The sequence below is a fragment of the Phyllobates terribilis genome, unplaced genomic scaffold (genome assembly GCF_046119375.1).
Source record: "Phyllobates terribilis strain yellow unplaced genomic scaffold, ASM4611937v1 Scaffold_130__1_contigs__length_5004896, whole genome shotgun sequence".
Classification (NCBI taxonomy): domain Eukaryota; kingdom Metazoa; phylum Chordata; class Amphibia; order Anura; family Dendrobatidae; genus Phyllobates; species Phyllobates terribilis.
This window is the reverse complement of record NW_027362890.1, coordinates 2631-503181: the sequence shown is the minus strand read 5'-3', so window position 1 is coordinate 503181 and position 500551 is coordinate 2631. Positions and strand designations below refer to the sequence as shown.

General features: G+C 45.2%; 5 protein-coding genes, 1 long non-coding RNA gene and 2 pseudogenes across 8 annotated transcripts; 2 read left to right on the top strand and 6 right to left on the bottom strand.

The window, feature by feature from the left end:
* Positions 1-25939: 25939 nt before the first annotated feature.
* LOC141203906 (uncharacterized) lies at positions 25940-74319 on the bottom strand (annotated as a pseudogene).
* Positions 74320-135095: 60776 nt separating this feature from the next.
* On the top strand, positions 135096-387483 carry LOC141203898 (uncharacterized). The gene is made up of 14 exons (XM_073663871.1): positions 135096-135177; positions 142884-143033; positions 143163-143342; positions 143425-143548; positions 143628-143725; positions 173051-173097; positions 201855-201876; positions 202116-202199; positions 202329-202508; positions 202592-202715; positions 202798-202895; positions 203094-203184; positions 225960-227685; positions 385343-387483. The coding sequence occupies exons 2-14, from the start codon at positions 142956-142958 to the stop codon at positions 385608-385610; spliced, it is 3120 nt and encodes a 1039-aa protein (XP_073519972.1). The 5' UTR covers positions 135096-135177; positions 142884-142955; the 3' UTR covers positions 385611-387483.
* LOC141203916 (uncharacterized) lies at positions 271559-341514 on the bottom strand (annotated as a pseudogene).
* Positions 293859-296151, bottom strand: LOC141203904 (oocyte zinc finger protein XlCOF29-like). Of its 2 annotated transcripts, XM_073663878.1 has the most exons (3): positions 295585-296151; positions 294433-294582; positions 293859-294303 (listed from the first exon to the last, which is right to left on the bottom strand). In XM_073663878.1, exons 2-3 carry the CDS (start codon positions 294508-294510, stop codon positions 294031-294033), a joined length of 351 nt encoding a protein of 116 aa, XP_073519979.1. In that variant the 5' UTR covers positions 294511-294582; positions 295585-296151; the 3' UTR covers positions 293859-294030. The 2 variants fall into 2 exon arrangements, with proteins under 2 accessions (XP_073519979.1, XP_073519978.1); XM_073663877.1 differs by lacking the exon at positions 295585-296151 and having other exon boundaries at positions 294433-294697.
* Positions 321119-321645, bottom strand: LOC141203908 (uncharacterized). The gene is made up of 3 exons (XR_012274901.1): positions 321482-321645; positions 321275-321398; positions 321119-321191 (listed from the first exon to the last, which is right to left on the bottom strand). It is a non-coding gene; the product is annotated as an uncharacterized lncRNA (long non-coding RNA).
* Positions 370805-384806, top strand: LOC141203903 (gastrula zinc finger protein XlCGF66.1-like). The gene is made up of 6 exons (XM_073663876.1): positions 370805-370879; positions 382176-382556; positions 382640-382763; positions 382847-382944; positions 383143-383233; positions 384274-384806. The coding sequence occupies exons 2-6, from the start codon at positions 382380-382382 to the stop codon at positions 384648-384650; spliced, it is 867 nt and encodes a 288-aa protein (XP_073519977.1). The 5' UTR covers positions 370805-370879; positions 382176-382379; the 3' UTR covers positions 384651-384806.
* A 27999-nt stretch (positions 387484-415482) lies between the features above and the next one.
* Positions 415483-444680, bottom strand: LOC141203900 (uncharacterized). 2 transcript variants are annotated; one of them, XM_073663874.1, is made up of 7 exons: positions 444612-444680; positions 422231-422380; positions 421925-422101; positions 421723-421843; positions 421542-421639; positions 419695-419785; positions 415483-417393 (listed from the first exon to the last, which is right to left on the bottom strand). In XM_073663874.1, exons 2-7 carry the CDS (start codon positions 422306-422308, stop codon positions 415808-415810), a joined length of 2151 nt encoding a protein of 716 aa, XP_073519975.1. In that variant the 5' UTR covers positions 422309-422380; positions 444612-444680; the 3' UTR covers positions 415483-415807. The 2 variants fall into 2 exon arrangements, with proteins under 2 accessions (XP_073519975.1, XP_073519974.1); XM_073663873.1 differs by lacking the exon at positions 444612-444680 and adding an exon at positions 429862-431354.
* A 19654-nt stretch (positions 444681-464334) lies between these two features.
* Positions 464335-486145, bottom strand: LOC141203897 (uncharacterized). The gene is made up of 7 exons (XM_073663870.1): positions 486060-486145; positions 469274-469423; positions 468965-469144; positions 468758-468881; positions 468577-468674; positions 468298-468388; positions 464335-466242 (listed from the first exon to the last, which is right to left on the bottom strand). The coding sequence occupies exons 2-7, from the start codon at positions 469349-469351 to the stop codon at positions 465017-465019; spliced, it is 1797 nt and encodes a 598-aa protein (XP_073519971.1). The 5' UTR covers positions 469352-469423; positions 486060-486145; the 3' UTR covers positions 464335-465016.
* Between the last annotated feature and the right edge of the window lie 14406 nt (positions 486146-500551).

The following is a 500551-nucleotide window of genomic DNA, read 5'->3' as shown; positions in this document are numbered from 1 at the left end:
ATCATTCCAGGTCCTGTATCAAAGCAGAGGAATGCAGCGTGTGGCAGCAGGTGGTGAATATTAATTAACCCCCTGCCATGCTCCGGTAAGTGACAGGCACCTACCGGAGCATGGTGTACCCTCTTCCCAGCACTAATTCAGCATTGGAACTTCATTTCAGGCTGTTGGCAGGGGGCGTGGCTAAAGGGGGCAGGGCATCGCGGAGGAAGGGGTGCCCAGGCCCCTTCAAAACTTTGCTATGGGGCTAGGGCCAAGCTACTTATGACCCTGCATGTGAATGTATGCTGCCATTATGCAAAGAAGATTCCAGCCATTCAGACAAGGGGCTAAAATTCTGCACTAAAACCTGCACCTAAATCCATAGAGCTAAATGGAGATTTTGGAGTAGAATTCTCTACACCAGAATAGCTGTATATCTACAGTTGTGGATAATCCACAGAGGTTAGGAGACATGTTAATGAATCCTTAAGGTACATTCACCTGCACTAAGTAGTTGCAGCAGACAATCTGCAGCTATTTTATAGCAGAAAATTCTACACTAAAATTGATATCTAGTGATGCGGGTTTGATGCGACAACCTTGTCCTCTGGCTGTGATTGACAATGGCTGGATACCTGCAAATCATGGTGGGTGGACAAGGTTACCACTCTGCTTATGAATATGGCAGACCACTGTATCTCAAAGGCAGGACTTCTACTTTGAAGCTGAGCAGAGAATCAGACTGCAACTAAACCAGTGAGGCATAGTTGGAATCAGTAGGCCTCACCCTACATTATACTATCCTCAAAGTTTCCCTTTAAGGCAAAAAAATCACATAGTATTCTATATCAGCACTTTGTAATATAGAAGTTTTCACATTTGTGCAACATAAACTTTGCAATAATTCTGCATAATGGAAATGTTAAATGCTTACCAGAGTCATGCAGAAGGAACTGCTGCTGGGTACCATCAATATTGATCTCCTGGAACTCCTGGGGAATAACAAGTTGATCAAGGGTTTGGGGCAACCTTGGAATATTTCCAAGTTGCCTTGATAATCGTATTGTTCTCTTCAGTGATGCTTTCCTTGGGAGAAGTGCTACAACATTAGAATGGGCTCCTGAAATGACTTCTGTGAGAATCTGTTGTGGGGTCTCCGGTGTTGTCCTTGCCCTGGTGACCGCCTCATTGACAAGTCGGATTGCTTCCGGTCTTGCTGCTTGTGTTGCGTGGTTGTGGGGATCGGTTACTTTCACCACTTCACCAGATGCTTCATTGGTCCAAACACGTCCCTTGAAAATAGACCGTTTTTCACACACCCAGATGGAATGGACGTCGTCAGACGTTCGTTTGGAAAATACGTAAATGTGATTCTCGTAGACCGACTTCTTCTTCCCACGTTTGGATAGAACTGAATTCATACTTGTAGACAGTTAATTGCTGTGAAAGCTGACTGATTTTTTTGTGCTCGTACACCTCTCTCTTTGTAGAGATTTTAGACACTGCTATATTCTGATGTAAAGATGGAATAAAAGCTCGTCTAATGCAACTTGCAGGACACCTGACCTGCAAATTGTCACATCTGCAACAAAACTTGCAAAAAAGCAGCTGGGTCAGGTAAAAGTTCATAAAATGTTTAGATTTTAGAGTGGTTTACATTCCCCACATAAATCAGGCCTCATTCACACTACATTTTTTTAATCCGTTTATTTGTTTCGTGTTATGTTTTTGTAACACAAAAGCGTTTTAGAAACGTTTTGGAAAATGTCTTGTTAAAATTGCGGGCAAAATGCTCTGACACTATAATGCAATCAGTTGTGAGGTTTACAGATGGAAACAGTTGATTTAACATGTCACAAAAGTGCAGCCTCTGTACAGTACTGTGGTGACATGAGGATTGATGACGGACGGGAATTTATGAACCACAAGGACAAACTGGCGAAACATCCAAACACAAAATTCTGGGGGCAAAACAGGATACAAACATCCAGGGGCGAACTGCTGGTTACGAAACATCCGGGGGCGAACTGCTGGTTGCGAAACATCCGGGGGCGATATGTGCGGGGGTGAAATGTGTGGGGGCAAAACATCCTGGGGGCCAAATGCACCCGGGGGCGAACTGCTGGGGGCAAAACATCCAATTCCCATGCCACATTCGGACTGTAAGATGCACCCCCTACTTTCCTCCAAAATTTTGGAGGAAAAAAGTGCATCTTATAGTCCGAAAAATACGGTATATACAATTAGTGTTGAGCCACCCCCGTAGTGTTGCATTCGGTTCGGTTCGTCGAACACCCGTGTGTTCACCGAACTGTTCGTCGAACACCTTCGAACACCGTTAAAACCAATGGCAGGCAAACAAAAACACATAGAAACACATAGAAAACACCTTCAAAGGTGTCCAAAACCTGACAAACTGCTCTGAAGACACAACTAACACATGGAAAAGTGCCAAGTACATATAGTCATGCGAAAAGAAAAGAGGTGGAGGAGTAAAAGGAGGGGGAGACACAGATATAGGCATGCCATGCCCTTCTAAAAGCAAAGAAGTGCGAAGCCGACACGGCCAGTCCGTTCCTGCCCGTGCCACCTCCGTGTCGCCGGGTTTGTGCCAGAGCCGCGGTGGACCCTGACGGCCAGCCCCCCTATCCCAATACTGGTGCCTGTCCGCTGGTGGGTCGAGCGAGCCCCCCTGTGGTGGAGGCAGCTCTAAGCTTTTTAATTTAAATTGTCTCTCTAATTTGAATGAATACACTTTAAATCCTTTTACAAGGATCTATTGGAGGGCAAGTCTCATGCCAGCAGCCGCGTAATTCCAGCTCCAGTAGCGTCCACTAAAGCTGCTGCAGTTCAAAAGCTTTTATAAGGATCGAGCTCGGCGGTCCACCGCAAGGCGTCCTACCGCCAGTCCCAGCCCCTATGCCTTGGGGTGCCTCCTGATGCTCTTCACTGAGTATCCCGGGGTCCCGAAGCATTTCCTTTGAAAAAATGAAGTGTCCAAACTACAGGTGGTGTAGCTTGCTTAACAGCTGGGATAATCCTCTGACTAGCAGACACTGATACTATGCACAAAGTATTTCCTGGGCTAGATGCAGTTAAAAATTTGTAATTAGATACTCTCGTTGGATGCTGAGAAAGCATTCCATAGAGTCTCCTGGCACGCCATATATTATTCTCTTAAAAAGCTTGGGGTAGGGGTCTAGGTTACCCTTTTATAGCCAAAATCACGGCCCTGTATCGCAATACGTCACCTAGGCTGAAGATAAATGGAACTGTAGCACCCCGAGGGCTCGGTTGCTACAGCAGAATTGCACCTCACCCAGAGGTGTGATATCTCACTCTCAGGTAAGGATGGAGTGTGGATCAGGACCCCGACACCTGCATGCATTACACCACATTGCCGTGGGGTAGGGCGACCAATATGCCCCTGAGATGGGCACGACAGTCCCTGTACCTGGCTGGAGTGGGGGGAGGGAACACCGAGGAAGGGGAACCCTGTAGTGCAGGAGCAGGGAGGAAGCAGTTCCTGGGTGCATTGAGAAGGGAGTATAAAAGGTGGGCACCATCTTAGTTCAGTGCAGAGAAGTCTGAGCAGAAGTGACAGGGAGCAGGGGCTCTGCATGAGCTCTGCTCCGGAGGCGGGCCTAGTAACAGAGGCCCAGGCCTGGAAGAGGGAGAAGTAAGGAAGAGGTGCGGAGAAGGCTCCAGGAACGAGGAACGAAGGGATCCCAGGGGTGCGGACGGGCGAGTCGCCACCGCACGCCCGAATCCACCTGCGTGGAGGGGTCAGGACAAAGGGGGAGACCGGTCCCCAAAACTAGTGGAGGCGGGAAACGACCCTCAGCTAGAAACCGGAGGCTGTGACATTGTATGTGGCGCAGCCCCTCGCTACACCCGCTAGGAAGGCACCACATAGGGTCAGGGAAACTGGCGCCAAGTTTACCAAGAGGAGGCCTGAGGCAGCCGGACAGAAGCGTTGGTAAGAAAGGCCAGACAAAGGACACACAAAGGGGGTCCTGTGAAGCGCTCCAAAGTTATCTGGGAGTTGTCTGAGCCCCTCACCTGGTGAGCACAGTACAACGTGGGCAGCCGTTACCTGCAGAAGTGGTCTGGATAATAAGAACTGTGAGTAAAGGCCCTGGACTGCATCACTGACTCCGTGTCGTTACTGCTGCTGCCCTGCACCATCACCCCCATCCTCCGCATACACTGCCCTGAGGCTATACTCCTCCCGTGGGGAGTTATACTACGCTCTGCTGCACCCACAACACCAGCCTCAGCGGTCTGCCCTGCACTGGCGGTTCACTCTGACCGCAATCCACGGGTGGTGTAGTCAGACATTTAAACATCAAAACCACATAAATAGTTCCGCCACTGGTTTGACCGCCCTGAGCCACGGAACCGGGTCGCTGCCACGAAGACTACAACCACCAGCATCCACCAAAAAGGGTCCGGCTCCGGGTGTCCCAAGGCCCAGGGGGTGCGTCAGAACATTTTCATCACCTTTCATAATCACCAATGGGACAAGGCAGGGATGTCCTCTGTCCCCTCTCTTATACATCATAGTGACGGAGCACCTGCTCTCATCAATTCGCCATAACCCCAATATTAGGTGGATTGAGGTGGGAGGCACCGAGTACAAGTGCTCTGCATTTGCTGATGATGTCCTAGTATATATCACTCAATCACATATATCCATCCATGCTGTTATGGCTGAAATAGATCACTTTGTTACATGGTCAAATTTTAAAATCAATGCAGCGAAGTCTGAGGCCCTCGATGTCTCCCTCCCCAAATCCATACAAGATTCCATCCAGTCCAACTTTCCCTTTGCCTGGCCCTCACAGGGTATCAAATACTTAGGAATTCCTATTCATAGAGACCTCTCCCATCTATGTTATCTTAATTTTGGGCCCTTTATTGAACAACTCCATACAGACCACGGTTGGCAAGTTAGAACTGTAAGATTCACTACGTGAACCACTGGTGTTTTGTGGAAAAGCACATGTACACTGTGTTCCAAATTATTATGCAAAAAGTGTTTAGGAGTGATAAGGGAAGAATTTGTTTGTTTGTCAGTTAAACTAATTGATGATGTGTGTCAGGGCTCTTTATATCACTGTAAGCAATTGCAGACACCTGTGCTAATTAGTTTGGCAGGTGTGTCCAATGAAAGACCAGACTACTTAAGAAGGCTGTCCCACATTATTAAGCAGCCTACATTTTCTGCCAAAATGGGAAAGAAAAAGGATGTGTCGGCTGCTGAGAAGCAACAAATTGTGGAGTGTTTAGGTCAAGGCATGACTACAATCAACATTGTGCGATGATCAGGATGAAGTGTCTTGGCAATCAAGAAGTATGTAGCTGATTCACAGTACACACGTGTGCGTGCTGATAAGGGCAAATTGAGGACTCTTTCCTACAGGCAATTACGTCAGGTTAAAAGAGCAGCGGCAAAAAAGCCTTGTCATAGCAGCAGACAAGTTTTTGAAGCTGCTGGTGCCTCCAACGTCCCCCGAACAACAAGATGCAGGGTCCTTCAGAGGTTTGCAGCTGTGCGTAAGCCATCCCGTTGACCTCCTCTATCCACTGCACACAAGCAGAAACGGCTCCAGTGGGCCAAACATTACATGAAGACTGACTTCAAAACTGTTTTGTTCACGGATGAGTGCTGTGCAATGCTCAATGTTCCAGATGGATGGAGTGGAGGATGGCTGGTTGATGGACACCCCATGCAAACACGGCTACAGCGCCAACAAGGAGGAGGTGGAGTAATGTTTTGGGCTGGAATCATGGGGAGAGAGATTGTCGGCCCCTTTAGGATCCCTGAAGGGGTAAAGATGATCTCCATAATGTATGTGGAGTTTCTCAAACAGCACTTCCTGCCATGGTTCAAGAAGAAGAACCGTGTATTCCACAGCAAGATCATTTTCATGCATGATAATGCACCGTCTCATGCTGCACATAACACATCTGCATCTCTGGCTGCTGTGGGCATAAAAGGGGACAAACTTATAGTGTGGCCCCCATGCTCCCCTGACCTCAACCCCATTGAGAACCTCTGGAGCATCATCAAAAGGCAGTTCACATCTAAGCAACAGCTCTGGGAGGATATTCTGTCCTCATGCAAAACAATTGAAGCAGTAACCACCCAAAACCTGACAAATTCAATGGACGAGAGAGTTCAGAAGCTCCTTTCGAACAAGGGGTCCTATGTGCAAATGTAACATCACCTAGAATAAAGTTTTGAGTTGAAAACTGTTTGATTTCATTTCGTAATAACCTGCTAATGCTTATAATTTCAAAAATGACCATTTTTTTGTTCTTTATTAAAATGAAAAGGTTGAAAACTCTGCTGTGCATAATAATTTGGAACATGCATTTTGAGTGCAGTTTGAGTGTTTTATTTTTTTTAAAATATACTGTTATCATAGGCAGTTTGTACAAAAACCTTTCAATTGTACTCTAATAGTTATTTGACTGGAAAATTACAATGACTGCAATTCATATAGGTAATTTGGGAAAATCTGAGAAAATATTATTTGCATAATAATTTGGAACACAGTGTACAGGCCACTGACTGATTACAAGATTGGAGATACCCGTGATGCTAATTAGTGGACACAACGTGATTTAACATGTCCCTTTTGTCACATTATTTTCAGGGGTACCATCATTTCTGTCCAGGCCAATTTCATAAGTTTATTGTTTTTTAAACTCTGTGGAAGCAGAAAAGCAATGTCTGACTTTCATTTGTTCATTTTCATAGATTTTTAATTTATTATTACTTTTGTCAGATTCAAGTTATTTCTGTGACCATTGTGGGTTTTTCTTTCATTAAACGAGGGGTACCAACAATTTTGACCACATGTGTAGATAGAAAAATGTCAGTCACATACATAAGTAGTACAGTGACCCTGCTGGTTACTGTACTTGTCATTTGTTAAAATAAAGAATTTATAAAAAAGAAAATTGGCGTGGGGACCCCCGTAATTTTATACTTTAGCGGAGGTTAAGCAGACAGCTGGGGCAGATGTTTGAAGCCTGGGAAGGGGGTAATACCCACAGAGCTTCCCAGGCTACTAATATCAGCCCCCAGCTGAATACTTTGCCTTTACTGGCTATTAAAATGGGGGACCCCTATTTTAACAGCTAGCAAAGACTATGCAGAAAGCTGGGGGCTGATATTAATAGCCTAGGAAGGGGCCATGAATATTGGCCCCCTCCCAGGCTAGAAACACCAGCCGTCAGCCACCCCAGAAATGGCACATCCATAGGATGCGCCAATTCTGGCACTTAACCTCGCTCTTCCCACTGCTCTGTAGCGGTGGCAGTGGGGTAATAGGGCTGGGGTTGATGTCAGCTTATAATGCCAGCTGGCATAAAGCCCAGGGTAGTAATGGAGAGGCGTCTATAAGACACCCCCATTACTAACCCCATAGTGATAATGATATGTGAAATAAAGACAACCACACCATGAAGAAAATAATTTATTTGAAATAAAGACAGACTCCTTTAATAATCTAAATTAAATTCTACTTACCATCACGCCCATTCCACCTGAAGCCAATGTCACCTGCAATAAAAGTAAAATAAAAAAGCAACCTCATCCTTACCTTTCCGACGTGAGGAACATCCATGTGTCCCGTGACGGCTCCAGCTCTGCTACATCTAGCTCTGCTACATCTAGCTCTATTTCTAGCCTCGGAGAGGGCCAATATTCATGGCCCCTTCCTAGGCTATTAATATGAGCCCCCAGCTGTCTGCATAGCCTTTGCTAGCTGTTAAAATAGGGGGACCCCACGTCATTTTTTTGGGCCAGTAAAGGCTATGTATTCAGCTGGGGGCTGATATTAGTAACCTGGGAAGCTCCATGAGTATTACCCCCTTCCCAGGCTTCAAACATCTGCCCCAGCTGTCCGCTTTCCCTCTGCTAGACTATAAAATTACAGGGGACCCCACGCCAATTTTTTTTATAATAAGTATTTTATTGAAAAAATAAAATAAAAAATATATATCTAATATATATATCTAATATATATATATAGAATCTAAATATTCGCATAATAATGTATATTACATTATAATTATATATATACTGTATATTATATAATATTATACACTGCTCAAAGAAAAATAAAGGGAACACTCAAATAACATCCTAGATCGGAAATCAAATTTATTAACCAATGGAGGCCTGGATTTGGAGTCACCCCCAAAATTAAAGTGGAAAAACACACTACAGGCTTATCGAAATTGATGTGATGTCCTTAACCCCTTTACAGCCCAAGGTGGTTTGCACGTTAATGACCAGGCCAATTTTTACAATTCTGACCACTGTCACTTTATGAGGTAATTACTCTGGAACGCTTCAACTGATCCCCCTGATTCTGAGAATGTTTTTTCATGACATATTGTACTTCATGATTGTGGTAAAATTTCTCCGATATCACTTGCGTTTATTTGTGAAAAAAACAGAAATTTGGCGAAAATTTAGAAAATTTTGCAATTTTCAAAATTTGAATTTTTATGCCCTTAAATCAGAGAGATATGTCACACAAAAGAGTTAATAAATAACATTTCCCACATGTCTACTTTACATCAGAACAATTTTGGAACCAAAATCTTTTTTTGTTAGAGAGTTATAAGGGTTAAAAGTTGACCAGCGATTTCTCATTTTTCCAACAAAATTTACAAAACCATTTTTTTAGGGACCACATCACATTTGAAGTCACTTTGAGAGGTCTTTATGACAGAAAATACCCAAAAGTGACACCATTCTAAAAACTGCACCCCTCAAGGTGCTCAAAACCATATTCAAGAACGTTATTAACCCTTCAGGTGCTTCACAGGAATTTTTGGAATGTGGAAGAAAAAAATGAACATTTAACTTTTTTCACAAAAATGTTACTTTAGACCCAATATTTTTTTTTTCGCAGGGGTAACAGGAAAAAATGGACCCAAAAATTTGTTGTGCAATTTCCCCTGAGCACACTGATACCCCATATGTGGGAAAAAACACTGTTTGGGCGCACGGCAGGGCTCGGAAGGGAAGCAGCGCCATTTGACTTTTTGATTGTGAAATTTGCTTGAATAATTAGCGGACGCCATGTTGCGTTTGGAAAGCCCCTGATGTGCCTAAACAGTGGAAACCCCCCACAAGTGACCCCATTTTGGAAACTAGACCCCCCAAGGCACCTATCTAGATGCATAGTGAGAACTTGGAACCCCTAGGTGCTTCACAAATTGATTCGTAAAAATGAAAAAGTATTTTTTTTTCCACTTTTTCATTTTTACGAATCAATTTGTGAAGCACCTGAGGGTTCCAAGTGCTCACTATGCATCTAGATAGGTGCCTTGGGGGGTCTAGTTTCCAAAATTTGGTCACTTGTGGGGGAGCTCCACTGTTTAGGCACATCAGGGGCTCTCCAAGCGCAACATGGTGTCCGCTATCAATTTGAGCCGATTTTCCATTCAATTTGTTAGCGGACACCATGTCGCGTTTGGAGAGCATCTGATGTGCCTAAACAGTGGAGCTCCCCCACAAGTGACCCCATTTTAGAAACTATACCCCTCAAGGATTTTATTAAGGGGTATAGCGAACATTTTGAACCCAGAGGTACGACACAGAATTTGATAACATTAGGTCATCATATTGAATAAGTTGTCATTGGTCTTGAGCGCAAGTGTTCGCTACTTGAGTTTGCATCGGGTACTCAGGTATGCACCATGTATCACGGGTGCTCAAGTGAAATGCTCGAGTCCCCGCCCGCATGTTTCACGGTTATTAGACACCCCCAAAAAAACATGCGGGGATCGCTCGTGCATGGCAGGCAATCCCCGCGAGGTTTTTTGGCCGTGAAGCATATGGGGCGGAGACTCAAGCACCCGCGATACTCAGTGCATACCCGAGCACCCGATGCAAATTCAAGTAGCGAGCACTTGCGCTCAACACTAGTCGCCATATCGTCATCTTTTTTTTTTTTTTTACATTGGAAAAAAAAAACAACTCCAACCCTAACATTAGCACAACCCCAACCCCAGCCCTAGGGTTTATTTTTTACGCCGTTCCTCATGCGGTATAAGTGATGAGATTACTTTATTCTTTGGGTCGGTGCGATTATAGCGATACCAGAATCATATTGGGTTTTTATGATTGACAGCTGTCACACACTAAAAGACACATATTTTGTAAAATCTAGTTTTTGCATCGCCATATTTTGGCCGACAGAGTCATGCGATGGCTTGTGTTTTGCGGGATGAGTTGATGTTTTTATTGGTGCCATTTTCAGGCACGTGACATTTTTTTATCGCTTTCTATTCCTATTTTTGGGAGGCAGAATAAACAAAAACCAACAATTCAGGAATTGTGTTTTTTTACATTTTTTTATTCTGCTCCGGGTGTGGTAAAATTGATAAGGCAGCTTTATTCTTTGGGTCAGTACGTTTACAGCGGTACCACATTTATATAGTTTTTCTATGTTTTGGCGCTTTTACACAGTAAAAGCTATTTTATATAAAAAATTATTTTTTTGCATCGCTTTATTCTGAGAGCTCTAACTTTTTGATTTTTCAGATGATGGAGCTGTATGGCGGCTTGTTTTTTGCGGGATGAGATGACGTTTTCAGCAGTACCATTTTTATTTATATTCGTCTTTTTGATCGCGTGTTATTCCATTTTTTGTTTGGCGGTATGATGATAAAGCATTGTTTTTTTTTTTTTTACCGTGTTCACTGAAGGGGTTAACTAGTGGAAGAGTTTTCTAGGTCAGGTCGTTACGGACGCGGCGATACCAAATATGTGTACTTTTATTGTTTTTTTCATAATAATATTTATTGATGGGTACATTATATTTTTATTTTTAGTGGATTATTTTTTTTGTAATATTTTTACAATTTTTTTTTTTTCACTCTCAGACAGTTTTTTTTACTCTTTTACTTTGTCCCACTATGGGACTTTCACTTTTTTTATTCTGATCACCCACATGGCACAGGAATGCAGCACCATCCCTGTGGCATGCAGGCTGTCAGCACTGGACAGGGAGAAGATAGTTTGGAGATGCACTGCGCATGTCCAAACAATCTTCCTGCTGTCTGGTGACCCGGATGTTGTCATGACGACATTGGGTCATCATGGCAACACCCGGGAAGCTGCGGCAGACAGCGCTGGAAGCCGGAAGAGGAGGTGAGTATACCGATCACCTCCCCTTGCCTCCGCAATGCTGCGATCCACTTCAATCGCAGCATTGCGGGGGTTAATGTGCTGGGAGCGGTGCAGGACCGCTCCCGGCAAATAGTATCGCGTGTCAGCTGTGACAATCAGCTGACACCCGGCGGCGATCGCGCCCGCACAGCCTGTGTGCGCGCGCGATCGCCATGACGTACTAATACGGGTCAGGCTCTTAAAAGCCCAGGGCACAGACGCGTATTAGTACGTCATGGGCTTTAAAGGGGTTAAAACAAGTCAGTCAAAATGAGGCTCAGTATTGTGTGTGGCCTCCATGTGCCTGTATGACCGCCCTACAATGCCTGGGAATGCTCCTGATGAGGTTGCGGATGGTCTCCTGTGGGATCTCCTCCCAGACCTGGACTAAAGCATCCGCCAACTCCTGGACAGTCTGTGGTGCAACGTGACGTTGGTGGATGGAGCGAGACATGATGTCCCAGATGTGCTCAATCAGATTCAGGTCTGGGGAACGGGCGGGCCAGTCGATAGCTTCAATGCCTTCATCTTGCAGGAACTGCTGACACACTCCAGCCACATGAGGTCTGGCATTGTCCTGAATTAGGAGGAACCCAGGGCCAACTGCACCAGCATATGGTCTCACAGGGGGTCTGAGGATCTCATCTCGGTACCTAAGGGCAGTCAGGCTACCTCTGGCGAGCACATGGAGGGCTGTGCGGCCCCCCAAAGAAATGCCACCCCACACCATTACTGACCCACTGCCAAACCGGTCATGCTGAAGGATGTTGCAGGCAGCAGATCGCGCTCCACGGCGTCCCAGACTCTGTCACGTCAGTCACATGTGCTCAGTGTGAACCTGCTTTCATCAGTGAAGAGCACAGGGCGCCAGTGGCGACTTTGCCAATCCTGATGTTCTGTGGCAAATGCCAAGTGTCCTGCACAGTGTTGGGCTGTGAGCACAACCCCCATCTGTGGACGTCGGGCCCTCAAACCACCCTCATGGAGTCGGTTTCTAACAGTTTGTGCAGACACACGCACATTTGTGGCCTGCTGGAGGTCATTTTGCAGGGCTCTGGCAATGCTCCTCCTGTTCCTCCTTGCACAAAGGCGGAGGTAGCGGTCCTGCTGCTGGGTTGCTGCCCTCCTACGGCCCCCTGCACGTCTCCTGGCGTACTGGCTTGTCTCCTGGTAGCGCATTCAGCCTCTGGACACTACGCTGACAGACACAGCAAACCTTCTTGCCACAGCTCGCATTGATGTGCCATCCTGGATGAGCTGCACTACCTGAGCAACTTCTGTGGGTTGTAGAGTCTGTCTCATGCTACCACGAGTGTGAAAGCACAACCAACATTCAAAAGTGACCAAAACATCAGTCAGAAAGCATTGGTACTGAGATGTGGTCTGTGGTCCCCACCTGCAGAACCACTCCTTTACTGAGTATGTCTGGATAATTGCCAATAATTTCCATCTATTGTCTATTCCATTTGCACAACAGCATGTGAAATTGATTGTCAATCAGTGTTGCTTCCTAAGTGGACAGTTTGATTCCACAGAAGTTTGACTTACTTGGAGATATATTCTGTTGTTTAAGTGTTCCCTTTATTTTTTTGAGCTGTGTGTGGGTGTGCATGTATGTATGTGTATATATATATATATATATATATATATATATATATATATATATATATATATATATATATATATATATATATATACACACACACACATATACAGATTGTTAGCTACATACACAAAATCTTATTTATATACATATATATATAAATACTAGCTATTGAGCCCGTTCTATGCCCGGGTGGCGAGCATTTTTATTGGTATATGGTCTCCCATGCTGGTATGTGCTGTCCCCCTCCTGGTATTTGCGCTGCCCCCATCCTGTCTCCACCATCCTATAACGGTATGTGTGGCACCCCTCACCCCCAATCCCGGTATGCATGGCACCCCTCACCCCCAATCCCGGTATGCGTGGAACCCCTCATCCCCAATCCTGGTATGCGTGGCACCCCTCATTCCCAATCCTGGTATGATTGGTACCCCTCATCCTGGTACGCATGGTGCCCCTCATCCCTATTCTGGTATACATGGCACCCCTCACCCCCCAATCCTGGTATGCATGGTCACCTCATCCTGGTATGCATGGTCCACTCACCCCCCAATCCTGGTATGTGTGGTACCCCTCACCCCCTAATCCTGGTATGCGTGGTACCCCTCACCCCCCAATCCTGGTATGCGTGGCACCCCTCACCCCCCAATCCTGGTATGCGTGGTCCCCCTCACCCCCCAATCCTGGTATATGTGGTACCCCTCACCCCCCAATCCTGGTATGCATGGTCACCTCACCTCCCAATCCTGGTATGTGTGGCCCCCTCATCCCTTTCACGCTGTACACACATACAAAAAAAATAAACACTTATACTCACCTTTCTTTTCTGTACTCCAGCGCTGCTGCGTCCTGTTGTGCCGGAGGCCGGGGGAGGAGTGCAGCGCTGGAGCACCCCGCTGTCTGGCGCCATTTTGCTGAAGACACACTGCAAATGTGTCTTCAGTAAAATGGCGCCGGATAGCGCTATGCGCATGCGCCGATCCGACGCCTCACTCCTGCCCCGGTCTCCGGCGAAGAGAGGCGCTGCGGCAACGCTCCTCGGGTCAGATAATATGTAAGTATGGCGCCGGAGATCGCGGTATACATTCAGTGTCTACGCATACTGCGATCTCCGGCGCCATACACTCCTCTTACCTGTAACGGCTGGATGCGTGCTTCTCTCTGGAGCCAGACTGCGCGTCACGCATGTGACGCGCCCCCTGGGCCATGTTCAGGGGATACCCGGAGCCGGATCTGAGTAGGGGTAGTAGTCCTTGTGGCGGTGACCCGGTCCGTGCCCAGGGTGTCAAACTAAGTGTGTGGCAGTCTTTGTAGATGTTGCTTAAGTGTCGACTACGCCACCCATTGATTTGCGGTCACAAGGCCGCCGCTGCAGAGCAGTCCGCTGAGGCCGGTGGTATATGTGCAGCAGTGATGGTATAACCCCCAACGGGAGGGGTATGGCCTCAGGGCAGCAGATGTGGATGATGGGGGTTGTGATGATGCAGGAAGGAGAGGCAGAGTCAGGAGATGCAGTTTCAGGGTTTTTACTCACTGATGTTGCTTTAGTCACTCTGGCCTTGAGTGACCACCCGAGCCGTGCTGCGTCCACCAGGTCCTGGACTCGGCTAACCCCCAGGCAGTCCGGAGCATGGTCCTGAGCTTCCCTGTCTCTCTCTCTTCCTCCTGGCCGTTCCCACCAGGGATCCACCTTTGGCCGGCTCCCTCGGGTCTCTTGGTGGTCAAACCTCCTCTGGGTTCCCTGACCCTATGCTTGGTGTGCCTTTCTGGTGGATTTGGTGAGGGTCGTGGCAAATCTTGACCACGACCTCCGGTTCCTGGCTGAGGATTAGTGGCCTCCACCAGTTCGGGTTCCGGTACCCGTGTCCGCCAACCCTTCACCCTTTCTGGTCTGTTTCTGGGTTCTTGGGGTTCCCTCTCTCTTTCTCTCTGGGTCCTTCTTACTCCTCTCTCTCTGCAGGCCTTGCTCTGGAGCTGGGCCCAGCCGGAGCCACAGCTCCCTGTCAGCCCTCCTGGCTGAGCTCCTCTGCTCGGCTTCTCCTCAGGCTGAACTGACCCTGATCTAAGATGGTGCCCACCTTATATACTCCCTCTATGTGTGAGCCCAGGTGACCAGCACCCAATGAGCTCCTAGCTTTACCCAGACTACTCCCCCTATCTGCCCCTACACTACTGGGATGTTCCACCCCCCTCCCACTCCAGCCAGGGACAGACGCTGTCGTACCTGCACATTTACTTGGTGGGAGTACCGTTGTCCTGTCCCCCGGAAATGGGATGTATGTAGTGCATGCATCCTACTGAGCTCAGTTCCACACTCCATCCTTACCCAGGAGTGGAATACCACACCTCTGGGTTGAGGTGCAATACCCCTGTAGCAGCCGAATCCTCAGGGTGCTACATTCCCCCCTGGTAAACCACAGCACGTCCTCGGGCTGTAAAAGAATAAACATTCCAAAAACATACAATTTTTTTTTTTTCAAAACATCATAAACATATAAAACACCATATATATTATCAGCAGCAATAAACTCTTCATATAAAACTTTTCATTATAAACATTCTTGTTCCTCCGGCCACGGTGCAAATTGTGACCAGGTAAGTGCCACAGTCTCTGGTAGAAAAAACAGTTTCCTATAAAACCAGTAGGCGGCGCCTTAGAAAGCGCAACTATATACAAGGGATATGGCCGCTCTCAGTCCTCGGCCAGTGGGGAAAAGGAATGGCTGTTCACAGTCCTCAGCCTGTGGGGAGATGGGACACACTGGAACAGTTCACACTTGTCCCAACGGGGAACATTTTTAAATTAGCAGCAGTTCTTATACCCTACGGGTAACTATTTTACAGTTCCATTTACCGTACTTAGTAGCGGCGTCCTCCTAATACTTCCTCCGTGTACCCTTCAGACCCGTCCGGGTCCTCTTGTTCCTCCTGACACCTCAGCTCTTCCTCTGTCAGCCGGTGTACATGAAGGGCATAGGGTCCTTTGGCACATTGGTGCCGGGTAAAGGTGACCTCGTCACCCAGGTACAGGTCACGACCTCTGTGTCCCTCCGGCAGGTGGGACTCGACATCTCTTCTGGTCACGAAGACGTCGCCGGGGGTGTGATGATCTCTGATAAAGCCCCAACCGTGCTGCAGTTGGAATTTAATTACAGTCCCGATGGCACGGGGACCGTGGGCTGCACGGGGGTTCCTTCGGGTCCGGCTCTTTTGTTCTGCACTCTTTACTTGCAGCCGCTCCTCGCGGACCCGTCTCTTTCCTCTCTCTGTCGAAGACCTCTAACTGCTGCCGGCAGCACTCTGCACGCTGGGCTGCGGCCGCCCGGGTCTCTTGGGTGAACCCGATGAGGTCTTCTCCAGTGGGGTCCCACGTGAACTGCACCTCCTCCAACGAGAGTGGGGTGATCTTGGCGGGCGCCGGAGCCGGGATCAGGGGCTCATCCAGAGGCCGTTCCCTCCGGAGTCGGGGATGGTGGTACTCCGGTGGCCACACAAAGGGCTGCCCATCCGGGCAAGTGTGCTGGGCCAACAAGTCCTCACCCAGGTGCGGCACAGTAGAAGTTGAGGGCGCGGTGGTGGTAGCGGCACCCAGGTTTACCAGGCCTTGCGACCAGGCTTGGGGCACCCTGAACGTAAAGGGCACCGTGAAGACGGCGGCGCCCGGGTTTACTTGACCTTGCGACCAGGCCGGTGGCTCAGTGGAGGTAGAGGGCGCTGTTGGTACTGCGGCGCCCGGGGGCACTCGACCTTGCGACCAGGCCGGTGGCGTCTCCTGCTTGGCCGCGCTCAGGGTTGAGGCGCGTGACGTCACAGGGGGCGTGGCCGCGGCTTCTGTTTGAGGCCTAGTCGGGAGCGGTGACGGTGCAACGACGGGCACGGCAGGGGAAATTTCGAGCTCTGCGACGGGGAGCTGGGGCAGGCTCACGGCTTCTCGGCTCGGGGTAGTGACGTCCCCTTTACCTTCCTCCGTTTCTTTAGCTCCTTCCTCGGCGTCGTCTCCGGCCTTGATTCCTCCTGCACCATCCTCAGAGGCGGTCTGACTCCTCGTCTCGGGTGGCGTGCTCCGTTGGCGGGTTCCAGCCTGCAGGGCCATCTCTCTGCTCCACTCCGTCAGCGTTTCTCGCTGCACCTGGGCCATCCTCCGTGCGAGGCGCTCCAGCTCGGTCTGCGCACACTCCCGGTCTCGGGGGAGCTGTGCCAGGATCTCCACCAGTTCTTGTGGAGTGGCAGCTTGCAACAGGCTCCTGACCACAGGGTCGGTGCTGCCTGACTCTCCCTCCATCTCCGGGTACGGCTTCTCCAGACTCCTCCAGGCTGCACCCATCTTCTCTCTTTTGTTCTTGGTCCGCCCACACTGAGGGTGGTCCCGGGGCAACTTGGTGATTGTCAGTCCCAGGGGCAGTCCCCTCACGCTGATGGACATCTCAAGCATCACAGTCTCTGCTGGTGGGGGCGGTCTTCGTTTTTGGCGCCATTCTTGGTCCTGGCCCACGATGGGAGGTGGCCTCTTGCCACCCTCTGGCACGCCCATAATGGCGTCCGCTCTGCCAAGGCGGGAAATCTTCTCAGCTGGCAGGAACCGCTTCCCAATGGCGGGAAACTCTGTGGATGGCGGGAAAAGACCGCAGATGGCGGGCAAACGGCGGGAACCGATCCGAGATGGCGTCCGATGGCGGGGACCCTCCGGAATCGGCGGGAGACTTCTTTTTGAGGTAAATGCGAACTTTTCTTCAGGCACGCAGTACCCGGTGGTTGCGGGCACGAAATCCTGCCGACTACGCCAAAGTTGACGCGCCCCCTGGGCCATGTTCAGGGGATACCCGGAGCCGGATCTGAGTAGGGGTAGTAGTCCTTGTGGCGGTGACCCGGTCCGTGCCCAGGGTGTCAAACTAAGTGTGTGGCAGTCTTTGTAGATGTTGCTTAAGTGTCGACTACGCCACCCGTTGATTTGCGGTCACAAGACCGCCGCTGCAGAGCAGTCCGCTGAGGCCGGTGGTATATGTGCAGCAGTGATGGTATAACCCCCAACGGGAGGGGTATGGCCTCAGGGCAGCAGATGTGGATGATGGGGGTTGTGATGATGCAGGAAGGAGAGGCAGAGTCAGGAGATGCAGTTTCAGGGTTTTTACTCACTGATGTTGCTTTAGTCACTCTGGCCTTGAGTGACCACCCGAGCCGTGCTGCGTCCACCAGGTCCTGGACTCGGCTAACCCCCAGGCAGTCCGGAGCATGGTCCTGAGCTTCCCTGTCTCTCTCTCTTCCTCCTGGCCGTTCCCACCAGGGATCCACCTTTGGCCGGCTCCCTCGGGTCTCTTGGTGGTCAAACCTCCTCTGGGTTCCCTGACCCTATGCTTGGTGTGCCTTTCTGGTGGATTTGGTGAGGGTCGTGGCAAATCTTGACCACGACCTCCGGTTCCTGGCTGAGGATTAGTGGCCTCCACCAGTTCGGGTTCCGGTACCCGTGTCCGCCAACCCTTCACCCTTTCTGGTCTGTTTCTGGGTTCTTGGGGTTCCCTCTGTCTTTCTCTCTGGGTCCTTCTTACTCCTCTCTCTCTGCAGGCCTTGCTCTGGAGCTGGGCCCAGCCGGAGCCACAGCTCCCTGTCAGCCCTCCTGGCTGAGCTCCTCTGCTCGGCTTCTCCTCAGGCTGAACTGACCCTGATCTAAGATGGTGCCCACCTTATATACTCCCTCTATGTGTGAGCCCAGGTGACCAGCACCCAATGAGCTCCTAGCTTTACCCAGACTACTCCCCCTATCTGCCCCTACACTACTGGGATGTTCCACCCCCCTCCCACTCCAGCCAGGGACAGACGCTGTCGTACCTGCACATTTACTTGGTGGGAGTACCGTTGTCCTGTCCCCCGGAAATGGGATGTATGTAGTGCATGCAGCCTACTGAGCACAGTTCCACACTCCATCCTTACCCGGGAGTGGAATACCACACCTCTGGGTTGAGGTGCAATACCCCTGTAGCAGCCGAATCCTCAGGGTGCTACACATGCGCAGTCTATAAAGGCTTCAGACAGAGACACGCATCCCCGGTTATATTATAGACTAGATGGTGGCCCGATTCTAACGCATCGGGCATTCTAGAATATGTATGTAGTTTTGGGCATGACCAATCAGCGAAGCGTGGTTCAAATCCCGCGCCAATTCGCGGCCTGACTGCACCTGTCGCTGATTGGTCGCGGGCGGCTGGCGCGACCAATCAGCGACGCAGGATTTCCGTTACAGACAAACAGACAGAATTAGACGATTATATATATAGATGTGATATACAGTAAGTATTAAATCAGATACAAAGAAAGCCAGTTCTGATATTCTCTGGGGGTGTGCTCTTTATCCTCTGCCTGACACCTCCTGCATATTATTGGACGACGTCATACAGAGGAAAAGTAAATGCCCCTTTAGTTGAAGGGGAAATTGGCGTAAAGTTTACAAGTTAATATCTCTGCAATGGAGATGAGAAATAAAAGAAACCGTGTTTTATTCACATCTTCAGCCACTTGAATGTAAAGTAACCAGTTCCTCTTTAAAGGGAATCGTTTAATAATATGAACCTGGCCCAAACCACATATATAGACATGCAGATCCTTGAAAGCTAAGTCCAATGACACCTTTATATCTTTTATCTGCTGCTGCATACCCAAGAAATCAGTTTTGTAACTGGGCTTAAAATATGATAACTAATGGGTGACTGGTCGGGTGGGCACTGTTTTCCTTAGACTAATTGTTCTACAGTCCCACTAATCATGTTATCATGCCCTGTGGGTTTGAGTGACATTATTTGCAAGACCAGTGCCACTAACAGCTCTTTGTAAATTTCAGCATCTCTGATAATGCACAGTAAGCCAGGTACACTGTGCATGGCCGGGTATGCAGCTTTGACGCAGGAAACAGCCGGCTGTGGAATTTGCAGAGAACCGTCTGTGAAGGCGGACTGTGTCCTGTCATCATTGCCTCTAGTTAATACACAGTGCGCCGATAAACTTGGGGTGCGTACGCCGGACTTACTGCGCAATGTCAAAGAGCCAGTGGTAACAACGCTGTTGTAAATAATGTGACTCATGGTCACAGGGGTATAACGTCATTAGTGGGACAATTAGTCGGAGGAAAACAACGGCCCCCACAACTAGTCCCCCACTACTTAGCAAATTGCAAGCCCTGTTATAAAACTGATTTTATGCATAGGCAGCAATTAAGAAGTCAAAAAAAGCCTTGTAAGAAGGGTATAAAGGGATCAATAAAAAAGTGGCTATAAATTGGAGATCCTGACCGGTTCCCTTTAAAGTAAAAATTTATTGGAAATTAATAGACATGAATATTAGTCATGGGCGAGCACTAAAATGCTCGGGTGCTCGTTGCTCGGGTCGAGCACATTGGAATACAACGAGCCCAATGCAAGTCTATGGGAAACTCGAGCATTTTTCAGGCGGCTCCCCCCTGCGGTCTGCAGAGGGCCTAAAAATTGCCCAAATCGATGGGAACAGTGCTCAAATGACATGGGAACAGCATGGGGAAGACCCCTGGAAGCATTTCTGACTCCAGGGTCACTGCTGTCAACAACGTTGTCAGAGTATTACACCACTTTTACGGACTCACAATAAAACATACAAAAACAAAACCAAAATGGATTTTCCTGGGAAATATGATAAGGAACATCCTTTCCAGGGTAATGACTTGTATATAAGGTAAAATAAATAACCAAAAACAAAAATACTCCTCCACACCATAGGCTATGTTCACACATAGCGTTTTTGATGCGTTTTTGCACTATTGCATTGCTTTCAACCGTGACAATAGCATTCACTGGGAAATGTCATTTTAACATTTTACAACCTTATCTGGCCATGTGGTGTGTGAGACATGATCAGACACATCCTGTTTCATTTATGATGGAGGGACTCTGAAAGTCACAAAGCCTATTTTTATAGGGCCATCAGGCGGCCTTTACTATTCTTAAAGGGCCAGCAGTCGGCCCGCACTATTCTTAGAGAGCCATCAGCCGGCTATGCTTTGTTGTTCCCATTACTTAAGAGTGGGTTTCCTATACTGTTATTGCGTATGCAGTGAGTGGCAAGGCTGCCCAAAAGATGGACGCACCCCAATACCCCTTTGAAGAGACTTAGAGGAGACTTAGAAAACAATGTTGCCATTATTAGGAAGTGGGTCTCCCATAGTATTGACCTATGCAGTGAATGCAAGGCCTGCCAAAAATTGGGAGGCACTCCAATGCAGCTTGGAAAAGGTGTGGAGGAGGGCCTCATAAAAAAAATGTTCCCATTAGAAAGGAGCGGGTCTCCTATACTTGTAATGACCATGCACTAAGTGTATGGGCTGACAAACATTTACCCCTGGGGGGTATACATGAACATACTATATAAAAAAAATTTTTTTACGGGCATCATAAACACCCTTTAAATAAATTATGTGGGTGTTGCACCGGTCACCCTGGTGATATGGTGGTGGAGGATGAGGATGAGAAGAAGGAGGACAAGAGCAAATAGCCAAAATCAGGAAGCGTATACCCAACAACTGCCCTCTTCTGGACACAAATCCTTTCCAACATCTGCAATGTAGAGTTCCAACGCGTTGGGACATCACACACCAGTCAGTGAGCCGGAAGCTGCAAACGCTGCTGAAGCACGGCAAGGGCGGTGGAAGCTGTAGCTGACTTTCTAAAATGGGCACACAGGTGGCGTACTTTGACAAGCAGATCCGGCAGCTCCGGGTAGCTGTTGAGAAACCGCTGAACCATGAGGTTAAACACATGTGTGAGCTCGCCTCGCCTCAGAGCCGCCACCATGTTCCAGCCATTGTCACACATGGCCAAGCCTGGCTGTAGGTTCAGCGGTGTGAGCCTCAGATCTGCCTGCTCTTTCAGAGCTGTCCACAACTCTTCAGCATTGTGCGGTTTGTCACCTAAGCATATTAGCTTCAGCACAACCTGTTGCCGCTTGGACGAGGCAGTGATTCCAGCTTGTGACTGATGTGGTCATTTCGGAGATGGAGGCTGAAGAGTAGAAGGATGAGGAGCAGGAGCTGTAGACTGTGAGGGCAACCCTGATTGACCTATGGCCCGCAATCCTCGGCGTCGGGAGGATGTGTTCCGTCCCAAAGTCCGACTGGGTCCTGGCTTCCACTATGTTAACCCAGTGTGCCATCAGCAAGATGTACCGTCCTTGCCCACAAGCACTTGTCCACGTGTCCATGGTTAGGTGGACTTTCCCTGTAACTGCATTGTTGAGGGCACGGCTAATGTTGTAGGACAAGTGCTTGTGTTATGCGGACGGCACACGGGGAGAAATAGTGGTGGCTGGGGACTGAGTACTGAGGGACGGCCACCGCCATCAGGTTGTTGAAAGCTTCCGTCTCCATGAGCCTAAAAGGCAACATTTCGAGCAAAACCAGTCACGAAATGTGGGAATATAGTAGTGTGGCCTGTGGGGTGTTGGCTGCGTATTTGCGCTTGCGTTCCAAGGATTGGGGTATGAAAAACTGAACGCTGCGCTGGGACAAGGACATGCTTGCTGATGTGCCGCCTTGTCTTCCACTTCCGCACCCTGGTCCTCCTTCTGACTTTCTGGCAATTGTGTCTCATCATTGTCCACCTCTTGTGACACTTTCCCACCGTCGCCTTCGTATGACCTTGGCAGCTCAAATATTTGGGCATCGCTACATGCGATCTCTTCTTGCCCCGCTTCAAGTGGACCAGGCAAGAGGCCGAATTTATAAATGGAAAAGTGAACAGCTCTTCGGAGTGTCCAAGATTGGGATCAGTTGTCTCTGGATACTCGGCATGGTGGGAGGAAGGAGGATCAGGGTGAGGAATATGCGGTCCAGACTTACGGCTACTGAGACTTGACCAAGTGGAAGACAGGGTGGTGGTGGCTAAGTGACTGGAAGCATTATCTGCTATCCAACCAATAACCTTTTCACACTGCTCTGTGTTCAATAGTGGTGTACTGTGGTCCTCTAATAATTGGGACAGGAAGGTCAAGCGAGAAGATGTGGGTGTTTGTTGTGGCACAATTTCAGCTTGCCCACGGCCACGTCCTCTGCATGCACCATCACCATCATGTCCAGTTCCCCGTCCGTTGCCACATGCCTTGCCCATTTTAAATGGAGGACAATGTCGTCCACGCTCACTACAAATGGCTGAATTTGGAGCAAACTTATATGTGATCTGTGTGACAGACAAACCACAGTTTTAAATAGCTGGCCTGTAGGTAACTATTTTTAACAGCGACGACTTTGTGTCAGTAAGTTCACTGACACACTGAAACAAAATTTCAATGGAGGCCAATGGAGCGCAATTATATGTGATCCATGTGATGGACAAACCACTGTTTTAAATAGTTGGATTTTTAGTGCTGTAATATGGAAAGGACCTGGCTGTATTCTGCAGTGCCAACAACCAAATGGCGCAGAAAAACAGTGTTCTCTGCATTGACTTTTAAGCAAATAGTCAGGATAAAGATAAAAAAAAAATGATTCCTGATACCTGGGGCGATTTCTACAAATATCTGTAAAAGCACCAGCAGACAGAACTGGAATGGAGCCTCTTGCTATGTGCACTGCAGTCTGCTATATACCCTGCCTGCCTGCCTAGCATGGAGGCGCTAGGTCTGATATAGACCTGATGACCCTGTGCGGCCAGCCAATCACTGTAATGCCACAACCAACATGGCTGCGGCATTACTGTGTGTGGCAGACAATCCCTGCATGTTGACTGGTACTCTAAAGAGCGCCAAACATGCAGGGAGGGGACCCGAGCTCCCACCGAGCAACCCCGGAAGCAGTGAGATGCTCGGGCGAGCAGTTGCGAGCAGTGAGATGCTCGGGCGAGCAGTTGCGAGCATGCTGGCTCATCACTAGTTACGGTTCATTACAACATTCCACTCTAAAGCTACAGAATTACGTGACTGTCTTAACAAATCATGGCCCATCTTAATGGCTAACCCCATATTGACAAAATATCTACCAGAGAGACAGCAAATCACCTTCAGAAAGGCAAAAAATCTCTGTGATCATCTTATGAGAAGCCACTATTATCCTACCACTCCCCCTAATTTTTTGAAAAGACCACCTCCAGTAAATGGATGTGTACCATGTGGTTGATCTGTGGCGAGTCCTAATGTCGAACATGCTAATTCTTTCACAGATTCCCAGGGCTCTAGGACCTATTACATCACCAAACCAATAACTTGTACCTCTAAAGCGGTGGTCTATTATGCGACATGCTGCTGTCCTAAAATCTAAGGCTCACAACTAGATAAGACAAGAACACGTGAACACGTCCTAGGTATTGAAGCGGCGGTAAATGAAACGGATATTTCTACGTTAAAACTATTCCCAAGCATTTGAGAATACACCATAAGTGTGACGCATCTAAACTTAAAGTTCGGGGTATTGACATGATCACCACTAATATTAGGGAAGGTCGAGTGAGCCAACTATTAGCCCAGAAAGAGAGAAGATGGATTTGGACTTTGATCACCTATATCCACATTGTTTTAGCTATTTTATTTGTCTTACCTTTTTATCTAGTATGGTTGGGTAGTAGTTAATAATTTCTATCTGTCAATGACGTTGAGGACTTCCATTCTGCTATTGGATAACATGGACATAATTGCTGGCACTGTATTGTCTCTCAAGATCTGTAACTTTTTTTCTGTGTGGGCATTTTTTGTCCAGTTATTATTGTATATATTTCGCATTTATAGATCGATATTTTGAGAGATATTTTCGTATATCTTATTATGCATTTATACTATGATCTCATATAATCGTGTTATACTTCATGCTTTTCTTAAATATATACTTTGTTTTGTCATGGCCAATTAACTTCTCTGACTTATATAGAACTGGCTATCGCCTATACCCCTTAGATACATATATACATTTGGGCTATGCTATTATTGACAGTTTACCCCATTATGCTTGTTTCTTTTTCTCTCCGGTTGTGTTTGACTATATGTCTGTGGACTGGGCGGTACGCATGGCTTCACTGTTCTCTGTGGTGACCTCGCTGGCCGTCCAATCTGTGCTCCATGACGTGCGGTCACGTGGTTCCCCACGTGCTTGCGGAGTAATGGATCATATGACGCGGTTGCCATGGATGCGGCGGTGTAGCAGTGATTGCCATGTGTCATGCCACGCCCTCCCCACACCCATTGGCGGAGAGACTACACACCCCCTTTTCTATTAGCTCAAGGGCCCTGTTTAAACCCTACCCACCTTCATTGACGCCACCTCCTGACGAAGGCAGCCGTGCCGAAACGCGCATCAGGGTGAGCGCAATTGAGGAGCGTGTTCACATCCACTGTGGCTGTAAGTATTCTATAGGGTTCATGCTACACTCTTTTTGCTGCCGTTCTTTAATCTTTTTTCCTACTTAGATGCATTTTCTAGGCTATGTATTAGGATATACTTTTACCCTGTAGCCTAAGAGGTCAGGGCACTGATACCACTTATAAAGATCTGCTGTCCCCGGTATGAGCTATCTATATTAGTCCCTATATATAGACAGCGGTGTGACTAACCTCTTATATAGCAACTACTTCTGACCTACCTCATAAGCACCTGCACTTTTATTGAATGCTTCACTGCATTTTAACAATATATTCTTATTTTTTGGCAGCCCAATTATGTACTTACATCAGAAAAGAATCATGTTAATTTGTCTCATGCTCCTCATTAGTGCTCCTCCATTGTTTTACTATTAACTGTCTCTGTGATTCATATTTTTTTCCTGTATAAATTATAATTAATAACATTTTGTAATTTTTTCACTATTATATGGGACTCTGACGTGAAGTTTTTTCCTCTTGTTTCTTATGTATGGAGGAGGATGTGGGGCCCATTATACTGTATACTGGTTGGCCCACGACTTTGTCAAAGTTTTCATGTTTTGAGTTTTACATTCCTGATGTAGAATCAGTCTGGGTAAATGTACATGGACATGGCAATAATGGAAAGCTGCTAATTGGACTTAGCTACAAGTTTCCTAATATAGCTGAACACGTAGAGGAGGAAATGCTGCAACAAATTAAAAAGGCAACAAAAAGAAGTCATGGTGAAAAGTGTTGGATCCCTTGAAATTGTTCCAGAAAATGAAGTAATTCTCCCAGAAAATTATTGCAATTACATGTTTTGTTATACACGTTTATTTCCTTTGCGTGTATTGGAACAACACAAGAAAACAGAGAGAAAAAGGCAAAATGAACATAATTTCACACAAAATAGGCCGGAAAAAAAGGTAGGTAAACAACTTTGTTTCAAGCATGTGAAGCTTGTTCAAACGCAATTGTGGCAAGTAACAGGTGTGGGCAATATGAAAATCACAACTAAAACTAGATAAAAAAGGGAGAAGTTGATTCAATCTTTCCATTGTGTGCATATGTGTGCCACACTAAGCATGGACAAAACAGAAAAAGGAGAAGAGAACTGTCTGAGGATTTGAGAACCAAAATTGTTGAAAAATATCAACAATTTCAAGGTTATAAGTCCATCTTTAGGGATAAGCATGTTCCTTTGTCCAAGGTAAGCAGCATAATCAATAAATTTACAACCCATACAGTCAAATATGGTGGAGGTTCAAAGGTGTTTTGGGGTTGGTTCGCTGCCTCTGGCACTAGGTGCCTTGACTGCGTGCAAGACATCATGAAATCTGAAGATTAGCAAAGGATTTTGGGTCACAATGTAGTGCCTAGTGTCAGAAAGCTGGGTTTGCGTCCTAGGTCTTGGGTCTTCCAGCATGACAATGACCCCAAACATACTTCAAGAAGCCCCCAGAAAATGGATGGAAACAAAGTGCTGGAGAGTTCTGACCAGCAAGGAGTCTGGATCTAAATCCAATTGAACACCTGTGGAGAGATCTTAAAATTGCTGTATGGAGACAAATATTACAATTTGAGAGTCCTCAGTTTTTGATACCATCTTTTCAGTTAGCCATTAGTCAGTAAGCTTTCGAGACTACTTGGGTCTCTTCATCAGACATAGTATAACACAAAATCTGAAGAGTCACATATTTATACACAACATGGCACAGGAATAATGCAATAGATAACACAAGTGATGTGAAGCAGAAATATCAGTTTTGGAAAGGGAGAAGCAGTTGTGGCCGTAAAAATAAGTGGCCACAAGTAGATCTATTCTTTTTGTCTTTTTTTGTGTGGCGATGAGAATTCATCCTTGTTCTAAGTTTTTGCCTTGTCTCCCCTACATACAGACCCCCAGTTGGACATTTGGTACATATAATTAAGTACATTAGATGTGATGCAGCTGAAAGTACCTGGGATCTTGTGGTCCTGATGTGAGTTGGGATCTTTATCTTGTCCGTGGTCATTATAAATGGACAGGTTTTACATATACAGTGGATGAGGATTTTTTTTGTAAGTTTCACCAAGAAGGTGAAACTATCCTCCCGGTCAGTTTGCTTTCCCTCCCAGTACCTTTTCATTCTAACAATGTTAGGTTTTTGAGAGATTATACTTGTTCCTTCTATTTTTTGTTCTCCTTAGCTTGCCTTCTTTGCCCTATATGAATGTGTTTTTGTTTCTCATTCAGGGTTTTCGTAATTTACTTCATACTTTCCTTTCCCCTTGTTGACAGTGTGTTGCAGCCTCCCCTCTGGTTCCTCAGGAGGTACGAGAAACTCCTCAACTGCTTATTAGGGAGTTAGGTCTGTGGTGGTGTTTTTAGTTGGGCAGCTAGGGCCTTTCTTGTCTGTACAGAGACTAGTTGGGTGTAGTTGTGCAATTCTCCCCTGTGTGGGTTCTCCAGTGGTTATCAAGATGCGCTTTCTGGTTAAAACATTTCCCACATTTTGAACAAGAAAAAGGCTTCTTCCCTGTGCAAATTCTCTGATGTTTATTAAGATGTGATTTCTGTACAAAATATTTCCCACAATCTGAACATGAAAAAGGCTTCTCCCCTGTGTGAGTTTTGTGATGTTTTATAAGAGTAGACTGCGCTGTAAAACATTTCCCACATTCTGAACATGAAAATGGCTTCTCTCCTGTGTGAGTTCTCTGATGGCTGGTAAGAGTTGATTTCTCTGCAAAACATTTTCCACATTCTGAACATGAAAATGGCTTCTCCCCAGTGTGAGTTCTCTGATGTTTGATAAGCTTTGATTTCTTTGCAAAATATTTCCCACATTCTGAACAAGAAAATGGCTTGTCCCCTGAGTGAGTTCTCTGATGTGTGATAAGGGTTGATTTCCCTGTAAAACATTTCCCACATTCTGAACATGAAAAAGGCTTCTCCCCTGTGTGAGTTTTGTGATGCTTGATAAGATTTGATTTCTTTGCAAAACACTTCCCACATTCTGAACAAGAAAATGGCTTCTCCCCGGTGTGAGTTCTCTGATGTATATTAAGATGTGATTTCTGTACAAAACATTTCCCACAATCTGAACATGAAAATGGCTTCTCCCCTGTGTGAGTTTTGTGATGCTTGATAAGATTTGATTTCTCTGTAAAATATTTCCCACATTCTGAACATGAAAATGGCTTCTCCCCTGTGTGAGTTCTCTGGTGCTTAAGAAAACTAGATTTCTGGTTAAAACATTGTCCACATTCTGAACATGGAAAAGACTTCTCCCCTGTGTGAGTTCTCTGATGTGTGCTAAGAGTTGATTTCTCTGTAAAACATTTCCCACATTCTGAACAGGAAAATGGTTTCTCTCCTGTGTGAGTTCTCTCATGCCTAACAAGATTTGATTTCTGATTAAAACATCTCCCACACTTGGAGCAAGAATATCTATTCTTCACTGTGTGAATTTTTTGATGTTTAAGAAAAGACTTTTTGAGAGGAAAACTATTTCTATATTCTGAATGTGAAAATGGCTTCTTTGCATTAGGAGCAGTTTGTTTTTTAACGCTTATTTTGTGACTTTGACTTTCCTTAGTAGTCGGTAATGAATCAGAAGACAGGACCTGTTTCATAGGATCAGATGACAGATCTTTGCTGTGAAGGGATGATGGTAGATCTGGAGTAATGGCATTCACTTCAATTGTATCCTGTGGGATCTGAAAATTATCTGATTTGAAAATTGAAGATGTCAGCTGTCCCTCTGATCTCTGGGTACAGTTATCTGCCAAGAATAAAACCAATTATTATTTTTTAATAAAAAGTCCTTGAATTTTATATTTTTGAACATTTCTACTTAAACTGTCTGTAAATAAAGGCAAGTTATATAAAATAATTCACTTATTCACCAGGACAATGACCATCTAATAGAAAACCTCATAGGATGAGCCAGTGGAGCGTGGTGTTCAACTGTTTGTTCATTCTGCCTCCCCAATATGGAGTAAAAGGCGCAGGCTCTGTCCAGCCACTAAGATTAGGGTTCCTGAGACCTGTAGTACCATCCAGTCTGGCGGTATGGGTGTGTGCTGTCCAGCTGCAGTAATCTGCTCCCTGCTTCAGCCATATGGAAAGCACCGCACCCTACTAAAGCTGGAAGCATATTGCCGGAAGCTGCCAGATCCAGCCTTGTTCTCCTCTGGTTCAGTCCTCTGTGATCAGCTCCCGGCTTGTGTATTTGGTTCCTGGTGTGACCTCGGCCCATTTACGGACTACTCTTGTGTCTTCTGATTTTGTACTTTCTCTGCCCTCCTGGTTCTGATCCGGCTACCTGACTATTCTTCTTCCCATCTCACTCCACAGAATAGCAGGTAACACCCTGGCCCAAGCCTAGGGGTCTCTGTGTAAGTCCAGATCCATGTAGAGGGGTTAAAGGGTGATGAGCAAAGTAATTTGTAAAATCTGTAAATGGAGTAGATAGTGACAAGCCTGTTGGTGGTGGCCATCTTTTGAGCTGCCAGGTGACCATGAACAGTGCCCCCAATACATTGTGTCTGCGATTTTTCCAGGAAAATCTGCATTCCTAATAGCTAAATGGCGCTCCTTCCCTTCTTAACCTGCCATGTGCCCAGATAGTAGTGTACAACCCGTATATAGGGGATTGTCAGATTCAAGAGAAGTTGGAAAATAATTTGTAAGGTCCATTTGTTTCCTATTATCCTTTGTGAAGAATTACAAAATTATCACCACATAAAGTGACACGTCAGATTTGAAAAATGGGGCCTGATTAGGAACATAAAACTGTCTGCGGGAAGGGGTTAAATCAGAGGATTACTGAAGTCAAAAACTGTGAGTATAGACAATAAAACATCTACTGAAATGATCAAACTCAACAGTCTCCATCAGAGAAAAATGAGTAACTAGTGGTGAAACCTCTCTGGGGTAATTAGAGTCTGGGGCTCGGTGGCTCTTCATCATCTAAACTATCGTAAGGGACAATATTTTCTGTCACATGAGTGTCAAGAAGAAATATTAGACATTTACAGTGAAGTTTTTTACAATACTGCAGAGCTGAGGGGTCTTAAATTTAGATCTCTGGCATTTGGAAGAGGCAATGGAGATCTTTTTGAAAGACTACCAGGGAGTTACAGAGACACATAAGTGAGGCCGGCCGATCCCACCACAATCAGACTATCATACAGAATTAACTTGTAAAAAAAAGAAAGAATATATAAATATGTAACATCCCCAACAACAACGTATGTATGAAGGGAGAAATCCAACACTAAACTGGAGATGCGCTCATTTATGGTGGACCATTGGAGGTATGATGAGTCCTGACCAGAAGAGTAGAGAAAGTATTAGTGCCCCCATTTCAGGAGAGATTGTGCAGTAATCTGAATTCTTTAGGATTGAAAACATAATGGAATTTATGACGTGGAGTGAATCCATGAAACCAGGGCTCGAGCCATGCCACCACATCTCCTGCAGGCGTGAATAGATGTATATTACAGCCATCAGCCACGCACAGCTTAGAGATATATCATGGCACAGGTGTAATGTTTTTTATGTAGTTTATCAAGATCCTGTTTGAAGTTAGTTGGTTTAAAAAGAAACTGAAAAGTATAAAGGGAAACTCTGTTGTTATTGTACAGAAATTCACACTTGTCCCTCACTGCACAGAAGGGAGAGAAGGTAGATTCATCCAATAAGATATCAGGGATCTAGGAAGCCAACAGCATCATTACCCTCCACTTTCTCTTACAGGCCCATCAGAATATTTTTCTTCAAGTGATTTTCTCACTTGTCAGCACTTTCTACGTACGCTGTCATTTGGCTTTGTAGTTTACAGATCTGGGGAGGTAACGGTCAGCGTCTATTAATCACAGGGGGTAGGTGGATCTCCAGGTTGCAAGTTCTATAGAAAAGGGCTTTCACAATTACACAAAGTAAATTGAATATTTTCGAACGGAGGAGAATGTTGTGGTCTAGCGGCAAAATGGTGATCACACGATTGTGATACGGCCGGACTACACGACTGATAAAGCAGCCACAGCCGGGGACTGAGAAGAATCTGTGACTTCTCAGAATTTAGTGGTCACTACTCACCAGGGTAGAGGATGCAGTGTCTAAGGCACGTGATCCCTTAGCCCATTCTCCCTGTCTTCTGGCCCTAAGGGATCACGTGCCTGAGACACTGCGTCCTCACCCTCCTTTCCTATTGTCATTCCCAACAAGTGGTACACTGATAAAGGTCGTATAGACCGAAACGTGAGTTGTTTTTTTTCTGCTGTGGGCTGCAATTAAAATTGCTTTTGCTAAAATTCATTACCTGAGTGCCGAGGTTTCTCTTATATTATATGCGGTTTGGACCCTACTCGTGCACCCTGGTCCAGTAGTGCTGCGTTCTCCACCACTATTACTGAGAAAAATCTGAGACTTCTCAACATTTCATGGTTACTACTCACCTGGGTAGTCATATGTAGGAATCTCCTCTTTACACCGCTCATCACCCCTCACATATGTCTCTGTAGTATTAATATGGGTCAGATCTTCACCCTGAAACAAATATTATAAAAGTCACAGACAGAAGAAGTCACATCTATGATTAGCTCTAATCCTGCCATCTCCACCGTTCTCATTACACAAGTATAAAACATAATAATGGTGGATAAAACAAGACTGAAGACATGACTTTTACAGCCGTCTACACATCATAGGGAAGATCTCATGACATCTTCTCTCTACCTGAGAAACATTGGGATCTTCTTGTTTACAGTCCTGTGGAAGAAGAGGACGGGGACATCTCTCTGGTGTTGTCCTCTTACTGGATAGATCTGGAGGAAACACATATAGGACTGAATTCATTCTTTACATACAGATAATTATAGGCCGTGTGTATTTAGTCCTGTCTATTACCTGGTGATGTGAGGGGCTGGGGAACCTCCATCATGATGTCCTTGTACAGATCTTTGTGTCCTTCTAAATACTCCCACTCCTCCATGGAGAAATAGACGGTGACATCCTGACACCTTATAGGAACCTGACACATACAATGATACCGTCATCCCCTCGATCCCTCCATAGCATTACTGTATAATGTCCCAGCATTCCCAGCAGGGTCACCTCTCCAGTCAGCAGCTCAATCATCTTGTAGGTGAGTTCTAGGATCTGGTCATTGATGTCCTCATGTATCAGGGGGTGAGGTGGAGGCCCCGTGATTAATCTCTGGTTATGGAGAGACACATTAATAAATCTCACTACAGACATTTCCAGAGTCCTCACCTCTCCAGTTCTGTCCATCTGTTATTCCCATTGATAAGAATGATGTAATGTGAGGTCATCAGAATCTCTCACCTCTCCAGTAAGCCGGAAGAGGATCTCTAGGGTGAGGTGTAATATACTCTCCGCCATCTTGTCCCTGTCCATATCCATCTTTGATGGGTAAATCAGGAAAATGTTCTTATATAGACGATCTTCACTGAGAGGATCTGAGATTGTAGAGACCTGAATGAGAAGAAGATGAGCCGATGTAACATCATAAAAATCCTGTGTAATAATACAATTACTGGAGACAATAAGGGAAACATATGAGGAGATTTATTATTTTACAGTTTTTAGTTTTTTCTTTACATCTAGTAATAAAACCTATATATTTTAGGCCACAGACAACAAGCAGTTTCTTCCTCAGAGTCTGCAGCTGAATACGTATCTCATAGACTCACCTTCCATAACGCTAATGCTCATCTCATTTTCCGTCACTGGAATTGGCATTAGCAATACTGCAGGAGATATTTATTTCACGTGACATGAGAAATAACTACTTCATGATGAGGAAACATCTTCTACTAAGGATCTAAAACCATATTTGGAGACAGTCCGTCACTGACTACATCACCACTGGCCGTCTGTATGAATTTTTCCCGTCTTCCCCGAACTGTAATCTTCTATCAAGTTAGATCTCATGTCTGATTCACACACAGAAGTTTGAGGCTTTTATAAAAGCTGTTTTGTTTGCACAAATGCCGCAGACAGAAATTATTTGATACTAAAGTCTACATGTACAGTGTATTATGGGTTTTATTTCTAGCCTTAGGATTTCCTATATTACAAGAAAAAAAACAGAAAAAAAGCAGATATTAAAATGTTTCAAAAGAAAATTTGCACCAACAATTCTTGTAAAAAGAAAAAACATGCAAAAAGCAGAAGACACATTTTGTAATTTTTTAACATGTTATGAACTCTTTTGGGCACCAAAACATAGATGTACACCTCAGGGATGGCACAGGTGCGGCTGCAATAAAATCCCTGGCAGTTTAACCACTTGCTCCTGCAAAAAGCAAACATGGCATCTAAGAAGTTTTGACAGAGTTCGGCTGAATGCCCTCCTCCCCCAAGTACTGGGCCTGTAATGTACAAAAGTCTATTAGGCCGGGCCAGAGGCAGAGTTCCATAATTTACTTTTTAACGCCTCCATAAACATTAGACTAAAGTTACATGGAAGCACTGATTTTGGTCGACTATAAAATGTATTTGGGGACCTCCCCACAGATGCAGTCAGACATACAAACCACAGGAAAGCTGGAATATTTGTGTATGGGGGGAGTCTGGAGAGATAGCCGTCTGCCAAATGATCGTTCAGCCAACACTTATCTCATGTGTATGGGGCAGTTAGTATTACACTGACAGGCAGTGATAATACGCGGCACTACAGTAGTACAGTGCATCACCTGAGCAATCAAAGGCTTCTGTGTTGTATGATCGCACTAATGAGAGTTATTTTCAAAAGTTTATAAAAAAGGTCTAAAAAAAGTTTAAAGTGAAAATATCACAGTTTTAGCAAAAATAAATATTTGTCACTATAAGGAAAACATGCATATAATGAGAAAATGGAGAGGGAGGTCAGCTCACTGTTTATTTAATGCACCTTGTCTGAAGAATACAGCATGAGCCGCCCTGGTCAGGGACTGTGAAGACCTGGGGTCTTCTGTGAGCGTAACTCTACTCAAACAACACAAGGTGAGGGTAAAACAGCATGGTAATACTTTATTGAATCACAAAGAGGACATTAAACATACAGAACAGTCCCAGCAAATACCCAAGATGGTACAACATTACATAGTCTCACCCTTCCTTCTCTGCCCGCCTGGGATAGAACAGCTGCAACTTTGGAGACTTCCAGGACCGACTACCTCAACCTGTGGCCCTCCGCTTCTGGTAGGCCCCCACAGAGAGAAGGTAGCGAGGTAGAAGACGAGGAGACCCGATGGTCCCATCCTGGCCTCTCCGAGAGTTTCCATGGGACCAGATGACCGGTGGGTCCCTCCTGGCAACTCCAAATGTCTCCATGGGTTCTAGGTGACCGGTGGGTCCCTCCCAGCAACACCAAAACAGCATATCCATGGGGCCAAGTGACTTTTTCGTCCTCTCCTGGACTTCCCAAAAGTATCCATGGTCTCTCTGATGGTTAATGGAGCAGATCTGAAACTTTCCAGTGAGGGCTGATACCCTTAGACTAGAATCATGTAGAATACAAATCTGTGTCTCTTTAGATGCCATGCAATCCATCTACTTTGCTGAAGGATGTCTCCCATTCTCCTTCCAAAGTCCTTCTGATGTTCCGTGATTCTCTGTCCCAAATTTCATTCTGTCTACAGCACTACAAACATCCTTGTTTATATTTACATCTATGTGAGGTCATAAAGCCCAGGTAAAAGAGGCAAAGGTGCAGGGATCACTTATCATTGTTTGAGCTAATCTATTTACATAGTTGGTATCACAGGGGCTGTTGTAAATAAACTTTCAGCTGACTTAGTACAATTTGTCAATTAGCACAGTAAACATGATTGTTTCCAAACGAATAGAATTCAGCATTCAGGGTTATACAAATACTATTACCTTTTTGATCAGCAAGAGAAATACAGCCCCTGACGAAGCTACTGTAGTAGCGATACGCGTAGGGCTTACCTCTCTACAGTGTACTCCCTCCGTAGGTATCTATGCCCTACGTGTATCGCTACTACAGTAGCTTCGTCAGGGGTCGTATGTTTTTTAACCACTTGTGTGTCCCTACATGAAATAAAGTTGCTATAGTATTTATTATTTGTAGTAATTCTTATTATTTTTGGATGTGCATTATCTCACTGTGCAAGCTTTTCTCTACCTACTTCTTTATGTGCTTTGTTGCACAGTTACCATTGCCCCCGTACAATATTTCAGTGATTTAGATTGTGTGGTGCCGACTGACAAATATCTTAATAGATTAATGTCTTCTAATACATTTTTTAGCGGACCTGACGTGCATCCCAAGTATTGTAGTTAACTCTCTATACACTCTATTAAATAAATGACCCCCTATAGTGTTACAATTGATGAAATTGTGTATTGAAAATTGCTGTACCGTTAGGTTTTCTTCAAATGTGTCGGTTTTATTAACATAGTTGCATGCTTTACAGGGTGTATGTCCACATTTAAAAAAACCCTTATAGGATAACCAAGTTACATTGCGTTTGATATTAGTTTCTTGCTTATTCCGCCTGGTGTAGAAGCCTTTTAGGATCCAAAACTCAAACAAAATATGCAAAAGAATTTACAAAGTCTGGAGGATGCTATCTCAGACATCAAAAAAACTAAGATTGAGAGAGATATCAAAGACTACGAGTCAAATTCAATTTACAGATGGAAATGAAACAAACCAGGAGCTACTGTTCTGAAATACAGGTCACACAATAAATTCAAAGGAAATAGAGGAGAGCGGAGGTCAGCTTCACAAATCCTAATGTGTCCATGGGTTCCTCTAATTATAATTCTCTGAGGACTTATCTGATGCAAGAAAGATGGAACAAAAATAAATTCTCAAGAACGCCCCACAATCCAGCACAAAACAACGGGCGGGCAGAAAGCTCAAACGTGCCCAGACATGTGCGTTCCACGCCGGAGGGCATCACAGTCTCCTATCTGCGCATGCGCATGTCCGGAAGCATGCGTTCCACGCCGGATCGCATATGGTATTGGATTGCATATCACAAACATAGGATTTTTCTATCTCTGAGATCAGCATCATGGGAGACTAAAAACAAGTACTGCACATCCTCCCATCATGTAATAGGCATGTAGATCTACTTTATCACTACAAAAAATATGGGATGGTGGCCCACAGTATATTCCTAAATAGTCAAATTTGACCTCTATTGCACAATTAGAGATACACACGGATCACCACACTTGTCAATGACGAAATAGTATAAGTGGAATATAATTGATAAGTAATAATTCTGATATAGAACCTCAGATATCTCGATGAAGTACAACAATATGTGAACCCTATTCACAGGGAACTGACTAGCAATGGGTAGAGCATAAAATCCAAAAATATAATCCAGAATGGGGCTGTATTCACACAAAACAGGCATAGGAAATTTGCTCATTGAGTCCCTTAGGGGCTCGTGAATCCAGTCTAACAATCCACTCACTTTCCTTTCAGAAGATACATCTATTGTGATCACCTCCTCTCACATTGGGTTTAACCACCTCAATGATAGAAAAGGAGAGGTCTCTGGTTTCACCTCAATGTGCACTGTTCATGTGTCTCACTAATGGGATCTCTCGACCATGGTGTATATCGCCCAAATGCTGCCCTACTCTCCTCCTAGACTCCCTCTTGATCTTGTCTACATATTCTAGGGGGCAGGTGCATGTGGCCATATATACTAATCCGGAGGTTTTACAGCTGGAATAATCCCACTGGAAAAAGATTTTAACCATGGAGGAACCTGAGAAAGATTTACATGGTCTCATCCAATTACATGTACAACATTCTCCAGAGCTAAAGAAACCACAGATTCTTCTATCTAGCCAAGTCCCCTTGGGTGCAGGTTTTTTATAGAATCTGTGCATGGTCCCTAATTGACCAACCCTTTCTGAAAGTTATTGTGGGAGTAGATTCCACAGCACCCTCAGGTCCGGGTCGACCACAAGTATATCCCAGTGTTTTCTGAGGATATGAAAGATACAGTCATTCTGATTGTCATAAGTTTTTCTTACTCGTGTAGTCCAATCTTCTTCTTGGTCTCTTGGATTGGTATGGAGGAGTGTCTCTCTCTCCCATTTTTCAGCAAACGATGATGCGGAATCGAAAATGTACCATGAGTACCCATTATCCCTTAATCTGGTGTTCAGGTCTATTGCCTGTATATTAAAATTTGTGACATTCGAGCAGTACCTTCTCAACCGTAAAAACTGGCCCTTGGGTTTTCCTCTTTGTATGGGGATGGGGGTGGTGGCTATCACACTTCAATAGTTTATTAGTACTTCAAGGTTTATGGTAGATGAGTGTCCCTAGGGTCGTATTTCAATCTTTCGTTATCAGTACATACAGGAACGGCAACTGGTAATAATTGGTGTTGGTCTGCTCCTTTAAACAAAATGTACTTTTCAGGTTATCCCCCCAGCACCCTCACTTATCTTCCCTTCTTTTGAGGCCCACAGAGTCAGACTCTACCGGCCATTCTACCTGCGAGTGCCGGTTGTGTATCGCCCTCCGGGCCCCTCCCGTCAGTTTGTGGATCATTTTGCCACTTGGCTTCCAAATTTTCTATCCTATGACATCCCCATCCTCATCATGGGAGACTTTAACATCCCAATTGGTGATCCATTCTCCCCATCTGCAGCTCATCTTTTATCTCTAACTTCCTCCTTCAGCCTTTCACAGCTTACTAATTCTCCTACACATGAAAATGGAAATACTCTTGACCTGATCTTCACCCGGCTCTGTTCAATATATGACTTTACTAACGCTCCTCTTCCGCTCTTTGATCACAACCTTCTTTCTTTCTCTGTCAAGAACTGTCCCCCTGCTCAAGACACCCCCACTTTCCACACCTATAGAAATATACAATCCATTAACACCCAGAAATTTATGAAAACGTTGCAAACATCATTGGTCCCAATCTCCTCCCTCTCATGTCCTGACTCTGGACTGAAGCATTATAACGAAATATCGCTATGAGCCCTGGATGAAGCCGCACCTCCTACACAGAGAATAACTCGGCACAGACGGCGACAACCCTGGCACACGCTGTAAACACATCTTCTCCAGCGATGCTCCAGGTGCGCTGAACGGCTGTGGAGAAAATCTAATCTGGCCAAAGATTTCCTCCATTATAAATTCATGCTTAAAACCTATAACTCTGCGCTTCACCTCTCCAAACAAAACTACTTTAACCCCTTAAGCCCCGCGGGTGGTTTGCACGTTAATGACCGGGCCAATTTTTACAATTCTGACCACTGTCTCTTTATGAGGTAATTACTCTGGAACGCTTCAACGGATCCCCCCGATTCTGAGAATGTTTTTTCGTGACATATTGTACTTCATGATTGTGGAAAAATTTCTTCGATATCACTTGCGTTTATTTGTGAAAAAAATGGAAATTTGGCGAAAATTTTGAAAATTTTGCAATTTTCAAAATTTGAATTTTTAAGCCCTGAAATCAGAGCGATATGTCGCACAAAAGAGTTAATAAATAACATTTCCCACATGTCTACTTTACATCAGCACAATTTTGGAACCAAAATTTTTTTTTGTTAGGGAGCTATAAGGGTTAAAAGTTGACCAGCGATTTCTCATTTTTCCAACAAAATTTATAAAACCATTTTTTTAGGGACCACATCACATTTGAAGTCACTTGGAGAGGTCTTTATGACAGAAAATACCCAAAAGTGACACCATTCTAAAAACTGCACCCCTCAAGGTGCTCAAAACCACATTCAAGAACTTTATTAACCCTTCAGGTGCTTCACAGGAATTTTTTGAATGTGGAAGAAAAAAATGAACATTTAACTTTTTTCACAAAAATGTTACTTTAGACCCAATTTTTTTTATTTTCACAGGGGTAACAAGAAAAAATGGACCCCAAAATTTGTTGTGCAATTTCCCCTGGGCACGCAGATACCCAATATTTGGGGAAGAAACACTGTTTGGGCGCACGGCAGGGCTCGGAAGGGAAGGAGCGCCATTTGACTTTTTGATTGTAAAATTTGCTTGAATAATTAGCGGACGCCATGTTGTGTTTGGAGAGCCCATGTGTGCCCAAACTTTGGAGCTCCCCCACAAGTGACCCCATTTTGGAAACTAGACCCCCCAAGGCACCTTTCTAGATGCATAGTGAGCACTTGGAACCCCCAGGTGCTTCACAAATTGATTCGTAAAAATGAAAAAGTGAAAAAAAAAACACTTTTTCATTTTTACGAATCAATTTGTGAAGCACCTAGGGGTTCCAAGTGCTCACTATGCATCTAGATAGGTGCCTTGGGGGGGGTCTAGTTTCCAAAATTTGGTCACTTGTGGGGGAGCTCCAATGTTTGGGCACACAGGGACTCTCTAAATGCAACATGGTATCCGCTAACAAATTGAATGGAAAATCGGCTCAAATTGTTAGCGGACACCACATTGCGCTTGGAGAGCCCCTCTGTGCCCAAACTTTGGAGCTCCCCCACAAGTGACCCCATTTTGGAAACTAGACCCCCCAAGGCACCTATCTAGATTCATAGTGAGCACTTGGAACCCCAGGTGCTTCACAAATTGATTCCTAAAAATGAAAAAGTGTTTTTTTTTTCACTTTTTCATTATTACGAATCAATTTGTGAAGCACCTGGGGGTTCCAAGTGCTCACTATGCATCTAGAAAGGTGCCTTGGGGGGTCTAGTTTCCAAAATGGGGTCACTTGTGGGGGAGCTCCAAAGTTTGGGCACAGAGGGGCTCTCCAAACGCAATGTGGTGTCCGCTAACAATTTGAGCCGATTTTCCATTCAATTTGTTAGCGGATACCATGTTGCATTTAGAGAGTCCCTGTGTGCACAAACATTGGAGATCCCCCACAAATGTCCCCATTTTGGAAACTATACCCCTCAAGGATTTTATTAAGGTGTATAGTGAACATTTTGAACCCAGAGGTACGGCATAGAATTTGTTTACATTAGGTCATCATATTGAATAAGTTGTCATTATTCTTGAGCGCAAGTGCTCGCTACTTGAGTTTGCATCGGGTACTCAGGTATGCACCATGTACAGCGTGTGCTTGAGTGACATGCTCGAGTCCCTGCTCCGCATGTTTCACGGTTATTAGACACCCAAAAAAAAAACATGCGGGGATCGCTCGTGCATGGCAGGCAATCCCCGTAAAGTTTTTTGGCCGCGAAGCATATGGGGCAGAGACTCGAGCATGTCACTCAAATACCCACGATACTCAATGCATACCAGAGCACCCGATGCAAACTCAAGTAGCGAGCACTTGCTCTCAACACTAGTCGCCATATCGTCATCTTTTTTTCTTACTTTTGAAAAAAATCCCAACCCCAGCCCTAACCCTAGCACAACCCTAGCCCTAGCACAACCCTAGCCCCAGCACAACCCTAGCCCCAGCACAACCCTAGCCCCAGCACAACCCTAGCCCCAGCACAACCCTAGCCCCAGCACAACCCTAGCCCCAGCACAACCCTAGCCCCAGCACAACCCTAGCCCCAGCACAACCCTAGCCCCAGCACAACCCTAGCCCCAGCACAACCCTAGCCCCAGCACAACCCTAGCCCCAAACCCAGCCCTAACCCTAGCCCAATCCTAACCCAAGAGTATATTTTTGACGCCGTTCCTTGCGCGCTATAAGTGATTAGACGACTTTATTCTTTGGCTCGGTGTGATTACAGCAATGCCAGAATCATATGGGGTTTTTATGACTGATAGCTGTCACACACTAAAAGACGCATTTTTTGTAAAATCTAGTTTTTGCATCGCCATATTTTGAGAGCTATAATTTTTCCAGATTTTGGCAGACAGTCATGTGACTGCTCGTTTTTTGCGGGATGACTTGACGTTGTTATTGGTGCCATTTTCAGGCACGTGACATTTTTTGATCGCTTTCTATTCTGATTTTTGGGAGGCAGAATAAACAAAAACCAACAATTCAGGAATTGTTTTTTTTTTTTTTTTTTTTATTCTGTTCCGCGTGTGGTAAAATTGATGAGGTAGCTTTATTCTTCGGGTCAGTACGTTTACAGCGGTACCACATTTGTATCATTTTTCTATGTTTTGGCGCTTATACACAATAAAAGCTATTTTATAGAAAAAAATATTTTTTAGCATCGTTTTATTCTGAGAGCTATAACTTTTTTATTTTTCGGCTGATGGAGCTGTATGGCGGCTTGTTTTTTGCGGGACGAGATGACGTTTTCAGCGGTATCATTTTTATTTATATGCGTCTTTTTGATCGCGTGTTATTCCACTTTTTGTTTGGCGGTATGGTGATAAAGCATTGTTTTTTGCTTCGGTTTTTTTTTTTTTTTTTACCGTGTTCACTGAAGCGGTTAACTAGTGGGACAGTTTTATAGGTCAGGTTGTTCCGGACGCGGCGATACCAAATATGTGTACTTTTATTGTTTTTTTTTTATAATAATATTTATTGATGGGTACATTATATTTTTATTTTTGGTGTATTATTTTTTTATAATATTTTTGCACATTTTTTTTTTTTTTTTTTTCACTTTCAGACAGTTTATACTCTTTATTACTTTGTCCCACTCTGGGACTTTCACTTTTTTTTTTCTGATCGCCTGCATGACATAGGAATGGAGCACCATCCCTATGCCATGCAGGCTGTCAGAAGTGCACAGTGTGAAGATTGCTTGGAGATGCACTGCGCATGTCCAAGCAATCTTCCTGCTCTCTGGTGACCCGGATGTTGTCATGACGACATCGGGTCGTCATGGCAACACCCGGGAAGCCTTTGCAGACTGCGCTGGAAGCCGGAAGAGGAGGTGAGTATCGCCGATCACCTCCCCTTGCCCCCGCAATGCCGCGATCGATTTCGATCGACTTCGATCGCAGCATAGCGGGGGTTAATTTGCTGGGAGCGGTGCAGGACCGCTCCCTGCACATAGTACCGGGTGTCAGCTGTGACAATCAGCTGACACCCGGCGGCGATCGCGCCCGCACAGCCTGTGTGCGCGCGCGATCGCGATGACATACTAATACGGGTCTGGGTCTTAAGTCCCAGGGCACAGACGCGTAGGGCTATGTGCCCACGTTGCGGACCTGAAGCATATTTTTTACGCTTCTCCCTGGCGGGAAAATCGCATGCGGATATTACATGCGGTTTTCCCGCCAGGTAGAAGCGTTTGTGAGGCGTCTTTGCATGCATTTCCGCATGCGGGTTATCAAGCACTTCTCCAAGCATCACTTGGAAAAGTGCTTGACAACTTGTTCAGAATGGTAAAAAATAAAAAAATAAACTTTATACTCACCTTCTGATGCATCCTCTGCCCCGTCCGGAGTCTTGAGCGGCTCACGCTGTTGTGTGCAGGACCTGCGGTGACGTCATTGAGTCATGTGGTGGGTCACATGACTCAATGACGTGGCAGGTCCTTCAGACAACAGCGCGACGGAGGGAAAACATCAGAAGATAAGTATAAACTTTATTTTATTCTTTTTTTTACAGGTTCTTTGGTACCCAGGTCTGGATGAGAGTCTCCTCTCATCCAGACTTGGGTACCATCCGCACATTGATTCCGCTGCGCTTCCGCAAAATTAATGAACATGCTGCGGATTTTTGACCGCAGCATATACGCTGCGGAAAAATCTGCAGCATGGGCATTGACATTGCGGAATGCCATTGGGGACCATGGGGTGCGGATATACATGCGTTTTTCAAGCGTTTACGCTGCGGAAATTCCGCAGCATATACGCTTGAAAAATGCTACGTGGGCACACAGCCTATTAGTACGTCAAATGTTGTTAAGGGGTTAATAAACTCATCATCTCACGGTCTAATAATGCTAAACACCTGTTTGACACGTTTCACTCTCTCCTCAATCAAACAGCACAAGGCCCGACCACCAACCTCAGCGCTGACGATCTGGACAATTATTTCAAAGAAAAAATTAACCATATCACACGGGAAATTTTCTCCCAATCCTCAAATGTAATGCATGCTCCTCCCTCCCACACTGCATCTTGCTGATTTTCTGACTTCGAACCAGTCACGGAAGAAGTAGAAAAAAAACATCCCTGGACGAGAACTGTGCTGCTAACTACAGACCTGTCTCCAATCTTCCCTTTATCTGTAAACTCCTGGAATGCCTGGTCCATTCCCATCTGATACGGTATCTCTCAGATAACTCTCTTCTTGACCCTTTACAATCTGGTTTCCGCTCTTTACATTCTACTGAAACTGCCCTCACTAAAGTCCCTAATGATCTACTAACAGCCAAATCAAATGGTCACTACTTCCTGCTGATTCTCCCAGATCTCTCTGCATCATTCGACACTGTGGATCACCAGCTCGTCCTCACTATGCTCCGCTCTTTCGGCCTCAAGGACACCCTTCTCTCTTGGTTCTCCTCCTATCTCTCTGACCTCTCCTTCACTGTGTCTTTTGCTGGCTCCTCCTCCTCTCTCCTTCCCCTTATTGTCGGGGTTCCTCAATGATCAGTCCTAGGCACCCTTCTTTTCTCCTTATACATCGCTCCTATGAGACAATCAGCAGATTCGGTTTTAAGTACCATCTCTATGCTGATGAACCAATCATACACCTCTTCTCCAAACATCACCCCTTACTTATTACAAAACACCAGTGATTGTCTTTCTGCTGTGTCTAACACTATGTCCTCCCTCTATCTAAAATTGAATCTGTCAAAAACTGAACTACTCGTATTTCCTCCCTCCACTAACCTACAGTACAGACCAAAAGTTTGGACACACCATCTCATTTAAAGATTTTTCTGTATTTTCTTGACTGAAAATTGTACATTCACACTGAAGACATCAAAACTATGAATTAACACATGTGGAATTATATACTTAACAAAAAAGTGTGAAACAACTGAAAATATGTCTTATATTCTAGGTTCTTCAAAGTAGCCTCCTTTTGCTTTGATGACTGCTTTGCACACTCTTGGCATTCTCTTGATGAGCTTCAAGAGGTAGTCACCGGAAATGGTCTTCCAACAATCTTGAAGGAGTTCCCAGAGATGCTTAGCACTTGTTGGCCCTTTTGCCTTCACTCTGTGGTCCAGCTCACCCCAAACCATCTCGATTGGGTTCAGGTCTGGTGACTGTGGAGGACAGGTCATCTGGCGTAGCACCCCATCACTCTCCCTCTTGGTCAAATAGACCTTACACAGCCTGGAGAAGTGTTTTGGGGTCATTGTCCTGTTGAAAAAGAAATGACGGTCCAACAAAACGCAAACCAGATGGAATAGCATGCCGCTGCAAGATGCTGTGGTAGCCATACTGGTTCAGTATGCCTTCAATTTTGAATAAATCCCCAACAGTGCCACCAGCAAAGCACCCCCACACCTCCTCCTCCATGCTTCACGGTGGGAACCAGGCATGTAGAGTTCATCTGTTCACCTTTTCTGCATCGCACAAAGACACGGTGGTTGGAACCAAAGATCTCAAATTTGGACTCATCAGACCAAAGCACAGATTTCCACTGGTCTAATGTCCATTCCTTGTGTTCTTTAGCCCAAACAAGTCTCTTCTGCTTGTTGCCTGTCCTTAGCATTGGTTTCCTAGCAGCTATTTTACAATGAAGGCCTGCTGCACAAAGTCTCCTCTTAACAGTTGTTGTAGAGATGTGTCTGCTGCTAGAACTCTGTGTGGCATTGACCTGGTCTCTAATCTGAGCTGCTGTTAACCTGCGATTTCTGAGGCTGGTGACTCGGATAAACTTATCCTCAGAAGCAGAGGTGACTCTTGGTCTTCCTTTCCTGGGGTGGTCCTCATGTGAGCCAGTTTCTTTGCAGTACTTGATGGTTTTTGCTACCGCACTTGGGGACACTTTCAAAGTTTGCCAAATTTTTCGGACTGACTGACCTTCATTTCTTAAAGTAATGATGGCCACTCGTTTTTCTTTACTTAGCTGCTTTTTTCTTGCCATAATACAAATTCTAACAGTCTATTCAGTAGGACTATCAGCTGTGTATCCACCAGACTTCTGCACAATACAACTGATGGTCCCAACCCCATTTAAAAGGCAAGAAATCCCACTTATTAAACCTGACAGGGCACACCTGTGAAGTGAAAACCATTTCCGGTGACTACCTCTTGAAGCTCATCAAGAGAATGCCAAGAGTGTGCAAAGCAGTCATCAAAGCAAAAGGTGGCTACTGTGAAGAACCTAGAATATAAGACATATTTTCAGTTGTTTCACACTTTTTTTGTAAAGTATATAATTCCACATGTGTTAATTCATAGTTTTGATGCCTTCAGTGTGAATGTACAATTTTCATAGTCAAGAAAATACAGAAAAATCTAAATGAGAAGGTGTGTCCAAACTTTTGGTCTGTACTGTACCTGTGCCCAATATGGCCACTTCAGTTTGTGGCTCCACCATTACTCCCCAGCAACCAGCAACAAGCCCACTGGTTTGTCTTGGGGTCATACTCGATTCAGATCTTGTCTTCACACCTCACATCAAATCACTCGCTCGCTCGTGTCATCTACACCTCAGAAACATCTCTAGAATCAGAAATTTTCTTACCTTTGACTTGGTAAAAACTCTCACTGTAGCTCTTATTCATTCTCCTCTGGACTATTGTAACTCTTTACTAATCGGTCTCCCTCTTTCTAAACTCTCCCCTCTCCAATCCATCCTGAATGCAGCAGCCAGGTTCATATTCCTCTCAAACCGATACACCAATGCCTCTTCCCTGTGCCAGTCATTGCACTGGTTGCCCATTCAATACAGAGTTTAATATAAACTTATCACTCTCACCCACAAAGCGCTCCATGCTTCAGCACCCCCCTACATCTCCTCCCTCGTCTCAGTCTACCACCCTTCCCGTGCCCTCCGTTCTGCTAATAACTTTAAACTAAAATCCTCCGTAATCCGAACCTCCCACTCCCGTATCCAAGATTTCTTGCGTGCTGCACCAATTCTTTGGAATGCACTACCCAGGACAATTCAATTAATTCCCAATACCCACAGTCTTAAGCGTGCCGTAAAAAAAACATTTCTTTAGACTGGCCCATCGCCTTAACACACTTATCTAACTGTCCCAGTTTGGCCCATATTAAAATTTTCTTCAAAATCATGCTCATACAATCCATGCAGTGATTAGCCTCTGTCTGTCCTGTACACATACTGGCTGGCGACCAGTTCATGTAGTGTTATGTACTTACCCTATTTACTATATTAAGGCTGTATTATAGAATATATGTACATTTTACCTTTGTGTCTCCCCTATTTCCTTATAGACTGTAAGCTTGCGACCCTCACTCCGTTTAATATCTGAGTTAAGCTTATTCTGTAAAGTCTGTATTGTCTGTACAAGTCCCCCCTAAAATTGTAAAGTGATGTGGAATATGTTGGTGCTATAAAAATAAAAATTATTATTATAATTAAATTCAGATGTAAATCTAAAGCCCACTCTATTGATGCAGAGTTCCCCGACAAATCTCCCATGAAGTCATTATGTCTGCTACACTCGACTGATCTCGATTTCAAGAAACGTCTTACTCCTCTGATACCATCCTCATGCCGTATATTACTGTACAAAGCCTCGATATCTAGTAAGGCCGGCTGCTCCCCTACATGCATGTATACATGCTCGAGGGTATACATGGAGGGGAGCAGGCAAAGGGAAAACCAACTCCAGAGGGATTATTCCAACTGCAGGACCTCAGGCGGTACTGTGGGGGCATCATACATCCTGCATAAGGGGCATAATGGGGGCATTACACTGCGTGGGGGCATCATACATCCTGCATAAGGGGTATAATGGGGGCATTACACTGTGTAGGGGCATCATACATCCTGCATAAGGGGTATAATGGGGGCATTACACTGTGTGGGGGCATCATACATCCTGCATAAGGGGTATAATGGGGGCATTACACTGTGTGGGGGCATCATACATCCTGCATAAGGGGCATAATGGGGGCATTACACTGTGTAGGGGCATCATACATCCTGCATAAGGGGTATAATGGGGGCATTACACAGTGTGGGGGCATCATACATCCTGCATAAGGGGTATAATGGGGGCATTACACTGTGTGGGGGCATCATACATACTGCATAAGGGGTATAATGGGGACATTACACTGTGTGGGGGCATCATACATCCTGCATAAGGGGCATAATGGGGGCATTACATTGTGTGGGGGCATCATACATCCTGCATAAGGGGCATAATGGGGGCATTACACTGTGTGGGGGGCATCATACATCCTGCATAAGGGGCATAATGGGGGCATTACACTGTGGGGGCATCATACATCCTGCATAAGGGGCATAATGAGGGCATTACACTGTGTGGGGGCATCATACATCCTGCATAAGGGGCATAATGGGGGCATTACACTGTGTGGGGGCATCATACATCCTGCATAAGGGGCATAATGGGGGCATTACACGGTGTGGGGGCATCATACATCCTGCATAAGGGGCATAATGGGGGCATTACACTGTGTGGGGGCATCATACATCCTGCATAAGGGGCATAATGGGGGCATTACACTGTGGGGGGCATCATACATCCTGCATAAGGGGCATAATGGGGGCATTACACTGTGTGGGGGCATCATACATACTGTATAAGGGGCATAATGGGGGCATTACACTGTGGGGGTCCTGTACTCTGAGAACAATACGTTTCCCCCCTTCCTGTCTCCATAGTGGGGTCGTATGTATCTATTACAGGAAACAGAACAGAAACCTTATGATTCTTATAAAGGGGCAACACAAGACCCCAAAAGAGCCTCCGTGCTGAAGGGGTTAATGCCCCCTGCGCCCAGTAATGGGGTCTCCACATACCTCCACCTGCAGAGCCGCCACCACATATATGGCTGCTCTGTGCGCACAGGACCTGTGATGAGGTCACAGGAGGGGAGGAGTCAGGGGTCACATGATCAGGGGCCTCAGTGGATGCAGAACTCTGCTGTGCTGGTTGTCATGGTGCTGGATGAGCTGAAGTTTATGTGTGGGGTCAGGAGGGGTTTACAGTGTGGATGTAGCAGAGCCGCGCGTGTACGAGGTGTACGGAGCAGAGCCGCGCGTGTACGAGGCGTACGGAGCAGAGCCGCGCGTGTACGAGGTGTACGGAGCGGAGCCGCGCGTGTACGAGGTGTACGGAGCGGAGCAGCGTGTGTACGAGATGTACGGAGCGGAGCCGCGTGTGTACGAGGTGTACGGAGCGGAGCCGCGTGTGTACGAGGTGTACGGAGCGGAGCCGCGAGTGTACGAGGTGTACGGAGCGGAGCCGCGCGTGTACGAGGTGTACGGAGCGGAGCCGCGCGTGTACGAGGTGTACGGAGCGGAGCCGCGCGTGTACGAGGTGTACGGAGCGGAGCCGCGCGTGTACGAGGTGTACGGAGCGGAGCCGCGCGTGTACGAGGTGTACGGAGCAGAGCCGCGCGTGTACGAGGTGTACGGAGCAGAGCCGCGCGTGTACGAGGTGTACGGAGCAGAGCCGCGCGTGTACGAGGTGTACGGAGCAGAGCCGCGCGTGTACGAGGTGTACGGAGCAGAGCCGCGCGTGTACGAGGTGTACGGAGCAGAGCCGCGTGTGTACGAGGCGTACGGAGCAGAGCCGCGCGTGTACGAGGTGTACGGAGCCGCGCGTGTACGAGGTGTGCGGAGCCGCGCGTGTACGAGGTGTACGGAGCGGAGCCGCGCATGTACGAGGTGTACGGAGCGGAGCCGCGCTTGTACGAGGTGTACGGAGCGGAGCCGCGAATGTACGAGGTGTACGGAGCGGAGCCGTGTGTGTACGAGGTGTACGGAGCGGTGTCACTATATCACTTATCTCTATAAATGTATACATACAGTACAGAATATATACATACTGACCCTACATCTACATTATTTACCGTATTACCTTTTGTACATTGCTGATAAATCCGGACATGATGACGACACATGGACGGAATAACAATTGGGATGAGACTCGTCTGAGCTCTGCTGTGAAGGCTTTGTCCGGTCAGTCGGTGCCGGCTGTCATGGTCGTCTGAGCTCTGCTGTGAAGGCTTTGTCCGGTCAGTAGGTGCCGGCTGTCATGGTCGTCTGAGCTCTGCTGTGAAGGCTTTGTCCGGTCAGTCGGTGCCGGCTGTCATGGTCGTCTGAGTTCTGCCGTGAAGGCTTTGTCCGGTCAGTCGGTGCCGGCTGTCATGGTCATCTGAGCTCTGCTGTGAAGGCTTTGTCCTGTCAGTCGGTGCCGGCTGTCATGGTTATCTGAGGTCTGCTGTGAAGGCTTTGTCCTGTCAGTCGGTGCCGGCTGTCATGGTTATCTGAGGTCTGCTGTGAAGGCTTTGTCCGGTCAGTCGGTGCCGGCTGTCATGGTCATCTGAGCTCTGCTGTGAAGGCTGTGTCCTGTCAGTCGGTGCCGGCTGTCATGGTCGTCTGAGCTCTGCTGTGAAGGCTTTGTCCGGTCAGTCGGTGCCCGCTGTCATGGTTATCTGAGGTCTGCTGTGAAGGCTTTGTCCGGTCGGTCGGTGCCGGCTGTCAGGATTTCCCAGTGTTATTAGGTCTGGGCTACAATTAAATGACAAGTTCATAAGTCTGGGACATAAAATATCACAGACAAAGAAGAGCTCTAGAATTATAAGAACATTCTACTTTTATTAAATTACATAATAAAAATTACAATAAATTCATGTAAAATACAAGGATAGCTCAAAAAGTGCAGAGCATTAGATTGTGACTATCAGATTAGTAATGTGCAGAACTATGGGTAAAATAGGAAAGAATTAATAAATGATTAAGTGCTAGTGCAATATATTCTCCCTGTATGTTAATAATTCCCCGCAGTTTATAAATCATATAAAGTCTCTTCTCTATTTTCTCCACTATTCCCGTCTCATCACTTCTACACGTCTGTATATTTTTGCACTTTTCTTACAATTTCTCAGCATCACCTCTCCATATTTGCGTGTCTAAGGCTTTGTGCCCACGATGCAGAAATGCTCAGGATTTTTTCCTGAGCGTTTCTGCATCTCCCTGGCAGAAAAAATGCATGCGGATTGTACATGCGGATTGCACATGCGGATTGTACATGCGGATTGTGCATGCGGATTGTACATGTGGATTGCACATGCGGATTGTACATGCGGATTGTACATGCGTTTTTCCTGCCAGGGACATGCAGATGTGAAGCGTTCTTCACTTGCATTTCCGCATGCGGGTTGACAAGCGATTTTAGCATCACTTGGAAAGTGCTTGACAACTTGGTCACACTATATAAATCCATGGAACCGGCAACCGGCATATATAGTGTGACCGAAAGAATGGTAAAAAATAAATCTATACTTACCTTCTGATGGCCCCCGGAGTCTTTATCCGATGCGTCTCGGCTTGCCGGCAGCTCACAGTACATTGAAGAACCTGCCGACGTCAGCGCAGGTCCTTTAGTCTACCACGAGCTGCCGGCAAGCCGAGACGCATCGGATAAAGACTCCGGGGGCCATCAGAAGGTAAGTATAGATTTAGTTTTTATTTTTTACCATTCTTTCGGTCACACTATATATGCCGGTTGCATGGATTTATATAGTGTGACCGAGAGAATGTCAAAAAATAAAATAAATATATACTTACCCTCCGATGGCCCGTGCTGTCTTGCTTCGCTCGTTCCCGGCTGCCGGCAGCAGTAGAGTGAAGGACCTGCCGACGTCAGCGTCGCGTGACCCGTCACATGACTCTGACGTCAGCGCAGGTCCTTGATTCCATCGCGAAGTGCTGGGAAGCAAGGAGGAGCGCAGCACGGGCTGCCAGAAGGTAAGTATACTTTTATTTTTTATTTTATTCTTTTTTTACAGCTTTTTTAATGGTACCTGGGTGTGGATGAGACTCTCCTCTCCTCCACACCAGGGTACCATCCGCACATTAGAACGCGCCAATTACGCAAGTACAGATGCAGTCTTGCTGAATTGGCGCATTCTAATGCAAGTCAATGGCGGCGAAAACGCAGCGCTTCCGCAAAATAATTGGTAGTGCTGCATTTTTTTCCACAATGATAATCCGCAGCGGAAATTTCCTCAGCATGTGCAAAGCATGCGGATTATCATTGGGGAACATTGCTGCCCTTCTACCAAGCGTTTTTAATGCGTTTCCGCAGCTGCAAAAACGCTGCGGAAAAGCATTAAAAACGCATCGTAGACACACAGCCTTACACATTCCATTTCCCTCATACTCCCTTAGTCACAATTTCTTTTCACACATTTGGCCAAATTATTTTTCCTACACTAATTTCACTTATCCAGACAATAAGTATAATAATACTCTTCTCCCATCGGCTCTTCTTGTTTAAATTAGTTGGACAGTGTTCACAGTGATAGGTATATGCTATAACAACACATGCAATTTCTAGTAATCTGAACACATATATAGTATTCAAAAAATACTAAATAATCTGGATTATTTTGGTAATTCAAACATTCTCATACATATAATTCTTTTATATCCCCCTTCTTCTCCTGTCAATATCCAAACATATATAAAAACAGCGCAGAGAACCATCTAAGTAATAATGGGCGGTAATGCGCATGCGTCTCCTGAGGACCTCATAGACCTCACTCAGTGCGTATCATAGTAACCGCTCGCGTATCCTGCTTGTGGTTCACCTCGCACATGAAGGAGATCACTTCCTTATGAGGTGGCACAGGAACATCATGCGCCAACGACACCACCCACTTCATGACATCAGACGACATTTTTTATTGGCCGATTGAGTAAAAACATATCTGTAACTGATTGGTCCAGTGACATATTTAACCAGGCTATGCCCCCCACTTCAGACACACCCCCATTAAGAAGCCAGAGCGGTGAAACGCGCGTCAGGGTAAAAGGGGACAGACTTGTATACAGATTGACTACTCCCTATGTTCATTTAAGTGAAATAAGTTTACCTGATAAGGATCCTATGTGGGGCTTAATTGTGAAGAAACAGGAATAGTGGATCAATAGAAAAAAGACTTTATATGATATCTAAACTGCGGGTAATTATTAACATATAGGGAGAATATATTGCACTAGCATTTAAGAATTTATTAATTACCTAACTATTATACTTCTGCATATTACTAATCTGATAGTCACAATCTAATGGCCGGCACTTTTTGAGGTATCCTCGTTTTTTTACCTGATTTTATTGTCATTTTAATTTTGTAATTTAATAAAATTTGAATTTTCTTATGATCACAGAGCTCTTCTTTGTCTGTGATATTTTATGTCACAGACTTATGAACTTTCTAGTCTTATTGAAGTGCTATGTATCATTTTGGAACATACAATGATAATACAATTAAATGGCGCCTCGCTCCCCCACAGCGGTGGCAGCCACAGCATAGGAGATGAGGTCGGACGCCTTCTGCAAGCTCCCCCTCCTTGGCTTACTGTCCCCTCCTGGCTGTGCCCTTACACTGTCACCCCATACTACACCCCCAACACTACTCAGTCTCTATTCTGTGCCCACTCACACTTTTCTCCCCCCATTATTTCCCCCTCCCCTCCTCATACTGTCTTCTCTCACATCCCCCTGCAAACCATACTGTCTCCTCATATATTTACCCTCACACATCCCCCATACTGTGTCTGCACACGTCACATCACCCTCGCTCCCCATACTGTGTCCGTATACATTTCCCTCCTTCGCTCCCCATATTGCGTACTCACCCATCCTCCCCATTCTGTGTCCGCACCTTTCACCCACACACAAAATTTCTCCCACCCCTCCCCCACACTAAATCACCCCCACCCATACAATAAATCTTCCCTCACACTAAATCTTCTCCCAGCCATACAATAAATCTCCCCCCATAGTAAATCACCCCCAGCCATACCATGAATCATCCCCTATAGTAGATCTCCCCCCAGCCATACCATAAATCACCCCCATAGTAAATCACACCCTAGCCATACCATAAATCACCCCCATAGTAAATCACCCACTAGCCATACCATAAATCACCCCCATAGTAAATCACCCACTAGCCATACCATAAATCACCCCCATAGTAAATCACCCACTAGCCATACCATAAATCACCCCCATAGTAAATCACCCACTAGCCATACCATAAATCACCCCCATAGTAAATCACCCACTAGCCATACCATAAATCACCCCCTATACACTGTGTTCCAAATTATTATGCAAATAATATTTTCTCAGATTTTCCCAAATTACCTATATGAATTGCAGTCATTGTAATTTTCCAGTCAAATAACTATTAGAGTACAATTGAAAGGTTTTTGTACAAACTGCCTATGATAGCAGTATATTTTTAAAAAAATAAAACACTCAAACTGCACTCAAAATGCATGTTCCAAATTATTATGCACAGCAGAGTTTTCAACCTTTTCATTTTAATAAAGAACAAGAAAATGGTCATTTGTGAAATTATAATCATTAGCAGGTTATTACACACTGAAATCAAATAGTTTTCACCTCAAAACTTTATTCTAGGTGATGTTACATTTGCACATAGGACCCCTTGTTCGAAAGGAGCCTCTGAACTCTCTCGTCCATTGAATTTGTCAGGTTTTGGATGCTTTCTGCTTTAATTGTTTTGCATGAGGACGGAATACCCTCCCAGAGCTGTTGCTTAGATGTGAACTGCCTCCCGCCATCATAGACACTCCTTTTGATGATGCTCCAGAGGTTCTGAATGGGGTTGAGGTCAGGGGAGCATGGGGGTCACACCATAAGTTTGTCCCCTTTTATGCCCATAGCAGCCAGAGATGCAGATGTGTTATGTGCAGCATGAGACGGGGCATTTCAAAAATGACCATTTTTTTGTTCTTTATTAAAATGAAAAGGTTGAAAACTCTGCTGTGCATTATAATTTGGAACATGCATTTTGAGCGCAGTTTGAGTGTTTTAATTTTTTTAAAAATATACTGTTATCATAGGCAGTTTGTACAAAACCTTTCAATTGTACTCTAATAGTTATTTGACTGGAAAATTACAATGACTGCAATTCATATAGGTAATTTGGGAAAATCTGAGAAAATATTATTTGCATAATAATTTGAAACACAGTGTAGTAAATCACCCCCTAGCCATAACATAAATCACCCCCCATAGTAAATCACCCCCTAGCCATAACATAAATCACCCCCCATAGTAAATCACCCCCTAGCCATACCATAAATCACTTCCATAGTAAACCATCTCTTAGCAATACCATAAATCACCCCCATAGTAAATCACCCCCCACAATGAATCTTCATCTCCATTCCATCTTCGGTGTCTTCAGCTCTGAAGCACAGAGCACTTTCCACCAATCTGCGCCTCTGCAGCTGCAGCCCCGGTGAGTGGTGTCAGCAACGTGATCACATGACCTGACCCTGAGGTCAGAGCGTCAACACTGGGAGCCAACACGCTGCAGCTTCTCTGAGCCAGTGTCAGCTTGACTTTCTGCTCAGAGAATGGCCAACTCCTAGTGCGGGGGGCGGCAGAACTCTGCCGCCGGGGGAGACACGTCAAACTGCCACATTAGGCGGCCCGACTGCGCCACCCTGCCAGCTGCGCCTGGGTCACATGCCCTGGCTGCCCCCTCTAGATATGACTCTGCAGCTGGCACCCGGCGGCGATCACTCCCGCACAGCCTCTGTGCGGGTGCGATCAGGGCAGAGGTATATATTATTACGCCCTGCGTCAGAAAGGGATTGAGGAGCAGGTTCCCTATACTGTTATAGCATATACAGTGACTGCAAGGCCTGCCCAAAATTTTGAAAAGCCTCAATACCCCTTTGAAGACACATAGAGGAGGTCCTGAGTAAAAAAAATGTCCCCATTATAAAGGAGCGGGTCTCCTATACTGTTAATGTGTATGCAGTGACTGCAAGGGCTGCCCAAATTTTGGAAAAAACCCAATGCCAATTTGAAGACACATAGAGGAGGGCCTCAGTTAAAAAAAAAATTCCCATTATTAAGGAGCAGGTCTCCTATACTGTTATTGCGTATGCAGTGACTGGAAGGGCTGCCCAAATTTTGGAAAAACCCCAATACCCCTTTGAAGAGACTTAGAGGAGGTCTTCATTAAAAAAAATGTTACCATTGTTAAGGAGCGGGTCTTCTATACTGGTAATGCCCATGCACTAAGTGCATGGGCTGAAAAGCCTTTATCCCTGTGGGGTATACATGAACATACTGTATAACCTACAGAATTTTAGAAGTAGGCCTCTAAAAAAATATTCCTATGGGCATCATAAAAACCCTTACAAAAAAATTATGTGGGTGTTGCTTCACGGGTCACCCTGGTGATATGGTGGTGTAGGATAAGGAGAAGGAGGAGGACAACAGAAAATAGACAAAATCAGGAAGAGTATACCCATGTCTGGGTGTGAAGAGGTGCATGGGAATAGACCCCCCCAAAAAAAGCCACTGGATTTGACTTTATGTTCCGCTGCTATCATCCGGTGGTGATGAGAAGTCTGGCCAAATCCAGCCCTTGTTCATTTTTATAAGAGTCAGCCTATTAGCATTTTCAGTTGACAGGTGGATGCGCCTTATAATACCCCGGCGACACTAAAAACCATCTCTGACAAAATGCTAGACTCCAGGACCTCCAAGTCATAGAGAGACAGTTCATGCCATGTGTCCTGCTTGGATACCAAATAGTTGTAAGGCACAGGGGGACGCTGGTACGGTCATCAAGGTAGTCCTTCAGCATCTTCTAAAACTTTTCTTTTTTGTCAAAGTAACCCGCGCATCATATTTGTGTCTCTCTCTCATCTGTACTCCTTGATTGTCCAAGGTACTGTGACCTCTGCCGCCAGCAATTTCAGATGTGAATTTTTTTTTAAATTACAAAACAAGGACCTTCTGGTACTGCAACATTTTACTAGACCTCTCCACCGCGGGAAGGAGAGATAGAAAGTTCTCCTTGTCACGTGGGTCTAGAAGTGTGACCAACCAGTAATTACTGTAGGCCAAAATGTGTACAACGCGAGGGTCATGAGAAAGGCAGAGGAACATAAACTCAGCTATGTGTGCCGAACTGCCACCAGCCAAGTCTTCCCTGTCCTGACCAAGAAGACCACTGTCCATGCTCCCCTACTCATCCTCCTCATTCTCCCTTTCCTTAGGCCATCCACAATGAATAAACGGTATGAATGTCATGTGGTTAATACCGTCTGTAGGGCACGAAACCAGCTCCTCCTCCTCATTAGCACCCAATCCGCGTTGGGATGAGATGAGGCTGGGCTGTGTGGCATCAGCCTGTATGGTTCCTTGCTCCATATGATCGTGCTGTGCCTCTTTAATTGTGAGTAGCGAGCATTTCAGAAGACAGAGAAGCGGGATGGTGACGCTAATTATGGCGTCATCGCCGCTTACCATCTTGGAGTCTTCAAAGTTTTGGAGGACGACACAGATGTCTGACATCTATGCCCACTCATCAGTTCTTATGTGCGGAGGTTGACCTGAATGCCAACGGGCGTGTTGAAGCTGCTACTCAACAACTGCCCACTACTGCTTACAAATAATTCCCAACATGTGCAATGTTGAGTTTCAATGCGTGACGACATGGCACACCAGTCGGTGAGCTAGAAGCACATCGGCATATGGGCCAGCACAATGGCCAAGCATGATGCGTGTGTGAGCTCTCCTCATTTCAGAGCAACCACCAGGTTCCAGCCATTGTCACACACGACCATGCCTGACTGTAGGTTCAGCGGTGACAGCCACAGATCAGCCTGCTCTTTTACAGCTGTCAATAACTCTGCAGCGGTGTGCGGTTTGTCACCTAAGCATATTAGCTTCAGCACAGCCTGTTGTCGCTTGGCCGAGGCAGTGCTTCCAGCTTGCGATTGATGTGGTCAATTTGAAGATGGAGGCGAAGGAGGAGGTGCAGGAGCTGTACAATGTGGGGGCAACCCTGATTGACCCAGGGCCTGCAATCCTTGGCGTTGGGAGGATGTGTTCCGCACCAGGATCCGACTGGGTCCCAGCTTCCACTATCTTAACCCAGTGTGCCGTCAGCGAGATGTACCATCCTTGGCCACAAGCACTTGTCCACGTGTCCATGGTTAGGTGGACCTTCCCAACGTTGTTGAGGGCACGCATAATTTTCTGGGACACGTGCTTGTGTAATACGGGGACAGCACACCGGGAGAAATAGTGGCGGCTGGGACCAAGTACAGAGGGATGGCCTCCGCCGTCAGGTTGCGGAAAGATTCTGTCTCCATGAGCCTAAAAGGCACCATTTCAAGTGCAAGCATTCGAGAAATGTGTGAGTTTAGTAGTGTGGTCTGTGGGGTGTTGGCTGCGTATTTGCGCTTGCGTTCAAAGGACTGGTGTAGGGACAACTGAACGCTGCACTGGGACACGGACTTGGACGCTGACGGTGATGGTTGCAAGTCTGCAATGACAGGTGCAGGGCAGGAGGCATCTTCACCTGCATCATGGACGGAGGCTTGGCGTGCACATACAACAGCGGAACATGCAGTGGTGTCACCCGCAGACACTGTTTCTGGACCCTGGTGTTCGGCCAACTAGTTGGGTGCTTTGCTTTCATGTGCCTGAGCATGCTGGTGGTGGTCAGGCTGTAGTTTTGCAACCCTTGCTGATGTTGGCATAGCAGAGGTTGCAAATTGCCTTTTGGGGTTATCTGGACAGTCTTTAAAAAAGAGCCAGACTTTGGAAAAACTAACAGTTGTACTGGCAACTTCCCTCGTGTTAGTGTTCCGGGGAGCAGTTGCCCGCCTTGTGTCTGTGGCCACCCCACTGCTTGTTCCTGCCTGTTGTGGTCCTATGCCTCCCTCCCCCTCTATGCTGCTGTCCTCATTATGCATGTCACTTTGCCAGATTGGGTCAGTGACTTTGTCGTCCACTACCTCGTCTTCCATGTACGCACCCTGGGCCACCTCCTGACTTGATGGCAATTGTGTCTCATCATCATCCACCTCTTGCGACAGTTTCCCACTGTTGACTTTGTGTGACCGTGACCGTGGCTGTTAAAATATTGCATTGCTATATGCGATCTCCTCTAGCCCTGCCTGAATCAGGCCGGGCGAGAGGCCCGAAACTATAAATGGATAAGTGAACAGCTCTTCAGAGTGTCCAAGTTTGGGATCACTTGTCTATCAGGCACTCGGCATGGTGGGAGGAAGGAGAATCAGTGTGAGGAATATGTGGTCCAGACTCACAGCTACTGAGACGGGACCATGTGGAAGACAGGGTGGTGGTGGTGGCAAACTTACTAGAAGCATTATCTGCTATCCAAACAACAACCTTTCACACTGCTCTAGCTTCAATAGTGTTGATCTGTGGCCCCCTAGAAGTTTGGACAGGAAGTTAGTTCGAGATAATGTGGGTGTTTGTTGTGCTCCCTCAGCAGGCACAGTTTTATCTTGCCCATGGCCTTGGCCTCTGTGTGCACCATTACCATCATGTCCACTTCCCCGTCCCTTGCCACGCATCTTGCCCATTTTAAATGGACTATAATATTTGGCACGCTCCCCAAAATTTCAGGATTATTACTGCAGTAATATCGAATCACGTCTGATGACCATGGTTTTATGCAGTCGCCTACTAGTACGGTATTTCTCAGTGACCAAGTGTGAATAGTTTTGACCAACATACACCTGCAAAACTTTAAATGGAGTGTAATATTTGATGTGCTTCCAAAAATTTCAGGATTATTACCGTAGTAATATAGGATCACGTCTGAAGTCCACGTTTTTATGCAGTCGCCTAATTGTAAGGTATTTTTCAGTGACCAAGTGTGAATACTTTTGACCAACATACGCTTGCCAGAATTTAAATGTAGTGTAATATCTGATACACCCCCCAAAATTTCAGGATTATTGCTGCAGTAATATGGGATTACGTCTGATGACTAGTGATCAGCAAATATGTTCGAAAAACAATCACCAATTTCAAATTCGGCATGAATATGGCAAATTGGGATTCATGATCGGAAACAAGCATTTTTTCTTAAAATCTGCAAAAATCAGTAACATTCGGTGAAAATATGGGTGAAATAATTTAACACTTTCGCTAGCATAGTGGTGGTGTATGATGAGCGGGAGGATGTGTTTAATGACGGAGGGGCTGGGAAGAGCTGACCCTTTTTTTTCCCCTAACTTTATGTGTGCAAATCGCGACTAGCCAATCAGGGCGCAGAAAGCATCCACTCTGTCCAGACACAATGGCTTGTGCCGTTGGCTGCTGAAATCACATGTCCTCTCTATATGAAGAGCGGATATGTTGTGTCAGCGCCATTTCTGATTATAACAAGTCACAGATGCTGCTGCTGGATGCTGCTCCTGCATAGCGAGAGATTTTAGCTAGTTAGATAGGCGGTTGCTTCTAAGTCAGATAGTTTAGATAACTAGTGTCCTGTGTGTCTGTGAAATCGACCTTCCAGCAGATTTTTTTTTCTTGTGCCATTACTGTGTTCCAGAAAAAGACAGCAGGGCCCATGTCATAGGACTTTGTTGTGCATTGTGCTCCATGCTCGAGTATGTCTTAAAAAATCTATTTTTTCACTTTCTAATGTCATACAGCAGGCCCTACTAGCCCACCTTCTAATTTTGTGGGCTTTAAATTCAGCTGTATGCAGAGCAATTGAGTGCAGAGTACAAAAATATTTTTTTTTTCATTTGCTAATGTGATACAGCAAGCTATAAGAGCCCACCTTGTCATTTTGCGGGGGTGAAATTTAGCTGTATGCAGAGTAAAAAATATCTATTTTTTTCAGTTGCTAACAAGTAGTGATGAGCGAATATGTTCGAAATCCGAACTCTAAACTTAAGTTCGACACGAATATGGCACATTCGAATTCGTGATTGGAAACATGAACATTTTTTATTAAATTTGGGAAAATTGGTAACGTTTGCCAAATAAGTGTGGGAACTTGATTGCGGGCAACTACAGCGTTTTTAACAGTTTGGCTAGCATAGTGCTTGTGTATGATGAGCGGGGGTATGTGTTAGATGAGGAAGGAGCTGGTGCTAGCTCAGAACAGGACATATCAGCAGCGCGTTTGTAATCTTTTTTTTTCCCCTGTAACTGTAAGTGAGGAAAGCGCGGCTAGACAATCAGAGCGCTGGAAGCATTCACACTGTCCAGGCACAAGAGCTTCTGTCATTGGGTGCTTAAATCACATGTCCTCTCTATATAAAAAGCGGCCATATTTCCTCGGCGCCATTTTATCCATGTCACAGCCGGTGACAGACGCTGCTCAGTGTGCTCCTCCTGTTTAATGAGAGATATTAGCTAGATAGATGGGCGCTTGTTTGGAAGTCAAATAGTGTAGATAATTCCTCTGCTGCTTACCTGCGAAGTCGAGCTTGCAGCACATTTTTTTCTTGTGCAATTACTGAGATTCAGACAGAAACAGCAGGGTCCATGGCATAGAACTGTGTTGTGCACTGCTTGTATTGTGCTGTATGCACAAATATCCCTTCAGTCTGTTTTTTCACTTGCTAATGTGATAAAACAAGCAAGCCCTTGTAGCCCACCTTTTGATTTTGTGGGGTTGAAATTCAGCTATCTACAGAGCTTGTCAGTGTAGAGCACAAAAACCTTTTCTTTCGTTTGCTAATGTGACAGTGCAAGCTATATTAGGCCACTTTGTCATTTATTGGTAGGTGAAATTCAGCTGTATGCACAGTAAAAAAAAAAAAATTCTGTTGCTAGGCACAGTAGACAAAAGATTTTTTTTGTGTCGCAAACATGATACACTCTGCTATAAGTCACCTACTATTTTAGTGGCATTGAACTTCAGCTGTTGTCAGAGTAAAAAAATATATTTTTTCTGTTGCTAGCCAAACTATAAAAAATATTTGTATCTGTCACAAACGTGATACACTCTGCTATAAGAAAGCTACTACTTTAGTGGCGGTGAACTTCAGATGTTTTCAGAGTAAAAAAATAATTTTTTTCTGTTGCTAGCCAGAGTCCACAAATTTTTTTTTTCTGTCACCAACGTGTTACACTCTGCTATAAGCCACCTAGTCCTTTAGTGGCGGTGAAATTCAGCTGTATGCAGAGCTTCTGCAGGGTAAAAAAAATCTATTTTTTGCTGTGACTAACATGATACAGCAGGTTAGATCTGAGTTTGAAATATCTTGGAGCACATATTCTATGTTATACAGGCCTCATCCACAGTCAAAAGATACTTTCTTCGATTCCTAATGTTATACAGCAGGGGACATCTCAGTTTGAAATAGTTTGGAGAATATCTCATATGTTATACAGGCCTCATCCACAGTAAAAAATACTTTCTTCTGCTACTAACATCATATACTAGAAGACATCTCAGGGTGCCAAGGGAGGGTGGTTCACTGCGATCAAGGGGGGTTGGTGATAGCAGAAAAACTGTTAGTGAAGGTGCAAGAGGCGAGGAACAAATGGAAGAGGAAGAGGTGATGGGGGCGAGCAACAGTCAGAACATGAAGAGGATAATCATCCCCTCTCTGTTGTTCGTGTTTAGCAGGAGGAGACAGAGGAAGCAAGCATCAGAATTAACCAGCCACCAACACAGCATGGGCTTTAAACTCATTGAAGAGCCCGACATACGAGTGCTTTTTTGCTGCACTATCTGCAACATGATCCCCGTATAGTTATGATTCGAAATAGTGCTGACTACTGGGTTGCCACTCTGTTAGATCCACGTTATAATAGTAAATTTTGCCAGATGCTTCCCGCCCTGGAAAGGGACCCGCGAATGCTGGAGTATGGAAACACGCTTTTACATAACCTTAAGATAGGTTTTCCCCAAGACAGCAGTGAAGCACACAGAGTGCATCGCAGCTCTACACTTCCAACCTCCGGCACGTCAATTCGTCATCGCCAAAATATTAGCAGTAGCAGTAGTGTAAGTGGCAGAAGCAATTTTTGTGATCCCTTTCACGCATTTTTTAGTCCGGCTCATGCACCAGCACAACAGAGTACAAGTATGACACGTGGTGAACGACTGGAGAGGATGGTGCTCTCCTGATTGAGTCTCCATCTGCTGGGTTGGCTGTAGTGGAAGAGGTGTAGTTCCTAATTATACTATTTCTACTATAATGAAATTGATGCCACTTCGCTGGTTTCTGCCACTAATTTTCTGGAAATGTGGAGAATCCTAATTGAGTCTCCATCTATTGGGTTTGGCTGTAGTGGAAGAGGTGTCATTCCTAATTCTACAATTTCTACTGTACTGAAATTGAAGCCACTTTGCTGCTGTCTGCCACTAATTTTTGGAAATATGGAGAATCCTGATTGGGTCTCCCATCTGTTGGGTTGGCTATAGTGGGAGAGTTGTCGGTCCCCATTATACTACTTCTACTGTAGTGAAATTGGTGCCACTGTTTTGGTGTTAGGCCCTAATTTTTTTAAATGTTAACACTACTTATTGGGTCTCCATCTGCTGGGTTGGTTGTTATGGAAGAGGTTTTGGTCTCCATTAAACTACTTCTATTCTAGTGAAATTGATGCCACTTCGATGGTGTTAGGCGCTAATTTAGGGAAATGTGAACAATCCTGGTTAGGTCTCCATCTCCTTGGTTGGCTGTAGTGGAAGAGGTGTCGGTCTTAATTACATTATTTCTACCGTAGTGAATTTGAAATCCTGGCCCCCTCCACAACTAATAATATCAGCCCTCAGCGGACCCAGAAAAGGCACATCCATAAGATGTGGCAAATCTGGCGCTTAGCCTTGCTCTTCCCACTGCCATGTAGCGCAGGCGAGTGGGGTAATAGGGTTGGGGTTCATGTCAGCCTTGTATTGGTGACTGACATGAAGCCCAGGTTAGTAATGGAGAGGAGTCTCTAAGTCTTTTATTGAAATAAAATTGCACAGGGTTTTAATAATTTATTTTTCGCCTAATCCGTTGAAGCCCTCGTCTCCTGAAAAAAAACAAAAATATAAAACAACCATATCCCTCACCTGTCCGCCATCGTGACGTAATACAGTGTGTCCCACGGCGATCCGGGTCACTTCTACAGCAACCACATCAATCACTGATGTGACTGCTGTAGAAGACAGCACTATACACTGACAGGGGTGTAATCATCTGAAGATTACCAAAGGATTTTATGTGGCAATGTAGTGCCTAGTGTCAGGAAGCTGGGTTTGCATTCTAGGTCATGGGTCTTTCACCATGACAATGACCCCAAAGATACTTCAAGAAGCACCCAGAAATGGGTGGAAACAAAGTGCTGGAGAGTTATGAAGTGATGAGTCCAGATCTAAATCCCATTGAACACCTGTGGAGAGATCTTAAAATTGCTGTTTGGAGAAAAATATTAAAATCTGAGAGTCTTCAGTGATTGATACCATCTTTTCAGTTAGCTATTAAAAGGTAACAAATTGCAAGCTTTCAAGACTACTCAGGTCTCTTCATCAGACATAGTATAACACAAAATCTGAAGAGTCACATATTTATACACAACATGGCACAGGAATAATGCAATAGATAAGACAAGTGATGTGAAGCAGAACTATCAGTATGGGAGAGGGAGAAGCAGTTGTGGCGGTGAATATTAGAAGAGTTCATAGATAAGGAGTGTGAAAGTTTTATTGTCCTGTGATTGAGGTCTGGTCCATGATTGTGATGCCCCCAAACGGTTTGAGGAGCCCATGCCTTAGTTGATGTAGAAAGACATAAATCCATGCGACACATTCATTCCAGCTCAGAGTGTGTCAAAGATTGTCATAAGTTTGTACTTCCACATTTTCCTGTCTCTCTGAGATCTGAAGTTACCTTGCAATACAAGTAATTTCATGTCTATTTTTATTGGTGGGAAGAGCAGATTTTGTCCTTAACTTGCCCTGAACAAAAATGGCCGATTTGGCAGTGCGCATGGGTGCTGTGGGGCTGGGAATGAGCATGTGTGCGGGGCTTCCATCAGATTGGTCACGTGTCTCTGACGTAACAGGAAGTCATTCTTCCTGACCCGTGGCCACTGGGAAACGCCCCCTCACTGCTCCTCTACCGGCCTGACACAGCTCGCATGCGCCGGTGATGCCAATTAAGCATCAGAGGCGCTCCTATAAAACTCCCCATTTGCACACTCCTCTCCACATGACCCAGGAAGCAGCATCTAGCGAAACACGTGTCAGGGCTGCACTTTGACATGGAGGGACGCATGACTTCTGGATACAGTATGGGTGAGCAATAATTTACATTTGGGGACCTGTTGGCACTTTAGAGAGGGATATAGGGACGGATTCTTTTACCCTTGTCATAATACTGGGACCCAATTTTGCTACTTTGCACAAGGACCCTTAACTGTACCAGATGCACTTTATTTCCCCTCTGTTGCCTTCGTGTTATTCTTTTCCCCTACCTTGGCTCTCTGCTCAGTCCTTTGTTTATCATATTATTGTCTCCAAGATTTGTATAAGCTGTCCACAATGTAACCGATTAATAAACATAATTGCATTTTGAGCACTAGCATGGACATTCTTGATGTTCTTATTTGGACCATTATGTACTCATTATTTTTGGTATAATTTCATGTCTATGATGCTGTGATCAGGGATAAAAAAATGATTGGCCACAGGTATATCTATTCTTTTTTCTTTTATTGTGTGGCGATGAGAATTCATCCTTGTTCTAAGTTTTTGCCCTGTCTCCCCTACATACAGACCCCCAGCTGGACATTTGATACATATAATTAAGTACATTACATGTGATGCAGCTGAAAGTACCCGAGATCTTGTGGTCCTGATTAGTGTTGAGCCACCCCCGTAGTGTTCGGGTTCGGTTCGGTTCGTCGAACACCGGGATGTTCGAGGAACTGTTCGTCGAACACCTTAGAACACCGTCGAACACCGTTAAAACCAATGGCAGGCAAACAAAAACACATAGAAACACATAGAAAACACCTGCAAAGGTGTCCAAAAGCTGACAAACTGCTCAGAAGACACTCTCTTTAAAAAAGCCGGCCGGCAAATTCAGCAGCGGCATACACCGGTACCCGACAATTTAGACAAGAAGGAATAGAGCATCACACATAGATTAGATAGATAGAAACATGTCAGTCACACATATAAGAAGCACAGTGATAGTGTTGCTTACTGTACTTGTCATTTAGTGTAAAGGATTTATTTAAAAAAATAATAGTGTTTTCATGCACTGTCTCTTTAAAAAAGCCGGCCGGCAATTCAGCAGCGGTACCCGACAATTTAGAACAGAAAGATAGAGCATCACACATAGATTAGATAGATAGAAACATGTCAGTCACATATATATGAAGTACAGTGATAGTGTTGGTTACTGTACTTGTCATTTAGTATTAAAATAAAGGATTTATTATTAAAAAAATTGGCGTGGGGTTCCCCTTAATTTTAGGCTCTAGCGGAGGTTAAGCAGACGGCTGGGGCAGATGTTTGAAGCCTGGGAAGGGGGTAATACCCACGGAGCTTCCCAGGCTACTAATATCAGCCCCCAGCTGAATACATAGCCTTTACTAGCTATTAAAATGGGGGACCCCCCCAAAAAAATGACGTGGGGTCCCCCCTAATTTAATAGCTAGCAAAGGCTAGGCAGACAGCTGGGGGCTGATATTAATAGCCCAGGAAGGGAGCCATGAATATTGGCCCCCTCCCAGGCTAGAAACACCAGCCGTCAGCCGCCCCAGAAATGGCGCATTCATAGGATGCGCCAATTCTGGCACTTAGCCTCGCTCTTCCACGCTGCCCTGGTGCGGTGGCAGGGGGTAATAGGGTTGGGGTTGATGTCAGCTTATAATGCCAGCTGACATCAAGCCCGGGTTAGTAATGGAGAGGCGTCTATAAGACACCCCCATTACTAACCCCATAGTCAAAGTTAAAAAAAACACAAACACCCAGAATAAAGTCCTTTAATTGAAATAAAGACACAATCCTTTATTGTTCTAAATTAAACCATACTTACCATCACGCCCATTCCAGCTGAAGCCAACGATCTCCTGCAATAAAAGAAAAATAATAAAGCAACCTCATCCTTACCTTTCCATGGTTCCCACGACAGCTTCAGCTCTGCTACATCGAGATGACAGGCTGGACCGCAGCAGAACGCTGCCATCCAGCCTCTCATCCCGCAGACACTGAGAAGCGCAGGCTTGCTTGCGCTGCTCAGCGTCTCTCTGTGACGACATCCAGATGAGCCGAGTTCATGTCCAATGAACTCGGCTCACCTCATGCACGTCACTGACAGCGTGGGAAAATTCTCACGCTGAAGCGGTGAGTGCAGGAGAATTCTCCCACGCTGTCAGTGACGTGCATAAGGTGAGCTCATGTCCAATGAACTCAGCTCACCTCCTGCACGTCACTGACAGCGTGGGAGAATTCTCCTGCACTCAGCGCTTCAGCGTGAGAATTCTCCCACGCTGTCAGTGACGTGCATGAGGTGAGCCGAGTTCATTGGACATGAGCTCACCTCATGCACATCACTGACAGCGTGGGAGAATTCTCCTGCACTCAGCACTTCAGCGTGAGAATTTTCCCACGCTGTCAGTGACGTGCAGGAGGTGAGCTGAGTTCATTGGACATGAGCTCACCTCATGCACATCACTGACAGCGTGGGAGAATTCTCCTGCACTCAGCACTTCAGCGTGAGAATTTTCCCACGCTGTCAGTGACGTGCATGAGGTGAGCCGAGTTCATTGGACATGACCTCGGCTCATCTGGATGCCGTCACAGCGAGACAGTGAGGAGCGCAAGCATGCCTGCGCTTCTCAGTGTCTGCGGGATGACAGGCTGGATGGCAGCGTTCTGCTGCGGTCCAGCCAGTCATCTCGATGTAGCAGAGCTGAAGCTGTCGTGGGAACCATGGAAAGGTAAGGATGAGGTTGGTTTATTATTTTTCTTTTATTGCAGGAGATCGTTGGCTTCAGCTGGAATGGGTGTGATGGTAAGTATGGTTTAATTTAGAACAATAAAGAATTGTGTCTTTATTTCAATTAAAGGACTTTATTCTGGGTGTTGTGTTTTTTTTAAATACTTTACTAGAAATTCATGGCGGTCATGTCTAATACTGGCGTGACTCCATGAATTTTGGGCTTGGGGCCAGCTGATAATACCAAGCTGGCCCTAACCCCTTTATTACCCAGTGAGCCACCGCACCAGGGCCCTGGATGAGTTGGGTACAGCGCCAGAAGATGGCGCTTCTATGAACGCGCCATTTTCCGGGGTGGCTGCGGACTGCAATTTGTAGCGGGGGGGGGCCCAGAAAGCTTGGGCCTCCCTGCGCTGCAGATTCCAGCCCCCAGCTGCCTAGTTGTACCTGGCTGGACACAAAAATAGGGCGAAGCCCCACGTACTTTTTTTTTAATTATTTCATGAAATTCATGAAATAATTAAGAAAAAAAGGCCTTCCCTATATTGTTGTGTCCGGCCAGGTACAAATAGGCAGCTGGTGGTTGGGGGCAGCCCGTTCCTGCCTGCTGTACCTGGCTGGACACAAATATAGTGCGAAGCCCCACTTCAATTTTTTTTAATTATTTCATGAAATTCATGAAATAATTAAGAAAAAAAGGCCTTCCCTATATTGTTGTGTCCGGCCAGGTACAAATAGGCAGCTGGTGGTTGGGGGCAGCCCGTTCCTGCCTGCTGTACCTGGCTGGACACAAATATAGTGCGAAGCCCCACTTCAATTTTTTTTAATTATTTCATGAAATTCATGAAATAATTAAGAAAAAAAGGGCTTCCCTATATTGTTGTGTCCGGCCAGGTACAAATAGGCAGCTGGTGGATGGGGGCAGCCCGTTCCTGCCTGCTGTACCTGGCTGGACACTAATATAGTGCGAAGCCCCACTTCAATTTTTTTAAATTATTTCAGGAAATTCATGAAATAATTTTAAAAAAATTGACGTGGGGCTTCGCACTATATTTGTGTCCAGCCAGGTACAGCAGGCAGGAACGGGCTGCCCCCAACCACCAGCTGCCTATTTGTACCTGGCCGGACACAACAATATAGGGAAGCCCTTTTTTTCTTAATTATTTCATGAAATAATTTAAAGAAAATTGACGTGGGGCTTCGCCCTGTTTTTGTGTCCAGCCAGGTACAACTAGGCAGCTGGGGGCTGGAATCCGCAGCGCAGGGAGGCCCAAGCTTTCTGGGCCACCCCCGCTGCAAATTGCAGTCCGCAGCCACCCCGGAAAATGGCGCGTTCATAGAAGCGCCATCTTCTGGCGCTGTACCCAACTCATCCAGGGCCCTGATGCGGTGGCTCACTGGGTAATAAAGGGGTTAGGGCCAGCTTGGCATTATCAGCTGGCCCTAAGCCCGAAATTCATGGGGTCACGCCAATATTAGACATGACCACCATGAATTTCTAGTAAAGTATTTAAAAAAAACACAACACCCAGAAAAAAGTCCTTTAATTGAAATAAACACACAATTCTTTATTGTTCTAAATTAAACCATACTTACCATCACGCCCATTCCAGCTGAAGCCAACGATCTCCTGAAATAAAAGAAAAATAATAAAGCAACATCATCCTTACCTTTCCATGGTTCCCATGACAGCTTCAGCTCTGCTACATCGAGATGACAGGCTGGACCGCAGCAGAACGCTGCCATCCAGCCTGTCATCCCGCAGACACTGAGAACCGCAGGCTTGCTTGCGCTCCACAGTGAGGGCATCCAGATGAGCCGAGTTATTGTCCAATGAACTCGGCTCACCTCATGCACGTCACTGACAGCGTGGGAAAATTCTCCTGCACTCAGCGCTTCAGCGTGGGAGAATTCTCACACTGAAGCGCTGAGTGCAGGAGAATTCTCCCACGCTGTCAGTGACGTGCAGGAGGTGAGCTGAGTTCATTGGACATGAGCTCACCTTATGCACCTCACTGACAGCGTGGGAAAATTCTCCTGCACTCAGCGCTTCAGCGTGGGAGAATTCTCACGCTGAAGCGCTGAGTGCAGGAGAATTCTCCCACGCTGTCAGTGACGTGCAGGAGGTGAGCTGAGTTCATTGGACATGAGCTCACCTTATGCACGTCACTGACAGCGTGGGAGAATTCTCCTGCACTCACCGCTTCAGCGTGAGAATTTTCCCACGCTGTCAGTGACGTGCATGAGGTGAGCCGAGTTCATTGGACATGAAGCTGTCATGGGAACCATGGAAAGGTAAAGATGATGTTGGTTTATTATTTTTCTTTTATTGCAGGAGATCGTTGGCTTCAGCTGGAATGGGCGTGATGGTAAGTATGGTTTAATTTAGAACAATAAAGGATTGTGTCTTTATTTCAATTAAAGGACTTTATTCTGGGTGTTTGTGTTTTTTTTAACTTTGACTATGGGGTTAGTAATGGGGGTGTCTTATAGACGCCTCTCCATTACTAACCTGGGCTTGATGTCAGCTGGCATTATAAGCTGACATCAACCCCAACCCTATTACCCCCTGCCACCGCACCAGGGCAGCGTGGAAGAGCGAGGCTAAGTGCCAGAATTGGCGCATCCTATGAATGCGCCATTTCTGGGGCGGCTGACGGCTGGTGTTTCTAGCCTGGGAGGGGGCCAATATTCATGGCTCCCTTCCTGGGCTATTAATATCAGCCCCCAGCTGTCTGCCTAGCCTTTGCTAGCTATTAAATTAGGGGGGACCCCACGTCATTTTTTTGGGGGGGTCCCCCATTTTAATAGCTAGTAAAGGCTATGTATTCAGCTGGGGGCTGATATTAGTAGCCTGGGAAGCTCCGTGGGTATTACCCCCTTCCCAGGCTTCAAACATCTGCCCCAGCCGTCTGCTTAACCTCCGCTAGAGCCTAAAATTAAGGGGAACCCCACGCCAATTTTTTTAATAATAAATCCTTTATTTTAATACTAAATGACAAGTACAGTAACCAACACTATCACTGTACTTCATATATATGTGACTGACATGTTTCTATCTAATCTATGTGTGAAGCTCTATTCTGTCTGTTATAAATTGTCGGGAACAGATGCTGAATTGCCGGCCGGCTTTTTTAAAGAGACGGTGCATGAAAACACTATTATTTTTTTTGATAAATCCTTTACGCTAAATGACAAGTACAGTAAGCAGCACTGTCACTGTACTTCATATATATGTGACTGACATGTTTCTATCTATCTAATCTATGTGTGATTCTCTATTCTTTCTATTCTAAATTGTCGGGTACCGCTGCTGAATTGCCGGCCGGCTTTTTTAAAGAGACGGTGCATGAAAACACTATTATTTTTTTTGATAAATCCTTTACGCTAAATGACAAGTACAGTAAGCAGCACTTTCACTGTACTTCGTATATATGTGGCTGACATGTTTATATCTATCTAATCTATGTGTGAAGCTCTATTCTTTCGGTTCTAAATTGTCGGGTACAGGTGTATGCCGCTGCTGAATTGCCGGCTTTTCATGTTTCACTGTTGGCATTGTTCCCATCGATTTGGGCAATCACTGTAATGCCACAACCACCATGGCTGTGGCATTACAGTGAGTGGCAGACAATCCCTGCATGATTGGTGCTCTAAATAGCGCCAGACATGCAGGACACGCTTTTGGTGCACGAACAGTTATCGAACATAACCTCGAACAGCCGAATTTTTTGCAAATCGTTCGGGTTCGTCGAACAACTCGAACACCGCCCAAAACAGCTCGAATTTGAGATTGGCGAACAGTTCTAGTCGAACACCGCTCATCTCTAGTCCTGATGCGAGTTGGGATCTTTATCTTCTCAGAGTCATTATAAATGGACAGGTTTTACATTTTTTCTGGTTGCAGGGAAAGGTTCATGTAGCTATTGGAGAGGACAGGGAGCTTCTGACAATAATGCTTTTTAGATTTGGGGACTGCCTAAAACACAGAAGTGGGAGATCTGGAAATATAGATTGTAACCGGGCATCTTTTTGTAATAAAGGTTGTAATTTCCATGCAGCTCTCTTTAGCGCTGCCAAATTTGGATTGTAGGTGACTACTAGAGGCACCAAGTTGCCCTTGTTCAAAAAGGTCTTTTTGAGGCCACCAAGGTGTTTGTCTCTGTCCATAGGGTTGGAACATATCCGATTGTATCTGATGGCTTGGCTTTAGCCCATACAGTTTTTTTATGTGTTTTGGATGGAAACTGAACTGACCCATTTAAGGTATGTTGGACGGTTAATTGGATGTCTCTATTTCATTGTTCTGTAGCTTAATGAAGGTGTCCAAAAAGTTAATTTCAGTACAGGAGTAGTTGAGTGTTAAGTTGATGGTTGTAAACAAATACTTCTTTCCGTATATTTTTTCTATCGAGGCCTTCTTATCAGATGTGATCGATTAATGACTATCACGATATTCTTATGAAAAAATGTATCGATTTATTCTCAGATTGTCCATTAAAAAGAATGATTACATAAAATAATTAAATAGTTACAGAGTGATTGTCCATTTGTCCATAATTAGCTTAATAATTGAGATTCACCCATCTTTCCCTGGGATCCTGGATGGTAGATTGCGTCTGTCTGTGTCCAGCACGTCTCAGGATGACACCATGTGTCCGGGTAAAGAACGTGTTTCCTTGGGCCTACATCAGCAGCTGGTTTACACACATATCCTTGTCCTGTGGAATGGCAAGAGACCCCCCCCTGTCTCTAACATGGGCTTTTATAGGCCTGTCATATAGCACCTGTTCTTCTAATTATGGTGCTGAACTAAAAATACACAAATAGCGCATGTCATCTAGAAACCCTAGCACGATGGCTGATGCAATCTTATGTATGGTACAGAATTCAGAATTAAGAATAAAATGTATATCCATAATTAATATTTAACAATGGTGAGATAAAATTGATTAAAGTGTTCATGGAACGTCTTAAGCTGTTGCTCAGATTCCGTCCAGATGATTAAAATATCATCAAAGTAATGGTAGTAGGCAAGAGCCCTGATGGGACATGTGGACAAGAAGTCACTTTCAAGCTTGGCCATTAAAAGATTTGCGTACTGTGGAGCCATGTTACTTCCTATTGCTGTACCAGTCTCTTGTAGATATATATTGTTATGTTATCAAATTCTAATAATTGTGGGCGAAGATGAATTTTGTAATTTTCACCACAAAGGTGAAATAATCCTCCTGGTCTGTTTGCTTTCTCTCCCAGTACCTTTTCCTTCTACCACTGTTAGGTTTCTGGGAAGTTATACTTGCTCCTTTTATTTTTGGTTCTCATTAGCTTGCCTTCTTTGCCCTATATGAATGTGTTTTAGTTTCTCACTCAGGGTTTTTCATATCTTATGTCACACTTTTCTTTCCCCTTGTTGACAGTGTGTTGCAGACTCCCCTCTGGTTCCTCAGGAAATACGAGAAACTCCTCAACTGTCTATTTGGTAGTTAGGTCCGAGGTGGTGTTTTAAGTTGTGCAGCTAGGGCCTTTCTAGTGTATACAGAGACCAGTTGGGTGTAGTTGAGTCATTCTCCCCTGTGTGGGTTCTCTCGTGGCTATCAAGATGCGCTTTCTGGTTAAAACATTTCCCACATTTTGAACATGAAAAAGGCTTCTCCCCTGTGTGACTTCTCTGATGTTTATTAAGAGTTGATTTCCGTGTAAAATATTTCCCACATTCTGAACATGAAAATGGCTTCTCCCCTGTGTGAGTTCTTTGATGTTTGATAAGATTTGATTTCTGGTTAAAACATTTCCCACATTCTGAACATGAAAAAGGCTTCTCCCCTGTGTGAGTTCTTTGATGTTGGATAAGATTTGATTTCTGGTTAAAACATTTCCCACATTCTGAACATGAAAAAGGCTTCTCCCCTGTGTGACTTCTCTGATGTTTATTAAGAGTTGATTTCCGTGTAAAATATTTCCCACATTCTGAACATGAAAAAGGCTTCTCCCCTGTGTGAGTTCTTTGATGTTTGATAAGATTTGATTTCTGGTTAAAACATTTCCCACAATCTGAACATGAAAAAGGCTTCTCCCCTGTGTGGGTTCTCTGGTGCTTAACAAAATAACATTTCTGGTTAAAACATTTTCCACATTCTGAACATGAAAATGGCTTCTCCCCTGTGTGGGTTCTCTGATGTCTGATTAGATTTGATGTCGCTATAAAACATTTCCCACATTCTGAACATGAAAATTGCCTCTCCCCTGTGTGGGTTCTTTGGTGTTTAACAACATCTGATTCATGTTTAAAACATTTTCCACATTCTGAACATAAAAAAGGCTTCTCCCCTGTGTGAGTTTTGTGATGTCTGATAAGATCTGATTTATTTACAAAACATTTCCCACATTCTGAACATGGAAATGGCTTCTCCCCTGTGTGAGTTCGCAGATGCTTGATAAGATTTGATTTCTTTGCAAAACATTTCCCACATTCTGAACATGAAAATGGCTTCTCCCCTGTGTGAGTTCTCTGATGTGCGAAAAGATTTGTTATCGATGTATAAGATTTCCCACATTCTGAACATGAAAAAGGCTTCTCCCCTGTGTGGGTTCTCTGGTGGCCATCAAGATTTGCTTTCCATTTAAAACATTTCCCACATTCTGAACATGAAAAAGGCTTCTCTTCTTTGTGGGTTCTCTGGTGACTGAGAAGAGATATTTTCTGCACAAAACATTTTCCACATTCTGAACATGAAAATGGCTTCTCCCCTGTGTGGGTTCTCTGGTGGGTATCAAGATTTCTTTTCCATTTAAAACATTTCCCACATTTGGAACATAAAAAAGGCTTCTCTTCTGTGTGGGTTCTCTTGTGTTTGAGAAGATATATTTTCTTTACAAAACATTTCCCACATTTTAAACATGAAAATGGCATCTCCAATGTATGAGTTCTCTGGTGACTAACAAGATCCGATTTCTGGTTAAAACATCTCCCACAATTGGAACAGGAAATTCGATTGTCTCCTGTGTACATTTTTTGATGTTTAAGAAAATACTTTTTGAGGGGAAAACTATTTCCATATTCTGACTGTGAAAATGGCTTCTTTCGTTTAGGAGCAGTTCGTCTGTTAATGCCTCTTTTGTGACTGTGATTTTCCTTAGTAGTCGGTAATGAATCAGAAGTCAGGACCTGTTTTAAAGAATCCGATGACAAATCTTTGTTGTGAAGGGATGATGGTAAATCTGGAGTAATGGCATTCACTTCAATTGTATCCTGTGGGATCTCAAGATCATCTGATTTAGAAATTGAAGAGGTCAGCTGTCCCTCTGATCTCCTGGTACAGTCATCTGCCAAGAATAAAACCAATTATTATTTTTGAAGAAAATATCCTTGAATTTTATATTTCTGAACATTTAAACTGTCTGTAGAAATGGCAAGTTACGTAATAACATTGAATTATTCACTAAGACACTGACAGTTCACAGTCTAATATAAAACCTCATAGCATGAACCAGTAGAGCGTGGTCCATCATCTGCCAGTGTAAAAACTGAAGTTTCTACATTATTATGGTCTCAAATGCTCCTGAAAAGCAACATGGCTTCCATAACCCAATTCAGCAATATCACTCCAATCTCCCCCTTGCTTCTGAGCCTTGCAGCGTGCCCAAACCACATTTAGCATCCATATATTTGGCATTACTCTAGTAAGAAGAACCCGCTTAATTTATAGTGTGTGTGTGTGTGTGTGTGTGTGTGTGTGTGTGTGTGTGTGTGTGTGTGTGTGTGTGTGTGTGTGTGTGTATCTCCTGGAGTACAATATGAACACTATGTGTTGGGCAATAAAATAATATATTTGCAATTTTCAGTCTCGCAACATCCAGGCGTGCAAATTTCCAGAAAGTGGTTGTGGAGTCAAAATCGTCACTACTCCTATAGATTAATTTCCTGAGGGTTATAATTTCCAAAACGGAGTCACTTTCTGGGGATTTCTACTGCTCTGATTTTCTGTCATTTTGTCATATTAGGGCTTCTGCAAATCGTGGGTCTCATCACCTCTGGGATCTGCTCCTGCGGCATCTGCTTCTGTCACCATACGTGGCCTCATTCATTCTGCAGAGAATCTAACTTCATGGTATATGTAGTCAAATGCCCATGTGGTCTACAATACGTATGGAAAACTATTCAACACATCAGGGACCGCATTGTCAAACACAAATCCACTATCCGTTGTGGCAAAACCTGGTTACTACTACCCTATCATTTCGCCAGGTATACAGTATAACAACTCAGGTTCCAGGTGATCGAACAAGTATCCAGACCCAGACAAGGTGATAACTTTATTAAAATCCTTAAACAGCGGGAGTGGTTCTAGATCCACGTCCTTCATACACTGTCCCTCAAGGCTCTCAACCATGAAATAGATTGGCTAACCTGATCTTTTTTTCAGACACGCCAGATCAGCTCTATAACCCACTCCTACTCCCCCTCTCCAAGGGAGTTCCTCAAACCCCTTCCCCTCTCCCCTGCCCTCCCACTCAGATCTCCTCCACCCCTTCTCCTCCCCTTCTTACACACAGCTCCTATGTGTCATTCTTGCAAATCTAAGTACATACAAGGGACATACCCTCACACTGTATAGTTTCATACAAGACTCCATACATTTCCTACATCCCTCTCCATTATTGCTTTAATCCAGGGCACCATTTGACCCAACCAACAGAAGTAGTTTTTTTCCCCCACCCAGATCAACCTCACTTTTGCCGCTCATCCACACACCGTGATGACAATATAACAAAACTATCGCATATAACCTACAGCACAAGCGCGGACTTTGCCCATCGCAATGGTTAAGCTACATGTGACACAACCATACAGTGAGCAGGCACTACCCAACAGACCCAGTCCCTGTGCCATGTCACCCGCCCGTGACACAACTTCCGGTGGGCGGGTATGACGCACGCACTTCCAGTTCGGCAGTAATTGCGGAAACTTACCTAAACCCTCCAGCTGCAACCAGAGACAGATGCACGAGACGAAGGAGTGGGAGCGCCAGAACGCCGGTTCACAGCTCCATTAAAGGTAGCCACCCAGCACACGTTGTGCAGACAGACAAGCCACCTGATCATAAAACATGCTTCTATACTGATCTGTTTGGGCACCTGTACTCCCTATATGTCTCTGCCCTGTTACTTAATAAGCTTCATTACTTATCTGAGTGGGGCCCTATATTGCTGATATGTCTCTGCCCTATACCTAACATGCCTTTATACTCATCTGATACCTAACTTATTTACCACCTAAGCTCTATCGTTCTACTCTTTGGCCTTCCTCTGGCTCCTTTATGTAATCATTAACCCCTTTTTGACATTATAAGTAATAATTATTACATTTGGCGGATCGCACCCGCGCAGACGCTGTGCGGGTACGACAGGCACCAGGTGTCAGCTGATTCTGACAGCTGACACCCATCACTCAGTGCCAGGAGCGGTGCCCGCTCTGCTTCCGGCATTTTAACCCCATAAATGATGCAATTGCAGCATTTAGCGAGCTAGCAGAGGGACAAAAGCGTTTCTGCTCTTGGGTCAGAGACCCCTTATAACTGCGATCAGACTGCAGAAAGTGAAAGTGGGACTAAAATATATATGATGCAAGATGCTGTGGTAGCCATGCTGGTTCAGTATGCCTTCAATTTTGAATAAATCCCCAACAGTGTCAGCAGCAAAGCACCCCCACACCATCACACCTCCTCCTCCATGCTTCACGGTGGGAACCAGGCATGTAGAGTCCATCCGTTCTGCATCGCACAAAGACACGGTGGTTGGAACCAAAGATCTCAAATTTGGACTCATCAGACCAAAGCACAGATTTCCACTGGTCTATACTGTATGTAAGCTCATCAAGAGAATGCCAAGAGTGTGCAAAGCAGTCATCAAAGCAAAAGGTGGCTACTGTGAAGAACCTAGAATATAAGACATATTTTCAGTTGTTTCACACTTTTTTGTTAAGTATATAATTCCACATGTGTTAATTCATAGTTTTGATGCCTTCAGTATGAATGTACAATTTTCATAGTCATGAAAATACAGAAAAATCTTTAAATGAGGTGTGTCCAAACTTTTGGTCTGTACTATATATATATGTACCCATACCCATCAATAAATATTCTGAAAAAAAAACCTATAAAAGTACACATATTTGGCATCGCCGCATCCAGAACGACCTGACCTATAAAAATGTCCCACTAGTTAACCCCTTTAGTGAACACGGTAAAAAAAAAAAAAAAAAAAGGCAAAAAACAGTGCTTTATCATCATCATACCACCGAACAAAAAGTGAAATAAAATGCGATCAAAAGACGAATGTAAATAAACATGGGACCACTGAAGACGTCATCTTGTCCTGCAAAAAACAAGCTGCCAGACAGTTTCCTCAGCCGAAAAATAAATTTATGCGATGTAAAAAAATTATTCTTCGATAAAATTGTTGGTTTTTGTTTATTCTGCCTCACAAAAATCGGAATAGAAAGTGATCAAAAAATGTCACATCGCCGAAAATGGTAATAAAAACGTCAACTTGTCCCCCAAAAAACAAACCTTACATGACTGTCGGCCGAAATATGGAAAAATTATAGCTCTCAAAATATGGCAATGCAAAAACTAGTCTTTTTTTTTTTTGCAAAGTCTTATAGTGTATGATAGCTTTCAATCATAAAAATCAGATATAAATCTGGTATCGCTGTAATCGCAGTGACCCAAAGAATAAAGTTGTCTAATCACTTATACCGCACGAGGAACGGCGTAAAAAATAAATAAAACCAATTCTTCACCTGCTGCTGATTTGTTCCTTCTGCCTCCCAAAAATCGCAGTAAGGCTCGGCTCACATTTATCCTGCGCTCTGTGCTGAGCGCTTACACCGGGGTTTCTGTGTAAATCTCTGAAATAAATTATTCAGACGGAAACCCCTGATGGAAGATTCCCAGTAATGAGGCAGATGGAGGCACGGTGGACGCCGTCTGGCCTGTGATCCCAGTGTCTGTCTTTTTATTAGGCGTGCATAAAAGTGCCCTCGGCCACAGTTTTGTAAACCTCTGAAAGGACACCGCTAAACAAAGGCAAGACGAACTCCAGAGTAACTTTGCTGCCTCATTATAGTGAATGGATTCCTTGGGATAGGGTTAGGATTATGTTGGGATTAGGGTTAAGGTTACGATTAGGATTAGGGTTGTGTTGAGGTTAGGATTAGACCTACGATTAGGGTTGGGGTTAGGGTTGTGTTAGGGTTAGCAGTAAAGAAAAAAAATGACGATATGGCGACTAGTGTTGAGCGCAAGTGCTCGCTACTTGACTTCATCAGGTGCTCGGGTATGCGCCTAGTATCGCGGGTGCTCAAGTGACATGCTTGAGTCTCCGCCCCATATGTTTCGTGTTTGTTATACAGCTAAAAAAAAAAACACGTGGGAATTGCCTACCATACACGTGCAATTCCGCAGCGGAAACGCTTTTAAAACACTTGGTAATACGTGCCTCATGGTCCCCAATGAAAATCTGCATGTTCTGTGCACGTGCTGCGGAATTTTCCGCAGCGGATTTTCTGTGCAGAAAAATCCGCAGCATGTCCATTATTTGTGCGTTTCCGCATGCGGATTTGACTACTCAATGCATTTGAAAAATGCAAGTCAAATCCGCCTGTTAAAAACGCTGCAAAAAAGCTTAAAAAACGCGTGTAAAATCTGCAAGCATTTTTATGGCCAAGGACATGCAGAAATGCTGCGGAAATGTTCTGCTTCAATTCTGCATCGTGGGCACATAGCCATATAGGGTATCGGCGTACTCCGTTCAAATTGCGCAACAACTTTTGGAGTCTCTTCTTACCCTTGTGAAAAAAAAAAAATTGGGGCTAAAATATCATTTTTTGTGGAAAAAGTTAGTTTTTTTTTATTTTCACGGGTCTACATTATAAACTTCTGTGAAATACCTGGGGGTTCAAGGTGCTCACCACACATCAAGAGGAGTTCCTTGAGGGGTCTAGTTTCCAAAATGTGGTCACATGTGGGGGGTTTCCACTTTTAAGGCACATCAGGGCCTTCCCAAATGTGACATGGCGTCCTCTAATTATTCAAGCAAATTTTACATTCAAAAAGTCAAATGGCGCTCCTTCCCTTCCGAGCCCTGCCGTGCGCCCAAACAGTAGTTCTTCCCCACATATGGGGTATCTGTATGCTCAGGGGAAATTGCACAACAAAGTTTTTGTTCCATTTTTTCCTGTTACCCTTGCGAAAATAAAAAAATTAGGGTCTAAATTAAAATTTTTGTGAAAAAAAGTTAAATGTTCATGGTTTTCTTCCACATTCCAAAAATTCCTGTGACTCACCTGAAGGGTTATTAACCCCTTCATGACCTTGGGATTTACCGTTCTTTTGCATTTTCGTTTTTCACTTTCCTTGTTCCCAGAGCCATAGCGTTTTTATTTTTTGGTCAATATGGCCATGTGACGGCTTATTTTGTGCGGGACGAGTTGTACTTTTAAACGCCGTTACTACTTTTACCATATCGTGTACGGGAAAACGGGAAAAAAATTCCAAGTGCGGTGAAATTGCAAAAAAAGTGCAGTACCACAGTTGTTTTTTTTTTTTTTTTTTCTTTCCACGTTCACTGGATGCTAAAACTGACCTTCCATTATTATTCTCCAGGACATTACGAGTTCGTAGACACCAAACATGTATAGATTCTTTTCTATTTAAGTGGTGGAAAAAAAATCCAAAATTTGCTAATTTGCTTAAAAAAAAAAATGGTGCTATTTTCTGAGACTCGTAGAGTCTCCATTTTTCGGGATCTGGGGCTGGGTGAGGGCTTATTTTTTGCGCGCCGGGCTGTCGTTTTTATTGATACCATTTTGGGGTAGATACGATGTATTGATCGCCCGTTATTGCATTTTATTGCAATGTTGCGGCGACCAAAAAAAACGTAATTCTGCCGTTTGGAATTTTTTTCTCGTTACGCCGTTTACCGATCGGATTAATTCTTTTTTAAATTGATAGATCGGGTGATTCTGAACGCGGCAATACCAAATATGTGTATGTGGGGTTTATTTTTTTATTTTATTTTGAATGGGGCAAAAGGCGGGTGATTTAAACTTTATTTTTAAAAAAAAAAATTAATATTTTTAAAAACTTTTTTTTAAACTTTTTGCATGCTTCTATAGTCTCCATAGGAGACTAGAAGCAGCAACTGCCTGATCGCCTCTGCTACATAGAGGTGATGAACAGATCACCTCTATGTAGCAGTAATGAGGATCGACCGCTAGGTGGCGCTCATAGCAGTCTTTACATGACAACCACTGGGCTCTGCAGTAGACCTAGGGTTGTCATGCCCACCCATCGGTGACCCGCGATCACGTGACGGGGTCACCGATGGGCGGGGTAAGTGACGCGCTTCCGGTGTGGCGCTGTTAAGTTCTGCTGTCAGAGATTGACAGCAGCATTTAACATGTAAACAGACGCGGGTGGATCATGATTTTCAACATTTTCTTCACATTTCCGATTTTTTATCACCAAGTAACGCATGTCATATAAAATACATTTTACCACTATTATGAAGTACAAGATGTCACAAAAAAACAATCTCAGAATCAGTGGGATCCTTCAAAGCTTTTCAGAGTTATAACCTCATAAAGTGACAGTGGTCAGAATTGTGAAAATTGGCCCGGTCATTAAATTGCAAACCACCCTCGGGGGTAAAGGGATTAAGGGAACTTCACAGACTCTCCCAGCTATAGGTGATGCATCAAGTTTATAGAACACATAAATTGCTATTTGATCGTGGGCTGAGACCACATTCACTGTGCTAGATGTAAGACAAACTCAGCAGACTTATTACATATGCTTTGCTCTTGTTTTAACTTGGAATCCTTTTGGAAGGGCGTACAAGACACTATAAACAGAATTTACTTAGTACAAATAGACGTCACTCCTTTGGTATGCATATTGGGTTTATTAAAGATTTAGTTATTGATGAACATGGTAAATCTGCTGTTTCTCAAATGTTATATATGGCCAAGAAATGAATAGCTCAACATTGGATAACCGACCAGACCCCCACAATCCCAGAATCCATAAACAAGATTAACTTTCTCCTAAACTTGGAAAGAAACATCTCAAGAGAAATGCTATCACTAGATTTGATAAACGATGGGCCTTTTGGATTGATAGATCCGGTTGTGCTTCGCGAGAACTGCAAAGATAATGTCCAGGTCTCTTTTAAGCTTCTAAATCCTATAATATAGAATTCCTGAAGGTATACATGTGATATCGATGTTATTTGTACTATATTAGCAAATGACGAAATACATTATACATTCTGACAAATGGTACAGTTGGGCTCAAAAGTTTACATACCCCGGCTGAATTTTTCCTTTCTTCGCCTTGTTTCAGAGAACATGAATGATAACAAAAAAACTTTTTCTCCACTCATGGTTATTGGTTGGGTGAAGCCATTTATTATCAAACTACTGTGTTTTCTCTTTTTAAATCTTAATGACAACCAAAAACATCCAAATGGCCCTCATCAAAAATTTACATACCCCAGTTCTTAATACCGTGTATTGCCCCCTCTAGCATCAATGACAGCTTGAAGTCTTTTGTGGTAGTTGTGGATGAAGTACTTTATTTTCTCAGATGGTAAAGCTGCCCATTCTTCTTGGCAAAAAGCCTCCAGTTCCTGTAAATTCCTGGGCTGTCTAGCATGAACTGTGCTCTTGAGATCTCCCCAGAGTGGGTCAATGATATTGAGGTCAGGAGACTGAGATGGACACTCCAGAACCTTCACTTTGTTCTGCTGTAGCCAATGACAGGTCAACTCGGTCTTGTGGTTTGGATCATTGTCATGTTGGAACATCCAAGTACGTCCCATGCGCAGCTTCCGGGCTGATGAGTGCAAATTTGCCTCCAGTATTTGCTGGTAACGTGCTGCATTCATCTTTCCTTCAACTTTTACCAAGTTTCCTGTGCCTTTGTAGCTCACACATCCCCAAAACATCAGCGATCCACCTCCGTGCTTTACTGTAGGAATGGTGTTCCTTTCATCATAGGCCTTGTTGACCGCTCTCCAAAAAGTTCAATTTTGGTCTCATCACTCGAAATTACCTTGTTCCAGAAGTTTTGAGGCTTGTTTCTGTGATGTTTGGCGTATTGTAGGCGAGATACTTTGTGGCATTTGCACAGTAATGGCTTTCATCTGGCGACTCGACCATGCAGCCCATTTTTCTTCAAGTGCCTCCTTATTGTACATCTTGAAACAGCCACACCGCTAGTTTTCAGAGAGTCCTGAATTTCAGCTGATGTTATTTATGGGTTTTTCTTTGCATCCCGAACAATTTTCCTGGCAGTTGTGGCCAAAATTATTGTTGGTCTACCTGACCGTGGTTTGGTTTTTACAGAGCCCCTGATTTTCCATTTGTTAATCACAGTTTGAACGCTGCTGACTGGCATTATCAATTCCTTGGATATTTTTTTGTATCCCTTTCCTGCATTATACAGTTCAACTACCTTTTCCCGTAGATCCGCTGACAATTCTTTTGCTTTCCCCATGACTCACAATCCACAAACGTCACTGGCTGGATGAAAGATGCAAGAGTCCGTCTGGATCCCAGAAACTCAATCAGCTTTTATGCACACACACTGATTACAAGCAAACAGGTCACACGTGAGGATGTTACCTTTAGTAGCCATTCAAACCCATTTGTGTCAAATTCTGTGCATGTTATCAGGCCAAAATCACCAGGGTATGTGAACTGTTGATCAGGGTCATATGGATGTTTTTGGTTGTCATTAAGATTTAAAAAGAGGAAACACAGTAGTTTGACAATAAATGGCTTCACCCAACCAATAACCATGAGTGGAAAAAAGTTTTCTTGTTATCATTCATATTCTCTGAAACAAGGCCAAGAAAGGAAAAATTCTGCCGGGGTGTGTAAACTTTTGAGCACAACTAGAGGTCATTCCAGCCTCCCTCTCCTTTACTGAACCGTGAATCTACTTTACTGGTTATGTTGCACTTTAATATATCTTGTTGTATTTTGTTGGGGCGGGAGGGATTGGGGACTTGTGGGGATACTTTTGTGTATTGTAATATTTATATACAAAAACTTAAAAACATCATAACTCAGAGGCGGCAGATCTATCTTATGTATATTGGGACTGCCGGCAAATTAGGGAATTTTAGGAACAAGTTAACACATTTGTTGATGAGAGGCTGAATATTGTTTTGTCATTTCATGTTTTTTTATAGGAGTCAGGATGGATTTTCCTACTAAGGATCTAATTACTTCTAACAACAGTTTAGGCAAAGTTGCACATCCCAATAAATGAATAGCTGGAATAAGTAGAAGCAAAGAATTTAAGAAATATGGGCAAGAATTATTGATTGAAGGGTTTTCTCTTCTCTGAATGGGGGGTGTCAGGGAAGTGTTTAAATAGAAAAAGAAAGGAGAAAAAATATATAATTGTATTATATTTCTGGTGTTTTTGTGACTATGGTTTATATTTCAGCATATAAATAAAAAGGACTTGGACTGGTGTCTCGTCATAAAAGCAAGGCCCACCATACTGATTATATTTTTGTTCACATGATTTTCTATGTTGTCAGCACTTTCTACGTACGCTGTCATTTTGCTTTGCGGTTTAGGGATCTGTTAAGGTAAAGGTCAGCGTCTACTAATCCCAGGTAGTAGGGTGCGTTCTCCGGACTGTAAGCTCTGGCCGGAACATGTCTCACTCCAACAGGACTGTCAACGCTCAAAGTAATGGGGACAGTTTTGGTTTAGCAGGAGAAGGGTGACTGATTGATTGTGATATGACCGGACTACACCGAAGATAAGATAGCCACAGCCGGTGACTGAGAAGAATCTGTGACTTCTCTGCATTTAGTGGTCACTACTCACCTGGGTAGTCATATGTAGGAATCTCCTCTTTACACCGCTCATCACCCCTCACATATGTCTCTGTAGTATTAATATGGGTCAGATCTTCACCCTGAAACAAATATTGTAAAAGTCACAGACAGATGGAGAAGTCCCATCTATGATCAGCTCTAATCCTGCCATCTCCACTGTTCTCATTACACAAGTATAAACCATATAATACTGGTGGATAAAACAAGACTGAGCACAAGACCTTCACAGCCGTCTACACATCATAGGGGAGATCTCAGGACACCTTCTCTCCATCTACCTGATGATCCTGAGGAACATTGGGATCTTCTTGTTTACAGTCCTGTGGAAGAAGAGGACGGGGACATCTCTCTGGTGTTGTCCTCTTACTGGATAGATCTGGGGGAAACACATACAGGGACTGAATTCATTCTTTACATACTGTAATGCAGTAGGTTGCTAGCATTACTGTAAATGGTCCAGGATGTGCTTACCGGACCATGTACCTTCCCCTTTATCTGACTGGTCACATGACTGTGACATCACCCAGGTCCTGCATGCACAGTAAAGCTCTGTATACATGACTGGGACAGCACACAGGACCTATACACACAGCTGACTGATCACATGACTGACATCAGCAAGGTCCTGTCAGTATGTGGCTGTCTGTGCACAGCATATATAAACCTGCTTAATTTGAGACAGGTGTGTTCGGTGTGAGGCGTGAGGCCTGTTCCCCATGTGTGTGGGATACCGTGATACCGTTTGTGAGAGGCCTAGTGAGGCCGAGAGTGAAGCCTGGCAGCCTGAAAGGCCAAGCCTGGATCCGATGCATGGATGTCAGTGGCCTTTGAGGGAAAGCCGGCTTGTGGAAGAGTCCTGAAAGGCGCAGGCTGGATGTGAGTGGAGACATACCAGTAGCCTTAGACGGAACGACGGCTGGAGACCCCTACCTGGGAAGCTGCAGAGCCACAGTGGTGGCAGAGTAACGGACTGAGACAGCTATACCCGGCAAAGGTAATACCCGGTGCTATATGGACATTGTGATATGAACATTGCTACTTTATTACCTTGCCGTAAGCTGTACCCTGGAGCAAGTGGGCCGGTGTGCCACTTGGCTCATGAATTGTTTATGTGTGTAAACCTGCCGGTGGCGGACTAAGATGAACTGTGTGTGAACAGCGGTTTATGAAGTGCCATAATAAACTGCAACACTGTGTGAAAAACGTAAAGACATTGCACGTGTGCATTGATTGACGCAGCGAAGCGAGTTACCCCCAGTATGATGACGATCGCTGCCTTACAATACAGATAATTATAGGCCGTGTGTATTTAGTCCTATTACCTGGTGATGTGAGGGGCTGGGGAACCTCCATCATGACGTCCTTGTACAGATCTTTGTGTCCTTCTAAATACTCCCACTCCTCCATGGAGAAATAGACGGAGACATCCTGACACCTTATAGGAACCTGACACATACAATGATACCGTCATCTTCCCGATCCCTTCATAGTGTTACTGTATAATGTCCCAGCATTCCCAGCAGTGTCACCTCTCCAGTCAGCAGCTCAATCATCTTGTAGGTGAGTTCTAGGATCTTCTGGTCATTGATGTCCTCATGTATCAGGGGGTGAGGTGGAGGTCCTGTGATTAGGCTCAGGGGTCTTCCCCATCCCTCAGACACAGGGTCCTGACAGCGCTCACTAGAGGTCTTCTTCACTACTGTGTAATCCTGGTTATGGAGAGACACATTAATAAACCTCACTACAGACATTTCCAGAGTCCTCACCTCTCCAGTTCTGTCCATCTGTTATTCCCATAGATAAGAATGATGTAATGTGACGTCATCAGAATCTCTCACCTCTCCAGTAAGCCGGAAGAGGATCTCTAGGGTGAGGTGTAATATTCGCTCCGCCATCTTGTCTCTGTCCATGTCCATCTTTGATGGGTAAATCAGGAAAATTCCCTTTTGTAGAAGATCTTCACTGAGAGGATCCGGTATTGTAGAGACCTGAATGAGAAAAAGATAAAAATGTAACATCATAAAGAATTCAGTGTAATAATAAAATTACTGGAGATATATGAGATTTATTACTTTACAGTATTTAATTTTCTTCTTTACAACTAGTAATAGAACCTATATATTTTAGGCCACAGACAACAAGCAGTTTCTTCCTCGGAGTCGGCAGCTGAATACGTTTCTCATAGACTCACCTTCCATAACGCTAAGTCTCATCTCATTTACCGACACTGGAATCGGCATTAGCAATACTGCAGGTGATATTCATTACACATGACATGAGAAATAACTACTTCATGATGAGGACAACATCTTTATCTTATAATACGGTTCTAGACACATATTTGGCCAGAGTCCGTCACTGACTACATCATCACCGACTGTCTATATGAATGTTTCCCGTCTTCCCCAAACTGTAATCTTCTATTATCATGTCTGATTCACACACAGAAGTTTGAGGCTTTTATAACACTTTCTTGTTTGCACAAATACCACGGACATAAATTATTTGATACCAAAGTCTACATGTACAGTATTTTATGGGGTTTATTTCTGGCCTTAGGTTTTCCTATATTACAAGAAAAACACCAGAAAAAAGCAGATATTAAAATGTTTCAAAAGAAAATTGGCACCAACAATTCTTGTAAAATGAAAAAAACATGAAAAAGCATAACCCTGGACTCTGATCTCTCCTTCAAACCACATATCCAAGCCCTTTCCACTTCCTGCTGACTCCAACTCAAAAAAATCTCCCAGATACACACATTCCTCAACCAAGAATCTGCAAAAACACTAGTGCATGCCCTCATCATCTCCCGCCTCTACTACTGCAACCTCCTGCTCTGTGGCCTCCCATCTAACACTCTCCCACCCCTCCAATCTATCCTATAATCTGCTGCTCGACTAATCCACCTGTCCCCCCGCTATTCCCCGGCCTCTCCTCTCTGTCAATCCCTTCATTGGCTCTCCATCACGCAGAGACTCCAGTTCAAAACCCTAACCCTGGCATACAAAGCCATCCACAACCTGTCTCCTCCATACATCTGTGACCTAGTCTCCTGGTACTTACCTGCACCCAACCAACGATCCTCACAAGATCTTCTCTACTCCCCTCTTCCCACAATTGCATACAAGATTTCTCCCGTGCATCCCCCCTACTCTGGAACTCTCTACCCCAACATATCAGACTCTCGCCTACCGTGGAAACCTTCAAAAGGAACCCAAGACCCACCTCTTCCGACAAGCCTACAACCTGCAGTAACCACCGCTCCACCATACCACTGCACGACCAGCCCTACCCTCACCTACTGTATCCTCACCCATCCCTTGTAGACTGTGAGCCCTCACGGGCAGGGTCCTCTCTCCTCTTGTACCATTTTCTGACTTGTATTGTTCAAGATTATTCTAATTGTTTTTGCTGTGTATACCCCCCTTTTTCACATGTAAAGCGCCATGGAATAAACGGCGATATAATAATAAATAATAATAACACACATTTGGTTATTTTTTAACACATTAAACATTTGTTGTTTTTTTTTAAATAACTCTTTTGGCCCCAGAACATAGATGTGCACCACAGAGATGGCACAGGTGCAGCCGCAACAAAAACACTGGCAGCTTAACCACTTGCTGCTGTCCAAAACAAACATGACATCTAAGAAGGTTTGAGAAAGTTCAGCTGAATTCCCCTCCTTCCTCAAGTACTCGATAGTATGGGGCGGCCTAGTTACTACGATACTTAAATGCCTAATAATGGTGTCTGAGCCTGCAATCCACGAAAATCTATTAGGCCGGGCCAGAGGCAACGTCCAATAAGCTACCTTTTAATGCCCCCATACACTTTAGACTAAAGTTACATGAAAGCACTGATTTCGGGGGGGTTTGGTCGACTATATAATGTATTTGGGGGCCTCCCGACAGATGATGTCAGGACAGAGAAGGATCTGACATCCTGAATTTCAGAGGTTAATCCGTTTGTTCTTCCTGTAGATAATCCTCCGCTAGAGGAGTCTGGAGGCGACTCTCTCATACTGACCACAGGAAAGCTGGAATATTTGTGTATGGGGGAGTCTGGAGAGATAGCCGTCTGCTAAATGACCATTCAGTCAACACTTATCTCATGTGTATGGGCCGTTAGTATTACACAGACAGGCAGTGATAATACACCGCACTACAGTAGTACAGTGCATCATCTGAGCAATCAGAGGCTTGTATGATGTATGATCGCACTGATGAGAGTTGCTTAAAAAAGTTTTAATATGAAATAAAAATATCACAGTTTTACCAGCAAGAATTCGTCACTAAAGGGAAAACACATTCACTGCACAATGTTAGTTAAGTCACATCCATAACTTTATTATACTCTATTATCCTATACACAATGGCGTAGATAGAAATCACAGGTCCCACTGCAATAGCTGTAATTGATCCCCAACCTCAAACAGAAAATATATGTATATAAATGTATTTGGAAGAGTCGTATCCCCTGACTCTGCAGATCACATACTGCCACTGTACTTGGCAGACCCGGACCAGATGGTATGGAGATGAATGAGGGAGGCGAAAGTCCAAAAGTAAACTTTTCTTTACTTAACAAGATCTTGATGATTAGTATATACATCAGATAGTAGGCACAACACTGTGTGAGAGATGCCAGTACCGTAGGAACATTATACTGTGTGGGGGACAAGAAGGGGACATTGTACTACGAGAACAATACGTTTCATAGTGGCATAGATTGAAATCACAGGGCCCACAGCAATAGCTGTAATTGGGCCTCTCAACCTCAAAAGGAAAAAAATATCTAGGCATGTTTGGAAGGAGTCATATCTCCAGACTCTGCACACCGCATGCTGCTATTGTACTCGGCAGGCTCGGACCAGATGGTATGGAGATGAATGAGGGAGACCAAAATCCAAAAATAAACTTTTCTTTACTTAACAAGAACTTAATGAGAAGTATATACATCAGACACAACACTTTATGAATTCTTCTTCTGCATTCATGCAGAGTCACGAGCTTTCTGGGTACATGTAGCAGTACATAAGTTTTATTACAAGCTACAACAGTCCAGGAAACCATTATGGGAAGGTCCATTATCCCCTGTGGGGACCATACGGGTCGAGATGTGTTGCTACGGCCCCTAGAGCTACTCTCAGCTCCCAGTTCATTTTGTGAGGACCTCACTGGCTGAGGTGCATCTCGTACGACTCCTCATTAGTATAGTACGCTCAAAATACATTCAATGAGGGCCACACACTCCTTGCTGTGACACTGCATTTTCAACTCTCTGTAGAAGGACTCGTGTCCCAGTTTGGCGACACTGTAACTTCCTCTCTACTATAGACAATAGTTTGCTTAAATCCTCTTCCTCTAAGATAAGGAATCTATGCTTAACTTAATCCCCTTTATTTAGGCTTTCTGCCCCCTCAGGGCAAAGTTCTGCACCATTTAAGTAGGTCTTCTGGCCTGTGCTAAGAACCTCATCCTGCTGCTCACATTAAAGTTTTACCTCTTTAATTAGACCTCCTGGCCTTCTGCCCCCTCCCTCCAGGGCGAAGTTCTATACTGTTTAAGTAGACCTCCTGGCCTGAGCTAAGGACTTCTCCCTGCTCTATGACTCCGCTATGCTCCCTGCCTGGAATCTGGATTCTCACTGCCATTATAGCTTTCCTTCAGAACATTCAATCTGATGTCTCCCTCCTGTCACACAACACCCTATCAATTCAAGTCTGCAACCAGATAGAACAAAGGTCTGTATTTCTCACTTACTTATCCCTATCTGACTCATCACCAGGAAATTGTTCTCATGTACAGTGTCCATTTTAGGACATGATCAGATATCAAAATCAAACATCAGAATGATGTCAGTTTGAGGCTAAATACCCTGTCTGAGAACTGATTTTGATGAGTGATTCTGACGAGTGACTTTTACATTCCTGTGTACTCATATAGCTCAGAACGAGGTATGGCCCCCACAGACCCAACACTGTATGATGGCCCCCACAGCCCTTCACTTAATATGATAATATGATGCCCCCACAATTCCTGATAGTTAACAATAAAAACACACACACACACACAACTCAACCAACCCTGTTCCTGACGAGCGCTGCTCCGGTCTGTGCAGTGTGAGTACTGAGGCTCCGTACTACAGGTGGGACGTAGTGACGCCATTGTGCGGAGTCTCAGACTCACAGGCGAAGGGTGAATGGTGGATTGTGGAGCTTTAATCTCCCCGATTCACTATTCTATTCAATGGTATCACCATCATGGAAATGTTGATATCGCTGAAATTGTGATGATGAGGAAGGACAAGGTGCCTGGTGCCGAGTCACACTGAGCTTTCTCAATTTATGGGCATTAATAAATACTATAATCAGCTGTGGGGTAGTACCATAATGTGTGTAGGGGGCAGTACTGTGAGAAACCTCTCTGAAATAAAGTTTTAAACTTATTAAATATATGCATTAAAATCTGGACTAACAAATATATACTTAAAGCTAGCAAAATTATAAGGTCAATGGCTTGTTGTGGATATAAACACCATTCTAAGTCTATGTGCCCACGATGCAGAAATGCTGCTGATTTTTCCTGAGCGTTTCTGCATCTCCCTGGCAGAAAAAACGCATGTGGATTGTACATGCATTTTTTTTGCCAGGTAGAAGCGTTTGTGAAGCGTTTTGAACATGCGATTTCGCATGCGCGTGATCAAGCGCTTTTCAAAGCGATTTTAGCATCACTTGGAAAAGTGCTTGACAACTTGGTCACACAATATAAATCCATGCAAACAGCATGGATTTACATAGTGTGACCAAGTTACGATGCTGCAAATGCAGCATCAATAGTAAAAAAAACCAAAAAAAAACCATTATACTCACCTTCCGATGGCCCCCGGTCTCCTCAGTGATGCGTCCGGTATCTTCGGTGGCTCCTGGTGCTCTAAAAAAGACCTTCCATGACGTCAGTGGTTGCGTGAACGTCACATGACTAAATGACATCACGGAAGGTCCTTGCAGACCACCACCGAAAGCCAAGGAGATAGCAGCGCCGCTCAGAGGAGACCAGGGGGCGCCGAAAGGGAGTATAAGGGTTTTTTTTCATTTTAATTATTTTTTAACTACAGGTACTATGGTACCCGGGTCTGGAGGAGAGTCTCCTCTTCTCCAGACCCGGGTACCAGGGCCGGCTCCAGGTTTTTCTGGGCCCCGGGCGAAAGAGTCTCAGTGGGCCCCTTTAAACACATACCACGATTCATGATGCAGAGATATGGCGGAGAAATATAAATAAATCTAAATATATATATATATATATATATATATATAAATTATATATACATATATATTACAATGCAAAGATTTCACTTCTTACATTACATGAGTGATATCTATTGTAAATTCCACAATAGCTCAGAAAACGGTGAATCGCTCCACACAGAATACTGGCCCCCATATAAGGCTCCATAAGGAATACTGGCCCCCATAAGGAATACTGGCCCCCATATAAGGCCCCATACGGAATACTGGCCCCCATATAAGGCTCCATGCGGAATACTGACCCCCATATAAGGCTCCATACGGAATACTGGCCCCCATATAACGCCTCATACGGAATACTGGCCCCCATATAAGGCCCCATACAAGGCCCCATACGGAATACTGGCCCCCATATAAGGCCCCATAAGGAATACTGGCCCCCATATAAGGCTCCATGCGGAATACTGACCCCCATATAAGGCTCCATGCGAAATACTGGCCCCCATATAAGGCTCCATGCGGAATACTGGCCCCCATATAAGGCTCCATACGGAATACTGGCCCCCATATAAGGCTCCATGCGGAATACTGGCCCCCATATAAGGCTCCATGCGGAATACTGGCCCCCATATAAGGCTCCATACGGAATACTGGCCCCCATATAAGGCTCCATATGGAATACTGGCCCCCATATAAGGCTCCATACGGAATACTGGCCCCCATATAAGGCTCAATACGGAATACTGGCCCCCATATAAGGCTCCATACGGAATACTGGCCCCCATATAAGGCTCCATACGGAATACTGGCCCCCATAAGGAATACTGGCCCCCATATAAGGCTCCATACGGAATACTGGCCTCCATATAAGGCTCCATACGGAATACTGGCCCCCATATAAGGCTCCATAAGGAATACTGGCCCCCATATAACACTTCATACGGAATACTGGCCCCCATATAAGGCCCCATAAGGAATACTGGCCCCCATATAAGGCCCCATACGGAATACTGGCCCCCATATAAGGCTCCATGCGGAATACTAACCCCATATAAGGCTCCATACGGAATACTGGCCCCCATATAACGCCTCATACGGAATACTGGCCCCCATATAAGGCCCCATACGGAATACTGGCCCCCATATAAGGCCCCATACGGAATACTGGCCCCCATATAAGGCCCCATAAGGAATACTGGCCCCCATATAAGGCTCCATGCGGAATACTGACCCCCATATAAGGCTCCATGCGGAATACTGGCCCCCATATAAGGCTCCATGCGGAATACTGGCCCCCATATAAGGCTCCATGCGGAATACTGGCCCCCATATAAGGCTCCATACGGAATACTGGCCCCCATATAAGGCTCCATACGGAATACTGGCCCCCATATAAGGCTCCATACGGAATACTGGCCCCCATATAAGGCTCCATACGGAATACTGGCCCCCATATAAGGCTCCATATGGAATACTGGCCCCCATATAAGGCTCCATACGGAATACTGGCCCCCATATAAGGCTCAATACGGAATACTGGCCCCCATATAAGGCTCCATACGGAATACTGGCCCCCATAAGGAATACTGGCCCCCATATAAGGCTCCATACGGAATACTGGCCTCCATATAAGGCTCCATACGGAATACTGGCCCCCATATAAGGCTCCATACGGAATACTGGCCCCCATATAACGCTCCATACAGGATACTGGTCCCCTTATAAAGCTCCATACAGGATACTGGCCCCCATATAAAGCTCCATACAGGATACTGGTCCCCTTATAAAACTCCATACAGAATACTGGCCCCCTTATAAAACTCCATACAGAATACTGGCCCCCATATAACGCTCCATACAGGATACTGGTCCCCTTATAAAGCTCCATACAGGATACTGGCCCCCATATAAAGCTCCATACAGGATACTGGTCCCCTTATAAAACTCCATACAGGATACTGGCCCCCATATAACGCTCCATACAGGATACCGGTCCCTTTATAACGCTCCATACAGGATACTGGCCCCCATATAATGCTGCATGCAGGCTGTTACCCCCCACATAATGCCCCATACAGGCTGCCCCCCCCCTTATAATGCTCCATGCAGGCTGTCCCCCCCCCCACATAATGCCCCATACAGCCCCCCACCTTTTAATGCTCCATGCAGGCTGTTACCCCCCACATAATGCCCCATACAGGCTGCCCCCCCTTTATAATGCCCCATGCAGGCTGTTCCCCACCTTATAATGCCCCATGCAGGCTGTCACCCCCCCTCTTTATAATGCCCCATGCAGAATGTCCCCCCCCCTCTCTTTATAATGCCCCATGCAGGATGTCCCCCCCTCTCTTTATAATGCCCCATGCAGGATGTCCCCCCTTCACTTTATAATGCCCCATGCAGGATGCCCCCCGCCCTTCTCTTTATACTGCCCCATGCCTCCAAACATTAAAAAAAAAAAAAATCAAATACTCACCTCCCTTCTCCTCACCTGCTACCTGCTGCCCGCTGCCCGCTGCTCGGGTCCGAACTCCAGCGTTGTCGGTGTCTTCCCGCTCAGCGCTCCCTGTGACGGCTCAGGGGAGGGCGCGGTGTAAAGCCGTCACCGCGAGCGCAGAGCAGGAAGACAGCTGATCTGCGGAGGCACGGGGAGAGGTAAGTATCCGGCTGCCGGGGCCCTGAGCAAGCGGGGGGAAGGGCGGGCGCGACCGCCAGTGGGCCCCTCTGCCTGCTCAGGGCCCCGGCATTTGCCCGGGTGCGCCGGGTGCTGACGCCGGCCCTGCCGGGTACCATCCGCGTGTAGTCATGCAGATGTCACACGGTCCAATGCAAGTCAATGGCGGCAAAAACGCCACGATTCCGCAAAATAATTGGTAGTGCTGCGGATTTTTCCGCAATGATAATTCGCAGCGGAAATTTCCGCAGCATGTGCACAGCACATGCAGATTATCATTGGGGAACATGGCAGACCTTCTACCAAACATTTTTTTTAAGCGTTTCCGCCGTGGAACGCTTAAAAAAACACATAGTGGGCACACAGCCTAAGAGCTGATTCCTGTTACCCCAGACACAATTGGGGATTCCTGTGGGTGAAATGATCCGTGCAAAAAGAAATTGCTCAGAACAAGAGCAATATAATAAGGAAAAACATCATTTACAACAGACTCCAAAAACGCAGTTATAATAGATGGGCAATGAATAGAGCCACTAAAGTAGTAGATAAAAAATTACGTTATGATTTACTAATCAAACATTCAGAGAAGTAAGTAACCTTAGATAAAGCTGTACAGCAAAGAATATAGCCAGATTAAAGGAATTATTAACAAATACCTTCCCATGTTATATATTGATAGCCAATTAAATTGGATTTTACGAGATGGCTGTTTGTTCTTGGCCCCGACCCTTTCACAACTCCTGTCTCCTGGTTTAATCCCAAGAGAAGCCGATAACGAGAACCTGCCTTACACCTCTGGGTTTTCACCAATGCGGCATTGATGAATGTTCACCATGTAAATATGCCGAACACAAGAAATAGGTTTAATCACATTAAATAAAAACATTTCATTAATCCCTTAATGGCCCAGGGCGTATTAGTACTCACCAGGCTGTCACCCCCTGTTCAGTGTGTGCTTCGGCGCTGAGCCCGCACTGAACCGGGCACATGTCAGCTGACATGTGCCAGTAAAAGCCGTGGGTGGAATAGCGATCAATCTCTGACAGCGGCATTTAAGATCGCCGCGCCGGAAGTGTGGCATTAGCCCCGCCAATCGGTGATCCCCTCAAGTGATCGCGGGTCACCGATGGGTGGGCATGACAACCCTGGGTCTGCAGCAGACTCCAGTGGTTGTCATGTAAAGATTACTATGAGCACCACCTAGTGGTCGGCGCTCATAGTACAGGAGCATTTCTGCTACATAGAGGTCATCTGCTCATCACCTCTATGTAGCAGAGGCGATCAGACAGTTGCTGCTTCTAGTCTCCTATGGAGACTATAGAAGCAAGCAAAAAGTTTAAAAAAATGTTTTTAAAAATATTAAAAAAATATAAAAAGTTTAAATCACCCCCCTTTTACCCCACATACACATATTTGGTATCGCCGCGTTCAGAATCGCCCGATCTATCAATATAAAAAAATAATTACTCTGATCGGTAAACGGCACAACGAGAAAAAAATTCCAAACGCCAGAATTATGTTGTTTTGGTCGCCACAACATTGCAATAAAATGCAATAACGGGCGATCAAAACATTGTATTACCCCAAAATGGTATCAATAAAAATGTCAGCCCGGCGCGCAAAAAATAAGCCCTCACCCAGCCCCAGATCCCGAAAAATTGAGACGCTACGGGTCTCGGAAAATGGCGCCATTTTTTTATTTTTTTTATTTTTTTTTTTTTAGCAAACTTTGGATTTTTTTTCACTACTTAAATAAAAAAAGAACCTATACATGTTTAGTGTCTACGAACTCGTAATGACCTGGAGAATAATGATGGCAGGTCAGTTTTAGCATTAAGTGAACGTGGTAAAAAAAACAAAAAAAAACCCACTGTGGACTTGCATTTTTTTTTTGTAATTTCACCGCACTTGGAATTTTTTTCCCGTACACGATATGGTAAAACTAGTAATGGTGTTTAAAAGTACAACTTGTCCTGCAAAAAATAAGCCCTCATATGGCCATATTGCCCAAAAAATAAAAACGCTATGGCTCTGGGAACAAGGGGAGCAAAAAACGAAAATGCAAAAACGGAAAATCCCAAGGTCGCTAAGGGGTCAAACAATGTATGACCTGCAGCAGTGAATTTGTAGCATATGGTATTCAGTGTCTGGGATGTAAGGTCAGATATGTCATAAGGCAGAGAATTAATGAGCACATAGGAGACCCCACTAATCCCGCGGCCATTAACCCCTCCAACGATTCCACACATTTCCTAAGAGAACACAATGGGGACTGTAAGAACGTTCAGTTTTGTGGCACTGAAAGGGTAAATAGCTGAGGTGGAGGAGAGATGGCGGAGGAGCATTGCTGAACCTGAGGGTAAATCCATCGCACCGGTGGAATAAAGAGAATATGGGGGCGATTATCACCAGTATCTACATCACTGTGCGGGAACTAGGAGAGAAGCAGCGGCCATTGTGTGAGGACGTCTCTGGGCTTCTGTCCTTCATCCTGCAGTCGTCTGAAGGGATCTAATGTGGACGGGAACCAGCGAAGCCGCATTCTGTCCACAGCTGTTACCTCACTGTTCACACCACACAGAGACCCCCAAAGAGCCTCCGTGCTGAAGGGGTTAATGCCCCCTGCCCCAGTAATGGCGTTTCCACATACCTCCACCTGCAGAGCCGCCACCACATATATGGCTGTTGTGTGCGCACAGGAGCTGTGATGAGGTCACAGGAGGGGAGGAGTCAGGGGTCACATGATCAGGGGCCTCAGTGGATGCACGGTTGAGCCTAGAATGTATGGGCTCCTGTCAGGTATATACACTGCTCAAAAAAATAAAGGGACCCCTGAAATAACCCATCCGAGATCTGAATGAATGAAATATTCTCATTGAATACTTTGTTCTGTACAAAGTTGTGCTGACAACAAAATCACACAAAAATCATCAATGGAAATCAAATTTATTAACCAATGGAGGCCTGGATTTGGAGTCACCCCCAAAATTAAAGTGGAAAAACACACTACAGGCTGATCCAACTTTGATGTAATGTCCTAAAAACAAGTCAAAATGAGGCTCAGTATTGTGTGTGGCCTCCACGTGCCTGTATGACCCCCCCTACAACGCCTGGGCATGCTCCTGATGAGGTTGCGGATGGTCTCCTGTGGGATCTCCTCCCAGACCTGGACTAAAGCATCCGCCAACTCCTGGACAGTCTGTGGTGCAACGTGACGTTGGTGGATGGAGCGAGACATGATGTTCCAGATGTGCTCAATCGGATTTAGGTCTGGGGAACGGGCGGGCCAGTCCATAGCTTCAATGCCTTCATCTTGCAGGAACTGCTAACACACTCCAGCCACAGGAGGTCTGGCATTGTCCTGCATTAGGAGGAACCCAGGGCCAACCGCACCAGCATATGGTCTCACAAGGGGTCTGAGGATCTCATCTCGGTACCTAATGGCAGTCAGGCTACCTCTGGCGAGCACATGGAGTGCTTCTCTTGTTCCTCTTGCACAAAGGCGGAGGTAGCGGTCCTGCTGCTGGGTTGTTGCCTTTCTACGGCCTCCTCCACGTCTCCTGGTAGCGCCTCCAGCCTCTGGACACTACGCTGACAGACACAGCAAACCTTCTTGCCACAGCTCGCATTGATGTGCCATCCTGGATGAGCTGCATTACCTGAGCAACTTCTGTGGGTTGTAGAGTTTGTCTCATGCTACCACGAGTGTGAAAGCACAACCAACATTCAAAAGTAACCAAAACATTAGCCAGAGAGGAGCCCATACATTCTAGAAGATAGCAGAATGTATGGGCTCCTGTCAGGTATATATTATTGGAGGCAGAATGTATGGGCTCCTGTCAGGTATATATTATTGGAGGCAGGAGAATGTATGGGCTCCTGTCAGGTATATATTATTGGAGTTAGCAGAATGTATGGGCTCCTGTCAGGTATATATTATTGGAGGCAGCAGAATCTATGGGCTCCTGTCAGATATATATTATTGGAAGCAGGAGAATGTATGGGCTCCTGTCAGGTATATATAATTGGAGGCAGGAGAATGTATGGGCTCCTGTCGGGTATATATTATTGGAGGCAGCAGAATGTATGGGCTCCTGTCAGGTATATATTATTGGAGGCAGGAGAATGTATGGGCTCCTGTCAGGTGTATATTATTGGAGGCAGCAGAATGTATGGGCTCCTGTCGGGTATATATTATTGGAGGCAGCAAAATGTATGGGCTCCTGTCAGGTATATATTATTGGAGGCAGCAGAATGTATGGTCTCTTGTCAGGTATATTTTATTGGAGGTAGGAGAATGTATGGGCTCCTGTCAGGTATATATTATTGGAGGCAGCAGAATGTATGGGCTCCTGTCAGGTATATATTATTGGAGGCAGGAGAATGTATGGGGTCCTGTCGGGTATATATTATTGGAGGTAGCAGAATGTATGGTCTCCTGTCAGGTATATATTATTGGAGGCAGCAGAATGTATGGTCTCTTGTCAGATATATATTATTGGAGGCAACAGAATGTATGGGCTCCTGTCAGGTATATATTATTGGAGGCAGCAGAATGTATGGTGTAGCGCCGGCGTCCCTGCCCTCTGCTAGGCAGGGACGCTGTTCCCCTCACCTCTCTGCTCCGAGCCCGGCGTCCTCCTCCCGCTCTGCTGGCAGCGCGCGCTCCTTCCCGGCCACGGTGCTTAGGGCGCGCGCGCTCCCTCCCTCTTAAAGGGGCCGCGCGCGCCGTCCTAAGGAGTCCCCGGCCAATGGCCGGAGGACTTCACCATATATAAGGCACCTCCTCCAAAATGGAGGTGCCCGAGCAATGTTGTTGCACTATTCACTACTCTGCTTCAGCCCTCAGGTCCCGTTGCCAGTTACCTGCCAGTTTTCTGTCTGCCTGATAATCCGCTTACCTGCTTGCTAGCCTGAGGTCCGACGGTCTGCCTTCCGTCACCTGTCAGTCTGTCTATGGACCAGCTTGCCCGCTCACCTGGGAGCGCACATCTGTTACCTGCCTGCTAGCCTACCTGGAGGCTCCGCCGTCACGTGCTGTGACCACCTGCCTCTCCAGAGACTCTTGCCCGCTCACCTGGGAGCGCTCATCTGCTACCTGCCTGCTAGCCTACCTGGAGGCCCCGCCGTCACGTGCTGTGACCATCTGCCTCTCCAGAGACTCTTGCCCGCTCACCTGGGAGCGCTCATCTGCTACCTGCCTGTTAGCCTACCTGGAGGCTCCGCCGTCACATGCTGTGACCACCTGCTTATCCAGAGACTCTCGCCTGCTCACCTGGGAGCACACAGCTGCCATCTGCCTGCTAGCCTACCTGGAAGCTCAACCGTCACAGGTCGTACCTACCCTTTACCCAGAGACTGTCCCGGTCACTTGCCGTGACCTCCTGCCCGTTCAACCAGAGACTGCCCCGGTCACTTGCTGTGACCCCCTGCCCGTTCACCCAGAGACTGTCCCGGTCACTTGCCGTGACCTCCTGCCCGTTTATCAGAGACTGTCCCGGTCACCTGCTGTGACCGCCTGCCCGTCTTCCCTGGTCGCCACCCGCTTCCTTACAAGGACCGCCCCCTTGTATAGTTGCTCAGAGGTTCCGCCTCCCAGACCCGATACAGTTTGCTCGGGCCATGGAACCCGTTGGTACCCAAGCTCCCTCGCTCTCTGACCTTTGTCATGAACTGTCCCGTCAGAGGTCCCAACAGGAGTCCATCCTGAGTCACCTGCAGAATGTCAATTCTCGCCTGGACACTCTGACTGCTCCACCAGCAACCACCGCCAGTGTCATGACTCGCAACCCGGCAGCTCCGCTGCCCACCAATACCGTGGTATCCTACCCCGGACCCCGGCTTTCTGCACCTCCTCGCTTCGGAGGCGACTCCGCTCAGGCTCGGGGCTTCATAAACCAGTGCACCCTGCACTTTGAACTCCTGTCCCACCAGTTTAACTCCGACCGGGCCAAAGTAGCCTTCATCATGTCCCATCTCACAGGGGAGGCTCTGGCCTGGCTAAATCCTCTATGGGAGAGAGGAGACCCCCTGGTGTCCGACTTGCCTGCCTTTCTCACGGATTTCCGAAAAGTCTTCGATGAACCCGGACGGAAGACCTCATCCGCATCGTCTCTGCTACGCCTCCGTCAGGGAAGTCTCACCGTGGGCCAATATGCCATACGGTTCCGTACCCTTGCCTCGGAGCTGGCCTGGGATAACGACGCTCTGGTATCTGTCTTCTGGGAGGGTCTGTCCGGCCGTATTAAAGATGAACTTGCCGGTCGGGACATTCCTACCACTCTCGATGACTTAATAACTCTTGCCACCCGGATTGACCTACGGTTCCAGGAGCGTGCCAAAGAGGTCACCCGTGAGAGGAGGTTTCCACGTCTAGCTCCTACCTTCCAGAAACCCGTCACTCCCTCCGTTTCTCCCCAGGTACACTCTCCTGAGCCTATGCAGGTCGACCAGACCAAGATGGTCAAAACCCGTCAGGACTTACGCCGTGCCGAGGGGAGCTGCTTCTACTGTGGCAGTAAGGAGCACCGGATCCGTACCTGCCCGGAGAGGTCGGGAAACGCCTGTGTCTAGGTTCGCTCAGAGAGGTCGACCTAGACAAGAATAAATCCTCTCCATTTCTGCTGCTGTCAGTCTCAATTATCTGCGGGGAAAACCGTTATTTCGAACTAGCCCAACTTGACTCTGGAGCAGCCCGGAATCTTATTTCACAGTCCCTGGTAGAAAAATACCGCATTCCCACCAAACCTCTGGCTGTACCCTTATCTGTCGCTGCTGTGGATGGGGGCCTCTTACCACGTCCCATCCAACTCATCACCGAATCCATTACTCTGCAGGTGGGAATGCTGCATTCTGAGAGCATCTCTTTTCATGTTCTGCCTGGACTCTCTCACGCCCTCTTACTAGGTCTTCCTTGGCTCCAGAAACATGCACCCGTGCTTGACTGGCAGACCGGAGAAGTCCTTCGCTGGGGACAGGACTGCCATAAGACTTGTTTGGTTCCTGTTCATCCCGTCCGTCCTTCTCCTACCCCAACTAATCTACCTGGACTTCCGATTCCTTATTGGTCATTTGCTGATGTCTTTAATAAAAAGGAGGCAGAGACATTACCCCCTCATAGACCATACGACTGTCCTATCGACCAGTTACCCGGTACTACGCCTCCCCGTGGGCGTATTTACCCATTGTCCGCTGCTGAGACCCGGTCGATGTCCGAATATATTGAAGAGAATCTGGCCAGGGGATTCATCCGGAAATCTACCTCCCCGGCGGGAGCAGGCTTCTTTTTCGTTAAAAAGAAGGACGGCTCTCTCCGTCCCTGTATAGACTATAGAGGCCTTAACCAGATCACGGTGAAGAATAAGTATCCCCTTCCGCTCATTCCGGAATTATTTGATCGTCTGAGGGGGGCTAGAATCTTCACCAAACTGGACCTCCGTGAGGCGTACAACCTGGTCCTTATCCGTCAGGGGGATGAATGGAAGACTGCATTCAACACCCGGGACGGCCACTATGAATATCTGGTAATGCCCTTTGGTCTCTGTAACGCTCCTGCCGTCTTTCAAGAGTTGGTCAATGACATCTTCCGGGACCTTCTCTACTCCTGCGTAGTGGTGTACCTGGACGACATCTTGGTCTTCTCTCCGGATCTCCAGACTCACCGGAGGGATGTTCGTCAGGTCCTGCTCAGGCTCAGGCAGAATCACCTCTTCGCTAAATATGAGAAGTGCCTGTTTGAGCAGACCTCGCTTCCGTTTTTGGGATATATTATTTCTCAGACCGGCCTACGAATGGATCCAGAGAAACTGTCTGCCATCGAGAAATGGCCTCGACCGGAGGGGTTGAAGGCTATTCAGCGGTTCCTGGGCTTCGCCAACTACTACCGCCTCTTCATACCGCACTTCTCTTCCCGGACTGCCCCAATCTCCGCGCTCACCCGTAAGGGTACTAATCCCAAAGAGTGGCCGCCCGAAGCAGAGGAGGCCTTTCTTTCCTTAAAGCAGGCCTTCTCTTCCGCCCCGGTGCTGCATCGCCCGGACGGCAACAAGCAGTTCTTCCTGGAAGTTGACGCCTCCTCCTCTGGAGCCGGAGCGGTACTTACCCAAAAATCGTCTTCCGGGAGAATGGTAACTTGTGGCTTCTTCTCCAAACTCTTCTCCTCTTCTGAGCGCAACTATTCCATAGGAGACCGAGAGTTATTGGCCATCAAGCTGGCATTGGAGGAGTGGCGTTACCTACTCGAGGGGGCTCTTCACCCGGTAATAATTTACACTGACCACAAGAACTTGGCTTACCTCCAGCATGCCCAGAGACTTAACCCGCGCCAAGCCCGGTGGTCCTTGTTTTTTGCTCGCTTTGATTTTATTCTTCATTTTCGCCCGGCTGACAAAAACATCAAAGCGGACGCCTTGTCCCGATCCTTTCTGGTGTCTGATCTCGAGGAAGAACCTAAACATATCATCGATCCCGCCAGAGTAATGCAGGTGGCTCCCGTGAGTCTAAATCGTCTCTCTCCCGGTAAGACGTTCGTATCGGTACCTGATCGGGAGAAGATCCTACACTGGGGTCATTCGTCTAAACTAGCTGGCCACGCCGGTCAAAAAAAGACCCTCCAGCTTATTACCCGGCACTACTGGTGGCCTACCCTGCACAAGGACGTAATAGACTTTGTTTCTGCCTGTGTGTCCTGCGCCCGCAACAAAGTTCCGAGACACCTGCCAGCCGGTCGCCTCCTTCCGCTCCCGGTACCTGCTGCCCCCTGGCAGCATATAGCTATGGACTTCATAACTGATCTTCTCGTCTCTGCCGGTTGTACGGTCATTTGGGTGGTCGCTGACCGCTTTTCCAAGATGGCTCACTTCATTCCCCTGCCAGGCCTCCCGTCTGCACCCGAGCTGGCTAAAGACTTTATCCGCCACATCTTTCGTCTTCATGGCCTGCCCCTCCACATCGGATCGTGGGGTACAGTTCACCTCACGTTTCTGGAGAGCCACTTGTAAATTGCTAGACGTCACCCTGGACTTCTCCTCCGCTTACCACCCACAGTCCAATGGTCAAGTGGAGCGGATCAATCAGATCCTGACCAGTTACCTCCGGCACTTCGTTAATGCCCACCATTCTGACTGGGTGGATCTCCTGCCATGGGCCGAATTCTCTTACAACAATCACGAGAGCGAATCTTCCTCCAAATCCCCGTTTTTTGTAGTCTTCCTCGGATCCCATTTCCCGTCTCCACCTCGGTGGATAATCCGGCTGCGGAATTTCTTGTTAACAAATTTTCCTCCATGTGTGAGAGTACCCGGTCCGAACTCCTTCAGTCGTCCGAGCGTATGAAAAGACATGCTGACAAAAAACGTCTGGATCCTCCTCAATTCCATCCAGGGGATAAGGTCTGGCTCTCGTCCAAGTATGTCCGGCTCAAGATTCCTTCTTATAAGTTAGGGCCTCGGTTCATCGGTCCTCTGGAGGTCATCAGTCAGATCAACCCGGTGGCCTATAAATTGAAACTCCCGGCCAACTTGCGGATCCCTAACTCCTTCCATGTATCTCTCCTCAAACCTGTGGTACTTAACTCTTTTTCCAAGTCTACAGGTACGCCTCCTGCTCCGGTTTCCGCTGAAAACGAGTTTGAGGTAGAGAACATTCTGGCCACCAAAAGGGTAAGAGGGAAGACCTTTTTTCTAGTAGATTGGAAGGGGTTTGGTCCTGAAGAGAGAACGTGGGAGCCCCGGGAGAACATCCATGCCCCTCTCATCCTTGCTAAATTTCTGTCTAGCCTAAAAAAGGGGGGGCCTAAAGGGGGGGGTACTGTAGTGCCGGCGTCCCTGCCCTCTGCTAGGCAGGGACGCTGTTCCCCTCACCTCTCTGCTCCGAGCCCGGCGTCCTCCTCCCGCTCTGCTGGCAGCGCGCGCTCCTTCCCGGCCACGGTGCTTAGGGCGCGCGCGCGCACTCCCCCCCTCTTAAAGGGGCCGCGCGCGCCGTCCTAAGGAGTCCCCGGCCAATGGCCGGAGGACTTCACCATATATAAGGCACCTCCACATGCTGTGACCACCTGCTTATCCAGAGACTCTCGCCTGCTCACCTGGGAGCACACAGCTGCCATCTGCCTGCTAGCCTACCTGGAGGCTCAACCGTCACAGGTCGTACCTACCCTTTACCCAGAGACTGTCCTGGTCACTTGCCGTGACCTCCTGCCCGTTCAACCAGAGACTGCCCCGGTCACTTGCTGTGACCCCCTGCCCGTTCAACCCAGAGACTGTCCCGGTCACTTGCCGTGACCTCCTGCCCGTTTATCAGAGACTGTCCCGGTCAGCTGCTGTGACCGCCTGCCCGTCTTCCCTGGTCGCCACCCGCTTCCTTACAAGGACCGCCCCCCTTGTATAGTTGCTCAGAGGATCCGCCTCCCAGACCCGTTACATATGGGCTCCTGTTAGGTATATATTATTGGAGGCAGGAGAATGTATGGGGTCCTGTCGGGTATATATTATTGGAGGTAGCAGAATGTATGGTCTCCTGTCAGGTATATATTATTGGAGGCAGCAGAATGTATGGTCTCTTGTCAGGTATATATTATTGGAGGCAGCAGAATGTATGGGCTCCTGTCAGGTATATATTATTGGAGGCAGCAGAATGTATGGGCTCCTGTCAGGTATATATTATTGGAGGCAGCAGAATGTATGGGCTCCTGTCAGGTATATATTATTGGAGGCAGGAGAATGGATAGGCTCCTGTCAGGTATATATTATTGGAGGCAGCAGAATGTATGAGCTCCTGTCAGGTATATATTATTGGAGGCAGCAGAATGGATGGGCTCCTGTCAGGTATATATTATTGGAGGCAGCAGAATGTATGGGCTCCTGTCAGGTATATATTATTGGAGGCAGGAGAATGTATGGTCTCTTGTCGGGTATATATTATTGGAGGCAGCAGAATGTATGGGGTCCTGTCAGGTATATATTATTGGAGGCAGCAGAATGTATGGGCTCCTGTCAGGTATATATTATTGGAGGCAGCAGAATGTATGGGCTCATGTCAAGTATATATTATTGGAGGCAGCAGAATGTATGGTCTCTTGTCAGGTATATATTATTGGAGGTAGGAGAATGTATGGGCTTCTGTCAGGTATATATTATTGGAGGCAGCAGAATGTATGGGCTCCTGTCAGGTATATATTATTGGAGGCAGGAGAATGTATGGGCTCCTGTCAGGTATATATTATTGGAGGCAGGAGAATGTATGGGCTTCTGTCAGGTATATAGCAGACGCGTGACCTGTCACATGACTAAATGACGTCATGGAAGGTCCTTTCACACCACCGCGAGCTGTACAAAAGACCGGACGCAGCGCATAAAATACTGGGGGCCATCAGAAGGTGAGTATAAGGTTATTTTTTATTTTTAATTCTTTTTTTTACAGGTACTATGGTACCCGGTTCTGGATGAGAGTCTCCTATTCTCCAGACCTGGGTGCCATCCACACATTGAATCGCTCAATATCCGCATGTGCACATGTAGTGATGTGGTTATTAAGCGATTCAATGCAAGTCAATGGCGGCAATTACGCTGCGTGTCCGCAAAATTAATGGACATGTTGCGTATTTTTCCGCAATGATAATCCGCAGCGGAAATTTCCGCAGCATTTGCACAGCACATGAGGATTATCAATGGGGACCATGGGGCACGTATTACCAAGCGTTTTTTAAGTGTTTTCTCTGCGAAATTCTGCGGCAAAAACGCATAGTGGGCACGCAGCCTAACTTCTTGTTAATGCTTCGGACCTTTTTTTTCCTTAAAGTCCCGGATATCCCCTTTAAGGATGTTTACATCCATGCAGCTTGTACAAGTGAACATGATTTTAAAAGTAGGCAAAATGTCCAAGTCATGTTATTAATAGGACCCTATATACTGATGCATCATGGGCTTTTCCTGCCACATGCATATAATGAAAGTCTAAAATCCAAATGTGTAATTTGCCTCAGAGTAGAAGTGTTTTAGCCACATTCACAATAATTACTAATCACTCACAGAAATCTCTAACTCTTAATCAGAAATATTGTATAAATAACCTTTTTACATATAGAAATATTCTTTAAATAACATTAGCAGAACTAAATATTGTAGTAATAACATTTGAACATTATATATATAGAAAGTACTTTTTTCTAAAAGTGATTTTTTTAGCCTTGTAAACTCTATACTTTAGTAGGTTTTATTTTCGTTATTTCTGATGTATTTGAAAAATGACAACTTCACCTTCTTACAATAATGCTAAGAACACAATCCCTTTTATAAGTACAATTTTTTTTCATAAAAGTGCAAAACTTTATAATACAAAAAAATTGGTCAAATACAAAAAATAAATAAAAATAAATCAGAAGAGTGCCTCTTGAATGCATAAAAATTTGCACGGCCCCATCCCATAGGATGCATCATCCACAAGAAACAGTTTATATAGTTTATAAGGCCGAAAAAAGACAAGCGTCCATCCAGTTCAGCCTATTTATTGTGCACTGCAGCTATTCCGCAGCGTTGATCCAGGGGAAGGCAAAAAAAAACATGCGGTATAGGCCAATTTACATCATTGAGGAAAAATTCACTTCCCGACACCAATCTGGCAGTCAGATTAAATCCCTGGATTAATTAACTATCACTAAGCATAAGATGTAATTTTATTGTTCTCAAGAAAGGCGTCCAGGCCTCTCTTGAACTCATTAAGTGAGTTGGACATCACCACTTCCTCTCCCAGAGAGTTCCAGAGTCTCACGGCTCTGACCGTAAAGAATCCCCTTCTATGCTGGTGCAGGAACCTCCTTTCCTCCAGACGCATAGTGTGCCCCCTCGTCTTTGTCACCATCCTTGGTATAAACAGGTCATGGGAGAGATCTCTGTACTGCCCCCTGATGTATTTATACATGTTTATGAGGTCTCCCCTAAGCCTTCTCTTTTCCAACCTAAATAGGCCTAATTTTGACAACCTCTCTGGGTATTCTAGTCCCTCCATTCCCTTTATTACCTTAGTCGCCCTCCTTTGTACCCTCTCTAGCTCCAATATGTCTTTCCTGAGCACCGGAGCCCAGAACTGTGCACAATATTCTAAGTGCGGCCTTACCAGCGCTTTATACAGAGGAAGAACAATGTTCTCATCATATGCCCCTATTCATCTTCTGATGCATGCCATGACTCTATTTGCCTTCGCAGCTGCTGCCTGACACTGGGCACTCCAATTTAATTTGCTGTTAACCAAGACGCCCAGGTCCTTCTCCATGTCAGATTTCCCCAACGGTTTCCCATTTAATATGTATGGGTGACTGCTGTTTTTCTTTCCCATGTGCATGACCTTACATTTATCGGCATTGAACCCCATTTGCTATTTTTAGGCCCAACTCCCCAATTTATCTAAATCCTCCTGTAACTGTGCCCTATCCTCATCTGTATTAACTACTTTACAAAGTTTAGTATCATCTGCAAATATTGCTATTTTACTATGCAACCCTTCCACTAGATCATTAATAAATATATTAAATAATATAGGGCCCAAGACAGAGCCTTGAGGCCCCCCGATAGTAACCCTGACACCCCCTGAGCTTACTCCATTGATAACCACCCTCTGCTTTCTATCACTCAGCCAGCTATTTACCCACTTGCACACATTATCCCCCAGACCAAGCATTCTCATTTTATATACCAACCTTTTGTGTGGCACGGTATCAAACGCTTTGGAGAAGTCAAGGTCTACAACATCCACTGACTCTCCCCGGTCCAGCTGTGAGCTCACCTCCTCGTAGAAGGCCATCAGGTTTGTTTGGCAGGAGCGATCCCTCATGAATCCATGTTGATATGGAGTTAGACAGTTATTATCATTAAGATATTCTACAATAGCATCTCTAAGAAATCCTTCAAACAATTTACCCACAACAGACGTTAGGCTGACTGGTCTATAGTTCCCAGGGTCACTTTTAGACCCCTTTTTGAATATTGGTACCACATTTGCTTGGCTCCAGTATACTGGGACAGTCCCTGTCCATAAAGAGTGCTTGAATATAAGATACAGCGGTCTGTCTATCACATTACTTAATTCTTTTAGTACCCGGGGGTGTATGTCATCTGGGCCTGGTGACTTGTCTATTTTGATATTATTTAGGCGTTTCTGAACTTCCTCCTGGGTTAGGTGGGTGATATTTAGCGGAGGGTTTACTTTATCACTCTGCATTTCCTCCGATAAATTGTTTTCTTTTGTGAAAACAGTGGAGAAGAAGCTATTGAGTCGGTTTGCTTTACCCTCATCGCCCTCTAGGATTTTACCCAGGTTATTTTTCAATGGGCCAACTCCATCAGTTTTAATCCTTTTACTGTTTATATAGTTACAGAACAGTTTGGGATTCGTTTTACTTTCCTTGGCAATTAGTCTCTCTGTCTCCTCTTTTGCTATTCTTATTTGTTTCTTACAGATTTTGTTTTTTTCCCTATAAGATATTAGCGCTTCCTCGCTGCCTTCTTGTTTAAGTTTACCGAAAGCCCTTTTTTTGTTTTTCATTTCCCTCTTGACTTACTTATTTAGCCACATTGCCTTCCTCCTATTCCTAGCCCTTTTATTCCCATAAGGTATGTACCTTCAACAGTGACTATGTAGGACTGTTTTGAAAATTTCCCATTTTCTATCCGTGCTCCTATTACTGAAGATACTATCCCAGTCTATAAGGTGAAGGGCATCTCTTAGCTGATCAAACTTTGCCCTCCTGAAGTTCAGTGTTTTTGTGACTCCCTTGCTGGGCACCCTACTGAAGCACATGTGGAATTGTATCATGTTGTGGTCACTATTTCCCAGGTGCCCCCCGACCTGCACCTCAGTTATTCTGTCTGGCCTGTTAGTTAATATTAAGTCTAAAAGGGCCGTCCCTCTAGTTGGTTTCTGCACAAGTTGTGACAAATAATTGTCTTTGATAATTGACAGAAACCTGTTTCCTTTCTGAGATCTACAGCTTTCGGTTTCCCAGTCTATATCGGGGTAGTTGAAGTCCCCCATAATAATCACCTCGTTATTTTTTGCTACTTCGTCTATTTGTCTCATTAATAGACTTTCCGTGGCTTCTGCTATATTTGGTGGTTTATAACAGACTCCTATGATAATTTTATTATTGTTTTTTGCCCCATGTATCTCCACCCATAAGGACTCGACCTCCTCATTTCCCTCCCATACATCCTCCCGTATTGTAGGCTTTAGACACGTCTTTACATATAGACAGACTCCACCCCCTTTCCAATTTCTTCGATCCCTTCTAAACAGACTGTAACCCTGTAAGTTAACTGCCCAGTCATAGCTTTCATCTAACCATGTCTCGGTTATTCCCACTATGTCATAGTTACCTGTAGATATTTCTGCTTCCAGTTCATCCATCTTGTTTGTCAGGCTCCTGGCATTTGCTAGCACGCAGTTTACACGATTTTGTTTTGTTCCAATCTTCTCCCTGTGGATTGTATTAGAAATTTTCTTACCTCCCTTCCAGGTATCTTGTCTTGGACCTTCTTTGTCGCACTTCATATCTTTCATTAGTATGTTCTCTGGTTTCATGTTCGTGTCCAGCGTTTTTCTTCCCATCCCCTCTTCTTCTAGTTTAACGCCCTCCTGATGAGTGTTGCGAGTCTCCTGGCGAATGTGTGTTTCCCGGGTTTGTTGAGGTGTAGTCCGTCTCTGGCAAGGAGTCCGTCATAGAGGTAATTCACACCGTGGTCCAGGAATCCAAATCCTTGTTGTTTGCACCATCGTCTCAGCCAGTTGTTCACATCAAGGATCCTGTTCCATCTCCTGACGCCATGCCTGTCTACTGGAAGGATAGAAGAAAAAACTACCTGCGCATCCAGTTCTTTTACTTTCTTCCCCAATGCTTCAAAGTCCTTGCAGATTGTCGGTAGGTCCTTCTTTGCCGTGTCATTGGTGCCAACATGTATCAGAAGAAATGGGTGGACATCCTTGGAACTGATGAGCTTCGGTATCCTATCGGTAACATCCTTGATCTTCGCCCCTGGGAGGCGGCATACTTCTCTTGCGGTTATGTCCGGTCTGCAGATAGCTGCTTCTGTTCCTCTCAGTAGTGAGTCTCCCACCACCACCACTCTTCTTCCCTTCTTGGCTGTCCTTTTTCTTGTCGCTTCTGGGTGTTTCTGGGTGCTCTTTTCTTTTTTGCTTGCTGGTAGTTCCTCATCCTTAGGTGTGCCATCTTTGTCCTCCACAAGTCCTTGGAATCTGTTTCTCAGTTGTGTGGTTGGTGGTGTCTCCATGGTCTTCTTGCTTCTTTTGGTCACTTGCCTCCACTTGTCTGCCTCTGGAGGTTATCTGACGCTTCCTTCACTTTCCGTGACCAGTAGTGACGCTTCTGTTCTGTCCAGGAAGTCTTCATTTTCCTTGATGAGTTTTAATGTCGCAATTCTTTCTTCCAGTCCCCGCACCTTTTCTTCTAAAAGAGCCAGTAGTCTACACTTCAGGCAGGTGAAGTTGGTTTCAGCTTCTGGTCGATCTGTGAACATTAATAATATAGTACACGAGAACCAAAGTTATACCTCCGGTGGTGAATAGTATAATTATATATATTTACAATAGTATGTAATGAATAGTATTAGCCATCCGGAGTAGAGGACAAATAAGGGGTAACGGGACAATCGGAAAAACCATATAGCAAACAAGAGGGAGAACGACCGATCATAAAGTCCCAAATATCAAGGTATAATGAATCATTTTTATTAATGAACAGATAATGACAACAAAAGAAACAAAAATATTAAAAACAGGGGCGAATGTCTGGATATAAAGTAATGACAAATTATACATGCGGGAGGCAACAAATAGAGGGGGGGGTGTGGTATAATGAGTACTAAAAAATGGAGGAAGAAATATATATTTATAAATTTTATAGACTAGTGAATAGTGAATTGAATAAATAGTGAAAAATACAAATAATGTGTATAGAGAAATCGTTATCATACAAACATATATATAATATGTGATGTAAAGGGAGGACAGCAAAAAATGAGCAGTATTATTACATATGTATATTAGTCCAAACCCATAGCAAGGATATCATAATAATATACAATGAGGATTCAAGAAGAGAGTAAAAAAACGGAAAGCAGTAAAAGTGAACAAGAATGTAAGGCAATTGTGATAAAAGATCCTCCAATATAAATAGATATGTACAATGAAGTAGTGGAGAGAAAAAGTCACTTACAATGGTATAGATGCCTCCCGCACGTCAGACAAACGTCCACCCCGACGCGCGTTTCGGCAGAGCGCCTTCGTCAGGGGGTGGAGATATCGAGGAAGCAGGAAGTTTAAAAAGGAGACCGTAGCCAATGAGAATGGAGAGGTGTGTCAAGGGTGTGTATGGGTAGGCCAATCAGCATGGAGGGGGCGTGGTGTGACGCGACTGAGCCCGAGCGTCCCCGCGTCTCCATGACAACCGCGTCACATGACCCGGAGTCACGAGACACGCGTGCGCACGTGACCCAGAGACCTCAGGACATACAACAGACGCGGTCGGCATGGAGACCACGCAGGACGCCAGAACAGAGCCGCGTACCGCCAGCTCCAGAATGATGGGAGGGGACGTAGGATGGCACGTATGCCGCCGGGCGATCGAGGGCGGCCGGGACCACCGCACCGCGCAGCCAGAAGGGTCACGCAATGGTACGGGGGCCGCGGGCATCCACGGCAGCACGGCGGTGACACATACCATCCACATTAAATATCAATGGTGATATAATACAATGTGAAAAGATGAGCGAGGAAGTAGAGAAAAGGATAGGAGAGTGAAAAACGATGTGAGTATCATAAGGACTCAAGTGTAGAAAGTGAAGCAAGGAGATAGTAGTGAAAGATAAAATAGTGAAAAGAGTGAAATAAATAATAATAAGAAATATGAATAAAAAAAAAAAAGTATGGAAAAATACAAAAAATATACAGTATGAGTCAGTTATTTTTATCTTAAGTAAAATACACAACATATCTAATAACCACACAAGGTGAATATAAAGTGCATGTGCATAAATTAAAACATATGATATAAAGAATAATGTCCGCTCAGGTAAAAAGTCCAAGATGGCCAAAATGGGTGGATAAGATTCATAGATGTTTTTTAGGTCCTTCAAGTGCCCACGAGTGGAAAGAGGGAAGGGCCCACCACGCCACGACATGTACCACATCAATGAAGGTATGGGAAATAAATACTGCAGAAAAAATGAATAAAAGATAAATATAAGTATATGTCAACGGTTATAATTAGGGAGAAAGATATTTAAAGTGTTTATAAAGCATAGTCTCCGAATTAGGTACAAAAGTATATGTACGCATATATATAGAAAAAATATAAAAAATATATATTAGCCACATAAAAAAGACAATTAGATTAAATTAAAAGCAACCTGATATCAAGTGGGTGGTCAGAGAAATGGAGCAAATGTATTATACTCATTGAGACCTTGTGGGTGGACCGTATTTAAGGTCCAAATCCATTTGGTCTCCCGCTGGGCCAGATTGCGATTAATGTTCCCCCCACGAATAGTAGGTGGGATTGAATCGATGCCACGAACTAAAAATTTGGTACTGTCACAGTCGTGGTATAGTTTGAAATGTTTCGGAATTGTCTTCAAAATAGTAATGTCTTTTTCATCCCTAGCCGCGATGATGCCCAGTATATGTTCACGTACCCGCACCTTTAGTTGTCGGGATGTCATCCCAACATATATTTTAGAACACGGGCAGGTGGCATAGTAAATGACAGCCCGAGTAATACAGGAAATCTTTTTATTGATTTTGTAGGATTTCGTCCCTGTAGAGTCACAAAAAGTATTTTAACGTTCAATATTAGGGCATGCCACGCATCGCCCACATGGCGAGCAGCCACCTGTCAGAGGATGATTGTCAAGAAAGGTCTTCGTAGGTGCGGGTTGATAGTGACTAGAGACAAGTTGGTCGTAAAGATTTCTTGACCTCCGAAATGTAATTTGGGGTCTCTCCGGAAGGTATAGTGATAGGGTTGGATCTGCCAGAAGGATTGGCCATGATTTTTCCAGACATTGCCTCATAGTGACAGCATTGGCATTATGAGTCGTGATGAATCGAACGCAATTTTTATCAGTTCTTTGTCTGGAGGAATATAGAAGTTGGTGGCGTGGTGTATGTGTAGCTCTGTGATAGGCACGTTTAATCATCCTATGGCTATAGCCACGTTCCTGGAAGCGTGTCTTCAATTCAACTGCACGTTTCTCAAAGTCCGTATCTGACGAGCAGATCCTACCTAATCTCAAAAATTGGCCAACCGGGATAGAGTTAATCATAAAGGAGGGATGGGCTGAGGAGGCGTGTAAGAGTGAGTTGACAGATGTGGGTTTGCGGTACATATCGGTTTGTATTGCCCCATTCATGTCGCGTTTGATATTCACGTCCAGAAAGTTGATAGAAAAAGCGTCCGCCTCGAACGTGAGGTGGATGTTAAGATCATTATTATTAAGTTCAGACATGAAGTCAACAAGTGAGTCTTTGGACCCCTGCCAGATCATAAAAATATCGTCAATGTACCGCGTCCAAAAAAGGACACGGTCCATTGACGAAAAATGGTCCGACAGGAAAAGGTCCCTCTCCCTCAGCCCCAGGAACAGATTGGCGTAAGAGGGCGCAAATGCAGCACCCATTGCTGTTCCCTGGAGCTGCAGGTAGAAGGACCCTTTAAAAATAAAGAAATTGTGCGATAAAGCAAAGTCTAATAGTTGTAGGATGAATGTAGACATAGCAGAAAACACACTGGAGGTCTGAAGAAAGAATTGAACAGCTTTCAATCCATCCTTATGTCTAATGTTGGTGTAGAGTGATTCCACATCACATGTGACCAACAGTGTGTCACCGTCAACATGTAATCCATCTATCTTTTTGAGGAAATCGCTGGTGTCTTTCGTAAATGATGGCAGACATTCCACCATTGGTTGAAGTTTCGCTTCGATGAATTTGTTGATATTTTCCAGATAATTACCCATGCCCGAAACGATAGGTCTCCCCGGTGGTACCTTGGTGTTTTTATGTACCTTCGGAAGGAGATACAATGTGGGGACGGTATGTTCATTGACCTGGAGTGCCAGGAAAAGTTCCTTGGTTATCACTCCATTGTCCTTGGCAAGTGATAGTAAATTATTTAATTGGGATTGGAAGCTACCAGAGGAGTTGTAAGTTAACTTCTTGTAGCAAATGGTATTCCCAAGTTGGCGGAAAGCCTCCCCTTCATACATATGGGTGGGCCAGATAACTATCAACTTTCTGGACGTGAATATCAAACGCGACATGAATGGGGCATTACAAACCGATATGTACCGCAAACCCACATCTGTCAACTCACTCTTACACGCCTCCTCAGCCCATCCCTCCTTTATGATTAACTCTATCCCGGTTGGCCAATTTTTGAGATTACGTAGGATCTGCTCGTCAGATACGGACTTTGAGAAACGTGCAGTTGAATTGAAGACACGCTTCCAGGAACGTGGCTATAGCCATAGGATGATTAAACGTGCCTATCACAGAGCTACACATACACCACGCCACCAACTTCTATATTCCTCCAGACAAAGAACTGATAAAAATTGCGTTCGATTCATCACGACTCATAATGCCCATGCTGTCACTATGAGGCAATGTCTGGAAAAATCATGGCCAATCCTTCTGGCAGATCCAACCCTATCACTATACCTTCCGGAGAGACCCCAAATTACATTTCGGAGGTCAAGAAATCTTTACGACCAACTTGTCTCTAGTCACTATCAACCCGCACCTACGAAGACCTTTCTTGACAATCATCCTCTGACAGGTGGCTGCTCGCCATGTGGGCGATGCGTGGCATGCCCTAATATTGAACGTTAAAATACTTTTTGTGACTCTACAGCAGTGGTCCCCAACCTTTTTTGCACCAGGGACCGGCTTGAAGCAAGATCATTTTTCCATGGCCCAGCAAGGAGGGGGTGGGGTGGGCGGGGCTTTGGTCATATGGGGGCGGGGTAATGGAGGGATTTGGAGTTTAGTGCATACTTATCATATAGTGTAGACCAGGTCCCCGCCAGGAGCTATGCCAGGAGCCCCACATAATATGCTGTGCCAGGAGCCGCATCACTGAGGCCCCATCACGCCCTGCAGCAGGACAGGGCAGCTGTCCTGACAGCTGCTGTTCAGCTGCATTTACTTCATCCCAGGGGCGGACACAGACTGTTGTGGGCCCATGTGCAAGAAATTTTTGGGGGCCCCCCCCGCCCTTCATAAGGCAACAAAGTTATGTAAACATAACCCCCCCATGTGCATCTCTCACCCCCCCATGTGCAGCTCACCCCCGTGCATCTCTCATCCCCCTCCGTGCATCTCTCATCCCCCTCCGTGCATCTCTCATCCACCCCCCGTGCATCTCTCATCCCCTCCGTGCATCTCTCATCCCCCCCGTGCATCTCTCATCCACCCCCCGTGCATCTCTCATCCCCCCCGTGCATCTCTCACCCCCCCGTGCATCTCTCATCCACCCCCCGTGCATCTCTCATCCCCCCGTGCATCTCTCACCCCCCCGTGCATCTCTCATCTCTCCCCTCCCTCCCATGTGCATCTCTCATCTCTCCCCTCCCCCCATGTGCATCTCTCATCTCTCCCCTCCCCCATGTGCATCTCTCATCTCTCCCCTCCCCCCATGTGGATCTCTCATCTCTCCCCTCCCCCATGTGCATCTCTCATCTCTCCCCTCCCCCCCATGTGCATCTCTCATCTCTCCCCTCCCCCCCATGTGGATCTCTCATCTCTCCCCTCCCCCATGTGCATCTCTCATCTCTCCCCTCCCCCCCATGTGGATCTCTCATCTCTCCCCTCCCCCATGTGCATCTCTCATCTCTCCCCTCCCCCCATGTGCATCTCCCATTCCCCCCACTCCTAGTTAATTGTATTTAAAAAAAAATAAAACTTGTTATACTTACCCCCATGCGATCCCTGCAGAATCCTGGCGCTCGTCCAAGTCGCTGACGCCAGGTTCTCCTGACTTCCGGCCATGTGACGGCGCCGTCACATGACCGGAAGTCAGGGGAATCATGAAGGTGCTGCCGCAGCAGCGCGGCGCTAAGATGTCCCGGACCCGGCGCTTAGCATGCGGCCGGGGGCCCCATGAGGAGAGAGACGCACAAGAGGGGGGCTTCGAGGGGGCTCCTACCGGCCAGGCCCCATACTGGAGTCAGGGCAGTCATGCCCTGATGGCGGCCCTGCTGGAGGCTGGAGGGGCCCCCTCTCCCCGCGGACCGGCTGAAAAACCCCAACGGCCCGGTCCTGGTCCGCGGACCGGCGGTTGGGGACCTCTGCTCTACAGGGACAAAATCCTACAAAATCAATAAAAAGATTTCCTGTATTACTCGGGCTGTCATTTACTATGCCACCTGCCCGTGTTCTAAAATATATGTTGGGATGACATCCCGACAACTAAAGGTGCGGGTACGTGAACATATACTGGGCATCATCGCGGCTAGGGATGAAAAAGACATTACTATTTTGAAGACAATTCCGAAACATTTCAAACTATACCACGACTGTGACAGTACCAAATTTTTAGTTCGTGGCATCGATTCAATCCCACCTACTATTCGTGGGGGGAACATTAATCGCAATCTGGCCCAGCGGGAGACCAAATGGATTTGGACCTTAAATACGGTCCACCCACAAGGTCTCAATGAGTATAATACATTTGCTCCATTTCTCTGACCACCCACTTGATATCAGGTTGCTTTTAATTTAATCTAATTGTCTTTTTTATGTGGCTAATATATATTTTTTATATTTTTTCTATATATATGCGTACATATACTTTTGTACCTAATTCGGAGACTATGCTGTATACACACTTTAAATGTCTTTCTCCCTAATTATAACCGTTGACATATACTTATATTTATCTTTTATTCATTTTTTCTGCAGTATTTATTTCCCATACCTTCATTGATGTGGTACATGTCGTGGCGTGGTGGGCCCTTCCCTCTTTCCACTCGTGGGCACTTGAAGGACCTAAAAAACATCTATGAATCTTATCCACCCATTTTGGCCATCTTGGACTTTTTACCTGAGCGGACATTATTCTTTATATCATATGTTTTAATTTACGCACATGCACTGTATATTCACCTTGTGTGGTTATTAGATATGTTGTGTATTTTACTTAAGATAAAAATAACTGACTCATACTGTATATTGTTTGTATTTTTCCATACTTTTTTTTATTTTTATTATTCATATTTCTTATTATTATTTATTTCACTCTTTTCACTATTTTATCTTTCACTACTATCTCCTTGCTTCACTTTCTACACTTGAGTCCTTATGATACTCACATCGTTTTTCACTCTCCTATCCTTTTCTCTACTTCCTCACTCATCTTTTCACATTGTATTATATCACCATTGATATTTAATGTGGATGGTATGTGTCACCGCCGTGCTGCCGTGGATGCCCGCGGCCCCCGTACCATTGCGTGACCCTTCTGGCTGCGCGGTGCAGTGGTCCCGGCCGCCCTCGATCGCCCGGCGGCATACGTGCCATCCTACGTCCCCTCCCATCATTCTGGAGCTGGCGGTACGTGGCTCTGTTCTGGAGTCCTGCGTGGTCTCCATGCCGACCGCGTCTGTTGTATGTCCTGAGGTCTCTGGGTCACGTGCGCGCGCGTGTCTCGTGACTCTGGGTCATGTGACGCGGTTGTCATGGAGACGCGGGGACGCTCGGGCTCAGTCGCGTCACACCACGCCCCCTCCATGCTGATTGGCCTACCCATACACACCCTTGACACACCTCTCCATTCTCATTGGCTACGGTCTCCTTTTTAAACTTCCTGCTTCCTCGATATCTCCACCCCCTGACGAAGGCGCTCTGCCGAAACGCGCGTCGGGGTGGACGTTTGTCTGACGTGCGGGAGGCATCTATACCATTGTAAGTGACTTTTTCTCTCCACTACTTCATTGTACATATCTATTTATATTGGAGGATCTTTTATCACAATTGCCTTACATTCTTGTTCACTTTTACTGCTTTCCGTTTTTTTACTCTCTTCTTGAATCCTCATTGTATATTATTATGATATCCTTGCTATGGGTTTGGACTAATATACATATGTAATAATACTGCTCATTTTTTGCTGTCCTCCCTTTACATCACATATTATATATATGTTTGTATGATAACGATTTCTCTATACACTTTATTTGTATTTTTCACTATTTATTCAATTCACTATTCACTAGTCTATAAAATTTATAAATATATATTTCTTCCTCCATTTTTTAGTACTCATTATACCACACCCCCCCTCTATTTGTTGCCTCCCGCATGTATAATTTGTCATTACTTTATATCCAGACATTCGCCCCTGTTTTTAATATTTTTGTTTCTTTTGTTGTCATTACCTGTTCATTAATAAAAATTATTCATTATACCTTGATATTTGGGACTTTATGATCGGTCGTTCTCCCTCTTGTTTGCTATATGGTTTTTCCGATTGTCCCGTTACCCCTTATTTGTCCTCTACTCCGGATGGCTAATACTATTCATTACATACTATTGTAAATATATATAATTATACTATTCACCACCGGAGGTATAACTTTGGTTCTCGTGTACTATATTATTAATGTTCACAGATCGACCAGAAGCTGAAACCAACTTCACCTGCCTGAAGTGTAGACTACTGGCTCTTTTAGAAGAAAAGGTGCGGGGACTGGAAGAAAGAATTGCGACATTAAAACTCATCAAGGAAAATGAAGACTTCCTGGACAGAACAGAAGCGTCACTACTGGTCACGGAAAGTGAAGGAAGCGTCAGAGAACCTCCAGAGGCAGACAAGTGGAGGCAAGTGACCAAAAGAAGCAAGAAGACCATGGAGACACCACCAACCACACAACTGAGAAACAGATTCCAAGGACTTGTGGAGGACAAAGATGGCACACCTAAGGATGAGGAACTACCAGCAAGCAAAAAAGAAAAGAGCACCCAGAAACACCCAGAAGCGACAAGAAAAAGGACAGCCAAGAAGGGAAGAAGAGTGGTGGTGGTGGGAGACTCGCTACTGAGAGGAACAGAAGCAGCTATCTGCAGACCGGACATAACCGCAAGAGAAGTATGCTGCCTCCCAGGGGCAAAGATCAAGGATGTTACCGATAGGATACCGAAGCTCATCAGTTCCAAGGATGTCCACCCATTTCTTCTGATACATGTTGGCACCAATGACACGGCAAAGAAGGACCTACCGACAATCTGCAAGGACTTTGAAGCATTGGGGAAGAAAGTAAAAGAACTGGATGCGCAGGTAGTTTTTTCTTCTATCCTTCCAGTAGACGGGCATGGCGTCAGGAGATGGAACAGGATCCTTGATGTGAACAACTGGCTGAGACGATGGTGCAGACAACAAGGATTTGGATTCCTGGACCACGGTGTGAATTACCTCTATGACGGACTCCTTGCCAGAGAAGGACTACACCTCAACAAACCCGGGAAACACACATTCGCCAGGAGACTCGCAACACTCATCAGGAGGGCGTTAAACTAGAAGAAGAGGGGATGGGAAGAAAAACGCCGGACACGAACATGAAACCAGAGAACATACTAATGAAAGATATGAAGTGCGACAAAGAAGGTCCAAGACAAGATACTTGGAAGGGAGCTAAGAAAATTTCTAATACAATCCACAGGGTGAAGATTGGAACAAAACAAAATCGTGTAAACTGCGTGCTAGCAAATGCCAGGAGCCTGACAAGCAAGATGGATGAACTGGAAGCAGAAATATCTACAGGTAACTATGACATAGTGGGAATAACCGAGACATGGTTAGATGAAAGCTATGACTGGGCAGTTAACTTACAGGGTTACAGTCTGTTTAGAAGGGATCGAAGAAATCGGAAAGGGGGTGGAGTCTGTCTATATGTAAAGACGTGTCTAAAGCCTACAATACGGGAGGATGTATGGGAGGGAAATGAGGAGGTCGAGTCCTTATGGGTGGAGATACATGGGGCAAAAAACAATAATAAAATTATCATAGGAGTCTGTTATAAACCACCAAATATAGCAGAAGCCACGGAAAGTCTATTAATGAGACAAATAGACGAAGTAGCAAAAAATAACGAGGTGATTATTATGGGGGACTTCAACTACCCCGATATAGACTGGGAAACCGAAAGCTGTAGATCTCAGAAAGGAAACAGGTTTCTGTCAATTATCAAAGACAATTATTCGTCACAACTTGTGCAGAAACCAACTAGAGGGACGGCCCTTTTAGACTTAATATTAACTAACAGGCCAGACAGAATAACTGAGGTGCAGGTCGGGGGGCACCTGGGAAATAGTGACCACAACATGATACAATTCCACATGTGCTTCAGTAGGTGCCCAGCAAGGGAGTCACAAAAACACTGAACTTCAGCTAAGAGATGCCCTTCACCTTATAGACTGGGATAGTATCTTCAGTAATAGGAGCACGGATAGAAAATGGGAAATTTTCAAAACAGTCCTACATAGTCACTGTTGAAGGTACATACCTTATGGGAATAAAAGGGCTAGGAATAGGAGGAAGCCAATGTGGCTAAATAAGTAAGTCAAGAGGGAAATGAAAAACAAAAAAAGGGCTTTCGGTAAACTTAAACAAGAAGGCAGCGAGGAAGCGCTAATATCTTATAGGGAAAAAAACAAAATCTGTAAGAAACAAATAAGAATAGCAAAAGAGGAGACAGAGAGACTAATTGCCAAGGAAAGTAAAACGAATCCCAAACTGTTCTGTAACTATATAAACAGTAAAAGGATTAAAACTGATGGAGTTGGCCCATTGAAAAATAACCTGGGTAAAATCCTAGAGGGCGATGAGGGTAAAGCAAACCTACTCAATAGCTTCTTCTCCACTGTTTTCACAAAAGAAAACAATTTATCGGAGGAAATGCAGAGTGATAAAGTAAACCCTCCGCTAAATATCACCCACCTAACCCAGGAGGAAGTTCAGAAACGCCTAAATAATATCAAAATAGACAAGTCACCAGGCCCAGATGGCATACACCCCCGGGTACTAAAAGAATTAAGTAATGTGATAGACAGACCGCTGTATCTTATATTCAAGCACTCTTTATGGACAGGGACTGTCCCAGTAGACTGGCGCCAAGCAAATGTGGTACCAATATTCAAAAAGGGGTCTAAAAGTGACCCTGGGAACTATAGACCAGTCAGCTTAACGTCTGTTGTGGGTAAATTGTTTGAAGGATTTCTTAGAGATGCTATTGTAGAATATCTTAATGATAATAACTGTCTAACTCCATATCAACATGGATTCATGAGGGATCGCTCCTGCCAAACAAACCTGATGGCCTTCTACGAGGAGGTGAGCTCACAGCTGGACCGGGGAGAGTCAGTGGATGTTGTAGACCTTGACTTCTCCAAAGCGTTTGATACCGTGCCACACAAAAGGTTGGTATATAAAATGAGAATGCTTGGTCTGGGGGATAATGTGTGCAAGTGGGTAAATAGCTGGCTGAGTGATAGAAAGCAGAGGGTGGTTATCAATGGAGTAAGCTCAGGGTGTGTCAGGGTTACTAGCGGGGTGCCTCAAGGCTCTGTCTTGGGCCCTATATTATTTAATATATTTATTAATGATCTAGTGGAAGGGTTGCATAGTAAAATAGCAATATTTGCAGATGATACTAAACTTTGTAAAGTAGTTAATACAGATGAGGATAGGGCACAGTTACAGGAGGATTTAGATAAATTGGGGAGTTGGGCCAAAAAATAGCAAATGGGGTTCAATGCCGATAAATGTAAGGTCATGCACATGGGAAAGAAAAACAGCAGTCACCCATACATATTAAATGGGAAACCGTTGGGGAAATCTGACATGGAGAAGGACCTGGGCGTCTTGGTTAACAGCAAATTAAATTGGAGTGCCCAGTGTCAGGCAGCAGCTGCGAAGGCAAATAGAGTCATGGCATGCATCAGAAGAGGAATAGGGGCATATGATGAGAACATTATTCTTCCTCTGTATAAAGCGCTGGTAAGGCCGCACTTAGAATATTGTGCACAGTTCTGGGCTCCGGTGCTCAGGAAAGACATATTGGAGCTAGAGAGGGTACAAAGGAGGGCGACTAAGGTAATAAAGGGAATGGAGGGACTAGAATACCCAGAGAGGTTGGGTTGTCAAAATTAGGCCTATTTAGGTTGGAAAAGAGAAGGCTTAGGGGAGACCTCATAAACATGTATAAATACATCAGGGGGCAGTACAGAGATCTCTCCCATGACCTGTTTATACCAAGGATGGTGACAAAGACGAGGGGGCACACTATGCGTCTGGAGGAAAGGAGGTTCCTGCACCAGCATAGAAGGGGATTCTTTACGGTCAGAGCCGTGAGACTCTGGAACTCTCTGGGAGAGGAAGTGGTGATGTCCAACTCACTTAATGAGTTCAAGAGAGGCCTGGAAGCCTTTCTTGAAAACAATAAAATTACATCTTATGCTTAGTGATAGTTAATTAATCCAGGGATTTAATCTGACTGCCAGATTGGTGTCGGGAAGTGAATTTTTCCTCAATGATGTAAATTGACCTATACTGCATGGGTTTTTTTTTTGCCTTCCCCTGGATCAACGCTGCGGAATAGCTGCAGTGCACAAGAAATAGGCTGAACTGGATGGACGCTTGTCTTTTTTCGGCCTTATAAACTATATAAACTGTTTCTTGTGGATGATGCATCCTAAGGGATGGGGCCTTGCAAATTTTTATGCATTCAAGAGGCACTCTTCTGATTTATTTTTATTTATTTTTTGTATTTGACCAATTTTTTTGTATTATAAAGTTTTGCACTTTTATGAAAAAAAATTGTACTTATAAAAGGGATTGTGTTCTTAGCATTATTGTAAGAAGGTGAAGTTGTCATTTTTCAAATACATCAGAAATAACGAAAATAAAACCTACCGTATATTCCGGCGTATAAGACGACTTTTGAAGACTGAAAAATCTTCTGTCTAGTCTGGGGTCGTCTTATACGCCGGTAATGCTTTTGAACTTTCAGAAATTGACATGCGGGGATACTCTGGGGGTGTTAATAAGCTGCCGTGGCCGTATCCCTGCCATGTCGGAGTTAATATAAGGTGGAGGGAGTTAAAATACGGCGGCGGTAGGTCCAGACAGTCAGCGCTTCTGTGCTGAAACTGACACATCGCTGCGTATTCCCAGCTCCGGACACAGCGCAGGGCTTCTGTGCCGACAGCTTTCACTTGTCACAGAAGCGCTGCGCTGTGTCCGGAGCTGGGAAGTTCGCATCGCTTCTGTGACAATATATGAAAAGCCGGCAATTCAGCAGCGGCATAAGCCGGCACCCGACAATTTAGAATAGAAAGAATAGAGCATCACACATAGATTAGATAGATAGAACCATGTCAGTCACATATATATGAAGTACAGTAACAGTATTGCTTACTGTACTTGTCATTTAGTGTAAAGGATTTATTAAAACAAATAATAGTGTTTTCATGCACCGTCTCTTTAAAAAAGCCGGCCGGCAATTCAGCATCTGTACCCGACAATTTATAACAGAAAGATAGAGCATCACACATAGATTAGATAGATAGAAACATGTCAGTCACATATATATGAAGTACAGTGACAGTGCTGGTTACTGTACTTGTCATCTAGTGTTAAAATAACGGATTTATTAAAAAAAAAATTGGCGTGGGGTTCCCCTTAATTTTAGTCTCTAGCGGAGGTTAAGCAGACAGCTGGGGCAAATGTTTGAAGCCTGGGAAGGGGGTAATACCTACGGAGCTTCCCAGGCTACTAATATCAGCCCCCAGCTGAATACCTAGCCTTTACTAGCTATTAAAATGGGGGATCCCAAAAAAATGACGTGGGGTCCCCCCTATTTTAATAGCTAGCAAAGGCTAGGCAGCCAGCTGAGGGCTGATATTAATAGCCCAGGAAGGGTGCCATGAATATTGGCCCCCTCCCAGGCTAGAAACACCAGCCGTCAGCCGCCCCAGAAATGGCGCATCCATAGGCACTTCTGGCACTTAGCCTCGCTCTTCCCACTGCCCTGTAGCGGTGGCAGTGGGGTAATAGGGCTGGGGTTGATGTCAGCTTATAATGCCAGCTGACATCAAGCCCAGGTTAGTAATGGAGAGGCGTCTATAAGACACCCCCATTACTAACCCCATAGTCAAAGTTAAAAAAAACACACCCAGAATAAAGTCCTTTAATTGAAATAAAGACACAATTCTTTATTGTTCTAAATTAAACCATACTTACCATCACGCCCATTCCAGCTGAAGCCAACGATCTCCTGCAATAAAAGAAAAATAATAAACCAACCTCATCCTTACCTTTCCATGGTTCCCAGGATGGGTCCAGCTCTGCTACATCGAGATGACAGGCTGGTGGTCATCGAGATGAAATTCATGGTGGTCATGTCTATATTGTTGTGTCCGGCCAGGTACAAATAGGCAGCTGGTGGTTGGGGGCAGCCCGTTCCTGCCTGCTGTACCTGGCTGGACACAAAAATATGGTGAAGCCCCACGTCAACATTTTTGGGAAAAATTAATTACAAAATTAATAATTTAGGGACTGCATCTTTATTAACCCCTCAATTGTCATTTAGTGTTAAAATAAAGGATTTTTTAAAAAGAAAATTGGCGTGGGATCCACCATCATTATAGTCTCTAGCGGAGGTTAAGCAGACGGCTGGGGCAGATGTTTGAAGCCTGGGAAGAGGGTAATACCCACGGAGCTTCCCAGGCTACTAATATCAGCCCCCAGCTGAATACCTAGCCTTTACTAGCTATTAGAATGGGGGACCCCCCCAAAAAATGACGTGGGGTCCCCCCTATTTTAATATGTTTATGAGTGACAGTTTTCCTGCTATATACCTGCATGTCATAAGAATTTAAATTAAAAAAGGACCATGTTAAATTCAAATCTGTTTTTTTTAAATTTTTACCGGTGTTTGGTATGCGTTGGAAAAGGGGTAGTCTTATACGGTGAATATATCCTAAACTCTATATTTTAACAGGAAAGTAGGGGGGTCGTCTTATACACCAGGTCGTCTTATACGCCGGAATATACGGTACTAAAGTATAGAGTTTACAAGGCTAAAAAAATCACTTTTAGAAAAAAGTACTTTCTATATATATAATGTTCAAATGTTATTACTACAATATTTAGTTCTGCTAATGTTATTTAAAGAATATTTCTATATGTAAAAAGGTTATTTATACAATATTTATTTCTGATTAAGAGTTAGAGATTTCTGTGAGTGATTAGTAATTATTGTGAATGTGGCTAAAACACTTCTACTCTGAGGAAAATTACACATTTGGATTTTAGACTTTCATTATATGCACGTGGTAGGAAAAGCCCATGATGCATCAGTATATAGGGTCCTATTAATAACATGACTTGGACATTTTGCCTACTTTTAAAATCATGTTCACTTGTACAAGCTGCATGGATGTAAACATCCTTAAAGGGGATATCCGGGACTTTAAGGAAAAAAAAGGTCCGAAGCATTAACAAGAAGTTAGGCTGCGTGCCCACTATGCGTTTTTGCCGCAGAATTTCGCAGAGAAAACACTTAAAAAACACTTGGTAATACGTGCCCCATGGTCCCCATTGATAATCCTCATGTGCTGTGCAAATGCTGCAGAAATTTCCGCTGCGGATTATCATTGCGGAAAAATACGCCACATGTCCATTAATTTTGCGGACACGCAGCGTAATTGCCGCCATTGACTTGCATTGAATCGCTTAATATCCGCATCACTACATGTGCACATGCGGATATTGAGCGATTCAATGTGTGGATGGCACCCAGGTCTGGAGAATAGGAGACTCTCATCCAGAACCGGGTACCATAGTACCTGTAAAAAAAAAGAATTAAAAATAAAAAATAACCTTATACTCACCTTCTGATGGCCCCCAGTATTTTATGCGCTGCGTCCGGTCTTTTGTACAGCTCGCGGTGGTGTGAAAGGACCTTCCATGACGTCATTTAGTCATGTGACAGGTCACGCGTCTGCTATATACCTGACAGAAGCCCATACATTCTCCTGCCTCCAATAATATATACCTGACAGGAGCCCATACATTCTCCTGCCTCCAATAATATATACCTGACAGGAGCCCATACATTCTGCTGCCTCCAATAATATATACCTGACAGAAGCCCATACATTCTGCTGCCTCCAATAATATATACCTGACAGGAGCCCATAGATTCTGCCGCCTCCAATAATATATACCTGACAGGAGCCCATACATTCTCCTGCCTCCAATAATATATACCTGACAGGAGCCCATACATTCTGCTGCCTCCAATAATATATACCTGACAGGAGCCCATACATTCTGCTGCCTCCAATAATGTATACCTGACAGGAGCCCATACATTCTGCTGCCTGCAATAATATATACCTGACAGAAGCCCATACATTCTCCTACCTCCAATAATATATACCTGACAAGAGACCATACATTCTGCTGCCTCCAATAATATATACTTGACATGAGCCCATACATTCTGCTGCCTCCAATAATATATACCTGACAAGAGACCATACATTCTCCTGCCTCCAATAATATATACCTGACAGGAGCCCATACATTCTGCTGCCTCCAATAATATATACCTGACAGGAGCCCATACATTCTGCTGCCTCCAATAATATATACCTGACAGGACCCCATACATTCTGCTGCCTCCAATAATATATACCTGACAAGAGACCATACATTCTCCTGCCTCCAATAATATATACCTGACAGGAGCCCATACATTCTGCTGCCTCCAATAATATATACCTGACAGGAGCCCATCCATTCTCCTGCCTCCTATAATATATACCTGACAGGAGCCCATACATTCTGCTGCCTCCAATAATATATACCTGACAGGAGCCTATCCATTCTCCTGCCTCCAATAATATATACCTGACAGGAGCCCATACATTCTGCTGCCTCCAATAATATATACCTGACAGGAGCCCATACATTCTGCTGCCTCCAATAATATATACCTGACAGGAGCCCATACATTCTGCTGCCTCCAATAATATATACCTGACAAGAGACCATACATTCTGCTGCCTCCAATAATATATACCTGACAGGAGACCATACATTCTGCTACCTCCAATAATATATACCCGACAGGACCCCATACATTCTCCTGCCTCCAATAATATATACCTGACAGGAGCCCATATGTAACGGGTCTGGGAGGCGGATCCTCTGAGCAACTATACAAGGGGGCGGTCCTTGTAAGGAAGCGGGTGGCGACCAGGGAAGACGGGCAGGCGGTCACAGCAGGTGACCGGGACAGTCTCTGATAAACGGGCAGGAGGTCACGGCAAGTGACCGGGACAGTCTCTGGGTTGAACGGGCAGGGGGTCACAGCAAGTGACCGGGGCAGTCTCTGGTTGAACGGGCAGGGGGTCACGGCAAGTGACCGGGACAGTCTCTGGGTAAAGGGTAGGTACGACCTGTGACGGTTGAGCCTCCAGGTAGGCTAGCAGGCAGATGGCAGCTGTGTGCTCCCAGGTGAGCAGGCGAGAGTCTCTGGATAAGCAGGTGGTCACAGCATGTGGAGGTGCCTTATATATGGTGAAGTCCTCCGGCCATTGGCCGGGGACTCCTTAGGACGGCGTGCGCGGCCCCTTTAAGAGGGGGGGAGTGCGCGCGCGCGCGCGCCCTAAGCACCGTGGCCGGAAAGGAGCGCGCGCTGCCAGCAGAGCGGGAGGAGGACGCCGGGCTCGGAGCAGAGAGGTGAGGGGAACAGCGTCCCTGCCTAGCGGAGGGCAGGGACGCCGGCGCTACAGTACCCCCCCCTTTAGGCCCCCCCTTTTTTAGGCTAGACAGAAATTTAGCAAGGATGAGAGGGGCATGGATGTTCTCCCGGGGCTCCCACGTTCTCTCTTCAGGACCAAACCCCTTCCAATCTACTAGAAAAAAGGTCTTCCCTCTTACCCTTTTGGTGGCCAGAATGTTCTCTACCTCAAACTCGTTTTCAGCGGAAACCGGAGCAGGAGGCGTAACTGTAGACTTGGAAAAAGAGTTAAGTACCACAGGTTTGAGGAGAGATACATGGAAGGAGTTAGGGATCCGCAAGTTGGCCGGGAGTTTCAATTTATAGGCCACCGGGTTGATCTGACTGATGACCTCCAGAGGACCGATGAACCGAGGCCCTAACTTATAAGAAGGAATCTTGAGCCGGACATACTTGGACGAGAGCCAGACCTTATCCCCTGGATGGAATTGAGGAGGATCCAGACGTTTCTTGTCAGCATGTCTTTTCATACGCTCGGACGACTGAAGGAGTGCGGACCGGGTACTCTCCCACATGGAGGAAAATTTGTTAACAAGAAATTCCGCAGCCGGATTATCCACCGAGGTCGAGACGGGAAATAGGATCCGAGGATGCTGACCGAAGACTACAAAAAACGGGGATTTGGAGGAAGATTCGCTCTCGTGATTGTTGTAAGAGAATTCGGCCCATGGCAGGAGATCCACCCAGTCAGAATGGTGGGCATTAACGAAGTGCCGGAGGTAACTGGTCAGGATCTGATTGATCCGCTCCACTTGACCATTGGACTGTGGGTGGTAAGCGGAGGAGAAGTCCAGGGTGACGTCTAGCAATTTACAAGTGGCTCTCCAGAAACGTGAGGTGAACTGTACCCCACGATCCAACACGATGTGGAGGGGCAGGCCATGAAGACGGAAGATGTGGCAGATAAAGTCTTTAGCCAGCTCGGGTGCAGACGGGAGGCCTGGCAGGGGAATGAAGTGAGCCATCTTGGAAAAGCGGTCAGCGACCACCCAAATGACCGTACAACCGGCAGAGACGAGAAGATCAGTTATGAAGTCCATAGCTATATGCTGCCAGGGGGCAGCAGGTACCGGGAGCGGAAGGAGGCGACCGGCTGGCAGGTGTCTCGGAACTTTGTTGCGGGCGCAGGACACACAGGCAGAAACAAAGTCTATTACGTCCTTGTGCAGGGTAGGCCACCAGTAGTGCCGGGTAATAAGCTGGAGGGTCTTTTTTTGACCGGCGTGGCCAGCTAGTTTAGACGAATGAACCCAGTGTAGGATCTTCTCCCGATCAGGTACCGATACGAACGTCTTACCGGGAGGGAGACGATTTAGACTCACGGGAGCCACCTGCATTACTCTGGCGGGATCGATGATATGTTTAGGTTCTTCCTCGAGATCAGACACCAGAAAGGATCGGGACAAGGCGTCCGCTTTGATGTTTTTGTCAGCCGGGCGAAAATGAAGAATAAAATCAAAGCGAGCAAAAAACAAGGACCACCGGGCTTGGCGCGGGTTAAGTCTCTGGGCATGCTGGAGGTAAGCCAAGTTCTTGTGGTCAGTGTAAATTATTACCGGATGAAGAGCCCCCTCGAGTAGGTAACGCCACTCCTCCAATGCCAGCTTGATGGCCAATAACTCTCGGTCTCCTATGGAATAGTTGCGCTCAGAAGAGGAGAAGAGTTTGGAGAAGAAGCCACAAGTTACCATTCTCCCGGAAGACGATTTTTGGGTAAGTACCGCTCCGGCTCCAGAGGAGGAGGCGTCAACTTCCAGGAAGAACTGCTTGTTGCCGTCCGGGCGATGCAGCACCGGGGTGGAAGAGAAGGCCTGCTTTAAGGAAAGAAAGGCCTCCTCTGCTTCGGGCGGCCACTCTTTGGGATTAGTACCCTTACGGGTGAGCGCGGAGATTGGGGCAGTCCGGGAAGAGAAGTGCGGTATGAAGAGGCGGTAGTAGTTGGCGAAGCCCAGGAACCGCTGAATAGCCTTCAACCCCTCCGGTCGAGGCCATTTCTCGATGGCAGACAGTTTCTCTGGATCCATTCGTAGGCCGGTCTGAGAAATAATGTAGCCCAAAAACGGAAGCGAGGTCTGCTCAAACAGGCACTTCTCATATTTAGCGAAGAGGTGATTCTGCCTGAGCCTGAGCAGGACCTGACGAACATCCCTCCGGTGAGTCTGGAGATCCGGAGAGAAGACCAAGATGTCGTCCAGGTACACCACTACGCAGGAGTAGAGAAGGTCCCGGAAGATGTCATTGACCAACTCTTGAAAGATGGCAGGAGCGTTACAGAGACCAAAGGGCATTACCAGATATTCATAGTGGCCGTCCCGGGTGTTGAATGCAGTCTTCCATTCATCCCCCTGACTGATACGGACCAGGTTGTACGCCTCACGGAGGTCCAGTTTGGTGAAGATTCTAGCCCCCCTCAGACGATCAAATAATTCCGGAATGAGCGGAAGGGGATACTTATTCTTCACCGTGATCTGGTTAAGGCCTCTATAGTCTATACAGGGACGGAGAGAGCCGTCCTTCTTTTTAACGAAAAAGAAGCCTGCTCCCGCCGGGGAGGTAGATTTCCGGATGAATCCCCTGGCCAGATTCTCCTCAATATATTCAGACATCGACCGGGTCTCAGCAGCGGACAATGGGTAAATACGCCCACGGGGAGGCGTAGTACCGGGTAACAGGTCGATAGGACAGTCGTATGGTCTATGAGGGGGTAATGTCTCTGCCTCCTTTTTATTAAAGACATCAGCAAATGACCAATAAGGAATCGGAAGTCCAGGTAGATTAGTTGGGGTAGGAGAAGGACGGACGGGATGAACAGGAACCAAACAAGTCTTATGGCAGTCCTGTCCCCAGCGAAGGACTTATCCGGTCTGCCAGTCAAGCACGGGTGCATGTTTCTGGAGCCAAGGTAGACCTAGTAAGAGGGCGTGAGAGAGTCCAGGCAGAACATGAAAAGAGATGCTCTCAGAATGCAGCATTCCCACCTGCAGAGTAATGGATTCGGTGATGAGTTGGATGGGACGTGGTAAGAGGCCCCCATCCACAGCAGCGACAGATAAGGGTACAGCCAGAGGTTTGGTGGGAATGCGGTATTTTTCTACCAGGGACTGTGAAATAAGATTCCCGGCTGCTCCAGAGTCAAGTTGGGCTAGTTCGAAATAACGGTTTTCCCTGCAGATAATTGAGACTGACAGCAGCAGAAATGGAGAGGATTTATTCTTGTCTAGGTCGACCTCTCTGAGCGAACCTAGACACAGGCGTTTCCCGACCTCTCCGGGCAGGTACGGATCCGGTGCTCCTTACTGCCACAGTAGAAGCAGCTCCCCTCGGCACGGCGTAAGTCCTGACGGGTTTTGACCATCTTGGTCTGGTCGACCTGCATAGGCTCAGGAGAGTGTACCTGGGGAGAAACGGAGGGAGTGACGGGTTTCTGGAAGGTAGGAGCTAGACGTGGAAACCTCCTCTCACGGGTGACCTCTTTGGCACGCTCCTGGAACCGTAGGTCAATCCGGGTGGCAAGAGTTATTAAGTCATCGAGAGTGGTAGGAATGTCCCGACCGGCAAGTTCATCTTTAATACGGCCGGACAGACCCTCCCAGAAGACAGATACCAGAGCGTCGTTATCCCAGGCCAGCTCCGAGGCAAGGGTACGGAACCGTATGGCATATTGGCCCACGGTGAGACTTCCCTGACGGAGGCGTAGCAGAGACGATGCGGATGAGGTCTTCCGTCCGGGTTCGTCGAACACTTTCCGGAAATCCGTGAGAAAGGCAGGCAAGTCGGACACCAGGGGGTCTCCTCTCTCCCATAGAGGATTTAGCCAGGCCAGAGCCTCCCCTGTGAGATGGGACATGATGAAGGCTACTTTGGCCCGGTCGGAGTTAAACTGGTGGGACAGGAGTTCAAAGTGCAGGGTGCACTGGTTTATGAAGCCCCGAGCTTGAGCGGAGTCGCCTCCGAAGCGAGGAGGTGCAGAAAGCCGGGGTCCGGGGTAGGATACCACGGTATTGGTGGGCAGTGGAGCTGCCGGGTTGCGAGTCATGACACTGGCGGTGGTTGCTGGGAGCAGTCAGAGCGTCCAGGCGAGAATTGACATTCTGCAGGTGACTCAGGATGGACTCCTGTTGGGACCTCTGACGGGACAGTTCATGACAAAGGTCAGAGAGCGAGGGAGCTTGGGTACCACCGGGTTCCATGGCCCGAGCAAACTGTAACGGGTCTGGGAGGCGGAACCTCTGAGCAACTATACAAGGGGGCGGTCCTTGTAAGAAAGCGGGTGGCGACCAGGGAAGACGGGCAGGCGGTAACAGCAGGTGACCGGGGCAGTCTCTGATAAACGGGCAGGAGGTCACGGCAAGTGACCGGGACAGTCTCTGGGTGAACGGGCAGGGGGTCACAGCAAGTGACCGGGGCAGTCTCTGGTTGAACGGGCAGGAGGTCACGGCAAGTGACCGGGACAGTCTCTGGGTAAAGGGTAGGTACGACCTGTGACGGTTGAGCCTCCAGGTAGGCTAGCAGGCAGATGGCAGCTGTGTGCTCCCAGGTGAGCAGGCGAGAGTCTCTGGATAAGCAGGTGGTCACAGCATGTGACGGCGGAGCCTCCAGTTAGGCTAACAGGCAGGTAGCAGATGAGCGCTTCCAGGTGAGCGGGCAAGAGTCTCTGGAGAGGCAGGTGGTCACAGCACGTGACGGCGGAGCCTCCAGGTAGGCTAGCAGGCAGGTAACAGATGTGCGCTCCCAGGTGAGCGGGCAAGCTGGTCCATAGACAGACTGACAGGTGACGGAAGGCAGACCGTCGGACCTCAGGCTAGCAAGCAGGTAAGCGGATTATCAGGCAGACAGAAAACTGGCAGGTAACTGGCAACGGGACCTGAGGGCTGAAGCAGAGTAGTGAATAGTGCAACAACATTGCTCGGGCACCTCCATTTTGGAGGAGGTGCCTTATATATGGTGAAGTCCTCCGGCCATTGGCCGGGGACTCCTTAGGACGGCGCGCGCGGCCCCTTTAAGAGGGAGGGAGCGCGCGCGCCCTAAGCACCGTCGCCGGGAAGGAGCGCGCGCTGCCAGCAGAGCGGGAGGAGGACGCCGGGCTCGGAGCAGAGAGGTGAGGGGAACAGCATCCCTGCCTAGCAGAGGGCAGGGACGCCGGCGCTACACCATACATTCTGCTGCCTCCAATAATATATACCTGACAGGAGCCCATACATTCTGCTGCCTCCAATAATATATATCTGACAAGAGACCATACATTCTGCTGCCTCCAATAATATATACCTGACAGGAGACCATACATTCTGCTACCTCCAATAATATATACCCGACAGGACCCCATACATTCTCCTGCCTCCAATAATATATACCTGACAGGAGCCCATACATTCTGCTGCCTCCAATAATATATACCTGACAGGAGCCCATACATTCTCCTACCTCCAATAAAATATACCTGACAAGAGACCATACATTCTGCTGCCTCCAATAATATATACCTGACAGGAGCCCATACATTCTGCTGCCTCCAATAATATATACCCGACAGGAGCCCATACATTCTGCTGCCTCCAATAATATATACCTGACAGGAGCCCATACATTCTGCTGCCTCCAATAATATATACCCGACAGGAGCCCATACATTCTGCTGCCTCCAATAATATACACCTGACAGGAGCCCATACATTTTCCTGCCTCCAATAATATATACCTGACAGGAGCCCATACATTCTGCTGCCTCCAATAATATATACCCGACAGGAGCCCATACATTCTGCTGCCTCCAATAACATATACCTGACAGGAGCCCATACATTCTCCTGCCTCCAATTATATATACCTGACAGGAGCCCATAGATTCTGCTGCCTCCAATAATATATACCTGACAGGAGCCCATACATTCTCCTGCTTTCAATAATATATATCTGACAGGAGCCCATAGATTCTGCTGCCTCCAATAATATATACCTGACAGGGGCCCATACATTCTGCTAACTCCAATAATATATACCTGACAGGAGCCCATACATTCTCCTGCCTCCAATAATATATACCTGACAGGAGCCCATACATTCTGCCTCCAATAATATATACCTGACAGGAGCCCATACATTCTGCTATCTTCTAGAATGTATGGGCTCCTCTCTGGCTAATGTTTTGGTTACTTTTGAATGTTGGTTGTGCTTTCACACTCGTGGTAGCATGAGACAAACTCTACAACCCACAGAAGTTGCTCAGGTAATGCAGCTCATCCAGGATGGCACATCAATGCGAGCTGTGGCAAGAAGGTTTGCTGTGTCTGTCAGCGTAGTGTCCAGAGGCTGGAGGCGCTACCAGGAGACGTGGAGGAGGCCGTAGAAAGGCAACAACCCAGCAGCAGGACCGCTACCTCCGCCTTTGTGCAAGAGGAACAAGAGAAGCACTCCCAGAGCCCTGCAAAATGACCTCCAGAAGGCCACAAATGTTCATGTGTCTGCACAAACGGTTAGAAAACTACTCCATGAGGGTGGTATGGGGGCCCGATGTCCACAGAAGGGGGTTGTGCTCACAGCCCAACACCGTGCAGGACGTTTGGCATTTGCCACAGAACACCAGGATTGGCAAAGTCGCCACTGGCGCCCTGAGCTCTTCACAGATGAAAGCAGGTTCACACTGAGCACATGTGACAGACGTAACAGAGTCTGGAGATGCCGTGGAGAGTGATCTGCTGCCTGCAACATCCTTCAGCATGACCGGTTTGGCAGTGGGTCAGTAATGGTGTGGGATGGCATTTCTTTGGAGGGCCGCACAGCCCTCCATGTGCTCGCCAGAGGTAGCCTGACTGCCATTAGGTACCGAGATGAGATCCTCAGACCCCTTGTGAGACCATATGCTGGTGCGGTTGGCCCTGGGTTCCTCCTAATGCAGGACAATGCCAGACCTCCTGTGGCTGGAGTGTGTTAGCAGTTCCTGCAAGATGAAGGCATTGAAGCTATGGACTGGCCCGCCCGTTCCCCAGACCTAAATCCGATTGAGCACATCTGGAACATCATGTCTCGCTCCATCCACCAACGTCACGTTGCACCACAGACTGTCCAGGAGTTGGCGGATGCTTTAGTCCAGGTCTGGGAGGAGATCCCACAGGAGACCATCCGCAACCTCATCAGGAGCATGCCCAGGCATTGTAGGGAGGTCATACAGGCACGTGGAGGCCACACACAATACTGAGCCTCATTTTGACTTGTTTTTAGGACATTACATCAAAGTTGGATCAGCCTGTAGTGTGTTTTTCCAATTTAATTTTGGGGGTGACTCCAAATCCAGGCCTCCATTGGTTAATAAATTTGATTTCCATTGATGATTTTTGTGTGATTTTGTTGTCAGCACAACTTTGTACAGAACAAAGTATTCAATGAGAATATTTCATTCATTCAGATCTCGGATGGGTTATTTCAGGGGTCCCTTTATTTTTTTGAGCAGTGTATATACCTGACAGGAGCCCATACATTCTAGGCTCAACCGTGCATCCACTGAGGCCCCTGATCATGTGACCCCTGACTCCTCCCCTCCTGTGACCTCATCACAGGTCCTGTGCGCACACAACAGCCATATACGTGGTGGCGGCTCTGCAGGTGGAGGTATGTGGAGACCCCATTACTGGGGCAGGGGGCATTAACCCCTTCAGCACGGAGGCTCTTTTGGGGGTCTCTGTGTGGTGTGAACAGTGAGGTAACAGCTGAGGACAGAATGCGGCTTCGCTGGTTCCCGTCCACATTAGATCCCTTCAGACGACTGCAGGATGAAGGACAGAAGCCCAGAGACGTCCTCACACAATGGCCGTTCCTTCTCTCCTAGTTCCCGCACAGTGATGTAGATACTGGTGATAATCGCCCCCATATTCTCTGTATTCCTCCGGTGCGATGGATTTACCTTCAGGTTCAGCAATGCTCCTCCGCCATCTCTCCTCCACCTCAGCTATTTACCCTTTCACTGCCACAAAACTGAACGTTCTTCCAGTCCCCATTGTGTTCTCTTAGGAAATGTGTGGAATCGTTGGAGGGGTTAATGGCCGCGGGATTAGTGGGGTCTCCTATCTGCTCATTAATTCTCTGCCTTATGACATATCTGACATTACATCCCAGACACTGAATACCATATGCTACAAATTCACTGCTGCAGGCGTTCCATTGTTTAACCCCTTAGCGACCTTGGGATTTTCCGTTTTTTGGATTTTCGTTTTTTGCTCCCCTTGTTCCCAGAGTCATAGCGTTTTTATTTTTTGGACAATATGGCCATGTGAGAGCTTATTTTTTGCAGGACAAGTTGTACTTTTAAACACCATTACTAGTTTTACCATATCATGTACGGGAAAAAAATTCCAAGTGCGGTGAAATTACAAAAAAAAATGCAATTCCACAGTGTTTTTTTTACCACGTTCACTTAATGCTAAAACTGACCTGCCATCATTATTCTCCAGGTCATTACGAGTTCGTAGACACTAAACATGTATAGGTTCTTTTTTTATTTAAGTGGTGAAAAAAAAATCCAAAGTTTGCTAAAAAAAAAAAAATTAAAAAAATGGCGCCATTTTCCGAGACCCGTAGCGTCTCGATTTTTCGGGATCTGGGGCCGAGTGAGGGCTTATTTTTTGCGCGCCGGGCTGACATTTTTATTGATACCATTTTGGGGTAATACAATGTTTTGATCGCCCGTTATTGCATTTTATTGCAATGTTGTGGCGACCAAAACAACATAATTCTGGCGTTTGGAATTTTTTTCTCGTTGCGCCGTTTACCGATCAGAGTAATTATTTTTTTATATTGATAGATCGGGCGATTCTGAACACGGCGATACCAAATATGTGTATGTGGAGTAAAAGGGGGGTGATTTAAACTTTTTATATTTTTTTAATATTTTTAAAAATATTTTTTTAAACTTTTTGCATGCTTCAATAGTCTCCATAGGAGACTAGAAGCAGCAACTGTCTGATCTCCTCTGCTACATAGAGGTGATGAGCAGATGACCTCTATGTAGCAGAAATGCTCCTGTACTATGAGCGCCGACCACTAGGTGGCGCTCATAGTAATCTTTACATGACAACCACTGGAGTCTGCTGCAGACCCAGGGTTGTCATGCCCACCCATCGGTGACCCGCGATCACTTGAGGGGATCACCGATGGGCGGGGCTAATGCCGCACTTCCGGCGCGGCGATCTTAAATGCCGCTGTCAGAGATTGACAGCGGCATTTAACATGTTAACAGCCGCGGGTGGATCGCTATTCCACCCACGGCTTTTACTGGCACATGTCAGCTGACATGTGCCCGGTTCAGTGCGGGCTCAGCGCCGGAGCGCACACTGAACAGGGGGTGACAGCCTGGTGAGTACTAATACGCCCTGGGCCATTAAGGGGTTAATGAAATGTTTTTATTTAATGTGATTAAACCTATTTCTTGTGTTCGGCATATTTACATGGTGGACATTCATCAATGCCGCATTGGTGAAAACCCAGAGGTGTAAGGCAGGTTCTCATTATCGGCTTCTCTTGGGATTAAACAGGAGACAGGAGTTGTGAAAGGGTCGGGGCCGAGAACAAACAACCATCTCGTAAAATCCGATTTAATTGGCTATCAATATATAACATGGGAAGGTATTTGTTAATAACTCCTTTAATCTGGCTATATTCTTTGCTGTACGGCTTTATCTAAGGTTACTTACTTCTCTGAATGTTTGATTAGTAAATCATAACGTAATTTTTTATCTACTACTTTAGTGGCTCTATTCATTGCCCATCTATTATAACTGCGTTTTTGGAGTCTGTTGTAAATGATGTTTTTCCTTATTATATTGCTCTTGTTCTGAGCAATTTCTTTTTGCACAGATCATTTCACCCACAGGAATCCCCAATTGTGTCTGGGGTAACAGGAATCAGCTCTTAGGCTGTGTGCCCACTATGCGTTTTTTTAAGCGTTCCACGGCGGAAACGCTTAAAAAAATGTTTGGTAGAAGGTCTGCCATGTTCCCCAATGATAATCTGCATGTGCTGTGCACATGCTGCGGAAATTTCCGCTGCGAATTATCATTGCGGAAAAATCCGCAGCACTACCAATTATTTTGCGGAATCGTGGCGTTTTTGCCGCCATTGACTTGCATTGGACCGCGTGACATCTGCATGACTACACGCGGATGGTACCCGGGTCTGGAGAAGAGGAGACTCTCCTCCAGACCCGGGTACCATAGTACCTGTAGTTAAAAAATAATTAAAATTAAAAAAAACCTTATACTCCCTTTCGGCGCCCCCTGGTCTCCTCTGAGCGGCGCTGCTATCTCCTTGGCTTTCGGTGGTGGTCTGCAAGGACCTTCCGTGATGTCATTTAGTCATGTGACGTTCACGCAACCACTGACGTCATGGAAGGTCTTTTTTAGAGCACCAGGAGCCACCGAAGATACCGGACGCATCACTGAGGAGACCGGGGGCCATCGGAAGGTGAGTATAATGGGTTTTTTTTTGGTTTTTTTACTATTGATGCTGCATTTGCAGCATCGTAACTTGGTCACACTATATATGCTGTTTGCATGGATTTATATTGTGTGACCAAGTTGTCAAGCACTTTTCCAAGTGATGCTAAAATCGCTTTGAAAAGCGCTTGATCACGCGCATGCGAAATCGCATGTGAAAAACGCTTCACAAACGCTTCTACCTGACAAAAAAAAATGCATGTAAAATCCACATGCGTTTTTTCTGCCAGGGAGATGCAGAAACGCTCAGGAAAAATCAGCAGCATTTCTGCATCGTGGGCACAAAGCCTTAGAATGGTGTTTACATCCACAACAAGCCATTGACCTTATAATTTTGCTAGCTTTAAGTATATATTTGTTAGTCCAGATTTTAATGCATATATTTAATAAAGGTTTAAAACTTTACTTCAGAGAGGTTTCTCACAGTACTGCCCCCTACACACATTATGGTACTACCCCACAGCTGATTATAGTATTTATTAATGCCCATAAATTGAGAAAGCTCAGTGTGACTCGGCACCAGGCACCTTGTCCTTCCCCATCATCACAATTTCAGCGATATCAACATTTCCATGATGGTGATACCATTGAATAGAATAGTGAATCGGGGAGATTAAAGCTCCACAATCCACCATTCAGCCTTCGCCTGTGAGTCTGAGACTCCGCACAATGGCGTCACTACGTCCCACCTGTAGTACGGAGCCTCAGTATTCACACTACACAGACCGGAGCAGCGCTCGTCAGGAACAGGGTTGGTTGAGTTGTGTGTGTGTGTGTTTTTATTGTTAACTATCAGGAATTGTGGGGGCATCATATTATCATATTAAGTGAAGGGCTGTGGGGGCCATCATACAGTGTTGGGTCTGTGGGGGCCATCATACTGTGTGGGATCCCTCGTTCTGAGCTATATGAGTACACAGGAATGTAAAAGTCACTCGTCAGAATCACTCATCAAAATCAGTTCTCAGACAGGGTATTTAGCCTCAAACTGACATCATTCTGATGTTTGATTTTGATATCTGATCATGTCCTAAAATGGACACTGTACATTAGAACAATTTCCTGGTGATGAGTCAGATAGGGATAAGTAAGTGAGAAATACAGACCTTTGTTCTATCTGGTTGCAGACTTGAATTGATAGGGTGTTGTGTGACAGGAGGGAGACATCAGATTGAATGTTCTGAAGGAAAGCTATAATGGCAGTGTGAATCCAGATACCAGGCAGGGAGCATAGCGGAGTCATAGAGCAGGGAGAAGTCCTTAGCTCAGGCCAGGAGGTCTACTTAAACAGTATAGAACTTCACCCTGGGGGGAGGGGGCATAAGACCAGGAGGCCTAATTAAAGAGATAAAACTTTAATGTGAACAGCAGGATGAGGTTCTTAGCACAGGCCAGAAGACCTACTTAAATGGTGCAGAACTTTGCCCTGAGGGGCAGAAGGCCTAAATAAAGGGGATTAAGTTAAGCATAGATTCCTTATCTTAGAGGAAGAGGATTTAAGCAAACTATTGTCTATAGTAGAGAGGAAGTTACAGTGTCGCCAAACTGGGACACGAGTCCTTCTACAGAGAGTTGAAAATGCAGTGTCACAGCAAGGAGTGTGTGGCCCTCATTGAATGTATTTTGAGCGTACTATACTAATGAGGAGTCGTACAAGATGCACCTCAGCCAGTGAGGTCCTCACAAATGAACTGGGAGCTGAGAGTAGCTCTAGGGGCCGTAGCAACACATCTCGACCCGTATGGTCCCCACAGGGGATAATGGACCTTCCCATAATGGTTTACTGGACTGTTGTAGCTTGTAATAAAACTTATGTACTGCCACATTTACCCAGAAAGCTCGTGACTCTGCATGAATGCAGAAGAATTCATAAAGTGTTGTGCCTGATGTCTGATGTATATAATTCTCATTAAGTTCTTGTTAAGTAAAGAAAAGTTTATTTTTGGATTTTGGTCTCCCTCATTCATCTCCATACCATCTGGTCCGAGCCTGCCGAGTACAATAGCAGCATGCGGTGTGCACAGTCGGGAGATATGACTCCTTCCAAACATGCCTAGATATTTTTTTCCTTTTGAGGTTGAGAGGCCCAATTACAGCTATTGCTGTGGGCCCTGTGATTTCAATCTATGCCACTGTGAAACGTATTGTTCTCGTAGTACAATGTCCCCTTCTTGTCCCCCACACAGTATAATGTTCCTACGGTACTGGCATCTCTCACACAGTGTTGTGCCTACTATCTGATGTATATACTAATCATCAAGATCTTGTTAAGTAAAGAAAAGTTTACTTTTGGACTTTCGTCTCCCTCATTCATCTCCATACCATCTGGTCCGGGTCTGCCAAGTACAATGGCAGCATGTGATCTGCAGAGTCAGGAGATATGACTCTTCCAAATACATTTATATATATATATTTTCTGTTTGAGGTTGGGGATCAATTTCAGCTATTGCAGTGGGACCTGTGATTTCTATCTACGCCATTGTGTATAGGATAATAGAGTATAATAAAGTTATGGATGTGACTTAACTAACATTGTGCAGTGAATGTGTTTTCCCTTTAGTGACGAATTCTTGCTGGTAAAACTGTGATATTTTTATTTCATATTAAAACTTTTTTAAGCAACTCTCATCAGTGCGATCATACACCATACAAGCCTCTGATTGCTCAGGTGATGCACTGTACTACTGTAGTGCCGTGTATTATCACTGCCTGTCTGTGTAATACTAACGGCCCATACACATGAGATAAGTGTTGGCTGAATGGTCATTTAGCAGACGGCTATCTTTCTTGACTCCCCCATACACAAATATTCCAGCTTTCCTGTGGTCAGTATGAGAGAGTCGCCTCCAGACTCCTCTAGCGGAGGATTATCTACAGGAAGAACAAACGGATTAACCTCTGAAATTCAGGATGTCAGATCCTTCTCTGTCCTGACATCATCTGTCGGGAGGCCCCCAAATACATTATATAGTCGACCAAACCCCCCGAAATCAGTGCTTTCATGTAACTTTAGTCTAAAGTGTATGGGGGCATTAAAAGGTAGCTTATTGGACGTTGCCTCTGGCCCGGCCTAATAGACTTTCGTGGATTGCAGGCCCAGACACCATTATTAGGCATTTAAGTATCGTAGTAACTAGGCCGCCCCATACTATCGAGTACTTGAGGGAGGAGGGGAATTCAGCTGAACTTTCTCAAACCTTGTTAGATGTCATGTTTGTTTTGGACAGCAGCAAGTGGTTAAGCTGCCAGTGTTTTTGTTGCGGCTGCACCTGTGCCATCCCTGTGGTGCACATCTATGTTCTGGGGCCAAAAGAGTTATTTAAAAAAAAACAACAAATGTTTAATGTGTTAAAAAATAACCAAATGTGTGTTATTATTATTTATTATTATATCGCCATTTATTCCATGGCGCTTTACATGTGAAAAAGGGGGGTATACATAGCAAAAACAATTAGAATAATCTTGAACAATACAAGTCAGAAAATGGTACAAGAGGAGAGAGGACCCTGCCCGCGAGGGCTCACAGTCTACAAGGGATGGGTGAGGATACAGTAGGTGAGGGTAGGGCTGGTCGTGCAGTGGTATGGTGGAGCGGTGGTTACTGCAGGTTGTAGGCTTGTCGGAAGAGGTGGGTCTTGGGTTCCTTTTGAAGGTTTCCACGGTAGGCGAGAGTCTGATATGTTGGGGTAGAGAGTTCCAGAGTAGGGGGGATGCACGGGAGAAATCTTGTATGCAATTGTGGGAAGAGGGGAGTAGAGAAGATCTTGTGAGGATCGTTGGTTGGGTGCAGGTAAGTACCAGGAGACTAGGTCACAGATGTATGGAGGAGACAGGTTGTGGATGGCTTTGTAAGCCAGGGTTAGGGTTTTGAACTGGAGTCTCTGCGTGATGGAGAGCCAATGAAGGGATTGACAGAGAGGAGAGGCCGGGGAATAGCGGGGGGATAGGTGGATTAGTCGAGCAGCAGATTATAGGATAGATTGGAGGGGTGGGAGAGTGTTAGATGGGAGGCCACAGAGCAGGAGGTTGCAGTAGTAGAGGCGGGAGATGATGAGGGCATGCACTAGTGTTTTTGCAGATTCTTGGTTGAGGAATGTGCGGATCCGGGAGATTTTTTTGAGTTGGAGTCAGCAGGAAGTGGAAAGGGCTTGGATATGTGGTTTGAAGGAGAGATCAGAGTCCAGGGTTATGCTTTTTCATGTTTTTTTCATTTTACAAGAATTGTTGGTGCCAATTTTCTTTTGAAACATTTTAATATCTGCTTTTTTCTGGTGTTTTTCTTGTAATATAGGAAAACCTAAGGCCAGAAATAAACCCCATAAAATACTGTACATGGAGACTTTGGTATCAAATAATTTATGTCCGTGGTATTTGTGCAAACAAGAAAGTTTTATAAAAGCCTCAAACTTCTGTGTGTAAATCAGACATGATAATAGAAGATTACAGTTTGGGGAAGACGGGAAACATTCATATAGACAGTCGGTGATGATGTAGTCAGTGACGGACTCTGGCCAAATATGTGTCTAGAGCCATCTTATAAGATAAAGATGTCATCCTCCTCATGAAGTAGTTATTTCTCATGTCATGTGAAATGAATATCTCCTGCAGTATTGCTAATGCCGATTCCAGTGAGTGAAAGTGAGACGAGAATTAGCGTTGTGGAAGATGAGTCTATGAGAAACGTATTCAGCTGCAGACTCCGAGGAAGAAACTGCTTGTTGTCTGTGGCCTAAAATATATAGGTTTTATTACTAGTTGTAAAGAAGAAAATTGTATTATTACACTGAATTCTTTATGATGTTACATTTTTATCTTTTTCTCATTCAGGTCTCTACAATATCAGATCCTCTCAGTGAATATCTTCTACAAAAGGGAATTTTACTGATTTACCCAACAAAGATGGATATGGACAGATATAAGATGGCAGAGCGAATATTACACCTCACCGTAGAGATCCTCTTCCGGCTTACTGGAGAGGTGAGAGATTCTGATGACGTCACATTACATCATTCTTATCTATGGGAATAACAGATGGACAGAACTGGAGAGGTGAGGACTCTGGAATTGTCTGTAGTGAGATTTATTAATGTGTCTCTCCATAACCAGGATTACACAGTAGTGAAGAAGACCTCTAGTGAGCGCTGTCAGGACCCTGTGTCTGAGGGATGGGGAAGACCCCTGAGCCCAATCACGGGGCCTCCACCTCACCCCTTCATACATGAGGACATCAATGACCAGAAGATCCTAGAACTCATCTACAAGATGATTGAGCTGCTGACTGGAGAGGTGACACTGCTGGGAATGCTGGGACATTATACAGTAACGCTATGGAGGGATCGGGGGATGACGGTATCATTGTATGTGTCAGGTTCCTATAAGGTGTCAGGATGTCACCGTCAATTTCTCCATGGTGGAGTGGGAGTATTTAGAAGGACACAAAGATCTGTACAAGGACATCATGATGGAGGTTCCCCAGCCCCTCACATCACCAGGTAATAGGACTAAATACACACGGCCTATAATTATCTGTATGTAAAGAATGAATTCAGTCCCTGTATGTGTTTCCCCCAGATCTATCCAGTAAGAGGACAACACCAGAGAGATGTCCCCGTCCTCTTCTTCCACAGGACTGTAAACAAGAAGATCCCAATGTTCCTCAGGACCATCAGGTAGATGGAGAGAAGGTGTCATGAGATCTCCCCTATGATGTGTAGACGGCTGTGAAGGTCTTGTGCTCAGTCTTGTTTTATCCACCAGGATTATATGTTTTATACTTGTGTAATGAGAACGGTGGAGATGGCAGGATTAGAGCTGATCATAGATGGGACTTCTCCATCTGTCTGTGACTTTTACAATATTTGTTTCAGGGTGAAGATCTGACCCATATTAATACTACAGAGACATATGTGAGGGGTGATGAGCGATGTAAAGAGGAGATTCCTACATATGACTACCCAGGTGAGTAGTGACCACTAAATGCAGAGAAGTCACAGATTCTTCTCAGTCACCGGCTGTGGCTATCTTATCTTCGGTGTAGTCCGGTCATATCACAATCAGTCACCCTTCTCCTGCTAAACCAAAACTGTCCTCATTACTTTGAGCGTTGACAGTCCTTCTGTTGGAGTGAGACATGTTCCGGCCAGAGCTTACAGTCCGGAGAACGCACCCTACTACAAGGGATTAGTAGATGCTGACCCTTACCTTCACAGATCCCTAACTGCAAAGCAAAATGACAGCGTACGTAAAATTTGCTGACAAGATAGAAAATCATGTGAACAAAAATATGTATGGTGGGCCTTGCTTTTATGACGAGACACCAGTCCAAGTCCTTTTTATTTATATGCTCAAATATAAACCATAGTCACAAAAACACAAGAAATATAATACAATTATATATATTTTCTCCTTTCTTTTTCTATTTAAACACTTCCCTGACACCCCCCCCATCCAGAGAAGAGAAAAGAAGAGAAAACCCTTCAATCAATAATTCTTGCCCATATATCTTAAATTCTTTGCTTCTACTTATTCCAGCTATTCATTTATTGGGATGTGCAACTTTGCCTAAGCTGTTGTTAGAAAAATATTTTTAAAAGTTATCCAGTTCTTAAATAATAATAATAATCTTTATATATATAGCGCCAACATATTCCGCAGCGCTTAACAATTCACAGGTTCATGTACAACAGTCATAAGTAACATAGCTAAAGATAATACAATAATTACAGCAAAAATAATGATGACCCTGCTCCTAAGAGCTTACAATCTACAATGAGGTGGGGGTGACAAAGTACAATAGGTTATTTACAAGGATGGTCCAGCCATCTTGAGGGGATGAGGGATAGATAGAGGCTGCATGAGCTACTCACCAGCCAGTATCTGTAGTGCTTTTGGGTTCGGTGGAGACTTATGTTTGGAGAAATAAGGGATGGGCTATAAGAATATAAAAGGACTTCGATTAGGGAACGTGATAGGCCACCCTAAACAGATGTGTTTTTAGGGAGCGCCTAAAACTGTGTAAATTGTGGTTCATCCTAATTTCTTGGGGTAGAGCATTCCAAAGAATAGGTGCAGCTCCGGAGAAGTCTTGAAGCCGGGAGTGGGAGGTACGGATTAGTGCGGATGTTAGTCGAAAGTCGCTTGCAGAGCATAGAAAACGGGTAGGCCGATAAACAGAGATGAGGGAAGAAATGTAGGGGGGTGCCACACTGTGGAGAGCTTTGTGGGTGAGAACAAGCAATTTAAATCGGATCCTATAATTCATGGGCAGCCAGTGCAATGACTGGCACAGAGCTGAAGCGTCTGAGTAACGATTAGCCAGATCGATGACCCTGGCTGCAGCATTAAGGATGGACTGGAGGGGGGAAAGTTGAGTGAGGGGAAGGCCAATTAAGAGAGAGTTACAGTAGTCAAGGCGGGAGTGGATCAGGGCAACAGTGAGGGTTTTTGTTTCCAAGGTGAGAAAGGGGCGAATTCTAGAGATGTTCTTCAGGTGCAAGCGACAAGAGCGGGCAAGAGATTGTATGTGGAGGGTGAAAGAGAGATTGGTGTCAAACACAACGCCCAGGCAACGCGCCTGCTTGCTCGGCATTATTGTGGTGCCACACACAGAGAGAGATGTCAGATTTAGAGAGGTGAGTAGATGGCGGGAACAGAAGAAGTTCAGTTTTTGAGAGGTTGAGTTTCAGATAGAGAGCGGACATGATTTTAGAAACTGCGGCCAGACAGTCACTGGTGTTCTTTAGTACAGCGGGGGTAAGGTCAGGGGATGAGGTGTATAGTTGTGTGTCATCAGCATAAAGATGATACTGCAAACCAAATTTGCTGATTGTCTGTCCAATTGGGGATGTAGAGAGAGAAGAGAAGAGGGCCAAGGACTGAACCCTGAGGAACCCCAATAGTGAGAGGAAGAGGGGAAGAAGTGGAGCCAGCGAACGATACACTGAAAGAGCGGTCAGATAGGTAGGAGGAGAACCAGGAGAGAGCAGTGTCCTTTATGCCGATTGAGTGAAGCATAGAGAGTAGGAGGTGGTGGTCAACGGTGTCAAAGGCTGCAGAGAGGTCAAGAAGAATGAGCAAAGAGTGGTCACCATTACGTTTTGCTGTCAGAAGGTCATTGGTTACTTTGATGAGTGCAGTTTCTGTAGAATGTAGAGGGCGGAAGCCGGACTGTGATGGGTCTAGAAGAGAGTGAGTGGAGAGGTAGCTGGTAAGGCGGGAGTAGACCAGGCGCTCCAAGAGTTTAGAGATGAAGGGAAGATTGGAGACTGGTCTGTAGTTGTTTGTGCAGGAAGGGTCAAGAGAGGTCTTTTTTAATAATGGAGTGATGATGGAGTGTTTGAAGGAGGAGGGGAAGATACCAGAAGAGAGGGAGAGGTTGAAGATTTTAGTTAGGTGAGTAGTGACGACTGAAGAAAGAGACTGGAGTAGATGTGAGGGGATGGGGTCAGTGGTGCATGTGGTGGGATGAGAAGAGAGGAGCCTGGAGACTTCGTCTTCTGTGACTGGGTCAAATGTGGAGAGGGATCCAGAGGGGATGTTGGAAGGAATGGGAGTCACGGCACTTTGTGGCTGGAAGCTGATTTCCTGACGGATGGTGTCTATTTTCTCTGTGAAGTAGGAGGCCAGGTCCTCAGAACAAATGTCCGTGGTGGGGGCCTGCGCTTTAGGACTGAGGCGGGAGTGAAAGGTATCGAAGAGTTTTTTGGGGTTGTTGGATAGTGAGGAGATCAGGGTGGTGAAGTAGGTCTGTTTGGCGTGGTGAAGGGCAGAGTTATATGTTTTTAACATAAATTTGTAGTGGATAAAGTTTTCTGGTGTCCGAGTTTTCCTCCATAGGCGTTCGGCACTTCTAGAGCATCGCTGGAGAAATCGGGTTTGGGGTGTGAGCCAGGGCTGTTTTACTCTGTGTTTAGAGGTTCTGAGGGTGAGGGGCGCTAATTGGTCCAGCATGCTTCTGAGAGTGTCATTGTAGTGGTTTACAGCCAGATCAGGACAGGAAAAATAAAACCCCTTGCAGATAATAACTGTGAAGTAAGTAGATCCTTAGTAGGAAAATCCATCCTGACTCCTATAAAAAAAAAATGAAATGACAAAACAATATTCAGCCTCTCAGCAACAAATGTGTTAACTGGTTCCCAAAATTCCCTAATTTCCCGGCAGTCCCAATACACATGAGATAGATCTGCCGCCTCTGAGTTATGATGTTTTTAGTTGTAAGTTTTTGTATATAAATTTTACAATACACAAAAGTATCCCCACAAGTCCCCAATCCCTCCCGCCCCAACACAATACAACATGATATATTAAAGTGCAACATAACCAGTAAAGTAGATTCACGGTTCAGTAAAGGATAGGGAGGCTGGAATGACCGCTAATATACAGTTGTGCTCAAAAGTTTACATACCCCAGCAGAATTTTTCCTTTCTTGGCCTTGTTTCAGAGAATATGAATGATAACAAGAAACCTTTTTCTCCACTCATGGTTATTGGTTGGGTGAAGCCATTTATTGTCAAACTACTGTGTTTTCTCTTTTTAAATCTTAATGACAACCAAAAACATCCAAATGACCCTGATCAAAAGTTAACATACCCTGTTTATTTTGGCCTGATAACATGCACAGAATTTGACACAAATGGGTTTGAATGGCTACTAAAGGTAACATCCTCACCTGTGACCTGTTTGCTTGAAATCAGTGTGTGTGCATAAAAGCTGAGTGAGTTTCTGGGATCCAGACGGACTCTTGAATCTTTCATCCAGCCATTGACGTTTGTGGATTGTGAGTCATGGGGAAAGCAAAAGAATTGTCAGCGGATCTACGGGAAAAGGTAGTTGAACTGTATAACACAGGAAAGGGATACAAAAAAATATCTAAGGAATTGATAATGCCAGTCAGCAGCATTCAAACTGTGATTAACAAATGGAAAATCTGGGGCTCTGTAAAAACCAAATCACGGTCAGTAGACCAACAATAATTTTGGCCACAACTGCCAGGAAAATTGTTCGTGATGCAAAGAAAAACCCACAAATAACATCAGCTGAAATTCAGGACTCTCTGAAAACTAGCGGCGTGGCAGTTTCAAGATGTACAATAAGGAGGCACTTGAAGAAAAATGGGCTGCATGGTCGAGTCGCCAGAAGAAAGACATTACTTTGCAAATGCCACAAAGTATATCGCCTACAATACGCCAAACAGAACAGAGACAAGCCTCAAAACTTCTGGAACAAGGTAATTTGGAGTGATAAGACCAAAATTGAACTTTTTGGCCACAACCATAAACATTACATTTGGAGAGAGGTCAACAAGGCCTATGATGAAAGGAACACCATTCCTACAGTAAAGCACGGAGGTGGATCGCTGATGCTTTGGGGATGTGTGAGCTACAAAGGCTCAGGAAACTTGATAAAAGTTGAAGCAAAGATGAATACAGCACGTTATCAGCAAATACTGCAGGCAAATTTGCACTCATCAGCCCGGAAGCTGCGCATGGGACGTACTTGGACGTTCCAACATGACAACGATCCAAACCACAAGGCCAAGTTGACCTGTCATTGGCTAATGAAGAACAAAGTGAAGGTTCTGGAGTGGCCATCTCAGTCTCCTGATCTCAATATCATTGAGCCACTCTGGAGAGATCTCAAGCATGCAGTTCATGCTAGACAGCCCAGGAATTTACAGGAACTGGAGGCTTTTTGCCAAGAAGAATGGGCAGCTTTGCCATCTGAGAAAATAAAGAACCTCATCCACAACTACCACAAAAGACTTCAAGCTGTCATTGATGCTAGAGGGGGCAATACACTGTATTATGAACTGGGGTATGTAAATTTTTGATGAGGGCCATTTGGATGTTTTTGGTTGTCATTATGATTCAAAAAGAGAAAACACAGTAGTTTGATAATAAATGGCTTCACCCAACCAATAACCATGAGTGGAGAAAAAGTTTTTTTGTTATCATTCATATTCTCTGAAACAAGGCGAAGAAAGGAAAAATTCAGCCGGGGTATGTAAACTTTTGAGCCCAACTGTACCATTTGTCAGAATGTATAATGTATTTCGTCATTTGCTAATATAGTACAAATAACATCGATATCACATGTATACCGTCAGGAATTCTATATTATAGGATTTAGAAGCTTAAAAGAGACCTAGACATTATCTTTGCAGTTCTCGCGAAGCACAACCGGATCTATCAATCCAAAAGGCCCATCGATTTTCAAATTGAGTGATAGCATTTCTCTTGAGATATTTCTTTCCAAGTTTAGGAGAAAGTTAATCTTGTTTATGGATTCTGGGATTGTGGGGGTCTGGTCGGTTATCCAGTGTTGAGCTATTAATTTCTTGGCCATATATAACATTTGAGAAACAGCAGATTTACCATATTCATCAATAATTAAATCTTTAATAAACCCAATATGCATACCAAAGGAGTGACGTCTATTTGTACTAAGTAAATTCTGTTTATAGTGTCTTGTACGCCCTTCCAAAAGGATTCCAAGTTAAAACAAGAGCAAAGCATATGCAATAAGTCTGCTGAGTTTGTCTTACATCTAGCACAGTGAATGTGGTCTCAGCCCACGATCAAATAGCAATTTATGTGTTCTATAAACTTGATGCATCACCTATAGCTGGGAGAGTCTGTGAAGTTCCCTTAATCCCTTTACCCCCGAAGGTGGTTTGCACGTTAATGACCGGGCCAATTTTCACAATTCTGACCACTGTCACTTTATGTGGTTATAACTCTGAAAAGCTTTGAAGGATCCCGCTGATTCTGAGACTGTTTTTTTGTGACATCTTGTACTTCATAATAGTGGTAAAATGTATTTGATATGACATGCGTTACTTGGTGAAAAAAAATCGGAAATGTGAAGAAAATGTTGAAAATCATGATCCACCCGCTTCTGTTAACATGTTAAATGCTGCTGTCAATCTCTGACAGCAGAACTTAACAGCGCCGCGCCGGAAGCGCGTCACTTACCCCGCCCATCGGTGACCCCGTCACGTGATCGCGGGTCACCGATGGGTCGGCATGACAACCCTGGGTCTGCTGCAGAGCCCAGTGGTTTCATGTAAAGACCGCTATGAGCGCCACCTAGCGGTCGATCCTCATTACTGCTACATAGAGGTGATCTGTTCATCACCTCTATGTAGCAGAGGCGATCAGGCAGTTGCTGCTTCTAGTCTCCTATGGAGACTATAGAAGCATGCAAAAAGTTTAAAAAAATTTTTAAAAATATTAATTTTTTTTTTAAAAATAAAGTTTAAATCACCCGCCTTTTGCCCCATTCAAAATAAAATAAAAAAATAAACCCCACATACACATATTTGGTATTGCCGCGTTCAGAATCGCCCGATCTATCAATTTAAAAAAGAATTAATCCGATCGGTAAACGGCGTAACGAGAAAAAAATTCCAAACGGCAGAATTACGTTTTTTTTGGTCGCCGCAACATTGCAATAAAATGCAATAACGGGCGATCAATACATCGTATCTACCCCAAAATGGTATCAATAAAAACGACAGCCCGGCGCGCAAAAAATAAGCCCTCACCCAGCCCCAGATCCTGAAAAATGGAGACTCTACGAGTCTCAGAAAATAGCACCATTTTTTTTTTAAGCAAATTAGCAAATTTTGGATTTTTTTTCCACCACTTAAATAGAAAAGAATCTATACATGTTTGGTGTCTACGAACTCGTAATGTCCTGGAGAATAATAATGGAAGGTCAGTTTTAGCATCCAGTGAACGTGGAAAGAAAAAAAAAAAAAAAAAACAACTGTGGTACTGCACTTTTTTTTGCAATTTCACCGCACTTGGAATTTTTTTCCCGTTTTCCCGTACACGATATGGTAAAAGTAGTAACGGCGTTTAAAAGTACAACTCGTCCCGCACAAAATAAGCCGTCACATGGCCATATTGACCAAAAAATAAAAATGCTATGGCTCTGGGAACAAGGAAAGTGAAAAACGAAAATGCAAAAGAACGGTAAATCCCAAGGTCATGAAGGGGTTAATAACCCTTCAGGTGAGTCACAGGAATTTTTGGAATGTGGAAGAAAACCATGAACATTTAACTTTTTTTCACAAAAATTTTAATTTAGACCCTAATTTTTTTATTTTCGCAAGGGTAACAGGAAAAAATGGAACAAAAACTTTGTTGTGCAATTTCCCCCGAGCATACAGATACCCCATATGTGGGGAAGAACTACTGTTTGGGCGCACGGCAGGGCTCGGAAGGGAAGGAGCGCCATTTGACTTTTTGAATGTAAAATTTGCTTGAATAATTAGAGGACGCCATGTCACATTTGGGAAGGCCCTGATGTGCCTTAAAAGTGGAAACCCCCCACACGTGACCACATTTTGGAAACTAGACCCCTCAAGGAACTCCTCTTGATGTGTGGTGAGCACCTTGAACCACCAGGTATTTCACAGAAGTTTATAATGTAGACCCGTGAAAATAAAAAAAAAACTAACTTTTTCCACAAAAAATGATATTTTAGCCCCAATTTTTTTATTTTCACAAGGGTAAGAAGAGACTCCAAAAGTTGTTGCGCAATTTGAACGGAGTACGCCGATACCCTATATGGCTATGTGCCCACGATGCAGAATTGAAGCAGAACATTTCCGCAGCATTTCTGCATGTCCTTGGCCATAAAAATGCTTGCAGATTTTACACGCGTTTTTTAAGCTTTTTTGCAGCGTTTTTAACAGATGGATTTGACTTGCATTTTTCAAATGCATTGAGTAGTCAAATCCGCATGCGGAAACGCACAAATAATGGACATGCTGCGGATTTTTCCGCACAGAAAATCCGCTGCGGAAAATTCCGCAGCACGTGCACAGAACATGCAGATTTTCATTGGGGACCATGAGGCACGTATTACCAAGTGTTTTAAAAGCGTTTCCGCTGCGGAATTGCACGTGTATGGTAGGCAATTCCCACGTGTTTTTTTTTTTTTAGCTGTATAACAAACACGAAACATATGGGGCGGAGACTCGAGCATGTCACTTGAGCACCCGCGATACTAGGCTCATACCCGAGCACCTGATGCAGTCAAGTAGCGAGCACTTGCGCTCAACACTAGTCGCCATATCGTCATTTTTTTTCTTTACTGCTAACCCTAACACAACCCTAACCCCAACCCTAATCGTAGGTCTAATCCTAACCTCAACACAACCCTAATCCTAATCGTAACCTTAACCCTAATCCCAACATAATCCTAACCCTATCCCAAGGAATCCATTCACTATAATGAGGCAGCAAAGTTACTCTGGAGTTCGTCTTGCCTTTGTTTAGCGGTGTCCTTTCAGAGGTTTACAAAACTGTGGCCGAGGGCACTTTTATGCACGCCTAATAAAAAGACAGACACTGGGATCACAGGCCAGACGGCGTCCACCGTGCCTCCATCTGCCTCATTACTGGGAATCTTCTGTCAGGGGTTTCCGTCTGAATAATTTATTTCAGAGATTTACACAGAAACCCCGGTGTAAGCTCTCAGCACAGAGCGCAGGATAAATGTGAGCCGAGCCTTACTGCGATTTTTGGGAGGCAGAAGGAACAAATCAGCAGCAGGTGAAGAATTGGTTTTATTTATTTTTTACGCCGTTCCTCGTGCGGTATAAGTGATTAGACAACTTTATTCTTTGGGTCACTGCGATTACAGCGATACCAGATTTATATCTGATTTTTATGATTGAAAGCTATCATACACTATAAGACTTTGCAAAAAAAAAAAAAGACTAGTTTTTGCATTGCCATATTTTGAGAGCTATAATTTTTCCATATTTCGGCCGACAGTCATGTAAGGTTTGTTTTTTGGGGGACAAGTTGACGTTTTTATTGTTACCATTTTCGGCGATGTGACATTTTTTGATCACTTTCTATTCCGATTTTTGGGAGGCAGAATAAACAAAAACCAACAATTTTATCGAAGAATAATTTTTTTACATCGCATAAATTTATTTTTCGGCTGAGGAAACTGTCTGGCAGCTTGTTTTTTGCAGGACAAGATGACGTCTTCAGTGGTCCCATGTTTATTTACATTCGTCTTTTTGATCGCATTTTATTTCACTTTTTGTTCGGCGGTATGATGATGATAAAGCACTGTTTTTTGCCTTTTTTTTTTTTTTTTTTTTTTTTTTTTTTTTACCGTGTTCACTAAAGGGGTTAACTAGTGGGACATTTTTATAGGTCAGGTCGTTCTGGATGCGGCGATGCCAAATATGTGTACTTTTATAGTTTTTTTTTTCAGAATATTTATTGATGGGTATGGGTACACATATATATATAGTACAGACCAAAAGTTTGGACACACCTCATTTAAAGATTTTTCTGTATTTTTATGACTATGAAAATTGTACATTCACACTGAAGGCATCAAAACTATGAATTAACACATGTGGAATTATACACTTAACAAAAAAGTGTGAAACAACTGAAAATATGTCTTATATTCTAGGTTCTTCAAAGTAGCCACCTTTTGCTTTGATGACTGCTTTGCACACTCTTGGCATTCTCTTGATGAGCTTACATACAGTATAGACCAGTGGAAATCTGTGCTTTGGTCTGATGAGTCCAAATTTGAGATCTTTGGTTCCAACCACCGTGTCTTTGTGCAATGCAGAACGGATGGACTCTACATGCCTGGTTCCCACCGTGAAGCATGGAGGAGGAGGTGTGATGGTGTGGGGGTGCTTTGCTGGTGACACTGTTGGGGATTTATTCAAAATTGAAGGCATACTGAACCAGCATGGCTACCACAGCATCTTGCATCATATATATTTTAGTCCCACTTTCACTTTCTGCAGTCTGATCGCAGTTATAAGGGGTCTCTGACCCAAGAGCAGAAACGCTTTTGTCCCTCTGCTAGCTCGCTAAATGCTGCAATTGCATCATTTATGGGGTTAAAATGCCGGAAGCAGAGCGGGCACCGCTCCTGGCACTGAGTGATGGGTGTCAGCTGTCAGAATCAGCTGACACCTGGTGGCTGTCGTACCCGCACAGCGTCTGAGCGGGTGCGATCCGCCAAATGTAATAATTATTACTTATAATGTCAAAAAGGGGTGAATGATTACATAAAGGAGCCAGAGGAAGGCCAAGGAGTAGAACGATAGAGCTTAGGTGGTAAATAAGTTAGGTATCAGATGAGTATAAAGGCATGTTAGGTATAGGGCAGAGACATATCAGCAATATAGGGCCCCACTCAGATAAGTAATGAAGCTTATTAAGTAACAGGGCAGAGACATATAGGGAGTACAGGTGCCCAAACAGATCAGTATAGAAGCATGTTGTATGATCTTGCCAGGTGGCTTGTCTGTCTGCACAACGTGTGCTGGGTGGCTACCTTTAATGGAGCTGTGAACTGGCGTTCTGGCGCTCCCGCTCCTTCGTCTCGTGCATCTGTCTCTGGTTGCAGCTGGAGGGTTTAGGTAAGTTTCCGCAATTACTGCCGAACTGGAAGTGCGTGCGTCATACCCGCCCACCGGAAGTTGTGTCACGGGCGGGTGACATGGCACAGGGACTGGGTCTGTTGGGTAGTGCCTGCTCACTGTATGGTCATGTCACATGTAGCTTAACCATTGCGATGGGCAAAGTCCGCGCTTGTGCTGTAGGTTATATGCGATAGTTTTGTTATATTGTCATCACGGTGTGTGGATGAGCGGCAAAAGTGAGGTTGATCTGGGTGGGGGAAAAAAACTACTTCTGTTGGTTGGGTCAAATGGTGCCCTGGATTAAAGCAATAATGGAGAGGGATGTAGGAAATGTATGGAGTCTTGTATGAAACTATACAGTGTGAGGGTATGTCCCTTGTATGTACTTAGATTTGCAAGAATGACACATAGGAGCTGTGTGTAAGAAGGGGAGGGGAAGGGGTGGAGGAGATCTGAGTGGGAGGGGAAGGGGTGAAGGAGATCTGAGTGGGAGGGGAAGGGGTGGAGGAGATCGGAGTGGGAGGGCAGGGGAGAGGGGAAGGGTTTTGAGGAACTCCCTTGGAGAGGGGGAGTAGGAGTGGGTTATAGAGCTGATCTAGCGTGTCTGAAAAAAAGATCAGGTTAGCCAATCTATTTCATGGTTGAGAGTCTTGAGGGACAGTGTATGAAGGGTGTGGATCTAGAACCACTCCCGCTGTTTAAGGATTTTAATAAGGTTATCACCTTGTCTGGGTCTGGATACTTGTTCGATCACCTGGAACCTGAGTTGTTATACTGTATACCTGGCGAAATGATAGGGTAGTAGTAACCAGGTTTTGCCACAACGGATAGTGGATTTGTGTTTGACAATGCGGTCCCTGATGTGTTGAATAGTTTTCCATACGTATTGTAGACCACATGGGCATTTGACTACATATACCATGAAGTTAGATTCTCTGCAGAATGAATGAGGCCACGTATGGTGACAGAAGCAGATGCCGCAGGAGCAGATCCCAGAGGTGATGGGACCCACCATTTGCAGAAGCCCTAATATGACAAAATGACAGAAAATCAGAGCAGTAGAAATCCCCAGAAAGTGACTCCATTTTGGAAATTATAACCCTCAGGAAATGAATCTATAGGAGTAGTGACTATTTTGACTCCACAACCACTTTCTGGAAATTTGCACGCCTGGATGTTGGAGACTGAAAATTGCAAATATATTATTTTATTGCCTAACACATAGTGTTCATATTGTACTCCAGGAGATACACACACACACACACACACACACACACACACACACACACACACACACACACACACACACACACACACACTATAAATTAAGTGGGTTCTTCTTACTAGAGTAATGCCAAATATATGGATGCTAAATGTGGTTTGGGCACGCTGCAAGGCTCAGAAGCAAGGGGGAGATTTGAGTGATATTGCTGAATTGGGTTATGGAAGCCATGTTGCTTTTCAGGAGCATTTGAGACCATAATAATGTAGAAACTTCTGTTTTTACACTGGCAGATGATGACGCTCTACTGGTTCATGCTATGAGGTTTTCTATTAGACTGTGAACTGTCAGTGTCTTAGTGAATAATTCAATGTTATTACGTAACTTGCCATTTCTACAGACAGTTTAAATGTTCAGAAATATAAAATTCAAGGATATTTTCTTCAAAAATAATAATTGGTTTTATTCTTGGCAGATGACTGTACCAGGAGATCAGAGGGACAGCTGACCTCTTCAATTTCTAAATCAGATGATCTTGAGATCCCACAGGATACAATTGAAGTGAATGCCATTACTCCAGATTTACCATCATCCCTTCACAGCAAAGATCTGTCATCGGATTCTTTAAAACAGGTCCTGACTTCTGATTCATTACCGACTACTAAGGAAAATCACAGTCACAAAAGAGGCATTAACAGACGAACTGCTCCTAAACGAAAGAAGCCATTTTCACAGTCAGAATATGGAAATAGTTTTCCCCTCAAAAAGTATTTTCTTAAACATCAAAAAATGTACACAGGAGACAATCGAATTTCCTGTTCCAATTGTGGGAGATGTTTTAACCAGAAATCGGATCTTGTTAGTCACCAGAGAACTCATACAGGGGAGATACCATTTTCATGTTTAAAATGTGGGAAATGTTTTGTAAAGAAAATATATCTTCTCAGACACAAGAGAACCCACACAGAAGAGAAGCCTTTTTTATGTTCCAAATGTGGGAAATGTTTTAAATGGAAAAGAAATCTTGATACCCACCAGAGAACCCACACAGGGGAGAAGCCATTTTCATGTTCAGAATGTGGAAAATGTTTTGTGCAGAAAATATCTCTTCTCAGTCACCAGAGAACCCACAAAGAAGAGAAGCCTTTTTCATGTTCAGAATGTGGGAAATGTTTTAAATGGAAAGCAAATCTTGATGGCCACCAGAGAACCCACACAGGGGAGAAGCCTTTTTCATGTTCAGAATGTGGGAAATCTTATACATCGATAACAAATCTTTTCGCACATCAGAGAACTCACACAGGGGAGAAGCCATTTTCATGTTCAGAATGTGGGAAATGTTTTGCAAAGAAATCAAATCTTATCAAGCATCTGCGAACTCACACAGGGGAGAAGCCATTTCCATGTTCAGAATGTGGGAAATGTTTTGTAAATAAATCAGATCTTATCAGACATCACAAAACTCACACAGGGGAGAAGCCTTTTTTATGTTCAGAATGTGGAAAATGTTTTAAACATGAATCAGATGTTGTTAAACACCAAAGAACCCACACAGGGGAGAGGCCGTTTTCATGTTCAGAATGTGGGAAATGTTTTATAGCGACATCAAATCTAATCAGACATCAGAGAACCCACACAGGGGAGAAGCCATTTTCATGTTCAGAATGTGGAAAATGTTTTAACCAGAAATGTTATTTTGTTAAGCACCAGAGAACCCACACAGGGGAGAAGCCTTTTTCATGTTCAGATTGTGGGAAATGTTTTAACCAGAAATCAAATCTTATCAAACATCAAAGAACTCACACAGGGGAGAAGCCATTTTCATGTTCAGAATGTGGGAAATATTTTACACGGAAATCAACTCTTAATAAACATCAGAGAAGTCACACAGGGGAGAAGCCTTTTTCATGTTCAGAATGTGGGAAATGTTTTAACCAGAAATCAAATCTTATCCAACATCAAAGAACTCACACAGGGGAGAAGCCTTTTTCATGTTCAGAATGTGGGAAATGTTTTAACCAGAAATCAAATCTTATCAAACATCAAAGAACTCACACAGGGGAGAAGCCATTTTCATGTTCAGAATGTGGGAAATATTTTACACGGAAATCAACTCTTAATAAACATCAGAGAAGTCACACAGGGGAGAAGCCTTTTTCATGTTCAAAATGTGGGAAATGTTTTAACCAGAAAGCGCATCTTGAGAGCCACGAGAGAACCCACACAGGGGAGAATGACTCAACTACACCCAACTGGTCTCTGTATACACTAGAAAGGCCCTAGCTGCACAACTTAAAACACCACCTCGGACCTAACTACCAAATAGACAGTTGAGGAGTTTCTCGTATTTCCTGAGGAACCAGAGGGGAGTCTGCAACACACTGTCAACAAGGGGAAAGAAAAGTGTGACATAAGATATGAAAAACCCGGAGTGAGAAACTAAAACACATTCATATAGGGCAAAGAAGGCAAGCTAATGAGAACCAAAAATAAAAGGAGCAAGTATAACTTCCCAGAAACCTAACAGTGGTAGAAGGAAAAGGTACTGGGAGAGAAAGCAAACAGACCAGGAGGATTATTTCACCTTTGTGGTGAAAATTACAAAATTCATCTTCGCCCACAATTATTAGAATTTGATAACATAACAATATATATCTACAAGAGACTGGTACAGCAATAGGAAGTAACATGGCTCCACAGTACGCAAATCTTTTAATGGCCAAGCTTGAAAGTGACTTCTTGTCCACATGTCCCATCAGGGCTCTTGCCTACTACCATTACTTTGATGATATTTTAATCATCTGGACGGAATCTGAGCAACAGCTTAAGACGTTCCATGAACACTTTAATCAATTTCATCTCACCATTGTTAAATATTAATTATGGATATTCATTTTATTCTTAATTCTGAATTCTGTACCATACATAAGATTGCATCAGCCATCGTGCTAGGGTTTCTAGATGACATGCGCTATTTGTGTATTTTTAGTTCAGCACCATAATTAGAAGAACAGGTGCTATATGACAGGCCTATAAAAGCCCATGTTAGAGACGGGGGGGGGGGGGGGGGGTCTCTTGCCATTCCACAGGACAAGGATCTGTGTGTAAACCAGCTGCTGATGTAGGCCCAAGGAAACCCATGGTGTCATCCTGAGACGTGCTGGACACAGACAGAGGCAATCTACCATCCAGGATCCCAGGGAAAGATGGGTGAATCTCAATTATTAAGCTAATTATGGACAAATGGACAATCACTCTGTAACTATTTAATTATTTTATGTAATCATTCTTTTTAATGGACAATCCGAGAATAAATCGATACATTTTTTCATAAGAATATCGTGATAGTCATTAATCGATCACATCTGATAAGAAGTCCTCGATAGAAAAAATATACGGAAAGAAGTATCTTTTTACAACCATCAACTTAACACTCAACTACTCCTGTACTGAAATTAACTTTTTGGACACCTTCATTAAGCTACAGAACAATGAAATAGAGACATCCAATTAACCGTCCAACATACCTTAAATGGGTCAGTTCAGTTTCCATCCAAAACACATAAAAAAAACTGTATGGGCTAAAGCCAAGCCATCAGATACAATCGGATATGTTCCAACCCTATGGACAGAGACAAACACCTTAGTGGCCTCAAAAAGACCTTTTTGAACAAGGGCAACCTGGTGCCTCTAGTAGTCACCTACAATCCAAATTTGGCAGCGCTAAAGAGAGCTGCATGGAAATTACAACCTTTATTACAAAAAGATGCCCGGTTACAATCTATATTTCCAGATCTCCCACTTCTGTGTTTTAGGCAGTCCCCAAATCTAAAAAGCATCATTGTCAGAAGCTCCCTGTCCTCTCCAATAGCTACATGAACCTTTCCCTGCAACCAGAAAAAATGTAAAACCTGTCCATTTATAATGACACTGACAAGATAAAGATCCCAACTCACATCAGGACCCCAAGATCTCGGGTACTTCCAGCTGCATCACATGTAATGTACTTAATTATATGTACCAAATGTCCAGCTGGGGGTCTGTATGTAGGGGAGAGACGGGGCAAAAACTTAGAACAAGGATGAATTCTCATCGCCACACAATAAAAGAAAAAAGAATAGATCTACCTGTGGCCAAACATTTTTTTTATCCCTGATCACAGCATCATAGACATGAAATTATACCAAAAATAATGAGTACATAATGGCCCAAATAAGAACATCAAGAATGTCCATGCTAGTGCTCAAAATGCAATTATGTTTATTAATCGGTTACATTGTGGACAGCTTATACAAATCTTGGAGACAATAATAGGATAAACAAAGGACTGAGCAGAGAGCCAAGGTAGGGGAAAAGAATAACACGAAGGCAACAGAGGGGAAATAAAGTGCATCTGGTACAGTTAAGGGTCCTTGTGCAAAGTAGCAAAATTGGGTCCCAGTATTATGACAAGGGTAAAAGAATCCGTCCCTATATCCCTCTCTAAAGTGCCAACAGGTCCCCAAATGTAAATTATTGCTCACCCATACTGTATCCAGAAGTCATGCGTCCCTCCATGTCAAAGTGCAGCCCTGACACGTGTTTCGCTAGATGCTGCTTCCCGGGTCATGTGGAGAGGAGTGTGCAAATTGGGAGTTTTATAGGAGCGCCTCTGATGCTTAATTGGCATCACCGGCGCATGCGAGCTGTGTCAGGCCGGTAGAGGAGCAGTGAGGGGCGTTTCCGAGTGGCCACGGGTCAGGAAGAATGACTTCCTGTTACGTCAGAGACACGTGACCAATCTGATGGAAGCCCCGCACACATGCTCATTCCCAGCCCCACAGCACCCATGCACACTGCCAAATCGGCCATCTTTGTTCAGGGCAAGTTAAGGACAAAATCTGCTCTTCCCACCAATAAAAATAGACATGGAATTACTTGTATTGCAAGGTAACTTCAGATCTCAGAGAGACAGGAAAATGTGGAAGTACAAACTTATGACAATCTTTGACACACTCTGAGCTGGAATGAATGTGTCGCATGGATTTATGTCTTTCTACATCAACTAAGGCATGGGCTCCTCAAACCGTTTGCAGGCATCACAATCATGGACCAGACCTCAATCACAGGACAATAAAACTTTCACACTCCTTATCTATGAACTCTTCTAATATTCACCATCACAACTGCTTCTCCCTCTCCCATACTGATAGTTCTGCTTCACATCACTTGTCTTATCTATTGCATTATTCCTGTGCCATGTTGTGTATAAATATGTGACTCTTCAGATTTTGTGTTATACTATGTCTGATGAAGAGACCTGAGTAGTCTTGAAAGCTTGCAATTTGTTACCATCTTTTCAGTTAGCTATTAAAAGGTATCAATCACTGAAGACTCTCAGATTTTAATATTTTTCTCCAAACAGCAATTTTAAGATCTCTCCACAGGTGTTCAATGGGATTTAGATCTGGACTCATCACTTCATAACTCTCCAGCACTTTGTTTCCACCCATTTCTGGGTGCTTCTTGAAGTATCTTTGGGGTCATTGTCATGGTGAAAGACCCATGACCTAGAATGCAAACCCAGCTTTCTGACACTAGGCACTACATTGCCACATAAAATCCTTTGGTAATCTTCAGATGATTACACTCCTGTCAGTGTATAGTGCTGTCTTCTACAGCAGTCACATCAGTGATTGATGTGGTTGCTGTAGAAGTGACCCGGATCGTCGTGGGACACACTGTATTACGTCACAATGGCAGACAGGTGAGGGATATGGTTGTTTTATATTTTTGTTTTTTTTCAGGAGACGAGGGCTTCAACGGATTAGGCGAAAAATAAATTATTAAAACCGTGTGCAATTTTATTTCAATAAAAGACTTAGAGACTCCTCTCCATTACTAACCTGGGCTTCATGTCAGTCACCAATACAAGGCTGACATGAACCCCAACCCTATTACCCCACTTGCCTGCGCTACATGGCAGTGGGAAGAGCAAGGCTAAGCGCCAGATTTGCCACATCTTATGGATGTGCCGCTTCTGGGTCCGCTGAGGGCTGATATTATTAGTTGTGGAGGGGGCTAGGATTTCAAATTCACTACGGTAGAAATAATGTAATTAAGACCGACACCTCTTCCACTACAGCCAACCAAGGAGATGGAGACCTAACCAGGATTGTTCACATTTCCCTAAATTAGCGCCTAACACCATCGAAGTGGCATCAATTTCACTAGAATAGAAGTAGTTTAATGGAGACCAAAACCTCTTCCATTACAGCCAACCCAGCAGATGGAGACCCAATAAGTAGTGTTAACATTTAAAAAAATTAGGGCCTAACACCAAAACAGTGGCACCAATTTCACTACAGTAGAAGTAGTATAATGGGGACCGACAACTCTCCCACTATAGCCAACCCAACAGATGGGAGACCCAATCAGGATTCTCCATATTTCCAAAAATTAGTGGCAGACAGCAGCAAAGTGGCTTCAATTTCAGTACAGTAGAAATTGTAGAATTAGGAATGACACCTCTTCCACTACAGCCAAACCCAATAGATGGAGACTCAATTAGGATTCTCCACATTTCCAGAAAATTAGTGGCAGAAACCAGCGAAGTGGCATCAATTTCACTACAGTAGAAATAGTATAATTAGGAACTACACCTCTTCCACTACAGCCAACCCAGCAGATGGAGACTCAATCAGGAGAGCACCATCCTCTCCAGTCGTTCACCACGTGTCATACTTGTACTCTGTTGTGCTGGTGCATGAGCCGGACTAAAAAATGCGTGAAAGGGATCACAAAAATTGCTTCTGCCACTTACACTACTGCTACTGCTAATATTTTGGCGATGACGAATTGACGTGCCGGAGGTTGGAAGTGTAGAGCTGCGATGCACTCTGTGTGCTTCACTGCTGTCTTGGGGAAAACCTATCTTTAGGTTATGTAAAAGCGTGTTTCCATACTCCAGCATTCGCGGGTCCCTTTCCAGGGTGGGAAGCATCTGGCAAAATTTACTATTATAACGTGGATCTAACAGAGTGGCAACCCAGTAGTCAGCACTATTTCGAATCATAACTATACGGGGATCATGTTGCAGATAGTGCAGCAAAAAAGCACTCGTATGTCGGGCTCTTCAATGAGTTTAAAGCCCATGCTGTGTTGGTGGCTGGTTAATTCTGATGCTTGCTTCCTCTGTCTCCTCCTGCTAAACACGAACAACAGAGAGGGGATGATTATCCTCTTCATGTTCTGACTGTTGCTCACCCCCATCACCTCTTCCTCTTCCATTTGTTCCTCGCCTCTTGCACCTTCACTAACAGTTCTTCTGCTATCACCAACCTCCCTCGATCGCAGTGAACCACCCTCCCTTGGCACCCTGAGATGTCTTCTAGTATATGATGTTAGTAGCAGAAGAAAGTATTTTTTACTGTGGATGAGGCCTGTATAACATATGAGATATTCTCCAAACTATTTCAAACTGAGATGTCCCCTGCTGTATAACATTAGGAATCGAAGAAAGTATCTTTTGACTGTGGATGAGGCCTGTATAACATAGAATATGTGCTCCAAGATATTTCAAACTCAGATCTAACCTGCTGTATCATGTTAGTCACAGCAAAAAATAGATTTTTTTTACCCTGCAGAAGCTCTGCATACAGCTGAATTTCACCGCCACTAAAGGACTAGGTGGCTTATAGCAGAGTGTAACACGTTGGTGACAGAAAAAAAAATTTGTGGACTCTGGCTAGCAACAGAAAAAAATTATTTTTTTACTCTGAAAACATCTGAAGTTCACCGCCACTAAAGTAGTAGCTTTCTTATAGCAGAGTGTATCACGTTTGTGACAGATACAAATATTTTTTGTAGTTTGGCTGGCATCAGAAAAAATATATTTTTTTACTCTGACAACAGCTGAAGTTCAATGCCACTAAAATAGTAGGTGACTTATAGCAGAGTGTATCATGTTTGCGACACAAAAAAAATCTTTTGTCTACTGTGCCTAGCAACAGAATTTTTTTTTTTTACTGTGCATACAGCTGAATTTCACCTACCAATAAATGACAAAGTGGCCTAATATAGCTTGCACTGTCACATTAGCAAACGAAAGAAAAGGTTTTTGTGCTCTACACTGACAAGCTATGTAGATAGCTGAATTTCAACCCCACAAAATCAAAAGGTGGGCTACAAGGGCTTGCTTGTTTTATCACATTAGCAAGTGAAAAAACAGACTAAAGGGATATTTGTGCATACAGCACAATACAAGCAGTGCACAACACAGTTCTATGCCATGGACCCTGCTGTTTCTGTCTGAATCTCAGTAATTGCACAAGAAAAAAATGTGCTGCAAGCTCGATTTCGCAGGTAAGCAGCAGAGGAATTATCTACACTATTTGACTTCCAAACAAGCGCCCATCTATCTAGCTAATATCTCTCATTAAACAGGAGGAGCACACTGAGCAGCGTCTGTCACCGGCTGTGACATGGATAAAATGGCGCCGAGGAAATATGGCCGCTTTTTATATAGAGAGGACATGTGATTTCAGCACCCAATGGCAGAAGCTCTTGTGCCTGGACAGTGTGAATGCTTCCAGCGCTCTGATTGTCTAGTCGCGCTTTCCTCACTTACAGTTACAGGGGAAAAAAAAAGATTACAAACGCGCTGCTGATATGTCCTGTTCTGAGCTAGCACCAGCTCCTTCCTCATCTAACACATACCCCCGCTCATCATACACAAGCACTATGCTAGCCAAACTGTTAAAAACGCTGTAGTTGCCCGCAATCAAGTTCCCACACTTATTTGGCAAACGTTACCAATTTTCCCAAATTTAATAAAAAATGTTCATGTTTCCAATCACGAATTTGAATGTGCCATATTCGTGTCGAACGTAAGTTTGGAGTTAGGATTTCGAACATATTCGCTCATCACTACTTGTTAGCAACTGAAAAAAATAGATATTTTTTACTCTGCATACAGCTAAATTTCACCCCCGCAAAATGACAAGGTGGGCTCTTATAGCTTGCTGTATCACATTAGCAAATGAAAAAATATATATTTTTGTACTCTGCACTCAATTGCTCTGCATACAGCTGAATTTAAAGCCCACAAAATTAGAAGGTGGGCTAGTAGGGCTTGCTGTATCACATTAGCAAGTGAAAAAATAGATTTTTTAAGACATACTCGAGCATGGAGCACAATGCACAGCAAAGTCCTATGACATGGGCCCTGCTGTCTTTTTCTGGAACACAGTAATGGCACAAGAAAAAAAAATCTGCTGGAAGGTCTATTTCACAGACACACAGGACACTAGTTATCTAAACAATCTGACTTAGAAGCAACCGCCTATCTAACTAGCTAAAATCTCTCGCTATGCAGGAGCAGCATCCAGCAGCAGCATCTGTGACTTGTTATAATCAGAAATGGCACTGACACAACATATCCGCTCTTCATATAGAGAGGACATGTGATTTCAGCAGCCAACGGCACAAGCCATTGTGTCTGGACAGAGTGGATGCTTTCTGCGCCCTGATTGGCTAATCGCGATTTGCACACATAAAGTTAGGGGAAAAAAAAGGGTCAGCTCTTCCCAGCCCCTCCGTCATTAAACACATCCTCCCGCTCATCATACACCACCACTATGCTAGCGAAAGTGTTAAATAATTTCATCCATATTTTCACCGAATGTTACTGATTTTTGCAGATTTTAAGAAAAAATGCTTGTTTCCGATCATGAATCCCAATTTGCCATATTCATGCCGAATTTGAAATTGGTGATTGTTTTTCAAACATATTTGCTCATCACTAGTCATCAGACGTAATCCCATATTACTGCAGCAATAATCCTGAAATTTGGGGGGTGTATCAGATATTACACTACATTTAAATTCTGGCAAGTGTATGTTGGTCAAAAGTATTCACACTTGGTCACTGAAATATACCATACAATTAGGCGACTGCATAAAAACGTGGTCATCAGACGTGATCCTATATTACTACGGTAATAATCCTGAAATTTTTGGAAGCACATCAGATATTACACTCCATTTAAAGTCTTGCAGGTGTATGTTGGTCAAAACTATTCACACTTGGTCGCTGAGAAATACCGTACTAGTAGGCGACTGCATAAAACCATGGTCATCAGACGTGAGTCGATATTACTGCAGTAATAATCCTGAAATTTTGGGGAGCATGCCAAATATTATAGTCCATTTAAAATGGGCAAGTTGCGTGGCAAGGGACGAGGAAGTGGACATGATGGTAATGGTGCACACAGAGGCCAAGGCCATGGACAAGATAAAATTGTGCCTGCTGAGGGAGCACAACAAACACCCACATTATCTCGAACTAACTTCCTGTCCGAACTTCTAGGGGGCCACAGATCAACACTATTGAAGCTAGAGCAGTGTGAAAAGGTTGTTTCTTGGATAGCAGATAATGCTTCCAGTAAGTTTGCCACCACCACCACCCTGTCTTCCACATGGTCCCATCTCAGTAGCCGTGAGTCTGGACCACATATTCTTCACACTGATTCTCCTTCCTCCCACCATGCCGAGTGCCTGGTAGACAAGTGATCCCACACTTGGACACTCTGAAGAGCTGTTCACTTATCCATTTATAGTTTCGGGCCTCTCGCCCGGCCCAATACAAGCGGGGCTACAGGAGATCGCATGTAGCAATGCCCAAATATTTTAACAGCCACGGTCACAAAAAGTCAACAGTGGGAAACTGTCGCAAGAGGTGGATGATGATGAGACACAATTGCCATCAAGTCAGGAGGTGGCCCAGGGTGCGTACGTGGAAGACAAGGTAGTGGACGACAAAGTCACTGACCCAATCTGGCAAAGTGACATGCATAACGAGGACAGCAGCACAGAGGGGGAGGGAGGCGTAGCACCACAACAGGCAGGAACAAGCAGTGGGGTGGCCACAGACACAAGGCGGGCAACTGCTCCCGGAACACTAACACAAGGGAAGTTGCCAGTACAACTGTTAGTTCTTCCAAAGTCTGGCTCTTTTTTAAAGACTGTCCAGATAACCCCAAAAGGCCATTTGCAACCTCTGCTATGCCAACATCAGCAAGGGTTGCAAAGCTACAGCCTGACCACTACCAGCATGCTCAGGCACATGACAGCAAAGCACCCTACTAGTTGGCCGAATGCCAGGGTACAGAAACAGTGTCTGCGGGTGACACCACTGCGTGTTCCGCTGTTGTATGTGCACGCCAAGCCTCCGTCCATGATGCAGGTGAAGATGCCTCCTGCCCTGCACCTGTCATTGCAGAGTTGCAACCGTCAGCGTCCACGTCCTTGTCCCAGCACAGCGTTCAGTTGTTCCTACCCCAGTCCTTTGAACGCAAACGCAAATAAGCAGCCAACACCTCACAGGCCACACTACTAAACTCACACATTTCTCGAATGCTTGCACTTGAAATGGTGCCTTTTAGGCTCATGGAGACAGAATCTTTCCGCAACCTGACGGCGGCGGCCATCCCTCTGTACTTGGTCCCAGCCGTCACTATTTCTTCCAGTGTGCTGTCCCTGTATTACACAAGCACGTGTCCCAGAAAATTATGCGTGCCCTCAACAATGCTGGCAAGGTCCACCTAACCGCGGACATGTGGACACGTGCTTGTGGCCAGGGATGGTACAGCTCGCTGACGGCACACTGGGTTAAGATAGTGGAAGCTGGGACCCAGACGGATCCTGGTGCGGAACACATCCTCCCGAAGTCAAGGATTGCAGGCCCTGGGTCAATTAGGGTTGCCCCCACATTGTACAGCTCCTGCACCTCCTCCTCGGCCTCCATCTTCAAAATGACCACATCAATCGCAAGCTGGAAGCACTGCCTCGGCCAAGCGGCAACAGGCTGTGCTGAAGCTAATATGCTTAGGTGACAAACTGCACACCGCTGCAGAGTTATTGACAGCTGTAAAAGAGCAGGCAGATCTGTGGCTGTCACCGCTGAACCTACGGTTAGGCATGGTCGTGTGTGACAATGGCTGGAACCTGGTGGTTGCTCTGAAATGAGGAGAGCTCACACACGCATCATGCTTGGCCATTGTGCTGGCCCATATGCCAATGTGCTTCCAGCTCACCGACTGGTGTGCCATGTCGTCACGCATTGAAACTCATCATTGCACATGTTGGGAATTATTTGTAAGCAGTAGTGGGCAGTTGTTGAGTAGCAGCTTCAACACGCCCGTTGGCATTCAGGTCAACCTCCGCACATAAGAACTGATGAGTGGGCATAGATGTCAGACATCTGTGTCGTCCTCCAAAACTTTGAAGACTCCAAGATGGTAAGCAGCGATGACGCCATAATTAGCGTCACCATCCTGCTTCTCTATCTTCTGAAATGCTCGCTGCTCACAATTAAAGAGGCACAGCATGATCATATGGAGCAAGGAACCATACAGGCTGATGCCACACAGCCCAGCCTCATCTCATCCCAACTCGGATTGGGTGCTAATGAGGAGGAGGAACTGGTTTCGTGCCCTACAGACGGTATTACCCACACGACATTCATACTGTTTATTCATCGTGGATGGCCTGAGGAAAGGGAGAATGAGAAGGAGGAGGATGAGTAGGGGAGCATGGACAGTGGTCTTCTTGGTCAGGACAGGGAAGACTTGGCTGGTGGCAGTCCGGCACACATGGCTGAGTTTATGTTCCTCTGCCTTTCTCATGACCCTCGCGTTGTACACATTTTGGCCTACAGTAATTACAGGTTGGTCACACTTTTAGACCCACGTTACAAGGAGAACTTTCTATCTCTCCTTCCCGTGGTGGAGAGGTCTAGTAAAATGTTGCAGTACTAGAAGGTCCTTGTTTCATAATTTGAAAAAAAATTCACATCTGAAATTGCTGGCGGCAGAGGTCACAGTACCTTGGACAACCAAGGAGTACAGATGAGAGAGACACAAATATGATGCGCAGGTTACTTTGACAAAAAAGAAAAGTTTTAGAAGATGCTGAAGGACTACCTTGGCGATCGTACCAGCGTCCCCCTGTGCCTTCCAACTATTTGGTATCCAAGCAGGACACATGGCATGAACTGTCTCTCTATGCCTTGGAGGTCCTGGAGTCTAGCATTTTGTCAGAGATGGTTTTTAGTGTCGCCGGGGTATTATAAGGTGCATCCACCTGTCAACTGAAAATGCTAATAGGCTGACTCTTATAAAAATGAACAAGGGCTGGATTGGGCCAGACTTCTCATCACCACCGGATGATAGCAGCGGAACATAAAGTCAAATCCAGTGGCTTTTTTTGGGGGGGTCTATTCCCATGCACCTCTTCACACCCAGACATGGGTATACTCTTCCTGATTTTGTCTATTTTCTGTTGTCCTCCTCCTTCTCCTTATCCTACACCACCATATCACCAGGGTGACCCGTGAAGCAACACCCACATAATTTTTTTGTAAGGGTTTTTATGATGCCCATAGGAATATTTTTTTAGAGGCCTACGTCTAACATTCTGTAGGTTATACAGTATGTTCATGTATACCCCACAGGGATAAAGGTTTTTCAGCCCATGCACTTAGTGCATGGGCATTACCAGTATAGAAGACCCGCTCCTTAACAATGGTAACAATTTTTTTTAATGAAGACCTCCTCTAAGTCTCTTTAAAGGGGTATTGGGGTTTTTCCAAAATTTGGGCAGCCCTTCCAGTCACTGCATACACAATAACAGTATAGGAGACCTGCTCCTTAATAATGGGAACATTTTCTTTAACTGAGGCCCTCCTCTATGTGTCTTCAAATTGGCATTGGGTTTTTTCCAAAATTTGGGCAGCCCTTGCAGTCACTGCATACACAATAACAGTATAGGAGACCCGCTCCTTTATAATGGGGACATTTTTTTTACTCAGGACCTCCTCTATGTGTCTTCAAAGGGGTATTGAGGCTTTACAAAATTTTGGGCAGGCCTTGCAGTCACTGTATATGCTATAACTGTATAGGGAACCTGCTCCTCAACCCCTTTCTGACGCAGGGCGTAATAATATGTACCTGTGCCCTGGGCCTTAATGACCAGGTACATATTATTACTCCTCATTGATCGCGCCTGTACAGAGGCTGTGCGGGAGTGATCGCCGCCGGGTGCCAGCTGCAGAGGCATGTGACCCAGGCGCAGCTGGCAGGGGGGCGCAGTCGGGCCGCCTAATGCGGCAGTTTGATGTGTCTCCCCCGGCGGCTGCGTTCTGCCGCCCCCCCGGACTAGGAGTTGGCCATTCTCTGAGCAGAATGTCAAGCTGACACTGGCTCAGAGACGCTGCAGCTTGTTGGCTCCCAGCGTTGACGCTCTGACCTCAGGGTCAGGTCATGTGATCACGTTGCTGACACCACTCACCGGGGCTGCAGCTGCAGAGGCGCAGATTGGTGGAAAGTGCTCTGTGCTTCAGAGCTGAAGACACCGAAGATGGAATGGAGATGAAGATTCATTGTGGGGGGTGATTTACTATGGGGGGTGATTTATGGTATTGCTAAGGGATGATTTATTATGGAGGTGATTTATGGTATGGCTGGGGGGAAATTTACTATAGAAGGAGATTTATTGTATGGCTGGGGGGAGATTTACTATGGGGTGTGATTTACTATGGGGGTGATTTATGGTATGGCTGGGGGGAGATTTACTATAGGGGGTGATTCATGGTATGGCTGGGGGTGATTTACTATGAGGGCAGATTTATTGTGCGTCTGGGAGAAGATTTAGTGTGAGGGAAGATTTATTGTATGGGTGGGGTGATTTAGTGTGGGGGGAGGGGTGGGAGAGATTTTGTGTGTGGGTGATTGGTGCGGACACAGAATGGGGAGGATGGGTGCGTACGCAATATGGGGAGCGAAGGAGGGAAATGTATACGGACACAGTATGGGGAGCAAGGGTGATGTGATGTGTGCAGACACAGTATGGGGGATGTGTGAGGGTAAATATATGAGGAGACAGTATGGTTTGCAGGGGGATGTGAGAGAAGACAGTATGAGGAGGGGAGGGGGAAATAATGGGGGGAGAAAAGTGTGAGTGGGCACAGAATAGAGACGGAGTAGTGTTGGGGGTGTAGTATGGGGTGACAGTGTAAGGGCACAGCCAGGAGGGGACAGTAAGCCAAGGAGGGAGAGCTTGCAGAAGGCGTCCGACCTCATCTCCTATGCTGTGGGGGAGCCAGGCACCATTTAATTGTATTATCATTGTATGTTCCAAAATGATACATAGCACTTCAATAAGACTAGAAAGTTCATAAGTCTGTGACATAAAATATCACAGACAAAGAAGAGCTCCGTGATCATAAGAAAATTCTAATTTTATTAAATTACAAAATTAAAATGACAATAAAATCAGGTAAAAAAACAAGGATACCTCAAAAAAGTGCCAACCATTAGATTGTGACTATCAGATTAGTAATATGCAGAAGTACAATAGTTAAGTAATTAATAAATTCTTAAATGCTAGTGCAATATATTCTCCCTATATGTTAATAATTACCTGCAGTTTATATATCATATAAAGTCTTTTTTCTATTGATCCACTATTCCTGTTTCTTCACAATTAAGCCCCACATAGGATCCTTATCAGGTAAACTTATTTCACTTGAATGAACATAGGGAATAGTCAATCTGTATACAAGTCGGTCCCCTTTTACCCCAACGCGCGTTTCACCGCTCTGGCTTCTTCCTGGGGGTGTGTCTTAAGTGGGGGGCATAGCCTGGTTAAATATGTCACAGGACCAATCAGTTACAGATACGTTTTTACTCAATCGCCAATAATAAATGTCGTCTGATGTCATGAAGTGGGTGGTGTCGTTGCGCATGATGTTCCTGTGCCGCCTCATAAGGAAGTGATCTCCTTCATGTGCGAGGTGAACCACAAGCAGGATACGCGAGCGGTTACTATGATACGCACTGAGTGAGGTCTATGAGGTCCTCAGGAGACGCATGCGCATTACCGCCCATTATTACTTAGATGGTTCTCTGCGCTGTTTTTATATATGTATGGATATTGACAGGAGAATAAGGGGGATATAAAAGAATTATACGCATGAGAATGTTTGAATTACCAAAATAATCCAGATTATTTAGTATTTTTTGAATACTATATATGTGTTCAGATTCCTATAAATTGCATATGTTGTTATAGCGTATACCTATCACTGTGAAAACTGTACAACTAATTTAAACAAGAAGAGCCCATGGGAGAAGAGTATTATTATACTTATTGTCTGGATAAGTGAAATTAGTGTAGGAAAAATAATTTGCGCTGTTTTTATATATGTATGGATATTGACAGGAGAATAAGGGGGATATAAAAGAATTATACGCATGAGAATGTTTGAATTACCAAAATAATCCAGATTATTTAGTATTTTTTGAATACTATATATGTGTTCAGATTCCTATAAATTGCATATGTTGTTATAGCGTATACCTATCACTGTGAAAACTGTACAACTAATTTAAACAAGAAGAGCCCATGGGAGAAGAGTATTATTATACTTATTGTCTGGATAAGTGAAATTAGTGTAGGAAAAATAATTTGCCCAAATGTGTGAAAAGAAATTGTGACTAAGGGAGTATGAGGGAAATGGCGTGTGTTAACCAACAAATATGGAGAGGAGATGCCGAGAAACTGTAAGAAAAGTGCAAAAATATACAGACGTGTAGAAGTGATGAGACGGGAATAGTGGAGAAAATAGAGAAAAGACTTTATATGATTTATAAACTGCAGGGAATTATTAACATACAGTGAAAATATATTGCACTAGCACTTAATCATTTATTAATTCTTTCCTATTTTACACATAGTTCTGCACATTACTAATCTGATAGTCACAATCTAATGCTCTGCACTTTTTGAGCTATTCTTGTATTTTACATGAATTTATTGTAATCTTTATTATGTAATTTAATAAAATTAGAATATTCTTATAATCCTAGAGCTCTTCTTTGTCTGTGATATTTTATGTCCCAGACTTATGAATTTTGAAGAAATGAGGGGTCGCTCCCTGTTTTATATGTGAGGGGTGCTCTGAAGTAATATATTCCAAAAGCAATGAAATAAACTTTGGCACTCCAATGTAGATGCAAGGGATGTTTACTTAGAAAAACCCCCTGAGAGATGAGCAGGCCAACGTTTCGACCTAATATGGTCTTTATCAGGGCCTTTGCTGAACATAAACGAAATAAGATATATCATACAAACTGTAATCGGTATATCCATAATTTATACATACAGAAACTAGAACACTGTGAGGCTACGCACGATAGTAGAGGAGTACGTACAATCAAAAAGGAACATTCTGGGGTAAAAGATTAGGTTGGATAGATACATAGGCTATTTAATAATACCATGGAATAAATGGAACTGGAGTCGTTGTAGCAAAGCAGTGTCACTGATCCCCTACAAAGGGAGGATCTACTTAGACAGTAAATGTTATGACAATAGGGGATAGGAAATAAAGTGCAAAAATAAAAAAAAAGTAATAGGGTAAAAGGATTATGGAGAGGCCCATCTATTGGGTAGATTGCGCAAGCACATATAAGTAAGAGGTAGAGGGGTAATATGGGGAGGCCCATCTATAGGATAGATTGTGTAAGCACATAGACAAATGAAACAAGACAGCGGAAGATGCCCAGAAACGTCCACATACCTGGTAATGAGGGGAGTATTCAGGACATATGTAGCGGTAAGACGCCGTGTAGTGAAGAGGGAAAAGGTGTCTTCCTTATATACCCCATGAACGTGGTGCGGTGATTATGACAGCGTGCGCGCCGCTTGCATATGTGAATTTCCGGTCTTGCGCAGTGTGAACTGTCAGGCTTCCGGTGCGCGTGCTGGAAAGCAAGGGGGAGCAGTGAGACGCAAGAGACTTCCGGGCATGCGCAGTACATGGGACGCTCTTCCGGTATGTAAGTTGACACGCAACGAACGAAGTGGAACGCACTCAGCTGTCAGTGGTATATAAATAGACCGACTAATATAATGTAGAGCAATGCCATATTTATGTCAAGTGAGGGTCTATTATGAAGGGAAAAAAGGTCATTAACCCCAGAACGCATACCTGGGGCCTCGCAGGCCCGTCCTGTTAATTGTTTTCTATTTTCTGCAAGATTACTTTAGTTAGAATTTTGAAACTCTAGGTATTCTTCATGTATATAGTTGTTTGTCATTTCCAGTTGGTCATTTATTTATTATTTGCACACGGGCCTAAAAGGCCCCAGGTATGTGAAAGTGTAGATTTTTATGGTCATGCGTTCTAGGGTTAATAAAGGATAGCTTCCACTGTGAAGAGAAGGACCTAGTGGAAACTCAACCCCGTGGTGAGCAAAGGGTCCTGGAAAATCATAAAGTGTGCATATGGGTTTCTTTTCAGAAGTAAATAATGACCTTATTTAATGACCTACAAAACAAAGAAAAAGCGATCAGAAGTACTGAATTATTATTATTGTACAAATATAATTCTTAACAGAATAAGGCAAAAAAATATAGAGAACAATCTAATGATGTTGTACTTCATATTCCCTATTAAGGCCCTTCGGAGTGAGGGTCTGTAAAGTATGTGTCCAATAGGACCCACATTTTTTGAGGTTTTGAATCCGGTTGCCTCCTCGCCTACTTGATGGAATATGGTCAATTACTTGATATCTCAATTGTGATATATCATGAGACATAGCGGAGAAATGTGCTGGTATAGATAGCATTGTATGTTCACATTGAATAGTGGATTTATGCTGTGAGATGCGGTCTCGGATATGCTAGGTAGTTTCACCAACATATCCGAGACCGCATGGACACTTGATCAAGTATACAGCATAAGTAGAATCACACGTAAAATATCCCTTAATAGGAAAACGCTTGCCGGACTTGGGGTGCGTAAACGTATCACCCTTTGTAATGTTTGAACATTGTAGATAGCCCAGGCAAGGGAAGGTACCCCTGCGTGAGGTGGCTAGAGTGCGTTGAATGGATCCTCTACTTGTTGACCCCACATCAGCCCTGACCAGATGGTTCCGGGTATTTTGAGATCTCTTGTGACATAATAAGGGGACGTCAATGAATTCCTGCACCTCAGGATATAATTGTCCTAATAGGGACTAATGTTGTTTGATGCACTTAAATATTGCTCCGCTAAAAGGATGGTAGGTATTCACAAAAGTTAATCGTGGGTTTCTGTTTTGCGGTAAATTAGATTTAGTTGACTGGTTCAGGATATGGGAAGGATAACCTCTCTGCTGGAACTTAATATTCATTTCCTCGTGTCTAATTTTTCTAGCGTCTGCTGTAGACACAATCCGATCTACCATACAGCGCTGTGACTTGGGTAAAGATCTTTTAACATGACGTGGGTGGCAGCTGGAACACAGCAATAGGCGGTTTTTGTCTGTCGGTTTTACATATAAGTCACTAATGAGACATCACGTGTCAGTGAGTGTGATCCACGTGTCCAGGAAATGAACAGAGTGGGAATCCGGATGCAAAGTGAATTTTAAATTAGAGACCTTGGTATTAAGGTCATGATAGAATAGTGTAAGGTCATTCTCTGTGCCCGTTGTAAGGCAGAATAGTCATCATGCTGGGGGACACTCGCTTCACCGGGTCAATTAAAGCACACATGCAACGTCTTTCCAGTATTTCACAATCCAGCAGTTTATTATACTTCATAACTACTTCCAGGACTCTTGTCTTCCAAGCCTCTTGCCCTCCAAGGCTAATGGCATCTCTTACACATAAGGATCCAGCCTCTGCCTTTCAGACTTCACCAGGCTTCACCAGGCTTCACTAGGCCTCACTAGGCCTCACACTCTAACGGTGTCCCACATAGGGAACAGACCTCACGCCTTTCACACCCTGTCTCAAAACTACCAGGGTTTATATATCCTCCAGTGCACACACAGGACCTGTGCTGATGTCACAGTCATGTAATCAGACCTTCTGTGTGCACAGGACCTGTGCTGATGTCACAGTCATGTGATCAGTCACCTGAGGGGGAGGTACATGGTCAGCCAGAACACACTCTGGACCATTACAGTAATGCCGCAAGCCGCTGCATTAAATATCCCCCCCCCCCTCTGTTCAAACTTGTGGGGTTGAACACATAATATACACAATCACATTATAACCCACAGTACACACAAAGACCATGTACTTGACAATTGCGCTGCTCAGCCACTGGAACATTAGTCATCGACATTAGCCCATTCCTTAGGGACCTACCATCTGTCATTGTCACTGACTTCGTCAAGTCACATTTCCGGGTCGTAACCTTGTCAGACCTCCCCCGCTCCCAGCGGTCAGTCGTAACCTTGTCAGACCTCCCCCGCTCCCAGCAGTCAGTCGTAACCTTGTCAGACCTCCCCCGCTCCCAGCAGTCAATACAGCAGTGTGACTCGCATGCCCTGGTATCTAAGGTCCGGTTCGACTCCGTACTGTCCCGTCCTCTATTGGGTCGTTTGTATGGGCCACTCAGACCTGAGTTACTGGAGGTCTCACTACCTCTAAACCCACGCCCACTATCCTCAGGACATCTTGGAAAGTCTCTAACTTCTACTGTAGCCGTTCTATTATTTGAAGGGCCCTTTCTCTGTCTGGTCTCACAATTTCTAGACGGCTGCCATCTTCTGCTGCTCAGGCGATTCTGTCTTTCCACTTGCAGTCTTGTGAGATTCAACTGTACTACCTCTCGCAGGTAGGTCACTTGGTACTCCATCAGCATGCGTATATATGCAAGATTTTCTTCCTTTCCTACAGCGGAGAATGACACCATGCCGTCTTCATCTTGTATCCAGGCCTGACGTTGACGTGGACTGCTTACTTTCATCACGCCAGACTTCTTTACCATCATTTGCATGGCTTGGCCGTTTCTCCCAATGAGCTTTCTCACCAAAACATGAGGCACCCGGATGACTTCTTCCCGCAGACTGTGAGCTTTTCTCATAAGCTCCAGTTGTCTAACGGCTTGTTCTGTCTTCAACCGGAGAAACCGCTTCGTGCGAATACATTGCCAGTGCATGTCACTTAGGATAGCCACCCTCTTCACTGTGACTTCGGTTGTGGACAGGACCACCAGCTGTTAAGATTCTGAGGTCGAGTACACCTTACAGGCTCTCACGGCCTTCTTAAACTCTTCATGCACGGACTCACTGGTGCATTCTTCTCTCAAATCCTCGGGTACATCTATGAGGCACTTGTACCGAGAGTTTCTGTCTCACCAGTGGTCTCCAAATGATCATCTGGCTCAGGTTTCAGGGACAACTGATTTTCAGCTTCTTCACCCTGTATGCTTCCCCTGAGCTTACTCACCGCTACAAATTCAAGAATTTTGGTCTTGACCACTTCCAATTCATACTTATCTTCTGTTAACACTCTCTTAGCTCTCCTCAGGTCCCCCTTCTCATGGTATAAAGGAGTAAGTGCAACTTGTTTGCCCTTTTCCCTCTCCAAGGAGGCCTCGTTCACTGAGTGATACTTTGCCAGGCGACCTTTGAGCTCGAAAACTTCTTCTTCTAGCTCAGCTACTCGCCTCTCAGCAGCCCATCTCTGAAGCTCTTCCTGTTTCAACTGCTCTTCCAGCAGCAGAGCTCTCTCAGACCTCTCTGTCTCCAATGCGCCCACTCAGCTCTCGACAGCCAGTCTCTCAAGCTTCTCTTGCTTCAAATGTGATTGTAGCGTCTCCTTGAGCTCCTTGATCTCGGCTGTTACATCCACCGAATCATCCGAGCTCGCATTATTCAATGAGGTATTTGCTTCATACCTCCCATCTCCAGTGGCCAACTCCTGGCCCTGGTCTGTGGCTTCTCTGATAGACTCCTCCATCTTTTCCCACTCAGCTTCCATCTTGCTGATTCTTTCCTTAAGGCACAACTCTGCCCTCTGGAGATTATCACAGAACGTCTGCAGCTCCTTCACCTGAGCTTCCAGACCTAGGGTCTTTCTGCGGAGATCATCATTTTCATCACGGGTGTCCTGGAGAGTGGTCTCAACCACTTGGTGCATGTGGTCTGCATCCCCCTTATCATCCTCTAGTTTTTCCTTAACCTTGAGGAGATCCTCATAGTCTCTCTTAATTTGTTGCAGTTCCCCACTGAGTTCACCATACCCCTTCTTGGATTCACACAGCTCTTTCTTCACTTGGTACAGCTCTAACTGTACCAGGGTGAAACGATCTTTCACCTCGCACAACTCATCTTCACACTCCGCTTTGTCAATCTCCAATTGAAAAACCTCCTCCTTGGTTTTGCGGCTGTCCGCCTTAATTTCCTGGAACATTTCCTTCCATTGGACTCTAGGCTCCTCTGGTCTGAGGACACGCTCTCCAGGTTTTCCCATAGTTGCTGCACGTCACTCTGACACTGCTGCCTGATAGGCTACAGCTCTTGGTCATGACTGGCCACCTCCTCTTTCAGGGCTGTCAGATCCTGATCCTTCTGTCCCAGTACTGTACCGGAGGTTGCTACTAGCAATATCACCTCCTCTTCTGCCTCTAAAGGAGGATCCACACTTGGAAAAAAGGCACACAGTACTACATTTTCTTTATTTTCACTTGCAGCAAAGACTACAGGAGCAACCTTTTTGTGGCCCTTGCACCGTCGACGACGAGAGGGGGACTTTCTCTCCTCGTCTAGCTCCTCCTGACTGAACTCTCCTTCTACTTTCGTAGTTTCACCATCAGCTACGGGGTCTGTGTCACTCCCCATGGTTTTGTGGACTAACAGGTCACCTCCCACTTTGACGTCAACCCTTTCTACTGGAGCTACCCCGTTATCAACGGTCAAATTGTCATTTTTAGGCGGTACCAACCCACAACCAGTAACAAATTTTGGTTTTCTATACTCCATGCTCTTTTGAAAATCCGCCCTCTTTTGGGACTCCGCCCCCTTTGGACACCCACACATGTAGGGGGATTTTTAGAAAAATAATCAGCAATAGTCTTAGGACCCAGTTCACAACATCTCTTATCACCTCCCCGGGCACTCTGGGACAATACTGGCGCCCCCAGAGAGTTGACAGAATGGTTCGCTGCCGCCATTCTATACGGTGCCCACAGCTCCTGCCGTTCCTGCACCATGTCCTGTAGACGTTTCTCAAATACCTGCTGTGGTTTTAACCTGAACTTTAATCGCTCAATAGCTTCAGTTTCATTTGCTACTTCGTTCACAGCCATCGCGGTATACTATTCACACTAGACACTTCACACCGCTCTCCCCCAAAAATTTTCGGGGCCCCGCCGAGCCACAGCAAACCAGGTTTGAGTGCGAGGACAATTTTCGTAACCCCGCCGAGTTATAGACAGATGCATTAATCTTCATGACCCCGCCGAGCCACAGCAAAACCAGGTTTGAGTGCGAGGACAATTTTTATAACCCCGCCGAGTTACAGCAAGATGCTTTAATCTTCGTGACCCTGCCGAGCCACAGCAAGATTCTTGTATCCACACTCGTCATCCTGTGCCGTTACCCCTAGCAACCAGGCTGCGGTTGCCCCTAGCAACCGGGCTGTAGTTGCCCCTAGCAACCGAGCTGCAGTTGCCCGCATTCTCCACCACATGTAAGGCAGCGCTAGTCATCATGCTGGGGGACACTCGCTTCACCGGGTCAATTAAAGCACACATGCAACACCTTTCCAGTATTTCACAATCCTTTCCAGTGACAGATATGTCCACTTGGCTCCAGATACAGCCTTCAGCAAGGTAACAATATAAATGTCCACATCAAGCAGTGTTTTACCTTTGCCGGGTTTTAGCTGCTTCAGATTTGTTCTGCCACAGCTGTGGCTTTACGGCTTCCCAGATGGGGGTCTCCAACCCTCGTACCTTCCAAGGCTACTGGTATGTTTACACACATAACATCCAGCCTCTGACTTCCAGGACTCTTGTCTTCCAAGCCTCTTGCCCTCCAAGGCTACTGGCATCTCTTACACATAAGGATCCAGCCTCTGCCTTTCAGACTTCACCAGGCTTCACTAGGCCTCACTAGGCCTCACACTCTAACGGTGTCCCACACAGGGAACAGACCTCATGCCTTTCACACCCTGTCTCAAAACTACCAGGGTTTATTTATCCTCCAGTGCACACACAGGACCTGTGCTGATGTCACAGTCATGTAATCAGACCTTCTGTGTGCACAGGACCTGTGCTGATGTCACAGTCATGTGATCAGTCACCTGAGGGGGAGGTACATGGTCAGCCAGAACACACCCCGGACCATTACAGTAATGCCGCAAGGCGCTGCATTACACCGTCCAGATCAGAAATATGTCATCAATAAAACGTGTGCCTGTATGTCCCCCACCTGCTCATCTCTCATGGGGTTTTTCGAAATAAACATCCCTTGCATCTAGATTGGAGTGCCGAAGTTTCTTTTATTGCTTCCAGACTTATGAACTTGTCATTTATTTGTAGCCCAGAGCTAATAACACTGGGAAATCCTGACAGCCGGTACCGACTGACCGGACAAAGCCTTCACAGCAGAGCTCATACGAGTCTCATCCCTATTGTTATTCCGTCCATGTGTCGTCATCATGTCCGCATTTATCAGCAATGTACAAAAGGTAATACGGTAAATAATGTAGATGTAGGGTCAGTATGTATATATTCAGTACTGTATGTGTACATTTCTAGAGATAAGTGATATAGTGACACCGCTCCGCTCCATACACCTTGTACACGCACGGCTCCGCTCCGTACATCTCATACACGCGCGGCTCCGTTCCGTACGCCTCGTACACACGGCTCTGCTCCGTACGCCTCGTACACACGGCTCCGCTCCGTATGCCTCGTATACATGGCTCCGCTCCATATGCCTCGTACACACGGCTCTGCTCCGTACGCCTCGTACACACGGCTCCGCTCCGTATGCCTCGTATACATGGCTCCGCTCCATATGCCTCGTACACACGCGGCTCCGCTCCGTACGCCTCGTACACACGTGACTCCGCTCCGTACGCCTCGTACACACGCGGCTCTGCTCCGTACGCCTCGTACACGTGCGGCTCCGCTCCGCACACCTCGTACACATGCGGCTCTGCTACATCCACACTGTAACTCCCTCCTGACCCGACACATAAACTTCAGCTCATCCAGCACCATGACAACCAGCACAGCAGAGTCCTGCATCCACTGAGGCCCCTGATCATGTGACCCCTGACTCCTCCCCTCCTGTGACCTCATCACAGGTCCTATGCGCACACAACAGCCATATATGTGGTGGTGGCTCTGCAGGTGGAGGTATGTGGAGATCCCCCATTATTCTCTACTAGCTATTGAACCTGTTCTACGCCCGGGTGGCGAGCATTTTTATTGGTATATGGCCTCCTATCCTGGTATGTATGGTCCCCTCACCCCCCAATCCTGGTATGTGTGGCCCCCTATTCCCTATTACGCTGGACACATACAAAAAAATAAACACTTATACTCCCCTTTCTTCCCTGTGCTCCAGAGGTGCGGTGTCCCGTTCTGCCGGAGGCCGGGGGAGGAGTGTGGTGCCGGAGTACGCCCGTGCCCATACCGCGCTGTCCGGCGCCATTTTGCTGAAGACTCAATGTAAATGTGTCTTCAGTAAAATGGCGTCGAATAGCGCTATGCACATGCGCCAATTCCGACTCCTCACCCCTGCTTGTACGATTATATTAGAGATGTGGATTATTTCTTCCTCTTTCTTCTATGTCGCCTCCATACTCCGCAGCGCTGTACACACATTATTATCATCGTCCCCATCGGGCCTCTCTCTCCTTAGTCTTTCTTCACACATGGTTACATTTACCATTTGCCATAAATCCGCCTTCTTCATCTGTGTAATGATGTTTTTAATTCATTTTTAGGAATGTTTAACCCCTTGGCATCTGGCAATTTAAAGTTTTTGTGCTTTAGAACTAAATTCACTTTAAAATGTAATGAAAAAAAGGAAAAAGCACTTCATTAAATGTCCAGTGTGAATGAGCGGCGATGTGATCCTCCCGGTTGGTGCGATACCAAAATTAAGAAGAATTTATTATTATTTCGTGGTTAAAATAAAATTCTGAATTTGGGGAAGAAGGAGATGGATTTAAATGTTTATTGTTTTTAATATATATATATTATATTTTTTTCTAGTTTCAATTATTCCCCCTCTGGCTTTGGCCCCTGCTCACCCTCCCCCCCCCTCACCTCCATAGTGTTATAACCATCCATGGTGACCTAGATACCGGGGCTAGCTGGCACATTATATCCTGGGGTTACAAGCCCTAGCACGTGAGAAGCGGCCCATCCATAAAGGTCACCATCCACATTGGACTATAGTTGGCCGATCCCATCGATTCACCTAACAGTCTAATGTGTATGGGCGCTTTCCTATTCTTATGAATAAGATGATGTTGTAGAGAAAAGGATCTGAAACTTTGGACTTCTGAAGGCTGATTCTTTTGTTCACAGGGAGATCCATTTTCCTTTGGCTGCCTTATAAACATAACTGAGTTATTAGGCTTTAAAGCAGTCACTATTAACCCCTTGACTAAATACAATGTACTAGTTATGTCAAATGCTAGCTCCCTGACTTTAATGCAGGCTCGTAAGACAAGCCCGTGTCTTTCCCGGCAGATGATGGCTGTGATAATCAGCCATCATCTGACTCGCTGTTAATCTGTGACAGCGGCATTTACAACGAGTCAGCAGGGGGCGCGCTGTTCTAACTGCTCATCAGTGCTCCCCCAATGAGTAGGACACCGATGGGTCGTCGTGACAGGGGTCTGCTGAAAACCCTGTGCCTATCATAACGATACTCTTGTGAAAGCCAACCCATGGCTGGCATTGATAAGATACTATGATTGTTGCTATACATATCAATACTGCGGCATTGCTGTATATAGCACAAGCGATCACATGATTGCAGGTTCAAGTCCCCTAAAGGAACTAAAAAGTCTTAAATATATAATATTTTTTTTGTATGTTCAAATCACTATTAAAAATTAGGAAATACCAAATATGTGTATTTTTTTTTTATCGCTACATTTGTAAAATTCTTTGTAAGCGGGGGGATTCTTCCACTGTGGGGTCCATGCATGGCGCTACACTTTGCCTAAGTTGGGCATGGTATTCCTCAACCACACTTTGTATTTGTAACATCATGCCTTACTTTGTGATTATTTACTATCTGTCCTTTTGTGGTTTTATGTTTCACAATCTTTGTGGTCTGTAGACAAATATGGTCATTTGTGATCATCCTAAGAATAATGTCAACCCATATCAATTATATATGTTTACTACCATCACCTGTGGACTTATGACTGTATATCAAGTGTACAATATATAGTGTACAATTGTGGGTGCTATGCATTGACCTCTTTTTGTATCCACCTTTCTGGTTCCAGAAAAAAAGCTGTGAAAATTATATATTATCACCTGATTAAAGTATCTTAAATTGCACACCTTCTCTCCTCTTTTTTCCTTTTGTTATCCATGGTTGGAGTTTCATGTGCCTGGTGACCATATGTCCCTCAGACACATTTTATGGATTGTATGGAAATCTTATATCTAATATTTGTAAAAATCAGATCAAATGAATCTGATCTGTAAATGATGTAACGAGAAAAAAAATCAAACTCCAGAATTGCATTTTTTTGGCCACTGCAACAACCCGAATTTTTTTTTTAATAAGAGGCGATTAAAACATTGTATCTACCCAAAATTATATCAATAAAAAAATTGGCTAGGGGTGCAAAAAAATAAGCCGCTCACAGCTCCATATCCTGAAAATTGAAAACGCTACGACTCTTGAAAAATGGCGTCACAAGCTAAAGCTTTTTTTTTTTTTTTACAAATTTCTGATTTTTTTTCACCACTTAAATAAAGCAAAAACTATGCATGTTTGGTATCTGCATAATCGTGCTGTCTGATAAATTAACACTCTAAATAAGGCTAAGTGCCCACGATGCAGAAATGCTCCGGATTTTTCCTGAGCGTTTCTGCATCTCCCTGGGAGAAAAAACGCATGCGGATTTTACATGCATTTTTTCAGCCAGGGACAAGCATTTTGCACATGCGATTTCGCGTGCGAGTTGTCAAACACTTTTCCAAGCAATTTTAGCATCCCTTGGAAAAGTGCTTGACAACTTGGTCACACTATATAAATCCATGCAACCGGCATGGATTTATATAGTATGACCAAGTTAAGTTAAAAAAAAGAGTAAAAAAAAACATTATACTCACCGTCCGATGGCCCCCGGTCTCCTTCTCCTGTGTCTTCAGCGGCGTAATAAGACCTTCCATGACGTCATTTAGTCATGTGATAGGTCATGCGACCGTCGATGTCAGCGGTCACGTGACCTGTCACATAACTAAATGACGTCATGGAAGGTCCTTTTTACACCATCGCGAGCCACTGGAGAGACTGGACGCACCATACCGGAGACCGGGGGCCATCAGAAGGTGAGTATCATTTATTTATTTTTTTTTTACAGGTTCTATGGTACCCATGTCTAGATGAGAGTCTCCTCTTCTCCAGACCCAGGTACCATCCGCACAGTGAATCACTTAATATCCGCATGTGCACATGTAGTCATGCAGATATTATGCGGTCCAATGCAATTCAATGGCGGCGAAAACGCTGCGATTACGCAAAATTAATAGTAGTGCTGCGGATTTTTCCGCAATGATAATGCGCAGTGGAAATTCCCGCAGCATGTGCACAGCACATGCGGATTATCATTGGGGAACATGGCTGACCTTCTACCAAGCGTTTTTTTTAAGCGTTTCCGCGGCAAATTGCCGCTGCGGAAACGCTTAAAAAACACATAGTGGGCACAAAGCCTAAAAAAAAACAATTGCAGAATTTTGCTCTTTTTGCTATTTCCTAACACTTTTTTCACCACATTTTTTTCCCCACTATCAAGTATCACATGATAAAATGGATGGCGTTATTCAAAAGTACAACTCATCCCACAAAAAACAAGTACTCACATGCTTATGTGGATGGAAAAATAAAATAGTTCTGGCTCTTGGAATAAGGGGAGGAAAAAACAGAAAGGAAAAAACGGAAAGTCGTCTGGCCCTTTAAAGAGTTAAAGAAGGCGCAGGGGTTGTGTGTTCATGTTGGGATTGTATTTGTAATGTAGTCACGAACCCATGATTGAACAGACTACAGATATGGTAAAAAAAAAAAAAAACTACTGAATAAATATGATAGCCAAGTGTACTAAATAGATCCTGTACCAGGACCAAGCATACTACCTAGATTCGGTATCAGGACTAAGCGTACTACTTTGATACAGTACCAGAACCAAGCTTACTACAGTACCAGAACTAAGCTTACTACACAGCTACAGGAACAGAACCAAGTCTATTAGAAGCAGACTGAAACAGAACCTGGGTTACTGTTGATATACCTATACAAAAGAAAGGTTACTGTATATATATGGTATCAATGAAAACTTACTGCGTGGAAATAATAACATATCCATACTCGCTATGTAGATACAATAACACAATCAAACTTGCTACATTGATACCACAACAATTATATAATAAAAAATGTGTGGCTTGGAAACTGCTGTCCTAATTGTGCTGCATTCATGCAGCTTTGTGATAACAATAGCGAACATTACATGACGGTCATAGTAAAGTCCCCACACACCAATTGTTTTTTTTTTTAATTCACCTAAAAAAATCTGATAGGTAATGTGTACATAAGTCTCTGAATCATAATAGTGGTAGTTTGGGAAGCCTGGGGACCCTGACATGATGGAGAGGAGATGACTTTAATGACAAGCTTATGAAAACATTATGTCTACATAACCTGCATTTTCTTACATCATAAGACACAATACATATATTCACATCATTGGTTTTTCCCTTTAACATAATTGAGAAAGTGGTATCCTTTTTTTTTGTAGTAGACATATATACAGTGCCTACAAGTAGTATTCAACCCCCTGTAGATTTAGCTGGTTGACACATGCGGAATTAACTTGGCATTGTGACATTTGTACTGTAGATCAGCCTGGAAGTGGGAAATGCACTGCAGCAAATTTTGTTTTTGTTTTTTTTTTTTGTTTTTTTTTTAAAACGTTAAAAGTTAATTCAGAGTGTCATTTATTATTCAATCCCTCAAACCACAAGAATTCTGTTTGGTCCCCTAAAGTATTAAGAAGTAGTTCAGGCACCAAGAATAATGAGCTTCACATGTGTGGATTAAAGATCTCTTTTGCCAGCCTTTTCTGACTATTTAAGACCCTCCCCAAACTTGTGAACAGCACTCAGACATGGTCAACATGGGAAAGACAAAGGAGCATTCCAAGGCCATCAGAGACAAGATCGTGGAGGGTCACAAGGCTGGCAAGGGGTACAAAACCCTTTACAAGGAGTTGGGCCTACCTGTCTCCACTGTTGGGAGCATCATCCGTAAGTGGAAGGCTTATGGAACTACTGTTAGCCTTCCACGGCCAGGACAGCCTTTGAAAGTGTCCTCCCGTGCCGAGGCCAGGCTTGTCCGAAGAGTCAAGGCTAACCCAAGGACAACAAGGAAGGAGCTCCGGGAAGATCTCATGGCAGTGGGGACATTGGTTTCAGTCAATACCATAAGTAACGTACTCCACCGCAATGGTCTCCGTTCCAGACGAGCCCGTAAGGTACCTTTACTTTCAAAGCGTCATGTCAAGGCTCATCTACAGTTTGCTCATGATCACTTGGAGGACTCTGAGACAGACTGGTTCAAGGTTCTATGGTCTGATGAGACCAAGATCGAGATCTTTGGTGCCAACCACACACGTGACGTTTGGAGACTGGATGGCACTGCATACGAGCCCAAGAATACCATCCCTACAGTCAAGCATGGTGGTGGCAGCATCATGATGTGGGGCTGTTTCTCAGCCAAGGGGCCTGGCCATCTGGTCCGCATCCATGGGAAGATGGATAGCACAGCCTACCTGGAGATTTTGGCCAAGAACCTCCGCTCCTCCATCAAGGATCTTAAGATGGGTCGTAATTTCATCTTCCAACAAGACAACGACCCAAAGCACACAGCCAAGAAAACCAAGGCCTGGTTCAATAGGGAAAAAGTCAAGGTGTTGGAGTGGCCTAGTCAGTCTCCTGACCTTAACCTAATTGAAAATTTGTGGAAGGAGCTCAAGAATAAAGTGCACATGAGACACCCAAAGAACCTAGATAACTTGGAGAAGATCTGCATGGAGGAGTGGGCCAAGATAACTCCACAGACCTGTGCCGGCCTGATCAGGTCTTATAAAAGACGATTATTAGCTGTAATTGCAAACAAGGGTTATTCCACAAAATATTAAACATAGGGGTTGAATAATAATTGACCCACACTTTTATATTTAAAATTTAATAAAATTCAACTGAGCAACATAACTTTTTGGTTTGTAAGATTTATGCTTCTGTTCATAAAACCTACTCTCGTTTGCAGTTTGAAGGCTCTAACTTATTTGCATCTTATCAAACCAGCTAAATCTGCAGGGGGTTGAATACTACTTGAAGGCACTGTATATGTGTGTGTGTATATATATATATATATAATATATATATATATATATATATATATATATATATATATTAGTACAAACCAAAAGTTTGGACGCACCTTCTCATTTAAAGATTTTTCTGTATTTTCATGACTATGAAAATTGTACATTCACACTGAAGGCATCAAAACTATGAATTAACACATGTGGAATTATATACTTAACAAAAAAGTGTGAAACAACTGAAAACATGTCTTATATTCTAGGTTCTTCAAAGTAGCCACCTTTTGCTTTGATGACTGCTTTGCACACTCTTGGCATTCTCTTGATGAGCTTCAAGAGGTAGTCACCGGAAATGGTCTTCCAACAATCTTGAAGGAGTTCCCAGAGATACTTCGCACTTGTTGGCCCTTTTTCCTTCACTCTGCGGTCCAGTTCACCCCAAACCATCTCGATTGAGTTCAGGTCTGGTGACTGTGGAGGCCAGGTCATCTGGCGTAGCACCCCATCACTCTCCTCCTTGGTCAAATAGCCCTTACACAGCCTGGAGATTTGTTTGGGGTCATTGTCCTGTTGAAAAATAAATGATGGTCCAACTAAACGCAAACCGGATGGAATAGCATGCCGCTGCAAGATGCTGTGGTAGCCATGCTGGTTCAGTATGCCTTCAGTTTTGAATAAATCTCCAACAGTGTCACCAGCAAAGCACCCTCACACCATCACACCTCCTCCTCTATGCTTCACGGTGGGAACCAGGCATGTAGAGTCCATCCGTTCACCTTTTCTGCGTCGCACAAAGACACGGTGGTTGGAACCAAGGATCTCAAATTTGGACTCATCAGACCAAAGCACAGATTTCCTCTGGTCTAATGTCCATTCCTTGTGTTCTTTAGCCCAAACAAGTCTCTTCTGCTTGTTGCCTGTCCTTAGCAGTGGTTTCCTAGCAGCTATTTTACCATGAAGGCCTGCTGCACAAAGTCTCCTCTTAACAGTTGTTGTAGCGTTGTATCTGCTGCTAGAACTCTGTGTGGCATTGACCTGGTCTCTAATCTGAGCTGCTGTTAACCTGTGATTTCTGAGGCTAATGATTCAGATAAACTTATCCTCAGAAGCAGAGGTGACTCTTGGTCTTCCTTTCCTGGGGCGGTCCTCATGTGAGCCAGTTTCTTTGTAGTGCTTGATGGATTTTGCAACTGCACTTGGGGACACATTCAAAGTTTTCTCAATTTTTCGGACTGACTGACCTTCATTTCTTAAAGTAATGATGGCCACTTATTTTTCTTTACTTAGCTGCTTTTTTCTTGCGATAATACAAATTCTAACAGTCTATTCAGTAGGACTATCAGCTGTGTATCCACCAGACTTCTGCACAACACAACTGATGGTCCCAACCCCATTTATAAGGCAAGAAATCCCACTTATTAAACCTGACAGGGCACACCTGTGAAGTGAAAACCATTTCCGGTGACTACCCCTTGAAGCTCATCAAGAGAATGCCAAGAGTGTGCGAAGCAGTCATCAAAGCAAAAGGTGGCTACTTTGAAGAACCTAGAATATAAGACATATTTTCAGTTGTTGCACACTTTTTTGTTAAGTATATAATTCCACATGTGTTAATTCATAGTTTTGATGCCTTCAGTGTGAATGTACAATTTTCAAAGCCATGAAAATACAGAAAAATCTTTAAATGAGAAGGTTTGTGTATATGTATATATATATATATATAATGTCATACATATATGCAGACCTTATCCATACATACACCCACATATAGACAGGCTTACAGTATATGTAACCACACAGAGGGTCAGCACTTGTGAGGAAGTCAACAGACAGATGCCCCCTTGCCCAGGCCAGCCCTGCAGTAATAGTAATACACCCCCCTCCCCAATTTCCATAGACAGTAATAATGCTCAACTTTGTTCCCCTCCACAGTTATTGTGCTCAACAATACTAAGGGCTCATCTAGATGTCTGTGCACTGTATAGACTGGCCGTGGGTCTCCTGACCGGGGCATGACAGCTTCATAGAAGTATATGCAGCTCCATGGTGAAGCCCTGATGATAAGAAACAGGGAAGGGTCGATGTAATCTTCCCACCTGGTGGAGTTGAGCCGGTCAGGAACAACTGTGATGAGAGAACTAGCAAAATGGTATTCCTCGCATAGACTGCTTCTCCACTGTTGAAGTCAACAGAGGGAGGCAAAAAAATTAGGAAAAAAGGCTTTATGATGGCCCGAAGAAGATATCAGATCGATTTTGAAACACATTGCGATCTTTTAATATGTTTGTTGTTTTTCGCCACCTTCTCATCCTTGTGTTCAGCATGACAGCGCCCACCATAAAGCTTCTTTTCTCATTTTTTACCTCGCAATTATAGAAATATGAGGCTGTCATCATGCTCAAGTCAGGAGAATCGAGGCCAGTCCATGCATTGTAGTCTGTACTTGGACAGGTGAATGAGCCATAACAAGGTAGTTTTTATCCTCTTTGCTGTAATCTATAGGACACAGTTCAGACCGAACTTTCGTCAGTCCTCATAGAGCAGAGCTGCTTAGCACATGATACCAGTAGAGCTCACAGCATTAGAAATATTTATTTTTTTCTCCCACCACACATTCAAAAAAACACCACGGAAAAAAGGTGGCCATATTTACCAAAAGCAAGATGCTGTTACACTGATTCACTTCTCACGGACAAGCCATGAGTTAGGATAGTCAAGGAATTCAAGGTCAAGAGCCAGGAGGGTACTTCATAAAAAGAGGGAAGAAACAATGGCCTAGTCAGGTCACAGTCCAGAGTCAGAATTCTAAAGTCAGTGTGTGTCAAAGCAAAAGGGGTAATACAAATGGGTAGTCAATAGGGAAAGCCAAGGTCCGGCAATAGAAGATCAGAATGTCTGAATTCAGAGCACAAAGCACAGAGGGAACAAACCACATTGAGCTTTAAGCTACGACCGGCAGCTATCTGGGACTGACAGCTCAGCTAAGAAGCAGGTTAATCACTAGGAACAGGGAACACCTGAAGGAAACTCAGACTGGGAGGTGCTCAGATTGGATGGCTGAGCTGTCAATCAAAATACACGTCCCTGCACTAGATTGGACGACTGAGCTGTCAGTCACTGTGTCCAAGACACATTGAGCGGAGGAATCGTTACAGACACAATATCAAATACACTGCAGGACACAACATTCCCCATGATAAAGGCGGAAGCAGCACAGGTGCAAAATAGATGAAACAACCACTCACACACCGACTGTTCATGGAGGGGCGGCTGCCTAGTATTATAAGTGCACATGGATAAGGCCGATATAGAGCGCCAGTCATACAGATAAGTGAGGTACATAGTGTCTGGCCTATGACCTAATAGAAACGCTCACCACACACTAAACACTTGTACGCGCTCCATCCTGCAGGGTACAGCGGAGTCCTGCATTCACTGAGGCCCCTGATCATGTGACCCCTGACTCCTCCCCTCCTGTGACCTCATCACAGCTCCTATAATCACAGAACAGCCATATATGTGGTGGCGGCTCTGCAGGTGGAGGTATTTATTCATGTGGAGATTCCCCATTATTCTCTATATCGCCACCATATTCCATGGCGCTGTACACACATTATTATCACCGTTCCCATTGGGGCTCACACTCTCTTTAGACTTTATTCACACATTGCAATTGCATTTTGCAGCTACAAAAACAATTAGATTTCTACATTTGTGTGACCTCCCAACTTTCAAAGAATATAAAGAGGGGTAGATTGTACATCATGACAGCATCTTAGGCCACGTTCATAACCATTCCTCTAACCCCTAACCACACTCGTGTACCATTTAATTCTACCCTGAACACATAAAGTAAATGGACGACCCCTTTAAGGCTGTGTTTACTGCTAAATCCATCCGTAGTTATGTTCCTTTGTAGAAATAGAGCAATGGAAAACAGACTGGGGACGGATTCATGACTAGATGCCCAGGAGCGGAGCCCGACTGTCCCCACTGACTATAATGAGCTCCGTCAACTTTCTCTCAAGGTTCCCATCATATTTTACACCTAAGTTGTTCTTGTTCTTATAAGTCCAGACTCAGACCGTCGCTTCGGTGTTCCTCTCTATCCTCTGCATTTCTTGTCGGTCTCCTCAGCGCTCCTCTTTACTCTCAGGCCGTCTCCTCAGCGTCCTCTTTACTCTCAGCCTGTCTTCTCAGTGCTTCTCTCTACACTCAGGACAACTCCTCAGCGCTCTTCTATATATGCTCCCAGGTCATCTCCTCGGGACCCCTCTCTGCCCTCAGTCTGTCTCATCATCGCTTTTCTATGCTCTCAGGCAGTCTCCACAGCATTCCTTTCTGCCCTTAGGCTATCTCCTTAGCGCTCCTCTCTGCCCTCAGGCCATCTCCTCAGCTCTCCTCTCTGCCCTCAGGCCATCTCCTTAGCGCTTCTCTCGGCCCTCAGGCCTTCTCCTCAGCGCTCCTCTTTACTCTCAGACCTTCTCCCCAGCGCTCCTCTTTACTCTCAGGCCATCTCCTCAGCATTCCTCTTTACTCTCAGGCCGTCTCCTCAGCGCTCCTCTCTGCCCTCAGGCCATCTCCCCAGCGCTCCTCATTACTTTCAGGCCATCTCCCCACCGCTCCTCTTTACTCTCAGGCCATCTCCTCAGCGCTCCTCTTTAGTCTTAGGCCATCTCCTCAGCGCTCCTCTTTACTCTCAGCCCGTCTCCTCAGTGCTTCTCTCTACACTAAGGACAACTCCTCAGCGCTCATCTTTGCTCTCAAGCCATCTCCTCAGTGCTCTTCTATGCTCCCAGGCCATCTCCTCGGGACCCCTCTCTGCCCTCAGTCTGTCTCCTCATCACTTTTCTATGCTCTGAGTTTGTCTCCTCAGTGCTTCTCTCTACACATAAGCTGTCTCCTCAGTGTCCCTCTCTGCTCTCAGGCTGCCTCATTTGCATTCATCTCTAACCCCGGGCTGTCTCCTTAGCACTCATCTCTTCCTTCAGGCTGTCTCCTGAGTGCTCCTCTTTACGCTCAGTCTGTCTCCTCAGCGCTCCTTTCTACCCTCAGGTCATTTCTTCAGCGCTCCTCTCTGCTTTCAGGACCTCTGCTCAGCGCTCTGCTCTCAGGCTGTGTCCACAACGCTCCTCTCTGTATTCGGACCATCTCCTTTCTTCTCTGGTCTCTGGATGCTTCCTTGGGCCTAACCACAGGCCATCCCTTCAACACTCTATTTCACTTTCAGGCTGTCTCCTCAGCGCTCCCGTCTTCACTTAGGCTGTCTCCTCAGCATTGTTGTCTGTAGTAGGATGAAGTAGGTGCCGGGAAAAAAATCCGCGCTCCTCCGTAGTGAAGAAATTTGACGAGAGATTGTATAATTAAACAATCTTGTAGTTTATTGGTAAAAGCTACGATTACTACGCGTTTCATGGACATCCCGTCCACTTCCTCAGGTACATAGCTGATGTAGACCGATTTATCAAACGGTCTTATATACATAAAACCACACGTGGTAAAAAAAAAAAGCCTGCTGTTATTCTTGGCGCCAAGACCAACAAACGGTTTACAGAGAGACAGTGAAATTATTTATAAATAGATTAAATTAAATTATTGATCGACTAATTACACTCTTGTGGAAATAAAAATAAAACCATAGAACAAATAATTAAAATGACCTCTGACATGTAATCATCCAAATATATAATTACATTTATATTACAGCACATAGGATAAAACATTTGTAGTTGATCATGGACCGCAGTGTATGCGATCCCAAAGTCCTGGCTCTTTTGTATCATGTGTGAAAGATCAGAGAGTCCAGACCGCTCTGCCAGACCTCACACCTCGTCGGCTGACAGGCAGAAAACCAAGAGCTGAAGGAATGGCAGAAGGTGCAAGCCTGCTTCCAGTGTATTAGGTATGAGGTGTTTGTCAGTAAGGAAAGGGGGTGAAGGAGGGAGGACGGGCATGAGGAGATGGACCGCAAGTGTGTAAACTCCTGAAGGATTGGTTTATTACCATGTATTGAAGATAAGAGCTTCCAGATCGCTGCGCTGGATCTCACACTTCGTCGGCTGACTGACAGAGGACAGGGGACTAAAGGAATAGATGAAAATGCAAACTAGTCTCCGTGTGAGGTACTAGTCTGCTAATGGTATATTGTGTATGTTATCAGTTATCATCCTACTACAGACAACCTTACAAGATCCCTAGGGATTCTGTGCTGGCTGCAGCCTTTCGTTACTAATTCTTACATGAGTTGTGCATTACACAACCCATAAAGGTGAGCACATTTTCTTTTTACCTATTTGGTTGTTGTTGGATAACAGCGCTATTGCGCCCCTATCTTTCTACTTATTCCTCAGCATTGTTGGTATATGCAACAATTGTGGACTTCTTTGTTTGTGTGAAGGAGGACTTTATGCTGATCTGACAGTAGATGTCGATGTTGTGTAAAGTTTCCTTGTTTACTGTATTGTAAAAGAAAAAGTCTCTCTTGTTTTTTTCGGTTTTGATTTTACTTCCTGGTGCAGTACTGTGTGACTGTGCGTTTTTTCCTTTACCTCATGTTCTGAGAAGTAAATGCTTGTTATCCCATGTAATCTACTCTGTGAAGTTTCTACCGCAACTGTGGGTATCCAGAAGCGGTGCAACAGGTTATGGGCCTGGCACCGAGGACCCCAGGCACCCAGGATACCGAAACTCTCAGCAAGACCCTGGTGAATGCAGAAGAATTCTTCAGTACAATTCTCTCCAAACAAGTAAGACAAGTTAAAGATGACAAGTAGCACAGAGCTAAAACTCACAGTAGCTAAGCTGAATAATGAGAATTATCAGTTATGGAAGTTCAAAGTAGAAATGTTATTGTCTAAAGATGATTTATGGGAAGTAATTACTACAGATAGACCTGATGAGGATAATCAGACATGGGATAAGAAAAAATAGACAAGCAAGAGCTACCATCAGCCTATTAGTGGATGATGCTCAATTAATCCACATAAGGAATGAGGATACAGCAAAGGGAATGTGGGAAGCACTAAGAAAGCTACATGAAAGACCCAGCTTAAATCACAAGTTATTTCTGCTAAGAAAGCTTTACAGTATGAGACTAAGTGCAGACAATGACATGCAGAAGCATATATTCTCTATTATGGAAGTGATATCACAGCTGAGATCAATTGGTGAAAATATTAAGGAAAGCCATGTAGCAGCAATATTATTGTGCAGTTTACCGGATTCATATACTGCTTTGATAAATGCACTAGAGACAAGAGCTGAAACAAACATTACATTAGAGTTTGTGAAGACTAGACTCATAGATGAATATCAAAGAAGGAAAGAACAAACAAATGATTATTCTACTGAAAAAGATAATGGAAATGATCTTAAAGCTACAGAATCAAAAAGACCCTATAATAATGAGACAAGAGAATGTTTCATATGTAAGAAAAAAGGACATTTAAAGAAAGACTGAACTATATGGAAAGCAGAACAACAGAAATTACATCATAAAGAGAATACACACAAGGTGAAAAACACAATTTCTGATTCATGTGAAAATAATTGGAATGGCACATTTAAAGTGACTGATAAGAAATCATCGTTGGGTTGGTTTATTGACTCAGGAGCAACAAGTCACATGACAAGTAATAAAAATTTCTTTACTGAACTTAATTTAAATAAGAAGGAAGCCATTTATCTTGCAGATGGAAGCAAAATAACTGCAGAAGGTGTTGGACAAGGAATGCTAAACTGTTCTAACAAGTTTGGGCATGATTCAAAAATACTTGTACAGGATGTGTTATATGTTCCAGGATTAGAAGGAGGATTGTTATCTGTAAAACGTCTAACATCTAAAGGACTTACTGTAGAATTCAAAGATGATGAGTGTACATCTTAGCAGGAAACAAGGTAATAACCAGATGAACAATTATATAATCTAGACACATTAAAGGAACAGATGAAGTTGTGTACACATGATCACAAGGATTGTATTCACATGTGGCATAGATGTCTAGGACACAGACATCCAGAAAGTATAATGGAGCTACAAGGGAAAGAATTGACAAAGGATCTATTGACATCTGACTGCTCAATTACCGTAAGATGTGAATGTTGTATAAAATCAAAAGCCACAAGGATATCTATTCCTAAAGAAAGTGAAACAAAAAGCACAAGACCACTTGATTTGGTGCATACTGACTTATGTGGACCCATGAAAGTGACTGTATCAGGAGCCAATAGATATATGGTGACTTTAATAGATGACTACTCAAGATACACAGACACATACTTGATCAAGAACAAAAGCGAAGTTTTCAATAAACTAGTAGACTACGTGACAAAGTCGAATAACAAATTTCAGAGGAGGCCAATTGTCATTAGAAGTGATAATGGAAGTGAATTCACAGGACACCAAATAGAAAACTACTTAAGAAAAAATGGTATAGAGCATCAAAAGACTGTTCCTTACACACCTGAACAAAATGGAGTAGCAGAAAGGAAAAACAGAACTCTGACTGAAATGATAAGGTGTATGTTGACCGTTTGGAATCTATCAGAGAAATATTGGGGTGAAGCAGCAATGACAGCTACATATCTACAGAACCGACTTTTTTCTAGAAAACTGAAAAAAACCCCATATGAACTGTGGCAAGGTATGAAACCAAGTGTAAATCATTTAAGAGTTTCTGGTTGTAAAGTTTTTGTATTCATTCCAACAGAAAAATGTTCCAAACTTCAAAATAGGTCCATGGAAGGAATATTTGTTTGGATATAGTGAAAATAGCAAAGGATATAGAATCCTAGATCCCAGGTGAGTAACAGTGTGACATTCATTGAGGATCTAAATGAAGACACTATGATTTCACTGGAAACAAAAAATGGGAAAAACAGCAATGATATAGCTGAAGGAATATCTGATGAAAAAGAAGTTGAAATTAATAAAAAACAGAATGCAGAAAGTGAAGAGATACAACTACAAACAGACACAGAACCAAGATGTTCAATAAGAGAAAACAAAGGAAAACCACCAATACGCCATTCATACAAGGCAAGTACAAGTAAAATTTATGAGCCTACCTCTTGGGAAGACATATCTCGACTTCCTGAAGAAGAAGCCAATAAATGGATAGAGGCAACAGAAATAGAAATAAAATCCATGCATGACTGAAAAACATGGACACTAACAGAATTACCAGAAGGAAGAAAAGCTATAGGATATAAATAGGTTTTTAAAGTAAATTACCAAACAGATGGCACAGCTGAACGATACTGAGCAAAACTCGTAGCTAAAAGTTATTCTCAAAAATATGGAGAAGACTATGATGAAACATTTGCTCCAGTTGTCAAACAAGCATACTACAATAAGAACTTTGTTTGCAGTTGCAGCAATGAAACAAATGGAACTGAAACATCTGGATGTAAAGACAGCATTTTTGAATGGAAGTTTAACAGAAGTTATTTACATGGAACAACCTCCAGGATTCAAAGATGAAAGTAACCCAAACATGGTTTGCAAATTACAGAAAAGTATATACGGTTTAAAACAAGCTGCTAAAGTGTGGAATGATAAAATCACGGAGGTGCTCACAAATGAAAAATTTAAAAGAAGCAAATCTGACCCTTGCCTGTACACAAAAAGACTAATGGACAGATGGATCTATGTACTCACATATGTTGATGACATTTTAGTTTGTTTTGAAAAAGAAAGGGATAAAGAGGACATACTAAAAATCCTGAATCAACATTTCGAGATCAAAGACTTGGGAAATGTGAAACAGTACTTAGGAATACAGATAGAAAGAGAAGAAGATGGAAGTTTCCTACTTAATCAAAATCGCATGATTCAAGACATAACCAAAACATTTGGATTGAAGGATGCAAAACCAGCAAAGTCTCCAATGGAAACTAATTATCTTAAAGAAATCAGTAGTGAGAAAAATGTGTTACCAAATAATGAAGAGTACACAATGGCGATAGGAAAATTACTGTATCTAGTGACTGTTACAAGACATTGCAGCAGCAGTAGGAATTCTGAGTAGAAAAGTGTCCAAGCCAAATAAAGCGGATTGGAATGCTGTGAAGAGAGTAATACGTTATTTGAAAGGAACCAGCAATGTTAAACTGAAACTGCCTACAAGTGATAAATGCATTTTAACTGGATACGTTGATGCAGATTGGGCTTGAGATCCAATTGACAGAAAATCTACCAGTGGCTATCTTTTCTTTCTCTCAGGTGGACCAATTAGTTGGACTAGTAAAAAACAATCAATAGTAACGCTGTCATCAACAGAAGCAGAATATGTTGCAGCAGCACATTTCTTGAGGGACCATCAGGAACAAGGAATTCTGAAATTAGAATATTGTCCAACTGAAGATATGACAGCAGACATTTTCACAAAGGCATTGAATGCTGAAAAACATCAGAGACTAATGAAGGAATTGGGTTTGACTGAATAAGTCCTTACTGTTGAGATAGGGTGTTGGTATATGCAACAGTTGTGGACTTCTTTGTTTGTGTGAAGGAGGACTTTATGCTGATCTGACAGTAGATGGCGATATTGTGTAAAGTTTCCTTGTAAAAGAAAAAAGTCTCTTGTTTTTTTCTGTTTTGTTCTTACTTCCTGGTGCAGTACTGTGTGACTGTGCATTTTTTCCTTTACCTCATGTTCTGAGAAGTAAAAGCTTGTTATCCCATGTAATCTGCTCTGTGAAGTTTCTACCGTAACTGTGGGTATCCAGAAGCTGTGCAACAAGCATTCCTCTCTGTCCTCAGACCATCTCATCAGTGTTCCTCTCAGCCTGAGGACAGACAGGAATAATGATGAGATGGCCTGAGAGCAAAGGCTCATAACAACGTTGAACATCACGATGTGCCCTGGACCAGCAGCAGAGAGGAGTATCATAGAAGAGGTTTCCCTTTCAATCTTATGTACACAATCTATGAGCCTGTGTAACAAATACTATAATCAGCATTACTCACCTTCCCCCTGATCCAGTGCCGGCTCTCTACTGCTGCTCGGGTCTTGTTTATAGGCTGCTTTGGTGATGTCATGTCTTTAGCGTGTGTACCAACCGCAGGCAATCACTGAGCTCAACGATTCATACTGAATAAATTGGCATCAGTTCTGAGATCAGTGGTTGACTGCAGCGGTCTAATGCGCAACAGTTATAATGTCACCAGGGCTGAAAATTTAGTATCTAACAATTTTTTTGTGTCGCCATTTTTTGAGACCCGTAACGATTTTCATTCTTCCATCGATAGCCCGGTTTCAATGATTTGTTCTTGTTTTCTTTGCTTTTGTTGATACAATTTTGGAGGAAATATGACATTTTAATAGCTTTTTATTACGTGGAATTGTGGTGACCAAAAACATTATTCCTAGTGTTTTGATTTATACCACATGGGAAAAAAATATTTAAAAATTTTATTAATTCAGGTAGTTATGTACATGGCAATACTGAATAATTTTTTCAATGTATTACATTTTGCTATTTACTTTGGGGGGAGGGGAATGATATAAACATTTATTGTTTATGTGTTTTTTTAATATTTTGTCTTTTTCACATATTTATTTTTCATTACTCTCCTTAGTTGTTCTGCCCATTTTTCCCCACTTCCACTATAACTATCTATAGTGCTATAACTATCTATAGTGCCATATAAGGTAATAGCCCCCCTCTCATTGCCATATACAGTAATGACCCTCATCTTTGTTACCCCCATAGTTTTAGTTCCCCACACCACTAATAGGGTTGTTCTTCTCTTTTGTTGTAAGATGCAAGACATGGTTGTAATCATTTATTTTTTGTAACACCAGAAATTAACACCTGAGCATGTACTGCACTCTGCTAGGTGCAACCATGTCAGTGTTTCTTTTTGTATTACCATATAAAACAGTGCACCCCTAATACACATTGCTTAAAACATATCATAATCACAATGGAGACAAGCTTCAGAATATTGCCCAACTATTTTCACTTTTTTTGCTTTGTCAGGGGTCAGATGTGGAATCCACATTCTATATATTGAAGGTTGATTCCTGAACATTGCACCCATAGCTTATAGCAGTTGAGAATAAAAATTAGTTTTCTTGATCACTTTGAAACATACACTGTGTGCGCAATTATTAGGCAAATTAATATTTTGACTATATCATAGTTTTTATGCAGTTTTTCCAAATGCAATCTATATAAATGTTTGTTTATTGGATGAAGTAGATCAGGTGATGTTTATTTGTGTAATGAGGGCGTGTAGCTTATGTAGGATATTGACACCCTTTATCAAGGGGGCAGAATTATTAGGCAGCTTCTTTTCCTCTGGCAAAATGGGCCAAAATGAGTTTTAACTGACTCTAAAAAGTCAAAAATGGTTAAAAGTCTTCCAAAAGGATGCAGCACTCCTTAAATTGCTCAGATATTGGGGAGTGACCACAGAAGCTTCAAAAGTCTACAGGGTGGCAAAAGAAATATACAGAATAACATTAACTGCAAAAGATTTCAGAAGACTCCAACGTGAAGTGACCAGGAAGATCTTATCCTCCAGTGCTGTCGTATTATAGAATTTCAGCCTCCCTGGAGACAGGGCTGTGGAGTCGGTAAGCCAAACCTGCGACTCCGACTCCTCAATTTCCCTTACAACGACTCCGACTCCCACATATATTGCTTATATTTAAGTGAAAAATTTATTGTAGTACAATGGAACATCAGACATTTAATCATTTTTATGATACAATAATCAAGATATTTAGATAGAATATAATGATGGATAGCTAGAGGGATGGATAGATGGAGGGATAGAGTGTGATAGACAGCTACAGACAGCAAATAGTACATTGCACATATAGTTCACACACATTGTACAGAGAGCACATAATAATCACCTACAATATTAGCATTAGTTACCTTCCTGTGACAGAGATGAGCAGTAGTACTTTCACTTTCTCCAGCACGGGGCCCAGGAATCGGATCTTGTGCAGGGCAGGCACCCCTCCCCCTCCTCTCTCTGGTGAAGACGGCAGAAGACAGGACAGAGGAGGAGAGATTGCCCCCTGCAGTCTGGAGCCAGTGCAGGATGGGAGCACTGCAGCGTACAAGTGAGTTTTGATAGGTGTGTACCCCTACTTCTGGGGGGGGGGGCAACTGCCCCTCGCTGGCTACGGCCATGATTCACACACAGCGTTTTTACGGATCCGTTTTTTGCAGTAAAATGCAGTGTCTCTGGGCATCCCAGCAAAGTCAGTGGGTTTCAAGATATGACATTTAGACACATCGGTTTGTGACGATCCGTTTTTGGGCTCAAAAACGGATCCTCACAAAGAATGAGCATGTCAGTTTGTTCGGCGTTTTTCTAATCTGCTTTTGCTATTGAAAACATTATCTATGAGCTCAAAAACCTTTCAGGTGATGCGTTTTTTTAAAAAAGCTGATGTGCTTTTGCAGCTGAAAAAGTATCCTCAAAAAACGCAGCAAAAACACCATGTGTGAATGTAGCCTTAGATCAGGAATAGAACAGCCATTTATAGGACATTTCATAACTTTCCCAAATTCCTATGAAAAAATATTCCCCACAAACTGCATTGATCTACTGCACCCAATTTATTATATATTTTAGGAGTCAGAGTCGGTCCATTTTATACCGACTCCGACTCCACCAAAATGAGCACCGACTCCGACTCCACAGCCCTGCCTGGAGACCCAGAAGAACTAGGTGTTCAGTGCTCAGAGATAAGGTCGAGGATGAATATCAACCACCACTGAACAAGACACAAGTGCAAACATCAAGACTTAACCAAAAGATATCTGAATACGGATTTTTTTAAAGGTTTTATGAACTGATGAGAGTGACTCTTGACGGACCAGATGGATGGGCTCTTGGCTGGATCGGTAATGGGCACAGACCTCGACTTCGACTCAGACGCCAGCGAGATGGAGTTGGGCAATGCTATGGGCTGGTTTAACTACAGATGAGCTAGTTGGACCTTTTCGAGTTGAATATGGACTCAAAATCAACTCCCAAACCTACTGCCAGTTTTTAGAAGACACTTTCTTTAAACAGAGGTATAGAAAAAATCTGCATCCTTAAAAAAAAAAAAACAGGATTGTTCTGCGGGACAATGCTCAATCGCAGCAACGAAGTCTTCACTGCTCAGTACCCGGAAAGGCCTTAAAGATGAAAGAATAATGACATGGCCTTTTCCTCACTGGACCTAAACCTTACTGAGAACTTTCAAGCTGTTCTTAAACTCGAGATTTATGGTGAAGTAGAATAGTCCCCTCTCTGATCAGTGTCTGGGGCTGTGTCTGCTGCTGCCCACAAAGATGATCGTTAACAGATTAAGAAACTAATGGACTCCATGGATGGATGACTTATCACTGGTATTGAAAAGAATGGTGGCTATATTGGTCACTGATAAATTTTTATTAAATGTCAGAAATGTATTTTTGGACATTGAGTTGTTTGGGTCTTATTCTCACTATAACAGATGAAAATAAACACAATGGAAAATTTACATTTTTCATATAGTTGCATAATAATACTGGACACAGAGATATTCTCCTAAGACAACACCGCACTTTTACTTTCTTAAATATTCAGGTTTCAGGTTTATTACCCTTTGGAATGACCGACAGCACTGGAGATGTTAATAAAAGTAATCATCAAAATTACAGATTGCTTAATAATTGTGCACACAGTGTAGAATAGGCGGTGGAGTTAGAAGACCTCTTCTTTCTAGAACTTATCGTGGAGAAAACTGTTGTTTCTTTATATTGTTGAATTGACTGAATTATTTTATAACTTTCGTAATCCCAACTGACAGCATATAGCCATCTCTGTATGACCTGAAGATGTAAGAAGTGCTCTACCACATTATTGCTTTATACCGGCATCACAATGCTAGTGATTTTTTTTATTACACAGAATTTTATAGATTTTACACCAACTCATCTTCAATCCATTCAGATTCCCACAATATGAGATACTAATAATTTATCTATATAATTTACCTAGAGAAAAATGGATAGAGACAGAAAGAAGATGGCGGAGAGGATAATGCACCTCACCCTAGAGATCCTCTTCCGGCTTACTGGAGAGGTGAGAGATTCTGATGACGTCACATTACATCATTCTTATCTATGGGAATAACAGATGGACAGAACTGGAGAGGTGAGGACTCTGGAAATGTATGTAGTGAGATTTATTAATGTGTCTCTCCATAACCAGGATTACACAGTAGTGAAGAAGACCTCTAGTGAGCGCTGTCAGGACCCTGTGTCTGAGGGATGGGGAAGACCCCTGAGCCCAATCACAGGGCCTTCATCTCACCCCCTGATACACGAGGACATCAATGACCAGAAGATCCTAGAACTCACCTACAAGATGATTGAGCTGCTGACTGGAGAGGTGACACTGCTGGGAATGCTGGGACATTATACAGGAACGCTATGAAGGGATCGGGGGGATGACGGTATCATTGTATGTGTCAGGTTCCTATAAGGTGTCAGGATGTCTCCATCTATTTCTCCATGGCTGAGTGGGAGTATTTAGAAGGACACAAAGATCTGTACAAGGACGCCATGATGGAGGTTCCCCAGCCCCTCACATCACCAGGTAATAGACAGGACTAAATACACACGGCCTATAATTATCTGTATATAAAGAATGAATTCAGTCCTATATGTGTTTCCTCCAGATCTATCCAGTAAGAGGACAACACCAAAGAAATGTCCCCGTCGTCTTCTTCCACAGGACTGTAAACAAGAAGATCCCAATGTTCCTCAGGATCATCAGGTAGATGGAGAGAAGGTGTCATGAGATCTCCCCTATGATGCGTAGATGTTTGTGAAGTTCTTGTGTTCAGTCTTGTTTTATCTACCAGTATTATATGTTTTATACTTGTGTACTGAGAACGGTGGAGACAGCAGGATTAGAGCTTATCATAGATGTGACTTCTCCATCTGTCTGTGACTTTTATAATATTTGTTTCAGGGTGAAGATTTGACCCATATTAATACTACAGAGACATATGTGAGGGGTGATGAGCGGTGTAAGGAGGTGATTCCTACATATGACCACCCTGGTGAGTAGTAACCACTAAATGCAGAGAAGTCACAGATTCTTCTCAATCACCGGCTGTGGCTGCTTTATCGGTGGTGTAAACCGGTCGTGTCACAATTGTGTGATCACCATTTTACCTCTAGACCACAACATTTTCCTCCATCCAAAAATCTTCACATTACTTTGTTGTAAGGGATCCACAGCGGCGACATCAGGGAGATCACACAATATCCCACTGCTGCCGTCATTCTGTCAGGATTGTCAGGGATTGCACACACAACCCTGATAACCCACTACGTAGCTATTGAAAGTGAGCAGAAAGCTTATGGCGTACACACCTCCAGATTCCAATGCATGGAATATGTATAGATGCCCCAGTGCGGTCACTGCCAGCTTCATGATAGCCCACTTAATATTACTCACTGCCACCACTGACCAGATTTGAAATATAATACAGGCCTGATCAAACTCCTGCTTTCTGGTAGCGTGTATGGCTTCGGGGGAGGGAACGACAGGACAAAAGAAACAGGACTATTAACTTTTATATTTAATCCAAAAGGGAGGCAGTGTTTATGAAAAATATACAAGAGGTTTTACAAAAGGAGACATTACAATACAGAATATACAGTTACACAAATAAAATAGGTTTAAAGAAGAACTAACTTGACAGATCGCAGAGACGATCCAATCTAGCTGGAATGGAGGCGATCCAATTGATTTGATCGTTATTGAACGGGACCCCTTGCTTATAGAATCTATACCTCCCAGCAATGAATACTGATACATCTTCAGCTGGGTCTTTTATGCCGAAGGGGGAACCTGCCCACAGACCTCCTGTGCTGACCTCATGGAAGCTGGAGCCCAGCCCACGTATTTTCATTAACATATCTGGCTTCTGCGATAACTTCTCGCTGGTTGATCGCAGAAGCCTGAAAGTGATACCATGTTTTCTTTTATGAATTTACCTTTCTTTAGAGACCACACATGACATAGCTGCAATCTGTAATTTTGTACTTTTGCATTACTGCTCACCGGAGGGGCGTTCAGCTATGGAAAATTATGCATACTGTTCCTTGGATGACCCTGCCACTAAAAATATGGGCCCCATTATTATCAGAAGTATAGAACTTTAGATATTCCATATTTTGTGTCGGTGCCGGCCAGACTGCAGATTTCTGTTGAATTATTTTGAGCCAGGAACTACATCTTTCTCACCTAGGTGTATATTGGTTGCAGGCCTGTGCCACTAGAAAATACACTTGCATGTTAATTGGGTTAGTAGCTCCCTTTGTCCTAGCATTTGCTATTACCCTCTTCTCAGGGTGTAAACTCTTGATCCCTTGACAAATACTATATGGGAGGAGGGAAAAGTGACTTGGAGGAGAAGAGAGATTTTCAATATTTCTATGACATCTCCCCCTCTTTGAGGTAGCATAGGGGCTGATTTACAGATCGCCCCTTAAGCCTACATCGAGGCCCACCCTTCCTGCTGATCCAAAAAGCAATGGACCCGACTCGCCCACCACTCTGACCGACTAGGGATCCAGCTTTCCGATCACCCTGACTGGTTTGGGGTACATTTTCCCCACCCCTCTGACAGGCTATGGGTACCTTCTTCCCATGCCCCTGACAGACATTTATTTTACCTTGCCTGGTAGTGATGCCTACCTTTCCACCCCTCATTGTTACCTTGGGAGCCTTGCTCACTATGGGTGAGCTACGACCCAGTCCGTCGTGACACCGATTGGCGGCACGGGACCACTTTCCTATGATCCCTGTGTTTTTCCTCATCCTTTCTCATTACCTCTGGAGCCGTGCTAGTCATGGGACAACTACCACCGACCATGTCACCATCTGGCGTGACACTGGTCACCTGCACAGGGCGACTTGCTTCCTGGTGTCCGTGCCTGCTCCCATTGCCGATAGCACTTATGCTGGCTTGTGTTAGGGGACCCTCAGCAGCATCACCCCACGGCATGATGTGGCTGAGTTCCCTTTTAACACAACACACATTTTCATTATGCATCACATTGACATTACTGACAGTGGCATTACATGACATATCAGATCTGGGAGGGCTGCTAGGAATGTATCGGGCAACCAACCATCCCAGATCAGTTCCCAATAGCACGTTAGTAGGGAGATTCTTCGACACGCCCACTTCCCTTAACCCCCTCCCCGCACCCCAGTCCAGGAAAACTCGGGCCATCAGTATGGGACGGCGAACACCCCCAAACCCGGTGACAGCCAGGGTCTTCCCAGGAATGATTTCATCTGGTAACACGAACTCAGTGCGGATGAGGGTCCGTTCTGCGCCAGTGTCCTTAAGTCTAACAGTAATCGTGTTACCCACAGTAACCAGTTTTAAGTTCTCATGGGCCCTTCCAATCGCCCCACCCACAAAAAGAATGGCTGCAGTAGGTCCTGGGGCCTCAGGTGTGGGGTTCATCTTCTACCTCTCCAGGCAGACAAGGCTAATGTGACCCATTTGGTTACAAGTATAACGCTTATGGGAGTCAAATGCAGGGCGGGTGCTGGAAGATGGGGCAGGACCCGCTGAGAACTGGTTGGCTGTTGGCTTACCCCCTGTCCAGTTGGTGGCTGACTTCCGCACCTCTGGTGTATGGTTGGCCTCATAGGCATCCGTGATCTGGGCTGCTTTGGCGGATCCTTTGGCTCCCGGTCAAGCACAAATTATCGCACTTCCACAGGGCAAAGATGAAGAAACAGGTCCTTCACCATCAGATCCTTCAGGTCCTCGAAGGTGGTGACTGACAATCCTCGGACCCACTGCTCAAAGTTGGTCTTGAGCCCATCTGCTACATCACTGTAGCTATCATGTGGCCCACGTTGGAGGGCTCTGAACTTTTTCCGGTAAACATCCGAAGTCAGCTGGTACTTTTTTATCAAGGCCTGCTTGATGGCCTCAAAGTCTCCATCTTGGTCTCGAGGGCGAGAAGCAAACACCTCCAGAGCTTTTCCACTGAGCCCTGGAGTTAAATACCTGGCCAACTGGTCTTCAGGCAGCTGGTACAGCCTGCAGGCTTTTTCAAACCCTCGCAGAAATATGTCAGGAAAATTACAGGAAAATGCCCAGGACAGGGTTTAAAGCTGTTGGACTCACGGATCTGCAGGGTGGATGGCTCCATCTGAATCAGGGCTAGCTTCAGCTGGTACAGACTCTCCTCTTGGGCCTGTCGCTTGGCTCTCTCAGCCTGGACCTCTCGGTCAGCAGCCTCTCGGTCAGCTTGGGCCTGCTGCTCGGCTCTCTCGGCCTCTTGCTCAGCAGCCTCTCGGTCAGATTGGGCCTGTCGCTCAGCTCTCTCAGCCTCTTGGAATTTCATGATCAGCTGCAGTCATCAGTCACGATCGTCTGCTGCGATCTGCTCCAAGACCATCTGCAGGTGGGGGTCCACACTACCTGGGCTGTGGGTATGGCTGACAATCACAGGTGGAACCCCTGCAGCAGCGCTGGCCGCCCCATCATTAGGGCTCTGCTGTCGGACTGACTCTCCGGCACCTTGCAACTGTTCAGCAATCAGTTGGGCCTTGGTTTTGCCCGTGGGGTCAATCTGTCTCAGCTCACAGAGGGCAGTGATAGTGTTCTTTGACTGCTGGTGATACCAGGGCTCTCCACACTTAGCCATTATTGGCAAACAAAAGATAGGACAGAAAAACTAGAGAAGGGGAGGGGATGCAACTGGTACACATATAGTAATGTCTCAGATAAAAAAATATTAAAAACTGAGTCTGATTTCTTAAAACTTTGCACAGAGTTCTCGCAAGAACCGTGCAAGTTTTCAGTAACAGGAACGATTGCTCAGTCCAGCCACTGATGTTCTGTAATATCCCACCGCTTGCCACCAATTTGTCAGGGATCCACAGCGACGACACCTGGGCGATCACACAATATCCCACCACTGCTGTCACTCTGTCAGGATTGTCAGGTATTCGTGCACACACGAACCTGATAACCCACTACATAGCTATCGGCAAGCGAGCAGAAAGAGTTTGGCGTACACACCTCTGGATACCAATGCATGGAATATGTGTATACTCCCCAGTACGGTCGCTGCCAGCTTCACGATAGCCCACTTAATATTACTCGCTACCACCACCTACCAGATTTGAAATATAATACAGGCCTGATCGGATGCCTGCTTTCTGTTAGCATATATATAGCTTTGGGGGAGGGAACGATTACAGGACAAAAGAAACAGAACTATTAAATTTTATATTTAATCCAAAAGGGAGGCAGTGTTTATGAAAAATATACAAAGGGTTTTACAAAAGGAGACCTTACAATACACAATATACAGTTACACAAATAAAATAGGATTAGGCTATGTGCACACGATGCGGTTTTAATACGTTTCTCTTCAAGAAAGCTTACAGCCTGCAATGACCACACTGCCTCCTCAACAATGCCGAAGCTACTACTACTGCAACCCCTCAACCTACTGTCTCCTCTCCATTCCCGCAGAATGTAAGCCCGCAAGGGCAGGGCCCTCTTCCCTCCGTACCAGTCTATCATTGTTAGTTTGTTTACTGTAGTGATATTCTTATTTTATATGTAACCCCTTATGTACAGCGCCATGGAATCAATGGCGCTATATAAATTAATAATAATAATAATAAAACCGCCACGGAAACGCATTAAAACCGCTTGTTAATAGGTCTGCCATGTATAGCAAGGGTAATCCGCATGTGCTGTGCCCATGATGCGGAAATTTCCACTTTGGTTTACCATTGTGGCAAAAACAGCAGCAGGACCATTTCTAGTGCGATTCCGCACTGAATTTGCGCCCATTGACTTGCATTAAATCGCAGCAAATCCGCATGTATACATGCATCTATACATGCGGATTTGCTGCATTTCAATCACAGTCAATAGGCGCAAATCCACGGCGGAATCGCGCTGCGGGTGGTACCCGGGTCGGGTAAGGAGATTGCTACTCCTCTCATCTGACTGCTGCTCTGGCTGATAACAGCAAGAGCATCGTGGATGGAAAGAGCAGCAGTCTGCTCTTCCCAGCCCGCAATACACTGTGTTCCAAATTATTATGCAAATAATATTTTCTCAGATTTTCCCAAATTACCTATATGAATTGCAGTCATTGTAATTTTCCAGTCAAATAACTATTAGAGTACAATTGAAAGGTTTTTGTACAAACTGCCTATGATAACAGTATATTTTTAAAAAAATAAAAAACTCAAACTGCTCTCAAAATGCATGTTCCAAATTATTATGCACAGCAGAGTTTTCAACCTTTTCATTTTAATAAAGAACAAAAAAATGGTCATTTTTGAAATTATAAGCATTAGCAGGTTATTACAAACTGAAATCAAACAGTTTTCAACTCAAAACTTTATTCTAGGTGATGTTACATTTGCACATAGGACCCTTTGTTCGAAAGGAGTTTCTGAACTCTTGGATGGTTTCTGCTTCAATTGTTTTGCATGAGGACAGAATACCCTCCCAGAGCTGTTGCTTAGATGTGAACTGCCTCCTGCCATCATAGACACTCCTTTTGATGATGCTCCAGAGGTTCTCAATGGGGTTGAGGTCAGGGGAGCATGGGTGCCACACCATAAGTTTGTCCCTTTTTATGCCCATAGCAGCCAGAGATGCAGACGTGTTATGTGCAGCATGAGACGGGGCATTATCATGCATGAAAATGATGTTGATGGTCCAGATGGATGGAGTGTAGGATGGCTGGTTGATGGACACCCCATGCAAACACGGCTACGGCGCTAACAAGGAGGAGGTGGAGTAATGTTTTTGGCTGGAATCATGGGGAGAGAGATTGTCGGCCCTTTTAGGATCCCTGAAGGGGTAAAGATGAACTCCATAATGTATGTTGAGTTTCTCAAACAGCACTTCCTTCCATGGTTCAAGAAGAAGAACCGTGCATTCCGCAGCAAGATCATTTTCATGCATGATAATGCGCCGTCTCATGCTGCACATAACACATCTGCATCTCTGGCTGATATGGGCATAAAAGGGGACAAACTTATGGTGTGGCACCCATGCTCCCCTGACCTCAACCCCATTGAGAACCTCTGGAGCATCATCAAAAGGAGTGTCTATGATGGCAGGAGGCAGTTCACATCTAAGCAACAGCTCTGGGAGGGTATTCTGTCCTCATGCAAAACAATTGAAGCAGAAACCATCCAAAACCTGACAAATTCAATGGACGAGAGAGTTCAGAAGCTCCTTTCGAACAAGGGGTCCTATGTGCAAATGTAACATCACCTAGAATAAAGTTTTTGAGTTGAAAACTGTTTGATTTCACTTTGTAATAACCTGCTAATGCTTATAATTTCAAAAATGACCATTTTTTTGTTCTTTATTAAAATGAAAAGGTTGAAAACTCTGCTGTGCATAATAATTTGGAACTTGCATTTTGAGTGCAGTTTGAGTTTTTTATTTTTTTAAAAATATACTGTTATCATAGGCAGTTTGTACAAAAACCTTTCAATTGTACTCTAATAGTTATTTGACTGGAAAATTACAATGACTGCAATTCATATAGGTAATTTGGGAAAATCTGAGAAAATATTATTTGCATAATAATTTGGAACACAGTGTAGTAAAAAAAAATAAAGTAAAAATAAAAAAATAAACATTTACACTCACCTGTCCAGCGGCCCCCGGTGTCCTCCTGGTTCCCAGCGGTGATGCTATCTGTCCGGCAGCCAGCGATACACTGCAGGGTGCAGGCTCGCGCCCTGTAGTGTACTGCCAGGACCTGCGCTGACGTCATCGATCACCTGATGGTCGCATGACCATCAGGTGATCGCTGGCATCACTAATCAGCTGATGGTCGCATGACCATCAGGTGATCGTTGCATGACCATCAGGTGATCAGTGCTGGCAGCAATCAGCTGATGGTCACTTGACCATCAGCTGATTGCTGACGCCGGTAATCAGCGGATCGGTTTTGTGACTGATCAGCTGATGCTCACCCTGGGATCATTCGCAAGAATATTCCCACGGTGGTTAGCTCACCAGGGCTCTTCAGCTGATGAACCCCAGTGACCTCCTGCAGCCTGTATACTGACAGGGGGTGATTTTAAACCCTTGTTAGTATATAGTGCGATATTCTACAGCTGTGACATCAGTGATTTATGATGTCACAGCTGTAGAAGTGACCCGGAACGTCGTGGGACACTCGGCGGTAATCATGGACTGCGTCACTGACGGCGGACAGGTGAGGGATACTGTTGTTTGGTATTTTAAGTTTTTTTCAGGAGATCGAGGGCTTCACGGAGGCGTGGAATAAAAAAAATTGTAGAACCGTGTGTGTTTGATTTCATTAAAATACTTTATTATGGCCATGTTTTTATTGAAAAAGCGCCGACCACATTACTACGCGGTTAGTAATGGGGGCGTCTTATAGATGCCCTCCATTACTAGCCTGGGCTTCACGTCCGCTGCCAATACAAGGCTGACGTGAACCCCAACCCCATTGCCCCACTGCCACCGCTTCAAGGCAGTGGGAAGAGCGAGGCTAAGCGCCAGATTTGGCGCATCTTATGGAAGCTCCATTTCTGGGACTGCTGAGGGGTGATATTAATAGCCGCGGAGGAGGCTAGTATTCATGGCCCCTTCCATGGCTATTAATATCAGCCCTCATCTCTCTAGTTTAGCCTTTGCTGGTTAGATTTTATAAGGGGACCCCATGTCAATTTTTTTCTGGGGTCCCCCTGCAATCTAGCCAGTAAAGGCTAAAAAAACAGCTGTGTGCTGATATTAATAGCCAGGGAACATTGTTGGCTAATGGTCCATTCCTCGGCTACTAATATCACGCCCCAGGGGTCGGCTTTCCCTCTGCTGGTTATAAAAATGACACAGGAGCCTATGCCATTTTTTTTTTAAATTTTAGGCTCTGTTCCCATAATTCAGACGTAGCACCGCTTTGGACGCAAATTTTTGCTGCGTCCAAAACACTGCATTCTATTGTACGTAGTGTGTTCACTGAACCATGCGGATTTACCGCATTCAATACATTCTAGTGGTTAAATTTCTGTTGTGGAGACTAGCAACTCCACAAGAGAATTTGACATGCTGCGGTCCTGAAAGACGCGCCGCATGTCAGTGTCCACGGGTGATTCGCAGCCTCTGATGCATGCATAGTGGACGTGGGATTTCTAGAGATCCCATCCACTATAACATAACATCTGGACGCTGTGGGTTTAATGCTGTATAAACTCGCAGCGTCAAACCTGCAGCGGCTCCTGACCATGGCCACGTACCTAAACTCACCCGCAGCATATGAATTTCTGTAGCGGACATGCTAGTCTCCGCAGCAGATTTTGACCGATTGAAGTGTGATTATATGCGGTGGATTCACATATACCGACAACGAAAGTGCGACATTAGAACATCGCGTTTTGGACGCAACATAAATATGTTATGTCCAAAGCGCTGCTGAGTGCTGATCAGGGGTTAGTAGTGGCTAACTAACCAGCTGTGAGATGTTATTTAATGGCCAAGGACCATGTTTGCCTAATGGCACTTTCCCAGGGTAAAATTAACAGCTCACAGCAGTTGCATAAATTACATGAATAGAAATGCTAATAAAGATTGGATGAATGGGACTAGCTGACCCCCAGCTCTTTTTTTTGGTGATGTCAAGGTGTTAATCAGACCTTTTCATGACCAAACTATGACCAAACTTTAATAAGTAAAGAGACACACAGACACAGTGTAAACACGTTATTTCAAACAAGAGACCCATTCTTTAATCATTTAAATAAACCAATATACTAACCCCAGTTCTTATGGTAATCCAAGGGCTTAAGCAATGTATCACCAAATAACTTTATTTACTTCCAAAAAGCATTTATTGATGTACAAAAACGCTTCAAAAAACGCATGTAAAACTTCATGTAAAAACGCGTCAAAAACGCATGTCAATCTGCATGCGTTTTTTTCTGCCAGGGAGAGGCAAAAACGCTCAGGAAATTTCTGCTTCAAATCCTGAACGTGTGCACATACCCTTAAAGAAGAAGTTACTCAACAGATTGCAGAGATGATCCAGTCTAGCTGGAAGGGAGGCGATCCAATTGATTTGACCGTTATCGAACGGGATCGCTTGCTTATAGAATCTATACCCCCCGGTAATGAATACTGATCCATCTTCAGATGGGTCTTTTATGCTGAAGAGGGAACCTGCCCACACACCTCCTGTGCTGACCACACGTGGGCTGGGCTCCAGCTTTCATATTTTCATTAACATATCTGGCTTCTGCGATAACTTCACACTGGTTGATCGCAGAAGCCCGAAAGTGATACCATATTTTCCATTATGAATTTACCTTTCTTTAGAGACCACACATGACATAGCTGCGGTCTGTTATTTTGTACTTTTGTATTACTGCTCACTGGAGGTGCGTACAGCTATGGAAAGTTATGCATATTGATCCTTGGCTGACCCTGCCACTAAAAATAGGGGCCCCATTATTATCGGTAGTATAGACATTTAGATATTCCATATTTCGTGTCGGTACCGGCCAGACTGCAGATTTCTGTTGAATTCTTTTAAGGCATGAACTACATCTTTCTCACCTAGGTGTATATTGGTCGCAGGCCTGTGCCACTAGAAAATACACTTGCATGTTAATTGGGTTAGTAGCTCCCTTTTGTCCTAGCATTTGAATATTAGCCTCTTCTCAGAGTGTAAGCTCTTGATCGCTTGACAAATACTATAGGAGAGGAGGGAAGAGTGGCTTGGAGGAGAAGAGAGATTTTCAATATTTCTTTGATATGTGTAATTGTGAAAGTCCTTTTCTGTAGAACTTACAAACTGGAGAATCCACCTACCCCCTGGGATTAGAAGACGCTGTCCTTTACCTGCCCAGCTTGGTAGACTATAAAGCCAAATGACAGCGTACGTAGAATGTGCATTCAAGTGAGAAAATCACTTGAAGAGAAAGCGTAGGATAAAGATGCTGTTGGCTTCCTAGAACCCTGATATTGGATGAATCTACCTTCCCTCCCTTCTGTGCTGCTGAATGTGCTCGTATGGTCCCTACAAGACCAGGTCCAGTCTTTCTGGCCCAACTTCACTTTTATGATCAACAACATTAAATGTGCAGTGAGGGCCAAGTGTGAATTTCTGTATAATAACAACAGAGTTTCCCTTCATCTTGACCTTTCAATTTATTTTCAAACCAACTAACTTCAAACAGGATTGTGATAAACTAAAGAGAAAACATTACACTTGTGCCATGATATGTCTCTAAGCTGTGCGTGGCTGATGGCTGTAATATACATCTATTCACGCCTGCAGGAGATGTGGTGGCATGGCTCGAGCCCTGGTTTCATGGATTCACTCCACGTCATAAATTCCATTAGGTTTTCAATCCTAAGGAATTCAGATTCCTGCACAATCTCTCCTGAAATGTGGAGCACTAATACTTTCTCTACTCTTCTGCTCAGGACTCATAGTAGCTCCAATGGTCCACCATAAGAATGCATCTCCGGTTTAGTGTTGGAGCTCTCCCTTATATATACATTGTTGTTGGGGATGCAACATATCTTTTATTCCATCTTTTTATACAGGTTCATTTTGTAGGATAGCTTTGTTGTGGTTGGATTAGCCTGACTCACTTATTTGTCTCTGTAACTCCATGGTAGTCTTTAAAAGAAGGTCTCCATTACATCTTCCCAAAGCCCGAGGTCTAAATTTAAGACACCTCAGCTCTGCACTATTATAAAAAAGTTATCTTTCAATGTCTATTATTTCTTTTTGAAACTCATCTGACAGAAAATATTGGCCCTTATCATAGTTTAGATTATGAAGAGTCATCGAGCCCCAGACTCTAATTACCCCAGAGAGGTTTCACCACTAGTTACTCATTTTTAAGACGGTTGAGTCATTTCAGTAGATGTGTTATTGTCTATACTCACAGTTGTGACTACAGTAGTTAGTTCACAAAATACTCTGATGTAACCCCTTCCAGCAGCCAGTTTTGTGTTCGTTATCCGGCTCCATTGTATTTTTTAAATCTGACGTGTGTCACTTTATGTGGTGATAATTCTGGAATTCTTCACAAAGGATAATAGGAAACAAATGGACCTTACAAATTATTTTCCAACTTCTCTTGAATCCGACAATCCCCTATACACGGTTGTACACTACTGTCTGGGCACATGGCAGGTTAAGAAGGACGAACCACAACTTACACAGTTTTAGGTGCTCCGTAAAAACACACCTTTTTAGGGCGGCCTATCACATTCCCTAATCGAAGTCCTTTTACTGTATATTCTTATAGCCCATCCTTTATTTCTCCAAACATAACTCTCCACCGAACCCAAAAGCACTACAGATACTGGCTGGTGAGGAGCTCATGCAGCCTTTATCTATCCCTCATCCCCTCAAGATGGCTGGACCATCATTGTAAATAAGCCCCTGTACATTGTGTCACCCCCACCTCATTGTAGATTGTAAGCTCTTACGAGCAGGGTCATCATTATTTTTGCTTTAATTATTGTATTATCTTTAGCTATGTTACTTATGACTGTTGAATATGAACCTCTGGATTGTAAAGCGCTGTGGAATATGTTGGCGCTAGATAAATAAAGATTATTATTTTTATTATTATTATTATTATGGGAAGGAGCGCCATTTAGCTATTTGAATGCAGATCTTGCTGGAATATATTGCAGACACAATGCATTAAGGGCGCTGTTCATGGTCACCTGGCAGCTCAAAAGATGGCCACCACAAACAGACTTGGTGCTATATACTCCAGATCCCAGGGATTGCCTTGCTTATCACCCTTTAACTCCAAGAAGAATAGTCAGGTAGCCGGGTCAGAACTAGGAGGGCAGAGAAAATACAAGATAAGAAGACACAAGAGTAGTCAGTAAACGGGCCGGGGTCACAACAGGAAACCAATACACAAGCCGGGAGCTGATCACAGAGGCCTGAACCAGAGGAGAACAAGGCTGGATCTGGCAGCTTCCGGCAATATGCTTCTGACTCGCCCCCTGGGCCGTGGGGCACGCGGAACCGGGCGATAGGGAGACGCTGGGAGTAGTAGTGGCGGCCCGGTCCCGCGGCTCAGGGTGGTCAGACCAATGGTAGTCTGCTACGTACTGATGATAAAGTCCGACTACGCCACCCGTGGATTCGCGGTCATTAGGAACCGCCGCTGCAGGGCAGACAGCTGCGGCTGATGATGGGTGCAGCTGAGCTGATGTGACTCCCCACGGGAAGAGTGCAGCCCCAGGGCAGTGTGGTGGATGGTGGGAGTGATGGTAGCACGAGTCCCGGTGCTAATAGTGCTGGAGGCGCGAAGGAGCACACAGACAACAAGTTACAGTCCAGGGTCTTTACTCACAGTTCGTTTGTTCCGGGTCACTTCTGTCAGCAGTGACCGCCCGAGCCGTGCTGCGTCCACCAGATGAGGGGCTCGGTCAACTCCCAGGCAGTTCAGGAGCATGGCACAGGACCCCCTTTTATCCTTTCTCTGGCCTGCCTCACCAGTGACCCACTTTTGTCCAGCTGCCGCGGACCTGTGCGGTTAAACGTGGGCCCCGTCCTCCGCTGTCCTATATGGTGCCTTCCTAGCAGGTTTGATGAGGTGTCGCACCAATATATGATCACGACGACCGGTCTTTGGCTGAGGGTAGTTTCTCCTCCACCAACTTGGGATCCGGTACCCTTAATCTGCCTGACCCTTCACCCTGGATTCTCGTGGGTTCTTAGGGTCCCTTCCACCTTCTTGTTCCTGAGCCCTTCTGTTTCTCTGTCTCTCCTCCGTCTTTCCTGTTCCTTCTTCTCCTCCCTTTCTCGTGGAGCTGGGCTCAGGTGGCACCACAGCTCCCCTTCACCTCCTCCTCGGCCTTTCACTAGGCCCTTCTGGAGTATAGCTCCTACAGAGCCTCTACTCCCTGTCTTCTCCTCTCTGGACAGAACCTAGAACTATCATGGTGCCCACCTTTTATACCTCCCTCTGACCATGAGCCCAGGTGACCAGCAACCAATGGGCTCCTACCTACGCTCAGGAACCAACTGTTATGATCTGCTTCAGAGACTAAGGAAAGACAGGAGATCTGTCCCTACAATAGAACTAAACTAGATCCCTACGATGTAACGGGGAACCTGATCCTGCGATCAGACCCGCTAAAGTCCTCGGCTAGTCTGTACGAAGACCTATAGATGTGAGGGAGGGATCCCTACAAGAACTAGGGACTGGGATAAGTTGGACACCCCCTAGCAGAAATTGTAGCAGTCAAAGACAAACACACAACAAAAAGCATAGAGGTCAGAAGACCTAGCAAAACTAACAGAGAACGGCAACAGAGCACCAAGCTAGCTCAACAGTAGTAAATACAATGAAGTCCAGCAATGCCAGGAGGGCGGAGCCGGATTAAATAGGCAAAAATGGTCATGTGACCAGCAAACTAAAAAAAAACTAACAGGAGAGTTGTAACAGTACCCCCTCTTCTAAGAGGATCCTCCGGATCCCCTAGGCCCAGGCTTACCAGGAAACCTCCTGTGAAACGCTCTGACAAGTCTGGAAGCAGAAACATCATCCGCCCTCACCCATGAGTTATCCTCAGGTCCAAAACCCTTCCAAGCGACGAGATACTGCAAACTCCCTCTATACCGTCTAGAATTTAGGATGCGGGAAATTTCATATTCCCCGTCCTCCACCACCGGAGGAACAGTGGCAGAGGCGTCACCATCCGACACATCAGCTTTTTTCAACAGAGAAACATGAAACACCGGATTAATCCTCCAGGACATAGGAACCTCCAGCCTAACAGCAGATTGGTTAACTATCTGAAGCACCTTAAAGGGCCCTACGAACTTGGGACCCAATTTTTTAGAAGGAATCCTCAATCGCAGATTCTTAGAGAACAACCAAACCATGTCACCAACAGCAAACAATACCTCTTGCCGTTTCCTATCAAAGTACCTCTTAGATTTTTTGTTAGCCTCCTGAAGATTACCACGCACATCCGTCCAAACTCTCTCCAAATCACCGGAAAAACTCTCCTCCTCAGGCACAGCCGAAACCAATTTGGAGAATGACCCAAAAGACGGATGTCTCCCAGAACAACAAAAAAAAGGCGAACACCCAGCAGAAGACGATGTATGGTTGTTAAGAGCAAATTCAGCAAGTGGCAGAAACTCAGACCACCCCTCTTGATTGTCTGCCACAAAACAACGCAAGAACTGCTCAACATCCTGGTTCTTCCTTTCTGTCTGGCCATTAGACTCAGGATGATATCCGGATGAAAACGACAAATGAACTCCCAACCTGTCACAAAAGGCACGCCAAAAACGAGCCACGAACTGAGGTCCCCTATCAGAAACAATGTCAGTAGGAACACCATGTAGTCTGACAATTTCCTTGACAAAGGCCTTAGCGAGTGTCTTAGCGTAAGGCAGTTTAATGAAGGGAACCAAGTGACACATCTTGCTAAAACGGTCCACGACCACCCAGATGACCGTGAAACCTTCAGAGGGAGGAAGGTCAGTAATAAAGTCCATAGCCAGATGTGTCCAAGGTGCACTAGGAACCTCCAGAGGGCAAAGCAACCCCGCAGCAGGAGCATGCGAAGACTTGGATCTTGCACACACAGTACATTGGCGCACCCACTTAATGACTTCCTTCTGCCTTCCAGGCCACCAAAAACTGCGACCCACAAGTCTCTTGGTCTCAGAAATTCCTGGATGACCTGCCAACCGAGACTCATGACACTCAACAAACAAATCTCTCCTAAAGGTCCTAGGCACAAACAACCTCCCATGGGGAGTGTTAGATGGGGCATTCTCCTGTGCTTTAAGAATCTCATCCTCCAAAACGGAGTCCAAAGCAGCAATCACAACACCTTCTTGTAAAATGGTCTCCTCTTCCTCCTCAACACCGACCATGGGAGAAAAGCTGCGAGACAAAGCATCCGCTTTAACATTCTTGGTACCCGGGATGTAAGTAACGGAAAAATTAAACCGCGAGAAAAAAAGTGCCCACCTAGCCTGACGGGCATTCAAGCGCTTGGCAGCATCAAGATAGATCAGATTTTGAAAACCTGAATGGGAAATTCAGCACCTTCCAAGAGATGACGCCAGTGTTCAAATGCGAGTTTAATCGCCAGCAATTCCCGATTACCAATATCGTAATTAAGTTCAGTCTCAGAAAATTTTTTGGGAAAAAAGGCACAGGGATGTACTCCATCCTTGTTTTCCTGAGACAACACCGCACCAACCCCCACCGAAGAAGCATCAACCTCAACCAAAAACGGCTTAGTCACATCAGGCTGCATAAGGATGGGAGCAGAGGTGAACCTCTCCTTTAGAAACACAAAAGCTTCAATGGCCTCAGAAGTCCACTGAACCGCATTAGCACCTTTCCTGGTGAGATCGGTCAGCGGTTTGACAATAATAGAAAAATTTTTTATGAATTTTCTGTAATAATTGGCGAAACCCAAAAACCTCTGTATCGATTTCAAACCAATAGGCCTAGGCCATTCCTGCACAGCTTGAACTTTAACCGGGTCCATCTCAAAACCTTCACTGGAGATAATGTAGCCCAAAAAACTAATTCTCTGTACAGCGAACTCACATTTCTCCAGCTTAGCAAAAAGCGAATTGTCCATTAATAACTGTAATACCTCACGTATGCTCCGCCAATGAGACTCCAGATCCGGCGAATAAATCAAAATGTCATCCAAATATACAACCACATTTTTGCCGATTAAAGGTCTAAGGATATCATTAATAAGATTCTGAAAAAATGCTGGAGCATTGGTGAGACCAAAAGGCATAACCAGATTCTCAAAATGACCCACAGGAGTGTTAAAAGCAGTCTTCCATTCATCACCCTCCTTCATGCGCAACAAATTGTATGCCCCCCGGAGATCAATTTTAGAGAACCACTTGGCCCCCACTAACTGGTTAAATAAATCATGAATCAATGGCAGTGGGTAAGGATTGCGTACAGTAATTTTATTAATCTCACGAAAGTCCAGACAAGGACGTAAACCGCCATCTTTTTTTTTTATTGTATTCCTCCAAAGCCTTTCTCTCAGGAATAGTAAGATTAAATAAACGACTCTTAGGAAGAGTCGCTCCAGGGACAAATTCAATGGTACAATCATAGTCTCTATGGGGAGGCAAAACCTGCGACTCCTCCTCAGAAAAAACTCTCCAAAAATCCTGAATAGGTACAGGCAATTCCCCTCTATCCACAGCAGCAATGCGCCCGTTACAACACTTGTCATAACACTTAGGGCTCCAGGACTTAATTTCATTGGTAGACCAATCCAGTACAGGATTGTGCAATTTTAACCAGGGTAACCCCAATATTACTGGAGAAGGCAAATTATCCAATACCACCAAATCCAAATTCTCTTGATGAATACCATTAATAGTGAGGGGAAATTCACAGACCTTGTGAGTAACACTCTTCAAGGGAGAGCCATCGACAGAAACCACAGCAATAGGGGATGACAAAGTTTTAGGTTCTAATCTAAGTTTTTCCAAGAATCCCCCATCAATCACATTCAGAGTAGATCCACAATCCACAAATACCCGAAATTCAATTATTTCATCCTGAGCAGCAGTAGTGGCAGATAGGAATACTCCCTTAGAATTTAAACAGGCAATACGGGCATGACTGACCATTTTTTTTTTCTTTCTTCATACGAAGCACACAGCTCTTAATAAAATGACCAGAATTTCCGCAATAGAAGCACAAGCCTTCAGAAAGCCTGCGGTCTTTTTCCTGAGAGCGGGGTGCCATCGCCCCAATCTCCATCGGCTCTCCATTGTCAGCACAGACCCTCTCAGGACTCGGAGCTGACATAGCAGAGGATTTGCTCTCATTAACCCTTGCACGCAGTCTCCTGTCCACCCGTATAGCTAATTGCATTGCCTCCTGCAAGTTTCCAGGTGTGGGATAAGCAATCAGTAAATCCTTAACCCTTTCACCTAGCCCTGCAAGAAACAAGCTTTTCAAAGCTGAATCGTTCCACCCCACCTGGGCAGACCACCGACGGAAGTGAGAACAATATTTTTCCACATTACCTGATCCCTGCCTCAAACATCTTAATTCAGACTCAGCAGATGAGACACGATCAGGATCATCGTACAACAAACCCAAAGCAGAAAAAAAACTATCCACTGATCTAAAGCACGGATCACTAGGTTGGAGAGAGAAGGCCCATCCCTGAGGATCTTTGCGCAAAAGTGACATTATGAACCCTATGCGCTGTGATTCATCATCAGAGGATCCGGGTCTCAAACGAAAATATAATAGACAAGCATTTTTAAAAGAAAAAAAATCTTGTTGTTCGCCAAAAAATAGATCAGGCAGACGTACCTTTGGTTCCACAAAATGCGCTCCAGAACAGCTACTCACGTGTTGTTGGAGCTTGGCCACCTCCAGAGAGAGTACCTGCAAGCGTTGAGCCAAATCTTGCACCGAGACCATGATGGAAAACTGGAGGTCTTTCCTTAGAGAAAATTTTTTTTTTTTTTTCTTTTATGGCTGGACTTACTGATATAATCTGCTACAGAGACTAAGGAAAGACAGGAGATCTGTCCCTACAATAGACACCAACACCAACTCCTATCTGCCCCTACAGCACTGGGTATTCCACCCCCCTCCCCACTCCAGGCAGGGACATGGTCGGTCGTGCCTGCACTTCTGTCTAGTGGGAGCACCGTTGAGCTGTCCCTCGGAAATGGGGTGTGTGTGCTGTATGCAGCTAACTGAGCCCTGGTCCATACTCCATCCTTACCTGGGAGTGGAATATCACACCTCTGGTCTGAGGTGCAATACCCCTGCAGCGGCCGAACCCTCGGGGCGCTACATTCCCCCCTGGTAAAGCACAGCACGTCCTCGGGCTGGAAAAGAGCAAAAACAGTTAAGTACAGGACATGCAAAAACTTTTCCAATAACTTTTTACATTTAGAAACAGACAATACGGTTCAGTTCCCTTTATGGGACACACTTTTCTTTCACCAGGCACTATAAAATATTTTTAACACTACTGGAACTCTTTTGTCACTTTGTCATATAAAACGGTTTCAAGATTACGTAAAACATTTTCTAGCAGCATATTAAACTTCTCATATAAAACATTTTTAGGCAAAACATATTCTTGTATCATGGCCGCGGTGCAACTTGCGACCAGGTGTTCTTTCTTCTTCTAAGTGCAACAGTCCAGTAAACATGTCTTGAGGTTGACTTTGCAGTCTTTTTTATAAAACCAGTAGGGGGCGCTTTAGGAAGCGCAACTATGTACAAGGGGTGGCCGCTCTCAGTCCTCGGCCAGTTTTGGGAAGGGAAATGGCTGCTCACAGTCCTCAGCCTGTTAGGGGATGAGGGGCACACAGGTAACAGTTCAGTACTTGTCCCAACGGGGACCACACTTTCAAGATGGGAACAGTCCCAAAAACAATTCTGATATCCTGACGGGTAACTATGTACACAGGTACTTTGCTACTTACTAGTAGCGGTGTCCTCCATATGCTCCTTCCTCCTCCTCATATGGTTCTTCAGACCCGTCCGGGTCCTCTTGGCTCTCCTCATAGCCGCGGTGTTGTAGTTCCTCCTCAGTAAGCCTATGAACATGTAGGGCGTACGGTCCTTTTGCACCTACGTGGCGGGTGAAGGTGACCACATCACCAGGGTACAAGTCACGGCCACAATGTCCCTCAGGTAGATGACTTTCGACGTCCCTGCGGGTCACAAAGACGTCGCCTGCGGTTTCTGGGCCCCTGATGAAACCCCAGCCGTTCTCCATGTGAAATTTGACTATGGTCCCGGTGATTCGGGGACCACGGGCTGCTTGGGGGTCTTGGCGGGCCTTGCGTTTTTGCTCAGCACTCTGGGCTTGGAGCCGTTCCTCTCTGACGCGCCTCTCTCGTCGCTCCCGCTCAAAGGTTGCCAGTTGCTGATGACAGGCCTCCAGACGACGGACCGCGTCTGCCCGGGTCTCTTGAGAGAACCCCATCAAGTTCTCGCCGGTGGGGTCCCACGCAAATTGGACGTCCTCCAGTGGGGGTAGGGTGACCTCCACGGGTTCTGGAGCCGGTATCAGAGGCTCGCGCGGGGGCTGGGCCTTCCATGGCTGACTGCTGATTACCTCAGCCGGCCACTCCAGCGGCAGTCCATCCGGACCGGTATGATGGGCAATCAGGTCCACACCCAGTCGTGGTATAGTGGAGGGACCTGATCTGGGAGCAGCGCCCGGGGGCACTCGGCCTTGCGACCAGGCTGGGGGTCTCTTGGTGGCGTCCGATGTTAGTCCCGTCCGGGACAGGGGCGCAGGCTTAGCGATGGAACCCGGGTCATCCAGGCCTTGCGACCGGGCCGATGATGCTTCATGCTTTACGGCGCCCGGGGTCAAGGGGCGTGGCGCCGGGCGGGGCGTGGCCGCGGCGCTCGCCGCTTGAGGCCTAGCTGGGAGCAGTGGCGGCGCGGCAACAGGCGCGGTGAGTGGGGCTTCGGGTGCTGCGACGGGAGGCTGGGGCAGGCTTGCAGCTGCTGGGCCTGGGGTGGTGACGTCCCCTGTACTTGCCTTGGTCTCCACAGCTTCCTCTGCGGCGCCGCCTCCGGCCTTCACTTCTCCTGCTCTGTCCTCAGAGGCAGGCGGACCCCGGGGTGCGGGTAGTACCTGCCGCTGGTGGGTCTCAGCCTGCTGGGCCAGTTCCTCCCTCCACTCGATGAGCGCACCCCGCTGCTCTCGGACCATCCTCCGCTCCAGGTCCTCCAGTGCAGCTTGCGCACGCTCCGGGTCTCGGGGGAGCTGTACTAGGACTTCCGCTAGGCTGCAGGACAGTTCAGCCTGCAGCAGGCTTCGGGCCAAGATGCTGGTGCTGCTCAATGCGTCCATTCCCGGGTGCGGTCTGTCTGGACTGATCCAGACCGCGCCCTGCCCCACAGTTTTCTTCTCTTCCCACCCCCATTGGGGGTGGCCCTGGGGCAACTTGGTGACAATCTCTTTCAGGGGCAGCCCCCCCACATTGACAGACACTTCTACCGCCATGCTCATGGTTGTTGGGGGCGGGCTTCTCCTTTGGCGCCATTCTGGGACCTGGCCCACGATGGGAGGTGGCCTCCTGTGGTCTTTTGGCGCGCACATTATGGCGCTCGTTCTTCTAGGGCGGGCGCCATTTTCCAACACAGTGAAACAATCAATCTCAATTAAACAGTCTCTTTCTCTTCAGGCGCGCAGTACCCGTTATTAGCGGGCACTTAATCCTGCCGACTACTCCAAAGCTGACTCGCCCCCTGGGCCATGGGGCACGCGGAACCGGGCGATAGGGAGACGCTGGGAGTAGTAGTGGCGGCCCGGTCCCGCGGCTCAGGGTGGTCAGACCAATGGTAGTCTGCTACGTACTGATGATAAAGTCCGACTACGCCACCCGTGGATTCGCGGTCATTAGGAACCGCCGCTGCAGGGCAGACCGCTGGGGCTGATGATGGGTGCAGCTGAGGTGATGTGACTCCTCACGGGAAGAGTGCAGCCCCAGGGCAGTGTGGTGGATGGTGGGAGTGATGGTAGCGCGAATCCCGGTGCTAATAGTGCTGGAGGCGCGAAGGAGCACACAGACAACAAGTTACAGTCCAGGGTCTTTACTCACAGTTCGTTTGTTCCGGGTCACTTCTGTCAGCAGTGACCGCCCGAGCCGTGCTGCGTCCACCAGGTGAGGGGCTCGGTCAACTCCCAGGCAGTTCAGGAGCATGGCACAGGACCCCCTTTTATCCTTTCTCTGGCCTGCCTCACCAGTGACCCACTTTTGTCCAGCTGCCGCGGACCTGTGCGGTTAAACGTGGGCCCCGTCCTCCGCTGTCCTATATGGTGCCTTCCTAGCAGGTTTGATGAGGTGTCGCACCAATATATGATCACGACGACCGGTCTTTGGCTGAGGGTAGTTTCTCCTCCACCAACTTGGGATCCGGTACCCTTAATCTGCCTGACCCTTCACCCTGGATTCTCGTGGGTTCTTAGGGTCCCTTCCACCTTCTTGTTCCTGAGCCCTTCTGTTTCTCTGTCTCTCCTCCGTCTTTCCTGTTCCTTCCTCTCCTCCCTTTCTCGTGGAGCTGGGCTCAGGTGGCACCACAGCTCCCCTTCACCTCCTCCTCGGCCTCTCACTAGGCCCTTCTGGAGTAGAGCTCCTACAGAGCCTCTACTCCCTGTCTTCTCCTCTCTGGACAGAACCTAGATCTATCATGGTGCCCACCTTTTATACTTCCCTCTGACCATGAGCCCAGGTGACCAGCAACCAATGGGCTCCTACCTACGCTCAGGAACCAACTCCTATCTGCCCCTACAGCACTGGGTGTTCCACCCCCCTCCCCACTCCAGGCAGGGACATGGTCGGTCGTGCCTGCACTTCTGTCTAGTGGGAGCACCATTGAGCTGTCCCTCGGAAATGGGGTGTGTGTGCTGTATGCAGCTAACTGAGCCCTGGTCCATACTCCATCCTTACCTGGGAGTGGAATATCACACCTCTGGTCTGAGGTGCAATACCCCTGCAGCGGCCGAACCCTCGGGGTGCTACACTTCCAGCTTTAGTAGGGTGCGGTGCTTTCCAATTGGCTGAAGCAGGGAGCAGATTACTCCAGCTGGACAGCACACACACCCATACTGCCAGACTGGATGGTACTACAGGTCTCAGGAACCCTAATCTTAGGGGCTGGACAGAGCCTGTGCCCCCCAGAGCTTCTGGTTCTGACGTCTCCTCCATCACCAGCGCCACCTGCAGAATGAATAAGGTGGTGCCTGGTGGGAGAAGCAGACGTCACAGGAGCAGATCCCAGAGGAGATGGGACACACCAACTGCATAAGCCCTGATATGACAAAATGGCAGAAAACCAGTGCAGTAGATATCACCATAAAGTGACTCCATTTTCGAAATTATAACCCTCAGTGAATTAATCTATAGGAGTAGTGATTATTTTGACTACACAGACACTTTTCAGAAATTAGCTCACAGTGGATGTTGGAGAGTAAAAACTTCAAATATTCCATTTTATTCCCCAACACATAGTGTCCAGATTGTGCTCCAGGAGACACACACCGTAAATGAAGAGGGTACTTCTAACTATAGTAATGCCAAATACATGGATGATAAATGTGGTTTGGATGCACTGCAAGGCTCAGAAGAGAGGGGGAGATCTGACTTTGGGAGAGCGGATATTGCTGGACAGGTTTATGGAAGTCATGTTTCTTTTCTCTGAGCCATGAATAATGTGGAAACCTCTGTTTTTCCATAGACAGATGATGGACCTGAATGGGGTTTGTTTTTTGCCGGTTGAGTAGAAGTTTTTATTGGTATCATTTTTGCCTACATAACATTGTTTGGTGGCTTCTTATTCCATATTTTTGAGGCAGAATGAACAAAGAGTTGGACACCGCGCTCCACTGGTTCATCCTATGAAGTTTTCTATTAAACTGTGAACTGTCATTCTGTCAATAACTTGCCATTTCTACAGACATCTTAAGTACAATTAACATAAGAATCCGTAGAAAAATAAATAAAGATTGCATACCACTTCTAAATCAATCTAAATAAACACATCCTTGGGCTACATGCTAGTCCAGGAAAATGAAGAGATACCTCAAGTTTAAAAATCAGTTTTATTAGACACAAATCTAAAAAATAGAAGAATATTTAAAATATTCCTCTATTTTTTAGATTTGTGTCTAATATGTAGCCCAGGAATGTGTGTGTTTAGACATTTTAAGTAGAAATGTTCAAAAAATATAAATTTCAAGGATATTTTATTCAAAATTAATAATTGTTTTTTTCTCGTCAGATGACTGTACCAGAAGATCAGAGGGACAGGAGATTTTTAAATCGGACAATCTTAAGATCCCACTGGATACAATTGAAGTGAATGCCATTACTCCAGATCTACCATCATCCCTTCACAGCAAAGATCTGTCGTCTGATCCTATGAAACAGGTCCTGTCTTCTGATTCATTACCGACCACTAAGGAAAATCAAAATAAAAAAATAAGCATTACAAAACGAACTGCTCCTAAAGCACAGAAGACATTTTCAGGTTCAGAATATGGAAAGAGTTTTACCCTCGAAAAGTCTATAAGTCAAAAAATACACACAGGGGACAATAGATTTTCTTGTTCCAAATGTGGGAGATGTTTTAACCAGAAATCAGATTTTGACATACACACAGGGGAGAAGCCTTTTTCATGTACAGAATGTGGGAATTGTTTTAAACGGAAATCACATCTTATCCTACACCAGAGAACTCACACAGGGGAGAAGCCTTTTTCCTGTTCAGAATGTGGGAAATGTTTTAACCAAAATTGGATCCTTGTTAATCACCAGAGAACTCACACAGGGGAGAAGCCTTTTTCATGTTCAGAATGTGGGAAATGTTTTAATCAGAGATCAGATTTGATTAAGCACCAGAGAATTCACACAGGGGAGAAGCCTTTTTCATGTTCAGAATGTGGGAAATGTTTTAACCAGAAACCAGCTTTGGTTAAGCACCAGAGAACCCACACAGGGGAGAAGCCTTTTTCATGTTCAGAATGTGGGAAATGTTTTAATCAGAGATCAGACTTGATTAATCACCAGAGAATTCACACAGGGGAGAAGCCTTTTTCATGTTCAGAATGTGGGAAATGTTTTAACCAGAAATCAGCTTTGGTTAAGCACCAGAGAACCCACACAGGGGAGAAGCCTTTTTCATGTTCAGAATGTGGGAAAGGTTTTTTACAGCAATCAAATCTTATCAACCATCACAGAACTCACACAGGGGAGAAGCCTTTTTCATGTTCAGAATGTGGGAAATGTTTTAATCAGAGATCAGATTTGATTAAGCACCAGAGAATTCACACAGGGGAGAAGCCTTTTTCATGTTCAGAATGTGGGAAATGTTTTAACCAGAAACCAGCTTTGGTTAAGCACCAGAGAACCCACACAGGGGAGAAGCCTTTTTCATGTTCAGAATGTGGGAAATGTTTTAATCTGAGATCAGACTTGATTAATCACCAGAGAATTCACACAGGGGAGAAGCCTTTTTCATGCTCCGAATGTGGGAAATGTTTTAACCGGAAATCAGCTTTGATTAAGCACCAGAGAACCCACACAGGGGAGAATCCTTTTTCCTGTTCAGAATGTGGGAAATGTTTCAACCGGAAAGTACATCTTATCCTACACCAGAGAACTCACACAGGGGAGAAGCCTTTTTCATGTTCAGAATGTGGGAAACATTTTAAGTGTAAATCAGTTTTGGTTAAGCACCAGAGAATTCACATAGGGGAGAAGCCTTTTTCATGTTCAGAATGTGGGAAATGTTTTAACCAGAAACCAGCTTTGGTTAAGCACCAGAGAACCCACACAGGGGAGAAGCCTTTTTCATGTTCTGAATGTGGGAAAGGTTTTTTACAGCAATCAAATCTTATCAACCATCACAGAACTCACAAAGATGAGAAGACTTTTTCATGTTCAAAATGTGAGAAATGTTTTGCAAAGAAATCAGATTTGGTTAAGCACCAGAGAACCCACACAGGGTAGAATCCTTTTTCCTATTTTTTTTTTAATCCAATAATTTTAAGATTTTCTTCATTCGTTTTTTTTTTTACAAATCAAGAAACCAAATACGCAAAGGGTCTGAATACTTATGACCATGTGATATTTCAGTTTTTCTTTTTTAATAAATTTGCAAAAATTTCTACATTTCTGTTTTTTTCAGTGAAGATGGGGTGCAGAGTGGACTTTAATGAGAAAAAATGAACTTTTTAGAATTTACCAAATGGCTGCAATGAAACAAAGAGTGAAAAATTTGAAGGGGTCTGAATACTTTCCGTGCCCACTGTATATGACCATTAAGTACTTGTTGCTGGAGGAGTAGGACATGATTTCCAGAACAAAATGGGTTTGGATGGTAAGGGATGGACGTGAAGACAACTTCCAAAAAAGAACATTTGAGCTGCATTTACGTTGGGTTGCTGTCATCCATTGGGATTACAAAAGGAAATCCAGCCCTTGTTCAATTTTAGAAGAGTCGGCCTGTCTGCATTTTCCATTGACAGGCCTATGCGCCTATCCGTTATGATTTCAGAGGCCGAACTAAAAACTCGCTCAGACAATACCCTTGCGACAGGTCATGGCAGCAACTCCAAGGCATACAAGGAGAGGTCGGGCCATGTGTGCAGCTTGGACAACCAATAGTTAAACGGCACTGCAGAATCAGGAAGGATGCTGGTATGGTCACGTAAGTACTTCTTCGCCATCTTGGTTGACTTCTCCCTCCTTGTCATAGTTATACCCACAGATAGCCCTTGCTGATGTGATGGTTTCATGAAAATGGCCCAGTTGGTGGACCCCCCCCCCCCACCCCGAGTTGCACATGGCGTGCGTGTCCTTCCCCTGTAATCCTTGTGGGTGAAAAGAGCCAGTACCTCTGAGGGTAATCTCTTCAGCAACTCTTCAACAACCTCCCTCTGTCATGCATGCACTGAAAATGTCACGTCTGCCTCCGTCATGAGAGAAAGAAATTTCTCCTTGTACAGTGGGTCAAGAAAGTTACACAGCCAGTATTTAATGGTGGACAAATGGTCCACCACGCAAGGGTCTTGGGAAAGGCATCTGGACATGAACTGTGCCATGTGTGGCAGACTACAACGAGTCAAACGTTCAGTGTCCCCACGAGGACGAAGATTAACCATCCTCTTCTCCTCACATGGCATTGTCTCCTCCTCTTCCTCCTCCTCTTCAGGCCTTCCATGCTGGACAGGCGTTAAGCTGGGATTGGGAGTCCCCTCTGTAGCGCAGACCAAAAACTCCTGATCCTCCTCCTGTTCCTTGTCATCACCCAATGTGGCCTGAGAATATTGTCTGAGGCTGGGCTGTGTGGTATCAGCCACTGTAAAACCTTGCTACATAGCCACCTGCTTGGCATTCAAGGCTTCCTCTTTGAGATTCTGCAGCAAACGTTTTAATAGACAGAGCAGCAGGATGGTTACGCTGATAATAGCATCATTAGCGCTCACTATCTTGGTGCAGTATTCAGTTTTGAAGAACCTCACATATGTCAGCGATCCACACCCACTCGGCAGTTGTTATGTGTGGGGCTGAGTGTTACTCTGACGGGCATTGAGAAGTTGGAATTCAGCCACTGCCCTCTGCTTCTCACTAAGTCTTGCCAACATATGAAAGGTCGAATTACAGCGTGTGGGCAAGTCACAAATCAGTCGGTGACCAGGCAAATTAAAGCGCAGCAGCAGCACAGCCGGACCGGCAAAAGCCTGAGATGACTTTTGGAAATGGGCACTGACACGGCGTACCTTGGCAAATAGATCCAGCAAGTCAGGGTATTATTTTAAAAACTGCTGTACAACCAAGTTCAGCACGTTGGCCATGCATGGAACATGTACCAGCTTGCTGAGCTTTAAAGCCGCCACCAAGTTACGCCCATTATCGCACACAACCAGACCTGGTTGTAGGTTCAGTGAGGAGAGATACTGATCGGTCTGGTCTTTTATCCCTTTCAATAGCTCTACTGCGTTGTGAGCTTTAGCACCTAAAGAGATGAGCTTCAGCAGGGCATGCTGCTGCTTTGTCAAAGCAGTGCTGCAGAGCTCCCAGCTGAGGAGTGATGTGGAGGCTAGTTCAGCTGAGAAATGAGAAGGAGAGGCAGGAACTGGCATACGAGGAGACTGAAACCCTGATGGAAGTTGGGCCCGCTATTCTTGGTGTGGGTAAGATGGTTGATATCCTAGACTCCACCAGGTTCACCCAGTGTGCCGTCAGGGAAATGTAGCATCCCTGTTCACAAGAACTTGTCCACGTGTCTGTGGTTAGGTGGACCTTCCCTGTGACTGCATTGGCCAGAGTACGGCTGATATTGTGTAACACATGCTTCTGTAATGTGAATGGACGGCACACTAAAAATAGTGGTGGCTGGGAATCGAGTACCGGGGCACTGCCACCGCCAAGAGGTCGCGGAAAGACTTCCCACAAGCCGAAACGGCAACATTTCCAGGGCTAGCAATGTGGGCGTTTAGAGTTTGGGCATGTGGGTGGATATCTCTGCTTCCTGTGAAATGTCTTGGGCAAGGACAACTGAACTCTGCGCTGGGACAACAAACTGGAAGTGGTTGCTAACTGTTGTGTCTGTGCAACTGCAGCTTGTGGGCAGGAGGCATCAGTTCCTGCTTCCTGGACAGCAGATTGGGAAGGCCGTAACACAGGGGAAGAGGCAGTGGTTTCACCTTCAGACACAGATTTTGTACCCAGGCGTTCCGCCCACCTACTGGGGTGCTTGGCTGCCATGTGCTTCTGCATGCTGGTGGTGCTCAGGTTGGTAGTGTTCTTGCCTCTTGTCAGCTTGGTATGGCAGATGCTGCAAATTAAAGTTGTTTTGTCTGAAGAACTTTCAGAAAAAAACTGCCATACAGGGGAACAACGTACCCTTGGCCAGTTATCTAGCCGAATGGAGGGGCTCTGTGAAACAGTTGATCGATTTCTACCTCTGTTCAAACCACTACCTCTTTTTGCCTGTTTTCGTTCTATGAATCCATCCCTCTCTGCACTGCTGTGCTCACTATGTGTGCCATCGTGCCAGGTTGGATCAGTGGTCTCATCATAGACCACATCGTCTTCCATTTCATCTATCTGATCCTCCTGAGTTGCGGTTTTAGGCTGACCTGATGGCAACTGTGCATCATGATTATCCTCCACCTCTTCAGACATGAATTTACCTTCTTCCCCAATGTGGCTTAATTTTTGCAGTGGGTGCTCAAATGTTTGTGCATCACTGCACTCCACCTCCTCATGACCCTCTTTAATGGTGCACAGTGAGAGGCAAGAATAATTACAAGGAAACATAAACAGTTCCTCAGAGTGGCCAGTGTTGGGGTCATATGTCTCCTGGGACTCTTGATGGGGGGGGGGAAGGAGGACCAGGTTGAGGATTGCGAGGCCCAGCCTCTTGGCTAATGAGGCTGGACCGTGTGGAAGACTTGGTGGTGCTGGTTGTTGACACACTGAAGCCTGTGTCTGCTATCCAACCCACAACATCCTTGCACTTGTCTGGATTTGACAGCGGTGTAGCATGCAGACTGAATTTTGACAGGAAGCTAGAACAAGATAGTCACCTTCTGATCTGTTACAGGGCCTTGGCGGGCACCACCACAACCACGTCCCCATTCCTTAACGTTCGTCACCCTTTCCCATATTGAATGCATTATGAAAAAAAAAAATCCTGGCTTTATTTTTGACAAGTAGCCTCACAGAGATGTTATGTACAAATTCCCTGTATCTAGCAATTTTTTTTACCTATCAGCTTTATTAAACATGGCAACAGCAGACTCAGGAATATTACTGGTAAATAGTGATGTATGCGCATCTCAGCAGACTTTGCGTCAGTCGCGCAACTGCTAAATAAAGAGATGCTATTTTTTTAATCATACATGAATGACTCAGAGAGCAAAGTAGCATATTGGTAATCAATATATGAATTCCATACATATCTTAAACTACTGCCTAAAGGACAAACTGGTAAAGACGCAGTCGTTTATAAAAATGAGACAAGAGAGTGGCCATGAGCCAAGAAACGACAGAAAAGGTCCATCTATTAAAAGTAAAAAACTTTTAATATTTATAAATAAGGACGACAGGATAAAGGAGCAAATGCAAAAGGACAATACATACATATTAAAAAAAAAGAAAGCGGCGCAGCAATGTGAAGAAATTCACTATCATTATATCTCTATTAAGAAAAGTAAGTACTAGGCAGCAAACTCATATATCATATATTAAGACCACTAGATTCACTTGTCAAATTATGGAGCAATTGTGCTTGGCAAAGCCCACATCATACCTCAAGGAACAAGTGGCAGCTGCCCAAATCACCATGATGCACAACATCACCCCAACGCGTGTTTCGGCCTGAGCCTTTCTCAAGGAGTACTGATTGTTCATACCTGCCTGCTGTAAATAGGGGACCAACACACCCACGAGTCACATATGCACACCCAAAAGACTGCCCGCTACAAGAATCAATACCGCATTGATTCTTGCGCCAGTCGCAGAACTAATAGATAAATATATGCTATTTATTTAACCAATAGCAGAGTAATTTTTTTTTTGTATATCACCTTTATGACACACGCCAACAGCAGAATTAGGAAAATTACTGGTAAATAGTGACGTTTGCGTATCTCAGCAGGCTTTGCCCAGTCGCACAACTGCTAGATAAATATACGCTATTTCAGAAATAGGATAGGAATATTATTTAGCTCTAAAAAAAGCGGTTTAGTATATGCTGGAACTGAGGAATATTATTTTGCTCTAAAAAGAGCTGTTTTGTATATTATGGTGCTGGATATGAAACCCTGCCTCTCTCCCTACTCCCACAATCTGTTCCTACACTATAAACAATGCAACCTAGCAGAGATCTGCAGCATGTACTTGCAATGCTAACACCCTGCCTGCTTTTCCCTCTCCCTTGTATTAAATCTCTCTACGCTATCTCAACCTAACAGAGAATTTATCTTCACTCTAAATAGCTCTTAAAAGAGCTTTTTGGACTCAGAAACTCTCCCTATTCGCTGCTTTCACTCTCCCTACGCTCGCAATACGCTGTTTCCGCATGTAATGAGCGCAAGATGGCGCCAGCAGGGCTTAAATATCCCCCTATGATGCTGTAAGGCCAGCCAATCACAGTAATGCCACAACAAAGATGGCAATTATGATAACAAACACTGCACTTCCGGGTATACTTCGGTGCACAAGTAGGACCCTGATCCTTTAACCCCTTTAAAGCCCAAGACGTATTAATACATATCTGCGCCCTGGGCTTTAAGAGCCTGATGCGCATTAATACGTCTTTGCGATCGCTCGCGCACATAGGCTGTGCGGGCACGATCGCCGCCAAGTGTCAGCTGATTCTCACAGCTGACACCCGGTACTATGTGCAGGGAGTGGTCCTGCACCTCTCCCGGCACATTAACCCCCGCAATGCTGCGATCAAAGTCGATCGCAGCATTGCGGTGGCAAGGGAAGGTGATCGTGATACTCACCTCTCCTGCCGGCGTCCAGCGCTATCTGCCGCGGCTTCCCGGATGTTGCCATGACGACCCAATGTCGTCATGACAACATCCGGGTCACCAGACAGCAGGAAGATAGTTTGGTCATGCGCAGTGTATGACCAAAATATCTTCTGCATCTGCAGAGCTGACAGCCTGTATAGCACAGGGATGGTGCTCCATCCCTGTGCTATACAGGCGATCAGAATAAAAAAAGTGAAAGTCCCATAGTGGGACAAAGAATAAAAGTAAAAAAATGTGTCTTAAAGTGATAAAAAATTTTAAAAAATTGTAAAAATATATAAAAAATCCACCAAAAATAAAAATATAATGTACCCATCAATAAATACACTGTGTTCCAAATTATTATGCAAATAATATTTTCTCAGATTTTCCCAAATTACCTATATGAATTGCAGTCATTGTAATTTTCCAGTCAAATAACTATTAGAGTACAATTTTTTAAAAAATAAAACACTCAAACTGCACTCAAAATGCATGTTCCAAATTAATATGCACAGCAGAGTTTTCAACCTTTTCATTTTAATAAAGAACAAAAAAATGGTCATTTTTGAAATTATAAGCATTAGCAGGTTATTACAAACTGAAATCAAACAGTTTTCAACTCAAAACTTTATTCTAGGTGATGTTATATTTGCACATAGGACCCCTTGTTCGAAAGAAGCTTCTGAACTCTCTCGTCCATTGAATTTGTCAGGTTTTGGATGGTTTCTGCTTCAATTGTTTTGCATGAGGACAGAATACCCTCCCAGAGCTGTTGCTTAGATGTGAACTGCCTCCCGCCATCATAGACACTCCTTTTGATCATGCTCCAGAGGTTCTCAATGGGGTTGAGATCAGGGGAGCATGGGGGCCACACCATAAGTTTGTCCCCTTTCATACCCACTCCATCCATCTGGACCATCGAACTGTTTTGTTCACCGATGAGTGCCGTGCAACGCTCGATGGTCCAGATGGATGGAGTGGAGGATGGCTGGTTGATGGACACCCCATGCAAACACGGCTACGGCGCCAACAAGGAGGAGGTGGAGTAATGTTTTGGGCTGGAATCATTGGGAGAGAGATAGTCGGCCCCTTTAGGATCCCTGAAGGGGTAAAGATGAACTCCATAATGTATGTTGAGTTTCTCAAACAGCACTTCCTTCCATGGTTCAAGAAGAAGAACCGTGTATTCCGCAGCAAGATCATTTTCATGCATGATAATGCCCCGTCTCATGCTGCACATAACACATCTGCATCTCTGGCTGCTGTGGGCATAAAAGGGGACAAACTTATGGTGTGGCCCCCATGCTCCCCTGACCTCAACCCCATTGAGAACCTCTGGAGCATCATCAAAAGGAGTGTCTATGATGGCGGGAGGCAGTTCACATCTAAGCAACAGCTCTGGGAGGGTATTCTGTCCTCATGCAAAACAATTGAAGCAGAAACCATCCAAAATCTGACAAATTCAATGGACGAGAGAGTTCAGAAGCTCCTTTCCAACAAGGGGTCCTATGTGCAAATGTATCATCACCTAGAATAAAGTTTTGAGTTGAAAACTGTTTGATTTCAGTTTGTAATAACCTGCTAATGCTTATAATTTCAAAAATGACCATTTTTTTTGTTCTTTATTAAAATGAAAAGGTTGAAAACTCTGCTGTGCATAATAATTTGGAACTTGCATTTTGAGTGCAGTTTGAGTGTTTTATTTTTTAAAAAATATACTGTTATCATAGGCAGTTTGTACAAAAAACTTTCAATTGTACTCTAATAGTTATTTGACTGGAAAATTACAATGACTGCAATTCATATAGGTAATTTAGGAAAATCTGAGAAAATATTATTTGCATAATAATTTGGAACACAGTGTATTTTTATGAAAAAAAAACAAAACAATAAAAGTACACATATTTGGTATCGTCATGTCCGGAACGACCTGATGTATAAAACTGTCCCACTAGTTAACCTCTTTAGTGAACACGGTAAAAAAAAATAATAAAAAACGAAGCAAAAAACAATGGTTTATCATCATACCGCCAAACAAAAAATGGAATAACACACGATCAAAAAGACGAATATAAATAAAAATGGTACCGCTGAAAACGTCATATTGTCCCGCAAAAAACAAGCCGCCATACAGCTCCATCATCCGAAAAATAAAAAAAGTTATAGCTCTCAGAATAAAGCGATGCAAAAAAATGTTTTTCTATAAAATAGCTTTTATTGTGTAAAAGCGACAAAACATAGAAAAATTATACAAATGTGGTACCGCTGTAAACGTACTGACCCAAAGAATAAAGCTGCCTTATCAATTTTACCACACGCGGAACAGAATAAAAAAAATTTAAAAAAACAACTCCGGAATTATTGATTTTTGTTTATTCTGCCTCCCAAAAATCGGAATAGAAAGCGATCAAAAAATGTCACGTGCCTGAAAATGGCACCAATAACAACGTCAACTCATCCCGCAAAAAACGAGCCATCACATGACTGTCTGCCAAAATATGGAAAAATTATAGCTCTCAAAATATGGCGATGCAAAAACTAGATTTTACAAAATATGTGTCTTTTAGTGTGTGACAGCTGTCAATCATAAAAACCCGATATGATTCTGGTATCGCTGTAGTCGCACCGACCCAAAGAATAAAGACGTCTAATGACTTATACCGCACGAGGAACGGCGTAAAAACTAAACTCTCGGGTTAGGGTTGTGTTGGGGTTGGGGTTAGGGTTGGGCTAGGGTTAGGGCTAGGGTTAGGGCTAGGGTTAGGGTTGGGCTATGGTTAGGGTTGGGCTAGGGTTAGGGTTGGGTTAGAGTTCGGATTTTTTTCAAAAGTAAATAAAAAAAAGATGACGATATGGCGACTAGTGTTGAGCGCAAGTGCTCGCTACTTGAGTTTGCATCGGGTGCCTGGGTATGCACTGAGTATCGCGGGTGCTCGAATGACATACTCGAGTCTCCGCCCCATATGCTTTGCGTCCAAAAAAACCTCACGGGGATTGCCTGCCATGCACGAGCAATCCCTGCATGGCTTTTTTTGGGTGTCTAATAACCGTGAAACATGCGGGCAGTGACTCAAGCATGTCACTCGAGCACCCACGATACATGGTGCATACCTGAGTACCCGATGCAAACTCAAGTAGCGAGCACTTGCACTCAAGACTAATGACAACTTATTCAATATGATGTTATCAAATTCTGTGTCATACCTCTGTGTTCAAAATGTTCACTATACCCCGTGATAAAATCCTTGAGGGGTGTAGTTTCCAAAATGGGGTCACTTGTGAGGGGTTTCCATTATTTAGGCACATCCAAACGCGACATGGCGTCCACTCTCGATTCCAGCCAATTTTGCGTTCAAACAGTCACACAGTGCTCCTTCCCTTCTGAACTCTGCTGTGAGCCCAAACACTGTATTTTCCCCACATATGGGGCATTGGCGGACTCAGGAGAAATTGCACAAAGGTTTTTGGGGTCCATTTTCTCCTCTTACCCCTGTGAAAATAAAAAAATTGGGGCTAAAACATAATTTTTGTGGAAAAAGTTAGATTTTTTTTATTTTCACGGCTCCATGTTATAAACTTCTGTAAAACACTTGGGGGTTCAGGGTGCTCACCACACATCTAGATAAGTTCCCTGAGAGGTCTAGTTTCTGAAATGGTGTCACTTATGGGGGTTTTCCACTGTTTAGGCACATCAGGGGCACATCCGCTAATTATACAAGCAAATTTTACATTCAAAAAGTCAAATGGCGCTCTTTCCCTTCCAAACTCTGCTGTGAGCCCAAACACTGTATTTTCCCCACATATGGGGCATTGGCGGACTCAGGAGAAATTGCACAAAGGTTTTTGGGGTCCATTTTCTCCTCTTACCCCTGTGAAAATAAAAAAATTGGGGCTAAAACATAATTTTTGTGGAAAAAGTTAGATTTTTTTTATTTTCACGGCTCCATGTTATAAACTTCTGTAAAACACTTGGGGGTTCAGGGTGCTCACCACACATCTAGATAAGTTCCCTGAGAGGTCTAGTTTCTGAAATGGTGTCACTTATGGGGGTTTTCCACTGTTTAGGCACATCAGGGGCACATCCGCTAATTATACAAGCAAATTTTACATTCAAAAAGTCAAATGGCGCTCTTTCCCTTCCGAACCCTGCCGTGCGCCCAAGCAGTGGTTTTCCCCCACATATGGGGTATCTGCTTACTCAGTAGAAATTGTACAACAAACTGGATGGTGCAATTTCTCCTGTTACCCTTATGAAAATGCAAAATTGGGGGTTGAAAAACATTTTTGTTGGAAAAATGTGAAAATTTTATTTTTACGGCTCAATGTTATAAACTTCTGTGAAACAAATGGGGGTTCAAGGTGCTCACCACACATCTAGATAAGTTCCCTGAGGGGTCTAGGTTCCAAAATGGTGTCACTTGTGGGGGGTTTCCACTGTTTAGGCACATCAGGGGCTCTCCAAATGCAACATGGCATCCGCTAATTATTCAAGCAAATTTTCCAATCAAAAAGTCAAATGGCGCTAGGTAGAATCAGGCTATTTAATACTCATTTTCTGAGTGATTGCTAGGCGTAAATTTTATTGCTTTGCAAAATATCATTGCAGCCTTATTAGGAAACTATGTAGACAAGATATAATTAGGCTACATATTATTTACCTTTTTGATTGACTGCTAGGCATTTAATTTACTGTTTTGCTATACGATTGAGCAGCTTTACTTGGAAGCCATATGTAGTTTGAGCAGGATCCCATGTGTCTCTATTTTCTATTTGAGCTGGATTATTTTCAGCATTTTTTCTATAGTACCATTGCAGTATTTTTTGTCACTCCAAACTATTTTAACTGATATTCTCTATGCTGTATATCTATTATATTAAAATAAAATTTGTTACCTTCTTATAAACTGATCCCACAGTTTTTCTTTAATTCCCGTTTGCTTGTGATTATATATTATATGTTATACTACTGGGACAGCAAAACTGATCAGGGAATGTTCTGTTTTTCGGCTCTTCATATATTATATAGAGTCATTACACACAGAGGGATCTATTTCACGTGTTTATTTCTGTTAATGTTGATGATTATGGCTTACAGCCAATGGAAACACAAAAGTCATTATCTCAGTAAATTAGAATACTTTATAACAACAGCTTGAAAAATATTTTCCAAAATGTTGGCCTACTGAAATGTCTGTTCAGTAAATGCACTCAATACTTGGTCGGCTCCTTTTGCATCAATTACTGCATCAATGCGGCAATGTGGCATGGAGGCGATCAGCCTTTGGCACTGCTGAGGTGTTATGGAAGCCCAGGTGGCTTTGATAGCAGCCTTCAGCTCATCTGCATTGTTGGGTCTACTCTACTCTAACCTATTAAACATTTCTTATAATACCCAATAATCTTTCTAAGTATATTATTCTTTAAGGGAATGTGTCACATACATTTTTTAAAAATGACCGAATAATGCCACATACAAGGGACAAATACAGTCATACCATGACCATACCACATATTACTGTTACCCTCACGCCTGGACTGTTTGGCGTGAGCGTGATTAGTGGTCCCACTGGGCCACGAACCAAGGAGTGCCTGGAGGGGCGTGACTAGGGGCCTCGCCAGATCTGACTTGGTGGCTTAATTGACTCCGTGGTCTGAAGAGGGACGTGGGTGGTGGCCCAGGTGTTACTCTAGATCAGACCCCAGTCACACAGCTGTTAACTAGTGTTGAGCCACCCCTGTAGTGTTCGAGTTCGGTTCGGTTCGTCGAACACCCGTGTGTTCGCCGAACTGTTCGTCGAACACCTTCGAACACCGTTAAAACCAATGGCAGGCAAACAAAAACACATAGAAACACATAGAAAACACCTTCAAAGGTGTCCAAAAGCTGACAAACTGCTCAGAAGACATAACTAACACATGGAAAAGTGACAAGTACATATAGTCATGTGAAAATAAAAGAGGTGGAGGAGTAAAAGGAGGGGGAGACACAGATATAGGCATGTGATGCCCTTCTAAAATCCAAAAAGTGAGAAGGCGACACGGCCAGTCCGCTCCTGCCCGTGCCACCTCCGTGTCGCCGGGTTTGTGCCAGAGCCGCGGTGAACCCTGATGGCCAGCCCCCCTCTCCCAATACTGGTGCCTGTCCGCTGGTGGGTCGAGCGAGCCCCCCTGTGGTGGAGGCAGCTCTAAGCTTTTTAATTTAAATTGTCTCTCTAATTTGAATGAATACACTTTAAATCCATTTACAAGGATCTATTGGAGGGCAAGTCTCATGCCAGCAGCCGCGTAATTCCAGCTCCAGTAGCGTCCACTAAAGCTGCTGCAGTTAAAAAGCTTTTATAAGGATCGAGCTCGGCTGTCCACCGCAAGGCATCCTACTGCCAGTCCCAGCCCCTATGCCTTGGGGTGCCTCCTGATGCTCTTCACTGAGTATCCCGTGGTCCCGAAGCATTTCCTTTGAAAAAATGAAGTGTCCAAACTACAGGTGGTGTAGCTTGCTTAACAGCCGGGATAATCCGCTGACTAGCAGACCCTGCTACTAGGCACAAAGTATTTCCTGGGCTAGATGCAGTTAAAAATTTGTAATTAGATACTCTCGTTGGATGCTGAGAAAGCATTCCATAGAGTCTCCTGGCACGCCATATATGATTCTCTTAAAAAGCTTGGGGTAGGGGTCTAGGGGACCCTTTTATAGCCAAAATCACGGCCCTGTATCGCAATACGTCACCTAGGCTGAAGATAAATGGAACTGTAGCACCCTGAGGGCTCGGTTGCTACAGAGGTATTGCACCTCACCCAGAGGTGTGATATCTCACTCTCAGGTAAGGATGTAGTGTGGATCAGGACCCGACACCTGCATGCATTACACCACATTGCCGTGGGGCAGGGCGACCAATATGCCCCTGAGATGGGCACGACAGTCCCTGTCCCTGGCTGGAGTGGGGGGAGGGAACACTGAGGAAGGGGAACCCTGTAGTGCAGGAGCAGGGAGGAAGCAGTTCCTGGGTGCATTGAGAAGGGAGTATAAAAGGTGGGCACCATCTTAGTTCAGTGCAGAGAAGTCTGAGCAGAAGTGGCAGGGAGCAGGGGCTCTGCATGAGCTCTGCTCCGGAGGCGGGCCTAGTAACAGAGGCCCAGGCCTGGAAGAGGGAGAAGGAAGGAAGAGGAGCGGAGAAGGCTCCAGGAACGAGGAACGAAGGGATCTCAGGGGTGCGGACGGGCGAGTCGCCACCGCACGCCAGAATCCACCTGCGTGGAGGGGTCAGGCCAAAGGGGGAGACCGGTCCCCGAAACTAGTGGAGGCAGGAAACGACCCTCAGCTAGAAACAGGAGGCTGTGACATTTTATGTGGCGCAGCCCCTCGCTACACCCGCTAGAAAGGCACCACATAGGGTCAGGGAAACTGGCGCCAAGTTTACCAAGAGGAGGCCCGAGGCAGCCAGACAGAAGGGTTGGTAAGAAAGGCCAGACAAAGGACACACAAAGGGGGTCCTGTGAAGCGCTCCAAAGTTATCTGGGAGTTGTCTGAGCCCCTCACCTGGTGAGCACAGTACGACGTGGGCAGCCGTTACCTGCAGACGTGGTCTGGATAATAAGAACTGTGAGTAAAGGCCCTGGACTGCATCACTGACTCCGTGTCATTACTGCTGCTGCCCTGCACCATCACCCCCATCCTCCGCATACACTGCCCTGAGGCTATACTCCTCCCGTGGGGAGTTATGCTACGCTCTGCTGCACCCACAACACCAGCCTCAGCGGTCTGCCCTGGAGCGGCGGTTCACTCTGACCGCAATCCACGGGTGGCGTAGTCGGACATTTAAACATCAAAACCACATAAATAGTTCCGCCACTGGTTTGACCGCCCTGAGCCACGGAACCGGGTTGCCGCCACGGAGACTACAACCACCAGCATCCACCAAAAAGGGTCCGGCTCCGGGTGTCCCAAGGCCCAGGGGGCGCGTCAGAACATTTTCATCACCTTTCACAATCACCAATGGGACAAGGCAGGGATGTTCTCTGTCCCCTCTCTTATACATCCTAGTGATGGAGCACCTGCTCTCATCAATTCGCCATAACCCCAATATTAGGTGGATTGAGGTGGGAGGCACCGAGTACAAGTGCTCTCTATTTGCTGATGATGTCCTAGTATATATCACTCAATCACATATATCCATCCATGCTGTTATGGCTGAAATAGATCACTTTGTTACATGGTCAAATTTTAAAATCAATGCAGCGAAGTCTGAGGCCCTCGATGTCTCCCTCCCCAAATCCATATAGGATTCCATCCAGTCCAACTTTCCCTTTGCCTGGCCCTCACAGGGTATCAAATACTTAGGAATTCCTATTCATAGAGACCTCTCCCATCTATGTTATCTTAATTTTGGGCCCTTTATTGAACAACTCCATACAGACCACGGTTGGCAAGTTAGAACTGTAAGATTCACTACGTGAACCACTGGTGTTTTGTGGAAAAGCACATGTACACCGCGTTCCAAATTATTATGCAAAAAGTGTTTAGGAGTGATAAGGGAAGAATTTGTTTGTTTGTCAGTTAAACTCATTGATGGTGATGTGTGTCAGGGCTCTTTATATCACTGTAAGCAATTGCAGACACCAGTGCTAATTAGTTTGTCAGGTGTGTCCAATGAAAGGCAAGACTACTTAAGAAGGCTCTCTCACATTATTCAGCAGCCTACATTTTCTGCCAAAATGGGAAAGAAAAAGGATGTGTCGGCTGCTGAGAAGCAACAAATTGTGGAGTGTTTAGGTCAAGGCATGACTACAATCAACATTGTGCGATGATCAGGAAGAAGTGTCTTGGCAATCAAGAAGTATGTAGCTGATTCACAGTACACACGTGTGCGTGCTGATAAGGGCAAATTGAGGACTCTTTCCTACAGGCAATTACGTCAGGTTGAAAGAGCAGCGGCAAAAAAGCCTTGTCATAGCAGCAGACAAGTTTTTGAAGCTGCTTGTGCCTCCAACGTCCCCCGAACAACAAGATGCAGGGTCCTTCAGAGGTTTGCAGCTGTGCATACGCCATCCTGTCGACCTCCTCTATCCACTTCACACAAGCAGAAACGGCTCCAGTGGGCCAAACATTACATGAAGACTGATTTCAAAACTGTTTTGTTCACGGATGAGTGCCGTGCAGCGCTCGATGGTCCAGATGGATGGAGTGGAGGATGGCTGGTTGATGGACACCCCACGCAAACACGGCTACAGCGCCAGCAAGGAGGAGGTGGAGTAATGTTTTGGGCTGGAATCATGGGGAGAGAGATTGTCGGCCCCTTTAGGATCCCTGAAGGCGCTAAAGATGAACTCCATAATGTATGTGGATTTTCTCAAACAGCACTTCCTGCCATGGTTCAAGAAGAAGAACCGTGTATTTCACAGCAAGATCATTTTTCTGCATGATAATGCACCATCTCATGCTGCACATAAAACATCTGCATCTCTGGCTGATATGGGCATAAAAGGGGACAAACTTATGGTGTGACCCCCATGCTCCCCTGACCTCTACCCCATTCAGAACCTTTGGAGCATCATTAAAAGGAGTGTCTATGATGGCGGGAGGCAGTTCACATCTAAGCAACAGCTCTGGGAGGGTATTCTGTCCTCATGCAAAACAATTGAAGCAGAAACCATCCAAAACCTGACAAATTCAATGGACGAGAGAGTTCAGAAGCTCCTTTCGAACAAGGGGTCCTATGTGAAAATGTAACATCACCTAGAATAAAGTTTTGAGTTGAAAACTGTTTGATTTCAGTTTCTAACAACCTGCTAATGCTTATAATTTCAAAAATGACCATTTTTTTGGTCTTTATTAAAATGAAAAGGTTGATCGAAAAGTTTGGGGGATCTAAGAGTGTGGCAACCCAGTAGTCATGATTACTTCGAATTCTGACAATATGAGGGTCATGCTGCAGGTAGTGCATCAAGAAGGCACTTATGTGTCTTGCGCATCTCGGAGCCCCAAAATTATTTTCCAGGCTAGATGCAGCTAAAAATTATTTTTAATTTTAAATCTGGTGGAGCTTATTATAGATGGCCTAATAGGATCAGTGCTGCACACTGCTACAAAGCCCAAATTATTTTCCAGTCAAGATACAGATAAACATGATTAGTAATTTGAAAGCTTAAAACGGTTGGTAGGGTGATTTTAAACAATCATCAAGCTTTTACTCTCCCCAGGATGACACGGGTAGAAAAGTCGTTTCGGATCCATGATTTGTTCATCTTTATGAACGTGAGTCTGTCTACATTATCAGTGGAGAGCCGCGTGCGCTTATCTGTCAGCACACCACCAGCAGCGCTGAACACACGTTCAGACAGAACGCTGGCTGCGGGGCATGACAAGATCTCCAAGGCGTAAGTGGCTAGCTCCGGCCATTTATCCAGATTGGAAGCCCAAAAAGAGCAAGGGTCCAGTGACACAGTCGTGGCTTCAATGTTTACTTGGAGATACTCCTGTACCATCGTCTCTAGGCGTTGACTATGTGTCAGACTTCTTGTCTCCTGTGGCCTTGCAAAGGATGGGCTAAAAAAGTGGTGAAATGATTCCGCAAAATTGATGTTACCAGCAGATACTGTGGTTCTGTTACGGTTTGAGTGCTGAACACTTGACGGTCCCACGGTTGGCAAGTTGGAACTGTGAGATTCACTACGTGCACCACTGGTATTTTGTGGAAAAGCACATGTAAGATTCTGCAACAGTCTCTGCTGATACTCCTGCATGCGTGCATCCCTTTCTATGGCAGGAATAATTTCTGCAAATTTACTTTTGTACCGGGGATCTAACAGTGTGGCAACCCAGTAGTCAGGATTATTTCTAATTCTCACAATTCGAGGGTCATGTTGCAGGTAGTGCAGCAAGAAGGCACTCATGTGTGTTGCGCATCCAGGAGCACCAAGTCCCTGTTGTGTTGGTGGCGAGGTAACAATCATGCTTCCTTCCTCTGTCCTCTCCCCCCAACCTCGCACAACAGAAATGTGATCAAGGTCTCCCTCATCTGATGAGTCTTCCATCAGTTCGTCCTCCACTTCTTCCTGGGCTCCTGCACCTTCCTCACTAGTTTGGCTGCTACCATGCGCCCTGGTAAAACCATCTCCCCCACCCTCACATGCCTGCCGCCTTGGTGCTGCCGACCGTCTGGACCTTGCAGATGTTAGCCCTTCCGCATACAACTCCTCCTCCTCTACTTCCTCCACCTCCTCTTGTGCCACCACCTGACTCCGAATTCTGTTTAACATGTGCTCCAGCATGGAAATCACCGGAATAGTCATGCTGATAATGGCATCGTCAGCACTAAACATCTTCGTCGCCATTTCAAAACTGTGCAGAAGGGTGCATAGGTCCCTGATCTGAGACCACTCCTCCAGCGTGATTTGCCCCACCTCTGAATCTCGTTGGCCCAGGCTATACGTCAGAACGTATTGCACCAGGGCTTGTCGGTGCTGCCACAGTCGCTGCAACATGTGCAGAGTTGAATTACACCGGGTAGGCACATCGCATTTTAGCCGGTGAAGTGGCAGGCCCAACGACTTCTGTAGAGATGTAAGTCGCTGAGCTGCGGGATGCGAACGGCGGAAGTGAGCACACAGCGACCGTGCCCTCTGCAGAAGGCCATCTAGTCTGGGATAGTGGGCTAAAAATTGCTGGACAACCAGGTTCAACACGTGAGCCATACAAGGCACGTGTGTGACATTGCCCCGGCGAAGGGCCGCACCCAGGTTTGCAGCATTGTCGCACACGGCCTTCCCTGGTTTCAGGTCCAGTGGAGACAACCATTCATGAAATTGGTTCTCCAGAGCTGACCACAACTCCTCAGCTGTGTGACTCACATTTCCCAGACATTTCAATGTAAAAACCGCCTGATGACGTTGAGCCCTACTGCCAGCATAGTAAGGAGGTGTGCAGGATCCCTTCTGCGCAGTTAGAAAGCTTGTGGCATGACCAGACAGGCTTTGGGTGCAGGTGGAAGACCGAGAGGAGGTTGAGGAGGCAGAAGTGTAGCACCCTGAGGATTCGGCTGCTACAGGGGTATTGCACCTCAACCCAGAGGTGTGATATTCCACTCCCGGGTAAGGATGGAGTGTGGAACTGAGCTCAGTTAGCTGCATGCACTACACACACCCCATTTCCGAGGAACAGACCGACGGTACTCCCACTAGAGAAATGTGCAGGTACGACAGTGTCTGTTCCTGGCTGGAGTGGGAGGGGGGTGGAACATCCCAGTAGTGTAGGGGCAGATAGGGGGAGCAGTCTGGGTAGTGCTAGGAGCTCATTGGGTGCTGGTCACCTGAGCTCACACATAGAGGGAGTATATAAGGTGGGCACCATCTTAGATCAGGGTCAGTCTTTTGCAGAGTGAGGTCAGTCTGTCAGTCTTTTGTCAGAGCAGAGCAGAGGAAGAGAGCAGAGGAGAAGAGCAGCTCCAAGGCCCAGAGAGAGAGAGGAGAAAGAAAGACCCAGAGGGGGAGAAAGAAGGAACTCCAAGAGCCCAAATTAGACCAGAGGGTGAAGAGTTGGCAACAGGGTACCGGATCCCAAGCTGGCAGAGGCTACAGCACACCTTAGCCAGGAACCGGAGGTCGTGGGCAGGATCTGCCACGATCACCCACTAAATCCACCTGGAAGGCAGACCAGGAATAGGGTCAGGGAACCCAGAGACAAGGGTTTACCACCAAGAGGCCCGAGGGAGCCGGACATAGGTGGATCCCTGGTGGGGAAGGCCAGAGAAGAGGACAGGACAGAAAGGGAGCTCAAGACCACGCTCCAGAATCACCTGGGGGTTGGCCGAGTCCAGGACCTGGTGGACGCAGCACGGCTCGGGTGGTCACTTAAGGCCGGAGTGACCAGAACAACTGCAGTAAGTAAACAAACCCTGAACTGCACAGCCCGACTCTGAGTCTCATTTCCATCCCCGCTGCACCACCACAACCCCCATCCTCTGCAACTGACCCCCTGAGGCTATACCCCTCCCGTTGGGGGTTATACTACCTGAGCTGCACATACATCACCAGCCTCAGCGGACCCTGCTGCAGCGGCGGCCGTATTGACCGCAATTCAACGGGTGGCGTAGTCGACACAAAAGAACATCTAGTAACATCATAAGGACTGCCACACACTGAGCTTGACACCCTGGGCACGGACCGGGTCACCGCCACTCGGAGACTACAACCCCCATCTGATCCGGCTCCGGGTATCCCTAACAGCACTGGCCCAGGGGGCGCGTCAACTTTGGCGTAGTCGGCAGGATAACGTGCCCGCAACAACCGGGTACTGCGTGCCTGAAGAAAAGTACACCGTTACCTTAAAAAGAAGTCTCCCGCCGGTTCCGGAGGGTCCCCGCCATCGGGCCCCATCACAGGTCGTTTCCCGCCGGTTGTCCGCCATTTGCAGCTTTTTCCCGCCATCCATGGAGTTTCCCGCCACTGGGAGACGATTCCCGCCATTTCTGAAGATTTCCCGCCTTGGGGGAGCGGACGCCATTATGGGCGTGCCAGAGGGTGGCAAGAGGCCACCTCCCATCGTGGGCCAGGTCGAAGAATGGCGCCAAAAGCGGAAACCGCGCCCACCAACAGAGACTGTGATGCTGGAAGTGTCCATCAGCGTAAGAGAACTGCCCCTGGAACTGAAGTTGCCCCGGGACCACCCTCGATGTGGGCGGAGACAGAAGAAGAGAACAAAGATGGGTGTCGCCTGGAGCAGTCTGGAGAGAGCGCACCCGGAGACAAGACGTCTGGAAGAGAGTCCAGAGAGAGCCTACCTGGAGATGGAGGGAGAGACAGGCAGCACCGACCCAGTGGTCAGGAGCCTGCTGCAAGCAACAACCCCACTAGGCTTAGTGGAGATCCTGGCACAGCTCCCCCGAGACCGGGAGTGTGCACAGACCGCGCTGGAGGGCCTTGCACGGAGGATGGCCCGGGTACAGCGAGAGACGTTGGCGGAGTGGAGCCGAGAGATGGCCCAGCAGACCGAAACCCGTCAGCGGAGCACGCCACCTGAGACGAGGAGACAGACCGCCTCTGAGGATGGCGCAGGAGGAATGAAGGCAGGAGACGGCGCCGAGAAGGGAGCTGAACGGACGGAGGCAGGTAAAGGGGACGTCTCTACCCCGAGCCGGGAAACCGCGTGCCTGCCCCAGCTCCCCGTCGCAGAGCCCAAAATTCCCCCTGCCGTGCCCGTTGCTGCATCGTCACCGCCGCCGACTAGGCCTCAACCGGAAACCGCGGCCGCGACCCCTGTGACGTCACACGCCTCGACCCCGAGCGTGGCCAAGCAGGAAGTACCATCGGCCTGGTCGCAAGGCCTAGTACCCCCGGGCGCCGCAATACCAACAGCGCCCCCTACCTCCGCAGAGCCCCCGGCCTGGTCGCAGGGCCAAGTAACACAGGGCGCCGCCGTTCTTACGGTGCCCTTTACTTTCAAGGTGCCCCAGGCCTGGTTGCAAGGCCTGGTTAGCCCGGGCGCCGCTACCACCACGGCGCCCATAACACCTAAAGTACCGCACCTGGGTGAGGACCTGTTCGCCCAGCATACGTGCCCGGATGGGCAGCCCTTCGTATGGCCCCAGGAATACATCCAGCTGGAGCTGCAAAAAGCAAGGGCCATGTGCGAACCCCTGATCCCGGCTCCAAAGCCCATAAAGAGGATCTCGCCTCCGCTAGAAGAGACCCAGTTTGAGTGGGATCCCACCGGAGAAGACCTCATGGGGTTCACTCAGGAGACTCGGGCAGCCGCAGCGGAGCGTGCAGAGTGCTGCCGCCAGCAGCTCGAGGTCTTTGAGAGGGAGCGGAGAGAGAGGCGGGTCCGGGAACAACAAGCCCAAATAAGGAGCGCGGAGCAGAAGAGCCGGACCAGGAGAAACCCCCGTGCAGCGCATGGTCCCCGTACCATCGGGACTGTGATAAAGTTCAATCTGCAGCATGGGTGGGGTTTCATCAGGGATCACCGCACCCCAGGCGACGTCTTCGTGACCAGGAGAGACGTTGAGTCCCACCTACCGGAGGGACACAGAGGTCGTGACCTGTACGTAGGGGACGAGGTCACCTTCACCCGGCACAAGTGTGCCAAAGGACCCTACGCCCTCCATGTGCATCGCCTGACGGAGGAGGAGCTGCGGTGTGAGGAGGAGCAAGAGGACCCGGACGGGTCTGAAACTGAAACTGTCCACAAAGAAAGAGCAGGAGGACGCCGTCGTTGAGTACGGTAGAGAGAGACTGTATAAAGTTGCCCGTCGGGGTACCAAGAACTGTTACTTAGTTAAAATATAGTCCCCGTTGGGACCAGCCAAGAGTGAACTGTTAATCCCGTGTGTCCCTATTCCCACTGACCGAGGACTGAGAGCGGTCAATCCTCCCTAATACCTGGCCGAGGACTGAGAGCGGCCATATTCCCCTTGTATATAGTTGCGCTTTTTAAGGCGCCCCCTTCCGGTTTTATAGGAAACTGTTTTCTTCAAGAGACTGTCGCACTTTACCCGGTCACAAGTTGCACCGTGACCGGAGGAACCAGAAACAAGAATGTTTATATGAAAAGTTTATTGCTGCTGATGATGTTTTATATGTTTTATATGTTTATGATTATGAAAAAAATTGTATGTTTTGGATGTTTTTGTTTATATCTTACAGCCCGAGGACGTGCTGTGGTTTACCAGGGGGGAATGTAGCACCCTGAGGATTCGGCTGCTACAGGGGTATTGCACCTCAACCCAGAGGTGTGATATTCCACTCCCGGGTAAGGATGGAGTGTGGAACTGAGCTCAGTTAGCTGCATGCACTACACACATCCCATTTCCGAGGAACAGACCGACGGTACTCCCACTAGAGAAATGTGCAGGTACGACAGTGTCTGTTCCTGGCTGGAGTGGGAGGGGGGTGGAACATCCCAGTAGTGTAGGGGCAGATAGGGGGAGAAGTCTGGGTAGTGCTAGGAGCTCATTGGGTGCTGGTCACCTGAGCTCACACATAGAGGGAGTATATAAGGTGGGCACCATCTTAGATCAGGGTCAGTCTTTTGCAGAGTGAGGTCAGTCTGTCAGTCTTTTGTCAGAGCAGAGCAGAGGAAGAGAGCAGAGGAGAAGAGCAGCTCCAAGGCCCAGAGAGAGAGAGGAGAAAGAAAGACCCAGAGGGGGAGAAAGAAGGAACTCCAAGAGCCCAAATTAGACCAGAGGATGAAGAGTTGGCAACATGGTACCGGATCCCAAGCTGGCAGAGGCTACAGCACACCTTAGCCAGGAACCGGAGGTCGTGGGCAGGATCTGCCACGATCACCCACTAAATCCACCCGGAAGGCAGACCAGGAATAGGGTCAGGGAACCCAGAGACAAGGGTTTACCACCAAGAGGCCCGAGGGAGCCGGACATAGGTGGATCCCTGGTGGGGAAGGCCAGAGAAGAGGACAGGACAGAAAGGGAGCTCAGGACCACGCTCCAGAATCACCTGGGGGTTGGCCGAGTCCAGGACCTGGTGGACGCAGCACGGCTCGGGTGGTCACTTAAGGCCGGAGTGACCAGAACAACTGCAGTAAGTAAACAAACCCTGAACTGCACAGCCCGACTCTGAGTCTCATTTCCATCCCCGCTGCACCACCACAACCCCCATCCTCTGCAACTGACCCCCTGAGGCTATACCCCTCCCGTTGGGGGTTATACTACCTGAGCTGCACATACATCACCAGCCTCAGCGGACCCTGCTGCAGCGGCGGCCGTATTGACCGCAATTCAACGGGTGGCGTAGTCGACACAAAAGAACATCTAGTAACATCATAAGGACTGCCACACACTGAGCTTGACACCCTGGGCACGGACCGGGTCACCGCCACTCGGAGACTACAACCCCCATCTGATCCGGCTCCGGGTATCCCTAACAGCACTGGCCCAGGGGGCGCGTCAGAAGCAGTGGAGGAACTTTGACATAAAGAGGATTGACGCACAACTCGTGGGGACGGCAAGACTTGGACAGCAGCCCCTTGTCCTGCTGTCACCATAGTTACCCAGTGCCCAGTCAGCGACATGTAACGCCCCTGTCCATGCCTACTCGTCCAAGTGTCTGTGGTGAAATGCACCCTGTCACACACAGAGTTTCTCAAAGAAGCGGTGATGTTGTGTGCGACATGCTGGTGGAGCGCAGGCACACCTTTCTTTGAGAAGTAGTGCCGACTGGGCATCTGGTACTGGGGCACTGCGACGGACATAAGGTCTCGAAAATCCTCTGTAGCCAAGAGCTTGCAGATGGTGAAATTCAACCTCTTAGCTTTCTCATGGCTAGGAGGAAATGGTCTTTTACTTGTCCACATCTGAGGGACCGAGGGCTGGCTATTGTGCTTAGACGGGGTTGATAAGGGTGTCCCCGGCAAACTGCCGGTCTGTGAGGAAGATGCAGGCGGACATGTTAGGTTGCCTTGATCCAAAGGTGGTGCTATCGATGTCGGACAGCGCTCAACACCAGCTGCTGTTACCACCTCCAAAGAAAATGATGACCTGCCAATCACGCTGGCTGTTGCAGGTAAAGAGGTGGCAGGTCTGCGCCCCAAAACAGGTGTGACTGCTGTCCCCCCAGTCACAGAGGATGAAGAGGCCGCGGATGCACAAGATATGGCAGACGGTGGTTGGCCCGGCCGGCTAGGCCGCATTGTAGCACACTGAGCTTCCCACTGCAACTTATGCTTCATGTCCATGTGCCGGTTCATGCATGAAGTACTCAAACTATGTATTTTTTGGCCTCTACTTAGCTTTTGCTGACAAATGTTACAGATAACACGAGTTGGGTCATCTTTATCGATCTGAAAAAATGCCCAGGCTATGCAAGGCTTAGCACCCATGCGACCTGAAGAGCCACCACGACTTGTGGTGAGAGGCAGAGTTGTGTTTGAGGATGCAGTTGTTGACGTGCTTCCAGTACTACGTCTCTGTCCAGGAAGGCGCAACCTGACCTCGTCGTCACTAGCATCTTCCTCCACCTCCTCTGCTGACCTCATCTCTTGGCTGACTGTGGGTTGACAGCAAGTGGGATCTCCAACCTCATCATCATCACCCTGTGCGTTATCACACCCGTCGTCCTCAGAGCCTGTTCCTGCCCTGACAAAAAACTAAAGTTGTCGCTCCAATCAGGTATTTGAGTCTTATCATCGTCTTCCTCATTGTCTCCACCAACAGGAGTTACAGTTTGGGAATGAGGGTCTACATTATGGTCAGAACCTTCTGCGTCTGGTCCTGGATCCGACTCATAAAGATTCTGGGCATCAGTGCAGATCATTTCCTCGTCTGGATTCACAGAGCGCTGGAGTCGACCTCTGATTCCCAGGCTATAGTATGAGTAAACAGCTCTGCAGACTCAACCATCTGTTCTACCTCATACTCAGACGGGCAGCTGGAGATTTGGGAGCTGTGAGGAAGCAAGTGCGATTTGGGTGACACCTTTGAGGACTGGAGTATTTGTGATGTTGAAGTTGATGTGGAGGAGAGCCCACTTAAAGGAGCACTTGATATCCATTGAAGCACCTGCTGTTTTTGTGCCTCATCTGGAATTTGTAGCGATTGGCGTGACCGTAAGAAAGGGATCTTATCACATTGTCCGCTAAAAGAAGTAGACATTTTAGTTTGGCTGGAAGATGGTCTTTCTTCTGCAGATGTTACTGTTGCTTTAACACCTACCCCACGGACACAACCTTTTTTCCCCTTCCCAACACGCCTATTCCCCTTTCCACCAGCAGCAGGCCTTTTTCCACTCATTTTGGTGGTTAACTAATTCACAACTCTGGAGTTGTTTGCACAAAAAAACAATGGATGGTAACCGAGCAGAGCTGAGTGGCCAAACTGTGGTATTAGGCCAAAACTATTGGCTGGGTTAGATGCATAAAAAAATATATTCAGTTTGCAACCTGATGGAGGTCAGTATAGATGGACTAATAGAGAAAGTCCGACACACTGCTAGAAGGCCAAATATTTTTTCAGAGCTAGATGCAGAAAAAAATTATATTCAGTTTGCAACCTGATGGAGGTCAGTATAGATGGATTAATAGAACAAGACCCACATACAGCTAGAAGCCCAATATTTTTTCAGAGGTAGATGCAGAAAAAAATATATTCAGTTTGCAACCTGATGGAGGTCATTATAGATGGACTAATACAACAAGTCCCACACACAGCTAGAAGCCCAAATATTTTTTCAGAGGTACTGTAGATGCAGATACAAATTATTTTTAATTTGCAACCTGATGGAGGTCAGTATAGATGGACTAACAGAGAAAGTCCCACACACTGCTAGAAGCCCAAATATTTTTTCAGAGGTACTGTAGATGCAGATAAAAATTATTTTTAATTTGCAACCTGATGGAGGTCAGTATAGATGGACTAATAGAGAAAGTCCGACACACTGCTAGAAGGCCAAATATTTTTTCAGAGCTAGATGCAGAAAAAAATTATATTCAGTTTGCAACCTGATGGAGGTCAGTATAGATGGACTAATAGAACAAGTCCCACACACAGCTAGAAGCCCAATATTTTTTCAGAGGTAGATGCAGAAAAAAATATATTCAGTTTGCAACCTGATGGAGGTCAGTATAGATGGATTAATAGAACAAGACCCACACACAGCTAGAAGCCCAATATTTTTTCAGAGGTAGATGCAGAAAAAAATATATTCAGTTTGCAACCTGATGGAGGTCAGTATAGATGGACTAATACAACAAGTCCCACACACAGCTAGAAGCCCAAATATTTTTTCAGAGGTACTGTAGATGCAGATAAAAATAATTTTTAATTTGCAACCTGATGGAGGTCAGTATAGATGGACTAATACAACAAGTCCCACACACAGCTAGAAGCCCAAATATTTTTTCAGAGGTACTGTAGATGCAGATACAAATTATTTTTAATTTGCAACCTGATGGAGGTCAGTATAGATGGACTAATAGAGAAAGTCCGACACACTGCTAGAAGGCCAAATATTTTTTCAGAGCTAGATGCAGAAAAAAATTATATTCAGTTTGCAACCTGATGGAGGTCAGTATAGATGGATTAATAGAACAAGTCCCACACACAGCTAGAAGCCCAAATATTTTTTCAGAGGTAGATGCAGAAAAAAATATATTCAGTTTGCAACCTGATGGAGGTCAGTATAGATGGACTAATACAACAAGTCCCACACACAGCTAGAAGCCCAAATATTTTTTCAGAGGTACTGTAGATGCAGATAAAAATTAGTTTTAATTTGCAACCTGATGGAGGTCAGTATAGATGGCCTAATAGAATGATGCTATGCCCAAAAGATTTTACTTCACTAGGTGCAGTAAAAAAATTGGTATTCTATACACAGGTGGTATATCTTGCAGCACAGATAGGCTACTCCACTGACTAACACACTCTGCAATAGGCCAAAAAGGATTAGCTTTGCTAGATTCAGCCAAATGCTGTGAAAAAAACTTGCACAGCACTGGCACAGACCTGCCTGGCAAAAACTGATAGGAACTGATGTAACCTAGTCCTGAAAAGGACTGCAATTACAATTAGTCTTTACTCCCACAACCTATCTATTTAAGAGCACAGACCTCCCTGATAAAAGTCGTAGGAAATGCTGTAACCTAGTCCTTAAAAGGACTGCAATCACAACTATTCCCTACTCCCAAGCTATCTGTATATTTGTGCGAAAATTGGCTTGAAATTAACAAGGTATAGCGCACACAGCAACAGCGGTGCCGTCTAACACGCAGCTGCAGCAGTGAGAAAATGGTGGCGACGGGGAAAATGGCTGGGTCTTATAGGGCAAGGACATGTGACATACACTGCCAATGACACATGCCCTTGCTTGTGTGAAAAAAAGCACTTCGCTCCGTGTGTGTGACGCGCCCCCTGGGCCAGTGTTGTTAGGGATACCCGGAGCCGGATCAGATGGGGGTTGTAGTCTCCGAGTGGCTGTGACCCGGTCCGTGCCCAGGGTGTCAAGCTCAGTGTGTGGCAGTCTTTATGATGTTACTAGATGTTCTTTTGTGTCGACTACGCCACCCGTTGATTTGCGGTCAATACGGCCGCCGCTGCAGCAGAGTCCACTGAGGCTGATGATGTGAGTGCAGCTTAGGTAGTATAACCCCCAACGGGAGGGGTATAGCCTCAGGGGGTCAGCCGTGGAGGATGGTGGTTGTGAAGGTGCAGCAAGGAGACTCAGAGGCATAAAATGCAGTTCCAGGGTTTTACTTACTGGTGTTGCTCGGGTCACTGTGTACAGCAGTGACCACCCAAGCCGTGCTGCGTCCACCAGGTCCTGGACTCGGTCAACTCCCAGGCAACTCCGGAGTGTGGTCCTGAGCTCCTTTCTGTCTCTCCCTTCTTCTGGCCGTTCCCACCAGGGATCCACCTAAGTCCGGCTCCCTCGGGCCTCTTGTTGGTCAAGCCTCCTCTGGGCTCCCTGACCCTATTCTTGGTCTGCCTTTCGGGTGGATTTAGTGGGTGATCGTGGCAGATCCTGCCCACGACCTCCGGTTCCTGGCTAAGGTGTGCTGTAGCCTCTGCCAGCTTGGGATCCGGTACCCTGTTGCCGACCCTTCACCCTATTAGCTCTCTTATGGGCTCTTGGGGTCCCCTCTGCGCCTCTGGGTCTCTCTCTCTTCTCCTCTGCTCTGCTTCTCAGGCTCTCAGACAGACTGTCTGACTGGCTGACTGACAACTGACTGACTGACCCTGATCTAAGATGGTTCCCACCTTATATACTCCCTCTATGTGTGAGCTCAGGTGACCAGCACCCAATGAGCTCCTAGCTTTACCCAGGCTGCTCCCCCTATCTGCCCCTACACTACTGGGATGTTCCACCCCCCTCCCACTCCAGCCAGGAACAGACACTGTCGTACCTGCACATTTCTCTAGTGGGAGTACCATCGGTCTGTTCCCCGGAAATGGGATGTGTGTAGTGCATGCAGCCTACTAGCTCAGTTCCACACTCCATCCTTACCCGGGAGTGGAATATCACACCTCTGGGTTGAGGTGCAATACCCCTGTAGCAGCCGAATCCTCAGGGTGCTACATGTGCGCTGCTCATAGGCTGACAGATTGCACCTCCCCACTGCAAATGCGGGAAAGAGAAAAAAAAATGGAGATCTTCATTGTTCCTGCAGAGATCCATCCCCTGCCCCTCCCCCCACCCCGCTGTACACTCAAACTGCGTATTAACATTAATTTTCATCATTACTGAGAAAAAATCCAGTTATGATTTTGGTGCACGAACAGTTATCGAACATAACCTCGAACAGCCGAATTTTTATCAAATTGTTCGTGTTCGCCGAACGGCTCGAACACCGCCCAAAACAGCTCGAATTTGAGATTGGCGAACAGTTCGAGTAGAACAACGCTCATCTCTACTGTTAACCCACACCAGGGAATGCAGGAATGGGGAGGTTTGGATGGTATGCAGACAGGCAGGTAGTGGCAGGCACGGCTGGATAGGGACCAGTACAGACTGGGATACAGGAACAGATCCGCAGGTGCAGAGGGGAAGCAGAGCAGGGCAGAGCCGCAGGTGCGGAGGGCAAGCGCAGCAGAGCAGAACCGCAGGTGCGGAGGACAAGCAGAGCAGGGCGGAGCAGAGCCGCAGGTGGGGGGGGCAAGCGGAGAAGAGCAGAACTGCAGGTGCAGAGGGCAAGCAGAGTCGCAGGTATGGAGGGCAAGCGGAGCAGAGCAGAGCAGAGCCACAGGTGTGGATGGCAAGCGAAGCAGGGCAGAAAATAGCAGAGCTGCAGAGAACAAGTGGAGCAAGGCAGAGCAGAGTTGCAGGTGCGGAGGAGAAGCGGAGCATGGCAGAGCAGAGCCTCAGGTACGGGCAGACAGGACAGGGCTCTGTTTACATGAACAGACGGAAACACAGGAAGATAGCTAGAACACAAGAGGTAGATACAGAGGCAGGTAAACGGGACAAGCAGAACCAGATACACACAAGGTACTTGCTATGAAGTAGCGAGTGGACACAAAACTCACAAACAGAAGTACAGAGACGAGTAAGAGTTAGATACTGGTTCAGACACTGCAGGAAAAGGGAAGGATCAGACATAGAGACAAACAGGTAACGGGCTAGATCACAGTTCAGACAGGAACTGACACAGGAACGAGATTGGGCATTCAGCCCCCAGGGTGGTGGAAACAGGCAAGATTCAGGACAGGACCTGGCAACTCACAGTTGCACAGAACACACTGCAAAAAAGTGTTGCTCAGGCCCCTCCTACTGGGTGGAGGAGGTTTTAGTATCCAGTGACTCACAGCAATAGGCTGGGGGCACATTAGGACTGCGCACACTGTAACTTTAAGAGTCAGGAAGTTCCAGCGCCGCCACCCTAAGCCAGCAGACAAGAGACATGCACACAGCAAGTAGAAGAGCATAGTGCACAGCCTGGACTGGTAGGTAAGTTGGCGGTCTTGCATGGTGGGAGATGGAAAGCCATGCCAGCACGCCGCCAGGGATGTTATAGTACCCCCCATTACGCCCTCTCTTCTTCAAGCCTGCAAGGATTTTCGGCAGAGAAGTTGGAGGCCAATCCTTCTCAATGGACTCCCAAGACTTCTCTTCAAAAAGACTACCTCTTCTGTCCACTAGAGGGAACGAGAAAGGTCTCACCATCTTGGTGACTAGGATGCTTCCTCCCATCAAGCCATCCTCAGCATCAGATGAAGTGGACAAAGTACCAGGAACAGGACATAGGAAAGTCTCTCTCCATTTTTTATTATTGGGTAGCACCCCAAAGAATTCAAGGGACAACTGGAGATCCTCCACCTGGTAGGAGGGGTGCAGAGACTTGGGGGTAGCCACCGACTTGATGGACTTATTGCCAGATTTATTAGAGATGGAAGATCCTTGCTTCGGGACCATCTTCAGTCTGGTCTCTGAGATGACAAGTCTACGAGGCGCGGCGGTACCTGAAGCCAGATCATTGGTACAATCGTCGAGACTGTGTGGGGAAATTGCCTCCGCTTCCCTTCCTTCGGAGACCTCAGCGCACAGCGAGTCAGCGACTAGCAGATCTGGTGAAGAAGAAGAAGATATTGCTGATTGTCCTGAAGATATGGAGACTTGTACCTCAGCAGTCCCCCAGGAAACACCATGCAGGATCTCCAGACCTGAGCAGGAACTAGAGCTCTAGGCTCTGGACGACCTGTGGGTAAGCCAGACAGCACCTGGAATGTGAACTTCTTCATGTGTAATGCTCCAATCTGGAGCTTAATTTGTACAGACATATTTTGACTGTTTCTGAGTAGGACTCGTCCTTCCCCTGACAATGCCCAAACCAGATTCTGGAGTTGTCGGATGGGGATCAGACACCGACTCTTCATGGCTTTCAGCCCGAAACTTCCGGTTTATCCGAGGTCTTCACTTGCCACGGAGACAGTCACGGTCATCTGTGGAGAGGAAACACTAACGCCAAGGGCAGCCTTTCCTACAGGCCTAATGTCTTGGGACTCTCCAACCTTCGCTGGACAAAGACCGCAGCGGGTCCGCAATCCAATTTTATGACTGAGTTCTGGCCTCTGCTTTGCCTGACGAACATGGTCAACCTTCATGGATTCTGTGCAGGTAGCTGCCTCTACAGGCTGGGGAACAGGAGGTCTTTGGGAGGACAGAACCGGACGTGATGGTTTACCTCTATGCTTTGCTCGTCTGGACAGCCTCTTGAGGTTGGGAAGGGAAGTATTCTGCGGAGCATTGTCATCCACTGTGGATTCTGCGTGGGCAGCAGCCTCTTCAGGCTGGGGAACTGATGGGCTACCTACACGCATCACCCATCTGGACTGCTCCAGGATATTGGGAAGGGAAGCTTTATCAGAAGATTCAGGGTTAGGGTCATCGAAGACCATTAGAAAGGCCACCAGGAAGGCCTGCATGTCAGAGACGATAAATAGACTAGAAGTCACAGATACAGGTAAAGGGCCTGGGTACTCAGCCCCCAGGGTGGCTGAAACGGGCAAGATTCATGACAGGACCTGGCAACTCACAGTTGCACAGAACACACTGTAAGAAAGTGTTGCTCAGGTCCCTCCTACTGGGTGGAGGAGGTTTAAGTATCCAATGACTCACAGTAATAGGCTGGGGACGCATTAGGAATGCGCACACTGTATCTTTAAGAATCAGGAACTTCCAGCGCTGCCACCCTAAGCCAGCAGACAAGAGACATGCACACAGGAAGTAGAAGAGCATAGTGCACAGCCTGTACTGGTAGGTAAGTTGGCGGTCTTGCATGGTGGGAGATGGTAAGCCATGCCAGCACGCCGCCAGGGATGTTACAATTACCATCACATATTGACCAAATAATACCACATACAAGGAACACATACTGCCACACCATGGAAGGCCACATATTACCATGACATAGTGACTGACTACTACAATACTGATCATTAATAAAAAAAAATACAATACTAATATTACGATAAGTGCCATTATACACAGGAGCTCTGAACATAATATACAGTGTATAGTGTCAGTGTACAGGTAATATAGGGATCACCAGTGACATTATACACAGGAGCTCTGTATATAGTGTCAGTGTACGGGTAATACAGGGATCACCAGTGACATTATGCGCAGGAACCCTGTATATACAGTGCAGACCAAAAGTTTGGACACACCTTCTCATTTAAAGATTTTTCTGCATTTTCATGACTATGAAAATTGTACATTCACACTGAAGGCATCAAAACTATGAATTAACACATGTGGAATTATATACTTAGCAAAAAAAATGTGAAACAACTGAAAATATGTCTTATATTCTAGGTTCTTCAAAGTAGCCACCTTTTGCTTTGATGACTGCTTTGCACACTCTTGGCATTCTCTTGATGAGTTTCAAGGGGTAGTCACCAGAAATGGTTTTCACTTCACAGGTGTGCCCTGTCAGGTTTAATAAGTGGGATTTCTTGCCTTATAAATGGGGTTGGGACCATCAGTTGTGTTGTGCAGAAGTCTGGTGGATACACAGCTGATAGTCCTACTGAATAGACTGTTAGAATTTGTATTATGGCAAGAAAAAAGCAGCTAAGTAAAGAAAAACGAGTGGCCATCATTGCTTTAAGAAATGAAGGTCAGTCAGTCCGAAAAATTGGGAAAACTTTGAAAGTGTCCCCAAGTGCAGTTGCAAAAACCATCAAGCGCTACAAAGAAACTGGCTTACATGAGGACCGCCGCAGGAAAGGAAGACCAAGAGTCACCTCTGCTTCTGAGGATAAGTTTATCCGAGTCACCAGCCTCAGAAATTGCAGGTTAACAGCAGCTCAGATTAGAGACCAGGTCAATGCCACACAGAGTTCTAGCAGCAGACACATCTCTACAACAACTGTTAAGAGGAGACTTTGTGCAGCAGGCCTTCATGGTAAAATAGCTGCTAGGAAACCATTCCTAAGGACAGGCAACAAGCAGAAGATACTTGTTTGGCTAAAGAACGCAAGGAATGGACATTAGACCAGTGGAAATCTGTGCTTTGGTCTGATGAGTCCAAATTTGAGATCTTTGGTTCCAACCACTGTGTCTTTGTGCGACGCAGAAAAGGTGAACGGATGGACTCTACATGCCTGGTTCCCACCGTGAAGCATGGAGGAGGAGGTGTGATGGTGTGGGGGTGCTTTGCTGGTGACACTGTTGGGAATTTATTCAAAATTGAAGGCATACTGAACCAGCATGGCTATCACAGCATCTTGCAGCGGCATGCTATTCCATCCGGTTTGCGTTTAGTTGGACCATCATTTATTTTTCAACAGGACAATGACCCCAAGCACACCTCCAGGCTGTGTAAGGACTATTTGACCAAGAAGGAGAGTGATGGGGGGCTACGCCAGATGACCTGGCCTCCACAGTCACCAGACCTGAACCCAATCGAGATGGTTTGGGGTGAGCTGGACCGCAGAGTGAAGGCAAAAGGGCCAACAAGTGCTAAGCATCTCTGGGAACTCCTTCAAGATTGTTGGAAGACCATTTCCGGTGACTACCTCTTGAAGCTCATCAAGAGAATGCCAAGAGTGTGAAAAGCAGTCATCAAAGCAAAAGGTGGCTACTTTGAAGAACCTAGAATATAAGACATATTTTCAGTTGTTTCACACTTTTTTGTTAAGTATATAATTCCACATGTGTTAATTCATAGTTTTGATGCCTTCAGTGTGAATGTACAATTTTCATAGTCATGAAAATACAGAAAAATCTTTAAATGAGAAGGTGTGTCCAAACTTTTGGTCTGTACTGTATGTCACGGGTGTATCACAGGTGACAGACAGTCGCCCTACACTTGGTTGCAGGATATCTCTACATTTGGCATTACAGACTGCTTCTTAGAGGCTAGAGGCTGTCTCTAGGACCCAGAGGCTACCTCCCTCTGGCTAATTCGCTCCCTTGCCTGGGTGTATAAATACCTGGTGTGTCTGAAAGGGAGGTGCCGGCAATATTCATTACTACCTGTGAGGCTTTAGCAAGAGTAGTACTTCGTCCTCTCTGGAGCTTGAGGCCATGTGCGCATTTGTCTGGAAGTCGTCTAAAGCTAAGCAATCTCCCCGTTTATCTACCCTTGTTGTCTATAGAGTTTAGTAGAGATCGACTAGTGCTCATCTCCTCCCTTCCTTAGCTTTAGCCATATGCCAGGGCGAGGCACGCGTGCGGCGATTGCTGAAGAGGCAATATAGGGTCGGTAGTTGAGACAGGGTGACACTAGACCAGACTAGGAGGTCTCCACTTCCCCCTTTTTTCCCTAGAGTCTGGGCTCCCTTTCCCTCTTCCATTTGTGTAGCATTAAGTCTTTCCCACACCTGGAGTGACATTATCACCGGCCGAGCACGTTTTGAAAAGGAAAAAAAAAACTGACATTTTGTTTTTTTTTCTCTGTGTGTTCTTGGGTGTGGACCATTTTTTTCCTTCCTCCCTTGGTATGGGTTCAAGTTGCAGAGCTCGCAGAGCAGTTTCGCTCTCTGTCTCAGGAGGTGAATGACCTCCGCTGTGAGGTTCAACAGCAGCATCAGCAGCTGCAGGTCGCCAATATGGCAAGTAGGCCTGCCCAGCCTGAACCCAAGGTTGCCCTCCTGGACAGGTTTTCTGGAGGTAGAGACAAGTTTTTGTGCATTCAAGGAGGCCTGCAAACTGTATGTTAAACTTCGTCCCTATTCCTCCAGAAATGAGGAGCAACAGGTTGGAATTGTAATCTTTCTACTGCAGGAAGATCCTCAATCCTAGACATTTTCTTTACCGCAGGACCCTGTTTGTCTCCAGTCTGTGGAGGGCTTTTTTGGGGCTCTGGACTTCATCTATGATGACCCTGACTGAGTCGCCTTGGCTGAGTCTAGGCTACATTGCCTTCAGCAGGGGAATCGGCCAGTGGAGACATACAGTTTGGAATTCCATAGATGGGCAACGGATTCCAAATGGAATAACTCAACCCTTAGAAGTAAGTTTTGTGAGGGGCTTACTGAAAGGTTGAAAGATGCCTTGGCAGTATTTGAAACTCCTCAGTCCTTGGAGGCTGCCATGTCATTGGCCATACGTCTTGATAGATGCCTTTCGGATAGACGGGTGAGACCACCTTCTCCAGGGCCTACTTGTCAAGGTTGTGTACCTCTGTCAGGGGAGCGGTCTGGGGGAGAACCAGTACTGGATGAGGTGGAGGAACCCATGCAATTAGGGGGTGTCTCTGCATCATACATCTCCCCGGAGATTCGCAAAAAAAAAGGCATATTTTTTTTTGTGGGAAAAAGGGACATTTTGTTGGGACCAGTGCTTCAATTACTAAACAAAAGGAGACTCGATTAACTCTTGGTAGTCTGGAGTGGAATAAACAAGGGGTGCATTTGTGGTCAAACTGCAGTTCCCGCTTTGTCCTGACAGCAGAGGTGGTGCTAGAGAGCAAAACCAAGAAAATTTCTGTGTTTGTTGACAGTGGAGCCGGAGTCAACATAGTGGATGCTGAGTTTGTGAAAACTCATGGTCTTGCTTGCTGTACTTTAGATAAACCTATTTCCATTTTCGCCATCGACTCGGCGCCACTTGCACTGAAAGCATTTACTCAGATTGTACATAATGTAAAACTGAGGGTGGGGTCAGTTCATTGTGAAATAATCCCTTGCTATGTTCTGGACAATCTTCCCACACCGATTGTCTTGGGTATCCCTTGGCTTATTAAACATAATCCGTTGGTGGATTGGCAAACCGGGGAGGTTATTGAATGGGGAGATTACTGCCATGAGAACTGTTTAGATATTTCCCTTGCTACTGTCTCTTTACGGAAATATTACCTGCTTTTCTGTCTGGTTTTGGAGACGTTTTTTCTGAGATGGAGTGTCAGGATTTGTCTCCTCATTGTGCTTATGACTGTCCTATTAACCTGACCCCTGGAACTAAACTACCGCAGTCCAGACTGTATAATCTTTCTGGCCTTGAGAGACAAGACGTGAAGGATTTAATTGCAGAAAGTCTGGAGAAGGGACAAATCAGACCCTCATCTTCACCCATGGCAGCAGGGTTCTTCTTTGTGAAAAAAAATATGGCGGTCTACATCCCTGTAAATCAAATTACCATCCATGATCCATACCGTCTTCCTCTGATTTCTGATTAGTTCAGCCAGGTTGTGGGAGCTAAGGTATGAATTTAATGGAAGCCTACAGCCTGGTTAGAATCAGAGAATTCTTGGTTTGACCAATGCACCTGAGGTATTCCAGCATTTCATAAATGATATTTTCCATCATTTGGTTTGTGTGTATGTGGGGGGGGGGGGGGTTTGTGGTGGTCTACCTGGACGATATTTTGGTTTATTCACCTGATTTTGAGACTTATCAGGGACATGTTAAGCAGGTGCTCAAGAATATAAACTCCTCTCTCATCCACAAAGCTCTCCACAGTTCTGCACTACCTTATATTTCCTCTCTCATCTCTGTCTATCGCCCTACACGTGCCCTCCGTTCTACAAATAACCGAAGACTAACATCCCCCATAATCCGAACCTCGCATCTCCATCTCCAAGACTTCTCTCGTGCTGCGCCAGTTCTCTGGAATGCTCTACCCCCGACGATGCGACTCATGCCTATCCCCCACGTCTTCAAGCGCACTTTAAAAACCCATCTCTATAAACAAGCCTACCACCGCAACTACTCAGTAAACTAACTTTCCCCTGTTCCCTCTTTCTAAATATTATTCTTAATCTGCACCCTACTATTCATCTGTCTCCACACCCTCCATGCACACGATAACTGCACTCGATACTTGATTATTGCACTTAAACATACTGGCTGATGACCGGATCCTGCAGCTTTATATGAAAATCCATACCTATTATAATTGCCAGACCTGAAATAACAAGCCCTTTTCACCTATTGTGTCCCCCCAATTCCCTGTAGATTGTAAGCTTGTGAGCAGGGACCTCACTCCTAATGTAACTGTTTAAACTGTCTCACCTTGTATTCAATTTATTGTATGTACATGTCCCCGCTTAATTGTAAAGTGCTGTGGAATATGTTGGCGCTATATAAATAAAAATTATTATTATTACATTAAGGGATAACAAACTTGACACCAAACTTGAAAAATGTGTTTTCGCTGTTCAGGAGGTGCAGTTTTTGGGGTACTTGTTGTCATCTTCCGGTTTTCGGATGGATCCAAAGAAGATCCGTGCAGTCCTTGACTGGGAACGTCCCGAGAACCTGAAGGCTCTACAACGTTTTCTGGGCTTTACTAATTTTTACCGGAAATTCATCCAAAATTACTTAGTTATTGTGAAACCCCTTACTGACATGACTAAGAAGGTGTCTGATTTTTCCAAATGGTCGGATGCTTCCCTACAGGCTTTTTCTTCTTTAAAAAATAATTTCGCCACTGTACCTAAACTCAGTCAACCCGATGTTCATCAACCCTTTATTGTGGAAGCTGATGCTTCGGATATCGGGGTTGGGGCTGTGTTGTCTCAGGGTTCGTCCCCTGGTAAATGGTGTCCATGCGCCTTCTTTTCTAAAAAATTGTCTTCGGCTGAGAGAAATTAAGACGTGGGTAATAGGGAACTTTTGGCGATCAAATTGGCGTTGAAGGGGGCTGTCCATCCTATTACTGTTATTACTTACCCTAAGAACCTGTCATATCTTCATATCAGCTAAACGTCTCAACCCTAGGCTAGCCAGATGGTCCCTGTTTTTTACTAGGTTCAATTTTGTTGTCACTTTTGGTCCAGGGGTCAAAAATGTCAAGGCTGATGCTTTGTCTCGGAGCTTCCTTGGTGGTAATGACCATGAGAACCATGCCTCAATATTAAAGAAAGGGGTAGTCATTTCGGCACTTTATCCTGAACTGGAGGGTGAGGTGTTGGAGGCACATGGGGACACCCCTGCGTCCTGCCCTTCAGGAAAGTTATTTGTACCATCTGATCTGCGCCGCAAAGTAATTTAGGAACATCATAACTCTGCTTGCTGGGCATCCAGGTGGTAAGACAAGAGCAGACCTCCTCTCTGGTTTTTTTTGGTGGCCGGGGTTGCATCGGGATGTGATTGAACACGTAGCTGCTTGTAGTATTTGCGCGCATTCTAAGGTTTTGCATACCCGTCCGTCTGGTACTCTTCTACAACTACCTATCCTTAGCAGGCCATGGACAAACTTGTCCATGGATTTTATTACTGACCTACCGGTTTCTGCAGGCAAAACAGTGGTTTTGGTGTTAGTAGATAGGTTCAGTAAACGGTTCACTTTGTCGCATTGCCTGCACTTCAAAATGCCGAGACACTTGCTCAGCTGTTCATAAATGAGATTGTGAAGCTTCACGGGTCACGATGTGGTGTTAGATTGGGGGATCCAGTTTGTTTCCAAGTTCTGGAAGGTATTCTGTTCTCGACTGGGGGTGCAGCTGTCCTTTTCCTCTGCCTTCCACCCTCAGTCGAATGGTCAGACCGAGCATGTCAATCAGAGTTTGGAAACCTACCTCAGGTGTATCGTCTCCGAAAATCAGGAGGATTGGGCACCCTACTTACCGCTGGCAGAATTTGCCATTAATAATCATCAGCAAGAATCCACTGGCCGGTCACCGTTCTTCGGTGCATACAGTTATCACCCACAGTTTGGCACCTTTAGTTGGGGAGGAGCTTCAGGAGTTCTTGAGTAGGAACGGTTTGCTTTGTCGCTCTCCTCGGTATGGCAGGGTGTGCTGAGTAATTTAAAGATCATGGGAGACAGGTATAAACGTATGGCTGGCAGAAAACACTTGTCAGGTCTGGACTTGAATGTGAATGACTTTGCGTGGTTGTCTACCAGGAATATAATACTGAAAGTCCCTTCTTGGAAGCTGGGACCTAGGTATATTGGTCCCTATAAAATAACCGCCGTCATTAACCCATCAGCTTTTAGTCTTGAACTTCCTCAGGCCCTTAAGGTCCACAATGTGTTCCACATGTCCTTACTAGTGTTGAGCAAATATGTTCTGTTAACCCTTTCGCCGAGTATGCTCGGGCCGAGCTCCGAGTATTTACAGCTGCTCGGTGATATGTTAGAATCGCTCCTGTGTGCATGATTTGCGACTGTTTGACAGTTTTAATACATGTGAGTAATGTCTATTTCCAGATTTCGAGGATTGTAGGTTCTTGTCTCCAACGTCATTCTCTACAATACTTGGTGCACTGGAAAGGCTGTGGTCCAGAGGAGAAGATGTGGGTTTCAGCGTCAGAGGTGAACGCTCCCAGATTGGTTCGCTCATTCCACATTTCTTTTCCTGAGAAACCCACTCCTGAGTGTCTGGAGGCCACTCGTAGAGGGGGTGTCACGCCAGGTGATAGTGCAACACAGAGGGAAAAGGGAGAAGGAGTACAGACACTAGGGAAATGGGGAAGTGGAGACCTCCTAGCCTGGTCTAGCGTCAACCTGTCTCAACTAACGTCCCTATATTGCATCTTCAGCAATCACCGCACGCGTGCCTCGCCCTACTTTCTCTGGCGTATGGCTACAGATAGGGATGGAAGGAGATGAGCCCTAGTCAACCTCCACTAAACACTAAAGATAACAAGGGAAGACAAAACAGGAAATTGCTTAGCTTTTAGAAGACTCCAAATATGCACACGGCCTCAAGCTCCAGAGAGGATGAAGTACTACTCCTGATAAGCCACACAAGTAGAAATGAGTATAGCCGGTGACTCCCTCTCAGACACACCAGGTATATATACACCCAGGCCAAAGAGCTAATTAGCAACAGGGAGGAGCCGCTCGGTCCTAAAGACAGCCTCTTATCTAAGAAGCTGTCTACAATGTCAAAAGTAGAGATCTCCTGCAACCAACTGCAGGGCGACTGTCTGTCACCTCTGACACACCAGTGACAGGGGGGGTACTGTCACAGGTGTATCAGAGATGACAGTCACCCTGCACTCGGTTGCAGGAGATTTCTACGTTTGGCATTACAGACATCTTCTTACAGGCAAGAGGCTGTCTCTAGGACCCAGCGGCTACCTCCCTCTGGCTAATTAGCTCCCTGGCCTGGGTATATAAATACCTGGTGTGTCTGAGAGGGAGGTGCTGGCAATATTCATTACTACTTGTTAGGCTTTAGCAAGAGCAGTATTTTGTCCTCTGGAGCTTGAGGTCGTGTGCACATTTGTCTGGAAGTCGTCTAAAGCTAACCAATCTCCCCTTTTTGTCAACCCTTGTTGTCTATAGAGTTTAGTGGAGATCGACTAGTGCTCATCTCCTCCCTTCCCTAGCCTTAGCCATATGCCAGGGAAAGCGGGGCGAGGCACGCGTGCTGCGATTGGTGAAGAGCCAATATAGGGTCAGTAGTTGAGACAGGGTGACACTAAACCAGACTAGGAGGCCTCCACTTCCCCCTTTTTTCCCTAGAGTCTGGGCTCCCTTTTCCTCTTCCCTTTGTGTAGCACTAAGTCTTTCCCACATATGGCGTGACAGTATAGTATGTAGTGTATAGTGTCAGTGTACAGGTAACACACTGACTCACCAGTGCCGTCTCTAGTTGAAGTCCTTCATCTTAGCTTTTCTTTTTCATCCAACACAGACTGCCATCACTTCTTCTAGCCAAAACTCGTCTCTGCAGAAAAAAACACATCTAGAGCAGTTTCCAAAGCACATTCCCTAGTTTTTCCCCAATTTCTACACTACACCAGATGAACAAAAAAAGTGACAAAGTGTCACCCTACATAGTAATAGGGCCCCCTCCCCACTGAAAACAGTATCCTCAAAATTAAAATACATCACAGTAGTAATAAAATCCTTTAATTAGCCCCTACAGTAATATTGTTCCACATCCTGCCCTCATGTTCTCTCATCCTGCCCGCATGTCTCTCCATTCTGCCCCCGTGTCATCTCCCATTCTGCCCCATGTCTCTCCATTCTGCCCCCATGTAGCATCTGCCAATTTGCCCCCATGTCTCATCTCTCATTCTGCCCCCATGTCTCTCAATTCTTCCCCCATGTGTCATCTCCCAATTTGCCCCCATGTCTCATCTCTGATTCTGCCCCATGTCATATCTCCCATTCTGCCCCCATGTCTCTTCATTCTGCCCCCATGTCTCATCTCCCATTCTGCCCCATATCTCTCCATTCCGCCCCCATGTGTCATCTCCCATTCCGCCCCATGTCTCTTCTCCCATTCTGCCCCCATGTCTCTTCATTCTGCCCCCATATCTCTTCTCCCATCCTGCCCCCATATCTCTTCTCCCATCCTGCCCCCATGTATCTTCTCCCATCCTGCCCCCATGTCTCTTCTCCCATCCTGCCCCCATGTCTCTTCTCCCATCCTGCCCCCATGTCTCATCTCCCATCCTGCCCCCATGTCTCATCTCCCACCCTGCCCCCATGTCTCATCTCCCACCCTGCCCCCATGTCTCTTCTCCCATCCTGCCCCCATGTCTCATCTCCCATTCAGCCTCCATGTCTCAAAAAAAAAAGAAGTTCCTTCTCACCTTGCTGCTGCTCCAGCAGCGACGCTCCTTCATTGATTTGAAGCACGGACGTTAGCCAGTTACAGGCCGGCAGTGACGTCCTACACCAGCGATGTGCACACTGATGTCAGCTACCGGCCTGTGATTGGCGGCCGACTTAACTATTGCGGTGCGGGAAGACTCCCACACGGCAATAGATTTAAAGTGAACCTGCGTCTGAGGACGCAAGTTCAGTTCGCTGGGGCCACTCTACTCACCGGGCCCCATACGCCAGTAAGGGCAGTAATGCCCTCATGGCGACCCTGCTGACAATAAACTGGTCTAAATCTGCTCCTTTTGGATTTGAAAAAATTGCTATATTTCTGGGTTTTTTTCAGTTAAGATGGGGTGCAGAGTGTACTTTAATGAGAAAAAAATTATCTTTTTAAAATTTACCAAATGGCTGCAATGAAACAAAGAGAGAAAAATGTAAAGGTGTCTGAATACTTTCTGTACCCACTGTATGGGGGTACTACTTAGCTTCCCAATTTCAGCACTTTTAAGGCTAGACACTGAAGATGGCCCAGGAAGTAGGATCGATTATATTAAAATACTTGGGGAGGGGAGGAAGAATTTACTGGAGATACTGGAATCTCACAAATTTGTACGTAGCTCGAGTACATAACCTACCCAGTAACTGGTACATAAAATTTGGTGGACACGTAAAAGGCTGTTTGGAATGACATACCTGCTCAAAGTACATGCCTATCTGGTATAACTTTAATCTAGAGGAGTTGCGGAGATTGGAGGGATTTGGAGAATGGAAGAATCAGGGATTGGAATATGTGCATCAGCTATACTGGGATAACAATGTCAAGTAGTTCAAACAGCTGAAACAGGAATTTAATTTGATTTGCGTGAATCTGAATTGGGTGACCCCATGGCTCAGGTTCGGAGTAATTGGGAGGAGGATGTGGGTAGCATTTCTACAGAGGAATGGAACAAGGTGCTGGAATCTCCAGAGTTGCTTTCAATAATTACACCGCAACGAAGGTCTCAACTGTTTCTAGTTCATAGAGTTTATAGGATTCTCAAAGTATTGTATAGAATGGGCCTAATGATGTGTGGCTGTTGTCAGTGTTGCAGGGAAGAATATGCGGACCTGATGCAAATGTTTTGGACATGCCCGAGACTGGTGGTGACTTGGGAGAGGAGGGAGGGTGTTAGGTAGATTGTCATGGAGATACTGAGAAAATATTAAAAATCTCTCCCAAACCCCTTTTCCCTCTCACCCCTCCCTTATCCACCATTTTTCAAAGAGAAGAGCTGACACTTGGACCATCTGTCTGTATGAAAATTAACACACACATGAGAAGTGCCTTGTAAACAAATGCTAGGTGTTGCCAGCCCAATTAAAATGCGAGGGAAGATTCCTCTGACACAGACTTGTGATAAATGTACATCTAGCCAAGGAAGATTAGTTCCCGGGGATTCAACAGAGCTCTGCAGACGGCCTGAGCCGTGGATAAAGGAATCCACGGAGGATGGAGTAGTATTCATTGCTGGGAGTATATATTTATTATAAGCAACAGATCCTGTTCGGTAACGGTCAAGTCATAGGAGAGCTCCCCTCCACCTATATTGAGTCACCTCTGCGAACGTATAGTAAGCTTCTTCTTTAATTCTGTTTTATTTGTGTAACTGCGTATGTATTGTCCCCTTTTGTAAAATCTTGTATATTTTTCATAAACACTGCCTCCCTTTTGGATTAAATATAAAATTTAATAGCTTTGTTTCTTTTGCTCTGTAATCGTTCCCTCACCCGAAGTCACATGCTACCAGAACGCAGGCGTCCGGCCAGGCCTGTATTATATTTCAAACTCGGCCGGTGGTGGCAGCGAATAATAATAATTGGGCTATCGCGAAGCTGGCAGTAACCGTCCAGGGGTGAATACACATATTCCATGTGTTGGAATCCGGAGGTGTGACGCCATTCGCTTTCTGCTCGCTTGCCGATAGCTGCGTAGTGAGTAGTCTGGATCGTGTGCTTATGGATCCCTGACGAAATCCTAACAGAGTGAAGACAGTGGTGAGATATTGTGTGATCTCCCCAGTGTTGTCCCTGTGGAACCCTGACATAGATTAATAGCAGAAGTGTTAATATCCAAACCACGCTTAGTGCGAAAACTTGTGTGTTTGGATTAACGGGGGAGGTGGGAGGATCTCCCCAGGTACAGTTAGCTATTGCTAAAATCCTCTGCTAGACTAGAAGATCCATCCATTGCCAAACACTAGCTGGCAACCAGACAACCCTGTGTAGAAGAAGTGGTCCAAGCTCTCAACTCTACTATTTTAATGGAAAAAAAGGTTTATATCAAGAGGGGACGATTGGTACATTGGGTAAAGTATGGGGAGACTGGATTAGGTGCACAGCTGTGGTTTCGGAAGAGCTGGCTAGAGATGTCTTATTTAATTTACTGATCCTATAAATTATGATCATCACCGGTCTGGGTAGTAGGTTGATGTAAGATCACATAGTCTTGATTCCATGTAAAAAGGGAATAATTATACCGGCTAACACAAAAAACCCTTTGTCTATTTATCTTAAAAGGTAATCTTTAATAGTCATACTTGACACATATAATATACAACAAGTGCCCATAAAGTGCCCATAAAAAGTGACCTAGTGCCAGTAGAACTGTTCATTTATCATGATTATTTTTATGATTATTTTTTATTTTTTTTCCTTCTTTTTACACACCTTATTGCTGACGACGATAGTCTTACCCTACTGGATATATAATTTTATAGGTGTGAACTTGGGCAAAAACAGCCTATACACAACCAGTCACTAAACTTAAAAATAGCAGGAGAAGGGTGTTGTAGATGGGGCTTATGAATGCATATGTAGCATATGTGTAGCTTGGGAAATAATAGATATGCATTCATAAGCCCCATCTACAACAACCTTCTCCTGCTATTTTTAAGTATCCAGTAGTGGAAGACTATCGTCGTCAGCAATAAGGTGTGTAAAAAGAAGGAAAAAAAATAAAAAATAATCATAAAAATAATCATGATAAATGAACAGTTCTACCGGCACTAGGTCACTTTTTATGGGCACTTTATGGGCACTTGTTGTATGTTATATGTGTCAAGTATGACTATTAAAGATTACCTTTTAAGATAAATAGACAAAGGGTTTTTTGTGTTAGCTAGTAGGTTGATGTACTTGACTAACTGTCTAAGAGTAACACCTACTTGAGTGTGGGTATGGTTTTACTGTAATGCACACAGTCAGAGAGGGTGGGGAGAGTGGATGTTATTTCTGGGTTGGGAACGGGAGAACTATAAGGTCGTTATTTGAATGACATTGAATGAGCAATTGCTTTATATAGGTACAATTCCTGTACATGTACTGTATGACGACATGTAAAATAATTATTCTGCTGTAAACTATGTTATTTGGTGTTCAATAAAGTTTATTGATTAAAACATTTTTTTTCTCACATTCTGATCATGAAAAAAAGCTTTTCCCCTTTGTGAATTCTCTGGTGATTAAGAAGAAATGATTTCTTCACATAACATTTCCCACATTCTGAACAGGAAAAAGGCTTCTCCCCTGTGTGGGTTATCTGGTGCTTAACAAAAGCTAATGGATGGCTAAAATATTTCCCACATTCTTAACAAGAAAAGAGCTTCTTCCCTGTGTGGGTTTTCCGGTGTATAACAAGATCTGATTTCTGGTTATAACATTTCCCACATTCTGAAGAGGAAAAAGGCTTCTCCCCTGAGTGGTTTTGCTGGGGCTTAACAACATTCAATTTCTGGTAAACCCCTGGTTTGCACGTTAATGACCGGGCCAATTTTTACAATTCTGACCACTGTCACTTTATGAGGTAATTACTCTGGAACGCTTCAATGGATCCCCCTGATTCTGAGACTGTTTTTTCATGACATATTGTACTTCATGATTGTGGAAAAATTTCTTCAATATCACTTGCGTTTATTTGTGAAAAAAATGAAATTTGGCAAAAAATTAGCAATTTTCAAAATTTGAATTTTTATGCCCTTAAATCAGAGAGATATGTCACACAAAATAGTTAATGTATAACATTTCCCACATGTCTACTTCACATCTGCACAATTTTAGAACCAAAATTTTTTTTTTAGGAAGTTATAAGGGTTAACAGTTGACGAGTGATTTCTCATTTTTACAACAAAATTTACAAAACCATTTTTTTAGGGACCACGTCACATTTGAAGTGACTTTGAGGGGCCTTTATGACAGAAAATACAGAAAAGTGACACCATTCTAAAAACTGCACCCCTCAAGGTGCTCAAAACTACATTCAATACGTTTATTAACCCTTCAGGTGCTTCACAGGAATTTTTGTAATGTGGAAGAAAAAATTAGCATTTAACTTTTTCACAAAAATGTTAGTTTAGACCCCATTTTTTTCATTTTCGCGAGGGTATCAGGAAAAAATGGACCACAAAATTTGTTGTGCAATTCATTCTGAGAACGCCGATACCCCGTATATAGAGGAAAACCACTGGGCGCATGGCAGGGTTCGGAAAGGAAGGAGATCCATTTGACTTTTTGAATGTAAAATTTGCGTGAACAATTAGGGGATGCCATGTTGCGTTTGGGGAGCCCCTAATGTGCCTAAACAGTGGAAACCCACCACAAGTGACCCCATTTTGGAAACTAGACCCCTCAGGGAACTTATCTAGATGTGTGGTGATCACCTTGAACCTCTAGGTGCTTCACAGAAGTTTAAAACATTGAGCCGTAAAAATAAAATTTTCACATTTTTCCAACAAAAATGTTTTTCAGCCTCCAATTTTGCATTTTCATAAGAATAACAGGAGAAATTGCACCATGCAATTTCTTGTGCAATTTCTCCTGAGTAAGCCTATACCCTATATGTGGGGAAAATACACTGTTTGGGCGCACGGCAGAGTTCGGAAGGGAAGGAGCGCCATTTGACTTTTTGAATGTAAAATTTTCTTGAATAATTAGCGGACGTCATGTTGCTTTTGGAGAGCCCCTGATGCACCTAAATAGTGGAAATCCACAAGAATTGACCCCATTTTGGAAACTAGACCCCTCAAGGATTTTATCAAGGGGTATAGTGAACATTTTGAACCCAGAGGTACGACACAGAATTTGATAACATTAGGTCATCATATTGAATAAGTTGTCATTACTCTTGAGCGCAAGTGCTCGCTACTTGAATTGCATTGGGTACTCAGGTATGCACCATGTATAGCGGGTGCTCAAGTGACATGCTCGAGTCCCTGCCCGCATGTTTCACGGTTATTAGACACCCCAAAAAAAAACATGCGGGGATAGCTCGTGCTTGGCAGGCAATTTCCGAAGGTTTTTTTGGCTGTATAACGGCTGCAAAACATATGGGGCAGAGACTCAATCATGTCACTCGAGCACCCGCTATACTCAGTGCATACCCGAGCTCCCGAAGCAAACTCAAGTAGCGAGCACTTGCGCTTAACACTAGTCACCATATCGTTGTCATTTTTTTTCTTTACTTTTGAAAAAATCCCAACACCAACCCTAGCCCACCCCTAACCCAACCATAACCCTAGCCCAACCCTAACACAACTCTAACCCAACCCTAACCCTAGCCCAACCCTAACCCAACCCTAACCCAACCCTAACCCAACTCTAACCCAACTCTAACCCAACTCTAACCCTAGCCCAACCCTAACACTAACCCAAACCTAACCCTAGCCCAACCCTAGAGTTTATTTTTTATGCCGTTTCTCGTACGGTATAATTGATTAAGACACTTTATTCTTCGGGTCGGTACGATTACAGAGTTACCAGATCCATATCAGTTTTTTATGACTGACAGATGTCACATGAAAAGACGCTTTTTTTTTGCAAAGGCTAGTTTTTGCATCACCATATTTTGAGAGCTATAATTTTTCCACATTTTGGCCGACAGTCATGTGATGGTTTGTTTTTTGCAGGACAAGTTGACGTTGTTATTGGTGCCATTTTCAGGCACGTGACATTTTTTGATCGCTTTCTATTTTGATTTTTGGGAGGCGGAATAAACAAAAATCAACAATTCCGGAATTTTTTTTTTTTTATGCCATTCCACATTTGGTAAAATTGATAAGGCAGCATTATTCTTCGGTTCAGTACGTTTACAGTGGTACCACATTTATATCTTTTTTTATGTTTTGGCGCTTTTACACAATAAAAACTATTTTATAGAAAAAATATTTTTTTTGTATCGCTTTATTCTGAGGGCTATAACTTTTTTATTTTTTGGCTGATGGAGCAAGGCAGCTTGTTTTTTGCGGGACAAGATGATGTTTTCAGCGGTACCATTTTTTTGCATTCGTCATTTTGATCGCGTTTTATTGCATTTTTTATTGGCGGTATGATGATAAATCATCGTTTTTTGCTTTGTTTTTTTTTACCGTGTTCACTAAAGGGGTTAACTAGTGGGACAGTTTTATAGGTCAGGTCGTTCTGGACGGAGTGATACCACATATGTGTAATTTTATTGTTTTTTTTGTTTTCACGATAATATTTATTTATGGGTACAGTATATTTTTATTTTTTTAAAAATATTTTTACAATTTTTTTTTTCACTTTCTGAGCCTTTTGGTACTTTTACACATTGTCCCACTATGGGACTTTCACTTTTCACATTCAGATTGCCTGTATAGCACAGGAATGCAGCAGCATCCCTGTGCTATCCAGGCTGTCACAGCTGCAGAGGGAGAAGTTACTTTGGTCATGCACTGCGCATGACCAAAGTAACTTCCTGCTGTCTGGTGACCGAGATGCTGTCATGACGACATCGGATCATCATGATAACATCCGGGAGCCGCTGCAGATAGTGTGGGACACCGGCAGAGGAGGTAAGCATCGGTGCTTACCCCCTCTTTCCCTCGACTTCGAATGCAGCATTTCAGGGGTTAATGTGCAGGGAGCGGTGCGGGACCACTCCCTGCAAATAGCTGACAGTCAGCAGCGATCGACCCGCACCGCTTGTGTGTGGGCGTGATCACCACATGAAGTAATAGTACGTCACTGGCCCAATAGGCCCAGGGCACCATGACGTATTATTACCACAAATGTCAGAAAGGGGTTAAAACATTTCCCACATTCTGAACATGAAAAATGCTTTTCCCGAGTGAGTTATTTGGTGTATAACAAAAATCAATTTATGGTTAAACAATTCCCACTTTCTGAACAGGAAAAAGGCTCCTTCATTGTGTGACTTTTCTGATGTTTATTAACAGCTGATATCCTCGTAAAATATTTCCCACATTAAGAACAAGAAAACGGCTTCTCCCCTGTGTGAAGTGTCTGGTGTCTAACAAGGTGTGATTTCTGCACAAAACATTTCCCACAATCTGAACATAAAAAGGGCTTCTCCCCTGTGTGAGTTCTCTGGTGACTAACAAGATCTGATTTCTGGTTAAAACATTTTTCACATTCTGAACAGGAAAAAGGCTTCTCCCCTGTGTGAATTCTCTGGTGCTTAACAAAATCTGATTTCTGGTTAAAACATTTCCCACATTCTGAACATGAAAAAGGCTTCTCCCCTGTGTGAGTTCTCTGGTGTGCGATAAGCTGTGATTTCTGTAAAAACATTTCTCACATTCTGAACAGGAAAAGGGTTTCTCCCCTGTGTGGGTTCTCTTATGATTAACAAGAACTGATTTGTACTTAAAACATTTCCCACATTCTGAACATGAAAAAGGCTTCTCCACTGTATGAGTCTTCTGATGTGCGATAAGCTGTGATTTCTGTACAAAACATTTCCTACATTCTGAACATGAAAAAGGCTTCTCCCCTCTGTGAGTTCTCTGGTGTTTAACAAGAACTGATTTGTAGTTAAAACATTTCCCACATTCTGAGCATGAAAAAGGCTTCTCCCCTGTGTGAGTTCTCTGGTGATTAACAAGATCTGATTTCTGGTTATAACATTTCCCACATTCTGAACATGAAAAAAGCTTCTCCCCTGTGTGACTTCTCTGGTGATTAACAAGGATCCAATACTGGTTAAAACATTTCCCACATTCTGAACAGGAAAATGGCTTCTTTGCTTTAGAAGCAATTCGTTTTTTAATGCTTATTTTGTGACTTAGATTTTCCTTGGTAGTCAGTAATGAATCAGAAGACAGGACCTGTTTCAAAGGATCAGATAATTGATCTTTGCTGTGAAGGGACAATGGTATATCTGGAGTAATGACATTCATTTCAATTGTATCCTGTGGGATCTCAAGATCATCTGATTTAAAAATTGAAGATGTCAGCTGTCCCTCTGATCTCCTGGTACAGTCATCTGCTAAGAATAAAAACAATTATTATTTTTGAACAAAATATCCATGAAATTTATATTTTTGAACATTTCTACTTAAACTATCCGTACAAATGGGAAGTTATGTAAAAACATTGAATTATTATTTATTATTATAGCGCCATTTATTCCATGGCACTTTACATGTGAAAAAGGGGTATACATACAAGAACAATTACACTAATCTTGAACACAATGTGACAGCGACTGGTACAGGAGGAGCGAGGTCCCTGCCCGTGAGGGCTCACAATCTGCAAGGGATGGGTGAGGATACAGTTTGTGAGTGTAGAGCTGGTCGTGCAGTGGTGTGGTGGATCAGTGGTTACTGCAGGTTGTAGGCTTGTCGGAAGAGGTTGGTCTTCAGGCTCCTTTTGAAGGTTTCCACGGTAGGCGAGAGTCTGACGTGTTGGGTTAGAGAGTTCCAGAGTAAGGGGGAAGCACAGGAGAAATCTAGTATGCGATTGTGGGAGGAGGAGATAAGAGGGGAGTAGAGAAGGAGATCTTGTGAGGATCAGAGGTTGCGTGCGAGTATGTAACGGGAGACTAGGTCAGAGATATATGGAGGAGATAGGTTGTGAATGGTTTTGTATGTCATGGTTAGGGTTTTGAACTGGAGTCTCTGAGCAATGGGGAGCCAGTGAAGAGATTGACAGAGAGGAGAGGCCGGGGAATAGAGGGGGGACAGGTGGATTAGTCGGGCAGCAGAGTTTAGGATGGATTGGAGGGGTGCAATAATGTTGGAAGGGAGGCCACTGCGCAGGAGGTTGCAGTAGTCAAGGCGGGAGATGATGAGGACGTGCACTAGTGTTTTTGCAGATTCGTGGTTGAGGAATGTGCGGATCCGGGAGATATTTTTGAGTTGGAGTCGGCAGGAAGTGGAAAGGGCTTGGATATGTGGTTTGAAGGAGAGTTCAGAGTCCAGGGTTACCCCAAGGCAGCGAGCTTGATGGACAGGAGAGAGTGGACAGCCATTGACGATGATAGATAGGTCAGTTGGGGGGGTGGTGAATGAGATGGCGGAAAGATGATGAATTCTGTTTTGTCCATGTTAAGTTTTAGAAATCTAGCAGAGAAGGATGAAATAGCAGACAGACATTGTGGTATTTTGGTTAGTAAGGAGGTGATATCGGGTCCAGAGAGGTAGATCTGTATGTCATCAGCATAGAGGTGATAATGAAAGCCATGAGACTCTATGAGCTGTCCCAGGCCGAAGGTGTAGATGGAGAAGAGCAGGGGTCCTAGAACTGAACCTTGGGGGACACCGACAGATAGGGGGCGAGATGAGGAGGTGGTGTATGAGTGAGAGACACTGAATGTCCTGTCTGTTAGGTATGAGGAGATCCAGGATAGGGCCAAGTCTGTGATGCCGAGAGATGAGAGAGTTTGTAGTAAGAGGGAATGGTCCGCTGTGTCGAAGGCAGATGACAGGTCTAGGAGGAGGAGGACAGAGTAGTGTCTCTTAGATTTGGCAGTTAGTAGGTCATTGGTGACTTTGGTAAGGGCAGTTTCAGTAGAATGGTGCGGTCGGAAACCAGATTGTAGGCGGTCGAAGAGGGAGCAGGAGGAGAGGTGGGAGGACAGCTCAGAATGGACGTGTTGTTCCAGTAGTTTTGAGGCATAGGGGAGAAGTGATATGGGGCGATAGCTAGTCAGAGAGGATGGGTCAAGGGAGGGCTTTTTGAGGATGGGTGTGATTGAGGCATGTTTGAAGCATGAGGGGAAGACACCAGTTGTTAATGACAGGTTGAAGAGGTGGGCTAGGACTGGGATGAAGATAGTGGTAAGATTTGGGATGAGGTGGGACAGGATTGGGTCAAGTTTACAGGTGGTGAGGTGTGATTTGGAGAGTAAAGAGGAAAGTTGATCTTCCGTAATGGTGGAGAAGGTGGTTTTGGAGGAGGAGGGTTGAGTAGGTGTGGGGAGGGGCTGAGGGGGCTTTAGGCAAAAGCTTTGTCTGATGGTGTCAATCTTCTGCTTCAAGAATGAGGCAAAGTCTTCAGCTGAAATAAGAGGAGAGGGAGGAGGCATTGAAGGACGGAGAAGAGAATTGAAGGTGTTGAATAGTTGTTTGGGGTTGTGAGCCAGGGAGGATATGAGAGATGCGAAGTATGTTTGTTTTGCTGCAGTGAGTGTGGACTTGAAGGTAGTGAGGGACTGTTTGAATGCGATGAAGTGCTCATTGGAGTGGGACCTTTTCCATCTACGCTCAGCAACCCTGGAGGCCCCTCGCAGTTCTTTAGTTAGGGTGGTGTGCCAGGGTTATCTGTTGATTGTGCAAGCTTTGGTATGTGTGAGGGGAGCGACCGAATCGAGAGCTGCAGCTGTTGTGGTGTTGTATAAAGTGGCAGCAACATCTGCATCATGTAAAGAACTAATGTCTATAAGAGGGAGAGGGGATTCAGAGCGTGAGTGTAGGTCAAGGTGTTTGAGATTTCTGCGAGGGTATGCAAGTTTGTGGAGTGGGGATTGTTGCCCTGGAGAGGAGAATAAAAACTTCTACACATCTCACAATAATCAAGTCCCCACTCAGGTCCATCATCTGTTAGTGGAAAAACAGAGATTTCCACATTATTAGTGGCTGAAAGGCTCTTAAAAAGCAACATGGCTTCCATAAACCAATCCAGCAATATCCGCTCTCCCAAAGTCAGATCTCCCCTCGCTTCTGAGCCTTGCAGTGCGCCCAAAACACATTTATCATCCATGTATTTGGCATTACTATAGTGAGAAGAACCCACTTAATTTACGGTGTGGGTCTCCTGGAGCACAATCTGGGCACTACGTCTAGACACAGGTGCGATTTTTATGGACTGCAACCTAAACTATGAGTTACAGGTCATCAGTATCCAGGTTCGGGAAAGAAGAATTACTCATTTAGCGGAAAAGGAGATACCGCCTATTTTGGAAGATTAATTCCCTTAAATCTAATCAGGAACGTGAACGAGTCCCTAGGGCGCTCTGAGTCTTCAAAGAGATGTTTAAATTTCCCAAAAATAAGAACTTTGTGATATCTTGGGAAAAAAATACACTTAAACTACACAAAAAAATCTGATGGATTTAACCCTTAAGCAGAACGAAAAAGAATATAATGAAGTAGCCCCAGAGTTGGAAAAAGTAAAAATAGAACTTCAACTTCTCACTTGAGGCACAAATAATTAAGTTACAACGTTTTTCTCCAAATTAGAGAAGAAATTGGTCCCTATACAGACGGAAATAAAACAGAGAAAGAAAGAAAGATACATTTTTACGAGACAAATCAGATTATAACGCTGGTCGGATTTTCCACTGGGGTCAACAAAAAAATCAGACAGCGGAAATATCAGAAAAAAAGATCAACTGATTATTGGACTACAGATTCAGACTCCAGCACATCAGAAAGTTTCCAGCAGTCTGTCCAGAAACCGCCGCGAAAATTCTCCGAAACATTTTCCACACCCGGTGCATTAAATATCCTTTTAGGAAATCGATCAGAGGAGACGACCCAAGAAAAACAGGAGAAAAATAGAAGCAAGTTGCTTGGAGACACTGGACGGAAACTATACAAAAGATCTTATTATTAGTAACTTGACTGACTTCATGATAGATGAGGCGAACACTTCACAGTTATTACAGGGCTTACATTTTTGTTTAATGAATGAATTTCACTTTGCAAATATTCAATTTGACTTTTTTTAAAGCAGTAAAAAAAATCCATCTGTTTAAAACATTCAGCACTGCCGCACCTTTAATTACATCCAGAAAACCAGGAGAGACTCCAGGTGTGATCGGGTATCAAGGACTCAGTGTTGTCTCCCTTCAAAGAGATGCGACTTTGCTGTCTGCCTACAGAACAGAATTCACACTCAGCATCTGAGAACCTGAAGTAAAGTTTTTTAAGCTAAGTGCCCACGATGCTGAAATTCTCCAGATTTTTTCTGCATCTCCCTGGCAGGAAAAACGCATGCGGATTGTACATGCGGATTGTACATGCGGATTGTACATGCGTTTTTCCTGCCAGGGACATGCGGATGTGAAACGTTCTTCACTTGCATTTCCACATGCGAGTTGACAAGCACTTTTCCTAGCGATTTTAGCATCACTTGGAAAGTGCGTGACAACTTGGTCACACTATATAAATCCATTCAACCGGCAACCGGCATGGATTTATATAGTGTGACCAAGTTACGATGCTGCAAATGCAGCATCAATAGTAAAAAAAAGAATAAAATGGCGAAAAATAAAAAAAAATCATTAAACTCACCTGCCAATGGCCTCCGGTCTCCTTCTCCAGTGTCTTCGACGGCTCGCGGTGGTGTAAAAGGACCTACCATGACGTCATTTAGTCATGTGACAGGTCAAGCGACAACCTACGTCAGCGGTCGCGTGACCCGTCACATGACTAAATGACGTCATAGAAGGTCCTTTTACACCACCGTGAGCCACCGAAGACACAGGACGCACCATACAGGAGACTGGGTGCTTTTCTTTTAATTCTTTTTTAACTACAGGTTCTATGGTACCCGGGTCTGGATGAGAGTCTCCTCTTCTCCAGACCCGGGTACCATCCGCACATTGAATCGCTTAATATCCACATGTGCACATGTAGTCATGCGGATATTATGCGATTCAATGCAAGTCAATGGCGGCAAAAACGCTGCATTTCCTCAAAATTAATGGACATGCTGCGGATTTTTCCGCAATGAACTTTAAGTTTAGAAATAAATTACAATATTTATTGCGAAATTTTGTAGAGCTTGGCAAAATTCTAAAAGAAGGCTGAAAAACGTATTATGTACCCAAAAAAAGCCAATTGGTATTTTATTCCAAAATTCCACAAATCTTTGACAGCCCCTATGGGCCACCCTAATTGTGGCAGGCATAGATTCACTAACAGAGCCACTGTCACAATACATAGATTGGCATCTGAGGCCTTGGCTGAAGAATATACCTTCTTAGGCCTCCTTCACATGTCCTGGTGATTCCCATATAGGAAAAACTAGTACTGGTGAGATCAATGGTCTGTGTCCATGTGCCATCTGTATGTGACATCTCTGTGGCATAAGGGTGACATCCGTGTATCTGTATGTCCGTGTAACACATCAGTGTGCAGTCCGTATGTCAGTGTGACACGTACCGGCGCCTGGGAAAAGCAGTACAGTTAGCACTGATACCAAGCGCTGGCTGCTGAAACCAACTCTCATCATTGTCCCTTGTCAATGAAGGGAGTTGTATTCAGCCCCAGCTGAGTACATCCAGTGTAAAATGAAGAATTAAAGGGAATCTGTCACCCCCTGGGAGGTATCAGACCTCTAATATGGGCATACAGGTTATAGAAATGTAAATCTATACTTACCTGTATGTCCCATATCAGAGGTCTGATAGCAGAGAAATATCCTTTTATTAAATCAGTTTTCCTGAGCATGGCATCAGGGGATGCCAAGAAATGCCTGCCCATATGCCTAATTTAAATATTTCCCTGCTCCCCTGCCCGCCCCTGTACGTCACAGGGCCCAAGCTCAGGAAAATGATTTAATAAAAATATATTTCTCTGCTATCAGAGCTCTGATATGGGACATACAGATAAGTATAGATTTACATTTCTATAACCTGGATGCCCATATTAGAGGTCTGATAACTCCCAGGGGGTGACAGATTCCCTTTAAATAAAAAAAAGATGACGTGGGCTCCAGCGTCATTTTTATAACCAGCAGAGGGAAAGCCAACCACTGGCGGCTGATATTACTAGCCAGGGAAGGGGCCAGTAGCCAAAAATGTTCCCTGGCTATTAATAACAGCCCACAGCTGTTTGATTAGCATTTACTAGCTAGATTACAGAGGAACCCCAGAAAAAAATTGATGTAGGGTCCTCCTAGAAATATTAACCAGCAAAGGCTAAACAGACAGCTGTGGGCTGATATTACTAGCCAGGTAAGGAGCCATAGATACTGCCCCCTCCTTCCTCCCCCGAGGCTAATAAGATCAGCTCTCAGCTGCCCCAGAAATGGGGCATCAATACAATGTGCCAATTTTGGTGCTAAGCCTTGCTCTTCCCACTTGCCCTTGTGCTGTGGCAAATGGGGTAACTTGGTTGCGGTTGATGTCTGCCTTGTATTGGTAGCTGACATGAAGCCCAGGAGTTAGTAATGGAGAGGCACCTATAAGACGCCCCCATTTGTAACCCCATAGTAAGTTTTGAAAAAAACAGCCAGAAAAAAATCCTTTATTAGTGTTAAATATTAAATATGGATATTAATTTTTATTCTGTATCCATACATTGCATAAGATTGCATCAACCATCGTGCAAGGATCTTTTGCTGACATCACAAAGTGCTAATCTTAGCTCAGTGTAAGTTAGTGCCATATATAAAGAGCAGATGCTATGAGGGGCCTATATAACCCCTGTAAGACATAGGGAGCGGCTCTCTTTCCATTCTACACTACACAGCTCAGTCGTAGGATCCCCATGCTGAAGAAACAGCTGACAAGGCCCAGATGCATGGTGTCATCCTGAAGCACGTGCTGGACACAGACAGATGCAACCTATCATCCAGGATCCCGGGAAAAGATGGGTGAATCTAAACTAATAAGCTAATAATGGACAATCACTTTGTAACTATTTCACCTATTTTATGTAACTACTGCAATAATTTATAATGAACAATCCAAGGATAAACCGCTACATTTTCCTATAAGAATATTGTGATATATTCTTTAAACAATCGCATCTAATAAAAAGTTCTCTATTACAATATACAGAAATAAATATATTTTAGCAATTTTTAACACATTTATTTAAAGATAAAAAGACAGTTATACTCACCTAATCCATTGAAGCCAATGTCCTGTTCAAAAAAACAAAAATAAAAAAGCAAATTTATACTGTAGCATTGGCGTCTCTGCCCTCTGCTAGGCAGAGACGCCGTCCCTCTCACCTTCCTGTTCAGCGCGCGGTGTCCTCCAGCGCTCCTTTCCTCGCTGCTGCCGGCGCGCGTTCCTTCCCGGGCACTGTGCTTAGGGCGCGCGGTCCCCCTCTCTTAAAGGGACTGCGTGCGCCGTCCTAAGGAGTCCCCGGCCAACAGCCGGAGGACTTCCCATATATAAGGCACCTCCTCCAAAATGGAGGTGCCCGAGCAAAGTTGTTGCAAAGCATACTCACCTCTGCTTCAGCCCTCTGGTCCCGTTGCCAGCCTGACTACCAGTCCTGTCTGCCTGCTTGTTGTCTCTTCAGCCCGACAGTCTGTCTCCTGCATCCGCCAGTCTGTCTATGGGCAAGTCCAAATGTGGACCAGGAAGCACCCGCCAGTTACCTGCCTGCTACCTGCTGTACCTGCTAGCCCGCTCACCTGGGAGCGCTCACCTGCTACCCGCCTGCTAGCCTTCCTGGAGGCTCAGCCGTCACTTGCCGTGACCACCTGCCTGCCAAGAGACTCTTACCTGCTCAGTCGTCACTTGCCGTGACCACCTGCCTGCCTGCCAAGAGACTCTTACCCGCTCAGCCGTCACTTGCCGTGACCACCTGCCTGCCTGCCAAGAGACTCTTACCCGTTCTGCCGCCACTTCCCGTGACCACCTGCCTGCCAGCCAAGAGACTCTTACCCGCTCAGCCGTCACTTGCCGTGACCACCTGCCTGCCTGCCAAGAGACTCTTACCCGTTCTGCCGCCACTTCCCGTGACCACCTGCCTGCCAGCCAAGAGACTCTTACCCGCTCAGCCGTCACTTGCCGTGACCAACTGCCTGCCAGCCAAGAAACTCTTACCTGCTCTTCCGTCACTTCTCGTGACCACCCGCCTGCCAGCTAAAGAGACTTCTTCCGTCACGTACCGTGACCAACCGTCTACTCACCCAGAGACTGATACCTACCCGTTGTGTCCACCCGCTACACCGGTCAGTCCCAGCTATCTGACCCGTGGGAGCCACCTGCTCTATTACAAGGTCATCCCCAGAATAGCACCTCCCCCTCGGGGTCCCTCCTTGTTCCAAGGCACAGAGGTTCCACCACCCAGCCCCGTTACATATACTCACCTAACACCTAATCCCCAAGCCATTGTCCCATGTAAAAAAACAAAAATAAAAAAACAACCATATCCCTCATCTATCCCATGTGGGAAGAATCCATAGTGTCCCACGCCGTAATCCATCTGTGCAACATGTGTTCTTGAGCATGAATGGTGGCATGATGCGACAGCTCATGCTGAAGAGCAGGGAAGAATGACTCACTGCAGCAAGAGCGGCCCTTGAACCAGTAACTTCAGTGAGATCCTCTCCAGTTCCATGGATGGTGAACGTTGGTGGACAGCCATTTTCAGGTCTCTCCAGAGATGCTCAATTGGGTTTAGGTCAGGGCTCTGGCTGGGGCAGTCAAGAATGGTCACAGACTTGTTCTGAAGCCACTTCTTTGTTATTTTACCTGTGTGCTTAGGGTCATTGCCTTGTTGGAAGGTGAGCCTTCGGCCAAGTCTGAGGTCCAGAGCACTCTGGAAGAGGTTTTCATCCAGAATATCTCTGTACTTGGCCGCATTCATGTTTCCTTCAATTGCAACCAGTCGTCCTGTCTCTGTACCTGAAAAACACCACCATAGCATGATGCTGCCACCTCCATGTTTCACTGTTGGGATTGTATTGGGCAGGTGATGAGCAGTGCCTGGTTTACTCCACACATACCGCTTAGAATTATCACCAAAAAGTTCTATCTTCGTCTCATCAGACCAGAGAATCTTATTTCTCATAGTCTGGGAGTCCTTCATGTGTTTTTGAGCAAACTCTATGCGGGCTTTCATATGTCTTGCACTGAGGAGAGGGTCCCGTTGGCCATTCTGCCATAAAGGCCCGACTGGTGGAGGGCTGCAGTGATAGTTGACTTTGTGGAACTTTCTCCCATCTCCCTACTGCATCTCTACAGTTCAGGCAAAGTGATATTGGGGTTCTTCTTTACCTCTCTCACCACGGCTCTTCTCCCACGATTGCTCAGTTTGGCTGGAAGCAGGGCCGGCGTCACCACCCGGCGCACCCGGGCAAGTGCCGGGGCCCTGGACAGAAAGGGGGGCCCACTCATCTGGGCTGTTTGCTAATCTATCACTATGTGTCATGTGTGTGAGAGGCGCTGCGGTAGTGCCCGCAGCGTCCTTGGTTACTGCCGGGTGGCAGATCCTCTTCTGGACAGCGGGGGGCCCGCACTCACCTCGGTTGCTATGTGAGCGCTGCCCGCAGCGTCCTGGGTTACCGCCGGCAGGCAGATGCATCCTTAGCTTCCTCTCTCCTCCGGCTATTGAGTGCTCAGCGCTGCAGACATCCAGCCAGATGGTGGCAGTGCTGTGCACCATCTATTCCTACCGCAGCTGCACTGCCTTCTGACTGGGTCCCTCCTCCGAGCTCGTGCTCCTCGGAAACCAAAAGCCAGCCACAGCCAGCCACAGCCAGCCACAGCCAGCCAGCCACAGCCAGCCACCACACACTGCCACCAACCGCAGGTAACTTTCTCTGTGCACGTCTTACTCTTATCAATGTCTTTCTATCTATGGATACATGATGTCACAGTGATAGTCACATGCATCATCATGGATCTATAATCTATAAATAGAAAGACATAACTTGACTATACTATATATCTATCTAAGTCAACTCAACACAGCAGCAGACACACAATACTACTAAGCACAGCAGCACACACACTACTACTAAGCACAGCAGCACACATAATACTACTAAGCACAGCAGCACACACACTACTACTAAGCACAGAAGCACACACAATACTACTAAGCACAGAAGCACACACACTACTACTAAGCACAGCAGCACACATAATACTACTAAGCACAGCAGCACACACACTACTACTAAGCACAGCAGCACACACACTACTACTAAGCACAGCAGCACACACACTACTACTAAGCACAGCAGCACACACACTACTACTAAGCACAGCAGCGCACACACTACTACTAAGCACAGCAGCACACACACTACTACTAAGCACAGCAGCGCACACACTACTACTAAGCACAGCAGCGCACACACTACTACTAAGCACAGCAGCGCACACACTACTACTAAGCACAGCAGCGCACACACTACTACTAAGCACAGCAGCGCACACACTACTAATAAGCACAGCAGCGCACACACTACTACTAAGCACAGCAGCGCACACACTACTACTAAGCACAGCAGCGCACACACTGCTACTAAGCACAGCAGCACACACACTACTACTAAGCACAGCAGCGCACACACTACTAATAAGCACAGCAGCGCACACACTACTACTAAGCACAGCAGCGCACACACTACTACTAAGCACAGCAGCGCACACACTACTATTAAGCACAGCAGCACACACAATACTACTAAGCACAGCAGCACACACACTGCTACTAAGCACAGCAGCACACACAATACTACTAAGCACAGCAGCACACACACTGCTACTAAGCACAGCAGCACACACAATACTACTAAGCACAGCAGCACACACAATACTACTAAGCACAGCAGCACACACACTGCTACTAAGCACAGCAGCACACACACTGCTACTAAACACAGCAGCGCACACACTACTACTAAGCACAGCAGCGCACACACTACTACTAAGCACATCAGCGCACACACTGCTACTAAGCACAGCAGCACACACACTGCTACTAAGCACAGCAGCACACACACTGCTACTAAGCACAACAGCACACACAATACTACTAAGCACAGCAGCGCACACACTACTAATAAGCACAGCAGCGCACACACTACTACTAAGCACAGCAGCGCACACACTACTACTAAGCACAGCAGCACACACACTGCTACTAAGCACAGCAGCACACACACTGCTACTAAACACAGCAGCGCACACACTACTACTAAGCACAGCAGCGCACACACTACTAAGCACATCAGCGCACACACTGCTACTAAGCACATCAGCGCACACACTGCTACTAAGCACAGCAGCACACACACTGCTACTAAGCACAGCAGCACACACACTGCTACTAAGCACAGCAGCGCACACACTACTACTAAGCACAGCAGCGCACACACTACTACTAAGCACAGCAGCGCACACACTACTACTAAGCACAGCAGCGCACACACTACTACTAAGCACAGCAGCACACACACTACTACTAAGCACAGCAGCACACACACTGCTACTAAACACAGCAGCACACACACTACTACTAAGCACATCAGCGCACACACTGCTACTAAGCACATCAGCGCACACACTGCTACTAAGCACAGCAGCACACACACTACTACTAAGCACAGCAGCACACACACTGCTACTAAGCACAGCAGCACACACACTACTACTAAGCACAGCAGCGCACACACTGCTACTAAGCCCAGCAGCACACACACTACTACTAAGCACAGCAGCGCACACACTACTACTAAGCACATCAGCGCACACACTGCTACTAAGCACAGCAGCACACACACTACTACTAAGCACAGCAGCACACACACTGCTACTAAGCACAGCAGCACACACACTGCTACTAAGCACAGCAGCACACACACTGCTACTAAGCACATCAGCACACACACTACTACTAAGCACAGCAGCACACACACTGCTACTAAGCACAGCAGCACACACACTGCTACTAAGCACAGCAGCACACACAATACTACTAAGCACAACAGCACACACAATACTACTAAGCACAGCAGCACACACAATACTACTTAGCACAGCAGCACACACAATACTACTAAGCACAGCACTGTCTGCAGTATCTGAGGAAATCCTGTCTGACTGTGTGGAATAGCAGAGAAGTAAGGGGCAGCAGGCAGGGCAGAGGTAGGCATGCCGCATGATGGTGCCTGACTGCTCTGCAGCTGCTATAGGAGGGGACTGGAGGGCTATACTTAATGGTCTGACTCTGACTCACCATCACCAACATCCCTACCCGTTCCATTCCTTCTCTGCCATTTCTCACAGACAGGGCTTCCTGTTTATACTGCAGTGTGCTGACAGGAGGAGCAATGGCAGTAATTCACCCAGTGACAGTCTCCACATAGTGGAAATGGAATGGCACCAGTGGGTCAGACCGTGCCAGAAGAAGGGACCGGCCAGTGCAGCCACACATAGATACGCATACTGCACACCATTAAGTATAGCCCTCCAGTCCCCTCCTAGGCATGCCTAGTCTGTCTGCTCTGCAGCTGCTATAGGAGGGGACTGGAGGGCTATACTTAATGGTGTGCCGTGTGTGTATCTATGTGTGGCTGCTGCATGGGGCATTATGTGGGGGGGAACAGCCTTCATGGGGCATTATGTGTGTGTGTGGGGGGGGACAGCCTGCATGGGGCATTATATGGGGGGGAGTGACATCCTGCATGGGGCATTATGTGGGGGAAGGAAGTGACATCCTGCAGGGGGCATTGTGTGTGTCGGGCGGACAGCCTGCATGGGGCATTAGGTGAAGGGGGCACAGCCTGCATGGAGCGCTATATGGGGGCCAGTATCCTGTATGGAGCGTTATATGAGGGCCAGTATTCTGCATGGAGCGCTATATGGGGGCCAGTATCCTGTATGGAGCGTTATATGAGGGCCAGTATGCTGTATGGAGCATAATATGAGGGCCAGTATTCTGCATGGAGCGCTATATGGGGGCCAGTATCCTGTATGGAGCGTTATATGAGGGCCAGTATACTGTATGGAGCATTATATGAGGGCCAGAATTCTGCATGGAGCGTTATATGGGGGCCAGTATTCTGCATGGAGCGTTATATGGGGGCCAGTATTCTGCATGGAGCGTTATATGGGGCCCATAATACTGTATGGAGGACTATACTGTCCAGTCTGCACTGTGCGCTGCAAGGATTAACTGGTTTCTGAGCTTTTGTAGAATTTACTATAAATATCGCTCATGTAATGTAAGAAGTGAAATCTGTGGCATTGTACTATATATATATATATATACAGTACATACCAAAAGTTTGGACACACCTTCTCATTTAAAGATTTTTCTGTATTTTCATGACTATGAAAATTGTACATTCACACTGAAGGCATCAAAACTATGAATTAACACATGTGGAATTATATACTTAACAAAAAAGTGTGAAGCAACTGAAAATATGTCTTATATTCTAGGTTCTTCAAAGTAGCCACCTTTTGCTTTGATGACGGCTTTGCACACTCTTGGCATTCTCTTGATGAGATTCAAGAGGTAGTCACCGGAAATGGTCTTCCAACAATCTTGAAGGAGTTCCCAGAGATGCTTAGCACTTGTTGGCCCTTTTGCCTTCAATCTGTGGTCCAGCTCACCCCAAACCATCTCGATTGGGTCCAGGTCTGGTGACTGCGGAGGCCTGGTCATCTGGAGTAGCACCCCATCACTCTCCCTCTTGGTCAAATAGCCCTTACACAGCCTGGAGGTGTGTTTGGGGTCATTGTCCTGTTGAAAAATAAATGATGGTCCAGCTAAACGCAAACCGGATGGAATAGCATGCTGCTGCAAGATGCTGTGGTAGCCATGCTGGTTCAGTATGCCTTCAATTTTGAATAAATCCCCAACAGTGTCACCAGCAAAGCACCCCCACACCATCACACCTCCTCCTCCATGCTTCACGGTGGGAACCAGGCATGTAGAGTCCATCCGTTCACCTTTTCTGCATCTCACAAAGACACGGTGGTTGGAACCAAAGATCTCAAATTTGGACTCATCAGACCAAAGCACAGATTTCCACTGGTCTAATGTCCATTCCTTGTGTTCTTTAGCCCAAACAAGTCTCTTCTGCTTGTTGCCTGTCCTTAGCAGTGGTTTCCTAGCAGCTATTTTACCATGAAGGCCTGCTGCACAAAGTCTCCTCTTAACAGTTGTTGTAGAGATGTGTCTGCTGCTAGAACTCTGTGTGGCATTGACCTGGTCTCTAATCTGAGCTGCTGATAACCTGTGATTTCTGAGGCTGGTGACTCAGATAAACTTATCCTCAGAAGCAGAGGTGACTCTTGGTCTTCCTTTCCTGGGGTGGTCCTCATGTGAGACAGTTTCTTTGTAACGCTTGATGGTTTTTGCAACTGCACTTGGGGACACTTTCAAACTTTTCTCAATTTTTCGGACTGACTGACCTTCATCTCTTAAAATAATGATGGCCACTTGTTTTTCTTTACTTAGCTGCTTTTTTCTTGCCATAATGCAAATTCTAACAGTCTATTCAGTAGGACTATCAGCTGTGTATCCACCAGACTTCTGCACAACACAACTGATGGTCTCAACCCCATTTATAAGGCAAGAAATCCCACTTACTAAACCTGACAGGGCACACCTGTGAAGTGAAGACCATTTCCGGTGACTACCTCTTGAAGCTCATCAAGAGAATGCCAAGAGTGTGCAAAGCAGTCATCAAAGCAAAAGGTGGCTACTTTGAAGAACCTAGAATATAAGACATATTTTCAGCTGTTTCACACTTTTTTGTTAAGTATATAATTCCACATGTGTTAATTCATAGCTTTGATGCCTTCAGTGTGAATGTACAATTTTCATAGTTATGAAAATACAGAAAAATCTTTAAAATGAGAAGGTGTGTCCAAACTTTTGGTCTGTACTGTATATGTATATATATATATCTTTCTCTGTGGTATCTGTGCATCATGAATCATGTATGTGTTAAAGGGGCCCACTGAGACTCTTTCGCCCAGGGCCCACAAAAACCTGGAGCCGGCCCTGACTGGAAGGCCAGGTCTTGGAAGACTTCTTTTGTAACCTTGGCAAGATCTGTGCCTTGCCACAATTCTGTCTCTGAGCTCCTTGGGCAGTTCCTTTGAGCTAATGATTCTCATTTGGTCTGTGATATTTTCTTTTTTAATAAATTTGCAAAAATGTCTACATTTCTGGGGGTTTTTCAGTCAAGATGGGGTGCAGAGTGTACTTTAATGAGAAAAAAAATAACTTTTTAGAATTTACCAAATGGCTGCAATAAAACAAAGAGTGAAAAATTTAAAGGGGTCTGAATACTTTCCGTACCCATTGTAAAGTGACACACGGCAGATTTGAAAAATGGTCCCTGATTAGGAACACAAAACTGTCTGCGGGAAGGGGTTAAATCAGAGTATTAGGGGGAAATAACTGCTGTAGTCAAAAACTGAGTATAGAAAATAACACATCTACTGAAATGATCAAACTCAACAGTCTCCATCAGTAAAAAATGTAAAGGACAATATTTTCTATCAGACGTGATTCAAGAAGAAATATTAGACATTTAAATAGAAATATTTATAATAGTGCAGAGCTGAGGAGTCTTAAATTTAGATATCGGACATTTGGAAGAGGCAATGGAGATCTTTTTTATAGACTACCAGGGTGTTACAGACTCATATAAGAATGGCCGGATGATCCCACCACAATCAAACTATCATACAGAATGAACATGTAAAAAAAAGACATAGAAGAAAAAAACATGTTACATCCTCAACAAGAACGTATGTATGAGCGGAGAACGCAAACACTAAACCAGAGTTGCACTCATTTATGGTGGACCATTGGAGGTATGATGAGTCCTGAGCAGAAGAGTAGAGAAACTATTAGTGCCCTCATTTCAGGAGAGATTGTGCAGGAATCTGAATTCCTTGAAAATGTAATGGAATTTATGACGTGGAGTGAATCCATGAAACCAGGGCTCGAGCCATGCCACCACATCTCCTGCAGGCACAGGACTACTTCACCGCATCAAAGGGAGAATGGATGGAGCCATGAACCGTAAAATCCTGAGTGACAACCTCCTTCCCTCCACCAGGACATTTAAAATGGATCGTGGCTGGGTCATCCAGCAAGGCAATGACCTAAAACATGCAGCCAAAGCAACAAAAAGAGTGGCTCAAAAAGAAGCACATTAAGGTCATGGAGTGGTCTAGCCAGTCTCCAGACTTTAATCCCATAGAAAACTTATGGAGGGAGTTGAAGCTCCGAGTTGCCAAGTGACAGCATCACAATCTGAATGATTTAGAGATGATCTGCAAAGAGGAGTGGACCAAAACTCCTCCTGACATGTGCGCAACCCTCATCATCAACTACAAACAACGTCTTATTGCTGTGCTTGCCAACAAGGGTTTTGCCACCAAATATTAGGTGTTGTTTGCCAGAGGGATCAAATACTTCTCACTGCAAAATGAAAAAAAATATCTAATTTATACTATGTGATTTTCTTGATTTTTGTTTGGATATTCTATCTCTGAATGTTAAAATTAACCTACCCTTAAAATTATAGACTGTTCATGTCTTTGTCAGTGGGCAAACTTACAAAACCAACAAGGGATCAAATACTTATTTCCCCCACTGTATCATGGCACATGTGTAATGTTTTTTATGTAGTTTATCGCAATCCTGTTAGAAGTCAGTCAATTTTAAAAGAAATTGAAAAGTAAAAGGGAAACTCTGTTGTTATTGTACAGAAATTCACACTTGGCCCTCACTGCACATTTAATGTTGTCGATCATAAAAGTGAAGTTTGGTCAGAAAGACTGGACCTGGTCTTGTAGGGACCATATGAGAACATTCAGCAGCACAGAAAGGGCTTCCATTGCCCAAAGTCATTTGAACAGTTTTTGGTGGAGGAGAATGTTGTGGTCTAGAGGCAAAATGGTGATTACACGATTGTGATACGGCCGGACTACACCACCGATAAAGCAGCCACAGCCGGTGACTGAGAAGAATCTGTGACTTCTCTGCATTTAGTGGTTACTACTCACCTGGGTAATCATATGTAGGAATCTCCTCTTTACACCGCTCATCACCCCTCACATATGTCTCTGTAGTATTAATATGGGTCAGATCTTCACCCTGAAACAAATATTGTAAAAGTCACAGACAGAAGGAGAAGTCACATCTATGATCAGCTCTAATCCTGCCATCTCCACCGTTCTCATTACACAAGTATAAAATATATAATACAGGTGGATAAAACAAGACTGAGCACAAGACCTTCACAGCCGTCTACACATCATAGGGGAGATCTCATGACACCTTCTCTCCATCTACCTGATGATTCTGAGGAACATTGGGATCTTCTTTTTTACAGTCCTGTGGAAGAAGAGGACGGGGACATCTCTCTGGTGTTGTCCTCTTACTGGATAGATCTGGAGGAAACACATATAGGGACTGAATTCATTCTTTACATACAGATAATTATAGGCCGTGTGTATTTAGCCCTGTCAATTACCTGGTGATGTGAGGGGCTGGGGAACCTCCATCATGACGTCCCTATATTCATTCAAAAAAGAAGACTGAGAGGAGACTTAATAGCTGTCTACAAATATGTCAAGGGCTGTCACATTGTAGAAGGATCATCTTTATTCTCATTTGCACAAGGAAAGTCTAGAAGCAATGGGATGAAACTAAATGGGAGGAGACACAGATTAGATATTAGAAAAAACTTTTTGACAGTTAGGGTGATTAATGAGTGGAACAGGCTGCCACGAGAGGTGGTGAGTTCCCCTTCAATGGACGCCTTCAAACAGAGGCTGGACAGACATCTGTCTGAGATGATTTAGTGAATCCTGCTTTGAGCAGGGGGTTGGACCAGATGACCCAGGAGGTCCCTTCCAACTCTACCATTCTATGATTCTATGATCTTTGTGTCCTTCTAAATACTCCCACTCCTCCATGGAGAAATAGACAGAGACATCCTGACACCTTATAGGAACCTGACACATACAATGATACCGTCATCCCCTCGATCCCTCCATAGCGTTACTGTATAATGTCCCAGCATTCCCAGCAGTGTCACCTCTCCAGTCAGCAGCTCAATCATCTTGTAGGTGAGTTCTAGGATCTTCTGGTCATTGATGTCCTCATGTATCAGGGGGTGAGGTGGAGGCCCTGTGATTGGGCTCAGGGGTCTTCCCCATCCCTCAGACACAGGGTCCTGACAGCGCTCACTAGAGGTCTTCTTCACTACTGTGTAATCCTGGTTATGGAGAGACACATTAATAAATCTCACTCCAGACATTTCCAGAGTCCTCACCTCTCCAGTTCTGTCCATCTGTTATTCCCATAGATAAGAATGATGTAATGTGACGTCATCAGAATCTCTCACCTCTCCAGTAAGCCGGAAGAGGATCTCTAGGGTGAGGTGTAATATCCTCTCCACTATCTTGTCTCTGTCCATATCCATCTTTGATGGGTAAATCAGGAAAATTATCTTATATAGACGATCTTCACTGAGAGGATCCGATATTGTACGGACCTGAACGAGAAGAAGATGAGCCGATGTAAAATCATAAAAATCCTGTGTAATAATACAATTACTGGAGATAATAAGGGGAAACATATGAGGAGATTTATTATTTTACAGTATTTAGTTTTCTTCTTTACATCTAGTAATAAAACCTTTATATTTTAGGCCACAGACAACAAGCAGTTTCTTCCTTGGAGTCGGCAGCTGAATACGTTTCTCATGAGATGGTTGTCAGATGGTTTTACGAGATGGTTGTTTGTTCTCGGCCCTGACCCTTTCACAACTCCTGTCTCCTGGTTTAATGCCAAGAGAAGCTGATAACGAGAACCTGCCTTACACCTCTGGGTTTTCACCAATGCGGCATTGATGAATGTTCACCATGTAAATATGCCGAACACAAGAAATAGGTTTAATCACATTAAATAAAAACATTTCATTAAACAATGGATCGCCTGCAGCAGTGAATTTGTAGCATATGGTATTCAGTGTCTGGGGTGTAATGTCAGATATGTCGGCTGCTCCTCCCGTAAATAAGGCAGAGAATTAATGAGCACATAGGAGACCCCACTAATCCCGCGGCCATTAACCCCTCCAACGATTCCACACATTTCCTAAGAGAACACAATGGGGACTGTAAGAACGTTCAGTTTTGTGACAGTGAAAGGGTAAATAGCTGAGGTGGAGGAGAGATGGCGGAGGAGCATTGCTGAACTGGAGGGTAAATCCATCGCACCGGAGGAATAAAGAGAATATGGGGGCGATTATCACCAGTATCTACATCACTGTGCTGGAACTAGGAGAGAAGGAACGGCCATTGTGTGAGGACGTCTCTGGGCTTCTGTCCTTCATCCTGCAGTCGTCTGAAGGGATCTAATGTGGACGGGAACCAGCGAAGCCGCATTCTGCCCACAGTTGTTACCTCACTGTTCACACCACACAGAGACCCCCAGAGAGCCTCCGTGCTGAAGGGGTTAATGCCCCCTGCGCCCAGTAATGGGGGTCTCCACATACCTCCACCTGCAGAGCCGCCACCACATATATGGCTGTTGTGTGCGCACAGGACCTGTGATGAGGTCACAGGAGGGGAGGAGTCAGGGGTCACATGATCAGGGTCCTCAGTGGATGCACAGTGTGAACTGCGCGGCTCCTGTCCTGATATCCGGGGTGAAGACTCTACATGGAGACGTCTCCGCAGTCAGGGACATTTCTGCCATTATTTGCCCCTCACTTCTGGCACAATTACCCCGCGCCGCCTTTTCTACAGTTTTATGTGAGGAATGTAACGTGGGATTTTGTACTTGGAGACAAATAGACGACACATGAGGTGATTATCACCAGTTACCGGACGTCTACTATATGGCGATGAAAAAACAAAGTAGCACACTGTAACGCTGAGTATGTAAATATGAATTATGAAATATGAATAGCATTACTGCTGTAGAATCTAGAAATAAATGATAAATCTTAGCGCATAAATTGGCCAATTCATGTGTACCTGACAGCCGCGGTAAGGCGTTTCTCAATGTCAGGACCTAACAATGTGAATACCTCTCTAAGAGACATCCGTCTGCTTATGTGTGGGCAAGTGAGATCCTGATGCAATTAAAACCACCTGCGGCATAGGGGCGCTGCACTGCTACACAGAGGAAAGCAGCGCTGAGATGTCCCGACGCTTAGCGCTCAGCATGGGGCCGGGGGCCCAGGGCCGGCTCCAAGTTTTTGTGGGCCCTGGGCGAAAGAGTCTCAGTGGCCCCTTTAACACATACCACGATTCATGATGCACAGATACCGCAGAGAAATATATATATATAGTACAATGCAAAGATTTCACTTCTTACATTACATGAGCGATATCTATTGTAAATTCCACAATAGCTCAGAAACCAACGAATCGCTCCACACAGTATACTGGCCCCCATAAAATGCTCCATACAGGAGACTGGCCCCCATAAAATGCTCCATACAGAGTACTGGCCCCCATAAAATGCTCCATACAGGATACTGGTCCCCATATAACGCTCCATACAGGATACTGGCCCCCATATAACGCTCCATACAGAATACTGGCTCCCATATAACGCTCCATACAGGATACTGCCCCCATATAATGCTCCATACAGAATACTGGCCCCTATATAACGCTCCATACAGAATACTGGCCCCCATATAACGCTCCATACAGGATACTGGCCCCCGTATAATGCTCCATATAGAATACTGGCCCCCATAAAATGCTCCATACAGAATACTGGCCCCCATATAACGCTCCATACGGAAGACTGGCCCCCATATAACACTCCATACAGGATACTGGCCCCCATATAACGCTCCATACGGAATACTGGCCCCCATATAATGCTCCATACAGGAAACTGGCCCCTATATAACGCTCCATACAGAATACTGGCCCCCATATAACGCTCCATGCAGGATATGGCCCCCATATAACGCTCCATGCAGGATACTGGCCCCCATATAACGCTCCATACAGAATACTGGCCCTCATATAACGCTCCATGCAGGCTGTTCCCCCCACATAATGCCCCACGCAGGCTGTTCCCCCCACATAATGCCCCACGCAGGCTGTTCCCCCCACATAATTCCCCATGCAGGCTGTTCCCCCCCATATAGGATGTCACCCCCCTTATAATGCCCCATGCAGGATGTCACACAACCCCCCTCCCTCCCTTTTAATGCCCCATGCAGGATGTCACACACCCCTCCTCCCTTATAATGCCCCATGCAAGATGTCACCCCCCCTCCCTTATAATGCCCCATGCAGGATGTCACACACCCCTCCTCCCTTATAATTCCCCATGCAAGATGTCACCCCCCTCCCTTATAATGCCCCAAGCAGGATGTCACCCCCCCTCCCTTATAATGCCCCATGCAGGATGTCACCCCCCCTCCCTTATAATGCCCCATGCAGGATGTCACACCCCCCCTTCTAATGCCCCATGCAGGATGTCACACACCCCCACCTCACCCCCCTCCCTTATACTGCCACAGGCCTCCACACAATAAAAAAAAAAAAATCAAATACTCACCTCACGTCTCACCTGCTGCCGCTGCTCTGGACTCCAGCGTCGCCGGCCTCATCCCGCTCTGCGCTGTGACTGCTCAGGAGAGAGCGCGGTGTAAAGACGTCACCGCGCCCTCTGACCTGAGACGTCACAGTGCAGCAGCCGCAGAGGATGCAGGAGCTGCTGCAGGGGCACGGAGAGGGGTAAGCATTGTGCCGGGGCCCTGAGCAAGAGGGGGGGGGGAGCGGGCGCTGACACCGCTCTCCTCCGCTCACGGGTCCCATAGTGCGCGGGGTGCCCGACGGTGAGGGGCCCCCCCACCTGCTCAGGGCCCCGGCATTTGCCCGGGTGCTGACGCTGGCCCTACGGGGGTAGCATGAGGAGACACACAAGAGGGGGGCCCCGACCGGCCGGGCCCCATACTGGAGTCAGGACAGTCATACCCTGATGGCGGCCCTGCTGGAGGGGCCCCCTCTCCCTGGGGGCTCCCGTTCAATGAACGGGCTGCACGGGCGGTAGGTCCGCCCCTGGTCTTGGGGTTGATGTCAGCTGTAATTTGTCACAAATCATAGCTGGCATCAAGCCCTGATGTTAGTAATAAAGAGGTGTCTATAAGACAACCCCATTACTGTCCCAGCAATCAAAAATAAAAACACACAAAAAAATACTTCATTTGAATAAACATTTCCCAGCACTTTTCCTGGGTCACTAATTTACTAAAGAACAGCAAAAAAAACATGCAGGTCTGACGTAGTCCACTGAATCCAACGTAGTCCACAAATGGATACCTGAAAAACATAAAAAGAGAGAAGCAGAAACAAGGCACTGTCTCTCATTCAACAATTTATTAGAAAATAACAGGTCCAATGTAATCCAGTTCTTCCCACAACGTTCCCCGAATCCGTCAATAAAAGCCTATGGAGATTTGTTCTGAGTCTCCATAGGTTTTTAGCAGCAGTTACTCCTGGGTCCTGCTATGCTCTGTGGGACTTGGCAGCCCTGAACAGCGGTGACGTTGGTAACTATACTGCTCATCAGAGTCGCCAGGTCTAACAGAGGACAGTGTGCCCCGGCGACTCTGATGAGCAGTATAGTTACTGAAGTCACTGCTGTGTAGAGCCGCCGGGTCTCAGAGTGCAGCAGGAACCGGGAGTAGCGGCTGCTAAAAGCCTATGGAGACTCTCCATACACTTTTCTCAACGGATTCAGGGAACGTCATGAGAAGCGCTGAACTATGCCGGACCTGCGGGGGATCCATATTTTCTAATAAATTGGTGAACAAGGGACAGTATCTTGTTTTTTAACTCTCTTTTTATGTTTTTAAGGTATCCATTTGTAGACTACGTCAGATTTCCAGGACTATTATAAAGTGCCTAAGGAGATCATTCTTTGCCTTTGAGATTGAGGCTATGTGCGCACGATCAGGATTTGAAGCAGAAATTTCCTGAGCGTTTCTGCATCTCCTTGGCAGGAAAAATGCTGCGGATAAAATGTGTGGTTTTGCCTTGATTGTTTATGCGTTTTTTGGAGCTAAATAAAGTTATTTGGTGGGACATTGCTTAAACCCTTGGATTACCGTCAGAACTGGGTTGAGTATATTGGTTAATTTAAATGATTAAAGAATGTGCCTGTTGTATTTCAAATAAAGTGTTTGCTTTATGTCTGTGTGTTTATTTAACTCTTTACTTTACTTATGTTTGGTCATGAAAAGGTCTGATTGACATCTTGTCATCACCAAAGAAAAGAGCTCGGTGTCAGCTAGTGCCATTCACCCAATCACTGATGTCACTGCTGTAAAAGACAGCAATGTACACTGACAAAGAGTGTAAAATCACTCCTGTCAGTATATATTGCTGTGCAGGAGTGAGGTCACTGGGGTTGATCAGCTTAAGATCAGCCCCGGTGAGCTTACCACTCAGAACTTGAGAGTATTCCCAGGGTGAGGTCACGTGATCATCAGCTGATCGGTCACGTGACCAATCAGCTGATTGCTCACGTCACCACAGGTCCTGGAAGCACAGTATACTGCTAGGAGCGAGCGCACTCCCAGCAGTATAACGCCAGCCGCCGGGAGGAGAGCATTGCTGCGACCGAGGACACCGGGGGTCGCCGGACAGGTGAGCATAAGGTTTTTTTTTCTCTTTTTACTTTTTTTCTTTCTTTTTTTCACCGCGGGCATGCCGGCTCTGCTGAGAAAAACTACTGCTCCCCTCAGCAGCGCCGCTCTCGCTGTTATCAGCGGTCGGATGAGAGGAGTAGTAGTCCTCCTCTCCCGACCCAACCGTCGATCTTTGACAGTTTACATGTTTGGAGAGATATTGACATGTTTTTTCTTGTTTTTTAGATCCAATGTTAATATCCTATTAACCCCCTTCTGGAACATCAAATTATATTTCCGCTGGTCCTACTAATTTGGATCATCCCACTCTCCCTCTTCCGCTCCATTGCATTTCCCATATCCACCTTGTATCCATTTAAAACATAGTACTCAGCCTCGGAACGTGATATCTCTGCTATATAGTATTATCACTAGCTTGGAACACATACTTCCGCCCATCTGGAAAGCACCATAGGCATCACATGACCGGATATTCATCTATCTAGCAACCGATAGCGTCACTTCCGCCGTGGTCACAATTTTCCTATTGGCCGCGGTCTCTGCACGCTCATTGCATGCCTGTATAAAACACTTCCGGGTGCTCTCTGATACAGGCGCCGCACGCTGACAAGCGGTGAATACCGCATCAGGACGCCAGACCTAGGAAATCCTGAACAAATCCTATGGTATGCCTGTATTCCTCTGACACTGGGGCTGTCTATGATGTGGTGGATACCTATCTTATCTGTCTTTCTTTACAGTCCTAGATCTCTCTGGTGAGACACTGTGTCACACATCTGTTCCTCTCATTATATAAGCTACACAGGTATATTTTCTCTTTCCCCTATATCTCCTTAACTCCCTGCCCAATAGGGAATGATTTAATGGCCTCTCATATCTCTCCTTCAGTGAAAGCTTTGTCTAGTACCTCCTGCTCGGGGGTCTGTAAGGAAGGAACGGTAGTGTCCATAATATATTTGTCAATTTTTGTTTCAAGACTATTAGGTGGCACGTCGTGGTATTGTCCATGAATATTATATAGCGAGCTATAACAGCAATGAAATGCTTCCTCTATGTCAGTGGGGTTATGAGTCTATAGCCGGGAGCCCCTTTTATTCTGGATACATATGTCCTTTACATGTGTGGATGTAACCTACTTGTCAATGTGAGACCACATTTATCTGCGAATTTGTAAGAATACCTCTGCATGCGATCTTGATATTTTGTATATGTTTGATCTATTATAGACCTTCGCATCTTTCTTTTTTTCAATCAGATCATTTTGAACAAAAGAAATAATTACCAACATTTTGTTTTGTAAACAAACTTTGTGACAAAAAAAATAAATAAAAATAAATAACCACTAACAATACGACAACCGGTTTACAGTGATATAAATCCCAATATCGCTCTATAGTACAAGGTTTTGGAATAGTAATTTTACATTTGTACATAAATATCTGAAATATTCCTGACGGATTATTTTTTTACCTATTGGGACATCAAAAGAAAAAGAATATATCTAAGAAGGGACAACTATGTGGACTGAGACAATTATTATTCGCTGACACCTTGGGTATCAGGATATAAATTCCTGGTTTACTTATGTAAGGAAATGGACAAACGGTCCAGTATAGTATTTCTGAGAAGGTTTTCTGAAGCAATACCGGGGGTAATTAACCATTGTCCCATATGTGTATGGATTTCTTGACAGCGTTTCTTCATATATAAGCTCCCTTTCCAAGCATAGTGTCATTTATCCTGGATTTTAGTTCTGTTATCGTTGGGGGAGAATTTTCTATCCAATGTAGAGCCAACAACTATCTGGCTAGAATAATATTCTGGAGCTAGCTATTGCCATATGGGAGTCTGGTCTACGTCCTCTCCCAGGAGTCTCAGGATACAGATTTTAGGTTCCAACTGAAGTTGTATCCCAAATACAGATAGTACAAGAGCGATCACTCCCTTCCAGTAGTCGTCAATATTCCCACATCATATGTATCAGGTGGGCGTCATTTTGACCACATCTAGGGCATGTGTCATCAGTTTGTATTAAAATTTTAAATAAAATACTTGGGGATCTATATACCCTATGAATGAGAAGAATTTGGGACAATCTTTGTGACTCTGACAATGAAAGATTCGGTGTCAAATCCAAGTTTCCTCAGATAAAGGACCCACATCCTCCTCCCATTTTGTCTTAACGATCAAAGGATATTTACCCAAATGTAGGGCAAGTAACTGCCTATAAATAAGGGATATTAGACATTTTGTATTCACCGCTGTAGCAATGGTATCTATCGGGTGATGTCTATCAATCAGTATGGCGGTTATTCTAGTTGTGTGTTATATGCATGACGTATTTGCAGATACTGATAAAGCACCCTATGTGAAAGGCTAAAATCTGCCTTTATTTGTTCAAAGCTCTTGAATAATCCATTCCTTAAGAGTTGTGATACCAAACATTTACCCCTATCCACCCACTCACTAACATTATTTAGTTTCTGTAGCTCTGGTAAGTTATAGTTGTGCCATAAAGGAGTATAGTTTGTGTACTTTTCAATCCCAAGAATATTTTTACCCCTATCCCACACCTTATATATTAACTTTAGCTTAAGACATTTTAGTTCATTTTCTCGAGGAGGCCCCATATCTAGTACCGAGAATGGAAGCTTCCGCTTGGTTCCTTCCATAAGTAGGTGCCCTGAAATTCCACAATATTTGCGAGTACCCATCCATGAAACTACCTTAGCTGCTTAGCTGCTTTGCTTAGCGTTAAGCAGGTCTGCGTATGTCTGGAGGGAAGCAGATCATTTATGTTGTTTGTCAAGGAGTTCAATCCGCTCAAGCAAATGGGAGACTTTAGCTGCTTTCTCTTTTAAGCCTGGATCTATGTTTTATTAGTATCCCTCTGAGGATGCATTTGAGTATTTCTCATTGAAATGGTAAGGCAGTTTCATCATGCTCATATTTGTGAAGGAGTCTATAGTCTCAAGAAGGTCTGAGACACAGAGTGAGTCTTTCAGCAGATTATCATTTAAGTTCCCACAGTTGAAGCCTTGGTGGAGTCAGGTATAGTCAAATTACAATATACAGGAGCATGATCTGACCATATAGCAATCCCTATCAGAGATGTAGGTTGCCATGTAAGCAAGTGATGACTAATGAAGGAAAAGTCTCTACGGCTATGCATATTGAGTATAGGAGAATACTACGTATAATCCTTTACATCTGGATGTTGTATCTTCCATACATCGACCAGTTGGAAAGACCGGAGAACGTTTAGCAAAGCTTTTGGGTGATTTCGATTGGTGACTCCAGCCCAGGAACGCCTCTAAAGAAGGATCTAAGACAAAATGAAAGTCACCTTCAATGATGATAAGGTCCTACAGAAAATGTTTTAGTTTGTTTAAGTATTGACATCATGTCTTAATTAGGTCACAATTAGGGAGATATAAGTTTGCCAATGTCAAAATGTTGGAATAGATGGAGATCTTAAACACATACATCCTCTCAGTGTCAGACAGTGTTTCTACAATGGTATGCGGCAGTGATCTGTGGCGGCCTATACTCCGCACCTTAGACTTCAAAACAGCATTTGTACTGTGACGCCAAGATGAATAATATCTGTTAGTAATCTGAGGTACAGTATATGATCGCCTCTAAAGTGGGTCTCCTGAAGAAGGAGAAAATGAACGTGTTGTTTATTCATATGATAAAACACTTGAGCTCCTTTCTCCCGAACATTAAGTCCTCTGACATTCAATGAACGAGTTCTGCGTTGTGTCATATTATATGAAAAAAAGGAGGAGGGGAGGAGAGAAAGATTAAGAGTAAAGAGGAGGTATAGATGGTAGATAGTAACGTCTACCTCTCAGTGGCCAAGAGGTATAGATTATGAATATATCGAACACCAGGAAATTACGAAACAAGCAGATCCCAATGCAAGTCCCTAACTGGGAGTTGTCTTTACAGGCGTAAGTCAAACCTTTAGTCCTAGGGTTCCTATTAGGGGGAACCATAGAATATATAGCGAGCAAAGTAATACAGCCTGATATTACAGTAATATAATGTGAACTCAAATTAAATGGCGTTCTAAGATATGAACTGAGACATTCTGCATAGTGGAAGAGTGGCACCGAAAACTCTATTTAGATATATCTTATTATATTCTGAAAGAAATAAGTAAGCATTGGCAAACTGTCTCTCTCATCAGGGAAAAGAAGATTCATTTCAGGAGCTCATATGATTGGCAGGTTCCTTTCCCGTCTGGGTGCATCACCATTAAATTCCTGATCCATTGAAAGCCTTCTGTGAGGTGCCGAAATTCTATGGCAATGGTGGAGAAGGTGGCCAGGCAGATATATGAATCCTAGGAATGTCCAGGACATCACAGAATGGTCTCATGTCGCTTTGATCTTTCAAAGTATACAATGTTCCATATTTTTTGGGCTTGCAGCTGGAAAGGGTACCACAGGAGTACATCAGACCATTTTCCTAGAGAGTATCAAGTAGTGGTTTCAATACCCTTCTTTGAGCAAGTGCCATTCAGGATAGATCTGTGAGCAATTGTATGCGTTTTCCATTGAAATCACCAGGACCCAAATCCCCTGCTTTCCTCACAACGGCCTCTTTTACATTGAAAAAATGTACGTGACCGATAATGTCCCTTGGACGCTCAGGATCTGGGCCATGATTGCCTAATGTACGGTGCGCCCTGTCGATCTCCAGCTCCTTTTCAATAGGGTCACCAAGGATGTAATTGAACAGTGTCCACAGTGTTGGCATAATCGCCTGTGCATTGATGATTTCAGGATATTATTGTGATTTTCTTGGTCATCAATGATATTAAAGAGACTGTTTATTTGCTGGCTGTGAAGATTCAGTGTTTGTTTCTCAGCATTTTGATGGCCACAACTTGTACGACATCATCCTCTTATCTCTGTACCTTGTCAGTAGGCTGTGATAGGCTAGAAGTGAGGGGACATATTTCAGTTTTGTACGTGGTCTTCAGCCTTTGTATATATTGCTCTATCTCTTGTTTAGTAGGGATAGACACAATATGAAATACAAATCAATTATGGCTTTCCCCATATTAAAATCCCTGTGGCTGGGGGAGTATATTTTCCTGTGCAGCAAGCACTGCTCAGTATGTGGGCTTTGGTGAGAATACAGGGAGATTTGTGGAGATGTTTTCTTGTGAGGCCTACATTAAGAGAGAAGTTGGTGCAGGACTTCCAGGCTTGAGCTGTCTGGCATCATGAGGGTTAATACTGCTTCTTTTTCCAAGCTGAGATGAGGCAGTAATGGCTCCAGAGCAGGATGATAAGACTTTCGATAAGAAACACTGCATACCAGACATGCTGACGGAGGTGGAGGACCTCAGATTAACCTCCGATCTCGTCTTTCTTTCCCATATCGGACGTTATGTTTAAGGCCGGAAATTGCTTATAATTCCCCCAGGAACACGGTCTGAAGAGAGTGCTCTCATTTGTATGTCCAGGCCATGTCTTTCCTGTTGATTTTCAATACGTCTGAAGGCGGCGTTGATTGGGAGCAGGATTGTGTGATGTAATAACCTTATGTGAGCCCCGGAAAAACAAGTTGTGACACCAATGGAACGGTGCCACAACGGGAGGTGCGTATGAGTGTTTTTATTTTAACAAGGCCAAACATGAGGAATGAGAAGTCGTTGTGCCAAGAGAAGTGGAAAACCCCTTTAAGAAGATACAATTTTCGGTTAGAATTTAAATAGGCTTCTCCCCTGTGTGACTTCTCTGAAGTTTATTAAGAGTTGATTTCTGTTTAAAACATTTTCCACATTCTGAACATGAAAATGGCTTCTCGTCTGTGTGAGTACTTTGGTGACTAAGAAGTGAGGATTTCTTCACAAAACATTTTCCACATTCTGAACAGGAAAAAGGCTTCTCCCCTGTGTGGGTTCTCTGGTGAATAACAAAATATGATTTCTGGTTAAAACATTTCCCACATTCTGAACATGAAAAAGGCTTCTCCCCTGTGTGGGTTCTCTGGTGGCTATCAAGAATCGCTTTACGGTTAAAACATTTTCCACATTCTGAACAGGAAAAAGGTTTCTCCCCTGTGTGAGTTCTCTGGTGCTTACCCAAATCTGATTTCTGTTTAAAACATTTCCCACATTCTGAACAGGAAAAAGGTTTCTCCCCTGTGTGAGTTCTCTGGTGCGTAACCAAACCTGAATTCTGGTTAAAACATTTTCCACATTCTGAACAGGAAAAAGGCTTCTCCCCTGTGTGAGTTCTCTGGTGATTGACCAAATCAAATTTATGTTTAAAACATTTTGTAACGGGTCTGGGAGGCGGAACCTCTGAGCTACTATACAAGGGGGCGGTCCTTGTAAGGGAGCGGGTGGCGACCAGGGAAGACGGGCTGGAAGTCTCAGCAGGTGAACGGGACAGTCTCTGAGTGAACGGGACAGTCTCTGAGTAAACGGGCTGGAGGTCACGGCAAGTGACCGAGGCAGTCTCTGGATGAACGGGCTGGTGGTCACGGCAAGTGACCGGGGCAGTCTCTAGATATAGGGTTGGTACGACCTGTGGCGGCTGAAGATAGACGTGAGCTCCCAGGTGAGCAGGCGAGAGTCTCTGGATGAACGGGTGGTCACAGCATGTGACGGCGGAGCCTCCAGGAAGACCAGCAGACAGGCGACAGATGAGCGCTCCCAGGTGAGCGGGCAGAAGTCTCTGGACAGGCGGGTGGTCACAGCACGTGACGGCAGAGCCTCCGGGTAGGCAAGCAGACAGGTAGCAGATGAGCGCTCCCAGGTGAGCGGGCAGGAGTCACTGGACAGGCAGGTGGTCACAGCATGTGACGGCGGAGCCTCCAGGTAGGCTAGCAGGCAGGTAGCAGATGTGCGCTCCCAGGTGAGCGGGCAAGCTGGTCCATAGACAGACTGACAGGAGTTGGAAGGCAGACCGTCGGACCTCAGGCAAGCAGGCAGGTAGCTGATGTGCGCTCACAGGTGAGCGGGCAGGCTGGTCCTTAGACAGACTGACAGGATTAGTAAGGCAGACCGTCGGACCTCAGACTAGCAGGCAGGTAGCAAGTAATCAGGCAGGAATCTGGCAGGTAACTGGCAGGTAACTGGCAACGGGACCTGAGGGCTGAAGCACAGGTGAGACACAGGTGCAAACAACATTGCTCGGGCACCTCCATTTTGGAGGAGGTGCCTTATATATGGTAAAGTCCTCCGGCCATTGGCCGGGGACTCCTTAGGACGGCGCGCGCGGCCCCTTTAAGAGGGAGGGAGAGCGCGCGTGCGCGCCCTAAGCACAGTGGCCGGGTAGGAGCGCGCGCTGCCAGCAGAGCGGGAGAGGGACGCCGGGCACGGAGCAGAGCGGTGAGGGGAACAGCGTCCCTGCCTAGCAGAGGGCAGGGACGCCGGCACTACAGTACCCCCCCCTTTAGGCCCCCCCTTTTTTAGGCCAGACAGAAATTTAGCAAGGATGAGAGGGGCATGGATATTCTCCCGGGGTTCCCACGTTCTCTCCTCAGGACCAAACCCCTTCCAATCTACCAGAAAAAAGGTCTTTCCTCTTACCCTTTTGGTAGCAAGAATGTTCTCTACCTCAAACTCGTCCTCAGCGGAAACCGGAGCAGGAGGTGTACCTGTAGACTTGGAAAAAGAGTTAAGCACCACGGGTTTGAGGAGAGATACATGGAAGGAGTTAGGGATCCGTAAGTTGGCCGGGAGTTTCAATTTATAGGCCACCGGGTTGATCTGACTGATGACCTCCAGAGGACCGATGAACCGAGGCCCTAACTTGTAAGAAGGTATCTTGAGTCGAACATATTTAGATGAGAGCCAGACTTTATCTCCTGGACGAAATTGTGGAGGATCCAGGCGTTTTTTGTCAGCGTGTCTTTTCATACGCTCGGATGACAGAAGGAGTGCGGACCGGGTACTCTCCCATATGGAGGAAAATTTGCTAACGAGAGATTCCGCAGCCGGGTTGTCCACAGAGGTGGAGACAGAAAAGGAATCCGAGGATGCTGACCGAAAACTACAAAAAACGGGGATTTGGAGGAGGATTCGCTCTCGTGATTATTATAAGAGAACTCGGCCCATGGTAGGAGATCCACCCAGTCAGAATGGTGGGCATTAACGAAGTGCCGGAGGTAACTGGTCAGGTTCTGATTGATCCGCTCCACTTGACCATTGGACTGTGGGTGGTAAGCGGAAGAGAAGTCCAGGGTGACGTCTAGTAGTTTACAAGTGGCTCTCCAGAAACGTGAGGTGAACTGTACCCCACGATCCGACACGATGTGGAGGGTCAGGCCATGAAGACGGAAGATATGGCGGATAAAGTCTTTAGCCAGCTCGGGAGCAGACGGGAGGCCTGGCAGGGGAATAAAGTGAGCCATCTTGGAAAAGCGGTCAGCGACCACCCAAATGACCGTACAACCGACAGAGACGGGGAGATCAGTTATGAAGTCCATAGCAATATGCTGCCAGGGGGCAGCAGGCACAGGAAGCGGAAGGAGGCGTCCGGCTGGCAGATGTCTCGGGACTTTGTTGCGGGCGCAGGACACACAGGCAGAAACAAAGTCTATTACGTCCTTGTGCAGGGTAGGCCACCAATACTGCCGGGCAATAAGCTGGAGGGTCTTTTTCTGACCGGCGTGGCCAGCAAGCTTAGACGAATGGCCCCAGTGTAGGATCTTCTCCCGATCAGGTACTGAAACAAACGTCTTACCGGGAGGGAGACGATTTAGACTCACGGGAGCCACCTGCATTACTCTGGCGGGATCGATGATATGTTTAGGTTCTTCCTCGAGATCGGACACCAGAAAGGATCGGGACAAGGCGTCTGCTTTGACGTTTTTGTCAGCCGGGCGAAAATGAAGGACAAAATCAAAGCGAGCAAAAAACAAGGACCACCGGGCTTGGCGCGGGTTAAGTCTCTGGGCATGCTGGAGGTAAGCCAAGTTCTTGTGGTCAGTGTAAATTATTACCGGAAGAAGAGCCCCCTCGAGTAGGTAACGCCACTCCTCCAACGCCAGCTTGATGGCCAATAACTCTCGGTCTCCTATGGAATAGTTGCGCTCAGAAGAGGAGAAGAGTTTGGAGAAGAAGCCACAAGTTACCATTCTCCCGGAAGATGATTTTTGAGTAAGTACCGCTCCGGCTCCAGAGGAGGAGGCGTCAACTTCCAGGAAGAACTGCTTGTTGCCGTCCGGGCGATGCAGCACCGGGGCGGAAGAGAAGGCCTGTTTTAGGGAAAGAAAGGCCTCCTCTGCTTCGGGCGGCCACTCTTTGGGATTAGTACCCTTACGGGTGAGCGCGGAAATTGGGGCAGTCCGGGAAGAGAAGTGTGGTATGAAGAGGCGGTAGTAGTTGGCGAAGCCCAGGAATCGCTGAATGGCCTTCAACCCCTCCGGTCGGGGCCATTTCTCGATGGCAGACAGTTTCTCAGGATCCATTTGTAGGCCGGTCTGAGAGATAATGTAGCCCAGAAACGGAAGCGAGGTCTGCTCAAAGAGGCACTTCTCATATTTAGCGTAGAGATGGTTCTGCCTGAGCCTGAGCAGGACCTGACGAACGTCCCTCCGGTGAGTCTGGAGATCTGGAGAGAAGACCAAGATGTCGTCCAGGTACACCACTACGCAGGAGTAGAGAAGGTCCCGGAAGATGTCATTGACCAACTCTTGAAAGACGGCAGGAGCGTTACAGAGGCTAAAGGGCATTACCAGATATTCATAGTGGCCGTCCCGGGTGTTGAATGCCGTCTTCCATTCATCCCCCTGACGGATACGAACCAGGTTGTACGCCCCACGGAGGTCCAGTTTGGTGAAGATTCTAGCCCCCCTCAGACGATCAAATAACTCCGGAATGAGCGGAAGGGGGTACTTATTCTTCACCGTGATCTGGTTAAGGCCTCTATAGTCTATACAGGGACGGAGAGAGCCGTCTTTCTTTTTGACGAAAAAGAAGCCTGCTCCCGCCGGGGAGGTAGATTTCCGGATGAATCCCCTGGCCAGATTCTCCTCAATATATTCGGACATCGAGCGGGTCTCAGCAGCGGATAATGGATAAATACGCCCACGGGGAGGAGAAGTACCAGGTAACAAGTCGATAGGGCAGTCGTATGGTCTATGAGGGGGTAGTGTCTCCGCTTCCTTTTTATTAAAGACATCAGCATAAGACCAATAAGGGATCGGAAGTCCAGGTAGATTAGCTGGGGTAGGAGAAGGACGGACGGGATGAACGGGAACCAGACAGGTCTTATGGCAGCCCTGTCCCCAGCGAAGGACTTCTCCGGTCTGCCAGTCAAGAACGGGTGCATGTCTCTGGAGCCAAGGTAGACCTAGCAAGAGGGCGTGAGAGAGTCCAGGCAGAACATGGAAGGAGATACTTTCAGAATGCAGCATTCCCACCTGCAGAGTAATGGATTCGGTGATGAGTTGGATGGGGCGTGGTAAGAGCCCCCCATCCACGGCAGCAACAGACAAGGGTACAGCCAGAGGTTTGGTGGGGATGCGGTATTTCTCTACCAGGGACTGTGAGATAAGATTCCCGGCTGCTCCAGAGTCAAGTTGGGCTAGTTCGAAATAACGGTTCTCCCCGTAGACGATTGAAACTGACAACAGCAGGGATGGAGAGGATTTATTCTTGTCTAGGTGGACCTCTCTGAGAAAACCTAGACACAGGCGTTTCCCGACCTCTCCGGGCAGGCACGGATCCGGTGCTCCTTACTGCCACAGTAGAAGCAGGTCCCCTCGGCACGGCGTAAGTCCTGACGGGTCTTGACCATCTTGGTCTGGTCGACCTGCATAGGCTCAGGAGAGTGTACCTGGTAAGAGACAGAAGGAGTGACGGGTTTCTGAAAAGTAGGAGCTAGACGTGGTAATCTCCTCTCACGGGTGACCTCTCTGGCACGCTCCTGGAACCGTAGGTCAATCCGGGTGGCAAGAGTTATTAAGTCATCGAGAGTGGTAGGAATGTCCTGACCGGCAAGCTCATCTTTAATACGGCCGGACAGACCCTCCCAGAAGACGGAAACCAGAGCGTCGTTATCCCAGGCCAGCTCCGAGGCAAGGGTACGGAACCGTATGGCATATTGGCCCATGGTGAGACTTTCCTGACGGAGGCGTAGCAGAGATGATGCGGATGAGGTCTTCCGTCCGGGTTCGTCGAAGACTTTCCGGAAAGCCGTGAGAAAAGCAGGCAAGTTGGATACCAGGGGGTCTCCTCTCTCCCATAGAGGATTTAGCCAGGCCAGGGCCTCCCCGGTGAGATGGGACATGATGAATGCAATTTTGGCCCGGTCGGAGTTAAACTGGTGAGATAATAGTTCAAAGTGCAGGGTGCACTGATTTATGAAGCCCCGAGCCTGGGCGGAGTCGCCTCCGAAGCGAGGAGGTGCAGAAAGCCGGGGTCCGGGGTAAGATACCATGGTATTAGTGGGCAGTGGAGCTGCCGGATTGCGAGACATGGCACTGGCGGAGGTTGCTGGTGGAGCAGTCAGAGTGTCCAGGCGAGTATTGACATTCCGCAGGTGACCCAGGATGGACTCCTGTTGGGACCTTTGACGGGACAGTTCATGACACAGGTCCGAGAGCGAGGGAGCTTGGGTGCCACCGGGTTCCATGGCCCGAGCAAACTGTAACGGGTCTGGGAGGCGGAACCTCTGAGCTACTATACAAGGGGGCGGTCCTTGTAAGGGAGAGGGTGGCGACCAGGGAAGACGGGCTGGAAGTCTCAGCAGGTGAACGGGACAGTTTCTGAGTGAACGGGACAGTCTCTGAGTGAACGGGCTGGAGGTCACGGCAAGTGACCGAGGCAGTCTCTGGATGAACGGGCTGGTGGTCACGGCAAGTGACCGGGGCAGTCTCTAGATATAGGGTTGGTACGACCTGTGGCGGCTGAAGATAGACGTGAGCTCCCAGGTGAGCAGGCGAGAGTCTCTGGATGAACGGGTGGTCACAGCATGTGACGGCGGAGCCTCCAGGAAGACCAGCAGACAGGCGACAGATGAGCGCTCCCAGGTGAGCGGGCAGAAGTCTCTGGACAGGCGGGTGGTCACAGCACGTGACGGCAGAGCCTCCGGGTAGGCAAGCAGACAGGTAGCAGATGAGCGCTCCCAGGTGAGCGGGCAGGAGTCACTGGACAGGCAGGTGGTCACAGCACGTGACGGCGGAGCCTCCAGGTGTTATGTTCTGCTACCAGAGCTAAGGAAAGAGAGGAGATCTGTCCCTGCGATAGAACTCAGCTTAATCCCTACGATGTAACAGGGGACCTGATCCTGCGATCAGACCTGCTAAAGTCCCAAGCTAGTCTGTACGGAGACCTATAGATGTGGGGAAGGAATCCCTACAAGTACTAAGGACTGGGAGGAATATGGGACACCTCCTAACAGAAATAGTAGCAGACAGACGAACAAACAAAATATATAGAACATAGAGGTCCGTAGACCAAGCAAACTAACAGAGCAAGACACAGAGCACAGGCTAGCTAGAAAGTAGATATACAATGAAGTCCAGCAAAGCCAGAAGGGCGGAGCAGGATTAAATAGGCCAACAAGGTCATGTGACCAGCAAAGGAAAAACCTAAGAGCAAGGTTCTAACAGTACCCCCCCTTCTAAGAGGATCCTCCGGATCCCCTAGGACCAGGCTTATCAGGAAATCTCCTGTGAAACGCTCTGATAAGTCTGGACGCGGAAACATCATCTGACCTCACCCAAGAGTTATCCTCGGGTCCGAAACCTTTCCAGGCCACAAGATACTGCAAACTACCTCTATACCGTCTAGAGTCAAGGATGCGAGAAATTTCATATTCCCCGTCCTCCACCACCGGAGGAACAGAGGCAGAGGCGTCACCATCCGACACAACAGCTTTTTTTAACAGAGAGACATGAAATACCGGATTAATTCTCCAGGAGGTAGGAACCTCCAACCTAACAGCAGATTGGTTGACAACTTGAAGCACCTTAAAGGGCCCTACAAACTTGGGACCCAATTTCTTAGAAGGAATCCTCAACCGCAGATTCCTAGAGGACAACCAAACCATGTCACCAACAGCGAACAAAACCTCCTGTCGTTTCCTATCAAAGTAGTCTTTAGATTTTCTGTTGGCCTCCTGAAGATTACCACGCACATCCGTCCAAACTCTCTCCAAATCACCGGAAAAATTCTCCTCCTCAGGCACGGCAGATCCCAACTTGGAGAACGACCCAAACGACGGATGTCTCCCAGAACAACAAAAAAAAGGCGAACAACCAGCAGAAGAAGATGTATGATTGTTCAGAGCAAATTCAGCAAGTGGCAGAAACTCAGACCACCCCTCTTGATTGTCTGCCACAAAACAACGCAAGAACTGCTCAACATCCTGGTTTTTCCTTTCTGTCTGGCCATTAGATTCAGGATGATATCCGGACGAAAATGACAAATGAATTCCCAACCTGTCACAAAAGGCACGCCAAAAATGAGCCACGAACTGAGGACCCCTATCAGAAACAATGTCAGTAGGAACGCCATGAAGTCTGACAATTTCCTTGACAAAGGCCTTAGCGAGAGTTTTAGCGCAGGGCAGTTTGACGAAGGGAACCAAGTGACACATCTTGCTAAAACGGTCCACGACCACCCAGATGACAGTAAAACCCTCAGAGGGGGGAAGGTCAGTTATAAAGTCCATAGCCAAATGTGTCCAAGGAGCACTGGGGACCTCCAAAGGACAAAGCAACCCCGCAGCAGGAGTATGTGAGGACTTAGATCTAGCACATATAGTACATTGGCGCACCCACTTAATGACTTCCTTCTGCCATCCAGGCCACCAAAAACTGCGAACCACCAGTCTCTTGGTCTCAGAGATTCCGGGATGACCTGCCAACCGAGATTCGTGACACTCAACAAACAAATCTCTCCTAAAGGTCCCAGGCACAAACAACCTCCCATGAGGAGTGTTAGAAGGGGCATTCTCCTGTGCTTTAAGAATCTCATCTTCCAAAACGGAGTCTAAAGCAGCTATCACAACACCTTCTTGTAAAATGTTCTCCTCTTTCTCAGCACCGACTATGGGAGAAAAACTGCGAGACAAGGCATCCGCCTTAACATTCTTAGTACCAGGGATGTAAGTAACGGAGAAATTAAACCGCGAGAAAAACAGTGCCCACCTAGCCTGACGGGCATTCAGGCGCTTGGCAGCATCAAGATATATCAGATTTTTATGATCCGTAAGAACCTGAACGGGAAATTCCGCACCTTCCAAGAAGTGGCGCCAGTGTTCAAATGCGAGCTTAATAGCCAATAATTCCCGATTACCAATATCATAATTCAGTTCAGTCTCCGAAAATTTTTTTGAAAAAAAGGCACAGGGATGTAATCCATCCCCGTTATCCTGAGACAATACTGCTCCAACCCCCACAGAGGAAGCATCAACCTCAACCAAAAACGGCTTAGTCACATCAGGCTGCATAAGGATGGGAGCAGAGGTGAACCTCTCCTTGAGATACACAAAAGCTTCAATGGCCTCAGCAGACCACTGAACCGCATCAGCACCTTTCCTGGTGAGATCGGTCAGAGGTTTGACAATACTAGAAAAATTTTTTATGAATTTTCTGTAATAATTGGCGAAACCTAAAAACCTCTGTATCGATTTCAAACCAATAGGCCTAGGCCATTCCTGTATAGCTTGAACTTTAACCGGGTCCATCTCAAAACCTTCGCTGGAGATAATGTAACCCAAAAAACTAATTCTCTGTACAGCGAATTCACATTTCTCCAGCTTAGCAAAAAGCGAATTGTCCATTAATAACTGTAATACCTCACGTACGCTCCGCCAATGAGACTCCAGATCCGGCGAATAAATCAAAATGTCATCCAAATACACAACCACATTTTTGCCGATCAAAGGCCCAAGGATGTCATTAATAAGATTCTGAAAAAATGCAGCAGCATTGGTAAGACCAAAAGGCATAACCAGATTCTCAAAATGACCCACAGGAGTGTTAAAAGCAGTCTTCCATTCGTCACCCTCCTTCATGCGCAACAGATTGTATGCCCCCTTAAGGTCAATTTTAGAGAACCACTTGGCCCCCATTAACTGCTTAAACAGATCAGGAATCAATGGCAGTGGGTAAGGATTGCGTACAGTAAATTTGTTAATCTCACGAAAATCCAGACAAGGACGTAAACCGCCGTCCTTTTTTTTTTACAAAAAAAAATCCAACCGCCACAGGAGACTTAGAGGGCCTAATGTGACCGGCGGCCAAACTTGTCTGTATGTATTCCTCCAAAGCCTTCCTCTCAGGAATAGTAAGGTTAAATAAACGACTTTTAGGAAGAGTCGCTCCAGGGACAAATTCAATAGAGCAATCATAGTCTCTATGGGGAGGCAAAACCTGCGATTCCTTCTCAGAAAAAACTCTCCAAAAATCCTGAATAGGAACAGGCAATTCTCCCCTATCCAAAGCTGCAATACGCCCGTTACAACACTTGTCATAACATTTATGGCTCCAGGATTTAATTTCACTGGTAGACCAATCCAGTACAGGATTGTGAAATTTTAACCAGGGCAATCCCAATATTACTGGAGAAGGCAAGTTATTCAACACTACCAAATCCAATTTCTCATGGTGAACACCATTAATAGTGAGAGGAAATTCACTGACCTTGAGAGTAATATTCTTCAAAGGGGAACCATCCACAGAAACCACAGCAATGGGGGATGACAAAGGTTCGGGTTTTAAATTGAGTCTTTCCAAGAATCCCCCATCAATTACATTCAGAGTAGACCCGCAATCAACAAACACCCGAAATTCCATTACTTTTTCCTGAGCAATCGTGGAAGCAGCTAAAAATATACCCTTGGAATTTAAACAGGCAATACGGGCGTGACTGACCATTTTTTTTTCTTTCTTCATACGAAGCTCACAGGCTTTTATCAAATGACCAGATTTTCCGCAATAGAAACACAAGCCTTCAAAAAATCGACGGTCTTTTTCTTGAGAGCGAGGTGCCACCGATCCAATTTCCATCGGTTCACCACTGTTAGTACATACATTCTCATAACCAGAAACTGACATAGCAGAGGATTTGCTCTCATTAACCCTTGCACGCAGTCTTCTATCCACCCGTATAGCTAATTGCATAGCCTGTTGCAAATCTTCAGGTGTAGGATAAGCAATTAGCAGGTCTTTAACCCTTTCACTGAGCCCAGCAAGAAATAGACTTTTCAGAGCAGAATCGTTCCACCCTGTTTGAGTAGACCACCGACGGAAATGAGTACAATATTTTTCCACATTACCTGATCCTTGTTTTAAACGTCTCAACTCAGTCTCAGCTGATGCGACACGGTCAGGATCATCATATAATAGGCCCAAAGCAGAAAAAAAACTATCCACTGATCTGAAGCATGTATCACTAGGTTGCAAAGAAAAGGCCCACTCCTGAGGCTCTTTGAGCAAAAGTGACATTATGAACCCTACGCGCTGGGATTCATCCCCAGAGGACTTGGGTCTCAAACGAAAATACAATAAGCAAGCATTTTTAAATGAAAAAAATTCTCGGTGTTCACCAAAAAATAAATCCGGCAAACATACCTTAGGCTCCAAGAAATGTGCTCCAGGACAGTTACTCACGTGCTGACGGAGCTCGGCCACCTCCAGAGAGAGTCCCTGCAGGCGATGAGCCAAATCCTGAACCGACACCATGATGGAACAGAAAAATCTTTCCTTAGAGAATTTGCTGGCTGGACTTACTGTTATGTTCTGCTACCAGAGCTAAGGAAAGAGAGGAGATCTGTCCCTGCGATAGAACTCAGCTTAATCCCTACGATGTAACAGGGGACCTGATCCTGCGATCAGACCTGCTAAAGTCCTAAGCTAGTCTGTACGGAGACCTATAGATGTGGGGAAGGAATCCCTACAAGTACTAAGGACTGGGAGGAATATGGGACACCTCCTAACAGAAATAGTAGCAGACAGACGAACAAACAAAATATATAGAACATAGAGGTCCGTAGACCAAGCAAACTAACAGAGCAAGACACAGAGCACAGGCTAGCTAGAAAGTAGATATACAATGAAGTCCAGCAAAGCCAGAAGGGCGGAGCAGGATTAAATAGGCCAACAAGGTCATGTGACCAGCAAAGGAAAAACCTAAGAGCAAGGTTCTAACACCAGGTAGGCTAGCAGGCAGGTAGCAGATGTGCGCTCCCAGGTGAGCGGGCAAGCTGGTCCATAGACAGACTGACAGGAGTTGGAAGGCAGACCGTCGGACCTCAGGCAAGCAGGCAGGTAGCTGATGTGCGCTCCCAGGTGAGCGGGCAGGCTGGTCCTTAGACAGACTGACAGGATTAGTAAGGCAGACCGTCGGACCTCAGACTAGCAGGCAGGTAGCAAGTAATCAGGCAGGAATCTGGCAGGTAACTGGCAGGTAACTGGCAACGGGACCTGAGGGCTGAAGCACAGGTGAGACACAGGTGCAAACAACATTGCTCGGGCACCTCCATTTTGGAGGAGGTGCCTTATATATGGTAAAGTCCTCCGGCCATTGGCCGGGGACTCCTTAGGACGGCGCGCGCGGCCCCTTTAAGAGGGAGGGAGAGCGTGCGCGCGCGCCCTAAGCATAGTGGCCGGGAAGGAGCGCGCGCTGCCAGCAGAGCGGGAGAGGGACGCCGGGCACGGAGCAGAGCGGTGAGGGGAACAGCGTCCCTGCCTAGCAGAGGGCAGGGACGCCGGCACTACACATTTTCCACATTCTGAACAGGAAAAAGGCTTCTCCCCTGTATGAGTTCTCTGGTGCTTAAGAAAATCTGATTTATAGTTAAAACATTTTCCACATTCTGAACAGGAAAAAGGCCTATCCCCTGTGTGAGCTCTCTGGTGATTGACCAAATCAAATTTCTGTTTAAAACATTTTCCACATTCTGAACAGGATAAAGGCTTCTCCCCTGTATGAGTTCTCTGGTGCTTAAGAAAATCTGATTTCTGGATAAAACATTTCCCACATTCTGAACAGGAAAAAGGCCTCTCCCCTGTGTGAGTTCTCTGGTGATAGACCAAATCTAATTTCTGGTTAAAACATTTCCCACATTCTGAACAGGAAAAAGGCTTCTCCCCTGTGTGGGTTCTCTGGTGGTTATCAAGATGCGCTTTACGGTTAAAACATTTCCCACATTCTGAACAGGAAAAAGGCTTCTCCCCTGTGTGAGTTCTCTGATGTCTGATAAAACTTGATTTCAATGTAAAACATTTTCCACATTCTGAACAAGAAAATGGCTTCTCTCCTGTGTGGGTTTTCTGGTGGTTATCAAGATGCGCTTTCCGGTTAAAACATTTCCCACATTCTGAGCATGAAAAAGGCTTCTCCCCTGTGTGAGTTCTCTGATGTCTGATAAACTTTGATTTCTCTGTAAAACATTTTCCACATTCTGAACGTGAAAATGGCTTCTTTGCTTTAGGAGCAGTTTGTTTTTTAATGCTTATTTTGTGACTTTGATTTTCCTTAGTAGTCGGTAATGAATCAGAAGACAGGACGTGTTTCATAGGATCAGATGATTGATCTTTGCTGTGAAGGGATGATGGTAGATCTGGAGTAATTGCATTCACTTCAATTGTATCCTCTGGGATCTCAAGCTCAACTGATTTAAAAATTGAAGATGTCAGCCGTCCCTCTGATCTCCTGGTACAGTCATCTGTCAAGAATAAAACCAATTATTATTTTTGAATAAAATATTCTTGAAATTTATATTTTTTAACATTTCTACTTAAACTGTCTGTAAAAAGGGTAAGTTCTGTAAATATATTGAATTATTTACCAAGACAATGACAGTTCACAGTCTAATAGAAAACCTCATAGGATGAACCAGTGGAGCGGTGTTCAACTGTTTGTTCATTCTGCCTCCCAAATATGGAATAAAAAGCCACCAAACAATGTTATGTAGGTGAATATAATACCAATAAAAACTTCTACTCATCTCACAAAAAACAAGTCCCCACTCAGGTCCATAATTTGTCAGTGGAAAAACAGAGATTTTCACATTATTAGTGGCTCAAAGGCTCTTGAAAAGCAACTTTGTTTCTATAAACCAATCCAGCAATATTCGCTCTCCCAAAGTCAGATCTCCCCCTCGCTTCTGAGCCTTGCAGTGCGCCAAAACCACATTTATCATCCATGTATTTGGCATTACTATAGTGAGAAGAACCCTCTTCATTTACAGTGTGTGTCTCCCGGAGCACAATCTGGGCACTATGTGTTGGGCAATAAAATGGCCAATGTGTAATTTTCACTTTGAAACATCTACTGTGTGCTAATTTCCGGAAAGTGACTGTGGAGTCAAAGAAGTGACAACTTCTAAAGAATAATTCATTGAGGGTCATAATTTTCAAAATGGAGTCAATATATGGGAATTTATACTGCTCTGATTTTCTGACATTTTGTATGGTGTGGTGTGTCCCATATCCTCTGGGACCTGCTCCTGCGACGTCTGCTTCTGTCACCAGGTGCTGTCCTATTTATTCTGCAGGCGGCGCTGGTGATTGAGAAGACGTTGGGACCAAAAGTTCTGGGCGGCGCAGGCTCTGTCCAGCCACTTAAATTAGTTTGCATGGAACCAGTAGTACCATCCAGTCTGGCAGTATGGGTGTGTGTGCTGTCCAGCTGCAATAATCTGCTCCCTGCTTCAGCCATATGGAAAGCACCGCACCCTACTAAAGCTGGAAGCATATTGCCGGAAGCTTCCAGATCCAGCCTTGTTCTCCTCGGGTTCAGTCCTCTGCGCTCAGCTCCCGGCTTGTGTATTTGGTTCCTGTTATGACCTCGGCCCGTTTACTGACTATTTTTGCGTATTCTGATTTTGTACTTTCTCAGCCCTCCTGGTTCTGGCCCGGCTACCGGACTATTCTTCTTCCCATCTCACTCCACAGAACAGCAAGTAACACTATGGCCCAAGCCTAGGGGTCTCTGTGTAAGTCAAGATCCGTAAGGAAGGATTAAAGGGTGATGGGCAAAACTGTGACTACAAATAATAACACCGACTGAAACGATCAAGCTGAACAGTCTTCTTCAGTAAAAAAAAACTTTAGTCTGTAACTGTAACTACTAGGTAGTTAAAGACTCACATAGGTGAGGCAGGCCGATCCAACCCCAAATAAACTATCATACAGAATGAACATGTAAAAAAATATACAACAATAAAAATATATGTTACATCCCCAACACCAACGTATGTATGAAGGGAGAAATCCAACACTAAACCGGAGTTGCACTCATTTATGGTGGACCATTGGAGCTACTATGAGTCCTGACCAGAAGAGTAGAGAAAGTATTAGTGCCCCCATTTCAGGAGAGATTGTGCAGTAATCTGAATTCCTTAGGATTGAAAACATAATGGAATTTATGACGTGGAGTGAATCCATGAAACCAGGGCTCGAGCCATGCCACCACATCTCCTGCAGGCGTGAATAGATGTATATTACAGCCATCAGCCACGCACAGCTTAGAGAGATATCATGGCACAGGTGTAATGTTATTTATGCAGTTTTATCCCAATCCTGCTTCAAGTTATTCAGTTTTAAAAGAAATTAAAAAGTCAGAATAAAGGGAAACTTTGTACAGAAATTCACACTTGTCCCTCACTGCGCATTTAATATTTGCGATCATAAAAGTGAAGTTTGGCCAGAAAGACTGAACTTGGTCTTGTAGGGACCATATGAGAACATTCAGCAGCACAGAAGGGAGAGAAGGTAGATTCATCCAATAAGATATCAGGGATCTAGGAAGCCAACAGCATCATCACCCTCCGCTTTCTCTTACAGGCCCATCAGAATACTTTTCTTCAAGTGATTTTCTCACTTGTCAGCACTTTCTACGTACGCTGTCATTTGGCTTTGTAGTTTACAGATCTGGGCAGGTAACGGTCAGCGTCTACTAATTCCAGGGGGTAGGTGGATCTCCAGGTTGCAAGTTCTCTAGAAAAAGGGTTTTCAATGCCCAAATTCATTTGAACAGTTTTGGGTGGAGAAGAATGTTGTGGTCTAGAGGTAAAATGGAGATCACACGATTGTGATACGGCCGGACTACACCACAGATAAAGCAGCCACAGCCGGTAATTGAGAAGAATCTGTGACTTCTCTGAATTTAGTGGTTACTACTCACCTGGGTAGTCATATGTAGGAATCTCCTCTTTACACCACTCATCACCCCTCACATATGTCTCTGTAGTATTAATATGGGTCAGATCTTCACCCTGAAACAAATATTATAAAAGTCACAGACAGATGGAGAAGTCCCATCTATGATCAGCTCTAATCCTGCCATCTCCACCGTTCTCATTACACAAGTATAAAACATATAATCCTGGTGGATAAAACAAGACTGAGCACAAGACCTTCACAGCCATCTACACATCATAGGGGAGATCTCATGACACCTTCTCTCCATCTACCTGATGATTCTGAGGAACATTGGGATCTTCTTATTTACAGTCTCTCTGGTGTTGTCCTCTTACTGGATAGATCTGGAGGAAACACATACAGGGACTGAATTCATTCTTTACATACAGATAATTATAGGCCGTGTGTATTTAGTCCTGTCTATTACCTGGTGATGTGAGGGGCTGGGGAACCTCCATCATGACGTCCATGTACAGATCTTTGTGTCCTTCTAAATGCTCCCACTCCTCCATGGAGAAATAGACAGCGACATCCTGACACCTTATAGGAACCTGACACATACAATGATACCGTCATCTCCCCGATCCCTTTATAGTGTTACTGTATAATGTCCCAGCATTCCCAGCAGTGTCACCTCTCCAGTCAGCAGCTCAATCATCTTGTAGGTAAGATCTAGGATCTTCTGGTCATTGATGTCCTCATGTATCAGGGGGTGAGGTGGAGGTCCCGTGATTGGGCTCAGGGGTCTTCCCCATCCGTCAGACACAGGGTCCTGACAGCGCTCACTAGAGGTCTTCTTCACTACTGTGTAATCCTGGTTATGGAGAGAAACATTAATAAATCTCACTCCAGACATTTCCAGAGTCCTCACCTCTCCAGTTCTGTCCATCTGTTATTCCCATAGATAAGAATGATGTAATGTGACGTCATCAGAATCTCTCACCTCTCCAGTAAGCCGGAAGAGGATCTCTAGGGTTAGGTGTAATATCTTCTCCACCATCTTGTCTCTGTCCAGATCCATCTTTTATGGATCAATAAGGAAAATTCTCTTATATAGAAGATCTTCACTGAGAGGATCTGATATTGTAGGGATCTGAATGAGAAGATGAGCCGATGTAACATCATATAAATCCTGTGTAATAATACAATTACTGGAGATAATAAGGGAAACATATGAGGAGATTTATTATTTTACAGTCTTTAGTTTTCCTCTTTCTTCCTAGGAGTCAGTAGCTGAATACGTTTCTCATAGACTCATCTTCCATGACGCTAATTCGCATCTCCTTTACCGACACTGGAATCGGCATTAGCAATTCTGCAAGAGATATTCATTACACGTGACATGACAAATAACTACTTCATGATGAGGACGATATCTTCATCTTCTACTACGGCTCTAGAAACATATTTGGAGACAGTCCGTCACTGACTACATCATCAGCGACCGTCTATATGAATGTTTCCCGTCTTCCCCGGAGTGTAATCTTCTTACACGTTAGATCTCATGTCTGATTCACACACAGAAGTTTGAGGCTTTTATAAAAGCTTTTTTGTTTGCACAAACATCGCAGACAGAAATTATTTGATACCAAGGCCTCTATGTACAATGCTTTATGGAGTTTATTTTTGGCCTTAGGCTTTCCAATATTACAAGGAAAAAAGCAGAAATTAAAATGTTTCAAAAGAAAATTGGCACCAACAATTCTTGTAAAAAGAAAAAAACATGCAAAAAGCAGAAGACACATTTTGTTATTTTTTAACACGTTAATTTGTTTAAAAAAAAAAAAAAAAAACTCATTTGGGCACCAGAACATAGATGTACACCGCAGGGATCTCACAGGCTGCAACAAAACCCTGGTGGTTGAACCACTTGCTGCTGTCAAAAGCAAATATGGCATCTAAGAAGGTGTGACAGAGTTCGGCCGTATGTCCCTCCTCCCCCAAGTACTCGATAGTATGGGGCTGCCTAGTTACTTTGATACCTAAATGCCTATTAATGGTGTCTGGGCCTGCAATGTATGAAAGTCTATTAGGCCGGGCCAGAGGCAGCACCCAATAAGTTACATTTTAACGCCCCCATACACATTAGACTAAAGTTGCATGAAAACACTGATTCAGGGAGTTTGATCGACTATATAAAGTATTTGGGGGCCTCCCGACAGATGATGTCATTGCAGAGAAGGATCTGTCATCCTGAATTTCAGAGGCTAATCCATTTGTTTTTCCTGTAGATAATCGTCCACTAGAGGAGTCTGGAGGCGACTCTCTCATACATACCCCAGGAAAGCTGGAATATTTGTGTATGGGGGAGTCTGGAGAGAAAGCAGTCTGCCAAATGACCGTTCAGCCAACACTTATCTCATGTGTATGGGGCCGTTAGTATTACACTGACAGGCAGTGATAATACACCGCACTACAGTAGTACAGTGCATCACCTGAGCAATCAGAGGCTTGTATGGTGTATGATCGCACTGAGGAGAGTTGTTTAAAAAAATATTTAACCTGAAAAAAATCTCAGTTTTAGCAACAAGAAATATCTGTCACTAGGGAATCCAGACTCACTGCACAATGTTCGTTAAGTCACGTCCATAATAACCTTCTTATACTCTGTTTTCCTTTACACATTCTCTACACAGTGACGTAGATAGAAATCACAGTGTTACGGATCCGGGTGGTGGAACCTCTGTGCTGCGGTGCAAGGAGGGACCAGAGGGGGGGTAACTAGGTATCAATTCGGACTGAACAAGGTCGTACGGCGGCTCAATCGACTCTGTGACCAGAGAAGGACCGAGCAGAGGGACCAGGTGCTACTCTGGGCCAGACCTTGTATGAGAGCAGGTGACTCCCACGGGTCAGAAGGCAGGGACTGACCGGTATAGCAGATGGGCACAACAGGCAGGCTGGTGGGTGATCCGGGTAGACGGACTGGCAGACTCGGCAGGTAACAAGCAGGGGCCTCCAGGTAGGCACGGCAGGTAACAAGCAGGAGCCCCCAGGTAGGCACGGCAGGTAACAAGCAGGAGCCTCCAGGTAGGCTGGCTGGTAGGCACGGCAGGTAACAGGCAGGTGCTTCCAGGTAAGCAAGCGGGTTGGCAGGCACGGCAGATAACAAGCAGGAGCCTCTAGGGTAGGCTGGCTGGTAGGCATGGATGGTAACAGGCAGGAGCCTCTAGGTAGGCTGGCTGGTAGGCATGGCAGGTAACAGGCAGGTGCTTCCAGGTAAGCAGGCGGGCAGAGCCCATAGACAGACTGGCGGACTGAACGGAAGACAGACTGCCGGGCTGGAGAGTAGTCAGGCTGGCGAACTGGACTGGTAGTCAGGCTGGCGGGCAGGACTGGTAGTCAGGCTGGCGGGCAGGACTGGTAATCAGGCTGGCGGGCAGGATTGGTAGTCAGGCTGGTGGGCAGGACTTTTAGTCATGCTGGCGAGCAGGACTGGTAGTCAGGCTGCCGGGCAGGACTGGTAGTCAGGCAGGCAGCGGAACCTGAGGGCTAAAGCAGAGGTAAGTATACAGTGCTACAACTTTGCTCGGGCACCTCCATTTTGGAGGAGGTGCCTTATATACGGGAGGTCCTCCGGCCATTAACCGGGGACTCCTTAGGACGGCGTGCGCGGCCTCTTTATGAGGGAGGGAGCATGCGCCCTAAGCACAGTGCCTGGAAAGCTGTGCCTGCAGGCAGCCGCAGCAGTAGGAGCGCCGGAGGATGCCGGGCAGGGAGCGCGGCGGTAAGAGGGATGGCGTCTCTGCCTGTCAGGGAGCAGACACGCCGATACTACACAAAGTGACAAAGCAATAGCTGAAATTGAGCCCCCCCACCCCGAAGGGAAAAAATAAATAAAATATATATATATATATATATATATATATATATATATATATATATATATATATATATATATATAAAACCGTGAAGGAAATAATTATTTGATCCCTTGCTGTTTTTGTAAGTTTGCCCACTGACAAAGACATGGACAGTCTATAATTTTAAGGGTAGGTTAAGTGTAACATTGAGAGATACAATATCAAAAAAAAAAATATCAAGAAAATCACATTGTATAAATTTGATAAATATATTTGCATTTTGCAGAGAGAAATAAGTATTTGATCCCTCTGGCAAACACCACTTAATACTTGGTGGCAAAACCCTTGCTGGCAGCACAGCGGTCAGACGTTTCTTGTACTTGATAATGAGGGTTGCGCACATGTCAGGAGGAGTTTTGGTCCACTCCTCTTTGCAGATCATCTCTAAATCATTCAGATTTTGATTGCTGTCGCTTGGCAACTCAGAGCTTCAACTCCCTCCATAAGTTTTCTAAGGGATTAAGGTCTGGAGACTGGCTAGGCCACTCCATGACCTTACTGTGCTTCTTTTTGAGCAACTCCTTTCTTGCCTTGGCTGTATGTTTTGGGTCATTGTCTTGCTGGAAGAACCAGCCACGATCCATTTTTAATGTCTTGGTGGAGGGAAGGAGGTTGTCACTCAGGATTTTACGATACATGGCTCCATCCATTCCCCCATTGATGCGGTGAAGTAGTCCTGTGCCCTTAGCAGAGAAACACTGCCAAAACATAATGTTTCTACCTCTATGCTTGACAGTGGGGATGGTGTTCTTTGGTCATAGGCAGCATTTCTCTTCCTCCAAACACGGCGAGTTGAGTTAATGCCAAAGAGCTCAATTTTTGTCTCATCTGACTACAGCACCTTCTCCCAATATCTCACAGAATCATCCAGGTGTTCATTGGCAAACTTCAGATGGGCCTGCCCATGTGCCTTCTTGAGCAGGGGGACCTTGCGGGCACTGCAGGATTTTAAACCATTAAGGCGCAATGTGTTACCAATGGTTTTCTTGGTGACTGTAGTTCCTACTGCTTTGAGATCATTAACAAGTTCCCCCCATGTAGTTTTAGGCTGATCTCTCACCTTCCTCATGATCAAGGATAACCCACGAGGGGAGATTTTACATGGTGCCCCAGATCGATGTCGATTGACAGTCATTTTGCATTTCTTCCATTTTGTTACTATTGCACCAACAGTTGTCTCCTTCTCACCCAGCATTTTTCTTATGGTTTTGTAGAACATTCCAGCTTTGTGCAGGTCTATGATCTTCTCCCTGACATCCTTAGAAAGCCCTTTAGTCTTGCTCATATTGGAGAGGTTAGTCTGTCTGATTAATTGAGTCTATGGACAGGAGTCTTTTATACAGGTGACTATGTAAGACAGCCAGTGTCGGACTGGGGTATCTAGGGCCCACAGGGGGAATTGATCCTCGGGGCCCACTCTACAGCTATATGCACATACCTGTTAGCCGTTATCCCTGTTATAGTGGAGCGTCGACTGTAAATAGCAGGCGGCTCCTGCATCTACTGTGCACCACTATAACTAAGGTAGTTGTACAAATAAGGTAGTTTGCATTAAAGGGGTTCCTTGGTTACAGCAAGTTATCACCGATCCATGGGCTTCACAAGATAGGTGATAACTTATTGATCGTTTGGGTCCGAACATTGGAAAACGCACCTATCGGAAGAATGGGGAAGTTTTATCCCTGTCAGGACACTTATCCCCATTTTAAAATGCAGCAGCAGGTGGGAAGTCTGACCGCAGCCTCATTCATTCATTTTGGGGCTTCCAGATAAAAACAAGAACAGCACCTGAGAGAATGAATGGATCAGTGGTCAAGTCGCACATGAGCTCCAGTCTAATGGGAATAAAAACTCCACATTCTACCAATTGGTGCAGGTCCCAGTATTCAGACCCCCACCAATCAATACTTTATCACTTATCCTGTGGAGAGGTGATTACTTGTTTTCCCCGGAGAACCCCTGTAAGTGCATCTTGCTCCAAGTATTTAATCACTAGTGCAAATAAAGAATCTTCTAATTAATATCAGAAAGAACAAATGACTGCCATACCCAACACAACCCACTATACCAACAGCAATAGTACCACATACAAGGGAGAAATACTGCCACACATTACCAGACCACATATTACCACCACATAGTGACCGAATAATACTACATGCAAGGCAGAAATACAGTGACACCCGTGACCAGACCACATATTACCACCACATAGTGACTGAATAATACCACATACAAGGGAGAAATACCACCACACCGTGACCAGACCAGATATTAACAGCATATAGCATCCAAATAATTCCCCATCATTGCTCTCCCCCCACCTCCTCCATCATTACTCTCTCCCATCTCCATCATTTCTCTCCCCCACCTCCTTCATCATTGCTCTCTCCCACCTTCTCCATCATTTTCATATTGCCATCTTCATTGACATATCTCCCCCCACCTCCTTCATCATTGCCATATCTCCCCGGCACTCCTCCATCATTGCCATATCTCCCCCACCTCCTATTTTATTAAATTTTATATTTAATCCAAAATGGAGGCAGTGTTTAGGAAAAATGTACAAAGATTTTACACAAGGGGCAATACAATACATATGCAGTTACACAAAATAATAAGAAAAAATTAAAGAAAAAACTTACTATACGATCACAGAGATGATTCAATATAGCTGGAGGGGAGACCACACACGGTATAGCTGCAGTCCATTTTTCTCCCCGGAAGGGCTCACAGCTCTGGAAAAATAAGCATATTGTTGCTTGGCTGACCCTGTCACTAATAATATGGGCTCCATTATCATCGGAATAAATGGAACTTTAGTTATTCCATATTTTACTTTGGCTCCGAAAATCCTGCAGTTTGCAGGTGGGGAATTGTCTTAGTTAACGAGCTGTGTCCTCCTCAGCTAGATGTAAATTGTCGGAGGTCTGTGTCAGAGGAAAACACACTCACATGCTAATTGGGGTTGTAGCACCTTTCTTTGTGCCAGCATCTGTCCAAGCCACTTCTGCTGTGGTGATAATTTGCATACAGACAGATGGTAGATTATCAGCTCTTATCTCCTGACATATAGTATAGGGGAGGGGGAGAAGAAGAGGGGTCTGGGGGGGGAGGGAATTCTTAATATTTTTCTGAAAGGACTAAATACTTATTTCTCACTGCAAAATGCAAATAAATTCATCTAATTTATACTATGTGATTTTCTTTATTTTTTGGGATATTCGATCTCTCAATGTTAAAACTAATCTGCACTTAAAATTATAGATTGTTCATGTCTTTGTCAATGAGAAAACTCAAAAACAGCAAGGGATCAAATACTTATTTCCTTCAATGTATATTTCATATATATATATAGTACAGATCAAAAGTTTGGACACACCTTCTCATTTATAGATTTTTCTGTATTTTCATGACCATGAAAACTGTACATTCACACTGAAGGCATCAAAACTATGAATTAACACATGTGGTATTATATACTTAACAAAAAAGTGTGAAACAACTGAAAATATGTCTTATATTCTAGGTTCTTCAAAGTAGACACCTTTTGCTTTGATGACTGCTTTGCACACTCTTGGCATTCTCTTGATGAGGTTCAAGAGGTAGTCACCGGAAATGGTTTTCACTTCACAGGTGTGCCCTGTCAGGTTTAATAAGTGGGATTTCTTGCCTTATAAATGGGGTTGGGACCATCAGTTGTGTTGTGCAGAAGTCTGGTGGATACACAGCTGATAGTCCTACTGAATAGACTGTTAGAATTTGTATTATGGCAAGAAAAAAGCAGCTAAGTAAAGAAAAACGAGAGGCCATCATTACTTTAAGAAATGAAGGTCATTCAGTCCGAAAAATTGGGAAAACTTTGAAAGTGTCCCCAAGTGCAGTTGCAAAAACCATCAAGCGCTACAAAGAAACTGGCTCACATGAGGACCGCCCCAGGAAAGGAAGACCAAGAGTCACCTCTGCTTCTGAGGATAAGTTTATCCGAGTCACCAGCCTCAGAAATCGCAGGTTAACAGCAGCTCAGATTAGAGACCAGGTCAATGCCACACAGTTCTAGCAGCAGACTCATCTCTTCAACAACTGTTAAGAGGAGACTTTGTGCAGTAGGCCTTCATGGTAAAATAGCTGCTAGGAAACCTCTGCTAAGGACAGGCAACAAGCAGAAGAGACTTGTTTGGGCTAAAAAACACAAGGAATGGACATTAGACCAGTGGAAATCTGTGCTTTGGTCTGATGAGTCCAAATTTGAGATCTTTGGTTCCAACCACCGTGTCTTTGTGCGACGCAGAAAAGGTGAACGGATGGACTCTACATGCCTGGTTCCCACCGTGAAGCATGGAGGAGGAGGTGTGTGCAGCATCGGCGTCTCTGCCCCTTGCTAGGCAGAGACGCCGTCCCTCTCACCTCCCCGCTTCGGGCACGGCGTCCTCCAGCGCTTCTCTCCCCGCTGCTTCCTGCACGCGCTCCTTCCCCGGCAGTGTGCTTAGGGCGCGCACGCTCTCCCCCTCTCTTAAAGGGACCGCGCGCGCCGTCCTTAGTAATCCCCGGCCAATTGCCGTTGGACCTCCCATATATTAGGCACCTCCTCCAAAATGGAGGTGCCTGAGCAATGTTGTTTGCACTGTGTCTCACCTGTGCTTCAGCCCTCAGGTTCCGCTGCTAGCCTGACTTCTCGTCCTGCCTGCCAGCCTGTTACTTGCCTTGTCTGCCAGACTGCTCACCTGGGAGCGTCCACCAGTTACCTGCCTGTCTCCTGCCTCGTCTGTCAGCCCGCTCACCTGGAGCGGCCACCAGTTACCTGCCTGTTACCTGCTGTCTCCGTCAGCCCGCTCACCTGGGAGCGCCCGCCAGTTACCTGTCAGGTATCCGCCTCGCATGTCTACCCAGAGACTATCCCGGTCACTTGCCGTGACCACCTGCCTGTCTACCCAGAGACTGTCCCGGTCACTTGCCGTGACCACCTGTCTGTCTACCCAGAGACTGTCTCCGTCACTTGCCGTGACCACCTGTCTGTCTACCCAGAGACTGTCCCCGTCACTTGCCGTAACCACCTGCCTGTCTACCCAGAGACTGTCCCTGTCACTTGCTGTGACTACCTGCCTGCCTTCCCTGGGAGTCACCCGCTTCCTTAAAAGGACTCCCCCCTTGTATTGCAGCTCAGAGGTTCCACCTCCCGGACCCGTAACAGTTTGCTCGGGCCATGGAACCCGGTGGCACCCAAGCTCCCTCGCTCTCTGACCTATACCATGAAGTCTCCCGTCAGAGGTCCCAGCAGGAGTCCATCCTGAACCACCTGCGGAATGTCAACTCCCGTTTGGACACACTGACTGCTCCACCAGCAACCACCACTAGTGTCATGACTCGCACCCCGGCAGCGCCACTGCCCACCAATACCATGGCATCCTGCCCCGGACCCCGGATTTTTGCACCTCCTCGCTTCGGAGGCGACCCCGCTCAAGCTCGGGGCTTCATAAACCAGTGCACCCTGCACTTTGAACTCTTGGCTCACCAGTTTATCTCCGACTGGTCCAAAGTGGCATTCATCATGTCCCATCTCACTGGGGAGGCTGTGGCATGGCTTAACCCCCATGTGGGAGAGAGGGGATTCCCTGGTGTCCGACCTGTCGTCTTTCCTCACTGCTTTTCGGAGAGTCTTCGATGAACCGGGACGAAAGACCTCATCTGCCTCCTCGTTGCTACGTCTCCGTCAAGGGAGTCTCACCGTGGGCCAATATGCCATACGGTTCCGCACCCTCGCTTCTGAGCTTGCCTGGGATAATGAGGCCCTGGTGTCCGTCTTCTGGGAGGGTCTTTCCGGTCGGATTAAAGATGAGCTCGCCGGTCGGGATATTCCTACCACCCTGGATGACCTGGTGTCGCTGGCTACCCGGATTGACATCCGGTTTCAAGAACGCACCAAAGAGACCACCAGTGAGAGAAGGTTTCCCCGCCTAGCTCCTACTTTCCAGAAACCTGTCTCCTCTTCTGTCACTCCCCGGGCGCACTCACCCGAGCCCATGCAGATCGACCAGACCAAGATGGTCAAATCTCGCCAAGAGTCACGCCGAGCCGAGGGGAGCTGCTTCTATTGTGGCAGTAAGGAGCACCTGATTCGTTCCTGCCCGGAGAGGCCGGGAAACTCCAGTGTCTAGGACCGCTCGGAGAGGTCGCCCTAGACAAAAATAAATCCTCTCCAACCCTGACTTTGTCTGTATCTATCTCCTGGGGAGAGAACCCTCACTTTGAACTCGCCCATCTGGATTCTGGATCCGCTGGAAACTTCATCTCCCAGTCCCTGGTTGAGAAATACCGTATTCCCACCAAGTCTCTGGCTGAACCTTTGTCAGTCGCCTCCGTGGATGGAAGACTCCTTCCGGTGACCATCCTGCTCGCCACGGAACCCATAACCCTGCAGGTGGGAATGCTGCACTCTGAGGTAATCTCCTTCCATGTGTTGCCCGGACTCTCCCAATCCCTATTGCTAGGTCTACATTGGCTCCAGACACATGAACCCGTGTTGAACTGGCATTCTGGTGAAGTACTCCGGTGGGGGCTGGTCTGCCATAAGACCTGCCTGGTTCCGGTTCGTCCGGTTCGTCCTCCACCTACCCCAGCTAATTTACCCGGTCTTCCGGCTCCTTACTGGCCCTATGCTGACGTCTTTGGTAAAAAGGAAGCAGAGACATTGCCACCTCATAGGCCATATGATTGCCCGATCGACCTGGTACCTGGCGCCACTCCACCCTGTGGGCGTATTTATCCGTTGTCTGCGGCCGAAACCCGGGCCATGTCTGAGTACATAGAGGAGAATCTGGCCAGGAGATTCAACCGGAAGTCTACTTCCCCGGCTGGAGCCGGATTCTTCTTTGTCAAAAAAAAGGATGGCTCGCTACGCCCCTGTATTGACTATAGAGGACTCAATCAGATCACGGTTAAAAATAAATACCCCCTTCCACTCATCTCTGAGTTATTTGATCGCCTTAAAGGCGCCAGGATCTTTTCCAAGCTGGATCTACGTGGAGCGTATAACCTGGTCCGTATCTGTCAGGGAGACAAGTGGAAAACGGTATTTAATACCCGGGACGGACACTATGAGTACCGTGTGATGCCCTTCGGTCTCTGCAATGCTCCCGCCGTTTTCCAAGAACTGGTCAACGACATCTTCCGTGACCTTCTTTACTCCTGCGTGGTGGTATACCTGGACGACATCTTGGTCTTCTCTCCGCATCTTCCCACACACCGGAGGGATGTTCGTCAGGTCCTGCTGAGGCTCAGGCAGAACCACCTCTATGCTAAATACGAGAAGTGCCTTTTTGAGCAGACCTCTCTTCCATTCCTGGGCTATGTTATCTCCCAGACAGGCTTGCGAATGGATCCCGAGAAGCTCTCTGCTGTCTTAAAGTGGCCCCGTTCGGAGGGCTTGAAGGCGATACAGAAATTCCTGGGCTTCGCTAATTACTATCGTCTCTTCATTCCTCACTTCTCGTCTCGGACTGCGCCCATATCTGCGCTCACCCGTAAGGGAGCAAATCCCAAGGTATGGCCACCCGAAGCTAAAGGGGGCCTTCCTTTCCCTGAAGCAAGCCTTCTCCTCTGCCCCTGTGCTGCACCGTCCGGACTGCAGCAAACAGTTCTACCTGGAGGTTGATGCTTCCTCCTCTGGAGCCGGAGCGGTGCTCACCCAAAAGTCTTCATCCGGGAGAATGGTAACCTGCGGCTTTTTCTCCAAAATCTTCTCCTCCTCTGAGCGCAATTACTCCATAGGAGACCGAGAACTGTTAGCCGTTAAATTGGCGCTGGAGGAGTGGCGTTACCTGCTTGAACGGGCTCTATACCCGGTGATCATCTACACGGATCACAAAAACCTGGCATATCTCCAAAATGCCCAGAGACTTAATCCACGGCAGGCCCGGTGGTCTTTGTTTTTTGCCCGCTTCGATTTCATCCTTCATTTCCGCCCGGCGGACAAGAATGTCAAAGCTGATGCCTTGTCCCGATCCTTCCTGTCCTCCGACCAAGAGGAGGAGCCTATGCACATTATCGAACCCTCCAAGGTGATGAATGTGGCCCCCTTGGATTTGACTCGTCTTCCACCTGGCAAGACGTTCGTGGCGCCTCCTGACCGTGAGAAGATTCTTCGCTGGGGTCATTCTTCTAAACTAGCTGGCCATGCCGGCCAAAAAAAGACCTTCCTACTCATTTCCCGGCATTACTGGTGGTCTACACTGCGTAAGGATGTGGTAGACTTCGTCTCTGCCTGTTCATCTTGTGGCCGCAACAAAGTTCCCAGACACTTACCAGCTGGTCATCTCCTGCCGCTTCCCATACCTGTTGGCCCATGGCAACACATCGCTATGGACTTCATTACCGACCTTCCTGTCTCTGCCGGGTGTACTGTCATTTGGGTGGTCGCGGACCGCTTTTCTAAAATGGCCCACTTCATTCCCTTGCCTGGTCTTCCGTCTGCACATGAGCTGGCTAAGGACTTTATCCGCCATATCTTCCGTCTCCATGGCCTACCCCTCCACATCGTGTCGGATCGAGGGGTTCAGTTCACCTCACGCTTCTGGAGAGCCACATGTAAACTGCTGGACGTCACCCTGGACTTCTCCTCCGCGGATCAATCAGATCCTTACCAGCTATCTCCGGCACTTTGTTAATGCCCACCATTCTGATTGGGTGGACCTCCTCCCTTGGGCCGAATTCTCTTACAATAACCACGAGAGCGAATCCTCTTCCAAATCCCCGTTCTTTATTGTCTATGGCCAGCACCCCCGGATTCCGTCTCCCGTCTCCGCCTCTGTGGACAACCCTGCCGCGCAGTCTCTTGTCAGCGAGTTTTCTACCATTTGGGAGAGTACTACTTCCGCACTTCTTCTGTCCTCCGAGCGGATGAAGAGATATGCTGATAAGAGATGTCTGGATCTGCCTCAATTCCGTCCGGGAGACAAGGTTTGGCTCTCCTCCAAATATGTACGGCTCAAGATACCCTCCTACAAGTTAGGTCCTCGCTTCATCGGCCCATTTGAAATCCTCAGGCAAATTAATCCAGTGGCCTACAAATTAAAACTCCCAGCCACCTTAAGGATTCCCAACTCCTTCCACGTATCTCTCCTCAAACCCGTTGTCTTTAACTCTTTTTCCAACAATCCAGGTACTCCCCCTGCTCCGGTTTCCGCTGAAGACGTTTTTGAGGTAGAGAGCATTCTGGCTACCAAGAGGGTAAGAGGAAAGACCTTTTTTCTGGTAGATTGGAAGGGGTTTGGTCCTGAGGAGAGAACTTGGGAACCCAGGGAGAACATCAACGCCCCGCTTCTCCTTGAAAAATTTCTTTCTGTCCCCGTCACTTGCCGTAACCACCTGCCTGTCTACCCAGAGACTGTCCCCATCACCTGCCGTGACCACCTGCCCGTTTACCCAGAGACTGTCCCTGTCACTTGCTGTGACTACCTGCCTGCCTTCCCTGGGAGTCACCTGCTTCCTTACAAGGACCCTTGTATTGCAGCTCAGAGGTTCCACCTCCCGGACCCGTAACAGTGTGATGGTGTGGGGGTGCTTTTCTGGTGACACTGTTGGGGATTTATTCAAAATTGAAGGCATACTGAACCAGCATGGCTACCACAGCATCTTGCAGCGGCGTGCTATTCCATCCGGTTTGCGTTTAGTTGGACCATCATTTATTTTTCAACAGGACAATGACCCCAAACACCTCCAGGCTGTGTAAGGGCTATTTTACCAAGAAGAAGCATATGGCGAAACGGCGTCGTCGGGGCAGATTTCTCTAAACCTCCATCGGCTGTACACTGCCACTAACACTCTATATGTAAGTACTGCACTTGGATTTCATGCCTATGAATAATACAACTCTGTGCACATAGCTTTCCACTAATAGTTTCAGTGAATGCTGATTCTTGTTGCTGCTTTTCATATACTTATATGAGAATTGCACTTGCATCTATATCTACCAATATAGTCAATCTTCTCAAATATGAATAATATAATCCTATACACATAGTTCTCCATTATAACTTTATTTAGTGCTGATTTTTGTTGCTGTTTTTCATATCCTTGATAATTGCACATTGCAATCTTCTCCATATATAGGGAGAGGAATCTCTCTTTCATGCACTTGCACTTTAAGTTTTGATTTGGGGGGATTGGTACTAAATTATTTACAGCACGTTATATCTAGGGAAGAAGTGCAATATTGATATTTTAGATCTTATAGGCATGTGTTGCTAAATAACTACTGTTTCATGTAATTTGAGCCAGTGTGGAGTGTTTTATTGATGACATTTGAAGGCACCTGTTTTTTACTAAGTTTTTAAATTATTGAAATAAAAATTAATTTATTTTAGTGGATTTGCATCTTATCTTGCTTTAAACCGAGATCATATAGCCTGTGTTTGTGTGCCAAATATATTTATTCGGGAGGTATAATTGTTGACCTTATTGATATATACCATATCAATTCAAGTCTGCAACCACATAGACCAAAGGTCTGTATTTCTCACTTACTTATTCCTATCTCACTCATCACTAGGAAATTGTTCTCCTGTGCACCCATGTAGCTCAGTATGAGGGCTCCCACACAGTATGATGGCCCCCACAGACCCACACTGTATGATGTCCCCCACAGCCCTTCACTTAATATGATGCCCCCACAATTCCTGACATTTAAAAAAAAAACACAAACTACTCAACCAACTGTAATATGAAGCCTATAGTACTGAGACTCCATACTACAGGTGGGATGTAGTGACGCCATTGTGCCTGCAGTGCACGGAGTCTCAGACTCACAGGTAAAGGCTGAATGGTGGATCGGGGAGCTTTCGACTCCCTGATTCACTATTCTATTCAATGCCATCACCATCAATTCAAGGGCACCATAGCGGTCACGTGGGCTGCCACTATGGATGATTCGCCCCTGCCTATCCAACTATTGAGAGGTAAATATCTCATTGGTCCCGGGTTCATTAGAATCGGCCCCAAGAATGGGGCTAAGTGAGTGTCTCTTAGAAGCCCTAGTTTGCCCTTATATAGATATAGAAATATATATAAAAATACACTGATACATTAAATAGGACCAGATATGTATCAAGGTATAAAGGAAAGGGTATGGTGCTCATATATGTATATACACACAGACAGTAGGGAAAATAAGTATTTGATACACTGCCGATTTTGAAAATTTTCCCACCTACAAAGAATGGAGAGGTCTGTAATTTTTACCGCATGTTCACTTCAACTGTGAGAGGCAGTATCTTGGAAAAAAAAACAGAAAATCACATTGTATGATTTGTACATAATTGATTTGCATTTTATTGCATGAAATAAGTATTTGATACAATAGAAAAACAGAACTTAATATTTGGTCCAGAAACCTTTGTTACAGTTACAGAGGTCAGACGTTTCCTGTAGTTCTTGACCAGGTTTGCATACACTGCGCAGGGATTTTGGCCCTCTCCTCCATACAGATCTTCTCCAGATCATTCAGGTTTCGGGGCTGTTGTTGGGCAACATTGAATTTCAGCTCCCTCCAAAGATTTTCTCTTGGGTTCAGGTCTGGAGACTGGCTAGGCCACACCAGGACCTTGAAATGCTTCTTACAGAGTCACTCCTTAGTTGTCCTGGCTGTGTGTTTAGGATCATTGTCATGCTGGAAGACCCAGCCACGAACAATCTTCAATATTCTTACTGAGGAAGCTCAAGACTGGGTTAATGACGGCAGTTAATTTATAGGGACCAATGAACCTAGGTCCCAGCTTCCAGGAAGGAACTTTCAACTTAATATTCCTGGTAGACAACCACACAAAGTTAATCACATTCAGGTTCAGACCTGGCAAGCGTTTTTTGTCAGCCATGAGTTTATACCTGTCTCCCATGATCTTTAAACTACTCAGCACCCCCCGCCACATAAGAGCTACGAAGAAAACCGTTCCTCCTCAGGAACTCCCGAAGTTCCTCCCCAGGAGCTCCCGAAGTTCCTCCCCCACTAAAGGTGCCAAACTGTGGATGGTAACCGTATGCACCAAAGAACAGTGACCTGCCAGTGGATACTTGGAAGATGATTATTAATTGCAAATTCTGACATCAGTAAGTAGGATGCCCAATCCTCCTGATTTTTGGCGACAAAACACCTGAGGTAGGTCTACAAACTCTGATTGACGCGCTCGGTCATGGGGTGGAAGGCAGAGGAAAAAAACAGCTGCACCCACCAGTCGAGAACAGAATGCTTTCCAGAACTTGGAAACAAACTGGGTCCCCCTATCTGATACCACATCGGAGAGAACCCCATGAAGCTTCACAATCTCATTTATAAACACCCGAGCAAGTGTCTTAGCATTTGGAAGTGCAGGTAATGCGACAAAGTGAACCATTTTACTGAACCTATCTACAACCACAAAGACCATTGTTTTACCTGCAGAAACCGGGAGGTCAGTAATAAAATCCATGGACAAGTATGTCCATGACCTGGTAGGGATAGGTAGTTGAAGAAAAGTACCAGATTGCAAAATAAGAGGAGGGGGTTATACATACCAAAATTTTTTGGAAACCAACAGCTACAAATTCCCTTCTTCGGTGGGAGAGCCACTATCCTCTCCCTCTGACGAAGGGAATACCAAAAGGCCAATACATCAGGCTGAGAAGGAATTGTTCGACTGATGGTGAATTTATACAGCAGGCTAAGGAAATGAGAGAGAGGTCTAAACGAAGGGGATACCCTGATTGGGTTTTGAGAAGGGCGCACCAGTTTGCTTTAAAACAAAATAGAGAAAATCTGCTCTCTCCAAGAACAAAAGACGATAATGAAAAAGAAAAAGAACTTATTAGGTTGATTGCGACATACGATAATGGTGCCCCACAAGCAAGGGTCATTATAGAAAAATATTCGGGAATTCTACCATAGACGAGGATTTGCAAAAAGTTGTTGGTACAAAACCACAAATCACGTTTCATAGAAACAAAACGATTGGAGACAGGGTTGTCAAAAGTCATTTTGTGCAATCTAAAAAGGACAAGTCTTGGTTATCAGGGAGACCGAATGGCTGCTACAATTGCAGCGGATGTGTGGCCTGTCCGAATGTTAAGACTACAAAAACCTTTATGAGTAACGTTACTGGATTGTCCTTTGATATTAGAAGTTTGATTAATTGCAGAACAAAATTTTTGATATATAAAGCAACATGTATTTGCAAAAAGGAGTAAATGTGGCGCCCCTGCTGCGCATTGGAGCCACAGATCCCAGTGGGGTGCATGGACGGATTTCTCCACAAGAGGCCCTCACAGCATGCACACACCTCCACCCTACCACCTCAGACCACCAGAGGGAGCCCGGATAGGGACAGATATATATGGAGGGTGGAGTTAGGCAGGGAGAACAAGGTCTATCAGGGAACAGATCACAGCACAGTCTGCTCAGAGAACAGAGTTCCTGCTCACAGGCAGAGAGGGACAGAGTTCTCAGTTCAGTTCCTGCAGGAGTCAGCTCAGTTAAGAGTGATTAGACTGCAGTGGAGCTCAGGTTAGTGAGCTTAAGGTGTGCCGACACCATAAGAGCGGTGAAGAAGCAGTGAGTTTCCTGCTAGTGTGTAGCGTAGTGAGGGCCCCAAGTAGGCCGAAGGCAAGTGGAAGGAGAGTAACATAGGGGGCAGAGGAGCTTTACCTGCTCACCCCAAGCACATATACCGGACACCGGGTCCACGTCTGCAGGGATTCCTTACACCCAGCAGAGACAACCGGAACCCCTGGAAGACTTCAGATCCCAGGCTCACCCAAGAGCTGATACGTACCAGAGCCAGGAGTCACGGAGGCCCTGCAAGCAGGGAGAGTGATCTCCAACCAAAAGCCCTACCACAAGATCAGCCGGTGCAGGACAGAAACCAAGTTAGGCCTAGCTCCAAGCAGGTCAGAGACTTACTAAACAAAGGCAAGAAACAGGAGGCCCTACACCCGCTTACTGGGTAGAGTCCTGATATGCACCCTTCACCCTACAGCGCCCCGGATCGTGCCTGAAACACCACCAGTAAAGGTACTGAAGTGAACTGCGTGCCTATTCTTGCTCTGAACCTGCTGGGTCCCCTCTGTCCTGCATCCCTACCTCTACGCTGCCCTGAGGCCCTGCTCCACCTGTGGGGAGCTATACCATCTAAGCTGCCTGAACACCGGACTCAGAGGACTGCCGCAGCGCTGGTGATCCTCACCAGACACCACTGGTGGCGTCATGAACATTTATAACCCCAACTTAAATTACCCTTTTTAAGAGATATCCCAGGGTACGGGCCCAGGAGCCGAGTATCGCAACATCCCCAAGACCAGGCAACAAGGCCCGGGAGCCGAGTACGTCCCCATCCCATGGGCGCGTCTGTAAACAGGGAAGACCATATGAGAAATGAGGAGAAGAATAGGAGAGCATCTAAATGATATTGCAAACAATAAAGACACCCATTGCTAAACATGTAAATTTCGTGCACGGGGGAGATCCGAAAGTTACATCATTTACGGGAATTGATTGCATGAAAGTGAATAGTAGGGGAGGGGACATGGACAGAATCCTACAGCAAAAAGAAGCAAGATGGATTTTCCGGTTGAACACCATGGCCCCTAAGGGGCTCAATGACCAACTTGGCTATAGCTGTTTTATCTGAAAGGAGTATCTCCTGATCCCCACCTCCACCAAACAAAATCCTCCCCTTCCTTTCACCCCGTTTGATCATGGAGGGTCCCATTACATGAGCCTGTCAAAATCAGATTTTTGAGCCTTTAAAATCTTGAGTGCCTTCAAAAGAAGGTGATGTTTATATCCTTAAGGATTATATACCCTTAGGAAGAAGGGAAATTTATGGATAGATAAATAATATATGACATTGTGGGCAACAGGTTGCTTAAAGAGTGCCTTCAGAATGAAATATGTATATTCAAATTATGTCTGATGAAGTTTGTATTTAAAGCTGCCATCCTACCCCAAGTAGGAAGGAGCATCATGTGCGATTTGGATTGATGGTCACTATGGCAGTGGTAATCATTCAGAAATAATACGGTATATATGGGGACATGTGACCATATGTGGTCGGCCATGTGACTGAGGCGTTTAGGGTGCCACGTGACCGAAGCGTTGTGGAGTCCATGGCCACATGTTGTAACATATGGCTGAGTGTAGATGGCTGTAAAAATGGGGCTGCATTGCGTGATCGTGGCATGCCGGGCGGCCAGAAATTATGTGATCGGTTATGTCACGTGGTCGCGGTGCGATCGGGTGAGACCCAGCCGTGTCATGTGATTGTGAGACTCTGCGCTGCAGGAAATGACATGTTTTGAAAGAGTGGGAATACATATAAGGTGGTCAAAATGGAATGAATCTGATGAGAGCACTATTATGGGATAATGTATTTGAAAAAGCAATGGGTTTGATAGAGATAAACCCGGGAATCATAGCAACCAAAGTATAACAGAGATATAAGCCCCGCCCAGGAAGTGACATAGGACTCCCTGGAAAGGAGGGAGAGTAAACCTATTTACATACAGGAAGTGAGTGTGTGGGATTATCTCCTCATACAGTTTTTGGAAAAATAGTGGAGGCAGCACTCTGCACCATTGTAATCAACACTCGCCATTGTGAGCCTCATTGAATTTTTTGTTTTACTCACTTTGACACTATATTGGCACAGAGTCACCTTCTCTCTTTGCATGAATTGTGTTGTGCCTTCCCCAAAATGCTAAACATACTCCCCTGATGAATTCTCCGTAAGGAGAAAGAAACGCGTCGGAAGGGTTTTTGTGGGATGTTAGAAGGTACACAAGGGTACTGCCCGTGTCGGGGTGGGAACTAAACCCAGGTTCATGACAGGGGGGGGCATCAGTCCTCATAAAAAGATCGACAGACAGAAAATCCTGGATGGTGTCTACATGCAAAATAGGTGAGAACCACATATTTTCTTTCTATATTGCACAATAGCACTTTAGATTATGATTAATGTTAACAGTCAGGACTGGATATATTAATTCGGAGACAGTATCCTGTAAATATCTGTAATGAGTCTTTTTGAGTCCTGAGGTTAATAGGGGTTATTTTGATTCAGTAATGGATATATAGGATATAAAGTTTTATAAGTATAAGTGAAGGTTATGTTATAAGAGAATCCTCTCTGATGTGAGTTCTCCTTTCGTTTAGGAATTGAAGAACAGGTCCTAATAAAATGTCCCTTTTTCCCAGAAAAAAAAAATACGCCTTTATTCTTGCAAATCTCCGGGGAAATGATGATGTAAAGGCACCCCCTAACTGCATGGGTTCTGCTACCCCCCCCAGTACTGGTTCACCTCCAGACCGCTCCCCCGGCAGAGGCACATAAACCCGACAAGAAGGTCCCGTAGCAGGTGGTCTCACCCGTCTATACCGACACCTCCCTATTACAGACTGAGGTGCATGTGTCTAACAACCATGACACATGCAGCCGCGGCGGCACTAACATAGATGCCGAGCACGCCGCAAATACTGGGCGAGCACCCGAGCGTGCTCACCGAAAGGGTTAACAATACATGCTGGCTCATCACTAATGAGAACAACTCCCTTCCTGTCTCCATAGTTGGGTCGTATGTATCTATTACAGGAAACAGAACAAAACCTTATGATTCTTATAAAGGGGCAACAGAAGACCCCAAAAGAGCCTCCGTGCTGAAGGGGTTAATGCCCCCTGCGCCCAGTAATGGGGGTCTCCACATACCTCCACCTGCAGAGCCGCCACCACATATATGGCTGTTGTGTGCGCACAGGACCTGTGATGAGGTCACAGGAGGGGAGGAGTCAGGGGTCACATGATCAGGGGCCTCAGTGGATGCAGGACTCTGCTGTGCTGGTTGTCATGGTGCTGGATGAGCTGAAGTTTATGTGTGGGGTCAGGAGGGGTTTACAGTGTGGATGTAGCAGAGCCGCGCGTGTACGAGGTGTACGGAGCGGAGCCGCGTGTGTACGAGGTGTACGGAGCAGAGCCGCGTGTGTACGAGGTGTACGGAGCAGAGCTGTGTGTGTACGAGGTGTACGAGGCGTACGGAGCGGAGCCGCACGTGTACGAGGTGTACGGAGTGGAGTTGCACGTGTACGAGGCGTACGGAGCGGAGCCGCGCGTGTACGAGGCGTACGGAGCGGAGCAGGAAATGTTTGGACTACTGCTTTGTGCAGGGCAAGCAAAGATTTTTTACGTACACTAATATGGACAGAAGGCAGGCTCTGACCCCTAAAACAGCGGGGAAAATAGACCAGTGCTAAAAAAAAAAGAAGAAAATCTGCACACAATGCTACTTCTTTGTGTGCAGGAAAAATATTGCTTTGCCTCTGACTAGAGCTGTTTTAAGATGGACACTGGAAGAACACTTTATCCTCTCCCTAGCTAATACACAAGCTCTTCCCTGTACTCTGTCTTAAGGCCCCATCACACTTAGCGACGCTACAGCGATCCTGACAATGATATGACCTGTCAGGGATCGTTGCTGCGTCGCTATGTGGTCGCTGGTGAGCTGTCAAATAGGAAGGCTCACCAGCGATCAGGGGAGCAGCGACATCGTGGAAAGAATCTTTCCACGATGTCCTGCTCCTGGTTACCAGCCTGCTGAAGCAGGAGTAGGCTGGTAACCATGATAAACAGCGGGTTACTAAGTGCGCGTGTGCCCCTAATAACCCGCTGTTTATCATGGTTACCAGCCTGATCGCTGCTCCCGCTGGTCACACACAGCGATGTGTGCTGACCAGCGGGAGGGCAACGACCAAAAAAAGGTCCAGGACATTCTGCAGCGATCAGCGACCTCACAGCAGGGGCCTGATCGCTGCAAAGTGTCACACATAGCGACATCGTTGGTGAGGTCACTGTTGCGTCACCAGAACCGTGACTCAGCAGCGATCTCGCTAGCGATCTCGCTATGTGAGATGGGGGCTTTAGTTCTGAGTCTTCAGCTCTGAAAAGAGCTATTTTTGGTGATATGGAGCAATTGAGCGGCTCCTTTAAAGACAGAACTAGGGGGGAAAATGTGCACAAATTGGGCAATTTTCAATAAACCAGCACAGCAGCGAGGGCTATCTGTGCCTGTAACAATGCCAAGGAGGGATAAGTTGCAGAACATGGTCAAGGGTTAATTAACCCCTTTACGACCCATGGTGTACTAGTACGCCATGGGCCATCACCCCGGTTCAGTGAGGGCTCAGGCGCTGTGCCCGCACTGAACTGAGCACATGTCAGCTGATTCTTACAGCTGACATGTGCCCGCAACAGCCGCGGGTGGAATCGCGATCCACCCGCGGCTGTTAACATGTTAAATGCCGCTGTCAATCTCCGACAGTGGCATTTAACTCGCACTTCCGGGAAGCGCGTAACTTACCCCGCCCATCGGCGACCCCGTCACATGATCACGGGTCGCCGATGGGTGGTCATGACAACCCTGGATCTGCAGCAGACACCAGTGGTTGTCAGGATCTGGTCGCTATGAGCGCCACCTAGTGGTCGACGCTCATAGCACAGGACCATTTCTGCTGCATGCAGGGGATCTGCTCGTCCTCTGTATACAGCAGAGCCGATCAAATGAGTGCTGCATCTAGTCTCCTATGGAGACTATAGAAGCAAGCAAAAGTGAAAAAAAATGTTTTCAAAAATATTAAAAAAAAATATAAAAGTTTAAATCACCCCCCTTTCGCCCCATTCAAAATAAAATAATAATAAAACAAAACCACATACACATATTTGGTATCACCACGTTCAGAATCGCCCGATATATCAATATCAAGAAAGAATTAATCCGATCGGTAAACAGCGTAACGAGAAAAAAAATCTAAATGCCAGAATTACATTTTTTGGTCGCCGCAAAATTTCAATAAAATGCAATAACGGGCAATCAAAACAGCGGATCAATGGCATCAATAAAAACTTCAGCTCGGTGCGCAAAAAATAAGCCCTCACCCGGCCCCAGATCCCAAAAAATGGAGACGCTACAGGTCTCGGAAAATGGCACCATTTTTTTTCTTACCAAACTTTGGATTTTTTTTTCACGACTTAAATAAAAAAGAACCTGTACATGTTTGGTGTCTACGAACTCATAATGGCCTGGAGAATAATAATGGCATGTCAGTTTTAGCATTCAGTGAACGTGGTAAAAAAGATAAAAAAACATCTGTGGTATTGCACTTTTTTTGCAATTTCACGGCGCTTGGAATTTTTTTCCCGTACACGATATGGTAAAACTAGTAATGGCGTTGAAAAGTACAACTCGTCCCGCAAAAAATAAGCCCTCACATGGCCATATTGACCAAAAAATAAAAACGCTATGGCTCTGGGAACAAGGGGAGCAAAAAATGAAAATGCAAAAATGGAAAATCCCAAGGTCGTTAAGGGGTTAAGTGACTATACATGCGTCTTTTCTGACTCTTCAGTTCCCATTAATTATTGGGTGTCTAAGCTGAACACTTGGCCTGACCTCTCCTTATATGCCTTGGAGGTGCTGGCCTGCCCGGCTGCTGGTGTCTGAGCGTATTTTCAGTTCCGCTGGGGCAATCATCACTGATAGGCGCACACGCCTCTCCATGGAAAATGCAGACAGACTTACTCTGATTAAATTCAACAAGGACTGGAAATCTCCACAGTTTGTAATCCCTACATATGAGAGCAAGCCAACCTAAATTCGCCAAAAATGCTGTTAACGTCACCCCCTTCCCATAAAAACTCGTTTCCTTCCTTCGTCAACCATGACTCAGCCCAGAGGGCTAACTTTTAGAAACCCTATTCACATTGTGCAGTGGACAAACCAGGACAGTATTCCTACTCCAGCCTAACTACTATTTGTGATTGGAGGCCCTTGTGATGATGGCTTCCTGCTTCAACCATGACTCAGCCCAGAGGGCTAATTTTCAGAAACCCTATACACATTGTGCAGTGGACAAATCTGAAATGTACAGTGGTCCTACCAAACTAATATTTGTCATTGGAGGCCCTTGTCACAGGTTGTGCCACATTGTGACTGAGATAGGGGATACATATTCAATAGAAATTTACACTGACTGTTGATGACCGACTGATGGCCCTCTGAAAACTTGAATTAAGGGCCAAAACTACTACTGTACTCCATCATACATAATGTTTGACAAGGGAGGCCTTTGTCATGGAATCTCCCTGCACCTATGACACAGCCCCAGGAGTAATTTTTGGAAATACAATGCTGTACATTCTGCACTGGACCAAGTAGTACAGTATCAAGAAGTCTTCTCTTCCTATATAATCAGTGGAATATTGACAATCAAAATCTCTGAGCCATTTGGAGAAGCTTTTCCAACCCATCCTGGAGGGGGGCACCATATATCCTTTGTCCTTTGACTTGTCCAAGTGATATACAGTTAGGTCCATATATATTTGGACAGAGACAACATTTTTCTAATTTTGGTTCTAGACAATACCACAATGAATTTTAAACAAAACAATTCAGATGCAGTTGAAGTTCAGACTTTCAGCTTTCATTTGAGGGTATCCACATTAAAATTGGATGAAGGGTTTAGGAGTTTCAGCTCCTTAACATGTGCCACCCTGTTTTTAAAGGGACCAAAAGTAATTGGACAATTGACTCCAAGGCTATTTCATGGACAGGTGTGGACAATCCCTTCTCAATTAAGCAGATAAAAAGCCTGGAGCTGATTTGAGGTGTGGTGCTTGCATTTGGAAGGTTTTGCTGTGAAGTAAACATGCTCTCCATTCAGGTGAAACAAGCCATGCTTAAGCTGCAAAAACAGAAAAAACCCATCCAAGAAATTGCTAAAATATTAGGAGTGGCAAAATCTACAGTTTGGTACATCCTGAGAAAGAAAGAAAGCACTGGTGAACTCATCAATGCAAAAAGACCTGGGCGTCCACGGAAGACAACAATGGTGGATGATGGTAGAATAATCTCCATGGTGAAGAGAAACCCCTTCACAACATCCAACCAAGTGAACAACACTCTCCAAGAGGTAGGCGTATCAACATCCAAATCTACCATAAAGAGAAGACTGCATGAAAATAACTACAGAGGGTTCACTGCACAGTGCAAGCCACTCATAAGCATCAAGAATAAAAAGGCTAGACTGTACTTTGCTAAAAAACATCTAAAAAAGCCAGCACAGTTCTGGAAGAACATTCTTTGGACAGATGAAACCAAGATCAACCTCTACCAGAATGATGGAAAGAGAAAAGTATGGCGAAGGTGTGGTACAGCTCATGATCCAAAGCATACCACATCATCTGTAAAACACGGCGGAGGCAGTGTGATGGCGCGGGCATGCATGGCTGCCAGTGGCACTGGGTCACTAGTGTTTATTGATGATGTGACACAGGACAGAAGCAGCCGAATGAACTCTGATGTATTCAGAGCCATACTGTGTGCTCAGATCCAGCCAAATGCAGCCAAACTGATTGGTCGTCATTTCATACTACAGATGGACAATGACCCAAAACATAAAGCCAAAGCAACCCAGGAGTTTATTAAAGCAAAGAAGTGGAATATTCTTGAATGGCCAAGTCAGCCACCTGATCTCAACCCAATTGAGCATGCATTTCCCTTGTTAAAGACTAAACTTCAGACAGAAAGGCCCACAAACAAACAGCAACTGAAAACCACCACAGTGAAGGCCTGGCAGAGCATCAAAAAGGAGGAAACACAGTGTCTGGTGATGTCCATGAGTTCAAGACTTCAGGCAGTCATTGCCAACAAAGGGTTTTCAACCAAGTACTAGAAATGAACATTTTATTTACAATTATTTAATCTGTCCAATTACTTTTGGTCCCTTTAAATACAGAGTGGCACATGTTAAGGAGCTGAAACTCCTAAACCCTTCATCCAATTTTAATGTGGATACCCTCAAATGAAAGCTGAAAGTCTGAACTTCAACTGCATCTGAATTGTTTTGTTTAAAATTCATTGTGGTAATGTCTAGAACCAAAATAAGAAAAATGTTGTCTCTGTCCAAATATATATGGACCTAACTGTATTTGATATTGCATTTTGGGCCTGTTACATGCAATTTAGGTTAGGCTTGGTAGTTGTTCTTGTGTGTCTGTAAAAGTGGCGTAAGGCTATGTGCCCATGATGCGTTTTTGAAGTGTTTCCGCAGCAGCAAAAACGCTGCAGAAACGCTTCAAAAGTAGAAGGCCTGCCATGTTCCCCAATGATAACCCGCATGTGCTGGGCACATGCTGCTCAAATTTCCGCTGCGCGTTATCATGGGGAAAAAAACTGCAGTACTACCAATTATTTTGCGGAAGCACTGCGTTTTCGCCACCATTGACTTGCATTGGAACGCTTGGATTCCGCATCACAGCATCTGTATATGCAGAATCCAAGCATTTCAATGTGCGGATGGTACCCGGGTGTGGAGGACAGGAGACTCTCCTCCGGACCCGGGTACCATAGAACATGTAAAAAAGAAGAAAAAAATAAATATTATACTTACCTTCTGACGGCCCCCGCTGCGCTTGTCCTCACTTGCCGACAGCTCGCGGTGGACTGAAGGACCTGCGCTGATGTCATAGCCATGTGACGGCAGGTCCTTCAGTGTACCGCGATCTGCCGGCAGCCAGGATGGAGCGAAGCAAGACTGCGGGGGCCATCGGAAGGTAAGTATAGATTTATTTTTAAACATTCTAAGGTCACACTATATAAATCCATGCCAGTTGCATGGATTTATATAGTGTGAACAAGTTGACAAGCACTTTCCAAATGATGCTAAAATCGCTTGGAAAGCGCTTGTGGATATGCATGTGAAGAATGCTTCACATCTGCATGTCTTTGGCAGGAAAAACGCATGTACAATCTGTATGTGTTTTTTCTGCCAGGGAGATGCAGAAACGCTCAGGAAAAAATCCTGAGCATTTCTGCATCGTGGGCACATAGCCTTACACTGCGACAAACTTATTCCCAGAAACCATATGTGAGTCGGAAATGCATGCAGGCACATTCTCCAGGTTCTTCCCATTCTGTTTCATCACTTTCCCATCCATTTCAGCCTTTTCCTCAGGCCCCAAGACCACTTTCTAGGGTCCAGCAGAAAATTACTCTTATTTCCCATTGACTTACATTGTACTCGTTATTCGGCGCTTTAGGGGCCCAAGTCGACATGGTGCCTTCAATTTATTTCAGCCAAATTTGTGTTTCAAAATTCAAATAGTGCTCCTTCCCTTCCGAATCTGGCCATTTGTCCAAACAGAAGTTTCTCACCACATATGGGTATCAATGCGTTCAGAAGAAACTGGGTAACAGATTTTGGGGTCTATTATGTCATTTTATCCCCTGTAAAGTAAAAAAAAATTGGGGCTATATTGGCCCTTGTGATGATGGCTTCCTGCTTCAAACATGACTCAGCCCAGAAAGGTAATTTTTAGAAACCCTATGCACATTGTGCAGTGGACAAATCTGAAAAAGAGGAAAGATTTAAATTTATATTTTTTTATTCCACTTTGCATTAATTCCCGTATAGCACCTTAAGGGTTAAAAAAAATCCTGAGAGCAGTTTTAAAGTGTTTGAGGGGTGGATTTTTTAAAATGGTATCACTTTGCGCAATTTCCAATATAGAGGTCCATCAAAGTCCTTTGAAATCTGAATAGGTCCTTAAAGAAACAGGTTTTGGAAATTTCTTGAAAAAATAAGAAACTGCTGCTAAACTTTTAACCTTTCTAACATTCTAACAAAATAAAATGACGTTTGAAAAATTATGCAGATGTAAAGTAGACATAAGGGGAATAGTATTTAGTAATTATTTTATACAGCAGGACTAACTGGTTTAATGATATAGAAATTGAAAGTTTGAAAATTGTCACAATTTTTGTCAAAATTCCGATATATATCACAAATAAACACAAAAATATGGACCTAAATTTACCATTAACATAAAGTACAATGTGTCACGATAAAATAGTCTCAGAACCACTGGTATGCATTGAAGCGTTCCAGAGTTAATACCATTAGTATTGAGCGAGTGTGCTCGTTTAACCATTTAAACGAGCACTCTCGAGTACTCGCCGAGTAGTTTCGGCATCTCAGTTTTATCCGCCGCAGCTGCATGTGTCGCTGCTGTTAGACAGCTGTGACACATGCAGGGATTGCCTAAAAAACAGGGGTACCACATGATGCTTGATTGAAAAATATTACAGTCTGCATAAAAAAATTATTCCTGCCACTTGGACATGACTATATTAGCCAGGGAAGGTGAAAATTTGGCCCCCATGTTCTCTCCTTGTAAAAAATAACCCTTGTCGATGAATAGAGGATTGTGGTGATTGTCACCTTAGTCATCTATTTATTCTATTTTTGGGTATATATTTTTGTGTTTTTAATTTTAGGTACCAGCTTCAATTAGCCACTGACATGGGTCACACCCAAATATCCTATACAGTAGGGGAAATAAGTATTTGATCCCTTGCTGTTTTTGTAAGTTTGCCCACTGACAAAGACATGAATAGTCTATAATTTTAAGGAAATTTTAAGAGATAGAATATCCCCAAAAAAAAAAATCAAGAAAATCGCATTGTATAAATTAGATAAATGTATTTGCATTTTGCAGTGAGAAATAAGTATTTGATCCCCTACAAACCATTATGAGTTCTGGCTCTTACAGACCAGTTAGACGCTACCAATCAACTCATTACCTGCATTAAAGACAGCTGTCTTACATAGTCACCTGTATAAAAGACTCCTGTCCACAGACTCAATTAATCAGTCAGACTCTAACCTCTACTACATGGGCAAGACCAAAGAGCTTTCTAAGGATGTCAGGGGCAAGATCATAGACCTGCACAAAGCTGGAATGGGCTACAAAACCATAAGTAAGACGCTGGGTGAGAAGGAGACAACTGTTTGTTTCTTCCACTTAGTAAGAAAGTGGAAGAAATACAAAATGACTGTCAAATCGACATCGATGTGGGGCACCATGCAAAATCTCACCTCGTGGGGTATCCTTGATCATGAGGAAGGTGAGAGATCAGCTTAAAACCACACGGGGGGATCTTGTTAATGATCTCAAGGCAGCTGGGACCACAGTCACCAAGAAAACCTGCCTTAAAGGTTTAAAATCCTGCAGTACCCACAAGTTTCCCCTGCTCAAGAAGGCATATGTGCAGGCCCGTCTGAAGTTTGCCAATGAACACCTGGATAATTCTGTGAGTTATTGGAAGAAGGTGTTGTGGTCAGATGAGACAAAAATTGAGCTCTTTGGCATTAACTCAACTCGCCGTGTTTGGAGGAAGAGAAATTCTGCCTATGACCCAAAGAACACCGTACCCACTGTCAAGCATGGAGGTGGATACATTATGTTTTGGGAATATTTCTCTGCTAAGGGCACAGGACTACTTCACTGCATCAATGGGAGAATGGATGGAGCCATGTACCCTAAAATCCTGAGTGACAACCTCCTTCCCTCCACGAGGACATTAAAAATGGGTCATGGTTGGCTCTTCCAGCATGACAATGGCCCGAACCATACCAGCCAAGGCAACAAAGGAGTGGCTCAAAAAGAAGCACAGTAAGGTCATGGAGTGGCTTAGCCAGTCTCCAGACCTTACTGATTTAGAGTTGATCCGCAAAGAGGAGTGAACCAAAATTCTTCCTGACATGTGCGCAACCCTCATTATCAAGTACAAGAAACGTCTGACTGCTGTGCTTACCAACAAGGGTTTTGCCACCAAGTATTAAGTGTTGTTTGCCAGAGGAATCAAATATTAATTTCTCACTGAAAAATGCAAATAAATTTATCTAATTTATACAATGTGATTTTCTTGATTTTTTGGGGGGGATATTCTATCTCTCAATGTTAAAATTAACCTACCCTTAAAATTATAGACTGTTCATGTCTTTATCAGTGGGCAAACTTACAAAAACAGCAAGGGATCAAATACTTATTTCCCCCACTGTATATAGGGAACTAGGAGTATAATGTTCAGACCATGAATAAAGCTTACCGCCAAAACGCATAGGTCCATCCTGATACCTATTTTATCTCGCTGACCAGCCAGTTACTGCACCTGGATGATTTTAATGGTGAAATAAAAGTCAAGTTTTATATACTTACCTGGAATGATGTCTCATTGATGGAGTCCTCCTCTCTTGTACATATGTACAGTATATTGAATATGTTTAGGTAAACAGCTAAAATGACAAAACTTGTGTCACTGTTCAAATATTTTCTGGACGTAACTATCTAAAGGTGCTATTGACATGAAATTCTCAGCAAATGTCGGTAACAACACATCCAATGCACACAGGCAAAGAAGTCAAACTATAGATGGCCATAAATTAAGTTATGTGTAATAATGAGAAATGACACATGGAAAAAGTATTGAACTAACTGACTGAAATTTATTTAATACTTTTTACAAAAACCTTTGTTGGTGATTACAGCTTCAAGATGCCTCCTGTATGGAGAAACTAGTCACAGGCATTGCTCAGGTGTAATTTTGGCCCATTCTTCCACACAAACACTATTCAAATACTGACGGACCCATGGGCTCTTTCTATGAACTGTGAGTTTTAGTTCGCTCCATAAATGCTCTATTGGATTCAGGTCAGGTGATTGGCTGGGTCATTCTAGCAGCTATATTTCTTACGTGAAACCAATTAAGTTTCCTTGGCTGTGTGTTTGGAATCATTGTCTTGCTGAAAATGTAAACCCTCGTTTCACCTTCTTCATCCTGGTAGATGGCATGAGTTTTTTATTAAGAATGTCTTGGTATATTTGTCCATTCATCCTTCCTTCAATAATATGAAGTTTACTAGTGCCGTATGTGGAAAAACAGCCCCACATCATGGTGCTCCCAACTCCAAACTTAACTGTTAGTATGGCGTTTTTGGGGTGACAGGTAGTGCCCTTTAATCTCCAAACATGGTTTGTATTATGTCATCCAAAGAGTTCAATTTTGGTCTTATCTGACAAGAGTACATTCTCGCAGTATTTCATATTGTTGTCTAAATGTTGTTGAGCAAACTTTAAAAGAGCTTGAACATGGTTTCTGTTCAGCAATGGAGTCTTGCGTGGAGAGTATGCATACAGGCCATGTAGCCATGTAGGTTGAGTGCATTACTTAGTTTTCTTTGAAACAATATTACCTGCTGATTCCAGGTTTTTCTGTAGCTCTCAGGTAATACTTGGCTCTTAGGCAAGTTTTTTGATAATTCTTTTCACTCCGGCCGGAGTTTATGGTGAAATTATGTTCTTTCAACAACCAGATTATTGCTTCAACAGTACCCACTGGAACCTTCAGTAATTTAGAATTTCTTGTGTAACCAATGCCATCAGTATGTTTTGCAAAAATAAGGCTGCAAAGGTCCTGAGACAGCTCACTGGTTTTACCCATTAAGATGTTTCTTGTGTGGCACACTGGTGGGAATTTCTTGTCAATAGCATCTTTAGATATACAGGGTGGTCCAAAAGTAGGTGGACAGGAAGTGTAATAAGGTTATGAAGGGGGAGATTTATCAAACAAAATCCAGTAATTTTAGATAACATTATGTGGAGTGATGAAGCTTCTTTCAAATTATCCAGCCATATTAACAGACATAATTGTATTTACTGGTATAATGAGAACATGCACTTAACATTAGAGCAACAACTAAATGAGCCTGGTGTCAATGTTTCGGGTAGTATTTAAAGTTTTCGTGTTTTAGGACCAATATTTTTTGATGGAACAGTCACAGGAGATAAGTATCTCGAAATTCTAATGAATCAAGTTGTTCCCCAGATACAGCAACAGCCTAATTCAAATGACCTTTATTTCCAACAAGATGGGGCCCCTCCACATTATTCAAGAGTAGTCCGCGAGTATCTTGATGAAACATTTCCTAATAAATGGATTGGCCGAAGAGGCCCACTTGATTGGCCGGCACGTTCACCAGACTTGACCCCAATAGATTTTTTCTTTTGGGGAGTACTCAAGGAATAAAGTTTATAGTCGAAAACCAAAAAGTGTCAGTGATTTGAAAAATTATATAAGAGATGCATTTCAAGAAATTAATACCCAAAGAGATTTGTGCAAAAAAGTTTGCCGAAGCGTAAGAGGCAGACTTCAAAGCTGTGCAAATTGTAATGGAAACAGTTTGAGCACCTGCGCTGATAAAATTTAAGGGCTTTTGTATTATTGTTCAGAATAAAATTTAATTGTCAATGTTATGCTTGTGTTAGTAAATATAATTTTATATATAAATCAAAATAAATGTTATTATTTTCTGTCCACCTACTTTTGGACCACCCTGTATATATCTACTTAGAAAATAGGTGACTTGTTCAATACTTATTTCACCTGCAGTATAATAATGTGAAATATTAACTGTTCATAATTATTGCTTTTTGGATTAAAGATATTAATAGCTGCATATATTTTTATTCTGATATACTGTATTTTTTGAACTATGAAACATACCTAATCATAAGACTCATCCAAAGTTTAGACCGCACAAAAAAAGGAAAAACTTTTTTTATAATAATTAAATTTTCTTTGATGGTGTAAAGTGGAGGGATGTTTGAGACAACAAAGGAAAATTTGGCTACTTGTGGTGGGGGTGTGTGAACTATACTTAATTATGTCAGATATACTATTCCTTTGTTCAGTAAGTCAAGGGACATGAGACATAGTTTCATGTGAGACTGTTCGGTGCCCCCATTTGTATGCTAATTTCTGGAATATCTGCTTATTACATTAGCCCCTGGCGGTGTACTAGTCTGCATCATTTGGAGGATAATAATACAGTCTAATGAACAATCGAACAATGAAGAAACAGCCATGACCATCCCCCCCCCATTCCTGTGGGACAATGCCAAGAAATGGAAGCTGAGGGTTATAAAAAGGGGTCTGCTCCTGTCACTGATGTCATTCCACAGGACTTCAGCCTAGGGACATGTTTCCAGCTGGTGGATTACAGAATTGCTCCACTGCCCAACACTGAGCCCTCAAATTAATTTGGATAACCCAGGTTGGGACAATTCGGTCACCTGGCCACATAGCTCGCTGTGCTCTGTCAGCTTCCTAAGCTAGTCACTACCTCCTCTTTGTAGGTGCCCACCAAAAGAGAAGGGCTGCTAGCTGGGGTAGTTGGTCAGGTGGAAGGTCCTTCAGCTACTCACTCAAAACTTGCAGCCTCTGTGAAGGTCCTGGTACCTTCCTCTTCTGCTTTGCACCAATCAGTTACATAAGCATGGGGCTGAAGGAGAGAGCGCACTTCTCTCAGTGATCAGGAAGGACACTGTTTCAGCGTTTGCCTCTGTCACAGGAAGTTGTCTCCAGTCTATAAGAGGCACTTACTTATTAGCAAGATTTTTTCTTTCTAAAAGTGTTTCTTAGGCTATGTGCGCATGTTCAGGATTTGAAGCAGAAATTTACTGAGAGTTTCTGCATCTCCTTGGCAGGAAAAACGCTGTGGAAAAACTGTGTGGTTTTGCCGCGTTTTTTTAATGCAGTTTTTGAAGCGTTTTTTGACTCGTTTTTGTACATCAATGAATGCCTTTTGGAGCTAAATAAAGTTATTTGGTGGGACATTGCTTAATTCCTTGGATTACCGTCAGAACTGGAGTGAGTATATTGGTTAATTTAAATGATTAAAGAATGTGTCTGTTGTATTTCAATTAAAGTGTTTACTCTGTGTCTGTGTGTTTACTTAACTCTTTACTTTACTTTAATTAGGTTTGGTCATGACACCTTGTCATCACCAAACAAAAGAGCTAGGTGTCAGCTAATCCCATATTCATACAATTTATGCGGCAGCTGTGAGCCCGGGAAGGTGCCATTTGCGAACATGATCCCTGGCTATAATTAACATCTCACAGCTGTTTCATCAGCCGCTCCGTCCCCACAAACAGCAAGAAGCAGCGCTTTGGATGCAGCGTATTTTTGCTGCATCCAAAACGCAGTGTTCTAATCTCATACTTTTGTTGTTGGTACATGTGAATCCACCGCATATAATGATACTTCAAGTCAGTCAAAATTTGCAGCAGAGACTAGCGTGTCCGCTACAGAAATTGACATGGTTCAGGTGAGTTTGGGTACGTGCCCATAATCAGGAGCCGCTGGCGGTTTGACGCTGCCTGTTTATACAGCGTCAAACCTGCAGCGTCCAGATGTTACAGCATAGTGGATGGGATCTCTAGAAATCCCATGTCCACTATGCGTACATCAGAGGCTGTGAAACACCTGTGGACAATGACATGTGGCGCGTCTTTCAGGACCACAGCATGTCAAATTCTCTTGCGGAATCACTAGTCTCCATAACATAAATTTGACCACTAGAATCCATTGAATGCGATAAATCTACATGGTTCAGTGAACACATGTGGATTCACCTGTGTTCAACAGAATGCAACGTTTTGGACGCAACAAAACATATGCTGCATCCAAAATGCTGCTACGTCCAGATCATGGCACAAAGCCTAAATTTTTTTTCAAAAATGGAGTGGGCTCCAGCGTCATTTTCATAACCAGCAGAGGAAAAGCCAACCGCTGGGGGCTGATATTAGTAGCCGGGGAAGGGGCCATTATCCAACAATGTTCTCTGGCTATTAATATCAGCCCACAGCTGTTTGCTTAGCCTTTACTGGCTAGAATATAGGGGGACCCCAGAAAAAAATTTACGTGGGTACCCCTATAATCTCTAACCAGAAAATACTATACAGACAGATGCGGGCTGATATTAATAACCAGGGAAGGGGCCATGAATACTAGCCCCCTTTGCAGCTATTAATATCACCCCTCAGCAGTCCCAGAAATGGTGCATCCATAAGATGCGCCAAATCTGGCACTTAGCCTTCGCTCTTCCCACTGCCCTGTAGTCATGGAGAGTGGAGCAATGGGGTTGAGGTTCACGTCAGCCTTGTATTGGCGGCTGACGTGAAGCCCAGGTTAGTAATGGAGGGCATCTACAAGACACTCCCATTACTAACCGTGTAGTAAAGTTATCACCGCCTCTGCAATAAAGACACGGCCAGAATAAAGTGTTTTAATGTAATAAAAAACACGGTTTTAAAAAAAAAAAATTATTGTACGCCCAGTCCCCGAAGCCTTTGATCTTCTGAAAAAAAATTAAAATAACTAACAGTTATATCCCTTACCTGTCCGCCGTCATGATGCAGTCCACGATTACCGCCAACAATTGTCCCACGGCGATCTGGGTCACTTCTACAGCAGTGACATCAGCAATCATTGATGTCACTGCTGTGGAAGACAACAATGTACACTGACAGGAAGTGTAAAATCACTTCTGTCAGTATACATTGCTGCTGGAGTGAGGTCACGGGTTCATCAGCTAATCAGCCCCGGTGAGCTCTCACCACCAGCACTGGTGGGAACATTCTTCAGAATGTTCCCACGGGGAGGTCATGTGAGCGATCAGCTGATCGCTCATGTGACTGCAGTTCCTGGCAGCGCAGTACACTGCTGGGAGAAAGCGCACTCCCCGCAGAGCACCGCCGGGAGGAGAGCATTGCCGGGGACCGAGGACCAGGAGGACACCGGGGGGCGCCGAACAGGTGGGTATAGTTTTTTTTTTTACTTTTCCTTTATTTTAACCATGTCACGCCGGCTCTGCTGAAGAGAACTACTGCTCCCCTCAGCAGCGTCGCCATCGCTGTGAATTTGCGACTATTGACTTTAATTGAAACGCCGCAAATCCGCAGGTGTAAATATTATACCTGCGGATTTGCTGCGGTTCAATGAAAGTCAATGGGCACAAATTCGTGGCAGAAACGCTGGCACAATGGTCATGCTGTGGCTTTTTCCGCAATAGTAATTCTGAGCGGAAACTTGCGCATTATGTGCACAGCACCTCAGGATTACCATTGCAATAGCTGGCAGAGTATTTTTGATGTATTTTCGCAGTGTTTCTGCGTGGGAAAACCGCAGCGAAAACGCATCAAAAACGCTACGTGTACACATAGCCTTATAGTCCAAAAAATACTGCAAGTTCTAAAGCAATTTCCCTTTCTCATTTAATTATACAAATGTCTGTTATATGTTTCTGTACAATTTGTCAATGACATACAGTATATGGTTTATCCCAGTCTGAGTTATTTTTGATGATCACATTTTCCAGTAATTCACTTTTCATACTCTTGGTATGCTAATGGCTTCTCCCCGTGTGGGATTTTTGATGTTTAAAGGGATTGTCCAAGTAGTGGACAAATATTACACATGTTTGATCTTTTTAAAATAAAAACAATTATTGAAAGGAGAAATTCTCCTTTTACCAAGTGAGATCAAAATTCAGATGATCTCCTGAGTAAATTCTGACGCTGATACATTCTGATCAAGCTAATATAGGCAATGCAAAATATAGAAAATCAGATATGAGAGGCAGTTAAAACTTAGGATTGCAGACTATAGATAATACTCTAAGCATACTGTGTTTCAAAAGATTCTGTTACTGTCTCTACACATATCAGATTGTCAGTTGTTTCTGACAGCAAAGATAACATCTCTCTACTTTTCAGTCATGCTATGATCTTTTGGTAAACCTATATTTCTATAACTAAGGATTCAAATCTCTATTAATGAACACACTGAATATATACATACGCATATTACAAAATTTACACTTATTACAATTTTTTTTACAACAATTATTCAAACCTCCCATGCTGGTGCTGTTCCAGCGGTGTCAGCACTTGCGTTCCCGGGGCTCATGTCAAGCTGTTACGCCATGTGAGCCCTGCGCCCAATCAGCTCTGGTGTCACATTTAATGAGGTCAAACATGAGGAATGACAAAGGGTTGTCCAAGTAGTGGATAACCCCTTTAAAAATTGAGAGCAGAAAAAATCCAGCTTCAATGATCCAGTAAAAACATTGCTTTATTGCATAAATATGAAAAATCTGCAATAACAGCATGGATGTCACAACCCCTAGAGGGGGAATATGGTCTAGTAAATGCGTTTCAGACGGTAAAGTCTTTAGGATCATTGAAGCTGGATTTTTTTCTGCTCTCGATTCATATTCCTGCTGCACTGCTGGTTTCCTGAGCTTTGGATTCCTCAGTGGGTGAGCTGAATTATTTTGTTTCTTCTTCTAAGTAACCCCTTTAAGAAGTTAAAATTTTTGGTTAAAACATCTCCCACATTCTAAACATGAAAAAGGCTTCTCCCCTGTGTGAGTTCTCTAGTGTCTAACAAGATCTGATTTCTGGCTAAAACATTTCCCACATTCTGAACAGGAAAAAGGCTTCTCCCCTGTGTGAGTTCTCTGGTGTCTAACAAGATCTGATTTCTGGTTAAAACATTTCCCACACTTGTAACAAGAAAATCTATTCTGCGATGTGTGAATTTTTTTGTTGTTGAAGAAAAGTATTTCCATATTCTGAACATGAAAATGTCTTCTTTGCTTTAGGATCAATTCCTTTTTTAACGCTTATTTTGTGACTTTGATTTTTCTTAGTAGTCGGTAATGAATCAGAAGACAGGACCTGTTTCAAAAGATCAGATGACAGATCTTTGCTGTGAAGGGATGATGGGATATCTGGAGAAATGTCATTCACTTCAATTGTATCCTGTGGGATCTCAAGATCATGGGATTTATAAATTCAAGATGTCAGCTGTCCCTCTGATCTCCTGGTACAGTCATCTGCCAAGAATAATAAAATGATTATTATTTTTGAATAAAATATTCTTGAAATTTATATTTTTTAACATTTCTACTTAAACTATTAGTAAAAAGGGTAAGTTCTATAAATATATTGAATTATTCACCAGGGCAATGACAGTTCCCAGTCTAATAGAAAACCTCATAGGATGAACCAGTAGAGCGTGGTGTTCAACTGTTTGTTCATTCTGTCTCCCAAATATGGAATAAAAAACCACCAAACAATGTTATGTAGATGAAAATTATACCAATAAAACTCTACTCATCTCACAAAATCAGGTCCATCATCTGCCAGTGGAAAAATAGAGGTTTCCACATTATTAGGGGCTCAAAGCTTAATGAAAAGCATCATGGCTTCCATGAACCAGTCCAGCAATATCCGCTCTCCCAAAGTCAAATCTCCCCCACGCATCTGAACGTTGCAGTGCGCCCAAACCACATTTAGCCTCTATGTATTTGGCATTACTATAGTGAGAAGAATCCTCTTACAGTGGCATGTAAAAGATTGGGCACCCCTAGTCAAAATGACTGTCTCTAAAAGACCTAAAGTTAAAACATTAGATATTTAATTAATATTTTAGGCAAAAAAATGTATTTTTTATATTTAAAAAATTACAAAAAGGAAAAATGGGCAGATGCAAAAGTTTGGGCACTCTTGGAGATTTGTGTGCTCAGATAACTTTGACCAAAGTTTCAGACCTTAATTAGCCTGTAAGGGTTATGGCTTGTTCACCATCATCGTTAGCAAAGGCCAGGTAAGGCAGATTTTCCAGCTTTCTAAAAACCCAGCCTTGTCTAACCTTGTGCCAAAAAACAGCAACCATGGGTTCTTCTAAGCAGCAGCCTAGCACTCTGAGAAGGATTGTGGTGGAAGCCCACAAAGCAGGAGAAGGATATAAGAAGATAGAAAAGCGTTTTCAAGTTGCCCTTTCCTCAGTTTGAAATGTAATTAAGAAATGATAGTTAACAGGAACAGTGGAGGTCAAGATAAGGTCTGGAAGACCAAGCAAAATTTCAGTGAGAGCTGCTCTTAGGATTGCTAAAGATGTAAATCAGAACCCCCACTTGACTGAAGAAGATCTTCAGAAAGATTTAGCAGACTCTGAAATTGTGGTACACTGTTCTACTGTTCAGAGACACCTGCACAAATTGGCCTTCATAGAAGAGTCATCAGAAGAAAAACTCTCCTGCGTCCTCGCCATAAAATTCAGCATCAGGAGTACGCAAAAGAACATTTAAAAAAGTCTGATGCATTTTGGAAACCACTACACTGGACCGATAAGGTTAAAGTAGAACTCGTTGGCCACATTTATCAAAAGATATGTGTGGAGAAGAAAGGACACAGAATTTCAGGAAAAGAACATCTCACCAACTATTAAGCCTGGGAGTGAATCATTCATGCTTTGGGGTTGTGTTACAGCCAATAGCACGGGGAACATTTCACGGGTAGAGGGAAGAATGGATTGAATGAAATTTCAACAAATTCTTGATGCAAACATAACACCCTCTGTTATTATATATATATATATATATATATATATATATTTTTTTTTTTTTTTGCCTAAAATACAAAGGAAATGTGTCATCTTGAACTTTAGGCCTTTTAGAGATCATTTCATCTTCAACTTGCTTAACTGTTCAAAATAACAGTAATTTTGCTGAAGGTTCAGTGACCTGTCATTTAAGCCAGAATGATGACAATAAGGCCAGAGCACCAAAAAAGCCGCGTCCACAGGCCCACCCTGGAGCACAAGCATCTCATTAACTCAAAACTGCACACACATATGAAACAAGAACCACAAAACGGATTTCTTCAACCTAGGTATCATTTTAATCAGTATAACGGCGCTAAACTGAGATGCTTGTTGTGTACTTAGCAAAATCCTGATGACAGGTTTCCTAGGCTTCTGCATATGGTGTGTCCCATCTTCTCTGGGATCCGCTCTTGCGACGTCTGCTTCTGTTACCAGGAGCAGCTTAATTAATTCTGCAAGAGGCTCTGGTAATGGAGGAGACGTCGGAACCAGAAGCCCTGGAAGGCACAGAGGCACAAGCTCTGTCCAGCCACTAAGATTAGGGTGCCTAGGACCTGTAGTACCATCCAGTCTGGCGGTATGGGTGTGTGTGCTGTCCAGCTGGAGTAATCTGCTCCCTGCTTCAGCCAATTGGAAAGCACCGCACCCTACTAAAGCTGGAAGCATATTGCCGGAAGCTGCCAGATCCAGCCTTGTTCTCCTCTGGTTCAGTCCTCTGTGCTCAGCTCCCGGGTTGTGTATTTGTTTCCTGTTGTGACCTCGGCTCGTTTACGGACTACTCTTGTGTCTTCTGATTTTGTATTTTCTCTGCCTTCCTGGTCCTGACCCGGCTACCTGACTATTCTTCTTCCCATCTCACTCCACAGAACAGCAGGTAACACCGTGGCCCAAGCCTAGGGGTCTCTGTCTAAGTCCAGATCCATGTAGAGGGATAAAAGGTGATGAGAAAGGCAATCCCTGGGATCTGGAATACAGAGTGGATCGCACCAAGCCTGTTTGCGGTGGCCATCTTTTGAACTCACAGGTGACCATGAACAGTGCCCCCAATACATTGTGTCTGCAAACTATCCCAGCAAGATCTGCATTCAAATGGCGCTCCTTTCCTTCTTATCCTGCCATGTGCCCATACAGTAGTGTACAACCGCATATAGGGTATTGCCGGATTCAAGAGTAGTTGGAAATAATTTGTAAGGTCCATTTGTTTCCTATTATCCTTTGTGAAGAATTTCAAAGTTATCACCATATAAAGTGACAAGACGTCAGATTTGAAGAATGGAGCCTGATCAGGAACACAGAACTAGCTGTAGGAAAGGACAATATGCAGACAATAAAACATCTACTGAAAATATTAAACGCAACAGTCTTCATCAGTAAAACATGAGTAACAGCTAGTGGTGAAACCTCTCTGGGGTAAATAGAGCCTGGGGCTCGGTGGCTCTTGACAATCTAAAGTATCGTAAGACATTTAAAGAGAACTTTTTATACTAGTACAAAGCTGAGGTGTCTTAAATTTTGGTCTCAGGCATTTGGAAGAGGCAATGGAGACCATTTTTTAAACTACCAGGGAGTTACAAACTCACATAAGTGAGGCAGGCCGACCACACCACAATCAAACTATCATACAGAATTAACCTATACAAAAAAAAGACATGCAATGATAAAACATGTTACATTGCCAACAATAAGGTATGTTTGGGTGGAGGGCAACACTAAATCTGATTTACACTCATTTATGGTGGACCATTGGAGGTATGATGAATCCTGACCAGAAGAGTAGAGAAAGTATTAGTGCCCCCATTTCAGGAGAGATTGTACAGGAATCTGAATTCATTAGGATCAAAAACATAATGGAATTTATGACGTGGAGTGAATCCATGAAACCAGGACTCGAGCCATGCCACCACATCTCCTGCCGGCGGGAATAAATGTATATTACAGCCATCAGCCACGCACAGCTTAGAGATATATCATGGCACAGGTGTAATGTGTTTTGTACAGTTTATCGCTGTTTGAAGTTAGCCGGTTTAGAAAGAAAATGAAGAGTCAGGATAAAGGGAAACTCTGTTGTTATTGTACAGAAATTCACACTTGGCCCTCACTGGACATTTAATGTTGTCGATCATAAAAGTGAAGTTTGGTCAGAAAGACTGGACCTGGTCTTGTAGGGACCATATGAGCACATTCAGCCGCACAGAAGGGAGAGAAGGTACAGTGGGTACGGAAAGTATTCAGACCCCTTTTAATTTTTCACTCTTTGTTTCATTGCAGCCATTTAGTAAATTCTAGAAAGTTCATTTTTTTCCTCATTAACATACACTCTGCACCCCATCTTCACTGAAAAAAAACAGAAATGTAGAAATTTTTTCAAATTTATTAAAAAAGAAAACCTGAAATATCACATGGTCATAAGTATTCAGACCCTTTGCTCAGTATTGAGTAGAAGCCCCTTTTGAGCTAGTACAGCCGTGAGTCTTCTTGGGAATGATGCAACAAGTTTTTCACCCCTGGATTTGGGGATCCTCTGCCATTCTTCCTTGCAGATCCTCTCCAGTTCCGTCAGGTTGGATGGTGAATGTTGGTGGTGTAAATCAGCGCTAGTCATCATACTGGGGGACACTCTCCTCACCGGGTCAATTAAAGCACACATGCCATGTCTTTCCGGTATTTCACAATGCCGCAGTTTATTATTTTATCATAAACCGCATATCACACATATAATGTCCACGAGCCTTTCCAGTGGCAGCTACGCCCACTTGGCTCCAGGTACAACCTTCAGCAAGGTAATAATATAAATGTCCACATCAAGCAGTGTTTTTACCTTTGCCGGGTTTTAGCTGCTTCAGTCAGTTTGGTTCTGCCACCACTGTGGCTTTACGGCTTCCTAGATGGGGGTCTCCAGCCGTCGTCCCTTCCAAGGCTATTGGTATGTTTTCTCACCTACAATATCCAGCCTTCGCCTTCCAGGACTCTTGCCTTCCAAGCCGGCTTTCCCAGATGGGGGTCTCCAGCCCTTGTACCCTCAAAGGCTACTGGTATGTCTTCACACTTGACATCCAGCCTCTGCCTTTCAGGACTCTTCACTAGGCCTCACACTAACGGTGTCCCACACGGGAACAGGCCTCATGCCTTTCACACCTGTCTCAAATCTACCAGGGTATATATATCCATCCAGTGCACACACAGGACCTGTGTGATGTCACAGTCATGTGATCAGACCTTCTGTGTGCACACGACCTGTGTGATGTCACAGTCATGTGACCAGTCACCTGAGAGGGAGGTACATGGTCAGCCAAAACACACCCTGGACCATTACAGTAATGCTGCTGCATTACAGTGGACAGCCATTTTCAGATCTCCCCAGAGATGCTCAATTGCGTTTAGGTCAAGGCTCTGGCTGGGCCAGTCAAGAATGGTCAAGAGTTGTTCTGAAGCCACTCCTTTGTTATTTTAGCTGTGTGCTTAGGGTCATTGTCTTGTTGGAAGGTGAACCTTTGGCCAAGTCTGAGGTCCAGAGCACTCTGGAAGAAGTTTTCATCCAGGATATCTCTGTACTTGGCCACATTCATGTTTCCTTCAATTGCAACCAGTCGTCCTGTCCCTGCAGCTGAAAAACACCCCCATAGAATGATACTGCCACCACGTTTCACTGTTGGGATTGTATTGGGCAAGTGATGAGCAGTGCCTGGTTTTCTCCACACATACCGCTTATAATTATCACCAAAAAGTTCTATCCTCATCTCATCAGATCAGAGAATCTTATTTCTCATAGTCTGGGAGTCCTTCATGTGTTTTTGAGTAAACTCTATGAGGGCTTTCATATGTCTTGCACTGAGGAGAGGCTTCCACCGGGCCACTCTGCCATTAAGGCCCAACTGGTGGAGGGCTGCAGTGATAGTTAACTTTGTGGAACTTTCTACCATCTCCCTACTGCATCTCTGGAGCTCAGCCTCAGTGATCTTGGGGTTCTTCTTTACCTCTCTCACCAAGGCTCTTCTCCCACGATTGCTCAGTTTGGCTGGATGGCCAAGTCTAGGAAGACTTCTGGTGGTCCCAAACTTCTTCCATTTAAGGATTATGGAGGCCACTGTGCTCTTAGAAACCTTGAGTAATGCAGAAATTCTTTTGTAACCTTGGCCAGATGTGTGCCTTGCTACAATTCTGTCTCTGAGCTCCTTGGGCATTTCCTTTGAGCTCATGATTCTCATTTGGTCTGACATGCACTGTGACCTGTGAGGTTTTATATAGACAGGTGTGTGCCTTTCCAAATAAAGTCCTATCAGTTTAATTAAACACAGCTGGACTCCAATAAAGGAGTAGAACCATCTCAAGGAGGATCACAAGGAAATAGACAGCATGTGTCTTAAATATAAGTGTCTGAGCAAAGAGTCTGAATACTTATGACCATGTAATATTTCAGTTTTTCTTTTTTAATAAATGTGCAAAAATTTCTATATTTCTGGGTTTTTTTTGGTCAAGATGGGGTGCAGAGTGTACTTTAACCCCTTTACCCCCGAGGGTCGTTTGCACGTTAATGACCAGGCCAATTTTTACAATTCTGACCACTGTCACTTTATGAGGTAATTACTCTGGAACGCTTCAACGGATCCCCCTGATTCTGAGATTGTTTTTTCATGACATATTGTACTTCATGATTGTGGTAAAATTTCTTCGATATCACTTGCGTTTATTTGTGAAAAAAATGGAAATTTGGCGAAAATTTAGCAATTTTCAAAATTTGAATTTTTATGCCCTTAAATCAGAGAGATATGTCACACAAAAGAGTTAATAAATAACATTTCCCACATGTCTACTTTACATCAGCACAATTTTGGAACCAAAATTTTTTTTTGTTAGGGAGCTATAAGGGTTAAAAGTTGACCAGCGATTTCTCATTTTTCCAACAAAATTTACAAAACCATTTTTTTAGGGACCACATCACATTTGAAGTCACTTTGAGAGGTCTTTATGACAGAAAATACCCAAAAGTGACACCATTCTAAAAACTGCACCCCTCAAGGTGCTCAAAACCACATTCAAGAACTTTATTAACCCTTCAGGTGCTTCACAGAAATTTTTGGAATGTGGAAGAAAAAAATGAACATTGAACTTTTTTCACAAAAATGTTACTTTAGACCCAATTTTTTTTATTTTCGCAGGGGTAACAGGAAAAAATGGACCCCAAAATTTGTTGTGCAATTTCCCCTGGGCACGCAGATACCCCATATGTGGGGAAAAAACACTGTTTGGGCGCACGGCAGGGCTCGGAAGGGAAGGAGCGCCATTTGACTTTTTGATTGTAAAATTTGCTTGAATAATTAGCGGACGCCATGTTGCGTTTGGAGAGCCCCTGATGTGCCTAAACAGTGGAAACCCCCCACAAGTGACCCCATTTTGGAAAGTACACCCCCCAAGGCACCTATCTAGATGCATAGTGAGAACTTGGAACCCCTAGGTGCTTCACAAATTGATTCGTAAAAATGAAAAAGTATTTTTTTTTCACTTTTTCATTTTTACGAATCAATTTGTGAAGCACCTGAGGGTTCCAAGTGCTCACTATGCATCTAGATTGGTGCCTTGGGGGTCTAGTTTCCAAAATTGGGTCACTTGTTCGGGAGCTCCACTGTTTAGGCACATCAGGGGCTCTCCAAACGCGACATGGTGTCCGCTAACAAATTGAATGGAAAATCGGCTCAAATTGTTAGCGGACACCATGTTGCGTTTGGAGAGCCCCTGATGTGCCTAAACAGTGGAAACACCCCACAAGTGACCCCATTTTGGAAACTAGACCCCCCAAGGCACCTATCTAGATGCATAGTGAGAACTTGGATCCCCCAGGTGCTTCACAAATTGATACGTAAAAATGAAAAAGTGGAAAAAAAAACAGTCAGCGCTGGACAGGGAGAAGATAGTTTGGAGATGCACTGCGCATGTTCAAACAATCTTCCTGCTGTCTGGTGACCCGGATGTTGTCATGACGACATCGGGTCGTCATGGCAACACCCGGGAAGCCGCGGCACACAGCGCTGGAGGCCGGAAGAGGAGGTGAGTATTGAGATCACCTCCCCTTGCCTCCGCAATGCTGCGATCGACTTCGATCGCAGCATTGCGGGGGCTAATGTGCTGGGAGCGGTGCGGGACCGCTCCCTGCACATAGTACAGGGTGTCAGCTGTGACAATCAGCTGACACCCGGCGGCGATCGCGCCCGCACAGCCTGTGTGCGCGCGCGATCGTGATGACGTACTAATACGGGTCAGGCTTTTAAAGCCCAGGGCACTGACGCGTATTAGTACTTCATGGGCTTTAAAGGGGTTAATGAGAAAAAATGAACTTTTTAGAATTTACCAAATGGCTGCAATGAAGCAAAGAGTGAAAAATTTAAAGGGGTCTGAATACTTTCCGGACCCACTGTAAACTGGTCCCTTTGGTTCTGGTTTGGTTGTGATAACGGTTGATGGCATTTACAATATTTTAACCCTGTGATCTCTCACCTGCATACTTAATCCCGGAGCTGTGTTCCTATATGGCTAATCCCCTGGTAACAAACATCGGTGGTTATTACACAAATTTCCTGCAATAAACAGTTTATATACAGAGTGGGATACAAATAAGCATGAACAAGAGTATGAGGTTTAATTCTATCTTATTTTTCACCATCATGGTGTTTTGCATGTGTAGCTTGTTGTGTGATTCTTGCAATGATCACCTTGTCTGTATTTGATCTAATTGCCTTCAATGTGAACTGTGGCTGTGATTTTTCTTGCACACCTTTTGCATGTCTAATTGATTTCTCATTTTGTGTCATGTGACTCCATTGTGCGTGTATATATATGACTTAATTGTCCTTTTCTTATCTCCTATGACTAAGGATGCAACCCCAGCACCAGAAATGAGTAAGAATTTTACATTTTTCTCCTGTTTTTAAATGGTCCAATAACGATTTTTCATATTTTACCTGTTGGAGTGCCGATTTTCTCCTTTTCGTTTTCTTCAAATGGCTGTGCTCACCAGCGGAACCGGCACTCTTCAGTGGACTATCTTCACCCTGTTTGGATTCAGTGTTGCTGCTCCCTAACCCTCCCTCCTGTGTATAATGTTACTGGTGATCCCTTTATTACCTGTATACTGACATTATATACAGAGCTCCTGTGTATAATGTCACTGGTGATCCCTGTATTACCTGTACACTGACACTATATGCAGAGCACCTGTGTATAATGTCACTGGTGATCACTGTATTACCTGTACACTGACACAATATACAGAGCTCCTGTGTATAATGTCACTGGTGATCACTGTATTACCTGTACACTATATACAGAGCTGCTGTGTATAATGTCACTGGTGATCCCTGTATTACCTGTACACTGACACTATATACAGAGCACCTGTGTATAATGTCACTGGTGATCCTTGTATTACCTGGACACTGACACTATACACTGTATACTATGTACAGAGCTTCTGTGTATAATAGCACTTATGGTAATTGATATTGTGTTTTTTCATTAATGATCCATATTCACCAGTCACTATCTGGTGGTAACATGTGGTCTGGTCATGTTGTGGCGGTATTTGTCCCTTGTACGTGGTATTATTCGGTCACTATGTGGTGGTAATATGTACGCCAGTCATCGTGTGGTGTTATTTGTTCCTTGTATGTACAGTAGTAATATTTGGTCACTATGTGGTCTGGTCATAGTGTGGCGGTATTAGTCCCTGGTATGTGATATTATTGGTCATTTTAAAAAATGTATGTGACAAATTCCCTTAAAGAAAAATAAATAAAAATATACTTAAAAAGAGTACTGGATATTTTAAGAAATGTTTAATAGGTTAGAGTAGAGCAGGCCCCGGCCAGGAGAGTCTACCTTGTTGTGGTGGCGGCTTACAAAATCTTTTGGCCAAAACAAAATCTGCTGGCTATGTGTGTGATCTGGTGTTCTATGGGAACTGTTAGGGTATGTGCACATAGTCAGGAGCCGCTGCGGGTTTGACACTGCGTGTTTATGCGGCATCAAACCTGCAGTGGCCAGGTGTTACAGAATAGTGCATGGGATTTCTAGAAATCCCATGTCAACTATGCGATTCTGTGCACCTGCGGATCACCCGTGGAAACTGACATGCGGTGCGTCTTTCAGACCCGCAGCGTGTCAATTTCTCTTGCGGGTTCACATGTGGACTTTCTCCACAGACTAACATCTATGAGGAAAGTCTACATTTACAAAAAAAAAATCGCGCCACTCAATTGCATAAAATGAGGGCAAAAGCCACGTGGCTATCTCACAGCTTCTGGGACACAGGCGGCTCCTGACCGTGGGCACAAACCCTCAGGACTTGGTGCAGAAGTGGAGTTTTTCCAAGAGTGGGCGGTGTGACTGTGGAAGGTTCGAGGAGTGGAGGCGGAGCTGGGGTGGAGCCTGGGCGGAGTCTCAAGGGGAACCAAAAATTTTGCCAGCATGGGGCCTGAATTTCCTGGTGGCAGCCCAGCACACATATACATACTCTCTTATACTAATCTTTAATGGTATCAGGGTCTTCTGGAAAGGGCTGCAGGACCCACTGTGGAGGAGGGGACACAGCAGATAGGCCTGATTTCAGCTTCCTGCCCCTGCATGCTGTGAACTGTTCTCCCCCACCCTCTACTGTTTGAGGAGATGCTGCTGGGAAGGGACCAGCAGGAGGCAGAAGACCCAGTGTAAGTCCCTGCAGGAGGACGGACACAGGAGCCAATGAGCGCTCTCATCAGTCTGATGGGGAAACGTTCATTGGCTGCCGCCTCTCCTGCATGACACGCCCCCTTTTTCAATGCCCGCACTCTGCCCTGGGTATCAAAAATCATTACGGGTTGGAGTGGACGGGGTTAAGCAGCATCGGGACCCTTGACTGAGGGGTCCCATAGCAGCTACGTGGTCTATTGCCTGAGCAGTACGCCCCTTCCTGCATGGGCCCCTCCACCTCTGGGCCCGGTTGCGGCTGCATCGGCGGTGTGTCCTCCCCTGGCTGAACCCCTCGCTGCGGCTCTGAGCAAATGTAATATTATTTACACACAACCGAGCGGTAAAGAAATCAGTGAGAAACCTGGGGATAAGAACGCCCATTACACCCCAGATGACTTCCCTGGTGGGTACAGTGTCCGAAATGGGGTCACTTAAGGGGATTGTATGTTGCTCAAAAGCTATTGGCCGATCCGTACACCTCGTACACACGTGGCTCTGCTCCGTACACCTCGTACACACGTGGCTCCGCTCCGTACACGGCTCCGCTCCGTACACCTCGTACACGTGCGGCTCCACTCCATACGCCTCGTACACACGTGGCTCCGCTCCGTACACCTCGTACACACGTGGCTCCGCTCCGTACACCTCGTACACGCGCGGCTCTGCTCCATACGCCTCGTACACACGTGGCTCCGCTCCGTACACCTCGTACACGTGCGGCTCCACTCCATATGCCTCGTACACACGTGGCTCCGCTCCATACACCTCGTACACACGTGGCTCCGCTCCGTACACCTCGTACACACGTGGCTCCGCTCCATACGCCTCGTACACGGCTCCGCTCCATACGCCTCGTACATGCGCGGCTCCGCTCCGTACGCCTCGTACACGTGCGGCTCCGCTCCTTACGCCTCGTACACGCACGGCTCCGCTCCGTACACCTCGTACACACGTGGCTCCGCTCCGTACACCTCGTACACGGCTCCGCTCCATACGCCTCGTACACGCGCAGCTCCGCTCCGTACACCTCATACATGTGCGGCTCCGCTCCTTACACCTCGTACATGTGTGGCTCCGCTCCTTACGCCTCGTACACGCGCGGCTCCGCTCCGTACGCCTCGTACACGTGCGGCTCCGCTCCTAACGCCTCGTACACGCACGGCTCCGCTCCGTACACCTCGTACACACGTGGCTCCGCTCCGAACACCTCGTACACGGCTCCGCTCCATACGCCTCGTACACGCTCCGCTCCATACGCCTCGTACACGCTCCGCTCCGCTCCGTACACCTCGTACATGTGTGGCTCCGCTCCTTACACCTCGTACATGTGTGGCTCCGCTCCTTACGCCTCGTACACACGCGGCTCTGCTCCGTACACCTCGTACACGCGCGGCTCCGCTCCTTACGCCTCGTACACACGCGGCTCTGCTCCGTACACCTCGTACACGCGCGGCTCCGCTCCTTACGCCTCGTACACGCGTGTCTCCGCTCCGTACGCCTCGTACATGTGCGGCTCCGCTCCTTACACCTCGTACATGTGTGGCTCCGCTCCGTACACGAGCGGCTCCGCTCCATACGCCTCGTACACGCGTGGCTCTGCTTCGTACGCCTCGTACATGTGCAGCTCCGCTGCTTACACCTCATGCACGCGCGGCTCTGCTCCGTACGCCTCGTACACACACGGCTCTGCTCCGTACACATCGTACACACACGGCTCCGCTCCGTACACCTCGTACACACACGGCTCTGCTCCGTACACCTCGTACACGTGCGGCTCCACTCCATACGCCTCGTACACACGCAGCTCTGCTCCGTACACCTCGTACACGCGCGGCTCCGCTCCGTACACCTCGTACACACGCGGCTCTGCTCCGTACGCCTCGTACACACGCGGCTCTGCTCCGTACGCCTCGTACACACGCGGCTCTGCTCCGTACACCTCGTACACACGCGGCTCTACTCCGTACACCTCGTACACAAGCGGCTCCGCTCCGTACACCTCGTACACGCGCGGCTCCGCTCCGTACACCTAGTACACACGCGGCTCTGCTCCGTACACCTCGTACACACGCGGCTCTGCTCCGTACACCTCGTACACACACAGCTCTGCTACATCCACACTGTAAACCCCTCCTGACCCCACACATAAACTTCAGCTCATCCAGCACCATGACAACCAGCACAGCAGAGTCCTGCATCCACTGAGGCCCCTGATCATGTGACCCCTGACTCCTCCCCTCCTGTGACCTCATCACAGGTCCTGTGCGCACACAACAGCCATATATGTGGTGGCGGCTCTGCAGGTGGAGGTATGTGGAGACCCCATTACTGGGCGCAGGGGGCATTAACCCCTTCAGCACGGAGGCTCTTTTGGGGGTCTTGTGTTGCCCCTTTATAAGAATCTTAAGGTTTCTGTTTTGTTTCCTGTAATAGATACATACGACCCAACTATGGAGACAGGAAGGGAGGAAACGTATTGTTCTCAGAGTACAGGACCCCCACAGTGTAATGCCCCCATTATGCCCCTTCTGCAAGATGTATGATACCCCCACACAGTGTAATGCCCCCATTATGCCCCTTATGCAGGATGTATGATGCCCCCACACAGTGTAATGCCCCCATTATGCCCCTTATACAGGATGTATGATGCCCCCTACAGTGTAATGCCCCCATTATGCTCCTTATGCAGGATGTCTGATGCCCCCCACAGTGTAATGCCCCCATTATGCCCCTTATACAGGATGTATGATGCCCCCACACAGTGTAATGCCCCCATTATGCCCCTTATACAGTATGTATGATGCCCCCATTATGCCCCTTATGCAGGATGTATGATGCCCCCACACAGTGTAATGCCCCCATTATGCCCCTTATGCAGGATGTATGATGCCCCCACACAGTGTAATGCCCCCATTATGCCCCTTATGCAGGATGTATGATGCCCCCACACAGTGTAATGCCCCCATTATGCCCCTTATACAGGATGTATGATGCCCCCACACATTGTAATGCCCCCATTATGCCCTTTATGCAGAATGTATGATGTCCCCACAGTGTAATGCCCCCATTATACCCCTTATGCAGTATGTATGATGCCCCCACACAGTGTAATGCCTCTATTATGCCCCTTATGCAGTATGTATGATGCCCCCACACAGTGTAATGCCTCTATTATACCCCTTATGCAGGATGTATGATGCCCCCACACAGTGCAATGCCCCCATTATGCCCCTTATGCAGAATGTATGATGTCCCCACAGTGTAATGCCCCCATTATACCCCTTATGCCGGATGTATGATGCCCCACACAGTATAATGCCCCCATTATGCTCCTTATGCAGGATGTATGATGCCCCACACAGTGTAATGTTCCCATTATGCCCCTTATACAGTATGTATGATGCCCCCACACATTGTAATGCCCCCATTATGCCCTTTATGCAGAATGTATGATATCCCCACAGTGTAATGCCCCCATTATACCCCTTATGCAGTATGTATGATGCCCCCACACAGTGTAATGCCTCTATTATGCCCCTTATGCAGTATGTATGATGCCCCCACACAGTGTAATGCCTCTATTATACCCCTTATGCAGGATGTATGATGCCCCCACACAGTGTAATGCCCCTTATGCAGGATGTATGATGCCCCCACACAGTGTAATGCCCCCATTATGCCCCTTATACAGGATGTATGATGCCCCCACACATTGTAATGCCCCCATTATGCCCTTTATGCAGAATGTATGATGTCCCCACAGTGTAATGCCCCCATTATACCCCTTATGCAGTATGTATGATGCCCCCACACAGTGTAATGCCTCTATTATGCCCCTTATGCAGTATGTATGATGCCCCCACACAGTGTAATGCCTCTATTATACCCCTTATGCAGGATGTATGATGCCCCCACACAGTGCAATGCCCCCATTATGCCCCTTATGCAGAATGTATGATGTCCCCACAGTGTAATGCCCCCATTATACCCCTTATGCCGGATGTATGATGCCCCACACAGTATAATGCCCCCATTATGCTCCTTATGCAGGATGTATGATGCCCCACACAGTGTAATGTTCCCATTATGCCCCTTATACAGTATGTATGATGCCCCCACACATTGTAATGCCCCCATTATGCCTTTTATGCAGAATGTATGATATCCCCACAGTGTAATGCCCCCATTATACCCCTTATGCAATATGTATGATGCCCCCACACAGTGTAATGCCTCTATTATGCCCCTTATGCAGTATGTATGATGCCCCCACACAGTGTAATGCCTCTATTATCCCCTTATGCAGTATGTATGATGCCCCCACACAGTGTAATGCCCCCATTATGCACCTTATACAGTATGTATGATGCCCCCACACAGTGTAATGCCCCCATTATGCCCCTTATGCAGGATGTATGATGCCCCCACACAGTGTAATGCCCCCATTATGCCCCTTATGCAGGATGTATGTTGCCCCCACACAGTGTAATGCCCCCATTATGCCCCTTATACAGGATGTATGATGCCCCCACACATTGTAATGCCCCCATTATGCCCTTTATGCAGAATGTATGATGTCCGCACAGTGTAATGCCCCCATTATACCCCTTATGCAGTATGTATGATGCCCCCACACAGTGTAATGCCTCTATTATGCCCCTTATGCAGTATGTATGATGCCCCCACACAGTGTAATGCCTCTATTATACCCCTTATGCAGGATGTATGATGCCCCCACACAGTGTAATGCCCCCATTATGCCCCTTATGCAGGATGTATGATGCCCCCACACAGGTGCAATGCCCCCATTACGCCCCTTATGCAGAATGTATGATGTCCCCACAGTGTAATGCCCCCATTATACCCCTTATGCCGGATGTATGATGCCCCACACAGTGTAATGCCCCCATTATGCTCCTTACGCAGGATGTATGATGCCCCACACAGTGTAATGTTCCCATTATGCCCCTTATACAGTATGTATGATGCCCCCACACAGTGTAATGCCCCCATTATGCTCCTAATGCAGGATATAAGATGCCCCCCACACATTGTAATGCCCCCATTATGCCCTTTATGCAGAATGTATGATATCCCCACAGTGTAATGCCCCCATTATACCCCTTATGCAGTATGTATGATGCCCCCACACAGTGTAATGCCTCTATTATGCCCCTTATGCAGTATGTATGATGCCCCCACACAGTGTAATGCCTCTATTATCCCCTTATGCAGTATGTATGATGCCCCCACACAGTGTAATGCCCCCATTATGCCCCTTATGCAGGATGTATGATGCCCCCACACAGTGTAATGCCCCCATTATGCCCCTTATGCAGGATGTATGATGCCCCCACACAGTGTAATGCCCCCATTATGCCCCTTATACAGGATGTATGATGCCCCCTACAGTGTAATGCCCCCATTATGCCCCTTATGCAGGATGTATGATGCCCCCACACAGTGTAATGCCCCCATTATGCCCCTTATACAGTATGTATGATGCCCCCACACAGTGTAATGCCCCCATTATGCCCCTTATTCAGGATGTATGATGCCCCCACACAGTGTAATGCCCCCATTATGCCCCTTATGCAGGATGTATGATGCCCCCACACAGTGTAATGCCCCCATTATGCCCCTTATGCAGGATGTATGTTGCCCCCACACAGTGTAATGCCCCCATTATGCCCCTTATACAGGATGTATGATGCCCCCACACATTGTAATGCCCCCATTATGCCCTTTATGCAGAATGTATGATGTCCGCACAGTGTAATGCCCCCATTATACCCCTTATGCAGTATGTATGATGCCCCCACACAGTGTAATGCCTCTATTATGCCCCTTATGCAGTATGTATGATGCCCCCACACAGTGTAATGCCTCTATTATACCCCTTATGCAGGATGTATGATGCCCCCACACAGTGTAATGCCCCCATTATGCCCCTTATGCAGGATGTATGATGCCCCCACACAGTGCAATGCCCCCATTATGCCCCTTATGCAGGATGTATGATGCCCCCACACAGTGCAATGCCCCCATTAAGATAAGATAAGATAAGATATACTTTATTTATCCCGGAGGAAATTGCGGTATCACAGCAGCAGAACACAGATCTCGAACATGACACATATGATAACATAACATTTGGAATGCTTTAGACATTGCTTTTCAGACATTTGTTAAACACCCCCATAGCTGTTGGAACAAACGATCTCCTGTATTTTTCCTTTTTACACCTTAGTTGTATTAGGCGATTGCTGAATGTGCTCTTCTGTTTCGCCAACAGTTCATAAAGCGGGTGTGTGTTGTTGCCCATTATAGCTCTGCACTTCTTCTTAATCCTATCCTCTACCACCTCTTCAAAAGTCCCAAGCTGTAGGCCCACCGTCGCGCTAGCCTTCTTTATAAGTTTGTTGAACTTGTTGGCGTCAGCAACACGCACACTGTTACCCCAGCATTATGCCCCTTATGCAGAATGTATGATGTCCCCACAGTGTAATGCCCCCATTATACCCCTTATGCCGGATGTATGATGCCCCACACAGTGTAATGCCCCCATTATGCTCCTTATGCAGGATGTATGATGCCCCACACAGTGTAATGCCCCCATTATGCCCCTTATACAGTATGTATGATGCCCCCACACAGTGTAATGCCCCCATTATGCTCCTAATGCAGGATATAAGATGCCCCCCACACATTGTAATGCCCCCATTATGCCCTTTATGCAGAATGTATGATATCCCCACAGTGTAATGCCCCCATTATACCCCTTATGCAGTATGTATGATGCCCCCACACAGTGTAATGCCTCTATTATGCCCCTTATGCAGTATGTATGATGCCCCCACACAGTGTAATGTTCTATTATCCCCTTATGCAGTATGTATGATGCCCCCACACAGTGTAATGCCCCCATTATGCCCCTTATGCAGGATGTATGATGCCCCCACACAGTGTAATGCCCCCATTATGCCCCTTATGCAGGATGTATGTTGCCCCCACACAGTGTAATGCCCCCATTATGCCCCTTATACAGGATGTATGATGCCCCCACACAGTGTAATGCCCCCATTATGCCCCTTATACAGGATGTATGATACCCCCACACAGTGTAATGCCCCCATTATGCCCCTTATGCAGGATGTATGATGCCACCACACAGTGTAATGCCCCCATTATGCCCCTTATGCAGGATGTATGATGCCACCACACAGTGTAATGCCCCCATTATGCCCCTTATGCAGTATGTATGATGCCCCCCACACAGTGTAATGCCCCCATTATGCCCCTAATACATTATGTATGATGCCCCCACACAGTGTAATGCCCCCATTATGCCCCTTATGCAGTATGTATGATTCCCCCACACAGTGTAATGCCCCCATTACGCCCATTATGCACGATGTACGATTCCCCCATTATGACCCTAATACATTATGTATGATGCCCCCACACAGTGTAATGCCCCCATTATGCCCCTTATGCAGGATGTATGATGCCCCCCACACAGTGTGATGCTCCCATTATGCCCCTTATGCAGGATGTATGATGCCCCCACACAGTGTAATGCCCCCATTATGCCCCTTATGCTGTATGTATGATGCCCCCACACAGTGTAATACCCCCATTTTGCCCCTTATACAGGATGTGTAATGCCCCCATTATGCCCCTTATACAGGATGTGTAATGCCCCCATTATGCCCCTTATGCAGTATGTATGATGCCCCCACACAGTGTAATACCCCCATTATGCCCCTTATACAGGATGTATTATGCCCCCACACAGTGTAATGCCCCCATTATGCCCCTTATACAGGATGTATGATGCCCCCACACAGTGTAATGCCCCCATTATGCCCCTTATGCTGTATGTATGATGCCCCCACACAGTGTAATGCCCCCATTATGCCCCTAATACATTATGTATGATGCCTCCACACAGTGTAATGCCCCCATTATGCCCCTTATGCTGTATGTATGATGCCCCCACACAGTGTAATGCCCCCATTATGCCCCTAATACATTATGTATGATGCCTCCACACAGTGTAATGCCCCCATTATGCCCCTTAAGCAGTATGTATGATTCCCCCACACAGTGTAATGCCCCCATTACGCCCATTATGCTGGATGTACGATTCCCCCATTATGCCCCTTATGCAGGATGTATGATGCCCTCACACAGTGTAATGCCCCCATTATCCCCCTTATGCAGTATGTATGTTGCCCCCACACAGTGTAATGCCCCCATTATGCCCCTTATACAGGATGTATGATGCCCCCACACATTGTAATGCCCCCATTATGCCCTTTATGCAGAATGTATGATGTCCGCACAGTGTAATGCCCCCATTATACCCCTTATGCAGTATGTATGATGCCCCCACACAGTGTAATGCCTCTATTATGCCCCTTATGCAGTATGTATGATGCCCCCACACAGTATAATGCCTCTATTATACCCCTTATGCAGGATGTATGATGCCCCCACACAGTGTAATGCCCCCATTATGCCCCTTATGCAGGATGTATGATGCCCCCACACAGTGCAATGCCCCCATTACGCCACTTATGCAGAATGTATGATGTCCCCACAGTGTAATGCCCCCATTATACCCCTTATGCCGGATGTATGATGCCCCACACAGTGTAATGCCCCCATTATGCTCCTTACGCAGGATGTATGATGCCCCACACAGTGTAATGTTCCCATTATGCCCCTTATACAGTATGTATGATGCCCCCACACAGTGTAATGCCCCCATTATGCTCCTAATGCAGGATATAAGATGCCCCCCACACATTGTAATGCCCCCATTATGCCCTTTATGCAGAATGTATGATATCCCCACAGTGTAATGCCCCCATTATACCCCTTATGCAGTATGTATGATGCCCCCACACAGTGTAATGCCTTTATTATGCCCCTTATGCAGTATGTATGATGCCCCCACACAGTGTAATGCCTCTATTATCCCCTTATGCAGGATGTATGATGCCCCCACACAGTGTAATGCCCCCATTATGCCCCTTATGCAGGATGTATGATGCCCCCACACAGTGTAATGCCCCCATTATGCCCCTTATGCAGGATGTATGATGCCCCCACACAGTGTAATGCCCCCATTATGCCCCTTATACAGGATGTATGATGCCCCCTACAGTGTAATGCCCCCATTATGCCCCTTATGCAGGATGTATGATGCCCCCACACAGTGTAATGCCCCCATTATGCCCCTTATACAGTATGTATGATGCCCCCACACAGTGTAATGCCCCCATTATGCCCCTTATTCAGGATGTATGATGCCCCCACACAGTGTAATGCCCCCATTATGCCCCTTATGCAGGATGTATGATGCCCCCACACAGTGTAATGCCCCCATTATGCCCCTTATGCAGGATGTATGTTGCCCCCACACAGTGTAATGCCCCCATTATGCCCCTTATGCAGGATGTATGTTGCCCCCACACAGAGTAATGCCCCCATTATGCCCCTTATACAGGATGTATGATGCCCCCACACATTGTAATGCCCCCATTATGCCCTTTATGCAGAATGTATGATGTCCGCACAGTGTAATGCCCCCATTATACCCCTTATGCAGTATGTATGATGCCCCCACACAGTGTAATGCCTCTATTATGCCCCTTATGCAGTATGTATGATGCCCCCACACAGTGTAATGCCTCTATTATACCCCTTATGCAGGATGTATGATGCCCCCACACAGTGTAATGCCCCCATTATGCCCCTTATGCAGGATGTATGATGCCCCCACACAGTGCAATGCCCCCATTATGCTCCTTATGCAGGATGTATGATGCCCCCACACAGTGCAATGCCCCCATTATGCCCCTTATGCAGAATGTATGATGTCCCCACAGTGTAATGCCCCCATTATACCCCTTATGCCGGATGTATGATGCCCCACACAGTATAATGCCCCCATTATGCTCCTTATGCAGGATGTATGATGCCCCACACAGTGTAATGTTCCCATTATGCCCCTTATACAGTATGTATGATGCCCCCACACAGTGTAATGCCCCCATTATGCTCCTAATGCAGGATATAAGATGCCCCCCACACATTGTAATGCCCCCATTATACCCCTTATGCAGTATGTATGATGCCCCCACACAGTGTAATGCCTCTATTATGCCCCTTATGCAGTATGTATGATGCCCCCACACAGTGTAATGCCTCTATTATCCCCTTATGCAGTATGTATGATGCCCCCACACAGTGTAATGCCCCCATTATGCCCCTTATGCAGGATGTATGATGCCCCCACACAGTGTAATGCCCCCATTATGCCCCTTATGCAGGATGTATGTTGCCCCCACACAGTGTAATGCCCCCATTATGCCCCTTATACAGGATGTATGATGCCCCCACACAGTGTAATGCCCCCATTATGCCCCTTATGCAGGATGTATGATGCCACCACACAGTGTAATGCCCCCATTATGCCCCTTATGCAGTATGTATGATGCCCCCACACAGTGTAATGCCCCCATTATGCCCCTTATGCAGTATGTATGATGCCCCCACACAGTGTAATGCCCCCATTATGCCCCTAATACATTATGTATGATGCCCCCACACAGTGTAATGCCCCCATTATGCCCCTTATGCAGTATGTATGATTCCCCCACACAGTGTAATGCCCCCATTACGCCCATTATGCACGATGTACGATTCCCCCATTATGACCCTAATACATTATGTATGATGCCCCCACACAGTGTAATGCCCCCATTATGCCCCTTATGCAGGATGTATGATGCCCCCCACACAGTGTGATGCCCCCATTATGCCCCTTATGCAGGATGTATGATGCCCCCACACAGTGTAATGCCCCCATTATGCCCCTTATGCTGTATGTATGATGCCCCAACACAGTGTAATACCCCCATTTTGCCCCTTATACAGGATCTGTAATGCCCCCATTATGCCCCTTATACAGGATGTGTAATGCCCCCATTATGCCCCTTATGCAGTATGTATGATGCCCCCACACAGTGTAATACCCCCATTATGCCCCTTATACAGGATGTATTATGCCCCCACACAGTGTAATGCCCCCATTATGCCCCTTATACAGGATGTATGATGCCCCCACACAGTGTAATGCCCCCATTATGCCCCTTATGCTGTATGTATGATGCCCCCACACAGTGTAATGCCCCCATTATGCCCCTTATGCAGTATGCATGATGCCCCCCACACAGTGTAATGCCCCCATTATGCCCCTAATACATTATGTATGATGCCTCCACACAGTGTAATGCCCCCATTATGCCCCTTATGCAGTATGCATGATGCCCCCCACACAGTGTAATGCCCCCATTATGCCCCTAATACATTATGTATGATGCCTCCACACAGTGTAATGCCCCCATTACGCCCATTATGCTGGATGTACGATTCCCCCATTATGCCCCTTATGCAGGATGTATGATGCCCTCACACAGTGTAATGCCCCCATTATCCCCCTTATGCAGTATGTATGATGCCCCCATTATGCCCCTTGTGCAGGATGTATGATGCCCCCACACAGTGTAATGCCCCCATTATGCCCCTTATGCAGGATGTATGATGCCCCCACACAGTGCAATGCCCCCATTATGCCCCTTATGCAGAATGTATGATGTCCCCACAGTGTAATGCCCCCATTATACCCCTTATGCAGGATGTATGATGCCCCACACAGTGTAATGCCCCCATTATGCTCCTTATGCAGGATGTATGATGCCCCACACAGTGTAATGTTCCCATTGTGCCCCTTATACAGTATGTATGATGCCCCCACACAGTGTAATGCCCCTTATGCAGTATGTATGATTCCCCCACACAGTGTAATGCCCCCATTATGCTCCTAATGCAGGATATAAGATGCCCCCCACACATTGTAATGCCCCCATTATGCCCTTTATGCAGTATGTATGATGCCCCCACACAGTGTAATGCCTCTATTATGCCCCTTATGCAGGATGTATGATGCCCCACACAGTGTAATGTTCCCATTATGCCCCTTATACAGTATGTATGATGCCCCCCCACACAGTGTAATGCCCCCATTATGCCCCTTATGCAGTATGCATGATGCCCCCCCACACAGTGTAATGCCCCCATTATGCCCCTTAGGCAGGGCGGCTCCATGCTGTGTTCTTCAGACAAGGTACATTAAATAAACAGTGAGCTGACATCTCTCTCCATTTTCTCATTATATGCATGTTTTCCTTATAGTGACAAATATTTATTTTTGCTAAAACTGATATTTTCACTTTAAAACTTTTTTTAAACCTTTTTTATAAACTTTTTAAAATAATTCTCATTAGTGCGATGATACAACACCGAAGCCTTTGATTGCTCAGGTGATGCACTATACTACTGTAGTGCCGTGTATTATCACTGCCTGTCAGTGTAATACTAACGGCCCATACACATGAGATAAGTGTTGGCTGAACGATCATTTGGCAGACGGCTATCTCTCCAGACTCCCCCATACACAAATATTCCAGCTTTCCTGTGGTTTGTATGACTGACTGCATCTGTAGGGAGGTCCCCAAATACATTATATAGTCGACCAAAATCAGTGCTTCCATGTAACTTTAGTCTAATGTTTATGGAGGCGTTAAAAAGTAAGTTATGGAACTCTGCCTCTGGCCCGGCCTAATAGACTTTTGTACATTACAGGCCCAGTACTTGGGGGAGGAGGGCATTCAGCTGAACTCTGTCACACCTTCTTAGATGCCTTGTTTGCTTTTTGCAGGAGCAAGTGGTTAAACTGCCAGGGATTTTATTGCAGCCGCACCTGTGCCATCCCTGAGGTGTACATCTATGTTCTGGTGCCCAAAAGAGTTCATAACATGTTAAAAAAATTACAAAATGTGTCTTCTACTTTTTGGATGTTTTTTTCTTTTTACAAGAATTGTTGGTGCAAATTTTCTTTTGAAACCTTTTAATATCTGCTTTTTTTCTGTTTTTTTTCTTGTATTATAAGAAAGCCTAAGGCTAGAAATAGAACCCATAATACACTGTACATGTAGACTTTAGTATCAAATAATTTCTGTCCGCGGCATTTGTGCAAACAAAACAGCTCTTATAAAAGCCTCAAACTTCTGTGTGTGAATCAGACATGAGATCTAACTTGATAGAAGATTACAGTCTGGGGAAGACGGGAAATATTCATACAGACGGCCAGTGGAGATGTAGTCAGTGACGGACTGTCTCCAAATATGGTTTTAGATCCGTAGTAGAAGATGTTGCCTCATCATGAATTAGTTATTTCTCATGTCACGTGAAATAAATATCTCCTGCATTATTGCTAATGCCAATTCCAGTGACGGAAAATGAGACGAGAATTATGGAAGGTGAGTCTATGAGAAACATATTCAGCTGCAGACTTCGAGGAAGAAATCTCTTGTTGTCTGTGGCCTAAAATATATAGGTTTTATTACTAGATGTAAAGAAAAAACTAAAAAATAATAAATCTCCTCATATGTTTCCCTTATTATCTCCAGTAATTGTATTATTATACAGGATTTTTATGATGTTACATCGGCTCATCTTCTTCTCGTTCAGGTGTCTACAATACCGGATCCTCTCAGTGAAGATCGTCTATATAAGAAAATTTTCCTGATTTACCTATCAAAGATGGATATAGACAGGGACAAGATGGTGGAGAGGATATTACACCTCACCCTAGAGATCCTCTTCCGGCTTACTGGAGACGTGAGAGATTCTGATGACGTCACATTACATCATTCTTATCTATGGGAATAACAGATGAACAGAACTGGAGAGGTGAGGACTCTGGAAATGTCTGTAGTGAGATTTATTAATGTGTCTCTCCATAACCAGAGATTAATCACGGGGCCTCCACCTTACCCCCTGATACATGAGGACATCAATGACCAGATCCTAGAACTCACCTACAAGATGATTGAGCTGCTGACTGGAGAGGTGACACTGCTGGGAATGCTGGGACATTATACAGTAACACTATGAAGGGATTGGGGAGATGACGGTATCATTGTATGTGTCAGGTTCCTATAAGGTGTCAGGATGTCGCTGTCTATTTCTCCATGGAGGAGTGGGAGTATTTAGAAGGACACAAAGATGTGTACAAGGACGTCATGATGGAGGTTCCCCAGCCCCTCACATCACCAGGTAATAGACAGGACTAAATACACATGGCCTATAATTATCTCTATGTAAAGAATGAATTCAGTCCCTGTATGTGTTTCCTCCAGATCTATCCAGTAAGAGGACAACACCAGAGAGATGTCCCCGTCCTCTTCTTCCACAGGACTGTAAACAAGAAGATCCCAATGCTCCTCAGGATCATCAGGTAGGTGGAGAGAAGGTGTCATGAGATCTCCCCTATGATGTGTAGACGGCTGTGAAGGTCTTGTGCTCAGTCTTGTTTTATCCACCAGGGTTATATAGTTTATACTTGTGTAATGAGAACGGTGGAGATGGCAGGATTAGAGCTGATCATAGATGGGACTTCTCCATCTGTCTGTGAGTTTTACAATATTTGTTTCAGGGTGAAGATCTGACCCATATTAATACTACAGAAACATATATGAGGGGTGATGAGCGGTGTAAAGAGGAGATTCCTACATATGACTACCCAGGTGAGTAGTAACCACTAAATGCAGAGATGTCACAGATTCTTCTCTGTCACCGGCTGTGGCTGCTTTATCAGTCGTGTAGTCCGGCCGTATCACAGTCGTGTGATCACCATTTTGCCGCTAGACCTCAACATTCTCCTCCATCCAAAAATATTCAATTTACTTTGTGTAATTGTGAAAGCCCTTTTCTATAGAACTTACAACCTGGAGGATCCACCTGCCCCCTGGGATTAGAAGACGCTGACCGTTACCTGCCCCAATCTGTAAACTACAAAGCCAAATGACAGCGTACGTAGAAAGTGCTGACAAGTGAGAAAATCACTTGAAGAAATGTTCTGATGGGTCTGTAAGAGAAAGCGGAGGGTAATGATGCTGTTGGCTTCCTAGATCCCTGATATCTTATTGGATGAATCTACCTTCTCTCCCTTCTGTGCTGCTGAATATTACCTGCTGTTACCTGCTATTCTGTGGAGTGAGATGGGAAGAAGAATAATCAGGTAGCCGGATCAGAACCAAGAGGGCAGAGAAAATACAAAATCAGAAGACACGAGAGTAGTCAGTAAACTGGCCGAGGTCACAACCGGAAACAAATACACAAGCCTTGAGCTGAGCACAGAGGACTGGACCAGAGGAGAACAAGGCTGGATCTGGCAGCTTCCGGCAATATGCTTCCAGCTTTAATAGGCTTCGGTGCTTTCCATATGGCTGAAACAGGGAGCAGATTACTCCAGCTGGACAGCACACACACCCATACTGCCAGACTGGATGGTACTACCGGTCCCAGGCTCCCTAATCTTGGTGGCTGGACAGAGCCTGCGCCTTTTACTCCATATTTGGGAGGCAGAATGAACAAACAGCTGAACACGACGCTCTACTGGTTCATCCTATGAGGTTTTCTATTAGATGGTCATTGTCCTGGTGAATAAGTGATTTTTTTTTATATAACTTGCCTTTATTTACAGACAGTTTAAGTAGAAATGTTCAAAAATATAAAATTCAAGTGTTTTTTATTAAAAAATAATAATTGGTTTTATTCTTGGCAGATAACTGTACCAGGAGATCAGAGGGACAGCTGACATCTTCAATTTTCAAATCAGACGGTTTTCAGATCCCACAGGATATAATTGAAGTGAATGACATTTCCCCAGATATACCATCATCCCTTCACAGCAAAGATCTGTCATCTGATCCTATGAAACAGGTCCTGTCTTCTGATTCATTACCGACTACTAAGGAAAATCAAAGTCACAAAATAAGCATTAAAAAACAAACTGCTCCTAATGCAAAGAAGCCATTTTCACATTCAGAATATACAAATAGTTTTCCTCTCAAAAAGTCTGTTCTTAAACATCAAAAAATTCACACAGCGAAGAATAGATTTTCTTGCTCCAAGTGTGGGAGATGTTTTAACAACATTTGATTTCTGATTAGGCACCAGAGAACTCACACAGGAGAGAAACCATTTTCCTGTTCAGAATGTGGGAAATGTTATACAGAGAAATCAACTCTTATTGCACATCAGAGAACCCACACAGCAGAGAAGCCATTTTCATGTTCAGAATGTGGGAAATGTTTTACAGAGAAATCAACTCTTATTGCACATCAGAGAACTCACACAGGGGAGAAGCCATTTTCATGTTCAGATTGTGGGAAATGTTTTGTACAGAAATCATATCTTAATATACATCAGAGAACTCACACAGGGGAGAAGCCATTTTCATGTTCAGAATGTGTGAAATATTTTACAGAGAAATCAACTCTTATTGCTCATCAGAGAACTCACACAGGGGAGAAGACATTTTCTTGTTCAGAATGTGGGAAGTGTTTTGCAAAGAAATCAACTCTTATCACTCATCAGAGAACTCACACAGGGGCGAAGCCTTTTTCCTGTTCAGATTGTGGGAAATGTTTTGTACAGAAATCGTATCTTAATATACATCAGAGAACTCACACAGGGGAGAAGCCATTTTCATGTTCAGAATGTGTGAAATATTTTACAGAGAAATCAACTCTTATTGCACATCAGAGAACTCACACAGGGGAGAAGCCTTTTTCCTGTTCAGATTGTGGGAAATGTTTTGTACAGAAATCGTATCTTAATATACATCAGAGAACTCACACAGGGGAGAAGCCATTTTCATGTTCAGAATGTGTGAAATATTTTACAGAGAAATCAACTCTTATTGCACATCAGAGAACTCACACAGGGGAGAAGCCTTTTCCATGTTCAGAATGTGGAAAATGTTTTACAGAGAAATCAACTCTTATCAACCATCAGAGAACTCACACAGGAGAGAAGCCATTTTCATGTTCAGAATGTGGGAAATGTTTTACAGCGATATCAACTCTTATCAAACATCACAAAACTCACACAGTGTAGAAGCCTTTTACATGTTCAGAATGTGGGAAATGTTTTACAGAGAAATCAACTCTTATCAAACATCACAAAACTCACACAGGGGAGAAGCCTTTTCCATGTTCAGAATATGGAAAATATTTTAACCAGAAATCTGATTTTGATAAGCACCAGAGAAGCAACACAGGGGAGAAGCCTTGTTCATGTTCAGATTGTGGGAAATGTTTTGTACAGAAATCACATCTTAATAAACATCAGAGAATTCGCACAGGGTAGAAGCCTTTTTCATGTTCAAAATGTGGGAAATGTTTTATCCAAAAGCACATCTTGATAACCACCGGAGAACCCACACAGGGGAGAATGCCACAACTACACCCAACTAGTCTCTGTACAGACAAGAAAGGCCCTAGCTGCCCAACTAAAAACACCACCACAGACCTAACTCCTTAATAAGCCGTTGAGGAGTTTCTCGTACCTCCTGAGGAACCAGAGAGGAGGCTGCAACACACTGTCAACAAGGGGAAAGAAAAGTATGAAGTAAATTACGAAAACCTTGAATGAGAAACAAAAACACATTCATATAGGGCAAAGAAGGCAAGCTAAGGAGAACAAAAAATAGAAGGAACAAGTATAATCTCTCAAAAACCTAACATTATTAGAATGAAAAGGTACTGGGAGGGAAAGCAAACTGACCGGGAGGATAGTTTCACCTTCGTGGTGAAACTTACAAAATTCATCCTCACCAACTGTATATGTAAAACCTGTCCATTTATAATGACCACGGACAAGATAAAGATCCCAACTTACGCCAGGACCACAATATCCCAGGTACTTTCAGCTTCATCACATCTAATGTACTTAATTATATGTACCAAATGTCCAACTGGGGGTCTGTATGTAGGGGAGACAGGGCAAAAACTTAGAACAAGGATGAATTCTCATCGCCACACAAAAAAAGACAAAAAGAATAGATCTACTTGTGGCCACACATTTTTACGGCCACAACTGCTTCTCCCTTTCCAAAACTGATATTTCTGCTTCACATCACTTGTGTTATCTATTGCATTATTCCTGTGCCATGTTGTGTATAAATATGTGACTCTTCAGATTTTGTGTTATACTATGTCTGATGAAGAGACCTGAGTAGTCTCGAAAGCTTACTGACTAATGGCTAACTGAAAAGATGGCATCAAAAACTGAGGACTCTCAAACTGTAATATTTGTCTCCATACAGCAATTGTAAGATCTCTCCACAGGTGTTCAATGGGATTTAGATCCAGACTCCTTGCTGGTCAGAACTCTCCAGCACTTTGTTTCCATCCATTTTCTGGGGGCTTCTTGAAGTATGTTTGGGGTCATTGTCATGCTGGAAGACCCATGACCTAGGACGCAAACCCAGCTTTCTGACACTAGGCACTACATTGTGACCCAAAATCCTTTGCTAATCTTCAGATTTCATGATGTCTTGCACACAGTCAAGGCACCTAGTGCCAGAGGCAGCGAACCAACCCCAAAACACCTTTGAACCTCCACCATATTTGACTGTATGGGTTGTAAATTTATTGATTATGCTGCGTACCTTGGACAAAGGAACATGCGGATCCCTAAAGATGGACTTATAACCTTGAAATTGTTGATATTTTTCAACAATTTTGGTTCTCAAATCCTCAGACAGTTCTCCTTTTTCTGTTTTCTCCATGCTTAGTGTGGCACACATATGCACACAATGCAAAGATTGAATCAACTTCTCCCTTTTTTATCTAGTTTTAGTTGTGATTTTCATATTGCCCACACCTGTTACTTGCCACAATTGCGTGTGAACAAGCTTCACATGCTTGAAACAAAGTTGTTTACCTACAATTTTTTCCGGCCTATTTTGTGTGAAATTATGTTCAATTTGCCTTATTTTCTCTGTTTTTTTGTGTTGTTCCAATACACGCAAAGGAAATAAACTTGTATAACAAAACATGTAATTGCAATAATTTTCTGGGAGAATTACTTCATTTTCTGGAACAATTTCAAGGGATCCAACACTTTTCACTATGACTTGTTTTTGTTGCCTTTTTAATTTGTTGCAGCATTTCATCCTCTACGTGTTCAGCTATATTAGGAGGCTTGTAGCAAAGTCCAATTAGCAGTTTTCCATTATTGCCATGTCCATGTACATTTACCCAGACTGATTCTACATCAGGAATGTAAAACTCACAACATGAAAACTTTGACAAAGTCGTGGGCCAACCAGTATACAGTATAATGGGCCCCACATCCTCCTCCATACATAAGAAACAAGAGGAAAAAACTTCACGTCAGAGTCCCATATAATAGTGAAAAAATTACAAAATGTTATTAATTATAATTTATACAGGAAAAAAACATGAATCGCAGAGACAGTTAATAGTAAAACAATGGAGGAGCACTAATGAGGAGCATGAGACAAATTAACATGATTCTTTTCTGATGTAAGTGCATAATTGCGCTGCCAAAAAATAAGAATATATTGTTAAAATGCAGTGAAGCATTCAATAAAAGTGCAGGTGCTTGTGAGGTAGGTCAGAAGTAGTTGCTATATAAGAGGTTAGTCATACCGCTGTCTATATATAGGTACTAATATAGATAGCTCATACCGGGGACAGCAGATCTTTATAAGTGGTATCAGTGCCCTGACTCTTAGGCTACAGGGTAAAAGTATATCCTAATACATATTAAAGCCTAGAAAATGCACCTAAGTAGGAAAAAAGATTAAAGAACGGCAGCAAAAAGAGTGTAGCATGAACCCTATAGAATACTTACAGCCACAGTGGATGTGAATACGCTCCTCAATTGCGCTCACCCTGATGCGCGTTTTGGCACGGCTGCCTTCATCAGGAGGTGGCGTCAATGAAGGTGGGTAGGGTTTAAAAAGGGCCCTTGAGCTAATAGAAAAGGGGGTGTGTAGTCTCTCCGCCAATGGGTGTGGGGAGGGCGTGGCATGACACATGGCAATCACTGCTACACCGCCGCATCCATGGCAACCGCGTCATATGATCCATCACGCCGCAAGTACGTGGGGAACCACGTGATCACGCGTCATGGAGCACAGATTGATACGGCCAGCGAGGACACCACAGAGAACAGTGAAGCCATGCGTACCGCCCAGTCCACAGACATATAGTCAAATACAACCGGAGAGAAAAAGAAACAAGCATAATGGGGTAAACTGTCAATAATAGCATAGCCCAAATGTATATATGTATCTAAGGGGTATAGGCGATAGCCAGTTCTATATAAGTCAGAGAAGTTAATTGGCCATGACAAAACAAAGTATATATTTAAGAAAAGCATGAAGTATAACACGATTATATGAGATCATAGTATAAATGCATAATAAGATATAAGAAAATATCTCTCAATATATCGATCTATAAATATGAAATATATACAATAATAACTGGACAAAATGCCCACACAGAAAAAAAGTTACAGATCTTGAGAGACAATACAGTGCCAGCAATTATGTCCATGTTATCCAATAGCAGAATGGAAGTCCTCAACGTCATTGACAGATAGAAATTATTAACTACTACCCAACCATACTAGATAAAAAGGTAAGACAAATAAAATAGCTAAAACAATGTGGATATAGGTGATCAAAGTCCGAATCCATCGGCTCTCTTTCTGGGCTAATAGTTGGCTCACTCGACCTTCCCTAATATTAGTGGTGATCATGTCAATACCCCGAACTTTAAGTTTAGATGTGTCACACTTATGGTGTATTCTAAAATGCTTGGGAATAGTTTTAACGTAGAAATATCCGTTTCATTTACCGCCGCTTCAATACCTAGGACGTGTTCACGTGTTCTTGTCTTAAGTTATCTAGTTGTGAGCCTTAGATTTTAGGACAGAGGCATGTCGCATAATAGACCACCACTTTAGAGGTACAAGTTATCGGTTTGGTGATGTAATAGGTCCTAGAGTCCTGGGAATCTGTGAAAGAGTTAGCATGTTCGACATTAGGACACGCCACAGATCAACCACATTGTACACATCCATTTACTGGATGTGGTCTTTTCAAAAAATTAGGGGGAGTGGTAGTATAATAGTGGCTTCTCATAAGATGATCACAGAGATTTTTTGCCTTTCTGAAGGTGATTTGCTGTCTCTCTGGTAGATATTTTGCCAATATGGGGTCAGCCATTAAGATGGGCCATGATTTGTTAAGACAGTCACGTAATTCTGTAGCTTTAGAGTGGAATGTTGTAATGAACCGTAACTAGTGATGAGCCAGCATGCTCGCAACTGCTCGGCGCTCGCCCGAGCATCTCACTGCTCGCAACTGCTCGCCCGAGCATCTCACTGCTCGCAACTGCTCGGCACTCGCCCGAGCATCTCACTGCTCACAACTGCTCGTCCGAGCATCTCACTACTCGCAACTGCTTGCCCGAGCATCTCACTGCTCGGCGCTCGCCCGAGCATCTCACTGCTCGCAACTGCTCGGCGCTCACCGAGTATTTCCGGGGTTGCTCGGTGGGAGCTCGGGTCCCCTCCCTGCATGTTTGGTGCTTTTTAGAGTGCCATTCAACATGCAGGGATTGTCTGCCACCCAATGTAAAGCTGCAGCCATGTTGGTTGTGGCATTACAGTGATTGGCTTGCCACACAGGGTCATCAGGTCTATATCAGACCTAGCGCCCCCATGCTAGGCAGGCAGGGTATATATCAGACTGCAGTGCTCATAGCAAAAGGCTCCATTCCAGTTCTGTCTGCTGGTGCTTTTACAGATATTTGTAGAAATCGCCCCTGGTATTAGGGGCCAGGAATCATTTTTTTTATCTTTATCCTGACTATTTGCTTAAAAGTCAATCCAGAGAACACTGTTTTTCTGCGCCATTTGCTTGTTGGCACTGCAGAATACAGCCAGGTCCTTTCCATATTACAGCGCTAAAAATCCAGCTATTTAAAACTGTGGTTTGTCCATCACATGGATCACATATAATTGCGCTCCATTGGCCTCCATTCAAATTTTGTTTCAGTGGGTCAGTGAACTTACTGACACAAGGTCGGTGCTGTTAAAAATAGTTACCTACAGGCCAGCTATTTAAATCTGTGGTTTGTCCGTCACATGGATCACATATAAGTTCGCTCCAAATTCAGCCATTTGTAGTGAGCGTGGAAGATATTGTCCTCCATTTAAAATGGGCAAGGCATGTGGCAACGGACGGGGAACTGGACATGATGGTGCATGCAGAGGCCGAGACCGTGGGCAAGCTGAAATTGTGCCACAACAAACACCCACATCTTCTCGCTCAACCTTCCTGTCCCAATTAATAGAGGACACCACTATTGAACACAGAGCAGTGTGAAAAGGTTATTGGTTGGATAGCAGATAATGCTTCCAGTCACTTAGCCACCACCACCACCCTGTCTTCCACACGGTCAAGTCTCAGTAGCCATTAGTCTGGATCGCATATTCCTCACCCTGATCCTCCTTCCTCCCACCATGCCGATTGCCCAGAGACAACTGATCCCACACTTGGACACTCCGAAGAGCTGTTCACTTTTCCATTTATAAATTCGGGCCTCTTGCCTGGTCCACTTGAAGTGGGGCAAGAGGAGATTGTATGTAGCGATGCCCAAATATTTGAGCAGCCAAGGTCACACAAAGGCGACGGTGGGAAAGTGGCACAAGAGGTGGACAATGATGAGACACAATTGCCAGAAAGTCAGGAGGAGGACCAGGGTGCGGAAGTGGAAGACAAGGCGGTGCATGATATAGTAACTGACCCCACTTGGCAGGAGGACACACAGGGGGAGGGAGGCAGAGCACCCCAACAGGCAGGAAGAAGCAGTGTGGTGGCCACAGACAGAAGGCGGCAACTGTTCCTCGTAACACCAACATGACGGAAGTTGCCAGTACAACTGTTAGGTCTTCCCGAGTCTGGTTGTATTTAAAAGACTCTGCCGATAACCCCAAAAAGGCCATTTGACCCACCTGCCAGGCCAGCATCAGAAAGGGTAGCAAAACTACCAGCCTGACCACCACCAGCATGATCAGGCACATGGCAGCAAAGCACCCGACTTTGTGGGCTGAACCCCAGGGTCCAGGAACAGTGTCTGCGGGTGGCACCATTGCTTCTTCTGCTGTTGTGCGTGCTAGCCAATCCCCTGTCCATAGTGCATGTGAAGATGCCTCCTGCCCTACACCTGTCGTTGCACACTCAGCTAGCACCATCAGCAAACATGTCCTTGTCCCAGCGCAGCGTTCAGTTGTCCATACCCCAATCCTTGGAACGCAAGCGCAAATACGCAGCCAACGCCCCACAGGCCACACTACTATGTTCCCACATTTCACGACTAGTTTCGCTCGAAATGTTGCCTTTTAGGCTCGTGGAGATGGATGCTTTCCACAACCTGATGGTGGTGGCCGTCCCTCAGTACTCGGTCCCCAGCCACCACTATTTCTCCCGGTGTGCCATCCGCATTACACCAGCACGTGTACCACAACATTAGCCGTGCCCTCAACAATGCAGTTACAGGGAAAGTACACCTGACCATGGACACGTGGAGAAGTGCTTGTGGGCAAGGACGGTACATCTTGCTGACAGCACACTGGGTTAACATAGTGGAAGCCGGGACCCAGTCGGACCTTGGGATTGAACACATCCTCCCGACGCCGAGGATTGGGGGCCAAAGGTAAATCAGGGTTGCCCCCACAGTCTACAGCTCCTGCACCTCATCCTCCTCAGCCTCCTTCTACTCTTCAGCCTCCATCTCCGAAATGACCACATCAGTCACAAGCTGGAAGCACTGCCTCGGCCAAGCGGCAACAGGTTGTGCTGAAGCTAATATGCTTAGGTGACAAACCGCACAATGCTGAAGAGTTGTGGACAGCTCTGGAAGAGCAGGCAGATCTGTGGCTGATACCGCTGAACCTACAGCCAGACATGGTCATGTGTGACAATGGCCGAAACCTGGTGGCGGCACTGAGGCGAGGTGAGCTCACACATGTACCATGCCTGGCCCATATGTTTAACCTCATGGTTCAGCGGTTTCTCAAAAGCTACCTGGAGGTGCCGGATCTGCTTGTCAAAGTACACCACCTGTGTGCCCATTTTAGAAAGTCAGCTACAGCTTCCACTGCCCTTGCCGTGCTTCAGCAACGTTTGCAGCTTCCGGCTCACTGACTGGTGTGTGATGTCCCAACGCATTGGAACTCTACATTGCAGATGTTGGGAAGGATTTGTGACCAGAAGAGTGCAGTTGTTGGGTATACGCTTCCTGATTTGGGCTATTTGCTCTTGTCGTCCTCCTTCTCATCCTCATCCTTCACCACCATATCACTAGGGTGACCGGTGCAACACCCACATAATTTTTTTAAAGGGTGTTTATGATGCCCGTAAAAAAATTTTTTTATACAGTATGTTCATGTATACCCCCCAGGGGTAAATGTTTGTCAGCCCATACACTTAGTGCATGGGCATTACAAGTATAGGAGACCAGCTCCTTTCTAATGGGAACATTTTTTTATGATACCCTCCTCCACGCATTTTCCAAGCTGCATTGGAGTGCCTCCCAATTTTTGGCAGTCCTTACGTTCACTAGATAAGCCAACACTATGGGAGATCCAGTAGCTAATAATGGGAACATTTTTTCATGAGACCCTCCTCTAAGTCTCTTCAAAGGGGTACTGGGGTGCGTCCAAATTTTCAAAGGGGTATTTGGGTGCGTCCATCTTTTGCGCAGCCTTGCCACTCACTGCATACGCTATAACAGTATAGGAAACCCACTCTTTAGTAATGGGAACAACAAAGCATAGCCGGCTGATGGCTCTCTAAGAATAGTGAGGACCGACTGCTGGCCCTTTAAGAATAGTAAAGGCCGCCTGATGGCCCTATAAAAATAGGCTTTGTGACTTTCAGAGTCCCTCCTTCATAAATGAAACAGGATGTGTCTGATCATGTCTCACACACCACATGGCCAGATAATGTTGTAAAATGTTAAAATTACATTTCCCTGTGAATGCATTTGTCATGGTTGAAAGCAATACAAAAGTGCAAAAACGCATGAAAAACGCTATGTGTGAACATAGCCTATGGTGTGGAGGAGTATTTTTGTTTTTGGTTATTTATTTTGCCTTATATACAAGTCATTACCCTAGAAAGGATGTTCCTTATCATATTTCCCAGGAAAATCCATTTTGGTTTCGTTTTTTGTATGTTTTATTGTGAGTCCGTAAAAGTGGTGTAATACCTCTGACAACATTGTTTACAGCAGTGACCTGGGAGTCAGAAATGCTTTCAGGGGTCTTCCCCATGCTGTTCCCATGTCATTTGAGCATTGTTCCCATCGATTTGGGCAATTCCAATGTGCTCGACCCGAGCATCGAGCACCCGAGCATTTTAGTGCTCACCCATCACTAATATTCATGTCTAGTAATTTCCAAGAAATTTTAACTTTAAAGGGAACCGGTCAGGATCTCCTATTTGTAACCACTTATTTATTGATCCCTTTATACCTTTCTTACAAGGCTTTTTTTTTTTTTACTTATTAATTGCTGCCTATGCATAAAATCAGTTTTATAACAGGGCTTGCAATTTGCTAAGTAGTGGGGGACTAGTTGTGGGGGGCGTTGTTTTCCCCCGACTAATTGTCCCACTAATGACGTTATACCCCTGTGAGCATGAGTCACGTTATTTACAAGAGCGTTGTTACCACTGGCTCTTTGACATTGCGCAGTAAGTCCGGCGTACGCACCCCAAGTTTATCGGCGCACTGTGTATTAACTAGAGGCAGTGATGACAGGACACAGTCCGCCTTCACAGATGGTTCTCTGCAAATTCCGCAGCCGGCTGTTTCCTGCGTCCATGCTGCATACCCGGCCATGCACAGTGTACCTGGCTTACTGTGCATTATCAGAGATGCTGAAATTTACAAAGAGCTGTTAGTGGCACCGCTCTTGCAAATAATGTCACTCAAACCCACAGGGCATGATAACATGATTAGTGGGACTGTGGAACAATTAGTCTAAGGAAAACAATGCCCACCAGACCAGTCACCCATTAGTTATCATATTTCAAGCCCAGTTACAAAACTGATTTCTTGGGTATGCAGCAGCAGATAAAAGATATAAAAGTGTCATTGGATTTAGCTTTCAAGGATCTGCATGTCTATATATGTGGTTTGGGCCAGGTTCATATTATGAAAATGATTCCCTTTAAAGAGGAACTGGTTACTTTACATTCAAGTGGCTGAAGATATGAATAAAACATGGTTTCTTTTATTTCTCATCTCCATTGCAGAGATATTAACTTGTAAACTTTACGCCAATTTCCCCTTCAACTAAGGGGGCGTTTACTTTTCCCCTGTATGACGTCATCCAATAATATGCCAGAGGTGTCAGGCAGAGGATAAAGAGCACACCCCCAGAGAATATCAGAACTGGCTTTCTTTGTATCTGATATAATACTTATGTCTAACTAGTTTAAAAAAAATCTCACTTCCAGGGATTACTATGCAGAGATGTGTGATTCCATATACTGCTCTGCATCCGTCCCAGGCTTTGGGGAATAACTTCCCGGTACCTGGGATAAATGCTGATCGCACACTGCAGCTCTAGTCTCACAGCAGCAGGGCAGCACTGGGATGAGAGCTGCAGTGTCCGATCAGCATTTACTCCAGGTCCCAAGACATTATTCCACAATTTGAAGGTCAAATTAACCAATAAAATGTAACAAGTAACAAACCCAAAACTATCTGGTGTGCTTGAGTTTAGGTTTAGTGAGAGGATACTTTGCTTCTACAGTTTATGGTTCTAGCAGCTTTTGAAATATATATACAGTACAGACCAAAAGTTTGGACACACCTTCTCATTTAAAGATTTTTCTGTATTTTCATGACTATGAAAATTGTACATTCACACTGAAGGCATTAAAACTATGAATTAACACATGTGGAATTATATACACTTAACAAAAAAGTGTGAAACAACTGAAAATATGTCTTATATTCTAGGTTCTTCAAAGTAGCCACCTTTTGCTTTGATGACTGCTTTTCACACTGTTGGAATTCTCTTGATGAGCTTCAAGAGGTAGTCACCGGAAATGGTCTTCCAACAATCTTGAAAGAGTTCCCAGAGATGCTTAGCACTTGTTGGCCCTTTTGCCTTCACTCTGCGGTCCAGCTCACCCCAAACCATCTCGATTGGGTTCAGGTCTGGTGACTGTGGAGGCCAGGTCATCTGGCGTAGCACCCCATCACTCTCCTTCTTGGTCAAGTAGCCCTTACACAGCCTGGAGGTGTGTTTGGGGTCATTGTCCTGTTGAAAAATAAATGATGGTCCAACTAAACGCAAACCGGATGGAATAGCATGCCGCTGCAAGATGCTGTGGTAGCCATGCTGGTTCAGTATGCCTTCAATTTTGAATAAATCCCCAACAATGTCACCAGCAAAGCACCCCCACACCATCACACCTCCTCCTCCATGCTTCACGGTGGGTACCAGGAATGTAGAGTCCATCCGTTCACCTTTTCTGCGTCGCACAAAGACACGGTGGTTGGAACCAAAGATCTCAAATTTGGACTCATCAGACCAAAGCACAGATTTCCACTGGTCTAATGTCCATTCCTTGGTGTTCTTTAGCCCAAACAAGTCTCTTCTGCTTGTTGCCTGTCCTTAGCAGTGGTTTCCTAGGAGCTATTTTACCATGAAGGCCTGCTGCACAGAGTCTCCTCTTAACAGTTGTTGTAGAGATGTGTCTGCTGCTAGAACTCTGTGTGGCATTGACCTGGTCTCTAATCTGAGCTGCTGTTAACCTGCGATTTCTGAGGCTTGTGACTCGGATCAACTTATCCTCAGAAGCAGAGGTGACTCTTGGTCTTCCTTTCCTGGGGCAGTCCTCATGTGAGCCAGTTTCTTTGTAGCGCTTGATGGTTTTTGCAACTGCACTTGGGGACACTTTCAAAGTTTGCCCAATTTTTTGGACTGACTGATCTTCATTCCTTAAAGTAATGATGGCCACTCGTTTTTCTTTACTTAGCTGCTTTTTTCTTGCCATAATACAAAATCTAACAGTCTATTCAGTAGGACTATCAGCTGTGTATCCACCTGACTTCTGCACAACACAACTGATGGTCCCAACCCCATTTATAAGGCAAGAAATCCAACTTATTAAACCTGACAGGGCACACTTGTGAAGTGAAAACCATTTCCGGTGACTACCTCTTGAAGCTCATCAAGAGAATGCCAAGAGTGTGCAAAGCAGTCATCAAAGCAAAAGGAGGCTACTTTGAAGAACCTAGAATAGAAGACATATTTTCAGTTGTTTCACACTTTTTTGTTAAGTATATAATTCCACATGTGTTAATTCATAGTTTTGATGCCTTCAGAGTGAATGTACAATTTTCAAAGTCATGAAAATACAGAAAAATCTTTAAATGAGGAGTGTCCAAACTTTTGGTCTGTACTGTATGTTTATTTTAAGTTCTACATTTTGACACTTTTTTATTGATATAATGACTGATGTTTCTATTGCAATGGAAATGTGATACTGTAAATGTTTTCTACAGTATTGTGTTTGTGCTGCACTATTGATATGAAAACCTTGTGAAAATTGGAAAGTGACTTGTTTACATATTAAAATTGATCTGCTCAATACTGTAGCTTAAAGTCTTTTTAACTGAAGGTAAATTGTAGCTTAATGGATATTTTTTTAGATTATAGTTTTTCAGAAATAATCTGTTTCAGGTATATGGTGACCCGTCGGGGGTCCACACAGTCTGAACTGTCCCGGGCCCTGGCTATCCTTAATCCACCCCTGAATTTATGGATATATATTGTGGTAGATCGCTCACTTGGCTGCGCACGGAGGTAGACACAGTTACGCTGTCTCTTTGGTTGGTTTGTTGTAATGTGGCATAAACCAACATTTAGTCCGTGAAAATAAACACAGCCCGCTGGGCAAAACAGGAAAACAAAGCAAAAATGGTCACACAAAGAACAGAGTCCTTGAAGTAGCAGGCATCCACCTTCTGAGAGTTCAGTAACTTTACATGGTTCAGGAACAAACACAACCTCCCTTCTGGTGCTTACTTCTCCAGACATTGAACTCTGAATGCCTCAGCTGGCTAAGTATTTAAACTCCCCCAGACCAGACCTTGAGGCGGAGAGATATGGTGAATGACCTCACACCCTTCACAATGGTCATTCACAAAAACCACTCTCTTTTACAAATGGACTTAAACCCTCTCAACAAATAACATGCTGGAGGAAACTTAATGGTTTTAGTTCACTGAGGCTCACATCCTCAGGGAAACATATCTCCCCTCCAGCACTTTACCAGTGACTTTGCCACAATATATACAGTACAGACCAAAAGTTTGGACACACCTTCTCATTTAAAGATTTTTCTGTATTTTCATGACTATGAAAATTGTACATTCACACTGAAGGCATCAAAACTATGAATTAACACATGTGGAATTATGTACTTAACAAAAAAGTGTGAAACAACTGAAAATATATGTTATATTCTAGGTTCTTCAAAGTAGCCACCTTTTGCTTTGATGACTGCTTTGCACACTCTTGGCATTCTCTTGATGAGCTTCAAGAGGTAGTCACCGGAAATGGTTTTCACTTCACAGGTGTGCCCTGTCAGGTTTAATAAGTGGGATTTCTTGCCTTATAAATGGGGTTGGGACCATCAGTTGTGTTGTGCAGAAGTCAGGTGGATACACAGCTGATAGTCCTACTGAATAGACTGTTAGCTGCTTTTTTCTTGCCATAATACAAATTCTAAGTAAAGAAAGATGAGTGACCATCATTACTTTAAGAAATGGAGGTCAGTCAGTGCGAAAAATTGGCAAACTTTGAAAGTGTCCCAAAGTGCAGTTGCAAAAACCATCAAGTGCTACAAAGAAACTGGCTCACATGAGGACCGCCCCAGAAAAGGAAGACCAAGAGTCACCTCTGCTTCTGAGGATAAGTTTATCCGAGTCACCAGCCTCAGAAATCACAGGTTAACAGCAGCTCAGATTAGAGACCAGGTCAATGCCACACAGAGTTCTAGCAGCAGACACATCTCTTCAACATCTGTTAAGAGGAGACTTTGTGCAGCAGGCCTTCATGGTAAAGTAGCTGCTAGGAAACCACTGCTAAGGACAGGCAACAAGCAGAAGAGACTTGTTTGGGCTAAAGAACACCAAGGAATGGACATTAGACCGAGTGGAAATCCGTGCTTTGGTCTAATGAGTCCACATTTGAGATCTTTGGTTCCAACCACCGTGTCTTTGTGCGACGCAGAAAAGGTGAACGGATGGACTCTACATGCCTGGTTCCCACCGTGAAGCATGGAGGAGGAAGTGTGATGGTGTAGGGGTTCTTTGCTGGTGACATTGTTGGGGATTTATTCAATATTAAAAGCATACTGAACCAGCATGGCTACCACAGCATCCTGCAGCGGCATGCTATTCCATCCGGTTTGCGTTTAGTTGGAACATCATTTATTTTCCCCTCACCCATGACAGCACACCTTGAGAGAGAGGGATCTGCCCCACCAAGGACAGGAAACCGTCTGAAATAAAAGGGCGGTACCTCTCCCTCGCTTCAGTTGGTTTCCTGTCCTTGATGGGAACCTGTCTGAAGAAAGGTGTCTTCTTACCTGGGCCCATTCCGGTGTGGAAGAGCGGGCACCTGCCTGTGCACCGGGTTCCGGGTCCCTGAATCGTCGTCCGCGGTTCCCTGGAGCCGTGTCCGAGCAGGCGCAGGCGGTGAGGAGGGCTCCGGCTCCCCGCAGACCACTGCGCTGTCCTCTCCCTGCCGCAGGCTCCTGGCTGGTCGCACGCCGAGCAGCGTCTTCCGGGTATGACGCGCCTGACGTCACGGTGCGGTGCACGCTGGGAGAGACGTGCCCGATGATGTCGGGGGCGGCACCCGGAACCAAGATGGCGGCGCCCTGTAAACGCTTGCCAGCCGTTTTTTTCAAAGATTGGCCGGTGGGTGTCTGGAGGGGGGAGGACACATGGACCGGAGGAGGTTCGGATGTGCCCTATTTAAGGTGGGGGGGCTCCTGACAAGCGCTGCTTATACTCAAGCTTGGGTGTAGCAGCTATGGCAGACCAGGACAGCCAGGAGCAGCAGCAGCTGACCCCTCCACCGCATCAACGCCAGCGGAAGAAGCAGTCGGACACCTCGCACACGGACGGCCGCTCCAGCAACCGCAGCTGCAGCAGGAGGAGTAAGGTGTCGGACGCTTCAGGGCCATCCAGAAGGGATTCGTCTTATGTCCCGCCACAGCCTCCAAATCCAGTACCCTTTTGTGACTTCAGGGGTGAGTGATCTTCGTGAATGTCACTTCATAGTAATGGAAAGTTATTATGTGCTTCATTCCTTAGAAACCTAAGAAGAGTAGCGCCAAAAAGAAGCACAGGGTTTGCGCCTTATGCCAGGCCCCCCTTTCCAAAGATTGGCAGAAACAGCTTTGTGCAAGCTGTATTAACCAAACGATAGTGGAGAGCACCCTGGATTTCACTTCTAAATTGAGGTCCGTAATCCGTTCAAAAGTGCAGGATTCCCTGAAAGGCTTACTAAAGGGGAAAAAAAGATCCCATAAAGATATCTCCTCCGACTATGATTTATCCTCCCAGTCAGAGGATCTTTGCCTCAGTGATTCGGCATCCTCCTCTTCATCGGACAGTGGTAGGCCCTGTTTCCCTATTGAGGATACTGACAAGTTGGTTAGAGCGGTCAGATCTACCATGGGGTTGAGGGAGGAGAAGGCAGCCAGGTCCCTGGAAGATATTATGTTCGCAGGCCTGAAGGAAAAAAAGAGACGCTCCTTTCCAATGAATCCCCAAATTTAGACCCTTATAGACCAGGAATGGAGGAAGCCGGAGAAATCAGGAGTTTTGCCCTCATCCTCTAAAACAGGGGTCTCAAACACGCGGCCCGCGGGCCGCATGCGGCCCCTGAGGCTGCTTTATGCGGCCCGCAGGCACAGACCCCTTGACGATCCCGACCTGGTCCAGGAGGAGCCGCCGCCAGCAGCGCTGAATTGCCGCACAGAGACTGTTTCCCAGCACTGCATTTCCAATGCCAGCCGCCGGCCAATCAGAGGCCAGCAGCTGATATCTGCGTGTCGGCGCAGCGAGTATGACGTCATTGCCATATGCAGATGTCAGCTGCTGGCCTCTGATTGGCCGGCGGCTGACATTGAAAATGCTGTGCTGGGAGACAGTCTCTGTGCGGCAATGCAGCGCTGCTGTCGGCGGCTCCTCCTGGACCAGGTCGGGATCGTCAAGGGGTCGGACTCTGTGGTGCCTGCGGGCCACATCTGCAGGAAGGCCGCCGAGGGAACGGAGGACAGGTGAGAATCATCTTTTTTTTTTTCTATTTTATGTGTGTGAAGAACAGCACAGGGGGCACATAGCCACAAGAGGGGACCTGGATGGGGCACAGAGCCACAAGAGGGGACCTGGATGGGGCACATAACCTCAAGATGGGGACCTGGATGGGGCACATAGCCACAAGAGGGGACCTGGATGGGGCACATAGCCTCAAGATGGGGACCTGGATGGGGCACATAGCCACAAGATGGGGACCTGGATGGGGAACATTGCCACAGGATGGGGACCTGGATGGGGCACATAGCCCCAAGATGGGGACCTGGATGGGGCACATTAGTACAAGATGGGCGCCAGGATGGGGCACGTTGCCACAGGATGGGGACCTGGATGGGGCACATAGCCACAAGATGGGGACCTGGATCGGGCACAGAGCCACAAGATGGGGACCTGGATGGGGCACATTAGTACAAGATGGGCGCCAGGATGGGGAACGTTGCCACGTTGCCACAGGATGGGGACCTGGATGGGGCACATAGCCACAGGATGGGGACCTGGATGGGGCACATTAGTACAAGATGGGGACTTGGATGGGGAACATTACTACAAGATGTTTTCCATTATTACTATATGATGCTAATTGTAAGACAATATTACTGTATGTGGCCAATTGGGGGAAATAAAATTGTAAAAAAAATAAAAAATAAAATAAAGCATGAAAAAATATTGGGCACTAAAAATGCTGTTTTATATGTAAACTAAAGTAAACACAAAAAAGTGCACGTTTATTATCACCACATCCATAACGACCCAAGCCATAAAAAAATAAACACGGCAAAAATGTTCAAAAGGTGTATACAAAAAAAATGGTATCACTAAAAATGTCACATTGAACAAAGAATGCGGCCCCCCAAATTCAAATTTTTTCCATGTGCGGCCCATATACCCAGCCGAGTTTGAGACCCCTGCTCTAAAAGGAGGTACCCCTTCGAGGATAGTGTCTCTGAGTCCTGGGACAAAATTCCTAAAGTTGACAGGTCTGTCGCCCGATCATCCAAAAGATTGTCCCTACGGTCTTTTGGCCAACTCCTCAGCGGATTCAGTTAAACTCGCTGCCAGGTCGGCAAATTTGTCTAATGCTGCCAGACGAGCCCTGTGGCTCAAGGGTCGCCCAGGAGACCTACAATCTAAGCATAAGCTTTGTTCTCTTCCTTGTGATGGTAAACTTTTGTTTGGCCAAAAACTGGACGAGCTTTTGGAGAAGGCTGGCGACAGAAAGAGAGGTTTCCCAGGGTTCACGATGGGAAACAAAAAGGTCCTATTTTCGGAGGAAGAGGTTTAACCGGGGTCGCCCTCCGGGAGAAAGGAAAAGATGGGAGCCCAGATCTAAAAAGGACTCTGGTTACATGTTTGGAGGACCATCCTCCAGTTCCAAAAAATCTCCCCAATGACGCGAGGCTAGAGGTCGGGGGAAGGCTTTCCCATTTTATCCCAGCTTGGGAAGCCATCACTTCAAATCCCTGGGTGTTGGATATCATAAAGAAAGGCCTAAAGATACGCTTCTGTTAGGTCCCTCACCGAACCTTCATGATCACCTCCAAGAGGAAGTCCAGGGAGGAGCAGATGGCTCTAGAATCAGAGGTATTAGACTTAGTCAACAAGCAGGTCCTTCACGAAGTTCCAGTTTCACAATGGGGACGGGGATTTTATTCCCCCCTGTTTGTGATAAAAAAAAACAAATGGGTCCTTAAGGACCATTATCAACCTCAAAAGTCTAAATCAGCTGATAATCAACCAGACTTTCAAGATGGAATCAGTGAACTCTGCAGTGAAACTCTTACACCACAATTGTTTCATGGCGGTCATCGACCTAAAAGATGCCTACTATCACGTCCCAATCCATCCAGACTACCGGAAGTACCTAAGGGTAGCCCTGTTCATCCAAGGGCAATTGAGACATTTCCAATTCACTGCCCTACCTTTTGGACTCTCGATAGCACCGAGAGTATTCACAAAGGTTATAGCGGAGGTGACAGCTTTTCTCTGAATCAAGAACGTGGTGATTGATCCCTATCTGGACGACTTTCTGATAATAGGGAAATCGGAGGACCACTGTTCCTCTCAACTTTTAGAGGTCAGGACAGCTTTACATCACCTGGGGTGGTTAATAAATATTCAAAAATCAAAGCTATCCCCTCAAGGACTCAGATCTTTCTGGGCTTGACCCTAGATTCCCTCCCTAAATTCTTATAGGGAGGGATAATCAAGCTACCTTGGAAAGAGAAATTGTGTCTCTTCAAAAAGCCAAATGGAGAGTTCAGAATGTATCAGAATCGCCCGATATATCAATATAAAAAAAGAATTAATCAGATCGGTAAACAGCGTAAAGAGAAAAAAAATCGAAACACCAGAATTAAATTTTTATGGGCGCCGCAACATTGCAATAAGCAATAATAACGGGCGATCAAAACATCATATCTATCCTAAAATGGTATCAATAAAAATGTAAGCTCAGCACTCAAAAATTAAGCCCCTCAACCGGTCCCAGATCCCAAAAAATGGAGACGCTATAGTTCTGGTAAAATGCCGCCATTTTATTTTTTTTGACAAATTTTGTACTATTTTTTTCACCACTTAAATAATAAAGAACATATACATGTTTATCATCTAAAAACTCCTAATGATTTTGAGAATCATAATGGCAGGTCAGTTTTAGCATTTAGTGAACACGGTAAAAAAAATAATAAAATTGTGGAATTGCACTTTTTTTGTAATTTCACTGCACTTCGAATTTTTTGCCTGTTTTCCAGTAAACTATATGGTAAAATCAATGGTGCTGTTCAAAAGTACAACTTGTCCCGCAACAAACGAGCCCTCACATGGCCACATTGACGGGAAAAAAAAAAAAAAGTTATGGCTCTGGGAAGAAAGGGAGCAAAAAACAAAAACGCAAAAATCCAAAGGTGGTGAATGGGGTTAATAATAATGGGAGACTTTACTAATATTTGGAACCAGTTTTGGGATATATTCCCCAGAGGCCAGGATCCAATCTCCCCATTTAGTCGCCTTACAGCAGAGGTGGGATGGATTGACGTTTGAGGGAAAGGTTTCCCAACTCAAAGGTTTACTTCTGGGCTTCATCAACATATCGGTCCCTCTCTAGAATTGATCTAGTGTTATGTAATTCTCTTATGATCCCGGTACTCACTGAGATCCAATATTCCCCTAGACCTTTATCAGACCATTGCTGTTCAAGATGCAAGCGGCACCGACAAGGGCCGGGGTCTCACAAGGTTGGAAACTCAATCCATTCTGGTCAAAAATTATTGACTGTAAAAATGTTAAGAGAGGCTGGAGGAATTGTTTGTTATTAACATAGGGCCGGCGTCAATCAATGTGGTATGGGATACTATGAAAGCCTTTCTGAGGGGGGCATGGAGTACAGAGATAAAGATTGTCAAAAATACTACACAACAGTATTAGAGAACAATTAGAGAACAAAGTCCGGTAAACGGGAGCATCTTTCAATTCAAACAACTGCCCTGAAAATGTAACACAGTGGAAGGAATCTCAGCGGAAACTAAAATCTATTGAAATAGAATAAGCCGCTAATAAAATAGAGGTTTTTAAAACAACAATTCTATGAGGAAGAGGAGACCACTGGTCGGCTACTTGGAAGGATGACGCAGGCCCCCAAAAGAAAATGCTTTCATATATCTTCTGAGAGATGCAGAGGGTAATGTTGTTTCTGAGACACCTGACATATTGGAAGTTATGGGCAGTTTTTATTCTAAGTTATACTCAACTAGGGTTGAATATTCTCAGGAAGATTTGTTAGGGTGTTTGTCTGGGATAGCTCTTCGCTCCTTAGGGGACAAGGACAGAGTATTCCTAGATTGGCCAATTTCCCTGGAAGAAGTTCAGCAGGCTGTAGGGAATATGGCCAATGATGAAGCTCCGGGGTAGATGGACTTCCAATAGAGGTAATTAAATGCTTTGAGGGAGAATTACCACGGTATTTCGAAATGATTAATAATGCCTTTTGAACGAGGTCACTCCCAAGCTCACTGTATGAGGCAGTAATTGCGGTGCTGTCTAAGAAAGGGAAAGATAAAGAGCTACCTGATTAGTACAAGCCAATATCGCTTTTAATGTCGGATGTTAAAATCCTGGCCAAAACTCTTACCTCTAGGCTGAGCACTGTGAGTGATCAGTAATTTATCCGGACCAGGTAGGATTTATGCCATCTTAGTCAATAGCTATAAATCTGCGCAGGCTTTTTTTGAATTTGTAGGTGGCACGGGGTGGACCTTAAACAAAAAGCAATAGTATCCCTGGATACCGCTAAAGCTTTTGATAGAGTAGAGTGGAGTTACATCTGGGTAGTGCTGGAGAAAATGGGGTTTGACCCTAATTTCATTAAATGGGTTAAGATTAGTGCCGGGCGAGCACTAAAATGCTTGGGTGCTCGAAGCTCAGGCCGAGCATATCGTGATACTCGGGTGCTCGACCAGAGCAACGAGCCCAATGTAAGTCTATGGGAAAATCGAGCATTTTTCTGGTGGGCCCCCCCCCGGCGGTCTGCAGAAGGTCAAAAATTGCCCAAATCGATGGGAACAGTGCTCAATGAAACATGTCAGGCAGGCAGGCAGGGTATATAGGAGGGTGCATGAAAAACATAGCAGGGTACTTGGAACACACTAGTGCCCTCCAATTTTCATGCACCCGTCTCTTTAAAAAAGCCAGCCGGCAATTCAGCAGTAGCATACACCGGTACCCGACAATTTAGAACAGAAAGAATAGAACAACACACATAGATTAGATAGATAGAAACATGTCAGTCACATATATAAGAAGTACAGTGACAGTGTTGGTTACTGTACTTGTTATTTAATTTTAAAATAAAGGATTGGCGCGGGGTTCCCCGTAATTTTAGGCTCTAGCGGAGGTTAAGCAGACGGCTGGGGCAGATGTTTGAAGCCTGGGAAGGGGGTAATACCCACGGAGCTTCCCAGGCTACTAATATCAGCCCCCAGCTGAATACCTAGCCTTTACTAGCTATTAAAATGGGGGACCCCAAAAAAACGCTGGGGGCTGATATTAATAGCCCAGGAAGGGTGCCATGAATATTGCTCCCCCCCCAGGCTAGAAACACCAGCCCTCAGCCACCCCAGAAATGGTACATCCATAGGATGTGCCAATTCTGGCACTTAGCCTCGCTCTTCCCACTGCCCTGTAGCGGTGACAGCGGGGTTATAGGGCTGGGGTTGATGTCAGCTTATAATGCCAGCTGACATCAAGCCCAGGTTAGTAATGGGGAGGTGTCTATAAGACACCCCCATTACTAACCTCATAGTGAAGGTGAAATGTAAAATAAAAACACCAACACCCAGAATAAAATCTTTTAATTGAAATAAAGACACAATACTTAAATATTCTAAATTAAACTCTACTTACCGTCACGCCCAATCAAACTGAATCCCATGTCTCCTGCAATAAAAGTAAAATAATGAACCAACCTCATCCTTACCTTTCCATGGTTCCCACGACAGCTCCAGCTCTGCTACATTGAGATGGCAGGCTAGATCATAGCAGAACGCTGCCATCCAGCTTGTCATGCTGCAGAGACACTGCAGAGCGCAGGCATGCATGCGCTCCACAGTGTCTCGCTGAGACGGCATCCAAATGAGCCAAGTTAATGTCCAATGAACTCAGCTCACCTCATGCACGTCACTGACAGCGTGGGAGAATTCTCCTGCTCACACGGTGACGTCATTTGCTGGCACCCCATTACTAACCTGGGCTTGATGTCAGCTGGCATTATAAGCTGACATCAACCCCAGCCCTATTACCCCACTGCCACCACTACAGGGCAGTGGGAAGAGCGAGGCTAAGTGCCAGAATTGGCACATCCTATGGATGTGCCATTTTTGGGGCAGGTGAGGGCTGGTGTTTCTTGCCTCGGAGGGGGCCAATATTCATGGCATCCTTCCTGGGCTATTAATATCAGCCCCCAGCTGTCTGCATAGCCTTTGCTAGCTATTAAAAGATGGGGGACCCCTCGTCATTTTTTTTTGGGTCCCCCATTTTAATAGCCAGTAATGGCTAGGTATTCAGCTGGGGTCTGATATTAGTAGCCTGGGAAGCTAAGTGGGTATTACCCCCTTCTCAGGCTTCAAACGTCTGCCCCAGCCGTCTGCTTAACCTCCGCTAGAGACAAAAATTACGGGGAACCCCAAGCCAATTTTTTTTAAGAAATCCTTTATTTTAACACTAAATGACAAGTACAGTAACCAACACTGTCACTGTACTTATATATGTGACTGACATGTTTCTATCTATCTAGTCTATGTGTGATGCTCTATTCTTTCTGTTCTAAATTGTCGGGTACCGGTGTATGCCGCTGATGAATTGCTGGCTTTTCATGTTTCACTGAGCACTGTTCCCATCGATTTGGGCAATCACTGTGATGCCACAACCACCATGTCTGCGGCATTACAGTGTGTGGCAGGCAATCCCTGCATGTTGATTGGCGCTATAAATAGCGTCAAACAAGCAGGGAGGGGACCCGAGCATCCGTCCGAGCATCGCGCAGGTACTCGGCAAGCTCCGAGCATCTCGAGTACTGAGATGCTCAGGCGAGTACCGAGCAGTGGCGAGCATGCTCGCTCATCACTAGTGTTATAGCAGAAGATGAGGCCCCTCAAATTCAAAGACCCCATCTATGCTATATAAGTCTGAAAGTTACTTTAGGTCAAAATAACACCAGCTGTGAATGTTCCTTCTTGAATCAATAATGCGTCCTTGCTAGTCATCAGAATGTATCTGATTAAATGTGTCTAATTAAATGTGTCCGAATAAATGTTTCAACACAAGCATAGACATCACGAGAATAGAAACTAGTCTTTGTGTGCTAAAATTGTATAATAAAACCATATATGGTAAATCCGTTTCCTGCCTTCAGGGTGGATATAAACCCATGCTTTGTAATAAAGTTTAGAGCTTGTTTGACACACATCCTGTCCTGTGTCTCAGTCTTTCCGAGCTCGTAATCCAAAGGATAGAAGACTCAGAATACAGTGACCACAGCTGGCGCCTCGAACAGGGACTTTGAGTTAATGTACCCAGGGGTGCTCGACCGGTCCGAGACGTGGGACGAGTGAAGCTCTCTGTTGGTGATATATACAGCGCTGAGGTAAGAATAACTGTTATATTCTACCTAATTATATCACTGCATAGAAGAGACTCCCTCACCCCCGAGCGGTCGGCTCCCCAGGTAATTCACAGATTGTTGTCTGGCTCAGGTCCCTTTGAACCAGTAGAATTCCCTCAGATAAATTGACAGTCCTGCCTTCTATCCTTTGGAAAAACTTAAGAATGAAAGTATGGATCCGATGATTGTGTTGTGGGTGTGTATTGGGATTGGTGTTTTTGGTCTGTTTTTCTGGTTGGCGTATAAGTCCTGTAAGGCTAGTAGTGGAATGGTTCAGAAACCTTTGTGGCCCATTGTCTAAGTGACCATTGTCTAAGTGACTGAGGAGTCTACTCTAAGTGAGGAGAACCAAAAAAATGGGGAACCAAAATGCCAAGGAAGGCATTATAGCCAAAGACTTAGTGGTAAGCAGAGAAGGGAAACTGGCACTGATTGGAATTGACAAAATATTGTGTAAAGCGGGAATGAATGAGAATGGAGTGATGAATGGAGAGAAATGGAAATCCTTCTTTAACTGCTATCATGGATGGCTGAAAGATAAGGGTCTGTTGAAGACAGTGGATGTATGGATGAATGCATGCGCTCATTTTAAAGGAAAAATTGAAGAATTAGGAGACTGACGTTACAGACTGACAAAAACCGGAATGACAGATTTTTCTCTCTGTCCGCTCCCGACGTCACCCAGGTCACCCCCACCCCAGTACCAGAATTCTCAGGAACCCAATTGTTGGGTTTGCCCCAGATGTGGACAGCAGAACCCCTTGACAGTAGACATCTGTGTGGCATGTGGAGGACCGAGACCCCACCCAGCTAGTCTATTCCCAATGAGGAAGGTAGTTGTACCAGGAGCACCGGGAGCAGCAGCTGCAGCGGGGGGGGGGGAAGCAGTTGTTCCAGGTCAGGAAGCTCGCACAATGTTAATGTATAGACCATGGAGTCCTTCAGAGCAGTTGGCGTTGATCTCCCAGCTGCCAGACCCATCCCAGGCCCCTATGGGTTTCGCTAGAATGATCACCACCATACAGGATACGTACCAAGCCACTAGAATAGATCTGCAAGAGGTAATTAAGGGGAAATTGGCAGATGAAGCTCGGTATGACAGACTGACGGACGAAACTTATAAACAATATGACAATAGAACGGGCCCTGATGTAGTGGAGGCTAATGATGCAGCAGCCGGGGTTCTGTACGTAAAAGCGTTGGTAAAAGCATGTAAAGACAGGCAAGCAGAAAAGCAAGTTACACTAGAAGATAGAGTGCAGGGGAAGGAGGAAGATCCTAAGGATTATTTCTATGCATTAAAGAAAACCTGGTCAGAAATGGGGTTCAACCCCGGAAATAAGACTAGTGAGAGGGTATTAGCAAGTGCTTTCATGAATGGACTAAAGAAGGAGATTGCAGAGAAGGTAAAAGCAAGTAGACCGGACTGGAGATCAGTGAAGGCAGAAGATTTAGCTAGAATAGCTCAGGGGGTACAGCATGACATAGCGCAGGCAAAGAGAGCTGCCAAAATACACATAGTAGAGACGACCCCCAGAAACAACAGAGGCAGAGGACGGACTGAAGGAGGAGGACAGAAACTGTGTTACGGATGTAAAAAGCCAGGACATTTTAGAAAGGACTGTAGGACCAACCCGTATCCAAATGCTCAGAGTACGGGTCCTCCAGCCGACCAAACAATGCCCCCATAGGATGAGGGTAGCTTGCACATGAACCCCCTCATCTCCTTACCCCCAACTCCCAGTTGTATAGTGCAGGTGAACCTATCAGGGGGACATGAAATCGATTTCCAAGTAGATACGGGGGCCGACAATTCAGTAATTACGCAAGGTGATTGGCCATACACTGACACTGATTTTTCACATCATGTCATTGCCACCCCCTTCAATTCCCCGTCTGTCCTGCTCCCTGTCACTAAGAGAATTCCCCTGCAAATTCAAGGAGCTACTGTACATAGCCAGCTCATGGTATCGCCCCGAGGCCAATGTAATCTATTGGGAAATGATGTGTTGTCCCAATTACAAGCACATATTGAGTATCATCCCGATGGCAGTGTCACCATGACCCCAGGTTTAAAACCAAGTACCCTTTGCAAAATTATGTCACCAGATATTGCCAGCATAGAAGAGAAAAATGAGTTTCCCCCGATATTGGAGCATGCTGTACCACATGATTTTTGGGCCTCAGACAAAACAGATGTTGGTAGGTTAAGAGTTCAACCAGTAATGGTAAAATTAAAACCAGGAGCAATTTTGCCTCAACAGAAGCAGTATCCCCTTAGCTCGGCTCAGGAGAATGCCATAGCCCAGCAAGTCCAAAAATTACTACAGAGGGGAGTCCTAGTCAAAACCCAGTCCCCTTGCAACACTCCCCTGTTCCCAGTAAAGAAAAAGAGCGTGCCAGGACAACCAGCCGCATATAGAATGGTCCATGACCTCCGGTTGGTTAACAAAGCCACAGAACTTCTAACCCAGTTGTGCCCAACCCGCATACTCTTCTGTCACAGATACCTTCTAACTCTCTTTGCTTTTCAGTGGTCGATTTGGCAAATGCATTTTTCAGTGTACCATTACATCCTGACTGCCAGTACTTGTTTGCTTTCACATTCCAGGGCAGTCAATATACATGGACAGTGTTGCCACAGGGTGCCCAGAATTCACCCACAATGTACACTGCAAGTCTGCAGGAAATACTGGAGGGATGGTCTGAACCACATATCGTTGTTCTGCAATATGTCGATGACCTGCTCATTTGTGCCCCCTCCAGGAAACAATGTCATAGAGAAACAACATAAGCGATATAGTTGCACTATCACGCTGGCTGCAAGGCATCGAAAGAGAAGCTTCAGTTTTGTAAATCTTCAGTCACCTTTTTGGGACATTGCATTACACCAGGAGCCCGTCATTTAACAAATGCACGTAAACAAGCAGTACAGGCATTCACCATCCCCATTAATGTTGCAGCCCTCAGAACTTTTCTTGGACTGGTCTCCTATTGCAGACAGTGGATTCATGCCGTCTCTGTTTTAATGCAGCCCCTCTATGACTGTCTTACTCCAACACCTTTTGTACTAACACCAGAGGCAATAGACTGTTTTTATTCTCTCAAAAACCGTATGTTGGCCGCTCCAGCTTTGGGTACCCCTAATTATGAGCTCCCATTTACTCTGTATCTTCATGAACAAGCTGGACATGCAGCAGGAGTTTTAACTCAAACACACGGTGATAATCAGAGACCTGTTGCCTACTTTAGTGGCAGATTAGATGCGGTAGCCAGAGGTGCACCATCCTGTGTACGTGCTCTGCATGCTGTTGGACTATTACTCCATAAATCCGCAGACATTGTTCTTGACCACCCGCTCACCGTTCTAACACCTCATGATGTCTACACTATATTGAACCAAGTGCAACCCGCTCACCTCTCAGCAGCACGTCATCTCAGGTTACAATGTGCACTGTTAATGCCTCCCAATGTTTCTTTACAGAGGTGTACTACCCTGAATCCAGCAACTTTGTTACCTCTCTCGGATCTAAAGGAGGAGTCAGGCACTGTGCTTTATAAGGAAGATCCAAGAGAGGAAGTTCCTCATGACTGTGTACAAATGATGGCACAAGAAACGGCAGGTTTACCTACTGTATTTGAACATAAATTACAAAATGCAGATTTTGAATTTTTTGTAGATGGATCCCGTCATCAGGACGATTCAGGTACCTTCCATACTGGATATGCAGTTGTCTCCCTCAATGCAGTAATCAAGGCAGAACCAATGCTCCCACACCAATCGGCTCAAGAAGCTGAACTTAGGGCCCTAACCGAGGCCTGTAGACTAGCGGAAGGTAGTATTGTTAACATTTACACAGATTCTAGGTACGCATTCGGTATATCGCATGATTTTGGTCCAATATGGAAGTCAAGAGGTTTCCTGACAGCAGCAGGACACCCCATTAAGAATGCTGATGCGGTCCAGCAGTTAATTGATGCGCTACAACTACCCAAACAAGTAGCTGTCATAAAGGTAAGAGCACATACCAGACGCACCGACTAGGTAAGCAGAGGTAACGCGATGGCAGATGCAGCGGCAAAAACAGCAGCCTGTAAGCCGCAACAAGGGTCAACAGTACGTCAGTTAAGTGCCCCTAAAAACCCCTTTGTGTCGGAGGACATCTTATCCCAAATGCAGGCTCAGGCTCAAAAGGAGGAGGTTGATAAGTGGTTACAGGAAGGTGCATGCCTGAATGAAGCAAATGGGGTATGGGGGAAAGGGACACGACGATGCCTTCCAAGGGCACTGTACCCAGCAGCAGCCCAGATACTACATGGGCCGACACACCAATCTAAAACGGGTGTGATGAGTGTGATGCAGAAACATTGGGTGGCACCAGGATTCTCCACCTGTATTGAAAGCCTGATACAAGGGTGCATGATATGTGCTACACATAATCAGGGTAGAGTAGTTAAAACACCACCCAAACACACCCCCCGGCCCCTCTATCCATTCCAGAGACTGCAAATTGATTATATTCAGCTGCCAAAGTCAGGATCATGGGAATATGTGTTAGTCTGTATTGATTTGTTCTCAGGATGGCCAGAGGCTTTCCTGATTGCCAATGCCACGGCTGCGGCAACTGCAAAGAAACTGCCTGCGGAGGTGGTCTGCAGGTATGGGGTACCAGAGGTAATTGAGAGTGACAGAGGTACACACTTCACAGGTGAAATAATGAATGAAGTTATGTCAGCTCTAGGAATTCAACAAGCATTCCACACCCCATATCACCCACAAAGTAGTGGTAAAGTGGAAAGACTGAATGAGACATTGAAATTAAAAATTCAGAAAGCCATGGCTGAGACAGGAAAACCATGGCCGGACTGTTTACCGCTTGCTCTGTTTTCAGTAAGATACACACCTAATAAAAATACTGGACTCTCTCCATATGAGATATTGTTTGGCAACGTACCCAGCCTAGGGTGTTTCTATCCGCAAGCATTAGAAATGAACAACCATGTGCTAAGTTCCTATGTGAGGGCTTTACACAAAAAGATTAAGCAAGTACATGATAATGTCTTCAGTTCTCTTCCAGATCAAGACTCTAGCAGCCATACGCTGCAACCTGGAGACTGGGTGGTTATAAAAAGACACGTGAGGAAAAGCCTAGATCCACGGTTTGACGGACCCTTTCAAGTTCTGCTGACCACAAGTACAGCCGTTAAGCTAGAGGGAAAAGAGACCTGGATCCACGCGTCCCATTGCAAAAAGATACTAGGAGAACCAGCGGACAAAGAATGAAGACATTGTTTATACTTACCTGCATCCTTACAACCACAGGTGCATGGACTAGGTTGAGCGCCACAGATGGAGACGACAATAGATTCATTAAACACCATCTTGCTCTAATCGATGGACTAAAGGAGCAAAACCAGACCATTGCTAACTGTTGGATATGTACACATGCCCCTGTGACGTCCACTAGCATACCCTTTCTCGCTGTCCCAGTCTCATGGGAAGAGATAAACTTTTGGGTGAACTGTTCAGATATTTGGGCCAATAATGCCACACAGAGACTGTGGAATACCACTGTTGGGATTCCCGTAGTAGGATGGACAGAATTTCTGTGGTGGCAAGGGAACCTGACGGGTCAAATAATTCCCAGGTTGTATTTAGCATTTAAAGGAGGGGAGTGGGTACCCCGAAACAAAACAAAAATTACTGATTTTGGTAAGATACCACAACAAGGGTTAAAAGTAAGTTTCAAGCCCACCTCAGACAGTAGTGATGCCTTTAAACCTTCCCTGTTAGAAAGATATCTACACACTTCTTATTGGGTGAATAATGTCCATTTTAAAAACGGGACAAGTGAAACCTGTGCCAAAATACCTGGCAATCTACAGTGTAATGAAAGCTCAAGTTATCAGAAAGGTGCACCTACGTGTGGCAATCCTGATGCTGGCTATTGTTCTCCCTTAGGTCAGCAGCCTGGATGGTGTATGATGTCAAATGTTTCTAAGTTTGTTGATTTAGTTCACCGTCTAATACTGCAACATTCAGCATTATGGAATCTCCCCGCATCCATGTATTGGGTATGTGGAGACAAGGCTTTCAAGTGGCTCCCAGTAGGAGTAACAGGAACTTGTACCTTAGCCAGATTGACCCCCGCAACTTATATTGTTACTCCAGACCAGCTAGATCCTTTGTCTATCCCAAAACATACACTGCATAAGCGATCAGCAGACAATAAAGAAAGACCAAGTGGGAGACTCCATATAGTTCAAATGGGAGGGGTAAACAAATTTTTCAGTGCATTGTTTATATACCCTATGTTGACACAAACGTGGGATAAATTAGTAGAAGCTACAGACTATCTTGATGACCAGATTTGGGATATTTTAGAAGTAGTTAACGGATCTCTTGCAGTACAGAATCAATTGATTATTGTCACGAACCAACATACCCTTGTACTAGATTATTTAACAGCAGCACAAGGAGGGATGTGCCAGATAATAGGGCCCGCATGCTGTCATTACATAGACAATTCTAGTGTACTGACACTGAAGCATAAGTTGGAAGATGTGGTAAAATTAAGGAGACTTTATGATGAGGCCAACCTCAAGAATCAGGATTTCTGGTGGGCAAACACCTTTTCCTTTCTAAATCCCGCAAATTGGTTTAAAGGTATTGGTGGGTGGTTGGCTGGTATAGTACAAGCTATTTTACAGGTTTTGCTAATGTGTCTTGCGGTTTATTTGGTTTTTAAGCTTTTTTTTAATGTGTATTCAGCGTTGTACTAAAAGAAAACATAGAGATTCGTATTGATAAATAAAGGAACAAAAGGATGGAATGTTATAGCAGAAGATGGAGTCCCTCAAGTTTAAAGGCCCCATCTATGCTATATAAGTCTGACAGTTATTTTAGGTGAAAACAACAGCTATGAATGTTCCTTCTTGTATTAATAGCGTGTCCTTGGGAGAAGATAAAGTATACTCCCTGGCCAGATGTTTCTTCTTGTAGCAATAATGTGTTCTTGCAGAAAGATGAAATGACCTTGCTAACTAGATAAGTCTAATTAAATATTTTAAAGCATACAGAAACTAGCTTTTTTCGCTTGTTCAGCTAATATATATGGCAAATCCGTTTCCTGCCTTTTAGGGTGTATATTAGCCCTGTGTTTTGTAATAAAGTTTTTAGAGTATGTTTAGACACAAACATCCTGTCCTGTGTCTTCATTCTCTCCGAGCTCGTAATCCAAAGGATAGAAGACCCAAAATTCAGTGACGACAAGAGCATCCATGAAGGAGGATCTGACGGAGGCAATACTTTTTCTGAGGACAAATTTATAGTTTTCTTCTTATTAAATGCATAACAGTGTTTATTGCATATTTACTTACAAGAGTTTAGAAAAGTTTATAAAAGTTATTGGCTATATTCTAATTGTATTCTAATAAATATAGATTTTGCTCTAAGTGGTCTGATTACTTATATGATGGTGAGAAACTGAATAAGCATGATGTTAATATTTTACAACAGTAAATTTATTGTTACGAATTGGCCATTTATGAAGGATTCGGAGTCGGAACCTGATAAAATCCAGGAGTCGGAGTCGCAACTGTGGCTTACCGACTCCACAGCCCTGTGTTCTCATGAGCTTAACCAAAACTGATTCACGGTAAAAACATTTCCCACATTGTGAACATGAAAAAGGCTTCTACCCTGTGTGAATTCTCTGGTGGTGAACAATAGCTGGTTTATTGTTAAAACATTTCCCACATTCAGAACATGAAAATGGCTTCTCCCCTGTGTGAGATCTCTGGTGTCTAACAAGATCTGATTTCTGGTTAAAACATTTCTCACATTCAGAACAGGAAAAAGGCTTCTCCCCTGTGTGAATTCTCTGATGTCTAACAAGATCGAATTTCCGGTTAAAACATTTCCCACATTCTGAACATGAAAAAGGCTTCTCCCCTGTGTGGGTTCTCTGGTGAATAACCAAAGCTGATTTATGGTTAAAACATCTCCCACATTCTGAACATGAAAAAGGCTTCTTCCCTGTGTGGGTTCTCAGGTGCTTAACCAAAACTGATTTATGGTTAAAACATTTCCCACATTCTGAACATGAAAAAGGCTTCTTCTCCCCTGTGTGAATTATCTGATGTCTAACAAGATCGAATTTCCGGTTAAAACATTTCCCACATTCTGAACATGAAAAAGGCTTCTCCCCGGTGTGGATTCTCTGGTGAATAACCAAAACTGATTTATGGTTAAAACATTTCCCACATTCTGAACATGAAAAAGGCTTCTTCCCTGTGTGGGTTCTCAGGTGCTTAACCAAAACTGATTTATGGTTAAAACATTTCCCACATTCTGAACATGAGAAAGGCTTCTTCTCCCCAGTGTGAATTCTCTGATGTCTAACAAGATCGAATTTCCGGTTAAAACATTTCCCACATTCTGAACATGAAAAAGGCTTCTCCCCGGTGTGGGTTCTCTGGTGAATAACCAAAGCTGATTTATGGTTAAAACATCTCCCACATTCTGAACATGAAAAAGGCTTCTTCTCCCCTGTGTGAGATCTCTGGTGAATAACAAAATATGATTTCTGGTTAAAACATTTCCCACATTCTGAACATGAAAAAGGCTTCTTCTCTCCTGTGTGAATTATCTGATGTCTAACAAGATCGAATTTCTGGTTAAAACATTTCCCACATTCTGGACAGGAAAAAGGCTTCTCCCCGGTGTGGGTTCTCTGGTGAATAACCAAAACTGATTTATGGCTAAAACATCTCCCACATTCTGAACATGAAAAAGGCTTCTTCCCTGTGTGGGTTCTCAGGTGCTTAACCAGAACTGATTCATGGTTAAAACATTTCCCACATTCTGAACAGGAAAAAGGCTTCTCCCCGGTGTGGGTTCTCTGGTGAATAACCAAAGCTGATTTACAGTTAAAATATCTCCCACATTTGGAACAAGAAAATCTATTGTCCACTGTGTGTATTTTTTGACTTATAGACTTTTCGAGGGTAAAATTATTGCCATTTTCTGAAAGTGAAAATGTCTTCTTTGCTTTAGGAGCAGTTCGTTTTTCAATTCTTATTTTTTTATTTTGACTTTCCTTAGTAGTCGGTAATGAATCAGAAGACAGGACCTGTTTCATAGGATCAGATGACAGATCTTTGCTGTGAAAGGATGATGGAATATCTGGAGTAATGGCATTCACTAAAATTGTATCCTGTGGGATCTCAAGATCATCTGATATAAAAATCTCCTGTCCCTCTGATCTCCTGGTACAGTCATCTGCCAAGAAAAAAAACAATTATTCATTTTAAATAAAACATCCTTGAAATTTATATTTTTGAACATTTCTACTTAAAATGTCTGTAGAAATCACAACTTATTGACAGAATGATAGTGAATGACAATTCACAGTCTAATAGAAAACTTCATAGGATGAACCATTGGATGGTGGTGTTCAACTGTTTGTGCATTCTGCCTCCAAAATATGGAATAAGAAGCCACCAAACAATGTTATGCAGATGAAAATGATACCAATAAAAACTTCTACTCATCCATAAACCAATCCAGCAATATCCGCTCTCCCAAAGTCAGATCTCCCCCTCTCTTCTGAGCCTTGCAGTGCGTCCAAACCACATTTATCATCCATGTATTTGGCATTACTATAGTGAGAAGAACCCTCTTCATTTACGGTGTGCGTCTCCCGGAGCACAATCTGGGCACTATGTGTTGGGGAATAAAATGGCCAATGGGCAATTTTTACTCTCCAACATCGACTGCGAGCTAATGTCCAGAAAGTGGCTGTGGAGTCACAATAGTCACTACTCCTATAGATTAATTCACTGAGGGTTATAATTTCCAAAATGCAGTCACTTTATGGGGATTTCTATTGCTCTGGTTTTCTGCCATTTTGTCATGTTAAGGTTTCTGCAAATGTTGTGTCCCATCTCCTCTGGGATCTGCAAGATCTGCATTCAAATAGCTAAATGGTGCTCCTTCCCTTCTTACCCTGCCATGTGCCCAGACAGTAGTGTACAACCGTATAAAGGGGATTGTCACATTCAAGAGTAGTTGGAAATAATTTGTAAGGTCCATTTGTTTCCTATTATCCTTTGTGAAGAATTCCAAAGTTATCACCACATAAAGTGACACACGTCAGATTTGAAAAATGGAACCTGATTAGGAACATAAAACTGTCTGCGGGAAGAGGTTAAATCAGAGTATTTTGGGAACGAACTGCTGTAGTCAAAAACTGTGAGTATAGACAATAACACATCTACTGAAATGATCGAACTGAACAGTCTTCTCGGTAAATAGTGAGTAACTAGTGGTGAAACCTCTCTGGGTAATTAGAGTCTGGGGCTCGGGGGCTCTTCATCATCTAAACTATCGTAAGGGACAATATTTTCTGTCAGATAAATTTCAAGAAGAAATATTAGACATTGAAGTAGAACTTTTTATAATAGTGCAGAGATGAGGGGTCTTAAATTTAGACCTCGGTATTGGGAAGACGTAATGGAGACCTTCTTTTAAAGACCACCATGGAGTTACAGAGACACATAAGTGAGTCAGGCTGATCCCACCACAATCAAACTATCATACAGAATGAACCTGTAAAAAAGACAGAATAAAAGATATGTTACATCCCCAACAACAACGTATATAAGGGAGACCTCCAACACTAAACCGGAGTCGCACTCATTTATGGTGGACCATTGGAGGTATGATGAGTCCTGACCAGAAGAGTAGAGAAAGTATTAGTGCCCCCATTTCAGGAGAGATTGTGCAGTAATCTGAATTCTTTAGGATTGAAAACATAATGGAATTTATGATGTGGAGTGAATCCAAGAAACCAGGGTTCGAGCCATGCCACCACATCTCCTGCAGGTGTGAATAGATGTATATTACAGCCATCAGCCACGCACAGCTTAGAGACATATCACCGCACAGGAGTAATGTTTTTTATGTAGTTTATCAAAATCCTGTTTGAAGATAGTTTGAAAAGTCGGGATAAAGGGAAACTCTGTTGTTATTGTACAAAAATTCACACTTGGCCCTCACTGCACATTTAATGTTGTCGATCATAAAAGTGAAGTTTGGCCAGAAAGACTGGACCTGGTCTTGTAGGGACCCTATGAGAACATTCAGCCGCACAGAAGGGAGAGAAGGTAGATTCATCCAATAAGATATCAGGGATCTAGGAAGCCAACAACATCATTACCCTCCGCTTTCTCTTACAGGCTCATCAGAATATTTTTCTTCAAGTGATTTTCTCACTTGTCAGCACTTTCTACGTACGCTGTCATTTGGCTTTGTAATTTACAGATCTGGGCAGGTGACGGTCAGCGTCTACTAATCCCAGGGGGTAGGTGGATCCTCCAGGTTGTAAGTTCTATAGAAAAGGGCTTTTACAATTACACAAAGTAATGTGAACATTTTCAGATGGAGGAAAATGTTGTGGTCTAGCGGGAAAATGGTGATCACACGATTGTGATACGGCCAAACTACATGACCGGTAAACCAGCCACAGCCGGTGACTGAGAAGAATCTGTGACTTCTCTGCATTTAGTGGTCACTACTCACCTGGGTAGTCATATGTAGGAATCTCCTCTTTACACCACTCATCACCCCTCACATATGTCTCTGTAGTATTAGTATGGGTCAGATCTTCACCCTGAAACAAATATTATAAAAGTCACAGACAGATGGAGAAGTCACATCTATGATCAGCTCTAATCTTGTCATCTCCACCGTTCTCATTACACAAGTATAAAACATATAATACTGGTGGATAAAACAAGACCTTCACAGCCATCTACAGTCATGGCCAAAAGTATTGAGAATGAGACAAATAGTAATTTTTCCAAAGTTTACTGCTTCATTTTTTGTAATGGCAATTTGCATATACTCCTGAATGTCAAAGAGTGATCAGCTTAACAGCAATTACTGTACTTGCAAAGTCAATATTTGCCCAGAAAATGAACTTTAACCCCCAAAACACATTTCAACATCATTGCAGTCCTGCCTTAAAAGGAGCAGCTAACATCGTTTTAGTGATTGATCCATTAACACAGGTGTGGGTGTTGATGAGGACAGGGCTGGCGATCAATCAGTCATGATTAAGTAAGAATGACATCACTGGACACTTTAAAAGGAGGCTGGTTCTTGGTATCATTGTTTCTCTTCAGTTAACCATGGTTATCTCTAAAGAAACACGTGCAGCCATCATTGCACTGCACAAAAATGGCCTAACAGGGAAGAGTATCGCAGCTACAAAGATTGCACCTCAGTCAACAATCTATCGCATCATCAAGAACTTCAAGGAGAGAGCTTCCATTGTTGTCAAAAAGGCTCCAGGGCACCCAAGAAAGACCAGCAAGCGCCAGGACCGTATCTTAAAACTGTTTCAGCTGCGGGATCGGACTACCAGCAGTGCCGAGCTTGCTTAGGAATGGCAGCAGGCTGGTGTGAGTGCTTCTGCACGTACTGTGAGGCGGAGACTCTTTGAGCAAGGGCTGGTTTCAAGGAGGGCAGCAAAGAAGCCACTTCTCTCCAGAAAAAACATCAGGGACCGACTGATATTCTGCAAAAGGTACAGGGAGTGGACGGCTGAGGACTGAGGCAAAGTCATTTTCTCTGATGAATCCCCTTTTCGATTGTTTGGGACATCTGGAAAACAGCTTATTCGGAGAAGAAGAGGTGAGCGCTACCACCAGTCTTGTCTCATGCCAACTGTAAAGCATCCTGAAACCATTCATGTGTGGGGTTGCTTCTCAGCCAAGGGAATCGGCTCACTCACAGTCTTGCCTAAAAACACAGCCATGAATAAAGAATGGTACCAGAATGTCCTCCAAGAGCAACTTCTCCCAACCGTCCAAGAGCAGTTTGGCGCCCAACAATGCCTTTTCCAGCATGATGGAGCACCTTGCCATAAAGCAAAGGTGATAACTAAATGGCTCATGGAACAAAACAGAGATTTTGGGTCCATGGCCTGGAAACTCCCCAGATCTTAATCCCATTGAGAACTTGTGGTCAATCATCAAGAGACGGGTGGACAAACAAAAACCAACAAATTCTGGCAAAATGCAAGCATTGATTATGCAAGAATGGACTGCTATCAGTCAGGATTTGGTCCAAAAGTTGATTGAGAGCATGCCAGGGAGAATTACAGAGGTCTTGAAGAAGAAGGGGCAACACTGCAAATATTGACTTGCTGCATTAACTCATTCTAACTGTCAATATAACCTCTTGGTACTCATAATATGATTGCAATTATATTTCTGTATGTGATATAAACATCAGACAAACACTAATAAAAACCAGAGGCCAGCAGATCATGTGAAAATATAATTTTGGTGTCATTCTCAATACTTTTGGCCATGACTGTACACATCATAGGGGAGATCTCATGACATCTTCTCTCCATCTACCTGATGATCCTGAGGAACATTGGGATCTTCTTGTTTACAGTCCTGTGGAAGAAGAGGATGGGGACATCTCTCTGGTGTTGTCCTCTTACTGGATAGATCTGGAGGAAACACATACAGGGGCTGAATTCATTCTTTAAATACAGATAATTAGAGGCCGTGGGTATTTAGTCCTGTCTATTACCTGGTGATGTGAGGGGCTGGGGAACCTCCATCATGATCTTGAACAGATCTTTGTGTCCTTCTAAATACTCCCACTCCTCCATGGAGAAATAGACGGCGACATCCTGACACCTTATAGGAACCTGACACAACAATGATACCGTCACCCCCCGATCCCTCCATAGCGTTACTGTATAATGTCCCAGCATTCCCAGCAGTGTCACCTCTCCAGTCAGCAGCTCAATCATCTTGTTGGCGAGTTCTAGGATCTGGTCATTGATGTCCTCGTGTATCAGGGGGTGAGGTGGAGGTCCTGTGATTGGGCTCAGGGGTCTGCCCCATCCCTCAGACACAGGGTCCTGACAGCGCTCACTAGAGGTCTTCTTTATTACTGTGTAATCCTGGTTATGGAGAGACACATTAATAAATCTCACTACAGACATTTCCAGAGTCCTCACCTCTCCAGTTCTGTCCATCTGTTATTCCTATAGATAAGAATGATGTAATGTGACGTCATCAGAATCTCTCACCTCTCCAGTAAGCCGGAAGAGGATCTCTAGGGTGAGGTGTAATATCCTCTCCGCCATCTTGTCTCTGTCCATGCCCATCCTTGATAGGAGATTCAAAAAATTCTCTTAATATAGAAGATCTTCACTGAGAGGATCTGATATTGTAGAGACCTGAATGAGAAGAAGATGAGCCGATGCAACATCATAAAGAATTCTGTGTAATAATACAATTACTGGAGACAATAAGGGAAATATATCAGGAGATAGAACGTGTAGATGTTGTGTTCTCTAGTTTTTTATGGACTGGAACATAAGTTGAATTGCTGACTTAGACATCTCCTCCATACTTCCAATCACTGGCTAAGTTGGCCACTGCTTCAGTAAGAATCACCCAGAAACCCAAGCAGCAATGGTATTTTTATTATTTTACAACATTCTGCTTTTGTCCCTGACGTACTAATAAAACCTTTATATTTTAGGCCACAGACAACAAGCAGTTTCTTCCTCGGAGTCGGCAGCTGAATACGTTTCTTATAGACTCATCTTCCATAACGCTAATTCTCGTCATATACATTACACATGGCATGAGAAATAACAACTTCATGATGAGGACGACATCTTCATCTTCTAATACGGCTCTAGAAACAAATTTGGCCAGAGTCCGTCACTGACTACATCATCACCGACCGTCTGTATGAATGTTTCCCGTCTTCCCCAGGTTGTAATCTTTTATCACGTTAGATCTCATTTATAAGAGCGTGTTTGTAAGAACAAGACAGTTATTTGATGCTAATGTCTCCATGTACAGTGGTTTTTTCCTGGATATTATGTTTCTTTTAGCATTTTCCTGTAGGCTTCCATATATTACATGAAAAACACCAAAAAAAGAAAACCAAGTGTTATACTGTATGTGGGGGGATGGTGGTAATGTGGGAATATTATACTGTATGTGGGGGGATGGTGGCACTGTGGGAACATTATACTGTATGTGGGGGGGATGGTGGTAATGTGGGAATATTATATTGAATGTGGGGGGATGGCGGTACTGTGGGAACATTATACTGTATGTGGGGGGGATGGCGGTACTGTGACAACATTATACTGTATGTGGGAAGATTGCAGAACTGTGAGAACATTATACTGTATGTGGGGGGGATGGTGGTACTGTGGGAACATTATACTGTATGTGGGAAGATTGCGGAACTGTGGGAACATTATACTGTATGTGGGGGGATGGTGGCACTGTGGGAACATTATACTGTATGTGGGGGGATGGCGGTACTGTGACAACATTATACTGTATGTGGGAAGATGGCGGTACTGTGGGAACATTATACTGTATGTGGGGGGATGGCGGTACTGTGAGAACATTATACTGTATGTGGGAAGATGGCGGTACTGTGAGAACATTATACTGTATGTGGGAAGATGGTGGTACTGTGAGAACATTATACTGTATGTGGGGGGATGGCGGTACTGTGAGAACATTATACTGTATGTGGGAAGATGGCGCGGTACTGTGAGAACATTATACTGTATGTGGGAAGATGGTGGTACTGTGGGAACATTATACTGTATGTGGGAAGATGGCGGTACTGTGGGAACATTATACTGTATGTGGAGGGATGGCGGTACTGTGAGAACATTATACTGTATGTGGGAAGATGGCGGTACTGTGGGAACATTATACTGTATGTGGGGGGATGGCGGTACTGTGACAATATTATACTGTATGTGGGAAGATGGCGGTACTGTGGGAACATTATACTGTATGTGGGGGGATGGCGGTACTGTGAGAACATTATACTGTATGTGGGAAGATGGCGGTACTGTGAGAACATTATACTGTATGTGGGGGGATGGCGGTACTGTGAGAACATTATACTGTATGTGGGGGGATGGTGGTAATGTGGGAACATTATACTGTATGTGGGGGGGATGATGGCACTGTGAGAACATTATACTGTATGTGGGGGGATGGTGGTAATGTGAGAACATTATACTGTATGTGGGGGGATGGCGGTACTGTGGGAACATTATACTGTATGTGGGGGGATGGCGGTACTGTGGGAACATTATACTGTATGTGGGGGGATGGCGGTACTGTGGGAACATTATACTGTATGTGGGGGGATGGCGGTACTGTGGGAACATTATACTGTATGTGGGGGGATGGCGGTACTGTGGGAACATTATACTGTATGTGGGGGGATGGCGGTACTGTGAGAACATTATACTGTATGTGGGAAGATGGCGGTACTGTGAGAACATTATACTGTATGTGGGGGGATGGCGGTACTGTGAGAACATTATACTGTATGTGGGGGGATGGTGGTAATGTGGGAACATTATACTGTATGTGGGGGGGATGATGGCACTGTGAGAACATTATACTGTATGTGGGGGGATGGTGGTAATGTGAGAACATTATACTGTATGTGGGGGGATGGCGGTACTGTGGGAACATTATACTGTATGTGGGGGGATGGCGGTACTGTGGGAACATTATACTGTATGTGGGGGGATGGTGGTACTGTGGGAACATTATACTGTATGTGGGGGGATGGCGGTACTGTGGGAACATTATACTGTATGTGGGGGGATGGCGGTACTGTGGGAACATTATACTGTATGTGGGGGGATGGCGGTACTGTGGGAACATTATACTGTATGTGGGGGGATGGCGGTACTGTGAGAACATTATACGGTGTGGGGAAATAGAGGTACTATGAGAGCATTATATTGAGAGGCTTAATGACCGCAGTGGCTCCTGCGACCGACCCCTACTTCAGCTGGATGTGTTCTCGGACTGACATTCAGCTGAAGTGCCACAATACACGCTGCTGACCAATCAGAGGCCAGCAGCTGACATCGGCATGTACGCCATTAGGGGGCGCATGGAAGTAACATCATGCTCTCCTGTCACTTGTAGCTGAAGTCAGCGGCAGCTCCAGAAAAAAGACACCGAGCGGCGAGGGAGCAGAGAGAAGGCGAGTATAATGTTCTGGTTTCTCTAAATCAGCGAGTACACGGTGCCCTTGGCCATAATACTACATGTAAGAGTGTGGGCTGTGCATTATACTACATGTATGAGTGTGGGCTGTGCATTATACTACATGTATGAGTGTGGGCTGTGCATTATACTACATGTATGAGTGTGGGCTGTGCATTATACTACATGTATGAGTGTGGGCTGTGCATTATACTACATGTATGAGTGTGGGCTGTGCATTATACTACATGTATGAGTGTGGGCTGTGCATTATACTACATGTATGAGTGTGGGCTGTGCATTATACTACATGTATGAGTGTGGGCTGTGCATTATACTACATGTATGAGTGTGGGCTGTGCATTATACTACATGTATGAGTGTGGGCTGTGCATTATACTACATGTATGGACTATGGGCTGTGCATTATACTACATGTATGGACTATGGGCTGTGCATTATACTACATGTATGACTGTGGGCTGTGCATTATACTACATGTATGACTATGGGCTGTGCATTATACTACATGTATGAGTATGGGCTGTGCATTATACTACATGTATGAGTGTGGGCTGTGCATTATACTACATGTATGAGTGTGGGCTGTGCATTATACTACATGTATGAGTGTGGGCTGTGCATTATACTACATGTATGAGTGTGGGCTGTGCATTATACTACATGTATGAGTATGGGCTGTGCATTATACTACATGTATGGACTATGGGCTGTGCATTATACTACATGTATGACTATGGGCTGTGCATTATACTACATGTAAGAGTGTGGGCTGTGCATTATACTACATGTATGGACTATGGGCTGTGCATTATACTACATGTATGACTATGGGCTGTGCATTATACTACATGTATGAGTGTGGGCTGTGCATTATACTACATGTAAGAGTATGGGCTGTGCATTATACTACATGGATTACTATGGGCTGTGCATTATACTACATGTATGAGTGTGGGCTGTGCATTATACTACATGTATGGACTATGGGCTGTGCATTATACTACATGTATGACTATGGGCTGTGCATTATACTACATGTATGAGTGTGGGCTGTGCATTATACTACATGTATGACTGTGGGCTGTGCATTATACTACATGGATTACTATGGGCTGTGCATTATACTACATGGATGACTATGGGCTGTGCATTATACTACATGTATGACTATGGGCTGTGCATTATACTACATGTATGAGTGTGGGCTGTGCATTATACTACATGGATTACTATGGGCTGTGCATTATACTACATGGATGACTATGGGCTGTGCATTATACTACATGTATGACTATGGGCTGTGCATTATACTACATGTATGAGTGTGGGCTGTGCATTATACTACATGTAAGAGTGTGGGCTGTGCATTATACTACATGTAAGAGTGTGGGCTGTGCATTATACTACATGTACGGTCTATGGGCTGTGCATTATCCTACATGTAAGAGTGTGGGCTGTGCATTATACTACATGTAAGAGTGTGGGCTGTGCATTATACTACATGTATGGACTATGGGCTGTGCATTATACTACATGTATGGACTATGGGCTGTGCATTATACTACATGGATGACTATGCGCTGTGCATTATACTACATGTATGACTATGGGCTGTGCATTATACTACATGTATGACTATGGGCTGTGCATTATACTACATGTAAGAGTATGGGCTGTGCATTATACTACATGGATGACTATGGGCTGTGCATTATACTACATGGATGACTATGGGCTGTGCATTATATTACATGTACAGACTATGGGCTGTGCATTATACTACATGGATGACTATGGGCTGTGCATTATACTACATGTATGAGTATGGGCTGTGCATTATACTACATGGATGACTATGGGCTGTGCATTATACTACATGTATGAGTATGGGCTGTGCATTATACTACATGGATGACTATGGGCTGTGCATTATACTACATGGATGACTATGGGCTGTGCATTATATTACATGTACAGACTATGGGCTGTGCATTATACTACATGGATGACTATGGGCTGTGCATTATACTACATGTATGAGTATGGGCTGTGCATTATACTACATGGATGACTATGGACTGTGCATTATACTACATGGATGACTATGGGCTGTGCATTATACTACATGGATGACTATGGGCTGTGCATTATACTACATGGATGACTATGGGCTGTGCATTATACTACATGTAAGAGTGTGGGCTGTGCATTATACTACATGTATGGACTATGCGCTGTGCATTATACTACATGGATGACTATGGGCTGTGCATTATACTACATGGATGACTATGGGCTGTGCATTATACTACATGTATGGACTATGGGCTGTGCATTATACTACATGTATGGACTATGGGCTGTGCATTATACTACATGGATGACTATGGGCTGTGCATTATACTACATGTATGGACTATGGACAGTGCATTATACTACATGTATGGACTATGGGCTGTGCATTATACTACATGGATGACTATAGGCTGTGCATTATACTACATGTATGACTATGGGCTGTGCATTATACTACATGGATGACTATGGGCTGTGCATTATACTACATGGATGACTATGGGCTGTGCATTATACTACATGGATGACTATGGGCTGTGCATTATACTACATGTATGACTATGGGCTGTGCATTATACTACATGTATGACTATGGGCTGTGCATTATACTACATGGATGACTATGGGCTGTGCATTATACTACATGGATGACTATGGGCTGTGCATTATACTACATGTAAGAGTGTGGGCTGTGCATTATACTACATGGATGACTATGGGCTGTGCATTATACTACATGGATGACTATGGGCTGTGCATTATACTACATGTAAGAGTGTGGGCTGTGCATTATACTACATGGATGAGTATGGGCTGTGCATTATACTACATGTATGGACTATGGGCTGTGCATTATACTACATGTATGGACTACGCGCTGTGCATTATACTACATGGATGACTATGGGCTGTGCATTATACTATATGTATGACTATGGGCTGTGCATTATACTACATGTATGAGTATGGGCTGTGCATTATACTACATGTAAGAGTGTGGGCTGTGCATTATACTACATGGATGAGTATGGGCTGTGCATTATACTACATGTATGACTATGGGCTGTGCATTATACTACATGTAAGAGTGTGGGCTGTGCATTATACTACATGTAAGAGTGTGGGCTGTGCATTATACTACATGTATGACTATGGGCTGTGCATTATACTACATGTATGAGTGTGAGCTGTGCATTATACTACATGTATGAGTGTGGGCTGTGCATTATACTACATGTAAGAGTGTGGGCTGTGCATTATACTACATGTAAGAGTGTGGGCTGTGCATTATACTACATGTATGTCTATGGGCTGTGCATTATACTACATGTACGGACTATGGGCGGTGCATTATACTACATGGATGACTGTGGGCTGTGCATTATACTACATGTAAGAGTGTGGGCTGTGCATTATACTACATGTAAGAGTGTGGGCTGTGCATTATACTACATGTATGTCTATGGGCTGTGCATTATACTACATGTACGGACTATGCGCTGTGCATTATACTACATGTACGGACTATGGGCTGTGCATTATACTACATGTACGGACTATGGGCTGTGCATTATACTACATGTATGAGTGTGGGCTGTGCATTATACTACATGTAAGAGTGTGGGCTGTGCATTATACTACATGTAAGAGTGTGGGCTGTGCATTATACTACATGTAAGAGTGTGGGCTGTGCATTATACTACATGTATGTCTATGGGCTGTGCATTATACTACATGTACGGACTATGGGCGGTGCATTATACTACATGGATGACTGTGGGCTGTGCAGGGCGGCACGGTGGCGCAGTGGTTAGCACTGCAGCCTTGCAGCGCTGGGGTCCTGGGTTCAAATCCCACCAAGGACAACATCTGCAAGGAGTTTGTATGTTCTCCCCATGTTTGCTTGGGTTTCCTCTGGGTTCTCCGGTTTCCTCCCACACTCCAAAGACATACTGATAGGGAATCTAGATTGTGAGCCCCGATGGGGACAGCGACGATAATGTATGTAAAGCGCTGCAGAATATGCTAGCGCTATATAAAAATAAAGATTATTATTTATTATTATGTATGAGTATGGGCAGTGCATTATACTACATGTATGACTATGGGCTGTGCATTATACTACATGTACAGACTATGGGCTGTGCATTATACTACATGTACGGACTATGGGCTGTGCATTATACTACATGTATGTGACTCGCCCCCTGGGCCGTGGGGCACTCGGAACCGGGCGATAGGGAGACGATGGGGGTAGTAGTGGCGACCCGGTCCCGTGGCTCAGGGTGGTCAGACCAGTGGCAGTCTTTTAGATGTTTTAAGTGATGTCTGACTACGCCACCCGTGGATTGCGGTTATTAGGAACCGCCGCTGCAGGGCAGACCGCTGGGGCCGATGATGTATGCAGCTGGGATGGTGTGACTCCCCACGGGAAGAGTGCGGCCCCAGGTCAGTGTAGTGGATGGTGGGGGTGATGATGCCGGGAGTCCCAGCACCGGTAGTGCTGGAGGAGCGAAAGAGCACACAGACCACGTACTGCAGTCCAATGTCTTTTACTCACAGTTCAGGTGCTCCGGGTCACTTCTGCGCAAGCAGTGTCCACCAGGTGAGGGGCTCGGTCAACCCCCAGGCAGTTCAGGAGCATGGCACAGGACCCCTTTCAATCCTTTCTCTGGCCTGCCTCACCAGTGACCCACTTTTGTCCAGCTCCGCGGACTTGTGCGGGTAAACGTGGGCCCCATTCTCCGCTGTCCTATATGGTGCCTTCCTAGCAGGTTTGATGAGGTGCTGCACCAATAAATGGTCACAGCCTCCGGTCTTTGGCTGAGGGTTGTTTCTCCTCCACCAACTTGGGATCCGGTACCCTTAATCTGCCTGACCCTGCACCCTGGATTCTCATGGGTTCTTAGGGTCCCTTCCACCTTCTTGTTCCTGAGCCCTTCTGTTCCTCTGTCTCTTCTTCTCCTTTTCTGTTCTGTCTTCTCCTCCTTCCCTTGGCCTCTTCTCCAGGCCCACTTCTCCTTCTCCTCTCAGGCTCCGGCCTTTTCTCTAGGCCTGCCTCTGAGCAGAGCTCCTACAGAGCCTCTGCTCCCTGTCTTCTCTGACTGGACTTCTCTTCTTCTACTCCCAGAACTAAGATGGTGCCCACCTTTTATACCTCCCTCTGACCATGAGCCCAGGTGACCAGCAACCAATGGGCTCCTACCTACGCTCAGGAACCAACCCCTATCTGCCCCTACAGCACTGGGTGTTCCACCCCCCTCCCCACTCCAGTCAGGGACATGGTCGGTCGTGCCTGCACTTCTGTCTAGTGGGAGCACCGTTGAGCTGTCCCTCGGAAATGGGGTGTGTGTGCTGTATGCAGCTAACTGAGCCCTGGTCCATACTCCATCCTTACCTGGGAGTGGAATACCACACCTCTGGCAGAGGTGCAATACCCCTGTAGCGGCCGAACCCTCGGGGCGCTACATATGGACCATGGGCTGTGCATTATACCACATGTATGGACTATGGGCTGTGCATTATACTGCATGGATGACTGTGGGCTGTGCATTATACTACATGTATGGACTACGGGCTGTGCATTATATGTGTGGACTATGCGCTGTGCATTACGCTACATGTGCGGACTATGGGCTGTGCATTACTCTACATGTACAGACTATGGGCTGTGCATACATGTACGGACTATGGGCTGTGCATACAGGTACGGACTATGGGCTGTGCATACATGTACGGACTATGGGCTGTGCATACATGTACGGACTATGGGCTGTGCATACATGTACGGACTATGGGCTGTGCATACATGTACGGACTATGGGCTGTGCATTATACTACATGTACGGACTATGGGCTGTGCATTATGCTACATGTACGGACTATGGGCTGTGCATTATGCTACATGTACGGACTATGGGTTGTGCATTATACTACATGTACGGACTATGGGCTGTGCATTATACTACATGTACGGACTATGGGCTGTGCATTATGCTACATGTACGGACTATGGGCTGTGCATTATGCTACATGTACGGACTATGGGTTGTGCATTATACTACATGTACGGACTATGGGTTGTGCATTATACTACATGTACGGACTATGGGCTGTGCATTATACTACATGTACGGACTATGGGCTGTGCATTATGCTACATGTACGGACTATGGGCTGTGCATTATGCTACATGTACGGACTATGGGCTGTGCATTATGCTACATGTACGGACTATGGGCTGTGCATTATGCTACATGTACGGACTATGGGCTGTGCATTATACTACATGTACGGACTATGGGCTGTGCATTATGCTACATGTACGGACTATGGGCTGTGCATTATGCTACATGTATGGACTATGGGCTGTGCATTATACTACATGTGTGGACTATGGGCTGTGCATTATACTACATGTATGGACTATGGGCTGTGCATTATACTACATGTATGGACTATGGGCTGTGCAATATACTACATGTATGGACTATGGGCTGTGCATTATACTACATGTATGGACTATGGGCTGTGCAATATGCTACATGTATGGACTATGGGCTGTGCGTTATACTACTTGTATGGACTATGGGCTGTGCAATATACTACATGTATGGACTATGGGCTGTGCATTATACTTCTGTTATGGGGCCCCATCACTTCTATGTTCGCCCCTGGTGAGTGTAATAGTTTATCTTTTTCTATACACTAAAGTACAGAGGCAGAACGGGGGACATATACTAGGTTGAGGCCCAGGATAAGGGACATACATATACAGGGGGTACGGAAAGTATTCAGACCCCTTTAAATTTTTGACTCTTTTTTTTTTTTCAACATCATTTTTATTTGCTTTTTCAAAACATAAGTACATAACATACATCTAATCTGTTACATAGAGACGTCAGAGTGCCCATACGCAGACTGGGTCTATAACAACTCTATTCACATATTTAATTGGTATAACAGTACATTTCTCACTCTTTGTTTCATTGTAGCCATTTGGTAAATTCCAAAAAGTTCATTTTTTTCTCATTAAAATACACTCTGCACCCCATCTTCACTGAAAAAAAACTGAAATGTAGACATTTTTGCAAATTTATTAAAAAAGAAAAACTGAAATATCACATGGTCATAAGTATTCAGACCCTTTGCTCAGTATTGAGTAGAAACACCCTTTTGAGCTAGTACAGCCATGAGTCTTCTTGGGAATGATACAAGTTTTTCACACCTGGATTTGAGGATCCTCTGCCATTCTTCCTTGCAGATCCTCTCCAGTTCCGTCAGGTTGGATTGTGAACGTTGGTGGACAGCCATTTTCAGGTCTCTCCAGAGATGCTCAATTGGGTTTAGGTTAGAGCTCTGGCTTGGCCAATCAAGAATGGTCACAGAGTTGTTCTGAAGCCACTCCTTTGTTATTTTAGCTGTGTGCTTAGGGTCATTGTCTTGTTGGAAGGTGAACCTTCGGCCTAGTCTGAGGTCCAGAGCACTCTGGAAGAGGTTTTCATCCTTGATATCTCTGTACTTGGCCGCATTCATGTTTCCTTCAATTACAACCAGTCGTCCTGTCCCTGCAGCTGAAAAACACCCCCATAGCATGATGCTGCCACCACCATGTTTCAATGTTGGGATTGTATTGGGCAGATGATGAGCAGTGCCTGGTTTTCTCCACACATACCGCTTAGAATTATCACCAAAAAGTTCTATCTTCGTCTCATCAGACCAGAGAATTTTATTTCTCACAGTCTGGGAGCTGTAGGGCGGCGGTGTTCACACCGTGCAGTAACTGAGGCAGTGATCCAAACAAGTCCAACATAAACAGCTTTTATTCAGCAACTCACGGGTAAACAGAAAGTCCTCCGGTTCGGAGCCGGGTTAACGTGAGTCCATAAACAATGGTTGCCGGGGGCAACGGCTGCGCCGGGCTGCTCAAAGCCTGACAGGTGCAGAGTCTTCCCAGGCGTGGGTTCAGCCACACTCAATCCTGCTGAGCTTTCCTGCTATCCTCCTAGCAGGTTCCAACATAGAACAACACTAATCCTTAGTGCAGGGATTTTAAAGGACCTGTGGCAAGAGCCACTGGAAAACCCGGGTTGGAGGGAGGAGGCCGCCCCACTGCCTCCTGTGACCTCCTCCAAGAAATGAAGGCCCTGCCAGGTTTTACTTAATCTGCCTTAGCCAGGTAGTCTGACCAGGTCATGGCTCACCTTCATTCCTGCATTGCAGCCGCAGCTGTGTCTGTGACTGCAATGCACTCCAATAGATTTAATAGGTCTCTGTGCACATTCTGGGGGATATATAACGTCCCTCGTATACGATCCCGGTCACTGCCTCACATATCCCCCCCCTCTGTTCAAACTTGTGGGGTTGAACATTTGCCACCATACAGGGTGCCCGGGACAGGGCATCAGCGTTTGCTTGCAACTTCCCAGGGCGATGTTCTACAGAAAGACTGAAATTTTGCAGTGACAGGAACCACCTAGTGACTCGCGCATTCCTCTCCTTGGCATTCCTCATCCATACCAAGGGTGAGTGGTCCGTCACCAAGCGGAACTGACGCCTGAGTAAATAATAACGTAGTGATTCCAAGGCCCACTTAATAGCCAAACACTACTTCAATACCACGCTATAGTTTTTCTCTGCAGGGACAAGTTTTCTACTCAAGTAGGTGACCGGGTGCTCTTCACCATTCTGTTAGAACCTTGCTCTTAGGTTTTTTTTCCTTTGCTGGTCACATGACCTTGTTGGCCTATTTAATCCTGCTCCGCCCTTCTGGCTTTGCTGGACTTCATTGTATATCTACTTTCTAGCTAGCCTGTGCTCTGTGTCTTGCTCTGTTAGTTTGCTTGGTCTACTGACCTCTATGTTCTATATATTTTGTTTGTTCGTCTGTCTGCTACTATTTCTGTTAGGAGGTGTCCCATATTCCTCCCAGTCCTTAGTACTTGTAGGGATTCCTTCCCCACATCTATAGGTCTCCGTACAGACTAGCTTAGGACTTTAGCAGGTCTGATCGCAGGATCAGGTTCCCTGTTACATCGTAGGGATTAAGCTGAGTTCTATCGTAGGGACAGATCTCCTCTCTTTCCTTAGCTCTGGTAGCAGAACAGAACAGTAAGTCCAGCCAGCAAATTCTCTAAGGAAAGATTTTTCTGTTCCATCATGGTGTCGGTTCAGGATTTGGTTCATCGCCTGCAGGGACTCTCTCTGGAGGTGGCCGAGCTCCGTCAGCACGTGAGTAACTGTCCTGGAGCACATTTCTTGGAGCCTAAGGTATGTTTGCCGGATTTATTTTTTGGTGAACACCGAGAATTTTTTTCATTCAAAAATGCTTGCTTATTGTATTTTCGTTTGAGACCTAAGTCCTCTGGGGATGAATCCCAGCGCGTAGGGTTCATAATGTCACTTTTGCGCAAAGAGCCTCAGGAGTGGGCCTTTTCTTTGCAACCTAGTGATACATGCTTCAGATCAGTGGATAGTTTTTTTTCTGCTTTGGGACTATTATATGATGATCCTGACCATGTCGCATCAGCTGAGACTGAGTTGAGACGTTTAAAACAGGGATCAGGTAATGTGGAAAAATATTGTACTCATTTCCGTCGTTGGTCTACTCAAACAGGGTGGAACGATTCTGCTCTGAAAAGTCTATTTCTTGCTGGGCTCAGTGAAAGGGTTAAAGACCTGCTAATTGCTTATCCTACACCTGAAGATTTGCAACAGGCTATGCAATTAGCTATACGGGTGGATAGAAGACTGCGTGCAAGGGTTAATGAGAGCAAATCCTCTATGTCAGTTTCTGGTTATGAGAATGTGTGTACTAACAGTGGTGAACCGATGGAGATTGGATCGGTGGCACCTCGCTCTCAAGAAAAAGACCGTCGATTTTTTGAAGGCTTGTGTTTCTATTGCGGAAAATCTGGTCATTTGATTAAAGGCTGTGAGCTTCGTATGAAGAAAGAAAAAAAAATGGTCAGTCATGCCCGTATTGCCTGTTTAAATTCCAAGGGTATATTTTTAGCTGCTTCCACGATTGCTCAGGAAAAATTAATGGAATTTCGGGTGTTTGTCGATTGTGGGTCTACTCTGAATGTTATTGATGGGGGATTCGTGGAAAGACTCAATTCAAAACCTGAACCTTTATCATCCCCCATTGCTGTGGTTTCTGTGGATGGTTCCCCTTTGAAGAATATTACTCTCAAGGTCTGTGAATTTCCTCTCACTATTAATGGTGTTCACCATGAGAAATTGGATTTGGTAGTGTTGAATAACTTGCCTTCTCCAGTAATATTGGGATTGCCCTGGTTAAAATTTCACAATCCTGTACTGGATTGGTCTACCAGTGAAATTAAATCCTGGAGCCATAAATGTTATGACAAGTGTTGTAACGGGCGTATTGCAGCTTTGGATAGGGGAGAATTGCCTGTTCCTATTCAGGATTTTTGGAGAGTTTTTTCTGAGAAGGAATCGCAGGTTTTGCCTCCCCATAGAGACTATGATTGTTCTATTGAATTTGTCCCTGGAGCGACTCTTCCTAAAAGTCGTTTATTTAACCTTACTATTCCTGAGAGGAAGGCTTTGGAGGAATACATACAGACAAGTTTGGCCGCCGGTCACATTAGGCCCTCTAAGTCTCCTGTGGCGGTTGGATTTTTTTTTGTAAAAAAAAAAGGACGGCGATTTACGTCCTTGTCTGGATTTTCGTGAGATTAACAAAATTACTGTACGCAATCCTTACCCACTGCCATTGATTCCTGATCTGTTTAACCAGTTAATGGGGGCCAAGTGGTTCTCTAAAATTGACCTTAAGGGGGCATACAATCTGTTGCGCATGAAGGAGGGTGACGAATGGAAGACTGCTTTTAACACTCCTGTGGGTCATTTTGAGAATCTGGTTATGCCTTTTGGTCTTACTAATGCTCCTGCATTTTTTCAGAATCTGATTAATGACATCCTTAGACCTTTGATCGGTAAAAATGTGGTTGTGTATTTGGATGACATTTTGATTTATTCGCCGGATCTGGAGTCTCATTGGCGGAGCGTGCGTGAGGTATTACAGTTATTAATGGACAATTCGCTTTTTGCTAAGCTGGAGAAATGTGAGTTCGCTGTACAGAGAATTAGTTTTTTTGGGCTACATTATCTCCAGCAAAGGTTTTGAGATGGATCCGGTTAAGGTTCAGGCTGTGCAGGAATGGCCTAGGCCTATTGGTTTGAAATCGATACAGAGGTTTTTGGGTTTCGCCAATTACTATAGAAAATTCATAAAAAAATTTTCTAGTATTGTCAAACCTCTGACTGATCTCACCAGGAAAGGTGCTGATGCGGTTCAGTGGTCTTCTGAGGCCATTGAAGCTTTTGTGTATCTCAAGGAGAGGTTCACCTCTGCTCCCATCCTTATGCAGCCTGATGTTACTAGGCCGTTTTTGGTTGAGGTTGATGCTTCCTCTGTGGGGGTTGGCGCAGTATTGTCTCAGGATAACGGGGATGGATTACATCCCTGTGCCTTTTTTTTCAAAAAAATTTTCGGAGACTGAACTGAATTACGATATTGGTAATCGGGAATTATTGGCTATTAAACTCGCATTTGAACACTGGCGCCACTTCTTGGAAGGTGCGGAATTTCCCGTTCAGGTTCTTACGGATCATAAAAATCTGATATATCTTGATGCTGCCAAGCGCCTGAATGCCCGTCAGGCTAGGTGGGCACTGTTTTTCTCGCGGTTTAATTTCTCCGTTACTTACATCCCTGGTACTAAGAATGTTAAGGCGGATGCCTTGTCTCGCAGTTTTTCTCCCATAGTCGGTGCTGAGAAAGAGGAGAACATTTTACAAGAAGGTGTTGTGATAGCTGCTTTGGACTCCGTTTTGGAAAATGAGATTCTTAAAGCACAGGAGAATGCCCCTTCTAACACTCCTCATGGGAGGTTGTTTGTGCCTGGGACCTTTAGGAGAGATTTGTTTGTTGAGTGTCACGAATCTCGGTTGGCAGGTCATCCCGGAATCTCTGAGACCAAGAGACTGGTGGGTCGCAGTTTTTGGTGGCCTGGATGGCAGAAGGAAGTCATTAAGTGGGTGCGTCAATGTACTATATGTGCTAGATCTAAGTCCTCACATACTCCTGCTGCGGGGTTGCTTTGTCCTTTGGAGGTTCCCAGTGCTCCTTGGACACATTTGGCTATGGACTTTATAACTGACCTTCCCCCCTCTGAGGGTTTTACTGTCATCTGGGTGGTCGTGGACCGTTTTAGCAAGATGTGTCACTTGGTTCCTTTCGTCAAACTGCCCTGCGCTAAAACTCTCGCTAAGGCCTTTGTCAAGGAAATTGTCAGACTTCATGGCGTTCCTACTGACATTGTTTCTGATAGGGGTCCTCAGTTCGTGGCTCGTTTTTGGCGTGCCTTTTGTGATAGGTTGGGAGTTCATTTGTCGTTCTCGTCCGGATATCATCCTGAATCTAATGGCCAGACAGAAAGGAAAAACCAGGATGTTGAGCAGTTCTTGCGTTGTTTTGTGGCAGACAATCAAGAGGGGTGGTCTGAGTTTCTGCCACTTGCTGAATTTGCTCTGAACAATCATACATCTTCTTCTGCTGGTTGTTCGCCTTTTTTTTGTTGTTCTGGGAGACATCCGTCGTTTGGGTCGTTCTCCAAGTTGGGATCTGCCGTGCCTGAGGAGGAGAATTTTTCCGGTGATTTGGAGAGAGTTTGGACGGATGTGCGTGGTAATCTTCAGGAGGCCAACAGAAAATCTAAAGACTACTTTGATAGGAAACGACAGGAGGTTTTGTTCGCTGTTGGTGACATGGTTTGGTTGTCCTCTAGGAATCTGCGGTTGAGGATTCCTTCAAAGAAATTGGGTCCCAAGTTTGTAGGGCCCTTTAAGGTGCTTCAGGTTGTCAACCAATCTGCTGTTAGGTTGGAGGTTCCTACCTCCTGGAGAATTAATCCGGTATTTCATGTCTCTCTGTTGAAAAAAGCTGTTGTATCGGATTGTGACGCCTCTGCCTCTGTTCCTCCGGTGGTGGAGGACGGGGAATATGAAATTTCTCGCATCCTTAACTCTAGACTGTATAGAGGTAGTTTGCAGTATCTTGTGGCCTGGAAAGGTTTCGGTCCCGAGGATAACTCTTGGGTGAGGTCGGATGATGTTTCCGCGTCCAGACTTATCAGAGCGTTTCACAGGAGATTTCCTGATAAGCCTGGTCCTAGGGGATCCGGAGGATCCTATTAGAAGGGGGGGTACTGTTAGAACCTTGCTCTTAGGTTTTTTTTCCTTTGCTGGTCACATGACCTTGTTGGCCTATTTAATCCTGCTCCGCCCTTCTGGCTTTGCTGGACTTCATTGTATATCTACTTTCTAGCTAGCCTGTGCTCTGTGTCTTGCTCTGTTAGTTTGCTTGGTCTACTGACCTCTATGTTCTATATATTTTGTTTGTTCGTCTGTCTGCTACTATTTCTGTTAGGAGGTGTCCCATATTCCTCCCAGTCCTTAGTACTTGTAGGGATTCCTTCCCCACATCTATAGGTCTCCGTACAGACTAGCTTAGGACTTTAGCAGGTCTGATCGCAGGATCAGGTTCCCTGTTACATCGTAGGGATTAAGCTGAGTTCTATCGTAGGGACAGATCTCCTCTCTTTCCTTAGCTCTGGTAGCAGAACATAACACATTCACTTTTTGTGACAATACCGCCCCTAGGCCTACCTCCGAGGCATCTGTCTGTATAATGAAGGTTACCTTGAAGTTGGGGCTGATGAGGACCGGCTGTCCACACAGAGTCAACTTCATGGACTGAAAAGCTTCTTCTGCCTGAGGGTTCCACCGAACCATTACTGATTTTTTCCCTTTCAAGAGATCGGTCAGGGCCGCCGTTCGCCCAGCAAAATTAGGTATGAACCGGCGGTAATACCCAAGGATGCCAAGGAACGCCCTCACCTGTTTTGTACTTGACGGTTTAGGCCAGATTTTATGGCCTCAACTTTATTGATTTGGGGCTTGATAGCTCCTCGGCCTATCACATACCCCAAATATCGGGCTTCCTCTAGCCCTATCGCACATTTTTGGGGGTTTGCCGTTAACCCCACGGCTCTGTGGGAATCCAGCACCGCTTGTACCTGTGATAGGTGCGTATGCCAGTCGGTGCTAAGATGATAATATCATCTAGATACGTGGACGCGTACTCCTGATGAGGCTTGAGCACTATGTCCATCAACCTCTGGAATGTAGCCGGGGCCCCATGTAACCCGAAAGGTAAGACCACATAGTAGTATAGACCCTCCGGAGTTACGAAGGCAGTCTTTTCCTTCGCCGAATCTGCGAGAGGTACCTGCCAGCAACCCTTGGCGAGATCGAGCGTGGCAAAGCACTGGGCCTGCCCCAGTCCCTCAATCAGCTCGTCCACCCTGGGCACTGGATAAAGGTCAAACTTTGACACTTCATTCAATTTCCGGAAATCGTTACAGAAGCGTAACGATCCGTCTGGTTTCAGAATCAGTACGATGGAGCTAGCCCACTCACTCCGTGAGTCCTCTATGACGCGTAACTGAAGCATTTGTTTTACCTCAGCTGTGATGGCTTGCCTCCGGGCATCGGGTACCCGGTACGGTCTTATTCGCACCCTTACCCCAGGTTCGGTGACAATGTCATGTTGGATATCCGTAGTCCTACCTGGTAGCTCTGAGAACACGTCGGTATTGTGCTGCACCAGCGAGCGAGCCTCCCGTCGCTGCTGTTTAGTGAGGGCATCACTTATCCTGACCTCCTCCTCGAACGCTTCCCTGGCTGAAGGTAGAGAACTCTCTGGTGATATGCCCGGGGTGACGTCTGTAACTAAACACTCTCGATCTTTCCAAGGCTTTAGCAGGTTTACATGGTAAAGCTGCTCAGGTTTCCTCCTTCCGGGCTGATACACCCGGTAATTTACCTCCCCCACTTTTTCTCAAATCTCATATGGCCCTTGCCACTTGGCCATGAGCTTACTCTCGGCTGTGGATACCAGTACTAACACCCGATCGCCCTTGTTAAAAGACCTGACTCTGGCTCTTTTATTATATGTGCGCCTCTGGGCTGCCTGGGCATCTAACAGATGTTCTTTCACGATGGGCATGACCGCCGCGATCCGGTCCTGCATACTAGCCACGTGTTCAATTATACTCCTATGTGGAGTCGGCTCTTGTTCCCATGTTTCTTTGGCTACGTCCAACAGACCCCTAGGGTGTCTGCCGTACAATAACTCAAAGGGAGAGAACCCTGTGGAAGCCTGGGGTACCTCACGGACGGCGAACATCAAATAGGGTAGCAACATGTCCCAATCCCTTCCGTCCTTAGAAACCACCTTTTTTAACATGGACTTGAGGGTTTTATTGAACCGTTCTACTAGCCCGTCGGTTTGAGGGTGATACACCGAGGTGCGCAATTGTTTAATTTTTAGCAATTTGCACAGTTCCCTTGTCACTTTGGATATAAAAGGGGTCCCCTGATCCGTCAGGATCTCCTTAGGTAGTCCAAGGCGACAGAACATGGCAAACAGCTCCCGTGCAATCAGTTTTGCCAAGGTGCAGCGTAGTGGTATAGCCTCCGGGTACCGGGTTGCATAGTCGACAACCACCAGTATATGTTGGTGGCCACGGGTGGATTTTACAATGGGTCCTACCAAATCCATTGCAATCCGTTCAAAAGGTACCTCTATCACTGGTAGGGGTACCAATGGGCTACGGAAACTTGCGGTGGGTGAGGTCAACTGACATTCGGGGCAGGATTCGCAGTACCTTTTGACCTCCGCATAAACCCCAGGCCAAAAGAACCGCTGCAAGATACGTTCTTGCGTTTCTTTTACCCCTAAGTGTCCACCCAGCAAGTGTGTGTGTGCCAAATCTAGAACCACCCGACGGTACGACTGAGGTACTACCAACTGTTCCACGACCTCGTCCCTGATCTTATCTATCCTATAGATCAACTCACCCTTGACTACCATGCGTGGAAATACAGTATCTGCATTGGGCTGTTGGGCTACGCCGTTTACCTCTACCACCCTTTCCCGCGCCTGAGTCAGGGTGGGATCCTGTAGCTGAGCCGTCCCAAACGTGTCCCGGGACACTTCCAGCTTGGGGATCGATGGGGTCTCCGCGACCTCTCCTGCCAGCACCTCTAAGGGAAACATATCGGGGTCACACTCTGTCCCTAGGTTGGACACTCCTACGGCAGGTTCGTCGGGTACAGCGTCTGTAATACATTTTACCGGGGTAGAGTGGATTTTGTTTTTCCACAGAGTCCAGAACAGGGGCAAGTCTCTTCCCAACACAGTCCCATAGGGAAGAGTTTTTACCACTCCCACCACATGTTTTATGTCTCCACATGGCGTGGACAAAACTACCTCCGCAGTTGGGTACTCTCGGAGGTCCCCATGGATACACACAACCCCGACTGGCCGTCCACTGGGGTTGTCTCCTGCCACCAGCGACCCATGTACCAGAGTCACGAGGCTCCCCGAGTCCAGGAGGGCCTCCGTGGAGTACCCATTAACCAGTACCTGGCATAGTTGGAGTTCACTGTCCCGGGGGTCGGCGCTCACTGTGCAGACGGTTTGGGCATACATTGAGACCCGGCGGCTATATCCGCAGTCCATGGGTTCCGTAGTCAGGGGACAATTAGCAACCACATGTCCCGGCCCCTGACACCGCCAGCACCTAAGGGTGGAGGTACTGTTAGGTTTTATGACAGTTTGGGAGGGAATCGGTCTCCTGCCACTCTCACTCAGAGGTTCCCCTTCAGCAGGGGTACGGTGCAGACTGTCCCCAGCAGAGGGACGCGTCCCCTTTCCCGACTCCTGTGTTGGCAGAGATCGGCGTGACAGCCGCGAGGGGGCAGAGTCCCGGATAAAGTCCTGAGTGGCTGAGTAACGCTCGATCAGGCTGACCACCTGGTCGAGTGTGCCAGGGTCCCCTTGCCCCACCCAATGTTGGATAGCGGCTGGCAGAGTCCTCACCAGTCGGTCAACCACCACCCTCTCCACCATCTGGGCTGGAGACAAAGTCTCAGGCTGGAGCCACCTCTTTACCAGCTGCAGGAGGTCATAAGCCTGAGACCAGGCGGGTCGGGTCTCCACATAGGCCCACGAAAACACACGCTGAGCCCTCCCTATGTATTGACCCCCAGCCGGGCAAGGATCTCACCTTTGAGCCTCTGGTAGTCCTGGGCGTCCTCTCGACTTAGGTCGAAGTAGGCCTTTTGGGCATCGCCGACGAGAAACAGAGCCACCACTTCTGCCCACTGTCTGGCTGGTAGGTTTTCCCGCTCTGCTGTGCGCTCATAGATGGTCAGGAAGGCTTCCACGTCGTCCTCCGGTCCCATCTTCCTCAACGCTGAGCGAACCTTGTCCCGGGCCTCTCGACGTTCCAGGGCTGGCACCGTCGGTGTCTCCCGCAGGGCAGCCATCTGTTGCAGCAACAGTTCGTTTGTTTTTTGCTGCTGCTGCAGGGCGAGTCCCAGATGCTTTAACAGCTCCTCCATTTTGTTCACGGGGTGGAACTGAAAGGTGGCAGGCCAGATTGTGGTCATGCAGCTGCCGGTGGGGTATGCCTCAGTCACAATTCCCGCATTCTCCACCAAGCTGTAGGGCGGCGGTGTTCACACCGTGCAGTAACTGAGGCAGTGACCCAAACAAGTCCAACTTAAACAGCTTTTATTCAGCAACTCACGGGTAATCAGAAAGTCCTCCGGTTCGCAGCCGGGTTAACGTGAGTCCATAAACAATGGTTGCCGGGGGCAACGGCGGCGCCAGGCTGCTCAAACCCTGACAGGTGCAGAGTCTTCCCAGGCGTGGGTTCAGCCACACTCAATCCTGCTTTCCTGCTATCCTCCTAGCAGGTTCCAACATAGAACAACACTAATCCTTAGTGCAGGGATTTTAAAGGACCTGTGGCAAGAGCCACTGGAAAACTCGGGTTGGAGGGAGGAGTCCGCCCCACTGCCTCCTGTGACCTCCTCCAAGAAATGAAGGCCCTGCCGGGTTTTACTTAATCTGCCTTAGCCAGGTAGTCTGACCAGGTCATTGCTCGCCTTCATTCCTGCATTGCAGTCGCAGCTGGGTATGTGACTGCAATGCATTCCAATGCATTTAATAGGTCTCTATACACATTCTGGGGGACATATAACGTCCCTCGTATACGATCCCGGTCACTGCCTCACAGAGTCCTTCATGTGTTTTTGAGCAAACTCTATGCAGGCTTTCATAAGTTTGCACTGAGGAGAGGCTTCCGTCGGGCCACTCTGCCATAAAGGCCCGACTGGTGGAGGGCTGCAGTGATAGTTGACTTTGTGGAACTTTCTCCCATCTCCCTACTGCATCTCTGGAGCTCAGCCACAGTGATCTTGGGGTTCTTATTTACCTCTCTCATCAAGGCTCTTCTCCCACAATTGCTCAGTTTGGCTGGACAGCCAGGACTAGGAAAACTTCTGGTGGTCTCAAACTTCTTCCATTTAAGGATTATGGAGGCCACTGTGCTCTTAGGAACCTTGAGTACAGCAGAAATTCTTTTGTAACCTTGTCCAGATCTGTGCCTTGCCACAATTCTGTCTCTGAGCTCCTTGGGCAGTTCCTTTGAGCTCATGATTCTCATTTGGTCTGACATGCACTGTGAGCTGTGAGGTCTTATATAGACAGGTGTGTGCCTTTCCAAATCAAGTCCTATCAGTTTAATTAAACACAGCTGGACTCCAATGAAGGAGTAGAACCATCTCAAGGAGGATCACAAGGAAATGGACAGCATGTGACTTAAATATGAGTGTCTGAGCAAAGGGTCTGAATACTTAAGACCATGTGATATTTCAGTTTTCCCTTTTCAATAAATTTGCAAAAATTTACATTTCTGTTTTTTTCAGTCAAGATGGGGTGCAGAGTATACATTAATGAGAAAAAAATGAACTTTTTAGAATTTACCAAATGGCTGCAATGAAACAAAGAGTGAAAAATTTAAAGTGGTCTGAATACTTTCCGTACCCACTGTATGTATCAGGATGGGGGGAGGTCGAAATCTCGCAACGGGTCCCATCAGACCCTAGTTATGCCTCTGATTGTACTGTGTGGGGGGATGGCGGTACTATGGGAACATTACACTGTGGGGCCAGTAAAGGGGCCCTGTACCATGAGAACAATATGTTTCCTCCCTTCCTGTCTCCATAGTTGGGTCGTATGTATCTATTACAGAAAACAGAACAAAACATTATGATTCTTATATAGGGGCAACACAAGATCCCAGAAGAGCCTCCGTGCTGAAGGGGTTAATGCCCCCTGCGCCCAGTAATGGGGTCTCCACATACCTCCACCTGCAGAGCCGCCACCACATATATGGCTGTTGTGTGCGCACAGGACCTGTGATGAGGTCACAGGAGGGGAGGAGTCAGGGGTCACATGATCAGGGGCCTCAGTGGATGCAGGACTCTGCTGTGCTGGTTGTCATGGTGCTGGATGAGCTGAAGCTTATGTGTGGGGTCAGGAGGGGTTTACAGTGTGGATGTAGCAGAGCCGCGCGTGTACGAGGCGTACGGAGCAGAGCCGCGCGTGTACGAGGCGTACGGAGCGGAGCCGCGCGTGTACGAGGCGTACGGAGCGGAGCCGCGCGTGTACGAGGCGTACGGAGCGGAGCCGCGCGTGTACGAGGCGTACGGAGCGGAGCCGCGCGTGTACGAGGCGTACGGAGCGGAGCCGCGCGTGTACGAGGCGTACGGAGCGGAGCCGCGCGTGTACGCGGCGTACGGAGCGGAGCCGCGCGTGTACGCGGCGTACGGAGCGGAGCCGCGCGTGTACGAGGCGTACGGTGCGGAGCCGCGCGTGTACGAGGCGTACGGAGCGGAGCCGCGCGTGTACGATGTGTACGAGGCGTACGGGGCAGAGCCGTGCGTGTACGAGGTGTACGGTGCTGAGGTTATATTCGATAATCTTCTCCTGCTCTTTGGATTCTCCAATGCACCAACAGGATTTCACCACTTTCTGAATGATATTTCTCTGATTACATCGGGAGATTTCTTGTGATTTATCTTGATGATAGAATTTTCTCTCCTGATTTGGATTCTCACCAGGAACATGTCCGTCTTGTATTAGAAAGGTTGAGGGAAAATTCTTTCTTAGTTACAATTGAGAAATGTTTTTTTTTCTGTTCAGGAAGTTTTATTCCCTGGGTAATTTCATAATAGATTGGGTCCAACCTAGTGACCTGAAAGTGTTGCAACGTTTTGTAGGATTCGCCAACTATTATAGGAAATTCTTTAGTTTTTTTTTCTCAGATTAATGACCTCACACTCAAGGGGGCAGATCTCAAGGTTTGGTCACCGGATGCTATTGGGGCTTTTGAAAAATTGAAGGAGTGTTTTATGTCTGCTCCTGTTCTAATCCAACACGATCTCCGAGAACCATTCATTGTGGAGGTGGATGTTTCGGAGGTCGGGGTCGGGGCCGTTTTATGTCAATGTTCTAAGACTCTGACCAATTTGCGGCCATGTGCTTTTTTATCAAGAAAATTTTCATCTGCTGAAATAAATTTTGTGGTTGGGAATTGTGAGTTACTGTTAAATTAGCCTTTAAGGTTTGAAGACATTTTCTGGAGGGAGAAGTTCATCCAATCACTGTGGTCACTGACCAGAAGAATTTAGCGTATATTGAATCAGCTAAATGGCTAACTCCTAGACAGGCCAGAGGGTCCCTATTTTTCTCTAGATTCAATTTCTCTATCACTTTCAGGCCGGGATCCAAGCAGTTTTAGTTCTGTTTCTTCCCCAAAACCTCCATTCTCCCTGAGGGCATTGTGGTTTCTGTGATATCCTTGGAGGTTGAAGCTGAGATTCGTAAAGTCCTATCTGTTCTGTCTACTCATGAGCAGCTAAGGGAATGTTCATAGAGTTATTCTAGTTGCGACCTGTAGAGGTCACCAGTTGTCTGTTTACGTTGTTTAGAAGCTGAACATCATCTAGTAATACTCTGAGGCTGCGTGCCCACTATGCGTTTTTCAAGCGTTTCTGCCGCGAAATTTCCGCAGTGAAAACGCTTAAAAAGCAATAGGTAATCCATCCCCCATGGTCCCCAATGACAAGCCGCAATGTCAATGCCCATGCTGCGGATTTTTCCGCAGAGTTTGTGCTGCGCTCAAAAATCCGCAGCATGTCCATTCATTTTGCGGACACGCAGCGTAATCGCCGCCATTGAGTTGCATTGAACCGCGTGACATCCGCACCACTGCATCTGCAAATGCAGATATCACACGGTTCAATGTGCGGATGGTACCCAGGTCTGGAGGGGAGGAGACTCTCATCCAGACCTGGGTACCATAGAACCTGTAAAAAAAAAGAATTTAAAATAAAAAATAAAGATTATACTTACCTTCCGATGTCCTCCCGGTGTTTTCTCCCTTCCGTCTGGTCTACTGTATGGGTCGCGGTGTTGTGAAGGACCTGCCATGACGTCATTGAGTCATGTGACCCGTCGCGCATGCGCCGTGAAACACCATATCCCTGCGATCATGTGATGCCGGTGACGCATTTCCGGTTGCCGCGGCCGCGCTTCCGGTGTTCCCGGGCACACATGCACATCTACGCTGTGTATATATAGATGGGCCTAATCTCCTTTCATCATATATTCTCTGCCCTTGATAAAGTGGACTGCTGTACCGCGAAACGCGCGTCGTGCGCTGTTCCACCCTCACCACCTTTCCTCCATCCCTGGTAAGCAATATGCTAAATGGGTTTATAGGTACTAAGGGGTTTTTTTTGATGTCCATACAACTCAGCTCAGTTTTTCCATCTGTGCATTGTTTGTCCAATTTTGGATTTTACATCCATTGCATTATGCCTTTTCTATTACCATAAAAATTATGGGGCCACTGGGCTCTTAAAAATTGGCCACTAACACGATTGTATGAGTTACCTATGGATAGGTTAGGCGCTTTTTGGCCACAGGGCAAATTGCAATAATTAGTGACTATGAACATATCTCAGAGCTAGTAGGTCATTATACTTCTCCCCTGATATTAGCCCATACATTGGGTGATATATATTGTTTCATGAATTGATATTGTACCCACCCTGCCTATTGTCTTTTTATTACCCTCTATAATATGTTCTAATAAAATGAATTTGCATATTTATACCAGTCTATCTGTCTGTTCCTCCTAGTAAAGTGGCTTGGAAGCGAGTCCGCTGAACACGCCAAAAGAATCAGAGACATTAATATAAAGCATCCACACACAGGTCTACGCAAGGTGTGGGAAAGACTTGATGAGTGTTATGGGTCTATAGAAGCAATAGAAAATGCTTTATATAAGAGAATTCATGATTTTCCCAAAATAGTGTCTAAGGGTTACCAAAAGCTCAGGGAACTAAGCGATTTGTTAGCGGAGCTTCAGGTGGCTCAGGCGGAAGGAGATTTACCTGGAGTGGCATTCCTGGACACCGCCAGGGGTGTCAATCCGATTGTTCAAAAACTTTCTGACAACCTACGAGATAAGTGCGTCACATATGGTTCGCGTTATAAACAGACTCATAATGTACCGTTCCCCCCTTTTACAGTGTTTGTCGATTTTGTCGCCCTACAAGCTAAAATCAGAAACGACCCTAGCTTCGACTTCACTTTGTCATGTCCCACTGCCCCCGGTGTCAAAGCTAGTAGAACACCAGTGGCAGTCCACAAAACTAACATTACTTCCACAGGTCCTCCTCACAAGGCGAATAGGTCCCCTCCAGAAGAGAATAAACCTCAAGATGTCAGTAAGCAGTGTACTCTACACAGGAAACCACATCCTCTCCCAAAATGCAGAGCCTTCAGGGAGAAGTCTTTAGAGGAGCGCAAAGGGTTTCTTAAGGAAAACAACATCTGCTTCATATGTTGTGCCATAACCTCTCACCTTGCCAGGAACTGTGAAGTTAGCATGAAATGTGCAGAATGCAGCAGCACGGATCACAATACAGCCTTGCACCCTGGACCACCCCCTCGAGTGCTGTCGCAGCCAGAGAAGCACGAACAAAGGCTTGACCTTGGTTGGGTCATAATAGGAGACGTCTGTCTAGGAGGAGCACACAAGCCGACTTCAGTCAACAGTATGCTCACCAGCGTGCTAGAAAATGGACGTCCATCTCTCTTCCAGCCATGTCCAAATAGTCTGCTGGTAAAGGAGTTACCGAGCAGCACTCACCTGCCTTGCCCTTTCTCATCTCCTTTCAACGAAGACCACGCCTGTGAAGGTGAACAAGACCACATAGGATATGCAGTTTTCCGCAGGACAAAGGAAGACAACAAGACAGCGGAGTCCATAGAAGACAGGATATTCTTGGACGTCATGGATTGAGAGATAGTCAAATAAAAGTCAAACAGTTGGGTCACACCTCTAGCATTCCGACCCCGGAGAAGACGTCTACCCAACAACAGAGAACTGGCCTACAGTCGATTCATCTCCCTCGGACACAAGCTTCGGAAGTCACCTGAGACGAAGGAACATTTCTTTACCTGCATGGGGAAGATATTCCAGAACAACCACGCGGAGATTGCACCTGCACTTCGGCATTCAGAGGAATGTTGGTACTTACCCATCTTTAGAGTGTACCATCCTAAGAAGCCAGGTCAGGTAAGAGTGGTATTCGACTCAAGCGCAAAATGTGAAGACGTCTCGTTGAAAGATGTCCTACTGTCAGGCCCAGACTTCAACAACAGGCTCCTAGAGGTGCTACTCTGTTTCCGCAGAGATACGGTGGCATTTATGGCTGACATACAACAGATGTTCCACTGTTTCCTCATCAAGGAGGACCACAGAAACTACTTGAGGTTCTTCTGGTACCGCGATAATGACCCCGATAAGGACATCACAGAGTACCGGATGAGGGTCCACATCTTTGGGAACAGTTCCTCCCCAGCAGTCGCTATCTAAGGCCTCCGAAATTCTGCCAAAGAGGGCGCAGAAAGGTACGGATCAGGGAAGGGAAGTTTGATTGGGACGATCCACTCCCAGCAGAAAAGGCAGACTTGTGGACAGAGTGGAGGAAGTCTCTTGAAGCCTTGACCGACCTTTGTGTGAAACGGCCCTATACTCTCGTGCCATCCACAGAAGTCAAGACTCAGAGACTTTGTATCTTCTGTGACGCATCAGTCAAAGCGATAGCAGCAGTAGCGTATCTAAAGACCACAGACGTGAATGAACAAAGCCATATCGAGTTCGTCATGGGTCGGACAAAGCTGGCGCCACTCCGTGAACACACGATACCCAGACTGGAATTCTGTGCTGCCGTCCTTGCAGTTGAGTTGGCCAAACTTATCTTGTATGGGTTGAATCTGCAGATCAAAAATGCCAAATTCTACACGGATAACAAGGTGGTACTGGGATACATCTGCAACGAGACGCGACGCTTCTACGTCTACGTTAGCATTCGGGTACTGAGGATAAGAAGATCCACTTGCCCTAATCAGTGGCACTACGTGTCTACTCACCACAATCCTGCAGACTATGCGACTAGATCCGTCGCACCCAGTCATCTTAAGGACACTACGTGGTATGGGCCCTTCCTTGTACTATTCGGCGCCCCATAGCAGCAAGCCTGATACATTCGAACTAGTGGATCTGGATGCAGACAAAGAACTTCGTCCTCAAGTGTTTGCCCTACATACAGTGATTTCAGGTCATTGCCTCAAATCTCATCGGTTCAGCAGGTTCTCAACCTGGAAGTCACTCGTTCGAGCCATCGCTTGCCTACTTCACGTGGCTCAGTCCTACAAGTCTGCAATACCTACGAGTCAGAGACCTTGTTAAGGTTGGCATCACTGCAAACATGCGTTCACCGCCCCCAACCTAGAAAAGGCCAAGATTACGATACTTTGTGTAGTACAAAGGGAAGTCTATGACAAAGAAATAGACAACCTCAACAAGGGACAACCTGTTTTTAGAGACAATGTGGTGAAGAAGCTCGACCGGATAGTCGACCAAAACGGACTGTTGAGAATAGGTGGCCGCCTTCAAGAAGCCAAAGTAGAAGTTTCAGAGAAACACCCAGTAATAGTTCCGGGACGTCATCATGTCACAACTATTCTCATACAACATCATCACGTCCTAGTGAGACACCAAGGACGTTTTTTTACCGAAGGGAACTTACGTACCGGACTATGGATAATTGGAGCAAAGAGAAGAGTAAGCAAACTCATCTTTAACTGTTTTATGTGCCGCAAACTTCGTGGCATGTTTCAAAAGCAGAAGATGGCCAATTTTACACCCGACAGACTTAGTACTGAACCCCCCTTCACCAACGTCAGACTAGACGTGTTCGGCCCTTGGTCCGTGGCTACACGACGCACTAGGAAAGTCCATGCCAAAGAAAAGTGTTGGGCAGTTCTATTCACATGTCTGCTCATCAGAGCTGTCCATATTGAAGTAATCGAATCTATGGACACATCGAGCTTCATAAATGTACTTCGACGCTTCATCGCGATCAGACGCCCTGTGAAGCATATTCGCTCTGACAGAGGCACGAACTTCATTGGAGCAGCCAGAGAACTCCAAATCCCTTCCAATCTACTAATGTAGAAAGGTACTTAGGTGAGCAAAGATGCACTTGGACTTTCAACCTACCACATTCTTCGCACATGAGAGGCGCCTGGGAAAGGATGATAGAGATAGCACGCAAAATACTAGACTATCTTCTTGCAAGCGAACACCAGACTCACACATGAGAGTTTGATTACATTCTTGGCTGAGGTCTCAGCTATCATAAATGCCAGGCCGCTGACAGCACTTTCCAGCGATTCCGGAGACCCGATAGTCCTTACTCCTGCAGTATTGCTCACACAGAAAACCTGTGCTCCACTTGGAGAGTTCAACGACAAAGACCTCTACAGAAGACAATGGAGGCAAGTACAAAGCATGTCTAATGCCTTTTGGGACAGATGGAGAAAACAGTATCTCTCCACTCTACAAACCAGGATGAAGTGGCAGAAAGACCATCCTAACATCAAACCCGATGATGTTGTACTCGTGAAAAACAGTCAATCGCATTGAAACGAGTGGCCACTCGACCTAGTCACCAAATCCTTTCCCAGCAAGGATGGGAAAGGACGCAAAGTGGAGGTTAGAGTGGGTAAGCTTGGAGAGAACAAACTGTTCCTCAGGCCAGTTACCGAACTCGTGTTGCTGCTTTCCCCAAAAGAGTCAAATGGTGGCATCCATTGATTCCAAGCGGGGAGTGTTCTGTCTACTCATGAGCAGCTAAGGGAATGTTCATAGAGTTATTCTAGTTGTGACCTGTAGTGGTCACCAGTTGTCTGTTTATGTTGTTTAGAAGCTGCACAACATCTAGTAATACTCTTATAGTCACAAGAGTCTGTCCCCTTTAAGAATAATGTGTGCTGAGGGACCGCCCCCCTCCTTCCTCAGGGTGAAAGAGTTCCTGTAATCAGTTTTCCCGGGCTTTCAGGGAAGCAGATAAGATGTGTGACTGGCTCTACACTCTCTACAACTTTTCCCTTGTCAGATAATTCCGGTAAGAGCAAATACAATCACATGTTTGGTGTGAAATACTGTAAAGTGAAGTGTATTGTGCTCTGAGATACACCATTTAGTTAATGCCTCTTGCACTGTACTCAGGTTGATGCATTCTGTATAGAATAGAGCCTGTGGCTGTGATCTTTACCTCATTTATTCCTGTTTACTGTAACCTGTATTATCACTATGTTAGTGCTAGTTTCTTTAATGTACCCAGTACTGACTGTCATCATTTTGTATTGTGTTATAGTTTTTACCACACTATCAAGTTCATACCATCACCATTAAATCAAGATTACAGAATGCTATTTAATTGAGTATGAATGAGGGTTAAGCTGTATGCTAAATCCCCCACAGCATCATACGCGGAGGAAGGCCGAACACTATCGTTTGCTCTTTTCACCAAATTATTTGTAGCTGTGTACCTAAGATTGTGTCTGTTGCAGGAGTTTCATGATTTAATCATGAGTGGTCATCTGCGGTTCACAGCTATGCAGAAAGCTAGTACTAGCCTTTTTTGGTGGCCATCTATGTATAATTATAATTATATTAAAAATTTTGTATCTGCTTGTGAAGTTTGCGCACACGCTAAAGTCTATCATAGCAGTCCGGTTGGAGTATTGGCTCCATTGCAATTCCAGAAAGACAGTGGACTCATCTGTCCATGGATTTCATCACAGATTTGCCTCTGTCTGGTGGGAAGACTGTCTTTGGGTGGTCGTTGACTGATTCATTAAACGGGCTCATTTTATTCCTTTGTCAGAGGATTACCTAATGCAGAGACGTTCTCCAGGTTTTTTATTTCTCATACAGTAAGGGTACATGGGATCCCCCTTAACACTGTGTTTGATAGGGGAGTGCAATTTGTCTACAAATTCTGCAGAGATTTTTGTAATAAACTGGGAATTCATTTATTTTCCTGCGCCTACCACCCTGAAGCCAATGCTCAGACAGAAAGGACTAATCAATCTCTATAACAAATTTTAAGGTGTTTTGTTGAAGCTCAGTGTTTTGTTGTGAGTGGTAACTTCATTCTTACTTCTTGCTGAGTTTGCCTTTAAGGCCACCGCCCCACTATTAGTATTTGGCCAGTATTTTTTCTCAGGAGTGGTAGCCAAAACCGGGAGGGGGTGATAAATGTAGAATTGGTGACTTTTTTTCTATTATACCTTTTCTCTGATTGTTCTTCACCTGGTTTTGGCTTCCACTCCCGAGGAAAAATACTGACCAAATACTGACAGTGGAGTTGTGGCCTAACAGTCGTATCAGTCAGTCTGCTGGAACTTCGCCATTTTATTGTAATTATCGTGATCATCCCCATTTTTTTGAATTTTCCTTTCTCTTTCCTGTTTGCCCGAATGGCCATTTCTCCACCCTTATTAATTGCTCCCTAGTCCTTAGTATGGTCTTTGGAAGGAATAAGTCAGCTAGAGATAGTTGCCATCATGCTCTCCAGAGACCTCCGAGCATCCCCAAGGAATAATCATAAATCATCGGCAAACAATGCCACCTTCTCTTCCTTGGTCCCATATTTAAATCCATTTATCTCAGACATTTTACTAATTTCTGCCGCAAGAGGTTCAGTTGCTATTGAAAACAATGAGAGACAGGGGGCACCCTTGTCTTTTACTTCTGTGCAACAAAAATCGATTAGCCATAGAGCCATTCGCCCGTATTTTGGCCTTTGAGTCCGAATAAAGCAGTTGCACCCATCATATAAATTTGTCCATCTGCCGCAATGTAGCTCACAAATATTGCCATTCTACACTGTCTAAGGCCTTAGCTGCGTCCAAAGACAGGATCCCCCTTTGACCAATATTATCAGCCCTTGCTTGTATATTAATATAAAGCCTTCTGAGATTGATCGTGGTGGACATATCAGGCATAAACCCAGACTGATCGGGGTGTATTATTCAGGTTACTTTTGAGAGTCTGTTAGCAAGAAGTTTGATGTCTACTGTTAAAAGAGAGATGAGTCTATAGGATGCCAGCAAGCTGGGGGCCTTGCCTTGTTTAGGTAACACTGTAATTATGGCTTCATGCATGGATGTGGCAATGATCCTCCTTCGAATTGTATACCTCCAATAATACTGGTAGTAATACTTCCTTATATCTCTTATATACTTCCACTGGAAGACTGTCCATTCTCGATGCTTTATCGTTGGCCATTGAGCTCAGTGCCCATTCTAACTCTTCTATATCAAGTAGTTCATCTAATAAATTCTGAGAGTCTAAGGAAAGGAGCGGGAGCTGAGCTTTATCTAGGAAGGTCAGGGTCTGTTCTTCTGAGAGTTGAGCCTGAGAAGTATACAACTTTGCATAGTATTCCTCCAACATTTTCAGTATGTCCACTGTGGACTGTACACATTATCCTCCCTAGTCTCCAGACTGGATATAAAGGCCGAGTCCCTCTGGGCAGCAGCTATCACAGATATAAGTGACCAGCTTTCCCCCCTCTTCACATTATTGCACCTTGTGAAGCAGCTTCTTCCTTCCTGCAGCTGCAATGTTCCCTGATTCAGCAGGTCCTGAGCTGCTTTCTGTATTGCGCAGCCGGCGTTGGATCTGTAATCATCGCACTCTCTGCAGCTCCCAATTCCTGAAACACCAACTGATCCTGCTGCTTAGTCCGGGATTTAGCTGCTGAGATTTCTTTTATAAATATTCCTCTAAGGTCGGCCTTCATGGCTTCCCATACATATAAAAAATAAATTGTATTTTTATTAATCACAAGATACTCCTTTAGTTCCCCTTCAATTTTCCCCTTAAGATCTATAACCTGCAACCAAAAGGGTTTTAATTTCCCTGTGGGTCTGTACTGCATTGGGAGATTAAGTTTAGGAAGACACAGAGGAGGATGATTGGGGCCATGGACGCCGGAAGGATGATGATGGAGGCCATGCACGCCCGGAGGAAGAGGATGGTGGCCATACATGCTGGGTGGAAAATGGAGGCCATACACGCAGGGAGGAGGAAGATGGAGGCCATACACGCAGGGAAGAGGAGGATGGGGGCCATACACGCAGGGAGGAGGAGGATGGAGGCCATACACACAGGGAGGAGGATGATGGGGGCCATACACGCCGGGAGGTGGATGGTGGGGGCCATACACGCAGGGAGGTGGATGATGGGGACCACACATGCTGGGAGAAAGATGATGGGGGCCATATACACCAGGATGCACTTTATGGGGCACATTCTACTGTGGGGCACTATATGACAACATTACACTGTGGAGCAATATGTGAGGCACATTATAGTATGGTGCACTATATGGGGCCATTATACTGTAGTGCACTATATGGGGCCATTATAGTGTAGGTCACTATATGGCGCCATTATTATGTAGGGCTCTATATGGGGCCATTATACTGTATGGGGGACTATATGGGGCCATTAGACTGTGGGGCACTGTAAGGGGCCATTATACTGTGGGGCACTATATGGGGCCATTATGCAAAGGGCTCTGCGACTCTGATGAGCGGTGTAGTTACTGACGCCACTGCTCATCACAGCCGCCGGGTCTCGTGCAGCGCAGTGGGCCTCGGATGGGCTGCTGCTACGGCCTATAAACCCTCGTTCTCTGAAAAAGGCTCCATAGCCTTTTGACGTCGGATTCAGGGATCGTCATGGGAACACTATGGACTATGTCGGACCTGCTTGGGATTTTTTTTTTTTTTCAAAAATAAATTGGTGAACCAGGGTAAGTATCGGGGAGTCTTTATTCAAATAACATTTATCTTTCTGTTTTTTTTTCCATTAGTGGGTTAGTAGTCGGAGTGTCTGATAGATGCCTCTCCGTTACTGGTGTTGATGGCAGCTATGATTTTTGACAAATCACAGCTGTCATCATCCCCAACTACCATTACCCTGATTGCCACCCCACCATGGCAATCAGGAAGAGGCGGACAAAGCGCCAGAATTCTCTCATCTAATGTGATGCGACACTTCTGGTGCGACTGCGGGCTGTTATTTTTAGGTTGGGTAGGGCCCAATAACCAGGTACCTTTCCAGCCTGATAATATAAACCCACAGCTGTCTGCTTTACCTTGGCTGGTTACCAAAAATAGGCGCTGTTTTTTTTCATTTATTAGGGTAAACACCTTTTAGTGCCACATGAAAGGCAAGTTTATTATATGTAGGGGCATGTGAAATTATATATTTACAGGACATTTATCTATTCTATCTTATTACACCCCTGCACCTATAGAAGTGGACGGAGCGGGGTCATGTATTACACCACATGTGTATTTTTCTGTGTGTATGAGCGTGCATGTGTTTTTTCCTGTGTGTATGAGAGTGCATGTGTATTTTTCTGTGTGTAAGCGTGCGTGTGCATTTTTCGGTGTGTGTGAGCCTGCGTATTTTCTTGTGTGTGAGAATTTTTCTGTTTTCCTGTGTGTATGAGCGCATGTGTATTTTGCTATGTATAGTAGAGATCAGATTATCACAACTTCAAGTAAGAAATACAGCATAAAGTGAAAAACTATCTAATCCCTGAATGTGTTATACTCCCCAGACCCGTGTATCTAATCACATCATCATGCACGATACTCCACAGACCAGTGTATCTAATCCCATCATCATGTGCGATGTTCCCCAGACCGGTGTACCTCATCCCATCATGTGCGTTGTTCCCCAGACCGATGTATCCAATTCCATCATCATGCGCGACACTCCCTATCGGCCCCCACAGAGTAGAATGCACTCCCCATCGGCCTCCAGAGTAGAATGCACTCCCCTTCGACCTCCACAGAGTAGAATGCACTCCCCATTGGCCTCCACAGAGTAGAATGCACTTTTTTTATCTGCCAGGGCGCAGCCAGGCCCATTAATGGTGACCTTGTGAGTTGGGGCTTTGCACCTCTGCGATGCACGGATAGGGTGCCGGGCATCCCGCCTAATCGAATAGCAGGGGCTTGTAATAGGATGCTGACTAGGCACGGTGCCGCATGTGTGTGAATTGCACCCTACTCCAAGTTTCATCTGTGTGCAGTTTTAGTGCTAGGCAGTTGCTCCTCCAGTGAGAGGGGATGAGAGTTATTGTTCATCAGCATTCCGCACCTGTGCTACCTACTTCTAACAAAAGGGGGCCGGCTGGTGTGCATTTTTATTGAAATCTTGGCTGGTAAGTACCATTGCCTTTTGCTATTTTTTATATAAAGTTATATACTTTTTCAATTTTTTTTTTTTAATAAACATCTCCTCAAATACCCCCATGAATAGATTTGCGTAGGTTGGTGCGACCTTTGAACCCATCGCAGTGCCTCGTGTCTAATGGTAATGTTCACCTTCAAATGTAAAATAATTATTTTTTTAAAATAAAGGATAGCCCTGTATAGATGAATTATTTTTGTCTACTGGACAATCTGACATCCGTCAATTTTTTTTTGAAACATGTCAATCTGATATGATATATTTGAATATAAAGATGATACATCTAAAGTGAGAAAAGCATAATTCGGTTCCCATTGTATCACTTGTAGAAGTGGAGTTAGATGTGTAGAATCTTTTAGATGGCTAGGTAATTTTGACACATGATCCTGCATTATTTTGTCAATATATTCTGACAGATTGCTAGTCAGAGATCCAATGCCTTATACTATAGGTCTCCCAGGGGGACTGGTAAGACTCTTATGGATTTTTGGAAGGTGATAAAAGAAGGGAGTAGTGGGATTTTTGATTGAGAAACTTTTTTTCTTTTAGATTTAATATATTTTCCTCCATTGCTCTGTTGATCAAATTATTATATATTACTATCACTTTAGGTAAAGGGTCTGAAGGAATTTTCTGATAGTATTATACTTCTGATATTATTCTGCATACTTCTTTGCAATAATCTGTGCAGTTTTGTATTACTATACCCCCTTTATCAGCAGCTCTAATGACTAAGTTGTCATTATTACATAAGGATTGTAGGGCTTTCTTCTCAGATATTGAAAGATTATTTTTATTTTTTGTGGTGGACCTCCTTTAATTGTAAGTTCTTTTAATTTATCAAGAACTATATCATGGAAGGTGCTAATGTGATGTCCCTTACTCTCTATTGGATAACAATTGGATTTTGTTTTTACATTCACATGAAATTGGAAAACAGTTTGTGATAAAGAAACAACAGGCTGTTCTCGCACTTTTATTGTAAAATGTCTTCTCAGTGTAATTTTCCTCGTAAATACCTAAAGATTTAAAAAAAAGATCAAAGTCTTTGGGTTTGTTTGTGGGACAAAAGGAAAGTTCTTTTGATAATATTAATTTCTCATCATTTGATAAAAGGTAGTCGACAGATTAAAACATTTGTGGGTATTATTGTTTGGGGCTTGGGGTAGGTTTATTTTCCCTCTTTTCTTTTTTTTTCTTCTTCCTCCTCACGTTCTTCTAGTAGTTTTTTTTCTTTTCCCTGGTTTGGGGGAGAAGTATTGGCTAATTGCCCTTTCTTGGGAGATATAGCCCGGGGTAAAAAAGATACCAGACCTTTAGTACCAGTTGTGGTATTTTCCACTATAAGGCTATGTGCCCACGATGCAGAAATGCTCAGGATTTTTTCCTGAGCGTTTCTGCATCTCCCTGGCAGAAAAAAATGCATGCGGATTGTACATGTGGATTGTGCATGTGGATTGTACATGCAGATTGTACATGCGGATTGTACATGCGGATTGTGCATGCGGATTGTACATGCGGATTGTACATGCGTTTTCCTGCCAGGGACATGCGGATGTGAAGCGTTCTTCACTTGCATTTCCGCTTGCGGGTTGACAAGCGCTTTCCAAGCGATCAGCATCACTTGGAAAGTGCTTGTCAACTTGGTCACACTATATAAATCCATACAAACAGCATGGATTTATATACTGTGACCCGAGAGAATGTCAAAAAATAAAAAAATAAATCTATACTTACCCTCCGATGGCCCGCGCTGGCTTGCTTCACCGTCCCGGCTGCGGTACACTGAAGGACCTGCCGACGTCAGCGTCGCATGACCCGTCACATGACTCTGACGTCAGCGCGGGTCCTTTATTCCATCGCGAACTGCTGCCAAGCAAGGAGGAGCGCACCGCGGGCCGCCAGAAGGTAAGTATATATATTATTATTTTTTATTTTATTCTTTTTTTTACAGTTTTCAATGGTACCCACGTCCGGAGGAGAGTCTCCTCTTCTCTAGACCTGGGTACCATCCACACATTAGAACGCATGGAATGCGCATCTACTTATGCAGTGATGCGTAATCCATGCGGTCTAATGCAAGTCAATGGCGGCAAAAACGCAGCATTTCTGCAAAATAATTGGTAGTGCTGCGTTTTTTTCCGCAATGATAATCCGCAGCGGAAATTTTCACAGCATGTGCACAGCACATGCGGATTATCATTGGGGAACATGGCAGGCCTTCTACCATGCATTTTTTAAGCGTTTTTGCCGCTGCGGAAACGCTTAAAAAACGCATTGTGGGCACACAGCCTAATAGTGTGACGATACAGAGTAAAATCTTAATAAGCCAGATTAGATTTGTTAAGTCAAGAGAATACACTATTGTGTTTACAGTATATTATTGTGTTTAAATTGTCTTGTACATGTTTGTGTATTTCTAAAGGTCAGATTAGTATTTGTCTAACCCTGATTGCGGTCTCCTCTTGGAAACAATGCTGTTTGCTAATATGCTAATTGTACTAAAAGCCAGCTTTTTACAACAGCCCAGTGATACCAACTATGTAAATAGATTAGCTCAATAATAACTGAGACCTGCACCATTACCTCTTACCTGTGCCTGATGACCTCACACAGAGATTAATATAAACAGGGATGTCTGTAGTCAGAAGCAAAGAGAAGCAGAAGGGACATGTGTTTTTTGTAGCAGTGAGTCTTGGGACAGAGAATCAAGGAACATCAGAAAGACTTTAGAAGGAGAATGAGAGACATCCTTCAGGACAATAGATGGATTGCATGGCATTATCCAAAGAGACACAGATTTGTATTCTACATGATTCTAGCCTAAGGGTACTGGCCCTGACTGAAAAGATTTGGATCTGCTCCATTAACCATTAGAGACCATGGATACTTTTGGGGAGTCTGGGAGAGGACGAAGAAGTCACTTGGCCCCATGGATATGTTGTTTTGGGGTTGCTAAGAGGGACCCACCGGTCGCTTAGAGCCCATGGAAACTCTCGGAGAGGCCAGGGTGGGACCCTTGGGTCTCCTGGTCCTGTACCTCGATGGACTGCTAGCTTTCTATGCTTGCCGCTACCTCCTCTCTGTGGTGACCCACCAGAAGCGGGGGGGGGCAACTGGTTGAGGTAGTCGGCCCTGGAAGTCTCCAAAGTGGGAGCTGTTCAATCCCAAGCGGGCGGAGAAGGAAGGGTGAGACTGTGTAATGTTGTACCATCTTGGGTATATGCTGGGACTGTTCTGTGTGTTTATTGTCCACTTTGTGGTTCAATAAAGTATTGCCACGCTGTTTTACCATCACCCTGTGTTGTCTGAGTAGCGTTACACCCACGGAAGACCCCGGGTCTTCACAAATAGTATTGCTTGTTATTTTAGTAGAGGAAACAATGTCTGATGTAGTGTCATATATCGAGAGGTACAGTAGTGGAGTAGAAATGGGATCTGAGAATTTGATTAGAGCAAGAGATTCAATTTCCTTAGGTGGAATTAGACTTTTATTTAGTTTATTGCCACTAGTTGTCTCCGTTTTTCATTTTTACTTAGACAAGCTCTTTTCCTTTCTTCATTGATTCTATTTATATGTAGTCTAATGTTGTCTAGATGTTTTTTTGCATTAAAAACCAAAATGAAGGTAGAGGTTTTCCATTCAGAAGATGGAAGTAGTATATTTGAATTTTGTATAGGAGGAGTGTTTGTCTAATTTCTGCTCTTGCTCACTGTACTTTTTGTAGATTTAACTGTTGCAATTGATAAAGGTTCAATTCTTTGTGGTAGGACTATCTCAATTATTTTGTTATTTGTTATCTTCGGTTCAATCTTATTTTCATTTTTTTCAATATTTTTTTTTGTTTGTATCAATACATTCATTAGCCTTGTCCTTTAGTTGTATATGTAGAGAATTTTTAGATTTTTGCTCTATCACTCGGGGCACACTTTGTGTTTCTTTCTTTTTTATAATACGATAATCATCCCTGTCTCTTTGCCCACGGAAGACCCTGGGTCTTCACAGTCCTTAGCTAAAGATAGAACTTTTTCAGTTGCAGTTTCACACAATTGTGTTCTCTTTTTAGGGAAACATGTTAACATAATGTGCATACAATTATTTAAATTAGGGTCCCATTCAAGTGTAAACGTATTGTCATTAGGAAATGGAGAGGTATGTACCAACCTGAGGCCCCTCAGACATATTTTTTCATCCATATAGTTAAAAACCGGGCATCCAGACCAAAATGAAGTTCCTCTTTTAATGCATCTTTGAAGTGATAAAAAGTGTTTCTTAAAACATTTGTGTCCTCCTCACTAAATGAGTTTGTAGAACTGTCCATGTCCATAATGAATCCACCTGTTTGTCCAATAGTTTCTAACATGAGCCGTTCCCTTGATGATAGTCGATTGTAAAAATATTCCATGATGTAGATATATAGATAATTCCCTCTGCTGCCGGGCTCTCATTTGACAATTGCCAGACCGGGAGACGGTTCCAAGGTATTGCTGCTGTATCCAAGAAAAAACACAAAGAGGAAGGTAGCGCAAATAGGGTCTTATCCAACAAACATTTAAGAGTATTTGTATCAGATTGTGCTAACCTGATCCATATTCTTTTCTTTGGTGTTTTAAGTTTGATGTTCAGTTGCTGCGGATCCATAGGTTTGTCAAAATTGATGAATATCAGGATCTGGAGAAATTTGTGGATACTTCCCGTGCTGCTGGTTTATTGAAGACGTCAATTCAGAAAGGTTTATTAAATATAATAATTGAATATGGAACATGCAGATCTCTTAGATGTTTTTTGATATCAATGAATCTGGCTCTTTGTCTCTGCACTTCTATAGAATAATCTGGAAAGATCGAGATTTTGGACCCATTGATAGTTACATCTGGGTGATCCCTTGCCTGTCGCAGGATAATATCTCTGTCCCGGTAAAACTTTAGCCAGCGCAGGTCTTTGTGGAAGCCCAGGAGGAAGAGGATGGGTAGGCATCCTGTGAGCTTGTTCTACAGCTTATAGGGGGTTAAGGTTTCAAGCCTGATTATTAATTTCAGCCAGTTTTCAAAGAATTCAGTAGGAAAGGAGCCTTCTATTTTTCCAGGCACACCAATAAGTGGTATATCATTGAGCCTTGACCTATTTTCAAGATCATCTGTTTCTGCCAGCAGTGCTGATATTTGCTGTGCTGCAAGCTAGCTCTCATTGCTTGTATCGGCTATCTGATCATCAATGGTGCTGACTCTGACTTCCACTGCCCCTGCTCTATTTTCTGCAGTTTGTGTCATATACCTGCTATCTCATCTTTAACCCCTTAAAGACCCTGGGATTTTCTGTTTTTGCATTTTCGTTTTTTGCTCTCCTTGTTCCCAGAGCCATAGCGTTTTTATTTTTTGGTCAATATGGCCGTGTGAGGGCTTATTTTCCAAGTGCGGTGAAATTGCAAAAAAATTGCAATACCACAGATGTTTTTTTGTTTTTTTTACCACGTTCACTGAATGCTAAAACTGACCTGCCATCATTCTTATTCTCCAGCTCATTACGAGTTTGTAGATACCAAACATGTATAGGTTCTTTTTTATTTAAGTGGTGAAAAAAAATCCAAAGTTTGGTAAAAAAAAAAAAAATGGCACCATTTTCCGAGACCCATAGCATCTCCATTTTTAGGAATCTGGGGCCCCATTTTGGGGTAGATCCGATGTTTTGATCGCCCCTTATTGCATTTTATTGCAATGTTGCAGCAACCAAAAAACGTAATTCTGGCATTTAGAATTTTTTTCTTGTTACGCCGTTTACTGTTCGGATTAATTCTTTTTTTTATATTGATAGATCGGGCAATTCTGAACGCGGCAATACCAAACATGTGTATGTGGGTTGTTTTTTTTTATTATTTTATTTTGAATGGGGCGAAAGGGGGGTGATTTAAACTTTTATATTTTTTAAATTTTTTTAAAAACATTTTTTTTTACACTTTTTGCTTGCTTTTATAGTCTCCATAAGAGACTAGAAGCAGCAACTGTCCGATCGCCTCTGCTACATAGAGGTGATGAACAGATCACCTTTATGTAGCAGAAATGCTCCTGTGCTATGACTGCCAACCACTAGGTGGCGCTCATAGCGATCATTACATGACAACCACTGGGGTCTGCTGCAGACCCAGGGTTGTCATGCCCACCTATCAGTGACCCGCAATCACATGACGGGTTACCGATGGGCGGGGTAAGTGACGCGCTTCCGGTGCGGCGCTGTTAAATGCCGCTGTCATAGATTGACAGTGGCATTTAACTGGTTAACAGCTGCGGTTGGATCATGATTCCACCCGCGGCTGTTGTGGGCACACGTCAGCTGTAATACTCAGCAGACATGTGCTCGGTTTAGTCCGGGCTCACCACCAGAGCCCTCACTGAACCAGGGGTGATGGCCTGGGGCGTACTAATACACCCCAGGCTTTAAAGGGGTTAAGACCACCAAAATGTACATTCAAAGCAGAAAGAGAATTTACAATGTACCACTGCAATGAAAACGTCTTTTAAAGTAGGTTCCTCAGGTACCTGTATGTCCCATTGGTGCAGATTAGGCAGTGGGGCAGTAAGTATTGTGCCACATGTAATTTTGTAGTCTTTTTGCCCCCTTCAACGCGGCTGCCTCTCCCATCTCCTGCTCACCCAACTCCTCCACTCTGGAGCCCATGCACAGGTGCAAGGTAGCTGTTATAAGATGGCCACTGTCACCTGCTGAGACCTGCCTTTCTGTGTAGGCAAACTGTTCCAGCCTCGCCACCACTTCCCTCCTGCTAATCTTCCCTGCTCAATCTGTCTCCAGTGTGATGACTGTGGTGTCATCTTGGAGCTGAGAGCCTGCTTCTCCCACAGTCTCTGTGGCTTTTCTTGGTCATTTTTTCCCCTGGAGCAAAGCACCTCCACACTCAGAAAGTTATCTGGTAGATGTATGACAATTTTCAGGATGGTCATCAGGTCCAATATCGGATAAATAGCTAGATGCTCTGCAGGAGCTCCTACATGTGCTTGTTCACACATGTCGTTACGGTTGTTGCCCTCTTATTTGGTCTCCAGGGTGGATACACTGGACACCAACTTACTGTGTGAGTGGGGTAGTCGCGCAAGAGAATATTGCTACAATAAAAGGGACTGGCCATCTTCTTCGTTTGTTGCAGGGCAAGGAAAAGGCTGTATGGTTTACATTTTCATTTGTGGTAACTAACTTTTTGGGAAACTCAAGAGCAGAGTTGGTGTTATTTCTCCTCAAAACATATAAGGATCTTGGCAGTAACATGTCCTTAACGATTAATTTCTTACATTCTAGACTTTCTTCCATCAAACTGCGGAGTAGTGAGATGAGGATGGTGATGATGTAACCAAGATATTGAAGCTATGGAGAAAATATATCAAGGAAAATGGAATCCATCAATGCTTGCAGATTACTGTTGCATAATTTTAAGAGATGATCCAATGCAGCAATACAAGAAACAAGCAAAAAACAGTTGTCACTGAACGAGGACCAAGTTTTGTAGTGCAATTTCTGTAACTGTTTATAATTTGCAATAGTGTTTAGACAGGTTTTAGTTATTTGAATTGTTGCTAAGTTTTCTCTAAATAAATATCAGAAAATTGTCATAACAAAATATTCTGCATCTGTATATTTACAAAAAGAATAATGTCTCAAGGTACTGAAACTTTTATCATTAATTATATGTAGCAGTAAAAGGAAAACTCATTGTCCAATTTGAATTCAGGAGGTCAAACTCATTAAGAAATGGTTCAGTTCATAAAAGAACCTAACGACTTTTAAAAATATGTAAAACAGTGTTACATGATCTGAAAGGTCCTTGAGCTAGTCGGGTGGAAGGTTCTTCAGCTGCTCAGTCAGGACGTGCAGCCTCTGTACAGGTCCCGGTACCTTCCTCTCCTGCTCTGCACCAATCAGTTAGATAAGTGCAGAGCTGGAGGAGAGAGCAGTTCTCTCACTGATCAGTAAGGACACTGTCTCATTGTTCTCGGTCACATGAAGCTACCCCCAGTCTATAGGACACACTCACTTATTAGCAATATTTTTTCTTGCTAAAAGTGTGTCTTTTCAAGTAAAACATTTTCCAAATTAGGATATAAAAAAGGCTTCTCCCCTGTGTGACTTCTCTGATGTCTAACAGCAGCTGATTTCTGGTTAAAACATTTACCACATTCTGAACAGGAAAAAGGCTTCTCCCCTGTGTGACTTCTCTGATGTCTAACAACAGCTGATTTCTGTTTAAAACATTTCCCACATTCTGAACAGGAAAAAGGCTGCTCCCCTGTGTGACTTCTCTGATGTATAACAAGACCTGATTTCTGGTTAAAACATTTCCCACATTCTGAACATGAAAAAGGCTGCTCCCCTGTGTGACTTCTCTGATGAATAACAAGACCTGATTTCTGGTTAAAACATTTCCCACATTCTGAACAGGAAAAAGGTTTCTCCCCAGTGTGAATTCTCTTATGTCTAATAACATCTGATTTCTGGTTAAAACATTTCCCACATTCTGAACAGGAAAAAGGCTTCTCCCCTGTGTGAGTTCTCTGGTGACTAAGAAGATTTGATTTCTTGTTAAAACATTTACCACATTCTGAACAGGAAAAAGGCATCTTCCCTGTGTGAGTTCTCTGGTGACTAAGAAGATTTGATTTCTTGTTAAAACATTTCCCACATTCTGAACAGGAAAAAGGCTTCTCCCCTGTATGAGTTCTCTTATGTGTAACAAGATTCAATTTCTGGTTAAAACATTTCCCACATTCTGAACAGTAAAAAGGCTTCTCCCCTGTGTGAATTCTCTGATGTGTAACAAGATGTGATTTCTGGTTAAAACATTTCCCACATTCTGAACAAGAAAAAGGCTTCTCACCTGTGTGAGTTCTCTGGTGCTTAACAAGATCTGATTTCTTGTTAAAACATTTCATACACTTGGAACAAGAAAATCTATTCTTTGCTGTGTGAATTCTTTGATGTTTAAGAAAAAAGTTTTTGAGGGGAAAACTATTTCCATACTCTGAACATGAAAATGGCTTCTTAGCTTTAGGAGCAGTTAGTTTTTTAATGCTTATTTTGTGACTTTGATTTTTTTTAGTAGTCGGTAATGAATCAGAAGACAGGACCTGTTTCAAAGGATCAGATGACACATCTTTGCTGTGAAGGGATGATGGTATATCTGGAGTAATGGCATTTCCTTCAATTGTATCCTGTGGGATCTCAAGCTCATCTGATTTGAAAATTGAAGATGTCAGCTGTCCCTCTGATCTCCTGGTACAGTCATCTAAGTAAAAAAAAAATATTATATTTGAATAAAATATTCTTGAAATTTATATTTTTGAATATTTCTACATAAACTGTTGGTACAAATGGCAAGTTATGTAAAAATATTGAATTATTCACCTAGACAATGACAGTTCACAGTCTAAACTGTGAATGAACAAACAGCGGTGCTCAACTGTTTGTTCATTCTGCCTCCCAAATATGAAATATGCGAAAATGATGCCAATAAAAATTTCTAGTCCTCTCACAAAAACACAAGCTCCCACTCAGGTCCATCATCTGTCAATGGAAAAACAGAGGTTTCCACATCATTAGTGGCTCAAAGGCTCTTGAAAAGCAACATGGCTTCAAGAAACCAATCCAGCAAAATCCGCTCTTCCAAAATCAAATATACTTCCTACTTAACTCAAATGTAAAGCACTACACCCTACTAAAGCTCATGCATAATGCCGGAAGCTGCCAGATACAGCCTTGCTCTCTGCTGGTTAAGTTCTCTCTGTGCAGCTCCCGTGTTGTGTATTTTCTTCTTAGTTTCTTCTTGTGATCCCAGCCTGTTTACTGACTCCTATTGTGTCTTCAGATTTTGTATTTTCTCTGCCCTCCTGGTTCTGATCCGGCCACCTGACTAGACTTCTTGTCATCTCACAAAACAGCAGGCTACACTGTAGCCAAAGCCTAGGGGTCTTTGTGCAAGTACAGATCCATGTAGAGGGGTTAAAGGGTGATGGGCAAAACTTTGACTATAGATAATAACACATCTAATGAAAAAAAAAAAAAAGAGTAACTAGTGGTGAAACCTCTCTGGGGTAAATAGAGTATGTTTCTTGGTAGCTCCTGGCATTTTGAACTATAGTAAGGGCCAATATTTTCTATCAGATGAGTTTCAAGAAGAAATATACATTTAATGAGAACTTTTTATAATAGTGCAGAGCTGAGGTGTCTTAAATTTAGATCTTGGGCATTTGGAAGAGACAATGGAGACCTTTTTTTTTAAAGACTACCAGGGAGTTACAAACTCACATAAGTGAGGCAGGCCTATCCGACCATAATCAAACTACCATGGAGAATGAACCTGTAAAAAAAAGACAGAATAAAAAAAAAAAAAAAACACGTTACATCCCCAACAAGAACGTATGTTTAGGGGGGAAAACTCCAACACTAAACCAGAGTTGCACTTATTTATGGTGGACCATTGGAGCTACTATGAGTCCTGACCAGAAGAGTAGAGAAAGTATTAGTGCTCCCCATTTCAGGATAGATTGTATCTGAATTCTTTAGGATCGATAATATAATTTATGATGTGGAGTGAATCCATGAAACCAGGGCTCAACTCATGCTAAATTATCTCCTACAGGCATGAATAAATGTATATTACAGCCATCAGCCATGCACAGTTTAGAGATATATTATGGTACAGGTGTAATGTTTTTTGTATACTTCATCGCGATTCTATTTGAAGTTATTTGGTTTAAAATTAAATTGAAAAGTCAGGATAAAGGGAAACTCTGTTGTTATTGTACAGAAATTCACACTTGGCCCTCACTGCATGTTTAAAGTTGTCAATCGCAAAAGCAAGGTTTGGTTACAAAGCCTGGACCTGGTCTTGTAGGGACCATATGAGCACATTCAGCGGCACAGAAGGGAGAGAAGGTAGATTCATCCAATAAGATATCAGGATTCTAGGAAGCCAACAGCATCATTACACTCCGCTTTCTCTCACAGGCCCATCATAATATATATCTTCAAGTGATTTTCTAACTTGTTAGCACTTTCTACATATGCTGTCATTTGGATTGGTAATTTACAGATCTGGGCAGATAAGAGTCAGGATCTTCTCATTTCAGTTGGTAGGTGGATCTTCCAGGTTGTAAGTTCTATAGAAAAGGGGTTTCAATGCCCAAAGTCATTTGAACAGTTTTTGGTGGAGGACAATGTATTGGTCTAGATGCAAAATGGTGATCACACGATTGTGATATGGCCTGACTACATGACCGGTAAATGAGCCTGTGACTGAGAAGAATCTGTGACTTCTCTGCATTTAGTGGTTACTACTCACCTGGACTGCTATCTGTAGGGATCTCCTCTTTACACCGCTCATCACCCCTCACATATGTTTCTGTAGTATTAATATGGGTCAGATCTTCACCCTGAAACAAATATTGTACAAGTCACAGACAGATGGAGAAGTCACACCTATGATCAGCTCTAATCCACCGTTCGCATTACACAAGTATAAACCATATAATACTGGTGGATAAACCAAGAACGAACACAAGACCTTCACAGCCGTATACACATCATAGGGGAGATCTCATGAAACCTTCTCTCCATCTACCTGATGATCCTGAGGAATATTGGGATCTTCTTGTTTACAGTCCTGTTGTAAAAGAGGACGTGGACATCTCTCTGGTGTTGTCCTCTTACTGGATAGATCTGGAGAAAACACATACAGGGACTGAATTCATTCTTTAAATATGGATAATTATAGGCCGTGTGTATTCAGTCCTGTCTATTACCTGGTGATGTGAGGGGCTGGGGAACCTCCATCATGATGTCATTGTACAGATCTTTGTGTCCTTTTAAATACTCCCACTCCTCCATGGAGAAATAGACGGTGACGTCCTGACACCTTATAGGAACCTGACACATACAATGATAGAGTTATCCCTCCGATCCCTTCATAGCTTTACTGTAAAATGTCCCAGCATTCCTAGCAGTGTCACCTCTCCAGTCAGCAGCTCAATCATCTTGTAGGTGAGATCTAGGATCTTCTGGTCATTGATGTCCTCATGCATCAGGGGGTGAGGTGAAAGCTCCGTGATTGGGCTCAGGGTTCTTTCCCATCCCTCAGACAAAAAGTCCTGACAGCGCTCACTAGAGGTCTTCTTCACTACTATGTAATCCTGGTTATAGAGAGACACATTAATACATCTCACTATAGACATTTCCAGAGTCCTCACCTCTCCAGTTCTGTCCATCTGTTATTCCTATAGATAAGAATGATGTAATGTGACGTCATCAGAATCTCTCACCTCTCCAGTAAACCAGAAGAGGATCTCTAGGGTGAGGTGTAATATCTGCTCCGCCATTTTGTCTCTGTCCATATTCATCTTTGATGGGTAAATAAGGAAAATTCTCTTACATAGAAGATATTCACTGAGAGGATCCGATATTGTAGAGACCTGAATGAGAAGTTGAACTGATGTAACGTCATAAATATCCTGTGTAATAATACAATTACTGGAGATAATAAGGGAAACATTTGAGGAGATTTATGTTTTACAGTATCTAGTTTTCTTCTTTACATCTACTAATAAAACCTATATATTTTAGGCCACAGACAACAAGCAGTTTCTTCCACAGAATCTGCAGGTGAATACCTTTCTCATAGACTCATCTTCCTTATTTTTAATTCTTATCTAATTTACCGACACTGGAATCGGCATTAGCAATACTGCAGGAGATATTCATTACACGTGACATGAGAAATAACTACTTCATGTTGAGGACGAAATCTTCATCTTCAACTACGGCTCTATAAACGTATTTGGCCAGAGTCGGCCACTGACTACATCACTATATGTTTCCCGTCTTCACCAGACTGTCAATTTCTATAACGTTAGATCTCAGGTCTGATTGACACACAAAAGTTTGAGGCATTTATAAAAGCTTGTTTGGAAGAACACCAAGATAGGAGTTATTTGATACCAAAGTCTCCATGTACAGTGTTTTATGGGGTTTATTTCTGGCCTTAGGATTTCCTATATGACAAGAAAAACTCCATAAAAAAGCAGATATTAAAATCAGAAATAGCAGGAATGATCCGGCGTATGAGGCTATAAACTTGAGTAAAACATAGCTTTTATTGAGCCATTAAAATATGCTGCTAGCACCATAATAAGTCTTAGTGCACAGAAGGCTCACAGCTGTCTCGACCTGCGTGTTTCGACGTGCAGTCTTAATCATGGTCTGTTTGAACTGTGGACTAGTGAGTAGTGTTGAGTGAGCACTAAAATGCTCGGGTGCTCGAAGCTCGGGCCGAGCTCGCCGTGATACTCGGGTGCTCGACCCGAGCAACGAGCCCAATGTTAGTCTATGGGAGACGCGAGCATTTTTGCGGCGGCACCCCCGGCAGTCTTTTAAAAGCCTAACAAGTGCCCAAAACGATAGTGACAGTGCTCAAATTACATGGGGACAGCATGCGGATCGCCCCAGGAAGCATTTCTGACCCCCAGGTCACTGCTATCAACAACATGGTCAGAGGTATTAAGCCACTTTTAAGGGCTCACAATAAAACGTTCAAAAACGAAACTGAAACTGCTTTCCTGTGAAATATGTTAAGGAAGTTCCTTTCCAGAGTAAAGACTTGTGTATAAGGTAAAATAAATAACCCAAAAAAAATACTCCTCCACACCTTGGGCTATGTTGACAAGTAGCATTTTTTATGTGTTTTTGCACTTTTGTATTGCTTTCAACCGTTACAAATGCATTCACAGGGAAATGTCATTTTAACATTTTACAACCTCATATGGCCATGTGCTATGTGACACATGCATACAGTGCTGAAAAGACATGGGAACAGCATGGGGAAGACCCCTGGAAGCATCTCTGACACCCAGGTCACGGCCTAAAAGTGTGCCCATCAGAAGTCATCCTTGCCGCATCAGAAGATGCAGACTTGCAACTATCCCCGTGCAAGTCCTTGTCCCAGGGCAGTGTTCAATTGTACCTCCCCCATTCCTTGCAATGCAAGCGCAAATATGCAGCCAACCACCCACCCGCAGGCTGAAATACTATGCTGCTAGCTTGCACTTGAAATGGGGCCTTTTAGTTTGCAGGAGGCCGAGGCTGGTCACTACCTCATGGCTGCTTCGGCAGCGAGGTATCCATACTCAGTTCCCAGCCGCCCGTCGGCCGGGTGTCCATGCTCGATCCCCAGCCGCCAGGGGGCGGCCGGGTGTCCATAAACGGTCCCCAGCCACCCCTATTTCTCCTGTCACCTTCCCACACACTTTTCTTACCCTTGCCTGCTTTAGGGCAGCATTGGACGAGCCCACCAGAGAACCAGCATGATGATGATGATAGAAGTTAGCATCTGCTTTGTTTTCTTGGAATGCAAGCGTAAGTGTGCAGCCTGCCACCCACCCACCCCCAGGCTGTTATACCATACTGCTTGCTTGCACTTGAAATGGGGCCTTTTAGTTTGGAGGAGGCCGAAGCTGGCCACTACCTCATGGCTGCTTCGGCAGCGAGGTATCCATACTCAGTCCCCAGCCGCCCCTATTTGTCCCGGTGTGCCTTATACATAAGATTAAGCGCGCATACCAAAACATTACCTGTGCCCTCCCCAGGGCATTTAGTGGGAAGGACAGCCTATTCCGCTGTAGTGTGTGCATGCCAAACCCCTGTTCATGGTACATGCGAAGATGCCTCCCACCCTTCACCTGTCGTTGCAGACTTGCAACTATCCCCGTTCAAGTCCTTGTCCCAGGGCAGTGTTCAATTGTACCTCTCCCATTCCTTGCAATGCAAGCGCAAGTATGCAGCCTGCCACCCACCCACCCCCAGGCTGCAATACCATACTGCATGCTTGCACTTAAAATTAGGCCTTTTAGGCATGTGGAGGCGGAATCTGGCCACCAAGTCATGGCTGCGTTGGCGGCCTGGTATCCATACTCAGTCTCCAGCCGCCCGGCGGCCGGATGTCCACACTCAGTCCCCAGCCACCAGGGGGGGCCCGGGTGTCCATACTCGGTCCCCAGCCGCCCCTCGTCCGGTTGTCCACACACGGTCCCCAGCCGCCCCTATTTCTCCTGTCAACTTCCCCACACACACTTTTCTTAGCCTGGCCTGCTATAGGGCAGCATTGGATGAGCCCACCAGAGAACCAGACTCCTCCGGTGGGCCCTGGCTTCTCCATCAGGGGAGTTGAGAGTGCCATGGTGAGAAGCATGATGATGATGATAGAAGTTAGCATCTGCTTTGTTTTCTTGGAATGCAAGCACATGTATGTAGTAGCGGCTAGGCCTGAGGTGGTCAGCGTTTTGGCGCATATCCTACCTCCTCCGAGGATTGCTAGATGTTTTCCTGCTACTATCCCAGTTCTATGACTCCCGTTAAAACAAAGCTTCAGGTGATAAATGATGGATGAGGTGGTGGCAAAGGAGAAAGAGCAGGAGGAACAGGGACCATTCACATCAATATCAGGCCAGTCAACCACATATGTCTTGTAGGATATGTTTCTGTAACAAAAGGAGCGGTTCGGCTACACAGTTATAGGGCATACAGTGAGTGCAATGCCTACCAAAAATTTCGAGGCACTCAAATGCCCCTTGGAAATGACATGGAGGTCAGAGGGCCTTAACTAAACTGTTTTTTCCATTTATAGCAACTGGGTCTCCTGTACACTGTTGGCCTAAGCAATGAATGGAAGGCTTTCCAAAAATTATGAGGAACTGCAATGCCCCTTGAAACAGACGTGGATTACAGCATACTAAAAACCTTCTACCCATTATTGGGGAGTGGGTCTCCCTTAGTTTTCGCCTTTGCATTGAAAAGCAAAAGCTGACTAAAATTAGGAGGAAATGCAATGCCCGTTGGAAGAGTCGTGGAGGTTAGAGGTAATTAAAAACAACATTTCAATGCCCTTTGGAAGAGCTGTGGAGTTCAGAGTGGCTTAAGAAGATGCTTTTAATGCCCATTTGAAGGGACATGGAGGTCACAGTAGCTTAACAAGATGGTTTTAATGCCCCTCGGAAGAGATGTGGAGGTCACAGTAGCCTAACAAGACGGTTTTAATGCCCCTCGGAAGAGACGTGGAGGTCACAGTAGCTTAACAAAATGGTTTTAATGCCCCTTGGAAAAGTGGTGGAGGTCACAGTAGCTTAACAAGATGGTTTTAATGCCCCTTGGAAAAGTGGTGGAGGTCGCAGTAGCTTAACAAGACGGTTTTAATGCCCCTCGAAAGAGACGTGGAGGTCACAGTAGCTTAACAAGACGGTTTTAATGCCCCTCGGAAAAGTGGTGGAGGTCGCAGTAGCTTAACAAGACGGTTTTAATGCCCCTTACAAGAGCCATACAGTACAGCATCTTAAAAACATTATTCCCATTATTGGGGAGTGGGTCTCCCATAGTCTTTGCTTAAGCCTTCCAAGCAAAAGCTGCCAAAAATTAGGACGGAGGAACTTGCAATGCCCCTTACAAGAGCCATGCAGTACAGCATATTACAAACATTATTCCCATTATTGGGGAGTGGGTCCCCCATAGTCTTTGCTTATGCCTTCCAAGCAAAAGCTGCCAAAAATTAGGAGGAAATGCAATGCCCGTTCGAAGAGTCGTGGAGGTTAGAGGTAATTAAAAACAACATTTCAATGCCCCTTGGAAGAGCCGTGGAGTTCAGAGTGGTTTAACAAGGCGCTTTTAATGCCCCTCAGAAGAGACGTGGAGGTCCCAGTAGCTTAACAAGACGGTTTTAATGCCCCTTGGAAAAGTAGTGGAGGTCACAGTAGCTTAACAAGACGGTTTTAATGCCCCTTGGAAGAGACGTGGAGGTCACAGTAGCTTAATAAGACGGTTTTAATGCCCCTCGGAAAAGTGGTGGAGGTCACAGTAGCTTAACAAGACGGTTTTAATGCCCCTTACAAGAGCCATACAGTACAGCATCTCGAGAATATTATTCCCATTATTGGGGAGTGGGTCTCCCACAGTCTTTGCTTATGCCTTCCAAGCAAAAGAAGACAAAAATGAAGACGGAGGAATTTTCACTAATGGCAACACAGACCACGGTCACCCTGGTGGTATAGTGGTGGTGGAGGCTGAGGATAAGGAGAACATAAAACAGCCGAAATGAGGAAGCGTATACCCATGTGTGGGTATGAAGCGGTGCATGTGAATACACCTCCCGAAATAACACAGTGGATTTGACTTTATGTTACTCTGCTGTCATTTGGTGGTGATGAGAAGTCTGGCCCAATCCAGCCCTTGTTCATTTTGATAAGGGTCAGCTTGTCAGCATTATCAGTTGACAGGCGAGTTCACTTATCAGTTATAATTCCCCCAGAGGCACTAAAAACACGCTCCGATAACACGCTAGCGGCAGGGCAGGCCAGGACCTCCAAGCTATACAGAGCGAGTTCATTCCAAGTGTCCTGCTTGGATACCCAATAATTAAAAGGCACAGATGAATCACAGGGGACGCTGGTACGGTCGGCAAGGTACTCCCTCACCATCTTTTGAAACTTTCCACTCCTTGTGAGAGTACCCCGCGCCTCAGGGTCTGTCCGAAGGGAGGGTCTGAGAAAACTGTCCCAGAACGTTGACAGTGTTCCCCTGCCTCTGCTGGATTGGAGTTGCCTCTCTCTCGCTTGTACGCCTTGGTTGGGCAACGAACTGTGACCTCTGCCGCTAGCGTGTTCAGATGGGAATTTTTTTAACAGTTCTGCAGCAGGGGCCTTCTGGTACTACCCCATTTTTATAGACCTCTCCACCTCAGAAATAAGAGAGTGAAAGTTCGACCGATATGGCTTCTTGATCCATCCCATCACACTCTGGCTGCAATGCCTTCTCTTTAATTCTCTGCAGAGAGCGTTGCACAAGACAGACAAGTGGAATGCTGACGCTAATGATGGCGTCATCGCCACTCACCATCTTGGTGGACTCCTCAAAGTTTGTCAAGATGGTACATAAGTCAGACATCCAGGTCCACTCCTGAGGTCTTATGTGTGGAGTCTGACCTGAATATCGACGGCCTTGTTGCAGCTGGTACTCCACAACTGCTCTCTTCTGCTCACAAATCCTTTGCAACATGTGGAGGGTAGAGTTCCAACGTGTGGGGACATCACACACCAGTCGGTGCGACGGAAGCTGCAAACGCTGCTGCAACACAGCAAGGGCGGCGGAAGCTGTAGCCGACTTGCGAAAATGAGCTGACAGGCGGCGTACTTTGATGAGCAGATCTGGCAACTCGGGGTACGATTTAAGAAACCGCTGAACCACGAGGTTGAGCACATGAGCCAGGCATGGTACGTGTGTGATCTCGCCTCGCCTCAGAGCCGCCACCAGGTTACGGCCATTGTCACACACGAGCATGCCTGGATGTAGGTTCAGCGGTGTCAGCCACAGATCTGCCTGCTCTTTCACAGCTGTCCACAACTCACAAGCAGTGTGAGGTTTCTCACCTAAGCTTATGAGTTTCAGCACAGCCTGTTGCCGCTTGGCGGAGGCAGTACTGCAGTGCTTCCAGCTTGTAACTGATGTGGTGATATCTGAGATGGAGGCTGAACATGAGGAGGAGGAGGAGGATGATGCGCAGGAGCTGTACACTGTGGGGTCAACTCTGACTGACATAGGGCCCGCAATCCTCGGTGTAGGGAGGATGTGTTCTGTCCCAAGGTCCGACTGGGTCCCGGCTTCCACTATGTTTACCCAGTGTGCCGTCAGGGAGATGTACCGTCCCTGGCCACAAGCACTTGTCCACGTGTCCGTTGTCAGGTGGACTCTCCCAGTAACTGCGTTGTTGAGGGCACGGCAGATGTTTTGGGACACGTGCTTGTGTAGTGAAGGGATGGCACACCGGGCAATATAGTGTCGGCTGGGGACCGAGTACCGAGGGACGGCCACCGCCATAAGGTTGCGGAAGGATTCCGTCTCCACCAGCCTAAAAGGCAGCATTTCCAACGCAAGCAGTCGTGAAATGTGCGAATTTAGGACTCTGGCCTGTGGGGCGTTAGCTGCGAATTTCCGCTTTCGTTCAAAGGTCTGGGATATGGACAATTGAACGCTGCGGTGGGACGTAGACGTGGACGTTGATGCTGTTTCTTGAGAAACTGCCATAACAAGTGAAGACTGAGAGGAGGGGGCATCTTTGCATGCAGTATGGACAGGGGATTGCCTTGCACACACAAGAGGGGGTTCTATTGCACGCACAACAGCGGAAGAAGCAGTGGTGACACCCGCTGACACTGGTCGTGGACCCTGGGGTTCGCTCCACATAGTCAGGTGCTTTGCTGCCATGTGCCTGATCATGCTGGTGGTGGTCAAGCTTGTAGTTTTGTCACCCCTGCTGATGCTGGCCTGCCAGGTGGTACAAATGGCCTTTTTGGGGTTATCAGCAGAGTCTTTAAAAAAATTCCAGACTCTGGAAGACCTACAGGTTGTACTGGCAACGTCCATCGTGTTGTTGTTACGGGGAACTGTTGCCTGCCTTCTGTGTGCGGCCACCACACTGCTTCTTCCTGCCTGTTGGGGTACTCTGGCTCCATCACCCTGTGTGCTGCTGGCCTCGCTCTGCGTGTCCTCCTGACACGTTGGGTCAGTTACTAGATCATCCACCACCTCCTCCTTTTCCACTTGCGCACCACGATCCTCCTCCTCACTTCCTGGCAATTGTGTCTCGTCATCGTCCACCTCTTGTGACAAATTGCCAGCGTCGACTTCCTGTGGCCGTGGCTGTTCAAATATTTACGTCGCCAGGAGACTCGCAACACTCATCAGGAGGGCGTTAAACTAGAAGAAGAGGGGATGGGAAGAAAAACGCCGGACACGAACATGAAACCAGAGAACATACTAATGAAAGATATGAAGCGCGACAAAGAAGGTCCAAGACAAGATGCTTGGAAGGGCGGTAAGAAAATTTCTAATACAATCCACAGGGAGAAGATTGGAACAAAACAAAATCGTGTAAACTGCGTGCTAGCAAATGCCAGGAGCCTGACAAACAAGATGGATGAACTGGAAGCAGAAATATCTACAGGTAACTATGACATAGTGGGAATAACCGAGACATGGTTAGATGAAAGCTATGACTGGGCAGTTAACTTACAGGGTTACAGTCTGTTTAGAAGGGATCGAAGAAGTCGGAAAGGGGGTGGAGTCTGTCTATATGTAAAGACGTGTCTAAAGCCTACAATACGGGAGGATGTATGGGAGGGAAATGAGGAGGTCGAGTCCTTATGGGTGGAGATACATGGGGCAAAAAACAATAATAAAATTATCATAGGAGTCTGTTATAAACCACCAAATATAGCAGAAGCCACGGAAAGTCTATTAATGAGACAAATAGACGAAGTAGCAAAAAATAACGAGGTGATTATTATGGGGGACTTCAACTACCCCGATATAGACTGGGAAACCGAAAGCTGTAGATCTCAGAAAGGAAACAGGTTTCTGTCAATTATCAAAGACAATTATTTGTCACAACTTGTGCAGGAACCAACTAGAGGGACGGCCCTTTTAGACTTAATATTAACTAACAGGCCAGACAGAATAACTGAGGTGCAGGTCGGGGGGCACCTGGGAAATAGTGACCACAACATTATACAATTCCACATGTGCTTCAGTAGGGTGCCCAGCAAGGGAGTCACAAAAACACTGAACTTCAGGAGGGCAAAGTTTGATCAGCTAAGAGATGCCCTTCACCTTATAGACTGGGATAGTATCTTTAGTAATAGGAGCACGGATAGAAAATGGGAAATTTTCAAAACAGTCCTACATAGTCACTGTAGAAGGTACATACCTTATGGGAATAAAAGGGCTAGGAATAGGAGGAAGCCAATGTGGCTAAATAAGGAAGTCAAGAGGGCAATGAAAAACAAAAAAAGGGCTTTCGGTAAACTTAAACAAGAAGGCAGCGAGGAAGCGCTAATATCTTATAGGGAAAAAAGCAAAATCTGTAAGAAACAAATAAGAATAGCAAAAGAGGAGACAGAGAGACTAATTGCCAAGGAAAGTAAAACGAATCCCAAACTGTTCTTTAACTATATAAACAGTAAAAGGATTAAAACTGATGGAGTTGGCCCATTGAAAAATAACCTGGGTAAAATCATAGAGGGCGATGAGGGTAAAGCAAACCTACTCAATAGCTTCTTCTCCACTGTTTTCACAAAAGAAAACAATTTATCGGAGGAAATGCAGAGTGATAAAGTAAACCCTCCGCTAAATATCACCCACCTAACCCAGGAGGAAGTTCAGAAACGCCTAAATAATATCAAAATAGACAAGTCACCAGGCCCAGATGGCATACACCCCCGGGTACTAAAAGAATTAAGTAATGTGATAGACAGACCGCTGTATCTTATATTCAAGCACTCTTTATGGACAGGGACTGTCCCACTAGACTGGCGCCAAGCAAATGTGGTACCAATATTCAAAAAGGGGTCTAAAAGTGACCCTGGGAACTATAGACCAGTAAGCTTAACGTCTGTTGTGGGTAAATTGTTTGAAGGATTTCTTAGAGATGCTATTGTAGAATATCTTAATGATAATAACTGTCTAACTCCATATCAACATGGATTCATGAGGGATCGCTCCTGCCAAACAAACCTGATGGCCTTCTACGAGGAGGTGAGCTCACAGCTGGACCGGGGAGAGTCAGTGGATGTTGTATACCTTGACTTCTCCAAAGCGTTTGATACCGTGCCACACAAAAGGTTGGTATATAAAATGAGAATGCTTGGTCTGGGGGATAATGTGTGCAAGTGGGTAAATAGCTGGCTGAGTGATAGAAAGCAGAGGGTGGTTATCAATGGAGTAAGCTCAGGGTGTGTCAGGGTTACTAGCGGGGTGCCTCAAGGGTCTGTCTTGGGCCCTATATTATTTAATATATTTATTAATGATCTAGTGGAAGGGTTGCATAGTAAAATAGCAATATTTGCAGATGATACTAAACTTTGTAAAGTAGTTAATACAGATGAGGATAGGGCACAGCTACAGGAGGATTTAGATAAATTGGGGAGTTGGGCCAAAAAATGGCAAATGGGGTTCAATGCCGATAAATGTAAGGTCATGCACATGGGAAAGAAAAACAGCAGTCACCCATACATATTAAATGGGAAACCGTTGGGGAAATCTGACATGGAGAAGGACCTGGGCGTCTTGGTTAATAGCAAATTAAATTGGAGTGCCCAGTGTCAGGCAGCAGCTGCGAAGGCAAATAGAGTCATGGCATGCATCAGAAGAGGAATAGGGGCATATGATGAGAACATTGTTCTTCCTCTGTATAAAGCGCTGGTAAGGCCGCACTTAGAATATTGTGCACAGTTCTGGGCTCCTGTGCTCAGGAAAGACATATTGGAGCTAGAGAGGGTACAAAGGAGGGCGACTAAGGTAATAAAGGGAATGGAGGGACTAGAATACCCAGAGAGGTTGTCAAAATTAGGCCTATTTACATTGGAAAAGAGAAGGCTTAGGGGAGACCTCATAAACATGTATAAATACATGAGGGGGCAGTACAGAGATCTCTCCCATGACCTGTTTATACCAAGGATGGTGACAAAGACGAGGGGGCACACTATGCGTCTGGAGGAAAGGAGGTTCCTGCACCATCATAGAAGGGGATTCTTTACGGTCAGAGCCGTGAGACTCTGGAACTCTCTGGGAGAGGAAGTGGTGATGTCCAACTCACTTAAAGAGTTCAAGAGAGGCCTGGACGCCTTTCTTGAGAACAATAAAATTACATCTTATGCTTAGTTAATTAATCCAGGGATTTAATCTGACTGCCAGATTGGTGTCGGAAAGTGAATTTTTCCTCAATGATGTAAATTGGCCTATGCCGCATGTTTTTTTGTTGCCTTTCCCTGGATCAATGCTGCGGAATAGCTGCAGTGCACAAGAAATAGGCTGAACTGGATGGACGCTTGTCTTTTTTCGGCCTTATAAACTATGTAACTATGTAACTATTTGGGCATCACTACATGGGATCTCCTCTTCCACCACTTCAAGCGGAGCAGGCAAGGGGCACAAATCTGGAAATGGACCAGTGAACAGCTCTTCAGAGTGTCCAAGTGTGGGATCAGTTGCTGTCTAATGACACTCGTCATGGTGGGAGGAAGGAGCATCAGGGTGAGGAGGAGTATGCGGTTGAGACTCACGGCTACTAAGAGTTGACCATGTGGAAGACAGACCGGAGGTGGTGGTGCCCAGGTAACTGGAAGTATTATCTGCTATCCAATTAATAACCTGTTCACACTGATCAGTTCGCAATACTGGTGTTGTTCTGTGCTTCCCTAGTAATTCGGTCAAGAAGTGGGAGCGAGAAGATGTGGCTGTTGGTTGTGGCACATTTTCACCTTGGCCACAGCCCCATCCTCTGCACGCACCATCACCAGAACGTCCACTTCCACGTCCCTTGCCACGTGCCTTGCCCATTGTAAAGGAAGTAAAATAGCTTACACTCGCACTATCAATGGAAAAAGGGTAATAAAAAGTAGATTAGAACCGTGGAAGAGGAAAACCACAGTTCTATTTCTCTAGCCTACACCCGACTCTTTTAAACAATCTGAAAAATCAGGGAGACACTATTAGTTTTTTTTTTACGGCATAAAATGCCAAGAGCAAGATAATAGAGATTTTTTTACCGTGGAACAGCAAAACCACAGTTATAATTTACTGGTGTATACCAGACTTTTTTAAATATATATATTTGCGGTTGAACAGTGAGCGACACACTCAAACTGTTTTTTTTTAGATACAAATGGCCCAAAAGTGGATAATACAGAGGTTTGAACCGTGGAACTGCAAAACCACACTTCTGTTTCTCTGGCCTACACCAGACTATTTTCAACAGATATATTTGTGTCTGAAAAATCAGGGAGACACTATTAGTTTTTTTTTACGGCAAAAAATGCCAAAAGCAGGATAATAGAGATTTTTTACCGTGGAACAGCAAAACCACAGTTATAATTTACTGGTGTATACCAGACTTTTTTAAATATATATATTTGCGGTTGAACAGTGAGCGACACACTCAAACTGTTTCTTTTTTAGATACAAATGGCCCAAAAGTGGATAATGCAGAGGTTTGAACCGTGCAACTGCAAAACCACACTTCTGTTTCTCTGGCCAACACCAGACTATTTTCAACAGATATATTTGTGCCTGAAAAATCAGAGACACACTTTTTTTATTTTATTTTTTTTTTGGGGGGGGAGGACACCAAAAGGTTAATAAGACGGGTATTTGTACAGTGTGAAGGAGGAAAAAAAAAAGAGGACTTAGATGAAAAAAAATGGATTTTTCCTGGCCCCCGAGACCTGGAGTTAAGTCCAGCAATTTCAGCAACAGGAGCACACAGGACTGTAATACAGCGTTTGCTGGTATAACCACTGCGTCTCCTATACAGCCTGCCTGCCTGCCTGATATCTGGGATGGATATTAGTCCTGAGAAGGACTGTTTGTTTGATCTGGCAGCCTTTACAGACCCTACACTAACTATTTCGCAGTATATATCTCTCCCTAAATCAGCAGCGCTGTCCCTACACTGTCTGATCCCAGCCGTTCGTGTCCAAGATGGCGGCACCCGGTTTTAAATACTCGAGGTGGCGCTGTGCGGCCAGCCAATCAATGTAATGCCCACAACCAACATGACTGCGGCATTACAGTGACTGGCTGGCAGTCCCTGCATGTTCATTGGCTCTGTAAAGAGCGCCAAACATGCAGGGCAGAGACCCGAGCTCCCGCCCGAGTAACCCGGAAGTGCTCGGTGCTCGCCGAACATCCCGAGTAGCGTGATGCTCGGGCGAGTACGGAGCAGTGTCGAGCATGTTCGCTCAACACTACTAGTGAGCATATAAAGGTAGGTTGTAATTAAAGAAAAGTTATCATGTGCTCACTAGTCTCGGAGGTCAGTATGATTGGCATAGACAAAAGTTAAATAAAAACTTTAGTGACACACATATATTATTATCCTCTAAAATTAATATCATTGATATGTAGAAAAAATAAAAATATTTGTGATACAAATATAGAATAAATATAAATACTAGAGATATACCATGTCCAAGCTGTAAACAAAACTGTCTTTAATATTGTAGTATTAGATCCTATCTAAAGGGTACTCGGGTTTCTAACATAAAAATGCAATATGATCCCTATTTAGCAGTTTGCGTCTATGGTCTCCCTCCTTGGATAGGTCTATATACTTTTTCTATGCCTTGAAATTTCAGTGCTGAATCTTCCCCTTTATGGAACATTTGGAAGTTTCGACACTGCTGAAATATTTGTGGCCAAAGGATTAACCGCATCAGGTATGTCTTCTAATCCGAAGTTTTAAAGGGACGGTAGTACAACCAATGTATTGGATCTTACATGTAATACATTCAACAAGGTATATAACCAAGGGTGTGCTGCAATTAATAAAGTCATGTATTTTGTACATACGATTATTATGCAGTGAGATAAAAATCCTTTTCACTGCATTTTACACAGGGCTGTGGAGTCGGAGTCGTGGAGTCGGAGCCCATTTTGGTGGAGTCGGAGTCGGTATAAAATGGACCGTAGTAGTAGTTCAATGCAGTAGTTCAATGCAGTTTGTGGGGAATTTTTTTCATAAGACTTTGGGAAAGAAATGAAATGTGCTATAAATATCTGTCCTATTCCTGATCAAAGGTTCTAGACTTTTAGCTGAGATTAATCTGTGCTACAGTAAATTTATCACTTAAACATGAGCCGGGTATGAGGGAGTCGGAGACATGGAAATTGAGGAGTCGGAGGTTTGGCTTACCGACTCCACAGCCCTGGTTTTACAGCGGTTCGCTCCGCATTTGAAAAAAACACTAAGGTTTAAGCAGGTAGTAGATTCAGAGTATGCTTTTCACTTTTCAGGAAAAGACAGGGGGACAGGATGGTACCCACCGTGGGTGCTTTATTAGCCACAAACCAAATATCCTTGGTAAGAATTTTATTAAGCCCCATATCCTGGTGTAGCATTAGTTTTCTTCTCTATAATGGACACCACTTTGTTTTACGGTGGACTATAAGTTGTAGAGAATGTCACACTGGAAGTTTCACATCCCAAATATTTTTTTTCGTCCCTTATTTTTGAGAAGATCCTTACGCTCTAGGCTCAATACCATTTTGTATGCTTTTTTAAGATTCCAATCAGGATAACCTCTTTTTGCCAATCTGTCACAAACTTCTCTGGCCTCCATATCAAAGGCAGTATTATCCGTACAATTTTGTTTCGCCCTAATTAATTCCCCATATGGAATATTGCGCTTGATATGCAGGGGGTGGCAAGAATTGGCCTGCAGAATACTATTACTGGCAGTCTCTTTTCTATAGGGTATTATTTTTACTGTATTGAGATATTTATCACCGTTCAATTTAAGTTCCAAAAAATGTATTTCTCTAGGATCAAACTAAAGTGTGAATCTCAAATTGAAAACATTTTCTGCAAATTTCAATGCCTCCTCCTGTGTGCCTCCCCACACAAGGAGGAGGTCGTCGATAAATCGACTGTACCATATGATTTTGGGGCTGTAAATATTGCTCTCATTGTAAATGTGTTGCTCCTCCCATTTGGATATTATTACATTAGCCAATGACGGTGAAAATTTGCTACCCATACTTACTCCCCTCCTTTGTAAAAAAAAAACTGATTGTCAAAGCAGAAATAATTATGATCCAGAAGAAATTTAACTGACATGATAATGAAATCTTTAATTCCTACTGTATACGTAGCATTGGTATCCAAGTGATAGCTCAGGCTAGTTAATGCTACACTGTGTGGTATGGATGGATATAGAGCTATAACATCGCATGACAGCCAGTGATAATTTTCTTGCTATAGAAAAGTCTTCATATACAGTAGCCAAAAATTTAGAGTCCCTAATGTAGCTGGGGATGTCTTATAGTTAGTAAAGCCGAATAAAGACTTGCGTCCATCAAGTTCGACCTGTTAGTTCTGTAATTGCTAAAGTTGATCCAGAGGAGGGCAAAAACCCCAAATGATTTGGCCAATCTTCACCTGAGAAAAAATTCCCTCCCGACTCTGAAACCAGCAGTCAGAATAAATCCCTGTATCAACCTACTATTTTATTTTATTTTTAAGTATACGCTGAAATCTGCCTGGTATCTAGAAATGCATCCAGTCCCCGCTTGAACTGGTGTAGTGAATCCGACATTACCGTCTCCTCACTCAGTGAATTCCATATTCTCACTGCTCTTACCGTAAAGAACCCCTTCCTATGCTGGTGCTGAAACCTTTTCTCTTCCAGTTTTAGTCTTGCATTAGTGGTTGTAGATAGAAATCTATCCATGCACCCAGTCTCTCTCCCATAGAACCTATGCCCGCTAATATTGGTCTGAGTGGTGGTGGAAATATGTTTTTGTGGATCTTAGGAAATGAATGATATATACAGTACAGACCAAAAGTTTGGACACACCTTCTCATTTAAAGATTTTTCTGTATTTTCGTGACTGAAAATTGTACATTCACACTGAAGGCATCAAAACTATGAATTAACACATGTGGAATTATATACTTAATAAAAAAGAATGAAACAACTGAAAATATGTCTTATATTCTAGGTTCTTCAGAGCAGCCACCTTTTGCTTTGATGACTGCTTTGCACAGCTTCAAGAGGTAGTCACCGGAAATGGTGACACTTAAAACTAGCAAAATTACAAGCTGAATGGCTTGTCATAGAAGTATATAAACAGATCTAAACAATGATGCTGCTGAAACATTGATACAGTCACTACTGTATCCAATCCTGTACCTAAACAAAGCTGATACTGCCTAGTCACGGATGTTGGCACCCCAAGGAATGCCAATGGTGCCGCCACTCACCGGTGAGTGTCCCTCAGAAACCCTAGTTAATTCTGATATATATATTAAAAAGTGCACGGATACATTAAATAGAACCAGATATGTCTCAAGGTATATATAAAAGAAAGGGTTTGGTACTCATCAGAGAATGGTTCAATAATCTGCCTCAATGCGTATCCCCAACAGCTTCATCAGCAGGCTTGAAACAGGGATGATAATCCATGATGTTCAGCATAGTGTGCCTAATAGCCAGGTGTCCATGTATAAATATCTCACTGCATCCAAACCCCTCCCCAGACTAGGAGACCCATTCCCATTCCTAAAGGTGAATTGTCATAGGATATATAGAATGGAGTCTGTCTACAAAAATGTACTGCGCCTGCGCTACTTCTCAAGCGCTAGAGGTCCGACAATATCCATCCTCTAGTGTGCATGTCCTGAAGTGACGCGCTTCACACTGAAACGCCGGTAAACGGATTAACGCTGCACCACTCGTACCCTAGACTGAGCATGCCTGTAGTTACGTGTTCCACGCCGGAGATCATAATGGCCTATATGTGTCCGGATCATCACCCTTGTCAGTAGATAAAGTAACATAGGCTGCAATTACAGTTAGAGTGAGCCGGAGAATTCATTGTATACAGTATCTCATATTGTAGATTTCACCTTGTAATCTCCCTGTTCTGCATTATGTTGCTATAATTATTACAAGTCCCCCATATCAGGGACATAAATAATTATATTGGTTACTTCAGCCTGGTGTTTGTCTGTGCGTTGCATCCGGTTACCTGATTACAGGGGCATAATGGGGGCATTACATTGTATGGGGGCATCATACATACTGCATAAGGGGCATAAAGGGGGCATTACACTGTGTGAGGGCATCATACATCCTACATAAGGGTCATAATGGGGGCATTACACTGTGTGGGGGCATCATACATCCTGCATAAGGGGTATAATGGGGGAATTACACTGTGTGGGGGCATCATACATCCTGCATAAGGGGCATAATGGGGGCATTACACTGTGTGGGGGCATCATACATACTACATAAGGGGAATAATGGGGGCATTACACTGTGGGGGTCCTGTACTCTGAGAACAATATGTTTCCTCCCTTCCTGTCTCCATAGTTGGGTCGTATGTATCTATTACAGGAAACAGAACAGAAACCTTATGATTCTTATAAAGCGGCAACACAAGACCCCAAAAGAGCCTCGGTGCTAAAGGGGTTAATGCCCCCTGCGCCCAGTAATGGGGGTCTCCACATACCTCCACCTGCAGAGCCGCCACCACATATATGGCTGTTGTGTGCGCACAGGACCTTTGATGAGGTCACAGGAGGGGAGGAGTCAGGGGTCACATGATCAGGGGCCTCAGTGGATGCAGGACTCTGCTGTGCTGGTTGTCATGGTGCTGGATGAAGTTGTCTATTGGCTATAGAGATAGATTAGATAGTGTGTCTCTCCATAACCAGGATTACACAGTAGTGAAGACCTCTAGTGAGTGCTGACATGACTATAAACAAGAAGATCCCAATGTTTCTCAGGATCATCAGGTAGATGGAGAGAAGGTGTCATGAGATCTCCCCTATGATGTGTAGACGGCTGTGAAGGTCTTGTGTTCAGTCTTGTTTTATCCACCAGTACTACAACCCCTGGCAAAAATTATGGAATCACCGGGCTCGGAGGATGTTCATTCCGTTGTTTAATGTTGTTGAAAAAAAGCAGATCACAGACATGGCACAAAACTAAAGTCATTTCAAATGGCAACTTTAGGGCTTTAAGAAACACTAAAAGAAATCAAGATTAAAAATGTGGTACTCAGTAAGGGTAATTTTTTCAGACTAAGCAGAGGGAAAAAATTATGGAATCACTCAATTCTGAGGAAAAAATTATGGAATCATGAAAAACAAACACACAAAAGAAGACTCCAATACATCACTAGTAGTGTTGAGCGAGCACTAAAATGCTCAGGTGCTCGAAGCTCGGGCCGAGCTCACTGTGATACTCGGGTGCTCGACCCGAGCAACGTGCCCAATGTTAGTCTATGGGAGACTCGAGCATTTTTGCGGTGGCACCCCCGGCAGTCTTTTAAAAGCCTAACAAGTGCCCAAAACGATAGTGACAGTGCTCAAATGACATGGGGACAGCATGGGGATCGCCCCAGAAAGCATTTCTGACCCCCAGGTCACTGTTGTCAACAACGTGGTCAGAGGTATTAAGCCACTTTTACGGGCTCACAATAAAACGTTCAAAAACGAAAGTGAAACTTTTTCCTGTGAAATATGTTAAGGAACATCCTTTCCAGGATAAAGACTTGTGTATAAGTTAAAATAAATGACCGAAAACAACAAAAATACTCCTCCACACCTTCGGCTATGTTCACAAGTAGCATTTTTTATGCGTTTTTGCACTTTTGTATTGCTTTCAACTATGACAAATGCATTCACCGTGAAATGTCATTTTAACATTTTACAACCTTATCTGGCCATGTGCTGTGTGACACATGCATAAAGTGCTGAAAAGACAAGGGAACAGCATGGGGAAGACCCCTGGAAGCATCTCTGACTCCCAGGTCACTGTCTAAAAGTGTGCCCATCATAAGTGATCCTTACCGCATCAGAAGATGCAGATTTGCAACTATCCCGATGCAAGTTCTAGTCCCAGGGCAGTGTTCAATTGTACCTCCCCCATTCCTTGCAATACAAGCTCAAGTATGCAGCCTGCCACCCACCCACCCCCAGGCTGCAATACCATACTGCTTGCTTGCTTGAACTTGAAATTGGGCCTTTTAGGCATGTGGAGGCGGAATCTGGCCACCACGTCATGGCTGTGTTGGTGGCCTGGAATCCATACTCAGTCCCCAGCCGCCCGGCGGCTGGGTGTCCATACTCGGTCCTCAGCCGCCCCGAGGCCGGGCTTCCACACACGGTCCCCAGCCGCCCCTATTTCTCCTTGGAACATCCCCCCACACACTTTTCTTAGCCTGGCCTGCTTTAGGCAGCATTGGACGAGCCCACCAGAGAACCAGACTCCTCCAGTGGGCCCTGACTTCTCCATCGGTGGAGTTGAGAGTGCCAAGGTGAGGAGCATGATGATGATGACAGAAGTTAGCATCTGCTATGTTTTCTTTTAATGCAAGTGTAAGTGTGCATTAAAATGGGGCCTTTTAGTTTGGAGGAGGCCGAAGCTGGCCACTACCTCATGGCTGCATCGGCAGCGAGGTATCCATACTCAGTCCCCAGCAGCCCATATTTGTCCTGGTGTGCCTTATACATAAGATTAAGCGCGTATACCAAAACATTACCTGTGCCCTCCCCAGTGCATTTAATGGGAAGGAGAGCCTATTCCGCTGTAGTGTGTGCATGCCAAACCCCTGTTCATGCTACATGCGAAGATGCCTCCCACCTTGCACCTGTCGTTGCAGACTTGCAGCTATCCCCATTGAAGTCCTTGTCCCAGGGCAGTGTTCAATTGTACCTCTCCCATTCCTTGCAATGCAAGCGCAAGTATGCAGCCTGCCACCCACCCACCCCCAGGCTGCAATACCATACTGCTTGCTTGCTTGCACTTTAAATTGGGCCTTTTAGGCATGTGGAGGCGGAATTTGGCCACCACGCCATGGCTGTGTCGGCGGCCTGGTATTCATACTCAGTCCCCAGCCGCCTGGTGGCCGGGTGTCCCCACTTGCTCCCCAGCCTCCAGGGGTGGCCGGGTGTCCATACTCGGTCCCCAGCCACCCCTATTTGTCCTGGTAACCTTTCCCACACTTTTCTTAGCCTGGCCTGCTTTAGGGCAGCATTGGCCGAGCCCACCGGACTATCAGACTCCTCCGGGGGCCCTGGCTTCTCCATCAGGGGAGTTGAGAGTGCCAAGGTGAGGAGCATGATGAGGATGATAGAAGTTAGCATCTGCTTTGTTTTGTTGTAATGCAAGGGCATGTATGTAGTAGCGGCTAGGCCTGAGGTGGTCAGCGTTTTGGCGCATATCCTACCTCCTCCGAGGATTGCTGGATGTTTTCCTGCTACTATCCAAGTTCTATGACTCCCGTTAAAACAAAGCTTCAGGTGATAAATGATGGATGAGGTAGTGGCAAAGGAGAAAGAGCAGGAGGAACAGGGACCATTCACATCAATATCAGGCCAGTCAACCAGATATTTCTTGTAGGATATGTTTCTGTAACAAAAGGAGAGGTTCGGCTACACAGTTATAGGGCATACAATGCGTGCAATGCCTACCAAAAATTTCGAGCCACTCCAATGCCCCTTGGAAATGACATGGAGGTCAGAGGGCGTTAACTAAACCTTTTTTTCCATTTATAGCAACTGGGTCTCCCGTGCACTGTTGGCCTAAGCAGTGAATGGAAGGCTTTCCAAAAATTATGAGGAACTGCAATGCCCCTTACAAGAGCCATGTGTGGCACCCCAGGGGTCTGGTCACCACAGTAATAGAGATATTACGTCGGAGAGCAAGTGGGAGGTTTCCTGGTCAGGATCCCTTAAACATGCAACATCCTCCTGCCCCAATCCTGGGAGGGGAGAATTCTGCCCTTATAAACTGGATCTGGGGCGGGGTTGAGTGAGTCAGAGAACAGTCAGAGTCAGAGTGAGAGCAAGGGAAAGTAACAGCAAGGAGCTCTGTAGGAGCTAGGAGCTAAAGACTAGGGGCTGGAAGCTGAGCAGAGCTCGCCCTGGCAGAAGACAATAGGAACTGGACACAGGAGTCCGAAGCTGTGAGAACTTATATATCCAGCAGCAGAAACCAGCCGGCAGGGGATTTCAGGTCCTCTGGCCATAGAAGCCCGGAGGCTCAGTCACAAGCAAGGGACCAGCACCGCCGTCGTGGAGCGGAGGCTAACAGAAGGCCCCAAGTCACCAGCCATACGGGTGAGCACTACATGGTACACTCAGGGACGTGGGCTACTTCTACCCGCTTACAGCAAGGTAGCCAGGAAGAGTGCAGACAGACGGGGAGGCCTACAACTCCACCTGGCCAGGGGAACTCCTGCTTGCTCACAGACTGACCAGGCCTCTTATGCTAGCCAGTACTCCCGGGAGGGTCTACCTTATAATCATCAGTAAAGACCCTGAACTGCACTGCAAAGACTCTGAGTCATTCCTGCTGCGCTCGTGCACCATCACCCCCATCATCCACACTCACTGCCCTGAGGCTATACTCCTCCCGAGGGGAGTTATCCCATTCTATGCTGCGCACACAACACCAGCCTCAGCGGTCTGCCTCGCAGCGGTGGTACTCCCTGACCGCAATCCACGGGTGGCGCAGTCAGACAATTAACCTCAAAACCTAAGAAAGACTGCCACTGGTTTGACCAGCCTGAGCCACGGGACCGGGTCACCGCCACGGAGACTACAGACTCCAGAGACCCGGCACCGGGTATCCCACACACGGGTACACACGGCCCAGGGGGCGCGTCACATGCAGTACAGCATATTACAAACATAAGTCCCATTATTGGGGAGTGGGTGTCCCATAGTATTTGCTTATGCTTTCCCAGCAAAAGCTGCCAAAAATTAGGACGGAGCAACTTGCAATTCCCCTTACAAGAGCCATGCAGTACAGCATATTACAAACATAAGTCCCATTATTGGGGAGTGGGTGTCCCATAGTATTTGCTTATGCTTTCCCAGCAAAAGCTTCCAAAAATTAGGACGGAGGAACTTGCAATGCTGGTACCCTGGTGGTATAGTGGTGGTGGAGGCTGAGGATAAGGAGAAGAAGATTAAACAGCCGAAACGAGGAAGCGTATACCCATGTGTGGGTGTGAAGCGGTGCATGTGAATACACCTCCCGACATAACACAGTGGATTTGACTTTATGTTACTCTGCTGTCATTTGGTGGTGATGAGAAGTCTGGCCCAATCCAGCCCTTGTTCATTTTGATAAGGGTCAGCTTGTCAGCATTGTCAGTTGACAGGCGAGTGCGCTTATCAGTTATAATTCCCCCAGCGGCACTAAAAACACGCTCCGATAACACGCTAGCGGCAGGGCAGAGCGAGTTCATTCCAAGTGTCCAGCTTGGATACCCAATAATTAAAAGGCACAGAGGAATCACGGAGGACGCTGGTACGATCGGCAAGGTACTCCCTCACCATCTTTTGAAACTTTCCACTCCTTGTGAGAGTACCCCGCGCCTCAGGGCCTGTAAACTGGCCGGGTGTCAGAAAACTGTCCCAGAACGTTGACAGTGTTTCCCTGCCTCTGCTGGATTTGAGTTGCATCTCTCTCGCCTGTACGCCTTGGTTGGGCAACGAACTGTGACCTCTGCCGCTAGCGTGTTCAGATGGGAATTTTTTTAAGAGTTCTGCAGCAAGGGCCTTCTGGTATTGCCCCATTTTTGTAGACCTCTCCACCTCAGGAATAAGAGAGTGAAAGTTCTCTTGTAGCGGGGGTCTACAAGTGTCACCAACCAGTAATGACTGTCACCCAACATTTTGACAATGCGAGGGTCACGGTTAAGGCAGCGTAACATAAAGTCAGCCATGTGTGCCAGACTGGTAACGGGCAAGATTTCCGTGTCCTCACCAAGATGACGACTGACCATGCTCTCCTCCTCTTCCTCCTCCTCCTCTTACTCCTCCCCCCTGTCCTCAGGCCACCCACACTGAACCGACGGTATGACACTTGTACAGGTACTACCGTCTACAACGCATGATAGCAGCTCCTGTTCTTCCTCCTCCTCCTCCTCCTCTCCCTCATTGTGCCCCAATGCACGTTGGGATGAGATGAGGCGGGGCTGTGTGTAATCGCCCGCTACGGCTTCTTGATCCATCTCATCATACTCTGGCTGCAATGCCTCCTCTTTAATTCTCTGCAGAGAGCGTTGCAAAAGACAGACAAGTGGGATGCTGACACAAATGATGGCGTCATTGCCACTCACCATCTTGGTGGACTCCTCAAAGTTTGTCAGGATGGTACATATGTCAGACATCCAGGTCCATTCCTGAGGTCTTATGTGTGGAGTCTGACCTGAATATCGACGGCCTTGTTGCAGCTGGTACTCCACAACTGCTCTCTTCTGCTCACAAATCCTTTGCAACATGTGGAGGGTAGAGTTCCAACGTGTGGGGACATCACACACCAGTCGGTGTGCCGGAAGCTGCAAACGCTGCTGCAACACAGCAAGGGCGGCGGAAGCTGTAGCCGACTTGCGAAAATGAGCTGACAGGCGGCGTACTTTCACGAGCAGATCTGGCAACTCGGGGTACGATTTAAGAAACCGCTGAACCACGAGGTTAAGCACATGAGCCAGGCATGGTACGTGTGTGATCTCACCTCGCCTCAGAGCCGCCACCAGGTTACGGCCATTGTCACACACGACCATGCCGGGATGTAGGTTCAGCGGTCTCAGCCACAGATCTGCCTGCTCTTCCACAGCTGTCCACAACTCACAAGCAGTGAGAGGTTTCTCACCTAAACTTATGAGTTTCAGCACAGCCTGTTGCCGCTTGGCGGAGGCAGTACTGCAGTGCTTCCAGCTTGTAACTGATGTGGTGATATCTGAGATGGAGGCTGAACATGAGGAGGAGGAGGAGGAGGAGGATGCGCAGGAGCTGTACACTGTGGGGGCAACTCTGACTGACATAGGGCCCGCAATCCTCGGTGTGGGGAGGATGTGTTCCGTCCCAAGGTCCGACTGGGTCCCGGCTTCCACTATGTTTACCCAGTGAGCCGTCAGAGAGATGTACCGTCCCTGGCCACAAGCACTTGTCCACGTGTCCGTTGTCAGGTGGACTCTCCCAGTAACTGCGTTGTTGAGGGCACGGCAGATGCTTTGGGACACGTGCTTGTGTAGTGCAGGGATGGCACACCGGGTAAAATAGTGTCGGCTGGGGACCGAGTACCGAGGGACGGCCACCGCCATAAGATTGCGGAAGGATTCCGTCTCCACCAGCCTAAAAGGCAGCATTTCCAATGCAAGCAGTCGTGAAATGTGCGAATTTAGGACTGTGGCCTGTGGGGCGTTAGCTGCGAATTTCCGCTTTCGTTCAAAGGTCTGGGATATGGACAATTGAACGCTGTGGTGGGACGTGGACGTTGATGCTGTTTCTTGAGAAACTGCCATAACAAGTGAAGACTGAGAGGAGGGGGCATCTTTACATGCAGTATGGACAGAGGATTGCCTTGCACACACAACAGGGGGTTCTATTGCACGCACAACAGTGGAAGAAGCAGTGGTGACACCCGCTGACACTGGTCGTGGACCCTGGGTTTCGCCCCACAAAGTCGGGTGCTTTGCTGCCATGTGCCTGATCATGCTGGTGGTGGTCAGGCTGGTAGTTTTGTCACCCCTGCTGATGCTGGCATGACAGGTGGAACATATGGCCTTTTTGGGGTTATCAGCAGAGTCTTTAAAAAAATTCCAGACTCTGGAAGACCTACCGCTTGTACCGGCAACGTCCCTCGTGTTCGTGTTACGGGGAACGGTTGCCTGCCTTCTGTCTGCGGCCACCACACTGCTTCTTCCTGCCTGTTGGGGTACTCTGCCTCCCTCCCCCTGTGTGCTGCTGGCCTCACTCTGCATGTCCTCCTTCCACGTTGGGTCAGTTACTAGATCATCCACCACCTCCTCCTCTTCCACTTGCGCACCACGATCCTCCTCCTCACTTCCTGGCAATTGTGTCTCGTCATCGTCCACCTCTTGTGACAGATTGCCAACGTCGACTTCCTGTGGCCGTGGCTGTTCAAATATTTGGGCATCGCAACATGGGATCTCCTCTTCCACCACTTCAAGCGTATCAGGCGAGGGGCCAAATATGGAAATGGACCAGTGAACAGCTCTTCAGAGTGTCCAAGTGTGGGATCACTTGCTGTCTGACGACACTCGGCATGGTGGGAGGAAGGAGCATCAGGGTGAGGAGGAGTATGCGGTCGAGACTCATGGCTGCTAAGAGTTGACCGTGTGGAAGACAGACCGGAGGTGGTGGTGCCCAGGTAACTGGAAGTATTATCTGCTATCCAATTAATAACCTGTTCACACTGATCAGTTTTCAATACTGGTGTTGTTCTGTGCTTCCCTAGTAATTCGGTCAAGAAGTGAGAGCGAGAAGATGTGGCTGTTGGTTGTGGCACATTTTCACCTTGGCCACAGCCCCGTGCTCTGCACAAACCATCACCAGAACGTCCACTTCCACGTCCCTTGCCACGTGCCTTGCCCATTGTAAATGAAGTAAAATAGCTTACACTTGCACTATCAATGGAAAAAGGGTAATAAAGAGTAGATTAGAACCGTGGAAGAGGAAAACCACAGTTATTGTTTACTGGGGTATACCACACTTTTTTAAATAGAGATATTTTGTCCTGAACAGTGAGCGACACACTCAAACTGCTTTTTTTTTAGATACCAAAGGCCCAAAACTGGATAGTACAGCGATTTGACCCGTGGAACTGCGAAACGACACTGGGATGTCGGGCCTACACAAGACTATTTTCAACAGATATATTTTTGTGTCACAACAGTCAGGAGACACTACTGTTTTTCTTTACGGAAAAAACTACCAAAACCTGAATAATAGAGATTTTTTACCGTGGGATGGCAAACCCACAGTTATTGTTTACTGGGGTATACCACACTTTTTTAAATAGAGATATTTGCGGCTGAACAGTGAGCGACACACTCAAACTGCTTTTTTTTTTAGATACAAATGGCCCAAAATGGATAATACAGAGGTTTGAACCGTGGAAGTGCAAAACAACACTTCTGTTTCTCTAACCTACACCAGACTATTTTTAACAGTTATATTTGTGTCTGAAAAATCAGAGACACGCTTTTTTTTTGGGGGGGGGGCGCACACCAAAAGGTTAATAAGACAGGTATTTGTACAGTGTGAGCTAAGTCCAGCAATTTCAGCAACAGGAGCACACAGGACTGTAATGCAGCATTTGCTGGTATAACCACTGCGTCTCCTATACAGCCTGCCTGCCTGGTATCTGGGATGGATATTAGCCCTGAAAAGGACTGTTTGTTTGTTCTGGCAGCCTTTACAGACCCTACACTAACTATTTCGCAGTTTATATCTCTCCCTAAATCAGCAGCGCTGTCCCTACACGGTCTAATCTGGAGCGACTGTGTCCAAGATGGCGGCGCCCGGTTTTAAATACTCGAGGTGACGCTGTGCGGCCAGTCAATCACTGCCCACAACCAACATGGCTGCAGCATTACAGTGACTGGCTGGCAATCCCTGCATGTTCATTGGCTCTGTAAAGAGCGCCAAACATGCAGGGCGGAGACCCAAGCTCCCGCCCGAGTAACCCGGAAATGCTCGGTGCTCGCCGAACATCCCGAGTAGCGTGATGCTCGGGTGAGTACCGAGCAGTGTCGAGCATGTTCGCTCAACACTAATCACTAGTATTTTGTTGCACCAACTCTGGCTTTAATAACAGCTTGCAGTCTCTGAGGCATGGACCAAGGGTTGTATATGTTTTATACTTGTGTAATGAGAACGGTGGAGATGGCAGGATTAGGGCTGATCATAGATGGGACTTCTCCATCTGTCTGTGACTTTTACAATATTTGTTTCAGGGTGAAGATCTGACCCATACTAATACTACAGAGACATATGTGAGGGGTGATGAGCGGTGTAAGGAGGAGATTCCTACATATGACTACCCAGGTGAGTAGTGACCACTAAATGCAGAGAAGTCACAGATTCTTCTTATGGGAATATATATACTGTATATGCGCCACAGCAAAAGCAATTTGTATCCAATAAAATATAAGCTGATCGACATTTCTTTGTAAAACAACAACGATAAAGGATGAAAGAAAAATTACTTGGAGGGTGAGGGCTTTTTAGCTCCTTTATTTGAACCGGACAAGCCCGGTCTGGATGGGTTTTTATACCATATAGATGTTTTTTTAGACTTAGATGCTTTTATTTTAAAACAAATAACATAAATAATTATGTAAATATGTAAGGTGCTTTCTTGAATTTCCCATGGATTGACAGTTGAGATCAGAAGCAATAATCGGAACATGGGTCGGAACGGAACATGGATTATGGTTATATGTTTATTTTCTCCCATCCGATTTAAATTTGTGAACATTTGTCCTTTTTCATTCGTATTAACTATGTAAATATGTCAGATAATACATTATTACTGTGCGATAATATAGCCAAACAACAGTAGATTCTTAGGAGGATGGAAGATCAGTGCAATGGGTGTCGAGAACGCTGCTCATCTTCCTTCTGTTGCAGATTTACTTCTGTTGATTCTGTTCAAAGTATTAAAGAGATTAAATGCTGGAAATATCTTCTGGTTTTTCCAGCCTCAGAAAGCCTTTAAACAGATGTACAGTGGGGAGAATAAGGATTTGATACGTGGCCGATTTTGCAAGTTTTCCCTCCCACAAAGAATGGAGAGGTCTGTAATTTTTATCGTAGGTCACTTCACCTGTGAGAGACAGAATCTAAAAATAAAAAAAAAAAACAGAAAATCACATTGTATGAATTTTAAATAATTAAATTGCATTTTATTGCATGAAATAAGTATTTGATCACCTACCAACCAGCAAGAATTCTGGCTCTCACATACTTGTTAGTTTTTCTTTAAGAAGCCCTCTTACTCTGTACTCATTACCTGTATTTATTGCAGCTGTTTGAACTCATTACCTGTATAAAAGACACCTGTCCACACACTCAATCAATCACCCTCCAACCTTTCCCCCATGGCCAAGACCAAAGAGCTGTCTAAGGACACCAGGGACAAAGCTGTAGACATGCACAAGGCTGGGATGGGCTAGAGGACAATAGGCAAGCAGCTTGGTGAGAAGGCAACAACTGTGGCACAATTCTTAGAAAATGGAAGAAACACAAGATGACTGTCAATCTTCCTTGGTTTGGGCCTCCATACGAGATCTCGCCTCATGGGGTAAGAATGATTTTGAGAAAGATCAGGAATCAGTCCAGAACTACATGGGAGGACTTAGTCAATGACCTGAAGAGAGCTGGGACCACAGTCTCACACATTACCGTTAGTAACATACTACACTGTCATGGATTAAAATCCTGCAGGCCACGCAAGGTCCCCCTGCACATGCCAGCACATGTCCAGGAAACATCATACTTTTGGGGTTCTTTTCTGCAAAGGGGACAGGACTACTGCACCATATTGAAGGGAGGATAGATGGGGTTATGTATCGGGAGATTTTAGCCAACAACCTACTTCCCTCAGCAAGAGCATTGAAGATGGGTCGTGACTGAGTCTTCCAGCATGACTTGATCTGAAACACACAGCCAGGGCCACTAAGGAGTGGCTCCGTAAGAAACATTTCAATGTCCTTGAGTGGCCTAGCCAGTCTCCAGACCTGAACGCAATATAAAATCTTTGGGGGAAGCCTTAACTCCATGTTTCCCAGCGACAGCCCCGAAACTTGAAAGATCTGGAGAAGATCTGTATGGAGGAGGAGGACAAAATCCCTGCTGCAGTGTGTGCAAACCTGGCCAAGAACTACAGGAAACGTCTGACCTCTGTAATTGCAAATAAATGTTTCTGTACCAAATATTAAGTTCTGTTTTTCTATTGTATCAAATACTTATTTCATGCATTAAAATACAAATTAATTATGTAAAAATCATACAATGTGATTTTCTGGATTTTTTTTTAGATTCTGTCTCTTACAGATGAAGTGACCTACGATAAAAATTACAGACCTCTCCATTTTTTGTAGGTGGGGAACTTGCAAAATTGGCAGTGGATCAAATACATATTTTCCCTACTCTATGGCATCCTGAGATATTATTCCACCTTCAGCAATAAAAAACACAAGTTGGCTGTAAGGTAGCACTCTATTTGTGTGTGTAAAAAAGCCATGGATGCTGTTCTTGTGGCACGAGCTATGAGATTCTGATTAACTGCAACCTTTCACCAGTGGATTGATTTTTCTGTCTGATTTCACCTTAGATGCCATCTTTTTAAGACAGTAGTTTTCAGAGTCGTATGACTTGTACTCCAGTCATGTAGACAAAAAAACCTTATCGTGGAAATGATGATTGAGAACGCAGATCTTGATGCATAAGTGAATATTTTATTTTGATCCAGCAAGAAAAGGTCCAAAATTTCTATTATAGAGGAGCTGTGCATGAGGCAGATGCGGCTCTGTGCAGGCCACGGGTATTCCTGAGTGTACCGGGAAATACAAGGAGGCCTTGTGTAGTAAGGTTGTAAGTCCATACTATCAGTTTTGCACTAATTACCACAGACCAATTCTTATTATTCTCTCTTCATGTTGTGTACATTATAATATTTAAGCCATATGACAAGAGCGTTGGGGCAGGGCCTTCATAACCCTTCTCCATTTTGCTGTATGAGGAGAAATTCCTGGAAACCTCCGAGTATGGACCACTACTTTCAGAATGAGTCCACCAAGCTCATTTAGACTGAATATAATTAGTTTGCCTCCTCTCTTTGTGTTATAAAGCAACAAGACAAATGTGACCTCTCTGCGCACAGGAGGCGCTTAGCGCAGCAGTTCAGTTTATTCAATAGTTCCATTAGGAAAGAAAATCCTCAGCTCTCACCGAATGTTGCAAATTATCCATTATTTTTTTTCTTAAAAGCCAGGAGTCGATTATAAAGAAAGGAAAACTACAAAAAAAGTCCCCCTTTTTATCCACTCCTAACTTTTTATACATTCCCTTTACAATTCTCCACTGAGGATTTAACTAGAAAAGACTGATGACGGGCAACACTGATATATGAACCTATGAAAATATTTTTGATTCATTAAAAATAAACTGCAAAAAAAAGTAGCATGAGGCCTAGTGTTTGTCATCTTCTGGTTTTTGTTTTAAAGCCTACTGTTAGACTGTGATCGGAATTTTTTTTATCACTGTTTTATTTAAAAAGCAAATTTTGCTGCATGCCTTGTAGTTTGGATGAAAATTTTTACATATTAATGTTACAAAATTTCATTACACATTTTATTGTTAATAAATAAGATAACCAGTTTTATTCTTTGCATATGACTGTCCCGGGAGCTCTGAGGGACATCAGATATCTTTAGATTGTAAAGCTGATAATCGTGGTATCCCACACGATACATATGTAGAACATGTCCTAATTCCATATGTCGCCGTTCCCAGTAACAGTCTATCATCAGATCCTTTCGAACAGGTCCTGTCTTCTGATTCATTACCGAATGTTAAGGAAAATAAACGTAACAGAAAAGATGTCGTGAACCAAAGTGCTAATAGTGGAGAGAAGCCATATACATGTTTGGAATGTGGAAAATGTTTTTACTGGAAATCAAAATGTAATCAACATAAGAGAAGTCACACAGGGGAGAAGCCATTTTCTTGTGAAGATTGTGAGAAATGTTTTAGCGAAAGATCTTTTCTTTTTAGACATCAGAGAAGCCACTCAGGAGCAAAGCCATTTTCATGCTCACAATGTGGAAAATGCTTTAAACAGAAATGGGGTCTTGTTACCCACGAGAGAAGTCACACAGGGGAGAAGCCATATTCATGTTCAGAATGTGATAAATGCTATAGTGATGAATCAAGTCTTGTGAGGCATCAGTGGGTTCACACAGGGGTGAAGCCATTTTCATGTTCACAATGTGGAAAATGCTTTAAACAGAAATGGGGTCTTGTTACCCACGAGAGAAGTCACACAGGGGAGAAGCCGTATTCATGTTCAGAATGTGATAAATGCTATAGTGATGAATCAAGTCTTGTGAGGCATCAGTGGGTTCACACAGGGGTGAAGCCATTTTCATGTTCAGAGTGTGGAGCATTTTTTACCGATAAATCATCTCTTGTTAACCATCAAAATGTTCATCGAGGATCAATGCCATATTCATGTTCAGAATGTGGGAAATGTTTTAGTAATAAATCAAGTCTTGTTAGACATCAGTGGGTTCACAAAGATGTGAAGCAGTTTTCATGTTCAGAATGTGGAAAATGTTTTAGTAAGAAGTTAGAAGTTGTTAGACATCAAAGAACTCACACAGGGGAGAAGCCATTTTCATGCCCATAATGTCAGAAATATCTTACCAAGAACTCAAGTCTTAACTATTGAAAACTCAAATATATTGGAAAAAACATTCACGTACCGTATTCGGAGAGTGTTTTAATCGAAGCCAGCGCTAATTCCACATCAGAAATCTTTCACCGGAAAAACATTTCCAATTTCTGAATGTTTTACACACAAATCACATCTGCTTAAAAATAGACATTCAATTTATAGTCAAAATAAATCATTGATGAGATCGGAAAAGATATTTATAACACTAAACATTGGTCAAGAAATTAAGGGGTTGTCTCCTTTCAAAAAATCCTCGTCCCTTGCTGCCATTTGTTATAAAATAACGAACCACTCTTCACTCACTTTCTCTGGGTCCAACACTGAGTCTCTGGCGCTGCTTCAGGTGTCCAGTATTGGATGCGGCGTTGACTTTACGGCAAAAGTCTGGCAACCAATCAGAGAGCTTAGTGACTCTACTCATGTAAACTGAGCCCGCCCCATTCAGAGTTGTTGAGTTCTCTGATTGGCCACCGCGCTGTCGACGTGGAGTCAGCACCGCAGCCAATACCAGACACCAGGAGCATGGGTAAAGACTTAGCGCTGGACCCTGGGAAGGTGAGTAACGAGTGGTTGGTTATTTTTATAACAAACTTCAGTTGGAGACAAAGATTTTCTAAAAGGGGATAACCCCTATAAAAATGTATATAAAAAAGTATTTGCCTTTTTGTAGTTTCTTTCAGTTTTACTTTTTTTGTCACATGTAAATGTTTGTGATCA

Bases quoted from the DNA above. Each gene is read 5' to 3' on its own strand.
- LOC141203898 (XM_073663871.1), top strand. From the start codon at position 142,956: ATGGATATGGACAGATATAAGATGGCAGAGCGAATATTACACCTCACC. The intron at 202,200-202,328 runs GTGAGAGATTCT...CTCCATAACCAG, and splicing joins TCTTCCGGCTTACTGGAGAG to GATTACACAGTAGTGAAGAA. The intron at 227,686-385,342 runs GTAGAATCCTTT...TATACATCAGAG, and splicing joins CACCAGAGAACCCACACAGG to AACTCACACAGGGGAGAAGC.
- LOC141203904 (XM_073663877.1), bottom strand. From the start codon at position 294,666: ATGTTTCCCCTTATTATCTCCAGTAATTGTATTATTACACAGGATTTT. The intron at 294,304-294,432 runs GTGAGAGATTCT...CTCCATAACCAG, and splicing joins TCTTCCGGCTTACTGGAGAG to GATTACACAGTAGTGAAGAA.
- LOC141203903 (XM_073663876.1), top strand. From the start codon at position 382,380: ATGAACAGAACTGGAGAGGTGAGGACTCTGGAAATGTCTGTAGTGAGA. The intron at 382,764-382,846 runs GTAATAGACAGG...TGTTTCCTCCAG, and splicing joins CCAGCCCCTCACATCACCAG to ATCTATCCAGTAAGAGGACA. The intron at 383,234-384,273 runs GTGAGTAGTAAC...TATTCTTGGCAG, and splicing joins TCCTACATATGACTACCCAG to ATAACTGTACCAGGAGATCA.
- LOC141203900 (XM_073663874.1), bottom strand. From the start codon at position 422,308: ATGGGCATGGACAGAGACAAGATGGCGGAGAGGATATTACACCTCACC. The intron at 419,786-421,541 runs GTAGATGGAGAG...TATTTGTTTCAG, and splicing joins ATGTTCCTCAGGATCATCAG to GGTGAAGATCTGACCCATAC. The intron at 417,394-419,694 runs GTGAGTAGTGAC...TTTTCTTGGCAG, and splicing joins TCCTACATATGACTACCCAG to ATGACTGTACCAGGAGATCA.
- LOC141203897 (XM_073663870.1), bottom strand. From the start codon at position 469,351: ATGAATATGGACAGAGACAAAATGGCGGAGCAGATATTACACCTCACC. The intron at 468,882-468,964 runs GTGACACTGCTA...TGTATGTGTCAG, and splicing joins TTGAGCTGCTGACTGGAGAG to GTTCCTATAAGGTGTCAGGA. The intron at 468,675-468,757 runs GTAATAGACAGG...TGTTTTCTCCAG, and splicing joins CCAGCCCCTCACATCACCAG to ATCTATCCAGTAAGAGGACA.